Source organism: Notamacropus eugenii, chromosome 3 (genome assembly GCF_028372415.1).
Source record: "Notamacropus eugenii isolate mMacEug1 chromosome 3, mMacEug1.pri_v2, whole genome shotgun sequence".
In the NCBI taxonomy this organism is placed as follows: domain Eukaryota; kingdom Metazoa; phylum Chordata; class Mammalia; order Diprotodontia; family Macropodidae; genus Notamacropus; species Notamacropus eugenii.
Window position 1 is genome coordinate 68,510,635 of NC_092874.1, and position 558,875 is coordinate 69,069,509.

A 558,875-nucleotide genomic window follows, 5' to 3' on the forward strand; every position below is an offset into this window, starting at 1 on the left:
TCTTTCATTACTCTTACTATATACCCACTCATACTCTGAGCATTCATCCATTATTGAGTAGCAGTTACCGCTGGTGATTTTAAACACATATATTTTAGACACCAAGTTTCATCTGTCATGTTTGTCTAAATATCTCCCCAATCTTGTTTTTCTTTTAATCATCTTTTGTTGTTCCTGCCATTGCATGAAAGGCAGCATGGCATAGTGGACCTCAGAGTCAAAAAAACCTTATTGCAAATCTTACCTCTAATACATCCTGGTTGCAAGACCCTGGGTAAGTCACTTGACCTCAGTGGTCCAAGAAACCCTCTAAAACTAGAATTTGCAGAGAGGGAACTGACCTGCTTTGATAGACAGTTCTGTATACCAATAAAATGATAAATCTAGTCCCTATTCCCCAATTCTTATGTTTCATAAGAGGGTTTTTTGTTTTTGTTTTTAATTTCACTGGAGTCAAGCATATGTCGATCATATGCAGATGGATGACTCGCTAGACAGATCACTGGAACTAGAATCAGGAAAACAGGAGTCAACAGCAGGCTCAGAAACTTACTAGCTGTGTGACCTTGGGCAAGTCATTCACTTTCCACCACTCTAAACAGCTAAGACTCTAAGGGAGGAGATGCTGATCTACCTTAGAAGAGCTCTCCATCTCACAGATGTCACAGGTCCTATCCATTTCCCTATCTTTTCTACTTAACTCAAAGGGCTCAGGTGAAGTTTTATGCAAAAGGAAAGCTTTGGTCATGTCCAAAAATTTGAGAATTAATGACCCTTCAGTCTTTTTTGTTGCTTCTAAACCCGTATTATTGTTGTTGTCCAGTCATTTTTCAGTCATATCTGAATCTTCATGACCCCACCTGAGGTTTTCTTGGCAAAGATACTGGAGTGGTTTGCCATTTTCTTCTCCAGCTCATTTTACAGATGAGGAAACTGAGTCAGACAGGGTTAAGTGATTTACCCAGGGTCTCACAGATAGTGTCAGGGGCCAGATTTGAATGCAGGAAGATGAGTACTCCTGACTCCATGCCTGGCACTCTATCCACTGTGCCTCCTAGCTGCCTCAAACCCAGCTTAATATATGTTTATTCATTAAAACCACAATATTACTTAAAGTAATTTTGGTTCATATTTAGGAAGATGGTGGAATGAATTAATGAGTAGTGAACATTTCTATATTGCTTTTAAAGAGTAGGAGTTACTTAGGTGGTAGGTAGAGCAAAGGATGCCAAGTACCAATGTTGTTAATGTAAATACTTGGGAAAAAATCATATTAAGGAAATATGATTTTAATGGAAAGAATCTTTTGAAACCACACACATACGGAGCTTTACCCTGAGAGGTGATAAAATTATACCCTAAGAGTAAATTAGAAATTTTAGGAGAACTCATTTTCAAGCTAAATTAGACCCTAACTAATAAAACGTTACTTCAATGAACTGAAAATAATTGTTTTTATTTCACACCTCAGTAGCATTTGGCCCATTCATCATAAAAGTTACATTACTTACCAGTTTCTTGATGCCACCATGCTGTCTCACTGTCCTCCGGGCTCTTTTGAAGTTGGCGACATTTGCTATTGTTTCAGCTGCCAAACATTTCAAATTTTTATCCGGAGAATCAAGTATCTTCACCATAATTGGTAAACCTCCAAGGTCAACAATAGTACGTCTGATCTGAGAATTATTGCTAATTTCCTTCAAGATTTTTAATGAACCAATCTAAATGGGGGAAATGTTATAAGCAAAAGATCACTTAAGAATACATGACAAAGTCTATGTTAAAATAATTCCCATGCCAAACAAAAATATTTTTTCATTTTTGAAGGTAGCTGATCTTTCCAAGCTAATTTCATATTCCTTCCCACCCCACACACTATGATCCATCCAAACTCTTACTTGGTGTTCCATACACACACACACACACACACACACACACACACACACACACACACTCACACACACACACATACACACCCCTATATTTCTATGTGCTGTTTCCTTGCCTTTGTATATACTCTATCTCCTATGATTTCAGGCCTGGCACTCTATCTGCTGCACTACCTAGCTGCCCCCACCTCACAACAGTTGGGTGGCTCAAATAATGTCGATGTGAGACAAAGGCGGATATATGATGTGTGATGTGAGATTATGATAGAGATAATAATAGTAAGCTTTAAAATAGCACTCTAATGTTTACAAAGCACTTTATAAATTATATCTCATTTTATACTCACAACCCAGCAAGGTAAATGTTAGTTATTATCCCCATTTTACAGATGAGAAAACAAAGGCAGCCAGTGGTTAAGTGATATGCCCAGGGTCACACAGTTAGTACATAACTGAAGTGGGCTTTGTACTCTAGACTTCTTGACTCCATGTCTAGCACTCTAGCCATATTGCCACCTAGCTGCCTCATAAAAAAGTATAAAAGCAGATAAAATGCTACTTTCTACATGAAAACTATCCTGATTCTCCACCTCAAGTTCTATGACCCTCCCCCTCCAAATTACCCTGTATTTATTTTGTAAATAGTTTGTGTCTATGTATATTTGCACCCATCATTTCCCCAAAATAAAATATAAATCCCCCCAAGGGCAGGAACTTTTTGTTTGTTTTTTGTGTTTCATTTTGTTTTTGATTTGTATCCTAAGCACATTTCCTTGAAAGCACATTAGGCACATTAACAAATGCTTATTGAATAAATGCCCCCAGGAACCTAATCATGAGGAACTGCAACATCCTGCAAGACTGAATCAGCCTTGGTACTTAGACCTCATCAGTACTCCCGGTATCCTCTGCCCTTCTGAAGGGAGGGCAGAGCTTCCACTAAAGGGGGCGCTCAGACCCGCCATCTCTTCATTTTCCACCTGGCTGCCCTCCTTTGGACTTCCCCATCATGACCCTGTGCCAGTACTTTCCTCACCTGATTTTTCGGCTGCCTTTTGTGAGCCGTCTTTCCCTACTTAACTGTTAGCTTCTTGAAGACAGGGACAGCACTTAGCCCAGTGCCTGACCCATAGTAGGCACTTAAACGTTTGATGGGCTGACAAAGACTGAATGAGCAACAAATATATTTTAATAAAGAACTATCCTTTCCACATTTCCAATTAGGACATAAACTCTATCCTGTACGTTATTTATTCTCAGACAACACAGGAAAGGAGATGCATCACTCATTGCTAGCAAAGTTACTCACCTTACATTTGACATCATCTGTATCAAGCAAATTAATTAGGACTTCCAAACCTCCAACATCTCTAATAGCCAACTGGCAGGTTTCTTGGGTTAAGTTGAAATCTCTCATTGAACACAATGCGATTACTGTAGCTGTCTGATTTCCACCCTACAATAATAACATAATAGACAATTGCAAATTAACCAAGACTATATTTCTTTTTTTAACATATGAAGTCAGGTAATATATGTTTTCACATTAGCCATGTTGCAAAAAAAAAAAAAGACAAGAAAAATAAGGAAAGTGAAAAAATATGCTTCGATCTGTACTGAGAATTCATTAGTTCTCTTTCTAGAAGGTGGATATTATTTTTCACCATGAATCTCTTGGAACTGTCATTATTCATTGTAGTGATCAGAGTAGCTAAATTTTCACAACTTATTTATTGTTACAATATTGCTGATATTGTGCACAATGTTCTCCTACTTATGATGATTTCATTTTGCATCACCTCACATTCCAGGTTTTTCTAAAACCATTCCTCTCATCATTTCTTATAGCACAATGGTATTCCATCACAATCATATATCATAACTCAGTTAGCCATTCTCCAATTGATGGGTATCCCCTCAATTTCCAATTCTTTATCACCACAAAAAGAGCTACTATTACTGTTTTTGTACCTACATGTCCTTTTTCTTTTTCTTTGATGTTTTTGGGCTACAGACCAAGTAGTGGAATTGCTGAGTCAAAAGTTATGCACAGTTTTATAGCCTTTTGGGCACAGTCCCAAATTCACTCCAGAATGATTCTACCAGTTCACAGCTCCACCAACAGTGCATTAGTGTACCTATTTTCCACATCCCTTCCAGCATTTAAGACCACATTTCTATTTTTTTTAAAGTACTGGCTTATTATTGAACTACCCCCTTTCATGCACTTTTCATTCTGGCCAAACCATAGAGCCAAACTCAATATTATGTCTACCACAATGATACATTTACTTAAGTGGGCCACCATGTCTGGAATGTACTCAAATCTCATTTATTGCTGCTCAAAATTCTTATATTCATCCAAGGTCAAGTGAAATCTCTTTCAGGTAGACTTACCTGGTCCCCCATTGGTTATTTTATATTTACTTCCACTTGGATGGATCAGAGGGTCTTAGCCAAGGAGTACATAAAAGATGAGAGTAGAGAGATGGGTGTGGGGTACTACCATGAATATTGGACTGAGTAATTTATATATTATATGATAGAGAAAGAGGGAGCTATCACCAGTTCCTGAGCTGGGTAGTAGTGTTATGAAAATAGTCTTTGAAAACATTTTAAGGTTTGCATGTGGAACAGACTAAGGCAGGGAGCAATAGGAGATATGGAATTAGGCTAGAAACTGCTGCAGCAATCCCTGAGGAAAGTGAGCAAAGCCTGAATGGATGGTTAGATGGAGAATAAAGTGTACCTCTATGTTTGCGAGAAGAGAACACTCAAAGTTCATGCTACAGACAGAGATATGCAAGTTGGAAAGATGGTGGACTTCTCATTACTGAGCCTTTGTGAAGCAATAGTGGGATACTAAATATTTAAGAAAACAATTCAACAAACCAAAATCCCCATTCTGTGCAAAACTAAATAGACAGGGAACTTAAAAGAGGTTACTGATCATGACTGTGAAATCAGGAACTCAATAGATTTCCTTAGTACAATTTTTGAGGTAAGTCCACTGGTCATTTTTTTTCTCTAAAAATCTTCTGAAGGATAGAATATGGTTTACTGTGCCTAAAGTAGTCTTTAGAATATACTTTAATCAGTTTGACTTGAGTAAAATACTGTGAAGTGGTTCAAGGCAATGAAAAGTTGGTATTTTAGTCTTAAAATATATGGGCTTTCTTTTAAGGGTAAGCAGGTGTTCAAGGTTACAGCCCCTCTTTCCCATACAAATGTATAGCACCATCATTCCATTCAAGTATTTTCCAATCAGGAAGAAAAACTCTCTAAACTGGGACTACAATTTGATCTACGATGCAATAATATACATAGAACTTATCTGTTACATATATAATGACAGATATGACCTTGAACACCTTCTAAATATTTTAAAAACCAAATATATCTCCTTCTTCTATCATATTTACCAAAAATAAAATAATGTATGGACATCATAAATGCATTTTTCTTCTCTTCATTACTTATACAGCTTAATGTGTATTCAAAAAGAAACCACAATAACATATTTTCATATGTTTTTTTTTTCCAAAACATTAGGTTGATGTACTACTGCTGGTGGCCACAACAAATATTCCTCCTTATGTATGTAACCATTGCCCAAAACCCTATACATAAAAATATGACAAACATGGAAATGATTAACTCCTCATTAAATTCACACAAAATCTACATCATGCCATTAGGCTCTTTGAAATCTGATCCTTTGGATGCAAAATAAATTCTACTGGCACTTGAACAATCAATTTTTATGGGTTTAAATTAAATGCAGATTTGACTTTAAAATGCTGATCCCATCTTACATAATTTTTTATAAATAGCCAATAAATTAATTGAAAATAAAATGTGAATTCTAAAACAAGCTGCATACCATAGTAATAAATGAAACAATTTCTAACAAATTTGAATATAGTAACTAGAGCTCTTCAGTTCAGCAAAAAGTCATGTCATCTGCTTACGATGCATGTTAACTAGAAAAATGCTCATGCAAGAAGCTTACCATCCACAGTTTAAAGTAGTTTGCAACTGATATGATATGAGGGTTATTGATATTCCCCCTATTATGTTATAGAAACATTAAGTAATTTATTTAAAAACAAATTTAGGGCTCAGATGATGACACTTTGCCTACAGTATTCGTCATTGTTGTTTTTAACTATGAAAACATTTTTGGCTGATCTACATCAGTATTGGAAGTGCTTAGGAGCACTGATTTTAGATCTGATCCTAGAAGCACAGAATCATAGGATTTGACAGCTGAACAGATCTCAGTAGCTCTACTGTCAAATACACACACACACAAAAAGGAATCCATGCTCTAAGACACCTGACAAATAGACATTCATTCTCTCCTTGAAGACCTCCAAAGAGCAAACAACTACCATTTCACCTCATAGGAGGTACATCATTCTACTTCTGCATATCTCTAATTGTGAGATTGTTGATTCCTGACATTGAATCTGTAGGCTCATTACAATTTTTACACATCACTCCTGGTTCTTCCTTTTGATGCCAAAGAGAAGGAATCAAATCCATCCTCCATCTGACAGCCATTCAAATAATTAAAGATGGTCATGCTGTCCCTCCCACCACCCCTTTTCTTCTCCTCTCCAAGCTAAATGGGTCCAGTTCTTTCTATTAAACCTCATAGAAAATGGGCTCAAGGCACTTCCTCAGGCTGGCTGTCCTCCTTTAGACACATTTGAGCTTATAAATGCTGTAAGAATGTCCTTTTTAAACCACAGAACCTAGAACTGAACATAATACTCCAGATGAGGTCTGTTGAGGGCAGAGCCCAGCAAGACTAACATCTCCTTATACTTGGAAGCAATGACTCTGAAAGCAGTTCCTAATCACACTCGTTTTTGAGGCTGCCACATCATGCTTCTGACTCACATTGAGTTAGCAATGCGATAAAACAGAGCTGTCAAACACACAGGCTGCATGTAGCCCACAACCCTCCCCAAGTGCTGCCCAAACCAGATGAAAATGAAATGGGGAAATACTTAACAAAATAATTAAAAATACAATCAGACATCAATATTTTAAAACTACATCAATATGTGGCCAGTAGGGTTTTTTCCACATGGATTGGTAGCCCCTGTTTCTATTTCCATCTAATACCACTGCACTAAAATACTCAGACCTTGTACTGGACAACTGGTATCTAATCATGTCCCAATCATGAACACTCATTGGGCATTAACATAAAATACCTAATATTTCCTTTTTATATATCTGTCTTGATATACCAATTAATCACATTGTTGTTTATTTTTCATTCTCAAAGAGGAACATAACATTGGGGAGGTGATGATATGACACTGAATTTAAGTGAGGGACAGCTGTGCAAAGTCACCAGCCTCACTTTCACCTCCAGAGCCATCTGAGTTTATGGGCTAGAGGACCATGCCTTAACTAAGTCATATGCCCCTCAAGGAAGCAAAGGGATAAGAAAAGAGACAATGCTAAGAATATATTCAGAATAGCAAAATATGCTATACTTTCATTATTTACTATGTTTTTTAAATGGTATTCATCAGACTTACAAAACTATGTCAATTGTATCTAATGATATGCTAATTTGCTATGCTAATATTATCAGAACATTTTTTTAAAAATCAAGAACTTCTTTTTTATAATTGAAGTCTAAATCAATGTTTAAAGAATATATCTGTAACCAAAGCCTAACTTACTGCTCTGGGCATAGTAGGCATTTTATAATCATTTTGTAGAATTTCAAAGATTTAAATTTTTCTGGGGATAGAGTATAAATTTACTGATTATTATTGCCAATTTAATTCAACATATAGCATTTTTTTAAAATGGACCTATAAACACAAGTAAAGATGACCAGATATAAATGGAATGTTAAGTTTCATAAAAGCAGGGATGGTGACATTTTTTATGACTGTAACTCTAGCTCCTAGAAAGAACAGTGCCTCACACATACTAGTTGCTTAAGAATAGATTTAGAGTTGGAAAGGACCTAAGAAGTCATCAAATGTATATTTTATAGATCAGGAAACTGAGGTACTAAGAGATTATAATACTCGCCCAAGATCACAAAGATAGGGAGCAACAGAACCAAATCCAAAGCTCTTAACATTCTGCTACAAAGCTTTGTAAATATTTATTGGGTGTTGACTATTCTCTGAATTAAGACAATTATTTCATCAATTCCAGTAATATTTATCAAATAAATATTGGAAAATATCAATCAGATAAATGCATATTTATTTCCTTATTTCTTTTTCCTTGTAAAATGAATATTTAACATTTTTTAAAAGGAACATTTTATTACAAGAAAACAATAAAAAAGGTGAGCAATTCAAAATTCAGGACAAGACCAGACTTCTTCAGATTTTTAATCTCTTTATCCAATCTTCCTCATTCAGACAACCTTTTTTGAGACATCTTGCAAACTGATTTAAAAAAAACATTTTAACATTTAGAGGCATGATAAAAGACCATCTATGACAACATGTATTAGAAAATATTTTTTCCTCATGAGCATGTATCTTTAGATGGTTTGTTTTTTGGTTTTAAATTTGATTTTTCACTTCAATTTCTAAAATATAAGAGGTCAAACTGTATCCTGTTAAGAGATGAGTTATGGGCAATGTGACAGCTGTGGAATAATTCTCTGCCACATTTCCTAAATTGTCTAAAGTCTCTGGACCACAGCCTGGTCGTGTTTAAAGCATCCAGATAATAACCAGGCATAGTGAACATTAAAAATTACTGTTTCCATGATGCCGACATTGCTGTACAATGATCTAACATGTGGAAATCGGCAACTGTTAATCCTCCTCAGCACAGGCACATCGGATTCCAGTGACAGCAATAAAGCAGGTCCAGTCCAAACCCAACTAAATCTACTCTTAAGTACCAACAGCCTTTGGGGACCAGGCTTCCCCTTAGAACTTATTCCCTGCCAATGGAGCCTGATTATGGAGACTACTAACTAGTCAGGAAACTACCAGATCTTCCCTTCCCCCACCAATCAGAATGCCAGGATCAGTCACTTGGTCTTTACTTCTGCCATGAATTAACCATAAACACAAATCCTTCTTTACATGTTGTCTCCCCCAATTAGAAGGTGATCTTCTTGAGAGTAGGAACTGTCTTGATTTTCTTTTTGTATCACCAGCATTTAGCCCTGCGCTTTGCACATAATAAGTGCTTAATAAATGCTCTTCTATCCCATTCATTCATTCTATTAATACTCTATTATCTGGGGCAGCTAGGTGGTGCAGTGGATAGAGCACCAGTGCAGGAGTCAGGAGGACCTGAGTTCAAATCTTACCTCAGACACTTGACACTCACTATCTGTGTGACCTTGGACAAATCACTTAACCCCAATTGCCTCATTCTGGGTCATCTCCAGTCATCCTGATAAATATATGGTCATTGGATTCAGATGGCTCTGGAGGAGAAGTGAGGATGGTGACCTGCACAGCCCTCCTTCACTCAAAACAAAGTCAAGTGCAAGTCATGTCATTATTTCTCTGATGGCATGGTCCTCTTCGGCAATGAAGGATGAATACACACTCTATTATCTACAAGGTAAGTCATGGTCCACTTGCCTGAGCACTCATTTGTCATTAACATAAACTACCTGACATTACTTTTTTATGTGTCTTTCTTGCTATCTCTAATTAAGTCATATGCTCCTCAAGGTCAGCAACTATGTATTATACATGTTTTTAATCTCTGGGGCCCAGTATAACATTTTATATCTATATATGGTACATATTTGTTATTGGCTTTTGGGAGGTGGGGTCTAGATCCATGAATTCATTGGCATGAAGGACTATCAATGTGGAAACTCTTTCCACAGATGAGAATGGACACTTCTATCTCTTAGAGTTTTGGAGAGTTGCCTGGGGACACTGAAAGTTGGACTGATTTGCCCAAGGTGACGCAACCAATATTATAGGACTTGAATCCTGGTTTTCCTGAGTCCAAACCTGCTATGTTATCCCATTATACCATGTTGTTTCTGATTTGTTGATGGCAAAAGAGAAATATTAAGATCACTTGATTAAACTAAGCTCCTATTGGGCTTAGAAATGTACTAGTTTGAAAAAAATAAGAAGAATCACTTGTAGACTAATCCACTCAGCTTTGGAATCCACAGAAAGGACCCCAGGAATCCTGTGAGACAGACAAGGTGGGGTAACTGAAAAGTCAAGTGCAGGACAAGCCCAAAGAATCTCAGGTGGAGTACCCTGAGCACCCACAGGGCTGTTATAGGGAACTCTGGCCGGTCTAGGAACAGTGCTAGCAGCCTTCCCAGGCTCAGAGGTAGGAAAGGATCCTAGCTAAAGATCAACCTTAGCATCCCAAAGTAATAGAGATGGGAGCCATTTCACAGGACAGTCATTGTGAGGCTCCAGGAAGGTACTAGAACTTCACTAGAGGACTGGACCTAGAGGTATGAGAAAAAGTCATAGACTCCATAGGCCTTGGTGGGAGCTAAGTAGGAATAGTACCTAAGCCCAGCAACAGGGGGGATGGACTCTAAGCAGAAACTAACTCAGGAGAAGGTCCTAGAGCTCTGGGAAGAGAGAGGGTCCAGGTATATCCCAGCAGCAGAATGACCCCAGAGTTCCTTAGAAGAGAGGCCTAGTCTTAGCAAATATACCCAGGGCCAAAATGACCTTGGCTATGCTATTCTGTTGTGTAGTCTGGCCCAGATATAGAATATCTCCCACCCCAACCTTGATATAGCTGTTGAAAGAAGCAAAACAAAGAAAACTACGGATACTGTGAGGAAATGTCTTGCTTTGAGAGATACCCTGCAGTAAACCCCAAGGAGAATAGGTTCCCACAGGTCCAAGTAAAGTCTCTAAGGAAAAAAATGCCTGGTCAAAAGGATTAGAGGAATACCTGGAAGAAATAAAATAAAAGAAACAAAATGGAATTGCTATGGAAGAAAATATGGCGAAGAGAACTGATAACTTAGGACAGTGAAGATCCTCACCCAAGAACTAAGTATCCTGAAACTTAGAATTGGCTAAACAGAAAACAATAATGCCATAAAAGCAATGAAAATAGTAAAAAAACAAAATCAAAAGATTGAAAAAAAGAAGAAACTTTAAAATGTTAGGTCAAAACAGCTAGCCTGGAAAACAGATCAAAGAGAGATAATTTAAGAATTATTGAACTATCTAAAAATGATGACCAAAAAAAAGTGTTAATACCATACTTCATTCAGGAAATTGTAAAGTAAAATTGTCTAGAACTCTTAGACCTAGAAGACAAAGTGAAAACAGAATCTACTATCTCCTAAAGAAGAAACTCCAAAATAAAAATGATCAGAAATGTCAAATTCCAAAACTTCCAGATCAAAGGAAAAAAATACCACAAGCAGCAAAAAAGAAAACATTCATTCAGGTACCAATGAGACAAAACAAAGAACACTCAAGACTTCACAGCTGACACTAAAAATAAGAGGAGAGAAGAGTTTGGAATATATTTTAAAAGGAAAATAAAAGATTACAAGATCTGGAAAAACTAGGTACAGGCATACTCAGAGATATTGCAAGTTTGCTTCCAAGCCACCACAATAAGGTAAATATCACAATAAAGCAAGTCACGTGATTTTTTTTATTGCTCAGGTCATATAAAAGTTATGTTTACACGATGCTGTAGTATATTAAGTGTGCAATAGTATTATATCTAAGGAAAAACCCTAATGCATATACTTTAATTTAAAATATTTTATTGCTAAAAAATGCAAACATCTGAACTTTCACTGAGTCATAATATTCATGCTGGCAGAGGGTCTTGCCTCAACACTGATGGATGCTAATTTATCAGAGTGGTGGCTACTGCAGGTTGGGGTGGCTGTGGCAATTTCTTAAAATAAAACAATTAAGCTGGCTGTATTGATTGATTCTTTCTTTCATTTGAACACTTAGAGACCATTGTTGGGTTATTAACTGGCTTAATTTAAATATTGTTGTGTCTCAGGGAATAGGAAGGCCCAAGAACAGGGAATGAGACTGTGCAATGGCTGGTCAGTGGAGCAACTAGAACACATACATTTATTGATTAACTTCACCATCTTATGTGGGCACAGTTTGTGGTGCTCCAAAACAATTACCATAGTAACATCAAAGATCACTCATCACAGACCACCATAACAGATACAGTAATAATTAAAAAGTCTGAAATACTATGAGAATTATCAAAATGTGACACAGAGATATGTGAGCGCATTCTGTTAGAAAAGTTGTACCAGTAGACTATCTTGACTCAGGGTTGCCACAAACCTTCAATTTGTAAAAAACACAATATCTGCAAAGTACCATAAAATGAAGTGCAATAAAATGAGTTACACCTGCATAATCAATTCTACAAAGGGAAAAATGTATTTTTAATGGAATAAAGGATTTCTAAGCAATCCTGATAAAAAAGCAAGAACTGGGTAGAGATTCTAAAATGGAAACATTGACAGCAAGAAAAACAGAAAGGTACAGACTTTTTTAAAAAATCAGAAGAGAATACTGGGTAAAGAATTGCTTACATGTTACTAGGAGGATAAGAAACAAGCTACAGAGCACGTGGAGGTTGTTTTGTACTGTTTTGATGTTCTTAGGCGAAGGTAAAAATGGAAGGGAGACTATACTAGGACAGAAATGATGAGGAAGGGGAAGGAAATATCAGTATCACATACAAAGAGGAAAAGCATATAATCATGGAAGAATGAGTGTGGAGAACAGACATCCATGAAGCTCTCTTTCACCTAAACTAGATAAAAGATTGAACACAATTATGCACACATACAGACATGTTGGTGTAGAAACACATCGTACTCAAAAGTGAAATAGAAAGGGCTAGGCACAGAGGAATTAAAAGGAAAGGAAAAAGGAGTAAAAATCTAAGAGCAGGGGGAAGGCAAGAGGAAGAGAAAAGATACAATGGAACAGAAATAGACCATTTCAGTTATGGACCGCAAAAGACAAACTCCCTTTATTTTGCCACACTCTTCTGTAAAAAGGGAAATGGGAGCAAAATGAGAAAAAAATGTGTAAGAGGACATGATGTAGGGTCATATACAATTAATCACCAAAAGTGTAAAAGTGAAAGAATGAACCTCTCTTCAGAATGGAAGAGGATAGTAGAATGGTTCAGAAAATAGAATCCTCTAATATGTGATTTACAAGAAACACACTTGAAACACAAAGTCACAGTAGTCACAGTGTTAAAATGAGGGGCTAAAGCGCCTAACTTTAAAAATCAGGAGTAGCAATCATGATTTCAAATAAGCCTATAGTAAATACAAACATGATAAAAAGAGATAATTACATTTTGCTTAAAGGCACTATAAATAATGAATAAATAGCAATAGTTACCATATATACACCTAATACCATAGCATCTAAATATTTAAAGGAAAAGAAAATAGAATAGGAAAGAGTTAGTAAAACTACAATGGTAGGGGAACTTAATGTACTCCTTTCATATCTAGACATAGCTAACCAAAACGTAAATATTTTTTTAAAAGTTAAGGACCTTAATATAACTTTAGAAAAATTTTTAAAAGAGATGATATATAATAAAAAAGAGGATAGATCTCCAGTAATTACTGAATGGTAATAGAAAAGAATTTATACACTTATAAGTTATATATTGCACTTCTATAAACACTGGTCAGATATTAGAGAATAAATTCTTTTTCCAAAAAGTTTAGAAAAACAGAAATATTAAACTCATCATTTATTTATCACAATGCAATAAGAATTATAGTTACTAAAAGGTCCTTAAAGGGAAAAATGGTGATTGAAAGCTAAATAACATAATTCTAAAGAATGGGTGGGTTAAAGAATAAGTTGTGAAAACAATAGAAAATTTAATTATAGAAAACAAAACAATGAAACAACACACTAAAACTCACAGGATGCAGCTAAAACAGTCCATAGTGGGAATTTATATCTATAAATGTTTTTATTAATGAAAGAAAAAAAGAAATGAAAGAATCAGGCATCCTTTTTAAAAAAAAAAACTTAAATCAAAAATCTCTAATTAATCAGCAAAATAGACATTCTGAAAATTTAAAAAGAGATTAATGAGATTGAAAGCAAAATTGAAAATCAAAAACACCACTGAAATAGTTTTTTAAAAATCAACTAGGAGTTTTTACAAAACAAACTAAATTAATAAGCAGTTTAGTTAATCTGACTTTAAAGAGAAGGAAACAAATTGATTGTATCAAGGAAATAAAGGCATTATTAGAAACTATTATGTCCCATTATACATTATCAAAATTTGACAACTAAGAGGAAAGGCATGAATACTTACAAAAATATTAAATAATCAGATTAACAATAAGAGAAATGGGCTATTTATTAACCCAATATCAGAAAAAGAAAATAAACAAGCCATAAATGAATTCCAAAGGAAAAAACTGTAACAACAAATGGGTTTATAAGTGAATTCGTTAAGTATTTTACCAAGTTTTTTAAAGTAACAAATGGTAACTTTTTGATCTCTTGCTATGATAGGAATGTGCTTTTTATACATAAAATCTATAAAGCAATATACTTAATGAATAACTGCAAAAAAATTAAATATCATCAAATCAGGTAAAAACCACATATTAGAAAGATTATACACTCTGACCAGGTTGAGTTTAAATCAAGAATGTAGGATTATTTCAACATGAGGAAGACTATAAATACAATAAATCATACTAATAATATAATAAAAACCATATGATTGTACCAATAGATTTTGAAAAGGCTTTTGACAAAATCCAGTGCCCATTTCTATTTTTTTAAAAAAAAGTTCAAGAAAGTATAGGACCTTTTTAAGTATAGTAAACAATATCTATTTAAATCTAAGCACAAACATTTAATGGAAAAAAGTTCAAAGCCTTCCCAATAAGAAATCAAAGTAGGACATCTCCAGATTCCATAAAGAAACTGGATCTGTGAAAACATTAAGAGAGTAACACTGTAGCACATGAAGTACTTTTAACTGACTGTCCCTCAAATTCAGGAGAACCCAACAAACAGGATCCAAGGAATTTGGAAGATGATGAAATAAATTGCAGTAAAAGACATTTTTATTCTCAAATAGGAACATATGAGCTTTGTTTCCCTCAAGTAACCTTCAACAATTATTTGTACTTTAATGTATCTGAGATTTCATCAATGTGAGCACTCCTTCACCAGTGCATAATGCAACCCACACAGTGTAATTTTAGTCCATGGTTCTCCATAATTCTCTATGTGAATGTGTTAGAGACCTACTTCGAGGTGTTAACTATTTTGTGGACAGCCAATAACATTTCAACTGTTCATCTGTTATCCCTAACCTCATTGCATAACCAGCTCATTTCCAGTTCTGGTCATGAATTATCTTTAGCACCTGTCAAAGCACAGATCTGACCATGTCTCTCTCCTGGTCAAAAACCTTCCATGGTTCTGTTGCTTCCAGAAAAAAATTAAAATTCCTAACTTTGGCATTAAAGTTCTTCACGGTCTGATTCTAGACTACTTTTATAGACTAATTTCAAAATCTTCCCTTTCTTGAATTCTATTTTCCAACCAAATTGGTTTACTTGTCATTCCCCAAACTTAGCATTTCAACTCTCATTCCCATGCTTTTGAAAAAGCTGCTCTCCATATTTGGAAAGCACTCCATCCTCATATTTCTATCTCTTGAACTGCTTAATTTCTACTTTTTCTATAAAGTCTTTCCTGATCCCCTAATTTGTTAATGCTTTTCTTTCCTTCCTCGATTTTTTATTGATCTATGTAGAGGTAGTATTCCTCTAATAATATTTAAGTGTCATGAAGGCAGGCACAATTGCATTTTTATTTTCAATTCTAGCGCCTTGCACAGCACCTTATATGTAACAGGTGCTTAATGAATGCTTGTTGACCTGAATTATTGAATTCTGACATGTTATCATGGATATTTTACAGCAGTCCACTTACACCTACCATGTGTTCTTTGAATTGCTCTCTGAATCACCTTCAGTTTTGATACTTCAAAGATAAAGATATTCCATGATTCACAGCCAGGAGAATGCTAACAGGAGAATGCTAACGTTGAAAACATGAACTTCTATGTCAGGAAGCATGTTAAAACCAAAGTGCTGCCAATTTGCGAAGTACAATACAGTCTTGTCTTTTCCTTACTTTTCTGGACTACATCAATGTTTGTCCACAATACCTGCCCATAACAGTGATTGGCTCTCATTAAGTTGTCCATTCAACTACATATCATAATCTAATCGATGGGCATTTCGTTTTGTTTTATTCCTTGTGTACATATTCCAATGCTGACTTCTCAGATCATTCTGGGTTTCATGGAGGATGCATTGTAATATTAGGAAACAGACACAATCAGGAAAGCAGTATCTGCAAAGCAATATAGCTGGATAACTTTATTATCTATAGGGAATTTTTCTTTCATTTGAACTTTGAAATGAATATAATCCAAGACTGGTGAATACCTTCAGCAAGTAACTATTCCTACTTTATGCCTCACTTGAAATTGATAATCAGAAGACTATTAAACACAGTTGTCCATGTGGTTACATCTTTCAAGGAAACTTGGATGATCTTAACATGCATACATAAGGAGATGTTTTGTTTTTTGTTACCAGCAAATAATAAACAATAGGATCTGTATCACCTATGTTTCTGTCAACTGAGTGACTGAATAAAAGGAATTTTTGTAGAAAATGTTCTTCAAAAGTCTACTTTTTAAAACTTCATCAAATAAAATTTTAATATGTACAAAGACCATTTTCATAAAGATCTTATGGAGAAGAGAAAGTAAGCATAAGAGTCAGTAACCCTTTCTTCTTAATAATAATTTTAGGCATTAGTAACATAAATCTGCAATTTTTCCCACTCTTTTGATATCTTTAAGATATTCCAGAAAAGTGATTCCCTAGTTCTCTTAAAATCCCGTCACTCCTAGCATACAATTTTACATGAATTTGGTCTGGTTCTTGACTTCTTGAACGTAATTACAAATTCTTTCTATAGCACATGCTCACTTTTACATCATCAAACATAAATTGTCTTGATTTGAAAGATCTTATCAAGTTTTTCATAGATTTTCTCTACATTCTTTATTCACTGAAACAGATGCTGCCACATAAACTATCTGTATGATGTGCTTTTTGCTCACAATTGTGAGCACTATAAAGGAAGGTGAACAAATACCTTATGAAATTACGTTTCTTGTTGCCTCTGAGAATGAGGAAAACAACAGCACCGACTTATTTACTTGCCTCTGTGTTAGTTCCCCTCCACAATTTCTTCATACCTCATGCTTTCATATATAATGAGAATGTTCATGTTATTTTGCTTCTGTTCCTCCAGTAGCATATCTGAATGAATTTAGAGTACCTGTATCTAAATTAATATTTTTACAAAGACAAAAACTTCAGACTCTCAGGAGCCTTAAGGTCCTTTTGCAACTACTCCATCATCACCACTTTGGAAATGGAATGAGACTGCACAGAATCATAGGAAATTTTGTACTTTTATATTTCTTGGATTGCCATGGCCAAAAGAAAAAAATCAATTACCTACTGGTCAATCTGCTTTTCTGTGCTCAGACTGAGGCTCAGACAAAAGACGCAGTCTGTCATTGAGACCATAAATAAAACTTTTCTATCTTTATCGAACATGCCAAAATATTTTATTCTACTGGGATAATCTTCAAGAACCTATAGATAGCTACCCTAATGCCAAGAGGAATTGAGGTAAGAATTTTATCAAAGTTCATCAGTTACAAGTGTCAAACATGGATATTTTATAGGTTATACATAGAGCCTCAATGACTTCCCTTTTAAGCAATCAAATGAGATTGAAAACCAATACATAGGAATGAACTCTATGAATTCTTCAAAGTTAATTTTACTATAAAAGCATCAAGCAATATTAACAATATGTTAGACAGGAATGGAAATCAATCAATCAATAAATATTTATTAAGCACCCAAGAATTTATTGTGCTAGGCAGTGGAGATTAAAAAACCAAAATCATTTCATAGCAAAATAATTAATTAGGGGGAGGGGATAAAAAGACTAATCATTTTACTCTGAAATAATTAGGCTACTAAAATTAGATTATCCTCTGGAAGAACTTATATAACATGCATATGAATGTTCTCACTAAGAACTTCTTGAAATTCTAAGGGCTGATCAGTTCTGCTATTATCGCAATCCAGTCTTTTTAATTTTTTTTTGTAGATAACTTTCTGTTCATACTTTCAACACAAAAATGTATTCATTTTTTATTAAGTGTCTCTCCTGCTGCTTTTTAATATTAATCAGTTCTCTTTTTTCCATTTGTTCTCTTTCATTTATGTTACATTACTTTACACCCAAACTACACAAATTTTTCTACAATGACATAGATAATCAATTCTAGTGAATTCCTCTAAAAGTTTTGTTTGGGTAATTTTTTTTTTCAGAATTACCTTCTATGCTAATTTTGAAAGCTCACATGGGTCATTAGGATAGTAGCTCCTAGCAAAAGACAAGCCTTCACAAATCATTATCCATTTCAGAAAATTTAGATTCTTTTTTGGGATTTTTCTGCTTCATTTTTTTCAAAGCAGTTTCACATTAAGGAAAGTTAGTTTTTTCCACATTTTAGGATTTAGCTCTACTCTTTTTTGTCACTGACCACACTCCCAAAAGGATTATAAATCATTTTGAATGAACATTTGAGAGTGAGAGCCAAACTCTTTAGAATCCATAGCCATAAATGTTAGCCAAATACTTTTCTTTGAATACCAATTATGTCAAAGGATTCTCTAGTGTTAGTCTTACTTTTTCCGAATACAGTATTATCTAACTAAATTGAAATAGTGCTCCACACTCCCTTTTCAAACCATCTTCCCCAGAGAATATAATTTTTTGCCAGGACTTATTTTCCCATTCTTTTGCATATGGGGGAGGGTGAAAGGGATAGTGAGTTTGAAAGAAAACACATTCCTCCACTACCATTTTGTGATCATTCTGAAAAATTAGAATGTTTTCAAATTGTACCAATTAAGGATCATTCAGTCATTCCTACCATATTTCTTCCAATTCCTACTCATTTTCAAACACATTTGCTTAAAAGAAAATAAATACAAGTAAACCTGATTTGTTACCTTGTAGCCTTGAATTTCTTTCTGCAATCTATAGGAATTGTGTTCTCCATTGCAATCCAAAATAATCCCTCTCTCTGAGGTCCTTCTATATAAATAATTAAACATTTGCTCATCATAGAGGAAGGACATTTTTCCTCTGGTTCATATACTGAAAATGAGCTGCTTCAAATGGAAGACTTTAACCAACTGTACTCAGATAGGTGTATTGTGAGCTTTCAGAGTAACAAGTGGGTAAAGAAAATAATAGACCCCCACACACATACAAACACACACACACACACACACACACACACACACACACACACACACACACACACACCTAATGTTCCATAGACTAACATAGCCATCACTTGATGCTCATTGTCTTAACCACACATGATCAAATTAAAGCAATTGGCAAAGCAACAGACATAAGCCAAACCAGAATCCCTGAGTGGCTTTGTTATCCTATTTCCACCGTCTGCAACAAAGAAGCCACGTATAAGACCTTGGAAAGGTGATCCAAATACTAACCAGACATTCCAGCTGGTTTTGAATGTTCTCAGCTGTGTGTTTTTGTGAGGAACATGCTCCTTGGAGCACAACGGTTTTCTGTAACATACACTCCTGCCAATGGTTGCTTGGTAGTGGCGATAGAAATGCTTGGTGCCAAGCCCAGAAGCTGGGTTAGAAATAATTACCCCACCCTCTCTCAGGATCAGAAGGAAGATAGAGTGCTAAAAGCAAGGAATATGTAACTGTTTAAGTCATGGTAGTAAAATGTATTTTTTTTGCCTTCTGCTTGTCTGCAATCTCATTTTGCAGTGATGACTCAGACACCATAAGCATGGAACTCAGAATAAAAGATCCTGGTGTTTGGAAGTCCCTTCTATTCTCTTCACATCTTCTTCAGTCTTTTGGAATGCCGGATATATCTACACACATATGTATATTCATGTGTGTCACGAATAATTTTTCTCACCATCCATTTTGTCTTTCTTTTCCTCAGACTGGATAAAACATAGTAAAACTAAATAATCTTTTCATCTGATCTCTGCTAAACTGTTACATACAAATATGCTTTTACATGCAAATTTCTCTTTATGTACTATAATTTCCACAGCTGGATGCCAACAGTGAAACAGACTTATACATAATGTATAAGTGAAATTATGGCAAAGAGTACATTTCTCCAAATTAATCATGCTTGATTTTAGTATCACAGCAGTATTTTGCTTTTCAAATGATTTTTTTCTAAATCAGAATCAAGGCAGTGGGAGAGCATACTGGGGAAGAACAGAGGTTTTCCTAGAAAATTTGAATAAACAAATGCATAAAGAAGCAAGCTTTTCAGGCAAGAGTTTTCCAAAAAGATCTAGGACTTTTTTTCTACCAGAATGTGCAAAACCACATTTTATATTCAAATTCTTTTCTATCTCCTCCTCTCATATACTGTATTTAAATGAAATAAGTAAGCAGTACAGACCAAATTACTGAAATAGTCAGATGATTTAGAGAAGGTTAATATGAGAAAAGAAAGTGGCACCACAGAAAGCATACAACATTTGATGTCAGATGACTTGGGTTCAATTCTCACCTCTCCCACCTGGTGCACATTTGACTCTATCTATCTCTCTTAATCTGGCTGGACCTCAATTTCTTTACATGTAAAATAAAAGGGTCTAGATATCCCTTCTAGTTATACATATTTAATAGTTTCAACCATGCCCAACTCTTTATGACCCCATCTAGGGTTTGCCATTTCCTTCTCTAGCTCATTTTATGGATGAGGAAACTAAGGCAAACAGAGTTAAGTGACTTGCCCAGGGTCATACAGCTAGTAAGTTTCTGAGGTCACATTTGAATTCAAATCTTCTTGACTGCAGGCCCAGCCCTCTGTGCACTGTGGTACCACTTAGCTGCCCAGTTCTACATCTACAATCCCATGATTCTGTACTCTAGGGGATAATGATTGTAAAGAATGATTCCCTCTTGTCTTCTCTCCATACAACTTGTCCCATGTTGCTATTCCAATATAAACATATCTGCTAGTGTGTGTTAGCACACGTCTGTTGGTGTTTACAAAATGTCTGTCATATTAAGTACTTGTTTGATATAATTGTTTTTCTCTCTTCATTGACTCAGTTGGGGTGCCAAAGAAATGTTTACATGAAAGAGATTCCAGTTAAAAACTGATTTGGGGAAGTTCAGGGATCCATGAAGAGAGGAGAATAGTCATTTGGGAATAACACCTCAGTGACTAAAGAGTGTGTATCTTGGGGAGGGGGAGAACAGGCTAGATGACAGAGAAAAGGCAGTGACTTGCCTGAGCTCTCCCCCAAAACCTTTAAATAATGTCATAAAACAATTCCTGGAGCAGCAGAACCCACAAAAAGGACAGGGTGAAATAACTCTCCAGTCAATGACAACTTAGATAAGAGTGGGTAAGAGCAGAGCACAGTTCAGCAAAGATTGAACCAGCACAGAGCCAGCCCCATAAAACCAGGAGTAGGACTTGAGAGTCACTGAGCCTGCAGTGGCAGGAGCTGTTTTTGGAGTTCTCAGCCCATAGACAGTAAGGGGGTTGAACAATGGGTCAGAAGGAGATTACAGTGTTCTCTTTGCTGAAACTGGTGGCAGGACTCTGTTGCTTTGCCCATGTTCAGATCTGGATTGCAGTCCTGCATAGCAATCCCAGGGAGAAGAGGAGCCCTAACACACCAGAGCTTGTGGCTCTGTGGGAACCCTCATCACAATTCCAGGGCAGAAAAGAATGCTTGTGATCTCTCACAGACCACAGCACAGACCAAGAGAGAAGTAAACATCTCTCCTTAGATCATGCCACCTTGGAAGAACTGAAAACAGCTGCACAAAACCCATGAAACTTGGCACATTGGAAGCAGAGCCCTACTTTAACAAAAAGTTAAAAGTCAAGAAATAAGTTGGGAAAATGAGGACACATCAGAAAAAAATGCTGACCAAAGAGAGTTACTATAGTGACAAGGCAAAACACACACTCAGATAACAAATCACAGCTCCTACATCCAAAGCCTCCAAGAAAAATATAAATTGGTCTCAGGTCACAGAAGATTTCAAAAAAGATTCTGAAAATCAAGTAAGAGAGTTGGAGGAAAAAATGGGAAGAGAAATGAGACTGATGAAAGAAAATCATAAAAAAAAAACAGTCAATAGCTTGGTAAAGAAGACACAAAAAAATACTGAAGAAAATAACACCTTAAAAAACAAACTAGGCCTAGTAGTGAAAGAAGTACAAAAAATGAGGAGAAGAATGCATTGAATAGCAAAACTGGCCAAATAGAAAAAGAGACACTAAAAATTCACTGAAGAAAAAGATCCTTAAAAGGTAGAATTGTACAAATGGAAAAGGAGGTACAAAAGCTCACTGAATAAAATAATTATTAAAAAATTAGAATTGAGCAAATGGAACCTAATGACTATTAGAAATCAAGAAAGGATAAAACAAAAGCAAAAGAATGAAAAAATAGAAGTCAATGTGAAATATCTCATTGGAAAAACAACTGACTTAGAAAATAGATCCAGGAGAGATCATTTTGAAACTATTGGACTACCTGAAAGCCATAATTTAAAAAAAGCCTAGACATTATCTTTCAAGAAATTATCAAGGAAAACTGCCCTGATATTCTAGAACCAGAGGGTAAAATAGAAATTTAAAGAATCCACCAAAAGAATCCTGAAATAGAACCCAAAATAAAAACTCCTAGGAATATTATAGCCATATTCCAGAGCTCCCAGCTTCTACATTAAAGGACTGAAGGGTGTGGAATATAATATCCCAGAGGTTAAAGGAGCTAAGGTTACAACCAAGACTTATCTACCTGGCCACACTGAGTATAATCCCTCAGGAGGAAAAATAGACAATCAATGAAAGAGAAGACTTTCAAGCATTGTAGATGAAAAGACCAGGGCTGAATAGAAAACTGGACTTTCAAATGCATGACTCAACAGATTGGAGGAGGGGGCAGTCAGAAGCAAAACACTATTGAGGAAGGACAGGGTGGAAGGAGAGAGAGAATAGGATAAACAGGGGGATTAGGATGGAGGGAAATACAGTTAGCAAGAGTAACTGAAAAAAGTTTTGAAGCAAGTTTCTCTGATAAAGGACTAATTTCTCAAACATATAGAGAAATGACTCAAATTTATAAAAATAATGATCAAAAGATATGAACAGTTTTCAGATGAAGTAATCAAAGTTATCTATATCCACATGAAAAAATGCTCTCACTAATAACTGGAGATATGCAAATTAAAACAGATCTGAGATACAACATCATACCTATTACACTGGCTAATAGGACAAAAAAGGAAAATGAAAAATATTGGAGGGCATGTGGAAAAAATAAGACATCACTGCATTGTTGGTGGAATTGTGAACTGATTCAATTATTCTGTAGAACAATTTGGAATTATGCCCAAAGGACTATAAAACTGTGCTTACTCTTTGACTTAGCAATACCACTACTAGATCTGTATCCCAAAAGAGACTAAAAACAAAAAACAAAAAGGAAAAAGACCTATAGGCACAAAAATATTTATAGCAGCTCTTTCCTGGTGGCAAAGAATTGGAAATTGAGGAACACCTATCAATTGGGGAATAGCTGTACAAACTGTGCTATATGATTATGATGGAATACTATTATGCTAGAAGAAATGATGAGCAGGATGCTCTCACAAAAACCTGGAAACACTTGCATGGGTTGATGCAAAGTGAAATGTTTTGTGTACAAAGTAACAGCAATATTGTAAGATGATCAGCTATTGAATGACTTCACTATTCTCAGTAATACGACAAATCTAAAGGACTTATGATTAAAAATGCTATCCATTCCCAGAGAAAGAACTGATGGTATCTGAATACAGACTGAAGTACATTTTTTTACTTTATTTTTCTTGAGGTTTTTTTTTTTTTTGGCCTATGTTTTCTTTCACAACATGACTAATACGGAAATGTTTTGCATGACATGTATACCTATATTGAATTGCTTGCATTCTCAATGGGGGGAAGGAGAGGAAGGGAGAGAATTTGGAACTCAAGGCTTTAAAAATGAATGTTAAAAATTGTTTTTACATGTAACTGGGGAGAAATAAAGTACTATTTTTTTAAAAAGTATCTTTGGATGAAACGAGATGAAATTGTGATTTGTTATTTCACAAGAATTAAAATCACTGCCAATTTTCTTTCAGAGTAATAATGGCATCTCTCATTCCCGGAAAGTTGTTTCTTTCTGAAATGAATTTTCACAACTGTTTTCACTAGAACTGTACATCAGATATTATTTTTTATTCTATTTCCTAGATTAGAGAAACTCTTAGTTCCATGCTTGTAATATTTTGAAGAAATTCTAAAAAACTTCAACTCTGTATTCTGTTTTTACATCGCTGTTGGTTGATTTTACTTTTTCTTATTATTGTTCCTTCTAACCTTTTATGAGTCTACTTAGAAATAATAAATGACTGATATTCATCTTCAATATCCTTTCTCATTCCCTTCAAAACAAAAAGTAGACACTTGAAAATGTAAGATTCCTAGAACTTCCTGGGCATCACATTTCCTAATCATTGCCTGATAATCCAATGGATCCATGATCTGGTCAATGTGTATACTATCTCCAATGATGCAAACTATGAGTCATGAATGCCTGCCTATTCATTGTGCTCCATCACTATGGGCTCCCTTGAATTTGCTCTCTATTCAACATGCTGGCCTCTTCATCATTCTCTTGGAATTTGGTAGATATGAATGGATCATACAAATTGTCCAACAGTTCACCTTTCTCTTGTTATATGATATCTTTTGTATTCAAATATTGCCCTGATGCCATCATTGATACTACTTTTCTAGCTTAATTCCTTATTTGTTATCTGTTGTAGTCTGTTTATCCTTAATATGCGTCTATCCTCTGCTCTTTGGATAATTCTCAAAATCAACTCTTTGGAGACTACTGTGTTCTATAACTGAGAGCTGAATATTATAGGAACAATGTTGTTGCCTCCCAACCCACCCCTTCATGGAGATGGGAAGTCCACAGGTATTACATATTGTACGTTTTCCAACTCTTTCAATGTATCAATGAACTGTTCTTATGGATTTTTCCCTCTCTAAAAAATTCTTTTTGTTACATGGGATGATTTTCTAGGAGTGGAAGGGTTAGGAATACCTGAAACAACTATGGTGATGTAAGAAAAAGAAGACATCAATAAAAACCTATTTTTTAAAATGGTGTTGAAATGATGAGTCTTTACTTCAGGAAGAAACTCAGGGTCATAGAAAGGACTTTGCCATTAATCAAAGGTGATTAGCTCATTCTCCTCTTACTGTTCAATTCTATGTCCAGTTACATCTGAACAAGTGCTCCGAGCTGTCCACTGAGTTATCAAAAGCCTTTACAATAAGCATTCTTCATCTACTTGATAACATCTATGAGGTTGTACAGTATTCTGGAGCTTTGAATGTCATCCACAAAGAGGAGCATTTGTAGGACCTCATCACCTGTAGGCAATCCATCTTTGATGTGGACTTCACACTGAGCTCCATAATTTATGATAGTGGCTGACATTAATAAACCTATGTTTCCTTGTTTTATGACTTGCTTGATATTATTAATCAGAGGATAGAACAAATTTATCTATGATATTACCTTTTTCAAGTAATATGTGATTCTGGCAAGTGCATGACACATATCTTGTTGGATACAAGGTTTTAAGGTAAATTTTTTTATAGTCACATACACAAAAATATTTATGGCAGCTCTTTTGTGGTGGTTACAAACTGGAAATTGAGGGGATGCTCATAAATTGGTGAATGGCTGAAAAGTTGTGGTATATGAATATAACTGAATACTATTGTGCTATAAGAAATAATGAACATTGGACTTCAGAAAAACCTGGAAAGATTTATATGAATTGATGTTGAGTGAAATGGGCAGAACCAGGACAACATTATACACAGTAAGAGCCACAGTGTGTGAGGACTGTGTCTGATAAACTTAGCCCTTCACAACAATGCAAGGATCTAAAACATTTCCAAAGGACTCATAATGAAAACTGCCGTCCACATACAGAGAAAGAACTATAGAGTCAGAATGCAGAATGAAGCAGACTTTTTTCTCTTTATGTTTTCTTTTGGTTTTTCTCAGGTTTCTCCCATTCATTTTAATTCTTCTATGCAACATGACTAATGTGAAAATGTGTTTAATAAGAATGTATGTGTAGAACCTATATAAGATTGCATGCCATATTGGGAGGGTATGGTAAGGGAGGGGGAGAAAATTCTAAACTTATGGAAGTGATTGTTGAAAAGTGAAAACAAATAAATTAATTATAAAAATAAGGTCTGAGATTTTTTTTTAAGTCTCTAATATCTTCTCTTTCAGATATCTTAAGAAAATATTGATTCCTCCTGTCCTCAAAACCGTCACTTCCAGTATAAACTACCTTTGTGTATACTTGGTCTAGTTCAGCTGCTTTTCCCATATTTTTTTTCAGTTCCATTTTGACTTTCTCATGCAGAAATTTGATACTATGGATGAAAGATTCCAAATGTAGTGGTTCTATTGTCTTTGACAGTAAAAAGAGTTTGTTACAAAAAAACTTTACAGATCTTTTCCATTTTTCATCCAGCGGTTGTCCTCCCTTCTAGTTTTACCCTCAAACATACTTTGGGCTTCTTTTGCAAAGTTGTTTCTTTTGCCATGTTTTCTTTGGACATATTTTTCTCTGTAATATTTCTTACTGTTCTATGATGGATTACTCCTTAATAATCTCCCACCCACCCCCATTTTCTGTAAAATTTCGCAAATGATTTTAAACTATAAACTGTATTGCCCTTGGCTGCCACATCTGTCTAGTTGGCAAAGAGATCAAATGTTAGTTGGCTGAGGTGGTTTCTCGGCTCTTCTAGTCTCATCATTATGGCAACTAATTTACAATGGCTAAACTTCTTTGGGAAATGTTTATTACCTGTGATGAGGTTCTCCATACATTTCCCCATTTGTGACATCTCCATTCTGTTTAAAATTGTCCGTTATCAATTGTGTTAATTGCCTCAAATAATTTTGTCTTATTTTATTTTTTTGGTTGTGCATTAATTTTGATCTTTGCTTTAAACAAGACAAATCATTTGAAAATGACCTTTACTTTAGTAATGGGTCGTTTCCTGTCCAAATATAACATTTCATTTTTAAAATGCTTTTTTTTTCTACTTGCCCTATCTGGTGCCTCTGGATTATTTTCTTCAAGAAGGCATTTATGACATATAGGCATTAGCCTCATAGAAGTATAATTATATACATGAAGCTAAGGTCATCATGGGTATTTGGCAACTCTCACTTCTTAATCCTGAATATTTTAAACATCTTCTTGACTGTATTTCCCATGCCCACCTCTGCATTAAATTTACTAAGTATCACTGATTAATATAATGCATAGGTCCTATGTAGAATCTTTCTCTCCATCCTCTGCAACAGGGGTTAGTGCATAAACAAGCAATTCTTTTCATGATGGTCTTTTTGTAAATATTTATCATGAGTACAGCAATAAGAGATGGCCAAATGAAACGTGAATTGATTTTTCTTATTGCCAACAGACACAGTATAATTTAGCTTTAGAATGAACAAGTGCAAATGTATTTTTAATTTTGAACAAAAATGGATAGCTTGTTCTTTATCTTGGATAAGAATTTAAAATATATGTTGATAATATTGCTGTCAAGTAATCTGATTACATGAAATGCACTCATCTTTTGTACCACATAAATTGTTTAGGTTAGAATATAAAAATGATTGTACTCTTAATGAGTTGAATTTTGAGAACAATAAAATTTAAACATGCAATAGTTTTCCAATAAGTAATAAAAAGGGCTAAATACCCTCCCTTTTTTCCACTTTAAGATTCTTGAGGTGGAAAAAAAACACATATGTAGCCCATATCATTGTACTGGCACATATGCAGTAAATTAAAGATTTTTCTCATTTAAGAAATGCTTTATACATCACCTTTATATTGCTGGGTTAACTGTTTGCTTTTAATTACTCTTAATTTTTGAGTAAAACAATAATGAAGTCATAAATTTTGAAATATTGCTCTTAATGGGTAAAAATGCATTTACAATACTAAGCACACAAAATCAAAGTTCCCAACTATTTTAAAACTGATTAGTATTCTTTAAGAAACTTTAAAGAACAAATTTTCTTACATTTGTATCTGTAATTCAATGAAAATCTTTAAGACAAGCAAAAATACAGCAAACTGTTAAGTCTTATGGTGCCTGCATTATTTATCACTGAAGTACAGTCACCTGATAATGGAGGAAACAGCTAGAACTTCCTCATTTGGAAGTAGCAGCCCTGGATCTATTTCCTGGCTCCATAGTGAGTTTGAGATAGGGCCCAAGCAATCTGTCATAAGCTATCTGACCTATAAAATGAAGATAACAATGTCTACTATATGCTGCCAAAAGAGAATTTAAAAATTAATCAGGGAATTAGTTATAGCTAATTCTGAAGAGCAGCAAAGTACTCAATTGAAAGGCATGGCATAGATATGTGATTAAATGAGTCTCTTTCCCCAGAGTAAATTTTAAAAAATGAATGTAAGACATTATTTAAAAACTTAACCCTGTACAGGCTGGACTGAAGAGAGGTTTTAAATTCTGAACAATGCAGGGTGGAGCCAAGATGGCAGAGTAGAGAGACAGACCTGCTCTAGCTTTCCCCCCTGTACTCAATAAAATACCTGTAAAAAAAATGACTCCAAGCAAATTCTAGAGAAGCAAAAGCTCAAAACAACAGAATGAAAGAGATTTTCAGCCCAAGACAGCCTGGAAGGCCAACAGGAAAGGTCTATTAGACCAGATTCAGAGCAGAGTGCAGCCCAGCCTGGGCCATGCAACACTGCATGGACAGGACTGGAGCAGGCTTCAGGGTGCAGAATCATGGGTAGCAGCTGCAGTTCCCAGATTTCTCAGCCCACAAACACCAAAGACAGCTTCAAAGGTCACTGAGAAAGCTCTTTCACCTAGGTGAGAGGAGTGTGCAGTCTGGCCCCAGTCCTGGCCCCAAGATGTCAGCAGCCACTGTGGCAGCAGCTTCCACTTTTAGAGTCCTCTGACTAAAGGCCCTGGGGGAATCGAGCAGCTGCTCTGGGTCTCAGTCCTGAGTGGTAATCCTGGAGTGAGGAAAACCATTGGCATGGTGGAGCTGGTGGAGGCTCTGGAGAAGGAATCCTACTCATAGATACTGGACAGAAAAGACTGCTTGTGGTTGCTCCCAGACTAGAGCACAGGCCAGGAGAGGAGTAAACTTCTCTCCCTTGATTGTGAGTCTTGAAGGAACTGGGAATTTACAGGTCCCTAGATTATGCACTCCACTTGAGAAAGGACTCAAAAGTCAAGTAACTGGCTGGGAAAATGCCCAAAAAAGGGGGAAAAATAAGACTACAGAAGGTTACTTTCTTCGTGAAAAGGTATTTTCTTCCATCCTTTCAGATGAGGAAGAACAAAGCATACAATCAGAAGAAGACATCAAAGTCAAGGTTTCTACATCCAAACCCTCCAAAAAATATGCAATGATCTCAGGCCATGGAAGAGCTCAAAATGGATTTTGAAAATCAAGTAAGAGAAGTAGAGGAAAAATTGAGAAGAGAAAAGAGAATGATGCAAGAAAATCACGAAAAGCAAGTCAACAGTTTGCTAAAGGAGATCCAAAAAAATGCTGAAGAAAATAACACCTTTAAAAATAGATTAACTCAAATGGCAAAAGAGATCCAAAAAGCTAAAGAATAGAAGAATGCTTTAGAAAGCAGAATTAGCCAAATGGAAAAGGAGGTTCAAAAGCTCACTGAAGAAAATAGTTCTTTAAAAATTAGAATGGAGCAGATGGAAGCTAATGCCTTTATGAGAAATCAAGAAATTATAAAACAAAACCAAAAGAATGAAAAAAATAGAAGACAATGTGAAATATCTCATTGGAAAAACAACTAACATGGAAAACAGATCCAGGAGAGATAATTTTAAAATTATTGGTCTACCTGAAAACCATGATCAAAAAAATAGCCTAGATATCATCTTCCAAGAAATTATTAAGGAAAACTGCCGTGATATTCTAGAACCAGAGGGTAAAATAAATATTGAAAGAATCTACTGATCATCTCCTGAAAGAAATCCCAAAAGGAAAACTCCTAGGAATATTGTAACCAAATTTGAGAGTTCCCAGATCAAGGAGAAAAATATTACAAGCAGCCAAAAAGAAACAATTCAAGTATTATGGAAATACAGTCAGAATAACATAGGATTTAGCATTTTCTACACTAAAGAACTGAAGGGCTTGGAATATGATATTCCAGAGGTCAAAGGAGATGGGATTAAAACCAAGAATCATGTACCCAGCAAATCTAAATATAATACTTCAGGGGGGAAAATGGAATTTTAATGAAATAGAGGACTTTCAAGCATTCTTGTCAAAAAGACCAGAGCTGAATAGAAAATCTGACTTTCAAATACAAGAATCAAGAGAAATATGAAAAGGTAAACAGGAAAGAGAAGCCTTAAAGAACTCACTAAAGTTGAACTGTTTACATTCCTACATGGAAAGGTGTTATTTGTAACTAATGAGATCTTTTTCAATATTATGGTAGTTAGAGGGAATATATATATATATGTAGGTGTGTATGGGTAGATATGTATATGTATATCATATATGTGTAGGCATGTATATGTACATGTGTATGTGTGTATACATAAATACACATAGGCAGAGGACACAGGTTGAGCTAAATATGAAGGGAGAACACCTAAAAAAATAAAATTTACTGTTGAATGGAATGTACTAGTCGTAAGAGAAAGAGAGAGGTAGAATGTAGCAAATCATCTCACATACAAGAAGTAAGAAAGAGCTTCTACATTGGATGCGAAGAGGGGGGAGATGAAAGGAAATAATTGAGCCTTACTCTTATCAGATTTGGCTTAAGGAAGTAATAACACTCACTCAATTGGATATGGAAATCTATTTTACCCTGAAGGAAGGCAAGGAGGAAGGGGATAGGAGAGGGAAGATAATAGAAGGGACAGCAAGTTGGGGAAAGGGATAATCAGAAGCAAACACTATTGTGGGAGGACAGGTCAAGGGAGAGAATGGAATAAATGAAGGGCAGGATAGGACAGAGGGAAATGTGGTTAGTCTTTTACAACATAACTATTATGAAAGTGCTTTGCATTGTTACACATGTATGACCTATATTGAATTGTTTATTTTCTCAATGAGGGTGGGTGGGGAAGGAAGGAGAGAATATGGAACTCAAAGCTTTAAGAATGAATGTCAAAAATTGTTTTAGCATGCAACTGGAAATTAAACTATACAGGCAATGAAGTACAGAAATCTCTTTTGCCTTACAAGAAAACAGAGAGGAAGGAGGATGGAAGAAGGGTAGGTAATAGAAGGAAAGACAGACTGGTGAAAGGGGTGGATGGGGTGTGTGCTGTCCTGGGGTGGGAGGGTGGGGAGAGATAAGTAAATTTTGAATTCAAATTCTTGTGGAAGTGAATGTTAAGAAACGAAAAATAAATGATATATTTTTAAAAATTCTGAACAATGCAGCTGCCCAGATTCCCTCTTCTAGGAAGAAAATATAAAACAGTACTAAGAAAGACTCAAAGCTGCTTTGGAAGCTTAAAACCTTGTGGTATTTTATTTGTATTATTTTAAATGTCCTTTTGAATAGATGGGCAGTTTTCAGACAAAGTTAAAAAAAAAGAATTTACAGTCATATGAAAAAATGCTGTAAATCACTATTGATTAGAGAAAGACAAATTAAAACACCTATGAGGTATCATCCCATACCTTTCAGATTAGCTAACATGACAAAAAAGGAAAAAGACAAATATTGGAGGTGATATGGGAAAAGTGGGACTATTATACTGTTCGTGGAGCTGTGAAGTGATTCAAAGAGTGTAGAGCAATTTGGATCTGTGTCTAAAGGGCTATAATACCATTCATACCCTTCAGCTAAGCAATACTGCTATTAGGCCTATGTCCCAAAGAGAAAAAAACAAAAAGGAAAAGAACCTATATGTACAAAAACATTTTGAGCAGTTCTTTTAGTGATGGTAAACAACTGGAAATTGATGGGATGCTCATCAATTGGGGAATGGCTGAAAGTTGTGGTGCATGACTGTGATGGAATACTATTGTGCTATAAGAAATGACAAACAGGATGCTCTCAGAAAATGAGAAGAATCAGGAGAACATTGTACACAAGAACAGCAATATTGTTAGATGAAGAACTGTGAATGGCTTAGCTATTCTCAGCAATACAATGTTCCAAGACAATTCCAAAGGACTTATGATGAAAAATGCTATCCATCTCCAGAGAAAGAACTGATGGGAGTCTGAATATAGATTGATGCATAATTTTTTTATTCTTTATTTTTCTTGGGTTTAGGTTTTTTTTTTTTTTGGTCTGTGTTTTCTTTTACAACACTACTAATATAGAAATATGATGTGCATGACTGCACCTGTATATCAAATTGCTTGCCTTCTCAATGATGGGAGAGGGGAGAAAGAGAGAAAAAGAATTTGAAACTCAAAATTTTTTTAAATGTTATAAATTGTTTTTACATGTAATGGTGAAAATAAAATATTAAATAGATTTTTTGAGTTGCAGAAGCTTGAACATGGCTGCATCTGTTCATTCAGTTTAGTGACCAACCATAACTCCCAACACACACACACACACACACACACACACACACACACAGTTCTGGATTAACTTGAATATAGTCTAACAGAACTCAATTTTCCCATAACTAGTAAAGCTGTCTGAATTAAAAGAAAATTGATCATTTTGTAGGTTTATTCATGTTGAAGAAACAAGTGCCTCCTACGCTTTATAAATAAAATCATCTTAACAGAAGAAAATAAATGAGATAGAGAGCAGCAGGAACTCCAGTTTAGGGTCCCCTAATAGCTAGCCTTTGTGTGTGTGTGTGTGTGTGTGTGTGTGTGTGTGTGTGTGTGTGTGTGTGTGTGTGTGTGTGTACATATACATAGAGTCAAAGTTTTTTTCACAAACGACACAAACTACAAATTTCTCTGGGTTATACAGAAGTAATATCAATCTCTACGAATTTAAAGTCAAGGCAACAAACATTTATTAAGTGCTTTCTATGTACCACGCACTGTGTTAAGTGCTGGAAATACAAATGTAAGCAAAAGGAAAGATGGTCCCTGGCCTCAAGAAGACAATTCTGAAAAGGAAGGGTCGTAAGGCATGGAGTCTAGTAAAGTGTGGAGAGTCCGACAAAAGGGGGGCCTGGAGAGGAATGCAGGAGTAGCTCCTCTCTGGTTCAGGTACTTTCCTTAAAATGAAGTTTGTGAAAGGAACTGACAAATCAGGGGAAAGAGTCTCAAGAGTAGATTGATCTTCCAGATTAAGAAAAAGGTCAAAGGTATGAAGTCATCTTTCGGGGTAAGCATGCTGCTCTGGCACAGTAGAGAAAGTCCAGAGAGAGCATATGAAGAATATAAAACCCAGACATGAATGAAGGCATGAAATGAAAAGGACTCCAGATGAAGAGGACCTTCGTTCAAGTTCCCAACCCTGCCATTTGCTATCTTTATGATCATGAAAAAGTCATTTGACCTCTCTGGGTTTCATTTTTTTAAATTTGAAAAATTAACAAGTTTGACAAGTTTGTCTTTACACTCCCTTCTAATTCTAAATCTATAATTGTATGATCTTTGACTATCAGCAAAGGTTTATTCTACAGAGATTATTGTCTGGAAGTTAACTTATAGTTCTATCCTATAAATTCCTTTTCAAACTTTCCTAGGCACTTAAAATCTATATCTTTTATTACTTTAACTTTTTATTATTAAATAAACAAACTAGTTGTACATAACTAAAACAATTAAATGTTATTGTATGTGAAATGGTGATCAAAGAAGTTTGCTGACCAACTTGCTGAGCTGACAGACTGATAAATCTTTGAGGCTTGGACTGTACCTTCCTATGGACACGTCCCTGGTCAATCTCATTAAGAGGATTGGGAACATCGTCTGGGACATGACTATTGACATTTCACTTAAGATAAGGACATTTCCCTAAGTCTTATTGATTGGGGATAGATTGATTGGTGTGGGATGTTGTAGACTGATTGAATATAAACTATGTGGTTTAGGAGTAAAATGCTTTTGCATTTGCAGTATCATAACTTTTTAAAAAATAAATCTTGAGAGAATTGAGTCTTTTTTATCTTTCTAAAGAGGAATACAAACCACAGGACGTATTATGAATGTGGAGTACGACACAGGTCACAGATGAAATACAGACTGTCAGTATGGGAAGGGTAATTATATCAACTATGTACATCCCGTTGTGAATCTTTTACATACTTTGCATATTTTTTTTTTTTACAAAACTTGCAATTTCTTTGGTATAGTAAGCTCCCAACAAGAAAACCACCTGCACCAATGTATATCAAGGCCTGGAATGCAACCTATAGTCTGAGAGGGCTGCCTGGGTCCCTGAGACGTTAAGTGGCTTTTTCAGAGTCATGCAGCCATCATGTGTCAAAGGCAGTGAAATAATGACAGTCCTATATCTGATCTGCATTGTTACCCTGAATGCCTGTATTAGAGTTGGACCCTTTCTAGCCATAACAAAACTCTGTCCCATCAAGAAGATTAAAAATGAAATCATATTTAAAACACAGTGTGAAACAACGACATTGGGGTTGGTCTGGAACTAGCTCCACCTGAATCCTACTTATAAAACTTTGACTATAAACCACATAGATTAATGTTTATCAATAATTTCAAGTCACTATACACTTCTAATTTCTGATTTGTTTCCTTTTTACTTGAGATAGGAGAGGACAGAGATTTCTCTCTGTAACCACTACTGAAATTAGGTTTGCAGAAGTGAAGAAGTTTTTTTTCCCTGAAAATAAAAATACATAATACATATATACATATAAAATATATAATAAAATTGTATAATGAAGAGGAGCAACTCTCAAAGATTTAAGAACTCTGATCAATACTATGACCAACCAAAAGACTTATGCCATATACGTTAAAAAACCCACAAAACTCTCTTTAACTTGTTAAAAATTTTAAAATTATTCTAAAAACTCAGATTATTAAAGGAATGCACATACTGAATTTAAAAGTTGAAATTTTTATACTTCAAAACCAAATATTTGAACAACAATTCCCTTTACTTACCTGCCAAGAATTAAGCTCATTGCTCCATGTAAATAATAAGTTATCATTCTCTGAACTATTTAGATAAAGGTGAGCTCATTAATTTTTTCAACAATAATTGATATTTCTCTACTTGGTTATTTTTCCACTAACTGGTAGGAAGCTAGTCAGATCAAAATTGTTTATTTGACACGAGGCTTTTTCTGATTCGTGTAGCTGCTAATGCCGCCCTGCCCTAAGACATAATACAATTATCTTTTTTTATACTATATGTTTTGTACATATTTATTAAATGTTTTCAGTTGACAACCATTTATTTTCTCTCCCTCCCATCTTTCCTGGGAAAGAAAACAAAGACATACTCAAGCAAAGTAAATTCCTATGTGTTGTCACTCTGAAAAGAATATAATCATCTTGGGTGCAAAAATTGTTGTATTTTTGTCTTTGTCCAGTACCTAGCCATGTATGACACATAGTAGGTGCTTAACAAAATGGCTGTTAATTGCTTGATTGTGTGTAAAATCAGTTACTAGGAAGAGTGGTCCTAAGGGAGAGGGTAATTCCTTCCAATGATCTTGCCTCTAATCCCATCTCCTCATTAGAAATGTGGGTGAATCAGAATACTTAGGGAAGAACACAGGTGATACTAATCCCACCTCCTCAAATTGCATGAGCCAATTAAAATATTGTTTCTTTATATGGAAGCCACTTATTCCCATAAAAACAGTGCCCGTTGTGAATCCTGGGGTAGGCCCACCAATGCTTTTCTGCCTTGATGTGGTGTTAAACTCCTTTTTAACTTTCTTTTCCTGAGTTTTGCCTCTTTAATGGGGTGAAGGCCCAAATGTAGAATTTTCCTTTTAACAATCTGGCAAGTCAAGTGGGAGACTTTCTGAGTGCCTTCCACCCTGCTCCACCCCAGCAGCTGACACTGGGACCTTTGCCTAATCTCAAACTAGAATGAACCCCTCTGGCATTACTTTGCTGTTAACTCCCCAAAACTCAGGAAGGATAAGGAGAAAGGAGAAAAAAGTCTCGAACTCAACGTGATTCTTTCTCATTTGTGCATGAAAAAAAGGAGCCATGCATGTGGGAAAGGGTCGTTGATGGGTATGGGCCCTTACCCAACATAAGGCTGCCCAGGAACAGAAAGGTTAAGGGACAACCAGTACCAGTAGGGGACTAGCAGGGAGTGCGTATGCCTCCTGCAGATGCCCCATTAAGCAAGCTAGTAAAAGATTGGAAAAGGAAAAAGATTGCCAGTTTGACAGTGAACATCCAACATGGAGAGGAATGGGTAGTTTACATTTAAAATTATGGGTAACACATTTGGCCAAATGAATATGGATCTTTTATTATCAACTGCATATGTTAAAATCAAACTTGAAAAACTTAGGGGAAAAAAAGCCATGGGGATACAGCATAGAAAAGAAGAGTGAGGAAGCCTAATGAAGTCTCAAAACAGCTGTAAGTTAATATGAAACACTGACTTTTGATCAAGATTTCAGTGGGAAATCAGAAGGAAAACTGAGATTGGATCTTTCTCTCTGCCTTCATAACATTGTTCAGGTTGGTGTTTGCAAAGATAAAAACAAACAAGAAAAAGAAGGAAGACTTTTTCATGGTTTGTAGAAATTTATGGCATTATAAACTAATTAGAGACTAAAATTTGTAACTGAATCTATTGACTGTAAATTTCTAAATTATGATTTAAAATTTTAGTAACTGCTAAAATGTTTTATTGGATTTTTTGGAAGTTTGACTAGCATATCACTGAGAATAAGGTGAGATGAACTTGAGAAAATAGTGAAAATAAAGAGAAGTGAAGAATCAGTGTAAAATGAAAGGTTAATTTCAAAGTTGGCAGAGAACTTAATTAAACTTCACTGGAGGGATACAAAGAAAGAAAGAGAAAGTTTAAGTAACTAGGGATGCAGAGAAGGTGTAGAAAGTTAAAGAAAGTTGGAGTCTGGTTGCAGGGAGGATTTGAAAAGAAAGAGTTTGGCATTTTGGAAAGACATTTGAGAAGAGTTTGATTCTGTTGAGATAAGAAGGATTTGAGAAACTTTTAAAGAAATGCCTGTTAGCAATTTCAGACACAGTATTTTATCAAGTTATAACATTGAGCAAATGGAAACTCTTAGAAGTAAATTTGTAGCATGAAATTATTTGAGTAGCATAATAACATTCAGAGCTTGAAAGATCATTCAAAGGGTGTATCCTAATTCTTAGAACCTCATGAGCACCAGAGGAGGGGGGATGGGATTGAGAGCCTGCCATGTAAAACCCCTCTCTTACTTGGGCTTCCAAGGTTTAAAACTGAAAAGCCTGTTGGGAGGTGAGGGGAAGGGTGGGGTTGGGTTAAAAACACAAAGGAATTGATCTGGCTCTGTTTGGGAATTTTAAAAGAAACAAAAAGGTTATGGGAAGGTGATAGCACTACCACAATTTTTTTGTAAGAGCTAACTGAAAGCAGTGGGTTCTGAAATCTGAGGTGCTGGAAGCTAATGGCCCTTGGAAAAACTGAGGTTTTGAATTAGTGATTATAAATTATTAATGATTCTAAATCCAGATTTGATTTGGTTGAAATTTGTTCTGAAACTAAATTATAATGTGATCTCATTTATGCAAATGAATTTAATGTAAAATACATGTGCCATATGGCATTAATACAATATGTTGGTAAAAACCCATGGATCAGGAAAATCTGAGTTCAAATCCGGTCTCACAAATTTATTATTAGCCAGGTAACCTTAACAGAGTTACTTCACCTGTGTTCAGAGAAGTTTCTTAGTCTATAAAGGGGAAAATAATAGTACCCACCTCCCAGGGTTGTTGTGAGGATCAAACAGCATAATCGTAAAGTACTTAGTACAGTGCCTGGCACATGGTAAGCACTATATAAATATTAATAAATCTAAATATATTGATCTTGAATGTAATCAATATAGAATGCCAAATATGCTAAAATGAATGATTTTCTAAATATATTTCTAAAATAATTTGGAAATGTATTCAATTAAACTGATGTCATTTGACATGTAATAAGTTTTAAATACATGGTATTGTGTATGTTATTATTCTGTTTCTAAAATTTTTCTTATACTGTGAAATTTAGGAAAGCATTGTATCAGAAATGCTGTGAGAAATCACTTTTCTTTTTAATATGGATACTGTTGGATTATGAACTGACATGTTAAAAGGATGTAGTTAAAATATCTGAAAACTGGTAAATTTTTATAGGGTATATTTTGTTCTAAAATGGATAAATTATTTGGCTATCACTTATGAGTATGTGAAATTGTATGTGTTAGTAAATAGTATGTATTGAAGTTACATCTTTGAGCCAACTCAACACCAATTTAAAGATTTCAATTTTGTTTTAGGGGTTAATAGGCAATACAGATTGGAGACTTAAGTGACCAAAATTTTTCTGAGGTCTTGAGTGAGCTATCATGTATTCAGTGTATATCTGTGAAATGCCAAAATGTGATTGTTCTGAATTTATAAATGAAGGATAAATGAAATGTCCTTAAATTTGCTCATTGTTAACTGTTGTTGCAATATGGAAAAAAAATAACTAGCCCTAAGCTGTGATTCGTTAAGTTTTGCTATTTGAGGTAAAACCTCATGGAACTGTAATTTGATATTCTTCTGAGTTTTGATTTCTGGCATGATCATCAGAATTGTTATTAAATCAATAAAACTGAAGGAGAATACGATGTGCTGCCCAAAAGGACTATGGTCGAAGAACTGCTATGGGTGGATTTTTGTCCCTGGGAAACAACTGAAAGGAAAACTTTGCAAAGGCAAAGGTAAGATCCTTTTGACTCAGTTTCCCATTGTACCATTTCCTTTCTGAATATGAAATTTTCCCACTTGGTTAATTCTGAGCCTGGTTATGAATAATGTAGAATTTTTCTACATGATTGGTGGCCAAATATGTCTCATGACTGGAATCAAATATAGCAAAGGGAGTTTTTCCTGAGAGAAATTATTTTCTATTATATTAATAACCCATTATTAATTAAGACCTAGGCTTTTTATTTCCTTATTCAGGGATAAGTCCCTTTAGGTGAGGCAGCCAATCTCTGAAGGACATGGCTGATAGATGAGATTGTCTTAATTCCCAAGAACATGCTCCTTGATCTTAAGCAGGATCCTACACAACTTGGAAACCTAACTTCTGTTTATAGGGTAAACAGAATCTAATCTGGAATTCACCTGCACCAAAGCAATAAGTCCATGCCCTTGTACCCTTCCACTGGAGTTTAGGGTAACCCCACTCATAAAGGAGAAAAATCACCAGTGTGGTTTGGGTAGAGATGGATTTCTGGAGGCAGTTAAGTCTCATGATCAAGCCAAGTTATCAGCTAAAGACTTTTAGCCCACCTCCTCATTTAAATGTCCACCAATAAAAGTTGATTTCTCCTGTCAGGGGGGAAATATTCAGTATCTCCATTGGGGGTCTTTGGTTAATGAGAGAAACCACTGACCATCAATTTATTGATTATTAGCTAGCCTAATTAATAAAGTGATTATTAGTTACCCAGAAACTCTGTCTCTTGGGTTTTTCATTCATCATATTCCCTGTTATGACCTGTATCAGATCACTCTGCACTCTGGAAGGAATAATCTTACTATCATAATATTGCTAATACTATGTTATACAGTTAATGTTCCATTAATATTAATTTTATCTTAAAATTAATATTTGTATTGCTACATTATTACTAATGTGCTAATAATAATATTGTTACTGTTGTAACCATAAGATCAAATATACGGAATATATATATATATATATTCTATAAATTGAAACTGCATTGTATTTATTTTTCTTTCATCTTTATGATAAAAGGAGACAGTAGCTTTTCCTTTCCATAGTATATCTTTAAACATTCTTTTGTGCTTCTGTATAAAATATCTAAAATAGTCAAAGAAATAAAAAGGAAGGAAGGAAGGGACAGGGTAGGGGGAGAGAAAGAGAGAGAGAGAGGGAAGGAGGAAAAGGGGAAGAGAGAAAATGTGCACACGAGTGCTTACACAATCTATAACTGCCTTGTACTTTTGTAGGAAATTTCTCAGTGCTCTGGCTGCTATCTTTTGAACTTGGGAAGTCCACTCTGAAGATCTCTTCAGCAAGATGCAAACAAACATAACTTTACCATGTGCTTTTAAAGGGATTCTATCAATATTCCAGATGCTGCCATTTCTTTGATTTAGAAAGTACTCTGTAAAGAATTCTGATTGATTCAGAAGCTGTGGATAAACAAGTATGACTGCTATTTGCTTCTGCTCCAAGACAGATAATACTTTCTCTGTGGGAAGAAAGGGGAAGAAATCTTCTCCCTAACTCATTGCTCACAAGAAGAAAAGCTAACTGGAATCCAGAAGATAATAGGAACTATTGTTTCAACTCACTTTCATAAATCAGGGGAGAAACTGGTGCTATAAGAAATGATGAAAAGCATGGCTCAAAGAAATCTGGGAAAAGACTGTATGGACTGACAAAAGCTGAAGTACATAGAACCAGAAGAACAATTTATACATTAACCACAACACTGGAAACATAAACAACTTGGAAAAGATTTAACAATCCTGATCTACCCATTGACCAACCACGAGTCCAAAGACCAGATAGTGAAACCATGATACCTACTTCTTGATATAAGATTATAGTCTCAAGGTTCAGACTAAGACATACAAATTGGCCACAGTGAATGTAGGAATGTGGTCTTATTTAATATGAATACTTCTTAGTTTTTCCCCCTTTTTTTCAATGAGGAGGAGTGAAAAAGAGGAAAATAAATTCATTCAATGGAAATAAAGTTATAATTAAAAAAAAGAAAAAGTGGCTTCTCCGACAAAAGTCTGTCTTTCTCAATACAAACGAGTCAATCAGTAGGAACTCTCTATATTCTTTCAACAAATTATGAATGGGCATGCCCATACTACCTCCCAAATAGCTGTAAACCAAAACCTATGCCCTGTTGAGTCAGAAATCTCAGAGACCACCAAATCTTTAACACTTAAAACTGTTTGTAGATGTTCTTTCCTTTTTCTAGCTATATGGAAAATACTTTAATCACATTTTAAAAAGGAATTTTTTAAAAGGAATTTTAAAAATTATAGTAGAGTAATAACTTTTGATCAAGTGATGCCACACCTAGAGGTCTACATCCCCCAAGCAGTCAACAGAAGAGGAAAAGGACCCAAAGGTCTTTTTTTTCAGAAGTTCTTTTGGTAGTAGCAAAGAAGAAAAAACCTAGAAGCTAAAAAGGTTCTCTTCTTTAGAGAATGGATGAACAAATTGTGATATATGAACATAAAGGAGTATTATAGCTCCACGAGAAATGACAAAATGACTGGTTTCAGAGAAAATATGAAAGGCTCTATGAGCTGATACAGAATAAAGTGATCAGAAACAGAAGAATACTTTATACTATAACAATATTACAAAGACACAACTTTTAAAGACATATGGGCTCTAACCAATCCACTGGCAAACTACAATCCTAAAATTAAAAAAAAAAGTTAAAATATGCTACCAACCTTCTCACACATAGTTGATAATATTCAAAATGCAGAATTAGACAAACATTTTTGACATGACCATTGCAAGAATTTGCTTTAAATATGTATATTTGTTGCAAGAGTTTTCTTTTTCTTTACTTTTATTTTTTATTATTATTGTTCAATGGAGAGGGAGGTAGGATTAAGAAAAAAAATACTTACTAATTGAAAAAATAATAAAATTGTAAAAGAGGATGGTAGAGTGATTAGATACAAATTTGTTAAGTCCTCTGAGCCACAGGCCACAAAACTGTCCAAAATATTTTTAACTCTAGAAAAAACTTTAAGAAAAATGAACTCTCTAATAATTTCATGAAATTCATGTCTAAGACTATTGAAAAAAGCCCTCAATTATGTTTTTAAAAAATTCTTCAGGGGGTAGAGCTAAGATGATGGAGTAAAAACACAGACTTGCTAGAGTGCTCCCCTCAACATCAGCCAAATAGCTGTAAAAAATGACTCCAAACAAATTCTAGAGCTGCAGAATCCAAAGAATCATGGAATGAAGCAAATCTCCAGCCCAAGCAGCCTGGAAATTATATGGGAAGCATCATTGCCACCTGGGCTGCGCAGGCACAGATGGGCCCTGAGCAGGCCTTGGTGAGAAAGACTCTCTGGTACCTGTAGCAGACTTCCAGACTTCACAACCCCAAAACACCCAGAACAAACTGGAAGGCCAGTGGGAAAAAAACTGTCTGACCTCTGTGTGAGAGACTAGAGTGGTACTGGCCCCAGTCCCAGGAAAGTGGAAGGGGGAGGAGCAGCAGCAGGGGCAGAGGCAGTGGCTGTTTCTGGAGCTCTGGGCCCATAGATTGTGGGGGGATCAAGTTGCTGACAGTACAACCTTTCATCCCCACTGGAAACAGAGAACTACCTTGACAAAGAGCTCAATAGTCAAGTAAATGACTGGGGAAACAAGCAAAAACCGGAAGAAGAATCAAATTATAGAATCTTATTTAGGTGACAAGGAAAACCAAAATATACAAATAGAAGATAACAAAGTCAAAGTTCCTTCATCCAAAGCCTCCAAAAATAATATGAATTGGTCTCAGGCCATCGAAGAGCTCAAAAATTTTTAAAATCAAATAAGAGAAGTAGAGGAAAAGTTGGGAAGAAAAATGAGAGTGATGCAAGGAAATCATGAAAAATGAGTCAACTCCTTGTTAAAGGGGACACAAAAAATGATGAAGAAAATAACATCTTAAAAAATAGACTAACTCAAATAGCAAAAGAGATCCAAAAAGTTAATGAGGAGAATAATGCCTTAAAAAGCAAAACTGGCCAGATGGAAAAGGAAATCCAAAAGTTCACTGAAGAAAACAATTGCTTAAAGATTAGAATGGAGCAGATGGAAACTAATTACTTTAGGAAAAAATCAAGAAATTATAGAACAAAACCAAAGGAATGAAAAAATAGCAGGCAATGTGAAATATCTCATTGGAAAAACAACTGACCTGGAAAATAGATCCAGGAGAGACAATTTTAAAATTATTAAACTACATGAAAGCCATGATCAAAACAAAATAGCCTAGACATTATCTTTCAAGAAATTATTAAGGAAAACTGCCCTGATATTCTAGAACCAGAAGGTAAAATAGATATTGAAAGAATCCACTGATCACTTCCTGAAAGAAATCCCAAAAGGAAAACTCCTAGGAATATTGTAGCTAAATTCCAGAGCTCCCAGATCAAGGAGAGAATATTGCAAACAGTCAGAAAGAAACAATTCAGGTATTGTGAAAAGACAATCAGGATAACATAAGATCTAGCAGTTTCTACATTAAGAGACTGGAACGCTTGGAATATGATATTCCAGAGATCAAAGGAACTAGGGTCAAGACCAAGAATCACCTACCCAGCAAAAGTGAATATAATACTTCATGGGAAAAAATTGATAATTCAATGAAATAGAGGAGTTTCAAGCATTCTTGATGAAAAGACCAGAGCTGAATATAATATTTGACTTTCAAACACAAGAATCAAGAGAAGCATGAAAAGATAAAGAGGAAAGAGAAATCATAAGGGATTTACTAAAGTTGAACTGTTTACATTCCTACATGGAAAGATAATATTTGTAACTCTTGAGACTTTTCTCAGTATTTGAGTAGTTGGAGGGATTATGATTATATTCACATAGACAGAGGGCACAGGGTTAATTGAATAGGAAGGAATGATATCCAAAAACATAAAATTAAGGGGTGAGAGAGGAATATATTGGAAGGAGAAAGGGAGAAATGGAATGGGGCAAATTATCTCTCATAAAAAAGGCAAGAAAAAGCTTTTTCAATGGAGGGGAAAAAAGGGAGGTGAGAGGGAAGAAGTGAAGCTTGTTCTCATCACATTTGGCTTAAGGAGGGAATAACATGCACACTCAATTTGGTTTGAAAATCTATCTTACACTACAGGAAAGTAGGGGAGAAGGGGATAAGTAGGTGGAGGATGAAAGAAGGGAGGGCAAATGAGAGGAGGGAGTAATTAGAAGTAAACACTTTTGGGGAGGGACAAGTTGAAAAGAGAAAACAGAATAAGTGGGGGGGCAGGATAGGATGGAGAGAAATATAGTTAGTCTTACACAACATGACTGTTGTGGAAATCTTTTACAAAACTGCACATATATAGCTTATATTGAATTGTTTGCCTTCTCAGTGGGGATGGGTGGGGAGGGAGGAAGGGAGAGAAGTCAGAACTCAAAGTTTTAGGAAGGAATGTTGAGAATTGTTTTTGCATGCAACTGGGAAATAAGAAATACAGGTAATAGGGTATAGAAATCTGTCTTGCCCTACAAGAAAAGAGAGAAGATGGGGATAAGGTAAGGGAGGGGTGTGGTAGAAGGGAGGACAGATTGGGGGAAGGGGTAATCAGAATGCACAGTTTCTTGGGGTGGGGGAGGGGAAAGATGGGGAGAAAATTTGGAACTCAAAATCTTATAGAAATGAACGTTAAAAACTAAAAATTAATTTTTTAAAAAATGGGGTAAATTATCTCTTACATAAAAGAGTCAAGAAAAGTCTTTTTTAATGGAGGGGAAGAGGGAGGAGGTGAGAGAGAAAGAGTGAACCTTACTCTCATCAGATTTGGCTTAAGGAGGGAATAACATGCACACTCAATTTGGTATGAAAATCTATATTACACTAAAGGAAAGTAGGGGGAAAGTGGTTAAGTGGGGGGTGGAGGGAAGATGATACAAGAGGGAGCAAATGGGAGAAAGGAGTAATTAGAAGTAAACACTTTGGGGAAGGGACAAGGTCAAATGAGAGAATGGAATAAATGAGGGACAGGGTAGGATGGAGGGAAATATAGTTTTTCTTACACAACATGACAGCTATGGAAATGTTATGCATGACTACACAAGTTTTTCTAGTGAAAACAAGAAATAAGAAACAAAAAAGTTGTACTAGAACTTATATAAGACTAAAAGTTACAATACCCCAACCTAAAATCAGCTTCCCCACAAATGTAAACATTTTTTTCTATGATAGAAGATGGCCATTTGAAATTTTATCTACAGAGAACTGTAGATAAAAATCTTCATATGAAACGATTCTCTTAAGAAGCTCTTCTCACTGGGAGAAACATGTCAAGACAGTTCATCAATCCTTAAGGTATGTATGATGGGGCTCAGAATGATTATGACTGAACGTATAACATTTTGTCAAAAACAAATTCCCTAATGCTGAAGGAGAAACCACATGGATCTTAAGGAGTCATTTATATTTCCTCCTAGGCTTAAAATAAGTTTATTATTGTAACTGGGTGCTACATAGGAAAAATTATTGAACTCTTCATATCCTTCAGTCCAGGGACCTCACTCTTTGGCACATGCCTCAAGGCAGTCAAAGACAGATAAAAGGTCTCACATACAACAAAATATTAATAGCAACATATTTTATACAAATTCATTAAACAGATACATTTTTACAAAGTTCTTTGACATCATAGCATAAGTAAATGAATATATGCATAGAGTACATAGAGACAGATATTGGCATTTCACATGAGTTGCACATGGACTCCATTTGTTTTCTTTGAACTATAAATAATTCTGATAACTATATGAGTTTTGTGAACTCAGTGCTTAGAAGGGGCATAGGAAAAAGTGCTGGATAGTGTCAGTGACTAAAGCTACCAGTGTGAGAAGGGTGAAATGTACCCAGGATAGATCAATAAGACAGAAAAGTGAGATATCTTCCAAAGAGTACCATGCTATTTGCATTCTTGAAAGAGCATGTGACACAAGTATTACAAATGTATGTATCCATATGAAACTAGGAAAAGGAAATATGAGCAGAGTTAGGGTAAGCATTTGAATGTCAGCTCTGGTACCAATTCTTACATAAACTTAGGAAAGCCACTTGTACTGTGTAAGATTCTGTATTAGATGTGACCACAGAAAAAACATTTCTGGGCCAGTTTTCTCATCTCTAAAAATAAGGCTGTTAGACTAGAGTAGTGGTATACAACTCAAATAGAAATGGATCCCTGAAGGCCACACACTAATTTAGAAAACCACAAATTAATATTAACTATGTTGTATTGTATTTTTGTTTATTTTGTTAAAATTTCCGAATTACATTTTAATCTGATTGAGGAGAATAGAGGTTGTTCCACAAATTTTACACTTCTGGATCAAATGATCTTTCAGGTCCATTCAAGCTCTAACATCTATTGTTCTCTGGTTTAACAACTGACTCATACAGCTTTTGTGGAGATGAGAAAGTAGGCATGTAGGTTAGTAGTTACTAATGTCTTCTTGGTGATTTTTATTTTGGCAATAATTTCATCCATACTTTTTCCATTCATTTGGTACCTTCTCTTAAATTTAAAAAAAAATCCCTGTTATGAAATATGGCTTTCTAGAAAGGAGGAAAGAGATACAGGAAAGAATAAAGTTCATATGAAAACAAAAGATTTGAATAAAATCTATTTTTAGAAATCAGTGCCTTCACGCCTTCAGAATTTGTTACCTCCTATATGGTTCTTTCCATGTGTACTTGGTAAAGTCAAGCTTTCTTATTTTTTAGTCAATTAGTTGTGTTTGACTCTCTGTGACCCCATTTGGGGTTTTTCTTGGCAGAGGTATTGGTTTGCCATGTCCTTCTCCATCTCATTTTATAGATGAGGAAATTGAAGCAAACAGGATTAAGTGACTAGCCCAGGATCACACAGCTATTAAGTTTCTGAAGTCAGATTTGAACTCAGGTCCTCCTGACTCCACGGCTGGCATGCTATCGACTGCTCTTCTTTAGCTGATCTTCCTAATTTTACCTTTTTAAGGGTAATTTCTACTTCCACATTAGGTGTTTCTAATCCTATGGTTTTAAGGATACAAATGTGGTAGTTCCATTGTCATTGATGGTGAGAACAGAGTGAAATAAAAATCCTGGCAAATCTGTTCAGTTTTGCATCTCTTTGTTATCCTTCTTCCAGTTTCATCTGTCAGACTCTTGGTATAATCTGGATTAATAGTTTCATGCCAAACTTTCTTCAAGTTCGATTGCTATTGCTTTTCACTCTTTTGTCAGTCAATATTGCTCATAATCCACTATCCTCCATAATGATTTGCAAATAAGATTGTATTCTAAATCAAGGCTGCCCTTGACTACATCATCTCTTTTCTTGGTAGCAAGATCAACGGTGTGAGATATTTTCTAGGATCTTCTGGCCTCTATTGTCCTGACTATTTTGCATCAATTTGCTTCTCTTAGAAATGATAATAATAAGAGTCAATGGCTTTGCTTTTATGCATTTTCTATTTTTCAGAGTTATCAACTTTTTGGTTATTGGAAAAGACACAACATCTTCCCAACTTTTTCTTCTTAATGTTCTTCTGATCTTGGCTTTCGTTTCAAGTAGCTGGTAGTCTGAGTGCAAACATACAGCAGATTCTGAAATGACTTCGGTGTTTGTAATCGATCATATCTAGTACTTATGATACAGTTGATTTTTCGTGATGTAATTCCAGGTTTATTAGGTCCAAAACTTGCCAACTCATCTTGAAGAAAACGTCCGTGGTATACAGGTATGTGGGTTCTGAGTAATATAAACTTTTGACCTCCTTAATTTCTTGATTTAAAACTACTTTTTTTCACCAGCCTTTGCTGATTTTATCTTTGCATTGAAGTCACTGATTATCAAAGCAAGGACTAACTTAATTTGGGAGATCTTGTCAAGTTCTCATAAAATTTCTCAGTTTCATCCTCTGAAATGGTTTTTGACATGTAATTATCTTCGTGGTCATATTTTTTACTTGCACTTATGAGCACCGAAGCACAAGATGATGAAGTATCCCATAAAATTATGCTTCTTGTTACCTATAAGCATACAAAGAAACCAAATCCACCAGCTCCTTTATTTGATGTTTTTAGTTACATCTGTGAACCATCTCTTTGTTTAGATAAATAAACAACTTCTTTGTCTTCTAGTTTAATTTGAAGTAAAAAATCCAATAATGATAGGCTTCAGTTCCTCCACTGGCACAATTATTCATTTATCATTGGCCAAAGATCTCATATTTAGACTATCAACAATTAAATTAAAATTTATAGGTTCTCTAACAGCAGTGTTATTCTTAGCACATTCTGATTTTTGTCCTCCATCTTCCCTCCAACGTCCCTTCTCATTTCATGGGTCAACATAGAATAGCCAACCTGCTAGGGAAATAATTCTGTATACTCAGGCAGGTACACAGAACCAGTGTGCCTATCTTAACCATCTAATAGGAGGACAATACTTAGAAAATAAGGAAAGCAAATGTTATAGGAGGATGTCTTTGGACCCAGGAGATAGATAGATAGATAGATAGATAGATAGATAGATAGATAGATAGATAGATAGATAGATAGATATATTTGTTCTGGGGATATTGACAGTGATAGAAACCAGATGATGAGAGAATTGGGAGGGAAATTACCATTCATCAATAATCTCTATTAATTATATACAGAGTGTCCCAAAAATCTTAGGGTATTTTTAAACTTTAATAACTTTAGAAGTATAAATGCTACAAACTTTGTTTATGCTTCTTTTACAACTTAGTTTTGTGAACTTTGAAAAATGAAATTTTAAGAAAATAGGGTACCCTGTCAATAAGCATTACATGTGTGACAGTTTCTAGATGATAGTTTCTCAGTGTAGTGAGTCATTAGATTCTTCTTGACTAATCAGCTCAGTTATCAGATTTACCTCTATTAGAATTTTTCTTGTGGAATCATGTCAAAACAGTTGGGTCTACATCAAAACGCCATGCTTTGGAAGATCTTAAGATGAAGATTACAAATGCAATCCTTTTAGTCACTGTATAACAGATGATGAAAGGTTTTACAAAGTTCAAAAATTATCTATGCATAGCACAATAGTGCTCAAGTTGAATTTTAATACGAATCATCAAATTTTTAAAATGTGAATATTTAACCTTTCAATTGTTGCTTTTTGTAAGTTGGTAGCATTTCTTTTTCTGAACATACTAAAGCTTAAAACTGCACTAAGACTTTTGCATAATCTCTATAATCTTATTACCCAAGACTAGGTTTAAATAATGCAGTGAAATTCCAAGAAATTAAATAAACAGTTCTATTTAGAGTATTGTATAGTATTGTATTGTATTGCATAATATAGCATGGTTATCTATATAGAGTATGCAAACAGTATGTATATATAATTTCAGAGCAAATAACTTTGAAGGAAGTTACATATAACTTCTTCCTATAAGAGGAAGAAGGAAAACCTAGGCAACATCCATGGCATTCCTTTTATAGCCAATGCAAGATCCAAAGAATTGAAAAAGTGGAGACCTAATTATGGAATCAGTGAGTTTCATATCTCCCTGCTACAAAGTTGAGACTGGGGCACATTGCTAGGAGAGAAAAGATAGGGACACCTCCAGCACCACATTTATAGAGATAAACTCCATTCTCTTCAAGGTTAAGAGCTATTTCTACATATGAATAAGCCATTTTATTGAAATCTGTTCAAATTTAAATAATAAAAGCTATAATGAACCTACATATTCTGAAAAACATTTTAGAAACAGGAAATTTCAGAAATTAGATTTACTTCACATCTGATTTTCCCAATGCCTTTACCATTATCATCAAAGAATGACTGAATTTTTCTTCTTACCTTTAAATATTTGACTAGTTTCTGAATTTGCCAGTATTCAGAGGGCAAATCTGTTTGTCCTTCCTGACGATGATCAGGCTGTTCTTCATCCTCCTCACTCTCTGAGGAACTTTCACTAGACAACTCCTCTACCTTCTCAAAACTTTTACTAAGAATGAAACAAAACAGATAAACTAAAATATGTAGATACACATTAGCTTTAAGATACTAACAAAAATAAGCAGCAAAAAATAAGTCATTAGCAGCTATGGTCACTGTAGTTGAATGCTACCCTTAAACTCTACTTTCTAAGATTCATGGCACTCTTACATACAAACTCTGATAGATAAGTGAACATAGTGATATCCACAGGATACCTATCTTATAATTAGATTTCTGTTGACTTGTCCAGAGCAATGTGAATGAAAAGAACTTTGGGAAATGAGTATAACATTAAACTATGGCCTCACAGTGATATAGTCTCCTTAATAAAAACAAAAATAGATCAATATTTACACTATTCTCATCATCCCTGAGCTAATTAAACTGGAATAGCAGAAGAAACAAGAAAGACAGTACATTATTGGTCCAACAGTGACTAGGGCCAGAGGGATATCCACAGTTATACATTAGAAATAATGCCTAAAGAAATATTTTTGGTTTTTTGGACTAACATTATAACTATCCAGGTAAAATTTAAAAAAAGTTATAAGGCACAGGGAAAAAGGAATGCACTAAAGAATAAATGAGGAAGAATAGAAGGAACTTGCTATTTTATATAAATGGAGTACACAAGAAGGAGAATATATAAATTTGGAGAAAAGGATGAGAGGCAAGCATTTCATGACCATATTCTTTTCTAAACAAGAAAAACTGAAGATTACACACACACACATACACACAAAGTTTGGTGTAAAAACACACTAAACTCATTTTAATGTGTAAAAACACATTAAAATGGATGAGGAAATGGAAGGGGAGTATAAATAAGAAGCATAATGTCAGGGAAGAGATAGTCATAAGCAAAAAAAAAAAATTAACTTTGGAAAGTTAATCATAAAAGTTAGTTTAAAAGACCAAAAGAGTAAGGACCAAAGAGGGGGCTTGAGGCTGAGAGAAGAGGTAGACTGAATATATCACTTTGGTAACAGATATTAATCTGGTTCCTTCCCTTTGTCTCTATCCTTCTCTTCTTCTTTATAAAGAAGGGGCCAGAAATAAAAGAGGAAAAAAAGTATAAGAAGATATAAGGGATAGAAATACATGATTAACAACCTTAAGAGTGAATTTTAATGGAATGAACTCATCCATAAAACAGAAGAGAGTTGTAAAATGGAATAGAAAGCAGAATCAACAATATGCCATCTATGAGTAATATACTTGAAATGTAAAGATTCATAAACAATTAAAACGTGATTCTGGATCAGAGCTTATTATGCTTCAAGCAAATTTTAAAAGGCAGCAGTAGCAATCATGATTACAGAGAGGGCAACAGTAAAAACTGACTTATTTAAAATAGATAATTAGAGAAGCTACATATATACAAATAATAAAATATAATACACACATGTATTTGTATGTGTGTGTACCAAAATGGCATAGGACCTAAGTATTGGAAGGAAAATGTAATTGAGTTACAAGGAGAAGTAGATTACAAAATTTTAATACTTGGGAAACTCAATGTATTCAAGGTAATTTTTAGAAAGACACATAAATGTTTTACATAATTGTACATGTATAACCTATATCTGATTGCTTGCTGTTTCAGGGAGGGAAGAGGAAAGGGAGGAAAGGAAGAATAGAATTTGGAACTCAAAATTTTAAATAAAAATATTTTTAAAGACACAAAAAATGTGAATAGACTTAGAAAAGTTAGATTTGGGGGGGGGGGGGGCAGAGCCAAGATGGCGGAGTCGAAAAACACACAAATGCAGGCTCTCCCCACACAGCCCATAAAATACCTGTAGAGAGGGACTCTCAACAAATTTTGGAGCAGCAGAAGTGGAGAACAACAGAGTGGAGGAATTTCCAGCCCACGGTGACTTGAAAGGCCCACAGGAAACATCTGTTTCACTGGTGCTGAGCGGAGAGGTGCTGCTCTCAGAGAGCCCTCAGGGGCAGAATCTGTAGTCTTGAGATCCCCAGTCCCAGTAGCAGTGAGTTCGCAGATACCTCAACCCAAAGGCACCAAAGGTCAGTGACAGGGTTTTTTCAGCTGGCCAGGAAGGAAGAAAGGCCTTCCCATAGCTCTGGCCTTAAGCAGCCACAGCAAAGTCCACATTGGGTGGGCAGCAGCATTTCCTACAGCCCAAATCCATTATTGGATCATAAAAACCCTGGGGGCACTGAGGAGCTAATTATTACCTCAGCCCTGTGTAGAGACCCTGAGGGAGCTGGTCTTTGTCTCACACTGAATGGTGGCCCTGCCCCCACAGCTTGACTGAATCCCAGCCCCCCAGTGCTGGCTTGGGGGAACTGGAGGCCAGGCAGCTTTGGAAAGGAAACTCTGCTAAGATTCTGGGCACAAAAATCTCTCCCTGCTCCCAGACCACTATACTTGATTGTGCCACTTTGGAGGAACTGAGATCTTAGATTCCCAGAGTATACCCTACTCTTGACAAAGGACCCAAAAGTCAAGTAACTGGTTGGGAAAATACCCAAAAAAGGGGAAAAAAATAAGACCATAGAAGGTTACTTTCTTGGTGAACAGATATGTTCTCCCATCCTTTCAGATGAGGAAGAACAATGCTTACCATCAGGGAAAGACATAAAAGTCAAGTCTTCTGTATCCCAAACAGCCAAAATAAATATTCAGTGGTCTCAGGCCATGGAAGAGCTCAAAAAATGATTTTGAAAATCAAGTAAGAGAGGTGGAGGAAAAACTGGGAAGAGAAATGAGAGAGATGAAAGAAAAGCATGAAAAGCAGGTCAACACCTTGCCAAAGGAGACCCAAAAAAATGCTGAAGAAAATAACACCTTGAAAAATAGGATAACTCAATTGGCAAAAGTGGTTCAAAAAGCCAATGAGGAGAAGAATGCTTTCAAAAGCAGAATTAGCCAAATGGAAAAGGGGGTTCAAAAGCTCACTGAAGAAAATAGTTCTTTCAAAATTAGAATGGAACAGCTGGAGGCTAATGACTTTCTGAGAAACCAAGAAATCACAAAACAAAACCAAAACAATGAAAGAATGGAAGATAATGTGAAATATCTCATTGGAAAAACAACTGACCTGGAAAATAGATTCAGGAGAGACAATTTAAAAATTATGGGCCTACCTGAAAGCCATGATCAAAAAAAGAGCCTAGACATCATCCTTCATGAAATTATCAAGGAAAACTGCTCTGATATTCTAGAACCAGGGGGCAAAATAAATATTGAAAGAATCCACCAATCACCTCCTGAAAGAGATCCAAAAAGAGAAACTCCTAGGAACATTGCGGCCAAATTCCAGAGTTCCCAGGTCAAGGAAAAAATATTGCAAGCAGCTAGAAAGAAACAATTCAAGTATTGTGGAAATACAATCAGAATAACACAAGATCTAGCAGCTTCTACATTAAGGGATTGAAGGGCATGGAATATTATATTCCAGAAGTCAAAGGAACTAGGACTAAAATCAAGAATCACCTACCCAGCAAGACTGAGTTTTCAGGGGAAAAAAATGGTCTTTCAATGAAATAGAGGACTTTCAAGCATTCTTGATGAAAAGACCAGAGCTGAAAAGAAAATTTGACCTTCAAACACAAGAATCAAGAGAAGCATGAAAAGGTAAACATCAAAGAGAAATAATAAGGGACTTACTAAAGTTGAACTATTTATATTCCTACATGGAAAGACAATATTTGTAACTCTTGAAACTTTTTTCAGTATCTGGGTAGTTGGTGGGATTACACACACACACACACACACACACACACAGAGAGAGAGAGAGAGAGAGAGAGAGAGAGAGAGAGAGAGCACAGGGTCAATTGAATAAGATGGGATCATATCTTTAAAAAAAATGGAATTAAGCAGTGAAAGAGAAATATATTGGGAGGAGAAAGGGAGAAATGGAATGGGGCAAATTATCTCTCATAAAAGAGGCAAGTAAAAGACTTTTCAGTGGAGGGAAAAAGAGAGGAGGTGAGAGAAAAAACATGAAGCTTACTCTCATCACATTTGACCAAGGCAAGGAATGAAATGCACACTCATTATGGTATGAAAAAACCTATCTTACAATACAGGAAAGTGGGGGAGAAGGGGATAAGCAGGATGGGAGGGATGATGGAAGGGAGGGCAGTGGGAGGAGGGTACAATTTGAAGTCAGCATTCTTGGGGAGGGACAGGATCAAAAGACAGAATAGAAGCAATAGGGGGCAAGATAGGATGGAGGGAAATATAGTTAGTCTTACACAACATGACTGTTATGGAAGTCATTTGCAAAACTACACAGATATGGCCTATATTGAATTGCTTACCTTCTGAAAGGGAATGGGTGGGGAGGGAGGGATGAAGAGAAGTTGGAACTCAAAGTTTTAGGAACAACTGTTGAATATTGGTCTTGCATACAACTAGGAAATGAGAAATTCAGGTAATGGGGTATAGAAAGTTATTTTGCCCTACAGGACAAAAGAGAAGATGGGGATAAGGGAAGGAAGGGATGTTAGAAGGGAGGGCAGATTGGTGATAGGGGCAATTAGAATACTTGGCGTTTTGGGGTGGGGGTAGGGGAGAAACGGGGAGAAACGGGGAGAAAATTTGGAACCCAAAATTTTGTGGAAATGAATGTTGAAAACTTAAATAAATAAATTTAAATAAAAAAAGAAAAAAGTTAGATTTGTTAGCTCTCTGGTGATTATTGAAAGGAAATAGAAAAGAATCTGCCTATGTCTGAGATATATATAGCACCATTACAAAAACTGTACATATACTAAGTGGTTATGAAAACTTCACAATGAATTGGTAGGTCAAAGAACAAATCATAGAAACAACAGATATTTTCTTTAAACAAAATGACATTAGATAAACTTACAGAAATAGAAAAAAATCAAACTGCCAATATAAAAAATGAAATAGAACTTGCAATTAATGAATAGTAAATAACCTATTAGAAATAATTTCAAACAATACCAGCAAAAATAAATGAAATTGATGAATAGTTACAAAATATCAAATACCCAGATTATCAAAAGAAATAGCAAATTTAAATAACATTCTTAGAAAAAGACATTGAACAAGCCATAAATTAACTCAGATTTTAGTAACATTAGAGATTTAAAATTCATTTAGAGTTAAGGTCACTACTCTGATAGATGAATTATATATATTCAAGTTTTTTTTGAAGTCCCATAATTCACTAGATTCACATTTCAAAAATAAAACATACAGCTAGGTCTTGATTAGTCAGAACAATTACTCCCATGAAGTGGTTGCATGTATTCAAATTCACACTATTTAAAGTTATAAGTATGTAAAAGTTATAAGCATGTAAAGTTATAAGTATGTAAAATATGATCATTTGTTCCAGCCCAATGGAAATACACAGTATAAATTCAAATAATGCAAACACTTCATGGAATTCATTATTCCCACTACTTGGGACCTCCTCACTGTACTATTTAAATGGGGAACCTAAAGACTTGAATAAACATCCTAAAGTTTCCAACACTGTAAGCCTCTACAATTTTAGGTTTCTGCTATTTTCTCCACCTACTTAAGGGGAAAAATGATGGTAATCAACTGAAAAATTATCAAGATTACAGAGGATGTTTGCAAGGTTACCACAAAGACAAATTTTGGTCCAATTTTTCTGAATTATAATAAACTCTAAAGTAGTGGGTTAAAATTAATGAAGTCTTATTTTTGTAGGAGTGAAGAAAAACTAGTATACAATATAAAAATGAAATTAAAAGAAAAGTATACCGTCTTGAAGAAGATTGCGTTTTTCCAGCTGAAGTTGAAGGAGACACTGATTTTGGCTTATCTGTAACTGATAGAGTAGCAGACTTCTCATCTTGGCTTTCTTTTGATGAGTCTTTTTTCCTAAAATTATTAATTATATTGTTACTTTATGCAAATGAAAATATGATAAATTTGCACAACAAATTATCTTCATGTTAACCAAATATATCTCACTTTCTACTATATAACTGTTAAGTGTTTAATGATAACAAAACTAGTTTAGTGTCCCCAAAGCCAAGCTCTTTACCTAGCATATGGTATGTGCTTAATAATGCTTATTGACTGATATATTAGTGAAAATGACTTAAAAATGGTAGTTCCTAGCATCATATAAAATAACCACATTTTAAAGTTCTGGATGTTACCTACAAGACCAATCAATGCCTGGCAATCTAAGGCATTATATAGGAAAGAAAGAATAAGGGAGGAAGTAAAAGGTCTAGAACATTACATTCAAAGCAATAAATACTTATTAAGTGTCTACTATGTAAAAAGCAATCTGCTGCATACCAGGGAAAGAGAAAAAAAAGAAACAGTCTCTGCCTCAAGGAGTTTGCATTATACTGAGCAGATAAAATATGTAGAATAGTATAAGAATGGAAGGTTAGATCAGCTACCTACTTAGAGGTTTTGGGTGCCTTTAAAGGTCAAGTCGAATATTTTTAGTAGGGGTAAGAGGATCACATCTGTATATTAAAAATATTAATTGTGCAGGAAAAATGGGAAAGGTATGCTTGAAGTCTCTTCTAAAGGAAGACACTCTACTTTGCTATTAAAGTTTTAAGGTCTGAAGGTACTTCTGATTTTCCATGACTACTCTGGGACTCTCAATTGCTAACTAGGAGAAGTTGAATTCACATTCAACATAAAGATTATGTACTTGTTTCAGACATTGATATAATCAATACTACTTTCTTGAACTGGAAAAAAAAAAGGTATCAATCTTTTCCAGTCTCTTCCCTCCATGTTCTTCTCTGAATGAAAATTTTTTAAACAATGCTAGAACCTGCATACTTAATGAGATTTTTTTTTTAAGTTTTCATGACCATAGTGGTTAAATGTGCTTTTGTTATATTCAAGAATATTATTAAAAAATCTCACATTTTAGTTAGTATAGAATTAATCAACTATATCCATAAGTACTTACGCTGCCACAGCATAGCAATATATTTACTGACTACAGGTAACTTGCTCTACTCAATAAAGATGTATATTTTGAAATATTGAATCATAGTTTAAATATCCCAGATTGAAGTAAATTGCTATTTAAGGGAAACCTACAATGAAGAACTTTTTAAACTGAATATAAGGGATACAGATTGGGGTTGAGTGAGCGTGGGAATGGGGAAGTTTCTGATCAATTTGATGAGCTTCAAAGATGGTGAGTCTTTGAAACATTTCATAAGCCCTTTCCCATGAGAGAGTAGTAGTAGTAGTAGTAGTAGTAGTAGTAGTAGTAGTAGTAGTAGTAGTAGCAGCAGCAGCAGCAGCAGCAGCAACAGTAGCAATAGTAGTAGTAGTAATAATAAATAATAATAATAATAGTAATAAATAATAAGAATAAACAATAGTAATAGTAGCAGTGGTACCTCTCTCTTTACTAACATTTTGAGGGAACTATAAGCTAAACTGAAGTTTGCTGTATGGGATGGGAATGTCTGACATACCAATATGGCTATAGCTCTGTAATCATCTCCCTCAAATTTACCCAAGAGTTTCCCGGAATAATCTAAAAACAGATTGTTGGCTTCAAACCATACTTCAATACTCTCAATTATTTCTCACCTAAAATTTTATCTCTTAGAATATGCTTCAAAAGACCCTCTACCAGTTCTTCCCTTCCCCCTCATAATTGTTTACATAAACAGTACCTCAGATACATGTACCTCTGGTACATGTTTTGTTTGCTCTCATCTCATTTATTACTCCTCTAAATCTAGAAAGCTTTTCCCTTATCCCTTTGACCACCTCTTCTTCAAAACTCTTCTAATGAATCACCTCTTCTATGAAGCTTTCCCAAATGAACTTCACCTGGATCCAGCCCTGCCTGCATTCTTTCCCATCAGCACTTACTAACAGAAGTTCCTTTGATTTACACTTGGTTTCTTTGTAAGTGTTGGATCCATTTTATATATGTTGGATTTAGCCTCTCTCCCTCTCTATCCCACCCCACTAGATGGGAACAGAGTATTTTATGTTTCTCCTTCCTTTCTCCCTTCCAGAGTACTTCCTACTGTGCTAAGCATATAACAAACAGGGTGTTTTGACAAATAACAGAGTTTTCAGCTTGAATTACTCAGGAAAAAAACAGATATCTTTTTTTACTATGAGGAAGATGGGAATGTTTACCACATATTTCAGTGATAATAAATAGAAGAATTAATGAGAATTAGGCAAGAGTGTGGAGATTTTAGGATGTAATCTTAAAAGAGTATATATTGTTCCACCCAACCAAAAAGGAAAAAACCAAGGGCCTACATACTCTTGTGGAACAGCAGAGGACGTCCATTTTAAACTGGGTTCTAATTTCCTAACCATGCGTCTTTTTTCAGATGGACTCTTTACTGAAATCACAGATGATTTTGGAAGACTGAGTGTTTCTTCTTTTTCAGTTACAGATTTAAGTTTTTTCTTTTCCTTTTTTTTTCCTCCCAAAAATGAATGTTTCTATTTTAAAAAGAAATGAAAATTTGTTTAGTCAAATCACATGAAATTACATAAATATCTCTGAAATGTTTATAAAGATGAATTGCTTTTATCTGAAAGAAAAAACTACAGCTAAAAGGGGTGTCCATCAATTGGGTAATAGCTGAACAAATTATGGTATATCAATGTAATAGAATACTATTGTACAATTAGAAATGATGAAATAGTGTCAGAGAAACCTGGGAAGATTTGTATGAATTGATACAGAATAAAGTGAGGAAAATAATTTATGTTATAACAATAACATTGTAAAAATAGAAATTTTGAAAGACTTAAGAATTCTGATCATTGCAATGACCAACCATGTGACTCTAGAGAATCAGTGATGACAAATACTACTCACCTCCAAACAGGGAGATAGACTAAATATAGAGAATGAGAAACACATTTAGATAGTCAATGTATGTATGTTTTGCTTGATGATACATATTTGTTGTAAAAGAATTATTTTTCTGGCTGGAAGGTGGGTTAGTAGAAGAAAAATAAATACCTGACAATTTTTTAAAAGAAAAAATAACAAAAAGAAAACAGGAAGAGACACTGGTGACAAAATAAGAAATTAAGGAATCCCAACAGAAGTTCATACAGATGTTTTAGACTATTTTAGTGTATATAAAGTTTGATAATATTAACTATAGAATCCTTAATGATCCTATCTTAGCTTTCATTGAAGTTAAATGTCCTATTGAATGTGCCTATATATAATTTATTGCCTGTGTTCGTATAATTGGAAATATACAGGTTTAAGAAGTTACATTTTGATATTAAGAAAAGAGTTTTAAAATTACCTTATATCAACTGACTACTGGAAACTTTATGCAATTGGTCACAATGGCAACTAATAGAAAAGTAGGGAAGGTGCTGTATAAAATCAATATGTAGCAGGCATAAAATTTTACTAAATTTACTAAATTTTATTACGCTCACAATGTTCAGGAGAGTACAGGGAGAGAAAAAGTCCTTTTGTGAATAAGTCTGGAGTTCAGTGAAAGTTACTGGTAACTTTCACCCAACTGGTAATTTAAAAAAAATTGTATATAATACAGTAGATAGAGTTAGCATCAGGAAAGATCTGAGTTCAAGTCTTTTTTCTTTAGGTCACATTTTTCTTATTTAGTATTTTATTTTTCCCCAATTACATGTAAAAACAATTTTCAACATCTGTTTTTAAAAATTTTGAGTTTCAAATTCTCTCCCTTCGTCAAATCCCCCCACTAAGAAGTCAAGCAATTTGATACATGTTAAACATGTGCAGTCATACAAAACATGTTTCCATATTAATCATGTGAAAGAAAACACAGACAAAAATGAAATAAAAGAAAGTTTTTAAAAGTATGCTTCAATATGTATTCAGATTCTATCAGTTCTTTCTCAGGAGATGGACAGTATTTTTCATCATATGTTCTTCAGAACTGTCTTAGATCATTGTATTGCTGAGAATAGCTAAGCCATTCACAGTTCTTCATTGTACAATATTGCTGTTACTATGTGCAATGTTCTCCTGGTTCTGTTCACTTCACTTTGCATTGGTTCATGTAAGTCTTTCCAGGTTTTTCTGAGAGCATTCTGCTTGTCATTTCTTAGTTTAATAGTATCCTGTCACAATTATATACCAACATTTATTCAGCCATTCCCCTACTTATAGGCATCCCTTCAATTTCTAAATGTTTGTCACCACAAAAAGAGCTGCTATAAATATTTTTTCATATATATGTCTTTTTCCTTTTTGTTTTTATCTCTTTGGGATATAGATCCAGTAGTGGTATTGCTGAGTCAAAGGGTATACCCAATTTTATATAGCCCTCCAGGCATAGTTCCAAATTACTCTTCAGAATGGTTGAATTAGTTCCCAACTCCACCAATAGTGCATTAGTGTCTCGGTTTTCTGATTTCTCCTCCAACATTTATTACTTTCCTTTTCTGTAATATTAGCCAAACTGATAGGCGTGAGGTGATACCTCAGAGTTGTTTCAATTTGCATTTCTCTAATCACTAATAAGTTAGAGCATTTTTCATGACTATAGATAGCTCTGATTACTTTGTCTAAAAACTACCTTTTCATATATTTTCATCATTTATCAAGTGAAGAATGACTTGTGTTTTTATAAATTTTACTCAGTCTCTCTGTTTGAGAAATGAGGTCTTTATCAGAGAAACTCTTCTGTAAAAAATTTTTCACAGTTACTATTGCTACCTATATTTCCCTTCATCCCATTTTCCCCTTTTATCATACTCTCTCTCCTTTCACCTTTTTGAAGAATCTTGCTTCTGGCTACCACCTCCCCCAATCTGCCCTCTTTTCTCTCAGCCTCTCTTCCTTCTCTTATTCCCTTCCTCTTCTGTAGGGTAAGATAGATTTCTATACCCAAGTGAGTGTATATGTTAGTCCCTCTCTTCTCCCAGCTTCCCTTCCACTGTAAATGCTTTTTCTTGCCTCTTTTATGTGAGATAATTTACCCTATTCTAACTCTCCCTTCCCCCTTCTCCCAGGGCATTCTTTTGTCTCAACCATTAATTTTATTTTTTTAGATTATCATCCCATCATATACAACTCACATCTATGCCCTCTGTCTCTGTATACTACTCCAAATTGCCCTAATAATGAGAAAATTCTTAAGAGTCACAAGTGTCATCTTCCCTTGTAGGAATGTAAACAGTTTAATATTATTAAATCTCTTATGATTTCCCTTTCCTGTTTTCCTTTTTATGCTTCTCCTGAGTCTTATGTTTGAATGTCAAATTTTCTTTTCAGCTCTGTTTTTTTCATCAAGAATGCTTAAAAATCCTCTATTTCACTGAATATTCATATTTTCCCCTGAAGAATTATACTCAGTTCTGCTGGGTAAATTATTCTTGGTGATGATCCTAGTTCCTTCAGCCTCTAGAATATCACATTCCAACTCCTACAGTCCTTTAATGTAGAAGCTGTTAAATCCAGTGTAATCCTTACTGTGGTTCCACAATATTTGAATTGTTTCTTTCAGATTGCAGATAATATTTTCTTCTTGATCTGTGAGCTCTGGAATTTGGCCATGATATTCCTCAGAATTTTCATTTTGGGAACTCTTTTGGGAGGTGATTGGGGGATTCTTGTAATTCCTATTTTGCCTTCTGCTTCTGGAATATCAAGGCAATTTTTTCATAACTTCTTGAAAGATAATGTTTCTAAGCTCTTTTTTGATCATGGCTTTCAGGGATTCTAATAGTTTTAAATTATCTCTTCTCAATCCATTTTCTAGGTCTTTTTTCTATTGAGGTATTTCACATATTCTTCTATATTTTCATTCTTTGGGTTTATTTGGGAAAATTATTTGGGAAAATTCTTCCACCCTGTTCTTAAGTGGGTTCTGTCACTCCAGAATTTATTTTGAGGCATTATTTTAAATTGTTTTGAGGGGAACTTGGGGAGACCCCAACTGAGTCTTTTCTCTGCCATCTTGGCTCTACAATCCTGAGTTCAAGTCTTGCCCTTTGCACAGACTGTGTGGAAAGCTGGATGTGACACATCCTCTCAATGTTTTAGGCAATCTTCTAACACTAGAAAAATTGTGGTTAAGCTTCTTGAGGGCAAGGACTATCTTTTGCCTCTTTTTGTATTCCCAGCTGACACATAACAAGCAATAAATGTCTAATGAAAGATTTTGGGTTTATTTTATTTCATTGTTTCTTGATGTCTCAAGGAGTCATTAGCCTCCATTTTTTTGCCCAATTCTTATTTTTAAGGAATTATTTTCTTCATTGAGCTTTTGTACCTCCTTTTCCATTTGCCTAATTCCATTTTTTAAGGAGTACTTTTCTTCAGTGACTTTGTATACATCTTTTTTTCCATGTGGCCAATTCTGTGTTTTAAGATGTTCTCTTTATTGGATTTTTGTGCCTCTTTTACCATTTGACCTATTCTGTTTTTTAGTCTTTTTTTCAGTACTTTTTGTGCCTCCTTAACCAAGTTGCTGACTCTTTGTTCATGATTTTCTTGTATCATTCCCATTACTTTTTCCAATTTTTCCTCTACCTTTCTTATTTGATTTTTAGAATCCATTTTTAACAACAGTTACTTTGGGGTCTGAGAGCAATTTACCTTTTTATTTGAGGCTTTGGATTTAGCAGTTTTTACTTTGTTGTCTTCTTCTGAGTTTGTGTTTTGATCTTCCCTGTCATCCTAGTAATTTTCTATGGTCAGGATCTTTTTGTTGTGCACATTTTTTCCAGACCATTTCTTAACTTTTAACTTTATATTAAAGTTGGGCTCTGCTCCACAGGTGGAGAGGCAACTTTCCTAAGCTTCAGAGTTCTTGTATAGTTAGTTCTGGGTGGATCTGTAAGTTTTCAGTTCTTCCAAGGTGGTATGATCTAAGGAGAGGTGTATTTACTATTCTCCTGGCTTGTTCTCCAGTGTATGAGTGACCACAAGCACTCTTTTCTACCCTGGAACTGTGACCAGGGTCACCATTCCCTTGTGGCCACAAGCTCTGGTGTCCTTGCACTAATCTTCACACTGAAAGTGGCCCAGGACAGCAACCCAGTTCTGAGTATGGGCAAAGCAGCTGAGCTCTGCACCCAGTGCCAGCAAAGGGACCCTTATAATCTCCTTCTGACCAATTGTTCAACCTCTTATCATCTGAGAACTCTGGAAGCAGCTACTGCCACTACTGATTCAGCCACTCCCAAGGCCTGCTCCTGATGTGCTCTTGCAGCTTTCTCTTCACTCTCATTCCAATGAGACAAACCTTTCCCGATAACCTTCTAAACTGCTAGGCTGGAAAATTCTTCCACCCTGTTCTTAAGTGGATTCTGTCATTCCAGAATTTATTTTGAGGCATTATTTAAAATTGTTTTGAGGGGAACTTGGGGAGACCCCAACTGAGTCTTTTCTCTGCCATCTTGGCTCTACACTCCTGAGTTCAAGTCTTGCCTTCGCACAGACTGTATGGGAAGCTGGATGTGACACATCCTCTCAATGTTTTAGGCAATCTTCTAACACTAGAAAAATTGTGGTTAAGCTTCTTGAGGGCAAGGACTGTCTTTTGCCTCTTTTTGTATTCCCAGCTGGCACATAACAAGCAATAAATGTCTAATGAATGAATGATTCTGCATTGCTTGACAATTTCCTCACTAGGAGTTCCACAAACCAATGAAATTGCAGGGCTGGAACTCCACCCAAAAAAATATTCAGTTGCCAGGCAATCCAAAAGCTTCAACATAAACACCCAGTGAAGTGATTCCACCATTGTATGTTGAGTAGCACTACTAGTCACATGACAGCCAGCTTTTCTCAGCTCAGATCATGAAGAGGCAGCCAAGGAGAATGAAAAGTCAGGGAAGGAGTGTTAGTTTCCTGTTCATGAAAGGAAACAGAACTTCCAAAAGGAATTAGGTTCATTTATACAGCTAAGCCTGCTGAAAGGAACCAGCTACTGACAGAGCTCACTAAAGGATTCTTGTTAACAGTACAAGTCTGTCAGTACTAACATGTGCTGAAAGCACACCTAAGATTCTCAGACATAAAAAGAAAGTCAAAGTATATAGTCCAAAATGATACTATACCAAGATGATAAGCCTCATCAGAAGGTCCCCATCTGTGCAGTGGAGCTGGTTTTACTCTAATTTTTATCTCAAGGGCACTTTTCTCTTAATCAAGGGAATACTGGAGCCAGCTTGAACCCACTGGACTGAGAGCCAATAGTTAGATTTTCAATATGAACGTTTACACATTAGAAACTAATAAACACTACAAATTGTCTTGATTTATTGTTTTGTTGTTGGCTAGATTTAAGAAAGTATTCATAATTCAGACTAAACTTAAAAGTGTGTCATGAATACATTTTTAACCCTGAGATGTTTGTTTAAACATTTAACCAGGGCATCTCTGCCTGTGTGCTTGATACATAAAACATAACTTTTTGACAGTTAAAGCTAAACCAAAATGGCATAAGGTACCTTATAGGCAGTGAATACCCTATAATTGAAAGGGTTCAAACAAAGGCTGATTATGTTTACCCCTCCAAAAAAAAAATCAGGAAAGTTGTAGTGAGAATTCCTATATGAAGTGGGAAGTTGCATCAGGGGTGGAGATCCAGAGGTGGAGATCAAGGGTCACATGTGCCCTTTAGGTCCTCAAATGCAGCCCTTTGACTGAATCCAAACTTCACAGAACAAATCCCCTTAATAAAAGAATTTGTTCTATAAAACTTGAACTTGATCGAAAGGAATCAGAAGGCCACATGTGGCTCCAAGGCTACAGGTTCCCCACCCCTGGATTAGATTAACTGAAAAGTTTCTTCCAACTCTATGACTGAAAATTCCTGTAACATTCCTATAACCTATTTTGTATTTTCTTAGGGATTTATAATGCAGTGCAGTCAAATTTGCTGCCACTGAAACACTATGGAATAGTAAGACCTGCATTCTACTTAAGGCTGTATTATTTCCATTTCTTCCTTGAAAATAATGTCTGCAATTCTATCTGTCATGTTATGTCATGTTCCCATAGCCTAGGCTTATAAGGTTGACTTCAAACGGGGGATATAAACTGCTTCTTTAGAAAGGGAACCACAGTCTTTCACATACATAAATATAAATATGTAACTAAGCACTAATTATTCATATTTGACTATTAAGAGCAGGCATGGAGCCAAAGTTTTTTTCAGTGGGGCAGCTAAGTGCTACATTAGCTGGAGCACCAATAAAGAAAACCTACATTCAAATCAGACATTTACTGGCTGTGTGACCATGGGCAAGTCAATAATTCTCTCTGCTTCAGTGTCTTTGTTTATAAAATGGAGATAACAGGACTTCTAGTGCCCAGATGGCAGAGTGGGGAAGGAACCCTCTGACACCCTCCCAAATTCCCCTCCAAATAACTAGTATTTTTGTCTCAGGCCCAAAAAGAATTCCTGGAAGAGCCTAAAAAGGATTTTAAAAAGCAAATTAGAGAAGTAGAAGGAAAACCTAGAGAACAAATGAAAGTAATGAAAGAGAGAAAAGGGAAAAGGGAAAAGAGTCAATAGCATGGGGAAAGATATACAAAAATTTACTGAGGAAAATATCTCCCTAAAAAACAGAATTGATCAAATAGTAAAAGAAGTACAAAATCTCACCAAAGAAAATAATTCCTTAAAAATTAGAATTGAACAGGTGGAAACTAATGACTCTATGAGATATCAAGATATGAGAGAACAAAATAAAAAAAGTAAAAAAGAATAGAAAATGTGAACATTCTTATCAGAAAAACAACTGATCTAGAAAATAGATTGAAAAGAGATAATTTAAGAATTATTAGACTACCTGAAAGTTATGATTTTAAAAAAAAATTTTCAAGACATTATCTTTCAATAACATCTTTCAATATCCTTCAAGAAATTATCAAAGAAAACTGCCTTTATATTAGAATTAGAAGGAAAAATAGAAATTGAAAGAATTCACCAAGCAGTTGTGAACTGATCCAAACATCCTGGAGAACAATTTGGAACTATGCCAAAAGAGCTATAAAAATGTACATACACTTTGATCCAGCAATACTACCTCTAGGTCTATATCCCAAAGAGATCATATGAATGGGAAAAAATACTCACATGTACAAGAATATTTATAACAACTCTTTTTGTGGTGGCCAAGAACTGGAAATTGGGGGGATGTCCATCAACTGGGGAATGGCTGAACAAGTTGTAGTATATGAATGTAATGAAATATTATTGTGCTATAAGAAATGACGAGCAGATGGACTTCACAAAAACCTGGAAAAGGTTATATGAACTGATGCTGAGTGAAGTGAGCCGAACCAGGAAAACACTGTACACACTAACAGCCACCATATGTGATGACTAACTTTGATAGACTTAGCTCTTCTCAGAAATGCAAGGACCTAAAACAACTTCAAAAGGCTCATGATGGAAATTCCATCCATATCCAAAGAAAGAAATATGGAGTCTGAATGCAGATCAAAGCATCTCTTTTTTGTTTTGTTTTTTCTTTCTCATAGTTCCTCTCATTCGTTGTAATTTTTCTATAAAGCATAACTAAGGTGAAAATATGTTTAATAAGAATGTATACGTAGGGCTTATATCAGATTGAATGATGTCTTGGGGAGGAGGGAGAGGAAGAAGGCAGAGAAAATGTAAAACTTACGGAAATGAATGTTGAAAACTAAAAAAAAAAATAATAATTTTTTTAAAAAGAAAAAATTCATCAATTACTGCTTGAAAGAGATCCCAAAATGAAAACTCCCATAGCCAAAGAGCTCACAGAGCAAAGAGAAAGTATTGCAAGCAGTCAAAAAGAAACAATTCACATATCATGAAGCTACAGTCAGGATTATATAGGATTTGGTAGCTTCCACTTTAAAGAACTAGAGGGCTTGGAATACGATATACCAGAAAACAAAGGAGTTCGGATTACAATCGAGAATCATCTACCCAGCAAAACTGAATATAATCTTTCAAGGAAAAACATGGACATTTAATGAAAAAGAGGATTTTCAAGCATTTCTAATTCAAAGACTACAGTTGAATAAAAAATTTGACCTCGAAATGTAAGACTCAAGAGAAACATAAAAAGGTAAAACTGGAAGAAGGAAGAGGAAACGTAAGAAGTTCAATAAGGCTAAACTGTTTATATTTCTATATGGCAAAATAATATTTGTAATTCTTAACAACTTTATTACTATAAGAGTAATTAGAAGGAGTATATGTAGACAAAAGGTATGGATATAAGATAACTTTGATGGGATGATACCTTAAAAAACAAAATAAAGGGGCAAGAAAGAAAACTGCCTGGAAGAAGGAGAGGGGGAGATGGAATGAGGTAAATTATCCCACTTAAAAATGGCATGAAAGAGCCATTATAATGGAGAACAAGACAAGGGTGCAGGGATTGTGCGCAAGGCTTAAACCTTACTCTCACAAATGTTGGTTCAAAGAGGGAATAACACACACTCAGTTGAATACAGAGATCTATCTTACCCAATAAGGAATTGAAAAGGTAAAGGTGTTGGGATTGGAAGCTCAATTCCGTGTGGACAGTCTCGGGCGGGTAAAGGTGGGAGCTTCTAAATCTTAGAGCTCTCACGAGACCCCCCCAGGAAACGGCAGGGGATCGAGGTGAACCGAGCTATCTCGAGTAATTCCGCCTCTTCCCGTGAGAAACATGATGGGAGAGAGATCTCCCTGCCCTCGAGATGGTCCCGGATCTGGGCACACTATTGTTATCTAACAGCACGGTATTCAGATGCAAACTATGCGGCTGAAGGTTAAGTAGGATTGAGGAAGCCTGAAAGCTCTCTTAGCACGTGAGGGGCCAAGAGGACAGTAGGCTCCACTTTCTTCTTTCCTCTCTCCCCTCCCCCTCTCTCCCCGCTTGTACTTCTACTTCCAATCCCTTAAGATCCTAGCCTCCTTAGGAAATCTCCCCCTCTTCCTCCTAAGGAAGACCCCCTGCACTTGTAACCGAGACCCTGAAATAAAGCTCAACCCTTGTTCGACTCTGGAACGTCCTTTCTCTCATATGAGCATCCGGTTTTGGCCAACCGAAGACCTCGGAGGTGAGGTAAGAAGACTCGGGTAGCCCACACAGGCCTCTAGGCCTGGCAGGAATAACACACACACTCAGTTGAATACAGAGATCTATCTTACCCAATAAGGAATTGAAAAGGTAAAGGGATAATAGGAGAGGGGGAACTGATAAAAGGGAGGCTATATTGGAGAAGACAGCGATCCGAAGTAAAATATTTCTTAGGAGGGAAAAGTTGGAGGAGAAGGGAGGGGGGGGAATAAACAAGTGAAAAATAGCATGGAGCGAAATACACAGTTATTATAACTATAAATTGTGAATGGGATAAACTCACCCATAAAACAGAAGCAGACTATATAATGTATTAAAACCCTGAATCCTACAATATATTATTTACAAGAAAAACATCTGAAGCAGAGAGATACACACAGGGTAAAGGTAAAGGGCTGGAGCAGAATCTATTATGCTTTAGCTGAAGCAAAGAAAGAAGGGGTAGCAATCCTGATCTCAGAGAAAGGAAAAAGTAAAAATAGACCTAATCAAAAGAGATAAAGAAGGAAACTATATCTTGCTGAAAGGTACCATAGACAATGAAGTCATATCAATACTAAATATATATGCATCAAATGGTATAGCATCTAAATTTTTGAAAGAGGAGTTGAATGAGTTACAGAAGGAAATAGATAATAAACCTATACCAGTGGGAGACCTAAACTTTCCTCTCTCAGTACTAGATAGATCTAGCCAAAAAATAAATAAGAAAGAAATTAAGAAGGTGAATTCTGGAAAAGTTAGATATGATAAATCTCTAGGGAAAACTGAATGGAAATAGAAAGGAATGTGCAGCACATGGCACCTATACAAAAATTTACCCATGTATTAAAACATAAAAACCTCACAACCAAATACAGAAAAATAGAAATAGTAAATGCATCCTTTTCAGATCATAATGCTATAAAAATTACATTCAATACTGGATAATGGAAAGAGAGATTAAAAATTAATTGGGAATTAAACAAATTAATACTGAAAAATTAGTGAGACAAAGGATAAATAAAAGAAACAATCAATAATTTCATTAAAGAAAATGACAACAATGAGACAGCATACTAAAATTTATGGGATGCAGCCAAAGCAGTACTTAGTGGAGAAACTATACCTCTAATTGCTTACATCAGTAAAATGGAGAAAAAGCAAATCCATAGATGGGGCATAGAACTAAAAAAACTAGAAATGGAAAAAATTTTAAATCCTCAATTAAACACTAAATTGGAAATCCTGAAAAAAAATCAAAGGAGAGATTAATAAAATTGAAAGCAAGAAAACACTGAGCTAATAAATAAAACTAGAAGCTGGTGTCATTCGGGGGAAAAACAATAAAATAGATAAACCATAGGTTAATTTGATTTTTTAAAAAAGGAAAAAAAAAACCAAATGGCTAGTATCAAAAATGAAAGGGGTAAACTGACCACTAATGAGAAGGAAATTAAGACAGCTGTTAAGAACTATTTTGCTGAAATACATGCCAATAAATTTAATAATGACAATACCCAAATGAGGAAGAGCCAAAACAGAGAAACAGAATTATAGACCAATTTCCCTAAAGAATAGTGATACAAAAATAAAATACTGGCAAAGAATTACAACAATATATCACAAGGATCATACACTGTGACCAGATGGGATTTATACAGAACTGGTTCAATATTGGGAAAATTATCAGCATAATTGACCATATCAATAACAAAACCAACAGAAATCATAATGATTATCTCAATAGATGCAGAAGAAGCATTTGACAAAATACAGCAACCATTCCCATTAAAAACACGAGGGAGTATAGGAATAAATGGAGCAGACCTTAAAAAGGTAAGTAATATTTATCCAAAATAAAACTGTCAGCAAGCATTATCTATAATGAGTATAAGCTAGAAGCCTTCCCAGTACCAGGGATAAAGCAAGGATGCCCATTATCACCTCTATTATTTATCATACTACAAATGTTAGCTATAGCAATAAGAAAAGAAAAATAATTTAAAGGATTAGACAATGAGGAAACAAAACTATCACTCTTTGCAGGTGATGTGTTAGAAAATCAGCTAAAAAACTATTTTGAAATTATTGACAACTTTAGCAAAGTTTCAGTATACAAAATAAACCTACATAAATCATCAACATTTTTATATATTACCAACAAAGTCCAGCAGCAAGAGATAGAAAGAGAAATTCCATTTTTAAACACTACAGATAATATAAAATACTTGGGAGTCTGTCTGCCAAGACAAACCCAAGAACTATATGAAGACAACTATAAGATACTTTTCACACAAATAAAGTTGGATCTAAACAACTGAAAAAAAATTGCTTATGGGTAGGCCAAGTCAACATAATAAAAATGACAATTCTACCTAAATTATTCTATTTATTCAGTGCCATACTAATCACACTGTCCAAAAATTATTTTACAGAGCTGGAAAAAATAATAACACAATTTATCTAGAAGAACAAAAGTTCAAGGATATCAAGGGAATTAATGAAAAAAATACAAAAGAAGGTGGTCTGGCCATACCAGCTCTCAAATTGTATTCTAAAGCAACAATTATATCAAAAGAATCTGGTACTAGCTAAAAAACAGAATGGTGGATCAGTAGAATAGATTAGGTACAAATTACATTATAATAAATGACCATAGTAAGCTAATATTAATAAGCTCAAAAATCCAAATAAGCTTTTGGAAAAAAACTCGTTATTTGCCAAAAGTGCTGGGAAAACTGGAAAATAGTATGGAAGAAACTAGTTATAGACCAACATCTCACATCATATACCAAGATAAGGTCAAAATGAGTACATAATTTACACCTAAAGGGTGATCCCATAAGTAAGTTAAGAGAGCATGGAATAGTTTATTGTCATATTTATGGATAACAGAAGAATTTGAGGACCAAAGATAAAAGAGCATTATAAAATATAAAGTAGATAATTTTGATTATATAAAATGAAAAAGTCTTTGCACAAACAAAACTAATGCAACCAAAATTATAAAGAATGCAGAAAACTGGGGGTAGGGGAATTTTGCAACAAGTACCTCTGATAACATTTCTCAAATATATAGGGAACTGAGTCAAATTTATAAAAATACAAGTCATTTCCCAATTGATAAATGGTCAAAGGACATGAACGGACAGTTTTTAGACAAAGAAATTTAAACTATCTCTAGTCATATGAAAAAATGCTCTAAGTCACTATTGATCAAAGAAATGCAAATTAAAACAACTCTGGAGTTACACCTCACACCTATCAGAGTAACTAATGTGACAAAAATAGAGAAATGTTAGATGTTAGAGGGAATGTGAGAAAACTGGGACACTAATGTGCTGTTGGTGGAGTTGAGAACTGATCTAATCATTCTGGAGAGCAATTTGGAACTATGCCCAAAGGACTATAAAACAGTGCATAACCTTTGATCCAGAAATAGCACTGAAAAATCTATATCCTAAAGACATCCAAAAAAAGGGGAGCAGGACCTGTACATTCAAAAATTTTTCATGGCAGCTCATTTTGAAGTGGCTAAGAACTGGAAATCAAAACCTATCAACTGGGGAATGAGTAAACAAGGTGAGGTATATGATTCTAATGAAATATTAATGTGCTCTAAGAAATGACAAACAGGAAGTTTTCAGAAAAACCTGAAAAGACTTACATGAACTGATGCATAGTGAAGTGAACCGAACCAACCAAGAGAACATCATACATAGTAACAGCAACATTGTTAGGTGAAGAACTGTGAATAACTTAGCTATTCTCAGCCATACAATGATCTGAGACAATTCCAGAGGATTAATGATGAAGCAAACTACCTGCCTCCAGAGAAAGAATTGATACTGATTGAATACAGACTGAAGCATGCTATTTTTCACTTTCCTTCTTTCATTTTTTTTCTTTTGTTCAAGTCTTCTTGCACAAAATGACTAGTATGTAAATATATTACATAGTTAAAGAAATAAAATGGAGATAATAATATTATCTGCTTTTGGGGAGGCAGGTAAGTGTCACAAAGGTTACAGAGCTGGGCCTTAGTCAGAAAGAACTAAGTTTAAATCTGGTTTCAAATACTTATCAGTTGTATGACCCTGAACAAGACACTTTAACCTCTGTCTGCCTCAGTTTCCTCAACTGTAAAAGGGAAATAGAAAAAGCACCTATATCACAGAGTTGTTATGATGATCAAATGAGATAATCTTTGTCAAGTACTTAGTATGGTGCCTGGCACATGGTAGGCATGTCATAAATGTTTCTTTCCCTTCCCCTCATTCTCCCTGTCTCAAAGGGTTGTTGTCAAGATCAAATAAAATATGATATGTAGAGATATATAGGTATACACATACATACATATACATATGTGTATATAAACACATATATGTGTGCATTTTATATAGGTGTATATATCACTTTGCTAACCTTAAAATGCTATATAAATAGTAGCTATTTTGTAAAAGGAATAAGTCACATACTAACATTCCCAAATTTCTCTGACCTGGCCATGGGTCAGACAGATTTTGTGAGAGACCCGCAAAAATTGTAGCAGGGTCCCTCATTTCAAGGACTAGAACCCAAATAACCTATAGTTTATACTTCTATCCGGAAGTCTTAACTATAAGTAAGCACATATTACAGACATGAAAAGCAAACTGATTACTATAGAAATGAATTCAAAATATTTCTTGACCAATCTAAAGTTGAAATCCAGAATCACAGTGTTGATTTTTTTTTTTTTTGGCCTTAATAGTAGCAACACATGCCATGTCAACTGAAAGCATATGTTTCCACTGCTACTTTTAATCAAAAACAAGTCACTTTTTTTTAAGAGAAAAGGTTTCTTTTTTGTTTCTTTCTGGCCATAAAAAACTAAAGTCATGAACTAAAATTTTTTCCAGTTTTGAATGTCCTGAAAATGAAATTTAAAATTTCTTTAAACAACATCTTTCATGATTAGAAATTCTCATTATTCTTCAGAACATTTGATTGACTATTCATGTGTAAGCAAAGCAAACTGCTCTCTCTACAAACCAGCTAGGAATCAGTTTTTCAAAGAGAGAAAAATATAGGGAAAATATTTTTAAGAAAGATCGGATTATTATACATATACATATTTATGTATTTTATATACATATATGTTCCTTTATACATTACATATACACATGTATGTACACATATGTGTGTTGGGTGTACACATGTATATGCATAAGGACTAGACCCATGATTCTGATGGATTAGGGAATTTCCAGGTGATTCAGGTCAGCACCTTTTCTGCAGTTTTTATAGTCTTAGAGAGTTGTCTAGGTCACTAACAGGCTAAGTGCCTTGCCCAGGTTAATATAGTTAGTGTGAGAGCTTCAACTTTTGTTTAGAGCAATAGAGCTTAAACTTAAACTTCTGTGGAAAAGTATGCAGGGATAAAATACTACTGTGCTATAAGAAATGAAAAGCAGGATGCTCTCAGAAGAACCTGGAAAGACTTACATGAACTGATGCAAAGTTAAGTGAGCAGAACCAGGAGAACATTGTATGATGATCATCTATGAATAATCTAGCTATTCTGAGCAATATAATGATCTAAGACAATTCACAAAGACTTATGATGAAAAATACTATCCATTTCCCCAGAAGGAATTGATAAAAGTCTGAATGCAAAAGTATACTTTTTCTTCACTCTATTTTTTGGTGGTTTTTTTGTCTGTGTTTTCTTTCACAACACAACTTACACGGAAATGTGTTTTGCATTACTTCACCTGTCTATCCTATATCAAATTGCTTGCCTTCTCAATGAGAGTGGGATAGGAGGAAGAAAGAGAATTTGGAACTCAAAATTTAAAGAAAAAAAGAATGTTAAAATTATTTTTACATGTAATTGGGAGAAAATAATAATTTTTTTAAAAGCAAATGAGAGGGGGAAGGGAAAATGTAGGGTCTTCAAGTCAGATTATGCCTATTTTTAAGGGTCAGTCTAGCTAACTACACAGAGCATCATTATCATGAGGCTGGCCATGTAATGATGTATCTTTGGCCACGGCAAACTCCCCCAAACAAAGCAAATTGCAAAATGCTGTTCTGTTTGTTATAGCCCCCTTCCACACTGGCATTGATGTTTGAATGAGTGCTAAGAATCACAAAGTTTATCAACTATTTACAAAAATTACCAGTTCCATGTTCAGTGATCATTGAGTTGAAATGCTACAGGAGGAATTATGTCATCTTGAGATGCTTCCTAGAATGACAGAAATGGAATTTCCCTGAGAGAAGGGACTGTTTCACTTTTGGTTTTGTATTTGAAGTGCCTGGCACATTTTAAGTTAATTGAACTGATTAATTCAAATGAAGTCAAAGGACAAGAAGAAGTTGCAGCCAAATGGAAGATAACTTATTTGTTTTCCTTGGACAGACTTATGAAGGAGCTGTCAGAGTTTTTTGGTTTTTTTCATGTTTCCAAAGGGGGAAAAAAAGAAATATTTTATGTGACATTTGGTTATCTTGGATTTAAATGCTTAGGGAAAGCAAATGCAAAAAAAAACCATAATGAAAATAATAAGAGTTTATGTACTTAGTTTTATGTTTATCTGTTGCAAAAGATGAAGAGGTAGGGAAGTCTTATGAAAAAACTGAGGAAGATCCTCAACATTACAGCAGCACATTATTCTAATGTTCAGTGACTTCAATGAAAAGGTAAGCAATAGAGAAGATAGTAAAAAATGTGTTATGAAAGATGACTCGGGAGTAAGACATGAACTAGTACAAAGGCTTGTAGACTACATAGAAGCCTCATATATTTCATAATTTCTTCAAAAAGAGAAGCAAGAGGTAGAGAACAAGACAAGAACCAATTAACATAAGAGATGAATTGAGTATAGTTAAGCAGATAGGAAACTGCTGGCTACTTATGCAAGCAAAATTTAATAAAAAGCTATCTCTGAAGAGTGAGGCAATTGACTTAGGAGGGCATACATTACAATCAATACCAAATTAGAAGACTCAAAATGATGTATATTAAAATTGAAGCAAGCAAATTGACCTATTTAAACAAGTTGATATCTAAAAATGGAATATGCAAAAAAGAAAAGACTAGAACTCAACAGAAAATTCAATCTTCTAAAGACATCCATAGAAATTGTAACAATTTCCAACCCCACATATCAGCTGCAGCAGCTCCAAGACTTTCAGCCCGCAGACTAAACATCTGTAAGTCACCTACTTGAACTTCTGGGAGCCACGATGGTGGGGTGATCAGTAAATGCTCTCTCCTCCCTCCTTGATGGCCTTGAAAGAAGCATAAAATATTTCCCCAGAAAAATCCTGGTTCAGTGGGAACAGCAAAGGGGGCAAATAGTCTCATAACACCTGAGGCTAGAGAAATAGCTAAGGGGGATTCCTCCTACTGTGGCAGAGGTAAACTGGAAGGAGAGGGGCCTGAGGGTGGTAGAAACTTGCACTAGGACCTAGGTGAGCCTCAGTGCTAGGAGAGGAGCCCCAGAAGGGGTGGAAACTCCCACTAGTATCTAGGCATGCCTCAGCACTCCAGGGAAAATGGGAAGACAACAGAGCAGCTAAGATCACCATCCCCTGAGCTTGCCTTTGCCTCAGCTCAGCTGAGGAGATCTCCCTTGACCAGAACACCCCTCCCCCACACTTAACAAGCTAGCCCCAGGCCTGAACGGGGAAATACAAAACAAAAAGATAAAAAGACACCTGCTCTTAGCTTTTTCACACCAGTCAGCTCAACACCAAGTTCTGCAGCTTCTAATTGAAAGAACCAGAAGCCACAACACACAATCACTATCATGAGCAGGAAAAAGCAAAACAAGGGAGAAAAAACCATAGAATCTTTCTATGGGGACAAAGACCAAAACACAAATACCAAAGAGGTCAGTAGTGAGACTGTACTTCCATCTGAAACTTCAGAAGGGACTATGAACTGCTCACATGCACAAACAGCTCTTGTGGAACAGCTGAAAAAGGGAATAGAAGAAAAATTGGCCAATGATTTTAAAAGTAGGAAAAAAATTCACTGATGAGAACACCTCTTTAAAAAAGAAAATTGAACAAATGGAAAAGGAAGCACAAAACCTAACTGGAGAAAATAATTCCTTAAAAGGAATAATTGGACAGATGGAAAAGGAGATGCAAAAGTTAACCGAAGAAAACAGTTTCATAAAAATTAGAATTGGACAAGTAGAAACGAATGACTCTATGAGACAGCAAGAATCAGTCAAACAAAATCTAAAGAATGAAAAGATAGAAGAAAATGTAAAATATCTCACTGGAAAAACAACTGACCTGGAAAATAGATCCAGGAGAGAAAATTTAAGAATTATTGGCCTGCCAGAAACCCACAACGAAAAAAAGAGCCTGGACAATATCTTCCAGGAAATCATCAAAGAAAACTGCCCAGAACTGCTAGATCCAGAAGGCAAAATAGTCATCAAAAGAATCCACTGTTCACCTCCTGAAAGGGATCCCAAACTAAAAACCCCAACAAATATCGTTGGCAAAATCCAGAACTATCAGTTGAAGGAGAAAATACAACAGGCAGCCAGAAAGAAATCATTCAAATATTGAGGAGCTACAGTAAGGATCACATAGGACCTTGCAACTTCTACATCAAAAGATCAAAGGAACTGGAATCTGATATTCCTCAAGGCAAAGGAGCTGGGACTACAACCAAGGATCAACAAGCCAGCAAAGTTCAGCATAACATTTCAAGCAAGGAGATGGACATTCAGGGAAATAAGGGATTTCCAGACCTTCTTGACAAAAATGACAGAACTTAATAGAAAATTCGATCTTCAAATGCTGGTCTCAAGGGAGGCATAAAAAGGTAAACAGGGGGAAAAAAAACAAAAAACTTGTTACTCAATTTGGGCAAACTGTTTACCTCCCTATAAGGGAAGATGATACCTATTAATCTTGAGAATATGAAATATGAAAGATATACATACAAGGAATGGGTATAAAGTAAGTAGTGTGATGATAAAAATATGATTTAAGCATGTGAAGGGATTGTAACAGGAGGTGTGGAAAGGAGGAAGCAGAAAATAGTAAATTACATCACAAGTTCAAAATTATAGTGGAGGGAAAGATGGGAGGGAGTTGAGCATTGTTTGAGAGGTACTCTCATCTGATTTGGTTCAAGGAGGGAACAATAAACTTAAGTACATAATTCTAACTAGCTCTATAGGCAGTAGGAGGGGAAGGGTGAAGAAAGGGGAGGGGAAGCTAAAAGGGAGGGAAGAAACAGTAAGGGTAAAAGGGATCAAAAGGGAGGGGGGCTAAAAGAAGGAAGGGAAGGATGCAGGAGGTGGTGGTGAAAAGTGAAAACTATTGAGGAGGGGAAGGGAGACAGAAGAACTAAAAGCACAAATGGTGGGAAAGAAGATGGAAGGAAATACACAGATTGTAATCATAACTGTGAATGTGAATGGAATGAATTCTCCCATAAAACGGTGACGGACAGTAAAATGGATTAAAAATCATAATACAACAATATGTTGTTTACAAGAAACACGTTTGAAACAGGGGAATACATACAGGTAAAGGTCAAAGGTTGGAGCAGAATATACTGTGCTTCAGCTGATGTAAGAAAAGCAGGGGCAGCAATCCTAATCTCAGACAAAGCAAAAGCAGAAATAGAGCTAATCAAAGAGATAAGGAAACTATATCCTGCTCAAAGGCACCACAGACAATGAAGCAATATCATTCCTAAACATGTATGCTCCAAGTGGTATAGCATCCAAATTCTTAGAGGAGAGGTTGGGGGAATTGAAGGAAGAAATAGACAGCAAAACTATATTAGTGGGAGACCTCAACCTCCCCCTCTCTGAACTTAATAAATCTAACCTCAAAATAAACAAAAAAGAGGTTAATGAGGTAAATAAAACTCTGCATGAGGTAAAGATGACAGATCTCTAGAGAAAACTGAATGGGAATAGAAAGGAATATACCTTTTTCTCAGCCATACATGGCACATATACAAAAATTGATCATGTACTAGGACATAAAAATCTCACAATCCAGTGCAGAAAGGCAGAGGTAGTCAATGCACCATTTTCAGATCATAATGCAATAAAAATTATATGTTATAAAAGACATGGAAAGATAAACCAAAAATCAATTGGAAACTAAATTATCTAACCCTAAAGATGGAGTGGGTTAAACAATAAATCATAGAAACAATCAACAACTTCATTCAAGAGAATGACAAGAATGAGACAACCTACCAGATCTTATAGGACACTGCAAAAGCAGTTCTTAAGGGAAGTTTTATATCTTAGAATGCCTATATAAATAAAATAGAGAAAGAGGAGATCAATGACTTGGGCATGCAGCAGAAAAAGCTAGAAAAAGAACAAACTGAAAATCCTCAAGTAAATACTAAATTAGAAATACTGAAAACCAAAGGATAGATTAATAAAATTGAAATTAAGAAAACTATTGAATTAATAAATAAAACCAATAGGTGGTTTTATGAAAAAACTAATAAAATTGATAAACCTTTGGTCAATTTGATTTAAAAAAAGAAAGAAAATCAAATTACTAATATCAAAAATAAAAGGGGTAAACTCACCTCCAATGAGGAGGAAATTAGAGAAATAATTAGAAATTACTTTGCCCAACTTTATGCCCACAAATTGGACAATCTAAATGAGATGGATGAGTATTTTAAAATACACAAATTGCCCAGATTAACAGAAGAGGAAGTTGAATACTTAAACAACCCCATCTCAGAAAAAGAAATTGAGCAAGCCATCAATGAACTCTCTAGGAAAAAATCTCCAGGGCCAGATGGATTTACAAGTGAATTATATCAAACATTTAAAGAACAGTTAATTCCAATACTATACAGACTATTTTTGAAAACTGGGGAAGAAGGAGTCCACCCAAATTCTTTTTGTGATACAAATATGGTTTTGATACCTAAACCAGGAAGAGACAAAACAGAGAAAGAATTTTATAGACCAATTTCTCTAATGAATAGAGATGCAATAATTTTAAATAAGATTTTAGCAAAACAAATGTATCATCTTATCACTAGAATAACACATTATGATCAGGTAGGATTCACACCAGGAATGCAGGGCTGGTTCAATATTAGGAAAACTATTAGCATTATCGTTCATATCAACAACAAAATTAACAAAAACCACATGATTATCTCAATAGATGCAGAGAAAGCTTTTCACAAAATATAACACCCATTCCTATTAAAAATGCTGGAGAACATAGGAATAAAGGGAACTTTCCATAAAATAATAAGCAGTATCTACCTAAAACCTTCAGCAAGCATTATATTCAATGGAGATAAGCTAGGTGCATTTCCAATAAGATCAGGGGTGAAACAAGGATGTCCATTATCACCATTATTTTTCAATATGCTACTAGAAATGTTAGCTGTAGCAATTAGACAAGATAAAGAAATTGAAGGAATAAGAATAGGCAAGGGAGAAACTAAGTTATCACTCTTTGCAGATGATATGATGATATACTTAAAGAATCCCAGAGATTCAAGTAAAAAACTACTTGAAATAATAAACAACTTTGGCAAAGTTGCAGGTTACAAAATAAACCCACACAAATCTTCTGCATTTCTATATATTAGTAATAAAGCCCAACAGCAAGAGATAAAGAAATCTCATTTAAAGCTAGGGTAGACACTATAAAATATTTGGGAGTCTACCTGCCAAAACAAACCCAGGAACTATATGAACACAATTACAAGACACTTTTTGCACAAATAAAGTTATATCTAAGTAAGTGGAAAAACATCAGTTGCTCATAGGTAGGCCGAGCCAACATAATAAAAATGACAATTCTGCCTAAATTAATTTACTTGTTTAGTGCCATACCAATTAAACTATCAGATAATTATTTTCTAGAGCTGGATAAAATAATATCAAAATTCATCTGGAAGAACAAAAGGTCCAGAGTATCAAAGGGACTAATGAAAAGAAATGCTAGGTAAGGTGACCTAGCACTACCAGATCTCAAATTGTATTATAAAGCAGCAATTATCAAAACCACTTGGTACTAAGAAACAGAAGGGCAGACAAGTGGAATATGCTCGGTACTCAAGACACAGTAGGCAATGAATATAGCAATCTCCTGTTTGATAAACCCAAGGACCCCAGCTTCTGAGAAAAGAACTCACTGTTCAACAAAAATTGCTGGGAAAACTGGTAACAGTGTGGTGGAAACTAGGCATAGACCCATGCCTAACACCATACACAAGAATAAAGTTGAAATGGGTACACGATCTAGGCATAAAAATTGATACTATGGACAAACTGGAGGAGCAAGGAATAGTATATTTATCAGATTTATGGAGAAGGGAAGAACTTTTTACTAAAGAAGAAATAGAAAGCATTATGAAGTGCAAGATGGATAATTTTGATTACATTAAACTGAAAAGTTTTTGCACAACCAAACCCAATGCAACCTAAATTCGGAGGGATGTAGTATATTGGAATTTTTACAGCTAATCTCAGGGATAAAGGCCTCATTTCTAGAATATATGGAAAACTGAGTCAAATGTACAACAAAACAAGTCATTCCCAATTGATAAATGGTCAAAGGATATGAACGGACAATTTTCAGAGGAAGAAATGAAAAATAGCAACAATCATATGAATAAATGCTCTAAATCACTTTTGATTAGAGAGATGCAAACCAAAACAACTCTGGGGTACCACATTATACCTATTAGATTGGCAAACATGACAGAACAGGAAAATGATAAATGTTGGAGAGGATGTGGGAGAGTTGTAACACTAATTCATTGTTGGTGGAGCTGTGAGCTCATCCAACCATTCTGGAGAGCAATTTAGAACTATGCCAAAAGGGCTACAAAAATGTGCATACCCTTTGACCCAGCAATATCGTTTCTAGGACTGTATGCCCAAGAGATCATAAAAATGTTCCACATGTACAAAAATATTTATAGCAGCACTCTTTGTAGTTGCCAAAAACTGGAAATCAAGGGGATGCCCATCAATTGGGAAATGGCTGAATAAATTATGCTATATTAATGTAATGGAATACTATTGTGCTATAAGAAATGATGAACAAAAAGATTTCAGAGAGACCTGGAAAGACTTATATGATCTGATGCTGAGCAAAAGTAGCAGAACCAGGAGAAATTTGTGCACAGCAACGACCACAATGTGTGAGTTTTTTCTGGAAGACTTGGATCTTCATAGCAATGCAAGGACATAAAAAAAAAATTCCCAATGGTCTTCTTAGGCAAAATGCCTTCCACATCCAGAGAAAGAACTATGGAATTCATTCGCAGAATGTAGCAGATCATTTTGTATGTGTGTGTGTGTGTGTACTATGTTTTGGTTTGTTATATGATATCTCCCATTTATTTTAGTTCTTCTACACAGCATGACTACAGTGAAAATGTATTCAATATGAATATATGTGTAGATCCTATATAGAATTATATGCTATCTTGTGAAGGGAGGGGGGTAGTGGGGGATAGGTAAGGGGAAAAAAATCTAAGTTTTATGGTAGTGATTGTAGAACATTGAAAATAAATAAAATGAATATATATATATATATATATTAAAAAAAGAAAAAGAAAAACCTAACAAGAGCTATTACTACATCAATGGCCCTCTGATAACATCAGCCAAGATGTGGTATTTGCTATTAAAGTGGTAGGCCTGGAGTAGGGAAGATCTGAGTTCAAATCCAGCCTCAGACACTTATTAGCTGTGCGAACCTAGGCAAGTCACTTAATCCTGTTTGCCTCAGTTTTCCTTATGTGTAAAATGACCTGGAGAAGGAAATGGCAAATCACTCCAGTATCTTATCCAAGAAAATCCCAAATGAGGTCAAAAAGAGTCAGATATGACTAAAAAAATGACTAAATAAAAGAAAAAAACTGACTTGGAGAATGTCCAAGCCATAGGCAAAATGAAAGAAACCTTCTTTATAGATAATGAGGTCTTCCAAATGTCTCTGATTGCAAATGATATTGTAATGATTGCATCTAGCCCCAGAATCCCCAAGAACTCTTAAAAAAAAGTGAAATTCACAATCATTTTTAAAAGTTCCACTTATCCCTACAACCTAGCTATCTACACAATGAATGGATGAAGAATGCTTATTGTCAAGACTATGATAAACATTTGCAAGAACAATGCAGAGTTGGCCCATCAATACAAAGATCTCAAACAGACTCTGCGCATGGATGTCACCCTAGGTCTGAAACTGAACAGAAGGAGGAAGGTAGGTCAGACTGCCTTTGAAAAAAGTGTCCAATGCTTTTAATGATCTCAAGGATTTTCCTGAAATAAAGGTTCCCTTTCAACATTGCATATTCATATAGATGCTCCACATCCACACATCATGAAATAACATGGTCTCCCAAAAATTCAAGTTGAAAGTTGACTGATCACAGGGCATCAGAGAAGCATATAGCGTAAATAGGATGTATCACATTCCCATTACTGAATTATTCAAGAGGAACAGCCGTGTAAGGATGTTGTCAGAAGGAGACATTATCAGAAAGGAGACAAGCATGTGGATACAATAAAGGATAAACCAACAACCTGAGTGCCCCATACAATGTCATAAAGGAAGGTTCCAGCACATTGATTGGAGCATAATATAGGATATATGGAATGCTGTGGACATGATTCTCACAGGATAGCATAGCATGGACAGATTATGATATGCATTTCTGAGCAATTACCCACACTGTTGAGATCAAACATTCATCAAGTATCAAAAATATTATTTAATACAGTCCAAGGAGCAAACAACATAATGACATTTTCAGAGACAAGTAAGCAACTTTGTCAAAAGGATCTTCCTATATGGTAGAAACAAATGATTAAATGCTCCCAGCTGCTTAAATTCTAATTATGTTCCCAGAGCCCAGGAGAACACCATAAAGTGTTTAAGTGGATATGTTTCCAAGGGAATTGGTTTGTAAAACCAATTTGGTGATTTGATGGCTTTGCAGTATTTGCATTCTCACTATCTTACTTAACAGGGAGTTCCAATCCAATTATATACCAGGCAGTATACTTGATTCTGTGGAAGATATCTCCTCAAAGATGGGACATATATGTGATGAACACTGGGCTTGAAGTGAAAACATCTCGATTCTAGCTCCATACTAGCTATGTGACTGGGAGCAAGACTCTTAAGCAACCTGATATTTACAGTACTAGTACCACAAGGTTGCTGTGGCAAAAGTGTTTTGTAAACTGTGAAGTATAATATAAAGCAAGTGCATGTGAGGTACTTCATAAGTTTTTAGAACACTCTACTCTTGTTGCTATATGGTAATAAAATGTGGACTACAACAATCTCCAGAGATTTAAAAACAGTATCACACAGAGAGCATGAAGAAGCACACAGAATATGTGAGTAGGCTCCAACATATAACCAGTGAGAAACTATGAAGAACATGAATAAAAAATGGCATCACCTTGTCTGGTCATGAGCCAAGGACAAAGGATGCCAGCAGACTGTCAGAGCTGGTAACCTTGAGATACCAGGAGAAAGAGAAAAGACTTTCAACATGTTGGGTAGAACCCCTATGGCAGGCAGAGCACAATCTATCATATGGAGCGCAACCCCGCACGGAGCAGCAGGGACAGGACTCAGAACAGGGTGCCACTGGCAGCAGTTCTCAGATTGCTCAACCCACAAATGCCACAGATAGCTTCAAAGGTCAGTGGGAGGGCTCCTTCACACAAGAGAAGGGAGTGCAGTCTAGACCTCAGGTTTGGAGCCCTCTTCCTACAGCTCCTGGGGTAATTGAGCAGCTGATATGAATCTCAGCCCTGAGTAACAGCCCTGGGAGACCTCTACCTAAAGCCCCTGGGGGAAGTGAGCCATTGATCTAATTCTCAGTCCTGACCTCCATCCTCGGGTGAGGAGGAGCCCTGGTGTAGTGGACCTGAAGTGGTTATGGTGAAGGAATTCCAATTGCAGATTCTGAGCAGAAAAGTTTTTGGTTGTTCCCAGACCAGTGTGCAGTCCAGGAGAGAAGTAAACCTCTTTCCCTTGATTGTGCCACCTTGGAGGAACTGAGAACTTACAGGTCCCCAGATTATACCCACCTCTTGACAAAGGACTCAAAAGTCAAGCTGGGAAAATGTCCAAAAAAGGGAGAAAAAATAAGACTATAGAAGGTTACTTTCTTGGTGAACAGATATTTTCTTCCATCCTTTTAGATGAGGAAGAACAAAGCATAACATCAGAGGAAGTCAAGGCTTCTGCATCCAAAACATCCAAAATAAACATGCAATGGTCTCAGGCTATGGAAGAGCTCAAAAAGAATCTTGAAAATCAAGTAAGAGAGGTTGATGAAAAACTGGTAAGAGAAATGAGAGCGATGCAAGAAAACCATGAAAAGTGAGTCAAGAGCTTGCTAAAGGAGACCCAAAAAATGCTGAAGAAAATAACACCTTTAAAAATAGGCTAACTCAATTGACAAAAGAGGTTCAAAAAGTCAATGAGGAGAAGAATGCTTTAAAAAGCAGAATTAGCCAAATGGAAAATGAGGTTCAAAAGCTCACTGAAGAAAATAATTCTTTAAAAATTAGAATGAAGCAGATGGAAGCTAATGACTTTATAAGAAATCAAGAAATTGCAAAACAAAACTAAAAGAATGAAAAAATAGAAGATAATGTGAAATATCTCATTGGAAAAACAACTGACCTGGAAAATAAATCCAGGAGAGACAATTTAAAAATTAGGGGACTACCTGAAAGGCATGATTCAAAAAACAGCCTAGATATCATCTTTCATGAAATTATCAAGGAAAACTGCCCTGATATTCTAGAACCAGAGGGCAAAATGAATATTGAAAGAACCAATCACCTCCTGAGATACAAAAAGAGAAACCCCTAGGAATATTGCAGCTAAAGTCCAGAGTTCCCAGGTCAAAGAGAAAATATTGCAAGCATCTAGAAAGAAACAATTCGAGTATTGTGGAAATACAATCAGGATAACACAGATCTGGAAGCTTCTAAGGCATTGAAGGGCATAGAATATGCTATTCCAGAAGTCAAAGGAACTAGGATTAAAACCAAGAATCACCTACCCAGCAAAACTGAGTACAATACTTCAGGGGGGAATATGGCCATTCAGTGAAATAGAGGACTTTCAAGCATTCATGATGAAAAGACCAGAACTGAATAGAAAATTTGGCTTTCAAACACAAAAATCAAGAGAAGCATGAAAAGGCAAACAGGAAAGAGAAATCATAAAGGACTTTCTAAAGTCAAACTGTTTATATTCCTACATGGAAAGATAATATTTGTAACTCTTGAGACTTTTCTTAGTATTTGGGTAGTTGGAGGGATTATACACACACACACACACACACACACATACACACATACATATATTGATAGAGAACACAGGGTGAATTGAATAAAAAAGGACGATACCCCAAAAAAATAAAATTGAGGAGTGAGAGAGGAATATATTGGAAGGAGACAGGGAGAAATAGAATGGGGCAAATTATCACTCATAGAGGAGGCAAGAAAAAGCTTTTTCAGTGGAGGAGAAAAGGGGGGAGGTGAGAGGGAAAAAGGGAAGCTTACTCTCTTCACATTTGGCTTAAGGAGGGAATGATATGCTCATGCAGTTTGGTATGAAAGTGTATCTTGTACTACAGAAGGGTAAGGGAGAAGAGGACAAGTGGGATGAGTGGGAATGATAGAATGGAGGGCAAGTGGGAGAAAGGAGTAATCAGAAGTAAACACTTTTGGGGTGGGACAAGGTCAAAAGAGAGAATAGAATAAATGGGAGGGCAGGATAGGATGGAGGGAAATATAGTTAGTCTTCTACAACATGACTATTATGAAAGTTTTTTGCAAAACTACACATATACAACCTATATTGAATTGCTTATCTTCTCAGTGGGGATGGGTGGGGAAGGAGGAAGGGAGAGAAGTTGGAATTCAAAGTATTAGGAACGAATGTTGAGAATTGTTTTTGACTACAACTGGGAAATAAGAAATATAGGTAATGGGGTATAGAAATCTATCTTGCCCTACAAGAAAAGAGAGAAGAAGGGGATAAGGGAAGGGAGGGGTGTGATACAAGGGAGGGCATATTGAGGGAAGGGGTAATTAGAATGCAAGGCATTATGTGGTGGAGGGAGGGGGAAATGGGGAGAAAATTTGGAACTCAAAATTTTGTGGAAATGACTGTTGAAGACTAAAAATAAATAAATAAACATTCAAAAAAAGAACCTTACTGTGCTCCAGATACTCTGCTACAAATACCAGCATAAAGAGTAATAATCCCAGAAGAAGAAAAAAAGAACTCTTATGGCAAACTTTATGGGAGGGTATGGGTACAAGTTGGATAGTATCACTTAGTAATTTGTTTCACTAACAGGAACTCACAAACTGATGGAGTAATATGCATTTAAATACTTGAGTATTTGAGAATAAATGGCTATTTAATTTGAATTATTATTATTTATGACATGTCTTTTGTCCTTAACAATCTTATGGTATAAGGGGATAACCTAATTAAGTCAGAGAGGAAAAAAATCTTCAAATCACATCGGCTAGCAAAATGCCTGAATCCTTTTCTTTATTGTTAATTTACTGAAAAGCTTTTCTGGATAGCATAAGATTGGAAATTCTATCTAACCTAGATGCTAGAAGCAAAAATAATGTGAAAATACCCATAAGTACAAATGTTTATCATTTGCATGCTTTAATAGGACTACTATCAAAAAAGGTGTTGTTGTTTTTTTTAAGCCATGGAATAATTCTCCATTTGAGTTTAAATACATGGTATTTTAGACCAAAGTAACCAAGGGTAAGGCAACTTTAGAAATTGTTATGAGAAAATATAACAAATAATAAGCCATCAGATACAACCTACCTGTTTTGACATATTTTCTGAAAATTTTGCTGATGTGTGTCTTAAAAATGTGACAAGATCTTTAAATATTTCACTGTGCCTCTCATAGTTAATTTCCTCTGCTTCATTTTTTTTGCCCTTAAAGATAAAACTTTTTTATATTATTATCAAGTATTTTATCATATCATTCTATAAATTATACCCTATAGTGCTATAGTTCTTGACAGAATTTTTCTTGGGAGACTAGAATTTAAAATTATGACCTGAAGACAGGGGGCATCATAGAAGCACTTAGAACCCAGACAGCATGGTAGGGATTCTGGGTAGCTTACTAGATTGGCTTCTAGTGGGAATGGGAACTATGGAAGTCCAGTTAAAAGAAAATTCAGGAAATACAGCCACTTGTAACTGTAAAATTTAAAAAGGAGCTCTCAAAATCCATGACCCAGCAAACAATAACAGCAGTTGCTCTGTGCCTCAATGAATTCTTTGAGGGATTTAAATTGTACAATGTAGAATAAATTACTTTAAATCCCATGCAGTGTGACCTGGAAATTTCTTGTTCTGTCAACCCTGCCCAGAATCACTGGATTTGGTATTTCCAAAACACAGCATTGACAGACGAACAAATTATATAGACTCATACTTAGTTATATAGACATAACCTAAGACATAGGGCAGAGAATTACCATCATTAGACTATCACTGGTCTGGCTATAAAGCACATTTGTTGGGTTCTAATTCTGGCTCTGCTTTTTACTTACACCATTTACAAAAACTCCTGCAGTGCTACAAGTCACGTAGATACTATCACAGTCATGTGGTTTCACCATCAAATAACAAATTTCCCCATGCATCTGTCTCCACGGTGGGGCCCGACATCCATTTGCAAATTCAAAGTCTACAAGCAATTAGCAGTCAAAAAAAACAAACAATTTAGACTTGATTTCTGCAAAATGATGACCTTTAAAATAAATTTCCTATTAATTTTAATGAACTGAATTTTTATACCTTATATTTTTACAACCATAAAATTTTTTCATGAATTTTCATTATCTTAAAAGAAAAAAGTGTTCAAATCTGTGGATATTTGAAGTATTTTGAAAATGTTGATACAGAATAAAAGATCTGAAAATATTTGAACCTGATGTATACTCAATAGATTCCAGGACTGTTTGCTCTCCTTCTCCTGAGAAACGCTTGAGTAGATCTACATCATTCTTAATCGTAGCTGGATTTAAACGTATTTCTCTGAAATTGACAACAACAAAAAAAGCCCTCAAATCTGATATGTAAAAAGTATATCCCCTGAAAACAAATGAAAAGTATTATTTTTTTCAGAAAGGAATATCCTTCGTTTTATAGTATTAATTGTTTGTTAACATACAGTTTATTCCATAATGCATTTTGATTAAATACTCTATGCAACTATCTACTAAATTATTAATTACATGTCCTAATTAGATTAATTTTATAAAAATGAACAAAATTTATGTTATGTTGTCATATCTTCATTATACTTTAGTAATAATGTGAAGGAAAATCTTGTAGATTTTTGAAAAGCATATAGTCACTTAACATTTTCAGAATTAAATAAAAAGTAACTAAAATGGTTTAATCATTTTAATGTGTACAATCAACTGAGTTGATAAAGCAGTTTATGCCTTATTCAATAATGTGAAATCATTAAAAAAATTATATTAGTTTAATTTCATTTTAATGTGAATATTTATTTAAATTATAAAAGCCTCAGTTTTCTCTTTTGTTAAAAAGAGATTGGACTAGATGATTCCTAAAGGTCTAATTCTAAAATTGTAAGACTTCAATATTGTTTCCCATTTTTTTCTACCAGTTGAAAAAAAATTTTTTGGTGAGCTTAAACTTTCTTTACAAAGACTTTTCTTACCCAAGCCCTTCCCCCACACCTAGCCCACTTACAAAGAGATATGTTTTAGAGAATTATTGAGGAGGAGCACATCCAGTTGCTGCAGCAGAAGTGAGATTTTCATTTTAATACTTGCATGACCATCATCTTTTTTCATTTTATCTAAGAAACGTATTGCAGACGAATCTTCTTCTCCTTCCACTATACCATATCCTGCGCCCAAAATTTTCACTACAGGGTCTCTATTAGCTGCCAAAACACAAGCACAACATCCTTCTATTTAGCTCCCTATCTTCAGTTCAAAGGAACACAGATAGATAGCTAGAAACTACCTTCAAAGTCATCTAGTCCTATAATGTCAAATTCTAATAGAAACAGTGTGGTATAGTCATCTTCAGTCATATCCAACTTCATGACCCCATTTGGAGTTTTCTTGGCAAAGACACAGGAGTAGTTTGCTATGTCCTTCTCCACCTCATTTTTAGATGAGGAAACTGAGGCAAAGAGGGTTAAATGACTTGTCCAGGTTCACACTGCTAGTAAAATCTGACACCAGATTTGAACTCAAGATGATGAGTCTTCCTGACTTCCAGTCCAGCACCCCATCCACTATACCATCTAGATGCCTATATATTGACATAGAAAACCATAAATGAACATCATTTATACTACACCACATTTTAACTTCTTTTGTTAAAAACTTCCCAATTGCCTTTTAATCTGGTTCCTGCCCCACTCTGGAGTTTTGCTGGCTGCTTGTATGTAGCCTGGGGAATCCAACATCTCTGATACAGTCCAATCCCTTTATTTTATAGTTGAAGAAACTGAGGTCTGCAGAGATTATGTGACTTGGACAAGGTCATAGAGGTAGTTAATAAAAGAGCCAGGATTTTAACCCAGGTCCTCATGCTCCACCCAGCAATCTTTCCATTACACCACCCTGCCTCCTCAATATATATCTAGAATGAAAATTAATTAACTACTTCAAGAACTAAAAATTAGTCCATAAATTGCTTTAACTTTTGGTGGTGAGATTTGGTTGTTAACACTAAAAATAAATTGTCCATGCCTAAATGTAGTACAATCCCTCTTTCTCAGCTCCTATGCTGTCTCTTGCCTCCTACTACTCTGTCCTACATTCAGATTGTCTGAGCTCTTCTACTTACCTTAAGACTACTTCTGCAAAACGGAGCCAGCAGTGTTACACATACCTAGTTGGTGGTAAAAGTAGCACCTCTTTAATTTATACTTATATTATAATCATAATATACCTCTTTTTTTGCTGTAGATACATGCACATGTTGATGGACTATGTACATGTAGGTTTCAAAGCCACTGAGTTCTAAATTTTGAAGAAGCTGAGGATCAATTGTCAGATGCCCAAACATCTGACTAAATAGACTAAAAAAAAATTGCCCTTTACCATCCCTATTTATGAAAGAGTAGGGGTAGGAGTACTGTTTATAGAATTTGCCTTTAATTTTGGGAAGATTGTTAGGTTAGAGAAGGAGGTGTTTGGATTCATGTCAGAAGGGCTACAAGGAAAATAGTGATGTTTAGAGGAAATTACTGGGTGGGAAAGTGCTTTAGAACAGAGAATGACCACTGAGGGACAACTTTTTAACAAGTAGTGAGAATCTAGGAAAGGAAAAGAAGGAGAAGTTGAAGAGATATATTCGAAGGGAAGCAAGAAATGACTAGATTGTGGCTCACTTGGCTATGGAGAAGGTAGCTTTGACCAGAAACCAAGAGATCGACATGGAACCCAGGAAAAATGAACAAACACTAGTCCCGATAGAGAAAGAGCAAGTAACTATTCTGGAAATGAAACAGATAAAACTTTTTATAAAAACATATCCCAAGGTTTCTTAATCTGGAGTCTATGAAATTAGTTTTTTTAATGTGATCACTGTATTTTAACATAATTGGCTTTCTTCATATTACTGATTTTAAGTATTTAAAATTTAAGCTCTGAAAGGGGATGTATAGATGTCATCAAAAAGAGGTTTTTATGACACAAAAAAAGATTAAGAATTTCTGCTTTAACCAGATTCAGAGAATATGCCACATATTGGTACATGATCTATTTATCTACATTTACTCATTAAAGTGATTTCATACTCTTCAAATGCTATATAAAATATTCTTGATCCTTCATGGAAATAGGAATGAGAGAGTTGGAAAGGGTTAAGCTGAAGTTTGAAGTCTTACAAAGAAAAATCCTCTTCTCTCAATTCTAGCCTTGGGTGACAAGCATAGGACATGGGGTACATTCGTTTAATCCTGGGTACTTCTGTCAGAGTTTTCTTCCATGGTAACCAAGCTAATAGTAGGACATGGACCATATGGACAAGGAGCTAATTTTACTTATTAGAAATATCTGGAACAACATCATAGCAGATAATCAAATCCATCCTTTCCCTGGGCTTTCAGAGTTTCAGTGGAGTCTTACATCATGTGAGTGGCTCAGCCAAAAGAGAAACTTGTACTTAATTGTACTTAAAGAGATTATCTCTAGGGCTATGAGAGCAGGAGCTGTGACTGTTGCCTTGGCAGTGTCCTCCAGACCAATGTAGGGCTTGGGGGCTATGCAGGACAGATTTATGGTTTCTCAAAGAGGATACCTCGTTGTCACTCTCCTATATTCATAGAGGAGGGGCAAAAAGGGAGGAAGAAAGAGACATGTAATAACTCTGGAAAGGTATGCTAGAAACAGATTGGGAGGGTCTCTAAATGCCAAATACAGGTCTTGGTCTTTTACCAAGTGAGATCACATATAGAAAGCATTTTGCAGACCTTAGAGTACTACAGAACTTCTAACTGCTGGAGCTACTGTTGCTGCTGGTGTTATTTTTCCTTTTCCTCTTGTTTCTTTCTCCCGATTATTACAAACTCTTATTGAGCCACTGCACTTGCTGGGAAAGGAAAGTGTCATGGTGTGACCTGTGCTTTAGGAATATCACACACTTAGAGGCTGTGCACAGGATAGATTGTTGATGAGAGACCAATTAGGAAGCTAATTAAATGTCTGAGTTTACAAATCTGATTATGGATACCACCTTCAAGGCATATTTGTGTTTCCTTCAGCTTTTTATCCTTGGCAAGCTCTAACAGGCGCGACAGTTGACCAAAGCTACTGACTTGAATATCCTTTCCAGACAAAATCAGTAATGGCTGCCCATCTTTGGAATTTTCTTCGGATAGGACTCCTGTGTCACTGGGGAGGGGAGAAGAGGAGGGGGCAGGGAAGGGTAGAGGCAAATGAAGGATTGATGTTAGATTCATTCCTAACAAAACTTTCTTAAAAGAATGGAATTCTAATACATTTGAACAAGAAACTTCTCAAGGTTATTTATGGCACACAGAAAGTATGAATACTTACATTGGAGAGTTGCCCCTCCCCACCTTATTCAGCAAACATGTATGACCATAATCCCTAGGACTTAGCAGCACTCATCAGCAAGTATATAGGAACTAGAATGATGAATTTCCCTTTTCAATCTATGCATGGCTGCACTAAGTCAGATAAGTACAAGGGGAAAACTTTGTTTTTCTCTTGTCTAAGTGTCTGATACATTTGAAAAAAAAAAAAAGAGTAGTACTACAAAATCATTCACTATTTGGTAATTTTTCCTTTAAGGTTTTTCATACCACATCAGTTAAAGGTTAGACAATTTCTGGGTTACTCTTTATTTATAGACAATGCATCCACCTTTATAAAGGTATGATGAAGTTCATGATTTGCAAACACAGCAAATTGCAAACAGGCTTCTTTACCAACTTTGTTATTTTTAAGGTTGATTTCCCAAAATATGAACTTCAGAATACAAACTAATGAGAGGGATGAGATTTTTCTTTTTTTTAAAAAAATGACTAAATATAAGCAAAATACTTATTTATTAAATAAAGTTTCTTTGTTTTTTTATTCACTTTCCCTGATAAATGAGACTTATGCTGAGAATCTCACAGGGACAAGAAGCCAATTTTTCCCCCCAAGTTTCACTTTACTCTGAGGAGCATTCCCTTTAGATATGTTCCACATCCCAGTTTCTCAACTGATTTAACTTAAGAACAAAATGTAACTTCTATCATTTTTTTTTTTATCATGGAAGTCAAAAGACCTTGATCAAGGACAATCTTGTTAGGCTGGGATACTTATGGGTATGGGAGTAGGTGTGTGTATATTTTTATAAACAAAAATATGTATATATAAATATATATATACTTGCATATATATGTATGCGTTGTGTATGTATTTTTAAATTTAGGCCCTACAAAAAATATTCAGGATGTGTTATAATATTTCAAATCCTTACAAACTGTTCACCACAAAATTATTATTATTTTTTTTTTTTTACTTTTTTATGCATGTTATTTCTTCTCCCACAGGGACAGTATGGTGTAGTAGATTGAGACATAGCCCTGGAGCTAGAAATACCTGGGTTCAGGTCCTGTTTCTGACACATATTATATGGCTGTATGACTCTGGGTAAGTCACTTACCCTCTCAATTGCTCTAGGCCAGTGGTGTCAAATTCAAATAGAAATACAGACTGCTAATCAATACGTAAGGATCCCTGAAGGCTGTATATTGACTTAGTTTTAAAATGTGATATTACCTATGATTAATTATATTTTTATTTATTTATTAAATATTTCCCAATTACATCTTCATCTGGTTCAGGTCACACCTGGGCATGCTGCGTTCTGCATGAAGCAACTATGTTTGACACCTCTGCTCCCAGATGCAGAAAAGGATTTGCTTGGGTAAAATGAATTTCCTTTTCTGTGAGTTCCCTAAACGAATTAAATCACAAGCCTGGTCTCCAGTTCTGATGGATAGAATTTTGCCCCTTGTTTTGCCTGTTCATTTGATTTTCTTGTTTTCTTGACAATATTTAAGTTTACAATTTTTAAAAATAGTGTTTATTAAAGCAAGGGAGTGGACTTGTTTTGCTTGGTTGCAGAAAACAGAACAGAGGAAATGACATAACAAATATTTGTTGAATTGAATATTTCATTTACATCTTTTCTATCAACTTTAACATCAACTTAGTCTCTCACTATTTGCATTGGGATTTAAGGACAATAAAGACACCTTGAATTCATTTAGCTGAGGGACATGCCTTCCCTGAATTATCCAGGTCCTCGATCCCTCTCCCCCACCCCCACTTCCTAATCTGTAGCTGCTTGATACTCAGGCCAAAGTGATATTACTGGTCTGAGCCTCTAGGCCCCTGAGCCAATCCACATCTCAAGGCTTCAATAGCTTTTTAAGGAAAAATTAGTCTAACTTGCATGAGGGGAAGGATTAAAATACTGCTCCTACCACAACGACAAAGATATTAGACTTACTAAATGCAGGTATAGGCTTACCTGACAATGTAACCTGATTCAAATTCTGAAGGCTCCAACGTTGTTTTCCATCGAAGTGGCTCTTTGAAAACAAATTCTGCCTCTTGAGGATATTTAACACGGAAGGACTCCACAAACTTGATAATGTCATTTAGAAGAGCTTCGTTTAAAGGAGTTAGTTCTAAGGTGCCTTTTCCAAATCCAGCAGTAGTCCACTGAGCAGCTCTTGTTAATGCCACCCCCATGGAATGAGGTGATTAGCAGACTTGAACCTTAACAGACAAACTACACCAAGAAATCAAAAAGACACAAAATACTGCTGGTCCTGCCTGTTTGAGGGAACACTCTCATTTTTAATTGAAAAGAAGGAAAACAACCCACTATTACCCCCACCCAACTTCCATTCTGTTTCTCAACAAAGATACAACAGCAAACAACAATTCATTGTGAATGGTGATTCTTTTTTTACCATCCTTCTAGGAGTAAGTAAAATGTTTGCTAAGGTCCCTTCTAACTTTGAAATATGGATTTAGTACAAAGTAGGAACTAAACCACCATGCTATAGCATGGTAACCACTGACTAGCATATGAAACACTTTCTGATTTTCTTCTAGATAAGTGAAGGGTATGGATATGTGATTTCGTAAGCATGGGGGAATATAGTGTGAAAATGCCCTCCACCAATACAGATCAGCAACTCATCTATAACTTTTAGTCTTATAGAAGAAGGGTTCTTATCCTGAAGTTAATGGATAGATTCCAAGGGGTCTTCAGACTTGGGTGGTTAAAAAAAAATCTTTTTTTTTTTCACTAACCTCTAACTAAAATTTAGTATTTACTTCAATCATGAATGTAGGAAATAAAACATTATTCTGAGAATGGGTCCACAGGCTTCACCAGACTGCCAAAGGGGTTCATGACACCCATGAAAAAGGGATGTCATGAAGCCCTTTTCTTATCTAGGATTCTAAGCAGTTAAGTATGGAACCAAGTCTTCTGGACTCCAAGTTCATCTCTATCCACTAGGTCACACTGCCTCTACTTTCATGCCATTCTGAAATTAATAATTTTCTTATTCCTTGCCCCTAAGTCCTAAAGCTATGATTCCAAGGTTGAATGAAAAGAACTGAAGACAGTTGATCCATTTGAGCTATTAGAAATAAAGACTGCTCATTAGGAACTGGGTTACCACATCCAAAATGAAATAGCAAGTTGTGCAATTATGCTGCTGGAGAGGACTTTTTTCTCAGTATTTTGATCTGAAGTCTCTCCCTTCTTAGCACTTTAGTAAATAAATGTGCAATGATGTTTGAAATTCACAATGACAATTCTGAAACATTTGCATGATCCTATGTGGCATTTAGCTTGATTTAATGGGAGTAAAAGTTCAGAAGAGTTTTGGTGTTGTTTTTCTTCTAATGTCCTTGAAAACCAGTAATTACAGATGATATTTATGAATGGTAGCTAATGGTAATAGCTACTACTACTTACTACTACTACTACTACTACTATTACAACTACTACTAACTACAGCTAAGTAGGTAGCATTTATACAGCACCTTACCCTTTTGATCATCACAATAACCCAGAGATAAGTGCTGTAATTATCTCCTTTTTAGAGAAACTGTGTCAGATAGAGGTTAAGTGACTTGCCCAGGGTCACACAGCTAGTATCTGATGCTGTATTTGAAGGTCTTCCTTACTCCAGATCTAGCTCTCTATCCAGTGCACCACTTAGCTGCCTAGTAAATACAACATTTGACTCCTCAGAGCATCCTACTCCTTATTCATACAATAAAATAGAGTTCACTGTAATTCAGAATTCTCAAGAGACTACTTGGAAAATCTAATTAAAATGAAAGCTTTTAAACCTGAATGACCCAGAACGGTGGTTAAAAAAAAAAAGTCTATCATTCAAAGGACAATTTTATATTCCTCTGCTTCATTTTGGCTGAGCAGAGCTAGTTTAAAATAAGAAACCTTAAAGATAGTAATGAACTAGGATTACTGACCTGCCATGTTGATAAAAAAATAATAATAAATCATATTTGTTTCTTTAAACCACTAGGTGGCAAAATGGATATAACATCAGACCTGGAATTAGGAGATCCAAATTCAAATTTGGACTCAAAGACTTATTAGCTGTGTGACCTTGGACAAGATCTTTAACTTCTGTGTGACTTAAGTTTCCTCATCTGGAAAATGATGATCTTAATAGCACTATCACTCAAGGAGGTTGTGAGGATAAAATGTAAAGTTTTGTGAACCTTAAATGCCATTATTATTGCCAAGCAAAATGGGGGTTGGCAGCAATTAGCCTCCCTCCCCAAGATCTCACAGAAGAAAATGTTTGTTTGAAAATACGACAAAAATTAAGAATTCACTTATCCCAAAATCCCTGGGGTATTTCCTAAGTAAAAGAATTACCTAGAAAATATATGATTTGGAGATTTTTCTTCTGCATTCCAAACAAGATGTTAGCACATGGAATTCTACATTTAAAAAAAAAGGTAATTAAAATCTGCAAAGTTTGAGTCATATTTGATAGTGATTGTGTCACTCTTTCTACATCTTCTCTCTATTTCATTTTAAAAGCAGACTTCTAAAATGCCTCTCTAGTGTATTTAAGACACTTTGGAAACAGTTACTCTTATCAGAGTCACAGATAAGGTAAATGCATTATAAAACAGAAGCATTCTTCAGAGGTAATGTAGCTATCAGACAGAGTTTATGGCTTGTGATCAGAGAGATCCAGGTTCATATCCTCCGTCTGACACTAGCAGTGTCTATCTTGACACATCACTTAACCTCCACTTACCCAAACTGCCTAAGTCATACACTAAATCCCTCATTTCTTGTACTCATTATGCATTCAGAATAAAAGTGAAGTACATGATTCATTTAGACAAAAAACAATTAGACAAATAATGTAGACAAAAAAAAAATCTAGGTTCTCCTACCTAAACTGAGCTATTCATCTCGTTTCTTGTTTTCTTTGATAATAAAATGTACACAAAAGTATTTGTTCACCAGTCATTTTTAAGATTCACTGCCCAAAACGGTGCTTTCCAAATTTTTCATTTACTACAAATAGCAGGAGGCCTAATCCAGAAGCTAACTCATGCATGACTCCTATTACTCAACTGAGCTTAACACCTAAATGTTGCAGAACGGAATCCTCCATAAAGTTTGAAGATATGTGTACTGTATTACATCCAGACACTTGTTGCCAAGAGGCCAGTCTGGAACATTTAAAGAAATAGAAATGGTTATAAAGAAAACAGACTTCTCAGGGATAGAGGAATTGAAGGAAGGAGAGTAGTAGGAAGGGTGGGAGAGGATACCAGAGCCTGGAGAGGTGGGCAGATTTGTAGAAGGAGCGCAGGGTTAGGAATTGGGATAGCGGTTGGCAGAAAAGGGGCAAGGTTACAGAAGAGCCGGAATTGTAGGGAGTTCAGGAAGACTGCAGGAGAGCCTGGCATTACAGGAGAGTCAACTCAGTCTATAGGAGACTGGGTGAAATTAGGACTCGGGGGAGGAGAGCTGGAGGACCAGAGGCCGCGGGAGGAAAAAGTTGGGAAAATGGGGCAAGGGTGGGGGGAGGGAGGGGATTCGGGAGCGGGGAAGGAAATGCAAGGGACAGAACTGAGGTCTGAAGGGATGTAGCTGAAGGTGAGAAGGGAGAGGCTCCGCCATGGGCGTGTCCTTGAGGGACAGGGCGTGGGGAGGGGCGGGCTTGGGCAGGGCTGAGGGGTGGGCTCACCAAGTCGGGGGAAATAAGGCCGAGGGCTGGGGAAGGGAAAGGGGAGGGTGCGCCTGCAGGATGGAGGCAGATTGGGGCTGGAAAGGTGGCCAGAATGTGCACGAAGCTGGCAGTGCCAAGCAGCGCGGGGGCAGCTTCGGTTGCAGGGAGCCCCATCGTCCCCTTCCCCCCAGTGCCAGCCCCTAGAATGGTCTCCGACCCCGAGGAGGCGGCAAGAAGCCACCCGTGGCCCTCCCCGCCCCCAGTCCCTGAGGCCCGCCGTCCCTACTCACTCACCTGTGGCCGGAAAGCAGGAGCGGGGCCCACCTGTGCCCTCTGACCAACCTACATCCTAACCACCTCCGGGCAGTTACTCGCTCCGGGACCTCCGCTCAGCTGCCGCGGTTGCTAAGTCGCGGGGGAAACATTGCAGCCTGGGCGCTGCTAGGAGACCCCGCCTGCCCGGGGGGCACCTGGGGGAGGGGCTCCATGGCATTCCCCGCCCCCTGGGCAAACCCCGGGAGGCCAAGAGGCCCCTGACTGCTCCCTGTGAGGGGGGCGCATCCTTAGGGGCAAAGGTGAACCCCGCACTTTGGCAAACCCTCTGGACCCCAGCCGGTTTCCCCGCCCGAAGACCCAGTGTTGCCCCGGGGATACCTTGGTACTGGGAGGCTCGTCTGCGGGTTGTATCCGCCCCGGGGCATGTGACCTCCTGAAGGCTAAGGCCTGTTTTGTTTCGTTCCTGGTGGGCACCGGGTGGGCATTTAATCAAGGTAGGCTTTTCTTGGTCCCTGTCCACTCTCGCCCCACCAGCCCCCTTCCTCTAAAAACCCTTCCATTTCCACTGCATACGTCTTGTGCATACATAGCTGATTGCCTCTTGGCTTCTCCATTAGTATGTGAGCTCCTCGAGGACCGGGATTGTGTCATCCTTTCCTTGTATTCTTTGCGCTTAAGCACGAAGCCTAGCATACGATAAGGCTTTAATAAATGTATGTTGACTATCCGATTGGCTTAATGGATGGCCTTGGGACAAAGGGGGCAGGCAGGTAACTTTGGTCAATAATTCTCTGCGAGTTTGAGTGAGACTGTCCACCCTTGCGGACAACCACCTATTGCCTTCTCTTCCTGTGCGATCCTCGTCCACGTCTTTCTGTAAAATTTCATAGAGGGTGTGCCCAAAATACAAATGGCTTCCCTCTTGTGACGTTAACATCTCAGAGGTACCAGCCTTTGGGCTCACTATCTATATGATATATGACTAGCCTACCTCCTTTTCTGGCCATACATAATCCTTGGTGTCTTTTAAGCCGGTACTGGAAACCACGTTGCTACTGGTAACATGCGGCTACCTTTCTTACTGCTCTTAGAGTCATCTCAAATTTCCTTCTTTAATGATCGTGGGATCATGTGATCCTATAGTTTGCAGCCATAAAGCATTGCTGGAAGAATCTCATGGTTTGATAGGTGGGCATTAATGAATGCAGAACCTTGGGATGGCTGAGCACTGAGCAATGTTCTAAATGCAATTCATTCTGCTCTTGCCTGTCTGAGGTGAGTGGAATGATGTGCCACACTGCATATCATAATCTGAACAAAATGTTTGTAGGCACTTGGTTTTTCCTTTACTGATTGCTCAGCCAATCATTTCTTAGTGGCAGTGGGCTTCCCTGAAGAGGATACATGATATTCTGAGGGGCTGTGCAGTCAGTATTATGACATCTGAAAATACCTAGAGAAGCTAAGTACCATGGTGTCCCCTAAAACACATGCTAATAACTCTAAACTAATGCAAATAGCAAGTTATAATAACAACTCAAGTAAACAAAAGCTTTTAAAAAATTCTGGAAATAATAGCCTCCTTACTGGCCTTGCCTCCAGTCTGTCAGCTTTCTAATTCATCCATTGTAGAAGTAACTTTCCTAATGACATGCTAAAGTCATGCTACTCTACTCAAGAACTTTCAGTTGTTACCTACTTACTAAACATCACAAGCCTACCTGCCCAGACTTACTTACTCCTCGTCTCCTTCATGTACTCTACTTTCTAGCCAAAGTGGACCACTCTCTAGCCCAGAACTCATCACCGTACTTTGTTTATATTCTCCGTAGCCCAATTGTTGAAGAGATATCTTCCCCATAAAACTTTCCTTGATCCTCCAACCAAAAGGTAACTATCTTTACTCAAATTTCTCATAGGGTTTGACTTTGACATCTCCTTTGAACATAGTTTAACCTCTGCTTAACAATTCAATTGTAAAGTTCTTAAAGAATGTCTGTGTCATAGTACCTGGCACACAGCAAGCACTTAAATGTTTCCCATATGCCTGCCTGATCACAGGAAAATAAGTTAACCTCTCTGAACTTCTTTTTCTCATGCTTTACTAACATTTTTGCATCATCTGTCTCACTGTTATCATGTAGATACTATATCTATATCTACACTGATATCATGTAGAAACTATTTTTTTGCAAATTGTAAAGTGATATGTCTATGTTATCTGTCAGTCTTTGTATCATCTATCTAATAATTTAGGTCTCTGTTTCCTTCATCCTTACACACACCTTAGTTTCTTCCATATCGTAGCAATGAGTGAAATTCAGGTGAATAAAATGACATCATCTTCTCTCCATCTTTAAAAAAAAAAAAAAAGAATGCTGGTTTTAAAGTTATCTTTGCAGGCCCATTCCCAAACACACTGACTTTCGCATTTTTTTTTTTTGGACCAGACTTTTGATTTGATCAGTGTAGGAAACTCTCAGTAAGGAATTTCTGTTAAAGTAGATGGTAAGTTCTCTGCACCACATATTCTTAGAGTCTCCTGCTGGACATTGAGGGGTTAAGTGACTTGTCCAGGTTTAATTAATATGTGTCTGAGGCAGGACTTGAACCTGTATCTTCTTGATTCAAAGGCCAGCTCTCTGTCCACTGTGCCACGTTACTTCTCAGCATGTTTGTATATGGTAGTATTTAATAAATACTTGGTAAATTGAACTGTTGGATTTCTTTATTCCTACTCTAAATTGTTATTTCATAGTCTATAAGTTCCTTATAAGATATGCTTAGTAATAATCATGCTATGTATTAGCTATATTTTTCTAAAAGTGGCTTTTTCTGCTCTTGATAAAATATGCCTGTTATCTCTGTCACCAGTAGGCAATGCTTTGGATCTTAGCAAAGCTGCTTGATCTCAAATATGGCAGTTGTTTGTCAATTGTCGACTAGCTCTGAACCCAATGTTAAAAATGCATGGAGTTGATGTCAGTCTATGAGTATGCATGTGTCTGCCAATCATACCCCTTAGTTTGTACCTTTACCTGTTTTGTCATTCCTTTTTTCCATTTGACATCTGTCAATCAAATGGCTCTATGCCAGTCATTATCGTAGTAAGCAGTTCACTTTACTTAAACAAAAGGTAATAAAAACAGAAGCATTACTTTCATATACAACAGACTCTACATTCCATTTAATCCCAGGATCAGTCTTGCCCTCCTCCCATGGCAGGTAAAAATAAAAGCTTTTTGGGCCTCTTGTCCATTTTCTCTTATTCACAAACTCCATAGTCACTCAGGGTCACAGGATTATATGAATCAATATCTAGCCTTAAATGTTACAGCCCCTGTTAAAACCAGAGTTGGATTAGATTAATCTCCAATCCATTGTCTACACCAAACTTGGAGTAATCTGTGGCAGCCTTTATTGATTTCCTCAGTCACTGCTAAACAGGACAGGAGGATGCTGTCCCTAGAGTCTCAGGATGATTCCATTGGCTCCTTGGCTAGCTAGGCAGGAATATACCTAGGCTAGTTGCTACCACCATTGTTCATGACAGTTGAATTCTGTGAAGGCAGTGGGAAGTTTCTGTACCAGAGGTCTTGCTTAAGTGAAAGATATGGTCCTTCCTTCACTAGCTTGCTCTTCTACCCTTCCTTCCCTCACCCCATCCCCACCCTCCGAGCATCTATGCCTTCTCATCTATCCCCTGGCTTTTCCACCTTCAAAGTCCAATTGGATATAGGCTCTTACTCATATACCTCCTTCCCCAAAGGTCCTCAGTCCAATCTTATGGCACAGAACACTTTCATTTGTGTATTTGTATATCAGTATCTAGCACAGTGCCTGGCACATAGTAGATGATTATTAAATGATTGTTAGTTGATTGATGTCACCACTAGGCATGGATCTATGTCTTAGCAGGAAGTGGTCAGTCAGACCTTTGTTTGAAGACCTCCATGAAACGGAACCCTAAAGTAGCCCTATCTCCTGAAGTAGCCCATTTCACTTTTAGATAGTTATAATTATATTATAAGCATGTTTTTCACTAAATAGAACTCAAACCTAGCACTCTACTACTTCCACCAGGACCAGCAGATTGCTTCTTCCATCCCTGGAGTTGTGAACTGATTCAACCATTTTAGAGAGCAGTTTGAAACTATGCCCAAAGGGATATAAAACCATGCATACTCTTTGATCCAGCAATAATACCACTACTAGATCTGTATCCCAAAGAGATCATAAAAAAGGGAAAGGGATCCACATGTACAAAAATATGTACAGCAGCTCTTTTTGTGGTGGCAAAGAATTGGAAATTGAAGGCATTCCCATCAATTGGGAATGGCTGAACAAGTTGTGGTATATGAATGTAATGGAACCATAAGAAATGATGAGCAGGTAGGTTTCAGAAAAACCTAGAAAGACTTACATGAACTGATGCTAAGTGAAGTGAACAGAACCAGGAGAACATTGTACACAGTGCTGGCAACATTAAGCAATGACTAACTTGGATCAACTTAACTCTTCTCGGCAGCACAATGATCGAAGACAATTCTAAAAGACTCATGATGGAAAATACTGTCTATATTCAGAGAAAGAATTATGGAATCATACGCTTTTCTCTTTTTTTTCTTTTTCATGCTTTTTTCCCTTTTGTTCTGATTCTTCTTTCGCAACATGACTAATGTGGAAATATGGTTCTTCTATGCAACATGACTAATGTGAAAATGTGTTTAATAAGAATGTATGTGTAGAACCCATATAAGATTGCATGCCGTCTCAGGGAGGGAGAGGAGGGGGCGCATATCTTACACTTGTGGAATTGATTGTAGAAAGCTGAACACAAATAAATTAATAATTTAAAAAAGAAATATGTTTAATATGATTGTACATACGTAGCCTATAATCAGATTGCTGTCTTGGGGAGGGGGAAGGGAGAAATTGGAAGTCAAAATTTTATAAAAGTGAATATTGAAAACTATCTTTACATGTAATTGAAAAAAATAAAATACTATTAAATGGAAGAAAAATAAATATAAATATTATATCTTTTAAAAGAGGAGGACACAAGGAGAGATTTATCTTTCCACAAGGTATATGTAAACTGTTTTATACAACTACAATAATCAGATTGAAACAGTCACACAGTTATTTTTGCCCAATAATAGATTATTTAAATCTCCCGAAGGTTAACTCAGTTGATCACCATGTAATTCATCATGAATGTCATTGAAAACTAAATGAATTGACCTAAAAAAGATTTATTGAAAAAAGTGGGAGCACAAGCTGGTGAAGAGAAAATTTTAGTGAGACACACTAGCATCTGAAGAGTCATCACTTGAAAAATTTGTTGTGTTTGACCTCAGACAGCACAGTTAGAAACAATGGGTAGAAGTTGTCAAGTCAAGTATTCGTTATGCTTTTTCTATATGCCAGGCCCCATGCCAAGGCCTGGAAATATAAATACAAGGAAGCATGCCTTCTAATGGCTAATAATTCTAATACATAAAGGGAAGCTGCAAAGGGGGTAAGGGGAAGATAAAGGGGCTTAGTAGAGAAAGTCCCATCCTGGAGAATAAAGACATTTTTTGGTGTGGGACACCTTCTTAGAATGAAAGAACCAAGTAATCAGAGAGAGATCACAGGAGATTATGTCCAATGTGAATAGTCCAGGGATGAAAGAAGTAGTTTGCTGGTCCTGGTGGAAGTAGCAGAGTGCTAGGTTTGGGTTCTATTTAGTGAAAAATATGCTTATAATATAATTATAACTATCTAAAGGTGAAATGGGCTACTTCAGGAGATAGTGGGTTCTGTTTCATGGAGGTCTTCAAACAAAGGTCCAACTGACCACTTCCTGCTAGGATATAGGTACATGCCTAGTGGTGATATCAATCAACTAACAGTCATTTAATAATCATCTACTGTGCCAGACACTGTGCTAGATACTGATATACAAAGACACAAATGAAAGGGCTCTGCGCCATAAGAGTTTACATTTTATTTGAAGTGGGTCAGAGGGAAAAAAATGTACATAGAAAATTAAGTACAAAATTCATGCAAAGGAATTTGGGGGAGGAAGGGTGCTAAGAACTGTAGATAGAGTTTGGGGCGTTTTTGTGTAGAAGGTGCCCATGGAGGGCATAGAGAGTATCAAAAAGGACAATGTGGTCGCCAACACCAGTAAATCAGATTAGCAAAATACAGAAATGTTCATTGATGGAGGACCACACAAATGTACTGGGGAGAATTGGGGGAAAAAAGAAAACAATTTGGAATTCTAGAGGAAAAGTCATAAACTGTGTATGCTCTTTTACCTACCAAAACCACTATCTGTACGGCAATATTTCTAAAGCACGGCTCTGATCATGTCACTCACCCACTGAAAAAGTTCCAGGAGTTTCCTCTTATCTCAGATAAGTTAGAGTCTCTTTGGCTTCTAAAATCCTTCACTGTTTCCTACCTACCTTTCAAGTCTTATTTTAAATTTTTACCTTCGTATGCTCTACAGTCCAGCCAGGCCCTCCTTTCTACTCTCCCTCTTAATCAAAAGTGATCAATATTCCCCCTCTCAATTCCATGCCTTTGCATTGGCTGCCCCCTGTTCCTGGAATGCATTTCACATCTCAGTTCTGGCGACACTTTTAGCATTGATGTCTTTCCTCAACTCCTTCAGCTACTGGTACTTCGTATGTAGTTTGTATTTGTGTCCCTCTGTACACATGGCTTCCTCTCCTAAATGATTATGTAAGCTCCAAGACCTGAGTTCAAACGCAGCCTCAGAGATGTACTAGCTGTGGAGTGCTGGACAAGTCACTTAGCCCCTGTCTGCCTCAGTGTCCTTAACTGTAAAATGGGGATAATAATAGCACCTGCTTCCCAGGATTGTTGTGAGGTTCAAATGAGATAGTATTTGTGAAAGTACTTAGCAGAGTGCATGGCACATAGTAGGCCCTATGTAATTGTTAATTCCACTTTCCTTCCCTTTTAAACTTCAGTTTCTTGCCTTTTAAAATGAGGGGGTTGGATTTGCTGGCCTTAGAAGGTCTCTTCCAATTCTACATCTATGACCCTATAACAGACATTTCGTTTTGATCTTTGTATCACTAGTACCTAATAGGGTGCTTGGTACGTGATAAATAAGTGATTACTGACGATGATATCATTACTTAGACATATAGACCAAAGAGGTCAAAGGCAGAGGGAAAGATCCTAGATATACAAAAAATTATTTGTAGCTATATTCTTTAGGATAGCAAAGCACTGAAAGGAATGGGGGCTTATCAACTAAAGAATGACTGAGCAAACTGTGGCATATAAACATAGTAAAATAGATTACATTTTAAGAAATGACAAAAATTAAAAACATAGAGAAACTTAGGGAAATTTGTCTGAAATGAGTGAAAGCAGGAAGAGGAGAAGGAGCAGGAGGAGGAGGGAGAGAAGGAAAACAAGGAGGAGAATTTCAGATGACCACAATAATATAGAAGAAAACAATACTTAAAGACTTCTGAACACTAATAAACGCAGTGACCAAAGGTAATCTGTCTCTTATTCTAGGCACAAAAGTAAGTGGGGGACCATAGATGTGGAATAAGGCATGCATGTTCAGTTATTACCATTGGATTGATTTGTTTCGCTTGAATATTTTTGTTTGTTGCTCTGCTGGGTTTCCACTCCAAAGAGCAAGATGCACCTGAGCAGTACGTTATGGTCTCCTCCTTCCCTTTCCTTCCTTCTTTTGTTTGTTATCTCTCCCATTAGACTGTAAGACCCCTGAGGTCAGGGACTCTCTTTATTTTTTTTAACAATATCCCCAGCGTCTAGCACAGTGCCTAGAATATAATTAATTGTTCTGTGAAATGTGGATTCAATCAAAGGGCCACACCTGAGGACCTAGAGGACCACATGTGGCCTTGAAACCATAGGTTCCCCACCCCTGGCCTAGAACATAATAATAAAAAATGCTTATTGATTGAACTGGAAAAGTTCCATAGGGGAAGGAGAGAAAAGTCATTGGAATAAGAATGATTGGGGGGGGGTAGCATAAAAAGTATCTTAAAGGAAAATAAAAGTCAATAAAATGAAGACTAAAAAGAAATCATTAGATTTGTCAACTAAGAGGTTGCTAGGGAGTTCAGAGACAACATTTTCTTTAGGGCCCTGAGAATACAAGCCAGGCTCCTGGGGGGTGGGGACTGGTACATGATAAGAAAGTGAAGGCAGCCAACAGAGACTACTTCTGCTAAAAGTATAGTAGTGAAGAGAAATGAAAATAATGCCCTCAAGATAAGGGAGTTTCAGTGTGCATTTCTATGTTGCTTTTAAGATAGGGGACATTTGAGCGTAGTTATATATAGACAAAGAGGCAGTAAGTTGTATATGTAGCGATGATCTGAATTAAATTCAGCCATTCCCATCTGTTTAAGTTCACTGGCCCCCAACATGCCAGTGTTTACTCTTTCCATCTGCTGTTTGACCACATCCAGCTTACCTTGGTTCCTAGATCTTACGTTCTAGGTTCCTAATACAATATTGATCTTCATGGCATTGGACTTTGCTTTCATCACTATATGCATCCACAGCTAAACTTCCTTTTAGCTTTGGCTCAGTCATTTCATTAGTGTCTTCTGCTCTTCCCCAGTAGCGTATTGGACACAGCATTTAATAAATGCTTATTGTTTGATTCTGTAGAGTATGAAATTTTGTGTTGGTAAAATTAGGAGGGTCTTTTGAGCTCTTCCATGAATTGTTCTACTTTTTTAACCAACGCCGGTTTTGTTATTGTTGTGTAGTTGTTTCAGTCACGTCCAACTCTTCATGAGCCTATTTGAGATCTTCTTGGCAAAGATACTTGAGTGATTTGCCATTTCCTTCTCCAGCTCATTTTACAGATGAGGAAACTGAGACAAACATGATTCAGTGATTTGCCCAGATAAGTGTCAGATAAGAACACAGGTCTTCCTGACTCTGGGTGTGACACTTTAGCCACTGTATCACCTAGCTACCCAATGTTAGTTTATAAAATACAATTATTGTCATGGACCTCTTCCTCATGAAACAATACTTCAATGTAAGAAGACAAAGTATCTTTTTAAGTTTTCTTTGTTGCCTTTAGATACGTGATAAACACCAGTTCCTAAGTTGTCCCTCTTAGCTTTGTACCATCTGCAAATGTGATAAGTAAATCTACTCATTAATCCAAGTCATTCATAAAAATGTTAAACAGGATATGGCCAACCTAGCATTGATCCTGCGGTACCCTACTAAAGAGCTGCTTCCCAGCGGACACAGAACCATTAATAACTACTTATTGAGTACAGCCATTCATTCAACCAGCTCGGAATCCATGTAATTTTATTGTTGTCTGGCCCACCTCTCTCAATATTATTCACAAGAGCAGCATGAGACCCTTTACCAAATGTTTTGCTAAAATCAAGATAAACTATATGTGTAGACTGCCATGATGTACCAGTATAATAACCCTAACCAAGAAAAATGAAATAAATTTAGTCTGACATGCCCAAGTCTTGTTAAAATCACACTGGTTCTTTGTGATCACTGATTCCATTTCTAGGTGTTCCCTCTAAACGTCTCTTTTATAATGTGCTCTGGAACTGTTGTCAGGCAACCTCTCTACTACTACCTTGTGTTATTTTTTATTATCAAATGAAATAATATTTATATAAAGTGCTTAACACAGTTCCCAGCACATAATAGTTGCTATATAAATGCTAGCTGGCTACTACTATTATCTGGGCAATTCAAGTCCAATGCAAAGCAGGGAGGAGGGGTTGCCTCTTTGACAAATCCGAAGTAATTTCCTTTCTGGAAGGAACCCAATCCGTTAGGGACCTTTATGCGTCTTTGGGTTCATGTGGGATTCACCAGAATGGGCGGAGGGAGGGAAAGATGTTTCTCTAGAAGCCCTAAATTTGGTTTACTTTGGGAGGAATGAATCTCTGAAGAGAAAGTGGGATTCACTGGAGAGAGAGAGAATTGTATCAACTGTTTATAGGCTACAATGAGTCCTTTATGTTGGCTTGGATTGTGTGGGGTGACATAAGGGTTTTCTATACCCACTATGTATGGTTACCTTGAATGCCCCCTTTATTTCAATCCTCGCGGCAACACTGAGTTAGGCCTGACGCTTATATATCAGAAAATGGAACTTCAATTGATTAAAGAACTTAACCAGAGGTTACATTACTAATAACTGGCAAAGTTAGCACTTGAGTCTTAGTCTTCTGACTCTTAGTCAAGTTCTCTTTACAGAGGTGTTATACTGTGATACATTCCAAGTGTCAGTGTAAATCACAGGAAAGTTTTGTGGCTGAAAAATTACCTTTTAGAGACACAGAATAAATGCATTTTAAAGGAAGGAGAGAAATATTTCACTGACTTGGTAAAAATAATTACACCTCTTAGGAGAAGCAGTAGAGATTGTGTCACTGTCATTCATATTACAAATAAAATGAAACGCTCTGAATTTTAGGAAATCGTAGAATTTTGACAGCATGCCTACTTTCCTGTCTCTGTATGTATGGCTCACTGCAAATGCAATGTACATGATGAAAATGACAAATGCATTTGGCTTTGAGACACAAATCCCCTTCACTGATGCCCTGAACGTCTCAATGTAAAATCATAACCAGAGATGGAAATGACATCAGAAAATCATTTAATTCAGCCTTCTCGTTTTATGGGAGAGGAAACTAAAATCCATAAAAGTCAGTGATTTGTCCAAGATCACATAGGTAGTACACAACTGAAATGAGATTCAAACCTAGGTCCTCTGGTTCAAAATACACCACTCTGCCTCCATACCAGATTTTATGACAATTGAAAAATTAAGGCCAGTCTCCATAGTATAAAACAAAAAGACTGGTCTCTTACAGGTGACTTTAGACAAAATTGATGTTTTCTTCAGTTATCTAAATGACTGAATCTGAAACAAACTTATATGATTTTACTTAAAATTGTTGGTTGAAAGCAATTTTATGGAGGAAGTACAAGGTTTTACATCTTTTATCTATCCCCTTTCTAAGATTTCTATTTATTTTGTACTTGGCTAATTCTCTCCCCTCCCCCCAAACATACTTTGGAAAAATCATAATGAAAATTACTAATGTATGAAACCTCAATTTTGGTAAAAGGCAATACTACATTGTTGTTGACTCTTTTCTGTTTCTGAGTGATTATGACCTCTAGAAGTGGTCTGTATGGTAAAAGACTAGTTTTGAAATATTGTACGTTAAGTAGCGTTCCGTCTCTGCTCTGGAGAAAGAATTGGATACTTCTGGAATGTTGCACAGTGGAATGAAGAAAAAAAGTTATTTGATATAGAAAGACTGTCTGGCCAAGAAGTGATTACTCCAGAAGTCCTCAAGGAGAAGAGAAGATTTAATGGGAGATTTGATATTTTGGAAAACAAACTGAGGATGAATAATATCCGGGTGATGTCTCACAATCACACCAAGGGAGATGCTAAAGGCTTCTTTTTTAAATGGCTTCCAGATGCCAAGTAAATCATGGTCCTCAGCTGAATGTGACTAAATTTTGGAAAGAAAAAATCCATTAGGGGAGTAGTATTGTTTTGCACTTCTAACTTAGTAATATTTTTAAGGAACAGTTAAGACCGTTATAACATTAACAATGAATAATGCTTTTCAAAGATTCTTTCCCCTTAAAAGCAGGAGGATGCCAAGGGCTTGCTGGGGGAAAACCAGTTATTTAAGACTTCTATGTGGTGTTTTTATAGGAAGAAATATGTGACTAAAGACTTTTTATGGTGGAGATGATCGTGTCTCCTTCATTGGCCGGTGTAGATCACTCTTCTGACAAGAATTGGAGTAGAAATTTCAAAATTAAGTTCAGCCTGAATTCTTGGAGTATGTGTATTTCTTCTTAAAAGAAATTCTCTGTTAAACAGCCTCCCCCCAAAGTTACATAACTATACTAGGCTTACACTCTCTTGCCAAAAATGGGGAATTTTTCTGGTGGGCCATTCCAAGGAGGTCCCTTAAGTTATGAACGCTGTACACATTGGTAGTTAAACTCGTTTCTGTTCAAGATTTTCCAGCTTTCTTTTTCTCAAAGACAGAAGACGAAGTTGGTACAATGAAATGATCAGTTTTTGAGAGGAATTCGGTGAATGAGTGGAATACAGTAACCACCAAAAGGCATCAACACTGGAGAAAAAGGGGGAAAGTTCTACTACTTTTTAGTATAAATTTACTTATGATATTTATCAGTGGTGCCCCATCAAAAGCAACATTGTATCCATTATTTGTTATTGTTGTCAAGTTGTTTTCAGTTGTATCCAAGTCTTTGTGACCCTAGTTAGGGTTTTTCTGGCAAAGATACTGGAGTGGTTTACTATTTCCTTTTCCGGCTCATTTTACAGATGAGGAAAATGAGGCAAACAGGGTTAAGTGACTTGCCCTGGGTCACAGAGTTAGTAAGTGTCTGAGATCACATTTGAACTCAGGAAGATAAATCTTTCTGCCTCCAGACCTGGCACTCTATCAATTGTACCACCTCACTGCCCCCTCATTAGTTATAAACTCTGGTAAACTGTGTTTCACTACTATGTTTACAATGACAGGTATTACTGGGTAGGGTTGGTGATCCATGGGATCTCTTGCTGTGCTTAAGTAATTAGGAAGGAAAGAAAATAAAGCTTTGTGGCTTTGAGGTAACTTTCCCACTTCCCTCTTTTACTACCTTCTTGTCTCCCAACCTTCATTCCCACCTTTGATAGAATCCTAAGATTCTTTTAAAATTCTGTTCAAGTGCCACCTTGGACAGGAAGCCTCTCCTGATTCCTCCACCCTGTCTTCTAGGAATGAACCAAAGAATTTACTTCCCACACCAAAACTTCTGACAGAAGGCGATTCTTCAGATGTCCCACAGCTTGGCACTGCATCCCCATCGCTCCAGAGCCTTTTCATCTTGGAGTGAGATCAGAGAAGGAAGTGAGTATGGTGAACAAGGTTTTGTTTTGCTCCAGTCTCATCTTTCACAGACTTCCTCTTTGTCATTGATGCTTTCATCTCTGATGAAATAGGTGGGAGTATACCTGCCGCGAGACGCCAAAGAGAAGTGTCTGTACTCAAAGAATTTTTTTTTGTTTCGGTGACTCATAGCTGGACTAAAGCAAAGGGTTAGTCACCTGTTTGGTGAGATTTAGCCCAAGCTTAAAAGTTACAGACTCTAATAGTGAACTGGTAACCACAAATGTCAAGTCTAATCATAATTTCCTGGATGATCTCTTTTACATGACTTCTTGCATGCAAGTCTTCATTGGTAATATTCTGTAGCCTATTTATACCCATCGTTGGCCTCTGGATCATACACGATTTTGATCCTTTGAAGACTGTGGTGTTCTATGACTTGAAGCCATGTGGCATCACTGAGAGCATACTGGTGTTAAAAAGATAGGTTTTTATTTCAAGGAGTAACTTGGAATTGTTGAGAGGATTGTATAGTTTCCCATTCCAGCCCCTTCTCTTTTTGGTGTTCAATTCCTGGCCCAGCTCATTGTCCATCTGCAGCTTCTGCACAAGAGATCTGTACAAAAGAATATTTTTTTTCTATGTATGTGTGTGATTTCATCAGCATGAGAAACTCCCAGTTGGAAAATTCCTCTACTAATGCAGATCAACAATTTATCAGTAAAGAGTTGCCAGGGGAAACTGAGTGTGCAAGTGACCTGCCAAAGATTACACAGCTCGTAAGGATCAGAGACTTGAACCTGGGGTTTTTTGAGTCTGGTACTTGTGGGGATATTGGGAAGATCCAATGAATTAAGGTATGTAAAGCACTTTGCAAACTTTAAAGTGCTATATAAATGTCAGTTGTTTTTATTATTATCCTTCAGTTTCCAGGCATGGGACAGCCAGAGAAAATGCACAGAGCTGAGATATAAAGTGTCTGAGGAACAGCAAGGAGGCCCTAGTCTTTTGATGGAAGAGTGTGTGTTGAAGCTAGATGTAAGAAGGCTGGAAAGGTGGAAGGTAAAATGAGAGGGACATGAGGAAGCAGATGCGATAAGAGGAGGCAGCTTCTTTCTAGGTATTTGTCTGTGAAAGGGGAGAGAGATCAAAGATGATCAATGAAGGGTCAAGTGAGGCATTTTTGATTGATTGATTGATTGATTGATTGACTTCCCCAAGGTTATACAACAATTGTCACCTGCAAAAAAAAAAATCTACATTGGAGATGTTTGTCCAATGATGAATGAATAGTATAATGGAAAAACATGGCCCTATCAGTACTGTCATTCTCAAGATAAATGAGAGTAGAAGATAAACGGAAATTATAAGTAAGTGGAAAGAATTTCCAGATTCTCTTTGGAATTAACATCATTCATGTCACATTTTACCATCCCATCTTACAGTGTTTACCATGAGTACAAATACCCCCAAAAAACTTACTATGAAGATAATTGCAACTTACCCACCAATATCTGTGGCAGAAGAATTCTATGAAGAGCTTGATGTAATCTTCCAAAATAAGTCAACATAGTGAAGATCAATTTTCACATTAATACCTGTGGCAAATCAACAATTCAAGTGCTACAATGATACTTATGAAATATTTTTAAAAAAAAAAAACAGCACCTAGTGAAAAAGTTCCAGCAAATTCAGTGGATTCTTTGTTTAATGTCCATCCATCCTTTCATTCAATAAACATTTATTAAGCACCTACTGTATTCAAGGCACTATTCTAGTGGGAGAACTATACAAAGTAAGAAGGCATAATTGAATTGCAATCTGAATCCTGGAACTTCTCTCAACACCTGGGGCCTTGTCACCTTAAAACATCCAAGTACTGCCATATTAGTGCTCCCTTCTTTCCCATTGTTGAGTTCCTTCTGGGGCCTCTGTTTTGGGGATGAGCTCAGACCCACCATGCTTCATTTCTCTCCTACCTGTGATTCTCCAGATTTTAACTTCATGTCTTCTCCTGCCTCCTTCCTGCTGCCCACTTCCTAGCTTCCTTTTATGCATTATTTTCCCCCAAAAGAATACAAGCTCCTTGAGGGCAAGGACTGTCTTTTTGATTGTATCTCCAGCACTTAGCACAGTGCCTAAACACTTAATAAATGTTTTACCTACATTGATAAAATCATAAATCTAGTAAAGTATTTTAGTGGAATGTGTCTTTTTTATCTGAAAGGCAAATGCTTTCTATGCTTTTTGCTTTAAAAGGATATCCAGGGAGAAGCCAAGATGGTGGCGTAGAAAGATACACATATCCTAGCTCCAAACCCACAGCCCATAAAATACCTGTAAAGAAGAACTCCCAACAAATTCTGGAGCAGCAGAAGCCACAGAACAATGGAGTGGAGGAGATTTCTGTTCCAGAGAGACCTGAAAAGCCAACACCAAAGGTCTATCAAGCATAGGACCCAGAGCAGACCCCAGCCCTGCCTTGGTGGTGCAGCACCAAGAGGAGCAGATCCAAGCAGGCTTCAGGGACAGAATCTCCAGCAGCAGCACAGGTCCCTCCACCCACAGGCACCAAAGGTCAGTGAGAGGGTCTTTTCAGCTTGCCGAGACAGGAGTGGGGTGTATCCATAACTCAGGCCCCCTCAGGAGGCAGCAGCAGAGGCAGCAGCAGACAAGGGCTCCCAAAGCAGGCAGGAGCTCAGATCCATTGTTGAAGGTCTCCACATAAACCCCCTGAGGGAACTAAGCCCCGTGTGGCCGCCCTGCCCCCACCTGAGCAGCTGAACTTAATCTCACACTGAATAGCAGCCCCGCCTCTGCCAAAGCCCTAAGGCTGGGAAGCAGCATTTGAATCTCAGACCCCAAGCACTAGCTGGGCGGATCTGGAGGTGAGGTGGGTGTGGAGACGAAACTCAGAAGTCAAGTAACCAGCTGGGAAAATGCCCAGAAAAGGGGGAAAAAAAATAAGACCATAGAAGGTTACTTTCTTGGTGAACAGATATCTCCTCCCATCCTTTTGGATGAGGAAGAACAATGCTTACCATCAGGGAAAGACATAAACATCAAGTCTTTTGTATCCCAAACATCCAAAATAAATATTCAATGGGCTCAGGCCATGGAAGAGCTCAAAAAGGACTTTGAAAATCAAGTTAGAGAGGTGGAGGAAAAACTGGGAAGAGAAATGAGAGAGATGAAAGAAAAGCATGAAAAGCAGGTCAACACCTTGCCAAAGGAGACCCAAAAAAATGCTGAAGAAAATAACACCTTGAAAAATAGGCTAACTCAATTGGCAAAAGAGGTTCAAAAAGCCAATGAGGAGAAGAATGCTTTAAAAAGCAGAATTAGCCAAATGGAAAAGGAGGTTCAAAAGCTCACTGAAGAAAATAGTTCTTTCAAAATTAGAATGGAACAGATGGAGGCTAATGACTTCATGAGAAACCAAGAAATCACAAAACAAAACCAAAAGAATGAAAAAATGGAAGATAATGTGAAATAAAAGCATATCCAAATTTGTAGTCCATGAAATCGTGCTGCTGGTATTTCTCAGATATTAAGATGTATACATCATCTTGCTATCTTTTGCTCCTGACTCTGCTACTTATTACCTGTACAACCTTGAGTAAGTTTCATCAAGTCCCTGGGTTTTGTTGTTTGCTTGTTTGTTTTTAATAAAATGAAAGTATTAAATTCATTTATTCACCAAACATTGAATTAGATGATTTCTAAGGTATATCTTGACTGAAATGCCTATCACCCTATGTATCTGAGATGCATGGAAAAATTAACTTTGAACAGTAGGTACAGTAGCTTTTCTTTTAGATACACTTATATTGGAGTACAAACTGAAATGAAAAGATGTCTGGGTTGGGTTTTTTTTAGAATTTTATTCTAAGGGCAATGATGTGCTATGTACACTTGTCCCAAATATCACACATCCGGATGGTTTAGCCAAGTCTCTGGAATTCCTCTCAAGTTTTGTGCCATGAATATTATAGTGTTCCACATGGCTACATTTAGTCCCTTTATTTTTTCCATTTCCTTTTCTGGTAATAACCTAAGTGTTTTACTTGAAATATGCAGGCATTATGGTTGGGACAGTGGGGCCTTCCAATTTCTAATAACGATATCTTTTATTATTGAAAAAGCTTAGCCTAATTCTTTTCTCTTTCTTTAAGAGTTTTGACAGTGTTATAAATATATGTCATAATTGAAAAGACATTTCTAGTTGGATTTTTATCTCTATCACTCCTGCTTTTCCTAAGGAAACTTTGTTATTTCATATTTTTAGACATCCCCAAGCATTTGTAATATGCAGCCGATTTTCACCAGATGGTCTCATCTTCATCATTAATCTAATGAATTTATATTTAGCAGCAATTGTTGGAGAGAGATAATAGCATTGTTGGAATTTGAGGTTTGCTAAGTTATATTTAAATGTTTTGGAAAGTTTTTTATCATTCCAAGTTCTTTTAAATCTCTGTCTCATAAATTCATAATTGGTATCCTATAGTTTTCTTGGACCTTTATTTTCATGTAAAGCTCCTGGGGAAGATAATTTTTATAGCAAGTGCAGAACCCTGATTCTGTAATTCTTGTTCATTATTCAGTTTATCAAAGATAAATACACAGAGGCACATACACAGACACAGACAGACAGACAGACACACACACGTGCGCACACACGCACACGCTGGGATTATAAGCCTTTGTAATGAGGTATGGGTTATGCATTTTGAAATAAACAAAAAGAACTGGAAAATATATTTTACTATGTGAGCTCACTTACTAGGCAAAGAACATACCATGCCCTATGAATGTATATATAGACATAGATATAGATGTGGATATAGATATAGATATGTAGATATATGTAGATAGCTACAAAAAATAAACAAACAACTACTTCTGTTCTTTTGAAATGTATTTCAAAATATCAATATATCAAGTATATCCCAAACCTTAAAAATTGGAATGGGATTCAGAAGAGTTATGTGAAAAGCCCCAGATAAGACAATATGGTGGACCAGGAAACCCTAAACAGGCATGTAGGCAGGAGGTATGGAAAAGGGTTCTGGATGTAGCATCAGGAGCACCTCATTTCAAATCCATACTCTCCTACCCTGTGACTTTATCTTCCTGAAATATGATTTCCTTAACCGTAAAAGAGGAGTTGGAGATTTTAATGCAACTTACACAATAATAATAAGTAATATCTATATATTCTGAAATCAGAAAGACCTGAGTTCAAATCTGGTCTCAGGGACTTACTTGCTGTGTGATCCTAGGCAAGTCACTTAATCCTGTTTGCCTCAGTTTCCTCATCTGTAAAATGAGTTGAAGAAGAAAATGGCAAACCACTCTGGTATCTTTGCCAAGAAAACCCCAAATGGAGTCATGAGAAGTTGGACACAACTGAAATGATCCAACAACAAACCAACAACATATGAAACTTTAAGAGCAGCAAAGAACTTTATATACATTATCACGTTTGAAGCTTCAGAAACCTCAGTAATTTGGGCATTATATTAGCCTGATTTCACAGTGAGAAAAAAAGATTGGAGAGGTAAACTCACAGGATTTGTTACTTTCAGAGGAAAGATTAGTATGTAGGTTTTCTTGATTCCAAGTTCAGTACTCCATCCACTACTGGATTCATTTGTGTGAAAATTTAACCAATAAAAGAGGTAAAAAATATACATTTCTAAATTGAGTAAACAAATTTTGTATTTGTGCAAAATATCTGTTTCATCAATTGTTATTATTTCTGAATATTTTCATTATTTTAATAGTCTTTTTAGTATTATACAGAAGCTTTGTGGCACACATTAAAAAGTACCAAAGTTTTGAAGTATTTTAAATAATTTAGTTCCCTTTGATTTTTCATGGTAATAAACCAACTAAAATACCTTTGATCTTGAATCAGTAGTTTATAATTATCTAAGTGAATTTGTGTCCCTGCCCATATGAATTCCTCAGAATTATTGGAAATTGGAGGGCAAAGTATAGCTCTCAAATCCATGGGTTGCTACCAGAAAGAAATCTCAGATATAGCACTCTAGAAATGCCATTTCCAAGATAGGGAACTCTAAGTGAAAAAAGAAAACATTGCATCCAACCAGGAAGAGATGGACCACATACTGTGGTACTCAAGGCAAAACCATACTGGAGTAAATATCAACAACATAATGGAAAGAGTCATAGGATCATACATTTAGAATGGGAAGGGACCTTAGAGATCATCAAGTCCAATTCACTCCTTTTACAAATGAAAAAATTGAGGCATAAGGTAGCTAAGTGATTTACCCAGAGTTACACTATACTAAGTGTTTAAGGTGGGATTTAACCCAGTTCTTTCTGACTTTAAGTCTAGACTCTAAATATTACATCACATTTTTTCTCATGATATGATATATTGAAAGGCAAAAGGGTAATGGCTTTCTATAAGCCATAATCTGTCCTGCAGGATTGAACATAATCCAAGAGACAATGGAATTTTAATAGAATTGATGACATCCATGTGCCAAGATAGCATTTATATTGGAGAAACACTAGAAACATTTTTAGTAGGATCAGGGATAAAACAAGGATCTTCACTGTCTCTGTTATTTCCAGACTATTTTCTCTGAATTATTATTTAATATTGTTGTAATAATATTGGCTATTATAAAATTAGAAGAAGAAAAAAGGAAAATAAACATAGGTAAAGAAGAAGCAAAATTATCTCCACTTGCAAATGTTATGATGATTTACTTAAAGAGCCCCAGATGTTAAGAAACCACAAAAATTAATCTAAACCATCAATAGTTTCAGGATATAGCAATGTACAAAACAAACCTACAGAAACCAACTTTCTAACAAAACTAAGGAAAAACCGATAGATGAATTTCAATAAAAGTATTTATCAAATGCATTAAATATTCTGGTTTTAATGTACCAAGACACATGAAGTCCTTCTAAAAATCCAATTACAAAATAATGTACAGAAAAAGAGGGAGACACATTTGAATAAACGTGTTTTTCCTGGTTTTACCATACCAATATAATAAAAGTATTTTCTAAATTAATTTATAGATTTGAGGCTATTCTGATTAGACTACCAACTGGTTAATATATTTATACATATATACATATTGTATATATGTGTGTCTGTGTGTGTACGTATAATATAATATGATATACAAATATGAATACATTGTTATAATATATAAACTAGACTTAATAATAGTGAATTCATTTGGAGAAACAAAAAGTATGGAATTTCAGGGGAAACAATTTTTAAAAGGAAGAAGAAATCTAAATAGTGAAGTAGATAGTGCACCTGACCTGGAGTCAGAAAGACCTGAATTCAAATCTAGCCTTAAACACTTATTAACTGTGTGACCCTAAGCAAGTCACTTAACCCTTATTTGCCTCTGTTCCTTATCCCTAAAATGGAGATACCCTGGAGAAGGAAATGGCAAACCATTCTCATATCTTTGGCAAGAAAACCCCATCGAGTTTTGTCCATGGAGTCACATAAAATCAGACATTATTGAAGAACATCTACAAGGAAGGCAAGGGTAGAATTGAAAACTGATGCAACTGTTTTGGAAAACAATTGGAAGTTATGCTAGAAAAGTCATTAAATTATAAAAAAAAAAAAACCTTTGGCTCCCAAATCCCAATACTGTGATATACCCCAGGCAGTTCAATAACAGAAAGAAAGATCTCATATATAACAAAACATTCAAACAAGCATCCTTTGCAATAACAAAAGCTGAACAAAAAATGATAGGAACAAAATGAGTACCCATTGACTGCGGGGACAAGTTATGGTATATGAATAAAGTGGAATAATATTGTGCTATAAGAAAAGACAAATACAAGGAACATTGGGCACATGGGAAGAGTTGTATGAAATAAATCAGAATGAAGAAAATAGAATCAAAGGAGCAACATATGTGACTAAATAAAATATTTATTAAACGATCTCTAAGTGACAGCCACTAAGCAGTAGGTGGTGTAGTGGATAGAGTGCTGGGTTTGGAGTCAGGAAGACTCATCTCTGAGTTCAATTCCAGCCTCAGATACTTACTAGCTGTGTGACCCTGGGCAAGTTGCTTAACTGTTTGGCTCAGTTTCCTCATCTGTAAAATGAACTGGAGAAGGAAATGGCAAAAACCACTCCAGTAGCCTTACCAAGAAAACCCCAAAATGGTATCACAAGGAGTTGGACACAATTGAAATGACTAAACAACAAGTGACTGTTACTGTACTGAGTGATGGGGATGCAAAGAAAGGCAAAACATAGTCCTTGTGCTTAAGAAAGAGGAAAACAATAAGTATTTATTAAGCACCTACTATGTGCCAAGGACTCTGCTAAATGCTTTACATATATCATTTTCATTTGATTCTCACAACAACTCAGGGAGAGAGGTGCTATTAGTCTTCTTGTTTTATAATTAAGAAAATAGGAACCCAGTGTGGAGCGCAGCCCCAGCACAGGCTACATGACAGGGACAGGACCTGGAACAGGCTTCAGGGAGTCACTGGCAGCAGCAGTTCCCAGATTGCTCAATCTACAAACTCCACAGACAGCTTCAAAGGTCAGTGGGAGGGCTCCTTCACCCAGGAGAAGGGAGTGCAGTCTGGACCACTGGCAGCAGTCGCTGCAACAGCAGCTTCCATTTTTGGGGCCCTCCACCTAGAGACCCTGGGGGAATTGAGCAGCTGATTTAAATCTCAGCCCTGGGTGAGGAGGAGCACTGGTGTGGTGAAGCTGCAGGTGGTTGTGGTGAGGGAATTCTAATTGCAGATTCTGGGCAGAAAAGTTTTGGTTGCTCCCAGATCAGTGTGCAGGCCAGGAGAGGAGTAAACCCCTCTCCCTTGATTGTACTACCTTGGAGGAACTCTGAACTTACAGGTCCCTAGATTATACCTTTCTCTTCATGAAGGACTCAAAAGTCAAGTAACTGACTGGGAAAATGCCCAAAGAGAGAAAAAATAAGACTATAGAAGGTTACTTACTTGGTGAACAGGTATTTTCTTCACCTTTCAGATGAGGAAGAACAGTGCATACCGTCAGAGGAAGTCAAGGCTTCTGCATCCCAAACCTCCAAAATAAATACGCAATGGTCTCAGGCTATGGAAGAGATCAAAAAGAATTTTGAAAATCAAGTAAGAGAGGTGGAGGGAAAAGTGGGAAGAGAAATGAGAGAGATGCAAGAAAATCATGAAAAATGAGTCAACAGCTTGCTAAAGGAGACCCCAAAAAATGCTGAAGAAAATAACACTTTTAAAAATAAGCTAACTCAATTGGCAAAAGAGGTTCAAAAAGCCAATGAGGAGAAGAATGCTTTAAAAGGCAGAATTAGCCAAATGGAAAAAGAGATTCAAAAGCTCACTGAAGAAACTAGTTCTTTAAAAATTAGAATGGAAACTAATGACTTTATGAGAAACCAAGAAATCACAAAACAAAACCAAAAGAATGAAAAAATAGAAGATAATGTGAAATATTTCATTGGAAAAGCAACTGACCTGGAAAATAGATCCAGGAGAGACAATTTAAAAACTATGGGACTACCTGAAAGCCATGATCAAAAAAAGAGCCTAGACATCATCTTTCATGAAAATTTTCAAGGAGAACTGCCCTGATATTCTAGAACCAGAGAGCAAAATAAATATTGAAAGAAAATGGGCAGATAGTGTTCACTTTCCCAGGGTCACACAGCTAGTAAGTGTCCAAGGCTGGATTTGCACTCAGTTGTTCCTGACAACAGACTCAGAATTCTATCCACTATTGCACCTGGCTGCCTCACATTCTAATGGGGTACCATAAGTCAATGTGTAAACAATAAAAATAAAAAATAATAATAATAGCTTACATTTGTATAACTCTTACTCTTTGCCAGGTCTTGTGCTAGTACTTTACAATAATTATCTCATTTGATCTCTACAACACTAGAAGGTAGGTATTATTATTATCCCCATTTTACAGATGAGGAAACTGAGGCAAATGCAGGTTAAGTAACTTGCCCAGGGTTACATACCTAGTAAGTATCCAGGGCTGGATTTGAATTCAGGTATTCCTGATTGTTGGGCCGGTGCTCTGTTTACCTAACTGCCTCAAATTCTAGTAGGGGAGAAGATGCACAAATCACTATGTACATAGAAGATAAATACAGTGCCAATGGAAGGTAATCTCAGAGAGAAGGCAGTAGCAGGAGGGAAACCATAAAAGGCCTCTTACAGAAGGTAGGATTTGATCTGAGTCTTGAAAGAATCCAGGAAAGAAAAGTAAGAGACAGAAGTGAGGAGGGAGGGCATTCTAGGCATGGAGGACAGCCCAGTGCAAAGGCCCAGAGGTGGGAAATAGCATGTTGTGAGTGGGAGGAAAGCATGTGCAGACTCCACTGTATGATGAAGAGAGAAAAGTGTAAGAAACCTGGAAAGGCAGGAAGGGACCAGGTTCCGAAAGACTTTAAAAGGCAGAGAAGTTTATATTTGATCTTGAAAGTAATAACATGGAACTACTGGAGTTTATCGAGTAGGTGGGTAAAATAGAAGTGGGCTTTGAGAAAGTCACTCTGGCAACTGAATGGAGGACAGGTTTGAGTGGGGAGAGGCTGGAGACAGGCAGATCAGTCAGAAGGTTATTGCAACTGTCCAGGCATGAGCTAAATGAAAACAACATGCAGCAGCAGCAGCTAAACAATCCTGGTTCCAGAAAGCACAGGATGAACTATCCATAAGCACATAACAATATATGAAATAAATGTGGTATATTTGTATGGTTGCTTAAGCTTTGCAAATCATTTTACATATACTATCTCATAGATTGATCTATTGATGATAGATATATGATATTATCTGATGTCTGTACTATTATATATCATGTAATATAATTTTTATCTCATAACATATATTGTTATATATCATTCATACTTTATCCTTATAACACCCCTGGGATGTAAGTGTTGCAGTTATCCCCATTTCACAGATGAGGAAACTGAGTCACACAGTTAAGTGTCTCATTCGAAGCCCAGCTCTCTATCTGCTATGGCCCCTAGCTGACTGGCAGAGAGGTGGGAGACCAGGGATGTGGAATGTTGTGTATATTGTTAAATGTGGTTGTCGCACCAATCCCATAATATTAAATAATAATAGTCCAACTATATGTGATGTTTAAGTATCATGAAATGCTGCTCCTGACAACAACTCTGTGAATAAGATGGTATCGTTATCCCCATTTTACAAGTGAGGAAATGAGGTTTAGTGAACTGCCTAAGATGATACAATAAAGGGGAAGAAGGGGCATCCGTACCTAGATTGTTCTGACTCCAAGTCAAGTGCTAAATATATTACACCAAGCTAATTCTCTTTGGAGGGCTCAACAGCAGAGGTGGATGAGGGGAGATTTATATGGAGAAATAGCTGATGAAAAATGGTATCAAAAAATAAAAAAAGTAACTAGGAGTTAATGGCATATTATCTACGTTACTTCAAACATCTAATCCTTCGTTTTGTAATTAACTTTTCTTCACTTAATGGCCATCTATACTAGCAAAATTAGTTTCCTTCTGTAAATGTTTAGGTACCTGTGTGGTTTTTCTAAGCTCACCTAAGAGACAAAATACATCTTTCTTTCAATTGCATTTAAAAAAAACAGCAACCCTGTTTGGTGAATTTATGATTAACTGCTGGAAGACAGAAGAGGTTTCAGTAAAATGTGAACAAAATTCTTTTCACCTTGCTAAGCAAATAACTCTTTCAGTACAAATCAACACTTTACGTTGTTTGGTTCTAGCCCCCATTTTCTGAAAACAAGGCAGTGGTAAACTATTACATATGGGTTCCCATAAAACCATCTACTCTACTCACAAACCTCTTTAAAGTTTCCACCACTCTGTTTTCCCCACTGACCTATTACTCTGAAGGAAGTGACTTTATTATTTTGTGTGTTGCTTAGCTCAGTGTATGGATTTATATTTTTGCTTTCAAAATAACTATATATTGCAAGCGATTCATCTCATATACCAGTTAGTAGTCAATAAATCAGTCCCCATATTCCAGTGGAGAGGAAATCAGTTTCATAACTCTTCCATTGTAAAAGTCTCTGCTGCTGAAGTATGTGTCAGCTATATTTAGCTATCTCTCTAAGTGCCTTTTTAGAGTTTGAGTTTCTATGTGTAACTCATCTCACATCTGTCTGCTTGATATATGCCCTTAGCTTCTGGCGTGTGGATAGCTATCTGCTCTCACCAGTGATAGACTTCCTCCCTCCCTGTTAAGGAGAGGATCTTTGAGCATTTCTACCCCAACGTTTCTCAGAGAAATAATAGTGCTAAAGCTTCTATGGCTTGGGTACCCTTCGACATGCTTACTCACAAAACCCTGCATAGGTAGAACAGAGATGCTAAGAAAGAAACTGATGTTTAAAATATTTGAACACTATTATCATTCATTTTCATTTTGTTTTTGAGATTGTGACTCCCTCCCTTCCCCAGACTGGGAGTACAGTGGTCACTCACAGGCTTAATCTAAATACTGGCTAGCACAGAAGCTTTAGCCTGCTTGTAATTTTTTTTTCCTATCCTGAGTCTGTTCACTCCCCAACTTACGCAGCCTGGTGGACCTCTGAGGCTAATTGCCCAGGATCACACAGTTACTAAGTGTCTGAAGAAGGCTTTTAATTCCTGATTTCAAGTCTAGCATTCCAGCTACTATGTTATCTAGCTGTTTGTAGAGAGGTGGGGGACCAAGGATGTGGAATGTTGCATACGCTGTTAGATGTGATTGCCTTACCTGTCAGTTTTACTTAATTCATTTTCTTTCACATATTAATAGTTTAATGATATGTAATGCTTTCTGGCCCCAGCTGATCGCCATATTGGTGCCAGAGACTGCAGACACAGAATGGGCTTTAACCAGACTGGAACTCAGAACTCTTGAACTCAGGAAATCCACCAGGTTCATTTTCTCCAGTAGCAAGGGCTATGGGTGTGTGCCACTCTGACTGATTTAATATTTTTATTTTAAAGGAAAATATTTTATTTCTATTTTTAACTTGACCTGTGATTTTTTTGGATTTGATATTAAAGCCTGTTAGAGAAGGGATTCATCTTCTATTTAACATTTTACTTTAATAATATTGATATTAAGCTATTAATATTAATAATTTAAAATGTTAACATTTTGTTTTAATGCTATCAATATTAATAGTAAAATTTTAATATTTTATTTCACAATAGACATTATTTGATTTTTAATAGTGTTTTGAAATAATTCAATATTATCTTCAATCTGGGAATGCACCCTGTTGGCTAACTCCCCCAGTTGTCAGATGCTGGTTTGGTGAGAATCATACACAGATCAAGGAATTATTCAAGTAAAACAGTCTACTCTTAAATACCTTGAAGAGAAAGAGCCCTAGATTTAGAGTCAAACTTTATCCTAGATCTGACACTTGTGTGATGTTGGAGGAAGTTATTTCCCCTTTCTGGGGCTCTGTTTTCTTATTTGTAAAATGAAGAATCAAAGGATCATAGATTTTAAGCTTAATCCAACCCTTTCATTTTTCAGATGCAGAAATTGGAAATTGATAAGGCCAAATGACTTGCCTAAGGTCACATAGGTAGCAAGTTGCACAGCTAAGGGTGAACAGAAGGTCTCAAGAAAAGGAAAGGAGAAGCTATTATACTTCTGTCTTTCCACCCCCTTTCTGGAAGGTGACAAGGCAAGGGGGAAGATGACTTCTTTGTCTCTCACCAGACTGCTACATGTCTGTGAGCTCATGACACCTGTTTTGTTTTGTTTTTTTGTTTTTGATCCTTCCTCATTGTAGATGAATGAGCATTCCAGGACAACCTGGTGAGTTCAGGAGAGTCCAAGGACCCATCAGAGGTTCCATTAGTGATTAGACGAGGTAGCAGTAACTAACAAGAGAGGTATTGGCCAATGACAGAGTAACTTCCTGCAGGCAGGTGGAGAAAGATGTTCATCCAAGAATGGCAATGGCTTGAGGAAGTGAGACACCTCAGGGCAGAGAAAAGTTGTGGACTCCACTGAGGCATTGGCCCTCAGAGTGAAGGAGAGAGCTAAATCAAAGGGGAACTTCATAAGGATTGTACAAGAGAAAAAGACTTCCAGAAACCGTAGTTTGACTACTTGTGTTGTCTACATGTGTGCCTCAGTGTCATTGGCCTTAAAGTCTGAATTCACTCTCACCAGAGACCTTGCCTGTGAGGAGGGAGAGTAAGCTCCTAGTTTGGGGAAAATGTTTTGTACCAGATGTTCTTGCTACATTGCTTTAGTAAGTATCTTTTATAAAGGCTAATTAAGTTTTGTGGGAAATTGTTAATGAGAACTCAAGAGTGACCATACTAGAAATCCAGCCCTTTAAGATTCCCCCTAAGAACACTGGGCTTCTTGGACTGTCACACTTGAGATGCCTTCTCCAGCTATCTCCTCCATCACCCCATGTCACATGAAGAGAATGCTCCCTTCTTTCCCAAGGCAAACCCCTGCTCATGCACCTGCGATCCCATTCCATCCCATCTTCTCCAGCATAGTGTCTCTTCTGGCATCCTCAGCCTCTCACCTCTTTTCAATCTCTCTACTGCCTACAAAGATGTCCATGTCTCTCCTATTAATAAAAACTCTCACTAAAGTTATCATTCCCACTAGTTATCTTCTATATATGTATACACATATACATAAATACATGTGTGCAAATATACATGCCTTCTCAAGGCATTTATGTGTATACATATGTATTTAGGTATATATGTGACTATGTTATTTTTATGCAACACATATCTATACATCTATCTATCTATCTAGCCATCTGTATCTCCTTCCTTCTGTAGCTAATGTCCTTGAGAAGGACTTCTAGATTGAATGATTCTACTTTCTTTCCTCTCACTCTCTTTTTAACTCTGTAATCCCATTCAGCCTCTTAATTCAATTCAGCTTCTCTCTTCAAAGTTACCCATGACCTCATAATTGCTAACTCTAAGGGTCTTTTCTCCATCTTCATCCTTCTTGACCTGTCTACTGCTTTTGACACTATCACCCTCTTTTCTTTGATACTCTTCTCCCTAGATTCTCACCACACTGCTCTCTCCAGCTTCACTTCCTACCAGTCTGATTGATCCTTCTTATCCTCTTTTGCTTGATGTCATTCTCTCTAACTGTGATGTCCCCCCAGATTCTGCTCTACCCTTTCTTCTCTTCTCCCTCTGTACTAGTTTGATTTGAGTTCTCACCAGCTCCCATGGAATCAATGTCATCTCTAGACTGATAATTCTCAAATCTATTTATCTTGGCCTAACCTCTCATTCGACCTTCAATCTTGTATTGCCAACTGTCTATTGGACATTCAGAATTGGAAGTCCTATAAGCATCTTAAGCTCAAGATGTCCAAAACTGTACTCATCATCTTTCTCCCCCATCCACCCCCTTACTGATTTTCCAGTCATTATCAAAGGCAACACCATTTTTCCAGTCACCCAGGCTCTCAAACTTGGCATAATCTTCAACCCCAACTCCCTACTCTCTCTCACCCCTCACATTCCAACAGTTGCCAAGTCCTGTCAATTCTACATTTACAGCATCTTTCTTATGACAGTTTCTCTTCTCCTACCTGGTACTACCTTGGTATAACCCCTCCTTGCCTCATGCCTGAATTATTGCAGTAGACTACTGGTTTGCCTCCTTGCTTTGAGTCTCTCCCGATTCCAGTCCATCTCCTATTCAGATGCCACAGAATTCTTCCTGAAGTGGAGGTCTGACCATGCCATGCCCACCCTACCCCACTTCCACTCCATAAACTTTAGTGGTTCACTATTACCTCCAGGATCAAATATAAAATATTCTGTTTGCTTTTTAATCCCTTAGTAACCTAGATCCTTCCTACTTTTCAATATTTTCATGTTTTTCTCCTCTCGATATACTTTATGATCCTTTATCATTGGCCTCCTTGCCTTTCTTCTCTCTCCAAACTTGGCTTTCACTATCTCTGTACCTTTAATACTTCCTCTTCTCACCTCAGCCTGCCTTCCCTGGTTTCCTTAAATCTAAGCTAAAATTACACCTTTTGCAGGAAGCCTTTCCCAACAAGTCTTAAGGTTAATACTTTTCCTCTGAGCTCTCCTTCCATCTACTCTTAATATATCTTGTATGAACATGGTTGTTTGCATACTGTCTTTGCCATTACAGTGTGAGCTCCTTGAAGACCAGGACCAGTTTTTGCCTTTCTTTTTTGACCCTGAATGCTTAGCACAGCTCGGGGCACATAGTCAGTTCTTAATAAATGCTGCCTGACTTAATACACTATTGGTCCTATGATCCTAATCCAAAGATAAGTCTGGATGATTCTGCAAAATGAAAGCAATCAATCAGCTAGTATCTCTTAACCTCCTTCTATGCGACAGGCACTAAGTTAAGTATTGGAGGTAGAAAGTCCCTGCAGTCAGGGAGATTACCTGAAGATCAGTCTTAGAAGCAGATGAAAAACAGGATTCCATGCAAATATTGAAGAGACTCAAAGCTAAGACCAGAATGAAACCAAAAACTTGGAAAGGGCTAAGAGTTTGCCCCTATGTCTTGGATTGGGACACCACTGAAGAGGATGACTCAATCCCCATCCAGAGAAGGAGTCCTGAGGAGATTTAGCAACTCTTGAGTGATTCCTAAACTTTTTAAACTAAGGGAGAATAGGGGCATGAAGGATAGAGGGTTTAGGCCCATTAGCAGTGAGGTCAAGTGGTGCTAATGATTGGCTGGCACCTCTGCTGTAGCAAGGGGCTGGTTAGTGCCTGCAGTTAGGAGCACCATCTCTGTAGTTTGTAGCCTCATGGTGGCAAATTGAGTCCCTCCTATGCCAAGAAGTTAGATTCCCTTGCACTTATAGTACCACTAGCCAGGCCAGCATCATCTTGCCCTTTCTGACTCATATTGTTCATAGGAGCTAAATGGGCTGGCTTTCTCAGACCACATGAGACAAGTTTGCCTTCTCTGATAGTGCTGGAAAGGTTTGCTTTCTCTGCCCCCCGTTACATGTGAATTATGCCTTTTTTTTAGGTTCTGTCATTAGGTCTTAGAAAATTCAAGCATGTACTTAAAAAAATAACACCTGGATGCTCTCCTGTTTCTTTTTGAAAGGATTACAAAACATGCCAATATAAAGGATTTATGATAGCTCTTCTGTTTCTCTCCCACTGCTCCCGCCACTGCCCTCTCTTTATATGTCTGCTAAGCTCCATTTTCCCCCAATATTACAGAGTAAGCCACTGGTGGAATCACAGGGACAGAAATCTTTGTAAAACTGAAACCACTAAAATTTAGTTAAACCAACATTATACTCATTGTACCTCTTAATGCCCACATTCATTCCAAAGGAATTGTGAAATGAAATCATCAAAAAGTTACCAGCTGCACAAATCTTTTGAAACTCTTCTGTCGTAACAGTCTGCCTTACCTATTACAAAAACATGCAAAAAGGCTTAAAGATAGTTTAACCAAAAGAATAGAAGGGGAGAATATCCAGGTGGCTTTTTAAGTATAGCTACAATAAAAACCAAGTTCTAGGAAAGTATTATGCCAAAATGTAATAACTAGAAAACAAGAAAGTCAGTTTACAAGTTGACGTATAGTCTTAAGTCATAAATAGGTGAAATGGGGAAGAATGCTGGGGCGGCAGGGGAGGAAAGAAGAAGAATTTATGAGTATTTATTAAATGTGAGACAGCTTGCAGGTTGTAAATGTGAGACAGGCTAAAACAACTTCAGGGATGAAAAGTCAATATTAGAACACCTTTCACAAAAGCCATTTGTTAACTGGAAAATCTTTACTGAGATCTTTTGACTCTCAAGTATCCATTTTCAAAGGCAACACAGCTGATGGTGTCAATGTCCTTGGGTGTTGGCAAGGCTGAAAAGACTGATGTGCGCCCTTAGTTGGCAGCTTCCCTTCAGAAAGACTGCACATGCCGCAAGGTTTGGGATTATTCCGGTTATCTGCATTTGTGGGATTTTCTCTTAGCTCAGGCTTAATGACGTATTTACTCAAGGCAAGCTGTTCCATTCTTGATTACTAGTGGTAGGGGAAATTGCTAGCAATCCAGGGCTAAATCACATCATTTAAAGTTATATTTCAATAGAGCTATGAAGCAATTGTTTGACATCCTGATTATGGGTAGCCAGGTGGTACCGTGGATAGAGGGCTAGGCCTGGAGTCAAGAAGACCTGAGTTCAAATCTAGCCTCAGACGCTTAATAGCTGTGTGACTCTGGAGAAGTCACTTCATCCTGTTTGCCTCAGTTCCTTCATTTTTAAAATGAGCTGGAGAAGGAAATGATAAACCATTGTAGTGTCTTTGCCAAGAAAACCTCAAATGAGGACACCAAGAATTGGACTTGACTGAGCAGCAAATTCTGATTACAGAAGTTCCATTTCATCTCATTCCATAACAACAATCTTAATGCTTTCATTCATCCTTAGCTTATGGTTTGTCCAATGGACTTCAATTTTCTCATTTTAGTTGTGGTCCACTGACCATGGCTAGAGGAAGGGGTACACAGGACTGATGAAGGACATGCCATCAGAGCAAAAGACATTTCCCAGTTTGAAGCTCACCCCAAATCCACTCTACCCCACTCTAATTACTCCTTAACTCCATATGCCCACCAGCACTTTATACCGTTCAATTGTTATGTATTAGTTTAAGTTCTCTGGTTTTATGGGGGAGAGGAAGGATGGAGAGGAAGTTATGTCAAACACACTATAAGCTTCTAAAAGGTATCTTAGAAGTAACTTATTTCAGTTCTCCCATTTCACAGTCATTTCTCAACTGTTTCAATTGAATAATGAGGTCAGAAGTCAGACTGCTAAATCAAAGTTTATGGAGGAAGTATGTAGTGTGGATGACTTTCTCAAGAAGTTTAGCCATAAAAAGGGAGGAGAAATGTGGGATAGTAGCTGACAGGAATGGATGGATCAAGTGAGGCTTGGTGGGATTTTTTTGTTTGTTTTAAGGATAGGAGATTCATGGGAATATTTTTAGGCAGAAGAAAAGGATTCAGAAGAGAAGGCAATGTTGGAGGTTGTACTCAAGATAAAGAAGAAGGATGATAGAAAGTAAATCTGGAGAAAATCAGATCAAAGGCACATGCAAAGGGGTTTGCCTTGGCAAGGGTAATGGTCACCTTTTAATGTCAGACAAAGGTCAAGAAAATGATAGTAGGAGAAGATGTCAGTCACAGTGATGTGGCATGAAGATGATGGGAGAAGAGGGAGCTCTTGGTAAATGACTTCATTTTGTTTTCAGTGAAATATAAGTTGAGCTTCTCAGTTGGGAGGTAGAGGTAGGGAGTGTCAGGAAAGGGTTGACAAGAGATGAAAACCTTTGGAATGTGAGTGAGAGGTGAGTGGGATAATGAATCAGAGAGGTTTACAAGGATCATCTTGCTTCAGTTGATGTTACATGAAATTAATTTGCAGTGGTCCCAATCAACATGATTTTGTGATTTCTACAGCTTTGTTCAGCAGTATGTGAATAAGGTTGAAGGAAAATCATGCAGAGGGGTTAAGTGACTTACCCAAGGCCACATACAACCCCATTAGTAACAGAGCTAGAATTCCCTTCTTGTCCAAGGCTTTTTCCATCTTAGTATTCCATTTCTTTTATACATCCACTCCCTCATTTTATCAGTAAACACTTATCAAGCACCTACTATGTGCCAGGAACTGTGCTAACTGTTAGGGATACAAAAAGAGGCAAAACACAATCTCTGCCCTCAAGGAGCTCACAGTCTAAAGAGGCATCGCTCCCTTGAGAAGCCAGTGCTCCATATAAAGAAGAGAGTTAAAAATGCTTCCTTCATGAGCAAATGATTTATAGTTATGCCAGCAGCACCAAAGCCTCTCAGGTCTGCAGTGAGATACATATTTTGACAGGTTCCTTATAACTTGTAGAACTTCAGTTATGGTGCTGTGAAGGGACCAGGATTCTCTTGTTCTCTCCACTTGCAATTAGGTTTCCCTAAAATACAATTAAGCCGCCCCTGGGACTGTATTTGCTCCTGTCTCCTTTGGTGCAACTTCCTAGTTATCTAAGGGCATAAAAATTTCTACTAATGTGTGGGATGCGGTGAAACTTCTCTGACTTGGTGAATTTCAGAAGATCATTTGAGTCACCATACCCTGCCCTGCCCTGCCTGGAAATGAGGTGGACTGAATCTAAAGAAGCCCTATAGTTTTTGTTGATGTTGTTTTATCTCTGCTTTTTGCATATCATTATGTGTGAAAGCAAAATAAATCCCTTTCTGTTAACTATTCAATGACTTCTAAGAGCCTCATTTCATCCCAAGGTGCTGGCATTAGGCCAGTCTCTAATAGATGCTATTAAGAATTGTATCAAGGAGGTCACTAATGTACCCCTGCTATGTACTAAGCATGTCTTCTTGGCTTTTCTGTTGTTGGCAAAGATCCTGCAGTGGTTTGCCATTTCCTTTACAGATGAGGAACTGAGGCAAATAGGGTTAAGTGACTTGCCCAGTGTCACACAGCTATTAAGCATCTAGGACAGGGTTTGAACTCAGAAAGATGAGTCTTCCTGATTCCAGAGTCAAAGCTCTATGCACTATAGCACCTCTTAAATGCCTCATTTTTTTTCTTATCCTAGCTAGTTTGTTGCTCCTTAGGCAGTCTAATGACCCTGCTCTTCCAGGGACTTGCTACACCAGCGCTGAACTTAGCGTGGACATCCCATTGGCATTAGCTTTACTGCAGTTCAGCTCTCCCAAACTGAAGGGCTCCACCAGCCTCAGCCTTACTCAGCATCAGCAATTACATGTGTTATGGGACATGCCCTTTCCAATTTGATTACAATACCCAGAGCAAGAAGTAGAAGGGAAAGAGGAAGAGGAAACACATATTGTATTAGGGCAGATTGTAAGACAATGCCTGAGATGTAACATGGTCAAGTGTAGGGGCTGGGCAGGTTGAGTAGACTCTTGCTAATCAAGACAACAGAGCACCAAAATGGGAGTCCAAAGATTAGCTTCTCTGGAACCTGGTCTCTTGGGGTCTGATACAGTGGAAGACAGATGGCAAGAAGATGTCTGTATATTGAGGTTTAGTTGTTACACCGTGTCTTTTTTATACAGGTCACGAAGACCTTGAAGCAGTTGCTTGAAAAACTGAGTTCTGGTTTTTTCTAAATAAATTTTTATGGATTTCTTTTTCCATCATCAGAATTTCTTCCAGTATCCCTAATCCTCCTGCCTCCCAGAGCCAACCCATATAACAAATATTTTATAAAGAAAAAAGATAAGAGAAAAAACTAGCAAAAATAATCAACATATCAAAAGTTTGGAAATGTAGGCAATACACCCTTGTACTTCCCACCTTTACAAAGGAGTGGGAGCGTCTTCTCATTTCTCTTCTTTCAGGTCATGTTTGTTCTTCGTAATTTTGCAACATTCCCTTATTTTTTTTGGTGATTGCTTCCATTTACGTTGTTGTAACCATTTTTATATTGTTTTCTTGATTCTACTTCACTCAATTCAATTAATAAGCATTTATTAATGTGCCAGGCACTATGCTAAGTGACAAGGATACAAAAGGGCAAAAGATAATCCTTGCCATCAAGAGATTTATAATTTAATGAGGGAGAGAACATACAAACAAATATATACAAAGCAAGCTACCTTCAGAATAAATGGGAAATAATTAACAGAGAGACAGCACTAAAATTAAGAGGCTTTATGTAAGTCTTTCTACTGAAATCATTATGTTCATTGCTTTTTACAGCATCATAATATTCCATTATACTCATGTACTGCAATTTGTTTAAGTCATTTCCAATCAATGGGTGTCTATTTTGTTTACACTTATTTGCTACTACAAAAAGTGCTACTGTAAATATTGTGGTGCATATGGGAATTTTCTCTTCATCAATGACCTCCATGCATAGTAATGGAATCTCTGGGTCAAAGATTATGGACATTTTAGTTTCTTTCCATGCATAATTCCAAGTTTCTTCTTAGCTCCACCAATAATACCATCTTTCCAGAAAGCAAGACAGTTCTAATCAAATAACTGGTGTCATGTTTGGAGTAAAATTGCATCCATAATGATTTTGTTCATCTAGCTAAAAATACCTTGGTGTTAGCTAAATGTATTGAGTCTGGTGTATACTTATAGATGGGATTCTAAGAAGGGCAACAAGATGTAGTTGTGAACATTGAAAAAAAGTCTTTAACCTAGAGTTGCCTAGATTGTTTGAGTACTAGTTTATAATACCATTGGTATGCTGATGATGAGATTACAGATTTTGAGAGCTGAATCAACCTAACCAGCCATCTGGGCTCATTCATTTAGGAAAATTATCCCCACTATAGCATTTCAGAAAGTGGTCATCCATCACTGTTTGAAAACTTCCAGGGAGGAAAGACCTAACAACTCCTGGGACAGTCCATTTCACTTTGGGCCAGCTCTAATTTTTAGGAAATGTTTCCTGTTATCAAGCATAAATTGGTCTCTTTGTAACTTGCACCCATTGCTGATGGTTGTCTTCCCTGGGCTCCCAAAATTGAACCCCTTCTCTCCATGATGGCCCTTCACACAGCTGAAGATAGCTATCATATACCTACTGTATTTTCTCTTCTCTATGCTACACATGTCTAGCTGCAGCTCAAATGACATGGAGTCAAGGTCCTTTCACAATCGTGGTTGTCCTCCTTCAGACATTTTTCAACTAATAAATATCCTTCATTAACAGGAATGCCCAGAATGAAATGCAATATTCCAAATGAGATCTGACAAGAGAAGAGTACTGTGAAACTACTATCTCACAATCGAGGAGGTTCTGCCCCTTTTAATGAAGCTCCAAATTGCATTAGCTTTCTTAACCGTCAGGTCACACTATTGACTCATACTTAGCCTGTAGCCCACTAAAATGCTCAGATCTTTTTTTCAGGATGATAAGGCATTTATTCCCCATATTACACTTGTCAAGTTGATTTTTTTCTACCCAAGTACAAGACTTGGCATTTATTTCTAGTGAATTTTATCATATTTTGTCATCATATTAGATTTTACCTGTCAAGATCCCTTTGGATCCTAACTGTCATCCAATGTGTTAGATATCTCTTCCAGCTTTGTGTCATCTGCAACATTGATAAACATACTATATATGTCTTTATTTGAATAACTAATAAAAAATATTAAACAGCACAGGACCAAAGACAGCTCTCTAGGGTATTTCACTGTAAATCTTCCTGCCACACTAACAGTGAACCTTTAAGAACTACCAGTTCTGAATCTATAGTATTGTTTTATTGTTTCTCTTTCTTCTCCTTGAGAATAGTATGAGACACTTTACCAAAAGATTGATTACACCCTATCCATAGCAGTCCTTTCATCTACTAATCAGCAATCATCTGAAAAAACAAATGAGGTTAATTGATCATGACCAATTCTTGATGAAACTCTTTTAAAATATTTATTTTAAACATTCATTTTTTAAAAAAATTTTGAGTTTTAAATTATCTCCCTCCTTCCTGACCCTTCCCCACCCATTGAGAAGACAAGCAGTATATCAATTATACATGTGAAGTCATGCAAAATTGTATTTCTATATTCATCATGTTGCAAAATAAAACAAAATGCAAGGAACATAAACAAAGTAAAAACATTATGTTTCAGTCTGCAATCAGAGTTCATCAGTTCTCTCTCCGGAAGTGGACAGCATTTTTCATCATGAATCCTTTGGAATTATCTTGGATCATTGTATTGATCAGAGTAGCTAAGTATTTCATGTTTGATCATTGTTACAATATTGTCATGATTGTGTACTATGTTCTGGTTTTGCTCACCTCACTTTGTATCACTTCATATAAATCTTCCCATGCTTTTCTGAAACCATTCCTCTCATCCTTTCCTATAACATAACAGCATTCCATCACAATCAATTTGTTTAGTCCCCTTCCAACTGATGGGCATCCCCTCCATTTCCAATTCTTTGCCACTATGAGAGAGCTGCTATAAATATTTTTGTACATATAGGTATTTTTCCTTTTTATTTGATCACTTTAAGTTACTGACCTGGGTAAAAGGGTATTCATAAGTTTGTAACTCTTGGGGTATAGTTCCAAATCATTTTCCAGAATGGTTGGAACAACTTCACCAACAGTATAACAGTGTCCCTATTTTTCTATATCCCCTTTAACATTCATCGTTTTCCTTTTCTGTCATGTTAGCCAATCTGATTGGTGTGAAGTAGAACCTCAGAGTTATTTTAATTTGCATTTCTCTGATTGGTATATATAGAGCATTTTTTCATGTGACTATGGATAACTTTGATTTCTTCCTCTGAAAACTGCCCGTTATATATATCCTTTGGCCATTTATCAATTGGAGAATGGCTCTTATTCTTATAAATTTGGCTTAGTTCTCTATGTGTTTGAAAAATGAAGCCTTTATCAGAGAAACTTCCTGTTAAATTTTTTCCTGAGTTTTCTGCTTTCCTTCTAATTTTGGCTGAATTTATTTGCATATTTATGCAAAACCTTTTCCTTTTATGTAATCAAAATTATTCATTGTATTTCCTGTGATTTTCTCTCTGTCTTGTTTGGTTATAATTTCTTCCCTTATCCATAGATCTAACAGGTAAAATTTTCCATGATCCCCTCATTTAGTTATGAAATCACTTTTTTAAATGTCTGAATCATTTATTCATTTTGACCTTATTTTGGTATATGGTGTGAGACATTGGTCTATGCCTAGTTTCTGCCAAAATGCTTTCTAGTTTTCCTGTGAATTTTTGTCAGATGATAAATTCTTGACCCCCAAAAGTTGGATTCTGGGGTTTATCAAACCCTAGATTACCATGATCATTTTTACTACTGTATGTTGTATACCTAACCTATTCCACAGATCTACCACTCTAGTTTTCACCCAGTATCAGATTGTTTTGATGATTACTGCTTTGTAATATTGCTTGAAATCTGGTACAGCCAGACTGCTTTCCTTCACATTTTTTTTCCATTGATCTCCTTGATATTCTTGACCTTTTGTTCTTCCAGATGACTCATGCTATTGATCTGCTTTCTCTCTCTTTTATTAATGTATGTATTTAGAGATTTAAAATTTCCTACAAATTTTGGTATATTGTCTCATTTTTGTCATTCTCTTTAATTAAATCATTGATTATTTCCATCATTTGTTCTTTGACCTGTTCATTCTTGAGGATTAGATTATTTAGTTTCCAATTAATTTTTAATCTATACTTCCATAGCCCTTTATTGAATGTAATTTTTATTGCATTAGAGTCTAAAAAGGGTGCATTTAATATTTCTGCTTTTCTGCATTTGTGGGTGTGGTTTTTATGCCATAATACATGTATAGTTTTTGTGAAGGTGCCATGTTCAGTTGAAAAAAGGTGTACTCCTTTATATTCCCATTCAATTTTCTCCAGAGGTTTAACATATCTAACTTTTATAAAATTATTTTTATTTCCTTAACTTCTTTCTTATTTGTTATATGGTTATATTTATTTAGCTCTGAGAGGGGAAAGTTGAGGTGCCCCCATTAACATAGCTTTAATTTCTAGTTCCCTTTAAGAATTTGGAGCCTATACCATTTAGCAAGTCTTTTAGCCATTTACTTGTTTTTTTGTTTATTTAATTATTCATGCCTTTTAGCAAGATATCTTTTCCCTGCTTATCTCTTTTAATTAGGTTTATTTTTGCTTTTGCTTTGTCTGAGATCATGATTGGTGACCCTGCCTTTTTTTCTTTAACCAAAGTATAATAGATTCTACTCTAGTCCTCATTTTAATTCTATCCATGTCTCTCTTTTTCAAGTGCATTTCTCATAAACATATTGTTGGATTCCGGTTTCTAAGCCATTCTCTGCTTCTATTTTATGGGTGAATTCATCCCATTCACATTCACAGTTATGATTACAAACTGTTCATTTCCCTTTATCCTATTTTCTTCTGTTTATTCTTTTCTTTCTCTATTTTCCCGTTCCTCTTCAAAAGTCTGTTTTGCTTCTGACCACTGCCTCCTTTAATCTGTCCTACTTTATATCTCTCACACACCCCTTTTTCTTTTTATCCCCTTCTCTTACTTCCCTGTTGGGTAAGATAGATTTCTATATTCAATTAAGTGTATATATGTATATATTGTTTTCTTCTGAATCTGTGTCTTGATCTTCCCTGTCGCCATAGTAGATTTTTATGATCAGGTTCTTTTATTGTCATTTCCTTATTTTTCAACTTATTTCTTGACTTTGAGCTTTATGTTAAAATTGGACTCTGTTTCTGGGGTGGAGATTGGGAAGCACTGTCCCAAGGTTTTTTTTAATACTGCTGCAGTTCCAACAGGGTTGGAAGTTTTTGGTGCTTCCAAGGTGGTATGATCTGGGTAGAGATATGGTCACTGCTCTCCTGGTCTGTGCTCTGGTCCTTAACCATGATTCCTTGCAGCCACAAGCAATACTGCTCCTTGTAGACCTTGTTCCCTTGGGACTGAAAGCAATACCATTCGCTAGGGCCCCTGCTCCCTTCTGACTGTAAGCACTCTTCTCCAACCCGGAACTGTGACCCAGAAGTGAGTAGAGGCAATGAGTTGACAAAAAGTGCCCTTTCCTGCACCATCTGTTAATTCTTTCTGACTAATTGCCAGATCCCCTTACCATCTCTGGATTGATAGTTCCCAACACTACTGCTGTCGCTGTCTCCTAGACCTACAAGGGGTGTTACCAACCATGAGGGTTCCAGACTAGCCCCCACCCCAGTGTCACAGTCTTTTTCCAACTTCTTAAATTGTCTTAATCTATGAATATGGCTTACCCCAACTCTTTGTTGGCTTTGCTGCTCTATATTCCTTTAAAATTGTTTGGATGGTTATATTGGAAAAGGTCAGTGGCCTCCTCTATTCCACCATCTTAGCTCCACACCCAGAAATCCTGCTTTAAATTTTTTCCATCTTAGCTCTTTGTAATCACCATTGTCCTCTTTAGATATTTGTCCATGACAATGGCCCATTTCCTAGAATTTTGCCAGGAACCGAAGTTTTAAGCCAACTGGCCTTTAATTTGAAGCCTCTATTCTTATCTCTGTTTTGAAATTAGGACAGCATTTGCCCTGATACAATCTTGTGACACTTCTCCCTTTTTTCATGAACTGACACTCAGCAATCTAAATGGACATCAGTGAATATTTACTAAATGGATTCTGGTAGGTCTTCTCAAGTTGGAAAGATTCCAAATATGTAGCTAGGAATGGGCTGTAAGTCAATTGTCTGAGTGCCAGACTAAGTTCAAAGAGCGTTATCTTCAGGTCAGCGTTAGGAGGATGGGTAACATCTTTTAGCCCTTGTAATTCTGGAAGACCACACAAAATAAGTTACTGAGGGCTTGGAGAAGGAGACAGAACATCCACCTTGATGAAATCATAGGTCCTCAAACTGAGGTTGTTTCAGCAAAGGCATAGTGACCCAGAAAAGTTGTGTCCTGCTTTAGAGGTCATCTCACATTTACTTACATCATAGGATTAGGAACTATAAAATTATTATTTGGGTTGTCTAAAATCTATTCAAATATGAACAAAAGAGATTGTAAGCATGTTTGGATTTTAATCAACTTGGATTTGAAATGACAAAATGTGTACAGAAAATTATTTCTGCCATCTTTTGACCTCTTAAAATGTCATCTAGCTTTTGAAAGTATACAGTTGGAAATACATAAGACAGTGTCAAAATTCGTCATCTGGTAAAGACAGGCAGCTTTTAACCTGATAATGGAGAGGAAATCAACATACTAGGAATTCAAGAAGAAATTATCCTATCATTCAGCTACTGGCAACCAGCCTGGAAAAGTTCTTCAGAAACCTTGATTGTGAAGAAAGGAATTGTCTTACATCGTGCCTGTCCTCACTTTACATTTTGGCTTTTACCAACCCCCCAACCCCCATTTGTTGTGTTTCAGATTTTCCAGTAGGTCTTTTCAAATAGACTAAATAGGCCAAACAATTCTGAGAGGTAAAGTATATTTCCTCAGTGCTTATAATAAACACCATTCTCGCAGGAAAACAGTCCAAACACGGTCAAAAGATCCAGATACTTCCTCATTTTCTTTTTTCTTTGTGGTTTCTAAAATTTTAAGTAGGTGGACTATAAAGTCAGGGGAAAAAAAACAAAAACAAAAAGTCACCTACAGGAGTTACTCCAAGGATGTTTTTTAAGAGGTGTTCCCTTACCATGTGAGTGCTAAGCTAGTATATTCTTTTCAAAGTGTAAAATGACCAGAAGAAAATACGTTATTAAAGGAAACCTATCACTGTGAGGAATCAAGGGGAAAAAGGAATTACTTGTTATAAAAAGTTTTGCTCTGCTCAAGATATCCAAAGGGTCTGCAGGCTCTTCCATTGCCTTACTTACCACCATCCCCAAAAGAGGTTGTAAAATGTATTTGAACATTATAGGTCAGATTCTCACCTTCTAAGTCTTTAGGAGAACCTGGCCCAACGTTTTTCATTAGAGTTGGTATTTCTAACTCATAACAGGAAATGATCGTCTACTGGAAAATGGCATCACTGGACTCTGCCAGCAGAAGACCTCAGTGTAACAGGCTACAGGTAATTTTCCATCTTGCTCAAATAACACTCCAATAGAGCAGCTTTACAGGGTAACACCTTGAAAGGCTGTCAAATGGCCTTCCATCTTGAGTGCAGACATTTCTCTCTGCAGGAAATTTATCAGTTTCATGCAGAGGCAATTATTATTCTAAAATCAAGTATAAGTTTTGGGACAAGCTGCATTTGAAATTAGCCACATTAAAAAAAATTAAAAAAGAGTGGGGAAGAGAAGAAAAAATAAAAGAGAAAGAGTTTTTCTCTTGTCTTGGGATAAGAAAGTAAATTATGATATTACTATTGTGGGGGAAGGGGGGAATAGGGTAGAAAGAGTGTAGGATAGGCTGTCCCAAAAGTCTTAGTGCTGTTGGGTTTTTTTTAAGCTTAAAATTGCCCTAAGACTCTCAGCACAGGCTTTATATGTAATCGGTTACACCTTGAGTTGACACATTTTCCGTAGAAAAAGCATACCTTTTAGTTGTAGGATATTTGTCTTCTTTTTGGTTGTTGAGGCTTATTTAAAACAGAATAGATGTTTTTTCTTAAATAGTCTCCTAACAGAGTGATTTCCCCCTCTTGGATCACATACAAATCCAGAAGTAATTCAGAAAAACTGGAGCTTGGTCCCAGGGAGCTGAAATGTAGAAGGTGCTTATAGTAATGTACTCCATTAGCAGGTAGGAAAAACTGAATTTATCACTTAATTAGCAAGAATAGCTAGTTGAAACAAAAAGATTCCTCTTCTGGGTGGTTCCTTCCCAGTCCTTCCAAAGTTGAGCCTACTCTACTCCTTCATTCTGCTGTGGCAGGTTTAGTCCTGAGGACTCTGTCTCCTCACCGTGGAGCATTGGTTTCTGTTTCTCTCTCCCATGAGATTGTCTTTGCCACCTGTGCAGCTGCATTTTGTGGTGTTTTCCACAAGTGCCAGAATTGCTAGTAATAGCGTTAGTGTGGGGAAACCTGTAAATTTTGCCCTTTTCAGTGGGATTGAGAAAAATGCACACATACTGCTTGATACCCCTGAATCTTAATTAACTTGGAATAAAGGACATTTTGCCTGGACTGCCTTATAAGGGTAACCTAGAAGTTTGCACTGGAAGTTGGCAACCAAGTGGTACAGTTGTCCATGTTGGATTTGATGCTAGAAAGACCTGAGTTCAAATTCTTCCTCAGACACTTAGTCTAATTGTGTGACTCTGGGCAAACCACTTAACCCCACAGGTTATACATATATATATATGTATAATTTATTTATTTATAGCAATTGGGGTTAAGTGACTTGCCCAGGGTCACACAGCTAGTATGTGCTGGATTTGAAGTCAGGTCCTTCTGATTCTAGGACCAGTGCTCTATCCACTGGGTTACCTAGTTGCCCCTTAAAGTGACATAAATGTGATGATGAGGATGATAAAGGAGTAAAACTGGGGCCTGAAGAATGGATAATATTTAGCTGTGAGAGATGGGAAGGAGGGACAACATTCCAGGTAGGGACACAAGGTGAGGAAAGGCAGGAAAAATGGGACGAACAAGCCATGTTCAGGGGTCAGCGACACTATAATGACCACAGCAGAAGGTGCCATTTGGAAATAAGGATGTCTACGAGAGAGCAGTTAACGACATGGAAAGCCTTGAAAAACCAGGTAGGGGAGTTGGGCAGCATGTGGTTGATGGGCAATGGGAATCACCAAAGGCTGATGTGTAGACTAGTCATAACACATTGAAAGTGGTATTTTGGAGAGATTAGTTTGGCTGTCTTTGAACAAGGTGGATCGGAAACGACAAAAAGTAAAGACAGAGAGGAGATAAGCTCGGTCGGTACTTTGTCTTGTTTAGAGGAGCTTGAATTGTCTACTTGCTAGGTGCCCAGCACACCATATCTTTTTAATGAAGTTTTCCCCCAGTTGGAATGCTCCACTTCTCCTTTTCTATCCCGATCCCATACCATCTTTTGAGGTCAAATCTCTCCACTTCTCTGAATTCCTCTCTATAGAAATGGAATGATGGAAATGATCTTTCCTTTTTATGGACTCCTATGGTTCTCCGTTTCTTTTCTATACTTGATGTTTACAAACTGTAATTATGTTGGCAGTGATTTTTCATGTTACTGTCTCGTCTCCCCACCTAGATTACAAACTCCTGGAGGGCAGGTACTACTTTGAATAATTCTCTTTAGTGCCCATGGCACCTAGCATGGGACTTTCACATGGTAAATAATTTAATGAATATTTGTTGATGTTTATGCTTTGGGGATCCAGTCAGGATCAGTTGACTTCCACAAAGCAGACTGAACAAATGGCAAACCAGGCAGCTTTTCCAGGCATGATAACAAACATTACAAAAGGCTGTTCTGGATGGGAAAAAGACAAATTCCACCCTCCTTCCTGGGAAAAGTATTGAACTATGAAAATCCCAACTTCAACATATGGAAAACCTCATCATTTCTGGGTGCTCAGATCTGGTACGCAGAATCACTCCATTCTCCCCAGATTGAAGTTGTCCCTTAGGGCAAACACCTCATCAGCTCCTGGTTGTGAATGATGATGGCTTTCTGAAATTCCCCCAGTATTAAGCCTGAGTCACATCAGTTGTTAATCACAGAAACTAGTCCTCCATGACTGGAAGTCATCCACAGCCACTGCTAGCTGGCTGTTTTCCTGAAAGCTCTTGTTCTCTCTCCTTCAAGGTTAGATAGGTATTATTTAATGACTGCAGATGTCACTTCCAGCGGATGGGGGCAGCCTTTGGTCCTAAAGCACTGCATCTGGCTAAAAACTGGACATCATTTAATATATTTACCCCAGCAAAATGATCATAACCATTTTCACAGAGAGCTGGCCCCCGAGAGCTAGGAAGGCCATTTCAAGTTCCATTTCTGACATACCACTTATTAGAGCTGACCTTGGGCAAATCACTTAGCTTCCCCGTGACTTAGGCAACTCTAAGAATATTAATTGCAGAGATGGCGGCAATATCTATGAAATTACAGATCTGAACCCCCTCCCCCAAATGAAATGGAAAAAGTTTGCCTCAAAAATAATCCATGGAAACATTCTCAGAGTCTCATGATAGGTTTATATTTCTTTTAAACCAGAAAGCATAAAAACTGGGTTTTTATTTCTTTTTTGCTACGAAGCCTTTATTTTGAAAACAATTACATTAATCTCTATAGGATTTCATGTTAAAATTAGCTAGGAGACAAGTTTTTAGTCTGAATTTGATGATAAAGATAAGAGCTCTTACTTATAACTTGAGATCCTAAACTTTCTGACCTGTGTGAAGGTTCTTCTGATGTACCCTTCTTGGTAGCTTTACAGCCAGTAAGTGGTAATGCTACGTACAGTACATCAAAATATGCAGGATGTGGAATCTTTACAAATGAGACATTTCTTACAAGAACTTCCATTACGGAGAGATAAAACTCCAAATACCTAAAATTTCTTGTTCGTGAGAATTGGATTGTTACTCAGCAGCTTTTATGACTTCACACCCTCAGTACACATACCAGTTGTGTTTTTGATGAAGTAATAAAGTATCATAATTCAGAAGGTAAGGTTGCAGAAATTCCTCATTTCCATTTTTTCCCTCAAAAAACAAAACTCAATAGGAACAGAAATGGCAAGATTGGCTTCAAAGGCTTGACACCTTTCACTAGTACCTAAGCTACTGCCCACTATCATCTATTATGGTATTGTTTCAAGGGGCTTGTGGGAGAAGCAGGTAGAATAAAAGATTCAGACTTGTTTTTGCCCTGGGGAGAGGGCCTGTGCTAACAAAGCAATCAGTCAGTCAGGACTCAGATATTGGGAGTAAAAGTGTAAGACATGATCCTTGCTGACTACAAACTAGTTGGGGAGATAAAACTCACATCTTGGCACAAAATGAAGGATACTGTTCTGTGTAATTATTGTGTGGTCTAGACCATAAAAAGAGAAGCAGCTTAGAAATGGCTTTGCAGAAGAAGTGCAACTTGGGCTGGTTCCTGAAAGAGTAGCATGTAGAGAGGTAAGAGGGTATTCAACCAGCAGTTATCGATTATGAGCTTAGTGTGTGGAGAAAAAGGACAAATAGTCCCCTGCCCTCAAGGAGGACTATTATATTGTCCAGGGATATGAAGCAGGTAAACTGGTTAGTAAGTGGAAGATAATCGAGGACGGTAGTGAAACACTAATAACTGTGGCCAAAGGAAGGGATTCCAAAGAAGGCAGTGCCTAAGATGAGCCTTGAAGGAAGCCAAGAATTGAGGCAGTTGTAAGAGGGATCACACCGCAAGTGAACAGTTTTTGCAAAGGAGTGCAGTGGGGAATGGGATGGATAGAGGGTGGTTTCATTGGAGTGGAGAATATAAAATAGATTAGAATTGTGCTGGAAAGGGCTTTAAATATCAAGGAGATGGATTTACCTTCTTTTATTCCAATCAATAGGGAGTTACGGAAGGTATTTTTGGCTTAAAATATTCCTGGCCACAGTCCTTCCTGTACCCCCACCCCAAATAACAAAGAAATCCACCTAGTAACAAAGAAAAACTTCATATGAAACACCTGAGAATGACCATGTTTGAGAATGCATATGCCACTCTGCTCCCCTCTGCAGAATGGGGGGGAGTGTTTCATTATCCAGTTTCCTTTCAGTGATCTTTCTGCTGAGGTTGTAATCGTGCAGTGTGTTGTGGTTGTGTTTTTGTTTCTACTTCTTTCCTTCTAAATTAAATTAAAGCAAATCTCATGTTTTTCTGAATTTCTCATATTAATTGTTTCTCTTGACCTGAGGCTATACTGATAGGGTAAACTCTCTTAAGGAAACTCCTACTCTAAAAATGCAGGTTAGCAAGTGCTTGGTGACTCAGGTCAGTGTGGTGTTATGGAGAGAATGCTGGATCTGGCTTCAGACACTCACTCCCCTTTCTGCTCCAGTTTCCTCATCAGCAAAAGCACCTACCTTACAGGGTTAAGTGAATTAAAGGAGGCACTGTATGTTATAGCAACTTGCAAACCTCCAAGTGCTTATTAAATGCTAGTTATGATGATAAATATAATTAATATTGTCTAAGAGAGCTGCCCGGGGGTACTGAGGGATTCAGGGACATGTACAAAGTCACAGGGTCACTGACTTGGAGATGAGATCTAAACTTAGGTCTCCTGAAGGCTGCACTGGCCTCCCGTCATTTCTGGCTGCACAATCTATCCTTTACATCCAGGTACCGTAGCTCTTCACTGAAGATTCGTGAACAGGGGTACTATTATTACACATTATTACAGATCTCCATTTTAGGATGGTGCCCTCAATAACAACAAAAAAGGAAATTTAGAGAAGGGATAATCGGATGGGGAGGTAATGAGGTCTACTTTGGATATGTTAAGTTTGAAATCCTTATGGGATATCAAGGTGGAAATGGGCCTGCATGCAGGCAGTTGGAGATGCCAGAAAAGAGTCCAGGGGAGAGATTCTAGCTGCATGCATATATATGGAAGTTATCTACAGAAGGAAGATAAGTGAATACATTGGTCTATCGGAGCAAATACATAATACACTTTTCTTACCAACTAATGGCACCCACCACATTATAGAAGCTATTAAAATCAAAACACCCAGGACAGACATGTCGTGTCAATAATTTATTTTCAGTGAAAGAAAGTAAATTTATATTTCAGGCATGGCATCAACTAAGAAATTGATGGCAAATTCAAGTATGGTGCTGGATACAATAGTACAAAATGTTAACATCTGTCCTGCTACAGCAAACAGAAAAGTACGCGATACCAACAGAATCAAACAGTTCTCAAAAAACTACACATCACAATCTGCATATACTTGAACATTAAAATCTTCTGTTGTATTTATCTATAGAGCCTTATTAGTTTAAAAAAGCAGGAAATAAATAATAGCATCTTTGTCTTGGGGAAGTTTTTTATAACAGCAGTGTGTGGATCAGAAAAGTGAAGATCCTTGTCTACGTGATGCAAAACACCTTCAGTGACAACACAGTACCAGGAACGACAGCCTCCCAGACACCAAGGACTCTCATGTGTGGCTGAATGTCACAGTAAAAGCACATTCTGGTCTATGATGGTGAATCAATAACTGAAGCAAATCTCTTCAAAATACTTTATTTCAGAAGCATGAACAAAAATGTGGCCAACTTTTTACTGCAGAAACTCTGAGTGCTACATGTTCAGAGCCAGTAATGAGAGTGTGCCGTAATGTGTACATTCCAGGTAAAGAATGTCAAGGAAAAATGAAAATTCCCTGTCATTCCTGACTCCCTCATATTCAGTCCCACCCTCCTTCTTCTTGTTTAGACAACAGCAACAAGGAGAAGTATCAGTTTGTCAATCAGAGGGTGTATATTTTCCACCTTCATCTTGGATTGTCTTTATATCCAACTTGGCTTTTTAACGCACAGACTTTTAAAAATTTAATGTTCCCTATGCTCTCAATGCTGGCTGACAATCCAGCCTGGGAATTGGGATATGTCTGTTAAGCTACTGCCAAGAGCTACAGTGAGGCTCATAAAGCAATTGTCGTGTTAGGAGGCAAAATACAGAATCAACAGCCTCTTGCTACACGATGTTGGCAAATTCCTCTACCTGTCCTTCGGTCCAACAAATTCAGATTAAGTTTTAATTAAAGCTGTTTTTAAGATATAGGACTGTGGCCTAAAAGTACGTGTGCTTAACTGTGTCGCTAACTGACATTTTTCAAGTGCAAACCTTTTCAAACAGCCATCACCTTCATTTATTAAAAAATTAAGAATGGGCTACCTTCACACACAAATATTGTCTAGGTATGATCCAAAATGAAACAGATCAGAATATACCTGGAGGGTATTTGGTGTTATTACTTTCAATAACTATAATGACAGTTCTCTTTTCAGATTTATAGTAAGACGAAAGTCTGGAAGGCTTTCTTAACAACAACAAAAGAACTGAACATGCATTAAAATTAAGGCTTTATCCATACACAAAGTGACTTGGAGAATCAGGGCAATTATTTAGGTAGTGGCATTCTGAAAAATCCAATATTGCCTCAGTCATCTGGATATTCCAGGTCAAAGGGGGGTTTTGAAGGGAATGGGGTTGGGTGAGGGAGGTGAGAAACAGTACTAAATAATACATATTTTATACAGGTACACATGATTTAAAGGACATTTTCATGAGTGTACAAAAAAAGAAAATATTTATCCAGGACTCATATTTCTTTCAAGGGCCACCAGTCAGGGCCAGCTTGACCAGCATCAGACTTGGCATCCCTAAATTAACAAGTTGCTAGCTATGTGAACCTGGAACAGAAATAAAATTTTGTAACAAACAGTAATAATACAATGACAGAGTACTCACTGATTATTATTATGATTTGAGTAAAATTTGTGTTCTATCTGTGGTGAGAAACAACTTGTGTCAAGTCTAGTGAAGTAGCTGAGGCTTCTGTTTTTACTGGTTTGCTTGTTTCATTTGATAAGCCTGACACAAACGCAGGGAAACCAGGCTATCCAACATGCACTTCAAATACAACAAACTGGTGGCTCCCTCCACCTGTACATGAGCCGGGGCCAAATATTTACATGGAATGTTGAGCCTGGTTTACAAAACCACCATTTCAATCTATGCTTTCACATATAATCCATTTTATGAATAACTATACTGACAAGGAATTAAAAAATTCTACTGTCCCTTTCAACCCTTTCATAAATATATAAAGTTTCACTAAATTCTTTTTTTTATTTAAACAAGACATCTACATTCTTCTTTACATGTGAACATAAAATAATTCATTTCTTGTTTGAATGTCAAAAATGTGATGATTTTTTGGTTAATAAGGTCTACTTCACTCTGTTGTTGCTGGGCAAATTCACTGATGCAGCTAATAGGCATGTTAAAGCTTTTTACTGAGTTTCTGCACATCAGTAGTAAAATCAATAAAAATGAAAAATCACATTTAATTGTTGCATACAAATACATGATTTGTTCATTTACTCTTATAAAAAATTCAAGGAGGTTGAGATGGAGTCTAGCCAATATTAAAAATGGATCTTCGTCTCAATGGTCAAACAAAAGCTAAAATTAAATATCAAATTTTATAATTTAAAAGAATTGGATGTTTTTCAAGTATATGGTAATAAATTGCTTATAACTTTAAATAACTTAGTGCAAACTTATTGATTGTGTTTGTAACAGTAACTTGAGCATATCTGCTTTTCAAACGTGAAACACTTTTCTGTCATTTATTGGAAAAATCTGTGACCGACTAAATTTACTTTAAAATGACTCCAGAAATATTTGCCAATGATTAAAAGAAAGTTATTTTGTTGTTACTTATTTTAAGACACCACTGAACTTAGAAAGTGTTAATGCGATGAGGAAAATTCTGTAAAGTTTCATATATAATATTAAAGCAACCTATTTCCCCTTATTGAGGTCTGTTACAACACCTACAAATATATGTAAAGTCTGTTCACAGCACACAAGCCCTTCTCAGAATAAATTTTTTAATTCACTGGGCAACTCGTTTATGAAAGAGATTAAATATACACATTGTGAATATATGGTATAGGTAAAAAAACAAAACAAAACAAAAACCTTAGACTTTCAGGGGACAGCAAGACAACCCATCTTGATAGTGAGTACAGTTAAAACTGTGATGATCTATCCAGAAAAACTTAAGCTGTCCTGCTTGTCTCAAGGACTACAATTTAAAGTAATGATATTACCTTCGACTGCTAACATGCAAACTTTATGGCAGTGACCACATCTGAGACTACTGAAGCACTGATCTCCAATATATATTAAAGTCTTTAGCGACTTCTCTTTTAAACAAAAATTTAAACCTCATCGTGGATATATAGCTATATTAAAGACAACCAGATGTTTCAAAGCTTAGCTTAGAATAGAGAATTGGGCAAAACTCCACTTAAATTAAATTTAGATCTTATTTGCACACCTTCAGTCTAGGAAAGGATTTTAAAAAAGAAAATCACATCAGCATTCAACTTTATCAAAACTGTAACTGAATCAGTGACACAGATTTAAAAAGCAACCACCTATCAGTGACAGAAATTTAAAAACCCTTTCACCAAAATGGCAATGACTTTCTTTTTAAACATTAACCCTGTTAAAAAACAATGACTGAAATGCTTTCTTCTTTCAGTCTTATGAATGTAACCAGCTCACTGGAACCCAATAGGTGTCTGTCTCCAATCTGTCAAAAGTTGCTTTCAGCTCATTGTAAGCCACGGTGAGATCATCATTTACTATAATTTTGTCAAACAGATGGCCATATTGACTTTCCATTATCTGTGCAGATTTAATCATTTCTTGAAAGTCTTCTTCCTACAAAAAACATTTTAAAGAATTGATCAATTCTCTCTCTTCACATCCATATCAAATACAGATATTCTGAAAGTACTGTATTTAGGTGTGAGCTAACATTCATTTCCTCCCTCTCTAATAATTAAAGCTGTATTCTTTAATACTAACTGCAATTTTCAGAAGCCATTTAATTATATCTGTCTAAATCTTTTCATAACAAATATTTCCCTGCCAACACCAAGATTTTATACCTTTTTCCTTCTTTTTAAAACATAGTCACTGATTACTACAGGGACATTTCTGTATCAGAAATACCAGGGGAAAATGTTTTCAACTGCTTAATAATGTTTTGACCAACTGCATTATTTATATCACTAATAGCAAAGGAATTATGACTAACTTTAAAGAATATTAACTTTTTCAGAGTTTGGTACATTTCCAAAAGAAAGGTTATTACTGCTTTCTTGTGTCTTGTCTAATTCGGTAATGGTTTTCACTCGCTTTTTGAAACAACAGCAAAAACAACAGCTTTTTACATGACTCATAATTACATAAGAAAATTTAGGTATACCAGATTCCAGTACTATGTTACCATATTTTTAAGCCATGGAAAATCTTTTAAGTATAACTAATTTCTGTGTTCATTTTAGTGCTACATAGGATTTTGCAGCAGTATTACTGAACCATGAAATTTGAACATGAATAAGTTACAAATCAAGAATATTAGGTAATGTGAATTATATCATGAAAACTATTAAACATGCATGGATGCCTGGATTTTTAGAAAAACCATTACGACCAAAAGGAATCTTAAAAATCAGTAGTGACTTTTTCATTTTTTTTTTTTTTTTGGTCAATGGTTGTAAAAAATAAAAAATATATTGATGAAGTTTAAAGATGCATAGCTTTCCCCATTTTAATTTGTTTCCTTTTTTGTTTGTGGTCCAGAAGCAGAACAAAAAAGCTTTGCTGAGGAAAAGAGGAACAAAGTAGTCCTGCCAGTAGCCATTGCAGAAATGAGTGGAAAGAGAGCCTGCGTGGTTCTGGCCTCTGTGGGCTGTGCTGCTTGTTAGGCCTTCCATCGGGCTTTCTAATCACACCCAGAGGAAACTGACGCAACAGCAGCATCTTTGCACACAAATGACAAAAGATACCCTTGACTCTTCAGCATTTTCCTGAGTCGCTACTGGTGCTAAGTCAGTAGAACAGTTATTGTTTCTGCAAGGACAACTCTGGGGGCACCTCTCATCGATGCCATTCTATTAAATTTTCATGTTACTGTGTTAAATCTGGTTGGCAATGGTAAGAGAAAGTAAAAGGCAGATTATGGTGTTTTTCACCCAATTTGTCAAGCAAGTACAAAGAATAGCTTTAAATTTTTTTCCCATTTGCTTGTGATTGAGGTTAGCTCAGAAAATCTTAATTTGTTAAGAGTTATAAAATGTCCTGGGTAATTAAAATAGCTAACATTTGCATACAGAGATGCTTGACATGCTTGCAAACACAAATGAATATTGATCATCTATAATTCATTCTTTTCACAGGCAGATTTTGGTTTGTATTATAAAGATGAACCCGATTAGCAAGCTACTAGCATCTACAGAAGCAGGAGAGAGTCTACACCTAAGAACAATGCTAAAGTTTTACAGAAGTGAAGTCATGTGATCTGATAACATGATGTTCTTTCCAAAGTCGATCCCTATGGCACGAGCTGATGTAGGGCTGCTCACATATTTCAGCAGCCTGTTAACATACTTACTGTAAAGGGTTTTGCTGTTCCCTGGTCATCTCGGCTTGAAATGATTTTTGCATTTCTTCTTGTCTCTCTCAGACGCTCAATTGATGGAGGCTTTATGAATATAACAAATGGTTTAAATTCTAGTGTTCTTAAATGCTTCACTGTCTGAGGGAAAAAAGAGATTGTGATGAGTTTGCCACATTTCTTAACCAGTAAATGTGCATGGCAAAAAACGAATACTCTATATAAAGAAATAGTGCTTGAATCCTTTTTTCAGTTCAAGATAAATACTTGTCTTTCTAGTGCATCTAATGCGCAGATAAAATTCTGCTGGCTGAAACCACGAGGGGCCACTGAAAAGATGGTGGAAAATCTACTTGTTTATGGGGAAGACATCTAAAACATGTTCTGATTTATGCAGAATACAAATAGCTAAGAGATGCTTTTCAAATTAAATGCTCAAGAAATGCTATTCATTTAGAAGCCCATTACTGCAGGGAAAACATGCGCATCTCAGGTTCTTGAAGTTACTTGGAATATATTTTCTATCAATCTGTGTACATGTGATACGTCTCCAGGAGAGGGCGAGGGCTGTTTACGTGCGTGTCCCCATGCACAGAGTGCTCAGGTGCTTACTAATGTGTGCTGCATGGAACTGGGTCAGGGCAATTACAGAATGAGATCAGAACAAATTCTGACAGTCTCAGCAGTCTTTATAAGAGAGTCTAGGTCTAAAGGGCCTTCCAGCCAGGCTTCAGATGCGCGGCACAGACCTGTTTACAGTGTTTCCTGTCACTGCTTTCCAGAGGCATGTATGCTACAATGGGATCAACTCAATTTAACAAACAGTTCCTTCACACAAAGGACTTTACATGCTACTGGACAGATATGACGTACAAATAAAAAATACAGGCTGTGTACAAAGTAACTGATAGAGAAAGAGACAGAGAGCAAGAGAGAAAGAGCGAGAGAGAAAGAGAGGGAGGGAGGGAGAGAGCAACAGCATGCAAGCGCTAACAACTACACTGGGGAGGAAATCAGGAAGGACCTTGTACAGAAGGTGGTACCTCAGTTGTACCTTAAAGGAACCAACGGGAGAGGTGAGGAGGGATATACTTGTTGCAAAGACTGGGAAGCTATGGATGGATTGTTTTATATGGGGAACAGCTAACAGACCCGTTTTATGGAATGGAAAGTATGTGGGTGAAGGAAGTAATATGAAATAAAATTTGAAAGACATGTAGGAAGCAGCCTGTGGAGGACTTTAAATGCAAGGCTGAGGACTTTTCATTTTGACCTAGAGGAAACAGAAAACAGATTTCTGAGGATGGTGGCAGTAGGGGTATGACATGGTTTATGTTTTGGGAATATCGATTTGGTGGCTACCAGAGAGGGGAGGGGGAGACCACTGAGCGAGGAGATGAGCAGAAAGGAGAACAATTAGGAAGCTACTACAAAGTCCAGGCAAGAGGTGATAAAAACCTGAACTGGTGTGGCGGCTACTTGAGTGGAAAGAAGGGAAAGGATGGGAGATATTGTGGAAGTAGGGCTCATACAACTTGGAAGCTGACTGGCTATGGAAGGTGAGGGTGAGGGAAGAGTCAAAGATATAAATCTGGGTGACTGGAACAATGATGATCCTATCATCAAAAAAGGGAGGAATTTTGTAGGAGAGATATATACGCATTACATTCCTCCCCCTGCCCTGGCCAACCATTCCCTCTTCCCATCCTCTCAGTCACCCAGGCCTAGGTCCCATGATTCCTCACTCTCTCTCACCCTCCACAGTCAATTTGGTGTTAAGTCCTACCAATTCTACTTCTGCAATCTCTCTATAGCCTTTCCCTCTGGACACCAACATCCTCCTTTAGTCCCTCAGCACCACGTGCTTTGGTGACTTCAACAGCCTGTCAGTCTCCCTGCCTCGAATCTCTTTCTCCTCTGTGCCATCCTTCACTCTTCTATTAAAAGATGACCATTTCCCCTGCCCATTTAGTAAACTCCCTTCAGGATCAAACACAAAACTGTTTGTCTTCTAAAGCCTGTATACTGGCCATTCCTGATTCTCCTTAGTGTTAGTTACTTCCCTTTAAAATGACCTCCAAGGTAGCCTGTTCATTTTGTTTTTACCTGGTTACTCTCATGTTGTCTCCCTCCTTAAAATGGGAGTTCCTGGAGGAAAGAAGCTGTTTTGTGCCTTCCTTTGTAGCTGCCTGCATTTAGCAAAGTGCCCAGCACATAGCAGGCATTAATTAAATGCTTGTTGACTTTGCTTGTTGTTGAAATTAAGAGGAGAGATTAAGGATAGATGTATAATTTATTAGTAGAATCATATGCCTAGAGACGATATTTGAACCCACAGGAGATGAGTTCAGCAAGGAAGAAAATACAGAATTAAAGGACACAATTCTGGGTCTTAGGGGATACTAACACTTAGCGGGCAGCAGGAGGCAGACTCTGAGATGGAACAGTCAGACAGGCAGACAGAGAAGGCACAATAGGTTTATATGAATTCAAAGAATGAGCATTTTTATTTCCTCTAGGACAACTGCTACTAATTTTCAAAGAAAAAAATATTTTTACTCCTTAGATTTCAACACTTACCAACCACAGTGATCTATGAAAAAATTTACAAACATAACCAGCTAAGTAGTGAATAATTAACCCAAAGTGAATACAGTTTCCTTTAAAAAATCTATTGATGCAAAGTTCTTTGCAGAAGGCACCAGTACATGCTGATAGAATGCAAGTTCCTTGAGAGCAGGAATTGTTTTTTTCTTTGTATTCCTGTATCTAGTACAATGTCTGCTAAAGATTTTGTATTTTATCCTATGGACAATAGTCATTTAATAAATGCCTGTTCAATGACTAATTCAACAAAAAGTTAAAATAGGGCTTTTTAGATAAATGTAAAAAATGTACTTTTGTGTCATGTTACAGAATTTCCTTAAAGAAATAAAAAACAAATAGCAAGCTGAGAAGACTGGGAATTTAATAGGAAAAAAAACACCTTCCATTTGCCATACCATTTATAACATTTAAGACAGCTAATACATGAACAATTGATGGGTTTTTAAATATTGATTTCATGAGTGTTCAAGTCATAAAAGTCAACAAAAACTGACCAAAGTACTGAAATTATGAAAGCAGATTTTAGAAACTGTTAAGCTTTCAAGAAGCTTATTTTTTAAATTAAAGGTTTCACAATTTGTTTTTAAATGTTTCTTTCATCTTAGAAAGGCTACATAAATGGCCACGAAGGATGTGGAATACAAATTTGAGCTGATACTTTTTCATCTCTATTAGAGTTTTCTCCTCAAAACTTGGTGTGAAATGTAATCAATTATTTGATGCCAAAGGACACTGAAAAGTGCATTGTTTACTTACATGAGGCTGAACATCCAACAAACAAACCTTGTTTTTGGCCAGAACAGATCGAACAGAGTCTATACTTGTGCCATAGTAGTTGTTTTTATATTCCCCATACTCAATAAACCTGCAGAGAAATCAGGAGAGTTCTATCAGGCTTGTTCCCAATTTTTCAAAAGAAATTATACTTTGTAAGATATAATTCATATGTAAAAGATATTTTTGCTGAACATATGTGATTTTTAACATGTTTTATAAAAGGAACATTGCCAAGTACTTCAGCATGTCAATTAAAAAAAAATCTTCTATTTTACATTTTCAAATCAGTAACACCTGCTTGTATTACAGTCAAACAGAAGAAAGTACTTTGGTCCAACAGCACACTAATGTTTTCCATCATCTCCATTTCTGAACTAACGCAATGCAATAAAACAGTGGATGAGCTAAACAAGAGAAACTACTGAAACTTCACTGCATGCTCCAGAATATCCGAAACCAGCTTTAGAACTAGAGGAGGAACAAGGGTGGCGGTCACTGGGATGGGGGCATTTGATTACATGCTATAAAAAGACAAACAGTTTGCCAAAGAGAAAGGGACATTTTGAAGTTTCAACAAAATCCCACAACCCTGTTATAAGACACACATCGCTCCCTGATACATTTAGGGTCAAATAGTAAAATTCAAGCAAATGGTGCTACCATAATAGTTACTGTAGCTTACATCTTTGAAGAGTGAAGAGGGCAAGAGAACAAGGGGGAGTGAGGTTGCAGGACTTTCATGTAGGTCATGAATTTAATGAGAACAGGAAGTATCTGCTCAGAACCGAGATATCCTGGTATAAAATTTAAACACACCATGGTAAAGGAATGCTGACAAAAATACGGTATTAAATTAGTAGGGAAAATGCAAGTGTTAACCTCTAAAACTATTTTTACGCTTTTAGTTTTAAAAAATGCATTAAAAAAGTGTAAAATTGTTAGATATTTTGGCGGTACATGTTTTCATTTTTCTTTTCAGGCTATGAAAAAATCACTTATTAAAATGATGCTATTTTAGATTTCAGATGCTTTGAAAGTTAAAATGAATATTAACAGAAAAAAAGACACTTGGTTACCAAAAATGACAAATAACAGTGTTAGCAATTGCTTTTAGACTTCTAAAAGGTTTTCTACATACTTGTTATTTTGTACATCTGTCTCAAACAAATGCTTGGAAATGAAAATATATTCAACACCATCACTTTCTTGGCTTCTTCTTGCTCTGGTAGTGTCTGTGATTTAATTAAAAATAGTTTTAGATAAGCTCCATATTATCAACCATCAGAATACATACACACACATGCTTAGAACTGGTTATTTACTGTCCTCAAACAGCAAATCCACAACCAAGAAATGGTGGCATGGCTGAAAACAAAAAAGAATAGTATATTTTAAAATACATAAAGTTTCAATAATTTAGATGCCATTCTAATGGTATTCATCATGATAACTAAAATATGGGTTTATGCATCATCTATGTAGGGATGATTTTTAAACTTAAGGAAATGAAAGCACCAAGAGAAAGAGTAGAGAAAGAAACAAAGGCTCAAGACAAGCCGTAAGGAATGCACAGGCCAAGGGAGATGGAGGAGTGGGCTCCAGCTCATGTCTCTGGAGCTAGAGGGGGGCCTCAGAGACCATTGAGTCCAGCTCTCTTATTTTAGAGACAAGGAAACCAAGGCATCCATTGAGAGGTTAAAAGATCTGCACAAGGTCATATGAGTTGTAAGTAAGAGACTAGGGATTGGAACCCAGGTCTTCTGATTCCTGAGCCAGTGTTCTTCCTACTGTAGCAGGCTGTTCACCAATCATATAATGATCCATTCCTGCTCCCTAAGGCAAGCCACAGACCTTAGCCTGGCCACATCTCAAGTCCTTAGTTAATGATGTAAATACTTGATAAAGATAAAACTTCATTTTTAAAAAGAAGAATATTTAAATATTTCAGTAATTCAGACTATCCTTTCGATTAATTTATGTTAGCAAATGTTACTACAGGGGGAAATATGTGAAACTAGCCTATGTTTGAGCACTTCAAGCAAGGTGAATTCTATATTCAGATCTTTAAGCAAAAATTTCATTATCTATACACAAATATATCGTAATAAAGGAAAAAACCAGTAACAATTTTTAAAACGATGTAGACATTATGCCTTAACATATACCAAGTGAGAATGGTAATGTTAAGTTAACTGCAACATTGCTACACATAAGCAAACATATTTCTACCACCAGTTTGGCTAACTTTAAACAACCTGAATTCTTAGGTCCTGATATCATTTTGTATATTATTCAATTGTCTTTCTGACTAAAAAACAGGTGCCATAGAGATGTTTTTTGAGTGGATTTTTTAATAGTAAGGAATCTACTAAGACCACATTCCATCTCAAGGTCTCAAGGTCCTGTGAGCTCATGATCACTACTCATAAGTTCAGGCCTGGCCAGCAGTTGTGTGGAGGAGCCGCCCAGAGGACTAGCTCTTCTGCAGCAATGCACTTCGCTAACTCAAGGCATGTACTGTAGGCATAAGTTGTCCTAGAGGCAAAGAGGCAACATTCAGTTCAGTGATATGATGTAATTCAATAATTATTTCTTGGTTATATAACTATATACTCTCCACTAAAATCTTACTCCAATGGGGGTGTGAAGGTGCACCAGGGTTTTTGAAGATAGATCAGTAAAGTGTAAGCTTTGGCAATTCCTTCCAAGAAAGAAAAGCAGTAAGACAGGGCCTAGAGGCAAACTTTAGGTCTTATGTTTGAAAACTAGTCCAGCTAATTATGAAGAAGGTCATCACCAAGTTAATTACAGGAGTACAGATTTTTTTGGCCTCAGAAACTCTACTGTACTGAAAGGACTGTGTATTTGTGCCAAGAATGCTCACATCAATAGAATCAGAAATCTTTGAAACAATTATGCTCAAGGATTTGCACTTATAAATTAGCTAACAAGATAGGAAAAAAATGCTGTAACTTAGTATATGATCTGTCGACCAGGTGGTGAAAATAAGAGATATGGTAAGATAAGGAAGAATGATTTCTTCTAAAAGAAAAATGTATGAAAATGATGTTCTCTTGCTTTACCAATATTTCTCATAAATCCTTCCCAGATATTCTCTAGATGGAGTAAAATTATAGATCATAGCCATTTTTAATTCATGGTACTTTGGTTACTAGGTCCATTTTCTTTTTCTGGGGTGGAGTATATAAGGGAAAATAGTAGGTTGGTGATTTCTTCTGTGTAGAGAACTCCTAGTGTGGAAAGGCCCTCTACTGACATCTACTGCTTGCAGCATTTGGGAACTGTTCAGAGCACTGAGAAGCAGTGTGACAGGCCCACAGTCACCCAACCTCAACATATCATAGACAGGCTTTGAAATCGAGTCTTTCTTACTCCAAGACTAGCCTTACACACATTATGCTGGGCTACCATGGTCTCATTCAGTTGTCTTACTGACCAAGTGGAAAATTCAAATTCCATAATTCTTAAAGAGAGACACAGAAGGTAGTTAATAAGTGATGGTGAGGAAAAAAGAGCCCATTGGCTTCAGTAGTGAAGAGGAAATACTCTAAAATCTAGGAATCAGGGGAAAGGGAAGCCGTTGTTTTATAGAAGAATGGAGTCTGGGGTTTGAGAGGGCAGTGGAGAAAAATGTACAGAGTGCAACTAGGCTCAGAAATTGCAGTTGTTGATGAGAAGATCAAGTAAAGTGTAAAGTAGCAAATAAAATCAAAACTGTCCTCCCCATTAATGGCTGATGCACAAAAATTCCATGGGCAAGGGTTCTGTCTGAGGAACCTAGCAAGGGTTTGTGTCAGAAATTTGTATTACACAGATACTGAAGTATATAAGTTGTAATTAATTTTCATATCATAAAGTCACAGATACAATCCTCACATAACTGAAATGTTTGGTAGAGCAGAAATGGTCCATCAGATTTGGCATTAAAAAATCTTAGGTTTGAGTCCTGGATCTGACACTTATTAGCAGCTGTGAAAGAAGGAGAAGAATGAGGAAAGGAGAAAGAAGAAGAAGAGGAGGAAGAGGAGGAGGAGGGGGAAAAAATTATCGTGAAGATAGTTCAGGATGTTATCAGGGTAAGCAAGCACAGGGCAGACATTCTCAACTGTATAGTTCTGTTCACTGAATCATGATTTCATCTAACTTGGAAGAGAGAAAGCCTCTTTGCCTTTTAAGTTACAGATAGTTCTTAAGACAAAAGAGAGAATTTACTAGATTCAATCGAGGAAGGGTATATATTTTTGCTTAATTTTAACTTCTGATGTTCTTTTCATTGTGTGTGGAAATTATAACACTAAATTCTGCCTTGCATAATCAAAGGTATAGTTTACTATCTAATTGATGACTATAATGAATTTGAAAAAATAAAAACTATTATTTATGGTCTCCCAAAGACATTCTGGGAAAACTATAGTCTTTCAAACTACAACTTAACCAAAATATTTAATGGAATCAGAAAAATCAGTTCTGAGTTAAGAAAGTATTTGCTCAAGATCCAATTTTTTGAGACAAGAACTCATTATCTGACAATAATTGCAGGTAAAACTGGAAAGCTGTTTGGAAGAAACTAGGTGCAGATCAACATCTCACACTGTATATACCTAGATAAGGTCAAAATGAGTACATGATTTAGACATAAAGGGTGATATCATAAGCAAATTAGGGGAGCAGGGAATATCTTACTGTCAGATCTATAGATAGGGAAAGAATGTATGGCTAAGAGAGAACCATGAGATGTAAAATGGATAATTTTGATTATATTAAATTTAAGAGGTTTTGCACAAACAAAACCAATGCTGCCAACATTAGAAGAAGAAAAAAAGCAAAAAGCTGGGATTTTTTTATAGCAAATGTGTCTGATAAAGGCTTCATTTCTCAAATATATATGGAATTGAGTCAAATTATAAGAATACATGTCATTCTCCAATTGATAAATGGTCAAAGGATATCAACAGGCAGTTTTCAGACAGTAATCAAAGCTATCTATAGTCATTAAAAATGTTCTAAATCATTATTAATTAGAGAAATGCAAATTAAAACAACTCTGAAGTACTACTTCACACCTATCAGATTAGCTAATGTGACAGAGAAGGAAAATGATAGAAGTTGGAGGGGATATGAAAGCATAGGGACACTAATGCAATGCTGATAGAGTTACAAACTGATTCAACCATTCTGGAAAGCAATTTGGAACTATGCCCAAAGGATTATAAAATTGTGCGTACCCTTTGACTCAGCAATACCAGTACTAGGTCAGTAACCTAGAGAGATCTAAGGGAAAAAAATGTCCTATATTTACAAAAATATTTATAGCAGCTCTTTCACTGGTGGCAAAGGACTGGAAATTGATGAGATACCCATCACTGGGGAGTGATTGAACAAGTTGTGGTATATGATTGTGATGGAATACTACTGTTCTAAGAAATGATGAGCAGGATGCTTTCAGAAAAACATGTTGATGTGAACAGGCACAAAGTGAAGTGAACAGAATGAGGAGAACACCGTACACAGTAAAAGCAATATGGTACAATGATCAATGGGAAAGACTTGGCTATTCTGGGCAATACGATGATCCAAGACAATTCGAAAGGACTTACGATGAAAAATGCTTTCCACCTCCAGAGAAAGAATTGATGGAATCTGAATGCAAATCAAAGCATACTTTTCAAACTTTTCTATTATTATATTTTTGGTCTGTGTTTTCTTTCACAACATGGCTAATATGGAAATGTTTTGCATGACTGCACATGTATAATCTATATCAAACTCCTTGCCTTCTCAAGGAGAGGAGATGGGAAGGAGGGAGAGAGAGAATCTGGAACTTAAAATTTTAAAAACAAATATTAAGAATTGTTTTTACATGTAATTGGAAAAAATATATTTAAAATTTTCCCCCAAAAAGTATTTGCTTCTAAAATCCCAAATTATTCCTATAAAGGATATAAATTCATATCCATTCATTGATATAAATCATCCTTAAAGTTGGGGTGATATCTATTTTGGAGGACCTGTGATCCTGTTGATGGGGATGCTTCTTCTTAGCCATATCCTTCTGTAAATCCTCCACAAGGGGCTCATGTAGTGCACTGGGGAGCCCTTCTCTAGATTATAGGTTATTAAACCTGCGGACCATTACCTTGCTTTTAGAAAAAAACATTTTGATAACTTTCCTTCAAAATAACTTTTCCTTTGTAATGCTATATATTTTATTCATTTAAAACCACTATTCTGAGAAGGGATCCAATAGTTGTATCAAATTGTCAAAGGGGTCTGTCACACACAAAAATTTAAGAACTTCTGCTCTGGATTGACTTTGATAAAGAGAGAAGGCTGGGTTGCATTTAGGTAATAGTACAGTGTTTTTAATATATCCAAAAGATCTCAACGGGCTATGATGACAAACCAAATGTTGTGGAGTGGAATTTAATAAGAATAAATGTGAAGGTTGACACTTGGTTTCAAGAAAAACCAATTTGAGAAGTGCAGGATAGGGGATGAATGTGAAAAAGATAGAGTGATTTTAGAGGACTGCAAGTACAATATGAGTTAACAGAGTGACATAGAAGCCTCCCCCCAACCCCCAAATAAGCTAACATTTTTCTAAGGTTCATTAGGAGAAGCAGTATCCAGATTAAGTGAAAGATGCCTATACCCTTACACAGATGACACCTAGACCAGTGATATCAAACTTAAATAGAAATGGGGGCCACTAAACCATATATAGGAACATCTGCAGGTCACATATTGACTTAGAAAACCATATATTAACATTATCTGTGTTCTATTACATTTTTACTTTGTTAAATATTTCCCAAGTATATTTTAATACAGTCCCCTCACTTAAAAGTTGTGGGCTGCTTGTCTGATATCTCTAATCTATAGTACTTTGATTTGGAAGGAGGATAAACAAACAGAAATGTTTAAAAAAAAAAAAAGATGAACAGGATGGTGAAAGGATTGAATACTATGTAATATAAGGACAGAACAAAGGAACTGGGAACATCTGGCATGCCGATATGACAGTTAAATTAACGAGTTGAAAAGGTAGTCATGTGAACAAGGATTAGAAAGGCAGTGCTAGGAACAACAGGTAGAATTTATGGAGCAGATGCTCCCCACCTCCTGATAGAGAGGTGATGGATTGATGGATCCAGAGTACAGATTGATAACAAATTTTTTTTTGAAACAGCCAATGTGGGAATTTGTATCTCTTGACTCTTCAAGTTTGTTATCTGGGTTGCATTTTTCTTTCTTTTTCAATAGGAGTAGAAAAGGAGATAGAAAAGGAGAAGGTAGGTTTTTGCAAAATGAAAATAATAAAATTCAACTAAAGGAAAAGGAATAAAAAAGAAGTTACAGAAAAACATAGGCTTTATGTAACAATTAGAAAGGTCCAAAAGTAGGCCAAAAATGATAAGCAGTGCTTTCCCTTTCACTGCAGCTCTTCAAGAAGATGGTTGCGTATCCACTTGCTAAAGGATGTTACAGAATGGATTCCTGCTTAGGTATAGGTTGGACTAGAAGGCCTTTTAAGTACCTTCTAACATTTAGATTCTATGATTTTATAATTCCTCTCAAAGAAGAGCTAATTATTACAACTTCATGAGGTAAGTAATCATTATCTTCTAAGATGGAGTTCATATTTAAAGAATTTTAACTCCTACAGAAATTTTGTAATTCAAAAAGGGAAAATAATTTGGTTTCATTGAGCATCTGTGATGAATTTATGTCCTATGACTTTCAGAGATGCAAAAATATAGATTCATTGCTTCATAGGGAAGTAGGACACCTATATGGGCTAAGAATATTTGATACTGCCAACCAACATTGACCCTGAGCTATTTCTGAAAATCACTAATTTCCCAACACCTGGGTTTTTCCTTGGCAACAATTAAGCTATTAGAGAGGGAGGAAATAAATGTATGATAACTTTTCCGACCAACCCTCCTATTGTCTTCTTTCTAAACAACTATATTTCAGAAAAATTGACTGACTATAAGGAAATCAAAGAGAGGAAAATATTTATAATGCCCAGGTCTACATTTTCTTTAACCTTCCTGTAATTTTAACTGGCCTGTAACTTAAACCTGAAAAAAAATTTGAAACAATTGTCTGGAAAAAAGTAGTAATGGAGTATCTAGGGTAAAAAAGAACCAGAATCTAGAAATAAATACGAACTCTTCCACAATAAGAGAACATTACTAAGGGCAATATATAAACAGTATTTTTTATTGTTGGTGGTGCTGAAACTGTTTGAGAAAGCCAACATTTCAATTTAGCTTTTTAGACAGTTTTCTTAACATCAACATATTAAGTAGTCAAATGACATTTATTCTGCAGATAGAAATGCTTCTAACATCACATTTCATTGGTAAGAATGCCTGTGAAAATAACAGTTACTATAAAAAATAAATGTAAAAGTGTGCTGAAAAGAAACTCCACCAGTTGATGATTAGAGAAACCCAGTTTAGCAGAATTCACCAGTTTGTTAAAGATATGATAATTAAGATAGGTCTATAATTCTACATCATATGAAGCCCTTTTGTTGTCTCTGCAGGTTTTACTCTTAAAATAGAAACTTGGTGAAATACCCTGAAAAATTTTGGAATTTGCCCTAGGAAATGATTTGAAAAGAGATTTTATTTAGAAGAAAACTAGATTTAAGTGCATTTGAGTCCAGAATGTTAATAAAATTAAAGAAGCTAAGAAAAGAGAACTTTTAAAGGTCCATTACAGAGAATGTTACTTACGTGGCACCGTGACACCATAATGCTGTGTATCGCTAATCAGCAACTTTCGTTTTAGTTCATTTAATCCTACTCCCACGGGTCCTGAATAATAATAATAATGATAATAACAGTCAGCCAAAGCACCAACTAAAAATAATTTCTAGGAGTAATACTTACCTAAAGGAACATGATAAACTAAATGAGAAAAAAAATTCAATTATTTTTGCTGGTTAAAATCACCAACTATTTAACTTTTACTCCCTCAAAACAATTATTTCAAATATTTGTTTCAAATTCACACAGCTCAGCTGGGTCACAATACATTTCCAAATGAATGCTACCCATGAGAGCTTTGAAAATATTTACATAATTCACTTGCAGTTACTAGTCCAGATTTTTTTAAAAATTTAAATACTAAGCCAAAGTAAGAACTACTAATTCTCATTCAATTAATGGTCCTAACAAGTCGCTAACCACATTTGGAGAGTCTCTTCCCTTTCAATCAATCAATAAATACTTTAGTACTAACTACTCTCATGGGAAAAAAAATCTACAGTTAGAGATGTGAAAGGAATGTGTTTTTAGGCATGGGAAATGGTCTGTACAAACAGGAAAGTATACCTAGTTGTCCAGTTTGGTAGCAATATATAAAAAAGTAATAAAAGTAGTGAAAACTAAGGTTGAAAAGGTAGGTAGGTAGGCAGGCAACAGATTGTAGAAGTCCTTAAATGCCAAGCTAAGTAATTTGCATTTTGTTGTCCAAGGAGCCACTAGAGAGGTACATGGTCACACCTGCACATAACAGCTCATTTACAGAAGGCTTCATATTTCATTTGATATTTACAATGTTTTTGTGGAACAGATAGGGCAAGTATCATTAATGCCATTTTAAACATAAGAAAGTTAACAATCAGAGAAGTGACTTATCCACTGTTAGGGACAGAACCAGGATTCCAACCCAATCCAATAAATGGTTTTTTGTCTCCCTCCTCCATTCTATCATGCTTCATAGTTGTGCAAAGGACGGATATGAGAGGGAGAGGCTGGAATCTGGGGGTCAGTTAGGAAGTGATTTATAATAACTTGAAGTGAGGCAACAAACACAGGATGTTTTTAAAGAGCATTGGTTACAGGGTTCAAATTCCTGTTCAGGTACCTACTAGCATCTTGGGTAAATTAGTTGGACTGCATATACTTCTGTAAAGTGAGGGAGAGTTGGGCTAGAGAAACTTGAAAGTCTACTCCAACTCCAGAGCTAGGATGCTAAAGCTGAAATCACTGAGCGAAGTTGGTGGTATGAGTGAAGGGAAGGGGATGAATGCAAGAGTGAGTGTGGAAGCAAAGTCAATAGAAACTAGGGTGAGGGGAGAAAAGTGAGGGAACAGAAACAGAGGAAAAGTTTCAGAGAGAATACTGGGGACTACCAAGAGTTAGACTATTTTTAATGGAATACCTAGTCTTTCTTACTCTATTTTAAAATTCTTAACTCTTATAAATAAAGAGTAGTACAATGCCTGAGGAACAGAAAATGATTACACGCTAGTTAAATAATATAGGCCATTCTAGATAACTTCCTCTAAAGGCAGAGTCACATAGAAGTGGAGAGAGGCAACCCAAACTTCCAAAATCTGTATTCCATTTTATAATATTATCAGCTGGGGAACCCTCAAACATGAGGTTTTTTGTGTCTGCCTCTGGTTAATTTTGTTGTCACTACCTAAGAGGCTTCCTCTTAGATCTTATTCTTGTGGCTTAACTCAATCTCCATATGCCTGTTCTATAATCTTCCTCCACTGTGAGTCATCCAATTGGATTCAACGAAGATGTAATAAGTATACTTACTGCATGCATGGCATATACCACTTGTAGTTTTCATTCAGAGTACAAAACATTCAACACTATGCCCAGGTGGGCAGCTCTTCAACTAAGAGGCTAGCCAAGCTCACTAGGCTCTTCTAGGTCCTTAAAAGACATTACAGCTGTTCTGATCACTGGGTCTCCAGGTACAAGCCTCCTCTCTCTTACTCCCTGCCAGATTTGAAACTGGATTGCCTCTCAATCTCCTGACACTCCAAGTTCATTATTTCTCCCCTGACATTCCTTTTAAATTTAAATATCTTTCTTTTAGGTACTCCTACTGAAGGTTGGTTCCCTAAGTAGTCCCTCTGCCAGCCTTTTGTCAGATTAATTTATAATAATAATAGTGATAATAATTCCTATTCATATATTACTTTAAAGTGTGCATAATATTACTATAACCCTACAAAGGAGATCCATATTATTGTTACCATTTCATGGATGAGGAAACAGACTCGGAGGGGTTAATCTTGAATGATTTCTTTCTCCTTCCCTTTTTCCCCGAGTGGGATGCTCCCCTGTCATACAGTTTAAGGTGATATGGCAATGGAAACATGTTGGGGGACAGCTCTGGACCGGGGTCCCCCGTGAGGACCGTGAGATGCCTGAGGGTCCGAACCTGCCCCCTTGTGGGGTACTGGGATGGCCCTGGTAACAGGCTGGCTCCACCCGTGGGGAGGCACTTGGGAGGAGCTCGCCCGCCCATGGGAGGTACGGGGGAGGAGACAGGGGATAATAAAAGGGGATGATCACAAGGGCTTAGAAGGAGAAGGAGAAGGGGAAGAAATGCAATAAAGCTTGCTGACTGCAACTCCTTTCGGGTGCTCTGCCTGTTTATTGCCCTCCCCCAACCGGGAGAGGGGCCGGAGACGTCCGAAGACCGGGGATCGGTAAGTGGAGAGGCGAAGGCCCGGGAGTAGACCCCGGGCAGCTGGCGCCCAAACAGGGACCGCTGTAAGGAGAGGAGAATCCGCCTTTGCCCCGCTACTGCGGGAAGATTCAGGCAGCCTCAGTATTGAGAAGTGGCCTTGACCCGCTACTGCGGGAAGATTCAGGCAGTCTCAGTATTGGGAAGTGGCCAGGATGGGCCAGGGAAATAGTTTTCCCAACCTGAAGCCCGAAGATAAGGGAGTGCTTGCCTGTCAGTTGTATAAGCTTTGTAAGACCCATGGGCTTAAGCCCCACATCCGGGACTGTAGAGCATTTGTGGAAAAGATCTGGGATGGTTCCCCTTGGTTAGAATATTGTGGGCTACACCCAGTCAAATGGGGCGTAGTGGGACAGCAGATGGTCGCCTATGAGAAAGAGAGCCCTGGCGTACTAACAGAGGAGGACTTTACGTTCTTTCAAGTGGTCGCCACGCTTCTGCGTTCGGATCCCTGTCCCCCCGGGCGGTCCAACGGCGAGACCCAAACAGGGCAGTCCCTTCAAGGGACGACAGAAGAAGAAGGGGAATCTGATGAGGATAATACTGAGCTCCAGCCCTTATATCCATGGGGTATGTTAAGAGAATGTGCAGGCAGGGACCAGGACCGCGCCCTTCAAGATGGCGCATGGCTGAGCAAGGGGCGGGACTCTAGAGCCCCAAGGGGAGGAAGAAAAGGGAAGTTTGATGAGGAAGGAACGCCCAAGAGGGAGTGGAAGGTCCCCTGGAAAGTCCCCGAGACAAAGGGCTCGTCAGAAGGAACCCTTAAGAAAGAATGGAAAGTCCCTGGAACAACAAAAGAGGGCGGGGGAATTCGCAAGAAGAAGTTTCAACAGAGTTTAGGAACTCCCAGTCCTTCTGAGATCGGACCTAATGCCTTCTCCTTCCCCCCAGCCTCCATGTCCTTGTCACAATCATCACAAGGAATGCGGTCATTTACCTACGGGCAGTCTGGGCCCTCGGAGCCTCTGAGCGTACTCACTCAGAGCCTATCCGCAGCTTTGGCGGAGGGACAGGAGGTAGATTTAGAGGAGTGGGAGGGGGCAGGCGCTTACCCTGTCATAGTGGAGCGGGATCTGATGGGAAATGAGAACCGTTTACATCGACCGGTGCCCTTCAAATTATTGAAAGAACTGAAGGAGGCCGTCTCCAAATACGGCCCTTCGTCACCTTATGTGAAACATCTCCTTGCGAATGCCACAGCCACTTGGCCGTGGGCCCCAGCTGATTGGAGGGAGGTATCGGGGGCTATTCTTACACCAGGGCAGGTAGTGGCCTATGGCGCTGCCGTTAGACGAGAGGCGCTCAGATATGTCAAGGAACACAATATTGCAGGGACAGAGGACGCTGTGAATATGATAACAGGGGTGGGGCCATACTCGCAGCTTGCTGACCAGCTCCAATTCGACCCCCAGGTGATGGCTGCAGTACAGTATTGTCATATTAGGGGCTTTGCCAAGATTGACGCCCCAGGGACTATGAGGGATAAGTTGGTAGGGTTAAAGCAGAGGGCTAGCGAGTCCCCTACTGATTTTGTGAGTAGGGTTCAGCTTGCGGTCTGGCGGTCTCTTGGCTCGGGACCAGGAACGGATTCCCTGATAACTCAGCTGGTCCGAGATGGCCTGCGTCCTGAATGCTCCCAAGCCCTAGCGGGCTTGGGGCCTCTTGCCTCCCTTGAGGAGATAGTAGAGAGGCTGTTAGACATTCCACCTAAAGACACCCACCAGGCCATGGTGACGGCGGTGGCCCAAGGGGTGACCCAGGCCCTTCAGGGTGCCAAGGACCAGAGGCAATGCTATCGCTGTGGTCAGATGGGGCACTTTAAGAGCCAGTGCCCTGCCGCTAAGGTGGGACCACTGCCCACTTGTTTTCGCTGTGGGAAACCAGGTCATATTGCCAGATATTGCCGCCCTAAGCCACAGCCTCAACCACCTCGGTCGGGAAACGGGAAAGGGGGCCTCCCTGGGGGGGCCCCCCGAACCCAGAAACATGTCTTCCCAGTGGGGACCGTAGGCCCTGCCCCTGCCCCCCAGCCCGGGAATTCTGCACCCCTGTCGTATCCGCAGCAGTACCAACAAGCCCTCCAAAAATTACAACCTTAGTATGCACATCTGCCACGGATCCCTCAGACACTGATTTAGTTATAAGGCCTTGGCATACTGAAGGGATTGATGTGCCCCCCGCTCCCTTTCCCCGCTTGGTGGTGGGACCCTCCGGCTATGTGCCATTCATAGTCCATACTCAATTGTTGTCCAGCGGGTCCTCCACGATTTATTTGACTAATCCGCATTGTTATCCTATAAATATTGCCCCAGGGACTCCCGTTGGGAGGGGCATCTCCCTGCCTTGGATTGAAGAGCCTGAGCAGAACACCCATCAAATTAATTGGTGCTCTCCCATTGTAGGCGATCGCCCCATGATACAGATTCTGGTTGAAGGGCGTCCAATCATGGGTCTGCTCGATACTGGAGCAGATGTGTCAGTTATTAATGCATCCCAATGGGACCCCAGTTGGGCGGTGAGCGGCGGTGCTACCCCGGTTGCTGGAGTAGGGGGTGCTAGTTCAGCGCTACGGGCTGCTAAACATTTGAGTTGGACCTTTGAGGATTATCAGGGATATTTTAGACCCTTAAAATTGGCTGGTCTTGTCTACGCCCTTTGGGGGCGCGACCTCCTCCAGCAACTTGGGTTACACCTTACCACTCCAGAACACCTTCAGTTAAACATGCTGGGGCCACCATAACGGTGAGCAGCCCGCCTATAACATGGAAAACTGAGACCCCTGTGTGGGTTGAACAGTGGCCCCTATCCCCCCAAAAGCTCACCACCTTACGTTCCATAGTGGCCTCCCTTTTGAAACAGGACCGCATTGAGCCCACCACGAGCCCTTATAATTCTCCTGTTTTTGTTATAAAGAAGAAAATTGGATCCTGGCGCATGCTCATAGACCTTAGAGAGATTAACAAATGCATGCTGCCTATGGGGGCGCTACAGCCCGGTCTCCCCACTCCTGCTGCGATCCCTCGAGATTTTACTATGACAATCATTGATATCAAAGATTGTTTCTATAGCATTCCCCTACACCCACAAGATAGGATCTAATTTGCCTTTTCCATCCCTTCGGAAAATCGCCAGCAACCATATGAACGGTATCATTTTACCGTGCTCCCTCAAGGGATGGCAAATAGCCCTACCATGTGCCAAATGTATGTCCATGCTATCCTCTCTCCACTTAGACAGTGCTTCCCCAAGGCCATTATCATTCATTATATGGATGACATTCTTGTTGCTACACCTAGCCATGATTCCACAATGGCCCTTACTCAGCTTATGATTGATACCTTAGCTGCCCACGGGCTGACTGTGGCTCCAGACAAAGTACAGACCACACCCCCTTTTCAGTATCTTGGTTATGAACTAAAACAAGGGCGAATTGCTCGCCGTCCTCCGAGCACTGATCTCTCTCAGCTCTCCACTCTCAATGATTTTCAAAAGCTGATTGGCACTATACAGTGGATGCGGGCAGTTATCCCTATCCCCGATGGTGATCTGTACCTGCTGTATGACTTGCTGCGAGGAGATCCCGCCCTACTCTCACCCAGACACTGGACATCCGAGGCCTTAATGGCAGCCAAGGGCATCCTCAACAGGTGCTCCGCTGTCGTTGTGCAACAGGAGCCCAATCAGCCCATTTATGCCACTATATTAAAAGCAAGTACCTTCATTGGATGTCTCTATCAATCACATGGCATTTTGGAATGGCTATACCCCCCTCGCCACAAAAGAGTCCTTCCACACAAGTGGCGAATGATCGCCCAGTTTTTTCTTTTAAGTGCCGAACGCTGCCTATTGGCTTTTGGCAGATTCCCCGTTCTGAACTTGGAGGCATCGGAGGAAGCCCTGAGGTGTTTCTCCGATGAAATCCCAGAATGGGCCTCTCTTCTATGCATGTGTAATATTGTGAAGCTTCCGCTCCCCCCAGCGCTTAGAGGATGGGAAGTTCTTCCTATTCGGGTTCCCTTTGCTATTGTATCTCCACAGCCAGTTATGGGACCCACTGTTTTTACGGATGCCACCAAATGTCATAGGGCTGCAGTTTATATCCCTTCTAAGCAACTCCTTAAGGTGTACACCACCGAACATTCCTCAGCCCAAAAGAATGAACTAGTGGCAATCCAACATGCTCTCTCCATATTACCTAATGAGAGCTTTAATCTTGTCACTGATGGTTTATATTGTGCAAATGCTATTGCTGCCTTACCTTCTGCCCTTATTAATCCCCGTGCTTCAACTATAGCTCAAATCTTATATGATATTCAAGAGTCCATGTTACAACGCTCTACTTCTCTTTATGTATTGCATATTCGTTCCCATATGTCCACCATAGGACCAATTTATCAAGGTAATGATATTGTAGACAAAGCTCTTCTATTTCCTTTGCATTTAGAAGCACGAGCGGCCCATGACAAGTATCACCTATCTGCCCGATCTTTGCGACGCCTTTATGGCCTGTCCAAAGAAGACGCTCGTCGAATAGTCAAACAGTGTGTCAATTGTGCCCCATTTTGCCCTCCTGCTCGAGACACCGCTGTTAACCCCCGTGGTGATCTCCCTAACGACCTTTGGCAAATGGATATCACGCACTTTGGCAAAGTCCTTATACATGTTTGTGTTGATACGGCCTCCAATTTCATCATAGCCTCTATACAGCCCAAAGAGACAACCCACGCAGTGCTCAATCACCTTTATGGTTGTTTTGCCGTGGTTGGAGTGCCCCAAGCTGTAAAAACAGATAACAGGCCAGCTTATACTTCTTCTGCCTTTGCCTCTTTTTGTAAAGAATTTTCTATTACTCATATTACTGGCATCCCGTATAATCCCACTGGTCAGGCCATTGTTGAGCGTGCTAACCGCACTATAAAAACTCTTCTTTTAAAACAAAAAGAGGGAGTGAGGGCAGCGGGGCGCCTCTCCCGAGGTGATCTGGCACAAGCCGTCTTCACTCACAATTTTTTGCAAATCTGGGACGATGGCATAAGCCCCGCACAAAGGTTTTATCTCCATGAGATGGGGGGCAGAAGGGAAAGGCCGTTAAAGGCCCCTACTGCCTGCCTCACTGGAGCTCGAATCCGGTGGAGGGACCAAGAAGGCAAATGGCATGGCCCTGGAATAGTCATAGTGAGAGGTCAGGGGTATCTTTGTGTCCAACCAGATGAAGCCGACCCAGGGACTGAGATCCGGATCCCCACGCGATGGGCAGTCGAGCTGCGAGAAGCCGAAAGCAAGGAGGAGACGAGGGCAGCGAGGAAGGCACCGCCCGAAGCGGGTGTGCAAACAGCGTGAGGTAGCCATGCTCACACTTCTGATAGCCCTTCAACAGTTCCTACCTGGGTCCGAGGCTGTCCAGTCCAAATGGTACAACGCCACCCCCGCAGAGCAGCGAGCCGCAGATCAAAGGGGCGACACCTACTGGGCATTAGCACAGGGACTCCCCACCCTAAGAGTGGTCGGATGGGGAAACCATCCTATCCCTCTTCTTATGTATGGCAATGCCTCCATCCTGACTGGGACCCCAAAAGCAGATTACAGCTACCTGCCGATAGAGAGAAGTCCCTCCAAACCACTGTCGTTGGTGTCTGTGACTCCTCCGGTCTGTCTGTACAGAAGGTGCGGAGCGAATGACTCCTCTGCTCTGTGGGGCCGCTTCTGCGTGCCCCTGACTCCCCGTGAACTCACTGAACTGCCAGAGTCCAATCCAGAACTGCTTAATCATAGCACCTCGGTCAATGTCACCTTGTTGGCTATCCCGTATGCTGCTGCCAACATGACCAGAGAATGGAGCCCTCCCGTTGTGCCTCCTCCTTGCCCGAAGGGTCATCCATTGACATTTGACCCCTTCGCGGTCTGTTCTACAGGCATGGCGGCTCCAGGTCCGCCATTGCCAAATGGCACAACGCTTTGGTTTTGGGATGCAGATAATACGACCTCTTATGGGAGAAGGCCTGCCCCTACTCCTGTGGTGATTCCCTATGGGAGGATACATGGTAACTTGTGGAAAATAGGGCCCGCCTTGGGAACAACTAATTTGTCAGTCGTGGTAGTCACTGGACCTAGTGGAATTTGGACTCAACCGGACTTGTACCAAACATGGCAACACGTGTTCCAGGGGAAGTATTCCTCCTGTTCAGACAGACATCAAAAAGACACCGATTACCTCTGCTATGAGGTGGTAGCAGAAGTTCAAACACCTCCGAACAGTGCTTTTCTCCTGTGTCCCTCTAATAACCTCACCATACAGTATGAAGGACCACAGGCTAACCTACCTACATATAATGTCACTTGTACTCAACCCATTCTTACTAACACTCTTCGGAGAAACCATTCCTCCTATGTAGTTATGCTGGTCATAAATCCTCCCTATCAACTGCTCCCAGTTAAAGCTGAAGCTTTCGCGCTCACACCTGCAGACCGCATTTTTAATACATTGATGAAGATATCGACGGGCGGACTTCGTCCCCGCAGCCGCAGGGATGGGATTGGGGACGTTTTGGGGTTTGTAAATCTGGCTATAGAATTGTATGAAGAGTTTCAGATCCTACAACTAATAGAGGAAGGACAGTTATTAGCTTCCACCCTCCAATCTTTCATGAATTCAGAGGTAGCAGCGTGGCACCGTCAGGACCATATTGATCACCTCCTCCAAAGTCAAATCACCGCCCTACAAGACACGGTGATTTGGCTAGGAGACCAGATGGCTTTACACCAACGCTACGAGATGTTGCAGTGCCACTACAAATATCGCCCGCTTTGCATGCTTAATCTCCCAATTGATTCCTCAACCTTCCCCAATCAATGGCCGGCGGTCCGCAAAGCCCTCCAGGGGGCTATGCTGGCTTATAACGCCACAGATGACATCCATCAGTTGGACTTGCTCATTGATCAGCTGAATAACCTCTCCAGAACGTTTGAGGAAAAGCGTGAACGAGAAGAGCGTTCCATCTTCGATTGGTTACAATGAATCCTGGACTTGCATTGGCTGCCAGGGGTGCTCTCCTCCGTTGCAGTTCTTGTCCTTATGTGTCTCATCCTGCCGTGCCTCCTGCAATTATTGACACGGGCACTGGAGAGTCTTAAAGGCGATGTCTTGTCTCTGAGACACCGCGAGGGCAGGTCCCCATGGGGGGAATCGCCCAACCTACCCGTGTAAAACAAAAAGGGGGAGATGTTGGGGGACAGCTCTGGACCGGGGTCCCCCTTGAGGACCGTGAGACGCCTGAGGGTCCGAACCTGCCCCCTTGTGGGGTACTGGGATGGCCCTGGTAACAGGCTGGCTCCACCCGTGGGGAGGCACTTGGGAGGAGCTCGCCCGCCCATGGGAGGTACGGGGGAGGAGACAGGGGATAATAAAAGGGGATGATCACAAGGGCTTAGAAGGAGAAGGAGAAGGGGAAGAAATGCAATAAAGCTTGCTGACTGCAACTCCTTTCGGGTGCTCTGCCTGTTTATTGCCCTCCCCCAACCGGGAGAGGGGCCGGAGACGTCCGAAGACCGGGGATCGGTAAGTGGAGAGGCAAAGGCCTGGGAGTAGACCCCGGGCAGAAACAGTAGATTTAGAGTTTCAAAATACTAGGATTTGAATCTCTGTTCCACCATTTATTAGTGGGAAACTGTTAGAAAGTCATCTACTTTCAGCTACAATTTCTTAATCTAGACAAGGGGGGTAATAACTGTCATAAAGCTTTTGGGTTGGTTGTGAAAATGTAAAGAAATAATGCAAGTCAAAGTGTCAAGCACTCACAAAGTAAGAAGTTATTGTTAGTACTACTTTTTCTTCTCTTGGTCTTCCTCTCCTACAGAGCCCTTTGTCTATATCATGTTGTCATAACTTTGGTGATTAAATTCTGATAAATCAATTAATAAACATTTATTAAGCACCCATTACATGTCAGGCACTATACTAAGTATTAGAATATTGTTAATGTAACAATGTAAAAAATAAGATATTATCATTCAATCCTCCTCCAAAGTGATCATGCTTTGTGTTCAGAACCGAGGCTGCAGTGAAGTTGCACGATGCAGCACAGGCAAGCACTGCCAGAAACACCTTGGATTTTTAATTAATTTTGGTTATTACATGTTCAGAAACCTTTAACTGTTGCCAAATTTTTTGAGACCCCCACAAGGGGTTGCAACTCACAGTTTTGGAAATGCTGCTCCAGATAATGGCATTACTTACTTGCTTCTGGAATCTAAGATTGCTCCAAACCATATATTTTTTCCCTTTGATGCTCATATTTGGAGTTGCTGTGACTGCTGACATGAGGCTTACAATCTTATATACGTTATACAAAAAAATGTTCTACAAAAAGTTGAAATTTGATCATTTTCTTAGATCTAGTTCATAGGAAGGGATCTTTAGCAGTCACCTGCCCAATTACCTTGGGGAACTAGAGGATCAAAGAGGTGGAGTGACTAGCCTATGGTCACACAGCTAGTTAGGTATCAGAGGTGGGTCATAAATCTCAGCTTTCTGACTCTGCGTTCAGCATTCTACCCACTATTGTAGATTCATTAAATTACTTTATCCCATGCAATATCTGAGGAAAGAAAACAGCAGTAAGGCCAGGTCGATTTTGTTAATCTTGGCTACTGTTAGTGAGACCCAGAAGTACCTCTATGGAGGAGATAAAAAGTTGAGTAAATATTTTCAGGTATTTATATTAGAATAAAAATATATATATATATATATATATATATATATATATATATATAAAATAAATGCATACTTTCCCCTTGCTAAGGTCAGTCAGTTGGTTAGTAAGCATTTGTTAAGCATCTACTATGTGGCAGGCACTATTTCAAGTCCTGGAGATACAAGAAATGGCAAAAGACAGTCCTTGTCCTTGAGATGAAAGTAGGATTTGGGCTGAGTCTCTAAGTAAGTCAAGCATGGGTGGGAAACCTGCAGCTTCCAGGTCCACATATGGCCTTCGAGGTCCTTTCCACAGTCCAAGTTTTATAGAACAAATCCTTTTATTAGGGGGATTTGTTCTTTGAAGTTGGGATTCAGTCAAAGGGCCACACATGAGGACCTAGAGGGCTGCATGTGGCCAACTCTGATCTAAGAGAAATGAATAACTAAGATTTCATCTCATACCCATTAGGGTATAATGCAAAATAAAGGGAAAATGGTAATTGCTGAAAGGGACTGTGAGAAAATGGACACACTGATGTACTCATGGTGATCTATAAATATGTTACAACCATCATGAAGAGCAATTTGGAATTATACCACAAAGAAGTTATTAAACAATGCATACTTTTTGACTCAGCTACACCACTACTAGGCCTACACCCAAGAGAGATCAAAAAAAGAGGAAAAGGTCCTTTACGTACAAAAATATTTATAGTGGATCTTTTTGTGGAGGCAACAAACTGAAAACTCAGAGGATGTCCATCAAATGAAGCATGGCTAAATGGATTACAGCATATGAATGTGATGAAATACTATTGGGTTGTGAGAAATGAATAGTTTCAAAAAGATATGGAAAGTAAGACTTACATGAATGGATGCAGAGTGAAGTAAACAGAACCAAAAGAACTATTTATAACATCAATATTTGTAAAAATGAACAATTCTGAAGACTTTTATAAACTCATAAGGAATGAGATGAACAGAACCAGGAGAATAACATATAGTAATAACAAAACTGTACAAACAACTTTGAAAGCTTTAAGAACTATGATCAATATATTGATCACTTGTGATTCCAGAGTATCAATGATGAAACTATACTATCCATGATAGAGAAGTGACAGACTTAGGGTACTGAATGGCACACACACACATGTATGTATGTATGTATGTATGGTATGTACGTGATACATGGCACCTTTGAAGAAATTTGTCTTGCTTAGCTATGTACCTTTGTTACAACAAATTTTTTTCTTTTTTTTCCCTAGTGAAGTATAGGTAGGAGAGAAAATGGGTTTCTATTGATTAAAAACAAATGGGTGTGTGTAGTGTGTGCTACAAATATGAAATGTCTGCATTTTCATTTGAAGTCATATTTTTAGTTTTTCTTATCTGTTTTACTTTTTTAAGAGACCTCTTATGAAATAGGGAATAATCTGTAAATGTTTGTAATATAAAACAAAACACACCATTAATGCTTAAAAATATATCTTTATATCTGTATCTATCTATATTTTATCTATCTATCTATCTATCTATCTATCTATCTATCTATCTATCTATCTATCTAATATCTCAAAAGGGGGAAGAAACTTCTCCAGACTACACTTAAGGTAAAAGGAACCAAGGCAAATGGTCTAAGTTTTGTTCAACCTTTGTAATATTTCATCATTTTCAACATTATGAAAAGCCTATGAAACGTGTGGGTAGAGTAAGGGTTTTCCAAAAAATATACTCACTCTCTAATAAAATAAATCAGATATTCACCAAGTGTATATTAGCCTCCTAGAGAGAACTTTAGAAATCTTTTAGTCAAAACTCCTAATATTTACAGATACTAAATACTACGCAAAGTACTGAGGGATATATAAAATAAGATATGGTCCCTACCTGAGCAATCACCATAGCAATTTGGGGATGGAAACGTCTTTTAAGATACAATGAAAGAGCAATATGATACATTATATTGTTAAATTACCCTAATTTGTATGGTGCTCTAACCAAATTTCAAATACAGCTATTATATATATTAAAGGAAACAAAATTTGCAACTTATTTCATAAATCAGAAGATGCTCTATTTATACTATTATTTTAAAGTAGCATTATATATAGGTCACCTCCTCTCAACCTTTGACAGCTGTACTTATAAAATTTTTATATTTATTTTATTGCCCAGAGACAAGATTATCAAAACACTGTCTGACTCTCTTAAATATCCTGTTATATTCATATTACATTTTAAATAAAATATTCTATTATCATTAAAGGGTTAGGGAAATGCGCTCCAATTCTATCTGATTCTGTCTAATATATGTGAATTTTCTTTCTTTGTATTTCCACTGCTTAGCACAGAGCCTGACACATAAGTCTGCTGTGCAGTAAATGCTCACTGACTGCACTTCATCCCTCCTACATTCATATTCACGGTAAATAAACTGTTATCAAAGAATTATCCTTTGCAACAGAAACTTAAACATAACCTCAACTCATGATCCACGAGCTTGGCTTTCGTATCTGTCCCCGACTCTAGCTAGATTTGACTTTATAGTAATTTTATCCTGTCATCCTGCGCCCCTCCCCCATTTATACTATATTCCTGTATCCACCGCAATATTCAAACCAGCTTTACATTTCTCAAATGTTTAAATTACCATCAAATGTCTTACAAAATTACTGCATTTTCTAATAGATTTCACTATCAGATATGTATCTCAATATTTAATATGCATTTTCTTTTTTCTTCATTTTGTCCTCCAACTTCTACCTGTTGCCGCTTGGGCCACATTAAATACATTCTTTGATTCTTTGGTGTTTAGACCCTAATATATTTGTAGATGGCTATCGTATTTCCCTACTAGCTGTTGCTTGGCCAAGTTCTACATATTCAGTTCTTTCAAGCTTTCCTCATAAGTCAGTCCCTCCGGGCTCTTAATCATTCTTATAGCTCTGGTCTGAATGCTCTCCAGTTTGTCTACATCTTACTACTTAGGAAGGTGCCTAGATTTGAAAACAATATTTTTTTGCAACATAAGGAATCTCAATTGAAGTCTACCTCTTAACAGTCTATGAATTAATCTACCAGCACATATGCACTTATTAAAGTATACAACAACCTTACCAACTTATATCGACTGAGAAATGCATGTCACTTGGACAATTAATAATTAGGGAGTTTTTTATTTTTAATTTTTAACCCCTTTGGTCAGTAACCCTTGAATGAAATGCATGTCTTATTTTATACGATGTTTAAAATAAGCATCATAGGACTACATTTATATTTAAGTAGTCAATAAAAATTAATTAGGAAAAGTCTGATTTTATAATTTTCATCTAAGAAATAACAGTCATGAAACATCTAAGACCAGATTCTTTTAGCCTACATATTTTTATTCTAACTGAAAGGTGGACAGTTTAGTTCTATTTATACATACATTTTCAGTCTCTCTTTCAACCTGGGGGGAGGGGTGGAGGTGGGGCCAGGAGGGGTGCCTCAGGCATACATGGGTAATCTTTTTTCAAACCCAAAAGAACCCACTTGTCTGTCACCTTTATTACCTCATTTTTTACACTATCCTGAAATAAATATGAGAAGTGGAGTGTTTTGATTGCTTCATGTCCAATTTTTTTTTTCCTTTTTCTCTCCTGAAAATATATAACTGCTTATGTTTTGTGACAATACTTAATTATCACTGGCAATACAAGTATATTTTATTAGTATTTTATTACTACATATTTCCTGAAAGTAATGCAAAATTTATAAGCCCAAGTGTTCTTTTTCCCCACCTAAATGTGGCCAAGAAAGGTGTGAATATTTTTCTGATAATTAAATTCTTGGCCATACACATTTAAAAACAAAAAAAGGGATAAAAGGGTGGGAAAATGCCCCTAAGACCAATACCTAGCTTAGCAACATGAGTTGTCAGAATTTTGAAACTAATTTGATGAAAGTTTTGCTTTTAACATCAACTTAAATTTCTTCCAACAGAATGATACATTACTATTTGTGAGAATAGTTTAACTTAACAGTCATTTATAACTATTAAAGTGCTAATAAAAAACCTTTATTTTTAAAAAGGGATTATAAGGGAATTGACACAGACAATTCTTATTTGTAAAGGAAAAGTGTAGACACTAATATTTTTCTCTCAAAGTTGAACCAGATAAAACAATTCCAGGTTACTTAATGTTTTACAAGTTTAGTGAGTTCTTATTTTTAAAACAACATAAAGTAACGTGTAGAATCCTGATTATGAATAGAAAACATTTTAAAATAATTATAATCTGAAAAAAAATAGCATCCAAAGGATATTGCTATTTATGATAGGTTGACATCATGATAGCCAAATTAGTTTTATCACAATGCTAAACAGTACTTTGGATCAAAAGACAAGAACTATACTTCTTATGTCACTTTCATTGTATATTAATGACAAAAAAAATTTTTAGTTTGGAGTAACTTTGACAAACTCTCCCCTAATGTTAAATAGTATATCACAGTATAAGATGTGAAACACTTCTATTTTTACTTACTATCTATCTTTGTGCTTCGTGCAACTAATATTAATGTGCACTGAGCACAGGGGGATGAATGCTACTGGCACACTTGCAGCTTTTAACATGTGCTCACTTCCACTGTACCTGTGTTGCTTAACATTGCTAGTTTTTCCACATTTCACCCAAGACATTTTTATGGTATTGGCCAGACTTAAGCTACTCTTAATATCCAGAGAAAAACATCAGAATTACTGAAGTCTGCAATAAATTTCAGAACTGCTTTTGTTACTGAAAAAGCACAGTTTCTTCATCTGATTTACTGCAAACCAAATCAAATGAAATCTCTAGGTATTCTGTAGATCAGACAGATGTAATCTGTTATAAAAAGTCTACTTATCACACTAAGACTGCTCTATTTGTCGATGTAAGTGTAAAATTAACTCAACCATGTTATTATATGTATTTGACCTAGAATCATACAATGATCACTCCAGTAGGTGGCTAAACTTTAAGCATTGGAGAAGGACAAATCTGTTTATTAAACTAAATTTAAAGTTCTTTGGATTCAAACTATATAAAAATACAGCAACTTAACAGTTCATAACAAATCCTGAGAGAGTCAGATTTCCCTTACTCTGCTGCTTTCATAATAGAGGAAATACTCTGCTAATGAAGCATCAAACTATATATTAAAGTAAAAGAGAGAAAAGGAGTCAGAAGTTTGCTAAAAGAACTAAGTTCTTCCACAGTTACTATTTAGAGTGAATCTATAGTATATGTTTGTCCCTGGAAAAAAAGCTCCTAGTCATATCTGACGTCTGTGTCAGAGCACAGACAGGCAGAAATTATATCAATGAATGGGCAAAAGCAAATTTGGATCTATCAGTGGGAAAAAGATAAACATGATAAAAAGACTAGTTAGTGAAGGGGCACTTCACTGACCAGAAAAGTGCAGTGGTGCAGGACAGAGTGCCGGGCTTGAAATCAGAAGAGGGTAGATCCTTGTCTCTGACACTTGTCTCATTCTGGGAAGCATAAATCTGTAAAATGAGGATAATACCAATAATGGCTATCTTGTTATGAGGTTGTTGTTATGAGGCTCAAATGAAATAGCACACAAAAAGTACTCTATTAATGTCAGCTTTATGTGAAAAAAGACAATGAATGAAAGAAGTGTATAAGAGTATCTAGCTTGATAATTCTTACTGAGCTTGGCTCATTTGACATTTACTTTGATCACAAAAATGAGGTGTAGCCAGGTAGCACCATAAATGGAGTCAGCAAGAAGAAGGTATACTCCTGCTCCAGTCACTTATTAGCAATATGATCCATGGTGACTCATTTTACCTTCTCAGTCTCAGTTTCTTTATCTGTAAAATGATAACTGTACCCATCCCACAAGGATCAATGGGAGGATCAAATGAGATAATGTGGGTGATGCATTTTATAAGCTTTAACATGCTATATTGGAGCTTGCAGTCATAAAATCTTGAAACTATAGTCTAGAGTCAGAACTTTAAGACAGCTTTGTCAATTAAAATTTGTGATATATCAAATTGAATATAGACATTAAAAATTACGAATTCAAGTTTCATTCAACTAATATTTTCATTAGTGATCAAAAACATCATGGTATAGTGGTCTTGGGGCCAGGAAGATCTGGGTTCCTTGTCCAGCCTCTGACAACTATTGGCTGGACAACCTTGGACAAATACCTTAACGTCTCCTCTTCTAAGACCCTCATTTGCAGAGGAGGTGCCAACCTGCATTGGTAGAGGAAGTTTTCTCATCCAGGGGTTCCCTCTACTGTTTAAATCACAGGTCCAATGCCTATTTTCATGAGCAGTGAGGTAACACCATATTTAGTTATAAAGATGATCACGTACTAAGGATTGTCACAGCACAGTATTATAATAATCTCTTAAATGATGTTAAGAAATTATTTTGGTCTATGTAACATGAAGTAGCGGACAACTAACTATTTTCTGTCATAAGTGGCTTTTTGTCATTGGTTTATAGTAGCTGTTCTTACATTTTGGTCTCAAAAATACTTTTATACTCAAAACACTCAAAATTATACTTTATAATCTTAAAAATATTCAAAGAGTTCTTGTTTATGTGAATTCTATCTATATATCTACCTATAGTATCAGAAATTAAAATGTCTTAGTATGAATCATGAAAATCATTTTGATCTCATGGACCCCCTGCAAAGGTCTTAATGCCCCTAAGAGCCCTTGGCCACACTATGAGAATTACTGGTTTATTGGAAGCACGAGTATCTAGGCTCATTCCTGTTCTTTGAGAGTGAGAGAATAAGCACGGAGCTCCTTGATTTTCACCTCTTCCAATCTAGTCATTGATATGGCCGAAGATCTTGGAAAAAAAAAGAGATGTGGGAAAAAGGGAACAGTGTACTTTCTTTTTCACTGAGATGAGTAAATGAAAAGCATTTATTCACCCAGCTAAGAATAAACTAAAACAAATTTATTAAGCATCTACCACGTGCATGGCTCTGGTATGGAGCAGATATACAAGTACAAAGATGAGACAGTCTCTACCCTCAAAAAACTTACAACCTAATAGAGAGAAACAACACAGACACAGGAGTTTTTGTTTGGGAAATCCACGGTGTGAATGCAGGCACATGGAAGTCAACTGATAATTCCTTTCTAGAAGCAATGATCATACCGATCTGATTACAGTTCTCAGTAAGAGAAGATGGCTGGCTGGGTTGGAGAGCTAGATGAGATATGAAGCATAGCCTAGACTTACCAGCTAGCTAGTGCTGATGCTGTGCAGTGGTGTGAAAGGAAGGCTCAAATGTAGACTGACTACTTTTCTAGAATCACACGAGACCATGAAACTAAAAGGGCTTTAAGGAAATGGTATCTTACTTCAGTGGGAGGCTTCATTTGACCTACACTTTCCCCAGCAGTTGCTTGTTAAGCTGTAGTTTTTGTTGAGAGATAATATGCAATAGTGAATGGAGAGCTGGTGGGTTCAAGCCCCACATCTGCCACATCTGGGCAAACCCCCTAACTTCTCTGCACTTCAGGTCATTCTCTCAGACAAGGTGGCAATCTGGACTGGTAGCAGGAATTTCCTACACCAATAAAATCACAGACCCAGTCCCTGTTTCTGTCCTTACCTGCAGCTCTTGTTGAGCACATGGAAGAACCAACGTTCTCATAAATGTATATTTACTTAAACTTCTTTTAAAAAACAATTTTTATTTAGCATGTAATCATAAAATACAAGTGAAATGAGGGTGGAAAAGCATTTCGTTTTCAAGTAAAAATTTTTAAATGTACAGAAACATTTATTATTTTTCTTTTCATGCCTTGTAATCTAATAGAGTAAGTTCTCAAAACCCACAAGAAGAATTTTAGGTCTATTGTTTATTAGCTTTAGCAATAAACTGCTAAAAAGCAGTATACTGTTGGTGTTTTTATTTTTACAAATAAAAATTTCTTCAAGGTAAGATTCAATTTTTTAAAAATGTCAACTATTACTAAAGAGAAAAACTCAACTTAAGGTACTAAATATCTTCTAACATAACTCCATGTCAATACCTTTGTTTAGAATATACTTTTTAACATAGAAGGAAACTTCACTGAAACTGCCATGGGAAAATGTCTATGTGGCAAGAATGCTGTTAAATTTTTAAAAATTTTACATTGTTTGGAATGGGACATTTCCAAAACCAAGGGAAAATTAAATAATTCTTATGAAAGTTTAAGGTTCCCTATTGTCCTATTTTTTTCAGGTTAATACACTCAGTCTATTTTTATTTCTTGAACACTAACTGAGCTGTGAAAATTATATATACATAATTTAAATAAGATGATGAAGAAAACAAATAGCACTGTTTTATACTTGCTCAACAGTATTTATTTCCAAGATTTTTTCAGCATTTACATTTTATTAGATGTTGCATCAATTATCATCTATACTATGGCTACGAAAATAAAGGCCACAGGGAAATTAGATTCCAAGGAAGGGGACCATTTTTTGTATCTTTACTGTGCTATGTACAAGGTAGGAGTTTACTGAAAATTTTGCTGAATAGATGAAGTTCACCAATGTCATAATAACTCACAGTAACCCAATTAAGAACTATTAATTGAACTAGAAGCAATACAGGATTCTAAGACATTGTCTTCAGTGCCTTATTACTAATAGACCCTACTCACTCTTGTACATCATTGCAACATAACTAATCCAACTTCCCAATTTCTTTGTATGTTAGTAAGTAGCTAAATCTGAGTAGTAAGAGTATAAATGCTGGTAGTTTGAAAATGAAAATCCTCTTTTCTTCATCTGGCAAAAAATATCAATACTACAAACAAGTAGATAAAAAATTTGGAGGTTTGCAGATTTGTTATTACATTTACCTATCACAACGGCAACAAATAAAAAAACAGGATCATAACTAATACTTCAAATAAACTGTATATATGGAAAAACTTTATGAGCACTAACTCAACAGAAGAAAGCAAATATATATAATTTTAAAAGACAGATTTATAAAACAAGTCCAGGTGTCACTGGATTAGAGTGTACAATTTAATGCTCTGCAGAATACCCGAAATGGAATGAGAAATACTCTAATCATCACTTTCTGACAGTCTAGGACTGACATTTCCAAGTCCTACATTGAACAAGACATTCCAGATTTAGGGAGTCTTATAAATCCTTTAGCTCATAGGCTACCAAAAAGTCTGCTTAAGTTTTCAACTTTTTAATATTACTTTGTATCCTCTGAATTCTATGTGAGCAGATGTTATTAGCTGCCTAAGTGAGACCATCACTCTTGGAGCTCATAATGACATGTGAGAAGTATCCAGAGATAATAGGATAAGATACCCTCAGTCTATTTAGATCACTAACGTTAATGCAAGACATTCAAGGCCCTCTACAACAGTGGCTTCAAACTCCAAAAGAACATAAGGATCCTTGAGGGCACATGCTGCCTTAGAAAACCACATGTTAACATTACCTATGTTCCACTCCACTTTTACATTTAAATGTGGTTCTGATCAGACTCTGGAGTATTCTGGATGCTGCCATGGTCTTCATATTTGACACTTCTGATCCACAATTAGGAGCCACCATAAGCTTTCTCATTTTACTACTTGCTCCCCCTCATGCCATCTACTCGAATTAAACTAGACAATGTTCTGTCTCTTCACCATAAGCAATACTCTCATGTCTCTGCTTGGATTGTTTCTTCTTCCTAAAAAATCCTCCTTCTACATCTTTGCCTATTGGCCTCCTATCTACTGGTTAAAACTCAACTATTATTTCACCTCTTTTTAGAAGGTAAAGGGTGACAAATATTTTGGCCACACCAATTCATGAAGACCAACTACTGGGACAGGAAAAGATTTTTAAAGGTATTATCATACACTTCCAAGAACTATGTGTCTTCATTTTCATTCAGTTAATGTTTGTTATGCAGACCTCCCCTGTCCCTACTTTCCACCTCTTGCTCTCAGAAGTATCATCAAAATATCTCTTATAAAAGTTACCTATTTCAATTAGAAAAAGGGATACATTGTGAGTGCCAATGTGCCTTTATTCCTCTCCAGACTGCAATCCTGACTCTCCCAGACATTTTGTACAATGTTATAGGAAGATATTCACCCTAAAAGCTCACTTGGAATTCACATATTGGAAGTACCCACTCTGGCCCTGGCCTCTCCATTTTAAAGTGAAAGCTTAGGCCAGCCAGGTCCATTCTGACTTTCTCAGTCTTTCTCTGTAATCCTACTGCCTTTCTCTATTCAGTTTCTCCTAGTTTTCATCTCCCTTTTATGTGTTGTCGTCTCCCATCAGAATGCAAGCCCATAGGATCACAATCAGTAAATAAACGTTTATTAAGTGCCTACCATGTGCCAGGCACTGTGTTAAGTGCTGGGGATATAAAGAGGCAAAAGACAGTCCCTGTTCTCAAGGAGTTTACATCTAATGAGGGAAACAACGTGTAAACAAATATAGACAAAGCAAGCTCTACACAGGACAAATAAGAAATTAAAAAAGGAAAAGCACTAGAATTAAGAGGGGTTAGAGAAGACTTCTTGTAGCAGGCTGAATTTTAACTGGATTAAAAGATTACAGTTGGAGCAGAGGAGGGACAACATTCGACGTATGGGAGACAGCCAGAAGGGCACATGTATGTGATGGGGAGTAAATTATAAGAAGCCTGGAAAGTTAGGAAAGGACTAGTTAATGAAAGACTGAATGTCAAACAAAAGCATTTTGTATCGGATCCTAGAGGTAACAGGGAACCATTAGAGTTTATTGAATTGGGGGGTGAGAGGGGAGGATGATCTGATCAGACCTGCACTTTAAGAAAATCACTTGAGTGGCTGAATGGAGAATGGATTGGAATATGGAGAGACTCAAGGCTAGCAAACCCACCAGCAGGTACTGCAGTAATTAAGGAGTGAAGTGATAAGAGCCTGTACCAGGGGTAGGGGTGTAAGAGGAGAGAAAGGGATGATTTTGAGAGAAACTGCAGAGATGAAACTGACAGGCTTTGACAATAATTTGGATTTGGGGTGGGGGGGAGGGACCAGAGTGAGAGATAATGAAAAGAATAAAGAGTCCAGGATGACTCCTAGGTTGGGAGCCTAAGGGACCAGAAGGACAGTGTTGTCTGCTACAATAATGGGAAAGGTGGATGGTGGGGAGAGTTTAGGGGGAAAAGACAATGTGTTGTTTTAGATATTTTGAGTTTTAGTTGTTTACTGGACGTCTAGTTTGAGATATGTGAAAAGCAGTTGGAGACATGAGCCTAGAGGTCAGCAGAGATTGGGCAAGAAAGGTTGACTTGAGAAACATCAGCACAGCCAGTTTGTATCTGTATTCACAGCCTTAGAGCAATGTCTGAAACTTAGTAACTGTTTGATAAATATTTATTGACTTCCCTTGATTATATGTGGGGGGAGGAGGAGAGTTAACTATTTAAACATGAGTACACTAGCATTGCTGGCACACTTGTGAATTTGTCCAAACATTTGGGAAAATAATTTGAAGTTATATACAGTTCCCCACCCCAAAAAAACTATACTTAGCCTTTGAACTAGTGATAACAACCTTAGGTATATTGTCCAAGCTGGTCAAAGATACAGGGAACGGTTTCATATATATGAAAATATCTACAACAGTATCTTTTTATATTAGCAAAGAATTTGAAGGAAAGTGAGTGCCCACAAATGGGAGAAAAGTTGAACAAATTGTGGTATATGACCTTAATTGAATGTTACTGTGCTACAAAATGGTAATATGAAGAAGGCTGAGAAATTTAGGAAGATGAACGGCTAAAGGATGAAATAAGCAGCGCTTATTTTTAATAATGAGTACAATGATGCAAAAGAAAAACCACCAAAGACTTCAGGGCTCTGAGCAATGCGATGTCTAGTTGTGACCTGAGAGCATGGTGGTGACGTGGCTTTCTGCCTCTCAGAACCCCAGGTATAGAGGAGTGCCATTGATCTTCCCATACAGCTAATGTGTTTTCTGGGGTTTTTTTGACTGTACTTGGTCATTACAAGGGAAGTTTCAATTGTGATGATGGGAAGGAAGTAATTGGGAAATGACAGTATTATTTTAAAAGTGTCACTTAAACATTAAAAAAGCACTCTTTGTTAAAAGGGAAGATTATGGGGGGGGATTATTGGGAAGTAACAGCAATGCAGAAAAGAATCTGTGAAACTCTTTTTTAAAAGAAGCACACTATTTGTTCTAAGGTTGAAAATGCAAAACAACTGAGAATCTGCCACATATCGAAAGTACAAAATAACCAACACCTCTCTGTGTAAAGAAAAGCTGGGAAGGAAAGCAAATGGATTTTTTCTGCAAAATAAGAAAAAAAAGGGAGGGTCATTCTTATAAGAATGTAAGCTGCTTGAGGTCAGGAATTATTTCTCACTTTTTCTTCATATGCTGAGTTTTTGGAATAATATCTTACTAACCACAGATGCTTCATAAACAAATGCTTGTTAAGTTTAGTTCTTGTTTCCTCAGAATTATTTAGAAATAAACTTACCAACCAAAACAACTAGTCTGTATTTCTCATTATTTTGTCGCCGATATGGTGAAACTTCTTCATATGTTGGGACATCTGCTGTATCATACTGATCACTCTTCTTGCATTCATACATAGACTTGTTTGTCTTCTTATCTTTTCTGCTAAGACGGAAGCTTCTTCTAAAACCAGCTGGAATTTAAAAAAATTATTTGTATTTAAAAAGCACAGAAGAAAGCTTCAGATCTAGAAAAGAACCAATTACATTGTTAAAAATGTGTCTGATAAGAAAAAGCAACATTTTAAATAACTGTATCCAAAGGGTACTTTGGAGGAGATTCATACTTTATTTATCTGTAGTTTATACAAACACTAATATTATATCAGTTTTAAACCACAGAACATCTTTTTCAGTATATCAATGCACATAACTATAGAATTTAATGAACCAAAATAAAGAAAGAATACTTTAATAAGTACATCAGCCCAATTACTCATGGCTCTGATATTGAATACAACTGATTAAAAAAAAGTGACATGGAAAGGACTTCAAATATTAATAGGCATATAATCTTTTTTCCATAAATCCTAGACATGTATACAATATTAATAACATCCTTGTGGAATGGGTATAATGGATAATTTCACTGAAGAGAACTATCAGGGAAGCTGAAGTCACAGAATGTGCCTATGATAGCAAGAGATTGAAGTTATACAAGTCTAGTGAGCCCTAAACTTCGGTTTAGACTATGTGTTGTGTGCGCATTCATCATCAGGAAGACTGACTTTAAAGTGCATAAGAGAATGGTTACTAGAGGAATTTAGAAGGACTCTACTACACATCTGCTACAATACGAACATTTAGAAACTCTCTGAAGAGATTCATTAAATCAGAATGATATAGGGAACAGAGTGCTGGATTGAAGAGACAGGAAGACCTGCCTCCGATACCTGTAACCTCTGTGATCCTGACAAGTCACTAACCCTACTGCAACCTCAATTTCCTTCTCTATAAAATGGAGATAACAGTAGTATATATCTCACAGGGTTGTGAGGATTCAATGATACAATATGTGAAGTGCTTTGCAAACTTTAAAGCTTTATATAAACCAATCAAACATCAGGTCAGCTTTAGAACATATGAAATAAGTGGTTTTTTGAAACTAACGTTACTATACTAATCAGAAAATAAAGTGAATTTTTCTTTTTGAATGCAAGCATATTTGGTAGTAAAACTGAAGAATCTTTCACTGATTGGTATGAATGTAAATTTATATGAAGGGAAGAAAATAATGCTTAATATCATGCCCAAGTCATTAGCTAGGACTCAAAATGAAGTTTTATGTGTATTTTTAATTATCAATGATTAAAGGTAAAAATCACAGAACTTGAGCAAGGAATTACAATCTAATACATTTAAACAGAATGATTAACATAAATACAATTTTTTTAAAAAGATGCCTAATTCATGCAAGCATGCCACAAAGATTTCAATTTGGAGCCCACAAAGAGTCATTTTTGCTTCCATAGAGATAACCAAGTAGTTTGGGGCAAAGATTTGTGCATAAAACAATCGATGAGAAAAGCTTTGGAAGACAGGGATCTCAGTTTGGTAAGGTGATCCAGGAAAACAGCTTTGGTGACACAGTCATTTTGGAAGACATCATAGAGCTAGGATGGAAGTGGCACGTTAAAAAGTTTTTCTGTATACCACTTTGCCTATTGGAGGAAATGCAGAGTAGTTTAAAAAATAAGAGAAAATGAATGTGGGATTTGATGGGAAAGGTCATACTGGAAAAACTAAGAGAAAAAAATGATTATCAAAGTTTATTTTGGAGTCAGTGAAAGTACTCTGGATACAAAGAAATGAGATTCTGGAATGGGCATATGAAAGGATAGCGATAATATGAACATAAGCCATGAAATCATATGAAGAAAATGGGAAGAAAAAAGAAAAATACGAATTCAGACTTCCCGTTAAAATGATAAAAAGTTGTACAAATGTACTTTATTACTTTCTCTTCTCCCAGTACTTTAGTTTCTTGAATGTTGCCTATTCCTGTAGACATTCTACTGATGCTCAAATCAATACAGTTCTGGCAGTCATGGATCATGGAGCCCCAACAGTTTATCCAGAACTTTATGGAAGCAGGGTATTTAAATCTGGAAGGGCCTTTGTAGATCCACCTAATCCTATTCTCTCATTTTAATATAAGATAGAGGTTTGTTCTTGACCCCAGGTTCAGTTCTCATTTTATATTTCCCTTGAAGCATTTTCAGTGGAGACAGCAGGGAGTCAGCTACCTTCCTCATTGCATGGCAGTTCTGGACAGCAAGAGTGGATACCAAATTGAGGGCTCCCACTGTCCAGTGAGAAAACTAAGATGAGGGAATAGAATTATACCAACTCTTACTGTTAGAATTTGGGGAAATTATAAACAAAATGATAAAATTAGACATTTAAAATTTTATTTCCATGGTGAAAGATAATTTAATTATTTCTAACTAATTTTATTTTTCCTTTTCTAAGATGAAACAAATGTTAGCTGAGAGAAGAGAAACGATTCCATTTAAAAGTAAGTATTTTGGGTTTGTTTTTTTTTAAAGGCTCCATTATGTTCTATGTATGGCAAAACTCTTCTGGAGGTATTTGGTATGTGGCATATTTCACGTATTCAATAATTCTTCTTAATCTGAAAAATAAAAATTTGTTTTATACATTTATGTTAATTTTTAAAGCACCTTGACATATTTTACACCCTTCTACAGCAGAAGTTACAACCCCAAAAGATGCATACATCATGCCAACACGCAGCACTTTGATTCTACTCCCAAGCAGCATAAAGAGTTAATTATTTCTTGTTAGATTCAGTTGAGTTATGTGATTAAAGAAAACAATTTTTAAAATTATGTCCATACTCTGAAAATGAGCAGAGTTCTCTGTAGGTGACCCTGAGTACACAACCCAAGAACCACATAATCCTATTTCATCTCAAGTAAGGAATTCTTAGTGGCATCTGGCTTGAAGAAAAAAGGGAGTTCAGTGTAAGAATGCAGTTTTACATAAAATATATTTTCCTTATATTTCTTTCACATTTTTGTAATTTATAATTGGCTCAACGTTTTTATGGACAGCATTTTTCCATAGTGCTTACCCACAGCTGCTAGAAATTTCCATTTTTTGAAGAAAAAAAAGGAATGGCACATTTACTTTATTACAATAGGAGAGTGATATTGCAGCACCACTTCAGCTGCAAATCAGCACCATTAATCCCAAGCAGAAGAGATTTCTCTTTCCTAAAATGCTTTTCCATTAAGAATAATTTAAAATAAATGTTAATTATTTTCACGGGTTTTGATTTTGTCTTACAATGTTTTTGCTCACTTAAGAATTACTTTAAAAATTCACAGAGAAGGAAGGGCAGAATAAGGTGAGTGAATACTTTAATTGAGTTGAGTTCCTTAATCACAGTAATTAGTAACAGGAATCAGAGACCATCCTGGAGGCAAAATAAAACAAAGTTATTTAATTTAAGAGGAGGGTATGTCAGACAGATCATGTGCTGTGACTATGGGACTCAAAAGAACAAAGTCTAAGAATAATCAAATGTCACACTGGAATATTCATAACAGCAGGAAGAGCTGATGAGGCCTCTAAGCTTTTCTATTTTGAACTACTATTGTAACATACCTTTTTTGAGTGGTATTTTAATTGTTTTGAGACTAAAAATCTATAGTTTTATGGTAGGACTTTCATTACATAAATTATTTACCAATTTGTTCATTCAAGCATGTATGCATTCATTCATTCAATACATTTATTGGATGCTTACTATATTAAAAGACAATGCAAGATACAAGGTCATAAAGAATACTCTTTTGAGCAGCTTAAAATATAATCAATAAAAATATATGTCCACAAAAATCTCTAACACAAGAAAGCTACCTCCTGAACAATATCATGTACTTTGTGAAAATTTTATTAACTACTGTCAAAAGGTACACTTACTTGAGTCTGTTTTATTAATAGTCTTACTAAAAAATACTGCTATAATTTTCAATCTAAAAATCAAATCCATTAGGCAGATTTTAAATCTAGGGATTCTCAAAAAAGCTAGATTATTTGCATTTATGTAAAATTTTTCTTCTGATATTAAATTTTACACTTAGGTTTGAGTAATTACAAATTTTTCCTACCACAATAACTTTTAAACCAAATATAAATGTATAGCAGTGCTGATGCTTATATAGCTTCAAAAGCTGGTAATATATCTCAGCTAAAACCTTAGCTTCCATGTTTTCTCATAGCCTTCTAAAAATGTCAGTTGAATACAAACCACGACAGCTAGGTGCTGCAGTGGATAGAGGGCTGGGCCCGAAGTCAGTAAGACCTGAGTACAAATATAACTTCAGACATTATATATGTGACTCTGGGCAAATTACCAGACCCGTCTGCCTCAACTTTTTTATCTGTAAAATGGGGATCATAATAGTACCTATCTCCAAAAATTGGTGTGAAGTTCAAGTGACATACTATTTGTAAAATGCTTAACACAGTGCATGCCACATAGTAGGTGATTAGAGTGTGTTTGTGCCCTTGCTCTCTCACTCCCCGGCCCACTTGGCTTGGAGGGTCGCTTCTGCAATGGACTATGTCTGTTTTCTGAGGTCTCACCAAGCTAAGTTTGGGTTAGCTCAGTGCCAGAAAGTTGGCCATGCAGGGATAATTTTCGTTTTAGTCATAGCGATTCAAGTCTATTAAGGACATGAGGATTTGCTATCTGTGTCAGTTAAGGAAGCACTCAGGCTAACACATACAGATCTTTTTAAGTACTGAAGGGAGCAATATATTAATGACTACTAAGACCAATACAATCCAGCACTAGGGATTTTGAGATCATAGATTCTGCAGCTGACGTAACATAATTATAGTAGTATGGTATAGAGAAAGAAGATACATGTCTGGTGGCGAAGGTCAGGGGTTCAAATTCTACCTCAGGGAATTGGATGATATGTCTCCTGAGGTCATGTCCAGCCCTAGCTCTACGATATTATGGTCTTAAAACACAGGGGCATGAAGTCAAGATGGCAGATTAATAGCGTGGTCTTGCTACAGTGCTCCCACCAAGCCCAGCCAAATACCTTTAAAAAATGGCTCTAAACAAATTGTGGAGCTGTAGAACCCACAGAATAATGGAGTGAAACAAATCTGCAGCCCAAGAAAGCCTAGAAGGTCGCTGGGAAGTGTCTATTGAGCCACACTGGGAGCAGAGTGCAGTCCAGTGTGGGCCGCGAATGTAGAGAGGGCACCTGAGCAGGCCTTGCGGAGACTGAATCTGTGGTGGTTTCCAGACTTCATGATCCAAAAACGTTGAGGATAAATTAGAAGGTCTGTGGGAAAAGCCAGTGGGACCAATGCAGGGGACTAGAGTGGTCTGGCCCCAGCCCCAGGGCTGCTAAGAGGGGAAGGGGGTGGAGGAACCTGTGGCAGCCACAGTAGCAGCAGAGGCAGCAACAGCCACTGTTTCTAGAGCTCTAGGCCCACAAATTGTGGATGGAATTGAGCTGGTGATAATATACCTCCCACTCCCACTGGAAGAAGAGCTTGACAAAGAGCTCACAAGTCAAGTAAATGGCTGGGGAAATGAGCAAAAATCAGAAAAAGAATCAGACTATAGAATCTTACTTTCATGACAAGGAGGACCAGAGCATGCAAACAGAAGAAAACAAAGGCAAAGCTCTTCCATCCAAAGCCTCCAAGAAAAATATGAATTGGTCTCAGGCTATGGAAGAACTCAAAAAGGATTCTGAAAACCAAGTAAGAGAAGCAGAACAAAAATTGGGAAGAGAAATGAGAGTGATGCAAGAAAATCATGAAAAATGAGTCAACTGCTTGCTAAAGGAGACCCCAAAAAATCTGAAGAAAATAACACTTTAAAAAATAGACTAAACAAAATGGCAAAAGGGATCTAAAAATTCAATGAGGAGAAGAATGCCCTAAAAAGCAGAATTGGCCAGATGGAAAAGGAGAATCAAAAGCTCACTGAAAAAAACAATTCCTTAAAGATTAGAATGGAGCAGATGGAAGATAATGACTTTATGAAAAATCAAGAAATTATAAAACAAAACCAAAGGAATGAAAAAACAGCAGACAATGTGAAATATCTCACTGGAAAAACAACTGACCTGGAAAATAGATTCAGGAGAGACAATTTAAAAATTATGGGACTACCTGAATGCCATGATCAAAAAAGGGGCCTAGAAATCATCTTTCATGAAATTATCAAGGAAAACTACCCTGATATTCTAGAACCATAGGGTAAAAGAAATATTTAAAGAATCCACCAATCACCACCGAAAAGAAAAACTCCTAGGAATATTGTAGTCAAATTCCAGGGTTCCCAGGTCAAGGAAAAATACTGCAAGAAGCCCGAAAGAAACAATTTGAGTATTGTGGAAATACAATCAGGATAATAACACAAGATCTAGCAGGTTCTACATTAAGAGATCAAAGGGCTTGGAATATGATATTTCAGAAGTCAAAGGAGCTAGAATTAAAACCAAGAATCACCTACAAAGGAAAACTGAGTATAATACTTAAAAGAAAAAAAATGATCATTCAATGAAATAAAGGATTTTCAAACATTCTTGATGAAAAGACCAGGGCTGAAAAGAAAATGTGACTTTCAAACACAAGAATCAAGAGAAGCATGAATAGGTAAGGAAAGAGAAATCATAAGCAACTTACTAAAGTTGAACTGTTTACATTCCTACATGGAAAGATAATATTTGTAACTCTTGAGACTTTTCTCAGTATTTGGGTAGTTGGAGGGATTATATACATATAGACAGATGGCACAGAGTGAGTTGTAATAGGAAGGGATGCTATCTAAAACAATAAACTTAAGGAGTGAGAGAGGAATATATTGGGAGGAGAAAGGAAGAAATGGAATGCGGCAAATTATCTCTCATAAAAGAGGCCAGAAAAAGCTTTTTCAATGGAGGGGAAAAGGGGGAAAGTGAGAGGGGAAAAGCAAAGCTTACTCTCAATCACATTTGGCTTAAGGAGGAAATAATATGTACATTCAATTTGGTATGATAATCTATCTTACACTACAGGAAAGTAGGAGAGAAGGGGATAGTGGGGTGTGTGGGAGGTGATAGAAGAGAGGGCAAATGAGAGGAGGGGGTAATTAGAAGTAAACACTTTTGGGGAGGGACAAGGTGAAAAGAGAGAACAGAAGAAATGTGGGGCTGGATAGGATGGAGGGAAATATAGTTAGTCCTTCACAACATGACTTTTATGGAAGTCTTTTGCATAACTATACATGTATAACCTACATGTTATGTAGATTGCTTGTCTTCTCAGTGGGGATGGGTGAGGAGAGAGGAAGGGAGAGAAGGTGGAACTCAAAGTTTTAAAAATTAATGATAAAAATTATTTTTACATGCAACTGGGAAATAAGAAATATAGGTAATGTGGTATAGAAATATATCTTGCCCTACAAGAAAATAGAGGAGATCGGGATAAGGGAAGGGAGGGGTGTGATAGAAGGGGGGGCAGATTCGGGGAAGGGGTAATCAGAATACATGGTGTCTTGGGGAAGGAGGAGGGGAGAAATAGGGAGAAAATTAGGAACTCAAAACCTTATGGAAATGAATGTTGAAACTAAAAATAATAAAAAAAAGAAAAAAACATACAGTTAAGTGTTTTTAACACAACTAAAAAAAAGATGATTTTAGATTTCCATATATTGAGACCATTATGATGAAAAACAAGGTTTTCAGAGTCACAGCATTAATTAAACATAAGATCTAAATAACAACAACCATAATAACAGCTAACATTTACACAGTGATTTAACATTTGTGGAATGTTTTATATATGTTATTTTCATTTAATCCTCAAAGCAACCCTGGTGAGGCAGGTTTTGTAATTATCACTCTTTTAATAGATGAGGACACTGAGGTTGAAAGACTACACAGGGTTACACAGCAGGCATTTGAGGTAGGATCTGAATTCAGGTCTTCCTGGTTCTGTCTACTTTGACAACTAGCTGCTTAAAAAGAAATTGAATACAATCAGACTGAGCCAAGTGAAGGGGAAAAGAAGTTTACCAAATTGATGGCAAAAAATATGTTCAATAAGGTAATAATGGAACTTAAGGTTGGAATACAATGGAAAGTAGCTAAGGAATGAAGACAAAAGAGGAAAATGGCCAGGATTTTGGAGTTTGAGATGGTCTTGTTGTTAGAACCTTAATTAAACCTGAAAAATTATATTATTTATTAACATAGTACTCTTCTAATTCCACCTGCTGGTAGTTTACAGATAACATATATGTATATACACACACACACACATATATACACATACATACACACACATATTTAAAGGGGATGTCTTATTTCTTATATGTTACTTATAATTCAAATAGGCTATTTTGTAAAAATAAACTTTGAAATAATTTAAGACCAACTCCTATCCTACAAAAGCCAAAGAAATCTAAAACTGGGTAGTCTCTGGAAGTACATATTGATACAGATACATACCATTTGGGGGGAGAATTCACAGAAAAGAAAAGGAACATATTTTTATTTTTAAGATTTATTTCTAAGATTTTAAAAATAAGTTACTTCCTAAATCTGGTTATATTTCTTATAGATATCTAGGAATGTTATTATTAGACTTCTAATATTTAAATATTACATACATTTAAGCATTATGTAGGATGTATGACCAAAAATAAAAATCCGATCACAGCAACTTGGATAGTAATTCATGTTATAAGTGGATATTTTTAAGACGCTACAGTCTATTCCCTTAGACTGCATGACTCCTGAAGAAATAAAAATCATAAAAATTTTCAAATTCCTCTTTTATTTCCAACATCTTTCCAAGCCAATTTTCTGTTTTATTTTGCAGTGGAAGATCATAACTGTGATCAAAACACAGCTGCCAAAAATGCTGTATAAAAAAAATTACTCATCTCCAAAATAATTTGATTCTTTTGGTGAAGTAGTAAGCATGCTCTTGTTTGAAACAGCCTGGTGGCTGTCATAAAAACTGGAAAACTCAAAAAGTATTCATGAAAATTCTCATTTAAAAATATTTATACAAATTGATCTGGGCATCAGTAACAAAAAATAATCCGAACAGCTTTAAGCTATTATGAAATTTTTTCCCCACAGTAAAACATTTAAAGTTTCAATCTGAAAACATTCTTATTGCTTGTGTTATGCTATCGTAAGAATAGAATCCTAAAAGGCACAAAAATAAACCATGCAATCCAAAATAAGTACAAGAAAGCCTGTGAAATGTATGATGATGCTATTTGAGAAATGGAGCTTCTACGCTGAAACCACTCCATAGACACAGAGGAAATCTGAAGTGAAAAGAGAACTACCAGTAGCAGCAGGAGGAGGAGGAATGGGACTTGGGAAGACAATTTAAAGCTGTAAGGCTGACAGAATAAAGTATTAGGTACAGGTCTGAACAAACAGACACATCTGAACAGGCTAATTCACTTCATTACTACCTACGTGCTCACCATAAAAATGCGAAAAATATGAACATATATAGAACAGCAAAATCACGTCATATTTTTACAAAAACCAAATAACTTCTCATTCACTTATTGATTTCATACACTCAACGACAAACGTCTGAACATGTGGCACAAAAACCATCCTCATTACCAACTGGTTTAAAAGGCCCAGTAAGGAAGAACAAGGATTTGTATGCTACAAATACCTTAAAATCTTATTAACTTTGCTGTCAAACTAGCAAGAAAAAGAGAAACTCAAAGGATCAAATGAAATTGTGGAAGCTACTATATAAACTGTTCATTTCAGGAAAAAAGAGAAACAGATGCAAATATATACATTCAAGCACATGTACACACACACACACACACACACACACACACACACACACATACTCTCTCTCTCTCTCTCTCTCTCTCTCTCTTTCTCTCTCTCTCTCTCTCCCTCTCTCAAGTGGAGAAAAGTTCTGAATACGATGACAAACTGTCTTCACTGTATAGCATCATATATCCGTGACCGACCTAAGGAAAAGTCAATCAGCTGAAAAAGTCAAAGAAGCAATGGCTTTTCCTACTTAAGACTCTGAATTAACGAAAAAAATAATCAAAGGATGTGCACACAAAATAAAAAAGTTTTAGTAAATTAGTTTAAAAGTACACTGGTTCTTAAATATACATTTTCTTCAACTGAAAATTTGCTAGACAAATGCTGTGCCTTACTGTCAGAGGAAAAAAATTCCACATAGTATGCCAGACTTGTTGGAATTAGCCAGAGGAGCCTTGCTAGCTCGAAAGTCAGTATGTTGGTGAAAGCATTTCTCTGAATAAATTTTCTTTTTAAAAGTAACATAATATGTACTCAAAGGTAAACAAAAAATGCATTAAGGAAAAGAATAAATATTGCAGCAAAATGAGATAATCATTTATTATAGTTCTTCAATGATTACAAACTAAACAACTTGGCTTCTGACTGAATATACTAAAGGACAAAATTACATCTATTAAAGCAGTCTTGAACTCTGGAAAACAGTAAATAAAAATATTTTAGAAGAAATAACAAGAGAAACACTTTCTTATCTGTATATGTGGTAAAAAAAAAAAAAAAAGAAAGCAGTAAAACACAATGAAGATATAGCCTAATTTAAAGCTTTTAAAACTGAACTTGTATTTAAAAATACAAAAGTACTACTTCCACTGGAGACGGAGACGGGGAAAAGGTTATATGACAGTAAATTTCAGCGCATGATTTAAAAGGTGGTATTTACCTATTAGATTAAAATTAGTCTACATACAGGTAACATAAAGTACCATTAGATACAATGCTAGAGAAACATAGTAAAAGTGACACCAGGACAATCCTGGATTCAAAATATGGCTAACAAAGTTTTATAAAAATAATATCACTGAATCATATATTTTCTAGTCAGTCTAACAAATCCCCTTAATAATAATAACAAAAATAAAAAATTTATTCTGTAAAGCAACTCATTCAAAAGGCTGCACCCAAGGACCTAGAAGGCCACACATGGCCTTGACTCCACTGGTTCCCTACCCTACAACTCGCTGCTGAAAAAAAAAACAAAACCCAAACCTTCTTCAATACTGGACAAGTGATCATCTGGTCTTTGATTAGAGAATTCTAGTAATCATTATGTCCCAAATTAGCCCATTCCATTTTATGATCAACCTATTAGAGACTTTTTTACTTATATTAACCCTAAATCTGCCTTTTAGACAATGTTGATCTAATGGTCCTAGTGATACCCTATGGCCTGAAATGGAACAAGCCTAATCCCTCTCCCACATGACATTCTCTCATACCCTTGAAGTCACTTTTCATATCTCCTCTTAATCTTCTCTAAGCTAAATAACCAGTCCCCTCAAATGATAGGGCATAAACTTGAGCCCCTTCACCACTGTTTCTAATGAAATTACGACTGAACTTTAGGAAGACACATTTCACATTGAAGTTTGCCTGTAAGTCTTTTAAATTTTTATTGCATCAGATTACTGATTTGGTTCAAGAACTGTTCTTGTTGGCTCTGGAGTCCTTATCTTGGTTAAAAACTGATACTATTGTAATTTCCTATGAGACAGGACTGTTTATTGGCTGAATTATAAAAATTTTCTGCAATGAAGAATCCTGAAGGACAAATTCTTTCTGAAAACGTTGGTTATGTAAAAATCACACTACCTTTAAAAGATCTTGATAGTGGGGTGACGGAGCCAAGATGGTGGAGTGAGAGCAACTACTCACCTAAGCTCTTAGAGAAACTCCTTCAGATACTTCTAAAAAGAGAATCTGACCAAATTTTGGAGGTACAGAATCCAATAGGAGACAGATTGTGGCAGATTCACAGAACAGAGCAGACTGGAAGGTCGATGGGAAGGATCTGTTCCCTGGGGGTGGAGGAACATACAGCGCACAGCACAGCCTGTGTGGCCTGAGGCAATGGCAGCATGGTGGAATGGCAGAGTGGTAGCCCAGGGTGAGACACCAGTGGAGCTGAGCGAGTAACAGCTGCTGAGCCCCAAATATCAGCCACAGCCACTCCTGAGACAATCAGCCCCTGATGAAACATCTGTAAGTCACCTACTTGAACTTCCGGGAGCCAAAATGGTGGAATGATTGGTAAACGCTCTATACCCCTCCCCTTGTTGACTCTGAAAGAACCATAAAATATTTGCCCAGAAAAATCCTGGATCAGTGGGATCAACAGAAGGGGCAAACAGTCTCATAGTACCCGAGGCTAGGAAAATTGGAAAGAATATTCCTCTTACTGTGGCAGGGGAATGCAGCTGTCCCAGACAGCAGGAGCTCCACGGGGGTGGAGCCTCACACTAGGACCCAGGCATTCCTGAGCACTCCAGGGAAAACTGAAAGAAAATAGAGCTGCAAGGATCACCAACCCCTGAGCTTGCCTTTGCTCTAGTTCAATTGAGGAGATCTCCCTGACCAGACCACCCCTCTGCCACACTTAACAAGGTAGCTCCAGGGCTAATTCAGGGAAACACAAAAGAAAAAGAAAAAAAGGCACCTACTCTTTGCTTTCTCACATCAGGCAGCTTAACACCAGGTTCTTCAGCTTCTAGCTGAAGGAAGCAGAGGCCACAATACACAAAGCGTCATCATTATGAGTAAGAAGCAAAGCAAGAAGGAAAAGACCACAGAATCTTTCTATGGGGACAAGGACCAAAACACAAATACCAAAGAATTCAGTAGTGAGACTGTACTCCCATCTGAAACTTCAGAAGGGATTATGAACTGCTCGCATGCACAAAGAGCACTCTTGGAAGAGCTGAAGAAGGAAAGAGGAGAAAAACTGGGCAATGATTTTAAAATTATGAAAAAAGAATTCTATGAAGAGAACAGTTCTTTAAAAAGGAAAATTGAACAAATGGAAAAGGAAGTAGAAAAACTAACTGGAGAAAATAATTCCTTAAAAGGAATAGTAGGTCAGATGGAAAAGGAGATGCAAAAGTTAACTAAAGAAAACAATTTGATAAAAATTAGAATTGGGCAAGTAGAAACGAATGACTCTATGAGAAATCAAGAATCAGTCAAACAAAATCTAAAGAATGAAAAGATAGAAGAAAATGTAAAATATCTAACTGAAAAAAGAACTGACTTAGAAAATAGATCCAGGACTGATAATTTAAGAATTATTGGCCTCCCAGAAAGCCATGATGAAAAAAGGAGTCTGGACAGTATCTTTCAAGAAATCATCAAGGAAAACTGCCCAGAAGTGCTAGATCCAGAGGGCAAAACAGTAAAGGAAAGAATCCACCTGTTCACCTCCTGAAAGGGATTCCAAATTAAAAATCCCAAGAAATATTGTTGACAAATTCCAGAACTATCAAGTGAAGGAGAAAATACTACAGGCAGCCAGGAAGAAACTATACAGATATCGAGGAGCTACAGTCAGGATCACACACGACCTTGCACCTTCTACATTAAAAGATTGAAGGGGGAGAGAGGCGGGAATGGCGCCAAGATGGCAGAGTAGAATGATGCACATACACTAGCTCTTCCCTCACAGTCCATAAAATACCTGTAAAGAAAGACCCTCAACAAATTCTAGAGTAGCAGAAATCATAGAACAACAGAGTGGAGGAGATTCCCAGCCCAGGGTGACCTAAAAGGCCGACGGGAAAGGTCTGTCGCACCAGACATGGAGCAGAGCCCAGCCCAGCCTTGGCTGTGCTGCACGGTACCAGGAGGAGGACCAGAGCAGGCCTCAGGAGCGAAATTTCCAGCATCAGTAGCAGTGGTTTACAAATCCCTCAACCCACAGGCGCCAAAGGTTAGTGAGAGGGTTTTTTCAGATGGCCGAGAAGGGAGCAGGGTCTTCCCATAGCTCCAGCTTCAGGCGGTGGCAACAGAGGCCACATCAGGGAGCAGCAGCTCCCACAGCAGCCTGCATCCACTGTTGGATTGTAAGTGCCTGGGGGATCTGAGTAGCAGATTCTTACCTCAGCCCTGTGTGGAGGTCCTGCCCCACCTAATGCTCATGGGGAAACTGAGCAGCTTATCTGAATCTCAGCCTCCAGTACTGGCTTGGTGGAACTGGAGGCCAGGTGGTTGTGGAGAGGAAACTACTACTCACAGATTCTGGGCACAAAAGTTTCTTGTTGCTCCCAGACCAGTGTACATGCTTGATTGTGCCACCCTGGAGGAACTGAGATCTTACAGATCCCTAGAGTATACCCTACTCTTGACAAAGGAGCCAAAACTCAAGTAACTGGTTGAGAAAATGCCCCAAAAAGAGAAATAAAATAAGACTACAGAAGGTTACTTTCTTGGTGAACAGATATCTTCTTCCATCCTTTTGGATGAGGAAGAATAGTGCTTACCATCAGGGAAAGACGTGAAAGCAAAGGCTTCTGTATCCTAAACATCCAAAATAAATATTCAGTGGTCTCAGGCTGTAGAAAAACTCAAAATGGATTTTGAAAATCAAGTAAGAGAGGTGGAGGAAAAATTGGGAAGAGAAATGAGAGAGATGCAAGAAAATCATGAAAAGCAAGTCAACAACTTACTGAAGGAGACCCCAAAAAAATGATGAAGAAAATAACACCTTTAAAAATAGGCTAACTCAATTGGCAAAAGAGGTTCAAAAAAGCCAAAGAGGAGAAGAATGCTTTAAAAAGCAGAATTAGACAAATGGAAAAGGGGGTTCAAAAGCTCACTGATTAAAGTAGTTCTTTCAAAATTAAAATGGAACAGATGGAGGCTAATGACTTTATGAGAAACCAAGAAATCACAAAACAAAACCAAAAGAATGAAAAAATGGAAGATAATGTGAAATATCTCACTGGAAAAACAACTGACCTGGAGAATAGATCCAGGAGAGACAATTTAAAAATTATGGGACTACCTGAAAGCCAGGATCAAAAAAAGAGCCTAGACATCATCTTTCATGAAATTATCAAGGAAAACTGCCCTGAGATTCTAGAACCAGAGGGCAAAATAAGTATTCAAGGAATCCATCAATCACCGCCTGAAAGAGATCCAAAAAGAGAAACTCCTAGGAACATTGTGGCCAAATTCCAGAGTTCCCTGGTCAAGGAGAAAATATTGCAAGCAGCTAGAAAGAAACAATTCAAGTATTCTGGAAATACAATCAGGATAACACAAGATCTAGCAGCTTCTATATTAAGGGATCAAAGGGCGTGGAATAGGATATTCCAGAAGTCAAAGGAACTAGGACTAAAACCAAGAATCACCTACCCAGCAAAACTGAGTATAATACCTCAGGGGAAAAAATGGTCTTTCAATGAAATAGAAAACTTTCAAGCATTCTTGATGAAAAGACCAGAGCTGAAAAGAAAATCTGACTTTCGAACACAAGAATCAAGAGAAGCATGAAAAGGTAAAGAGCAAAGAGAAGTCATAAGGGACTTACTAAAGTTGAACTGTTTACATTCCTACATGGAAAGACAATATTTGTAACTCTTGAAACTATTCAGTATCTGGGTACTGGGTGGGATTACACACACACAGATGCACACGCACACGTACACACACATAGAGACAGAGTGCACAGAGTGAACTGAAGAGGATGGGATCATATCTTAAAAAAATGAAATCAAGCAGTGAGAGAGAAATATATTGGGAGGAGAAAGGGAGAAATGGAATGGGGCAAATTATCTCTCATAAAAGAGGCAAGCAAAAGACTTATTAGTGGAGGGATAAAGAGGGGAGGTGAGAGAAAAACATGAAGTTTACTCTCATCACATTCCACTAAAGGAAGGAATAAAATGCACACTCATTTTGGTATGAAAACCTATCTTACAATACAGGAAAGTGGGGGATAAGGGGATAAGCAGGGTGGGGGGGGATGATGGAAGGGAGAGCATGGGGAGGAGGGGGCAATTTGAGGTCAACACTCATGGGGAGGGAAAGGATCAAAAGAGAGAACAGAAGTAATGGGGGACAGGATAGGATGGAGGGAAATGTAATTAGTTTTTACACAACACTACTATTATGGAAGTCATTTGCAAAACTACACAGATTTGGCCTATATTGAATTGCTTGCCATCCAAAGGGAAGGGGTGGGGAGGGAGGAAGGAAGAGAAGTTGGAACTCAAAGTTTTAGGAACAACTGTCGAGTACTGTTCTTGCCACTAGGAAATATGAAATAAAGGTAAAGGGGTATAGGATGGAGACAAGGGCAGAGAGGGATGACAGAAGAGAGGGCAGATTGGCAGACAGGGGCAATTAGAACGCTCAGAGTTTTGGGGTGGGGGAGGGGACAAAAGGGGAGAAAATTTGGAACCCAAAATTTTGTGAAAATGAATGTTAAAAGTTAAATAAAAAAAAAGAAAGAAAGAAGAAGAAAAAAAGAAAATTCGATCTTCAAAAGCAGGTCTCAAGAGAGGCATAAAAAGGAAAACAGGGAAAAAGAAAAACTTGTTCCTCAACTTGGGCAAACTGTTTACCTCCCTATAAGGGAAGATGATACTTGTTAATCTTGAGAATTATATATCTATTACAAAAATAAAAGGGATTTACATAGCTAGAGGGAACAGGTATAAAGTAAAGGATGTGATGATAAAAATGTGATTTAAGCATGTGAAGGGATTGTAAACAGGGATTGTAACAGGAGACATGAGAAAGAGGAAGCAGAAAATGGTAAATTACATCACAGGAAGAAGTACAAAATTATATTATAGTAGAGGAAAAGAGGGGAGGGAGCTGAGCATTGTTTGAGAGGTACTCTCATCTGATTTAGTTCAAGGAGAGAACAATAAACTTAATTAAGTATATAAATCTTAACTAGCTCTATAAGCAGTAGGAGGGGAAGGGGGAAGAAAGGGGAGGGGAAGCTAAAAGTGAGGGAAGAAGCAGTAAGGCTAAAGGGGAGTAAAAGGGAGGGGGAGCTGAAAGAAGGAAGAGAAGACTGCGGGAGGTGGTGGTCAAAAATGAAAACTCTATTGAGGAGGGGAAGGGAGACGGGAGAACTAAAAGCACAAATGGTGAGAAAGAGTATGGAGGGAAAGATACACATTGTAACCGTAACTGTGAATGTGAGTGGAATGAACTCTCCCATAAAATGGAGATGGATAGTAGACTGGATTAAAAGCTATAATCCAATAATATGTTGTTTACAAGATACACATTTGAAATGGGAAGATGCACACAGGGTAAAGGTAAAAGGTTAGAGCAGAATATACTATGCTTCAGCTGATGTAGGAAAAGCATGGGTAGCAATGCTAATCTCAGACAAAGTAAAAGCAGAAATAGATCTAATCAAAAGAGATAAGGAAGGAAACTATATCCTGCTAAAAGGCATCACAGACAATGAAGTAATATCATTACTAAACATGTATGCTCCAAGTGGTATAGCATCCAAATTCTTAGAGGTGAGGCTGGAGGAGCTGAAGGGAGAAATAGACAGCAAAACTACACTAGTGGGGGACCTCAACTTCCCCCTCTCTGAATTTAATAAATCTAACCTTGAAATAAACAAGAAAGAAGTTAAGAAAGAATAGAACTCTGCATAAGGTAGATATGAGAGATCTCTGGAGAAAACTGAATGGGGATAGAAAGGAATATACCTTTTTCTCAGCAGTACATGGCACATATACAAAAACTGACCATGCTCAAGGGCATAAAAACCTCACAATACAGTGCAGAGATAGTCCATGCATCCTTCTCAGATCATAATGCAATAAAAATTGTATGTAATAAAAGGCCAAGGAAAGATAAACCAAAAATCAATTGGAAACTAACTAATCTAATCCTAAAGAAGGATGGAATAAAACAACAAATCATAGAAACAATCAACAACTTCATTCAAGGGAATGACAATAATGAGACAACCTACCAAATCTTGTGGGATACTGCAAAAGCATTTCTTAGGGAAAGTTTTATATCTTTGAATGCCTACGTGAATAAAATAGAAGAAGAGGAGATAAATAACTTGGGCATGCAGCAGAAAAAGCTACAAAAAGAACAAACTGAACATCCCCAAGTAAATACCAAAGTAGAAATACTGAAAACCAAAGGAGAGATTAATAAAATTGAAATTAAGAAAACTATTGAATTAATAAATAAAAGTAATACTTGGCTTTATGAAAAAACTAATAAAATTGATAAACCTTTGGTCAATTTGATGAAAACAAAGAAGAAAACCAAATTACCAATATCAAAAATGAAAGGGGTGAACTCACCTCCAATGAGGAGAAAATGAAAACAATAATTAGAAATTACTTTGCCCAACTGTATGCCCATAAATTCAACAATCTAAATGAGATGGATGAGTATTTCAAAAAATATAAATTACCCAGATTAATAAAAGAGGAAGTTGAATGTAAGGGAATTGCCAACCCTCAGCTCTCTTGGACGGCGTACACTAATCACAGCTCAGGTAATCTGAGGGGAGATTGGTAAGGCATGAACAAAATGGCGCTGGGAGGAAGGGTTCCGCCCCTGTTCACCACCAGATACTTCCTGAAACGTGGCTGGAAAGCACTAGCAAAACTTGCTTAAACTAGTTTAATCTTGCTTGTGCTGCTTACATAACTAAGGCGTACATGATACTATATAAGTGCCTGAGCTAGTTTGAATAAACGGAACTGCCTTACATCTTTGCCTCCCGCCTCATCCGTTACTCACAGTGAGCTCCTTCAGGGTCGACAGGCCCTGCTGGTCAGGTAAACCTGTCGGCTCGGGGTGAACGGCCCCGATAAATCCCTTTCAGTTGAATACTTAAACAACCCCATCTCAGAAAAAGAAATTGTACAAGCCATCAATGAACTTCCTAGGAAAAAATCTCCAGGGCTGGATGGATTTACAAGTGAATTCTATCAAACATTTAAAGAACACTTAATTCCAATACCATATAGACTATTTGGGAAAATTGGGGAAAGAATCCTCTCAAATTCTTTTTATGATGCAAATATGGTTTTGATACCTAAACCAGAGAGAGCCAAAGCGGATAAAGAAAATAATAGACCAATTTCTCTAATGAATATAGATGCACAAATTTCAAATAAGATTTAAGCAAAACGAATACAGCATCTTATCATGGGAATAATACATTATGATCAGGTAGGATTCATACTAGGAATTCAGGGCTGGTTCAAAATTAGGAAAACTATTAGCATTATTGATCATATCAACAACAAAACAGAAACTACATGATTATCTCAATAGATGCAGAAAAAGCTTTTGACAAAATACAACACCCATTCCTATTAAAAACACTGGAGAGCATAGGAATAAAGGGAACTTTCCATAAAATAATAAGCAGTATCTACCTAATACCTTCAGCAAGTATTATATGCAATGGAGATAAGCTAGATGCATTTCCAATAAGATCAGGGGTGAAACAAGGATGTCCATTATCACCACTATTATTCAATATGCTACTAGAAATGTTATCTGTAGCAATTAGAGAAGATAAAGAAATTGAAGGAATGAGAATAGGCAAAGAAGAAACTAAGTTATCACTCTTTGCAAATGATATGATGATATACTTAGAGAATTCCAGAGATTCAAGTAAAAAACTACTTGAAATAATAAACAATTTTGGCAAAGTTGCAGATTACAAAATAAACCCGCACAAATCTTCTGCATTTCTATATATTAGTAACAAAGTCCAATAGCAAGAGATAGAAAGAGAAATCCCATTTAAAGCTAGGGTAGACACTATAAAATATTTGGGAGTCTACCTGCCAAAACAAACCCAGGGACTACATGAACACAATTACAAGACACTTTTCACACAAATAAAGTCAGATCTAAGTAAGTGGAAAAACATGAATTGCTTGTGTTTAGGCTGAGCCAATATAACAAAAATGACAATTCTACCTAAAGTAATTTATTTACTTAGTGCCATACCAATCAAACTATCAGATAATTATTTTCTAGAGCTGGGAAAAATAATATCAAAATTCATCTGGAAGAACAAAAGGTCCAGAATATCAAGGGAACTAATGAAAAGAAATGCTGCGGAAAGTGGCCTAGCGCTACCAGATCTCAAATTGTATCATAAAGCAGCAATTAAAACCACTTTGTACTGGCTAAGAAACCAAAGGGTACACAAGTGGATTAGGCTAGGTACTCAAGACACAGTAGGCAAACCCAGGACTCAAGTTTCTGGGATAAGAACTCACTGTTCAACAAAAATTGCTAGAAAAACTGGATAACAATGTGGTAGAAACTAGGCATAAACCAATGCCTGACACCATACAGAAGGATAAAGTCCAAATGGGTACACAAACTAGGTAAAAAGACTGATAGTATGGACAAATTGGTGGAGCAAGGAATAGTGTATCAGATTTATGGAGAAGGGAAGAATTTGTAACTAAAGAAGAGATAGAAAGCATTATGAACTGCAAGATGGATAATTTTGATTACATTAAATTGAAAAGTTTTTGCACAACCAAACCCAATGCAACCAAGATTCAGAGGGATGCAGAAAAATGGGAAAGAATTTTTGCAGCTAGTGTCTGTGATAAAGGCCTCATTTCTAAAATATATAGAGAACTAAGTCAAATATACAAAAATACAAGTCATTCCCCAATTGATAAATGGTCAAAGGATATCAACAGGCAGTTTTCAGAGGAAGAAATTAAGGATATCTATAGTAAAAAAATGTTCTAAATCACTACTGATTAGAGAGATACAAATCAAAACTCTGAGGTACCACATCACACCTATCAGATTGGCTAACATAACAGAACAGAAAGATGATAAATGTTGGAGAGGATGTGGGAGAATTGGAACACTAATTCACTGTTGGTAGAGCTGTGAGCTGATTCAAGCATTCTGGAGAGCAATTTAGAACTATGCCAAAAGGGCTACAAAAATATGCATACCCTTTGATCCAGCAATATCGCTTCTAGGACTGTATCCCCAAGAGATCATAAAAATGGGAAAAGGTCCTACACATACAAAAACATTTATAGCAGGACTCTTGGTGATGGCCAAAAACTGGAAATCAAGGGGATGCCCATCAACTGGGGAATGGCTGAATAAATTATGGCATATGAATGTAATGGAATACTATTGTGCTATAAGAAATGATGAACAAGAAGACTTCAGAGAGGGCTGGAAAGACTTATATGATCTGATGCTGAGTGAAAGGAGCAGAACCAGGAGAACTTTGTATACAGCAACGACCACAGTGTGCGAGAGTTTTTTCTGGCAGACTTGGAACTTCATTAATTATAATACAATGACATAAAAAAATTCCCAATTGTCTTTAAAGGCAAAATGCCTTCCACATCCACAGAAAGAACTATGGAATTCAATCGCAGAATGTAGCAGATCATTTTTTTGTGTGTGAAGTATGTTTTGGTTTGTTACATGAATTCTCCCATTCATTTTAATTCTTCTACACAGCATGACTACAGTGAAAATGTATTTAATAGGAATGTATGTATAGAACCTATATAAAATTATATGCTGTCTCGGAGAAGAAGGGGGGGATAGGGGGAGGGAGGGCAAAAAATATCTAAATTGTGGTAGTGATTGTAGAACACTGAAAATAAATTAAATTAATATAAAAAGATCTTCATAGTGGGGGGAGAGAAGAGATCTTAACAGTTCTACTGTTCTGACATCACAAAGTGATTACTTTCTAATTCTTCACCAACTATATTAGAAAAATAAAATAATTTTACAACTACTCATGGGGGATAAACACAACACAACAAAACAAAAATCAAGTACAGAGTAACTCAGAACAGGAAATACAGTATGGGGAAAGGGCCTAAATAGAAATCCTCTCTATAACATCCTTAACAAGTATTCTTCCAGCTTCCTTTTATCAACTAATTTATTATAATTAAAGAAATATTTCCAGTGAAGGGGAGATCACTATTTCTCTAGGTAGGAAATTCCACACTTGGTAAGCTATAATAATTAGTTATAAAGAAGCAGTTGTACTTAGTAGATTAAGCAGTGGGATTGGAGTCAGGTAGACTTGGGTTAAAATCTGGCCTCTGAAACTTGCTGGTAGTATGGGTTAACTTCTATATCTGCAAGGCAACTTTCTAGACATTTAGTCACAAACTTTCACACATAATCAGTTAGTCAGCAAGCATTTATTAAGTATCTACTATGTGCTAGGAAGACACTAGGGTTAAGTGGGATCAGCAAAGACTTCCTGTAGAAAGTAAGATTTAGCTGGGACTTGAAAAATGTCACGGACATGGTGACGAAAAGGAGATGAAGAGGGAGAAAGTCCCAGGCATAGAAGAAGACTGTGCTAGCACTACTTACTGGTGCCAAGCAAAGCAAACTGATTATCTCCTATTCATGACAGAACTGCGAGGATGTGAAGATGGCTATTACACATCTCTGAAGTTTTCTTTTCCTCAAGAAAAACATCCCCATTTCCTTCCAATGAACCTGTCTGTTATGGTTCTTGGTCCTGTCACAATTCTGCTTGACTTCTGCAATCTATCAATGTATTTCCTACAACAGGATAACTAGGAGTGAACACAACAGTCCTAAGAGAAGCTGATCAGGGAAGCCAAGCAGGCCAGTCACCTTCCTTCTTTCTGGACACTGGGCCTCTAGTAAGGAAGCCAGACAGCCCACTGGCTTTCTTTTATTGATGCCAAGTTGTACTGTTGATTCTTTTTGCACTGCAATCAACAAAAACTCTCGGACCTTGCTGTGATTAACAATGCTTCCTTCATCCTACACTTGTACTACCAATTTATTTCTTCATGTTCAACTTCAAAAGTAATTAATGTAATTAGTAAAATAAGGGAAGCAGTTAAATATCTCTGATAAACAAGTATCTCTGATAGTCAAGATATATACATATGTATATCTAAATATTTCTCTCTACATATACACATACATACATACATATATGTATATATATAAAAACCAAAAACCATTTCCCAATACGTAGGCATACAAAAAATAAGAACAAACAGTTCTCAAGAAGAACTGAAAATTAATAATACTGATGTGAAAGATTCTTCTAAATCAATAACATTCAGAGAAATGTAAATCAAAACAACTCTGAGGTTTAACCTTACTCCCAATAAACTGGCAGAGAAGACAAAAGATAAGAGCATACAATGTTGGAGGGCTTGTGGACAGATGGTAACATTTATGCACTTTTGGTGGAACTCTGAATTGGTCCAATAATTCTGGAAAATATTTGGGAATTATGCTAAGCAAATAACTAAAATATCCATACCTTTGGACAAAGAGATTCCATTTCTAGGCCCCCAAGAAGTCAATGATAAAAAGATAGCCTCCTCCACCCCTATACAAACCCAAAATATTTATAGCAGTAAAGATCTGTAAACAAAACAAATACTCAATGAAGGAAGACTAAACAAGTTGGGTATATGAATGAATGGGCTACAACTGTGCCATTAAAAAAAAAACACATCTCTATCCTTTGCAGAGGTGGGTGATTATGGGTATGGAACCCTACATGTAATGTCAGATTTTTTGGATATGATTAGTTTTGCTTAACTGTTTTTTCACACTTTTTATTTTCTATATATGGGAGGGCTTCCTAGGTGGAGAGGGTGGTGGGGGAGAAGATATACTGGAGAATATAGGCAACTGGTGGAACAGTGAACAGAGTGCTGGGCCTGGAGGCAGGGAGACTTCAGTTCAAATCTGGCCTCAGATACTAGTTGTGTGACCCTGGGGCAAGTCACTTAACTTCTGGTTGCCTCAGTTAATATTAAAATGGGGATAATAACAGCACTTACCTCACTGGGTTGTGGTAAGGATCAAATGAGATAATCTTTGTTAAAAGTCTTTTGTACAATGGCTAAGCACACAGAAGATACTATATGTTAACGCTGTTTTTGAAGCCCTTTTCCCATCACCCCCTCACCCTCATGGCCTTAAATACTCACATCCTCCATACAGATATCTCTATACCCAACTCTTCTCTCATTTCCCTGAATATCCTACCAGCACCTCAGATTCATTATGTCAAAAAACAGCTTATTATCATCTTCCCCCTCTCTCCCTGAATCTCCACTTTTGGGGAAAGGCAGGAGATAAGAATTAAGAAGAAAGAGAATTCCAAGCACGGATGGCAGTCGGTGAAAATGTCCAGGGAAAGGGAGTGTCTTGTGCTGGTGTCTCTGGGTCACAGAGTCATGTAGGTGAGTAAGGTGTAGGAAGGCTGGAAGCAATGGGAGGAGGTCAAGTTATAAAGGGCTCTTAATGATAAAAAGAGGATTTCATGTTTGGAAGTGATAAGGAGTCCTGAAGCTTCCTGAATATAGGGATAACATGGTTAGAACTGAGCTAATTTAGGGAGATCCATTTGAAGCTAAACAGAGGATGGGCTGGAAAGGGGAGAGACTTGAGGCAGGGACACCAACCAGCAAACTATACAACAATGCAGATGTGAGGTGATGAGGAACATCATCACCAGGGTGATGGCAATAGTAGAGTGCCAAGCCTAGAGGCCTGTATTGGGCTACCCGAGTCTTTCCTACCTGTCCCAGGTCTTCGGCTGGCCACGCCAGATGCACATATGAGAGAAAGGACGTTCCAGAGTCGAACAGGGGTTGAGCTTTATTCCAGGGAATCGGTTACAAGTGCAGGGGGGCGGTCTTCCTTAGGAGGAAGAGGGGGAGATTTCCTAAGGAGGCTAAGCTTAAGGGATTGGAAGTAGAAGTACAAGCGGGGAGAGAGGGGGAGGGGAGAGAGGAAAGAAAAGAAGCGGAGCCCTACTTTTCTCTTTGGCTCCACACGTGCTAAGAGAGCTTTTAGGCTTCCTCATTCCTACTTAATCTTCAGCCACACAGTTTGCATCTCAATACCATGCTGTTAGGTAACTAGGTGTGCTCCAATCCGGGACGACCTCGAGGGCAGGGAGACTCCACCCATCAGGTATCTCCGGGGGAGAGGCGGAAATACCCGAGCTAGCCGAGCTAGCTCAGTCTGACCTTCTCGAACCCCCGCTGTTCATGGAGGGCCTCATAAGACTCTAAGATTTAGAAGTCCCACTTTTACCTGCCCGAGACTGTCCACACGGAATTGAGCTTCCAGTCCCAACAGTAGAGGAAAGGAGGGTATATGTGAGAAGTGTTGTGAAGGTAAAGATGACAAGCATATGGACATGAAGGGTAAGTGTGAGTGAGCTGTTAATGACATCAAGATTGCAAGCCTGGATGACTGGGAAGATTGTGTGAATCTGATATTAAGAGGAAAGTTTGGAAGAGAGGAGGCTTTGGAGGTGGGGGAGGAGGCGAGAAGATGAGTTCAGTTTTGGACATGCTGAGTCTGAAATGCCTGTAGAAAATCTAGTTTGGTATGTCTAACAGGCTTCACAAATCTTAACGTGCTATATAAATGCTATTACTATTACTATTATTGTATTAGTGAGGCAGCAAGATGGAATGAAAATAATCGTTAGAATTCCATCCTTATCACTTCTTAGAACCTTTGTGACTTCAGGCATGTATCCTTTCTGGGCCTCCACTTCCTCATGTGTAAAATAAAGAGGATTGAACTTGACTGCCAACTTCCCAAGAAGGTCTAAGTAAAACATCGTATGATCACTTACCTTCTGTCAGCTTCTGAGAATTACCTTCTAGATTAGTTCTTAGGCTTCTAAAACTTAATGTTTGAAGGTAGGGTGATAAGAATGAACAAATGAAACTCTGAGAGAGAGAACTCCTGCTCTCAGAAAGCTTACATACCAATGGGAGAAATAATACTTATAGTAGAGTGATGTTCAGGAAGGGGCCCTTTGGTTCTGAAAGTTACTGAAATTATAAGTGAGGCCACAGGGGAGTATACTGATACATCCCATCCAGAAAAATGGCAGAATTGTTTGGTATGAGAGGTGAGTAGAAGTTAAGAGACCATAAACTGGAACATGAAGGACTCTCTGGATGGTGGTACTATTTGATAAAAACCTGGCCTACTGCAACAGCCTTTTGAATATCCTCCCCCCTCCCTGCATTTCCCCTATGCCTGGAATACTCTCTATATTTTCTTCTGCCACCTGACTTCCTAGTCCAGGGGTAGGGAACCTGAGGGTTTGAGGCCACATGTGGCCCTGTAGGTCCTCAAGTACAGCTGTGTGAATTCAAATTTCACAGAACAAATTCCCCTAATAAAAGGATTTCTTCTGTAAAACTTGGACTCAAAAGGCTTCACCCAAGGAGGCCACAAGTGACCTCAAGGCCACAGGTTCCCCACCCATCCTTGGCTTTCTCTGAGACTCAGCTCAAATCCCACTTACTAACAGGGGCCTTTTATGGCCCCTTCTCAGCCCTATGCCAATATCTTTCGTCTGAAATTGCTGGCAACTTCCATACTGTTTAACAGTCACAGAATGAGTATTTGAGGCTGTATTTGAACTCAAGTATTCCTGACTCCAGGTCCAAGGCCCTAACACTGTACCACCTAGGTGCCTCAAAACATACACAAAATCCTTCAGTGTTTTATCATCTCTACTATAAAACACACGCTCCTCAAACCGGCATTAAAGCCTCTGCCTAAGGCCCTACAATATGGCTCCTGCCCACTTTGACAGCCTTATTCCACATTTCTCCTTTTCAAACATCCTGTACTCTAGCCTAGTAGTGTCACATTCAAATAGAAACAAGAGCCACTAATCCATACAAAAGGATCTGTCTGGGCCACAGATTGACTTAGTTTTAAAATGCATTATTATCTATGTTTTACTGCATTTTATTTATTTTGTTAAGTATTTCCAAATTATATTTTGATCCAATTTTGGCCATAGTTGAGCACACTTGGGAGGCTACCTCTGCTCCAGCTACCATTTCATCTTACAGCTCTGTACACTTACCCAAAGGCCCATGCCTGAGAATCACTCATCCCTTACCTCTGCATCTCAGAATCTTCATCCTGCAGTTTGTTCTGAAGCTATTACCAATGCCCAGGTCAATAATGTCTCACTCCCTCCTCAAATTATCTTACATTTATTATTGAATATATGCTATAATTCTTCCTTCCCCAGGTGCTTTTGCATCCTCAGCACCTAGGACAAATCCTTGTACATATTAATCAATTTGTAGGTGTTTAATGAATTATCACCATTTATGCTATCCTTGCTGCTTTTAATCTATCCACATTTAGCTAGGCCAAAGAAAAACTGAATCCTGCAAGATAAAAACTAAGATAAAAATAACCAAATTTGTTAAATCAACAACAATTTTAGGGCCAATGCTAAGTCAAAAGAAAGTTAATTTACTATCAAGCTAAGGTATGGGATTTGTGATGGTTATTTTTCTTGCTACTTATGACTTTATTTTTCTTCTAGGTGACTAGATTGTTAGTTACTAGATGTCTATTTCCTAAATGTAGTATTACGAGGATGTTGCTCCATCAACTTTTACCTCTCTCTTTTGTGTCTTCAATATCCTTCTCTATGAGCTTCCTCTACTTACTCTACAAGCATGCTCAATTTTCACTTAAACAAACACATTTTACTGGGTCCAATTCTTTCAGCCAAACTATTATTCCTCTGTTTTCTTCTTCCTTTAAAGACTGAATATTTTCAAAGCATACCCTTTACAAAATTGAAAAATCAAGGGCCTACTTCATTAAGGACCTCAGATACCGTCTAATCCAACTGATCCCTGAACAGCAATCCCCTCTCCCAAACTACTGAACCATCCATCTTGCTGGTGTTCACATCCTCCAGGTGAGGGGAAACTCACTAATTAAGAAAGCCCATTTTACTCTTGGACAAGTCTAATTATTATGAAATTCCTCCTTATGTCCTGACTAAAACTCTCTGCAACTTCCACTAGCCACTCATAATTTAGCTGTTCAGGGCCAAATTCTTTTTGAACACAACTCTTGAAATGAATAAAGATAGCTAACATATTCCCTGTAAATCTTCTCTAGGCTAACCATCTCCAGTTTTTGCAATGGCTCCTCATATGGCATTGTCTTTAGTTCTTTCACATTCTTGGTTTCGTGCTTCTAAATATTTTCTATTTTGTCTTTATCTTTTCTAAAATGTGGCACTCAGAATTGAATACTGGTTACGGATATTTGTTTAAAACATATGATGGCAAAGCTGGAGTGTTTTCTTATTATTGTAATTTGTTTTTATAGATCCTATGGTGAGTTGCTATCATTCTTTAAAATTAAGAGCAAAGAGAAATCACTGGTTAGCTGAGAAGAAAAAAAAATAACATATAAATTATTAGAGGCCTTTAAAAAATCTCAGTATTTTAATGTTAACCTTGTCATTTTGAAAACATTTAGCTGAACTCAAGGTATTACAGATACGACAAAACTTCCTGGCAAAAAGAAAATACACACACACACACACACACACATATTTCTTCAATCCACCTCTTACTGTTATTTAGTTCTTTTGTATTCTAAGAATCATATGTAAAATATGTATAAATTAAAATATAGTGAACGAACAGCTTCTAGAATAGTACAAGTGTAACCGTTAAAATCCTTTATGTCAAATCCACTGAGCCTGTTTGTGTATAAAGCTCCATGCTCTTTCATTCAACATTAAGACATGCTGATGGGTTTCTTAGCCCCACCCCCAAAACAAAACAAAAACAAATAGTTCCAGAAAAAAGCAACTGAAAGAAAACAAACTGTCTTTCATATCCATTTGCTCACCTAGAGAGGTTCCACTGTTGTTACCAGCACGTTCTGCATCTTCTGGAGTGTAAAAGCATACAGAACAAAAGCCAAGAAATAAAGCAGAACAGTTAGATGCCCAGCCACAGATGCAAAGAAAAAAATGTTTAAAATAAAATAGTAAAATAAGTTTCTTAAAATAATCATGTAAAGCCCAGCATAGAAAAGCCCTTACCGCAGCACTGGTTAAGCATAAAAGATGTTGTATGCTCTCAGTCGCAGAAACTTTAAAATTTATCATGCAAACTGATGTTATCCAATTTCCTATAGTATTTCTCTAAGAGCATTCCTATTGATTTTAAAGAACGATCTTCCTTTTCATGTTTAAGAAAATTTTGGCACTTAAAAAAAGTGACTTTCATAAATAAAGCTTGCTTTTTTTAAATGAGACAGCAATTATATATTGGCTCATTGGATGAGACAGAAAGGTTATGATCATGAACACATCCTTTCAGGTAATGTTACAAATACTCAGTAAAAAACATAAAGGTATATTAGAAAGAGACTATTTCAATGTATTTATAGGAAAGGATGAATTAACCTACAAAACCCCTGCACTAATATTCTAGTGAATAATAGAGACAGAAAAAATAATACTGCTTAACACATTAAGATTATTTTAGAAATGTTCTTGATGACAACATTAGTACAAAGATATTAAATATTCCTACTGCCCTGACTAACATTTATTTGTGAATACCAAAGAAAAATACCCAGCAGTATATCATATTGCTTCCCTTCATATGTAGGACAAAAGGTTAGACAGAAAAATATTTCCTACTTCTTTTAAAAAACATAAGAGTCTATCTCAATATGCTTGGTGTTATAAAGTCAATATAAAACTTTTGTATGTATAACATAATAATCTCCTATAAACTTTGAACCATATTCAGTTTAATCCCGAACACATGTTCACCAAATAAAATTACTGAGCTATGCAGGGAAACTTTTATACATGTACCTTCAATTTCCTCTGAGAAGCACAAAAAGAAAGGGGAAGGAAATGATTAAATGTGCTGAAATATAATTAAAAAATGAAGATGCTACATCTAGCAAGAAAAAAGTGCACCTACCACACTCAACTGTTTCCTCATCTTAGAAGAGCCAAAAAGGAAAACAGATGTTTTAAATTTTTCAAATCATCCAACAAATAGGTTGAATTTATATAAACGTATCAAAAAGAAAATTTTTAAACAATCTAAAAAGACTGTGCAGCTTAATAAGAAGAACACAAAAGCCCTAATGGAATCAGCTAGAGTGAAATGAAATGAAATAAATAAGATGCACTCACAAGGCTTCTTCAGAGTATTTGTCAAGGAAAGGGGATATAGGATTCCATTCATTACTATAAGGCAACTTTGGTTACAAGGAATTTCAGATAGTAAAATTATGAGATATTCATAGATAAAAATAGTGAGAAGCATTATAGGAGTAGAGTCTAAACACTTCATTTTACAGATGGGAGAAATGAGGCCCAGAGTGGTTCAATTTCTTGGCTACGGTCATAAAGGTATTCAGTAACAAAGCCAGTGTTCTTTCTACTATTCCATGCTACAAAAACACACATACATGTACACACACACACACACAGAACCTGAAATCCTTAAAATTTTTAAGTATATACATATATATATTGAGTATTTCAACGTTTAACAAAATGCTTTTTAAAAAAACTTATCACACAGATGAAAAAACAAATAAATTATTTTTACTTGTAACAGCATTATTTTGTGTATTGGTAACTTAGTAGCCTAAACCAATTCTCAAATTAGTAATAGTAGAACTAAATAAGTACCACAATTAAGTAATCAAGTTTGACTTCTGATCTGCCTACAACAGTTGCAACATCTAATAAACAGGGAGATAAATGAGTTGATCAGGAGTCAATTTGGTCATTAGAGAAAATAGCCCATTGTGGGACATGTGGGGACACGAGAGGTCAGATTAGCAGTTCTCTCTTCTTTTGTCTGACAATTACTCTGTTACATGATGGACTGAAGAAAAATGAACTATTTGAGAAAATGAAATGAATGATAATTCCAAGCTAGTATGCTCTTTTGTTAGTATGTGCCTCATTAGTCAGTTAAAGATTCTAGATGCATAAAACTAGCATAAATGAATTACCAATTATTACTTCATTTTACCCAATGGGATACCTAAAACCAAGGGATCATTTCTTTACCTTTTAGATAGCACTAAGATACCATGTTAACATAAAAATCAGCCATTGGGACAAAATGGAATTGGATTTTGATGGATAGGAACTCAATACAAAGGCAAGAAGAAAGAGACATGCATGTTCAATAAAATAAGTTTATTTTTAGGCATTTCTGGAAATTATGCCAAAATGAAGATCATGATAAAGTAGATCTTACTTTCTCTTAGTAGCAGTGTTTATTCAAAGGCTATAGTTTGTATCAAAGATTTAGCATCAAATGAACTACAGACATCCTCAACTATTTTATCAGAAAAAAGAGGTATCAAGTAAAAACTCTATTTTAATAGTATGTTTCAACAGACACAAATACATCGCATGCACTGAACACATCATAATGTACTGCAAAATATGCCATGCCACACGAAAATAAGAAACTCTACTGAATCACAAGTCTGGTAATTAAATTAATGCTCTACCTAATACACTAGAATTTTGTTCTCTTTCTTAGGATTTCTTCTCTTTTAAATCTTATGATTTAAAAGCTGTCTATGGGGAATAATATGGATGGCCTAGATCAGTTTAAGAAGCTGCCTGCCCTAATTTTTCTAAACCCATAAATAGCCAAGGATCAATTCTCAAAAGAGAAAAAACACAAATGTCTAATATAATGGAAAAATTGGAGCTCTCACATTAACAATTAAAAAAAAAACCCCAAAAATCAAAATATAAAGAAAACCTCAAATGGGTTCATTCAGTCAGTCTCAACTGCCCTCGAATCCAGTGCTCACCGTACACCTGGACCTCTCTAGCTTAACAAGCCTGTGAAGCTTTTGTTTAATGTCTTTAATATAATCTTACTTCCACTTATTATGTTGGCTACTGAACCATTACTATATAGGAAAATTTATGTTACTCTGGCATAATATACTAACTATGTAACACTTACATTATTATAATTTATATTACTGCTATGTTGACAATTAAAACAAGTTGACAGCACCATTTCATTTCATGGACACTCTCAGAACCATGTTGGTCAATCAAACCCCATGACAGCAAAGATGGAAAAAGCCATTTATCTCTGGAATTTACTGAAATGGCTGTAGTGTTTACATTCCATGTTGAAAGATACATTTGCTATTACTGGCCAGTGGAGTGATTATTTCCTCCAAAGTGTCTATCATCTGTCTATGCAGGTAATATTACTCATTTCAACATAGACCACACTAGTTAGAGTGTCCTGCTGAATAGGTCAAGGTTAAAGTTTCAGTTTCCACATGGGTCAATTAGTTTCTCAGAGTGCAAAACAAATGAAAATAATCAAAAATTAAATTAAAATAAAAATCCAAAGCACTCCATGGCCACAGAAGATACAGTTAGCCCTAAAAAATTATTTCATATGTATATGGCATTGGTCAGAAATACATTTCACCAGAGAGCACATGGCTCAAACTACCTGAAACTGGGGAAAATCACAGTGATATACCCTGATATCAGCAGCATTCTCAAATGTTAAGAACAACACTGAGACTTAACGTAATAAAGGAAATCTTTCCTTTTGCACTCAACTAGTAGAAATGTGAACTTAATTACTTTACTGTCCATCTCCTCCTACCACCAAATGTTTTCTCAGAATGCGTTTCAACTGGTTTGACAAAGAGAAAAAAAAACTTAATTGGGGTTATTTCTTCTCAAAGAAGAATACACACACATACACACAAATTCATAAAGACACAGCAATACAAGATCAGAATAGCAAGTAGACAAACTTGACACTATATTCTAAGTGTTCTAATTTATTTGTGAATTAATGATATGCGTGAGGGTACAAATGAACTTAAGCCAACATGCTGGCAGCAGGGAGCTGACTAAACTTGAAAAACCTTATTGCAACAAGCTGTAAAGTCCTGCTTTATATTATTCTTAAATGCCTGGCCTTCCAAAAAATTGGTAACATGCACAATACATTCATTCTTTGACTAAATGTTTAAATTCTTTTGTTGGCAGAATGTTGTCTTCAATCCACAAAATGCTTGTCTTTGGATAATCTGGGTTACATCTTGTTTGAATGAACACCATTTGGCTGCAGTTAAATATTTCCTCTTACCCATGTGATGCTGATCACATATGGTTAAATCAAAACTAGAATAAGATATATTTTATATTTTTACTTTTGAATACTCATAAAGTGAATAAAGTGATGATTTTGTTACAATAATTCCATAAGAACTACATTTAGTAACAGCAACTCACAATGAATGTCTTTTAAGAGGTCATGTTTATAAATTTCTTTCTAATTACGTAGATTTTGATGGTTTCCTTTAGCTAAAGCAAGTTAAGAGCTGTAAATAAATCCATAGTAGAATATTCTGCAGTAAAAATACACCATATGAAAATGGTATATATTTTTTTCTTCTTGGAGACCACACATATTGGAGTTTAAATACAAAGTATATGCTATTAAAGGAAAAGAAAAATTAACATTTATGACATAAGGAGGTTGTCTCATCTGATATACTTACAAATCAACATGCAGAAACAAAATGATATCTTGAGAATTTTCTAAATAATCAAAGAAATTAATGCTTTTTTTTTAAAAAAAAGGACAGATGATATGTTGCTTTATATATGTAAGTGAACTGTAAAAACAAATTAGCTTTGGAAAGGCAATCATACACAGCATATTTTAAATTATATAAATCCTGGGAACATAAGCTGTCAAGCTTCCCATCTTGAAGGATATCTACATGCTACTTGAGATATAGAATATGATTTTACTCATTTGCAGAATACAAGTTACATCTCTTACGTAATAAACCACAAGCTGGTCCTATCAAAGAATATTATTACATCAGTGTCTTCAAGCTCAGATACAGCTAACCTCTTTAGTGAATTTATCATTAAATTTCTAAAATAAAATCTGAGCAGAAATGTGTCTGAAAATACTTTTCTTTCTGAACAGGCAATTCTTACACTTTCTCCAAAAACTTGATTGTTCTGGAATATCAAAGAACAATTTTCTAAGATATAGGTTTATTTTAATTTTAAGAGTTAATGATAAATTTGTTGCAAGTAAGATTCTTTTGGGTAAACAAACTGCTTTCTAGGTACATGACTGCAATCATTCTCTTTGTACGATGGCAAAAAGGAGCAACAGTAATTTATTTTCTATTTTCCTGACTTCATACATTTGTACAGCTCCAGCTCTAGTTATTCTACAGCTGCTAACGACATCCTTGCATTTAAACATTTGGAAGATGAGCCTCCCAAATTAATCATAGCATAGATGATAATGCCTAGAAATATGACAACACTGTAACAAGTCATTCCTTACTCTCTACTTAGATGTTGATATTAACTAGACCCTCCTAAGTCACAATTAGGCAGTTTATGTAGAGTTAAACTTTAGCAAAATCATACATTTAAAACACAATGTACTTTATAATCTTACTCATAAATGGCATTTCAGATTTAATGGCATTGGCTAATCTGAATACACCCACACATGTACAGATATATTAACATACATATACGTATACATACACACAGATAAAGCCAGGCCTCAATTTCCACATGTAAAATATATAGATATAAGGATGAATATCATTAAAAATTTACTTTTCAAAAACTTCTAAACATAAACATTTTAGAATTGTATTGCTGCAAACAACTGTATCGTATAGACCTTGGAGGATGCCTTAAATTCTATTCTAATAAATTTTCAAAAATATTAAAAAACATTCCATGAACAACGAAGAAAGTCATTTTCACAGCAACACACCAATTATGAAGTAGGAATAAAATAAGGTATAGTATTATGTGAAATAAGGGCATGATAATATTAACTACTGCTAAAAATCAATGCTTCACAAAATTCATGGTCAAGGACATGAGAACATTTAGTAAGGGAAGGTCATTAGTTGCACGAAGGTACAATATTAATTGCAAAAGTTTCAAAATAAAGTACTTTCAAATACTACTATCAATCATGTGAACGACTGCAGAGATTTTAGCAATTATACTGTTAATTTGTTTTTAATTTCAAGGAAATTTGGCATATAGCAAATACTTTGCTGTATTCTATTCTACACAGATCATCCAGTTGACTTTCATGGAAAATCACTAAGATTATCAGCTCTTTAAGGATAAAGATAATTTTTCTTACATGATCATTATTTTTAATTAGATGTATTTTCTGTGTTCTATATAAAGTGAGCACTCAACAAATGCTGATGGATTTACTTTTGCTCATCTTGAGTGCAAATGATTAAACAGAAATAAGATCCATACTTAATAACAAATGAATCCTCCAGGGGAACATCCTTAGGGAAAAAATATAAATGGTATTCAAGAAGGAAGTTCAAGAACATTAGTAGCAACAGGGTAGCAAGAATGAGGCAGAGCACTAACACTGGATCTTTATTTCTAGTAGCAGAACAATGAAGTAGGAAATAACATGCAACTCTGAACAAAACCACATGTAAAGGGCCTTTATTATCAACCCTTCTCTTTTCCAAATAGACTTCAGATTACTTATAAACTGAAGATTAAGTCTATACTTTCTTTATAATGATTTGAACAAATTAATATGTTATCAAAAGCACAGACAAAATTAGGGAAAATCAGCAAATCTATCTCTGTTAATTTCTAGATTTCATGCTATTTAAAAGTTCTATATGTAAATGGATATTTAAAAAAAGCTCATTTGTCTAATTAAAATATATATTCTAATTCAAACCCCCAAAACAATTCACCATTTGGCATCCCCCGACCCCATAAAAATTTCTTGAGGATAAAATCTTAAGAAACTTTCTGGCCATTTGATTAAAATTGGTGTCAAGTATGCCAAAATAGTTTTCCAATGTGACTCAAAAGGTAAACAAAGTTGGGGCCCTAAAAGGAAAATACCAGGCATAATAATTATGCTAAAATTTGTCTCCTATTTGTTAGCACGGAATTGCTTGATGACCAATTTTGTGGAATACTATTTAAGAACTTGTACCTAAAATTTAAGGTTTTTCAGTAGATAAGCAGATTTGAAGTAGCAGAACCTTTTTCAATCAAACTTTAAATGCTTCTGATGTTAAAATATACGTGACAATGGATAAAAGGTGCTTTCTGTTTGGATTTAGAATAGCAGGGACAAGCAGACTTTCAAATCAGTGCATTCAATTTTTAAGCACTGTTTCAATTTGTGAAATTTATATTCTAAGGCAGGTAATTTCATTCTATCTAATCCTGAGTTCCCTTTCTTATATACCTCTATAAATAACAGAAGATAACAGGAGAAGTAAAAAACACACAATACTTAACATAGGTATAGGTGCAAAATTTCTGGGCAAAGAATACATTTATCTCCATTTCTTTCTTCATTTCACCTCAAAGTGTGCAACTCCTATACTGAAACAAAGATCCAGGGCTTGAGGTCAGGACAGGAAAATACAGGATTTGAGGATGAAGACTAACTTTTACTATACCTTTTAGCAGCCACTTTCACTGATTCTAGGATTCTAAGATAGTAGATTTGGGTGTGGCAGTGGCCCTAGATATCAAGTCCAACCTTCTCAACTTATGGATGAAGACACTGATGCTCCAAAAAGTGACTTGCTCAAGGACACATAGGTAGTCTGACACAGGTATAGAACCTAATTACCTTGGACTCCAAATCCAGCACTCTCTACTACATCATTATGATTTTTGATGATTATACTCTTTTCCTCATGGGCGCTAGCTAGATGTGATGGAATGCATGCTTAGTGTAATTGGAAATAGGAGGGTAATTGGACAAGATTAGTAAGGAAAAGTAAGGGTAAAAATTATTTTCTAAAGAACCCTAGGACTTTAAGTTTTTTTCCTAATGTATTATCAGGGAATATTGTATTAATGTAAAAATTATATTTTTAAAACATCAAAATTCAAACTATAAGTAATTTTTAAAAATTTATTTAAACAAAACCTCTACCACTGTGACTTATTCTGAAAAGCGCATCCTTTCTTGATCTATCCCCCTCTCTCTCTTACCACTATCATCACCACAATACTTCAAGAGGTTTAAATAAATACTCTCAGAGTGAATTTCACAGCTGAAAATGGATGATTAAAAAGATCTTCAAAAGGTATAAGGGCATTTGTTTTGTTACAAGAACTTCTTTTAAAAGTAAGAAATAAACAGCAGGGTCTAGTCTCCCAACAAACTTACATGATTTCCGGTTAGAAACTTTCAGGGGTTGAACTAATACTTCTGGTCGCCTTAGTGCAAATCTCCTGGAAATGGGGAGAGAAATATAAATGAACCCATTCATTTTCTCTTTTTTTTAATTAACAGTTTTCATTTTTATTACACTTCCTGACAATAAAGGAATAATGACTTCATTTCACTCAAATGTTCTGTACCTCAATGTTTCCTACCCTAAATGCTTAGTGATTACAACTTGTGTTCATGGGCAAACTGTTAATTTTGAATGAACCTTGAACCACAAAACCCATCAGAGTTCCTTTTTTCATCTTCATTCCATCCCCTCCCCAGTCTTTACCTTCTAGAGAGAGAATTTGTTCATTTCTAGCCAATGCCAAGTGTGAGGCAAGAGAGAGTAGAACAAGAAAAATAGTCTAACTTCACAAGCATAACTGATATATTGCTCCCCCTCTCAAGGCATGCAGAAGGGGAAGAACATATAGAATTTAGAAGTCAAAACTTTCAAAAATCAATGCTATTTTTTTAAACAAATAATTAGTAAACACTGAAGAAAATAAGAAAAAATACATTAAACAAAGAGAAAAGCAGTCTAAGCTTTTAATAAGCTTGCTTACAGGCAAATGTTATTAATATTTGTTACTGACTTTCTGAAGAAACTAGTCAGATGGAAGAGTCAAACAGAGGCTTGTGATCAATGGCTGAAATTGGCCCTGACTTGGAGACTAGGTTCAAGTATTTCATTATCTATGTTTTCCATCTCTTTCCCCAGAGTTAAAAGCGAGAACAGAAGGCTGGATAGTGGTTGAGTCACAAAATTCTACAGCAATCATGGTGGGAAAGTCTTTTAAAATTCATCATTTTAAAAATATTTTTCAAGTTTTGATTTCCAAATTCTATACATCCCTCCTGCTCTTCCCCGAAACAGTAAGCAATCAGATATAGGTTTATACATGTGCAAATATGTAAAACATTCCCATATTAATCATTTTACACAAGAGGACACAAATGGAAAAAAGAAAAAATAGCATGATTCAGTCTGTATTCAATCAATATCAGTTCCTTCTCTGGAGGCAGATATTATTAGTCCTTTGGGATTGTCTTGGATCATTGTATGACTGAGAATAGCTAAGTTATTCACAGCTCTTAATCAAACAATATTGCTATTACTGTGTACAATGTTTTCTTGATTCTGTTCACTTCACTATGTATCAGTTCATGTAAGTCTTTCTAGGTTTTTCTGTAACCAACCTGCTTGTCATTTCTTACAGCATAATAATATTTCATTACAATAATCATACACCACAGCTTATTGAGCCATTCCCCAATTGATGGACATCCCTTCAATTTCCAGTTCTTAGCCACCACAAAAAGACCTGTGTTATCACAGGTATTTTTGTACAATATTTTTGTACAAATAGGTCCTATTTCCTTTTAGGAATGTCTTTGAAATATGGACTTAGCGGTGTTATTGCTGGATAAAAGGGTATGCACAGTTTTATAGCCCTTTGGGCATAGTATTAAATTGTTCTCCAGAATAGTTGGATCAGTTCACAATTCCACCAACAGTACAATAGTGTTCCAGTTCACCACAACTGCTCCAACATCTAGCATTTTCTTTTTTGTCATATTAGAAACTCTGATAGGTGTGAGGTGGTATCTCAGAGTTGTTTTAATTTTCATTTCTCTGATCAATAGATTTAGAGCATTTTTTCATATGACTATAGATAGGTTTGATTTCTTTGTCTGAAAAGTGCCTGTTCTTATCCTTTGACCATTTATCAGCTGGAGATTGACTTGAAGTTTTATGAATTTGACTGAATTTTCTGTAATATTTGAGAAATGAGGCCTTTATCAGAGATACTTATTACAAAATTCCACACACACACCCCCCTTCCTCCATTTTCAGTTTCCTTTTAATTTTTGTTGCATTAGTTTTGTTTGTGCAAAAACTTAATTTTATATAATCAAGATTATCTATTTTTTAATGTTCTCTATATCTTCTTTGGTCCTAAATTCTTCCCTTATCCACAAATCTGACAGACTAAACTATTCCATGCTCTCTTAGTCTACTTAAAGTATCACCCTTTAGATTAAATCATGTGCCCATTTTGACATTATTTTGGTGTACCTATTTTGACATTATTTTGGTGCATGGTGTGAGATGCTGGTCTATACACAGAAAAGTTTCTTCCATACTCTTTTCCAGTTTTTCCAGCAGTTTTTGTCAAATAATGAGTTTTTGTTCCAAAAGCTTGGATTACTGGGTTTATCACATACTAGTTACTATGGTCAATTAGTGTAATGAAATTTGTACCAAATCTGTTCTACTGAGCTAACAATCTATTCCTTAGCCAGTACCATATGGTTTGGTGACGTATAATACAGTTTGAGATCTTACAGTTTAAGACCACCTTCTTTCACATTTTATCTCCACTGATTTCCTTGATATCTTTGAACTTTTATTCTTCCAGATAAATTTTGTTATTATTGTTTCTAGCTTGATAAAATAGTTTTTTGATACGATGGGTATGGCACCGAATAAATAGATTAATTTAGGTAGAATTGTCATTTTTATTGTATTGACTTGGCCTATTCATGAGCAATTAATATTTTTTCATTTGTTTTAGATCTGACTTTATTTGTGTGAAAAGTATTTTATAGCTGTGTTCATATAGTTCCTGGGTTTGTCTTGGCAGGCAAACTCACGAGCATTTTATAATGTTTATAGTTATGTTAAATGGAATTTCTCTTTCTATCTCTTGCTGCTGGACTTTAGAAATTCTGATGATTTATGTGGATTTATTTTGTATCCTGAAACTTTCCTAAAGTTGTTAATAATTTCAAGTAGGTTTTTTAGTTGATTCTCCACGATTTTCTAACTATAACATTAAATCATCTGCAAAGTGATAGTTTTATTTCCTCACTGCTTTTTCTTCTCTCATTGCTATAAGCTAACATTTCCAGTACAATATTAAATTGTAGTAATGATAATGGACATCCGTGCTTCACCCAAATATACTGGGAAGGCTTGTGGCTTATCCTCATTACAGATAATGTTTGCTGATGTAATAACTATTACTTATCATTTTAAGGTAAGCTCCATTTATTCCTATGCTCTCTAATGTTTTTAATAGGAATGAATGCTGTATTTTGTCAAAAGGCTTCTTCTGCATCTATTGAGAAAACTGTATGATTTTTGTTGGTTTTGTTATGGAAATGGTCAGTTATGCTGATAGTTTTCCTAATACTGAAAGAGCCCTACATTTCTGGTGTAAATACCACCTGGTCACAGTGTGTGATCCTTGTCATGTACTGCTATAATTTGCTAGTATTTTGTTTAAATTTTTGCTTCAGTATTCATTAGGGAAATTGGTCTACAATTCTTCTCTGTTTTAGCTCTTCTTAGTCTGGGTATCAGTGCCATATCTCTGTCATAAAAGCAATTTGGTAGGACTCCTTCTTTGTCTGTTTTTCCAAATAGTTCGTATATTGAGATTAGTTGTTTTTTAAATATTTGGTAGAATTCACTTATGAATCCATCTGGTCCTGGGGATTTTTTCTTAGAAAGTTCACTGATGGTTTAATTTCTTTTTCTAAGATTGTGTAATTTAAGTATTCTAGCTCTTCTGCTAATTTGGGCAATTTATATTTGTGTATGTATTCATCCATTTCATTTAGATTGTCAAGTTTATTGGCATGTATTTGGGCAAAAGACAACAATTGTCTTAATTTCCTTTTCATTGGTGGTGAATTCATCCCTTTTGTTTTTGATACTAGTCATTTGGGTTTTCTTTCCTTTTTTAAATTAAATTAATCAATGGTTTATTGTTTTTTTCTTTCAAAAAACCAGCTTCTAATTTTATTTAAAGGTTTTCTTACTTACAGTTTTATTCATCTCTCCTTTGATTTTCAGGATTTCCAATTCAGTGTTTAATTGGAGATTTTCAATTTGTTCTTTTTTTACTTTTGTTAATTCCATGCTCGCTGATGTAAGCAATTAAAAGACATAAAATTTCCCCTAAGAACTGCTTTGGCTGCCTGCCACAAATTTTGAAATGTTGTCTTATTGCTGTCATTTTCTTTTGAAATTATTATTATTTCTATGATTTTTTTCTTTGATGAACTTGTTTTTTAGGACTAGATTATTTAATTTACAATTAATTTTAATCTCTTTACATTGTCCATTATTTAATATAATTTTTAAGCACTATGATCTGAAAAGGCTGCATTTACTATATCTGCTTTTCTGCATTTGATTGTGAGATTTTTATGTTCTAATACATAGCTTTTCTTTAGATGCCAGGTAGTGCCGAGAAAAAGGCATATTCTTTTCTATTCCCATTCAGTTTTCTTCAGAGAGCTATCATATCTAACTTTTCCAGAATTTTATTCACCTCTTTCAATTTTTTCTTGTTTATTTTTGGTTACATTTATCTAGTTCTGAGAGATGGAAGTTGAGATCCTAGCACAGTTTTATTATTTATTTCCTCCTGTAACTCATTCAATTTCTTCAAAAATTTAGATGTTATATCGTTTGGTGCATATATGTTTATTACTGATATGATGTCTTTCTGTATGGTACCTTTCAGGAACTCAGGTCCTCCTGACGCATGCACTGGTGCACTATCCACTGCACCACCTAGCTACCCAGGCAAGGTATCTACTACATAGTCAAACCTCCTTCATTTATTTGAGGCTAGAGATAAACACATTCACTCCTTCTTTGGCAATGAAGGATGGACACACACACCTTTCAGCAAAATATAGTTTCCTTCTTTATCTCATTTAATTAAATCTGTTTTTGCTTTTGCTTTGTCTGAGATCTTAATTGTTACCCCTGTTTTCTCCCCCCATCTTCCCCTCCATTATAATAGCTCTTTCATTCCTCTTTTAGGTGGGATAGTTTGCCCCATTCAATCTCACCCCCTCCTTCCAGTGCAATTTTCTTTCTCACCTTTTTATTTTGTTCTTTGGGATATTATTCCATCAAAGTAACTGTATATCCACACTCTGTCTCCATATACTACTTCTAATTGCTCTTATAGTAATAAAGTTGATATGAATTACAATTATCTTGCCATATAGTTTAATCTTGTTGAGGGAGTTTCTTATGTTTTCTCTTTCTTGTTTCTTTTTTACCTTTCTATGCTGCCCTTGAGTTTTGTACTTGGAGGTCAATTTTTTCTGAGTTTTTTTTTATTTAAAAATGCTTGAAAGTCCTCTATTTCATTAAATATTCATTTTTCCCCCTTTAAGATTATATTCAATTTTGCTTGCTAGGTGATTCTTGACTGTAAGCCTAACTCCTTTGCCTTCTAGTATATCACACTTCAAATCCTCCAGTTCTTTAATGTGGAAGCTGTCAATTTCTGTGTAATCCTGACTGTTGTTCCACAATATTTGAATTGTTTCTTTTTGGCTGCTTGAATACTTTCTCCTTGATCTCTGAAATTGGCTATGATGTTCTTTGGAGTTTTCATTTGGGGATGCTTTCGACCAGTGACCAGTGTATTCTTCAATTTCTATTCTGCCCTCTGGTTCTAATATATCAGGGCATTTTTCTTTGATAATTTCTAAATTATCCAAGGCTTTTTTTGTTTGTTTTTAAATAACGGCATTTAGGCAGTCCAAAAATTCTTATATTACCTCTCAAGGATCCATTTTCTAGGTCAGATGTTTTTCCAATGACAAATTTCACATTTTCTTCTTTTTTTTTTTGCTTCTTAAATTTAGTATTATCATATCTTGATATCTCATAGTCATTGGTTTCTACTTTTCCAATTATGATTTTTAAGAATTATTTTCTTCAGTGAGCGTTTGTACTTCCTTTTCCATTCAGCCAATTCTATCTTTTTAGGGAGTTATTTTCCTCAGTAAATTTTTGTATACATTTTTCCATGATATTGACTCTTTTTTCATGATTCTCTTGTGTTACTCTTATTTCCTTACTCATGTTTTTCTTTTACTTCTCTAATTTGCTTTTTTAAATCCCTTTTAAGTTTTTTCCAGGAATTCTTTTTGGATCTGAAACCAAATTACATTTTTCTCTGAGTCTTCATACATAGCCACTTTGAAACTATTGTCCTCTTCTGAGTTTATGCCTTGATCTTTTTTGTTTGCTTTTTACTCGTTCCCCCTCTTCCACTTTCCCCCCAATCCCCCCTCCACACACACACACACACACACACACACACACACACACACACACACACACACACACACACACACTTTTGCTGACTTGGTGTTTTTATGTGAGAGTTGGACTCTGGTCCTGCACTGTCCCAAGATTTTTATGCTGAGGCTCTGGGTCTAACTGTTGGCTTTCACTGGCCTTCAAGGTTTAGCTGTTTACTTTCTCTGAGGGCAGACTTCCCTTTTGTCTTGTACTGGGGTATGGGGCCTCCCTATTGATCTCTCCAGGGGCATGGGGTTTACTCTTGGCTGCTTCTAGGGTGGGGTCTTGCTGTTAGGTTGCTACGGAAACAGGGTCACTCAGTTGGTAGGCCCCAGGGTAGGAGTCTCACTGTTGGCCAGTTTTGGAGAAGGGCTTCACTACTGATCCGCAGTGCATCAAGGCCTGGTTGGTGGCTTTTGATGGAGGTGTGGCTCTGCTATGCTGCACAGACTGCTCACTTGCCTAGAAGTCTGCTGATTTGTAGAAAGGCAGGGCCTCACTGGTGGACTGCCCCAAGTTCTGCTGCAGACCTCTTGCTCTTGGACCTTGTTCCCCTCCCATCCTAGTGAGACAGACCTTTCCTGTGGGGCTGGTAAGCTTCTTCCCTACTCCTAGACCAAATATGAGGCGGTTTTCTGGTTGTTTGGAAGGCAATTTAGGAAGACTTCAAAGGATTCCTTCCTCACTCAATTCTGCTGTCACGTGAAGTACCCCAATTCATTTTCCTATAGGTCACAGATTAATAAAAATAATACCAGAACATGGAATTTTTTAAAACAAACCACTAATAATAAACAATGAAAATAAAAGAAATTATTCAAGTTGAGAAATGAAAGCAACCAGATTACAATTTTGCTGAATAGGGCAGAAAAAGGCTGAAGCATTTACTTTTACTTAGTATGTCACTATAGTTCTCATAATGATGTACAAAATATCTTTTCCACATGTTTCTGTATACTTTCAAAGGGATTAGAACTAATACATCACTTTGAGTCATTATATACAGATACCAGATTAAGGAAATGCAAGCTTCACAGTCAAAAGTGTCCAAATTAAGCAACTAGAAATGGTTTCTAGAAATGGTTTCTCATCTTAAATAAAAACTTTGATGAGTTCACAAGTTGTTCTGACTACAGCAAAATAATATACTTCATAGAACACAATAGGCGTAGTATAAATAAACAATAGTGTTCCCTCAGTAGCTCACCTTTCCTGGAAAGGTTTTGAAGGGATCAAGCCTGCTCGAGGATTGGCATCACCTTCATGTTTGGCTTGCCACCAGGTTGCATCATCCTGGCTCATAATTTGAAGGATATCTCCCTTTTTGAAAGAAAGTCCAGCTTCTTTACATGGAATTGCTTTATCCTCATAAGGATCATAGTCAAATAGGGCTTTCATATACATCTGTAAAAGGAAGAATATTTCAGATGAATAATATTTGAAATAAATATCAATATCAAATGCATTACACTAGTCACACTGTTCTTACTCTGATATTAAAGACAAAATAAACAAGGAAAATATCAGCAAATCATAGCAGATTTGTTACTCAAATAAAGCAACACACCATATGGAATATATTCCTGTTAATAAGAAAAAAACAGTTATCAGTAGTGATTACCTTGCCTTCTTTAGATGGTACATCCTCTTTGATGCTTGGTATAATTTTAAATGTGATTGCTCCCTGAGATTGAGCCTGACAAAAAAGAAGAATGAAAGAGAGGTATTATTACACAAACAGATCCAACATTTAATAATAATTTTGGGGCTTTACACTTGGTTATGCTATAATGAGGAAAGCATTTCTATAAAAACTCTTATAACAAGAAAAGATATAAAAGATTTCAAAAAAGTTAAAAAAAAACCCTATTAAACATATCACCTCATGTGCCTCTGCTGTTCAATGTGTGAACTAGTATTTACGTCTGGCTACTTTTTAATCCTTAAAATATTTATAAACCACAAAATATTCTCAACATGTAAGAGACAGTGAATATTGAAAGTAGGAAAACATTGAGTACATCTGGCATTATTGAATGGAACAGAGAAGTTACATAAAAGCTAGTTATTGTAAGCATACAAAAATAGCCTATAAATCAAGCAGGTTCACTACAGTTGAATAGAATCCACAAAAGCTTATTGACAAGCATCAGCTATATTTCTCATAATAAAAAATCTACCTAATTTCCATGACTACATTTCACTGAATTAAAAGTGTTCATAATGCCAATAGTGAGGATTTAGCCAAAGTGATTTCATAGCTAGAAAGGGAAAAACCTCCACAAATTGGACAGTTCCCTCAGAGTATTTATATAACAGAACTTTAAAGGGTCATTTGATTCACAGAATTTTCATAATGAATGAAAAAGCGTTTGGATTTCGTGAAACTTGTAATGATTCTTCACAGGTTTAGATAAAAACTAAAATCACAAATTATGGTATATGCTGACATAACACCACAGTATTAAGACATAAAGTGAATCTAATTTCAATCAAAAGGCATCTCTATTCACTATGAATTTCTACTGCAATTTAAAAATAATTTTGCTACTTACCAAAATCTGTATAATTTCCTCAGGTCTCTTATCTTCTACTGGAATCCCATTCACTTCCCTGAGTTCATCACCAACATGAATAAGACCTAGAAATTACCAATTTTGTTATAATAAAAAGTATAGGTAAAATAGATAAGGAACAATCAGAATCCTCCTAAATTAGATTCCTACTAAACTAGATTCAAAGAAGGTATATCTTGGGGGGAACGGGGGGGGGGGGTCATGGCCAAGATGGTGAAGTATAGATTGGGACCCAGTTGAGCTCTCTCAATATTCCCCTCTAAACAACTTTAACATAATATTCAAATCAAATTTTGGAGTGGCAGATGCAATAAAAGGTCAGAGGGAGACATTTTTATAGCCTAAGAAAACTTAGGAGGTCCAAAGAGAGGTATTTAACATTGGGGTGGACATGGGCTCAGAACACTGCAGAAGCAGGGGAGGTAACCTTGACAACAGCAATAGCTTCGGGAGCTCTCTGTCCAGGGAAAGTAAGAGGGGTGAGGGCGAAAGGGAGGAGGTTAAAACAACTGAACAAAAAGAGATTACTGGGGACCCTTGCTGGTACTAGGTATAGCTGGTGCTGATTAGCAACTCTACTGCTCACAAACAGCTCTGGGTGACAGTTCCAGGGCAGAGAGAAGCACTAATACTTGTAGCTATAGGGAAACAGGAAGCCTGAGCACAGGCCAGGCAAGCAATAATCACACCTCTCTCAGGATAACACCACCTTGAAAGCACCAAAAACTTTTAACTCCCAGGAATAACTCTGAAAACATCTGCACAAAAAAGCCTGGAATTTGGGGCAGTGCCTCCCCAACCTCAAGTGAGCAGAGCTCAACTTTAAGATAAAGTTCAAAGTGAAGAATAGGTTGGATAAATGAGGAAAAAACAACAATAAAAAAGAATTTGACTATAAAAAGCTACTATGATAGTTAGGAAGCCCAAGACATAATCGTAAAAGAAGACAACTACGTGAAAACAGCTATGACCAAAGCTAATAAGAATAATGCTAATTGGACCCAAGGCCAGGAAGAATTCCTAGAAGAGGAAACTTATCTCTTTAAGATAAAAGTGGCAGAGGAAGAACTGGGAAAAGAAATGAGAGCAAGGTAAAAAAAAATTATGAAAAGAGGAATCAATAGCTTGGTAAAAGAGGCACAAAGAAAAGTAAAGAAAATATAGTATCTTGAAAAATAGAACTGGCTTAATACTATAAAAGAAGCACAAAAATTTATTGAAAAAAAGAACTCCCTCCAAAGCAAAATAGGCCAAATGAAAAAAATAATTCCTTAAAAATTGGAATGTGACAAGTGGAAGCTAATGACTCCATAAGACATCAAGAAACAATAAAACAAAATCAAAAGAATGAAAAAAGAGGAAAATTTGAAATATCTCATCAGAAAAAAAACTGACATTGAAACAGACGAAGGAGAGGTAATTTAAGAATTACTGAACTATCTGACAGTCATGATCAAAAAAGAGCCTTGACACCATCTTTCAAGAAGCTATCTAGGAAAACTGTCAAAATAGCTTAGTTCCAGAGGATAAAACAGAAATGGAATCCACTGATCACCTCCTTAAAGAGATCTCAAAATGAAAACTCCCAGGAATATTACGGCCAAATTCCAGAACTACCACATCAAGGAGAAAATATTTCAAGCAACTAGAAATGAACAATTCAAATATCATGGAGCTGTTGGGGGTGGAAGCTCAATTCCATGTGGACAGTCTCGGGCGGGTAAAGGTGGGAACTTCTAAATCTTAGAGTTCTCATGAGGCCCCCCAGAAAACAGCAGGGAATCGAGGAGTGAGACCAAGCTATCTCGTGTATTTCCGCCTCTTCCCGTGAGAAACGTGATGGGAGGAGCATCCCCGCCCTCGAGACTGACCCGGATCTGGGCACACCTATTGTTATCTAACAGGCACGGTATTCAGGTGCAAACTACGTGGCAGGAGAGCTTAAGTAGGGTCAGGAAAGCCTGAAGGTGCTCTTAGCGCGGGAGGGGCCCTTACAGGACAGAAGGCGCCTCTTCCCTTTTCCTCTCTTCGCTCTTCCCTCTCCCCTCTCTCCCTACTTCCACTTCTGCTTTCATTCTCTTACTGTAAGATCTTTGCCTCCTTGGGAGACTTCTCTCTCCCTCCTAAGGAAGAGTTCTCCCTGCACATGTAACCAGGACCCTGAATAAAGCCTAACCCTTGTTCGACTCCGGAAAGTCTCTTCTCTCATACGTTTATCCGGTTTGGCCAACCGAAGACCTGGGACAGGTAAGGTAAGACTCGGGTAGCCCTCAGGCCTCTAGGCCTGGCATGGAGCCACAGTCAGGATCACACAAGATTTAGGAGCTACCATTTTAAAAGAGTAAAGAATTTGAAATATGACATTCTGGAAGACATGGGAGCTAAGATTACAACCAAGAATCACACACCCAGCAAAACTGAGTATAATCCTTCAGGGAGGAAAAAAAAACCTGTTTAACGAAACAGAGGACTTCCAAGCATTCCTGATAAAAAGAACAGAGCTGAATAGAAAATCTAACAATCAAACTGGAAGATGCAAGAGAAGCATAAAAAGGTAAACATAAAAGAATAATAACTAGGCACTCAATAAAGTTAAATTATTTACATTCATATATGGGAAAATGATACTTGTAACTCCTAAAGACCTTTATTATTATTAGGAGTGTACACAGAGAAAGAGTACAAGTATTAGTAGATTATGTTGGGATGATTTCTTCCCTCTACTTTCATCTGTCTCTCTCTATTCCCCAAAAAAGGATGGGTGAGAGAGATGTACTGGGAGAAGGGGGAAGAGAGAGGAAGAATAGGGAAAATGGAGTAAGAGACATAGACAGGGGTGGTGGCAGGTAATATTTGAACCTCACTCTGATGAGAATTGTTCAAAGAGGGAAAAATACGCATGTACACTCACATACAGATATACAGATATGTGTATACAAACCTATACACATATATACAGATATACACATGCATATGTATATTTGTGCATACATACATACATACATATGTGTGTGTGTACAGGCATATACATATACACGTATGCACTAAGTTGGATACAGAAATCTATCTTACCCAGCAGGGAAATAGGGGAGTAAGAGATAAGAGATTGGGAGGGAAAAGAAAAAAGAGAGTGGATTGAGGGAGGCAGTGATCAAAGGCAAAACAGATTTTTGAGGAGGGATAGGATAAAAAGAGAGAAGGATAATCAGAAGAAGATAAGAAAATAATTATGAATTTGAATATGAATGGGATGATCTCAGTAGAATGGATTAGAAACCATAATCTAACAATATGGTGTATACAAGAGAAACACTTGAAACTGAAAGGTACACATAGAGTTAAAATAAAGGACTAGAACAGAACCTAGTGTGTTTCAGCTGAAGTAAAAAACACAGAAGAAGGCAATCATGATCATGATCTCTGACAAAGCAAAAGCAAAAACAGACCCAATTAAAAGAGATAAGCAGGAAAACTACATGTTGCTAATAGGGACCATAGACAGTGGAGTAACATAAAAAATTTTTACAGGTTTCTTGGATAAAGGCCTCATTTCTCCAACATAAAGGGAATGAAGTCAAATTTATAAAAATAGAGGAGACATTACCAAATTGATAAGTAATCAAAGGATATGAAAAGGCAGTTTTCAGAAGAAGAAATCAAATCTATCTGTAGTCTTATGAAAAAATGCTCTAAATTACTACTGATTAGAGAAAGGCAAATGAAAACAACTCTGAAGTACCACCTCACTCCTATCAGAAATGACAAATGCTGGAGGGAATAAGGAAAAAAACAGTTATATTAAAAAACTCTAGGTCAAGTGGTCCAACCATTTTGGAGAATAATTTGGAACCATACTCAAAGGGCTATAAAACTGTGTGTATCTTTTGATCTACTAATGCTATTAGAAGATTTGTACCCCAAAGAGTAAAGAAAATAAAAAGGACCAAACTATACAAAAGTAAGTTACAGCAGCTCTTTTTGTGGTGACAAAGAATTGGAAATGGAGGGGATGCTCATCAAATGGGGAATGGCTATACAAGTTGTGGCACATAATAGTGATGGAGTACTACTATTGTGCTATAAGAAACAATAACGGGGTGCTTTCAGAAAAACATGGCAAAAACTATATAAACTGATACAAAATGACATGAGCAGAAACACAAGATCATTGTGCATAGTAATAGCAATTTTGTAATGATGATCAACTGTGAAAGACTTGGCTACTCTAATCAATACAATGATCCAAGGCAATTTCAAAGGACACATGATGCTGCTCACCTCCAGAGAGAGAACTGATGTACTTTGAACATAAATTGAAGTACAATTTTCTCGCTTCATTTTTTTTGTGATATGGCTAATTAATATGGAAATATGTTTTGTATGATTCCACACATATGCAATTGATAATCTATTGTTTGCCTTTTTAGTGGGCGGGAGATGGGGGGGAGGGAAAGAATCTGGAACTCCAAATTTAAAAAGAAAAGAATGCTTTAAAATAAATAAAATAAATAAATAATACAGTTGCCAAAATATCAGAAGACCAGACCAGAAAAAGAGGCAGTAGCAGAAATAATAAAAATTACACCTTGGCCTTAAGTCAAGTAAAAGGTCGTTTTAATTTTCTCCCTCCCTCTCTTAAAGGATTTAAAGAGATTGTTCTCTTCAGATATCTGATTTTGTAAAAAAACAAAAAACAAAAAAAAAACCAACTAATTTCCAGAAACATCAAAATATTTAAAGAATTAGAGAATGTCAGAGCATGTTGTATAGCACTACCATCTTAGAGACAGAAAACAGACCCACAGAGTTCAAATGCCTTAAACAAAGTTAGAGAGATCAGAGGCAGTCTCAAGATTTGATTCCTAAGTAGCAATGCTCTCTGCCTTACATACTTGTGATGATTTCACAAAGAAAGATCTTTAAGAATTCTGAAGACTGACCATCCTTTATTTATAAACAGTTTAGGAATAAGGAAGGGAAAAAAATGACACTGGTATCTGGTTTAAAATGATTCATAAACCATTTTCACATTTCATTTGTCATTTCCTTGATTATCTACACTGATAAAACAGATACATCATGTAAATGCCACACCTAAACAATATACTTTATCTTAGTTTCACTTATATGAAATCTTACCACTTCTATCTGCAGCTCCTCCTCTCATAATTCTAGCCACAACGATTGCTCCAGTATGCTCGTCCTTCTTTATTGTGGCTCCCTAAAGACAACCCAAAAATGTGAGAAAGGGAAAGACACAGGAAAAAAAAAACCACTTAAGAATAAGTCCATTTGTACAGAAAAAACTAAATGAATGTAAAGAAAAATTATAGTCTAAGTCAAAAATAAGAATGTTATCTGCTATTAATAACTTAATAACTAAGACATTAATTTTATATGTAATGATAACTAATATTGAAAACTTGCATGTCTTAAATTCATCTTCTGGATTTATAAAGCCAATTTGTAGACACTCTTTCAACCTATACATTATTACAATCATTTTTATATTTTGGTTGTGCTTATACCCTCTAAAATAACTTTATTGATTCCATTTATCTTTGCAATACTGCTATTTCAAGCCCTCCCTCACACAGACTGAAGCTTTCCCTTGTGAAAAAGAAAGTAAAGAAAAAACCTTCCATTCAGTGGTTACATCTAAAAAAGTGCACAACGTTCTGTCCTGTTAGTCTTCTGCCTCTTTGATGTGAGGTGAGAGGTTTCACTATCTACTCCCCTAGACTTTTCACTGGTTTTTCAATTACTCAGAGTTTCAATTTTCATTTGGTAATCTTTTTATTTATATCATTGTGGTCATTGCGTATTTTCCCCCTGGTTTTGCTTGTTTTGCCCTGTATTAGTTCACAAATATTCCTATGTTACTTGAATTCCTATTTATTACTTCTAATAGTACAATAATATCTCATTACATGAATATATCACAGCTTTTTCAGTCATTCCCAATATTTGGGCAACTAATCTATTTTTGGCTCTTTGAGCACTGCTTTGAATATATTGGTATACATTGGACTTTTGTTTCTGTGTAAGACTTCCTTGGATTATATAACCAGTAGTGAAATTGCTGAGTCAAAGGCACTGGCAAATTATTCTCTTTTCTTGAATGACTGACATTAGCACTGAGAGTGGTTGGACCATTTGAAATCTCTACCAGTAGAACATCAGGATGCCTGTTGTGTCATAATCCCTCCAAAATTACTATTCCCCTCTTTTTTCATCATTGCCAATTTGAATTGAATGATGTGGAAAGTTGTTTTAAACCCTCCCTCCTCGCCCCCCCCCCTTTTTTTTAGCATTATTGATTTGGACCATATTTACATGTGGTTATTTAAAATTTGTAATTCTTATGAAAACTTCTTGTCGTTCAACCACTCATCTACTGAGGAATGATTCTCTTAGTGCTGTTTATTTGTGTCAATTGAATATATATCATATATGTTAGGCTTTTATAGGTATTTGATAACTATTTTGACCATATTACTAATTCTTTTCTGATTCTATCTTCATTAATTTTATTTCTTCAAAAGCTTATTACATTTATGTAAACATATTTCTCTCTTTTCTTATGATTTCTTCTACCACTTATTTAAGAAAAGTAGCCACAGTCGTGAAAAATACTTGACTACAATTTTTTATGGCACAACCTTTAAATTCAGGCCATGTATCCATTTTGAGGTTTCTGAGCAATATCACAGAAGACACTGATTTAACTACATTTTTGCCAAACTATTTTCCAGTTTTTCTAGTAGGTCTTTTTTTAATTAAGAAAAGAAGTCTTTTGATAGGTAATTTAATTTGATATGGATGACCTGTCTTCTGCTTATCTGGCCTGTCCCACTGATCTACTTCCAAGTTTTTGTTTTATTTTCCTTGTATGTTTTACCAGTACCAAATACTTTTGATGTCTGAATCATTCCCCAGTTGATAAATGGTTAAAGGATATGAACAGGCAGTTTTCAGAAGAAATCAAAGCTATGTATAGTCATGTAAAAATGTTCTAAATCACTATTAATTAGAGAAATGCTAATTAAAACAATTCTGAAGTACCACCTCACATCTATAAGAAATGACAAATGAAAAAGTAGGGTCACTAATAGACTGTTGGTAGAGTTGTGAATTGGTTCAACTATTCTGGAGAACAATTTGGAACTACAGCCAAAGGGCTATAAAACTATGCATACCCTCTGATGCTGCAATATCACTACTAGATCTGTGTCCAAAAAGAGATCAAAGAAGAAGGAAAAGGACTTATATGTATGAGAACAGTTATAGTAGCTCTTTTTGTGGTGGCAAAGAATTGGAAATTGAGGGCATCCTCATCAATTAGGGAATAGCTGAACAAGTTGTGATATATGATTGTGATGGAGAACGATTGTGCTATAAAAAATAAGGGGGTGGTTTCAGACAAATTTGAGAAGACTGATATGAAATGACACAAAGTGAAGTGAGCAGAACCAGGAGAACAATGTACATAACAGCAATATTGTAACAATGATCAATTGTGAAATACTTAGCTACTCTGATCAATGCAATGATCCAAGATAATTCCAAAGGACTCAAGTTGGAAAATGCTATCCACCTCCAGAAAGAGACTGATGAACTGAATCAAGATTGAAGAGTAGTTTTGTCATTTTCTTTGTTTCTTGCTTTTTTTTTTTTTAACAATATGGCTAATTTGGAATTATGATTTGCATGAACTACTTGCCTTCTCTATGCGTGGAAAAAGGGAAGGACAGAGAATCTGAAACTCCAAAAATGTTTAAAATTTATAATAAGTAGTAATTTTTAAAAAATAAATATATTTCTTTAAAATTGCTATTTTTTTACCAAATTAAAATTTACCAATTTTCTAAGCTTCTAAGATCTTTTTGAAACCGGATACCAGCATTCAGTGTATTAATTATTTTTCTAAGTTTTGCTTTATCTCTATGTTTGAAAAGCATGTCATCTCTGCTTTTATCCAAATCACTGATAAAAATCATAAACAACACGAGGAACAACACAGATCCCTGGAGCTTTGCTTCCAGGCTAACATGGAACCATCAATGATTTAATTTTTGTATCTAAACTAAAGCTTGCTCTGAATTCATGTAACTGTATTACCATTTAGCTCAAGTCTCTGCACATTGTCCAGAAGAATGGTATTAGACATTCCATCAAATACTTTGCCTAAAGATAAGCAGATTAAATCTGTGGTATCACTCTGCTCTATTACCACAGTAGCACTGTCCAAAAAAAAAGAAAAGAAAAGAAATTAGACTGGCATGATCTATTCCTGATGATGCCATGTTGGACTTAATGACTATCAATCAAAAAGTATTAAATGCTTATTCTGTGTCAGGCATTACACTGGATGCTAGGAATACAAAAACAAAAATGCAACAACCCTTGCCCTGGGGAGCTAAAATTCATTTGGGTGAAATGACATGATATTCTGAACATCTAGTCAGGTGGAAGGTATATATAAAGGCATGGAGATGGGGTGTGTTGTACAAGGAACAAGTAATGTGTAATCATCTGGGAAAGGTAGTTAGGAGTCAGACTAGGAAGGACTTAAATCGACAAAAATTGGAAGTTAGAGTTTATCCTAGAGGCAACGTAGCTTTTTGAACAGTGAAGTGACACATTCCATACTGGTGCTTTAGGAGCATCACTGTGACAACCATTTGAAGGATGAACTTGAGGGGAGACTTGAGACAAGAAGTTACTGCAACTGTGTAGGTGAGGCAATGAGGGGTTGGACTAATGTGGTAGCTATAGAAAATCAGGGCTTCCTTTTCAAAATAATTAATAATTTCATAATAATAAAATTTTTATCCTCAAGATGTTCTTATGACATTAGTAGGATGGGTAATGTTATTCCTATCCCTATCCACAGAATAGTTTACAGATGAGGATACTGAATGTTTAAGGAAGGTTAAATGAATTGACTAAAACCACACCATAAATTAATGGCAAAGTCAGGACTAGTACTGTGTACTTGACTCTAACCTGGGGCTTTTAACATAACACTATGCTACTGTCCATTTTGGAGAAGATTCTTAAGTTCAGATGATCAAAAAATAGGCATGACAGATGGGTTACTTAGGTGTCTTTTCTTAGGCCAATATACACAAGTGGTTAATAGTATCTACTATCTTTATGATTTAGGATCAGGTAACTTCCTAATGGGCATAGAAATATTCTAATTTTCTGGCATGAGGTAGGGAAAGTATCATAAAGCAGGTTTTCCAACATTCTTATTTTATGGAGCAAAGGCAAAGTCTGGATGCTCCCAGGCTAACAAATGGAACTACTGGGCTGCAAGAACAACACTAGCAGTTATTTTTTGGCAAGGAAATCTTGAAAAGACATCCAAAAAACCAGCAAGAGTTTGGAAAAGTCATCCCACATTGCATCACAGTCCTGAAATACTGCCCTTTAGGTGGGGTAGAATTCACACCACAGTAGAAAGTGGGATTTTTCTAAAATCTGCCAAAAATCACATTCCTATAATTAAAAAACAGGTATAATGAAACATAAAAGGACTAGTCTGAGTCCTCTAGTAGGCATATTTGTTTCTGGCATAAGTCTATATTTGGATATTAACACCAAGATAACGTGTTGGCAGGCGCCCTGTCATTATGCCCATTATTATGGCACAGAGGACAGATCACTGGACTTAAGAGTCTGCAAGACTTGAGTTCAAATCCTGCCTTAGTCACTTACTAGTTGTGCGACCTTCAACAAGTCCATCAACTTCTTGCAGTCTCAGTTTTCTCATCTGTAATTCTGAGATAACTACAGCATCTACTTTACAGGACTGTTATGAAGATTACAAGCACTTTGCAAACCTTAAGGTGATATATAAATGTTAACTATTATTATTTATCACAGAACCAAATAAATCAAAGATCTAAATGAACATCAAAACCCAATTAAAAAAGGAAATGAGATGCTTTTCCTTAGATCAACAATTCAATCTGTGCTCAGATCAGTATAAATAAAAAATCTAATACTCTGACAAAGGTAGTTCAGTGGATTTAAATCCGAAGTGATTTACAGAGATCGTTACCAAGTATAATCACTGTCTATTGATGGGTATGGCACCATCCCAGACATAAAGGCTAATATAATTCTCTTTTGTGATCACAATCTATTGTTATTCCATCTCTCCCTCTGCCTGCCTTACAACCCCAAACCCTATTTTTCACCCCCATTGGGAATTCCAATCTTTTGGCCCTCAGTTCTTTCCCTCCTACAATGGTTAGCCTCTCATGATCATGCCCTTTTGGTGAATCAATTAATTCTATACTAGCTTGTCTTGAGTTTCTTGCCCTCTTATGTGGCCTTTGCTCCTATTCTCACACTGCTGAAAGACATTAGAGAAGATTATAAAATTGTGCTGACTGGGTCCACTACAAATTTACATTTATTACATAATCTCAGCTGAGCCCTCACTGAAGCAAAGCAAGCCTTTTATAGATCCCTAATTAATTCACTATCCCATTCAAACAGCAGTTTTTCCAAATTTTTTTGTTTTCAAACTTCCCATACCCTCCCCTCTCCTCACCCTCTTAAAGTATTTCATTTCACTGAAAAAAATGGACTCCAGTTGCCCAGAGTTCTCTTTTACCCTTCCTCCCCATCTCATCGCTCAGATGCTTTCCGTCAGATCTCCTTCTTCATTCCTGTTTCAAATAAAGAAGTGGTGCTTCTCTTTGCCAAGGCAAACTCCTCTACATGCACATTCCATCCTGTCTTCTCCAGCAGATTGCTTCCTCTAACTATGCGCACTCTCTCTCATTCATCTTAAACTGCTGCCCCCTGTCTACTGGATGCTTTTCTACTGCTTAAATGTCTCCCTCATTCTCAAAAAAACCTTCCCTTGATCTGTCAATACTATATCATTCCTCCCTTTTATGGCTAAACATTGTGAGGACTTTAACAATTGGTGCCTCTACTTCCTTTCCTCTCATTCTCTTCTTAACTCTCTATAGTCTGGCTTCTAGCCTTGTTGTCACCAACTGAAACAACTTTTTCCAAAGTTATCCCCTATCTCTTAACTGCCAAATCTAGTGACCTTTTCTCAATTTTCATCTTTCTGCAGCACCTTCTCTGCAGCAGTCTTTGGCACCATTAATCAACTTCTTCTTCATACTTTGTTCTCCCTAGATTTCCATAAGACTATTCTGGTTCTCCTCCTACCTGTCTGACCACTCCTTCTTAGTCTTCTTTCTGGATTTTTATACCATTTACACCAAGTAACTGAGTGGGTGTCCCACAGGACTCTGTCCTGAGCCCTCTTTTCCCTCTATACTATTTCCTCTGGTAATCTCATCAGCTCCCATGGACTCAATCTCTATGCTAATGATTCTCAAATCTACTTATACAGCCACAACTTCTCTCCTAACCCTCAGACTTGCACCTTTAATTGCTTAATGGACATCTCAAACTGTATGTCTCACAGACATATTGTACTTAACATGTCCAAAACTGAACTCAATATCTTTTCCCCTAAACCCTTTTCTTTCAGATTTCCCTTCCATCCTCCCAGTCATGTAGATCCACAACCTAAATATTATCCTCAATTTCTCACTCTCTCTCATGCCCCCAATTTCCAAAATGTCACGAAGTCCCGTTGAAGAGTACCTTTGCAGCCCCTTCAATACACACTTTCTCTTCTCCTCTTCTGCTGTCATGACCCTATTGCAGGTCCTCACCATTCCGGGCTTGGACTACTGCAAAGGCATTTCAACTGGCCCTAGCCCCCGCATCTCCCCACTCCAGCCTATTCTGCACAAAGCCCAGGTCTGACTGGGCCACGTCCTTCTAGGGGCCACCTTTAGAAACAAACCCCACAATATCTTCTGTCGCTTGAGGCCATTCACATACCCTCCCCTTTTCCAGGTCCTTACACTGTTCAGCCACACGTACTCTGTAATCAAGTGACAGCAGCAAGTGTCCCACACTTAAGAGTTCTCTTCCTCCTTATTTCTACCTTCTGGCTTTCTTCAAATACTGGCCAAAAAAACCCATTCTTTCTTTTAATATATTTTATTTTCACCCAGTTACATGTTAAAACAATTTTTAGAAGAACTCTTTTAAAAACGTTTTGAGTTACAAATTCTATTCTTCCTTTCTTCCTCTGCCCCCTCCCTGAGACAGTCAGCAATAGCTAAACCACACCCAGCTCTTCATTGAACTACAATGCTGTTACAATGTATCATGTTCTCCTCATTCTGTTCACTTACCTTTGTATCAGTCTTTCCAGGAAAACTCCATTTTCTACAAAAAGCCTTTCCCAAATCCCCTTAATGCTAATGCTTTCCATCTGTTGATTACCGTCAATTAATCCTGTATAATAATAATCCTGTAAAGCTTATACATACATAGTTGCTTTCATATTGTCTCCCCATTAGATTATGAACTCCTTTAAAGTAGTAACTGTCCTCTCTCTTCCTCTGTACACCCAGTACTAAATTACAGTACCCTAAGTACTAAATACCCAGTACTTAATTACAAACATATTAAATACAAAGAAGCACAGAAATGACATGAACTGATGCAAAGTGAAGCAAGCAGAGTCAAGAAAACAACATAAAAGATCACAACAATGTAAATGAACAACTATTAATAAACAACTGAAAATGAAATTTCAAAATTATACAGAAACACAGTTTCAAAGACAATATGAGAAGACACCTCACCACATTCCTTTGCTGGGGCAGGGAGGACAGAGATGTGTAACACTGCATGCTATGTCAAACTTTTAAATTTATGAATGTTTTACTAATTTTTTTCAGTTTCTTTCTCTTAAAAAGTTCTTTGTGATAAAAAAGGGCTTTCTAGGAGAGTGAGAGGGAATCATATGGGGGAAACTTAGGTGATATAAAAATAAAATATACCAAAAATATATATTTAAAAAGCATCTAACCTACTCTATCAGAGTGCAGATCTAGCACCAATGGGTAAAAGTTGGAAATAAGTTTATTTAGGTTTAAAATAAGGAAAAAATTCCTAACATTCAGAGATATCCAAAAGTGAGTGAGACAGTGGTTTCCCCCTCTTTGGAGTTTTTCAAGCAAAGGTAGGCTTACTATTGTAGTAAGATAGTACGTGCGTAGATGGCTTCTGAGATTCCTTATAATTCTGATGTTCAGTGAAAGTCTAACTTTTGACTAATCAATAAATATCAACTGAGTACTAAATTATGTGCTCAGCTCAGAGAAATACAGAAGTCCTCAGTGTCAGCAATTTTATAGTCGAGTTTACACAAGAGGTGAAGTTCAACGAATAAGAAGTTTAACCTCTACTTTTGATATAGTCACGAATCTTTTATCTTTCTGCAAAAAAATACAGCAAAATAGAAAACTTACATAAAATGAAAGGCAAGATTAAAATTTGCCTCAAATACTCCAAATAGGATCGCTTTGTACTTCTGTGCTACAGCAGACCATGAACATGCAATCGGAAATTGCCAATAAGTTTTAAAATACTTTTCTTCAGATTCCATTTAAATCATTTCAATCGTGGGTGTCTAAAAGGTTCAGGAGACGTGGACTCTAGGCTCAGTTCTGCCATTAACCAGTGTATGTCCCTAGGGCAAGTCCCTTAACTTCTTTATCCTGTTAATCAGCTATAAAAATGGGGGAGTGTATTGATAATACATTTTTTGTTTTAGTATAATCAAGTGCCTCTGATTGAACAGTGTGATTAAAGAAGATCTTCCCTACCCATTAATGGGTCTGGGAAGATTTGTAGGAAGGCCCACACCTTTTGCTAATAAGGCACCGGTTCTCAAGGGTTGTGATGCCATCTGGATCTGAAAAATGTATAAAGACTCTGAGGTGAGGTTTTACTTTGGGGGCTTACTGATTAGAAGTATTTTTTTTGGCAGGACAAGACTCTAGGCAGCCACTAAGGAGACTTCGGTTTTGAAAACCCAGATGTTGGTGCTTCTCTCTCTAGTAACTATGTATGTATGGTCAGACAGTTATCTGTTTGGTGATCTGTGATGTATGTATTGCTTAATGTCAGGCAGTTGGCAGCACTGTCTGTTGATTTTGATTTCTCTGAAGTTCAAAGTACTGACTTTTTCCCCTAAGTGAATGATATGTGTTGAAGAGAGAGATGGGAGAGCTAGTTCAAAATGTGAATGAATTCACATAGACTTTCTTTGTAGCCACTGGGAGCTTTATTTACCCAAAGCAGTGGACCTCAGATTTAGCAAGAAGCTAAACTAAAGAAAAGGACCAGAATGAAACATCAAAATATGATCTAGATTTTTAAAAACTAATTATAACATAGCCACTTTGTATCTCTGGTATCTTCTCATGGCCCTGTAAAAATGGCTAAAAGACAAGAATTTATAGAAGCATGTGAAATTAATGGGGAATGGCAAATTAAAGTATACCAATGTCATGCTATATTATTGTTCTATATGAAATAGCAAGACAGAAAGATTCAGAGAAACCTGGGAGAATTTATATGAATTGCTGTAGAATGAAATAAGCAAAACCAGAAAAATATATAATTACTAAAAGTTGTAATATAACTTTAAAAGAACTTAACAACTCTGATCAATGCATTGATCAACCATTACTTCAAAGAAATAATAGACATTTTCAGTCTATATAAATTTATTTTGCTTGTTATGAGGGCAGAGTTGGTAGGACAAAGATGATAATGAAAAATTCAGCTAATATAATATAAATGACAATTCTACCTAAATTAATTTACTTATTCAGTGTTACACCAATCAAACTACCAGAAAATTATTTTCTAGAGCTAGAAAAAATAATATCAAAATTCATCTGGAAGAACAAAAGGTCCAGAACATCAAGGGAACTAATGAAAAGAAATGCTAGGAAAGGTGGCTTACTCCTACCAGATATCAAATTGTATTATAAAGCAGCAATCATCAAAACCACTTGGTACTGGCTAAGAAATAGAGGGATAAGACCAGTGGAATAGGTTAGTTACTCAAAACAGTAGTCAATGAATATAGCAGTCTACTGTTTAATAAAGCCAAGGACCCCAGCTTCTGGGATAGGAACTCTCTCTTCAACAAAAACTGCAGGGAAAATTGGATAACAGTGTGGCAGAAACTGGGCACAGACCAATGCCTGACACCATACTCAAGCATAAAGTCCAAATGGGTACACGATCTAGGTATAAAGACTGATACTATAAACAAATTGGGGGAGCAAGGAATAGTGTATCCATCAGATTTATGGAAAATGGAGTAATTTATGACCAAACGAGATAGAGAACATTATGAAATACAAAATGGATCATTTTAATTACATTAAATTGAAAAGGTTTTGCACAGATAAACCCAATGCAACCAAGATTAGGAGGAAAGTAGAAAACTGGGAAAGATTTTTTGCAACTAGTGTCTGTGACCAAAGCCTCATTTCTAAAATATATAGAGAACTGAGTCAAATGTACAAGAATACAAGCCATTCCCCAATTGATAAATAGTCAAAGGATATATCGAACAGGCAGTTTTCAGAGGAAGAAATTAAAGCTATCTATAATCATATGAAAAAATGCTCTAAATCACTACTGATTAGAGAAATGCAAATCAAAATAACTCTGATACCACATCACACCTATCAGATTGGCTAACATGACAAAACAGGAAGATGATAAATGTTAGGAGAAGATGTAGAAGAGTTGGAACACTAATTCATTGTTGGTGGAGCTGTGAGCTGATCCAACCAATCTGGAGAACAATTTGGATGCCTAAAGGGTTACAAAAATGTGCATACCCTTTGACCCTGTGATACTGCTTCCAGGGCTGTATCCCAAAGAGATCATAAAAATGGGAAAAGGTCTCACATGTACAAAAATATTTATAGCAGTTCTCTTTGTGGTGGCCAAGAACTGGAACTCGAGGTGATGCCCATCAGTTGGGGAATGGTTGAACAAGTTGTGGTATATGAATGCAATGGAATACTACTGTGCTATAAGAAATGATGAACAGGGAGACTTCAGAGGCCTGGAAGGACTTATATGAACTGATGCTGAGTAAAATGAGCAAAACCAAGTGAACGCTGTTCACAGTAACACCCACAGTGTGCGAGGACTGTCTCTGTAGACTAAGCCCTTCACAGCAATACAAGAACCTAAAACATTCCCAAAGGACTCTTGAGGCAAAATGCCATCCACTTCCAGAGAAAGAACTATGGAACAGGAACGCAGAATGAAGCAGAATATTTTCTCTTGTGTTATGTTTTGTCTTTATTCATGGTTTCTCCCATTATCGTTTTAATTCTATGCAACGTGACTAATGTGAAAATGTGTTTAATAAGAAGGTACGTATAGAACATGAGTATAAAATTGCATGTTGTCTCAGGAAGGGAGGGAGGAGGAACGGCGAGAAAATGTAAGACCTATGGAAGTGACTGTACAAAATTGAAAAGAAATTATTTTTTTTAAAAAAAAGGTCATTGATGAAACATTAAAAAAAGATACAAAGCAGAAAATCAAGGAAGTTTAGAAGGTGACACAGATGAACAGTGCAGTTTTGTAACTTTTGTTAGATTTTCTATACACTTTTAAAAAAATACACAAAGCTTCTGTACAAAGAAGTTCATAGTGTAACCTTTAATCCTCTTTTTCTATTCTTTGTTCATCCTTTTTGGATGTCTGTCAATTTCATACTAAAAAGAAAATTCAGTGGAGACTGGGCTAAAAAAAAAACAACAATAAATACTGTTCCTTAAAAAAAAAGGTCAACCACAACAAAAAGATGGTACATTTAAGAATCTGATCATGTAGGTCATGATCTAAATTGCTCAATTAGGATAAACTTTTGGTTTTAAGTTTTTTGAAAACTAATTTATTAGCATACAAACACAAATGTTCTTCCATGTCAATTAAAAACGAAGGAATAAAGTTTCCCCGTTGATATAATTTTACTTAATATGCACTAACAAGTGTTATTTTTAATAATTAAGAATATTTTAAAACTATTTTTTCTTGAGTAATGAAATCAGGGTAAAGTATTTTCCATTACTTCAATGGCTGTGGCCTCAATTTTTTTTTTTTTTTGAAGGAATGATCTTTTGCCCAATTTGCAGGTTGGCAATTCTGATTCGCTGACTAGTTGTTTAAAATAATATCTTAGTACATATCTCAAATTCCTCTGTACTCCTTTACTTCTCTAGGGCCAACAGACATCATTCAACGATAAAGCCAAGACACTCAATTGAGAATTTAACTGGCAATCATCAGGAGGCTATCTGTGGCCAGAACCAGATGAGAAGCTACTGCAACCTTACATTTGAATTTTCTTTCCATAAAGTCATTTGAATAAGTGGCCAGATCCTCTGGCTGAGGGTTCAGGTTTAATTCTGTTCCTCATCATATCACTAAAAGAACAGGACGATCACCTAGATGGGTTGATGCCAGAAGTTTCATGCCATAAGTCACCTAATGTATCTGCTGCTACAACTTGCGGTAGCAGATTCATCTTTCCTGTTTTACAGGGGGAAGGTGAGGGCTCAATACTGACTTTCTGGGAAAGGTATAATCATATCTTGGTGTCTTTCTGAACTGTTCTGTCCAAGAGTTTGAAGGTTCTCTTGGGGACCACGTTATTCTTAGGATGGAATGGATATGGGATAAAATGAAAGCATTTTCCTCAAAGGAGCCAATTTAGACTTGTCCACAAGGTCTAAGTCTGTAGTCAAATTAGCTATCACATCCTTGGCAAAATTTGTAGTGTGGAATCCTGAATGGGGATTCCAAGATAAGAACAGGTGTTTTCCTCAGTCATCACTGAGACTCCCTGATTATGTATTTGGAATGATATGGGGAGTACCTCTTCTTCCAGTCATCAATGAACAAGGACACATATTTGGTTCTCTTAAAGTGCAGTTCTGTCCACATGGCAACTAGCATTTTCAGTTAGGTAACCAGGGGGTGTCAGTAACTGTGGCCAAATCACCCATGTATGCTAGGACATTAATTTCCCATTGTACAAATTACACTCTAAATTTGTACTTGTTGGGGCATATATTATCAGTTCCAGTGCCAATAAAAATTACTGAGCTAAGATGACAACCCTGCCTCATTCCTGCCTGGATGTTAATGTCTATTGGAAGGCCATCTCTAGTGTGGGTATGTGTCATGCTGTGCCAGGAGAGTCTTTTTATAACACTTATTATTGCCTCTTTGTGCAAACTGACTCTTTTTAGTGCTTATCATACTGTTTTGGCCACCCTACACACTTTCCTTTTATGTTTGCTTTCATCCAAAATGGACTGGAATAAGAAGTGATGCTCACTGCTGCTGCCAACAGGCAGGAAGTCCTTTGGATTTCTGCTGATGCATCCATTTCTTATACATCTATTGATGTGTCTGTTAGACTAAGACGTGGTGTTACCCAGGGATATGGGCCTCCGACTGGAGGGGAGGGTCCTTTCACCTTTTCTGTAAGTTAAAATAGTTGTGGATGACTGTTGGGACATAATTGTTCTTATGTGACATATTAAAAATACTAATTAAAATGGATCCTTCTGGACTGACCTTTTTTAGGATCCAGTAATTAATGCTGTCCAGTCCTGGCACTGTTTTAATCAATTCCAAATCTGAATTGGGGTAACGGATCATAGAATAGGTTCCTTGAGTCAGTAGGAATGTCATGCTTCCAAATTAAAGTATACATAACTACAGAAGGGGTGGCATAGGGCTGGAATAGTTTTTTAAAATATTCATATAATGTTACTGTGTGAATATGGCATACTGAAGACCTCTCATTAGTTACCCTCCTATGGGTGATTAGCTCTATACAGTTTCTGCAATGGGGAAATTTCTTCTGTGTTAAATATGGCCCAAATTATATTTAAAATTCTTTTTCACTCTTTGATAAAATGTATTAAGATGATCTGAAAATTCAGTCCACTTTTACAGCAATTAAAAGTTTTAGCCTACTCATTCTGCAATGTGGTTAAAAAACATGGACGAATGGAATGACTAGGTAGTGCTTTATAATTTGAAGTACTGCTATTAATTTCCTATTTACATGCTTCATTTCCAGTTATTTCAATTTCAACAATTACATCACCATTTGTATTTATTTTTGGTCTTGAAATTCTGACTTTCTTTTTAGTTTCTTCTGAATACCTATCATAGTTTGATAGTTTGCCTGTTCTAGCATTAGATGGCTGGATTGTAAATGATAACTTCCCCAAGCTACCTATGGCTCCTCTTGAGTGGGCAAGGAGAGAGACAGAGTTTGACAGGGACATATATAAATGTGCAGTGAGTACAGGTACATTTGAAATCACAGGCTCTCTTAAGTTGCAAGGTAAGAGTATGTATCTGTTTCCTTGATGCTTTCTGTATCCCTTAGTATTACAAAGTATTACCTGAATCCAACGCAGTAAAAGTCAGTTTACATCTATGGTACTTTCTTAAATGTTTAAATAAATCTCTGTGCCTTTTATCAAATTTTGGAACTGGGTCACAGATTTGGCAGTTTAAATCCATAGCCAGTGATAAGTCTATTAATATATAATTTTCTATATTAATACCATCTTCATTTGAGGCCATTTGCTTAAAACTGGTTTTAAATCATATATTTTCTAAGTTAATAAGAGGTTAAGAATTAATTTTATAATTTGCTAACAACTTTTAATTTAATCCTACTAGTTTAAATTTTCTTAATATCTTTATCTAATATTTCTCAAATCCTAACCATGTCCCTAATAAAAAATAATCAATTATTTCTACTCACTAACTTATCTTTTAACCCTATTCTATCTCTTACTGCTGATTCGTACATATTTTTTTACTACTTTCCAGACCTTTCAAAACTCTGTAGTTCTTAAGCTTATAGTAAAATCCATAACAAAATATAACATATTTTTAAAAATGCTAAACTCAGTAACATTAAAAAAGATTAATCTAATTGGTGACATCAAATGACAATGATATGGATGTCATCTCATTTAAGTTGATTTTCTAAAATCACAATCATCAATATAAGTGACTGGTTTTAGTCTAAAGGAAAAGGACATGTCTCTAGGAATGCAGAGATTCCTAGAGTTCCAGTGCCCTTTTCAAGCTTCTTAACTGAGTGGCCCAGAGGAAGTCATATAAGCTTCCTGAGTCTGTTTCTTCATCAATAAAATTGGGAACAACACAACTTACACCATTGATCTCAAAATGTTTTGTAACCTTTGAAGCAGTACAGAAATGTGAATTATGACTGTTTATTTTGAATTACATAGTTCTAAAGAAAACACAACACTGCAAAAGTTAAAATGGGAAAACCCCCACTACCTTCAAAGCTGACTTCTCCATGTGCTCTGTTTATATCTCACGAATAAATCCTGAGTAAGAATGTGATAAACTTACCAGTGGTTCTCTGTTTTTGACCAGTCTGATGATTTTTACTGAATCTTCTTCATCATCAATATCATCAGGCATAGGAGGTAAAACAGGATCATAATTCTTTTGGGCCACAGTGTCATGTACAGAGAGTAATGCCTACAAAAATTGTTTTAATTATTAAAATGTCAGCCAAATGTCATCCTCCAACATAGGGGAAAAAAAGCTCATTAAAGCAAACTCCACAAGAAACAAAATAATTTGAAAAGAAGTTTTGCTGTAATAAAAAATTCTAAGAAATCTACCACAAAGGGAACCTGTTCTTAAGGAAATAGAATTTTGGAGGTTTGGTTTCCTGTAGTGTTCACAGGATTACAGATCTAGTGGAAGGGACTTCAGAATTCATCTGTTCTAACAGTGTGATAAATATTTTTCATCATTATTATTCATTCCTTTAACCCAGAGGTTAAGTAACTAGTCCTAGGTCACACAGGTAGTAAGCATAAGGTGGATCCAGGTCTTCTGGTTTCAGAACCTGAGCTTTTTCTACTGGAGCACACTATAGTATTGAGAAGAACCAAGTGGCCCTCCTGAAGGACTACTAGCTATAAATTCTTAAGAACTAGAAATAAAAAAATAATTCTAATCTGATTATATTTTCTTATCTTATTTACTCTAGCAAGAGGTCCTCTTTCTTTGTTTTTGACCATTTGATAGGATGAGGAGAATAATTTACATCCCTTGCCACATGAAGTTCTTGTTTACTACTTGTAATAAGTTATGGCACAAGGAAACCACTAAGACTAGTTTATGTCTTTATCTATCCCTTTTCTTCTGTAGACGGGGCCTATAGGAGACATAATAAATCCTTTCCAACTAAATCACTAAGTTACACAAGTGATACATGTGGGGCATTTTATAGATATAGACAAAGGTAAAGGTGAGAGGGAAGCTAGAAAATCCCTGTATTAAAATATTGTAGCAAAGACTTGAGACTAAATTCCACTTCCCACTCCCCAAATCCAACAAGGCACCAATGGTACAGATCAAGTTAAGATTTGGAAATACCACAACAACCTGAAATTCATATATGAGTTAATCTTATACCTCTTCCAAAAAATGTTTAGTTAATAAAATACCAAAAGATAGTGGTTTATTATACACTGTAATTATGTATAGTTGTCCTGATAATATGCATAGTTCCTAAAGGCAAGTTTATAATTCAGAAACTCCAATACATTTTAATGATAGTGAAAGGCATGCAATTCATTTCAGGTATTTTATTGTAAAAGGATTTAGCCCAAACAATCTATAACAGTCTTGTAAAAGGACACTAAAACTCAAAGTAAATTAGTTATAGTAATGTTCTGAATGACAGTATAAGTCTGTGACATTTAAGTCTGTAATATAATATAATGTATCACTTAGAAGTAAAATTATTAAATATATACCCATAAAGTATTAAATTACAGTATAATGTGCTAATAATATTTAAGTATTACTACAAATATAAAGGTAAGGGTAATCAAGAAAATATGAAGAAAGTAGATGGATTAATTCTATCTGTACTGTTATTTTGTCATTTTAAGATTGTAAATATAACTAAGCATTTATTAAGTACCTACTTAATGTGCCTGGCATGATGTTAGTCACTGAGGATCAAACATAAAAATGAGAAGTCCTTTTCCTAAAGAAGCCTACATTTTTCTGGAAGAAAAAAATAAACCAAGTGTATACAAATATAACAAATACAATAGACATAAAAATACAAAACAATTATGGGAAAGGGTAAGCAAAAAAACCCCCAAACTAGGAGGATTAGGAAAGATCTTGTAGTTCTAACCTTCAAAGGAACAAGAGGACTCCAAAGGCAAAGGAAATAAGGAAGCGCTGAGGGCATGAAGCCAGAATGGGCAAAAGCACCAACATGTTAGACGGAATGTCATGTTAGGACCAGTAATTAAGAGAGGTAGGCTGGTGGATAAAGTTCATGTGAAATCAATCTGAAAAGGGAAGTTGGAATTGTTTAGTGAAGGGACCTAAACTGACAAAACAAGTTTATATTTTATCCTGGAGTCAACAGTGTGTCTCTGAAGCTTCCCGAGGAGGGGAATGACATGGTCAGATCTGTGCTTTAGGAATATCAGCTGGATCAGAGAGAAGAAACCAGAAGCAGAGATATTTAGGAAATCATAGCAGTAGTCCAGTTTAGAGGTGACAAAACAAACATGGGGGTCCCCGTAAAAAAGAAAAAAGGGGAATCAATGCAAGAGATGCTGAAGAGTAGAATCAACAAGACCTTGGCAATTAATGGATACAAAAGGGGAAAGGGGAAGGGAGGAAGAGTGAAGAATCAAGGAAGACGCTGAGGTCACGAACCTAAAGGAAGCTGTTATTCTTTCTACAGAAATAAAAATGGTCAGCAGAGAGATGGGTATTGTTGTTCTGGGCATTCTAACTTTAAGATAGCTATGGGACATTCAGGGAGAGATTTTTAGAAGTCAGGGACAGGCAGCTGGATTCCCTTGCTCATGTTTGTTACCACAGGATGGACCCAAGAAAAATTAAATGATCACAGGTCCCTTGGGACATACTGGTTTCTCCCTTCTGGCCCAGCTTCCACAATCCTCAGGACATACCACCTCTTGCCTTCTGCCTGGTTTCTGGAGGCTGCACAATGGCAATATCATCAGTATCTGCTCATTCCACGATCTATTTCCTACTTAATGGTAAGACTCCTAGACATTTCAGGATATACCACCTCCTGCTTGGGTTTCCCAATGTCCCCTGGGACACAACAATAACATCTACTAAGATGATAGGCAACTGAAGCCTATACCAAGACCTTGAGGACCTAGGCAGAGGATGTTATAGGGAATGGGACCTAAACCTTCTAATCACCTGCTTTCTTCAGCTGATCTCTTTATATCTACTGACACTCAGCTATGACCCATTACAAAGCGGTTATTAGCATACTCTTGGCCTCTCTTACTCTTTGTCATCCAAGGAACACTAAACTCTTGGCCACCAAAGGAAAAGCCTGCTCCATAACCCGCTACATATTTCCCCTATTTAACTCATGGCCTACTCCAAATCTGTCTGCTTCTTCCACTGTGCCCTCTCTCTTCACCTAACAGTGTTTTTCCTGTTGCCTATGAACATGTCCAAGTCTGTGTCATCTTTAAAAGACCTTAACTACTCTGACCATCCCTGCTAGCTAAGCTTTGGTACTTCTGAGATTCCCACTCCAATAGGCTATTGTAACTTTGAGCCTTGGAACACACCATATAATAAACATCAAGGTCTAAAGTTAGTCACCTATATTTCCAACGAAAAATAGTTTCATTAGAGCTATACCGCATTGTAAAACGACTGACACAAACATGAGTTGTATTAAGAACTCCCTATACTATGTTTCAAATTTCTAACTTACTCTATTAGTGTAAAACACAATTTTTAGTTTCTAGATGTAAATCAGCAGTTAAAAATTTTTACCACATGTCCTACATTCTTTATATTTAAATATGCCATTATTGTATGCATTTAGGTTATACTTATGAATTTATTTTGAACACATAATTATAATATTAAGCAGAGGGTAAAGGCACTTAGCTTACTTTGTGTATTTAAAAGGATAGATACATATATTTAATATATTAAATATTTTTGTATACAATTCTACTGTATAGTCTAAGGTTATTTATTTCAATCTACATATAGTAACAGTTGTACTATAGTCCATAAAGGTGAACAGTCTTATTCATTTAGCTTTTTCTATGGACATAAGAATTGTCAGCAACTTTTCTTTTATTATTGTCAGAAAAGCCATCTAAAATGGGTGACTCTTTCAAGTAAGGTGGCCTTTCAAGCAAATACTTTAGGGAAAGGAAGAGATTAATTATGCAGGATATTATGCAGCTCAGAGTTCGAAAGGACCTCTGATCTCATTCATTTCAATTTAACCGACATTTATTAAACACCTATGACATACTTTTGATAAGATTGGGGAAACAGATTAAAATAATATAGGAGTTTTGGCAGCCGAGAATTTATATTCTACTTGGGGAATACAACACAGACTAGATAGATACAAGACAATACGAAGAGGAAATAAGCATTAACCACTATTGGGGTCAATGAAATTAGAGCTGATTATTGATCAGAGTCTGAAAGAAAGGTAAGGATATGAAAAGGCAAGGTGAGAAACGCAAGCTCTGTCCTGCAATGCAATGAGACAGAGACAGAATTGATGAGTCAAGGAACAGTAAAGCAGGAGAGATAGCCTAGAACAGAGTGAAGGCAAACTACTACAAATTAATTTGGAAAGCAAGGTGGAAGGCACATTATAAAGAAGTCTAATTAAATAACACAACGAATTTCTATTTTCCTCTAGAGGCAAAAGGGAAACCCTAAAGATTTTTTAGTAGAAGAATAACTGCATCTATATGTGCACCAAAGATACAAAGAACACTCCCCCCCCAAAAGGCCTATATTCTACTGAAGAGAAATAATATATACAGATCGAAATACAAGAAATCACTAAATGTCTATGTTCCAGATGTTGTGTTAGTTGCTAGGAATACCATGACAAAAACAAAACAGTGTCTGCATGCTTTGATAAATTCTGTCAAAAGAAATAACTCACACACATGTAAGTCAGTCAGTTAGTCAACAGTGAGTAGAATAGGTTTAGTGAAGACTTCTCAGATTGTAATTCTTCTCCCAGGGGTGAGGTAAGATGTAGAGGCTCAAGGTTACAATATTTTTAGAATAGAATAGTTCCATATAAGGATATAAAACTGTGTAGTGTATTAGGGTCTCAATGACTGGGTAAAACTTACATAATTCCTCAATGTCTTCATTTCAAAAGGGATTGGTTAGATTTCGTGTCTAGAATGTAAGATCATATTCTCAGCTAATGAGGATAATGGTCAGTGGGGGAGGAGGGACCTGCGTTAGGGTCTATATAAATCACTGCCTTTTCTTTGTCTTCGGCTTTCCTACTCCAGGTGAACTGGTATAGGATTGTCCCGCTTCTCGAGAATCGAATAAATAAACTTTCTGTCATCACTCTGAGAGGCCTCTGAGTAATTGATTTAAGTAGGGACCTGAGCCATCCCACACAATAGCCACTTCTTAAGCACCTACTATAAACTAATCCTAACCCTAACCCTAACAAAAAACCAGCCCCTGTCCTCAAGGACCTCAAGCTCAAAAAGGGGGGAGGGAGGAGGAGAACAATGTGTAAACAGATCCATACAAACAAGGAATACACAGGACAAATTGGAAATAATTAAGGGAAGGATGGTACTAGAGTTAAGAGGGGTTGGAAGAGGTTTCCTGTAAAAGATAGCATTAAATATAAGTAGGTTAACTTAAAAAACAGATACAAGATAAATACGATGTAACTGAGGGACTGGCAGGGGGTGGGGGGAGGATTAGTAGCTGGGGAAATCAGGAAGAACCTTATACAGGGAAAGGGAAGGAAGCATGTCTTTATGAAGTGCTACTATGTGCCAGACACTGCACTAAGTGCTTTCACCAATACTATCTCAAGTGACCTTCACAACATACCTGGGAGGTAGGTGCTATCCTGACTCGAATTTTACAATTGAGGAAGTAGAGGCAGACAGAACTTAAGTGCCTTCCTTGCCCACGGTAACACAGCTCATGAGTGTCTGAGGCCACATTGGAATTCAAGTCTTCCTGACTCCAGGCCTAGAGCTCTGCCCACCAAGTTAGGTATTCTAAGGATAAAGGTTAGGAAAGTTAGTACTTTAAAGGCACAGGGGACAGTCAGTACAAAAGTATGAAACAGGAGATGGAATGTAGTTATAAACAGAAGAACAGGCAGCCCAATGATAGCTCAGACATGGAATGTGTGAAAAGAAGCAATGTATAACAAGCTTGGAAAGGTGGGCAGAAACCAGATGGTGTAGAGTTATAAGTGTGACTGAAAAATACTTCTATTTTAAACTACAGGTATTAAGATAATAAAGAACCAATGCGGATTTTTGATCAGAGGAATAATACAGTCAGAGAACCATGCTCCGGAAATACCATTTTAGCATCTGTGTGGATGATAAATTGAAAAGAGGAGAGACTTAAGGTAGGGAGATCAATTATGAGGAGATAAAGAAGATCCTTTACATAAAGAGATGCTAAAATCACCTTAATGAGAGTGATATCCACATGAACAAAGAGAGAGACACAGATAAGGCAGATTTTCTGGGGGAAGAATCACCAAAATGGACAATTGCTCAGCTCTTTAGAGGGGAGGGATCGTAGTGATTTGAGGATGATTTCAAAATTATAAACCTATGTTTATAGGAATATGGCATGTTTGGGGAAAAGGATAATAAGTTATCTTCTAGACATGATAAATCTGAGGAGCTTACACAACATACAGTCAGAAATATCTAATGAATCACTGATAAAGATGGAACGAAACTCAGGGGAGAAATGAGGGTTAGAAATCTAGATCTCAGACTCATCAGTATAGAGATAATTGAACTCTACTGAATAGAAGTTGGTAAGATTACCAAAAGTGTAGGCAGGGAGAGAGAAAAAGAAAGAACTAGGAAACAGCATTAGAGGACACCCAAAATGTGAGTGGTCATAGTAGGAAAGACAATCTGCTGGAGAAGATAGGATAGAATGAGATCACTTGTACATGTAGTGGGGTTGGCCCTGGCAAAGAAAAAGGATACTTCATTATGTGAGACAAATGTGAAAAAGAAGATAGTATCAGAAAGCATGGGGTGATGTAATATATGGAGGAGGGGAGAAAAGGAAGCTCTTAGCAACTGGTCTCATTTTTTTCAGTAAAATATGAGGCAAGGTGAGGCACTCACTAGAGGTAAGAGAAGGGATGCAAAGGTTTGGAAGAGCCACTATAGTGAGTGCGATAATGCGCTAATTAGGGAAGTACAAAAGGATTAAATAGCAGCAGTGGGGGTTTAGCTGGGGTTACAAAATAAAAATTTGTAGCGGACCCAGTTAGCGTGGTTGTGTGATTTCTCCACCTTCATTAGGTAGCACAAGAGTGAAGATGGGAAGGGTCTAAGGCTGAAGCTTTACAAGGAACAAACAGTGATATGATAAGGTGGCAAGGGACTCAAGAGAAGATAACAGTATAGAGTTGAAGTGGTTCACCAAGGAGTCAAGATGGCAACAGATGAGTGTGGTCAGTGCACGGGCGATGGCCTGGGACAGAGCTGAGGAGCGGAATAATTAGAGCTGATGGCTAGATAAAGAGCAAAGTTTGATTTTTGGAAGCTACAGGGAGAGGTGGAAATCCAATAAACTGTAATAAGATAAGGGAATAGTTTTATGGCATATACTTGCTATGTTAAGGCAAAGTAGTAAACCTTTTGCTAAATGTTCAATGACTTGCAAGTGCCTCATTTCTGTCCAACTCTGCATCTAAACTAAGAAAGCTCCTTCTGGCACTTAAGACAATTTTTATTTGTACTAGATGCTCATGACTTAATACAGGAAAAGACAAAAGATTAAGAACGATGTTAAAATTATTTTATTGTGAAGGGCCATTACAAGGAGAACCACTAACAACTGGGAGGGAGATTGTGGGGAAATCAGGAAAGGGCTTGTGTAGGAGATGACTTCTTAGGTGAGCCTTAAATTGAGTGAGGCAATCCTAAGAGGTGGAAGTGCTATGGCATGCATTTTGTCCTCGAGGCAATAAGGAGTCACTGAAGCCACTTGAGTGTGGAAGTGGCATGGTTATATCTGTGCTTTAAGAATATCAGTTTTAAACTGATGCGGAAAAGAAACTGGAGACAAGATAAGGTGGCAATAATGGTCGTTCAGGTAGGAGGCAATGTGGGCCCAAATGAGAATGCTGACCACATGAGTAATGAAGAGGTAGGTCTATAAACAAAAAGGAAAATATGCAAAAATGTGCGAGAATAAAATCAACAAAATCTGGCAACTGATTAAATGGGGAGTTTTGATGGACGAAAAGAATCTAGGAAGATTGTGAGATTGTGAGCCTTGCTGACTGGATGGTGTAAGAGAGGTATTTTTAGGAGGTAAAGATAAGCTATTCAGATGTGATAAATTTGAGATACCTATGGGAAACCCAAGTGGAGATGTTCAGAAAGCAACTGATCATGCAGGATTGGAATAGAGGAGAGAGAAGTAATAGTTTTGGCCTCGTATCTCAGGAAAACAACTGAATCCACGAGAAGTGAAAATACTGAGAGTATGGAAATTGAAGAGAAAAGGGCCCTAATAAAAATGGCAGGGTATAACACCACTGAGTGGGAGGGAGAATAGATGCTAATTTATTTAAGAGTCCGAGGAATGGTCAGAGGGGTTGGAGAAGAGAACAGTATCACAGAAAACAAGAAGGGAGAAAGTATACACAAGGAGGAATTAGTCAACAGGGGCAAAACAGTAGAGGTGCCAAATAGGAATAGGATTTGAGAAAAGGTCAGCTTCAGCAAGTAAGAGATCACTTTGTAGAGAGCAAATATGTTCTTTAAAAAAATGTTTTCTTTCTATTATTTTGACCTTGGCAAAAATCAAGAAAAATGAACATTTCCTTACACAAAAAAACAAGAAAATTTCATATGAAAATATGAGGCTCAATTATGTGGTTTTTCTTAAATATATGTTTAATACAATAAAGTAGTTCCAACACTGGCCTCTTTGTCTGTGTCCCTTACTGAACTTCCTTCTGCTCAATTCTGTATATTAATGATTCATTAATGTCCTTTTCTTTCTTTTCTCTCTGTATTTCCATTACTACACCCCTCCCCTGACTCTCTCCCTAAAATAAATTAATAGACAGATTAGCTTGTAACAAATAGTTAAGGAAAACAAATCAACACAATGACTGTTTCTGAAAATGCATCCCTCCTTTGCATACCAAAGGAGGGAAGGAAAGAAGAGAGGAAGAGAGAGCATCAGGTGCTAGGTCCTGGCAAGTACTAAGGGTACAAATACAAAAGCGACAACAGTCTTTGTCCTCAAGAAACTTAAATTCTTTTTAAAAAAAAATCGATGTTTGTTGATAACTTTTATTTTATCACCTGGATTTCCCCCTGTATGCTCCCCTTCTACCCTCTCAGGATATTAAGCTATACTTCTAAAGAGCATGAAAGAAAAAAATCAACTTAAAGAAGGCTAAGAAACCTGTTCAAGGCTGTATTTATATTATATGTCAAATGATAAATTGATCCTCACAATAAGGTCTTTTGACTCCAAGTTCAATGGTCTTTCTACTATATTACCCTGTTTCTTCTGAAAATTCACAGTAAAATGATTGTCATCATCATCATCAACAACAACAAACATTTATTAAACACTACAATCGTGCCAGACGTGGCCGCCAAGAGATCACATTCTAAAGGAGAAAACAAAAGGCAAACAACTGCATACACACAAGGCACATGTGGCATAGTTGAGAGGTTGCTGTTGTGTTTGCCCTTTGTTTCTGAAGAAGACCATGACAACAGAGAAATGATGACATGACTTACACTTGACTGTTTGGAGGGAGGTCACCAGCCTCACTTTCTCCTCCTGAGCCATCTGGATCCAGTGACCAGAGATTCATCAGGATGCAATGGGAGACCTTGGCCTCTTTAGGCTAAGGCGTATCCAGATACACACTTAGAGTGAAGTAAGGCCCAGTCAGTGAATAGGCCTCTCTACGAAGTAGTCAGGGAATGGCCCCTTTAAGGAGCAAAAGAAAAAATAACTAAATCAAGCTGGGAGGGAAAGAGCAACAGTTACCATTGATAATCACTCTTAAGCTTTTTTAATAGGTAAAAAGAAGAAATTTAAGTATTGCAAAGACTCATTTCCTGTTATGTTTAATATGATCACAGAGGTAAGGTACTAGTAGTGGGGGGGGACTAGGAAAGGTCTCTTTCAGAATGTGGGATCTGAGCTGAATCTTGAAGAAAGCAAAGAAAGCCAGGGGGCAGAAATAGGGGGACAGCATTATACGCAAGGGGGGACGATCAATTAAAAGGCATGGAGTTAGAAGATGAAACGCTGTGAATCAAGTTAATTGACAAGTGGGTCAGTGAAACTGGATCAAAGAGTAGGTGGAAGGGAGTCAAATCAAAGAAGACTGAAAAGGTAGAAACGGACCAGGTTGTAAGGGGCTTTAAAAACTAAACAGAGAGTTTTGGTTTTGATTCTGGAGTTTAATTGGGAGCTACTGACACTTATTGGGGGGGGGGGGAGGTAGGGGTGTGGGCAGGGGAGAGATGATCTGAAAACTCTTGTGCTTAAGGAAGATCACTCTGATGGCTAAACGAAGGAGGAAGCAGAGCAGGAGGGACTTGAAGAAAGGACAACTAGAACGCTATTGCAACAGCATCAGCATGATATAATGAGGGCCTGCACCAACATGGTGGCTGTGTGAATGGAAAGAAGGGGACCTACAGGAGAGAGGTCATGCAAGTAGAAATGACAGATTTGGCCACAGACTGGATATTTGGAATGAAGACAAATGCAGTCAGCTTGGGTGACTGAAAGGATGTCAGGGCCCTTAATGTTAACAGGGAAATTTGGAAGGTTTTGAAGGAAAGATAACTGGGTCAATTTTAGACATGGTGAGTTTGAGATGTCTAGAGGGCATCCAAGATGTCCAACAGGCAGCTTGCGATGTGAAAACCGACGTCAGGAGAGAGGTTATGGCTGACCATTAACATTCCATCCCAGTCATTTCAGTCATAAAACAGTCCCAAAAGTTAGAACAGTTTTAAATTACTAAAGCTGTTTAAAATCCCTTACTAAGCTGTTTAATCCCTTATTATTTCTTCTTAGGCTGCAAGTGGGTGGGAAGGGTCTCTTACTTGTAGTCCTGGTTGCTATCATGTCCCAGATCCCAATCTGCTTTACTTATGGGAGTCACCAGGTATATGATTCGGTCTGAGGACAGGGAAGGCTGAGCCTCAAGAGGGTAATAACCCCTTGAGGCCAAGTAGGTGGCTAGTATGACTAGGGCTGAAAAATATGGACTGCTTCACAAATTTGCATGTCATTCTTGGGCAAAGGCCACCTATATCATTCCAATTTCAGTGTATGTGCTGCTGAAGAAAGGACATAATTAAGTTTTAGTAATTTTAAAGTGCACCAAAACTTCTTGGATTCCCTGGAAAAATAACTTAGATATCCAGATTCTAGAGATGAAGATTATAATAATACATTCTGTTCAGAAGCTATTACAGCTCCATACAGAAAATAAACATTTTAAAAATATTGTGAATGGCTTAATGATAATGCAATGGATACTTGGGTTTTTTCTTCATTCTACTGGGAATATGATTACTGGAGATTTAGTGATCTGGAGGGAACTGACACCGATGAGTATGTTAAGATGGAGTGAGGCTTTAGGACAATAGTGAAAATAAAAGAGCTTAAAAACATGTAAGAAACTCATGGTCAGGGAAAGTTTTCCCTCACCAGTGGGTTGGAACATAACTTATATTGACTGTTTCCTAAAATATGGACTATTTCCAGGAAACTGGAGGAGAAAAATGGAAATTTATATAAATGTTCTAACATAGTTTTCCTATAATACTAACAAATTAAGTGAAAACATACTCTAAAAGCATCCAATTCAGAGACCTAACTTCAAAGAGTATGCTCTAAGCTATATTTTACATTTTATTTTTTAGAAATTCAGACTGTGCTGCTTCCTTTAACTGCTTATATTTTTAATGCATTACTTCTTAAGTAATAAATACATCTTCAAAAAGGTTACCAAATCATGAAAATTCTATGGAAAATATGCAACAATGAATGCTAATGAGTAATTTGACAATATTAAAAATTGATTAAATTAACAAATAGGTATTGAACCCTTAAAGAGTTTCACCAATTACATATCACAAATTAAGAGCAGCAATAAGATTAATAATAACAGCCAGCATTAATATAGAGCTTCAAGGTTTGTAAAGTACTTAACAAATATTATCTCATTTTATCACTGCAACAACCCTGGGAGGAAATTGAGGGAGATAGAAATAATGTGACTTGACCAGGGTCACACAGCTGGTAAGTATCTGAAGCAGCTAAGTATATGAACTCAGGTCTTCCAGATTCTGGGCCTATTGCTTCCTTAGCTGCCTCGTACCTAGATTTTGATTCCAAATCCAGCATTTTTTCCATTGAATCTTACACTTTATGCTACATGGTGTTTAAGATACAAAGATACAGAATTATAAAATTTCAGAGTAATGATAGTAGCTCAAAGTAGCTCATTTCATGGAACAGCTCTAATTGTCACTAATTTTTATCCTTATATCAAGGCAAAATATACTTCTCTACAACATGCATTCATTCTTGATTCTACCCTAAAGGACCTCTACCCCCTCTGCTGAATGAAGGTCTTTTGTCTTATCATCTCTTGCCCCACTGATATTCTAGTTAGGAAGTCAGGGAAAAAAACAGGAAAAGACTTAAGCAATATTTGAAATAAAAAAAGTTCAACAAAATAATGGATAAGTTATTTTAATGCAATAGATTACGGCCAAATGAATGATGTAAGTAATTGTTATAGCACACGTAAAATAAAGTTCTGAATGAATATTAATGTTCAATATTCTTGATTAAATAAAATTGCATACTTGGCCATGGAATCACTTCTACGTCTTAAATATATAAAAAAAATTTTTAATGTACACATATGTAGTACTGTATTAATCTCTTTACTGTACTAATGCTCTTGACAGACATTTTTAGTTAGCCAATATTCATTTTATAGTCTATTTTCCTGTTTTGACTAGAGTAAATTTTAATCCCTCAATATACAGATTTCCTTTCAAAAAAAAAAAAAAAAGGTAATTCCTTGATGGAAATCTCATGTCCATTGACCTCAAGTGATGGATTTACCTGTTGTACTGAGGAATCTGCAGGAAACAGAAAACAAGCTGCCTTGAGTCCCTTGGTTCACACAGTCTCATAGCTTAGAACCCTCTAGGGTCGATTCCATATTGTAGCTGTTCTGCAGGTCCATATAACAGTAAGCCCAGTTAAAAAGACTGGATGAAGTCAATTTATTTCCCCAGATGGAAGCTTAACCACCCCCACCCCCCCAAATTGTGGCCTTTTCTTTTTCTTTCTATATGTGGTACTTTGTATCACAGAAACAATTTACATTTGACCAAGAAATAAACAATTTTTGACCAATAAATCTCATAAAGCTTCTTCATTCTCTCAATTCATGTATTTTCAAAGGTGTCTAACAAGTTTATTTCACAGAGGGGACAATGTGAAAAAAGCAATGACTTGAGAGTCAGAAGACTTGGGTTTAAATTCTAAATCATTTAATTGACTTTGTTAAAAATGACTTCACTGACATCTGACCTCGGTTTCCTCATCTGTAAAATGTACGACTAAATGGCCTCTCTAGGGTCCTTCCAGCTTTAAGTCTATTCTTTGTTTTTCTCCTAGCATAACTGGGCAATCAGTCTAGAAATATAGAATTATAGAAAGAGAACTACAGAAATATAGAAATCCTATATAACTTTTAAATAATCCTACATAACTTTTAAACAAATTAAATATAATTATTTTTAAAGTATAATACTAGGCTGTGATTTTGTAATGCTAATGAAGTTAAAGATCTTCCCCACCCATTACCCAGCCTACCCATTAAGGTGAGTTTCATTACGATAATTAGTTTGTAAGATTAGTTTGTAAGAAGGTCCACACCTTTCGTTAATGAGGCTAGTTCTCAACGGTAGTGATGCCCTCTGGCTCTGAAAAAATGTATAAATACTCTGAGGTGAGGTTGTACTTTGGGACTTATTCCTTGGAAGTGGTTTTTTTTTGGCCAGATGAGACTCTGAAAAGCTGCTAAGGAGCCACTGGGCTTTGAAAATCTACATGGTGCTTCTCTCACTGGTAAATACGTATGTATGGTCAGACACGTATCTGTCTGCTGATGTCAGATAGCTGAAAGCTCTATCTGTTGATTTTGATTTCTCTGTATTTTCTCTGAAGAAGGGTGCTGACTTTTCCTCCTGAACTAAGTGAATGCTATATATGTGTTTGGTCAAAGTGACTGTTGACATCTCAAGTTGCTTTCTTTTTAGAAAAGCAGATCAAAGAACTTGTGATGCTAGCAGGCCCTCCTGCGTACGCTGGGGTGCTTGCTTTTACACATTTCTACACAGTGAGTCTGTGAAATGGAAACAAAATGTTCCGATTTTATCCACTGAGCTTGCCTTGCCAAAGGAAGAAACAACAACGGCAACAACCAACTCAACGTCCCAACACAAGTCCAGAATCAAGACGTGCTGCAAACTACTACTTCTTTTTCAAACCAGAAGTTGTGTCCCACAGGCAACTTCTGGTTTCAACTAGATTTTGCTGTGTCTTACAAGACCTTTCTCTGGTACGGACCTCTGAAGACCAAAGGGGAAATATCACCTAACAAAAACGGAACAAAGACTCATCATCCGCTGAACCTGATGAAGAGATCTTTCTCCAAACTCAATGTTGAACAAAAAGCATTAATCTTGAAAATTTTCTTATGGTTTTATTAAAACAAAACAAAACAAAACAAAACAGCAGTGAACTGACTGATTTGGCAAAGACAGTGAAATTATCAATTAGTAAAAAAAAAATTTATCAGTCAAAAAGAACATCTGAATGAATTAATCCATCAAAATGGTAGCCCTACACACCGCCTAATAGTATTTTCATATTATCAACAGCATTAATTTTAGAAGATATAGGAAAAATCATTGTTAATAATAAAAAGACACAATTAAAATATAGCGAATCAATAGTGATCCAAACATCTCACCCTTTCAACATTTTTTTCTATGAAAATGATTGGTCATATATAATGTATGCTCCCCTTTGCCACCGTGAATTGTCATACTGCAAGGTCAATGATGGAATGGGCTGCAGGTATTGAAGGGGCAAGTCCTTCAACGTGCTCATGCCCCAGGAAACTAGGTAAAGTTTTATGAAGATTCCGAGCACTTTCCCACATTTGGATTCATAGACAGAATTTCTTCTTTTGAAATTCTGTGTAACGATGAAATCATGCTAGCCCACTAGAACTGAACTCATAGACAGATATAGCAATAATTTAAAAGTATAGTTCAATATTCCTTTAAAATAAAGGCTACAATAATACATACTTCAAGTAAAATACTTATTGTTAAGTGCTGGTTCCCAAATGTAAGCATTATTTAATATCAAGTTACTAAAAACTTGATTTTTAATTAATTTATAAAGTAAACATCATTTTCTTTCCCTTCCTGTGTCTAGTCCCACATTTTTCTTTTTCTGTCCTCTTGGTGATCTTCCTCTAATTCTTCATGGACTAAAATATGGAACTTAACTATAGTGCCTGCTATTTATTAAATTGAATGAACTTCTATGCTCCATTATTTTAAAAATTGCATGTATCTAAGCATGTACTCTGGTCATCTTCCTATATGTAATCAAATATATATTTGGTGGTATTACAGGTCTCTGTCAAGAGTGTCTGCAGGGTTCATGAGCTTGAAGCAATCAGCGTATTATCACCAGGTAACAGGAGCATGTCATACTCTATAAGGAATCCACACACCATCCAGACTGTACTTTAGATCTACTCTGTGATAAGCTATGGTGATAGAAGTAAAGACAAAGAATTATTTGTGCCCTCAAAAAGCTCACATTCTATTGAAGAAGAAAAAAATGTAAATAGTGAAGGACACAGAAGATACATATAGAGTAGATAAAAATCTAATAATCATGGAGAGAAAGCATTAGGCAGCAGAGGACTAGGGGAGGAGGGCCATAAGAAAAGGTCTTACTGTATTAGGTGGAGTTTCAGCAAGGTATTAGTGAAAAGAAGGGAAGCTAAGAGGTTAAGGTAAAAGAGCACAACATTCCAGGGATGATGGACAGTCAATCAAAGGCACAGAGTCAGGAGATGGCATGTAGCATGTGAGGAATAGCCAGTAACCAAGTGCAGCTGGATCACAGACTGTGTGGAAGAAAAGAAAGTATGAAAAGACTGCCTATGTTTGGAAAAGTTTTAACTTTAAAACAGAGATAATTGGTCCTGATCTTTTTCCTAAGTTCTCCTAAAAGATCAAAGACTTACAACAGAGAAGTAGATCAGAGGCTATCTATTCTAACCCAACCATTTTACAAATAACAAACTGAAAGGAGTGAAATTTAACTCAGGTCCTCTGATTCCTGAACCAGTGTTTACTCTGTAGTTTCAAACTACTTGCAATATATTTTCACCTTCACTATGCTATTGGCACCTCAAATGTCTAAAACAGATGTAATATTTTTCCCCATAAAGCAGCTTTTTCTTCTGATTTTATCATGTCTGTCAACAGCATCAATATAATCCCCAATCTCCAAAATTATCTTTGATTCTTCCCTTTTTTAAAAAAAATTTTTAAATTCAATTAATTTGTTTTCAGTTTTCAACAATCATTTCCATATGTCTTAAATTTTCTCCCCCTCCTGCTCCCCTTCCTCCCTGAGATGGCTTGCAATCTTATATGGGTTATACACATACATTTTTATTAAGTACATTTTCACATTAGTCATGTTGAATAGAAGAATTAAAATGAATGGGAGAAACCCTAGAAAAAACAAAACACAAGAGAAAAGAGTCTGCTTCATTTTGCATTCCAATTCCAATGGTTCTTTCTCTGGATGTGGATGGCACTTTGCCTCAAGTCCTTTGGGAATGGTTTAGGTCCTTGCAATGCTGTGAAGGACTTAGTCTAAAAGAAACAGTACTCACACATTGTGGCTGTTACTATGTATAATGTTCTGGTTCTGCTCATTTCATTCAGCATCAGTTTATATAAGTCTTTCCAGGTTTTTCTGAAGTCCAATTGTGCATCATTTCTTATAGCACAATAGTATTCCATTGCATTCATATACCACAACTTGTTCAGCCATTCCCAATTGATGGGCATCCCCTCGATTTCTAGTTCTTGGCCACCACAAAAAGAGCTGCTATAAATATGTTTGTACATGTAAGACATTTTCCCATTTTTATGATCTCTTTGGGATACTGCCCTAGAAGTGATATTGCTGAGTAAAAAAGTATGCACATTTTTGTAGTCCTTTGGGTGTAATTCCAAATTGCCTTCCAGAATTGTTGGATCAGCTCATAGCTCCACCAGCAGTGAACTGTGTTCCAACTCTCCCACATCTTCTCCAACATTTATCATCTTCCTGTTTTGTCATGTTAGCCAATCTGATAGGTGTGATGTGGTATCAGTTATTTTGATTTGCATTTCTCTAATCAGTAGTGATTTAGAGCATTTTTTCATATGATTATAGATAGCTTTAATTTCTTCCTCTGAAAACTGCCTGTTCGATATATCCTTTGACCATTTATCAATTGGAAAATGACTTGTATTTTTGTACATTTGACTCAGTTCTCTATATATTTTAGAAATGAAGCTTTGATCACAAACACTAGTTGCAAAAATTCTTTCCCAGTTTTCTGCTTCCCTCTTAATCTTGGCTGCATTGGGTTTATGTGTGCAAAAACTTTTCAATTTAATGTAATCAAAATGATCCATTTTGCACTTCATAATGTTCTCTATCTCGTTTGGTCATAAATTACTCCATTCTCCATATATCTGATAGATACACTATCCCTTGCTCCCCTAATTTGGTCATAGTATCAGTCTTTATATCTTGATCATGTACCCATTTGGACTTTATACTTGTGTATGGTGTCAGGCATTGGTCTGTGCCCAGTTTCCACCACACTACTATCCATTTTCCCAGCACTTTTTCCCCAGAAGTTGGGGTCCTTGGGTTTGTCAAACAAGTAGACTGCTATATTCATTGACTACTGTGTCTTGAGTACCTAACTTATTGCACTAATCTACCCCTCTATTTCTTAGCCACTTCCCTTTCTCTTGCATCTCATTCTTCATCTGTATTCTCACTACTACTATCCTAATAGAGGTCTTCATGACCAATCACTTGAACTATTACAGTTATCTCTTCTTGATCCTTCCCTTTCCATCTTCTTTTCAACTCCAGTCCATTCTTCATATAGCAACCATTCACTGACAGATCTGATCATATAATTTCTTTGCTTAAAAAAAAACCCCAGCAAATCCAATGGCTCCCTAAGCCTATAGAGCAAAGTTAAATAACTCCTTTGCCTAGCATGACCTAGCATTCAAAGCCCTATCTATATTCACTGATATGGTATCAATAAACCACTTAACCTTCTACATAGCAAGCACTGTCCTAGGTCTTGGAGAAAAAAATACAATGAAACAATCTCCTATACTCAAGGAGCATTACATTCCACCAAGAAATGTACGTTTATAAGTTTAAGGAAAATAAAAAGTAGTTAAATGCAAAAATAAACAAACAAACAAATAAATAAATAAAGGAGGGTGAGCTTCAGTAGCTGGGAGGCCAGGAAAGGCTTTGAATAGAAGGTGGTAGATGAGCTGTGTAGTAATGAGACAGAGGTAAACAGGGAGACAATTGCAGGCATGGAGGAATGCCAAGGCAAAGGCACAGAGATAGGGGATTGAATGCCATGTATGAGAAGCCAGTTTGGCTGGATGACAGTGTACAGGAGAGGGAATGACATATAAGAGGGAATGACATATAATGAGGATAGCTTGGGGTCAGGTTGTGAAGGGCTTTCAAAGCTAAAAAAGAATTTATATTTTATCCGAGAGGCAATACGGAACCACTGGAATTTATTGGATAAACAAGACACTAAAAATACACTCTGATCTCATGTCTCTATGAATTTAACCTAGTTCCTGAGAGTAAAATGACAACTCTCTTTCTTTGTCTGTTAAATTCCTACTTATTCCTTAATGCACAATTCAAATGCCACCTTCTCCAGGAAGCCTTTCTTGCTATATTCTGACACCTATTAGTAAGGATCTTCCCTATAGTACTTTCCACAATAGAAATGGTTAATTTTATTTTGTTCTCTGAACTTAATCATTCCTGTACTAGACTATGAGTTCCATGAAGCCTGAGACAGTATTTATCTGACCTTTTACTTCCCTCAAGTTTAAACAGAGCTCCATACAAAGTACAGGATTGACAAATGTTTGGGATAAGTCCATAAATAATGGTACAAACAAAAATTATAACAAAAATCACAGTATTTGCTTTAGAAAAATGTTTAAATTATAATTATGCAAATCTACAAATAAACAAGAAACTGCAAAGTTTAAAAGCAAATGAAATGCTTTGAAAAGAAAAAAGTTACATAGAATTTTCTCCATTTTTATAAAAGCAGAAAACCTAAGGGTAAACTGGGATCAAACAGTCACAGGCCTCTATAAATTAAAACACAGGTATGAATTATATCTAGACAAAGGCTTTGAAGAAAGATGTTTCATGACCTGCTATATCTGATACTTCATTTAAGAAAATAAGTTTTTGCATACATGACAGATTTTGGTATCATCAAGTAAAATTTATTCAGTATTCATGTAAAAAGGGATTCAAATTTTAAAAATCACTGTCTATAAATTAGTTTATATTCTAAAACATAAAAAAAGATCCTATCACATATATAGTGCTTCTTATAGGTATCTATATGTACATATATAAAAAATTCAATACATTATAACTGACATAAAAGAAAGAGAAATGGGCCGAGAATTATGTAATAGCAAAGAAAATGGCATAATGGCTAAGAAAAAAAATGCATTTAAGAATACGAGGGGATCTGCTGGCTCCTCCTTTTCCTAGCTCCAAGAATTCTCTCTGCTGAAAGGTAGCACAGCATTTCGGACAGATCTATACCAAACTGGCATATGTGCTCCGGAGGTGTAACAGTCAATGACTTTATACAATGTGTGAGGCTGTTCTTTAGATGGTTATCACTTTCTTTACTATTACTGTCATGAACCTTTTCAGGACACAAGAAATTCTGCAACACTGCACTGATCTCTTTAGTTTTTAAAAATTATAGTTAAGACACAGACTTTTCCTAGATAACATTATATGCACTTGGTTTCAGTTTCAAAAAAGTCAAAGTCATGACCATGGACTTTTCCCATTTGCAATACAATAGAAAGAATGCTTTACTTAGAATTAGGAGACCTGCATTGAAATCCAGGATCATTAGAATGTAAGCTCCGTGAGGGGAGAAAATATCTTTTTTTCCTGATTGTATATGTATTTCTAGTGCTTAGCTCAGTGCCTAGAACACTCTAAGTGCTTAACACATGCTTGGTGACTTGACTTAATCAGAGATTTATTAGCTATGTGATCATGGGCAAGTTGTTTAACCTGTGACTCAATTTCTTTCTCTATAAATAGCGTTATTACTAACTTAAGTACCCTTCCTCAACAGGCTGTTACAAGTCATAAGTCACTGGAAATCGAACTATAAAGGGACCCTCAGAAATCAAGACATAACAGGTCACCCAGCTGTGAAGGTATTCAAGCATATGCTGGACAAGTACTTGTTCGGTAAATAGGGCTGTTTTCTGTGGGTTACACTAAAAGGCTACTGAGGTCATTTCCAATCCTCAAATTCTATGATTCTGTTGTCTAATCCAAATGTTTTGTTTTACAGAAGAAGAAACTGAGGCCCAGAAAAGAGGAAATATCTAAGGTCACACCCTTAATAAGTGACTGTGCTAGGTGTGAAACTCAGATCCCTCTGATTCTAGATGCAGTGCTTTTTCAACTATACATGTTGATGTCAAGTTTTCTATAAACCTTAATACTGTATAAATATAAGCTGCAATGGGGTGTAGGATCTCCTCAGGGCAGGTAATATTAACAACGATTGCTATTACATAAATTAGCTCATCTGATCCACACAACAATTCTCTGATATAGGTGAAACTGATTCTCAGAGAGGCTAAATGACATGGTTTTCCTGACTCAAAGCTTAGTGTCTTATTCAGCATGCCAAGATGGAAATAACAGAAGTAAAGTAAGCTGAAGAAACACCAACAATACTACAAGAAATGCTGACAGAAAAGCTTGATTGGATTACTGATACCCAAGACATTAAGGGGACATAAATCAAGCTTTTAAAAATCTCACGCAAAAATAGGGGAAAAACTATCAAAATGGAAAATAACACAGACATGATATAAATGTTGTTGGAAGAAACAAAAAACAAAATTAATGCAGTAAAGAATGATGGAAGTGTTAGAACATCCAACAAGATAAAAGAACTAAAAGGACAATTGGAAGCAATACAGGAAAACGTCCTGATCTTCAGGATACAGATCAAATGTGGGAATAACTGGCAATCCAAAATACATCAAAAAAGAAAAGAATATGAACGCTATGTTATAAGACATAGTCCAGGAAAGCTTCAAGGAATTAACAAGAACAAAAAATACTCTTTAAATAGAACTCACCAAGTTCCAGCAAGAAGAAATTCAAAATGCAGCTCACCAAGATATATAATCTCCAAGTGTCAAAAATACAGAGATAAAGAAAAAATCCTATAAGCCACAAAAGAGATTATATATCGAAAAGAACTGCTCATGATCTCACTGGACTTCTCAGTAAAAACTGAGGAAGTGAAAACTTGAAGAATGATATACATGATTAAAAGACATGGATCCTAGAAAAACTAAGAAAAGCAATCTGCTAATAGGCTCATAAGATTAAGAGAGAAGATGCATACTTGAAAACCAACATGGATCAAATGATTTGTTTTTAAAAATTCATCTAAAACATTTTATTTAGAACTGTAGAAAAATAAGAATAGTGAAGACACTTAAAGAGAAAAGGATTTGCTAAAACTTAATAGCTGAGGTAAAAAATACAACATTAAAAACACCAAAATGCTCCTCTGGTATTTTCTTCACTGCTCTCTCTGAGATATTCATTTTCAAACGTAGCATTCCATGTCTCACTGTCATACAACACTAGTAAAATGTTATTAAATAGGTGAATCTTGCAAAGAACTAAAAATGAGAGGATACCTACCAACAACTGGCTGTATATGAATGGAATGCAATATTATTCTCCTGCAAGAAATTATAACTGTTATTAATACAGAGAAGCACTGGAAGATATAAAATGATGCAAAGCACAATAAGCAGAACCAGAAAAAAATATACACAATGACTTCAACTACGTAAATGATAACAACAATGACAAAATAAGAACTGAATGCTATGAAATTATAATGAACAAACTTGGACACGAAGAAAAGGTCTCCTTAACAAGTTGACTTTTTTGTATCTAAGTGTAAGATTTCACACTGATCCCTAATGAATTTCAAATATTTTTGGCTTTACTACAAATGCTCTAACTGATCAGGATCACCAACATAAGGCATGCACTAATAAGGCATCCAGAGGATTAGCTAACCCCCTAAGTTTGGCAGCCTCAGCAAATCTGATGAATTTACCCATGAATGTCAATGTCTTGGTCACAGATAAAAATGCTAAGTAGCTTGGTTCCAGGTTACATGACCAATAAGACAGAGGATTAGACATTTTCTCCTGTTCTCTCTAATCTTCAGAAATTCAAAAAATGAATTAGGGGCTAGTTAAACAGTTGTTCCTGCAGGATATGACACAAATAAGTCCTGCATGGTAGCAGCCTTATTAATCAAAAGCAGAGAAACCTATCCCAAATGTACTCATTTAACAATGCGCTCCAATTCTATCAGCAGGGTGCAACAGAGACCCACTGGATGTGCATGTATGCACATGTGTGTGTGTGATTTACTATAGGAACTTGTTGGAAAGATTACCTACTTCCCTTCTAATTTCAGCTGCATAAGTTGTTTGTTCAGAAACTTATTAATGTTATGTAATCAAAACTATTCACTAGTGTGCTAATTTGCTTTGGCATGTTATATACCTAATCTGTTCCAATGATTAACCTCTCTCTTTTTTAACCAGTATCAGATCTTTTTTACGTGATAAATGCTCTTAAATATAATTAAAAATCTAGTACTGCTCAGCCTTTTTCCATCTTACCTTTCCATGTCATTTAAGATTCTTGACCATTTTCAAAGGATATGGACAGAGAATTTTCAGAGGAAGAAATTAAATCTATCTATAGTCATATGAAAAAATGCTCTAAATCACTATTGATTAGAGAGATGCAAATTAAAACAACTCTAAGGTACCACATCACATCTATCAGATTGGTTAACATGAAAAAACAGGAAGATAATAAATGCTGGAGAAGATGTGAGAGAGTTGGAACACTCATTCATTGTTGGTGGAGCTGCAAGCTAATCCAACCATTTTGGAGAGCAATTTGGAACCACACCCAAAGAGCTTCTAGGACTGTATCCCAAAGAAATCATAAAAATGGGAAAGGGTTCCATGTGTACAAAAATATTTATAGCAGCTCTCTTTGTGGTGGCCAAGAACTGGAAATTGAGGGAATGCCCATCAATTGGGGAATGGCTGAACAAGTTACAGTATATGAACGTAATGGAATACTATTGTGTTATAAGAAATGACGAATGGGAAGACTTCAGAGAAGCCTGGAAGGACTTATATGAACTGATGCTGAGTGAAAGGAGCAGAACCAGGACAACACTGTACATAGTAACAACCATAGTGTGTGATGAATTTTTCTTGTAGACTTAGCCCTTCACAGCAATGCAAGGACCTAAAACTTTCCCAAACAACTTGAGGCAAAATGCCATCCACATTCAGAGAAAGAACTATGGAACTGGAAAGGAGAATGAAGCAGAATGTTTTCTTGTGTTATGTTTTGTCTTCTTTGGGTTTTTCTCATGGTTTCTCCCATTAATTCTTCCATGTAACATGACTAATGTGAAAATGTATTTAATAAGAATGTATGTGTAGAACCCATATAAGATTGCATGTCATCTCAGGAAAGGAGGGGGGAGGGAGAGAAAATTTAAGTGATTGTTGAAAGCTAAAAACAAATAAATTTAAAAAAAGAAAAAAAAGATTCTTGACCATTTGTTCCACTATTTAAATTTCATCAGTATTATTCTGACTCTATAAAGTAATAGTTTGGTAGTATGAGTATTACAGCACTAAATTTCTACTATATTTTGTTTAACTTACCCATGTGCAAAAGACATTTCTCCAATTATTTAGGTCTGTCTCTTCTATAAACAAAGTTTTGTTATGTTATTCAAATAGTTGTTGGATATATCTTGGTAGTTAGATTCTGATTCGTTTTATATATTCGATAGTTATTTCAATGGGGACTTCTCTATTTCTTTGCACTAGGTTTTGTTGATAATATATGGAAATGCTGATGGGTTTTGTGAATACATTTTATATCCTGAGGCTATTTTGGTAAAGTTATTGATTCAATTAATTATCAATACTCTAGGGTTCTGAGTAAATTATATTATCTGCAAAAGTGGTAATTTTCTTTTTTCTATGCTTCTTCCCTCTTGAAACTGAAATGTTTCTTTTATTACTGCAATAACTAATAATTTCTTACTCCAGATCACCATTGATTAGGGAGATGCAAATCAAAACAACTCTGAGGTACCACATCACACCTATCAGATTGGCTAACATGACAAAACAGGAAGACGATAAATGTTGGAAAAGATGTGGAAATGTTGGAACACTGATTTGTTGTTGGTAGAACTGTTTTGCTGATTCAACCATTCTGGAGAGTAATTTTGAACTATGCCCAAAGGGTTATAAAAATGTACATACCTTCTGACCCAGCAGTAGTGCTTCCAGGGCTGTATCCCAAAGAGATCATAAAAATGGGAAAAGGACCTACATGTACAAAAATATTTATGGCAGCTCTTTTTGTGGTGGCCAAAAATTGGAAATGGAGGGGATGCCCATCAATTGGGGAATGGCTGAACAAGTTGTGGTGTATGAATGTAATGGAATACTATTGTTTTATAAGAAATGATGAAAAAGCAGACTTCAGAAAATCCTGGAAAGACTAATAGGAAATGATGCTGAGTGAAGTGAGCAGAACCAGATGACCACTGTTCACAGAAACAGCCACAGTGTGTGATGACTGATTTTGATAGACTTATCTCTTCTCAGAAATGCAAGGACCTAGAACAGTCTCAAAGAAGCAAAATGCCATCCACATCCAGAAAAACAATTATGGATCCCAAATGCAAAGTGAAGCAGACTACTTTTTTGTTTTGTTTTGTTTTTTCTTTCTCATGTTCTCACCCAATCGTTATAATTCTTCTATGCAATATGACTAATATGAAAATGTATTTAATAGGAATGTATGTGTAGAGCTATATCATATTGCATGCTGTCTTGGGGTAGGAGAGGGGAGAGGGAGAAATTTAAAACTTAAGGAAGTGAATTTGAAAACTAAAAATAAATGTCTTTTTTAAAAAGAACTAAACATAAACAAAAAAAATCAGTAGCACTTCTAAAAAAATTGCAGTAGTGTGGTGATAATGGACATCATTGTTTCATGCCTGATCTTACTAGAAATGTCTCTAGTTCATCTGTTGTTACATAAAATTCTAGTTCTGGGTTTTAAATACATACTACTTATATTAAGAAAGGTCAGTGTATTTCTACATTTTCAAGAGCTTTAAGAGGAATGAATTATGGTATTTTCAAAAGCTTTTTCTTTTAAAAAAAATTACTAAGTAAATATTTTATTTTTTGTTTCTACATAACCAGAATTTCTTCTATTATCCCTTATCCTCTCATCACCCAGAGTCATCCCTAATAATAAATAATATTTAAAAGGAAAAAAGAAAAACAGGGAGAAAATGCATGCTTCAATATTCATCATATTCATCCAGTAATATTCCATGACATTCATGTACATAATTTATTTATCCATTGGCAAATTAATGGGCATCTATTTTTATTTCCAGTTCTTCGCTACCACACCACAAAAAAAAGTTTTATAAATGTTTTATTGTACGTAAGGACTTTATTTTTGTCAAAGTCCTCCACGGAGTACAGGCCTAGAATAAAAAGGAATGGGTTTTTTATTCATATTATTTGCATAATTACAAAGTGTTTTCCAAAGTTGTTTTTATTCATTCATGGTTCCAACAATGAAATAGTGTGCCAATCTTCTCATAACCCTTCCAACACTGACTACTCCTATCTTTCATCATTTTTGACAATTCGTTCATTGTGAGGTAAAACCTTAGGTCTCTTTTGATTTGCATTTTTCTTATTATTAGTGATTTAAATCATTATAATCCTTCATGATTCCCTTTGTTCCTTTTACGTTTTCCTAAATTGTCTCTGAGCCTTCAACTCTGAAATAAGAAGTAAACAAGTGTCTGGACCTGCAGATTGTTGTTTTTCAAATTTCCCTAAATTTCTTCCCAATTTTCTCTTCCCCATTTGGCTTATGTCTTCTCCCTTCTACAACTGTCTCTCATGGAACCCAGAAATAGGACTTTATCCATTAGGTTTTTCCTTTGTGGGTAAGTCAAATCCTTTTGAGCTGTCAATAATCTTTTCTAGGGGGCATTATAACGTTTTGTATATCTACAGAATATTATCTAGTGGAGAATCTCATGATCAACAGGGAATTCCTCTTTAGACTCTGCACTAGTTTCCCTGAATACAATGGCAAATACTTTTGGTGAACATAAAACTCCAATTTATATCTCAGTTGATGTTTATGATCATAGGGTCAGTTGTGGTGTTATATATTTCAAAAAATATTGCATAATGCTGAAGTATGGATGGGAACATTGTTGGTCAGAATCTTTAAAGCACCATTATGTTTTACGGAATCAAATGCTTTCTCAAAATCCACCAACAATGGAATTCTATATCCTGTATGTCATCAAGGATTCCCTCAATTCAGGTATAATGAGTCTCACAAAGATTTTGTATATTTGAGGAAAGCAACACATAAATCAATTGCTGTAAATCTTTTAATACTAAGGTCACATATCCAGTTAGAATGCATTGTAGAATACGATGTAAGGTTTTGCTCTAAATCTGATTTGTGCCAGAATGCCTTCTGGTTTTCCCAAGTTTCTTCTAATCAAATAGGGAGTTCTTTCCTAAGTAATTTATGTTTTCCAGTTTATTGAACACTGGGCTATTTAGTTCAAATGCTGTCAATTGTTCCTGATTGTCCCTTGTCTAAGCGGTTCAATCGATCTACCTTTTTATTTTTTAACCAATAACCAAGAGTTTTTTTATGACTGCTGCTTTATACAACATAGTTTGAGGTCTGGAAATACCATTTCCCCTGGTGTCTACCTCTTTTCATTATTTTCCTTGATATTCTACATCATTTACTTCTCCAGGTTAATTTTGTTATTATCTATTTCTGCAGGGTACCATTTTGTAATTTGATTGGTATTGTATTAAAAGTGTAATTTAATTTCAGCAGTATTTACACTGACGTGGGGTACTGAATATTCCTTCTAGCTATTTAAGTTATTTTTTATTTCTATAAGTAACAGTCTGCAATTGAATCTATGCAAGTGTTTTGTGTGCTTTTGGAAAACAATCCCCAGACAGCTTACGTATTTTGAAATTATTTTCACTGGAATTTCTCTATCATTGCCTCCTGGGTTTTGCTATTATTATACAGAAATGCTGTTTATCTTTGAGGGTTTATTCTGTAGCCTGAAACTGTGGTAAAGCTATGGGTCTCTACCAGTATCTTTGCCATTTCTTTAAGTAAACTATCATGCCAACAAGCAAGTGGAGTAGTCTTATCTCCTCTTTACCTGTATTTGTGACTTTAATTTCTTTCTCTCGTCTTCTATCATTTCCAGAATTATCAAATAATAATGAGGAGTGGGAACCTTTACTTCTCTAATTACTTGGAAAAGTTGTAGTGTGTCCAGTTGTAGTGTGTCCCCATTACGTATGTTTGCTTTTGGTTTTAGAGTGGTGCTTTTATGAAGTTAAAGAAAAGATATCTAATTTTACAGGGCTTTTTAAAAAACATGAATGAGAATTTTCTTTGTCAAAGGTTTTTTATCAGCTACTGGGATAATCAAGTCATTTTTGATATTTTAATATGATTATATTGACTGTTTTCCTAATGTTGAACCATTCTTGCATCACTGGTGTCAATCCAATTTAATCATAATTAATGTTATAGGCTGTTTGACAAATATTTTATAAATTAAGTACTAATTAATATTATTAGTTTATAGTTTTTGATTTGTGGTTTATGTATTAGAATTATATTTGTTTCATAAAAGGAATCTGGTAGGGTGCTTTCTCAATTTTTCACAATAATTTGTGAAGTATTAGTACTAACTGTTCTTTAACTGTCTGATAAAATTCTTCCGTAAATCAATCAAGATTGGAAAATTTTTCTCTGTAATAGTTCCACTGCAATTCATTCTATTTCCTTTTCTGATAATGGACTATCTAAATCTTCACTGAGTTGAACATTCTGTATTTTTGAACGTAGTCCTCTGTTTCCTTGACATTCTTAGCTTTGTTGATGCAGCGTAGGTCCCGATAATTCTTTTTATTTGCCATAATTTCATCTTGTTCCTTTGGCATTTTTTTAATTTGGTCTTCTGCCTTCTTCTTTTTTAATCCAATTGGTTAAGAAGTCAGGTGGAGCAGTGGTTAGAGCACTAGACCTGGAGTCAGGAAGATCAGGGTTCAAGTTGTACCTTAGAGATTTAAGGTTATACTGTATAAACCTAGAGAAGTCACTTAACCTCTGTCTCAGTTTCTTCACCTGTAAATTGAGGATAATAATAAAACCTACTTCTCAGGGTGGTTGTGAGGATTAAATGAGATGATAATTCTAAAGTGTTTTGCAAAAGTGCTATGTAAAGAAAAGCAAATATGACCTTGATAATCAGAGATCCATTTGATTACTTAAATGCATGTGAGGGGTCTAATCCTGGCAGCTTGCAGTTGCTTAATGTTGAAGTTCCAACATGTGACCATGATAACTCAAGATCTGACTGTTAAGGTATAGATAGAAATGCCCAATATAGATTTCTACAGATGACCAGTTTTGGTAAACTGGATTGAATGGCTGACAAGGAAGGAGTATTTCAGTAGGTTGAGATGATGCAGGATATTATGACATAAGAAAATATAGCTCTTTATATACAGTCTTTTAAAGCTTGATTTCCTCTTCATCTTAACACAAAACCCAGACCATGATTCAAACAATCTTAGTTACAGAAATAGGCAAAGTAAGAAAAATTATAGTCTCCTTCAACAATGGAAAACAGCAAACAGCAGATGTTAAATCTAACAATTATAAAATTAGCTGAATGTTTATGGAACTTGGCCATAAGAAAGGATATTAATGAAATTAAAAGAAAGGAATTAAATGTAGGTTCCATTTCACAGCTATACAGAGAAAAATGCAAGAAAGATGTTTTTCCAATTTAAAATCACACCAAAAATGGATTACATTGTGTGAATGTATACACATATATATGGTATGAATTTCATATGTATATTATGTGTATATATATTCATAAATATAAAATTCCTATCTCAGTGAGAGAAAGATAGAGATATAGATATATAGAGATATAGGTATATGAAAAAACCTGAACCAGTGTGGTACAATGTAAAAAACATTAGCTCTGGAGTCAGAGGATCTCAGATCAAAATCTCACTTCTAATACTTAATCCATGTGAGACTCTGGTAAAGTCACTTAAGTTCCCTGTGACCCAGTTGCCTCATCTGTAAAAATGAGGGTAGTTAGACTGTACTTCTAAGGATGCTTCCAAATCTCAATCCTGTGAGATTAGTCATAGAGCTAATAGGCAGCGATTCTAAGCTATATTTTTACACCAAAATGAAGTCAAACTCCAAATAAATCACTAAAGTATTGTTTAAAAGTAAAACTTTACACTGAAACACAAACTTACACTTTAACTGATCACTTTTGATTTGCTCGTTGACATAAGTAGACCTCTCAGGATTTCATTATTTACAACAGGTTTCCTCTGTGTACACCTCAATCTACACAAGCCTTACAAGACGAGAGAATTCCGTGCTCCTGGAAATTCAAAAATCAAGAGTTTCTGGACTATTGGAATAGCTATTAAACTCATTCAGGAAGCAGCAACCAAAGGAAATGCCCATGAAATAAATCAGCCTGAATAACCACTCATTTGGTGATATACTCCAAATGCAGAACAAGTCACCTGGGGGAATAGCAAAATGTCTCTCAGATGAAAAATAAGACTATCCTCAGTCCACTTAAAAGAAAAATCCTGATCCAAAGATAAGAGAAATACAAGGATAATTTTCACTAGTACTAAAATCTAAAGCAGTGACCACTCAAAAGGAAAAAAAATTTGATGGGAATAAGAAAAGCACCTATGAATTAATAACATTAAAGATATGAGTTTATTCTGTATTTTAAAATCTTGAACTCAAAATAAACGAATGCTCACAACAGCCATTCACAAAGAAAATCCTCATCTTGCTCATATTCTTTTCAAAGTAAAATGGACATTTTATCATATTAAAGTTTCCTTGAAAACCTTCTGAAAATTACTGAGATAACTGCCTAATGCTGGTTCTCCAACAGTATTAAAATGGGCTTTTCCCTGTAAGAGCAATCTGTGTTTGAACTCTAATGGTTGTTTACAAACAATCACCAAATACTCAATGCACACCTACTATGCACCAGGCACTATGCTAGGCACTGAGGCTCTAAATACAAAGACTGAAAAATTTCCTACTTGTGAGGAGCTTACATTCTTAATGAGGAAGAAAATAAGCATATACAGCGTACATACAAAATAAATACAAAAAGAGAAAAAAATGTAAGGCAGTCTGGGAAGGGGGGCACTAGCAACTGGTAGATCCAGAAAATTTTCGTTTAGAAAATGGTGCTGAACTGTGCCTCATAGGAAGAGAGGAATTCTACAAAACAGAGGTAAGGAGAGACTTGTACTTTAGGTACATGGGATGGTCAGTGAAAAGGAATGGAGACAGGGGATGGAGTGTCCTGTGGGGCTAACAGAGAAGCTAGGATGGGGAGAGTGTTGACTGTTACTTTAAAAGAAGAGGGAATGCTGGGTTTGAAGGCAACAAAGAAGTATTCATTGATAAAGAAAGGTCAAAGATTTCAGAAACCAGGGGCATGACTAAGGATGCAACTGGATAAAACTGGAGGGGATGGGAACAAGTGCACATTTGGAGAAGTTATCCTTTCAAAGGAGAAGAGCTAACTCCTTTTCTGAGACTGAGGTACAAGTGGGACATGATATTAAGGAGTTTTCAGATGAAGAGGACGGGAGAAAAGGGAGTACACATTCACACTGAATTATCTCAGTTTTCTCAGTAAAGAGGCAGGGTCCTTAGTTAAGAGAAATGGAGCAGGGTAATATGTGGGAGGCTAGGGAAGAGAAAGTCTGAAATAGATTCTGTGGGAAGATGAGACAGGGAATCAGGAAAATGAGGGCCCAAATGGAGTTGGATAACATGAATTTGTGATCACATTAAAGGGCAACCCATTCACATTCTCTTAAGCTATAAATGAATGAAGTACTTATTAAGTACTTACTATGTGCAAAGTATGGTGCTATACATGATGGATAAAAATAGAAAATTAAGCCAGCTCCTCCTCTCAAAAAGCTTACATTCTAATAGGGGTAAATACATACTGAAGATGGAAAAAACCCCTGGATCCAAAGGGTATATCAGCAAAGAAGATGGTAATACCTTGTCTTTAATGTCATTCCCACTGATAAAATCCTGTCAGTTTCTGATGTTGAACCATTTAACAATGTCAAGGCCTTTGGTGACAAGAATTGTCTTTTTCTGGGTGCGGGGCAGATGTGGCTGTAGTTGCTAGGCTGCATTGGAGCTACTTCCCAGTAGGATGGCTGTGGTGGGCAGTGGGCTGAAAGCATGGTTATTCCCAAAGCTCTTGGGTTCAGGATCCTAGGCTGTCTTGATCTAGGTCTCAGGAGGGGGATGGTTAGATTTGTCTGGCATATACTACTTCCTCCTATTGTCCCCTCTGGGTGCCTTGCTGCTTCACCTAATCTGGCTTATCTGCCATGTAAGTGACAGTTGGTGGGGATGCCTGGCCCATTCTCCACAGAAATTGCTTCCTCAAATGATGGCTATGAGGGCTGGGCTGGATGTAGCATTGATGGTCTGGAAGATACTATCACTTCCAGGGTTCCTGTGTCTGATTCTTGGTGGCAGTGGTCAGTAGTATTTGCTGGTGATGATGGGGAAGGTGATCCTCTTCTCCACAATGATTTGTTCCCTCAGTGATAGCTGTCAGGACTGGTCTGGAAGCTGTTTTGGTGGTCAGAGGGACCCTGCTTTTCCCACATCTTAGGTTCAGGGTCCTGGACTCTATCCATCAGGCTCTGAAGGGGGATGGTGATCAAGGTGGTGGTAGTTAGATTTTCTGGCATGTGGTACCCTCCTTTCTTCTCTGTAGTGCTTCTACAGTAGTCCTATTTCAACTGGACTGGCTTGTCCTGCTATCTCACAAATCTTCCACAGAAATGCTCTTCTTGAGGTAGTTTCTCTTTCCATACATACCAAGCACATCATTCATCTACTTCCAGATTCCATGGGAAAAGGTTGTAGGATAATGAATAAGGGAAGAAAACAGAAGTTGAGCTATATACAGAAAAGCAAGTCATGTAGGCTACTTGTAGTTTAGATTAGTGAAATAGGTCAGAGTTTGATTTTGGGGAGAAGAAATTTGGCAAAATCTGGGGAAATTGAGGAAAATTTGAGGTGAACAGTCTCCAGACTCAGATATAGGTTCAAAGAAGAACAAGATCAAAGGCAATTAACAAGAACATAAAAGGATTAAGAAGAATTAAAGAAGTCAAAGCTGAAAGTGTAGGCTCAAGAAGAATAAAAATAAGGAAGTTGGCAAGACTAGGAAGGTAAGGAAATTGTGCAAAACAATTTCTAACAATTTTCTTTATTTCTTCTTCGATTCTATTCAATTCAATAAATATTTATTAAAAGTCTGCTATGAGCCAAGCACTTTGCTAAGCTCTTAATTTGTTGTAAATTCTATTTTTAAATTTTAACGTTGATGATTTGGTTTTTATCCCTTTTTAATTATATTAACCACTGCTTTACCTATTTTTTAAAGCTAGCTCAGAGTTTTTAATTCTCCAATCAAGTATTTTTTAAAATTTTCAATTTCCTTCATCTCTTCTTTGATTTTTAGAATTTCTATTTATGTGCTTAGCTTAGCATTTCTTATTTGTTTAGTTACATGCACAATTCACTTATCTGGTTTTTTTCCTTTCTTTTGTTGATGATAATGTTTAGAGATACATTTCCCAATAATGACCGTTCTTGCTGAATTCAAGGTTTTGCGAGGTATTGTTATTGTCATCATTTTTTTTGACAAAATAATCTTATGTTTCTAGATCTGTTCTTTGACCTGCCAGTCTTTAGAATTAAACTATTTAATTTCCAATTAAGTTTGGAACCTTTCTTCAAACACCTTTTACTGTTTACATATGTCAGCAAAGGACAATGTATTTGATATTTCTGTTTTCTTCCTTTTGTGTAGTGGAAGTAGGAAACAGATTTCCAGTGAAATTCATTCCCTAGACTCTCATCCAGATTCATCTGAAGTTTTTCCTTCTCCAGTTCCCATTTCTGCCTGCTTAGATATCTTGCAATGGTCCACTGGAATTCCAATGCATTGCCAACAAACTTCGTTTTATTTTCAGGCTGTCTCTCTTATTTTTTCCCCAAGTGCTCTACACCCATCACTAGCAATACTCTAACACACTGGATACAATTCTCAAACCCTCTGGTTCAAAAAGTTAGAGGCTGATACTGTTTCTTTCTCCCTACCCCTTCCTTTGCCGCTATTCAATAATCTCTCCTCCTCTGGAGGTAATTATGCCAAATACACTGTGAAGCCCCTAGTAAGCTCCTTCCTTAATGCCTTCAACACGTGGCTTACTCCGCAGTAATTGTTAAACTTTTTTGCTCCATAGCATGGTGTTCTGGTTTTTGCTATAAGGGATTTTAGTATACTATGGGAATGCTGGGAGACTCATACAAGCATAAGTTCCATATAATATGAAGCACACCTAGCTAAATATCATATACCCTTTGAGAAGGCTTACTGTCATCCTCATCTTCTACCTCAATCCTGAGAAATTTAAATAGAGCTCCGATGACCATTCTGACATCTTGATTCCTTAAGTTCTTAAGAATATCTATTTTTTAAAAAGTGCTCAGGCCAAACAAGTCTTCATTCTTCTCTGGGTTCCACTCTTGACTCTCAATACTTTCTCCATGATGACCCTCCACCAATCCCTTTTGCTTTTCTGTTCCTCACCCCTCCTCCCACCCCAAACGCCTCTTGAGAGAGGTTAAATGACTTGTCCAGGGTCAGAGAGGTAGTCAATATTGGAGGCAGGACTTGAAGTTAGCGCTTTTTGACTCCAAGTACAACACTAAGTAGTCTCAACTAAAATCTCATCTTCGGCAAAAAGTCTTTCCTGGTCCCCCTTAGGGGTAGTGTCTGCCCTTGACATTATCTCCAATCCATTTTTTATACAAGCTGTTTTTACATATTGTTTCTCCCATCAAATTCTGAACTCCTTAAGAGCAGGACCCCAATATTTTAGCACAGTATTAGGCATATAGTCTGTGTATAATACCTGCTGACAAGAAATAACTGAACCTCCAAGTTATCTATCTCTGAAACCTCCTACATTGACTCATCTGCCATTCCTCCACATCTCCATCAATTTCATTCCTCTGAAATCTGTTCTTCACCCTCAACATAACCCCAAGTCCCCTGATTCTTCTTCTGTAAGTTAACTGCCTGGAGACAAGCCAACTAACCAACCTCAATTTCTTCTAATATAAATGAGGGGGAAAAAAACACATGAAGACAACATCAGAGGTTTTGTGAGAAGAAAATATATTTGTGAGAAGAAAAAAAATACTACCTCAAAGTGTTATATAGACCTGAACTAACATTATTGTTCCTTAATTGACTCTGGAAGCAACCACTCTAATACACACTCACCCAAGTTTGAATCCTTCACCCATAAGACAACCATATCCTACCCTGTGGATCTCAGACCTAGAGAAACCCACCCACCTGTTTTCATTATTTCAATTCTACAGGAGAGGAAAACTACTGCAGGAAGGTAATGTACACAATCTTATTCAATAAGACGCTGCTGCACATCAATTATTTCAGTCAATTTTATTGAGTCTTGACCACATTCCCCAGAATATATTTAAAACTTCTTCCTTATTCTGTACTCATCTACCTCAGAAAGTAATTAGATCTCTTACTTAACTCAGAAAATGAAGGTCATCCATTCATCATTCTTTTATTGACTCTACTAGACTGATTCTACTAGATCTACTAGATATATTCTACTAGATGAACTCCCTGGGGCTTCTCCATGACTTCAGCGATCCAACAGCTCATCAGTATCCTCTCCCTCTCTGACTGGGGGTGGGGAGAGGGGTGGATTGATAAGCTCCTCCCAAGGCCTTCCCTTACAGAGGGTCCCCAGGTCTGCAATCTCTTCATTCCCTACTTGGATGCACTCCTCGGGCTTTTCCATAATACCCTGTGCCAGGTACCTTTCTTCTTCTTACCCTTTCATCTCCCTTTTGTGTACAAGTCTAATGAAATCACAAATTTTCATGTTTGCACCCCCAGTGCTTAGCATGGTGCCTACCACATAGCAGATGCTTAATGATTACTGACTAATTCAATAAGGTTGTTGATTACTTCCAAAATGCAATGGCTTCATTTCAATCTTTATGCTCTTTGATCCAACCCCTCTGACAGCTCCTTTCTCCACTTTTTGGATGGTTCTTCTTACTCCTTTTGTCCCCTTAAGTTGGTACATCCCCCCACGGTTCAGTTCCCAACCTCTACTCATTCTGCTCTGGCCTTTTCAATCTCATCTACCCCCACAATATTAGCTATCTCCACGCAGACAACAAACAGATCTATTTGTCCAGTTTTACATATACCTCAGGTACTTATTAGCTATGTGACCTTGGACAAATCACTTAACCACTTTTTGCCCTAGTTTCCTCATCTGTAAACTGTGATGCTAATAACATCTACCTTTGAAAGGCTGCTGCGAGGATCAAATGAGGTAATGTTTGTAAAGCACTTAGCACAGTGCTCTGTGCACGGTAAGAACTCTGTAAACGCTAGCTATGATCATTCATTGTTGTTATATTTCAATCTTACTTTCTAATTCCCTACTAAGAATCTTTATTTGTGTTATCATAATGAAACTTGAAATTTAACATGTCAGAATTGAATTTTTCATCTTCTAACATCCATATCTCTATTGGCTACCTCATAATCCATCTTTGGTCACTCAGATTTGAAACCTGTGAGTCATCTGTATCTTTCTTCTCTCTTGTTGTCCAATAAGTTGACAACATCCAATTAGTTCCCAAGTTATCAAATTCCTTTTTTTTTGAAGACTGATTCTCCTTATCTTTCCTAGACTTGAAGTGTAGGAGCTACTAATGAACACAATCCTACTCTGATTGGAGCAGGAGCTTTGACATATTCCATGTTCCAATCTGGGTCAGTTCACTCCTCCTTAGACAAGTAAATTGGTATATGGCAGGGGAGTGGGGGTTCCCTGCTGCTGTTTCTAGAGGTTCAGCAAATTAATAACAAACAGTGCAGACACCCTAATAGCCTAATCTCCAGAAACTCAAACTCCTGACCTCAAGAGATCTGCCACCTTCACTTTCTGGGATTACTGGCTTGTAACTCCCAGCCTCAAATTCAAAAAAGTCAACTTCTTCAGTATCATGCTCATCTATGGCCCAGCAATAATAACTTAATTCAGACATCCCTTGTGCATTTTCAAATCCTACTTTTTAGTTTCTCTTGAAATAGTAACAAACAATATGACTTTGCTCTAAAAAGCTCTTTCCAGACTCCTGGGAAATCCCTTAAAAAGGTGTTTAGGACAAAGTTTAAGACAGAGGCTTTTCTTAGGAAAATGGATTAAGGGTTACACCCAACCTTTTAGCAAAGAAGAACTCTAGTCTTGTTTATATCATGGCCTCCCCACGAACTAGAATAGACTGGGAATAAGATCCATGGTTGTCCATTGGATGGAGTAGGTTTCTTCATTTACTTCAAGAGTGAAGGGAGGAGATTGCTACTCACTAATTCTGGAATGTTAACCCAAATGGTATTTTTACATATTGTGATTCCTTGTTCAAGATTACTAATAAAGGTTATCTGAAATCACCTTGAGAGAGAATCATGTTAGAGACCATGTGGAACTATGCTAGTTTGGACATCTCCAAACTAGAAATGTCTGGAGGATTAATGTGAAATGATTTCTGGAAGACTTAAGCCTAAAATTCAGAATGTAGTATAGTATTAGTATTTTTTCTTTAATACTCTAGACTATTAAATAGTCTCTAGGCTCAAAGTTTTCTGCTCTCCAATTAGGCCTTCATAACAATGACAAAAATCACCCTGTTAACAACCTGTTAGCACACAAATACGATCCTGTTATCTCCTTACTCAGAAACTTTTATACCTCCATAGTAGATTACAAGTTCCTTCAAATCAATGGCTATGGCCCTTATATTTTGCATATCCAGAACCTAACACAGTGTATTACGTAGAGTTGTTGTTGAGAACAAATAAATGTGTTAGTTATGCAAGTCATAAGTAGTTAAGATCCATGTTAAGTTTTCAATGTAATACTAGTAGTGCTAAGTCTTGAATAGGCAGTTACAGGATTTAGAGAAGAGTAGAGTATGTTAGTGCAAACTCTCCATTTCCCCCAGCTGCTTAGCTTGCTTTCAACTCTCACGGTGCCTCCAGGAGAGGCTCATCACTATGCAGTAACTGAGGGTGCCTCTCTCCACTGCCTGGAAGACTAGAGGGCAAGAGCAAAAAATTCCTCCCAAAGCTTCCCTTTACACAGAGCTCAGAATTTTTCAGCCACCTTTCCCTTTCCCCCCAAGCTTCTCCACTCAGTTTTCATTCCATATACACCATGCCCCCACATCCAATACCCTCTGGTGCTCTATCTCCTTTCAGCTTCCTTTTGTGTACTGTCCTCCTTCATTAGACTCTAAGCTCCTTGTGGGCTGGGATTGTCTTCTTGTTATTTCCATCTCCAGGGCTGAGCACATTGCCTGGCACACAATAGGTGTTTAATAATGTTTACTGACTAGTAAGCATGTGACTGTTCACAACAAATGTCTGTTGATTAATTTTAAATGAAGGAAGGGCATTTTTCAAAACTTTTGCACAGTATTATTACCTGTGGAACAAGAAGTATGATAACAAGTATGATAGAAGTCAATTTGAGGAGGAAAGCTACTGTATAAAAATATTATATAAAAACATGACACTACAGAAAGACAGGTTCATTATCTCAGTGGACTGGAATATCACTAATAACTGCCCAAGTAAAGGTAACCTAAATAAAATTATTATTTTAAATTCATTTCATTAATTATTAATTTTTTATTTTGTTTATTAATTATTTATTAAATTTATTATTTAAAATAAAATTATATAATTTAAGTAATTAAGAGATGAAAAGCATTGATCTTGAAGTTAAACTATTTCATTTATACTGCTTTTTTTCCCAAAAAGTCTAAATAAAATCCAGAGGTCCCAACTAAAGTATTTTTGTTAGGTTTGTTATAATACTCTAATCCAAAAGTAATTATCAATTCCCTTTTCCTTTGATAGACTGTTACTATTAATATATTTTCTTCTCTTTAAAACTACATTTTAAAGCTGCTTCCTGAAGCAACAAAGTCTTGTCCAGTGTAGGGAAAAGAGACACTTTTGACATATATATATCAGGTATAACATGTCCTCACCTTGAGATTGGGTTTTGACAGTAATTTCAACAGCTCTTGGATCTCACTGTTCAATTGCTTGTTCTGAAGCTCTTCAGCCAGCTGTAGGGGAGATTGAATTGACACCAAGAACATTAACAAGGACACTTTTACTGAGGGTGTGAAAACTCAGAATCTATCTAGTTCAAGGTTATTACTTTACAATGTGTTTAAACAGACGCCAGTATGAAGAAAAACAGACTATCAATCACTGCTCTTCTTTTTGGTTCCTCAGCAGATCAATTTAAGCCAAGCTGTTAAATTCAGTTTCAGTCAAGTAATCGTATCTGGCAATAGTGCAGCCAGATCACATACTGATTTACTGCAATGAAGGCAAATCCCAGTACTTTATTTAAGTGAATGGTCCTTTGCATGCAGACAAAGGACTACTTATAAAAAGGACTGGATGAAACTTTGACACTGTCTATTAAAAAACAGCTTCTGAATGAGGTGGTGAAAACTACGCTGCTTCCAAAAACCTACAGAAGCAGGGCTGTTTAGGACTAGGGTAAGGAAGGACTAGGCTAATTAAGTACCTAAAATTTGTGGTTTAAATAAAAAGAATCCCAGCACGGTGCTTAAACCTGTCTCAGAATCTATTCTTTAAGAACTTTTGTATAACCAAGACACATACCAATTTAGGCTTCCAAATATTTTACTTCTGCAAGATGTTGCAAGATGATTTTTTAAAAGGCAATTTCAGGAATATTATTCCAAAAAGATTCTAACATTAAGTAGTATGTGTGAATGGTATGTTTGTATGCGTATAGACGACAGACAGACAGACATATTAGATACTATATTACAAAGGCTATTTTAGCAATAAAAGCTCTTTAAAATAGATACAAATTTTCAATTTAGTTCTAATGATTCTTAAGATAAAATTATCTTTAAGTGTGTATCATCTTTCCTTAACATTAAGAGGAAAAGATGAAATACCTTTGAAGAGAAATATATAGTTTAAAAGAAATTTACATATTATAAGACAACTCACTTTTTTCAGGTAACATAAAATTTTCTTGATTATTTTTAAAAATCACTACTTATAACTATAAAAAACACAGAGGTTCAATATATTCTTTATCTGAGTTTCCACCATACTTCTACCCTCCATATCTTTTCAGTCTTATCTGAAGTTACTCCCTACCATACAAAACTACTGTTACAATAAAAATAGATATTCCTCTAAACATCAGCTGTTTGCACTTAGCTCACATTCTAGAATGCTCTTTTCCCTCTTTTAGCAACTCAGTTGTGCCCTCCTGTATAAAGCCTTTCATGACTTCCCCTAAGTAAAATCCTTCACCCTCAAACCTCACACAGCAGTATCATGCATATTGAATTATGGTATTACGGTCTTATTCCATCAAAAACTTTAAAGTCTGAGCACAGGGACTATATCTTATTTAATTTTGTAACTTCTCCAACACCAAGAACATCCAAAGACTCTAAGAATTTAGTAAATGCTTACTGATGAATTAATTTCATGATAATATGGTTAATTTTTTATTGATAATTAATTACCTAGCACTCTATTTTACCACAAGTTTTGGAGTCTACTGTATATTAAAGTGGCTTTTAAGTTAGGTTTCATATTGAGCTGATCATATAAGAGCCTTAAGATGCCTAAAGCTTCAAATTATATTGTAAAATAAACAAAATGTTTCCCAAATATGAAAATTTAAACATTTTGATTGTCTTTAAAAGATTATGTGTAAAGTGCTGTTTTGGAAAGGCACAAGGTAATGGGCTATAACACCTTTAATTCACTTTAATCTTATTCACGTTAATTTTAAAAAGGCTTTTTTTCCTAAAACATTGTGAGATTTCATGGTAGAAGTTTCAGGTGAGACATGCACACAGGAAAAATCACTTGACTGCTGGCAAGTGAATTAGTTCTCCATTAAATAATAGCCAACTCTACTGCTTGTAGATGAAAAAATAGAAGTGGGGAAATAGTTTGCAGTCAAACACTGTTACTGTCTGAAAAAGCCATCATCTATATGGATTCTAACTACAACCACTAATGCTTTAGATGTATAAATTTCCTATGCTACTACCGAAAAGTCACAAACCTACTCAAATATTCTACGTTTTTTTCTAACTTATGTTTCAACTGAGCTCAATTACATGCTGACATTTCCTAATACAAAAAAAATTTTTGACTAATAATAGCAAGCCAGATTTTATTCAATTAATCAAGTAAGTTAACAAGCATTATTAAGCATAAGCATCTACTAAGTTCCAAGGACTGCACTAAGCTATAGGGATAGAAAGTACAACAGGTGACACAGTCCCTACCCTCAAGTAGCTTACATTTTACTGCAAGTATTTCTCTATCTAGACTAGTTTAACCTCATTCATAATTTACCCAGGTGTGTGCAGAATTCATCCAAATTCCTGAGAAAGGAGAAGAAATAGCATATCACATCTCCCCCAACCCCTTTTTAAAGAGCAGTTATAGTAACAGGAAATTAACTATTCCATCAATGCCTACCACTTGAGTTTTTGGTCATGATGGAAATTTGGAAAGCTATAGTATCCATAAATCACTACTGTGTTTTATAATGGGTAATTCTTTTTTACTTATTTTATATGCCTCATTTCTGTAGTATTAGCTGTCATTTTTCTTGCTCTGTCAGCAATATGGCCATCTCATTTGTCTTTAATTTTCTAAAGCATTCCTCTTGTCTGTGACTTTCTCAAAATACTAATAGTTGACAGTTTCAACCTTCTCAAAATACTAATAGTTGACGGTTTCTTTTTCCCTACAGAGTTCCAACCCTATAAGTTATATTACGTAGTTACCAAAAGAGAACAAAAAGGTATCTAGGAACTATGTTTTTGGAACAGAAAAGTGAATAAAAATCAAAGTAATATTAGCACAACATACTCAGTGATGACAGGACCTTTGGAAACATTTATAGATTCCTGTGATTTCAACTCTGAGGATTATACTCACATGTTTGCACTAAGATGCTAACTTAAACTGTCTCTACTAACAGACAGTTTTTTGGGAGGCTAAGTACCAGTGATCTCAGCAAGGAGCACTTACATCATTTGCCAAGGCTGCTGCACCATGGAGGATGGGCACAGGATTCTGTTTCTCATAGTAGTGTAACTTTTCATGAATCTATAAAACAATTAGAGAAATAAATTTATTTGTTAGCAAATGGCACAAGACAAATCTTTTGTGCACACACTAGTTTAATGTTTTATAGAAAAGAAATGCCTTCACAGAAGAACAACATGGTATATATGAACATGTAATTTACCTTCAAATCCTGTTAGAGTTTTAAGAACATGAAATCAGATGGAAAAAATGTTCAGGACATTAACCCACAAAAAAACTAATGCTTATGATTTTTTAAAAAATTACTAAGGTCCCTATTTCTAGCATGATATTTCAAGTATCCCCAATATCTTATAAAGCTTTGGAGAACACAAATCATAAATATCCAAAATTGATATTTTAAACCCATTAATTATTATGTACAAAGTGAAATAATAACCCAGTGCACATATTTTGACTAGACTTGGTATGCAACAGAAGTTCTCATTAAAACTGTTATTTTTTAAGCTGTAGTATTGATCATTTGAATACTAATTTTCCATGAAGAAGCAATAATTTGGCCAAATTATTTTTCACTTATTTTCAGTTTTCTTGACTGTAAAAATTTGAAATATATTTTCCTAGAGTAATACGATATAAGAATAATTAAGATTTAAGAATAACACATACTATAATGTAAAACGTATACATATTTCATATTTTTAAATTATTTTAAAAAGTGAACAAAATTCAAGACTGAACAAGAGAAAACCTTTCATTATTCAAGAAATTTTAAATATATTTTAATTGTATAAATTTTACCTATATTTTAAAATTAATATTATTTAATTATATTATATATGTAATATTTATATGTTAAACATAAATATTTAAATGGGCATATCTTCATTCTTTGCAAATCTGTTACAGAAACTCCCTTCAAATTTTAACAGAAGAAACTAACAAATGTATTACTTAAATGTCATATTTCACTTATCTGTGTTTTTAAATATTTTCTGTTAATTTATGCTATTAACCTTCATTTGTAGAAATTCAAAGAGAATCCTGTGTACTGTCCCTGTAAATAACATTTCTAGCTTCACACTTCTTGTGTTTAGTTGGTACACATGCCTTCTCCAGTCAGATAGGCTTCAACTGTACTCAGCTTAAAAATAATTTTTAGAACATATACAAAATCAACATCACTTCTTTATTGACAAGAAACTACTGGGTATAAGAAAATCTTAATACTTTCTGGAAATGAAGAATACACGCATAGTAAGGAAAAAAAAGTTGAAATCCTGATGGCTTTACTAAGAATGTGATGGACTACATTTGTTTTTTTTTCTTTCCTTTTTTTAACTAAAATAGTAGAAGCTAAACTTTTATCTACATGAAAATGAGTTATAATATGAAAGACACAATAAAAAGAAAACAGAAAGATTTGATGAGCTAAGACATCAAAAATCTAAGTTAAATGTGAAACCTAACTTAATTTTTTAAAATGACTGCTACATTATGAACTCTGATGAGAGTAATCTAATGAATTTCTAAACTTGTTTGTCATTTGCTTGAATTTAAAAAATTTACCTTTTATTATACTGATTCTACTTTCTAGTACCTAAACCCTTTAAACCCTACTGAGAGATATTGCTATTTTGAAATCCTTTTGCACATTTTCTATGTTCCCAAAATGTTACTATTCTTACATTTCCTATATATTTCATCTCATTGTATTTTCTTTTAAGGAGCTGCTAGGAAGAAATGATTAAAATAAGTGTTAAAAGTGCATCATAAATAATGAGAGCACTCTGAAATACTCTGAATTCTGATTTACGTAAATTTGCCCTTGTTAAGAGAATAATTTGCAACAAAAAAAATTACACAAGAATTGAAACATATAAAAATGTACTTAAATATATTATGCCCCAATACTGGTATATAATGAGGCACAGTCGGTTGGTTCAATCATTAAAGCACCTGAAGTCAGGAGGACCTGAGTTCAAATCCTACCTCAGATACTCAAGCAAGCTGTGAGGCCATAGGCACATCACTCAATCTCTGTTGGTTAATCCAATGGAGAAAGAAATGGCAAAGTGCTACAGTATCTTTGCCAACAAAACCCAGTGTGAAGGGGCAGAAACAACTGCACAACAACAAATTCCCCCAATAAAAGGGAACCTACCAGATATATTAATTATATTATATAACAATTATGTTTCAACTATATGACAGCTCTAATCTCAAAATTTCCAAGTATTTCTGATATCCACTGATTGATTTTTATCTATAGCCTGGCAGGAGAAATCACTGTGAACTCATGCCATCTGTTCAGCAAATCATGTTATTAAAAAGTAAATTCTGGAGTAACAATGCATTGATTATGGAATGGCCAAACCAATACTGAAAATACTGCAACTTTAATGGGCAATAAGAAATTATGAAAATGATAAAAAGAGATTTATGGGAAGATATATAGAATACAAACTAAAATAAGCAGAACTAGGAAAACATTGTGTACAGTGACTACAATGCAATTGGAAAGAACACTAAACAAAAACCAAATACTGGGAAATTAAAATGATCAAGCTAAGCCACCATATACAAGCTTACACATAAACACACATACACACATATGTGTACATGGGCACACATGTGCGTACATGTATATACATATACAAAATAAATACATACACACCACCCTTCCATTCCTTTGCAAAGGCAGGGGAGAATGGGTATGAGACACTATATATTACGAGACTTTTAAAAAATGTTGGTTAATTTTGCATTAATTGTTTCCCACCCCAACTTCCCCCCCCATCTCTGCTTTTTTTACTGTTTTATACCAAGGACTAGTAGTCTCTGGGGTGGGGAGCAATGAAGAACATACTAAGAAATGTAATAGTGCTGTTAAAAAACAAAATATAGTGAAACATTTTTTAAAAGGATTAATAAATTGAATATATGCATTTAAAAAAAGAAAATAAAGCCCACATAGGGACAAAAAGGAAATCTTGTAAATTAAAAGGCAATTTGGAAAAGGAAATACTGTAGGCAGCTAAGTAGCATAGTGAAGAGAATTATATTCTTGGAGAAAGGAAGACCCAAGTTCAAATCCTGTCTCTGACGTTAGCTGTGTGATGCTTGGCAAGGCACTTCACCCTCTTGGCTTCAGTTTCTTCAACTCTAAATTGTGGATGATAATAACACCTCCCTGACAGGGGTATTCTGGGCACAGAATGACATAATACATGAAAAGAATTTTGTAAACATTGTATTATTACCATATTACCATTACCATTATTACCATAATGCAACAAAAATTAAAAGTTGGTTCTCAGCAGACCTACAAAATTAATAACCACTTAGTTATCCTGGTTAAAATAAAAATCAAATTGACAAAATAAGAAATGAAGGTCAAGTCATATCAAACAGAAAAAAAATCAGAATTTACTATACAGTTATATATGAACAAAATGGAAAATCTGGAGGAGCATTACTTACAAAAGTACCAACTACCCAAACTAAGAGAACATCAAATTTGAACTCTTAACCCAATTTCAGAAAAGGAAAGCAATATGGCTATAAAGGAACTAGCAATTCCATCACTTTATCCACTGTGCCATTTAACTGCCTATATCACTGGAAAACACACACTCACACTTAAATTTCAATTCCAAAATTTTCAAACAAATCCTGCCAGACTACAGAAATTCATCTAACAAATCATTAATTATTCAAATTACATTTATATCAGGAAAACAATGAACATAATCATATTAAAAATAGGTCCTAATAATCCATGATTATCTCAGTAGATACAGGAAAAAAATCGACAACATTCAAAAAAATTCTACAATAGATACAGAGTGGTAAATAGAATGTAACTAAAACCAAGAATTAATATCCGTAATTGTGAAATTCTAGAGATATTTCCAATAAGATAAAAGCTAAGGGGGGAAATGGTCATTGTCTCCCTTATTAATTCTGGTAATGCTCACTACAGAAATAAGAACTGAAAGTGCTTTTTTCTTCTCCAGATAGTTCCTTTACAGCTAGTTCAAGTTTTTTTTGAAGACTGGATTAAGATATTCAATTATTATGGATTGTCTATACCCTTGTAGATAATCACATTACTTCTTCTTAGTATCCAGTTTTGCTGGTATTTAATTGTGTGTAATAGGTTCTGATCATCATTTCTTTCTTATGAGTTTGGTGTGCTTTTATCTTATTTATCTATGACTTCCTTTGATTTTCCTTTCTATTCTTTTTAATCAGATTGATGAAATGTTTCATTGTTAATCTCTTCAGGCAACCATCTTTCAGTTCCATCTAACAGTTCTATATTCTTTTTGGTTTCCAATTTATCCACATTACTAATTTTCAGAATTTCTCCTTTTGTACTTCTTTTGGATTTATATGTTGGAGTCTTGATTTTTAATTAAAGAAGTCACTTCTGTCTATATTTTATTCATGTATATACACTGAGGATCTCATTTTTGCATAAAAACATACTACTGTGACAGCTCAGAATTCTGCTATGCTTTCTCTAAAGAGTCACTGTATTTCACACAGTTGTTCTTTCCATAATTTGTTCTCATCTGATCTCAGTTGATCCTCACAACTCTGGGAGGCAGGTGCTGTTATCATCCCAATTCTGTAGTTGAGGAAAGTGAAGCAAAGAGAGGTTAATTTTAACTCAGGTCTTCCTGATTTCAAATCCAGCATTCAATCCACTGAATTATCTAGTTGGCTCAAACAGGAAGAAATACAGGCAAAACAGAAACTACAGACAGTAATAAACAATCTATTTTTAAAAACTAGCAAACTAGGAAGGACATAAAGGATCTCAACCTTTGCAGCTCTATACCCTAGTAGAAGGAATATATGTGTGTGTATATGTGTGTGTGTATACACACATATCTTTCTATCTATACATCCTTAGTACTGTTCACCTATCATCTCTGCTTCCATCCTCAGACAGCATAGTATGTTGAATCTGGAGTCAGAATAGCTGAATTCCAGTTCTAGCTCTGCTCTCCACCACTTGTATGACCTTGGTTTAAGCCACTTCATTTCTCTGTAAAATAAGGACAGTGGACTAGATAACTCCAATGGCGCCTACCATGTTTAAATTTAAGGTTTTACGACAATTCCCCATCCTCATCCACAACACCTCCCAACACCAACATAGAATATAAACTTCTTTCTAGGGACTATTATCTATGTAATCTAGGCCCCTAAAGCAATGCCTTGCAAACTATAAGTAAACAATGAATATTGAACTTAATTTTAGATTTAAAATTCTATAATTCTAATAACCAATACAGTCACAATGTTTAATTTATAATGCCTTTTTGAGTACACTGAAAGCTATCAAGCTTCAAAATGATAAAAAAAAATTATCAGAATCTTTGCTACAAAAAAACTAAAGTAAACATAGATCACATTACATAAAAGAAGGTAGACACAAGACAGACTTGATATATGGCAATGGCAGACCTTATATAAGTTGGCCGGTGACTATCACCTTGATAAAACAAAGTATGGAAATGTTAATTTGTCTGTATAATTTGGCAGTTATCCTTAGGTTCCACTGAATATTTTATGAAGGATCTTCCACCCTCAAGATTCTGTGTTTTAAACTATATGCTGTAATTAATTATGAGTGTAGATAAAAAAAATTTAGGTTATTTTAACTCTAGGAAGAAACTTTGTTTAAATTCAAGCTAAATCTGAGAATTACTATAAACAAAAACAAAACACTTCAAAAGAAATAAAGAAATAGAATACAGTTTATGTTTTAAAGAACTGAGTACTTTGTTCTGACAAAGTAAAATTTAGAAATAAAATGTTAGGGGCTAATCCTTATGAATTTCTGACCCTTATCACTGATTGTTTTTTAACCTACCACAAATTAACAAAATTCAGTTATTTGGTTAGTTATCTGAATTATGTTATGTCCACACTGACATTTCTGCTTAAGAATTATACCTGCTAGATTATACTTTCAATATAAGATTCCAGATTAAGACAAGTACTATATTCAAGGTACTCAAATTTCTCCCCACTCCAATCCATTCAGCATTCAGTTGCCAAAGTGATTTTCTAAAGCACAGGTTTGACCACATCTTCTTCCTAATCTATAAACTCTAATGGCCCCCTATCATTACATTCAGGATCAAAGATAAAATTCTGTTTAGCATTTAAAGCTCTTTGCAGAGTAGACCTTTCCTACCTTTCTAGACTCCTCATACTTCTCATACACCTTAAGATCCAGCTGCAGTGGTCCACCTGGTATGTCTTACACACAACGTTCTGCCCCCTGAATGTGTATCTGTACTGGTTGTGCCCTGTACTAAAATGTTCTTCCCTCTTCAACTATGACTCTCAGCTTTGATAGCTTTCCTCAACTTGAGGTTCCTGTGATGATTCTGTCCAGTCCCTTTCCTCTAAGAATACCTTCCAATTACACTGCATATATCTTCTATGTTCACCTTTATGTACATGCTTATATCCCCCATTAAAAGTTAAGTTATTTAAAGATTTTTATTGCTTAGTCATTTCAGTCATGACTCTATTAGGGGGTTTTTGTGACTATTTGGGGATTTTCTTGGCAAAGATACTAGAGTGGTTAGCCATTTCCTTTTCTGGCATGTTTTACAGACTAGCAAACTGAGGCAAATATGAATAAGTAACTTGCACAGAGTCAAACAGCTAGTGTCTGAGGCCACATTTGAACTCAGGTCTTCCTGACTCCAGGCCCAGTACTCTGTCACCTAGCTGCTCCATCTTTAAGTCTAAGGACTGTAATTTTGCCTTTGTAACCTCAGGACTTGGCATAGTGCCTGGCACATAGTAAACAGTTAACACAAACGATTGTTGACTGATGACTGAAACATACATGGGTTCTGAGTTCAGACTGAGCAAATGGAAGTAAATGTTATATTCACTTTGAATTAGGGTAAAAACTATTGTAATTATAAGCATTTGATTTGGTATTTTTACTGCTAAATCATCTTTTATAATTTCTTTTCATCTTGTGGTTCTTCAGAATTTGGTATTTTACCTGAAACGATGTGTGTATGTACATACATACATACACACATACACACACACACACATATATGTATAATGGCTTGATCTCACTGTTTAGAGACTAGTGAGAAACTCTGTGTGTGTGTGTGTGTGTGTGTGTGTGTGTGTGTCCTTTCCTGATAGGTTTCAAATAATCATCATACACAGAAAGGCTTTATGGCATCATACTGAAAGTTTCCCCCCAAAGCTGAAATGTTTCATTACTGATATATTTACAACTTCTACTTTTATAAGCCTTTATTCTGCCATTTCCCATAATAGTTACTACATTTCTATCGAATCATTTTAAAACCAAATTCTAGGAGCAAGTGCATTTTAGTATCAAGCCACCATTGCTAACACCAACCCAATGTTATTTAGTATTCCGCTTGAACAGTTTTTCTTTTACCCATGTGTCCTAGTCTTGTTCCATTTCATTATCACTTTTTTTTTACTATCCACACTTTTCTTCTGTTGTTTTAACAACTTACAATAAAGATATCATTACTTTGGACTATCAATCAATCTAAAAGCATTTATCAAGCATTTCAAACCAATAAGTTACTGTGCTAGGTAACAAAGATGAAAAGACAAAGAAACAATCTCTGTTCTCAAGGAGGTGGCATCACACCAGAGGAAACCACATGCACATATAGGAGGAAGATATACAGAATGAAAACAAAATAAACGTAAGGTAGTTAAATACAAGAGAATTAAGGAGAGAGGACAACAACAGTTGCGGGTAAAGGAAAAAAGTCAACATAGAAGGTGGTGATAAAGGGGGAATATGAAAGATGTTTGGGAATCTATGAGGTAGAAGGAAGTACAATGAAAGCATGGCAGATTTCCATTGCAAAGGCATGTCAATAGAAGATGGAAGGGTTGGAGCACAGAACAGAGAGGAAGCCACATTGGCTGAATCAGAGTCCTGAGAGAAGAGTCACATATGAGTTTGGAAGAGTAAGTTAGGGTCAAGTTGTGACAGGTTTTAAAAGTCAGATAGGTCTGTATTATATTTTAAAAGCAATAGGGAGCCACTGGAGTGTATGGAGTAGAGGAGTGACATGGTCTGATGCATACTTAAGAAAATTACTGTTGTAGATAGGCAGAAAATGAACTGTAATGGAGAGAGACCACTTCCAAATTCCAGGGGAGAAATGAAATCTAGTGGCTAAGGTTGGGCTCAGATAGGAGAAATGCTGTAAGTGTAGAAATAGCAAGATGATTAGAGGACATGTGGAGTCAAGAATGACACAAGTTACAAACCTAGGGGGACTAAAACAATAGTTAATGCTTTCAACAAAACAGAGAAGTTCAAAGGAGAGCTGCATTTGGTGGGAAAGATAACATGTTCAGGGTTGAATATACTGAGTTTGAGATATATCTAGGAAATCTAGTTTGAAATATCCAATAAGCAACCTGGTGATATGGGACTGGAGGAAAGGAATGAGACAGAGACTGGATGGAAAGATGTAAGATCTAGAAGTCTACAAATTATTATCTGCAAAGAGATAATAATTAAACCCATGGGAGTTGATGAGGTCAACAAAGGAATAGGGAATAGAGAGGAAAGAAAATGAGCCTTGGGAGACTCTAACACAGAGAAGCTTAACAAATAAATGTTGGGTTAAATTGTCAACAATTTCAATACATGAGATTATAGTTACCTTGAAAATATCAAAATGAATATATTTAACTGATGAAAAATATTTTTACTTTAAATAAATTGTTTATCCTCAAAAACAGATGCCCCAGGGGTGTGGCACAGTGAATAAAGCACCAGCCCTGGAGTTAGGAGGACCTGAGTTCAAATACAGCCTCACATACTTGACACATATTAGCTGTCTGACCTTGGGCAAGTCACTTAACCCCAACTGCCTTGCCTTCTCCCCTCCAAAAAAATAAAACAAAATGGATGTCCCATTACTTCCTACTATTACAATAATCACAACTAAAATATTTTTAAAAATAAGTTTTTATTGATATTTTCTGTTTCTTATATCACCAGTTATCCCAAGTATCCTACCTTCTGAGCTATCTCATTATAACAAGTAGTATTTTTTTTAGAATGAAAAAATTGTTAGCACAATTGATCAATACATTGAAAAAGTCCTAAAACACATGCAAGGAGGAACACCTGTGGATCTCCTACTTCCATGAAGGGGTAGGATGGGAAAGTCTTCCCTTATTTATTTGAGCCTTGTTTGATCTTCATATTTTTGTAACATTTACTTTGGATTTTCTAGTGAGTGGTTCTTTCCATTTACTGTGTTCTGGCTATTGTGTATGTTGTTTTCTTGGCTCTGCACCAGTTCATATAGACCTATCCAAGCTTCTCTGTATTCATTATGCATACCATTTCTTACAGCATAGTTATATTCCATTACTTCTATGCATCACAATTTGCTTAGCTATTCCCCAATAGATAGGTTTCTGCTTCGTTTCTAATTCTTGTTGTCACAAAAAGTGTTGCTATAAATGTTTTGGAGTATATTGAAGCTTTCTCTTATTAATGATATTCTTAGCTAAAAGCATAGTAATGGAGTCTCTGGTTCAAAAAACTTGACCATTTTAGTCCTGTTACTTGCATAAGTCTGAACTGCTTTCAAAAACGTTGTACGTTTTTCACAACTACATCAACAATGTATTAGTGTTTTAGAAAGATATCTATTAGTGTGGCTATCCTTCCACGACCAATCCAACACTGACTGTTACTATCTTTAGGGTCATTTTTGCCAGCATATAAGGCATGAGGTGAAACCTCAGCATTATTCTGATGTGCATTTCTGTTATTATTAATGATGTGGAGCATTCTTTCTCATGGCTGCGAATACTTGCAGTTTTTCTTTCTGAGAACTGTTTGCTTATATCAACTTATCTACTGGGGAATTTAATTTGCTTCCAACTCTTAAAAGTCAAACATCCTAAATTGCTACTACTATAAAAAGTACTTTCACTTTTCAATTTTTAATCTCACTTTCTTTATGTTTCTTTCATGGTAGTTTCCGAAAGTGAATTAATCTAGAAAGGTCCTAAAAATGTTATTTTTTTATATAACAAAATCTGCCAATGCAACAGAAATTGTAAAACTATGAATTACTGAGAAATGCGCATTTTCATACAGATTTAAAAACAAAACATAGTATCACGACAGGATGTAAGGAATTCTACTTTTCCTTCCCAAAGCAGGCAACGTAGGATAGAAAGCTAAATAATACAGAGGACTAACAATTTCAAAGAACGGGAAACTAAAAGGAGAAAAATGTTAAGTGTTATCATTCTCTAGCAATAACTTAAAAATACCCTGGAGGTTCTACTAAAGTAAATCAAATAAAATACGTTATTGATTTCATATATATATATATATACATATATACACACACATGTTTAAGTGAGTGTATACATATGTATGTATGTATATATCTCAAACCTTTAGAGAAATTTACTACCAAAGTTTTTTCTTCCCCATTTGACTCCTTTTCTTCTTATCCTAGATGTATTAGTTTTCAGTTTCTGAAAACTGTTTTCAGTAATCAGTTCTCTGTTTAATCTTTTGTAACTGCCTCTAACTCTTGTTTGGTTAAGACGACATCTTCAGCCACAGCTGTGAGAAGCTATGGTTTGCTTTGCTTCTAATTTTTTAATAGTATAGTTTTTAATATTAAGGTCGCGTATCTGTTTGTAATGTATTGTGGAATATGGTGTACGGTTTTGGTCTAAGTATAACTTCTACCAGATTGGTTTTCAGTATTCCCAGCAGTTTTTATCAAATAAGGGGTTTTTCCCTAGGTAATTACAACTGAAACATTCTTAAATAATCTCTCTCAAAAACGCACATGGGACATATGTATGTTTAGAGATGACATTGGAGGTTTTACTTCCAAGTAAGGTTGTGTATAGAAGAATACAGCTACCATACCTTTTCTGGTCCTTACAGGGTTATCTAAAATGTCTACTTTTGTGGGAAAATTAGAATATTCATTTTTAATTCATTCTGCTTCTTCACAGAGAAGAAATAGAAAGCTTCTATTATCCAGGGTCACTTTTTACTCTGTAACAAAAGACTTTCTTTATAGGAAGAAGGTCCCTAGGTGGTCAGAGGAAATTCAGACCGAAGTCAACAAATCATACTTGTTCCAAAATAAATTTTGCTTCTAACTCTCAAAGTCACACATCTTAAGTTGCTACTGGATAATGTATTTTCACTTTTCTCTCTCACTTTCTTTATGCTTCTTTCAGGGTAGTTTCCAAAACTGAATTAATTTATAAAGGTCCTAAAAATATTAATTTATTTATAGAGCAAAACCTGCCAATGGAACAGAAATTATAAAACTATGAATTACTGAGTAGTAATTTTTCATACAGATTTAAAACCATAATATGGTGTCATGTTAAGACATAAAGAATTCTGCTTTTCCTTCCCAAAGAAGACAACTTAGGATATAGTAAGCTAAGGAATACTGAACACTAACAATTTCCAAGAGCATGGAGCTAAAAAGGGAAGAATTTAAATGTTTTCATTCTCTAACAATAACCTGAATACAGTAGCAGCTTAAAAATATCCTGAAGGTTCTACTAAACTAAATAAAGTATATTTCAATTCTAAGGCTTTTTTTTTTAAAAGAGAACGTTTATGCCTAATTTTGTAGAGCCCAATAACAATACAGCCAAATGGAGAATGGAAAGGGTATGGTGGGAGAGAAGAAGAAATAATGTTTTTGATCCACCCAAAACAATGAAATGTAAAACTGTTTTGATACATACTGTATACATACATTTTTATACATACTGTATTCCCTATGCCATCACCTCCATGAGATAACATGTTCTTTGAGGATGAGGAATATTTCATTTTTCTCTTTGTATCCATAACACCTAGCATGTTGTGGTACACATATTATAGCAGAATCCTGATAGATGAATGCTCATTCCATTGCCAATAATTCCAATATAGTAAACACAGTTACCTTGAAAGTACAGAAATATTACTCAATCAAAAGCACTTGCTGTGAGCAAGGCATGATACTGAACACTAAGGATACAAAGACCAAAAAAAAAAAAGAAAATAGGCCCTACAAGAAACTCATATTCTAATAAGGAAAAGCTATACCATTATGTATATCCAGGGTAAAATGGAGCAGTCTCAGAGGGAAGACACTAGCATTAAGGAGGATTAAGAATGGATTCTTGTAGAAAGTGGGATTTTAAATGAGACATGAAAAAAAGCCAGAGAAGACAGAAGGCAGAGGCAGGGAGTAAAGTATTCCAGGGACAGATGAACAATAGATGAAAAGGACAAAATCAGGACATGGAGTGCCTTTGTATAAGAAACAGTAAGGAAGCCAGGGTCATAGGGTAGAGTACTTAGAGACTGGAAAGGTAGGCAGAGGACAGGTTATAAAGGTTTTAATTATCAAACAGATTTTGCATTTAATCCTGCAAGTAATGATGAGCCACTAAAATTTATTAGGCAGAAGGAATACATGGTCAGACCTGGATTTTAGGAAGGCCACTTTGGTATATGAGTGGAAAACAGACTGGAGTAAGGAGAGGCTTGAAACAGAAAGACCAACTAGAAGCCTATTTTGCAATAGTTCAAGTATGAAGGGATGAGGGCCTACATCAGGGTGGTAGCAGCATGAGAGGAGAGAATGAACCATATAGGAAGGACATGAAAATCAAATCAATAGGATTTGATGGATGTTTGGATATGAAGACAGGGAAAGAGTAAAAAATTGAGACTGATGTCTATGTTGAGTTAGAAATAGTGAAGTTAAGAAGAGGGTTTAGAGTGAAAAATATTGAATTTAGTTTTGGATGTAATGAATTTATGGTGTTTACAAGACATCTTATTTGATATGTAATATGCAATTGGAGATCCAAGACCACAGGTCAGGAGAGAGGTTAGAACTTTATAAACAGATCTTCATAAATGTAACTGAATATGAGTGTGCTGCAAGAAATGATGGGTGTGATCACTGCAACAGAAGCATGGAAAGATCCAGACCAACTGATACAAAGTAAAGTAAGTACAGTCAAGAAAACAACATACACATTAACTACAATAATGTGAATAGAAAGAAAGAACTATAGATCAAAATATCAAAAGTGAATGTAACAAAGATCAAGCAGGACTCAAATGAAGAGATGAGAGGATAATCCAAACCTACCCCTTCACGGAGGTAGAAGGACTACAAGTATTCCCCACTGGACCTGTTTTTGAATTTTTTCAATGTATCCATCAGTTGTACTAATAGTTTTTTCCTTTGCAAAAAATACTACTTGTTACATGGGATGGTTTTCTGGGGAGGGATATTTGGGATAATTGATGATTTAAGAAACAAAGGACAGCAATAAAAACTTATTTTAAAAAAAAGAAGAATTTCCAAACCAAATATTACTTTTTATTATCATTTCTTCCACTACAGATTTTATCAGCTGAGATAAGGAAATCAATAAAGTCATTTCAGGTCATAAGAATCTGAAACACAAAAAAAGCCAAAGTATGAGGAAAAATACTAAGGGTCAGAAAACCCATGAGGCATGGAACACAAGACAAGGTATTTAACCTTCAAAGGGTTTGTGTTTTTTCATTCCTAAAATGAGGATGACCTAAATTATTTTTAGGCCCCCTTCATGTTTTAACAATCTATGATAGTATGAATATTTTAATATATTACTGGTAGAAGATGTTTCTTTGGTTTTTTCTAACACAAATACACACATTTTTTAAATAGGAAATTTAACTTAAAAATAACAAAAATTCAAAGTTGGGAGAGAACTTAAAAATCATCTTGGTCCAAAATCCAAACTCTCCTCCCTCCCTCCCCCCCCCACTTCCCAACCTCTGATGTTGTCAAAAGGCATAATTTAAAGATGAGGAAAATGACGGTTATGGAATGAGCAACTAGCCAGTAGCAAAAGCAGAACTAGAATCTTGTTCCAAAGACTCCTAGTCATGGTTATGTATGCCATTTTGGTCTGAATTTGGCTCTTTATATATGGAGAGTTATACTATCCAAGTAATGAGGCAACTGAAGGATTGAAAAAGCCAGAAAAAAGGTCAGTTTTTTCCCCTTTGGGCAGGTAAAGCAAGTGTTCTAATCACTTAGCACCATCTAGTGGATGGAGAAGACATTGTAGGGGGGGAAAGTTAAATGGATAATTCTGGGACAGCTTTTTTTTTTTTTTAATTACTAGATACAAAATGCTCACTTAGCTAACATCTGTTCAAAATTAAACAGATGTCAACACTATTAAGGGGAGACCAAGGAAATAAAAGGTAAACCAATGACATCATATTATACTATAATACAAGCAAAAAAGTATCTTTTAGTTTTAAGCTTTAAAGAAGTAACTGATTACTAGCATTGCAATGAAATGAGTTTCTTTAAAAACAATCTTTGAGTAGATGATGTACTCAAACTTCATGAAGGATTTAAAAAGCTGATGATTATTCAGTATAATGATAATTGTTTCAAAAAGAACTAATTTTTCTCATCAAATAAGGCATTCAAAAATATAGCTAAAATGCTTTTAACAATACTTGACATTTTGTAAAGCTATTTTAAAATTTAGTTTTTAAAAATATAGAGTACAGAAGTACACATAAATTTGTAGGAATATGAAAGACTATGTTCATTAACAGCTGTCATACTTCAAATATACTGAAGAAATGGAACTGAAAGCCTAAAATATGAATCATTTCTTAATATATTAAATGAAGATTTTAACTTAAAGAGTTTACCTCATGTCAAAGCACAGAATATGGGCTGCCTTAAGTGATATTTACATTGTAAAAGTCTCTGATTGTCCAGAAAGTAAAACCTAAGTGCAGTAACTAATGAACAATGTGAGATTGTTAAAGGACTTCTACCTGGCTTTTACAGGTGATAACAAGAATACCTCCTTCAGTGATGCTTTACAGAGAGTGACACAAAACTTTATAGGCTTATACTAGCAAATTCATTGCAACAACTAAGTAAAGCAAAAACAAGTGTCACCTCCTCTTCAACTCCTGTCACTTGATATTATGGCATTTCCCTATGGGAAAGTGTTCTGGGTGGGTGGATGAGGAGAGGAAAATAACATGTTTCATAAGCCTCACAAATAACAAAACCAAAATAAATTCCTTCATATGGGGGCTTGGTAAATCAAACTCAAGTTCTAATCACACATTCACCTTCAAGAAATTTTAATATTTTATTTTGTTTTGAAATCTCTTTATTCTAAAAAGCATCATGGGTGAGATGAAAATATCTGTTTTCTTCAAAACAAAGTCAACTAAAGTACGACGAAAAAAACTCCCTCAAAATGCATCTGTAAGACAAAAACTGAAAGAAGTTTCCTATTAGATTCTGATTATATTTAATAATTACTCTCTATTCTGCAGTTAAGACAGAGAGGAGAGTTGGCTTTTTAAAGTAAGACTATGACTAGAAAAAAGAGGAAAAATTAGAAACAAATACAAAATTAAATCCTTTTTAGAGTTCTGTTTCAATAAGAGAAATACAATATCTCACTACTTTTTTTAAAAAGGACATTAAAAAAATAAAACAATATTGTGAACTAGTAAGGCACAAAAATTTATCCGGGCCAGTAAAATACCTTATAAAAAATGGAAATATATGCCTAAGTAAATTTTTTAAAAGGAACAAACTACAGCATGTAAAATTTAACGTGGACATTAGAATTAAGGAAAACTGACAAACAATGTTAAGTTGATCAAAAGACTAAATCCGAAGAATAATTTTGTCCATAAAAGGTAATTAAAGATAGCAAAAACTAAATAGCATACAGCAAACTAGAACATCAATACATTTCATGCAGGATTCAGTGAGAAACTTTCACAGTCATAAACAGACTAGACAAGCAGTTCACAGAATAAATGTACACTATATACCTTTTCAATACTTCATTTCTGAAACTTTCAATAATTTCTAAAGCACATAAAAGTCTATATTGAAAGAAAGGGAAAGAAGAGGTGGTCCTAAATTTACCGATTCTTTCTATCACTAAGTGCCTGTACCCTGCCATACTGTACATGAACGCTATATTACTAGGTGCTTAAAATTTTTTTTTTTTACGGAAGTCAATTTTTTAATTCAGATTCAAGTTACTATAGCAAGAAATTGAGAAATGGGACACAAAAGAAAACTTTGGAAAAGTAAATAGAAACAAGTCACCAGCACTTGACAGCTTTATGGAGATTTAGAAGAATGAATAAATGAAAGGGACAATAATACGTATGAAATAAGCTCTCTACTGTACCACAGTTGCATCAGAAACTCTCTCTGATTACCCTAAGCAAAATTTTAAAAAATGATAATATTACATCCTCCCCTACAATTAAGAAAATAATTATTAGTGGGCTGTATGGGCCCTTTGTGGTGTCTACCTTTGCCCAATTCTCACCAGCAGATCCAAGAACCAGCATGCACAGCAGCTACAACCTGGTCAGCAGACAGGCTACATCAGGTTTAGGGTAACCAACCCGCCTGAAACCTGTCAGTGAGCTAGAGTGATGCCTACCCCAAGCATGTAAAGGCTTTTCCCAGTGGAATGCATGGATGATATCAATTTGTTCCAACGGCCATGAACAGGGCTGAAACAAGTGCTATGTAGTGCCTGAAGTCTGGTCTGCCATCAAAGACACCAAGGTCATCCCCAGTCATCTTGACTTCTGTCCTGCCACTGGACTTGGATGACTCCGAAATAGAGAGCAAGGCTAATGTGAAACTCTGACTCACTCTAACTGAAGACAGCACCCATGATGCTACTGATCCTCTTCCAAAAGGAAGTCCGAACAAGAAGGGACAACAGAAAATCAATACTGCCAGGTTGCACAGTACAAGTTGAGACCCCAAGAAGAGACATGGAGATGCTATGGATGTGAAATGGTGCAAATATTGTCAGATTTGGTTTTTTGATGTTGTGAATCATTTTATTTCTATTCTTTCTCTTACTTTTTTTTGATACAGGATGACTCTCTAGAGTCTGTCTTCTGACTTCATCATTCAAATGAAAGTACTCTCTTCATTGACAAACCTAATGGCTTCTTCCTAAGCCTCATTCCTCTGGACTTCTTTGCAACCTCTGCCACTGCCAATCATCCCCTTATCCTTAATGCTCTGTTTTCTCTAGGGTTTTGTGGCATTAGTCTCTCCTGGTTCTCGACCTCCATGTCTGACCCCTCTTCAGTTTATTTTGTTCTTTGTACAGGTCATGTCAGCTAATATGGGCATTTCCCAGGGCTCTTTCATCTTTTTACTTCTCCCTCTATACTATTTCAAATACTAATTAATAACAATAATAATAAATAGCTTGCATTTACATAACACCTACTATGTGCTGGGCACTTTGCTAAGCACTTTACAAATATTATCTCATTTGATCTTCACAACAACCCTGGGAAGTGGGTGCTATTACAATTCCCATTTTAAAATTGAGGAAACTGAGGCAGAGAGAGGTTAAGTGACTTGTTCAAAGTCATACACCTAGTAAATGTCTGAGACTAGATTTGAACTCTGGTCTTCCTGACTCCAGGTCACCTGGTGATCAGTTCTCAAGGACTCAATTAAGATCCTCATTATGATGATTTCAGATTTGTTTATCCAGCATTAACTTCTTTAATAATCTCCCATCTCACATCTCCAACTGCCTATTAACAGCTTGAACTGGAGGCCCATAGATATCTTAAACTCAATAAACCTTCTCTTCTTCTAGACTTCCCTATCAGTGTAGAAGACCTCGTTTCACCATCCTCCTAGTCACCCACTCTTAATTTTTACACCCCTCCATATATAATCTGTAGTCAAATCTATCAATTTTATACATAAATATAATATATATATTTTTGTGTGTATCTGAGAAGTAACATTTCTCTTATAATGCCCTCTTCTCTCCCCTAACATGGCCTTTAACCTAATAAAGGCTTTCATCATTTCATGCCTCAACTATTACAACAGGCTGCTGCTTGGTCTCTCTGTCACAAATCTCTCAGTCTATCCCCAATTTAGCTTTCAAATTGTTCAACCTAAAGAACAGGGCTAATCATGTCACCCTCCCTTAACCTCCAGCATCTCCCTATCATTCTGTGAATTATTATGAGAAAGGTTTTCATTTTTGTCAGTCAATATGAATTTATTAAACACTTACCATATGCCAAGCACTATACTAAGCACTAGAGATGTGGGGGAAAGGAAGTAAGGCAAAAGACAGTCTCAACTCTCAAGGAGCTCAGTCTAAAAGAGACAACATGCAAACAACTATGCACAAAGAAAATATATTCAGTATAATCTGCCGGTAATCAAAAGAAAGAAGCACCAGCATTAAGAGGCCTCAAGGAAGGCTTTGTGTAGGATAAGGGCTTTTAGTTTGGATTTCAAGACAGCCAAGAAGCAGAGATGAAGAGGCAAAAAAATTCCAAGAATAGGGCATGTGGTGGTTCAGTCATGTCAGTCCATGTCCAACTTCTCAGGACCCCATTGGGGTTTTCTTGGCAAAGATGCTGGAATGGTTGGTCATTTCCTTCTCTAGTTCATTGTCCAGATGAGAAAATTGAAGCAAATAGGGTTAAATGACTTGCCCAGGGTCACGCAACTAATAAGTGTCTGAGGCTGGATTTGAACTCAGGTCTTCCTGACTCCAGGCACAGCATTCTATTCACTGAGTCATCTAGGTGCCAGAGCTAGACACTAGCTAGCCAGTGAAAAACACACAGAGTTTAGAGATGGTTGTCTTGTGAACGGAAGAGAAAGGAGACCAGTATCACTAGATTACATAGTATGTGGGGACAAGTAGGACCTAAAAACACCAAAAAAGTACAAGTAGGTCAGGTTATAAAGGATTTTGAATGCAAGAAGATTTTTTATTTGATCCTGGAGATTATATGAATGTGTTGCAGGTTATCGTACAGGTAAATGACATGGTCAAATCAATACTTTGGAAAGATCAATTTGAAAGCTAAGTCAAGAATAGAGGCCAGCAAATAGACTACTGCAATGGTCTGGGAACAACATGATGAGGGCCTGAAGACTGGCAGACCTATCAGAAAAGAAAAGAATGTGTCATTCAAGAGACTTTAAAAAATAAAATCAATAGGTCTTGGCAACAAATAAGATAAGGAAGATGAGAAGGAAGGGTAGAGGATGACACCTTAGTTATGAACCTGGGTAACTGGGAGGATAGTAGGGCCTTCTACAGTGCTAGGAAAATTCAGAAAAGGAGTTTTGGGATAAAGATGAGTTCTGCTTGAACATAAATTTAATGTCTACAAGACATCCAGTTCAAAAGGCCTAAATAGGTAGGAGAGGGGAAGGGAGGAGAACCAAAAGGTTCTGAACTGGGCAGTGGCAGTTTTCTCCACAAGAAGATAAATTTAAGGCTACTATTATTGAGGCCTCCAGCCCCTGGTAAAATTATTTTAAATCAGATAGTTCTAAGTTGTGTTCTGCTTACATCCATTTTATAATGCATACTATAATTCCTATATAAATGAAAATCAAAATGGAGAAAAAATCATTCAAACCACATATTTTAGGAACTATTTAGCTCTGATATATTTTATGCTATTACAGTAACTTAAAACGTAGACTTCAAAAGGACATGATTTGCCACTTATGTGAAAGCTCAAAAAGTTTTCAGTAAGATTTGAAAAACAGGCTCCATTCATTCACCCTCAGTCCCATGCATATAATACTTGAACATCTTACCATACTTCTAAAAATGACCACATATGGATACTGTTTGGAGAGTAAGCATTACAAAGGTAGCAATTTTACTCAAAGGCTCAGGAATTCATGTCTTCAGAAAGCTCTGCATGTTTCTGTGCCTGAAAAATGTAAACTATAGTGTAAGACATAACCTTTCCTACTTTTCCTAAAGAACTGGCTGAATAATTACCTTTCATTGGCCAAAGAGTGTTACCAGCTGCTGATACCCAACTCCCCACAATGTAGGGCCAGGGGGCCATGGATCGTTCACATTGTCTGGCACTTTCCCTCTTCATCCTACCCAAGGCAAACACCATTTCAGACACAAGTAACATAACCTTCCCAATGGGTTTACTGTGTGAACTTGAGGCTGCTGGCTCCCTGCACATGGACAATATAATTTTCTTTCAAAGACCACTCCACTGACAAGTATCTCTTGAAACACTCATTCAGATTTAAATTAGATTTTAAATGATGTAAACACTACCCCATTTCTTCTAAAACCACTCTCACTCTAATTAGGGCAGCTAGGTGGTGCAGTGGATAGAGCACCAGTGCAGAAGTCAGGAGGACCTGAGTTCAAATCTCACCTCAGACACTTGACACTCACTAGCTGTGTGACCTTGGGCAAGTCACTTAACCCCAAATGCCTCATCCTGGGTCATCTCCAGTCATCCTGATGAATATCTGGGCACTGGATTCAGATGGCTCTGGAGGAGAAGTGAGGCTGGTGACCTGCACGTCCCTCCCTCCCTCAAAACAAAGTCAAGTGCAAGTCATGTCATCATTTCTCTGATGGCATGGTCTTCTTCAGCAATGAAGGATGAAGACAGATGAACACACACACACACACACACACACGCAAAGTGAAAAGTAGGTAGGGAATAGAAGTATTAGAAGAGTATAAGAGTTTACATGAAATGATATTCAACAAAGTCTCATTTTTCAAACGATAACACTAGGGATTATATTTACAAACTCAAAACAATAAATTGAAATAAATTTAAGAAAATATAAAAAAAACAAAGAGAGAGCCGGTCAAAACAAAGTAATTATCATTCTTACTGTCTGCTTCCTAGAATTTCTAGTTAAAGGAATATAGTGCAGCATAAAGACAATGAACTGGGAGTCAGAAGAACTGGCTTAAAGCTATAGTTTGGGCCATTAGTCATTTGCAAGCTGAGAGAAGTGAGACCTATTTCCTAATCTAATCATCATTTGAGCTCTTGTTATGTATAAAACTTTGTGGGAGGCCTTGGAGAGAAAAGGACAGATGCAAAAGATGTTAAGAAGGTAGAATCAATGAGGTCTGGAAATCACTGGATATGGGAAGGTGGTCAGGAAAAGCAAAGAGATAAGTATGACTAGAATACTGAAAACATGGGCAACGGAAAAGGCAATAATATCCTCAATAAGAAGAAAATTTAAATGAAGGATGACATAATCAGGGCAAAGATAAATTACAATATGAGGAAGATAATAAATTGTTTTAGACGTGTTAAGTTGGCAATGACGTTGTTCAGTGTAGATGGAGAGGCCCAGCACACAGTTGCTAACATAGAATTGAAGCTCAGGAGAGAAATTAAGGATGTTAACATAGATCCGATAGTCATTTGCAAAGGGATAAGTGGACTCATGAAGACTGTGAAGGCCACTAATGGACAAAGTGTTGAAAGAAAAGAGAACCCAGTACAGAACCTTTGGGGAAGCTGTGTTACCCCTATCTAGCAAAGAAGAATTTTTATAAAAGATTGGTCAGATAGAATAACCAAGAGCATTTCACAGAAACCAAGGGAGAAGAAGAGTGTGCAGGAGGAGGGGCTTATTAACAATGCCAAAAGCTACACTGGGATATTACCCAGAATGAGGACTGAGAAAAGGTCATTGGAATTAGCAATTAAGAAATTGTTGGTAAGCTTGGAGAAAGAAATAAGTATAAGGAAAATAAACTAGATTAGAAGGGAATGACAAGTGAGTAGCAAATGAGAAAAAATGAGCCAATGTGTGTGACCCTTTTGTGGTGTTTTATCATAAAGAGACAAAGGCTAAGAGGGAAGATATGGTTAAGTGGAAAGGCTCTTTTGGTTTGTTTTCTTTTTTAAAATGGGAAAGAAATAGTAGTGTTTACAAGTGAAAAGGTAGAATCCAGTATATCAGGAGAGACTGACGCTCACCAAAACAAAAGGGAAAGAGCAACAACATATGAGCAAGGATGGAGTGGACAAGGAGTAAGAAAGGAAACAATGGAAGATGTGAAGATGTAAAGCGACTAATGTATGGACTTGGGAAAGAGAGGAAGCTCAAAATGAATGGCCTCTATTTTTAATCAGGGAAGAATGAATAAGAAATTATGCAGTATATAAGGCTACAGCTCAGATGAGACTGCAGGACCTAGCACTTGGCTGCTGGCTACTGCTACACATATCTCAGATACGCTCCTATTCCACCAGGTACCAGGAGTCTTCAGACCTGAATTTCCAAGACTTTATGCCCTCATTTTGTTGGGGAGTTAATTTACCCAGCTTTAGAACTGGCCCTCAGGTGAAACTGCCTTGTCTAGAGCCCTCTCTTGCTAAGCTGAGCCCAAACTCTTAGAGCAGGCTTTATCCTTTCTAGCCATCCAGCGGAAATACAGAGAGCAGAGTTTTCTTGCCATCTACCTTACCACCGTGAATAACAACACCTCATCCAGACCTCTTTTTCAACTCCAGCTCAGAGAATAATCAAAGCAGTACTCTTTTGCTACTGAAAAAAAGATATGAAAATCCACTGCTTTATGGCTCCACTGTAATCTCTATAACTACCTGCATCAAAAACTCCCTCACTTGAGCACTACACCATGGTATATTTTTATTAAAAGCAAAAGTAAGTATAAACAGGCACTCATGTTAACTTTTATTTTTTAGATAACTTACCTGATTATACCACTTTTATTTCTGATGCCTGTATACTAGGACCACAAATGAAACAACCAACTACTTCACAGTTCAACAAATATTTGTTAAGCTAGGGACAGTTCTGAGAGAGAGAGAGGGAGAGAGAGAAAGAGAGTGAGAATATGTTCTTACAGGCCTTAACATTCTACCAAGAGGATACAATTGTTATAAGACTGGGGAATAGTGAGACTTTAATTTGTCTGAAAAAGCTCTTAGGATGGTAGTGGACTCAAGGTCAATATCACGTGGTAGCCAAAAAGCTAATGTGATTTCCGGGTATTCTAAGAAATGCATAGCTTCCAGGAATAAGAAAGTTATTGCTCCATAGTACTCTGCCCCTAGTCAAGAGTGTTATGTCCAACTCTGAGCTCCACAGCACAGAAAGGCAACTGGGTAGGTAACAGTATTTGAGTTCATATCATATGAAGACTGGTTAAAGGAAAAAGGGATAGTTAGCCTGAATTAGAAAAGGAGACTCAAGAGACACATGATAGCTGTCTTCCACTGAAGGCATGTGAAGTGGAAGGGATTTAAGACTTCCTATGTTCAGACCTAGAGGAAAGAATTAGGAATAACTCATAAAAATTAAACTGAGGTTTGGTGTAAGGCACAACTTCCCAAGAAGCAGAGCTAGCCAAAAGAGGAATGGAACACCTTGGAACCAGCAGGTTCCCCTTCGTTGTAAGTTTTCCAGCAGAGACTAAATGGCTACTTACCACTTAGGCTTGGGTATGGATTGGACTAAATGGCCACTTTCCAATTCTAAAATTCTGTGAGAGTTTATTTCTATGTGTGGCCAAGTGACTCAGAATAACTACTGGCCATCACACTTAAGAAACACATAAATTTAGTAAGGTCTTGCAAAAGGAAGAATCTTTTTGACACTGTGTGTTCTGACTTTTTAGTTTGGAAAATAAAGTCACAGCAAGCGTAAAACATTTTAATTAAGGTAAGAACGTGTCTCTTAACATTTTCTTCTCTGAAGGACGATTACCAACGGTAAGTATATTTGAACAACAGTTTCACTCCATTGTTTAAATACTACATGAGAATTTTTTAATCTTTTTTATTCCATGGACCCCTTTGGTAGACTAGTAGACATCTTACTCTATGAATTCTTTCTGAGAATAATGTTTTGTTGCCTATATTCACAAGAGAGAATCAGTTAAAGATCAATGACAACAGAATCAAATGTTTTCCCACTCAAGTTCACAGAAGCCCTGAACTATGGGACCTCAAGTTAAAAACTTCTGCTGAGAAAAATTATTATTTTTCTTTCATATTAATAGCCAATTACTAAAACTGGGAAGACCCCAGCTTTGTCCTCCTATCTTATTTCCTTGTCCGATCTCTCAAGAACAGGGCTAATGGGGACTACTCCAACTACTTCAGGCATGGCTGGGGGATACAGATTCTTTGCCTAGACTGCTGAAGGCTGGGGATTGTCTAGATATAGGGATAGTTTCTCTGTTCACAGTGACATGATGTCACTCTCAGCCCCTCATCAATGGAGTGAGCTCATTTCTCTTTGTAAAGTCCACCTCTCATCAAATGTTAACCAATCACTGGCCACCCTTAGGAACACTCCTCTTCCATGATCATATAAGCTGTGAGCCCATTACCATGAGGGTCTTTGGCCTTCAAGTGAGCTACTGGTCTTTTATTAAAAATTTTGGCATTGTTAATAAAATGACTAATTACCCAGAAATTACATCTCAAACTTTTTAAAAGCCACGTTGTTCTTAATGGATGATAAGCTTCTAATATCATCTTGGTTTGTATACCATCCTGAAATAATGCATTAGGCAGGTCAATTTATCTTTGATATATTCAAAGCTTATCACATACTTTTTATTGGTGTGGTATTTAGCCAACTTCAGTTGGCCAATTTGGTGAATTCCACTCAAAGTATTCATTCCCTTCTTCCCTGCTAGACTAACAAAAGTCTACTACCCAGAGTTGCATTCTCCTAAAAAGTATCTTTTAAAATAGACGCTTTTGTTTCTACCGCTTTTACTCCTCCCATCTCATAAAATGCTCTTTCATGAAAAAAGATGTTTATACAAAACAAACCAACACACTGACTCTATCATCACTGAAGCACAGGCTTCATTATGTACCTGTAATCAGTCCATAACTTCTTTCATCAGAGGACAAAATTCTCCCTCATCATCAAATCTTCTGGAGCCAAGATTGGTCACAAATTCTGATTTTAGTACTGTTTTACTTTACCTTTTGTGATCACTGTATATCCTAATCAGTACTTTCTGTAAGGATGACCTATGTCAACAAATAAGCAAAACACTATGTTTGAAGGGATCAACTGGGCACTTCCAGAAGAATTTTTAAAACCATTCTGAAGAAGTTATTCAACCAGGTTTTAACTCCAAGCAGATTCAAAGCTAGCTGTGGCTTGAAACAGACTTAAGAATTATTCAAAAGATGGTGCCTCAGCCTAGATCAAAGAATGGACACTTTAAACCACTCTGTAAGCAATATCTTTCTTGTTCTACTATAGCCAATCTATGGATGACTGACAATTTCTCAGTACCACATGGGTGATATACGTAACTATGTGCCTAACTAAGCATCTTTTCAGGCGCTTTCAGGTAAATGCTTTGGGGATTCAAAGAGTACTCCTATTATTTTCCATACCAGAAACCTAGATAAAAGTAAAGAAATGAGGCAAACACTAATTACTGAATTTCTCCACAAACTTGTGGAAAAGTACATTCTATATAAAGCTAACAGTCTTCTGAAGAATATGTAAAATAAAGAATACTGATGAAACTTGAATGTTCCTTCTAACAAGTAAAAATAAACAAGCAAAAAAAGGTTTACTTTCACTTAATATGTTCAGAGAGTGAGTAAAGAAGCGGTTCAATTTTTTTTTCAAAGACAAGAAAGAAACTCAATTTCTATAAGGGTATAGATGATAAGGTCATCAATGATATCTTAGTATTATGAGAAGCAAAGAAGCCAGAGTGAATAAAAAGCACGCATCAAAAAGAATTGGGTTTGAGTCCCACTGAACAAAATGAATGTAAGAAAATAAATGAATAAAAAACATTATGATGCATTTATTATGTGCCAAGCATTGTGCTAAGGCCTGGAGACAGAAAAATGCAACACTTGTTGCCCACCAGGAGCCTACATTCTAAGGACAGACAATACTTATGGGGGTGGTAGCCAAGGAAGGATCTTTTGATTCCGATTATAAGGGCAGTGAGGGGAGCCATGGCTCAATAAGCTGATATCCCCTTTCTAGAAGCAATGACAGTTGATTTGATTATTGTTCCAAAACTAGAAAGCAGGGCAGGAAGTAGGAAACCCAAGTTAGGTAATATGGCTGGGGAGTATCTAATTGGAAGGTAAGACCATGGACTCCAAAACCTCCATTTAAGGAGGGAGCCTAGCTCAGAACATCTCTTCATTTCTCACCTGAAGGCACTACTTTGGGAAGTTTTTCATGATGCCCACCACCGACCACCTCCACTTTTTATATTCCTCTTGTGTGTTGTCTTCTTATTAGATTGTAAGCTCCTTGAAGACAGGCACTGTCTCTTCTTTATGTATATTTGTATCCCCAGAGCTTAGCCCAATTCCTGGAACATGGTAGGCACTTTAAAAACGTTTACTGATTAACAAATGAGTGAAATGAAGCATTGACAGAACCAGGCCAAATGCAGTGATCCACTGAAGAAACACCCATCAGGACAGAGGAGGCCTCCAGCATGGAAGTTCTAGAGGTAAAAAGGTTAAGTCCTCGGCAGCACCTCAGAAGGCCACTATCCTATGCAAGGTATTAGAAAACCTAGCTTCAAGGTCCAGTTCTGCTGTTACTAGCCATGTGACACTTACGAAACTTACTTTAACCTATTAGTACCTCAATTTTCATGTCTCTAAAATAGAGCCAACGACACTTGCACTACCAAGCTTGCCAGCTAATTCTGAAGCACACGTTTACTTAACAAACTCTAAAGCATCACATAAAAATAAGCTAGTACTAATACACTGGTCCAAAAAACCAAAAACTCACAACCCACAACACATTCCCACTGATGTTAGAAAGTGCAATGAACACATAAAAGTCCAGAGAAAGCGTTCAATAAATGTTTGCAGAAATAAATAGGAACAAATACATGAGAATAATGAGAACTCCATAAGAAAGAAAACTGCACCCTATACGGGAGAAGATGAACTAGGACAAGTACTTTCATTTTCCTCTGCCCCTCACTCACTCAATCCTAACTTCTCCAGTAGTATACTTCCTGGACCTTCTTGCTATCTATGGTATGCTATGCTTCAAAGATTGGTAACAACAGCAGCTAACGTTTCTGTAGGGTTTCAAGGTTTTCAAAGCACTCTGAATACACTGCCTCATTTGATCATCAGAAAAACCCTGTCAGCTAGATGCTAACTTATCCTTATTTTACAGATCAGCAAACTAAGGCTGATACAGATTAAGTAATTTGCCCACAGTTAGATGCTACTGTGAGAAGCAGGATCTGAATCGAGGTCTTCCTGATTCCTAGTCAAGCCCTGATGCTATTAAATCATGCTACAATAGTCACTGATAAGAACCACTGCTCAATTTGTTGAAGTTAATTACATATATATATATGTATATAAGCAAAATCAACGAATATCCTCGCATTACTTCAATAAGCCTACTGTACCACTGCTAAGAACATCCTAAACTGGCTGTCTATGCCTCTTCCTGATAACTGAGGATTTGGTTAATAACATTTTCTTAGATAAATGTACCAGTGACCAAAAGCTGAAAACTTACCACTATGTATGAGAATCATCTTGTGGTAGTTTAACAATTTTTCCCTTGTTAAATTAAGATTAAGTCAAGAAAATTTCAGGATAGAGCAAAACAAAGTCTTCTATTTGGTCATTTCTAATTTACAAATCAGCATCTTCACCTACCTACACAGGTATGAATTCCAAAACAAGATTTTAACTCATTCCAGAAGTAACTTTCATCAAATAAAATGTATTTTATTCTGTTGAAACACTGCTAATAGTTATTATCCAGTCTTAAAATAGGATTCTTGATAGCGTACATTTTTGCAACCTGTAGCTTGTTCTAACAATCTGATGTTAGAACCTCCCAAGTTCACTTTTTGTAGCCATTATTTTTGCTTTGTGAATTTTAATAAATAGGCCAGATAAAAGGCATTCAGATTATACGTGACAAAAGTGGAAGAAAATGGTATTAAAAGGTAGTAAATTTATTTGAAACCAACTTAGTAATCAATTAAATAAGGTACTTTCCATTTAAAACAATTGCATTTTCCAGATTTTGCTACATTATGCCTTCACTACAGTTACAATTCTTTTACTTCAATGTTTAATGCATTTTTGTTGTTTTTTAAACAGAGAAGTAGTGTGACATCATGGATAAAGCATGGGCCTTGGAGTCCTAAAGAGCTGAGTTCTAGTCTGACCTCCCACAAGGCAACTGTGTGACTATGGATGAGTCCCTTAACCTCAATGTCCCAAGTCACTTTTTAAGACTATAATTTGCAGATGAATTGCTGGCCTGCATCATTAGAAGTGTTCATACTGGCAATAAGCTACACCACTGATACCTGTTTTTTTATGGCACCAGCTATATATTCCACTAACACTTTGCTGTGCTGGTACATACATTATAAAAAGTTAAGTTGTTTTCTTATTCCAATCTCTCTGGCTTGGACCAGTGAGACCAATGTAAACTAAGACAATTACTGACAAAAAGTTTCACTATTTAATAATTAACATATTTAATAGCTACCACCTATAAATCTCTTTCCTGTAGTAATTTTCTCGTTTTCAAATTTTCTGATGTAACTAAACAGGCCTTCAATATTCAGTTAAAAATAAATGCAACATAATATCCTTTTCCCCGAAATATAAATGAACTTATTCTTTTAAAGAAGTAATCACATAATTATACGTAATGCTTTCTATTTTAATACGAAATCAGTTTCAATAAGTCAACAGATATTTGACTTTAATATCATGAAAAAAAACATTTTTATCATGAGTCAAAGTTTCAGCATAGCCAAATGGAAATATACCCTTCAAAAATTTCCTAAAGCTAAACTCTTTCCTTGCAAAAAAATGTTTTTTTTCTTTCTCAAGCCGTGGCAACTTGTAAAGAGGCATTTTTCCAAAGACATTTTAAAAGCTTAATAAAATACCCTTTTATTAAGAGTTATTTAGCCTCTTTACAAGTTGCTACTGCTTGAGAAACAAAAAATAATTTTTTTTAATTTACAAAATAGAAAAAATGGCAGTCAAAATTCCATCACAAATGGATAGCCAAGTTTTTAATTTTCTGAGGTTATTTATTTTCAAGTGCTATTTCTCAGTTCTAAACCTCTTCTAACAACTGACAACCGTAACAATTTTGCTGAATTATGTGTAGGTTTGGATATTTCTGTGGCATGGGTTACTACACCTCCTACAGAATCAGCGGAGCCCTCTAAATTTCCCTTCAGCTTGACTTAAAACTCTCTGAGAGAACTCAATTGATATTTCCAGAAGCATGGATAGTACATTTTCCAGTAAGCTACTTGGTTTCCTTTTACTATTTTAAGCAGTTTGACCATTACCAGGACTGCTTTGCATACTTATGTGTCAAGGTTTGATTTCTGGTTCCTGATCATTTTCATGGCAAAAACACTTCAATGAAATCATCTCTCAAACTGATTTTATTCATATTAACTGCAATATGTTTTATACAAAATACCATTTTCAGTGGAGGAATGCCAGTAAAAGAAAGAGCTTACTAGAATTTCAGTTGATTTTGTTAAAGGAAATTATTTTAAATTAATGTGGCTACAGAACTGTTGCCATACTTGACCTCAGAAAATATATTCCTTCTAATTTTTTTCTGTGAACATTTATTTATTTAAGCTAAACTCCAGCTCCTGAATGTTGACCATAAAGAAGTCTAAAATTTCCTGCTATTTCATACTCTTTTTCTAAACAAAGGCAAACATATGTTTGCTGCATTAGTATACACTGCCAGAACATCACTATTAAGTGAAATCATCTATGTATTTTTAGTGGAATCTTTAACAACTTCCACTCCTGTCAGAAATTCAGTGAGTTGAAACAAGGCTGTTTTGTTTTCAGGGAGTAACAATCTGATTGCTGGTTTACTAGATGGCGCTCAAAACATTTTTCCATATGCTCTTCTCAAAGAGAATCTGACTTCAGTGTGGTTTACCTTCACCAGTGAATGAAGGCTTTTTTCACCAAACATATCCCAGAGGAAGGTTAGGTCTTCCTGGCTGTCCACATGTGGCTGCAGCTGGGCTGGCAATGCAGTCAGCAGCTCATACAGACCTATAAAGTGAAAATAAAACACAAAGTGTAATCTAAAGGTGATCTCATTAATTTTGCTTCACAGGTCTATGTCACTGGCTGCCTGAGGCATGTCATTCTAACTGGATAAGAAGACTGAGCCATGAAGCAATACATTTGTCTAAAGAAGCAGAGTAAGCATTCTGTTTTAAGGTCCTAAGAAGCCTGTAAAAATGCAATAGTTTTTAACCTTGTCAGAGTTGTCCAATTTCTCTATCCACTTCTGTTTCCGTAACCTTACAGAGAAAATGTGTAAAGATTTTCAAAGAACTAAAAGGCAAAAAAGCATACATTCCTTTTCTTAATCATTATTACATTTCCCTTAATGTTAGCCAAGGAGCAAAATGAGTCATGAATAGGAAAAACTTCCTTAAAAGAACAGAAGATGGAAAGGACCATCTATTAAAAAGACTGTGGTTTGCCTAAATATTTTTAGTTAACATGCTGCTTTTAAAACATCAGTCTTATCTAAAGTCCAAAATAAGGTTCCAAAAAGCAAAACAAAAGGGAAAAATACATGGCTCACCAAGAGTTGGCTGTAAAAACTCTAAACAAAACATGTGTTTAAGCTTGACTCTAATACTCAGATTTGCAAAAATGTGGCCAATATCCCTTGAAAGAGTTAAAGTAGTTGCTGCCCCTAGTTACTGGTGGCACGCTTCGATGAAAGTCTCATGGGGACAGACAGCAGCACAGCGCTCCACAGTAGCAGAAACTATCCATCATGCAGAGGCCATCACGCTGCTGTCCAAGAAATGTAGAAACAGTGCTCGCAGGAGCCCTGTTTAGGGAGGTAACCTGGCATAGGCTGATATCAATTCATAGCACATGTTAAATTTTCCAGTGGGATTACTCGGGGTAAAAAGGACAAAATGCCTCTTTCTCCTGTCTGCTGTCTACAAAAACACCAATAACCTCTTGGGATCTACTATAAAGGGCACAGCTCTTATTTTTAGTCTGAGTAAGTACTGCTGTTCATCACAAGGACAGCTTTACAAGATATTTAACCAGGAAAGCACATTATGGTAAATTATGGATTAATGATGACTATGTATATAAGCTATAAAATATGATGGTCAAAATATTCCATTAATCAGTAATATTTCAAAGTAGCATTGAGAAATTAGGTGAAACACTGGAAATTAAATGTTGAAATTAAAAAATGGGGTTAATCAGAAAGTTTTCTTTTATCACTGGTTTTTAAAACATAATATTCTAGAAAAAAGGAGGATTCCTTCAAATTATATTCTTTTCTGAGGTCTAAATGTCTGGGTGGCTTAACATTCATTTGCCACAATAATCTTGAGTTTTAATTAAATCAGTTCTTATACTTCAAAAATTTTGTATACAAATAAATAAGCGTGTATATAAAAACAGTGCATGGTAGATGTAACTCAAAACACTACAATTCTACATGATATAAAATACCCAAAGATCACGGGTTCAAACTAAATTGTTGGTTCATAGTAACTTGATTAAAACAAGCTACTAATCAGTATATATGAATATCTGCATTATGCAAATAAGGAGTAAGAATGACTGTTCTAATAAGCAAATTAAACAATCTTAAAAGAAATTAACACGGAGACGAAGGTGGAAGAGTTCTGAGTGAGGTTCAAAAAAAGTAGTCAACTCACTCAAAAAGTTTGAAATTCTCGACCAAAAAGTATTTACTAAGCTCCTATTTGCCAGGGACTATGCTAGGTGCTAGAGATACAAGTATCTCTACTCTCAATAAACCTACCTTCTAAAGGAGCAGAAAACAAGCACACACATAAAAAGAGACACACATATATACAGCATCAACATAAAGCAAGTTAATACAAACATATGCAAAGTAGTTAAATACGAGGTAATTTCAGAAGGAAGTCATTAAGTGATTAGGAAGACTGGGAAAGGATTCGTGTAGAAGATGGTACTTTAAGCTGTGTGTTGTTCTTCTCTTAGAGGGACTCAAGAATGCAGAAGCAATGAAGGAATGCATTCCAGATATGAGAGACAGCAAGGACAAAGGTATGAAGAGAGGAGATAGAGTTACCTGTGTGAGAAATACAGAGAGGGTCAGTTTGGCTGGATCCCAGAATAAGAACAGGGAAGTAATGTACAAGAAGACCAGAAATCTAAGGCGGTATCAGGTTTTATATTTAATTCTAGCAGCAAAAGTAAGTCACTCGAGTTGATGGATTATGGCAGTCACATGGTCATACCTATGTTTAAGGAAAATTAATTTAGCAGCAGGATGCAGGCTAGAATAGAATGGTGAGAGACTTAAGTCATGGAGGCTGTTGTAATAATCTAGATGAAAAATGATGAAGGCCTGAAGAAAGGTGGTACTACTAAACATGGAGAGAAGGGGTCCAACTCCAGAGATATTGTAGAGGTAAAAGCAGCAAGATTTAGCAATTGACTGGATACGTAGAGTAGGGTCAAGCATGAAATTGAGGATAATGATAAGGTTACAGAACCTAGGAGAGTGAAAAGATGGTGAAACCTTCAACAGAAATTAGGAAGTTTACAAGAGATGAGAGTTTAGAGGTAAAGTTCATGAATTGTTTTAAATATGCTAAACTGGAAATATCACTGATACATCCCATTTCAAACAACTGGTGAAAGGTAACTAAGGCATAGGAAACAGCCTGGGGCTAGATATATACCTACATATGAAAGACAGAAATACCTGTACACTAAATATGTATAGCTACTACAAATATAAAATACATACATACTTATCATATGGACATGTATGATACACACACACGTCTGAAAATCACCTGCATAAAATGATAATTAGACACAAAGCAGCTTATGAGGTTATTTATTAAGAGTACAGAGGGATAAGAGACCCTAGAAGAGAAACCAGACGAACCGTCACAGTTAGGGGACATAATATGGTAGATATGGCAGAAAAGGAGGAATGGGCAAACATGTAGAGGGTGTACCAGGAGATAGCAGTACCATAAAAACCCAAAGAGGAGAAAGTACTGAGAAAAGTAAGGCCAACAGTGTTAAATGTAGCAGACAGGCTGAGAGGGATAATAAGGACTGATAAAAGTAAGATTTAGGAAGTAGAGATCACTGATATCTTTGGAGAACAGTTTCAGTTGAGAAATGAAGGCAAAAGGCAAACTGCAAAGGGCTGAGAAGCAAGTAAAAGGGCAGTGGAGAGAAGTGGGAAGACAACTTTTTCATGACGTTTGGATGAGAAAAAGATGAGCAACAGAAGACAGGTTAAAGGTTGAGTGAAGGCTTTTTAAGGACAGGGAAGACTTGGGCATATTTAAAAGCAGAAAACAACTCAATAGATAGAAGAGGGTGAAGTTCTAAAAAACTGGGAGGGGATGAATGAGCTTGTAATCTGCTGGAGAAGACAGGAGGAGATGAGATTAAGAGTATATGCAGAGGTGGACCCTAGACAGACACTTGGGGAAAGAAAAGGAGAGGAAGGAATGATGTCAAGAAGTTTGGAGATAAAGAAAATTCAAAGAAAAAGGGGGTGAGGGGAACCTCCTGTCAAATAGCTTCAGTTTTCTTAGTAAAGTAAAAGGTGAGCTCCTCAGATGAGGGTGGGGGAAGGACAGAGAGTATGGGAGAACTGAGAGAGAGAGAAGATACAGAATAGCTTCTGAGATTAGCACTTAAAGAGAAATCAAAGGGCCTGCCTGGTTACAATGAGGGCCCCAGTCAGGAAAGGTAGGAGGTTTCCTCCCACAGGATTCAACAGCTAATACGTAGGAGGGATAAGGCAGATAGTGGGAGTAATCCAGGGCTGATGTTTGACAAAAGAGTGACAATAAGACTGGGGATAGGGGTGGAGGGGAGGAGGGAGAGAATAGAGTTTTCAAGAGTAGAGGGGAGAAAAGGGTTAAAATGGCTATACTGGGTAGAGACTGAAGAGGGAGGAAAGTGAAGTCAAAGCAGGGGTAAAGGCCTCAGAAAGTACTGTAGGTATGAGGAATTACAAGTCTTGGGCTTGTTGTTTGTTCTTCAGACCTATAGAGGAACAATGACATCACAACACTGGGGTCAGGCTAGAGCGTGTTCGACTGTGGCTGCTCAGTCCACTAGAAGTTTAGAAGGTCCTACCACAGGTCAGGTACAAATAGTCCATAGGAACATTTGGGAAGGTGCTGTCTCTAGATTTGCAATGCCACATTTCTTTTATGCTACTAAGATCCTGCTTTGCTCAGAAAGCATAGCATCTTTTCTGATGAGGGCATGCCATGCTGGGCAGTCCTGTGCCAGAGTCTCAAATTTCTCACAATCAATCCTGAAGTTCTTCAAAGAGACCTTAAGAGTGTCCTTGTATCACTTTTTCTGACCACCATGTGAGCACTAGCCCAGTGTAAGTTCTCCATAAAGTAGTCTTTAGGCAAACATATATTTGGCATTTTAACAACAGGGTCAACCTATGGACTTGTGCTCTCAGGAGCAGGGTCCAAATACTTGGTAGTTCAACTTGAGAGAGAACCTCTGTGTTCAGGACCTTATCTTGCCAGGTGATCTTCAGAATCTTAGTAAGAAAATTCAAATGGAAGTGGCTCACTTTTCTAGCATGGCGCTGGTATACTGTCCAGGTTTCAAAAGTAAACAAAAATGAAGTCAGCACAATAGCTCCGTAGACCTTCAGTTTAGTATGCAGCCTAACATCTTTTCTCTCAAACACTTTCTTTTGGAACCTCCCAAATGCTGAACTAGCTCTGGTAATTTGTGTATCAATTTCACCATCTATGTGGACATCCCTGGAAAGTATACTGCCAAGGTAAGTGAACTTAATAACAAAGGCATTCAATCAAAATTACTCCATTTCCTATAACCAAGGGCTCCAGCTATGGATGATGTGGTGCTGGCTGATGGAAATTTTCACTTTTCTTGATGTTGATTGTTGGGTCAAAATTAGCAAAAGCAGCAGAGAACTGAACTGCATTCTGTTGCATCTCAGCCTCAGAGGCTGCACTGAGTGCAAAAGCCTCTTCAAACAAAAAGTCACACACCAACTCTCCCTTCACTTTAGTCTTGATTTGTGGCCTTTTCAAGTTAAATAGTCTGTCCTAAATGTAGTTGCTGACCTCGATACCGCATCTAACACATTTCAGAAAACATCATGCTGAAAAGGATGGGAGCAAGCACATAACCCTGCTTCATTCTACTGGTGACAGAGAAGATGTGAGAGCCATGAAAGCATGCCATCATGAAACTGGCAACACAGGGAGTGGTAGAACAGAAGAAGTTTGTTGTCAGTAGGTGAATGTCAGAACTTCAACTCAGAGAAGATGAATATTTGTGAATAATAGTACTGTCTAGGGTGTGATCATCGCTGAGTTGGAGCAGAGAGACAGGTTGCTGGATTTACGGAAGCTGTGGAATTGGTAAATTAGGGAGGTTAAAGGAACATCCACATGGATATACTGAAATTCTGTGGTAAGGAAGGGAGATAGATCTTCTATACGTACAGATCCTCCCACCAACCCTGCAAAGAAACAACATACCATCTCAGTTCTTCTTTGGAAACAAATTTGGATCAACCTATCTTAAAATTTTTTCCATCATTCTAATTTTGAAAACAATTTTTTTTCCCTACAAAGCCAAAAATCAATAGGCAAATGCAACAGGAATAGACTATTTAGTACAGAATTTCTGGCAGTCATAAGAAGCATTCTTTTACAATCTTACCCACTTGATACACTATGGATTCTTTAAACTAACTTTATCATTCAACTTTAGTATAGGGTAATGCCCATTCAATGAATAGGCCTCTTTAAAAAGTAGTCAGGGGATGGCCCCTTTAAATAGAAAAGATTAAATAAATAAATCAAAGCTGGGAGGGGCCTCAGACCCTCAGGGTTGTCGTTTCAAAGAGAAACAGTTACTGCAGACATTCACTCTAAGCTAGGAGGGTCCAAAAAACAGCCACTGTTGTTCAATCTATGGGCTTCAGAATGCACTGACTATAAGGTTTTAGGAAAGACAAAAAAGCAAGAAAAAGAAAGACAAAGAAATCAAGCCAGTAAGCCCCAAGTTGACTGGGCAGCTTTTGGCCATCAAAATTTACCTTCTTTTGGAGAGGAGAAGAAAGGGGAGGGAGAGGCTGAGAGAAAGGAGGAGCTGAGTTACCCAGCTAGCTGGGTCCCCATTCAGGTAGCTTGGTCTACTCACCAGTCTGTGTTGGTCCTTTGTAACTGAAGAAGACCACAGCATCAGAGAAACAATGACATGACTTGCACTTGACTTTGTTTTGAGTGAGGGAGGGTTATGCATGGTCACCAGCTTCACTTTCACCTCCATATATGTATATGTGTGTGTATATATATGTATCTATGTATGTACATATGCGTGTATATGTATGCCTAAAAAGGCCAAGGTCTCCCACTGCATCCTGAGCCATCTCCATTCATCCTGATGAATATCTGGTCACTGGATTCAGATGCCTCTGGAGAAGTGAGGCTGGTGACCTTGCACAGCCCTCCCTCACTCAAAACAAAGTCAAGTACAAGCCATGTCATTGTTTCTCTGATGTCATGGTCTTCTTTGAAATCAAAGGACAAACACAACAACTTGTTCCTAATGCCATCTTTCTGTAAAGTAATTAAGATGTCACTTCAATGAAATGTTTGCATTCATGGCATGTAATTGCAGAGGAGAAGGAATTTGATTCCCCCCTACCTCAAGTCAATTGATGTATCCATGGGATATAGTTTCAAGATGACAAAATATTGATATGGTACAAGTTGTTAATAATACCCAGCTATCCCTCTATAACTATGACTACCCTTTCCTGACTAAAGCAGAGGGGGCAATAGGATTGTCTGAGTAAAAACTGGTCAAATTCCCCTAAGATTCTAAATAACTAAGCCCTAAAGATAACTTACCAGTTTGAGAGTTCAGGACAGCAGAGGCAGGAGGTAGAAATTGAGAAAAAATGCTCTTCATGTCTCGGATAGAGAGAGAAGGGGATTTTTACTTCTCCTACCCTACAATAGCCAGAGTATCTAGCATTGGAACAATTTTCTTCGAGGAAATCATCCCATCCAGCAGAGAATTGATTCAAAAGAGTTCAAAGCATAGTTGAGTTAGAAGGATGGATACAAAGAGAAAAACAGTGAAAGGCAAAAGCAATTTCAAGGAGCATGGCTCCTGACAGCCAAGAAGAGAGTAAGATAGGAATAAGTAAGGCTTGGTAATTGAGAGCTGAGATGCAGAGAGCAGCAGTCCCTGGGAATCTATCTAAGCAACCTGCCCCACAGAGCTACTACTTGTGAGAACTCTACAGGAAAAGGAAAAGACTTCAAGGCCCCATAGTAACAGAGGAGTGCACAGTCTTGGTCATGTGCCACATGTGGCTCATTATCATGATTATTCTCACTTTTCCTATGAACACTACGCATCAGCAGAAGAGAACAGCACAGTTTTCTGGGAGAAGAGGGGGAGTGTATTGTTACTGTTCCATTATATGGCTCAGCTAAGAGCTAATTGGGTCTACTTAATGACTGTTAATGCAAAGTGTACCATCTGGGGTTCCTAAGATGAAGATCCAGGAGAGGATGGTATTGTACTTCCCCTTTCAGATCCAACTTAGAAACAGCTGATTCGTGAGTAGGATATGTACAGTTTCATAGAAGACATGAAATGATAAATGCAAAAAAACTTATATGAACTGATACAAAGTAATGAGAACCACAAAAACAATATACATTATAACAACATAAAAAAGAAAAAAACAAAGCAATCGAAACTAAATGCTATGGAATTATAAGGATCAGGCTTGACTCCAAAGAAGACAACTGAGAAGATACCTCCCCAGCTTCTTTGCAGGGGCAGGAAGCTACTGACAGAGAACACTGCATTTAATGCCAGCCTTTTTCGATACAAGAGTTTTGCTGGACTAGGTTTTTTCTCTTCTTTTAAAATTCTTTGTTTTAAGGACAGCTCTTTGAGAGTTGGGAGAGGGTAAGAATATACTGGGAAATGTAGACAATGTAAATAAATAAATAAATGTAAAAAAAATAATACAAGCCCTCTGAGGACAGAAATTGTTTCATTTTTTTTTTTATTCTTCATATGTCTAGCATTTAGAATGTGCCTGGCACTCCTCGAGTAGATGCTTCATAATTTCTTGACAGATTTCTCTACCCTAACTCTACTCAATTCTACAACTTTCACCATCACAGTTTCTTTGTTTTCCTTAGTTTCTCTCACTGAACACTTCTGGCACAAAAAAAATACCAGATCCAAAAGAGTGGAGTGAGCAAAAGGTGTGGCAAAGGTAAGAAGAGCTGCTGGACTAGATGCAATTGACCTTTCTAAATTGCATATCTGGGTCGCCAAAACCTAATCATTCCTCTGTTCATTTAAACTTTTATAAAAATACACTTTCTCATTTGTAGTCACAAATGATTTATATATATGCATATATATGCTATTTATATATAGTTCACTTTATGCAACAGCTATTCACCTAAAAAGTGGTACCATCATTAACAAATATTCATACCTACTATGTATAAAGCACTGAGCTAGGGGAACAAAGAAATATAGAATTTTAAGCCACCAAGGAGAGAGTCTGGACTTCCATGTGGCATATATGAAAAGAGATAAACAACCCTATAAAGTAGCATGTGGCTAGTGCTACATGAATGGTATGAGCAAAAAAGAATTTGGAGAAGGGAAGAATCATTATTAAGTGTGTTAAGTCCATTAATGAAGTACTTAAGCTTTAATAGTTTAAACTGCTTTAAGACTTTTTGGACACCCTGTATTTCAGCTGGGCTATAAAGGAATGGTAGGACTGAGACCCGAAGAGAGATGTGAGTAAGGTAGAAGAGCATGCTGGGGCTCTGACAGTAAGGGGGGAGGTATCAATGAGCCTATCAGTCACAACATTTTAGAGCTGGAAAAGACCTCAGAGATTATCTGTTTTGGTTACATGTGTCTTGCCAATTTCCAATAGCAGGTAATCCCTATAATTAGGGATTACCTGCTTTTGCCCAGAGTCATAATAAAGTCATTGAAAGATCAATCCATGACACATTCTTTCTACAAAAAAAATCATCTTACAAAAACTCACTTTATTTCAGCTCTTTATTCTCTACCACATTACCAACTAGAATAATAAATTTTAAAAATTTCTTCCAAGTCTTCTGAATGCACCTGTCCCATTCCAGCACTGTCTCAATAGATAATTTTGCCTCCTACTTTGCTAAGGATAGTAAATCCTTCCTTCCAAATCTCAGATCTGATGTATATGTAAATGTATGTATGTATGTATATATAGATACATATGTATGTATGTATATATTTACAACCCTTTCCTTTTCTTCCTCTTTTATCTAAAATTCTTTTTGTGCAGCTAAGTTGATGCTTTTGATATAACTGCATCTCATCAGACCCAGGATCTTGATCCATTAATCACCAGTTTTCTCTATTGCCTCTTCATTGTTTTCCTTCCACTGGCTCCTCCATAATAAGGCTTACTTAATCCCTATGCTTCAAAAGAAGTTTTCCCTTCTTACTGTCACCTCTGTCCTCATTCTCATTTCCCAAAGTTCTAGGAAGTGAGCGAGGTCCAATTCCTGACAAAAAATTCACTTAGTTCAACTTTATTAATATTAACCACATGCAATCCCCTATGCTAGGCACTGTGGAAAATACCAAGATAATTAGAATATAGCTATACCCTGAAAGAGTTGATGATGATGACGGTGATATTTACACTTCCATGATATTTCAGGGTCTGCAAAGCTATAGTAGCTCATTCGACCCTCACAACAACCCTGTGAGTAGGTGCTATAGTTACCTCTATTTTACAGACAAGGAAAATGAGCCCGAGACAGGTTAAGTGACTTACAAAGGGTCACAAACTGAGTGTTTTAAAAGAAGATGCAAACTGACATTTCAACATGATCTATGAGGCAAAGGAAGAACAGTAATAACCCACATCTAGAGAAAGAACTATGGTGTTTGAATGCAGATCAAAGCAAGTGATTTTCACTTTTTTGGATTTTTTTTTTTGGCTTTTCCTTCTCGTGTTTTTTCCATTTTATTCTGGTCCTTCTTTTACAATATGACTAATGTGGAAATATGTTTAACAAGACTGAACATGTATAACCTTTATCAGATCGTTTGCTGTCTTGGGAAGGGGGGAAGGAAGGGAAGCAGGGAGAAGAAATTGAAACTTAAAATCTTACAAAAATGAACATTGAAAACTATTTTCACATGTAATTGGAAAAAAATAAAATACTATTAAGTAAAAAAAGAAAAAAGAAAGTATAGCAATAAATATAACACAAATTCAAATATAACAAGCACACAAAATCATAGAATACTATGGTTAGTTATCAAATTTAATTCAAGAAACATTAAGTGCTTCCTGTGTGCAAGGGACTGAGCTAGGTTATGCTATTCCAGACTATTAAAGTTACATTTCTCTAATTTAGATACCCCCATAGAAAAGTCTCATAAGCTAATATATGCTGAAAGCAAAAGCCATTTATTTGGCACATTCATACAAGGGACTATTTGTGGCTTTAACCTGAAGTAAGGTGAAAAGAATAAGCATTTATTAAGCACATACTACATGGCAGACACTATGCTAAGTGCCTTACAATTATTATCTCATGAGATTGGAGGACATGAGTGAGAAGGGGTATAAAGATACATCTGGACAACAGTCACCAAAGACATAAAGATGAAGCTGATCTTTGGAGGGGTAGGATGTATTCACTATTAAGCCAGCAAAGAGAAACTCAAGCGTTGGATGGAATGAATGTCAGAGCATGACGGGAAAATGAAAGAGATCAATGATGTACCAATGATGAGAAGTACTCTCTCCAACTGACACATAATGGGTTCTTGTTACTCCTCCAAGTCTAGAGAGGGAATGCCAGAATTTTGTCTCAGACAAGAAGACTACTACTCCCAGATCAGAATAAGGGTCAGATATTTTTTTGTGCACCTGGGGGCAACTAGGTGACACAGTGGATAGTGTGCCAGACCTGGAGTCAGAGAGACTCATCTTGCTGAGTTCAAATCTGGTCTCAGATATTTACTAGCAGTATGACCCTGGGCAAGTCACTTAACTCTGATTTTTTTTCCCAGGTTCTCACTTGTAAAATTAACTAGAAAAGGAAATGGCAAACCATTTCCATACCTTTGCCAAGAAAATGATGAGTCAGACGTGGCTAGGGCAAACAATGAAAAATGGCAATCTCAATGGGGGACATATATACACATAGCTACAATACAAAGAATGAGCTCCTGCCCAGAACTTGGATTGCCACCCTCAGAACCTTATTTTAGAAGTGTCCTTCACTTTATTTTGCCCAGATCCAGAACCAGGCATTACTGAGAACAGTAATGCAATCAACACCACTATTCCTAGAAAGGACTTGTCAATCAATTGCCCCATGACTCCAATTTCCCTGTCCAAAACACTCTCCCCTGGCCACTCTATGTGTTTTCTTCCCTTGTGAGAATGTAAGTCCTTGAAGGTAAGGTCTGTTCTTACTTGCTTATATTGTAGCTATATCACTGGCCCTTAGCATACTGCCTAGCACATATACAGTAAGGACCTAATTAACTTTTTCATTCATGCACTCCAAAGAATGCACGGAAGAAGCCACATAGAGTGGCATAAGGAATTAAAGGAAGGCAAGATTATTTCTAGCTTGTGGAGAGAGATAAAGTTTCATGGAAAAGGTAGCCCCAGAGCAGGGCCTGAAGAAAGGGTTTTTAGTGAATGTGGATGGGGGACAACATAACCCAGGAATGAGAATAGTGTATGCAAATGTAAAGAGCAGCGAGGTCAAGGTAAGATCAAGGAATAACTAAAAGGTTATTATGTCTATGATGTAGAGTGTGCAAAGGACAACGGTATGAAATATGGCCAGAAAGGCAAATCACAGTCAGATGTGAACAGCCTAGGAGGTAAAGACAGGATCAAAGAAGGAAGAAAAGGACCCATATTTACAAGAATATTTACAAAAGCTCTTCTTTTTTTGTAATAGCAGTAACAAAGAACTGTGATTCAGGGGGTGTCCATCAAGTGGGGAGTTGCTGAACAAATTGTGGTATATAAAAGTAATGATATTCTGTTATAATAAATAAGTTTCAGAGAACCTGAAAAGACTTGTGTTCAACTGAAGCAGAATGAAGCAGAACAAAGAATTTAAGCAATAACAATACTGTAAATCAAACAACTTTTAAAGACTTTAGAACTGTGATCAATATGACAACCAACCCTGATTCTAGAAGACTGAGGATCTCCTGGCAGAGAAGTCATGGACTCAAAGCGAAGGAGATACACATTTTTGGTCAATGTGAGAATTTATTTCATCTTATTTCATGTTTGTTAGAAAGGTGGCGTTTTTTCCACTTTGGGGGATGGGATGGAGAGAGAATAAATGCTTCTTAACTGGGGGGAGGGGGATTAAAAGAAAAGTCAGATGACATGATCTGTTATAGTATAAGAAGATTCCTCTGGAAGTGGTGCATAAAACAGTGGAGGGAAGAAAAACTGAAAGTGATAGGACTTTTTTGGAGTGTACCTCAAAACTAAAGGGTAATAAGGCCTTCAAGTCAGACCTGATTTTGCTTCCTAATCATTCTGGAACCAAAGCACAGGTACCTCAAAGATCTGGCATCACTGTTCTTGAGGCTGCAACTCACCACCAGTTTACTACCCAACCCTTTGCCTTACTGAACTGCTCACTCAAAGCTCAATGACTCCCAAATTGTCAAATCCAACGATCATTTCTCACTCTTCATCCTCCTTGCTCTTTCTGCACTATTTAACCCTGTCAACCATCTAATTTGTCTTGATACTCTCTCTTCCCTTAGCTTTTCTCTGTTTGACTTTTCTTGTCTTTTCTGGTTGTGTCCTCTTCCTGTCCTCTAGATGTGAGTGTTTGCCAAAACACTGACATCTGATGGCTTCTCTTAGCTATTCTATTTTTTTCTTTTATCTCCATCTAGTCACCCTACACCTAGATAGCACATCAAACTCAACACTTCCAAAATGGAACTCCAACTAAAAAATTCCCAATGGCCTCTTGAGGCAAAATGCCTTCCACATCCAGAGAAAGAACTATGGAATTTGATCAAAGAATGAAGCAGACCATTTTCTTTTGTGTTATGTTTTGGGGCTTTTTTTACGGGTTCTTCCATTCATTTTAATTCTTCTATACAACATGATAAGGGTGAAAATGTATTTAATAAGAATGTATGTACAGAACCTATATAAGATTGCACACCATCTCAGGGAGGGAAGGGAGAGGATGGGGGGGGAATGTAAGATATATGGAAGTGATTGTAGAAAACTGAAAATACATAAAATAACTTTTAAAAATAATAAAAATTTTTAAAAAACAAAATCAAAATGGAACTCCATCTTGTTCTACTTTCTGATTTCCCTATTTCTGTTCATCTTTGTCCTAAATGCCTGGATTAATATTCTAAATCATTTTATACTCTATCTTATTAGCCACATGCACATATGGTTAGATGCCAGATTGTGTCAATTTCTACCTAAGAAGTATCACAAAAATAACTACTGGCACCACCACCCTAGCTCAATCCCCCTTGGGGAGAGATTCTGATTCAAATGACTGTAGGGTATCATAGGTTGGGCCCCTTCTATAGTTTGGTGGTCAAGCATCCTGCTCTACATCCTGATGGTGCTATTGTCTGATTAACTAAAAATCATATAATTAATTAATAACAAAGTGGTTCAATTTCAAGTTAAAAAGTTGTTGTTTTTAATTTTGCCATCCCTAATTTACTGCAGACTCCGTAAAATTTTAGAAAAAATATATCACAAAACTACTTCTGTGGGGGAATAATAGGCTAGTTTTAATTTCATCTAATGTTATCCCTTTGAATATTTCTTTTAAGCATTAAATTTACTAGAAATTGTTAAATAATTATGATCAGAATATATGACCCAACTGTCCAAAATCGTTATTGCAAAATTATTTGACTGGTATACTCTAAGAAGTCTAAGCTGTTCAGTTTTATTTTTCAAAATATATGACATTTTGGTAAGGCTCAGATTTTCTATCAGTTAAGTATTTTGAATGTTAAAGCATCTACTTCAAACATAAAACTAGTGAAAATAGCTTATTGACTATTGGTATAGGTAATTCAGAGGCTCAGTTTTGTCACTGTGTAAATGCCATATACTATATAATCAATTTACTATCCTCCTGTATTTGGCAACACACCAAAGATAAAACTCACAGACAGAGGCCAGAATACTAAGGGCTAGGATTTAGTCACCTAAAAGGTGACTGTTTATGTTCCAGATATAGATTAGGTTTCCAGCTTTCATTCATCTTATAATTTTCCAAATGGTTCTATATAATTGCCCCATTTAAAAAATTCAATAGAATTTCATTTTATTCTTTCAGATATTATATTATTAGAATGTAACGCAATGAGGTGGCACAGGAGATAAAGTGCCAGGCTTGAAAGTCAGGAAGACCTAAGTTCAAATCTGGCCTCAGGTACTTACTAGCTGTATGACCCTAGGCAAGTCACTTAACCCTGTTTACCTCAGTTTCCTCATTTGTAAAATGAGTTAGAGAAGGAAATGGCAAACCACTCCAATATCTTTGGCAAAAAACAAACAAACAAACAAACCCCAAATGGAGTCACGAAGAATTTGACATGACTAAAGAACAAAAATTTATTATACTCAATCTAGGAAGCTTAAGGGTAGCACATTGTGGCACCCATAGATGTTGGAACAACTAAGTTCATTAAAGAAAAAGAAAAGTCACTCCTCAGGATTTCTCCCTTATATCCGAGGGACATTCTACTAAACAGGTCTTTACTGCATAATGTGTCAAAAGGATGTAGGAAACATATACTTTATGCTCATTAAAGTTTTGCAAACCACAATAAAAAGGAGTTTAGGAATGATATTACTCCCCCTGAAATAACAGTTATAATGTGAAACTGTAAAAAGAGTAAGATTAACTGGGGAGCTGCCTTGTATGTCAGATCCTAAAATGTCTTTGCACCATCATTAAGACTACAAAGTACACACATGAAATCTGGAGTAAATAAAACATAGGAGAAGAAGAGGGTACAAGATAAATAAGATTTGTTTGCTGGGTTATTTTAAGTTCTGTGATGACTTAAAGGGCTACGTAAAATGACGATGCCATGCTCCATAATTTACTGAACCACGCTAGAGGAGATGAAATGGCTTCTGAGGTTCCTTTCAACTCTATGATTCTTTGATACTGTGATACCATAATTATATAGCATAAGCTATGAGAACTGAAATTTCAAGGAGACAGCATAATCTGCAACCAAATCGAAATTCACTACGTGGTCTAATCAACTAATCAACAAGATATGTAAGTACCTACTATACTCTAGGAACATCAGATGTATAAAGAATGAAATAATCCATGCTCACAAAGAGGAAGGAAGACAAGTACACAGAGAAATATATACAGCATAAAGTTCATAAATATAAACACAAGCTAATATGGACTTGTCAAAGGGCAGACCAAAGAAGGCCTAGCAGCAGCAACGAGAAGAGGGTCTTGAAGAGGTAGACAAGACTAAAAACGATTCAACAACAAGCACACCACAAAAGCACAGAGATATTTGTAATCATTCAAAAGAATTTGATCTAACTAGCCACAAAGGAAGAAATGAATGGATGACGAATGTCTATTTATAAGCTTTAACAGGCAAAGGGATGGATGACCCATAAAGTTGGTCCACTAGTACATATATTATGGATAGACTTTGCAGATATCCATGAATTGGGCGCAGAATAAAAGAGGAAGATAGAACAGGATGCACTGCAATAAATAACTGTTCATTGAGTTTAATAAACCCAAATTTGTCTGCTAGATAAAGGGCTATCTTTTTAACCTCCATATTCCTGTAGTGAAGCTTATGGTTCTCATGGAATATGACAGGCTATAAAGGATGAAAACTGTGAATCAATCAGAAGTCAATGAGTGGATACATGATAGAAAGCACAGAGATTTAAGCAGCAAAAATTAGACATCTGAATGAAAGAGGAAGGCAAAAGGCCATATGTTGGAGAATCGTATTTAGCTGATTGTCAGCCAAAAAGCTCTATAAATATTCATGAAATGTCAAAAGATAGAGAGGAAGGCCTCCATCATATTAAGTGGACTCCCTATGAAGCTTTTAGGAGGACACAAACAAGAGTCACAGAGGATGAAAAGATGTGGGTATGATGTAACATATACCTCTTCAGGAAATGGTCCTATATCTGAAACCATAGGTTCAATGAATCCAGTGAATTATCTAGAATAATCAGGGTAAATTTTACAATGAATTCCAATGGGAAAAATCAGATTTATTGTATTGGAAAACTCTTTGCAAAGGCAACTTTCTGGAATCCATCTTGTGAATAATGTTTCATCATATGCTACATGAGTACAACGTTAGGGACACACCATAAGTGCTTAAATATTTAATGGCTAACACTAAGAAAAGTATTATATAGGTTGTTGAGCTTTTTTAAGGACAGTACTTCTTTCATATTCATTAAATGTCATTCATTTCTATTCATTAACCTTAATATACTTTGACCTAATAAATCTCAAGGAAATAAATTTAATACTAAAAAGAGCAAATCAGTGCTCCGAATACACTATCCTTTTTTAGAATAAAGTGCTTTTTAAATTAGAATCAAAAGGAAACACAATTTTTTTCCCAGTTCTCAAAAATTGTTTTCTGTATTGTTATAATATTCTATATAGGACAGCAGATCCTAGGAGAAAAATAAATGGCTAAGAAATTGATGAAAGTGTTCCCGTACTGAGCCATATGCTGACTGCAGATTCCAGATGCTCAACATTCTTGACATCAGGATGGAAAAATTTACTGTTAGTCTAGAGAAATTTAATATCACCATTCTTGTCATATCCCTCATAGCTTCGTTATTAGGACAAGTCTGGGGAAGCTATAACCAGTGTTAAATGAAAAAAAATCTGGTCTCTGCGTTCCATCATTGTTACATATTATGAAACAAAGTTCTTAGGAAGAATATAGAAAAGACACCAGAAAAAAAAGCAAAGTTTACATTCATTTGTTGTTTTTTCTTGTTAGTTTTGCCATTTGTATTCCATATAATATAGAACCAGGCATAAGACTAAAGAAATTTTACTATAACTCAGGGGTAATAAACACTAAAGAACATATATCTAAGCCCAGAACAACACTGTAAAATTTTATTGTATTAACAAAATAGGACAAACCAACCTTTAAATTTTCCACTTTGTCAAAGGTAAAACAATCAGCAGTACTCACTGCTGTTTATAACAGGCTTCAATTTTTCTTATTTAAAATATATTTTAGGATTTTCCAGAAGAATACACTATTCAAGTGCTTTAGTACCTTGATAAATATATATCTTTTGACATCATCTATTACAACCAAATAAAAAAATACATCTGATGAGGAAAAAAACTGAAAAACATCTGAAACATTTAAAATAAAATCTTCCCACAATTTGCTTCTTTTTTATTTGAAACTAAAAATTCTATTTAAAAAAATAAAGAAGAGACAACAATTGGAAAGATATCACTTTGGACAGAATTAAATACCCCATCTGAAAGCTTATTTTAACTATTTCTAAAGCTACATTTAATAAAGGCTATTTTTTCTTCTATTTTTTTCTAGTGTGAGTAAAGTGAGATGCAAAATAAGTGTCCTTGAAGATAATACACACGACACTAAAGGCATGTGAGTATAAGGCATAAGCACATGACATAAAGCATTAGAGTATTTGGCCCACATAATTTTTAAAAATTCATTCAAAGAATATTTATTAATATGTACAAAGTACTGTACCAGACACTGAGATATAAAAACATAAAATACATTATAAAATCACAGAATTTCATAATTCAAAGGTACCTCACAGCACTCATCCACCCATCCCTCTGACTACTTTAAACCTCCCACTTCCACTATAGCCTAGTCACGTAACCTTTAGTTCAGTAAACTGAACAGAAATGATCCAGTCAAAGGAAACCCACCATCTCCCAAGTCAGCTTACTCTACTCTTAGGTAGTTCTGACTGACTGAAAACAACTGAACAACAAAAAAATGTCAATCAACTTTTTTTTCCTTTTTATCAAGGCTATATCTGCCTCTCAGTAATTCCTAGATCGTACTATCTGAGGCCAAGGAGAACAAGACAACTCCTACATCCACATGACAATCCTTCAAATACATGAAGGAATTATGTTCCCACCAACCCAAGTCATTTCTTCTTCATACTAAACATTCCCATCTCCTTCAGCCAGTACTCATATAGCATGGTCTCCAAATCCTCCAATCCCCTGGTCATCTTCCAGCCTGTCAATGACCCTATAAAATGTGTTACGCAAAACGGAATATAAATTACATATCAAGTTATTATCTAATCCGGAAAAAATGCAACACAGACTATTATACCCTTTTCATTATGAGTATTATACCCTCTCAACGTAGTGTAAAATCATGCTAGCTTTTTTGGTTACCCAGTTGTTCAGGTCATTCTTTCTGTTCACTAAAATACCCATGTCTTTTTGCACAAAAATAGTTTTCTAACCAACTGTCCCCCATTCTGTGCTTTAAAAGCTAATTTTTTGCACACTGATCATAGAATTTTATGTTTCATTCATTATTAAACCCTATCTTATAATATTTTCTATATCATTCTACTCTGTCAACATATTTTTGGATTCTTGGCATCTATTTCCCACTACTTCTAGTTTTCACAAACATAGCATCCATGCCAGGTTGCTTTAAAAAATATTAAATTCAGCTCCAAGAACATATCACCACTAGAGACATTCCCATCAAGTTTATATGACTCATTAATGACAACTCTGAACCCAATCACCTAACCAAACCCCAAACTACCTGTCTCTACTATCATTTCTATCACATCTTGCCATCCTATCCACATGGATAACACAAGAAACAATCAAATGATCTGATGAAATCCAGGTAAGATGCATACACAGTATCCAAGTTATGTTAGTACAGCCTATACTTAATAAAGTCATATTTACTTTTTACTGATTACTACTCATTTCCAAATATATTCAGCTAGGAATTAAAGTCAAGTTCACCAACATCTACTTTACAGAGTTTACTCTTCCTTTTTGTTTTCTTAAATATAAGTCAATATGCATATATCACTAGTATTATGGCACTACTCATTCATCAATATTTTTCAAAGATCACCGACTCATATCTATCACTTATGATAGATTGTGTGATAAATGATGGCTCAATAATCATATCTATCAGTTCTTTTTATACCCTAGGATTTAGTTCATCCTGTTCTGGTAACATATCAATGGTAGTTAAGTGTTCCTTTCCTCATTTATCTTGGGTTTTAAATCCCTGCTAACCATTTTTGGTTTATTCTTCCCATGCTTAGCCATTCTGCAATAACATGATTAGTACATACAAATAGTAACAACAGAAACTCACTACAACATATTCCATCACACCATCACAAAATTCAGCTGCAGCAGCATTGGCTAATACCTCATTTATCCCGTCTGCCAGTCCTGACTCCTTTGCATAGAGTAAACATTTAATAAACTTTTGTTATGATTTAACAACAATAAACTTCCCCCTATCTAATATTATGACTGACAGCATAACTCAGTGTAACATAAACACAGAACTTGACCTGAACTCAGCAAGACCAGTTATGGGGTGTATGGAATGTTCAGGGAGGATTAGCTTACCTAAAGGGCTTGCTGGGCCCTTTTCAGAGCTGTTCATCCACCTTTGATGTAAACCTGTCCCCTAACTCTCACCTGTGTGGCTCCAAGAAACTGTAGCATGCACAGCAGCCACACCCCAGTAAAATTGTCTCAGCAGACAGGCTAAACCAGGCTGAGGATAACCAACTAGCCTCAAAACCTTTGATGAGTTAGGGGAATGTCTACCATAAGCATGTGAAGACCTCCTTGAGCAGAATGGGCGGATGATAACAATTTGTTCCAACAGCCATGAAGGCAGCTGAAGCAGACACTAAGCTTAGAGCTTAGTCAGACACTGAAGACACTACAATGGGCCATTGCCAATCATCCTGACTTTTGTCTCGCCACAGGACTTTAATGGCTCTGGAAGGGAGAGTGAGGCTGACAACTTTTGCAATTCTGTCTCCTTTAATTCAATTCACATGCAAGTCAAGAATATCACCCCACGATGTCACTGCTCCTCTTCAAAAACAAAGGACAAACAACATTTTCATTTTATAAAATGCAAATAAGAACTATCATTATCTACCTCACAATTTTATTATGAAGCTCAAAAGAAATAATGTAGTACTAAGACTTAAAATGCAATAAAAGTTTAGCTGTGTGTTCTTCTCACCAATCAATAACATTAAAGACAGTATAGCTACACCTGATCCATGATACAATCTAACAGAACACATGAGTTTTATGTGCAGTAAACTATAAGAAGAAGCATAATGTAGAAGTGTTGATTACCTACCATAAAAGTTATCAGAATCCAAAACTACTTAAGGAGATTCAGAGTTCACAAATGATAAATATGATCTGAAGTATAATCTGAAGCCACTGTAATTCAAATGATGATCCAAATATGCTTGACAACAGAATGAGGATTAATAATGCAGGTAGGGCAACCTTAAATTATATTTTAGTTCAGAGGAGAGAGAGTCTACTTTTGCATGGAAACTGGAACAATAAATACATCATGGAGAAGGTGACACTAAAGCCTAGAATGGACAAATTCTACATCTTAGCAAATAAGGGTACCGGTTATCCTGATCCCATCTTGCATTCCCTTGCTTCTGTATATTTATGTGGGCTATTCTCCATGCCTGGAACACACTCCCTTATCATTTCCTTCTCCAGAAATTCTTTTCCTTCAAGGTCCCACTTAGGTATCACTATCTCCCTGAAGTTTTATTTGTTCCTTCAAGTTGAAAGTATCTTCTTCCTCCTTGAATGTTCACGGACAACTTAGTCTAGGATTTCTCCTTTCCTTATAATATTCTACTTCTTAATTATGTTTTTGTGCATATTTCATAACTCCCACTATTAGATTATTAGCCTGTCATTAGGGTCTGGGTTATTTTCTATCTTTAAATACTCAGGGTCTTGCAAAAAAGTGAAAACACTCTCCTCCACCCCCATACCCCACCACTTTAAGTCCCCCCTGCCTAGTATTTTTTATTGAAGTGACTTGAAATTATCATGTGTACCTTTACTGTATTCAACTTATTAACAAATTTTTAGATTTAAGGGTATAACATAGTTAGTTTGAATTTACATATTTTGGCTATAACATATCATATTTAAGTCTTTTAGGATTTATCTCTACATAGCTTCTGAAATTCCAAGCTAAGCAAATACTTTCTTTCTGCCTCATATTGCAAGGAAATACTCTAAACTCTTAAAGGTTGATTTAACAGTATAATAAATGGTGACATTTACACACAGCTTTAAAGTTCATAGATGGATGGATGGATGGATGGGTGGATGGATGGATGGATGGACGGGCAGAGAGACAGACACATAGATAGATAGATAGATAGATAGATAGATAGATAGATAGATAGATAGATAGATAGATAGATAGATAGATAGATAGATAGATAGATCGATAGATCATCCTCACAATAGCCTTGGGAGGCAGGTACTATAAGCACTCATTCTCAATTCATAGACAAAAAAAGTGACGCTCACACTAATAGTGATTTGATCTGGGTCACAATTAGTATGGGAGGTAGGATAGAGGCCGACACAATCAGACAAGAATTTTAGAAATATGACTGGCAGCTGAATGGAGGATAGATTCAAGTGAATAAAGCTCACTTTAAAAAGTCAGAAGGATCAGCCAAACGCTATTGCAATACTTGCACCCAGTGTGACATAATGAGAGCCTATACTAGCTGGTAGCTGAATAAGTGGAGAGAAAAGGACATGTGTGGGAGATATTGTAAAAGAAAAAATAACAAGATTTGGCAACAGAATAGATATGTGGAATGAATTCAAATGAGAAATTCAAAGAGATAACTGAGATTGAAAGCCTGAGTGATAGGGGGAAAAAAATAGAAGAGGAGAGGATTTGGGAGGAGAAATAAGTTTTGTTTTGGACATGGTGATTCCAAAAATACCTATCAGTGAAAAGGTAGAGGTTCTTAACCTAGAGTCCATGAATTTGATCTTTAAAAATGTTGATTAATGTATTTCAATATACTTGGTTTACTTTAGAAATCCACATATTTTATTTCATGCACTTAAAAACATTATTCTAAGAAAGGTTCACTAGTCATTTCTTTTTTCCCATTTCCCATCCAGCTGCAATCCTCTGGACTAGACTTCATCACGATCTTTGGAATATCAATATCAGGAAAGTCATCATACTTCAAGACTACATCAACTCTGGTACTCACAACTCATTATTACATCATTACAATCTGCCCTTCTGGTTGGTGCAAAGATTTCCTCCAAAAGCTTCCATTTAAAGAGGGGTCCCAGGACAGCCATCTCCTTTTTTTCCCCCACTTTAAAAAGTAGCATGAACTTTTTGTATGGAGAATAGAAATTTACCATTTGCCTTCCTAAGGCAAAAGCTGAGAAAATCATAGAACAAAGTGCTTAAAATGATTTCTAATTCAGCAACTTGTCTTGTGATGCTCCTAAACACTCTCTATCAACATGAGAAACAGTAACAATTCACCCTAATTAGCAGCAGTCCAAAACCCTCATCTTGTGTGTGTTCATCCTTCCTTACTGAAGAAGACCATGCCATCAGAGAACTAATGACATGACTTGCACTTGACTTTGTTTTGAGTGAGGGAGGGCTGTGCAGGTCACCAGCCTCACTTCTCCTCCAGAGCCATCTGAATCCAGTGACCAGATATTCATCAAGATGACTGGAGATGACCCAGGATGAGGCAGTTGGGGTTAAGTGACTTGCCTAAGGTCACACAGCTAGTGAGTGTCAAGTGTCTGAGGTGAGATTTGAACTCAGGTCCTCCTGACTCCTGCACTAGTGCTCTATCCACTGCACCACCTAGCTGCCCAGAACCTTCATCTTAACCAATGCAGGGATAGTCAACTAAGCTAGAAGGACCTGCTTCTTTATGATCAACTGTCCTCTTTTGAAATATTGTAGTACCCTACAGGAAGGAAGTTTACTCATATGCTCTCAAGTGGAAAAATTCATTATCCCTGTAATGCTAGGGCAGAAAAGTATCATATAGGAGATAGCAATGAAGGACTTGGAGGCTTCAGAGCAGCAGTTAAAAATTCTTAGGTGTCCACCACAACATGTGTCACAACAGTAGATGTCAAAAGAATTAAGCCAACATTTTCTCTCTAAATTACATCTGAAATAGAAAAAAAAAATCTTTAATATATACCACTTGGTGTAGATTTCCCATCTGGCTGCACTCCTCTGGACTAGACTACGTCATGTCTTCTTCACCATCCATCACCTCCAAACCCACTTCCTTCATCAAATTGTCAACACCTTGAGGGCTGTGACTTTTTTGATATCTTTATCTCCACCATAAATGTTTGCTGACTATGTTTATTAACCATGACACAAAAGGGTTTAGAATCCCCAGTAGTATGGGAGACAAGGGCCTAGGGCAGTTAGGAAAATGACCTTAATGAAGATCTAGCAGAGGAAATGAGAAAGAGCAGTCAGATAGGAAGGGAGAAAATAGGGAGAGAGCAAGTGTCACAAAAACCTAAAGAGGAAAAGTGACCCAGGAAGAGAGGGTGATAACAGTAACAATAGATTCATGTAACTGAGGGGAAAAATAAAATATTTTTTAAAAAGCTGCAGAGAAGTCAAGACAGATGAGAACTGAAAAAAGGACAAGAGATTCAGCAATTAAGAAATCATAGGTTATTTAGAAGAGAGTTGAATCAGATCAAAAATCAAACTGCATGTGCTTGAGAAATTTGTGAAAGGAGAGAAAACAGAAGCACCATTGTTTTTCATAGGTTTTCTCAAGGAGTTCAGCCATGAAAAGAGAGATATAGAATTGCAGCTAGTACAGATGGCTGGATCAAGTCAATTTTTAAAGGATGGAAGAGACATTGGAATGTTTGAAGGTAGCCCTTAAGGAACCAGTAGACTAGGCAAAACTGAAGATCAGAGAGAAAACAGAGATGATAGAGGGAACAATATGCTGGAGAAGATAAAATTATATGGAATCAGGGGACATCTGAAAAGGTTTGGCTTGGTAAGAAGAGCCACCTCTTTACCTAAGACCAAAATGAAAAAAGGGAATGGGAAGATGTCTGAGTGATGTGAGGCAAGGAGGGCATTCTTGGGAAATGGTTTCAATTTTTTTCACTGAAGTATGAAACAAAGCCTTCAGGTGACAACATATGTGGAAAACAGGCTATGAGGGCCCTGAGAACAAACAAGTATGTTCAGAACTGCAACTGGTGAAAATGGGATAGAAAACTGATTGGGAAGTTTAGGGATAAGGGATTATCTTGTTACAGTGAGAGTCCTATTGAAATTGTGTAATGCGATTTTGTAATGGACCCAGCCAACACAGTTTTGCAATTTTCTCCAGCTCAATTCAGTAGCATGTGAATAAAGGGGAGGAGGGGGAGGGGGGTGCCAAGAAGATGCTGAGAGTAATCTAAGGTTGGAATTTGATAAGAAGTGACATATTATAGGATATGGTGACAAGTGACTTAACTGTACATGATGATAGTGTAGAGTTGAAGTGCTTCATCACAGAGGCAAGAAGAAGTAGGGTGATGAGTGATGGCCTGAGAAAGAACTGAGAGGGAGAGGGAATGGAAGATTTCATGAGAATGAATAAGAGAATTAGAGGTCATAAGGCAAAGGAAAAGTTAGGATCAGATAAATAAATTTCAGAATTTACTAATGCAGAATTGGAATATTTGTAGATGATAGATGACAAAGTTATGGTCATCTTTATGTGCAGCTGAGGTGGAATAGAGGAGTCGATTAAAAAAGAAAAACCCAGAATAAATAGAAGAACCAGGAAGTTAGGTACTCAATGGAGTACCTAATATGCTTACTGAAATTCCCTAAATCATTAAGGCAGACTCATGGAGCTTAGTCCTGGTAAGTGCACAGAAGAGCTATTAAGCAGCTATTAAGTCACTTTGCCACACAGGGACCCCACTGCCTACTCTTAGCTAAATTAGGGCAAGTGAAATATATTTACCTCTTTCCCAACTTTAGGAAGTAGGCAAGGTATCTACTACATAGTCAAACCTCCTTCATTTGTTTGAGGCTAGGGATAAACACATTCACTCCTTTTTATTTACCCTTAATGGTCTCAGGAACTAGCACCCAACTGTGGTGTAAATGTGAGAATTAAAAGAGAAAGTCTTTGTGAGGCACTTTGCAACCCTTAAAGCATTATATAAATGCTTGTTATTATTACTGTCATTATGACTATTCTAATTCACAGAATGCTCTAAGAATATCAAATACTGTAAAGGATTTAAAAGAAACATAAATACAGAGCCAGTCCTTAAGCAATTTATACTCTAGTTGGAGGCAGAAAAAAAGGACTAAATACCTACTGACTGATGTAATCAACAGGGCCCAGCAGTTCCCAATCTCAAACTATGCTGCAAATAAATAATTATCAAAACAGTTTGGTACTGGCAAAAAAAAATAAAAAGATCAATGAGTTGAACAGATTAAGTACACAACATAAATAAGTAAATATATCTAATACCCTAGAATTTAATAAATATAAAAACTGTAGGTATTGGAATAAGAAATCCTGGGAAAATTGGACAGCAGTGTGGAAAAAATTAGAATATTTCTAGCAGCTCTTTTTCTGGTGGCAAAAAATTAAAAACTAAGGGGATGCTCATCAATTAAGGATGGGTGAGTAAGCTGAATGTGACAAGAGCATTATTATATGAAAGAAGGAAATAAAAGATTTTTAAAAGACATGGAAAGACTTATATGAATTAATGTGAAGGAAGCAAAACCAGAATAACAATATCTCACACTTCATACAAAGATAATTGCCAAATAGGCATATAAGGTATATATATTAAGTCACATCATAAACTAATTAGAGAAACATGGGGAAAATTACCTCTCAAATCCATGGACATAAGCAAGTTCATGACCAAACAAGGAATAAAGAAACTAACTAATCAATGTGGCAAAGGTGACAAAAAAAGAAAATAATAAATGTCAGAGGGGCTGTGAGAACACAGAACAATGAGCTATTACAGGTGGGCCAGTAAATGGATATAACCATTCTGGAAAGTAATGTGAAACTATACACAAAATGATATGACACAGTGTGTTTCCTTTGGACAGCTATTAGACCTCTATTCAAAAAAGATCAAAGAAAGAGGAAAAGGTACTATATATATAAAAATATCTCCAGCAGCTCTTTTTCTGGTGGCAAAAAATTAAAAACTAGGGGGATGCTCATCAATAAGGATGGGTAACTAAGCTGAATGTGACGAGTATTATTATACAAAATAAGGAAATAAAAAATTTTTCAAAGACATATGAATTAATGTGAAGGAAGCAAAACCAGAATAACAGTTTATATTATAATATCAATATCATGAAAATGAACAATTTTGAGAAATTTTTTTTTTTTTTTTTTTTTTTTTTTTTTACAAATCAACAAATAATGAAACAAGTAGAACCAGGAGAACAATTTATATAACACGAACCATATAAAAAGAAATAACTCTGAAAGCTTTAAGAATTATGATAAATACATGACTGTTCAAAATTCCAGAGGGCCAATGGTCAAAAACATATTGTCAGTTACGGAGGTGAGAGATTTAAGGTGCAGAATGAGATACTTTGACATACAGCCATTGAAGGAATGTCTGTTGCTTGATTATGCATATTTGTTATAAGAAATTTGTTCTATTTTTTCCCCAATGGGGTAGAGTGTGGAAGGGAGAAAAAGGAAGAAGATGATACAGGTGTGGACATGTTGCATGCATTTTATTATTAGTTTTACTTTTTAGTAAGAGTCCTCTCAAAAAGTGGGAATGACCTGTAAATGTTTGTAATATATAAAAAAACTTTTTTCTTAAAAAAGTACATCAGTGATCTATTTAAATGGAGCCCTCAGAAATTTTAGGATGGAGTAATTAATTACAATGTACTCTTAAAAAAGAGAAAAAAAGAACAAAAAATTGCAAGGATTTAGTATTTGAACTTCACAAAATGAGAAGCTAGTTGAGTCTACCCACATCAAGTTAGAGGAGTATATCAATAATTTCTATATTCACATCTCACTAGATTTAGCAGATATTGATTGTTGTCTCAGCACAAATGGGTCCCAAAAAAGTGTACCATCCTGCCAAGAAGTCAGTGGTTCTTTCCCAAAAGAAGTCATAATAGCCCTGCAAAAAAATTCCAAGCAAAAAATACAAATTCTGGAAATTAGAAAATGAATGAGAAAGCTGAAGATCCAGGCCAAAGCCACAACTAAGTCTTCTCTGTTATTAGCTGATGGGAAATTCCCACCACACAAATCACTATAATTATCAAATTTGGGGCAGAAAAATCCAAATGACTTTTAAAAAATATGCTGGCTGACATAAAAATACACCAGTACTGATCTAGTATTTTTAAAGCATAGAATAATGAACAATATAGAGATACCCATCTTATAGTTTCAGTGCAAAGCCCAGTGCAAAACTCATAATTATGACCTATTCTGTCATCACTTCTCATCTTCTACCACCTCTCACCATTTTCATCACTGTAATGCAATTCAGCCTATTTCCTCCTCTTTGTTATTGTTGTTCGGTCATTTTAGTCATGTCCAGCTTATTGTGATCCCATTTGGGCTTTTCTTAGCAAAGACACTGGAGGTTTGCTGTTTCCTTCTCCAGTTCATTTTACAGATAAGGACACTGAGGCAAATCAGGGTGACGTGACTTGTCCAAGGTCACACAGCTAGTAAATGTCTGAAGCTGGATTTGAACTCATGAAGATAAGTCTTCACGAGTCCACGTCCAGCACTTTAAATACTGCACCACTTAGCATCCCTATTTCTTCCTCTGCATCCAACCAATTATTTATACTGTGATGAACACTATGGGGAAAACAAAGAAACATAAAATTCAGGCTTCACTCTCAAGCATCTCAAAATTTAGTAAGCATAATAAGACACATGGAAAAAATAAAACTAGCAATATAAAGCATTAACAACTAAGTGACAAATGAATGATACAGAACAGGAGTGGGAAACCTGTGGCCTCAAGGTCACATATGGCCCTCTAGGTCCTTGGGTGTGGCCTTTTGACTGAGACCAAGTTTTACAACAGAATAAATTCTTTTACTAAGGAGATTTGTTCTGTGAGGTCTGGATTCAGTCAAAGGGCAGCACTTGAGGATGTGGCAGTGGAATGCAAGAGAAATTTGTGTGGATGAAAGAATGGATGATCAGTGAGGAAGCTACTGAAGTAGATCAAGCCAGAAGTGATAAAGGCCTGGACTAAGACAAGGCAATGTAAAGGAAAATACAGATGAAAAAGAAGTTACCCAAGAAAGAATCGATATCAAAAAGGCAAGATTTGATACCTGATTATATGGTTTGGGGAATGGGGAAAGAGAAAAGGAAGAGTCAGGTATTAGATTCATCTGTGAACTTGGATGACTACGAGAAAAAGAAATACTGACTAATATAGAAGTCTGAAGAGAAAGTTACTTTCTGAGATAAAACTGACAGTGAATTTGAAAATATTTAAAAATCCTAAGGAAAGAAAAATATTGGTAAATATTCACTCTGTGATTTGAATGTTGTTATGGTTCAGCTGTTTTCAATTTTGCCCAACTCTCCATGACCTCATCTGGTGTTTTCTTGACAAAGATACTGGAGTCATTCCCCATTTCCTTTTCTCGTTAATTTTACAGATGAAGAAATGCAGGATTAAGCGACTTGCCCAGGGTCACACAGCTAGTGTTTGAGACCAGATCTGAACTCAGGAAAAGGAGCCTTCCTAACTCCAAGCCTAGCAATCTATTCAGGTGCCACCTAGCTGCCCCTCTATAATATGAAAGCAGAAATTAAATGTTTCAAGAACATCAAAGTACAGTTTCTACAGCAGTATCTTATCAGCAATCTCAATCTTAAAGCCAACATCACAATTTAGGATACCATCAGGTAACTAAATACTTTAAGAGAATATCATGGGAAGTAGTCTTGGCAATAATTCCAGAAAAACAAGTCTGAAAACCAAAAAGCAAATATAGGCAGCACTAATGAATCAAAACAGGTGAAAAAATTTTCATCCAGAGTAAGTTCAGATACTTTCTCTGGTATATATGAAATTATATAGCTTTTCTGGTACATAATTTGTCATTTATAGTATCCATCAGTTCTGGACATTACATTTTAAGAGGGTCATTGACAACAAGATGAAGTCCAGAAAAGGATAAAATGTCTGGAAATTATGTCAAACAAATGTTCAGAAAAACCAAAGTTATTTAGCTTAGAGAAGACATAATAGTTATCATTACAAAATATTTAAAACTTGTAAACTAAAAGACAGAGTGTGCTCCACAAAGTCAGAACTAGAATTAATGGTTTAAAGACACAGTTAGACATGAAAAGAATCTCTAACACCTAAATCTGTTCCATAATATTCAGTAACATCCCAACCTCCCTTATGAGTGTCTGAGTTCCCACTCTAGAAATATATAAACTGAATAAAAATCTATCAGGAATGCTACAGAATGAAAGTATCAAACACACCACTACTACTGAGTGTTACCACCAGATTAAAATGTAACTGGGAAATACTTAACAAAATAATTAGAAATACAACAGAACAAATAACGTTAATATATAATTTTCCAAGTTAATATGTAGTCCACAAGCATCCTTATGTACGGTTCAGTCTCCATTTCTATTTGATTTTGACAACAAAACTGCAGAAAGCATTCATAAATTGGGTGGGAAGTTAGAAGACGTAACTGCCAAGGTCCAATCAAACATTGAGATATAAGGTTTATCACTTTCTCAAATCTTGTTTTTTCCTCCCCAAACAGAGAATTCTAGAATTTAAAGACATCTTAGAGCTGATTTAGTTTCATTCACTGTTCACTGATTGAGTGACAAACTATCTATTAAATGCTTACTATGGGTCAAGCACTGTGCTAAGAACTCAGGAAAGAAAAATAGTGAGACAGTTCCTGTTCTCAAGGAATATACAAAATACACAATATATTGTATATACAAAAAAAAAAGCTCAGCTTTAGGACAGACTGCAAGGCCCAGAGGTCTTAAAGGTTTAGTAGTGGGGCAGACAGCAATCCCCAAGGTCTTAATTCACATAAAGAATTCAGATAATGATGCCAAGGGACTACAGGGCAGATGGTAAAACCAAGAGAACTTCAGAAGACAGAGAACATGGAAAAGTTTGGTAGGAATCATCTCATAGGAAGGAACAGAAGTTGTTGACTCCCATCTCATGTTAAGTCCTGCAAGCAGTCAAATAGCCCAGGCAAAAGGAAAATTCAAAGGGGGAGAACAACCCAACAATGGGAAATCTCCCACTAGGATGAGTTCTGGGGCAGGGAGAAGGGGTAAGAGGGATAGGAGGTGAGGAGGAAACATGGATGATGTGAATGAAGAAGGAATAAAACACTTTAAAGGCTGAAAAGGTGACTTATTCAAATACTCAGATGGACTTGTGAGTTTATCAATATTGGTGTTTCCTAGGCATTGTTGCATATTGCAACCATCCTTGATAAGAGTAAGCGGTGGCGTGAAGCTTAACATCAAAAAAACTAACTAAAGATCTTGCAACTGTTCCCATCATTTCCTTGCAAAGAGAAGAAATAGAAGTAGCGTCAGACTTTTTATTTTTTTGACTCACAGATCACTACAGCTGGTGACTGGCAGCCATGAAATTGAGACTAAATAAATAAATAAATAAGCTTGCTCCTTAGAAGCAAAGCTATGGCAAATCTGGACAGCATACTAAAATGTAGAGACATCACCTTGCTGACAAAGGTTCATATGGTCAAAGTTATGGTTTTTCCAGTAGCAATGTATGGCTGTGAGAGGTGGACTATAAGGAAAACTGAGCACCACAGAATCGATGCTTTTGAATTGTGGTGCTGAAGAAGACTTTTGATAGTCCCTTGGAAAGCAAGGAGTTCAAATCAATCAATACTTAAAAAAATTAATCCAGGCTATTCACTGAAAGTTCAAATACTGAAACTAAACCTTAAATACTTTGGCCACATGATGAGAAGATAGGATTCATTGGAGAAGCCCCTGATGTTGATTGAAGGCAAAAGGAAAAGGGAATGTCAGAGGATGACATGGACAGATGGTATCATGGAAACAACAAATATGATCTTGGGCAGACTTCAAGAGACAATGGAAGACAGAAAGGCTGGTATTAATAGGATCGTGAGAAGTTGGACACAACTGAGCAGCAATCTACATGACTATTTAGATCTTCCAAAAAATTCACCAGTGTCAACTAATGTGCCGGGGGCCTTCCTCACTTCCTCAGTTTCCCTCATTCTTGCCACATTACCATATCATCTTTTTCACTCTCATTTCATTGATGACATCTTCTACTGCATTTGTCCTTCAAATTTTTTTTTTATAATGTGCTATACGCTCCTCACACCCACCATGAATCTTTCCATTACCCTCTGGGTGACACTCATTTTTAAATGCTTTGGAGTCTGTAATGTTCCACGATACAGCAACAACAACAGAATACTACTGCTAAAAAGAGGGATCATTTTTAAAAGGAAATGTGGTATCACTGCAAGACCTTTCCAGTTTCTCAAAGGTAATAAACATAGCTTAGCTTGCCTATTCAATCATGGGCACAAGTCACTGCCTGTTTGCAGCATCAGTTAAAGATACACAGTATATACTGATGGACAAAAGGTATCAAAGGTCATCTAATTGCATATCATGGCTAATTATGTTATAAAGAGCCTTAAATTGCAAGCTAAGGACTTTAGCCTCTATTTTTAAGCAATGGGGAACTGAAAGTTTCCGAGCTTGAGAGTGACATGATTAAAAATGTCCACTGAGAAGCTAATTCTGATTGGACAGATGAGAGAAGAGGGAGTCAGGATGTGAAGAAAGTGGTTGAAGCTATTGCGACACTCCAACAAAGAACTAATAGGTGAAGCAGGTATCAGAGATCATGGAGGTGTATTGTAGAGGAGAAATATCCAAGAACTACTGCTGAAGCATAATTAAAAATATTTATAATGATGGCACCCACCATCGCCTCAAGCATACAGATCTGAAACAAAATTTGATTCTTTTCCCATCATCACCTACCCATATCCATCCACTGTTCTGTCAGCTGACGTTATCACACCACATTTGTGACACCTCTTTTCTCCCCACTAACCCTAACAAATGTTTCTTCTTATGCAATATATTTTATTTTATACATTTAAATATATCTGAGACTAGTTACATAGGCTTGACTAGACTGTCAAAAAGTGTCCATGACACAAAAATTGTTAAGAATCTTTGTCTAGATTAATAGTAATAAAAACTTGTACCAGTAACGTTGAAGAGAGGTAGTGAGAAGTGGCAACAGAAATTTGAGAGATGAGGTGAGGGTAGTACTGCCCAAGCTGTTGCCCTTCTAACAGTAACATTAGGAAACATTTAGATATTGATATAATTACTACTAAACTATATTTTTTTTCATCATAGGAAACCTACAAAAGTAGGAAAACATAACCTATAATCACAAAATCCATACCTAAAGGTACCACTCAAGAGATCAACTCTGTCTTTTGGAATCAGAATTCTGTCCCATTATTACAGCAGTAAAACAATTTTTACTTCCTGTTTCTCATAAACAAGTCTGGAGCAAGATCAGAGCTGGTAGTCAAGTCAAGAAGCACTTGTTAAGTATTTATTACGTGCCAGGCACTGGTCTCCGTTCTGGGGATTTAAATACAAGCAAAAAGGAAGGCAGTCCCTGGCTTCAAGGAGCTTACATTTCAATAGAGAAAGCCATACGTAAAATGGAGGTGAAAAAGGAGGGGAGGAGTGTTGTCACAAGTTCCAGCAGGAAGGCTGAAGCATGGTGACCAAATTCAGAGAATGAAATGTCACTGATCTGGACCATTCCTCAAAATGGAGGTTGTAAATGGAACTCACCAATGAAAGTACTAGTTGGGTTCTGCTTTAATAAGTTCCTGAAAGTTATTTTTAAGTAGAAAGACTACATACTCGGTTACAAAAATGAATTCCTTGGTTACATAATGAGATATAAAACTGTCATTCATTACACACCTACATTGTGGTTCAATCAAACAATCAAAATTTTTCAAAAATGCAATGGAATTTACTTATCCATTATAGTACTAACCCCAAATGTGAATAAAAGGAATACTAAAAGGGCAGAGAATTTCAGAAGAGAGCTAACTCCTGAGGTCAAATATATCTGAGACAATACTTAATCTAACTTAATCTAACAACCATAATTTCAGCAAAATCCTTGCTTGACCCACAAGACCTTCAACAGAACAGCTATCCAAATTCAAAGAAAAAAAACCAAATATGTCAAGAATAGAAAAATGGCATAAAGCATTTTTTTAAAAAAGCAGATATTATTAAAAAGATTAACTGTCAAAAAGATGATAACATTAAATGGGAGGAGGTGGGCACTGAGATGTGAAGTTATTAAGTTTCCATTCTGAAACAGTTACCTCAGTTATTTAACAAAAGGACTAAGATGTACATATGCTACTTAACATGGGGCAGACAAAAAGCATAGTCAATATTAATTCCACCCAGCTAAATATATGTCATTATTCATAAAGGCTAGACAGGAGGCAGATGGTTCAGAACAAGTCATCATCATTTCTTTTAAATGTGTATCCACTAGTGACAGTGGGTCAGTGATATTTTCTATGAAGGGCATACACAAACTCAGAATTCTTTTTTAAAGATAATTTTCAACATTAGCTTATTTTACTAAGAGAAGGTTAAAAAAAGTTTTACAAAAGATTAATATAAAGGTAGTATCACTTTACTAAAATTTAAATTTAACACTTGGTCCACTACTGATTTCTTCTATATAAAAAGAAAGTTGCTAAATTATATTATTTAAAAAAACCTAACTTGCCAACAAGGTAAAAACTTTCCCAATTGTAACATAGTTTTATTTCATTAGATATATTTATATAAATTACAAAAATTAGAAGCTAAAGGCATTTTGGTCCACAAACCTATCTTTAATGCTTTTGTGTATTTTTTTTTTTTACAAATCCAACAACTTAATGTTTATCTAATATTAAACAATCTAAATAAACAATATTCTTTATTGCAGAGTTATTAATTGCTATAAGGAAGGTTCACATACCTGTGTCACTTCCAGATCCTGCTGATAAAGCTGGCATGATTTATTCTGCAGTTTACACCAAAATGATGAAATTCTTTCCACTTGCAAGGAAGCAGTTAATTTCAGTTAAATTGCTTGTGGTTATGTTGCCTAAAAATAATCTTCCAACTTGGTAAGCCTTCCCTAGAAGGGGCAGAAACAGATTTTGTAAAATTTAAAGAGTATCTGTTAAACTATAAAACCATGTAGTAAAATTCTTATTTCAAATTAACAGAATGAAGGGATCATAATTCATAAGAAATGTTCTCCTAATGACAACATTCAATTGAGACATTTTTGATTGACATTAGATTTTCAATTTTAAAAACAAAACATGAAAATCCTTTCTGGAAAAAAAAACTAAATTATAATGTCAAGTATTTTCCTGCAAGGACAAAGGAAGAAGAAAGCAGTTAGGAGTTTAGGGGACGTTTCTGGGTGTGAGACTCTTCCAGGAGGGGTGAGGGCTAGATGAGAGACTTGAATGAATTCTTTGCCTAAATGCTACTCTAAAAATGTCTTTCCTTCAATTATCATGAATTCCAAAAGGTCACATTTCTAGAAGTAGAAGAGACAGACAATACAGTCAGTGGCTTATACTTAATTTTTATAAAATAGTACCCTTTTTATATAACTAATAAGTTACCAAGTTGAAGATTTGTTTAATTTCTGTTTTTAGTCTATTGCTATACCCTACCTTAATATTTAAGACATTTAAAATAAGTAGATTAAATTATAAAATTTATTTTTGAAATAACTTAGAAAACTATTTGTAGAGTATCCTAAAAGTTTCAGTACTGATTTAAAAATGCATTGAGACTTTTGGGACATAGTGTATTTAAATGTCATTATAATCTTTTATTTAATCACCACAAAAGTAGCTTAAATATATGTATATATTTTTAAATTACTACACACCTCCAAAAGTTTTTAGGTAAAAAGAATATAAAAGGAAGCTTTAAAGATTCTAAATTAAGGCTGTTACTGACCTAACACTTAAGAGTTACCAGGTGGTTCAAATTAGATCATCGTATCCCAATAACGTATCACACAAAACTTTCATATTCATAAAAAATCAGACAGGCAACTGGTATGTATGTGTGTGTGTGTGTGTGTGCGTGTATACATTTAAATATTCTTGTCATATTTATCACAAGGCCCAAATTTGTTTCTCTTCTATCAGAGTTCACATTAAAAGTTTATTTTCAATATAAGTCTATATTACTAAAAACAGGTAAAAAAAGTTTTACAAAAAAAGGTTAATGCAAATGTGAAAAACATTTTACTAAAATTTAGTATGTGGTCCACCACTGCACCCTTCCCTACTTTTCAGTTAATTATATTACAAAGGAATTTGTCTACCAAATTTAGAGAACAGGGTAAAAACCTTCCCAATTTTAAGTTTCTAATTTAACTCTACTGAGAAATGGGAGGAGAGAGGGAAAGAAAGGTATCACTTAAATTTTTGTCAAAGTGAAAAGTCAGTTTAGCAAAATCTACCATGAAAAAAATTGTCAAATACCTACAAGAATTTTATTTTATCACATTACAAAAACTTGTGTAATAAACAGATACCAAAGTACAATGTATACAAAATGCGGATAGAGAGACAAGTGTTTCACACAACATGAGCTGCATGAATTTAAGACATCCTTTTTTAAAAATAAGAAACAACAAAACAGACTTTACTAAATGGCTGAATTTAACATGGTCTCCAGGTTAACATTAAAGAGCAACACTATCTTCACACCACAGTTAATTCCACTGTCATACAAATACAAAATGACAAATAATCCATTTTAAGAAGTTATTTTCTTAAAATTAAGAGTGTAGGAGAGTTAGAGACAAAGTAACGCATTCAGCCAAAGGCGTGCAATGCATTGGATAACAAGAAGATTTGTTGTAGTGATGTTTTTATAAAGACAAAGTGCTCTAAGCCAGCCAGACAAACAGCCAGTCTCCATTTGGAAGACAGCTTCACCATCAACCTCCACTCATCTTCTCAAGTTCAAGAATTTATGTTAATCACAAACGTAACAGCCTTCCTTTTAAACAGAAATTTAAGGTTTTATCGAATGAAACAAAATGATCTGATACAAGTGGCTTTTTCCAAACAATGTTTTATTCTATTATAATAACTAATTAAAATGGTAAGTTTCAATAAGAAAAATTTTCTGAGTCGCAGTTTGGCTGACCCACATGAACTCTATATATTAAAAGGGCATTCTTCTTTTAATTCTAAAAATGCCGTTCTTTTTTTAAATTTCAAAGGAAAACACCCAATGTTAAAATTTCCAAAGTCTTAATATTTAAACATAGCTATTCCTCCCAGAACCTACATATACATTAATGAAAAAGAAATGGCCTGATGAAATCCTTAACAAGTAAAATTCTTAATATTTTTCTGGAAAAAAGTAAAAGGAAGGGGAGGTAACTTGAAAATTATGCTACATTTTTTGCAATGATTATGCTATTTTCTTTGGCTAAATTTATTGAAAATGCTTTGGAATTTGTCACAATCTAGCCTAAAGTATTACTGACTGCTGTATGGAATCGATTTGCTAAAACACAGAAATACCAGCTGTTACAGTATGTCCTGAGAGGGATTACTGAATATTCTTAAATTGAAGTTCAATCCATCTTTCCATAAAAAGTAGACCCAAATGCCAGGAATCTAACAGCAGTATCAAGTGCACCTGAGGCATTTACAATACCCAATAGGACTTTTAGAATCTGCCTTTAAAAAGGCTTATTTTTGAAATTTCATTATTCCAGTTGTACCTTGCTTCTATATATCACACTGTATCAGATTTTTCTGGCATCTGTCATTTGGAAACAGTGAAATATGTGAAGGTCTAGGATTCGATGTTGAATTTCCACAAGGCCCCTAGTAACCTCCCAGGCTCCTGTAGTACTTCTGACATCTAGTGGCCAAACAGGGAAAATACATATATTTTATCCCATTTTTTGTTTTAAAAAAAGTTGAGTTCATACTTGTTTTCTATGATGTACTTGTTCTGACAATTTCTAAACAGTGGTTTCATCTTTTTCATCTACATTTTAAAGCATGCACTTAGTTGAGAACACAAAAACTTTTGTACTAGCAACGTTCACTACAAACACAGTAATTTATTATTAAACTGTCCGAAATTTTGAGACAAGCTACTAACTGACCAGTAGGCCGATTAAACAATGAAAAACTAGGGCACCAAAGTTTCGAAGTCTAGTAGAAGAAAGCAAAGTTAGTTTGAAAACTGCTCAAAAAGATTAATTTTTTTTAAATTTTGCATATTTTGTGTACATACAGATATTACATAAACCTGAGTTTAAATCCAATTAAAATGAATCATCAGAGCAGCATCTATGAATATCTGAACTAAAAACTTCTATTAAAAGGACAATTTTTCACAAAACTATACTGTGTTTCAGTAAGAACAAAAGGGGCAAACTTTCTTAAAATAATGAAATGTTAACTGCATTCCATCAATCAGAATATTAATCTACAATCTAGAAATCTATGAAATCAATAAATACTAACATCTAGAAATACCATGTGGCAAAATTCACTCTCAAAAAAAAACCCCAATCATTTCAAGGAGATACAAATTCCCTAATCATAAATAGATATATTTTCTGTCACAAAATTCAAAAGTTAGAAATTCTAGTCACCTGTCTCCAAATTCATATTTATAGAGCACTAATAATATTTGTTGGATAAACTGTCAGAAGATATGAACACATAGTTTTCAAAAGAAAAAATATCAATAATCATATGCAAAAAGTGTTCTAATAACCTGAGAAATGTAAATTAAAACAACTTGAAGGCTCCATCTCATTACCTATAAGACTGGCAAACAAGATAGATAAAAAGGGAAAATAACAAATCTTGCAGGGGCTATGATGCTGGTGAAACCGAAAACTGAACCAGCCATTCTGGAAAGCAAGCTGGAACTATGTGCAAACTGGGCATATCCTTGGCCCAGTTATATTACTGCTAGGCTTATTCCCCAAAGAAATCAGAGAAAGAAGAAAAGGACCTATATGTACAAAAATATTCACAGCAGCTTAAATCTCAGTGGTCAAAAATTTGGAGATTAAGCAAGTGTCCTTATACCGGATTATGGCTGAACAAATTATGGCATATAATTGCAATTATTATTACACCATAAGAAATTATGAAATAGACAATTTTAAAAGAAACTGAGATCTCTATGAATTCATGCAGAGCAAAAATGAGAAAAATCAGAGAATAACTTACACGGTAACATTAAAGAGAAAAAAATTTTTGAAAAACTTTATTTAGAACATTGATCAATGAAATGATAAACTTCAAATCCAAAAAAATAAAGAAGAAACGTGCCACTGATTGAAATCACAAGATTAATTCATCATGAAATCACACATCACATTAGATTTCAGTGACCACTATGCTAAGTCACCTTAAAATTAGAGCCCATAGGTTTTTAATGAGGTTTAAATAGGTGAGTTTCCAAGACACTGAAGCATATTCATTTTTATCCCTTAGATAAAATTCTTAACCTTCCATGAAATGTGATATGGTACAAGGTCATGTTACAGTATCTAAATTCATTTGGGAATTTCTGTAATTCCCCTCGTTTGGCAACTCCTCAGTCTCCTTTGCTGGATCTTCATCCAGAACATGCCTGTTAACCGTGAGTAGCCCTCAAGGCTCTATCTTTAGCTTTCTTCTCTTCTCCCTTTACCTCCTGTTAGCTCCTAGCTAACCTGGGCTTCAAAGTCTCAGCTAAAACCCAACTTCTAAAGGAAGCCTTTCCTCTTCCCTCTTAATTCTTGTGCCTTCCATCTGTTGATTATTTCCAGTTTGTCCTGTGTTTAACTTGTTTGCACATAGTTCTCTGCATATCGTCTCCTACATTAGACAGTCATCTCTTTAAGGACAGGGACTTTCTTTTACCTTTTTTTGTATCCCCAGCACTTACCACATTGCCTGGCACATAGCAGACACTAAATAAATGTTTACCGACTAACATTAAATTTATATGAATAAGAATCACTACTCAGTTGATAAATGGTCAAAGAATATAAACAGGCAGCTTTCTAAGGAAAAAATAGCTGTGGCCAAACATATGTAAAAAATGTCCCAAATCATTAATAATTTGAGAAATGAGAATTAAAGTTACACCTTGCACCAACCAGATTGAGAAAAAAAAAGAGGATAAAGCTCAGAAAGGCTATGGGAAGACAAGCACATTAATATCTGGCTGATGGAACTGTGGTCCATTAATTCTGGTAAACAATCTTGAACTACCCAAATGCCCCAAAAGTTATTACTCTATGCATGACCTTTGACTGAGCAACAGATCTGTACCCACAAAGTGTCAAAAAAGAACCTCACTGTGGCTTTCCTCCTTTCCCTATCCTGACTTATTGGCTAACAGAGTTACCTGCATTTGTCCAACCTTAATTCTGAAATACGATATTCTTAAGGGCAGGATTGTTTTTGCTTGTATTTTTTAATCCTGGTTCTTGAGCACAGTGCCAGGCACATAAAAGCTTGTTAAAGCAGGATGATTTCAGAAAAACCTGGAAAGACTTAAATGAACTGATACAAAGTGAAGGGAACAGAACCAGGAGAATGTTGTACACAGTGACAGCAATACTGTACAATGAAGAACTGTGAATGACTTAGTTATTCTCACCAATACAGTGATCTAAGACAATCCTAAACGACCCATGAGGAAACACGCTATTTGCCTCCAGAAAAAGAACTAACATTGTCTGAACACAGACTGAAGCATGCTATTTTCCCTTTCTTTCCTTTTTTTGTTGTTCAAGTCTTGTACAAAATGACTAAGATGGAAATGTTTTACATAACTGCACAGGTATAACCTATAACAGATTGCTTACTGTCAAAGGACAGGAGGAAAGAGGGAGGAAGAGACAGAGAAACTGGAACTCAGAACTTTTTTTGAAGAAATATTAAAAATTGTGTTTACATGTAATGGGAAGAAAAATACTATTTTTTTAAAAATGCTTGACTGACTGAAAATATTACTAAATAATGTATATAGTATCTTCCCTACTTCTAAGGTTCTAAGCAGTCACATGCACTGTCACATCTTATTTCTTATGAGGTAGGATAACAGAAGGCAGTTAAAGGGATTTCTATCAAGGTACCCTAATCCTTTTGAGTTATTATAAAGTAACTGATTTGATCTATAAAGTTATAAATCCTTAAGTGTATTGTCAAATATTCCTTTTAAACTCAAGTAAAAGTAGCAGATTTCCTAAAACTGCACTGCAGCATAAATTAGCTATTACTGAGATCCAACATTTTCTAATTGTTCATTTAACAACACTGAAAAAGTCACATGCCTTAAAATAATATACCTGAGGAAAACCTTCATTTTGTGGTTTTGGGTTTGAGGAAAGGATGACAAAAATACAGCTATGTCAGAAAAATTTAAAAGAAGAATAAGAACACCCATCCTAATATATTCATTAGGTGTATATCTTTAAAGGGAAATATGCTCAGCCAACAGGCTTAAGACTACATCCAACTGTATACTTAGAGTCTGACGGACCTATCAAATGTATTATTAAAGAACAACAGGATTAAACAGAAAGGTAGAATGGAGGTAGGGGCGGTCAACTATGTACTTTAAACGTACTGGGCTGAAAACTATCGGACATTTTTCAATGTTTCATTGACGGACACTGACCAAATAAAATAAAACAAATGTGCTGCAGGTCACTAACCTTCTACTAATGAATTTCTACAAAAATATCTAAGTTGGTCTTCAGAAAGAAGACACACAGTTTATCACAGGGTCCATACTCAAAGACACTTTAAATATTATTTGGCGTAGCTATAAGGAACCCTCTACAACACAAGGAGTCACTTGAACAGGATGGCAGAGGAGTAAAAAAAAGTCAAAAGGAATTTAATGATCATTGTTCCAAAACTCATCTATAAAAAGTAATCTAACTCTTGGTATTCTCAACACCAGATCTACCAACAGCAACAAAGAGTGTTGGAGAAGCTAAACAATATGCACAGGAAGTACCTTTTCATTTAATACTTGATCATCCTACTTCATAGTACTCAATAAACATAAACATACTATCAAGGAAGATAATAGTAGCTTCTGGATCTAGTTGCTAAGGATGAAGTAGAAAATTCTAGAAAGAGCTTCATAGGACTACTACAAATTTAGAGATGGAAGGGACCACCAAGATAAATAGTCTACCCCTTTTGTTTTACAGATGAGGAAGAGAAGGGCCAGGAAAGATTTGACCCCACGACCTCTGACTGCATAACCAATACTCTTTCCACTATGCTGGTCCAGAATCCTAACCCAAGAGCCTTGGGAAGAGCACCCAGTGCAGCCTGGTCACTGTTCCTAAAGCCACAGCTACAGAAGACCCTGAAAAATCTCTTGCCACCAAAGTCCTTGGCACTGCCAAATCTACATAAAAAAATTGACATGATTTTTATCAGTGGAAGTGACATTAAAGAATAGGCCTTACCATCTGCTTTGCAACTTTACTCTGAAAATCATGGGGCCTTTCCATCTTACTTGCAACTAAAACTTTCCATATGTACTGTCTTCTCCATTAAAATATAAGCTCCTTGAGAGCAGGAACCATCTTAACTTTCATATTTGCATTTAATGTACTGCTTTGCACAGATTAAATGCATGTAAATAGATGCTTTATGTATTCATTGGCCTCCAACATAAAAAAAAACCACATACTTTAATATTCAGTAACTTTAAATGCAAAAATGAGTAAAGGGAGGGCAGTGAAAACTATTTTGGAAAATGTGCTGTGAGATCAAGAAAAATCTCAATAGTCATACCTTGGAGGAAACAAACGACTGATAATATGAAAGGAAAAAATATAAAAGTAGGAATAAGGGGAGAATAGTATTTCCAGACTTCAAACTATGTTAGAAAGTCATATTTATAAAAATTACTAAGGGCACTAGTTTTAAAACAAGTAAAATCAACAAACCAGGTTAAATAAGGAAAGATAAGAAATAAATGAATTCAATAAATTAATGTACGATAAATCCAAAACATAAAATTACCCAGGATAGAACTATGTGCATATTTACTAAGAATTGCTAGGAAAACTGGAAACTATTAGTTACAGTAATAATTATTTCAAAATCAACAATCAGACTGACCATTTAGATACAACAAAGCCAAAGTAAATTCCAAACAGGGAAAGAAAAAGAATAAAGGTAACACTATGCCATTAAAGAAACTCCAACCAGATCTAACAAGTTTTTGTTCTGAAAGGCGGGTGAAGGCCCAAAAACAATGATTTTATTGCCATCTGAGAATTTAAACATGAAACATTCAACATAAACAGACCCACAGAACACTTTAACAAGTATTTGATCTCCTAGTCAAACAAAAAGGTAGGACAGTTGAGGATAACACTGGTCATTTGTAAAACATTATAGATGATAAACAGAGGGACAAAAATGTGAGTTTATTTTATTCCATTATTTCCCCAAAAGAAATTACAGAAAATGACTGAAAATAGTTAACTACAGTTGCCTCACAAAACAAGGAAAAGCAATTAAGGATAAAAACAAATAGGCTAAAAACTTGGCATAAAAATTAGTTAATAAACAAGATTATCCAGAGAACATTTATAATTGAAACAGAAATCAAAATCAGAACAATGAACAAGTAATATAAAAAAGACCTGCTCATACTTTTCTAGATACTACCTTAATCAGTAAAGCTAGCATATCTTTATCAGTGTGTGTGGGAACACTACAATTAAAGTGGGACTCGTTCAATATGCCGATTAGTTTTGTTAAACTATTTTTTTATTCAACTAAAATTTTTTCTACAAATTCCAAAAAGTAGTTGATATTTGATCCTCCTCAAAAGGAGTTTGTGGACCTTAATGAATATGGAGGGTGAAGGGTTTTAGGAAAAATCAACTTGGAGCTTGTAAGGAGGAGGCCTCAGAGTAGCAAGAAACTTGAAGCACGAAAGACCAAATAAAAAGCTATTGCAGTAGTTCAGGCAGGAGGTGAAAAGCAAATTAACTAGTGTAGGAGAGATGTCCTGGAAGAGAACTGGGTGGGGTCAAAGGAGTGGAGATCATGGTGTGGACCTCCAGAGTAATTTAAAATTCCACAGATATTTTATTAGATTTATTTATTATGTGCTTAAAATAACTATAGTGAAAACTTCTGCCCTCCCAAAAAATTGCAAAAATTAAACAGAAAATTTTATTCAACCTATAATTGTGAAAAATCTAAATATAAAATTATAAAAATTAATTATAAAAGTATAAATATTTTATATGGGATACTCTGTAAGAATAAAAAACAATTCAGTACGATTTCATGTACTTACTGCTATCTATAAGACTTCATATTAAATCCTTATTTTACAAATTATGTTGAATATAAATAATTGTTAATGAAGTTTCAACGGAGGATATTTAACACACTATAATAATTATATATAAACTTCTTTTCTTATTTAAACAAGGATTTGCAATATTTGTCTCAATACCAGAAAAATAACAAATCTGGTTCTGTATGAAACTTATTTCTGTATTTTGATTTAAAATAAGAATAAAATAAAAATGCCTGCTCACACAAATGTGTTAGAAATGGTAGGAGACTTTTACAAGCTCTCTTTCTCAGATGAAAATTTGTTTTGTTATTTTCAGCTACCTAAATTGATTACAAATGACAACCTTGATTGGTTGCAATCAAAGAAAATGAATGAGTTAAGATGTATTTGCTTTTCTACCAGCTAATGACAAGTGCTATATTAAATGATAAGTGCTATTACTCAGTGTCTGCACTAAGGAAGAGAAAAAGGTAAAAAAAAAAAACAACTCACGCACAATACTTGTAAAAATGTGAGAAAACCAGAGACAGATACCAAGAGAGAGCACACACACCTATACCACACCGGCCAGAATATATTTTAGAGCCATAAAGTAGACACTAACAACTTTGCAAAGAACGTAATGCCAATATAGAAAAAATAAAATGTTGAATTAGGAAATAATAAGAGGACAGCAAAAAAGGGTTTAGTTGACATGAGACAACATGAATGTTTAGCGGACTCAGCACAGAACAAGACAAGATAGTATGGAACGCTGCCTCAGTACATACTAAATTCAGTGTCGTGTACATAGCAGTTGTTTAATAAAAAGACCGCTGAACTGCACTAAGGGTCTGCACAGCCTGAACTGTGGAATGACAAAGGTGCAAGGAGTGCAATGGTAAAGACAGGTCAGAGACGAAATGGTTAATTATGGGATCAAGACTGAAGAGGTCAGCAATAGATGGCCTGGAAAAATATGCAAGAATGAAGCAACAAGAAGATGTCCTCCCTCCCCCCGCAGAATAGGTTTAAGGGGGATGAGGCCACAGATGGAAAGAAGGAAGGAAAAGTGTTTATGATCAGAGAGAGGAATCTCAGTATTCTATGCCATGGAAGTGGCATCGTTTAGGGGTAATGATGAGGCCTAAGTAATGTATAATCATACCAGTGTGAGAAAAACAACAGAGTGAAAATTAAAGAACCAATACTGAGGTTTCTCAACTGGCAAGCCAAGGTATATAATACTGGTGCTGACATTTCCTTGAAGATAAAGATAAGAATGTGAATTGAATCTGAAAGTAAGACTGAGTGAAGTACTTGAGAAAGAAAAGGGGAATGACCTGGGGGTCAGAGGAAGTAAAAATGACTGATCTATACAAAGTAATACAGATGAATGGAGGAAAGGATAAAGAAGGAGAAAAGTTACTGGGAAGTGGGGAAGGGGAATCCAAAGGAGGAAGTGAGGAGCAAAGAGTATACCTCTAAACTTGTGAAACATATGAGATAGAGCATCTCTCACTAGAGAGTTTTCCAGAGAAGAACAAACAAAAAAACCCACCCAGAAACAGAGGAATATACAAAATGACTAAAATCATGAAAATAAAAACAAAATGCAAAGGCAGCTGAAGTCTGATTAATTGCAACTACAAAGCTTGATCCTGGAACATAAGTAATGAAATATAATTCCCTTCTCTCAGTAAAGATTCAATTGTTAATTGTTTTTTTAATATTTTTTTAATTATGAGGGAACATTAAGCGGGGGAAGGGGTATACTGAGAAATTATTGCAATGTTTAAAAATTTTTTAAATAAAAACTTTTTAAATGATATTTTATTTTTCCCAATTACATGTAAAGAAAAACTTTAACATTCATTTTTTAACTTGGAGTTCCAAACTCTCTTCCTCTCTCCCTTCCTCCTTTCCTCCAAGTCAGTAAGCAATCTGGTATAGGTTGTATATGTTTGATTATGCAAAACATAAAAAATAAAAATTTTTAAATAAAAACTTTTCCAAAACTATCTTTCTTTTCACTTACTTTTAATTGATATTTAGATTTATTTCTATTATGAATGCATACCACAATCACAGCAGATTAAGGAGTACCTATCTGTAACTGTCACCTATAAAAATCACACATTTTCATATTGCACTACAGTTGATACAGATACCTTTAAAAAGCAATTATCGTGAGATTGCTCTAATAATTAGTTCCCTTAACTTGCCTAAATTTTAAAAGTATTGTCTTAGTACTAATGCATTAATAAAGAAGTACATATATCACTCTTTCCCCTCATAAATTTTTTTATATTTTGATAACTTTTAATATCACTTGTTTCCTTTGTAATCTTATTTTTTATTTTATTCTATTAAAAGCATTCTTCTGAGAAGAAGTCCACAGGCTTCAAACTGCCAAAGGGGTCAATGACAGACAAAAAAGGTTAATAACCACATAACCACATACACACACACACACACACACACACACACACACACACACACACACACACACACACACACACACACACACACACACACACACACACACACACCCAAACCTACACATACACACAAGTTAATGAGATACGAAAACATTAGAATAATTTGCAGCCACTTCAAATAATAATGGGAAAAGAAAATAAAAATATATGTACTATTCTGTTTGTAAATTTGGCACTAAGCAATACTTTTCAGGATCAGCAGAGGGTGCCATTGTTTTGTTAAACTACAGATAATGTTTTTTTAAAAACCAAGAAAATGAAAGATATGAAAATGTTTACACTAAGGAAAAATTAATAAATGCCTCTTTTTTTCTGTTGTTTTATATTTCTTTACAAGGTATGGTAGGAGAAATATCCTAATACCACCCCTCCCCAATCCACCCCATGCAAAGTATGTTTGCTTTTTTTTTTTTTTAATGGCATTGAGACCATCCTCAAAAATCTTGGTTGGCTCAAGTTTTGGACTAAAGGCTCAGGCCTCTGAAATCACTTCTGGATCACCTGAGTAGAAAGCAACAACAACAAATTTCAATGCTTGGTTGGTAGATCATGATGAGAAATTTATATAAGAACACCTCACTCAGCAGAATCAACCTTGAGATGTCCTTAATGCCTATCCTTTTTGGATATTTTTTCTTTTACTATGGCCATATAAATCTCCTTTTGTTGACCACTGAATGATTTCCCAATGTCATATTTGTTCTGATACTGAACCTAAACTACAAGACAGGCCTGAGTTAGGCACAGTCTGGAACATAAGGGATGGATGGCCTTCTAAGAGGGAGATGGAGAGAAATACATTGGGAAATATAGCTACTACTGTACCTACCATTTGCATCTACAAATGTAGATACGTTTTGTAATATACCTGAGACTGACTATATGAGAACCCATTAAACTTTTTCAATCATAACAAGCTATAATACAAACATCAAAATTTCTTGGTATGAAACCCTCACTGGCTGCGCTATACAGGTTTCAAAGTAATTTTTAAAAATGCAACATAGAAATGCTAAGCAACATTTTATTTGCCAAATATAAAATTTAAAGGTGTTTATTTTAATTTGGAATCATAAATTTCTGTAGGATCTACTGACTTCCCATACCCCACAAAATTTCCAAGTAACCTAGATAAAAGAAGTCCAGAAACTAAGTGAGCAAAACATCTCACCAAGAGAAAATGAAACTCAAGATGATTTAAGTGGCTTTTAACTAGGATCTATCATGGAATATACTCTGTACCAGGGAGGAGTCATATCATTCCAGGCACCATAATACCACAGTTCTTAATATTACTTCAAAGCAGATGACTGAAAGGAACATATTCTAAAAGCATAAGGAACAACAGGTCTTTAGGTAACAAAGCCCCCAATAAAGTCTTGAAATGTTTAATTATTATATAACACAAACAACACTCAAAAAAACCACGAAATCATTAAGACATTTTATTATAGTATTTCCATCATACTACTGAAGCAACACAGACAACATGACACTGGATTCTTTATACCTAAAAAACAGTAAAAAATAATAATAATAATAATAATATATTTCTAATAACTGAAATTTGTAGAGTACTTTTAAGTTTACAAAAAAACTTGACATATTGTCTCATTTGAGCTTCCCAGTATCATGCAAAGTAGATCCTCATTTTACACAGGAGGAAATTGAGGCTTACCAAAGAGAAGGAGTTTGTTCTCAGTCCAAAATTTCATTAGTGTCAGAGCTGGAATCGGACACCCAAGATCTCTGGGGCCCAAATCCAGCACTCTCTCCCACAGATTCCACCACACCACCTCTTTTTGCTAAGTGGCTCTCTGGCTCTGCGCATTTCAACCTAATGCACTCACTGGAGAGGAATCAAAATTTAACAATGGAATCTCATTGCCATCACACTAAAGCTAAAAAATCTAAATCTCTATCAAGTCCCCTAGTCTTTCATGTTTTCAAAATAATTAAATGAAATAAGCGAACAAGTCAGCAAGTGTTCATTTTCTATCTTTACCAATACATTTTTTTCCTCTCTGTGCCAACTCTTCCCCTACATCCAATTAAGTCTGAACAAAAGCTTTGATACTGTTATTTGCAAAAACCTTTCCTACCAAATGTCAAGTGAGAAATAAAACAGAAGGTAAGATGCATTTACACATCTCTCGGAAAAATATCACAAGTATTTACTAAATGCCTACTATGTATTTAATAATTACTGCATTTCCACTATTGGTGGCACTTTCACTCATTCTCTTCAGCTCAATGGTCAAGGCAATGGAGTTGGAATACTCCTTGCTCCCCAAGGTCACTTCCAAGTTCTCCCCCAACTCCATCATTCCGTAACCTCTCTTCCTTTGAAGTTCATGCTATATACATCTACCACCCAACAAAATCCTGGTATCTGTTGTCTATAGACTCTCAAATCACTCTCTTTCCTTCCTCAATTAATTTAGTTGTTGTTCAGTTATTTTTTCAGTCATGTCCGACTCTTCAAGATCCCATTTGAGGTTTTTTGGCAAAGATATTGGAGTGATTTCCATTTCCTCCTCTGGCTTATTTTACAGATGAGGAAACTGAAGCAAACAAGGTAAAGTAACTTGCCCCGGGTCACATAGCTAGTAAATGTCTGAGACCAAATTTGAACTCAGGAAGATCAGTTCTATCCACTGACCACCTAGCTGCCCTAATCATTCAGTACCTGGTTAAAAATTTTCCTTCCTCCTCAATTCTGACCCTGGTACTAGAGGACTTCAACATACATACTGACTCTCCCTCAAATACTCTTAACCACTCAGTCTTACAACCTACTCATTTTCTATGAGCTACTTCTCCAACTCATCTCAGTCACACAGAGATTATTCCCTTGATCTCAGTATCACCCACAAACTACCACCCCTATGCTCACAAATTCCAAAGTCTCCCTTTCCAGCTATAATCTATTATTGGCTTTTCACCTCTCCCTCTGCCTTCCTTTAAAATAAAAAAAATTTAAAAAAAAAAACCCTACTCTCCATCCTCACTTTAATATTCAGTTCGCTGACCTCTAAATTCTCTCCTAGGCCATCTCGTCTGTACTAGCCATACTCTTCTCCACTCGTCCCCGTGTTAACCCCCTAATGAACCAATTCAACTGAATACTGCTGACTATATATAACTAGCCCCATCATCACTGCACTGAAAATTGCTCTCCCCAGAGTAACCAATGATTTCTTTTTTCAATCTTTTCTTAATCTTCATTCCCTAGAGTTTAACACAGTGCCAAGTACATATGAGGCACTTAAATGTTTGTTAATTGATTATTGATATTGACTGATTCTCTTTGACCTCTCTGCAGCCTCTGACACTGTTGCTCATCCTTTGTCCTTGGTGCTCTAAGTTTTCATGACACCACTCTCTCCTTATTCTCTTCCTACCTATGTGACCCTTCTTTCTCAGTCTCCTTTGATGAGTCCTCTTCCAGACCAGGTTTTATAACCACAGGTGACCTGCGGGGTTCTGTCCTGGATCCTCTTTTCTTCTAGTTCTCAACGACTTTACTTGGTGATCTCATCAGTTCCCATCATTTTAATTACCATCTCACATCTTCAACTGCCTTTCATGTCTCATAATGGATTTCAGTAGACATCTTAAACTCATTATGTCCAAAACAGAGCTCATCATCTTCTCCCCTAAACCCTCCTCACTTCCTACTTTCCCTATTACTATAGGTGGGGTGTGGAATGTTCAGTGAGAACTAGCCTCTCTGGTATGAGGGCTTCCTGAACCCCTTTTCAGGGCTTGCTCAACAACCTTTGGTGTCCACCAACTCTCACTTGTAGCTCCAAGAAACTACAGCACACACAGCAGTAACACCCCAGTAAGACTGTCTCAGCAGACAGACTAAACCAGGCTGAGAGTAGCCAACTGGTCTCAAATCCATTGGTGATTTCGGTGGATGTCTACGCCAAGTATGAGAAGACTTCCTCCAATACAATGGGCAGATGAGAACAATTTGTTCCAATGGCCATGAAAGTACCTGAAGCAGGTACTGTGGAGCACTTACAGCCTAGTCAGACACGGAAGATGCCCATGTCACCTACAGCATCCTGAGCCCCTGCCAGTGACTCTGTCTTGCCACTAGACTTTGCTCACTCTGGAAGAGAGAGTGAAGCTGACAACTTTGTGTAACTCTACAACTCTTAAATTCATTTCATGAGTAAGTCAAGACATCACCCCATAATGTCACTGGCCCTTGTATAGTCTTTGTTTTTAGAGCATGAAGGTCAGCAGAGTAGACTACATATAACTACAAATTAGATCTTTTCTTCTAAAAATGCTTCTGTGAATATACATTTATTGAAGGGGCTAATATGAATACATATTAAAAACAAAGGATATACAAGAACAAAGAGTAACACCATCATTCTAGTCCCTCAGGCTCAAAACCTAGGGGTCATTTTTAATTCTGTGCTATCTCTCACCCCTCATATATAAACTGTTGGTAAAGCCTGTCAATTCTACCTTTGCAATGCTTCTAGAATACGCCTCCTTCAAGACATCACCTCATGATGTCAATGGTCCTCAAGACAAGAAATCACCCTGTGATATCTCTAGTCTTCTTCAAAAACAAAAGCTGAACACGAGGGTTTCATCACAATTGCACAAGGGTACAATCCAAAACAAGAAATAAAGACAAAGGCAAAATTTCTAGTAACTAAAGAGTTGATATAATCCCTCATTCCCTTGATTCTCAACAGTTAAGACCAGGCCTTGAGTGATACGGGCCAATGACAATCCCATACTCTCTAAAGCATTTTTTCATCTTCTCCCTAACCATCACTTAGGCCACTGACACAGTACTGTCAATGAATTCAGGGGGTCTCTATGCACTACACTTTAAAATAGTTTCAATTAAGAGTCTTTTCTTTTGAAGTTTTATAAGTTTAAAAGTCCCGTCCTGTCCATGTTCCCCAGGAACTTCACCTGTGATAAGGTCCACACAACCCCAAAACATCCATTTTCAGCAACATTCATTGATTAGACTATAATCTGGACTATATGTTACTATATCTAGCAAATTTCTGGACAACAGGATATTCTCTGTATACTGAAGTGTATTAAGATATCAAACATTTCTAATTAACAATCCTAAATAATGTCATACATATTATTTGAAAATATTACCTTTGAAGTACAAAATAGAGCTATTGTCAACAGTGCACAAGATTTTGGTCAAAGAGACAGTCTGGGGAGATTGCCCACTTTGACCCATGAAAGGCAAGCCAACACAGCTTTCCCTTCCTAGTCTCATGTCTGCAGTCTCTGGGTCAGGAAACCAACAAAATCCAGTAAAAGCTACTAAAACCCAACTTTCCCAGGGCAATACTACCTATTCAAAGTAGAAAATGTATTCATATTAGCCACTTCAACTAATGTATATTCACAGAAGCATTTTTAGAAGAAGAGATCTAAATTGTAGTTATATATAATCTACTCTGCTGAACTTCATGCGCTAAAAACAAAAATCAAAACAATTTTGACCATAAAGGAAGGCCAGAAACTGATTCGCTATTCCTGTCCAAAAGCAAGCAAGGTTAAAGTTAGAGAATACAATGTCATCAATTACAAAATTATGAGTTTGAAGAGCAAACATTTCTAAAATAAGGAGTCCACATTCAGAAGCAGAAGTATAGTTCTGAATTCTAAATTCAGTTCCCTTATTAATATATCCTGTACTACTATATCACATCACTAGAAACCACTAAGTGGTATAGGAAAAAGATAAGGCACTTCTCCTAGTCTCCTCTGCTTGCAACCTCAGTGTTGCAGCTCCTAACTCTTGACCACTACCACCCCCACATCCAATCAGTTGCCAAGTGTCATTTCTACCTTTGAAACATAAGGCCTCACCCTTAACTCTGGCATCTGCCATCACCCTAGTACAGGCTCTCATCACCTCTTACCTATACTACTGAAATACCCTTTGAGTTAGGCTCTCTGACTCAAGTTTCTTCCCACTCTAGCTGTCATATCAATTTTCCAAATGCACAAGTCCAACTACGTTAATTCCCTAATTCAGTAAACTCATTGGCTCCTTATTGCCAAGAAGATAAAATATAAAATCCATTTTGACTTTTAAAACTCCTTCATAATCTGACCCATTTCTACACTCCCAGTCTTCTTGCCCCTTATTCCTTGTCTGTTCCTCCTTCCCAAAACAGTCTCAGAAACCTCACTATCTTTACTATCCCACTATCTTCATCAAAGACCTCAGTACCTCTGTCCTTTTAAATTGGAGGACTGAAAGGGAGAGGAAATAACTCCTCCCAAAGCCTCCATTTAAAGCAGGGCTCCCAGGCCAGGCTTTTCTTCATTTCCTGTCCAGCTGCACTTCCTTAGACTGGACTCCAAAATGTCCCCTCTCTGGGTACGTTTCCACCTCCCCCACCTTTTCAGCTTCCTTTGACATGTTGTCTTCCCCCGCTAGAATGTAAGCTCACTGAAGGTAAAGGTTGTCTTGTTTTTTCCACCTTTGTATGTATCATCAGCATTCACAACAGTGCCTAGCACATAGAAGGGTCTTAACAAATGTTCAGTGACATCCCTCACCCATGTATTCTTCAATTCAGTGACACTGTGTTCCTTCATATTCCTTGCACACAAGTTTTCATCTACTACTTTCAAGCATTGTTGCTGGATGCCCCATACCCCTCATGACTGTAATTCTCTCTGTCCTAATCTCTAACCTTCTGGCTTTCCTGACTTCTTTCAAGTCTCTGCTAAATTTCCAACTTCTACAAGAAGGCTTTGCCTATCCTCCTTAATATTATTTTGCCTTCCCTCTCTGATTACCTGTAACTTATTTTGTATATATCTTCTTTGTACATAGTTGTTTACATGTTGTCTCCCTGATTAGACTATACAGCTCCTTGAGAATAGAAACGATTTTTTTTTTTTTACTTATACCGTATCCCCAGGTCTGAGCACAGTGCCTGACAAAACGTAGGTGCCCAAAATATGCCTGATGACTTGAGAATATGAATTATAAATCCTTGTTAGAAAGTCTCATTAATGCACAAAGAATAACAGTAGTATTCAGTGTAGCTTTGGTCATTCTTATTCTTTTCAGAATCCTCTATAAAAGACAGAATCTTTTTAATTCTGTAGTAATAGCAGATTTACTTGATGGTCATATTACAATAAACTTAATCTAATATTTTTTCTTTTGGATACTATTCCTTGGAAACCAAAACAGTATCAATGAGCCATAAAATTCTCAGCATGATGATGTAAATGCAAGGTAGGTAATATCAGCCAGCATAAATGTCCTACATGGAAAAAGTACTTATCTCTTGACAAAATAAAATATAATTTTTAATTTATGAAACTACTTTTTTGTGAAAATACTATATAACTTCCATTACTTAATTCAGCTCATAAAAATGATGGTCTGTAAAGTAATGGAAAATGAAGCAGTATCAAAGTAGTTAATTATTACTTTACCATTATCCATCATTATCCTCAAAGTGTAAAGGACCTTGTTTCCATACAAGTCTGCACAGTGTCCTAAGTTTTCCCTTTCTTTATACATTCTTTATGCTTCTCTTTCTTTATACTTCTTCTTACCATTCATTTATACTGAATAGCTATTTTAAAATGCAATGCTCTTAAGCTAGACAGACACACATTATGTTACATTTGGAAACTTGAGTGAAAACTGGCATAAACAATGTGAGTTCAGAAACATAAGACACCAACCCAAGAATCAAGCCTTCAAGTGACTGGAGCCAAAGATGAGAACTCATCATGTATCAATCCAAGACAGAAAATTAACTTATAGGTCAAATTTGGAACTTGCATTACCAGTATTTACTAAGCATGTTACAAACTTTAAAAAGTAATATTCTCTCAACCAGCTACAATTATACCTAGATACTTTTGTGGGCTATTTTTTTCCTAGAAGAGCCTCCCCCTTCTTTCTATACTTTTCCTTCTACATGTGTACATTTTTCTAATTTGTTAAATACCTGGCTCAGATGTTTCAAAATTTTTCAAAAAATCAGGCACCTAGATAACAGTTTATATTCATAGCATTATTTCAAATATAAACAAGTTACACTGAAAGAATGTGATACTTTGTAATCCACTATGTCTATTTATGTTTTCAGTTAGAACTTGATACTCCACCTGTTCAAGTTTCATGTTTTTCTTTTTTTATTATGAAAAAGTTGCTTTATATCTTTCCCATTGCAAAAACATTTCAGAGCGGCTAGATTACTGATGGGAACCTACACATTGACTTTTTTTAGTAACGTGTGATAGTATAATGTTATTACCATGTTTTATCACAATATAGTTATAGAATGAAAAAATTTCAATCCACACAAATTATCATTAAGAAAAACATAGAATAAGGCAAAATATACTATACGTTGATTAAAATAATGATTGTTTACAAATCAATTATAAGTCTTATAAAAGCATAAAGTATAAAGTATAAAAGTAAAAAAGTATAAAAGAATTTGACAGCCTCTAACAATTTACTCCACATTAAGAAGTGATATTAGTATCTTTACTAGGCCATTTTAATTTTGACTCTGAGTAATTTATTTATAAAGTGCCATAGTAATTTAAATTTGCATTTACAAGATGACAATTATCAAAATGTTTCATGCATATAATTCCAGAAAATTCTATCTTTACAACTTGTGTCAAGGAATTTTCAAAACCAATTCAATTAAGAATGTCCTATAAAAATACACAAGGTAATTCTAAGATCCCACATGATCCAAAAACACTTTTAAATGAACTTTTAGCTAAAAAATAAAATACTGGATTACTATTTTAGTTTTGGTAATTACAATTTAGAAATAAAATGTGAAATAAATTAGACTAAACAGAGTTACTTATCTTAGGTCTGACATTCCACTGCTCAATAAATTCCAGTGGCTCCCTATGACCTCTAGAATTAGGTACAAACTCATATTCTGACATTTAAAGCTCCTCACCACCTGGCTCCAATTTCCTTGTCTGTACTCTATAAGATTCATCTGAATTGGCTTTCTTGTCATTCCTCAATACATCACATCTCCTGTCTCCATGTCTTTGTACTGGCTACTTCCCATAACTGGAATGCACTGCTGTAATGGTAGTTTAAATGGGGACATCTTTCATATTCAGTAATAGGCCCATGTGGTCAGCCTGGGTCCCATGGAGACTGTGGTGGGAGGAGTTTGCTGAATGGATGGAACAGGAAGAGGCGGGGCTACAGCAGAGCTAAGAGGAAGTGAGTCATAAGAGCAGTCTGAACTGAAGGATGCAGGCAAGCCCGCAGCTGGCTGTGAGTGTGAGAAGGGCATTTTGTTTAAGGGAGCTGGTTTGTGGGAAGCCTAGCAGGGGGAAGGCTTGGGGCTGGTGCTGTCCTCTGTGTTGTTACTGTGTATAGATTAAGATGGACTGGGCTTCCTGGTGACTGAATAAATGTTGTGCTTCTGTCTTCCAGGTGGAGAATCTGTGGCATTTTGGCACCATGCCTGCCTTCCTCCACTTCCTCTCTTAAAATCCCTAGTTTCCATCAAGGTTTAACAGTAGTGGCACCTTCTTCATGAAGCCTTTGCTGATTCTGCCTTTACCACTACCTTCTTCCAAAAATTACCTTGTATTTTGCATGTATTTTGTGTGCATATATAAATACATGCATAATATATACTCATCGCTTCACTCAAAAGAATTTATGCTCATTTAAAGCAAGGACTTTCCTTTTTGCCACTGTATTTTTCCAACAGCATGTGCTCACACTGTGTCTGTGTCACATTTTGGTAATTCTCACAGTATTTCCAACTTTTTCATTATTCTATCTGTCATAATGATCTATGTATGATCAGTGATCTTTGATGTTACTATTGCAACTGCTTTGAGGCACCATGAACTGTGTACACCCATACGATGGATGGTGAACTTAACTGGTAATAATGTGTGTTCTGACTGCTCCACCAACTACTCAGTCTTCCCTATTCCGATACAAAAGAATATTGAATTTGGGCCAATTAATAACCCTACAATGACCTTTTAGTGTTCAAGTGAAAGGAAGAGTCAGACATCTCTCACTTTCAATCAAAATCTAGAAAGAACCAAGTTTAGTGAGGAAGGCGCGCCAAAAGCCAAGACGAGGCAAAAGCTAAGGCCATCACCACCCTCACCAGTCAGCAATCATCAACTCAACGCAGGACCCTTCACCAAGGAAAAAGATTATGACTTGCTAAAGGCACAGCATGTTTTAGTAATAAAGCATTCTTTAAAATTACATTCCTTGGGTTTTTTTTTTTGACAGAATACTATTTTACACTTAATAGACTATGAAAGAGTGTAAACATATTTCATGTGCACTGGGAAACCAAAAAACTCATGTGACACACATGTGACTCACTATATTGCAGTGGTCTGGAATCAAACCCGCAATATCTCCCAAATATGCCTGTGGAAAAGACTGGTGGATTCCTAAAATATAAAGACTGAGAAGAAAAAGAAGGGAGAGCTAGAATTATTTAGTGGCCCCTATCCTAGAGGTGAAGATAATGTGACAAAAACAATAAAACAGAAAAATATACAATGTTTTTGCCTTTCTTTGTATCCCTATAACTCAGCATTTGACTGACTAATGACTAACTAAATGTTCAGTAAAAGACATAAATGTAAAAAGAATTAGAGGGAGAAGTCAATGTGGGTCATCATCATGGAGAAAGTAAGACTTGACAAATGACTAGGGCATAAGTAGGAAAGGCAAAGGAAAACAAACTGAGCAAAGGTATGGAAAAGGAAGCAAGCGAAGTATCTGGAGGAGGGGGAAGAGGGAAGAACAAAGAGGTCAGATTGAAGAGGTGAATTTATTTGGGGAAATAGTGGTGTTACTATTAGGACTACTGAGGTAAAATCATATCAGGTCTTTAAAGCTAAATGGTATATAGATTTGACATAGTAAGCAAAAAGAAGTTCTCTACAGGTTTCTGAGCAGGAGTAACAGTAAGATTCTATGACAATGACTTCAAAAACTAATGATGAAATATCTTTCCCACTCTGGCGCAGAGATGACAGACTAGAGTGGAAGTTCTGAAAGAGTTCTTGAATAGCTTTCAAGGGCAAGGAGAATTTGTGAACTTGAGTGGGGAAAAAAATTACATCTTTGTTTTCATTAACTTTGAACTGAAATGTAGCACTTCAATTTTTTAAAAACCTTGTTCTGAGAAAGGGTGCTTAGGTGTGCTGAGGGGATTCATCACACACAAAAAACTGATGAAGCCCTGGGCTATTAGTACAGAATGAAACATGAAATCTCAAGCAAGGTCAATGTGTCCATTCGCTCTGCTTACAAGTAAGGGATTTAGCAGCTAGTTATAAATGAAATAAAAAGTGGCAGTAAAAAATTTTCATGCACAGAAAAAAACAAAAAGTGCACCAAGAGATTCAAACAAATTGGATAATTTTTTACTAACTCGTTAAACTTACATATTTAGTTCTCTTTTTAAAAATTAGTTCACAGTTTCTTATGCAATCAACTTTGCTGTTCTCTGTATAATGAAACATTTATGGTTTTTGATGATTAAACTAATAATAATTTTTTTAATTTAAATATCGTATTATTTAAATAGGATTGGGAAGAGATTAATCTAGCAATCTTCCACTGAAGTGGAGGCAGCTAGGTAGCACAATGGAAAAATGGCTAAAATTGGATTCAAGAAGACCTGAGCTCAAATCTAGTGTTAGTGTGTGATCCTGGGCAAGTCATTTATTCTCTATCTGCCTCAGTTTCTTCATCTGTGAAATGGGGGTAACAATAGTACCTTCCCTTCAAGAGTTGTTTTGAGAATCAAATTGGATACCTATAAAGTACTTTGCAAACTACAAAGTGTTACATAAATATTGTTGTTTATTTATTCCGATGCCTCATCACAACACGGAGGTGACCCTTGGGGTCCTGAACATAAACCCTGGCAGTTCCTGCCAAGCTGAAAAATATCCAGAGGATAAGCCTGGTGACAGATGTTAAAAGACATTTCAGTCATAGAAGAAATTTTAGAAGACTAAGGTATGCAATCTTATAGAAGTACTCACAGTGATGAAATCAAAGACCTGATGAAGCACTGAAATTATCTAACAATTGTTACAAGATGGATTAGAGGTAGAGAAGTCAAGTTGGAGACAATTTTACTAATTGAGGTGAAGACAGCCAACATTAGACTCTTAGCAAGAATAAAGAAGTGAATCAAAGATAGATTTGCCAATGAACCTGTAAATATAGAATTTTAAAGCATGAAAGAATCTTAAAGGTCTATTAGTTTAACCCGCTCATTTAAATAATGAGGAAACTAAAGATGTACACAGAGAATAAATTATATACCTACAGTCTCAAAGCAGAGTCAGGATTAGAATCCAGATCTCCACAATTCCAATCCAATGTTCCTTTTATCATATTGATTATATTATATAAGTGTACAACAACAAACTGAAAAGCAGAAAAGCAACGATAATACCAACTCCCATCTATAAAACTGGAAAGATAGCAATGCCTTTGGAAGAAATACTATTTTTTTCCAGTCATGTTTAACTCATGACCCCATTTTTGAAGGGGTTTTCTTGGCAAAGTTACTGGAGTGGTTTGCCATTTCCACCTCTAGTTCATTTTACAAATGAGGAACTAAAGCAAACAGGGTTAAGAGAGTTGTCCAGAGTCAGATAGCTAGTAAGTGTCTGAGGTCAGATATAAACTCAGGAAGTTGAGTCTCTCAGGCCCAGCACTCTATCCACTGTGCCACCCACCCGAAAACAGGGTCCTTGGAAAGGCAAACCAATCTAAAGAAAAATTGGACCTAAGCTCAAATTCATCTCTAATATGTTTTATCTATGTAACCTTAGGTAAAATACTTGTCTCGAGGCCTAATGTCTTCATCTGTAAAATGAAGGATCTCAAATACATAGTCTCTAAGATCCCTTTTAGCTCTAAGATCTATGATTCTTTCAGCCTATGTTAAATCTGAGGGGGAAATGAGGCATACAAGTGGAGATAACCTCTAAACTACTACTGAAGGTTGGAAGACTGGGAAAGATTAGGGCCAGGTTATGAATGTTAAAAACAAAAGTTTCACATTTATTTATGTTTCTGAAACCATGAAGTACAATTATTTTAACACAGAAAAGCAGAAACTGTTAACAAAAACAACCAGACATCTCCCCTCACATTAACTAGTTAAAAATACCCCTAGCAATACAATTTTAAACCTAAAGCCCCTCACCACCTACTCACATCCTTTGCACTTCAATGATTCTGTAATTAAACTAAGCCATATTTTTTTATTTCTAATGTAATATTTTCAAAACACAAAGCACTGAGTGTAAAAACTGTCAATACAAGAATACAAAGTCCTACCTTTCACAACTGAAAAGAAAGTTCAATTTTTAAACTTCTTCACTATTATAAAAAGAAATGCTTTTATTAACATTAGAGCAAGTATAAAAAAAACTATCACACACAAATTGTGGTTCAGAAATATTCTATCAGAGGCAAACACAATGATGAATTATGGAAGAGAATAAAGAATCAAAGAGTGCAAAGTGACCCTAGGAAAAATCTAGTCAAACTTTTGAGTGAATGCATGATTTCCTTCTATACATCCAATAACAGATGACTGGTGCCATAGCCTCTGCTTGAGTACCTCTGGAAAAAAAGGGTGCTCACTATTTCAAAAGATAGACTATACCATCTCTGCAAAGTTAAAGCTAAAATGGAAAAGTAAAATAAATTCTGTGCTGCTTCTAAGCTTTCAACTTCCTGTTGCTACAACATCCTTTGTTGGACTATGAATTTCTACTTTCCAGAAATTATCAGCTTAGATAAATAAATCTGTGTTTAAATGTGTATAGGCCATAATATACTTGATAATACTTGCCTATAGCTCAGAATATAATTTAAGGATGAATATGTAGAGCTCTAAATCATTCACATAGAGAGGATACTTGAACTCATGGGAACCAAGAAGATTGTCAAATGAGATATACAGAGCTGAGCTTCTGAATCTTTTGTATGTGTGATGAAACCTATGGACTCCCAAGAATAATGTTTTTAGATGCATAAAATAAAATACAAAGGATTACAAAGTAAATTAATTATACTGAAATATAGCTATCAAAAAAAATTTGACACAAAGAGGGCTCCACAGAAAACCCGAGAAATTAATCAATTCTTGCTTTTTCCTCCTAAGAACTGGGAGAGGTCATACTTCAAAATAAGCAAGATTTCATCAACATAAATATTTCTTTCCATTAATGCAGATGATAGCTTCTGATGAGAAGGTCAGGTCACACAATAAATCACAGAAGCAGGGATTTTAATTAAGGAAAGGAGGTGACATCTAGGTAAAAAGCAAAGTTACTAATAAAAGCAATCAGTAGCCAACTCCCATGCTTTCTGCCTGAGTCTACCTTTGTAACATCTCTCATACATGCACCTTTCTTCTCCTTGACATAGCCACCATCCTGGTGCAGCCTCTTTTTTCATGCCTGGTTCATTTCCCTGCCTTAAGGTTTTCCCTATTCTAATCCATCCTCCACTCAGCTATCAAACTGATCTTTCTAAAGCACAGGGCTTGACCTTGTTACCCTCTGTCCAATGACCTCCAATGACTCCCCACTACCACCAGCATCATATACAAGAATCCTCTGTCTGGTTTTTAAAAGCCCTTCAAACCTAGCCTCTTCTTATCTTTCCAATTTTCAACTATTTTATTCCCTCCATCTACTATGCAAAGCAGTGATATTGGCCTCAGCTTGTTCCACACTTCATTTCCTGACAAAGTTTTCATTGACTGTCTGACACAGCTGGCATTCTCCTCCTTCCCCCTCTCCACCTCCTGGTTTTCCTGGCTTCCTTCAAATCTCAGCTAAAATCCCACCTTTTAGAAGAAGTCTTTCCTGGTCTTCCTTAATGTTTTTTCTTTCCTTTGAAATTGTGTCCAATTGATCCTGTATATATGTTGTTTGTACATGGTTGTTTGCATGTCATATCTCCCATTAGACCATGGGGGCTCCTTGAAACAGGGGATGTTTCTGCCTTTCTTTTTATCCTCAGCATTCAGCACAGTGTCCAGGACACAGTAATTGCTTGCTGACTTGGCCTAACAGTACACTATTAGAATTAGTTTGTGATGTCACATGAGAATCAGGTTGCCATCTAACATTACAACAAAGGTTGTAAACTCTGCTTCAAAGGACTCACATAAAGAAGTTATTTTCAGGTTTCTTTCTGATAACAAGAAATATATCTCAGGAGAACTACAGAGCCTCTGGAAAGTGTGGAGAAGGCACTGGGCTCAAAGAAACATGTCCCTCAGAAAAGGGCAAAAGAAGATGGTAGTAGAAAAATGAATCATAAACACAAGAAAGTACCATCACAAGAGTGATCTAATGACACGAAGACTATTCTTTATATTGAAAGACAGTCAACTCTAACATTTCAAACAGGGAATTATAGGTGTGATTAAAACATATCCAAGAACATACCTCTTTCATACTAGTCTATAAACAACTGATTTCCTATGGGTGGTAATTAATCAAGTTAATCTAAAAAGAATAAACCATGAGAAGAATGGCCTAGGTTGTAGGCCAGCTTGGAAAGGATGGGATTGGTCAGTCAGTAATTGTTGTAATACCTGGAAGGTTGTTGACACTCAAAATATTAAATAATTATAATTTTGAATTTTGACATATAACAGTAAGTCTGCAAGGTCCCATAATTAACGCAAGGCTTGGGGTCCAAAGATAAGTTAAGATTCATATGACATTTGCCAAAGTTTTGGTGTCCATTTTAGCATGATCTTTTCCCACAAAAAACAAAAAAGTCTCTCACTTTATAACTTTGCTCAGGCACTTGAGTAAAAAAACAGTATATGGAGATAAAAAGCAACTGAGAAACACCATTACATTCTATAAACAAACTTGAGCATTCCCAGTTCCAAAAGTTACTTGGCTCTCACAAATGGAACATAACTGTGCCAACTACACCAATATTTCTTGGTAAACTGCTTCCAACCAGATAAAGAATGCTATTCTTTCAAAACTAGACAGATGAACTCTTGAGAACCAGATGCACAAGACTTCCTCATTTCAGCCTCAAGATCTAAAGCCAAAAATGAAATCACAATTCCGATAACCAATAAGTTTTCCCCCTTCCAAAAAAGAGAATGTGTGGTTCTTGACCATGTTGTCCTTTTCAAATATAAGTTTCACTTGTGCACAGTATTAGTAACACTGTGCAATGATCAACTATGATTGCCTTACTTAGCTCTTGTCAGCAATACAATGATCCAAGACAATTCCAAAAGATTCACGATGGAAAATGCTCTCCACATCCAGAGAAAGAACTGGAGTCTAAATGGAGATCAAAGAATCCTGTTTTCACTTTTTTTTTGGAGGGAGAAGGCTGTGGGTTTTTTCTTTGTTCTGTTTCTTCTTTCACAATGTGACTAATGTGGGGGAAAAAAATCAAATATAATTTTCACTAATAATAAAATATGTATTCAGTACTTAAAATAAACACTTACTCAGTTCTGACTATATATATGTCACTGCACTAGGCCCTATGGCTCAAAAGGCCAATGAGGAAGGAATAAGCTCACATGAAATAGTCTCATGAAGCATAACTAAAGCCACTTTCTAAAATATTCCATGTCATTTGTAACTTATCTTCTTCCTTAAAAAGAGGAATCCCATTCTTCACAATAGCATTCTAAGCTGGCCAGCTATTGTTTCCCAGAAACTATTATTTCCTAGAAATCCTTTAACAGAAGACTGTTTAAATGAATTCCTAAAGCCTTTCCTTCCTCCATGCGTATAATCACAACACTTTAGTTCACTGGACAACAGATGGCTGGGAGTCCCATTATCATTCACCCAACAAACACAACTATCCTGGAAAGGCTATATTGTGATGTATATTACACCTCAGCATCAGTATACAATGTTTCAGAATCTTGTTACTATTCTTGTCTTACTTCAAATGCATTCATAATTGATACGCTGAATGCAAAAAAAAAAATTGTTATTGTTCAAGATCTCATCACTTGCTTAGACAATTAGGGTACTAGCTTAAAAATCTTCCATTGGATCCAGCATGATACAGTTTGGGCACTCAGCTTAGCCAACTAGCTTCCCAAATGACACCACAAACTTTTTGATTCAAGTCTTTAATTCTTTGGCAACCTTGCTAACATGAAGACTCCCAGAACAGGAACTTCCATGGAACCAGCTGAAGTATACTAGGAATCAATTGCCTAGAGACTTGGATCAGGCTGAGAAGAAGGCCTTGATTCATTTAACATGACAAGCTAGAGTCCAATATGAGTCTGAAAGAATGGAATGGAAAAATATTTAGTAGGTACTTACTATGGGCAAGGCACCATGCTGGGTGCTGGGTGCTGGGGATACAAACAGAAAATCAAGACAGTCACTGCTCTCAAGAAGCTCAAATTCTAATTGGGGAAGAAAACATTTAAAGGAAAGTTTGTGCTAATGTTCATAACACAAGAAAAGGTCAGGTGGTATTTAGGCAAATTGAAGGGTCCAAGGACCATGGGGAGTAATGTTAGAGCAAACACAATCCCCTACCAAGAGGATAATGAGACCAAGACTTAGTACAGAGTAGATTATTAGAAAGAGATCCATTACCAGATGACCTAATGAGTTGAGGGAGGAAAGAAGAAGAGCAAAAGCTATAACTTCAGTAGGAATATAAAATCATCAGGATCCAAGGAAGCAAGGAGAATCAACAGTGTTGAGACAAAGCAAGGGTCAAAAAAAGTCAGAAACCAAACAGATAAAAGAAATAATCTAAGTCTGAGCATTAAGCCATAGTGCTACACTTTCGGCTTCACTCTTCTGAATGTATAACTGTTCATTCCAACTGTATCCTATACTGGCATGAATATTTTCTAATTTTTTTAAGAGATTATTTCTAAATCTGACTAAAACCAAGATAATTCCCGAAAATCACCAAACAACCTAGGGTATCTACAGAATTAGGAAAACATTAAACTAAAATTCAATTAAAATAACGTAAACTAAGTAACTGCATTCTGTCAATCATAAAGGAATGACAGAAGCTTTTGGTGTCTGATGAGGAATACTGAAAACAATTAAACTAAAAATTTTGACAGTGTCTCTCCAGCACTGGCCCAAAGAAAACGATCCTTTGATCCTAATGATAACCATCCAGACCAACATATATTAATGACAGAGAAGGGCAGTTCACAAAATTAACATTGCTTTAATGAAATATAAATTTTTTTAATCCAAACAACCACGTGTTAAAATAATCAGCCTTCACATTTAACTATTTATTCACATGTAACTCACTTTCTGAGACCCTTTTGTTCCATACTTTTAGAAAAAGTAAGCATTTTCCCCTCACATTTACATCACTGAATCCCCTTTGAACTAGATTTTTCTATTTCAAAAGTTCGATTGCATTAGGAACCTGAAATATAGAACTTCACTAAAATTCGTAAGTAAAAGCTCATCAATATTCTGTCTCATTAAATATGCCTTAAACAATTAAGTCAAAAAAGTCAAGGGCACAGAAAAATGTCTGCACCAAAGTCAGCAAAGCACAGATAAGAGCTAAAAATCATCAACAAAAATATGATCTGGAATCACATCCCCATCTCTCTTAGTCTGGCTCAACAGAAAGAGCACAGGACTGGGAACCAGACAGAGGAGACCTGGGTTCAAACTGCACCTCTGACACACAACATCGGGGCAAATTATTTAATCATTCTAAACCAGTGTTACTTATAGCATCAATATTTAACATCAGTTCCCATTTTACAATATTAAGCTTTACCTTAAGGCTAAATATCAGTCATATTAAAGTTTGCTGATGAACCAAACTCTCTCCCTTTCCCCCAATAGTTCTAATGCAAACCACACCCATACTCAATATATTACTGGAATTATTCTAAAAGGAAATAGTCAAATTTAAAACACAAAATTCAATATAAAGAAATCAGCAGTTTCTGAAAGGATACATTGCAATTATGTTTTATTCATGGATCTTGAATAAAATACATTTTATATGCTTTTCTAATAACCCATTCTATCATATTTTAACTTTAAAAAAATGAAAAAAAATTCTTTAAGGTAATTTTCAAAATATCATAATATAAATCATAAGCCTTGAGTTTTCTCTTAAATTCAAACCCTATAAGTACTCTATAATATTCAAAGCAAAACACACTATATTTTATAAAAATCCTAAGAACTGGATGTAGTTGCTACCATGATCCTAAGGTATTGAAAAACAACAGTTTACTTATCCACAAGAGGGGATGACTTCCAAGTTTCTCCTCATCCCTAAATCCTATAAGCCTATAGCACATTAGTATACATTACATCACATTAAATGGAGGTACATAAAAATAAGATAGCTTAGCATTTATGGAGAGTTTTAAGGTTTGCAAAGTGCTTATTTCATTTGATCTTCACAACAATCTAGATATTATCATTGTCCCCATTTTAGAGGTGAGAGAAGTGAAGTGACTGAGGCCCCATTGAATTCTAAGACTTCCTGCCTCCAGGTCCAACACACTATACATTGTGTCGTGTGACCCAGACACTGACATAAGTCCGCCAAAAATATGAGAAGCCTTCATCACTGTATTCAAGAGGCAAGAAATAGGAGAAAAGGTGGGAGGAATACTCTGATGAATTCTTCTTCTTCCTCCTAGGAAAAGAATACAGTTCCAAAAATCCACAAATGTTAAGAAGGAAAATAGAAGCATGCAACCACCAAATGAACTATCCCAGTGTTGATTTTGAAGTTTTCCCATCAGAAGTAGGCTAGCCCTCCCTCCTCCAGCTCCAGGGGTTGGCAGGATTAGCCCTTGAAGTAAGTGCTGTAGCAGACCAGGCCCAGATGGAAAGCCATCACTTCTGACTTCAATCATACCTGAAGCAAAAATTGTTAATCTCAAGATAGGCTTACTCCATTTGAATAATCATTTGGGCTCCAATCTACTCAGATTAGTCATATACTTACCTGTAATCCAGCTGTCCAAGTATGTTATCTTAAGTCATTACCTAGACTCTTTAAAATATAAATTCTTTTGTAATCCCTTATGAAGGATGACCGGTGATTGTAAACAATATCATCTCATAAAACAGAGGGAAGCAACGTAAGATAAAATCAGTTTAAAGAAAGCTTGTCAAGATATCTAAGCAATTATCCTAAAGACATGTAAGGATGAAAATGGATGACTGTAACGGTAAGCACCCCAATATACATGGGGGGCCTGGTATCACAGGTTCTTATATCTGCCTTCATAAAAGGAAAGCAACTTTCAAGGGGTTAACAATCGCTTTAATCAAACACATGTATCATTCCTTTAACCAAGCACATATGTCATTCACCTAGTTCAGGGGGGATAAGCACCCTGAACTTCAAAGAAAATATAGAGAAATCAAAGGTCAATAGACATGGCTTCCTCTGCCTGAATTCAACAGACAGCTGGACTCCCAGCGTCTGACCATAGTTACCAGAGAAGGAAGCAATGACATCTGGGTTTTCAAAGGGAAGGGGGAGGAGGAGGGGGAGGGCAACTCCTTAAAGCAGCTTCCCAGAGTCCTCCTCTGGCATGCAAACCTTCTTACAAAAACTAAGCCCCAAAGTAAAACCTCACTCTCATAGTATTTAAGAGCCAGAGAGCATAACCTTCTGACCCAGTGCCTCAATAGAAAAAAACAAAAAGTACTTGGGACCTTCCTACAAAACAACTCTCCTAATCAAGCTTCCCTCAATGGGCAAGCCCATCAATGGGTGGGAAAGATCCTCCTTAATCACATTATTCAATCAGAGGCACTTTTAGTAAAACAAAAACAGCAAAAAGATCTTAATTTGATTGACCTTACAACAATAAACAGAATAAAGAGGGAAAGGGCCGGTAAAGACTACTATGACAATTCATTTTCACCATGAAAGAAACCCTCTTACTTGGACCCTAACAACACAGTCTTGTACATGCTTATACAGGACAGTGAAATAGCAACATTGAGGACAAACATGGGGAAAGTGGTCAGACTGGACCAAATGAAGATTTGTGCTGGAGGAAACAATTTGGAGAATACTAGAGAATGTTTATCGAGAAGGAGAGGACACAAAAGGCACAGAGAACATGTCAGAGTTTACATATTAAAAACAAAAAAAGAGCCAATAAGTCAACAACTACTGACTCATATCTCAACTACCTCAACTACACATCTTTATGCAATTCATCTATACATACACCAAGGGCACCTTTATTGAGGGAATTTATAGAGAACAAGCAAGCTTCTTCAAGTAATAATAAGCAATGTACCACTTCTTTAGCATTTCATAACTGATAGAAACATGAAGAGAACATAAGATTCCAATGTGCTTATCATTTATAGATTATGAAAAAGCATTTGATTCAACAGAGTAATACAAGACCTTACAGGCTCTTTGCCAACTGTCTCCCATCCATACATAAAAACTGTTCAAGAGTCTTTGAAAGACCTCAGAAAAGTAATCATGCTCAAATACCCTCAAGGGAGTTTAAAACAGTAGGGGGAAGGAAGGTGGCCTCACCAAAAAGGATTCCCACTGTGATGAAAGAAATTCAGCAGAGTTCCAGTTAAAGTGGGTTTTTCAGTGGATGATGACATCCTCTATATACTCCTATTGCCAGGCGACTTCGTATTGCCTGAATCAGGTCCTCAAACACTAAGAAGGCTCCTAGAAAAGATCTAGCACTCCAAAGAGTTTGGCCTAAACATACAGGAAAGACCAAGAGGAATGAAGAATGTCTACTACTCATATTGAAATGCATTTCTATGGAAATCCTACAGAGTTTGCCGATTAGTTTGTCTATATGGGTTACAGAGTTTGTCAATTAGTTTGTCTATCTGGGTTATATAGGACAGACAGGTTGGGCCCAAAGTTTAAAAAGGATGAGAGCAGGTTGAACTGCCTTTGAGAAACTGCAGGTTCCTTAAATGGCACCTAGTTTCCTCTAAAAGCAAAGTCCACCTTTTTAAATAAATAAATCTTTGAGATTTGCTATCTGGCAGTGAGACATGGAATAAAACAATTTCTGAAGAATTGAAAATGAATGGCCCTCAGAGAGCAATGGGGAGGCAAGAGGTAGGTGTGAGCAGGTTTCATCCTATAACCACAAAGGACCTTCAAAGAAGAAAAGGAGTAAAATATGGCACTAACGATTTGTTAGAAAGAGAAAACAAGCTGGAACCCTGGCAAGGGATAACACTGGAGGGCTCATTATGTCAGAAGAAATCTAGGAAAGCCGGAGGCACAACGGGTAGACTTCCCTGGAAAAAACTCGTGGAAAGACATGAACAAGCCACATAGGATGGACAAACATAGGGGGGCTGCAATCTGCATGGCTGGGAGAAGTCTCAAACTGATGACCCATCTGAGAATCTGAGAGAGAACTAAGACTTGCTGCAGAGGTGCCATGGCCACAACTGAGCTACCCCAAATTCAAAAGCCATTTTTGCATAATTTTCCCACTGTTAAACAGTAAAGTCTCTCAAATCTAATTTTTCATTAGGAAGAGCAACTAAATCAGCTCCTAATTAAATATAAAAGTTTCCATAGAGCCTATTATTATAATATTTTGGTTTTAACATTTCACCTTGTCTAGCCCAAATAAGAACAAAACTAAGAGAATAAAAAAGTAAAAGTTAAGAGAGTAAGAAGAGCTAAAATGAAAACCAAAATTGGAAAATTCCTTCTATTTAATTTTTAATTGCCTGGAAATGGAGAGGGTATAGAGGAAAAGTCACCAGCAGGTCATCTACAAACCTAGATAATTCATATTTGACTACTGTTATCAGGATGCATTTTTCATACTTCTTTAGTATTCACTCATTTAGGATTTGTTCTAGTATAATAATATTCAATATTTACTGCACAGTTTGGTTCTTACAGTAAATGGGTCTTAGCAAAAGACTACCTAGAAAATCTAAAAAGCAATTTTTAAAAATGTCTAAGCTTACCAGAGAAAATTTTTTTCACCTAAAAAACTTATCATTATAATAATGTTAAACTCTATTAGCTCTGAATTACTACATTTTTATTAGCATTCTAATTTCTAGATAAAGATATAGCCACAACAAACAATGAGACCAACTTTTCCATACTCATTCACAATGTGTAAATCTGTATTGTATGTTGTACAGGTATTTTTCCATAGCTGTGGTTAACAGTAAGGTAGAAGAACAGCACTCTAATTTACTGGTATTAAATTTTAGACTTGGAGTTACTTAATTATTTATACCCTTTGACCCAGACATTCCAATACTGTTTATATAGCCCAAGAAGATTAATGATGGCAATACAAGACCCACATATACAAAAAGTGATAGCAGTATTTGTTTAAAAAAAAAATCTGATAACAAATTATGTGACTGGAATTATCTTGTTTTCATAATAATGAAATGCTTATTTCTGTTGGTGACTGTTAAGTTCATATTAAAAAAAGAAAAAAATTAAACTACTAAATTATGTGCCCATTCATTACAGATGGAACAATGTGTAGTACATGAATGTAATGGAATAATATTACAGCATAATAACAATACGCAGATTTCATAGAAACATGAGAAAACTTGTGCAAAGAAAAACAACGAAGAAAGCAGACCCCAAAAAACAGTATCCACAAATATTTAAATAATGATGCTAAAGGAAAAAAAAATCAGATACCAACACAGATATTGGATGATTAAAGAACAATTCTTAGTTTCTATTAACCAATTTTTAAAAAGCGGAAAGTGGCACACAAAATTATTTTGGGAAAAGGTACGCTGTGGGAGGTTTAAGTATTTACTGGATGGTGTCTACAATAAAGCAAAATGTTATCAATAAAGTCATTGTAAAACAAAGTTTTAAAGCTTTAAGCTTTTAAAACTGCTGAGCACATAAAATGCTACATTAAATCAACTTAGTTGATTAAAATACTGTAGTGAATATTCATTATTAGCATGGGATCAGAACTTCCTAACCAAATTAAGTCTACACAATTTCTAGTACTTATTTTCTCAGCTGCCTAATGACCCAGGGAGGTTAGGTTGCAAGGACATAATAATTGCATTAGCCTTTCTAGAACTTTACTAAGTAGACTATATTTCATTTCTTAGAGTTCTACAACAGTTCACAGTTGGGGAAAAAAAAAAAAAAAAAGCCAAGTACCAAAGTTCTAGAATACCCCTGTTATGTCTACTTTCACTTCAGCACTTTCCCCGGCAGCTCCCAGTCACCTACACCCCAAGCAGGTATGGAACTTCCTAGTGCCTTCAATTCTTCCTTCTAATGTAGCCATCAAAACACAAGAAAAACAAAGATTCCTACCAAGCATTCCTAAATCTTATCCAAAGGAGTTAATCTCATTAAGGAAATCTTAACAAGAGTAAGGAATTAGCAAGAACTACAATATTCATTGAAATTTTAACATATGAGAAATGTTTTTCACAACCCAACAGCACAAGAAAATAAATGACAAAACAAAATAAACTTTAAAATTTAAAAATTACAGTTTGGTTTTTTTTGCTGTTACCTATGCCCCTGGATGCCTTTTGATGTTTTGGACCCAGGAAGATGATTCACAAAGATAAAGACCCAAGGAAAATTCCAGGAACCTCCCCTCCCTAACCCCTTGGATTCTTGGATCTTGTTTGGAACTAGGCAGAAAGTCACAGGATAAAACACAGGGAATTAGTCTGTTCACCAAAAAGTATCCCACTGTCCTGGCTAATTCAGGATCCTGAAAGCAAAGAGAAGGGAGAGGCCAAGATCCTAGACTAGAGATGGGGACCAGAAGGTATTAGGACAAAAGATCCAGAGTTACTCAAGCTGCCTGCTACTGTGACTGAGAGTGGAAATTCTAATCTTCCCAGTTTCCCCATATTTCTAGTCCTTAATCCAGAGGTGAGGATGAAGGCTCCTCCTCCCACTTCATTTCCATGAGCCAAAGGTACCTGAAGTGAGAATCCTATCCAGTCACACCCAATGATCTAGAAGGGCAACAGCTGAATGAGAACATCTCCATATAAGAGCTTTCAATCTAATTTCCTTTTCACTTTATTATATATACAACAAACTATGTTTGCTAAGTTTCTGAATGCAATGGTAAGTAAACAGAGGGAAGAACCTATGGACAGGTTGGGGGCTCAGACAGATTTTAATGTTTGATATTTTGAACAATATCCCTCTGCATCTCCTAGATTAATTCAAACTGTTAAATTAATCTGTTAACTAATGACTGCATCAAAACTACTTTGGTTAGCTTGGAGACTTGGAATCCAGGTAGGGATGGCAGGGGGCAATTTAGGAGTTTTGCAGCTGAGAGTATTCTGGTGGCTCTCCAGCCAGGACTACTTTGTGCAGGGCCCCAGAAAAACTGGTGAAGCATTGCCTAATAGGCACTTCAGTTTCCACCATCAGACAGAGTTATTTTTTCTTTCTTGTAGGCTTGAGGAAAGCAACCCCAAAACCAAAAGGAGTCACACGAGGTCTAATGTTACATTAGGTAATTCAGGCCAGCATTGTTAAAAGAAATCTTTCCCTTATCTCTGGGATATTTAATTTCTCCCATTTTATATTTCTAATATTTATACATGCGGTACAAAAAAGGTTTAGTGCCGTTTTAGTCTGTTAAAGTTTATCCATCTGTTGGTTATGACATCATGTCGATTAAGCTGTTGTTAAGCTGATCACATTGTAATTATATGTTAAAGCTTAAAGCTGCACTAAGACTTCTGGGACACCTTGTATTTACAACATTATATATCAATTCACTTCTCAGTGACTAGACTCTTGTTTGTGAGAAACCTCTGACCCTGGAGAAAAGGAGGACACAGAAGGTTCCAGTTCCCATTCTTTATATTTCAAAGTACTGTGGGTCAAAGTAGAAGAAATGGAGGTGATGGTGGTGATGCTACTAATAATGTAATATAGTAATAACAGCTAGAGTTAAATGGTAACCTTGTGATTTCATTGGCTCTACCAAGGTATTTCAGCACCTTCTCTGAAACTTAACAGCCTCTGAGATCTGAAAACTGACTAGGGAACTAAAAGGTCCCAAAGCCTGTATCTTGGAGATAAGACTTGAGCCTAGGTCTTCCTGGCTCAAAAGTCAGCTCTCTATCCACCAAGCTTCTTGCTAATGATTAATATTTACACAGCACTTTCAGGTTTGTAAATCACTTCAAAAATATAACTTATTTGATCCTCACAACTCTATGAAATTGTATACTATTATTATCATTCCTATTTTGTAGATAAAGAAACTGAGGTTGCCACACTTGCCTAGCATCATACAGCTAGTCAGTATTTGAGGCTGGACAAAGGCCTTCCAAAATCCAAGTCCAGCTCTCTATTTACTCCCCCAGGTAGCCTCGGAGTATACTGGAAGACCTCGTTCAAGCCCTACCACTGACACACTAACTCTAGGACCATGGTCTAATGAATGTATTTCTCAGTGCCCCTAAGAGAAAGTTAGGCAGATGATTGTCTATGTACACATCTAAAGGGAATTTCCACACGTTGAAATTACCTACATTGATCTCAGAGACAGACAGACACACACACACACACACACACACACACACACACACACACACACACACACACACACACACACACACACACACACACACACACCCTTTCTAGAATGGAAGCTCTTTGAAGCCAAAGATCATTTCTTTTTTTTTTTTTTCAATCCTGAGTGACTTATCACAATCCCTGGCATAAGTAGCTATTTGCTAAATTGAATTGTAAATATTTTTACTTGTTTTGGAAATGGAAAAAAAAAGTCAAAGAACTAGTAGGCTGCTTGCTGCATACTGCCGAGAATTCTTTGCATGGCATAAAAGACATTAAGAGAAACATGTCAGACTAGTGTCTGCCAAGTAGCAAGAATGAAGAATAATACTGTGGTGTCTGGGAAAGCATACAAGAGAGAGTCAGGAGACCTGGATTCAAATCCTGACATCAACAGTTATTTACTATATGACACTGAGCAAAAACTCTCCAAGCCTGAGTTTCCTCATCTGTAAAAAAGAAATGATAATATTTGCACCCCTTACTTTACAAGGCTGTTACAAAGAAAATGCTTCATAAAGCTGAACACATATATTACAACGATATGATACTTTATTATGATAACAGATGACTAGCCAAGCACTGAAGTGGTAACAAAACAAAGTTAAAGAACTCAAAAACTGCTGCCAGTGCTCTGGGAGGTTCCTCTATGTCAGACTTACAGAGGAAAGACATAGAAAAGAATTGCACAAATAGATAGCAAGTAGGTTGCAATCTTTGCCAACTGAGCATGCACTAACATAGATGAGATCGTGGATCCAGCAGAATTTTTTTTTTTTAAATCTGATTTAAGTATTCCAATATAATTGTGTTTTGACATTACAAGTTTTACATGACTAGCACAGAAATATTACACGAGTATATCCTACATCAGATTGCCTTGCCATCTTGGAGAGGAGAAAGGAGGGAAAAAATCTGGAATTCAAAATCCTTCAAAAAATGAATGCTGAAAATTGTCTTTACATTAATTGGAAAAAATAAAATACTATAAAATTTTTTTGAGTTTTAATTGCTTGAAATCAATTAAGGAGCCAGTAGACAAATACATAGTATAAAAAAAAAACCTAAGAAATGTGTTCAAATGCCTCAATTTACATGCCAAGCACTTTACAGATGATATGAAGCCCATCGCCATGAGTACCAGTCACATAATTAATGTCACTGGTATTACATTACAAACGGCAAAATCAGAATTATCATTAATGTCAGGTTTCCTCTATCGAACAGAAGAGATGGAGACTGGCATAGAGACTAAGCCTGTGGTTTCACTAATAGAACAAACTTCCACATGAGAAAGTCCATCAGTGCAGTCTCCCCCTTCCCTGAAACTTACACCCTTTGAGAGATGCCTGGAATACTGGCATTAAGGAGCATACAGCTAGAGTCAGAGGTGGGACCTAAACCCTTCCTTGTCTTCCTGGTTGTGAGGCCAGCTCTCCTTCTACGTTACCACTCTGTCTCTCAACATAGAAGAGTGAAAAACTAAATTAGTGAAACACATTACGACCTTTGTGGGCGTGATACATATCTAAATGGATCTACCGTATCTTCAATTTGGATAGTCTCCAACAACACAAATTACAACTCATTCCCTATGCCTTTTGTCCATGACCTCACCTGAGTTACCACAGTTCACTAGACATGGTAAAGGCCTTCCTTGTGTTCTCTTGACAATTCAAAGGTCTGGGCGCTATTCACAATCTACAAGTCATCCCTCGTTCTTGCCACATAACCAGCCTTTCTTTTCTGCCTATCATATAACTCCTTGGTGACTTCTTTTTCTCCTCTTTTCATCTTTCACTCATCTTCCTTGTCAAAATCCCATATTACTTAAGCAGTCTACTCACACCCACAATAGGCTTGTCCAACGACTGTCCTCCACTCATTTTTATTTCTTTAGAGAAAGTTACATTTCGAGGGAGGAGCCAAAATGGCGGAGTAGAAAGATACACATATGCTAGCTCCAAACCCACAGCCCATAAAATACCTGTAAAGGAGAACTCCCAACAAATTCTGGAGCTGCAGAAGCCACAGAACAATGGAGTGGAGGAGATTTCTGTTCCAGAGAGACCTGAAACACCTACGCGAAAGGTCCATAGCACACTGGACCAGAGCAGAGCCCAGCCCTGCCTTGGCAGCATGGCACCGAGTGGAGCAGATCCAAGCAGGCTTCAGGGACAGAATCTCCAGCAGCAGCACAGGTCCCTCCACCCACAGGTGCCAAAGGTCAGTGAGAGGGTCTTTTCAGCTTGCTGAGAGGGGAGTGAGGTGTCTCCATAACTCAGGCCCCCTCAGGAGGCAGCAGCTGAGGCTGCAGCAGACAAAGGCTCCCAAAGCAGGCAGGAGCTCAGATCCATTGTTGAAGGTCTCCACATAAACCCCCTGAGGGAACTGAGCCCCATGTGGCGGCCCAGCCCCCACCTGAGCACCTAAACTTAATCTCACACTGAATAGCAGCCCTGCCCTGCCCAAAGCCCTGAGGCTGGGAAGCAGCTTTGAATCTCAGACCCCAAGCACTACCTAGGCAGATCTGGAGGTGAGAGAGAAATATATTCGGAGGAGAAAAGGAGAAATGGAATGGGGCAAATTATCTCTCATAAAAGAGGCAAGCAAAAGACTTTTTAGTGGAGGGAAAAAGAGGGGAGGTGAGAGAAAATCATGAAGTTTACTCTCATCACATTCAACTAAAGGAAGGAATAAAATGCACACTCATTTTGGTATGAAAGCCTCTCTTACAATACAGGAAAGTGGGGAGAAGGGGATAAGCAGGGTGGGGGGGATGATGGAAGGGAGGGCAAATGGGAGGAGGGAGCAATTTGAAGTCAACACTCTTGGGGAGGGACAGGATCAAAAGAGAGAACAGAAGCAATGGGGGGCAGGATAGGATGGAGGAAAATATAGTCAGTCTTATACAACACAACTATTATGGAAGTCATTTGCAAAACTACAGAGATATGGACTATATTCAATTGCTTGCTTCCCAAAAGGAATGGATGGGGAGGGAGGGATGAAGAGAAGTTGGAACTCAAAGTCTTAGGAACAACTGTCAAATATTGTTCTTGCTACTAGGAAGTAAGAAATACAGGTAAAGGGGTACAGAAAGTTATCTGGCCCTACAGGACAAAAGAGAAGATGGGGACAAGGGAAGGGAGGGATGATAGAAGAGAGGGCAGATTGGCGATAGGGGCAATTAGAATGCTCGGTGGACAAATGGGGAGAAAATTTGGAACCCAAAATTTTGTGAAAATGAATGTTAAAAGTTAAATAAATAAATTGGAAAAAAAAAGTTACATTTCATGACTCACTGACACAAAGCAACACAAATATAATGTTAATACTCAAAAGGTCTTTGCTTTTCTTGGAAGCTTGGAGTCAGTGAAGGAACTTTGTAATTTCCTGAAAGCTATCTAGGTTGCTCTTTTCTCCTATTCAACTCAATTCATTGTCCATCTTTACTATCTATCCCAGATACACCAACTAAGGGACAAACTTTACAAGTTGTCTATGCAAATATATGTCAAAATCCAAGCTAGAGACAGTCTTCACCTATTGTGGACTTCCCTGTGTGGACAGACATATCAAACTCTTTTGATTACAGATCTCTTCCAGAAGGTTCTGCAGTGTGTTGATGCTTAATACAATTGGGATGTCACCCACAAATATTTGGAAGGCCCTCACCATTACACTGAAAGTCTGTCTTTGACTTTAACTTTGAGCTGAATCATCTCCATGAGAGTGAAGAGGGCTTTTCAAAACCATACCTGTTCTCTTATTCCAGGGCAGCTAGATGATGCAGTGGATAGAGCACTGGGCTTAGGATCAGGGAGACTCATCTTCATGAGTTCAAATCTGGCCTCAGACACTTACCAGCTGTGTAACCTTGGACAAATCATTTGACCCTACTTGCCTCAGTTTCCTCATCTGTAAAATGAGCTGAAGGAAATGGCAAACCATTCCAACAACCCAAAATGGGGTCACAGAGTCAGATAGTACTTTATCTGACATTTATTATTAGGTAGTCATTGACCAAAGTTATTTCTGTTATGTTTTTCAAGGACTGATACTGAAGCATGAAAGGAAGACAATTTGTTGGAAAAGAGAATTATAAGGCAATATTTTGTTCTATCCAATTCATTTTTTTAATAATGAACAATAAACAAAATAGGAACATTGCCGAAATCTTTATGCAAGTCATTGATAAAATATTAAACAACACAAGGGTAAGCACAGATCCCTGATATATTCCACTTTACACCTCTTGCTTGGTGTCATAGTAGATAGAGGGCTGAACATAAAATCAAAAAGACATGAGTTCAAATCTAGTCTCAGATACTCACTAGCTGGGTGACCCCCAGGCCAATCACTTAACCCTGTTTGCTTCAGTTTCCTCAACAGTAAATGAGGACAACAACAGTACCTATCTCCCAGGGTTGTGGTGAGGATCAAATGAGATAATGTTTGTAAAGTGATTAACACAGTATCTGGCAGAGTAGATGCTATATAAATGCTTATTCTCTTCCCACCCCACACCTCCTGCCATACTGACACAGAACTTGGCCATCCAGCTACTTCTGAATTTGGTTCCCATTTTATTAACATCCAAGCCATTTCTGTCTTTTCCACAAGAACAGTATATGCTGTAAAAAGCTTTGCTAAAATATCAGTAAACTGTATAAACGGCATTCCCCTCATTTACTAGTTTAGTAACGTGATCAAAAAAGGAAATCAGTTCAGTCTGACATGACCTCTTTTTGATAAAATCATGCTTTCTTTTCTAGATGTTCACTAACCATTCCTTAATGATCAATTCTAGATTCTTCCCAGGAATCAAAGTCAAGCTCACTTGCCAACAGTTGCCAGATTCTGCTCTATCCCTTTTTGAAGGGAATGTGTGCTTCCCAAAATTTGCGGCTCTTCTCGACTATCATTCCATTAGCTCAGCAACACTTCTGTCACTTCCTTCTGATGTGATTCACCTGGGCCAGGTGACTTGGCTTCCTCAAGGACAGCGAGGTGCCCTCCTGACTGTCTCCTTCCTGATCTTAGGCATCAGCTCCCTAGGGGCTGGTCACTTTTGTTCCATCCTGTGCAGCGTAAGGGTCATTCTCCTTGGCAGAGAAGAGAAACAAGAGGAACTCAGCAGCTCTACCTTCTCTCCCTGTACAGAGCAAAGCGGACACTCTTTGGCCCAAGAGAGCTTTGAAGAAATGTTTGTTGTCCTCGGCAATCTTTGACAGCTTTAGACCATTCTGAACTTTAGTATTTCTGATACTACTTTTACAAGGCCATGCCACATTTTTATTTTCATTCTCTATTACTTGTCCTTTTGTACAATATGTTTATAAATATAAATTAGCTGATAAGTTCCTGAACATCCACCTAAGTTGCTTCAGACAAATGCCATTTTCCGCCTCACTGGAATGGTCCCCTTTGGTGTCTTCAGGATTTCCTTAGAACTTCAGCATCTTCCATCCCTCCTGGGCTCCCTCTTCCTATGAAGAATTTTAATCCATGGGATCCCACCTATTTTTCCTGTTTTGAAATATGCTCTTCAGAAATCTAGAGTGCATGCCAGATGTCCAGATTTCCTTTCAGTTTCTATCACAAACTCTAGAACAGAGTAGCAGTCACTTCCCCCAAATTTCCCATTATTTCTACCACATCCATCAGATGAAACTTCCCTCACAGTAAGAATTAGACCCAGAAGACAATTTCCCCAATTGGTTCCTGTACCTTTTGAAGGATGGAATTATCACTAAAACAAATTATAAGCTTAGATGTTCTTGGCAAAGAGAGACCTTCAGTATATGTCTGGATAAATGAAGTAATTCTAAAAATTTCTTCTTAATCTTAATTTAAAATGACCTTGAAGAAGTTAGTTTCATAGAGCAGAACCATAGAATGTTAGGGCTGGAAGAGATCATAGAGATCATCAATCTAACCCTCTTATTTTACTGAGTAACTTGCCCAAAGTTACATAACACCTTAGTGTAACACCAACTTCACAGGGTTTTGAGGATCAAAGGAAAATGTATGTTGATGGTGCTGTAAACCTTCAATCCCTTACGAATGTTCGCTGCTGTTATAATTACTGGCCGAACTAGAACCCTGATTTCTGCTTCTCTCCACTGCGTTCTTTCCACTTCACTTTATTGCCTCTTAACTTTAACTCACTCAAATTATTGTTCTGAGTGTGACAATGGCCTCCTAAAGCAGATGCTAACAAATATGTGTAATCCATTTTCTGCCAAGATAAGATACTATCATAAAAACATGAACTTTAATAGAAATTACAGTTAAGCCCTCAATAGTTAATTCAGAAGTTAATTCAAGTTAGGAAAATGTATTTTAAGAAATTAGTATTTAAATTCTGATAAATCTTGAACTTTAGCTGCACAACTGGTTTTACTTTATGTTCAGTCACAGACTTTTGCATTATCACATCAACTTTAAAACCCAAAAAGTAAGATATTTTTCCAATCTTGGAAAATATTTTATCTTATTTAAAATGCTTAGAATAAATGTAAAGATATTTGGTTTTCTTCCTTGGGACATGTTAATCCTTCATGGGTAATTTTGGACCATCCAAAAAGATAAAATTAGATATGCAATTATATACCAATATATTGTATGTAGGCAACAAGGTAGTGCTAGGCCTGGAAGCAGGAATGAGTCCAAATCCTACCTCAGATACTTCTGGCTATCCTAGCCTGGGCAAATCACTTAACCTCCTACTAGGATATAGTAAGAACTTTAAAAATGCTGTTGCCAGACTAAGTGCTGGACTTGAAGTAAAGGAAATAAGTTCAAATCTTGCCTTGAGTGCTAGTCATATGACTCAGCTCAAGACACTGGATCTCTCTTAGTTTTCCCCATCTGTAAAGTGGGGATAATAAAACAACTTGCCTCTACTGTAGGTGCTATTAATAAGATCATCTATTAAAAGCATTTTGTAAACCTTAAAGGTATTATATAAATGCTATTATTATACCATGGTTTAAGTCTGAAGCTAAAGAAAGTACATTTGTATAAAAGTATATAAAAGAATTCTACTTACAAATTTTGAAATATAATTCATATTAAGAATAGGTCCATTTTCAAGAGCTTAAAAAGTATTAAGAACTATAAAATTCAAATAGTATAATATGGAAAGTCTTCATGTGTTACTACCATTTTCCCTTTTCTTTAAAATACTATTTCATTTAACTGAAATCGTCAGCTCTAATTCTATTTTGTAGTCACAGAGCATGACTATAAAAATGTTTGTCTCTTCAAATCAGTAAAAAAATAAAGCATCAATGAGACTGAGACACACACATACACTCAATTCAAGTCTCAATTTAAAAAGCACTGCACCATCTAGTGGAAATAGTGTGACCAAAAAGGGTAAAATTCTCCCAGCTGTGAAAAGATCCCTATGGGGATTAAAAATATATACATAGCATACACATAAATACTCATGTCTTCCCACTTTTCAATATTGCAGGGGACTGATTTATTTTTGCAATTAGCCAAGGTTAGAGGGTCCCTTTCTGAAATTTTCCCCTTGGTGCTCATAATTTGCCAATAAATTACAATACATTGAAAGTGAAAAGCAAGACCATAAGCAAAAAAAGAAAGCCAGAGCTGTTCAGCCAGAGTTTGAGAAACATTGAAATTATATCCTTTACAAACTAGCTAAATAATTCTGTCAAGACATACATGTGTTATGTACAGGAGGTACGTTTGCCAAGAAAACAAGGGATCACTTCATGGTTAGGATGTATCAATTCAGCAATTCATAAAATAGATTGGGTTACTAAAGAGTAGTAAATTAAATTAACCTAATAGTCTCAAGAGTTTCTATAGTCTGATGTTACTTTAAGAATCCATTTACATCTGCCTATCAGAATAGGCGCTTGCATAAACCAAGATTAAATTCACTTACTTTTTTAAAGATAGAAATGCATAGTCAATCTAAGGAAAAAACATTTGGGGTTATTTTCCCCCCATCATCCTAAATTTTTACAGGCATTTTCAAAAGCAAGGTTGCATGTTGTCTTCCCCCAGTGGCCTGTGAGCTCCATGAGAGCAGGGACTCCTCAGAACTCAGCACAGTGCCTAGCACACAGCTGAAAATACTTGCTGAGTAAATCAAAGCCATGCTACAGAACATTTTCATTCCTACTTACAAAATACACATTAAACACCACCAAACATGTCAAATTTAAAGCTAGGTTTTTCATTTGGAGCAATTAGCCTATTATTTAATGCAACATTAACCTTTATTCTAAAGCAAAGCCACATTCCTGTGAACCTGCTCAAAAACCTGTTCACTGTAAAACCCCTTTTCTTTGCTAGACGGCATAAATCCGTGACCTCCACACCACGGAGTGCTACAACTGCCTCTACCTGATATCTACCATAAATGAGTACTTATTTCAGTCAGTCAAAGAGCATTTCTGAAGCATCTACTATGTGCCAGGGACTCTTCTAAAGGCTCATAATAAGCATGAGGAGGAGTTGGGAACAGTTATGGAAACCTAGCCTGTCACTGTTCAGACTTTTTAAAGTCATATTCAACTCTTCCTGAACCTTTTTTTTGGGGGGGGGCAGGGGGGCATTTCTTGGCAAAGATATTCGAGTGATTTGCCATTTCCTTCTCCAGTTCATTTACAGATGAGGAAACTTGAGGCAAACAAGGTTAAGTGAGTTGACCAGGGTCACACAGTAAATATCTTAGGTTGGATTTAAACTCAGGAAGATGAGGCTTCCAGACTGCAGGTCTGGCACTCTACCCACTTTGCCACCCAGCTGCCCAAAACCTAACCAAATTCATGGACTAAATCCATTCCAGGACCCAAATAGGAAATCAAGTTAGTCAAAGTAAAATCATTCATGGTTTTCAGTTTTTCTACCTACAAAATGAGTATAATATGTAACGACTGTCCTTGTTCAGTCATGTTCAACTTTTCCTGACCCCATTTAGGATTTTCTTGGCAAAGATACTGGAGTGGTTTGCAATTTTCTTCTTCAGTTCATTTTACAAATGAGGAAACTGAGGCAAACAGAAAGTTAAGGGGCTTGTCCTGGATCAAGCTAGCAAGTATCTGAGACCAGACAGGAACCCAGGTCTTCCTGAGTCTGATCCCAGAGCTTCATCTACAGGACCACCAGCTGCCCCATGTCATGACAGTAACTGACATTTACAGAGTTTTTGAGAATTGAGAAGCATTTTACACGTATTGTTTTCATGTGAACTTCACGAGAACCCTGGGGCAGAAATACAAGTATTAACATCCCCATTTTACAGATGAGGAAACTGAGGCAGGAGGTGTCTTCGGTGGGATTTGAACCCAGGTCTTCACCCAGATGATTACTACTAAAACAAGGAATAAATTCAGCACAGCATTAACCGCTCCATGAAAGTTACTAAATGCTTTAGCAATCAGGAAAATATTCTCAGCCCCGGCAGCATCTGAATACCCTTTCCTGCTCGGAGCTTAATCCCTCCACGCGTGAGTGCGCGGGCAGAGGCGGTGACCTTACAGACACCTCTAACCGTCACCCCCGGGCACAGCCACCCTGCCCGGGCACCTGGGCTCCAGCACAAGGAACCCCAAGCCCCCATCCGGAGGCTGCGTGGAAGAAGTCACCCCCTCCCGAAAAACGGCTCGGAGTCCGGCCGGCGAGGCCTGCGGACCCTTCCTAGGGCACGAAATAAAATGCCTAGGATGGCCAAGGAAGCCACTTATACAGAAGGTTGGAGTATTTTAAATTTTAAAAACAGTTTAGAATTTTTTCAATAACTTTAATTATTTTAAAAATGACTGAAATGATTTTCTCTAAAAAACAGTTTACACAAGTTCACAGACTCCGGACTGAGAAGCGGGGTGGGACCCCCTGCTGTGCGCGGCCCCCCTCCTTCTCCCCGAGGGTTTCCTCTTTCCCAGACACTTTGGGGCTGGCCGCGGGGTCCCCCCCCCCCCCCCGCTGTTCCCGCGCCTCCCTCAAGCGCCCCACCTCGGCCTGGCCGCGGGGTCCCCGGGTCAGCGGGGGGCGGCAGGGGGAAGAAAAGCGAACAAAAGAAAACAGGACAGAAAACAAGTTGCACTTGGGGGAGTCGAGGGCAGCCCCTGCCCAGCTCCGCCCCGCCGCCCCTCCCTCCTCGCGCCGTCAGGCTCCGGGAACGAGCACTTATTAGGCGCCGGCTGTGTATGCGGCCAGGCGCAGGGGCTACAAAGGAAGTGAAGGTCGCCGCCGGCCGCCGCGGGGGTCCGGCTCGTGCCCCGTTTCGGCCCCGCCTCCCGCTCCCCCGGGCCCCGCCTCCCGCCAGGTGCCGCTGCCGGAACCGGAGTCCGAGCCCGGGCCGAGGACAGCCGCGGAGGCGGCCAGTGTGCGGGACCTCCTTTACCTGCGGGGGCGACGGCGGCGGAGGCCTCGGGAGGCGCCGCCCGCTCCTCCGACCCCTGCTCCTCCGGGCTCGGGCGCGGGCGTGAGAGCGAGGCGCCGACGGCTGCTGCCGAGGAGCCGGGGGCCGCGGGCTCGCTGGCTCACTGGCTCACATCGCCGAGCGCACACTCGCTCACTCGCACTCGCAGACACACACACGCGCTCGCGCGCGAGTCCACGGGGAGTCCGGCCCCCACCTCCGCTCCCCGGAGTCACCGCCTGCGCCCCCTCCCCCTGGGGGCGGGGTCATGGCGGGGAGGAGCCGCCGCGCCCCGCCCCGGCAGCTCGCCGGCGTGGGAAGGGCTTTCCCATTGGCCCAGGCGGAGCGACGAGCTCCGTGCTTCGCGTTCGTTGGCCAGCGGGAGGAAGCTGATCGCTACCCTAATTGGTCCTGCTCGCGCCGGTGGTTTCCGCCCACCGCCCGTCAATCAAGCATCACCCCGCCCCCTCTCCGCTCAACTCCTCTCCCTACCCTGGCACTGAGCCGCGCACACACCCCCTGCCTCCAGTCTGGGTTGGTCGCAGGTGGCGGCTCTGGCGTCCAAGAGAAACCGGCTTGGGGAAGATTCTCTATTACCTGGAGACTACTGATGCGAACTCATTATGCCTTGGCTCATTTTACACCTGCTCACCTCCATGCGAGCCTTGGTGACCCTGGAAAATAACCTCCGTGCCAACCAAAATCCCGTGAGTCGGGAGGAGAGGCAAAGTGCTGGCTAAGTGGACGGATGCGCGTGAGGCGCAGGGATAAATGCAGACCTCGTGGGGGGAGGAGAAGAATGAAGGATCCTTACGGGGAGAAAAGCGTACAGCCTAAGTGTTCTCCGAGTCCAGTGTACGAGTGTGCCGGGAGACCGGCTGCACTGGTCTTACACAGCTGTAGAAGTGCCAGTGAGCTGCCCTACCCTCTCCAGGTGGGCGGCTTTTTCCTAAGTCCTCAAGTGTAGACAGCGCAGTAAAATAAACCAAACTGTGAGGCCGCTCCCTGATAAGAAGTACCGATGATTCAGGGTCCAAGACAAAGCTAGGAGAGGGGAGGGACTGAGAACAGTGCAGGAAAACGTGTGTGTCTGTTTTCTGTACTGCTCTCAGGGCTCACCTCCTTTGTGTATGTAAGTGTATACATTGTATCTACATTGTATCTACATGCACATATTATACATACATACACACGTATACGTGTACGTACATATATACACGTGTGTATATATATATTTATACATATATAAGAAAAGAGCTCAGAGAGCTCAAATGCCCTTTATTGTACAAATAGGGAAAGTGAGGCCCGGGGGTCCCTGATTTTCACTCAAACATTATCAACTCTTAGCAGAGTAACAATGACTGAATTTGATGGGATTTAGGAAAGGGGAGGGAAAGATGGTAAGCTGGAGCCCCCTTTGACGCCTCTTCCTCTTTGTGTGATTTTTCTTAAACAAATAGCAATCATGAGAGATGGACTTTTGGGGGAGGGGCTACCCCAGGAATTCCTGTGTTCTTTGGAAGCCAGCTGCTCTGCAAAAGGTGTCCCTTACCCCTACCATAACACTTTTCTAAGGAGATGGTAACTGCCCATAATAACCTGAAAGTAGAGGAGGCCAAACCCTGGCCTGGCGTTCCAGAAGACAAACTTTGACTGATATCCTCAGACTGAGCAGAGCAGAGGTAGAAGTTGAGTGTCTATTGATAAATTCCACTAAGTGTCTCATGATTGAATGGTTTAAGTCATCAGTCTCCTAAGGAGAGTGTAATAGGATCTATGGTTACTGTTTGGTAATCTTTGTAGGGGGCACTTATGAGTCTTTTGTGTTTTAAGAATTTCTTTCATATGAAAGAAATAAATAGCTATTGCAGGGGTGGGGAACATCCGGCTTCAAGGCTACATGTGGTCCTCTAGATCTACAAGTGAGGCCCTGTGAAGTTTGGATTCAGTCAAATGGCCTCACTTGAGGATCTAGAGGGCCACATGTAGCCACAAGGTAGAAGGTTACCCAGCCCTGAACTATCCAAAACTATCTAGTGATCTAAATCATATACTGAGCACCTTTTTACTACCAGGAGCCAAACCTGAGGTTTAAGTGATTTTTACTGGGTTAGATCTCTAGTGTGGGAATGTAAAAAAACAGAAGAATGAGTAGAAAAAAAACTGACTCTTCTCCTTGGAGGAGAGGCTCTCCAAGAGCAGAGTCCAGTCCACACAGAAGTCCAGAATGAGGAGTCATGTAGTGGGAGAGAAAGAGCACTCCTGCCCCACTGCAGTCTCGCAGGTCTGTGGGTACGATGTTGTTTCTCAAGAATAAGACACTTGAGTGGAAAGGCATAAAGTTCATTAAAATGTCAGGAGTCCTAAGAAATGACTGCCCTAAATGGTCTCATAAATTTAAAATATCTAAAAGTGGTTCTGGCAAGCAAATTGCAATTAAGATCTGGCCAGTTTTGCTTAAGTTGAAACAGAGAGATATAGAAAACAATGTAGGGAGATGAGAAAGTAACTTACTGAGATGCCTGAAATTCTCCCATTAGCATTTAGTTCCTTTAGGCTGATTCCCTCTCAGAGTTTGCTCTTTTGGTGTGAAAATCTTTCTGGTGGGGGTAACATATTAAGTCCCTAATGCCTTTACAAAAAATGAATTTATTGGATGTTTCCTCTCTAGGAAACTTTGGGAGCCCTTGATGCCTAAGGAAGACTGGAGCATGGAAAATCAGCATACTATTTCCTCTCCTCTAGCAACAGCCCCAAATTCTCAAGCAAGTCAGATAAAAGTCTGAACACTTATCTCATTCATTCCCTTTACATGAAGATCAAGAAGCAGTTCATACAACCAGCAGTGGGTGATCATTAAATGTTAATTGATGATGGTGATGAGGCTGATGATGAGCATGCTTCCAATAGTTGAAAATGGGCTGTATTATACCAGTTTGACCAAGGTTACTAAACGGTTGAAGGAAACTCATGCACTCAGACTCTGAGTCCTGAATTAGTTTGTCTAAGATCATAGACTGTAGCGTTATTAGGTTCTGTGAACTTTCACAATTTTTATTTATAAAACATTAAGTACCTACATATGCATGGCTATGTTTTGGATGGCTATTTTCTGGCTTCCATTACACTACAATTACAATTATGATGGAAAATAACCAGAAGGTAACTGAGAGCAGCCATTATTACTAAGCCATCCAGTTGAATGAACATGTTTTTGAACATGTGAATTACTCATTTTCTTCAGGTTTCAGAACTTTAAATACACACACACACACACAGACACACACACACACACACACGCATACACAGACACACACCCCTACCCAGCCTTCCTAGATTTCTCTTTTTTTTTTTTTTTTTTTTGGAGAGGGGACAGCAAGGCAATTGAGGTTAAGTGACTTGCCCAAGGGTCACACAGCTAGTAAGTGTGTCAAGTGTCTGAGGCTAGACATGAATTCAAATCCTCCTGACTTCAGGGCTGGTGCTCTACCCACTGCGCTACCTAGCTGCCCCTCTCTTTCATTTTTTTAAAACATGAAAAAGAAAATACTTGCAGCAACTATGAATTAAATTCAACAAAAATCTATTAAATGCCTCCTATGTATGAATCCAGTTTTCAGTGTGGGGAGATCCCACTTCTGAGTCAAGAGAACCTAGCTTCAGATCCCACCTATGATTCCTGAAGACTACATCACCCTGGCCAGTCACTTAAGCTATTAGTGCCCCAGGCAATTCTTCAAGCCTAGCTGTTACAGAGAAGGTGCCAGGCCATGTTGGTTTTTTAGAAAGGGGGATTTTTGTCCCTGAGAGTTCCCTATACAGTTGATACATGTCCAGTTAAAAAAAAATACATAAATCACAGCCCTAGATGAAGCATAGTACAATGGAAAGTCTATTGGGTTGTGTCAGAAGATGAGTTTAAATCCTGACTCTGCTAATTACTTGGTTATGGGAAATCATTTAACTTCTGTGGACCTCAGTTTCCTCATATTAAATGTAGGGATTGGACTGTATAAATTTTAATGTCCTTTTAGCTGTAAATCATATGAAAAGCACTGGGAATACAAAAATGAAATAAGACGCAAAGATAAAGATGAACTATCTCTGTCCCCAAAGAGATGATAAGAGTCTTGGAATGTCAGAATTGAAAGGGATCTGCAAGGTTATCTATCTTGACCCTTACCCAGTGTTCCAACCAAGTTATCATCCAGCCCCCTTGTGAATCCCTTCCATGTCAGGAAATTCACTATGTAGACGGTTCTTTATTTAGCAGTGATCAGTGTACTAACCTGATCTTTTCTTAAAAAAAAAAAAGGAGTGGTCATACTAAAAACTCACGGTTAATCTCCCAATCTGGCCTAACCTGCCTAAACCTGTTAAGTGATGCCTTTGGGCACATGGCCAATGCCCAGACTTCCCAGCTCTTGAAATACTCTTAAGCAATCTGACTAAATGGAAATTTCTCTGCCTGTTGGGAGGAGGTGATTTGGCTTTAAAAGTAGATCATGCTCATGGAAACTAGCCCCAGATCCTCCTGTGCTCATGGGAGAGCTGTTGCTATCCTTTTAGCTTGCTTCCGAGGTCCTTTGCAGCTGTCACTCAGCTCAAGCAACAAAGAGAAATCTGCCGTCCGCTGCCCTTCTGCTCCCTTTTTCAGCCCCTCCCAGTCTGTCGGCACCACCCTCTCCCAAGCATAAGAGCTTCAAGGACAAGAGTACGGGGCACCCCCATTCTAGGAATCAGTGAGTCAGATGAAACTGATGAGGCAAAGGGAGGCAATCCACGGGAGATGATGCTACCAGATAAATCAAGCAGCCTGCCCTTAGCACCTTAAATCACTAAGTCAAACGGGACCAACTTTTTTCTTGTACAAATGAATTAATCATTTCAAATCAGTCTGCATAGCTAAGGAGGGATCTCAGCAGTTCTACAACTCAGCCTACTCCTCCATAATCACTAGGACTGCATGCACCAATCCTCCAGCTGTTTCAGAGAATGTGTATCCACTCCTGCTCTGGGAGTACATTCCGAGATGCCCTCTTTTATAAATGAATAAACTCAGGTGAAATCGGTTTACCATTTACACTTACTCTAAATTCTTAACCTCATCAGTTTACCTGTGAGTTTTACTCCTCAGGTTGGCATTTAAAGTCTTCCACAGCCTCTCTCTAGTCAAACTTTCTGAATATTTCACATCACATACTCTCTGCATTTTAGTCAAACCAGCCTCTTTGCTGATCCTCCAACTCAGTATTGCCCAAGGTTTCTCTCATGCCTGTGTATCCCATATTGTGGCTCTAGGATTCCTTATCCCAATTCTCACTCACACTTGAGAGCTGGGTCTAAAAGATCAGGGCTGACTACTACTCCCCCTCAGGGTTCTAGGGGTACCTCTATAGGGCTGAAGGTGCGTTTCCAATACTCTCAATTCAAGGCTCCATTCCAATATGTTCTCTCAATTATTAATTGCCAGGGCCAGTTAATATTTCCTCAGTATCATAGATTATATCATTGATTACTCTGTCATTTAACCACTTAACATCAATTAGCTTATGAAGGAATATTTACTAAGGAGATACCCCAAGAACAGAAATATGAGTACATCCGTCCTTCTCCTGGTTCTAATCTGTAGGCATAATCTCCCTTCTACTACTTCAGTCCCTATGGAGAATGGACTCAGACTGAGTGTGGATGCTACAAAGCATTCACCCCCAACATGTTCACTTCTAAAGTACAGTCAATGTAAGAAGTCCATATCTTGTTTGCAGAACTCTATGTCTCAGCATCTATCTACTACATATTTAGGTCAGATAGGTTCTGGGTCTTTGCTCCTCACTGGACTTAGGTACCCAAAAACTCTGGAATTGACTCCAATATCTGGATCTGTAGTTCACTTCTGAAGCTCAAAAGATCACCAATTCTAATATTCCTTCACTCAAGGTAGGAAAAAATAGAAATAACAATAGCTACCATTTATATATTGCCTTCAGGTTTGCAAAGTGCTTTACAAATATCATCTCATTTGATGCTGAAAGAACCCTAGGAGGTAGGTGCATTATTATCATCCACATTTTACAAATGAAGAAATTGAGTCAGAGAGAGGTGAAATGACTTGAACTGAGTCACACACCTCCTAAGCAGCTAAGGCTAGATTTGAAATGAAGGTTTCCTGTTGGCAGGTACAGTATTCTAAACCACTATAACACCTGTCACACAGTAGGGAGAAAAGCAAAAGCATGTGCTCATGTTTTCATGATGAGGAGAGGGGAAGAGAGCAGACCACTCCATTCTCCACATCAGGAAGCTTAGAACATTTATTGCCTCCTCTCAAATGCACCTAGGCAGGAAAGAGAATAAAGTTGTCATCAAAAAAGGGCCTTTTGTATGTATACTCAGGTATGGGAACCATATTAAACCAATTCAAAAAACTTTCCACCACCTTGGGGTAAGTGGATAAGAAACAACCATAGAATATTCTGAAGTCAAGAACAGGGCCCTCCATTGTATATGCACAGGTAGCTCCTAGGACTGGGGCCTCATTGGTGAGTTCCACCTTTGATATACTCCCTCATGACCTCTACTTCTCAGAATCCTTAGCTTTCTTCATGGTTCAGCTCAGATACCCACCTCTTACAGAAAATCTTTCCTGATCTTTCTAGCTACTAGTGTTTCCCTCGTTTCTCTCTCTCTCTCTCTCTCTCTCTCTCTCTCTCTCTCTCTCTCTCTCTCTCTCTCTCTCTCTCTCTCTCTCCCCCAAATATCTAGCATTTCCTTTCCTTTCCTATGTTCATGTTGTATCCCCCAGATAAATAAACTCCCTGAGGGCAAACACTTTTTCCTTTTTTTCCTTGTATAAACAGTAATTGTCAAGTATTTTGTACATGATGGTAGCAGTGGATATTTAATAAATCATTGTTGAAATGAATTGAGTTCCCTTCTCTTTATCTGTCAGATTTTCCTGGATTCAAAGCAAAGAAAATGTCTGCCAAGGGACCTGGCTACCAGAAGTCACACTGATCTCTCATTTTTCTTGATGGAAATTTGAGAAATTTTTTCCTTTCTAAAACAAGGTTGGGAATCTTCGAAAGGAAGTTTTACTTCTAGGAAAGTATGGGGAAAACAAAATAAACAAAAAGCAGGTTTATGGATTTCAGATTTCTCCTCCTAACATAATTAAAGTCTAACTATAGGTTGACTTGGAATGCATAGCTCATGAGGTGGCCAACAGTCGCTCAGACATTTATTATGACTGTGAGACCCTAGGCAAGTCACTTAATCTCTGTTTGCCTCAATTTCCTCAGCTGTAAAAGAGATAATAACAGCATCTACCTTGCAGGGTTGCTGGGAGGACTGACAATCATAATTGTAAAAGTGCTTAACACAATGCGGCACATAGTAGGCATTATATAAATAACTCTTCCCTTCCTGCTTCCCTCCTATAGTCCCTTCCATAATCTGATTCCAGGTCTAAAGGGATATTCAGCCTCTCCCAGAATAAGCTTCCAGCCTTTGTTCCAGGTATGAACCCCAAGAAGTCTCCACGGGTCCTGGACCATACCCCATAGTTCATCTCTGTGCCTTTCCTCTGGCTGTCCCCTATGCCTGATATGATAACAACAACAATAACGTAATTTATGTATATTCCCTCATTTGATCCATTTATTTTCCTTCTACATGGAAACATATGCATAAATGTATAATATGTAGGTATAAATACATGTGTGCATATATGCATGTATGTATATATGTATATGTGTGTATATGTATATTTCATAGACTAGAACCTCTTTGAGGCCACTGACTTTTTTGTTTTTGTCCTTGTTACCACTGTTCCCATTCAGTCATGTCCAGCTCTTCATGACCCCCTTTGGAGTTTTCTTGGTAAGGATACTGGAGTGGTTCGACATTTCCTTTTCTAGCTCATTTTACAGATGAGGAAACTAAGGCAAACAAGGTGAAGTGACTTGCTCAGGGTCACACAGCTGGTAAGTGCCTAAGGCCAGATTTGACCCTGACTCCAGCCCCAGTGCTCTATCCCCTTTGCCACCTAGCACTTTCTTATAGTAAGTGATTCATAAATGCATACTGCACTTCCTTTTCCAGTCTTAAAGATGATTATTCCCCTGCCCTCTTCACTTCAGGCCCACACTCTGTGGGCCTCTACAGCACTTGTCTTAGAGGCCCCGGGCCCCTGGAAATCTTACTGTCTCCCTTGACCTATTACTTCCTACCCTACTAAATACAACCAAAACATATACACTAGTAAGTTGTTAAGAATGGTTCTTCGCTTTGGGGACACTCTGCTTTCCTTTCTAAGTTATCACCTGGATCTGATTTCATTATCGGTCAACTGGCCCCAGGGCAGATAGCTTCTCTCCCGGCAGCCTCCCTACATTAATTCTTCCCAAAGACCACAGACAGATTCCCCTTCCCTTTACCTCTTTCAAAGCTCCATTGCTACTTTGACCTCCCACTAGGTTGTGCTTCTTCTCTGAGGATTACCTCTCAGCTCTCAGCTCTTTTACAAAACAGAAAAGACAAACAACAGGGCCTGAGTTTAATGAGTCATCAGGTTTCTTTCCCATTCTCATGCCTCAGAATGTTAGCTCCACTTATTCCCATCCCTCCCCTTCCATTCCCTATGATAACATCTTCTCCATCCTTCCACTCACTGCCCTGTCATTAGAAAGGTCTTCCTAAATCTATTTATAGTTCTACAATACTGTCAAATAGCTGGAACAATAAGACATTATTTTCACAAAGGGAAGAAGACCTTCACAGCTTGATCTCCTGTTCCATTATCAGAATTATTAGCGGATGACTTTTGTTTGTTTACTTATTTTATTTTTCTCCTCAACTAGGAATACTAGGTTAGTTTTATCTCTTGTAGCACCTGCCAATTCACTACCCACAATAGCCGCTATGGATATGTGGGTGTAAATTTCCAGGGTAAATTCACAAAATATAAACTCTCTTCCTCAAAGACAGAACCAAGGTTTTTATTCAGATACCAGAAAGCCAATTCCACCCTAGTAACAATGAAGTTTGTACATATTACCAATAGAGGGAAGACCACCATCCCCAGGCCTTCCCTCTATCTGACCTCCTCACAAACAAGTTCCCTTAGACAAAATGCCCGTCTCTCACTCACCCTAGCTGATCTGCTCTGCTCTACCTGCTTGCTCTCTCTCTCTCTCAGCACCACCTCATTCTCTCTTGCTGCTGCACCTGTTTGGCAAGCTCCTCCCACCATGGGCTTCATGTGACTCATGCTGTGGCCTGAACCAAAGCTCAAAGCAGGTGACATGGGTCTATTAAGGGGCAGGAAAGATCTTCAAATTCTCTTAACATTACATCTCTGTAGGTGAGGAAGAAAGTTGACTTCTTTGGAAAAAGGAAAGACAGCAACTAGGTATTGTGGACAAATCCTGGGACTGGAGTTAAAGCTGAGTTCAAATCTAACCTCAGATACTTACTAACTGTAAGAGTAAGTTAAATTAGTTTATTAACTGTGTGAACCTGCATAAGTCACTTAACCTCTCTCTGTCTCAGTTTCCTCATCTGTAAAAAGGGGCTAATAATAGTACCTAGTCCCCAGGGTTGTTGTGAGACGATAATTGTGAAGTACTTAGCACAGCATGACACATAGTAAACACAAGATAAGTTTTAGTTATTATTAGTATTATTACCAATGGCTGCTCTGGAAAGGATAATTATATAGAAATTAAAAGGAACCCATTAAGTTTGAGATATGTGCACCTGGGGTGGATGCATCCATGTGTTTGATGCTCTAAGTGCGGGTGTGTTGGATTGTTTATACCTCTATGCCTCTGTGTGTTTGTGGGTGAGTGTGTCTTTACCTGTTTTGCTATGCACTTCTGTATATTACTGTTTGTTACTACAAAATATCTCACAACTTTCTGGTAAAAGCAGTATGAAAGAAACAGATTGAAGGCATACAGTAAAGATGCTAGTAGCTACACAACTAACATGTGTTCTAGACTGCCAGGTAAAATCTTGGGTATTGTCTTTGTATTTTCTCTGCACTCTGGACATTCACATTGTCCAGACTGTAAATAGATCGTGTTTGAGCAAGAAAGGCTCTCGGGTTTGCTCTTCTGTGGGACTGAGGAAAAGAGTTTTGGTAAGTCCTTTAGTTTAAACAGAATTAAAGTAGATCTCAGAGACTTAACATTGACCCATGTTGACCTTGGTGACTATCAGATCCACTTTTAGAAGGTATAAATTTGAAAATATTCTTCACCTGGATTGTTTAAGTAGTTTTTAAAAACTTTGTAGTTTATTTTCCCAACCAAACTGTCAGCTCTTATGTAGGAAGGTGAGGTTACAGAATTAATTTTCAATCTGAATTCAGCACAGGGGAAGAAAATGAAGGAGTTTAATTACAAAGTAAAAAAAACAACTGATTCCGTAAAACTTATACAAGTCTGAGAGTCAACGTTCCCCTATGGCTAGAGGACAAGACTAGGAGTCAGGAAGACCCTGATTCCAATTCTGCTAAATTGCCTTTGCGGTTTACTAGCTAATTGACACAGAGAACTCAACTCTTCTGAGTCTTAGTCTTGTCATCTGGAAGATGATGATTATCATCACGCTTTTAGCATTTGCCTCAAAATTCAAATGCATTTGAGATAGCGTTTATAAAGTGCTTCACAAATGTTCAGTCCGTCAACAGACATTTATTAAACACTACCTCTGTATGGGACACTGTGCTAAGCATTGGCGATACAGAAAAATATCAGAAGAGTTCTTGTCCTCCAGGAGGGAGAGGGCATGGAGATACTTAGGCATAGATAAGAGCTATACAGATTATATGAAAGGTAATCTTACACTTATTGGGGCAGCAAGGTCGTAGTGGACAGAGAGTACTGTACCTGAAGTCAGAAAGACTCATCTTCCAGAGTTGAAATTTGGCCTTACCAGGGATGGGGAGCCTGCAACCTCAAGGCCCTCTAGGTCCTCAAGTGAGGCCCTTTGACTGATTTCAACTCAGAGGCAGGGATATGTTTGTCAATATTTAGTAACCAGTTCTCTGAAAAAAAAATGGAACAGGAGACACTTTTAAATTTAAGTTAAATTTAAAAATAAAAATTTAAATATAATTTAATAAAATTGAATTTAAACTTAATCTACATTATTGACATTTTCAATAAGCATTCAATTAAACATTTTTAAGTGCCTGTTGTGTGCCAGGCACTCTGCTAGGCACCAGGGATACAGATAAAAAAGACTGTCCCACCCCTCCCCCGCTCTCAAGAAACTTACAATCTAACTGGGGAAAACAACGATAAAAACAATCTAGAAAGCAGGGGGCATCATGGGGAGCCCAGGGTTATCTTGCTCCATGAAACTGAACTCAGCAGAGTTGTCGGTAGAAAGAGGAGTGAGCTACAAGTCAGGTTCTGCCCTCTATAAAGCAGGGCTTTGGGTGGAGTTGGGGGCTCTAGCCTCTAGTGCTCCGATCAGAGGCGAGAGAAGGCTGAGCAGTGTGGCTGGGTATGGGAGGCTGAGTTAGCAAAACAGTGATGAGATCTGTAGTTATCAGCTCAGCCTGGGTGGGATACCTTGTTCCTTTCTTAAGTCAGACCAACAGGGGAGGATAAAAAAACAAGACAAGAGAGTGCCAGGGGGAAGGAGATCAGCACGGTAGTATAAATAATGCATAAAGGAAAGTCCATTAGATTAGGCAAGTAAAAGATCATTGATAATTTGAGAGAGCAGTTTAGTTAAATAATGTCAGAATCCACATGACTGAGGGTTTGGAAGGGGGCTGGATGAAAGTGGAGGCATTCAGTGTAGACAGCTTTCTCAAGAAGTTGAGCCATGAAGTGTAGAAATCTAGCCTGGATACACTTATGGATAGCAGAGACGGTAGGATCGAGTGAGCATCTTTTAAGGGTAACAAGATGGTGTGTGTTTGTAGACAACAGGGACCTTGAAGATAGGGACTGAACATAAGTGAGAACGTAAGAAGAATAGTGAGGGCAATCTACTGGACAAGAGGGGAAGGAACAGGATGGAGGATGAACATCAAAAGGTTTGGGTTTTGGCAAAGAGAAGGGCCAGTGAAGTAGGAGATTGTAGGGGAAGGCATCTGAGAGATATGAGGTGAGGAGGGAGAAAGGGGAGCTCTCAATAGATAGTCTCTGGAAACTAGTCATTTCTCCTTCACAGGTCTATGAAACAAACAGTAAGCATTTTATTTCTCCAACAGAACTGGAGAATTTATAAGGAAGAACATTTTAATCCATTCCATATATATCTTAGAAATGAGACATTTATCAGAAAAACTTGGTGCAAAGATATTTCTCCCAATTAACTTTCCCTTCTAATCTTAACCATGTTGGATTTGTTTGTGCAAAAACATTTTATGTAAAAGTCATCCACTTTATTTCCTATGATCTTCTTTATCCCTTATTTGGTCCCCTATTCATAGATACAAAAGATGTTTGGTTTTTTTTTACTTATTTCTCCAATTTGTTCATGATATGATCTTTTAGATCCAAATAGATAAATATAAGCTGTTTACCCCAAATAATAAATGGTCTAAGGATATGAATAGGCAGTTTTCAAGGGAAGAAACCCAGGCTTCTTATAGCCCTATGAAAAAAATGCTTCAAAACACTAATAATTAGAGAAATTCAGATTAAAACAATTTTAAAGTTCTAGCTCATACCCATCATCAGTGTGATAACAAAAATGACAAAAAAAGAAAACAACAATTGTCTGCGAGAAAGCAGTCATATTAATACACTGTTGAGGCTGTGTTAATTGGTCCAACTATTCTGGAAAGAAAATTGGAATTATGCGCAAAAAGTCACTAAACTAGGCATGCCTATACCCAAAGAAATCAAAGAAAGAGTAAAAGATCCTATGTACACAAAAATATAGTGACAAAAACTGGAAACAAAGTGGGTATCCATCAGTTGGGGAATGGTTGAATAAACTATGGCTTATGAATATAAGGGAAAGTTATTGTTCAGTGGCTTCAGTCATGTCCAACTCTTTGTAACTTCATTTGGGATTTCTTGGCAGAGTGATTTGCCATTTCCTTCTCCAGTTTATTTTACAGGTGAGGAAACTAAGGTAAGCAGGGTTAAGTGACTTGCCCAGAGTCACAAGGCTAGTAAGTGTCTGAGACCAGATTTGAAATTAGGAAGATGAGTCATCCTGACTCCAGCCTAGGTGCTCTATGCACTATGGCACCACCTCACTGCCAATGGAACACTGATGTGCCGTTCTTTCATTTGTCTGTTGTTTGTCCTTCTTTCTTGAGGAGGACTATGTCATCAGTAAGGTGATGCCATGACTTGCAAGTGAATTGCATTTAAGTGAGGGAGGGCTGTGCAAGGTCACCAGCCTCACTTTCTCCTCCTGAACTATCTGGACCTAGTGACAAGATATAGATCAGGATGACTGGAGATGCCCCTGGATGCAGTGGAAGACCTTTGCCTTTTTAAGCTAAAGTCTTTCCCTGGTCCTTCTTTCTTTTGTAATTTCTTTTTCCCCCTTGCATCCTTCCTTCCTTCTTCCTGTTTTTTCAGTTAGAGATGGGAGATAGGATAAAGAAAAATGACGTTTAAAAAATGATAGAAACTTTTTCAAAGAAGTTAGGGAACAGCTATACTATATTAGAAGAAGGAGTTTTTAGAACAGATAGAACAGAAGCATGAGATTTATGTACTCCTATTCATTTTTAGATAAATGATAATAATAATCATAGCTTGAGTCAACAATGCACAGTGACTAGAAGATTGGCCTTGGGGCCAGTCAATCTGAGTTCAAGTTCACCTACTGATATGAATTGCTGTGTGACCTTCAATAATTTACTTCATCTTTCAGTATGACAGGTAAGATTCTCTAAACTGATAAATTACAGATGAATTGCAGATGATCTGCCTGGTGGCAGAAGTTTCTAAACAGATAAAATTACAGGTTCTGACAAATAATAATACCTTCCATTTATATCCAACTTTATAGAATTATAAATGCTTTTAAATTTCATTTGGTCTTCATAGGAACCCCATTATCAACTGTGTGACCTCAGGCAAGTCACTTAATCTCTTAGATCCTCAATTTCCTTATGTGTAAAATGAGGAGACTGGATTTGCTGGCCTCTAAAGTACCTTCCTGTGATACATTTATGATCCTTTGATCCTTTGAGGCATGTAGGCAGGCAGAGAGAGAGTTTACATCTTCACTTTATAGATGAAAAGCTTGAGGTTCAGGGAGGATACATGACTTGTCCAGCATTTTTATTAGAGTCTGAGGCAAGAATCCAGGTCTTCTGTCCTCTGGTCTAGTGCTTTTTTCCATTCTATTGCACCATTGACAACACACTTTCTGGAAAGCCAGAGAAAAAGAGAGAGAGAAGAGAGAGAAAGAGGAAAGAGAAGGGGGGAGGAAAGACAGAGAGAAAGAAGGAGAGGAAAGAAAGCCCATCTTGAACCCTGCAGTCCATGTTATCCCTTCACTCACCCTTAAAAATAACCCAACATAAGAATAGGAAGATGGTTACCAGGCAACTTGCAGAAACAAAGACTGACAGTTTTTGGTGATAGAAAATATTCATGGAATGCAAAATGTATTCCATTATTCAACAGCCAGATCCATTTATTAATTGAAAATAGACAAGGGTTTAAGTAAGGACAGCAACACAAGCCAGCCAGCCAGATTTAAAATGAAGTGAGAAAGTATTATAGAACAAAACATAGAACAATAGTCTTGACGCTGATGACCCTAAGGTAGATTCAGATTCAGGGCTGTTCAAATGCATGTCGGGAACTAGCACAAGTGTGGCTTCTTGAAGAGCCTAGCATACTTAAGTGAGTCTAATACCACAAGAAGGAGGAAGACTTCAGAAATTCCATCTCGATGAGTAATGCCCAGCAATTTAAAGGTAGAGGTCTTCCTCCTACAAGCCTCCCAGGCAGCTCCAGCCCCATGAGAAGCTGCCAGAGGGGAAGTTTAAATATTTCAGTTTTTCTAAACAAGAGGCAGAGATTTACTCATCCCAAGACAATTCTAGTTCCTGCTGGTCTTGGTGCTTAAGGTCAGCTTAACATGTCAGCGTGAGCAGTAGCGAGAAGAGGATTCTTTCCTTGTGATACATTATTACCCAGAAAATTCTGGCTGTCTGGAATCCTTCATTTATTTATTGAGGGCTTATTTCTTCCCCTTCTGTTTCCCTTACTTGTGTGGATGTCCCAGAACCCTGGGCTGGAAGCAGCCGTTAGCTTTGTCTCTCCCTCTCCTTTTGCTCCCAGTATTTTCTCAAGACTCAGAGAAACTCCCATGTAATTCGTATGGTGTGATTCAGCTGCTTCAGAGGAAGAACCCAAAAAGAAAAGACAAGTAGAGTATGGAGAAGAGCATCTCTGAATTTCAAGGGTGCTATGAGCAAGTAGGAAGCTCCCTATGTAGGGGCCGGAAGACAGGGAAGCACATGAGAAATTTTACCCTAATTCATTCAAAGGTAGAAAATGGAGACTCATTGGAGTAGGGTAAGAAGAAGGCAGTTCTTAAAGTGCATACAGGGACCTTTGTAGGGTAGGGTTGTAGATACATTAAATAGCCGTTTGGACCCTTAGTACAACAAGCTATAACACCATAATCCCTTTTCCTCGTTCAAGTACTGGGAAGTGTGTGCCATCTCCTTTAGAGAAGGAATAACTGCTTGAAAATCTCGGTAGTAGAGACTCAATAACCTGGAGCCATACTGGGTCCTGGGGGTGAAAAAGCTATAATACCTTCAAATCTCTCCTGGGTCCAGCAGCTGAGAAATTTGCATCATCTCCTAAGAGAAAGAACAATTACATCTATTGAAGGAGATCTGAACAACAGTGAGAAAGAGGCAGAAAGAACCCTGGTGGGAAATCCATGGCTGACAGGTATGTTACTCTTGTCCTCGATTTCTTCGAGAGAAAAGGAATCCTTCCACGAAGGGGGAAAGGGTTTGCTTGACTTTATTTGGACTCAGGCTTGAGTCCTTGCTGTATTCTTTTCTGTGTGAATAAAATGCGTTCTGTATTTGTTGCTTTGCTAACTTTGGTGCTTCAAAAGGGAGCTGATGGGCACTGTTGGCCATGTACTTTCAGGTACTACCTGATTAGGGGCTGGTGAACCAGGCAATGAAAAGTCCCCAGTATGACCTAGGTCCTTTGTGTCAAGAGCGACCCTCTACCACAAGAGTTACCTTATTAATAATACCAATTCTCTCAGAAATATTTCAAAATACCACCACTTTCACAAGGAACAAAATCCATATAAAGATGTAAAACTTTTGGCTTTCATTTCCATTTTTCAAATCCTGAATCTTTCTCAAGTCTATTACTTTAATGAAAAAGCATACTTTTAATCTGCATGATGTACACTGGAAAAATAAATGTAAACATACTCTGACATGCAGAAGTTTTAATTAAGACAGATTGGCCTTGAGGGCAGGCAGGTGAGAAATGTACTTGATATCCCAAGCTGAAACTCTGGACCTGTTTTATGCAATAATAGTGGAAAACGATAATACTAACTAGGACAGGTATACACGAGTTAGATAATTTCTGTAAGGTACCAGGGATTATAACCGCAATGTGCATGATTGGGGCAGGTAGGTGGTATAGTGGATAGAGCACTGGCCCTGAGGAGTGAAATCAGGAGGACCTGAATTCAAATCTGGCTTCAGACACTTGACACTTTCTAGCTGTGTGACCCTGAGCAAGTTATTTAACCCCAATTGCCTCTCACCAAAAAAAAAAACAAACCAAAACCCACAACAAACAATTTCCATGATTGTTTCTATTACAAAATATATTACGAATTCCCAAAAACTGAATTTTATATTATCTAAAACTCTTGGAATGCAACCCATTTTACTACTAAAATGGGAGGGGGGCCCACTTATATAGCTATAGTAAATATATGCTAATTTCTTGTCATCTTTTCCTAAAACCCTTCTACAGATTCCAATGAAAATACAATTAAATTAAACAAATATTTATTAAATGCCCTACTAAGTACAATTAGCTGGATACACAAATACAAAATGAATGTTGTCCCTGCCCTCATGAAGTTTATAATCTACCAAAAGGATCAGATAAGTATATAACTGTACAACAAGTTATAATAGGTAAAAAAATGTATAGAAGAAATCCAAATATAGATTTAAGGAAGTAGAATTCACTTTTAGTTGGAGAAAAAAGGAAGGCTTTATGGACCAGGTAGCAACAATGCAGAGTGGAGAGAGGTGTGGAACTTGAAGGAAGGGAGGTATTTCAACCCCTGGCATTCTGGAGGGAATCTTTTCCTGGCATTTGGAATGATTGGTGTAAATGCTAGAAGTATGGAAGGGCAGGGCAAAACCAGAATGTTAGATACCACCTGGACCAAACCACTCCATTCTGCAGATGAGGAAACAGGCTCAGGCTACCTGTTTTTGGTCACACAGCTAGTTCCCCTATGTGCTGTATCCACTATGCCTGCCTTTGATAATCGATAGTCCAGTCTGGTTAGAAGGTAAAATGTGTTGAAGTCAGGAGTAACATGATAACCCTGGAAATGTATATGGAGCAAGATTGTACAAAGGTCCGGACTGCTGAATTATGGAGCAAAACCAAACAAAATGAGACTAGAAAGAAAATTCAGAGCAGAATGAGTTTATTTCAGGACGATCAAGTTCATTTAATTTGTACCCATGTCTTTTAGAGCCTAGACATGTGACCTAGTACTTATTTTCATAATTATGTGTCATTCACTGGTATGACAGGCTGTCAGCACCTAGCACAGAGTCTAATTCTACATGGTAGAAATGTTCTACATTTGTTGATTTGCTGGCTGACTGCCAGAAAGGCATGACATAGTTAATATAGACTTTCATCTTACTTCTCGGGTACTATGAACAGAGGAATTCACTCCTGGATTGGCCAGGACAACAAGGTTATCTGGTTACCAGGTCAAATGAGGATACTTTAACTGAAAGACCATAGGAGGATTGACCTGTAAAAACATTCTTGGACTGATAGCACCCAATTCAGGCATGCAGCGAGAATGGAAAAGTGGAGAGAGATGTTTTCGCATATGCTTCACTGCAGAGAAACACGATACCAGATAAAACTTGGCAACTGTAGACTAAAAAAATACATAGCCTGTTGACAAACATATTTCAAGTTCAAGTCTTGCAAAGGAATTTACTTCTGAACATGAGACGTTAACATTAAGGAAATAGTTTTATTCAACATTTTTTTTCTTGAAAAAGATTAGTTTGTTCTACCTAATAAGGAAAATTAGTTTGTTCTACCTAATAAGGAAGATTAGTTTTTTCTGCCAGCCAAGTGTACCCTTGTTAGCTATGTAATATGCAAAATTAGGTTCAAGAATCAACAATGAAATTCATTACAAACAAAAATTCAGAGAGGAAGTGTAAGATCAAGACTGTGTTTTGGCTGGCACATGTATCATTACTCTCCTTACATTACAAGTATGAAAGATTTTATATTTATAAAAATCCTTTATTTATAAAAACCTTTAGCCACAGACATCCTGATTTTTTCTTTGCCTGATTTAGAGGCACACAAAAAAATTATCCCAATGAAAGATTCCTTAAATCTCTATTTGGATTTCTTCTATACATTTCTTACCTATTATATCCCACCTGGACTTCGGAGCTTTTCTTCTGGTTTACACAAATTCTAGACTCAGAGAATCAGGTATACTTTCTGATCTTAACTTTTAACTCGTTTCCCTAGACTCTTGGGAAGAATCATTCTCATCTTCTTTGTGAGACATTATGCCAAATCATCTGTATTGATGAAGGCATGCACCTGAATGGACAAGAAAATATGTATCCAGTTGTTGTTGTTCAGTCATGTCCAACTCTTTATGACCCTATTTGGAGTTTTCTTGGCAAAGAAACTGGAATGCTTTGCTCTTTCCTTCTCTAGCTCATTTTCCAGATGAGGAAACTGAGGCAAACAGGGTTACATGACTTGCCCAGGGTCACACTGGTCTTCCTGACTCCAGGCCCAGTACTCTTTACACTGCACCAGCTAGATGGCCTATTATATCTAGACATGAAGGTATATGTAGACATGAAGTTGAAAATGGTTCTCTTATATTTTTTAAATACCACATATTGAAAAATTCTTTCATACGTTTACTTCTTCACTGACATATTTTTTCATTCATTTATTCATTAAACAAGTAATTATTAAGCACCTGTTATGTAGCTGATATCCTAAAGAATTTTTTTTAAATTACTCGCTTAAAGAATTTACAGTCTCATTAGAGAGATCAGTTGTGCACATGAAAATTAAATATCAATACAGGACACTTAACTTATTGTTTCTCATTCATTTTGGTTTGATCTACCAGGATCCTGCAACTGATATCCTAGACAAACCAGAGAAAAGAGGTCACAGTTCCAAAGTTGTTAAGAAGTTTGCAATTTTCACCGAGCTTGTGACACAAGCTCATCTCAATCTAGTCTCTTGGTAGATTCTTGGTTTGGGAGGAGGAGGGATCATCAGAGACCAGAACAACTGAGGTCCATCCACTTGAGTAAGTTAAAGGATATTGGCTGGACATTTAGTGGCCCATTTGAAGTTTGTAAGTGCATTAGATTTCAAATACCACATTTGTTCATGGGCTACTAAGTTGGTTCAGTGGATAGAGTGCTGGGCCCAAAGTCAGGAAGACATCCTCCTGAGCTCCAATGTGGCCTCAGATACTTACTAGTTGGGCAAGTCACCTAAGTGGATTAATCCTGTTTGCTTGAGTCTCCTTTTTTGTAAGGTGAGCCACAGAAAGGAATGGCAAACCACTTCTTTGCCATGAAGAGTCAGGCAAGACGGAAATGAATGACAACAGAAAACAAAGTTGAGGGTTAACAAAGACAATGGACATGCTCCTGGGCATGGATTATCTTGGTGCTTTTCTTAGCTACTCATTGATGTTGGAGTTGAACAGGTGAGACTGAAAATTTAAAAACAGGAAAATCACTGTGGTTGAGGTACTCAAGAAGAGACTCAGCTCTCTCATCTCTTGAGGACTTACCCTTGTGTCTCTTAAAGAATGCAGCAACAGAGATTCCTTTCTCCCTTCCCCTTTTCCCTGCCCTCTACGATGTCATTGCCATCTGGCAGCAGAAGCATATGGCTGTAAAATATGTACTTACTACATGCAACTCAAGAGGAGAGTTCAAGGACATGCCTTCCTGAACCACAACCTTCTGACAAGAACTTGGAAAAGAGAGCTGGAATCTGGAAGAGGGATCCTGCTGGTTTGGAAGATGGAAGACCTTCAGAGCTGAGATTCTGAGAAAATAGAATTGGAGAGTCTTCCTACCAGTTCAAGGTAAGGGTTCTTCCTTTTTTCCAGACAAAAGTTTCAGTTTAGCTGGAAGTTGGAGGTGGTGGAGATTATGGCCAACACTCCTGGTTGCAAGCAGGTCCAGTGAACCTAGTCAAAATATCTACCCATTGAAGGAGGTAAGAGATATCACAAGAGGACCATACAGTATCAGAGGTATGAGTTGTCCATCCACTTGTTTTTCACTGTTGAGATCCTCACATGCAATCTCTGTACTTGCCCATTCTCCCCACTAATTGTGTGCATGTTTGTGGAAGAGTATGCCATAAGTTTATGGATGGGGGGATGGGAAATGTTCTATTATAAATCTTACTATGCTATAAGTAATTCCTTCTCCAACTGACTATGGAAAGGTATATTCATTAATGGCAGCTTGTGAGCTATAATTTTAGGTGTACAGACCCCCAGAATACCTTAAACCTGAGGTCGCTGTCCCCTAGAGAATCATATGAGTGCAAGCGTGGAGAAGAGGAAGGACCCCAGGTGTTTCCTAAGACCTCAGTCAAATAGCCACCAAGCCCAATGCACAGACTCTTTCCAGGAGAATGCACAGAGGAACACAATCACAGACCCATGGAGATCCACCTAGGGAACCAGAGCCCTCACAATTGCACTCTTCTGCCCCACAGAAGTCTTACCTGGTTCTCTTTCCTTTCTGAAATACACAGCTTAACCACTATTACTAAGCTAGATCAGCCTACACAGGAGTCCAAAGGGCTGGGCCCTCCCTCCTTTTATCTACCACCTACGGGCAAACTTCAGAATAGAGAAGAGGTCAATGCTGTTTCACTACTGGCAACAGCTGCTGCCTTCCTGCCCTGATCAGCCGCCCTGACTTCCTAATCACAATAACATAATCACAGTCATGGAATCACTTCTCAGGTCAGCGCAGCCTCTCATGGCTATAACAGGGAAAGCCTCAGTCTAATACATCTTCAGCTCATTCTATTACACAGACCCTAGAGTTAATTCACTTCCCACTCTCGTTCCCTCTGTCACTTGTTCAGTAGTATCCAACTCTTTGTGACCCCATGAACTATACCTTCCAGGGGGTTTTCTTGGCTGTGACACTGGAGTGGTTGACCATTTCCTTCTCCAGTGGATTAAGGCAAACAAAGGTTAAGTGACTTGTCCAGGGTCATACAGCTAGTAAGTGTCTGAGGCCAGATTTTAAATCAGGTCTTCCTGACTCCACGCCTAGCGCTATATCCACAGAACCATCTAGCCTATGTCACCTAAGGAGGCTTAAACTTATCCCACCTTCCTCCCTCAACTCATAGACAAAGGAGAGAGAAAGGGATACCAACCCCTAGTCCATTTCCTGCAACGTTGTCTAAGCTTTGCTGATGAGGCTGAATTAGTTGGGGTCTGATAAACCTTGGCTAAATTCAGTTGAGGCTTGGTGAATTTTGGGTAGGAGTTTACTAGCAGGTCACTGGGGTGGAGGTGGGGGTGGGGAGTCAGGGAATACAAGTAGCTGCCAAAAGAAGAAAGCTTTGAGAAGAAAGACTGAGTTAGACTTATGGTCAGCTCCTTCACTTTTCTCCACACATTGCCATCTATTCCAATATGCATCTCCCGGCCTGAACTTCTCCTACTTCCATTCTCCCAGTGGCTCAGCATGTGGGATTTGTCCCTCTGAAGAAACCCTGGCACTGACTTGCTCTGGCTTCAAGGTTTACTTTGAGTAGAGCTTAACTTGGACCCTGACCCTCGCCCCAGGAGGGAATCTTTTCTTCCTTGCCCTGCCTATCCTTCCTACGCCCCTTCCAACAATGCATTTTCCCCATATTTTCCCATTTTTTTTCAAATTTCATACAGGTGATTTAATACTTTTCTCTCGCTTTAATTATATTTCCTTAGTTAATGATTTTAAAAAATTTTTTACATTGCCTTTATTTGTATTTCTTTTTTTAGAAACTCTTTTTACTATCCCTTGACCACTTAAAATATATACTGTATTTCATACTATAACAACAAAACACTAAGATGGGATTTATACATACAATGAAAACAATTATTAAATAAATAAAAGGAAATATGCAATGTTGAATGTCTGGATTATAACAATAGAATAAAACTAATTTTACTATACATCAAGGCAAATTTGCTGCTATACCAACCAAATTGCCCAAAAGAGGCTTTACAGAATTATCCAAAGTAATAAAAAAAATTCACTTGGAGAAATAGACTATTAAGAGACATAATGAAAAAAATACAGGACGGAGGTGACCTAAATGCTGATAGATATTAAACAACAGTAATTGTTAAAACTTTTTAGTACGGGAATTGTGAGAAAATGGTGGCATGTTAGCTCCTAAAGGATACAAGATCCCCCACAAACACCCCAATAAAGCTCTAAAAATACACCAGAAGAGACAATGATAAAAAAAATCAAAATCACTTAGGACAGGGATAAAAAAAATTTTTTTAAGCTTATTAGTGAAATAGACTCGATATGCAAGGTGCAGAAACAAATATGAAGAGTCTAATAATAAACCTAGGAACAGAAACTTATTTTATCTGAACTGCTGTAAAAACTGTAAAAGAGACCAGCCCCCTGAAAAATATTTAGTCCATACACACACGCGCGCACACACACACACACACACACACACACACACACATACATACATATATATATACGAAAAAGAGGAGGAGAGAGAGAGAGGGAGAAAGACAGAGGGAGGAGAGAGACAGAGAGAGAGAGAAGAGAGAGAGAGAGAGAGAGAGAGAGAGAGAGAGAGAGAGAGAGAGCGCCTAAAAACTGAGGGCACAGTATAAGAGGTAGCAAGCTGTACATTGAAGAAAACTAGGAATTCTATAATTCAGGGATGAGGAGAGAAAGCATCTCTTACATAAGGGCAATGAGACAGGCAATGGACTATCAGGCCCAGGGGACAGTTGGCAGCCTAGTTTGTTTGGAATGGAAAGTAAATGAAGACGAATATTATGAAATCAGATGGAAAGGTACAGTAGTTGGAAGCCAGATTGTGGAGAGTTTTCCATACCTGGCTGATGGATTTGTATTTTAATCTCAGGGCAAAGAGGGAGTCATTGCATATTTCTGAGTAGGAAGGGTGATATGGTTCTATCTCTGTTATAGGAAGATATTTTAGCAGCTGTATGGAGAATGAAAAGGGGAGAAAACGCATTCTGAGACAGCCGTTAGAATGCTGTTTCAATTGTCCAGTTGCAAAATGATGAGGCCCTGAAGTAGAGCAGAGGCTATATGAATGGAAAGGGGTTGGATGTGAGAGATATTGGTCAATGAATTCAGGTCACCATCTCTGGCTGAACTACTTCCTAAGGTACTAAAAGAACCAGCACATGTAATTGCTGAACTGCTGGTGGCAATGGTGGAAAATGAGAAGTGCCCTTGGATTGGAGAAAGCAAACGTTGAACCAATTTTCCAAAAAGGGAGTAGTCTTTAAACGCTAGGTAAGGGAGTTTGCCTGACTTCTAAAACATATCATTAAAGGAATGATTTGTCAGCATTTAGAAAGGGGAAATGGTGATCACCATGAGCCTGCAGGGATTAATCAGAAACTGGTCATATCAGACTAACCTTATTTCCTTTTATGACAAAGCCACTAGACCGGTAGATCAAGAGAAGGCTGTAAGCCCAGTTTGCGGTACCTGCCTAGATGTCAGTACAGCATTTGACAAAATCACTGGGCTGCCTCAGAATGGAATTGCGTTTCCCTTTACTCCGGTCATGGGTACTGTCATGGGTGAAGACCCCATCAGATTCCTCTCTGATGAACCTCTCCACAGGGAGGATAGCGAGGAGTTTGCTTCTGAGAACAGTGTAACAATGTATGAGAGGTTGCTTGGAGCCTGAGTGAACATTCTTTAACAGTTTCAACTTAGCTAACCACCTAGAAAACAGGAAGTTCTCTGACATCAGAGGCATTCAAAAAGACGTTTCAGTTTTGGCTACTTCCTCTGCCTCGTTCACTCATTTCACTTCATTTGGTAACTCTTTTGCTCATAGGATCTGGTGAGAACCCATGTTATGGGGAAAAAAACCCTAGGGAGTTCTCTTTTCTATAGCCATCTGGCCCTAGTAACACTATGACTATGTGCCAGATAAGCACTTTACAGATTTTATCTCATTTGAACCTCACAGCCACTCTGAGAGGTAGGTGCCATTATTACCTCCTTTTTACAGTTAAAGAAACAGAAGCAAACTGAGATTAAGTGACTTATCCGATGTCACACATGTGTGGGATGGCTCAGGTCCCTACATAAATCAATTACTCAGAGGCCTCTCAAAGTGATGACAGAAAAGTGATTTATTCGATTCTTGAGAAGCGGGGTTTACCTGTAGGAGCAGGAAAGCCGAATACAAAGAAAAGGGCAGTGATGTATATAGATCCTAACGCAAGTCCCTCCTCCCCCCACTGACCATTATCCTCATTAGGTGAGAATATGGTATTACATTCTAGACACGAAATCTAACCAATCCCTTTTGAAATGAAGACATCGAGGAATTATGTAAGTTTTGTCCAATCACTGAGACCCTAATACGCTACACAGTTTTATATCCTTATATGGAACTATTCTATTCTAAAAATATTGTAACCTTGAGCCTTTAGGCCTTACCTCACCCCTGGGAGAAAAATTACAATCTGAGGAGTCTTCACTAAGTCTATCCCACTCACACAGATAGTAAGTGTTTGAGGTCAGATTCAAATGGAGGTCTTCCTGATCTCAGGTCTGGTATTCTATCTATTATGCCATCTACTCGCCTCAGTCCTTGGCTTTTTAATTTGTTGTTTTCCCTTTTAAGAGAAGAGAAAGGGCCGCACAACCTAGTGAGTTCAAAGGTAATCAGGACATTTCCGTAATCTCAGTGATCCAGAATCTGGGTTTCAGAGCCAGTACAGCACTGAAACCCCAAGAAACAAGGGGAGATTTTCAGGCTTGACCTTCAGGACTCCAGCCCAGCAGAAAGACTCCTCTAGCTGTGATGCCAACTTTGGATGTGAATCCAGTGGAACCAATGCTATGTAAGAAATGAGCTAAGTTTTGAGCCTCTTTCCCCAAACACTCAGGTATCTATTGGAGAATAAACCCTGGAGATATTGAGGAAAATGTTTGTATATTTCTCCTTGCCATATCTTTGAAGTAAATTGTTACTGTTCCATTGTTTCAGTCGTGTCCAACTCTTCATGACCCCATTTGGGGTTTTCTTGGCAAAGCTATTTCCTTCTCCAGATCATCTTACAGATGAGGAATTGAAGCAAACAGGATTAAGTGACTTTCCCAGGGTCACACAGCTTGTAAGTGTCTGAGGCCAGACTTGAACCCAGTACTTCCTGATTTCAGATCTGGCACTCTATCCACTGCACCACCATTGTGAATGTTTCCTAATGTTAAGGGATTGAATGGAACTGGGATGCATCACAGATCCATAACAAACAGCTGATGGGGGCTCAAATCAATAACAGCAGAAAAAAAAAACTGCCCTAAACTCCACTCAAGATATCCTGGAATTCTGAGGGACAAGTATAGCCAGACAGGTTCTGAGAGACGGAGTCAGAATTCTAGTCACATTACATTGAAGGTCTTAAGCAAAACCTGGATGACCATTTGTGTTACGGAGTAGAATTTCATTCAGGCACAGGGTAGGTGAGAGAAGGTTTATAAGGAATGAGGGATAGGGAGTGTTACTGCGAGAAATGACTAAGATATAAAAAACAAAAGGAAAAGAAATCAATAAAACCCACCTCCAAATCATCAGCTATTATAGGTCCAAGTTATATGAACTCAAGGACCATTAAAAAATTTAAGACTTAATTTTACCTCAGATAAAGGGAGTATCCCAAAGGTCCTTTGTCCTTTCCCTCTTCCAAGGTACTCAAAAGAACTGATAGTTACTTACTTTCATCTGAAATAGTGAATGACCCAAGTGACCAAGTCCCTCGTAAATGAGAAAATATTTAGCCTAATATGATTTGTTCCCCCTGTATCCCAGTGTTATTGGGAATTGCTTGTCCAGCTTGTACAATCAACTATGAAAAGGCATTTAGGAAAGATCCACTTAGAAAAACTTCATGACCCATCCAGTCAGAAGCACCAAACACAATCTCCCTAGCCAATGTTTCTTCCCCAATACCGAAGACTAACAGGCATGTTGGAGGGGAGTTATTCCTTTGTACTGCCAGTGCCTCTGTGATCCTCAGTTTTCCAGTCTGTAAAATCCTTGTAGGACTTATAATTTCAAATGAGATAATGTATGTGATATGCTTTGTAAACTATAAGGCACTATATGTCACATAATTATTGTGGTGTTGTCTTTGTTGCTTCGGAAGTTTCTATGACAACTGACCAAAACAACTTGTTGACCAAACTGGAAAGAGTCACCTTGTGGGAACTCATTGAACAAAACCAAAAGAATGGCTTTATCCATTTCTATCCCATTGCCTTTGCTGGATCCTCAAACTGTTAAAAAATTAAAGGCAAAAAATGCCCATTCTGTTTCAACTGTAGCACTCTGAGGGTCATCACCAGCTGAGACAAATATGTTCTAGCTGTTAAAATCGACCTCCTGGCAAAAGTAATGAAATTCACTAACTTGGAACTTGGGAGGGTGGGGTAGGATGGGGTAGAACAATGGTACCTGGATCTAAAAGGGGATGTCTGGAAGATAGCCTTCCAAAACTGATATGGTCTACATAGATACTCATTCTCTTTAGGATGTGCAGTGCTCCCAAAGTATTTTCAGTATCCATGAATCCAGTGTATTAAGATCTGAACCAGAAGATGATGTTTGATCTCTACATAGATAATCTGTTCCTAGGCTATTGTCCAGCATTCTAAATTGGTTTAAACTGCCCTCCTATGTCTATGCCAGCGTCAGTGATCTGCCAAATTGGAGATTTTCTACTTTGGGAATGAAGAGATGAGTTCCTGGAATACCAACAGGCCAATAGGGCATCTCTGCGAATTAATTCGTTCGTTTAGCATGCTGAGGATACAAAAACAAAACAAACAAACAAAATAGTCCTAAAGGACTCTTTACTGAAGGACGTTGTACTGTACAAGTTTACATGTGTACAGATATATCAGTACTAGGGAAATAACTTGTGTTCTGGAGTCAGAGAACCCTGGTTCAAATTCTACCTTGGACCCCGACTAGCTGTGTGACCCCGGGTAAGTCATTTAAACTCTCTGTGCCTCAGCTCCCTCGTCCGTGAAAGGAAAGGGTTATATCTGATGTCCTCCATGGTGTGCCTCTGTGATCCCAAGTCAATACGAAATAAATACAAAGTAATCAGGTAAGGAAAACTGAAGATCAAGACAGACCTCTTGTAGGTGGAGTCAGAGCTGAGTCTTGAAAGGAGCTGGAGATCGACTGTAAGAAGCCAAGGTGAAGAGAAAACATATTCCAGGCACTGGGGACAGCATGTACAAAGAGAGTGATGGATTGTCATGTACAGAGAAACAAGTTGGGCTGGAATGCAGAAGGGCATGAGACGGGCAGAGTGTTCTGTGCTGGCAGATTCCTGTATGAGCAACAGCCCCACAGTGGTTCCTTGATCTCTGTGGGTACTATCATTTCTCTTTGCCCAAGTTTTTCATCCCTCACTGGTAGTTGGGAGTGATCCAAGGCTTACCAGGCATCACCAGAGAAATGAAGAACCAGTTCATCTCAGATACCAAATTGATATACCTGGGTTCACAGCGACAGGTCACCATGGAGACTAAAGTGCCCAGGATGGCTGTGGGGCATATCTTTTCACAGGTCATCCTGTTCTCCTCCATATGTCAGTGATCCTACCTGTGTTTCTCCCACAAACTAACAGAGGCAAAGGAGAACCACACACTTTGGAAGAAGGAGCTTTTCAAAAAGTTGCCTTTGTCATATTGAAAGCACCGTGCAGAGGGAGACCTGTCACTGCCCACACTGACTGTAAGGACCTAGAACACCTTCCCCAATGCTCTGTCAATGCCAGAATAGCTGGGGATGATTTTTCAGTAAGTTCAGCTTTGGTGTCACCCATGTTCCTAAAATGTCACCATCAATCTGTCTCACCCAACCTTATTGCTCTCACTGGATCCTGCTCATCTCTCAAAATCCAACTCAGTTCCCAAGTTCTCTAAGAAGCCTCTGGATTGCTCCAGTCTTTATTTATGGAGTCTTTTGATAAACTCTAAAAGCCCTTCTGTGGGCAGCAGATCAACCTCGAGGCTGATACTTTAGGAGGCAAAGAGGAAGAATTCTTACCCAAGTGAATATAAGACACAGGGTACAGATGGCATAGGAATCCAGTTCCCCTGTAACCACAGAAGGAAAGGAATAATCATTTTAAAAGCAACTAAGAAGGTAGAGTTGATGGGAAAGTCTATGCAAGACAAGCAATCATTGTTTTCTCTCCTGGGCACAATGAAAAGAGGGATTCTTCTCCATGTCAGTCAGTACGCAGGCTGCAGAGTTGGTGTACCCCTTCTGGGGTCAGAAATACCCCAAGAGGCAAACTGCCAAGGTGCAGGCATAGCAGCAACCTTCCAACCACCTTCCAATTGCTGTCTGGCAATACCCACTATGAGTGGAGTTATTTTTGGCAGCATCCGAGTAAGGACTAATGCTGGTGATCATTAGGCCAGCCCATTTAGTTCTAGGCCAGCCAGATAAATTATAACACACAGAGGTAGATTTATGCTCCAGCACAGTGTCTGACACATAGTAAGCACTCAATAAATGCTTTTGGAATTGAACTGGATTTATGGCTTAAGAGAGGAGTGTAGGGCTATAGGTGCCAGGGAGCTCCTTCACTGGCTATGGTCTTGGCTTTCTCCATCCTCATGGATAAGTTGTTGTAACTCCATCAGATTTGCTATCTCCCAGCCCTAGGAGTTCAGGGAATAAGCTCTGTTTTTGTGTTCTACAAAGCCCATCTGGGGTAGGGTTGTCATTTGCCAATCAGTGGTTAGGTAAACATCATGGCAGGAAAAGGGCAAACATCACAGTTGGCAAACAAAGGCTTGCCACAAAGCTCCTGCCTTCCCAGGGGTACGACGGTTAGGGGCATCCATACACAATGTCCTTGAAAGAGACAGGAACAGAAAATCCAGACCACCATACCAAGCCAAAGAAAACTGCTCAGAATCTTTCCTGTATGTTCTCTCCCCTATTCTCTCTCGCACTGTAATGTGAGACTCTAAAAAGACATGCCAGTCTGGCAGTGGTACCCCAGCACTGAAGCAGAACAAAGATATCAGAAAGAAATACCCTAAATGAGTTATGAGTGGAGTCCTTGACAATTATCTGTGGCATATGGCCTCAGACATATTCCTCTGTTCCCAAGCCCATTACTAACAATAACAAATACTAAGAACTTCATTTCATTCTGAAATGATATATTCACACAGACGCGAGTCTAATGAAATAAACAAATAAGGACCATAAATTTTAAAACCTATCTCATCTAGCTCATGGGAAAATATAAACGGCTTGGATTTAGACCATATTTGTGAATTATTTTAATTGACATTGAACTAACAAGATTTTTCTAGTCAAATTTTTATTATCCACTTGAGGGTGAGGGGAAGCAATTACACAGGAATGGTATGTGTGTGTGTGTGTGTGTGTGTGTGTGTGTGTGTGTGTGTGTGTGTGTGTGTGTGTGTGTGTGTGTGTTGGAGGTGGGATGGTTAGCAAAGCAGAACACAGAATTGGTATCAAGTTACAAATCTCCATTACCCTACTTCTCATCTCTTTTATGACGACGATAGTGATGATAACCTACTTATTAAGAGTTTACTATGTACTAGGCACTGGCTAAGGGCTAGGAATACAAATCCAGGAAAGCAAGACAGTTCCTGCCTTTAAAGAGGTTATGCCAATGGGGTAAGATGCCACATCAAGGGAGGCTAGTAACGGGCATGGTGTGGAAGTAAAAGAAAATGATTTGAAAGCCTGGCTTTGAGGACATTAAGGGGAAAGCTTACCTATTAAAGTCCAGTGTGGTCTCAGGGTCAGGTCAAGATTCCAGTGACAGGGAAATGAGGAAGTTGAGGGTTAAGACTGGAATGTAGGTAGCATGGTTTAGAAACGACCAGAAGACTACTCACCATCCTAACTTTGCCATTCTATCTTTCTTTGGAAACCCTCTGACAGGGAGAAAATCTACAAGAGACATATCAGTGCATTGGGTGGGGGTGGACAAAACATCTCTCCTAAGCTCAGGTTTCAACTTCATGCCAGCAGGAGCACCATAGTCAAGATATGACCAGAATTATAAATGACCTGGTATTAGCCTGGGTGATAGTTATCAATCTTACGTATCTGAAGAGCTCCAGACTAGTTCTTCCTAAAATTTTCACCCCACTTAATTCTTAGGAAAGCTTCTTCTATCCTACAAACTATACTCCAGGCTATTTTACCCTATTGCTCAGCACAAACTGCCTTTGCTTTTGGGATTGGGGAACTGCAAGATGTGGATAGATAGATAGATAGATAGATAGATAGATAGATAGATAGATAGATAGATAGATAGATAGGTAATCAAGACGCTAATTTCTGTGCTGTAAGGTACAGTTTATATCCTAGTCAAAACAGATCACTGAGGTCAACTTTAAAGGAAACTGCATATCCTGTCCCTCCCCAGGCTCCTATCCACAGAACTAACTGGCAGTTTTCTATGTGTGATTATACAATCTGGAATAGAGCAGTAGAGATGTTTCAGAATATGAAATGCAGAAGTAATGCACTTGAATCTACAAAAGTCTCTTGTTTTCATTTGTACAGACCCAGACTCATTATTGAGACTTTCGGCATCTCCCCAGTGGCATTCTTCCTTTAATTCCCTTGGGAGATAAACCTGGGCATGAAGCAGAATGAAAAGAAGTCTAGTTCCCTCTTATGAAGCCTGAAGTGTTCAAAATGAGTACTGCATTAATAAACAAGACCATTAGGATAATAAGATACCATTCTTCCCTAGCACAATGTGTAAATTTAACAAGTCAGAGGTGATAGTTCCTAGTATACCCTGTAGACACACAGTAAATATTAATTGAATTGAAAGGTGCTAATAAGTCAAGAAAAATCCACATGCTTCCAAACTGTGACAGCCTCCATTTCAGTAGGAATTTTATTTAAGTGAGAAAAAGGAAAAAAAGGAGTCATGGTAATTAGAAAGTGTTCTCTTGGGAGGAAGAAATGGCGGTGCTCAGTGGCAGCCATCACCACTTTCAATCATATTTATTTCCCAAGAGTAATGGGATTGAGCCCTGACTGAGTCATCATAAGATGATTTATTCCTTTCTAGAAACTAATCCTATAAATGATGTTTTTCTTTTTAATTCTGAGTTGCTAGCTCAGTTCATTTTTCAAAACTAGCTCCTTCTTCTCTGATGAGGTATCTTTCACTGCTCACTTGTATGTACCAAGTGGTCAGTGGGTAGAGCTATTAGCATCCATCTGAGTTCATCCCCTTTTAGGACATCATGATGACCACAGTCTCAGTTCCACTCCAAGACGCTAGGAGATGCATCAAAAGTGAAGCAATTCTGCAAAAATAAGGTGCCAAGTAACAGCAATATTGTATGATGATCAACTGTGAATGACTTAGTTCTCAGCAATGCAATGATCCAAGATGATTCTGAAGGATTTAGGATGAAAAACACTATCCACCTCCAGGGAAAGAATTTATGGAGTCTGAATGAAGATCAAAGAATACTTATTTTTAGTTTCTTTATTTTTCTTGTTGCTTATTTTTTTCTGTGTTTTCTTTCACAACATGATTGATATGGAAATATGTTTTACATGACTGCACATGTATAACCAACATCAAATTGCTTACCTTCTCAACTGGGGGGAGAGGAAGAAGGAAAAGAGAAAATTTGCAACTCAAAATTTTTTTAAAAAATGTAAAAATATTGTTTTTACATGTAATTGAGGAAAAACTAAAATAGCAAATAAATATTTTTTTGAAAAGAAAAGAAAACAGGACACTAGGATCAAATAGTGAGTATCAGCTTGGACAATATCAAACTCAAATAGAAATGGGAACACTTAACCTTATCAAGGATTCCTGCTTGCTTCAGTTGACTTAGAAAATCACACATTATCTATATTCTATTTTATTTTTATTTATGAACTATTTCCCAATTACATTATAATCAGGGCTGGGGCTGACTCAGGAAGGTTGTGGCTACAAAATGGCCCATAAGCCTTTGCTGACATTTCTGAACTAGGATACTGACAAGACGCTAGGACCATGAGGCCAGGACCATGGTTGTATTGTGACTGAAAGAGTTTAGAAACATTTTACTCCAGGACTTGCAGGTCACAAGCCCTCATCTGTGAAAAGAGTATATGTGATCAGCTCCACTGAAAAATACCAACATAAACCTTTTCAGGGAAACTAGGTGTCTCAGAGCCAAGAGTAAAAATAGTTCATCAGAATCCAGCTTAAGCTAGGTTCAAGGCAGAGTCCCAGGACCCAACTGCTAATGATTTCAGCTTTCCAGAAGGATAAACAAAAATGTGTTAACTAAATTATAGGAAGTCGGTTTATGGGGAACAGATTAAAACATAAAGGTCCTGCATTCACCTGGGTATTTTCAAATTCACCTAAATGTCATATAAGTAGAAATGAGAAAAATACTTACATACAAAAGAAACTTTTCTTCCCTCTTATTAGAACATAGACGAGGAAAAATAAATTTGGCAGATCTGCATAGCAGCTTGGGCAATGACTTAGATATGTAGCCTAACAGACAAAAGATAAATTTCCTATGTGTCCAGCAAAAGCAGAATGGCAGCACAATCTTTTTAAAAAAGTTAATTAATTTTTAGTTGTCAACATTAACTTTCATAATATTTTGATTTCCAAATTTTCCTGCCTACCTTTCCTTCTCCCTTCCCAAAACACCAGCAATCTGACATGAGTGATACCTATACAATCATATTATACATATTTCCACCTTACTCATGTTATGTAAGGGGAATCAGAACAAAAGCTAAAAACTATGAGAAAGAAAAAAAAGAGAGAAAATAGTATTCAAAATCCATAGTTCTTTCTCTGGATGAGGATAGCATTTTCCATCATGAGTCTTTTGAAGAAATTGTCTTATATTGTTGCATTGCTGCGAAGAGACAAGTCTGTCATAGTTGGTCATTGTACAATGCTGGGTAGCCCATTCTGTAATTTGTGATTAAGGAGGAAAAGCATATTCACATATACATTTCTCTAAGGAGTGCTGATATAAAAAAATTTTTAACAGAAGCTGTTTAATTCAGATGTACAGTACTTCAATGAATAGTTCATTTCTATCCTTACGAATGTGGAAAAAAATCTTTGTTGAACTAAGTTGAATGGGAAGTCATCTTCAGATAATTTAGAAACATGCTCAGGACACATGTATTCAAGTCAAGATCCAAAACTAGTTTGGATTCCAAGTCCAGGAAGTTACAGTGCAGTACACTAGTGGTCATTGTGTATTGACATTTTGTTCTTATGTGTATGCTTATTGTGTTACATAGAATTGGAGGTGATTGGAAAAGGTCCATGAAACAGAAAAGAGCTCAGATAATAACCCCTTAGAAGATAAGAGGAAGCAAATGGCATTTGACTGGGGTTCCCTCAATCCCCTGACCTGGTGAACAAGAAAATCGTTTTGAATCCTTCAGTTGTTGAAACTGATGCAGTTCCCTGTCCAGATCCAAACAGCAAAAGGTCTTTTGTACTCATGTACAGTGTTGTTTTGTTCTGTGAACCATGAATGCATTTCTTATTTGATTCAGACTACTAGTGCTTCATTACTATCATACAGTCTTAATGACTGTTTAATAAAGCCTGTTGGATTTGATTCTGAATGTCTTGATTTAACAAAAATGGGACAAAACGATATGAAATCTAGTTGAAAATAATCATTGACGATCTTCTAACAGGTTTGGGCAAGTACCCTGAAAGGTATTTCAAATGAAAGGGACATCAATACAAAACTGCAGCTCATAAACCCCCAATGATGGCGATTTTCCACACTAACCAGAGAGTATATTAGTTGAAAGCAAAAAGTACATAATTAAATACTGTAGTAAGATTTTTAAAAAAGCAACAAGAAAAAGCCTTCCATACATACACAATCTCCTTCACAAATTCCCATACCACCTATAGAAGAGAAAATACTCTAGGAACACACACAACTTGAGACCCTTGATGTTGGCAGTATGCACCCCTGGGGAGTACTCATAAGAGAGGGCACAAAAATGGGGATCATGCATTCTTCAGACAACTCATGTTTACAGGACTGTATTCAGCTGGAACCCCTTTATGACACGGTTACTTAGTTATTTTCTACACTGAACTGTGCTCTGGTGAACCTTATTTGCTTTCTACTATTGTATTCTGCTGATCTTCCACTGTGGTGATCTCTGTTGACCTTCTGTGGCTTATCATTGCTATCATATACTAGTTATCCTTCTAATTGCAGCCTCTCACTTTCCCCTCCCCACCATGACTTTTAGCTCTTAAGTCCATAGTTCCTGGTATATTTTCAGTTCTTTTGTGAATCATATCCCTTCCCCTTAGGATCCAGCCAGTAGGTATGAGCAAATTAGGTAAAGTTTATCTTTTGAATTCCTGTGCTTCATCCTGAGTTACTACTTGAGAGGAGTTAACATTTCTTTTAACTCCCATCATACTCCTGGTGATTTCAATTTCTAGCCAGGGCCCATGTAAATCACTCCAGACACTTTGCTTAGCAAGAGCAGATGATGACCTTTTGTCTTTTCTTCTTGTAGGTACCAAAATCACTACTTTCCTTATGTAAAAACCATTGTGTCTGTGTGTGTGTGTGTTTATATGTACATATACATTTTTTTCTTTAAGCATTATTTTAAATTTTTCAAGTAAGCTTTCTAGTGAATTGGCAGTGACAATGGTATACCTTATTTTCCCATAGAACCGTCCCACACATTCTACTAATCCTTAAGTCTATTTTATCACATGATATCTCTTAACATATGAATCCAACTTACTGTTCCCACAGCTACCACCTCATTATCTCTAGCCTAGACCATTACAATAAACTCCCAACTTCCCTCCCCACTTCCAGTCATTCTCCTTTCATAACCATCCTTCATGATAAATGCTAATCAATCTTCTAATGCTCTGTCTTGATCTTGCTCAGTCTTTCACTGATTCCTTCTTTCTTGCCAAATAAAGTCCATACTCCTTAACTTGGATTTCAAAGCCCTCTGCTCTCTTGTTCCAGCCTACTTTACCTCATCCAACTTTCTGCTGTCCCACATAATCTAGGATCCATTCAAGGACTGCTGATCATCTCTTAAACAAGTCCATATATGTCCGCTGAAATTTGCTCATACAATTCCTTAGGCTTGGAATTCTCTCATCACCGCTCCTGTTTCTACCTGTTGATATCCTATCAGTCTTTTAAGACCTAACTCAAATTTTGCCTCCTCCATTGTCTCTCCTGATTCTCTTTCTATTCTTGTAAGCTGCTAGTGATCTCTTTCTCATATTGTCTCTTAGAAACATTTATACTTCTTATATATTTCTCTTCTACTACATTTACTTTTACACATTTATATATGTGAAGAGACAGTGTGGTATAGTGGATAAAGAGCAAACTTCTGAGTCAAGAAGATCCATGTTCCGTGCCTATCTTGGATCCATAGTAGTTATGAAACCCTAGGCAAATCACTTATGCTCTTAGTATCCCAGGCAGTTGCTGGTCTGCATTGGTAGAAGGAATTTTCTCACAAGGATTTCATAATAACACTGAAATCACAGGGTTTTTTGACTAAAAACCTAAAAAATATTTTAAATAATAATAATTAATTGCAAATTAAGAAAACATAAAGCTGAAGCTCTGTATTTCATCAGTGAGACATGCAACCTCAAATACTGATTGCATTCAATTGTACCTTAACAAACTTGTGCCCCAATGCATGGTCAGTTTTCATAAAAATACTATATACAGCTGAAACATGTAAATTCTTTTTTAATCCCATTCGGTAATCACCAGAGATCTATCATCTCTAACTTTTCTAAAAATCTGTTTAGGCACTTAACTTTTTTGTTTATTTTATGGTTAGATTTGTATAGGTCTGAAAGGAATACCTGAAGGTCCCATTATTATTTTTTATTATCTATTTCTCACTCCAATTAAATTAACTTTTCCTTTAAGTATTTAGATTTTATTATTAGGTGCATATATGTTAAACATCACTATTGATTCATTACCTATGATGCCTAAGTGTCATGCATCCCAGATCATCACCATTGGCTTTTGTCTCACCACAGGCCTTCAGTGACTGGAGGAGAGAGTGAAACTGACAACTTTACTCAACTCTACTTCACTTAAATCCAAGTCATGCACAAGTTACGACATCACCCTCATGATGTCCTCTTCAAGAAATGAAAAATGAACAAAACAACAAAGTAAGGATTGAATAAGCAAAACATAAAATTGAAACTCTTACACTAGATTTCATTCATCTTATACATTACTACATTGCTTTCTCCTAATTTTTTCTTACCCCTACTTCACATCAATATGTAAAGAATCTGTAATTTCTTCCACTGAGACAAATTGAGAGTTGTCCATGACATGGTAAATAAGCTTCAGAGAGTTGTGTGAGGTTCAGAGATATTAAATATCTTTTTAAAAAATATTTATTTATTTGGAGGTACTGGATGCAGAAGCCTTGACTTCCTCTGACAATATGCACTGTTCTTCCTCATCTGAAAGGATGAAAGGAAATACCTGTTCACTAAGAAAGTAATCTTCTATGGTCTTATTTTTTCCTTTTTTAGGCATTTCCCCAGCCAGTTACTTGACTTCTGAATCCTTTGTCAAGAGGAGGATCCTAGTGCTCCTCCTCACCCCAGGACCATGCTCAGGGCTGAGATTCAGATCAGCTGCTCAATTCCCCCAGGGGCTTTAGGCTGAGTGCTTCACAAATGGACACTACAGCTGCTGCTACCACTGCTGCCACTGGAGGCCAGTTCTGGGGGGGACCCTGCTCCCCTTTCACCCTGTTAGGAAAGCCCTCTCACTGACCTTTGACGCTTTCTTTGGAGCTTGTGGGTTGAGGGATCTGAGACCCTCCCTGCTGGGGATTCTGCCCCAGAGGCCTGTTATGGTCCTGTTTCCCCCACTGCAGCACAGTCAGGACTAAGCTCTGCTCCGCTCAGCATCTTGTGGGATAGACCTTTCCTGTTGGCCTTCCAGGTTACCTTTGGCTGGAAATCTCTTTCACTCTGTCATTCTGTGGTTTCGGCCGCTCTAGAATTTGTTGAGAGTCATTTTTTTACAGGTATTTTATGGGCTGTGGGGGAAGAGTTAGAGTGAGTGTATCTTTCTACTCCACCATCTTGGCTTCACCTCCCTTACGCCGATACTAAATATCTTGTCCATTAAATTAAATAGCTTGTCCATAGTGAGCATTAAATGCAAGTCATCCTAACTCAGGGTCCAATACTCTATCCACTATGATACACGCGTTTTCCTGTTCTTGTATAATGTGAAAATAACTTCCAGTCTAATGGAGAAAGACAATACATAAAATTGAGCTGAAAAGTTGAAGGCAGGGGAGATAGAAGGTATCTGTTTGGGGGTATGGTGGCAAAATATGGAAAAGGGATCAGAACCTGGAGAAAAGTGAAGGATAATTAGCTCCAGCATTTCCTCAAAATGTAGGTTCCAGGAGGAACTCACCAATTGGAGAAAAGGTCCAAAGGGGTAAAGGGATCTCCCAGAGGAAGAGGCAGCTGAGACTTGGTAACAAAGTCCAGAGAGTCAAATGTGGAGTCTAGAGGGGAGTACAGAATGAGTGGCTTGGGCACTTTCTCAAAATAGAGGTTCTGGGTAGGACTCACCAAGAGAAGATACAAGCATCTTTCCTTCTGAGTTTATCTTCCATCTACTCTTGTATGCACCTACTTATTTTCCTGTCTCATTTGAATGTGAGCTCCCTAAGACAGCTGTTTTCACCTTCTTTTGGATCCCCAACATAGAGCTTAATAAATGCCTATTGAATGTCAAAGTTAGTTCTTATGTTGGAAATTTTGAAATGGTACTAAGCAATTCTTAAGGACTCAGGTTTCATAAAACATTCACTTCTTAACAAATATAGATTTGCTCCTTTTTCATTCTATCAAAAGTTACTTAAGGACCAAGCCTTAAGACTTTGGGCTTAAACCCAAAACTCTAGCTTTCTTTGATTGGTCAACAATAGGTCCCACACTAAGCCCTACTTGGTTATTGTTTAGATTCTGATTGGCTCAAAGTGAATGTAAATAGCAATTGTTTCTGCTTTTGTCCAGAAACTCTGAGATTCTTTCCCTCCCAGGTTGATTTTTTTTCCCAACTAGGTAAAGAGGCCATTCTCTGCCTAATGTCTTACCTAGCCTTAACCAACTAATAGATGCCTCAGTCAAACTCAGACCTGTTAAAAACCTTAACTTAAAAAAGGCCAAGAATTCCCCCTCCACACCTACCCTCCCACTGCATCCTGGACATCTCCAGTTGTCCTGATCTATATCTTGGCACTGGACCTAGATGGCTCAGGAGGAGAGAGTGAGGCTGTTGACTCTGTATAGCTCTCCCTCATTTAAATCCAATTCACTTGCAGGTCCTGGCATCACCTCCCTGATGTCATGATCCTCTTCAAGAATGAAGGACAAACAACCACAATCTAACCTTTCGATGGTTACATTACACTGGAAGTGGAGCAGATCTAAAAATTTCATCAATATAAGGTATTCCTAGGATGGAAACTGCTTTTATCCATGCAGATTAGATCATAACTCCTCTATAAGTTTTACTCATAAAATAATATGAGCATATAATTTTATACTCTTAAATGTTTTATGGATGCTTAATAAATGCTTGTTGATTGCTAGATTAAGGTTTGGTTAATTGGATGTTTAAATTATACAGCATCTATGCTGGATAACCATCACCCTTCTTCCCCAACCCAACTACTGAGTTCTCAAATTATGCAGTCTTTCTTGTAGACATACATTTCAAACCAAACTAAATAGCTCAGTAGAAACAGGAAAAAATACATGCACTTCCTTGGTGTCAAATATGCAACATTATACATTTGTGAAATTATAGTATTACAGAAAGTAGTATAACTGAGACATGGTCAGACTCATAGTGGAAACATTATTAATGGCTTAGAATTTAATTTTTTTCCCCATTAGTTTATAAAATAACTTTCTGTTTGAAAAAGAGGCACATACAAAGTAGAGTATTTGGCAAATGGAAAGACTGTAACTTCTTTTTTAAAGTCTATCATAAAAACAAACCAAACAGGAGTTTGCTTCCAAATTTTCAACCCCACATCTGTCTAGAAAATAAGGGCTGAGATCAAACATGGGAGAGAAGGAAAGTGAAGAAATTTCTAAAGCAAAGTTTTGAAGTAGCTGAGAAAGTACAAGACTGGAAGCTGGACAGTAAAGCTAGGAGCTACAGGAAAACCTTCCTCTAGACTCAGGTGGAGAGAGAGGGTGACAGATTTTAACAGCCCTCAGCAATCCACCCAACAATTCAAGCCAGGATGTGATGACAGTTCTCTGTTTTGTCTTTTCCTGTGGTTGCCTAGCAACATGCTCACCTTAACCTTTCTTCCTATCAGCTTTATTCATTATATTCACTTTTACAAGCTTAACATATTTGATCTTGTTGCAATCCATTATGGCCAAGAGCACTGTAACAATTATTAAATTTCACAAATCCCAAGTTACTGGGCATAGAATCATTTTTATAGTTAATTTCTGCCCTTTGGGACCATCAATTGTTTCATCCAAGTGTAAGGGAGGCAAATAACAGGAAAGTTTTTGTTTTAAAGAAAGCAGAAGCAGTGCTGGGCATACTAGGTATTCTAGCATCTAAATATCATTAGAATCATTGATTTAGAAATGGAAAGGACCTTGGGGATCATTGAGTTCAACTCCTTCATTTTACAGAAAAGGAAGCAGGTTCAGAGAGGTTAAGATATTTGCCCAAGGTTGCACAGGTAAGCATCAGAGGGTTGACTTGAAGCTAGGTCTTCCTGAGTCCAAGTCCAGCACTCTATAAACTATATATGTGTAACCATGGATGAGTCATTTAACCTCTCTCTGCCTCAGTTTCCTCATCTATAAAATGAGGATAATAATAATACCTATATTCCAGGGTTGTTGTAAGGATCACATGAGATAATATTTGTAAAGTACTTCGCAAACTATAAAATGCTATATGTGTTGTTGTTACATTATGTAATATATTCTTATATCTGAATTGTACATAGGTAGATTGTCTAACAAATTTTGAAGACAATTCACTATAATAAATTTCTTAAGCTGGGATAATAAAATCTTAATTATCTCATTGTTATTTCTCACATATTATTTTGTGGGTATGGAAGCTCTATGTTTTACCAGGATTATATCTTTTTAATGCAAGAATGAATGTTATTAACTTTGTTGGTTGACCAATCACCCACCTCACTTAAAGCAAGTGATAAGATCCTCTTCTCTAACCTTAACCATATGAGAACGTATTGCAAACAATCAAAAACTTTAGAGTACATGAGAAAAGTCCTTAAAAGCCATTGATGAAATGGAGTGAGATTGCACAGGAAGTGTTTTTTGGATGAGTTGAGAAAACTTATTCATACTCCATAGGTCATCAATAAAATGGACAGCTAGTTCCAGAACTGAGAGATGTGAACACCTGAAAGCTTATGGTGGAAACGCTCTAGTCAAGCCCTGAAGAAGAAAGCATTTGGGGGTGGGGAGATGAGCACTTCAGCCACAGACTCCAACCCATCCCTTGACCAGTGGAGGACCTTTCCAACTTCAAAGGGTCCTTGAAAAGGCAGATCCAACAAGCCCCACAGAGAAGCTATGCCATGCTGAAGGATATCTTCATGAGCACCCCAAGGAGAGCAAAGGACTTACAACAACCAAGAGCTATGAATTACCCTCACTCTTTTTTTTAACCCTATATAACTATTTTCTCCAAGTTGAGCTCACTTTCCCCTAGACTCTATATGTACTTAAGGGAGATTATCTCATACTTCTTTTTTTGTGTGTGTTGGTAAGGGGGTGGGAAGGAGAGGTTTTTGTACCAAGTTTACTATGCTATTTTAGTAAATATCCTCTTTGTAAAAACTAATGGTAGTAATTGATAGTAAAATATTGATTAATATCAGTGATAATGAGGAGCTATTAACTGGAAATTGAAATTGAGGAGAACCCACTAGAATGGAGATTTGAGTAGAGAACAAAAGAAAGAGAGTGGTAAATCTTCAGAGTTACCATCTAGAATCCCTTTAGGAAGAGATGCAATGACCCTTTGGAGACTCAGTTTGCCAGTGGGAGTGGGAGTCGGAATAAGGATTCACAGAATGTTTAAAGTCTCCACTTATATGTACACCACCTCATCTCTGAGACCTACATCTTCTCTTAGATGTTCTTACACATTTCCAGACTCCCTCATATCCAGACTGAGCTGTGAGGTTGCCTGCGTTACCAGTACCTAGTGCCACTGCAGCCAGCAACACCCTTCTCCAACAAGGGGAAACAAGAGTATGTCCAACTTGAACAACCTCTAGTGCTCAATTTGGTTTGCCAAAAGCATCATCGTTGCTTCCTGTTGCTACTGATATAGGCTAAGGGGACAAGGAGGAGGGAGACAGATAGGTCAATAGCAACCCCAAGCAGGAACTGGGCTAAGACAAATAGTTGTGAATGCCCACAATTATCACAATATTTACATAAGGGGAGGAAATGCAAATATAGCCTGCCTAACCTTCTGGACTCTTGGTCTCTTCCCATCATCCATCACTTCTCATTTAATTCTGACCACAGTCTCTTTAAATCAAATAACACAAACTCTCCACTGTAAAACATTCACCCACTTCCACCCTCGGTGAGTTAATGGTTCTTCTTTGTCTTTACCAAACCACTTGGAGAATAGGAGTGATCCTACTCTCTGGCATTTCTGAATATGCTTGGTGGCAATCCTAGTGACTGATTGATGCATGGACAATTCATCACTTCAGAAGACTGAGAATGACCAAGCCTCTCTCCCCTCAGTAGAAAGGTGGTGGACCCTTGGTGCAGAATGAGGTCTGTATTGTCGGATGTTGGGGATAGAAGCTCAATTCCATGTGGACAGTCTCGGGCGGGTAAAGGTGGGAACTTCTAAATCTTAGAGTTCTCATGAGGCCCCCCATGAAACACCAGGGAATCGAGGAGTGAGACCGAGCTATCTCGTGTATTTCTGCCTCTTCCCGTGAGAAACGTGATGGGAGGAGCATCCCCACCCTCGAGACTGTCCCAGATCTGGGCACACCTATTGTTATCTAACAGGCACGGTATTCAGGTGCAAACTACACGGCCGGAGAGCTTAATTAGGGTCAGGAAAGCCTGAAGGCGCTCTTAGCGCAGAGGGGCCCTGACAGGACAGAAGGCTCCGTTTTTCCTCTCTTCGCTCTCCCCTCCCCCTCTCTCCCCACTTACACTTCTACTTCCAATCTCTTACCGTAAGATCTTGCCTCCTTGGGAGATTTCTCTCTCCCTCCTAAGGAAGAGCTCCCCCTGCACATGTAACCAGGACCCTGAATAAAGCCTAACCCTTGTTCGACTCCGGAAAGTCTCTTCTCTCATACGTTTATCCAGTTTGGCCAACCGAAGACCTGGGACAGGTAAGGTAAGACTCGGGTAGCCCTCAGGCCTCTAGGCGTGGCAGTCGGACACAGATATTTGCTTTGTTTGCCTTTTTTGGGTTTTTGTTTTTTTTTTTTTTGTTACAAAAGAGGGTTGTTCTGAAAGGAAATGATAGTGATTTTTTTTTAAAAGACCATCATTAAAACCACCACAAATGGTGGTACATTCAGCGATCTCAGCTCATCTCACAAGGAGAGCAGCCTGGCAAACAGTAGCTTCAGTGCACATTCTCTGTTGCTCAATATCGCCATTTTTTTCCACTCTAATACCTCAAATTTCAACTTTCTAGGTTGCACTGTACATTTTACTTCCTGTCGTTAACATTCAGCTCTCCTCTTTTGAAACAATAGGATTTAAAACTGGAAATGACCTTAAAGATTATTTACTTCAACCCTCTCATTTTACAGCTGAAAAAACTGAGGCCCGGAGAGATAAAGTGATTTGTCCATGATCACACAAGGTAGTTTAGTAGCAGAGTCATTCTTCTGACTTCAAATCTAGGACTTTTCCCTCTACTTTACATTACCTGTTTACTGCACTGTTTGGGCATCAAAAGACCTAGGTCAGGGGTCCAAATACATGCTTTAGCTCTTTGAGCCAATATAAACAAATAAATCTGCAATTCTGCATCAATGAATTTTGTTGATGGATATGAGAATCCCTGACAATGAACAATGATGAGCCACTGGCCTTCAGAGCAACAGAACTCAAGAAACTGGCTGTCATAGCCCTCAGTCTCCCACTTCCCCGACAAAACACGAAGCTCACTGAGATTCCACCCCAAGCCCCACAAAAGCCTCCCCTTCTCAGGTGTTGGCCCCATCCAGCAGCCTCTATCCACAGACACTTAAATTTAAATCAGCAGTCCGTACAAATCAGGGTTTGAATTATTGTTTTGATGATTGTCTAGACTTAAGAAAGTGCTAATAATGCAAATTAAACTAAAAGGGTGGGTGCATACATTTTTTTTTCCCTGAAGAGCTCGGTTGTTAAACATATACCAAAATATCTCTGTGGTTTTATATAAACCAGCAGTGGTACAGTAGAAGACAGGAGGTCTAGTGACTGCAGGTTAATAATAAGATATTTTAATATATATTAAAGGTGATTTTACATTCATAATCTTATTGGAACCTGGCAATACCCTAACAGAGAGGCAGCTTACTGGTGCAGTACATAGAGCACCGGGCCCAGAGTCAGGAAGAACCAAGTTCAAATCCAGCTTCCAAAACTTCCTAGCCATGTTACCCTGTAAATCACTTGACTTCTGTCTACCTCAGTTTCCTCAACTATAAGATGGGGATAATAATAATAATACCTACCTCCCAGAATTGTTGTGAGGATCAAATGAGAAAAATGAGACCATCGCTGTAAAGTTTTGGTGCCTGGTACAAATTACATACTAAGTAAATGCCTGCTGCCATCCTCCCTGTATGTGGGCATTCTCAGATGGGCCTTTGAGAAAGCTAGCCTTCTTCCAAAGTCTGATCCTTCATCATTTCTTGACTTCTATCCACTAGCTTTCAGATTAAATTTAATTTGATGCTCTGCTGGATCTGTGACCTCCTCAATGTGGGCAGATCACAACTCAGTCATGTCTCCTCCTTACACCCTAGTGATTCTCATGCATGTCCTATGAACACACTACAGAGTATCTCCTCCATACCCTGCTCCACCTTCCCCATACACACTGTGCTGGGAGTGTTCCTGTGGATTTCCTGATACTAACTAGGGACCAGCAGAGCATGCAGGGCACCCAGTTATCCCTTGATCTTACTACATGACTAGCCCTTTTGTTTCCAGCCATAGATTTTTCTTTTTTTGCTGATATCCATCTCACCGTTTCTCATCTACATCGAGTTTCAGCCTCCTTCTGCCAACCATACCCAACATCCATTGCCTTCAACTTTACTTCTTTGAAGGGAGTATGCCTTGACTTGTAGCCAGTCTTACGACATCACCAGAATAACATTTATATTTAATAATATTTAAAAGATGGGTCTCCATTTTATGAAAGCACTTTGGACCATTAAACTAATGGCCAGGTTTCCCAAAGGCAATCTAGCCCTCTCTCCTCCCCCTGGTCAATTCTAGAAGATGGGCTGATCAGGATTAGAATGAGGGATGGACAGTCCTCATGCTCTGTTGGTATCCAGGAAATGTTCAGAGATCTGGAGGAAATTGCTCTGTATGTTGGGTGGATCCCCTGGGGATAAATTTATTGGAGGAAATAAATGAGAGTCACACAGGGTGGGTAGGAATGGGTGGAATCTGCACCCTTGGAGAAAACAACCACTCCAGTGAGATCACACTTCCAGCAGAGTATCAGAACATTTTTTCTTTCCACTATTTGTATATAAATTTCAACTATATTATGAATTAAGTAGACTGGAGATATTCTGGGAACTTAGTATAGTGTGTGTACATAGTAGGTGATTAAAAATTGTTGATTGACATTGATTAAACCTAACCACAATTATAATTTGGCCAAAATTTTCTATGGGAAAATGCATTTACTTTCCAAACAGTCACCTTACAAAAAAACTTTTGGAACTGACAGTGTTTGTAAGTAGGAGATTGCCTGTACTTTTCTTTGTCCCGGTCAACACCCAGCTGCAGAACTTTTTTAAAACTAGAGTTATCCTTCTGCCAAGTGCAGCGAACAGCACACAGTGGACAGCACGTCCATGGCCTGACCTTCTTTTTACTATACACCATCCCTCACCATTTCCTGTTGTTTCATCTCTTGTTTGCTCTTCAGCATGACTGAGAGGTAATATCACGCAATTCTCCCATTTGCTCAACCCTACAGATGTTTTTTAAAAAGTCTTAAATTCACCTGTAACCTCAGCCAAATGGCTTTCACCAGAAACTGTCTGAAGAGTACTTCAGCACTCATTTCATAGATGAAGAGTCTATATTGATGGTTTCTAGGATTTTCATGAATCCACTCAACAAATACTTAATGTGCTGCCATCATTACTAACACACAGTACAAGGCTCTGGGGTGCCAAGGAACACGAAGATAAGGAAGATGTAAGATCATAGGTGGAGAGCCAGCTGTTGCTCTCAGAGGTCATTAAGTGTGACCCCTTAACTTTTGGTTCCTGACTTCAGGCAATTTACTCTGTATCTCACAAGGAAAATAAAACACATACATACATGATTAAGAGGGGGATAAATAATGTCCTAGGGGAGAAGAGATGGAGATAGATCAGGGAAGGCTTCATGAAAAAGATGCCATTTGAGGGGGCCTTGGCAAGTAGCCTTTCAAGAGATGGAGCTAAGGAAGAGCCTTATAGGTAGAACGAAATACATGCTCCCTGTTCCCAAGGGTGTGTGTGTGTGTGTGTGTGTGTGTGTGTGTGTGTGTGTGTGTGTGTGTGTAGATAACATTTCTTTGAACCCTGCCTAGTATTCTTTAGGTAACATGGATGGTCTCTGTCAGGGCCAGGCTCAAACATCTCCCTCAGGGTTGTATGATACCCTGACAGGTGTCTCTTTACTCTGTTATTGATTCAAGACCCCCACCACTTATCTTCTACCCATTTATGGGGCCCAGTGGTATGTGTACCTCAGTTCTATTTGACAACTTAAAACTAGGTAGCTTTTACAAAGCGATATTTACTCACTGATAGAGCAAGAACAAATGTACAAACATTTCCCCCAAAACCTCAGAGGCATAATTCCCCCTTTGCCACCCCAGTCTTGGTCAAGGGGAGGTTAGACTTAAACTGACCTCAGTCCCTTCAAAGCATTAATCTCACCAGTTTTACATGAAGATTTGGCATCGCTTCTAGACAAGTCCTTCCATTGGTCTAGATCCTGAAGATTGCTGCCAAAAATTACTTCTTGACCCTTGTTTCTTATTCCTTGGGGCATCAATGGTATATTGGCTATAAAATCCAACATGGATTCTGACTCCCAGATTCCTATGGCTCACTTTCTTGGACTCTGAAACTTTCAAAGGAGTTGCTCATTGTATGGAGTGAGTGGAGAAGTCACCCTTGTCCCTCAGATGTAAATGCAGCAAAGAGAGGATCAGAGATGATTCAAAGCATTTTGAAAACTCCCACGGTTGCACTCATATATCAATGGAAAACAGCTCCTCTTAACAAGATGGTGGGCCAAGTGGAACCAGTTAAAGAACAGTCATACTTTCTCCATGGGGTTTCTCTCGAATGTTATCACAATTCACCCAGAATTAGCTTCCTAGAGTCCTTCATATGGAAATACCTTTTTAGCAAGCTAATGGGGGCTGCACATTCACCAGACTCCTATTCCATTTAAAACATCTCTTTATTTTTCCCTTTTATACCTTCTGCATTCCCTTTGTTTTCTTCTCCTATCCCATTAACTCAAAACTGTTTTCCCTCCTGACAGCTGTAATTAGACTAGCCGTCTTGTCTGGGAAGATTCTTTGGGATTGGCCTCTTTTCTACACCCCGTGCACATGCATATGAAATCAGAGCTGTGGCATGACCAGGACTTTGCCCCAGGGCACTGATATCTGATGTGCTGCTTCCTCTTGGCTCTGGACTGCTATCTTTGGCCTCACTGTCCTCTGCTAACCCCATTTCATGTGGCACAACATCTCCTGATCCCTTGGCCAGCCCAGGTCATCCCTGTCGCCAGGGTCTCATGGCTGTTTTACCTTTGCCCTCCTTTTGCCCACCTATGGTGCCCTCAATCAGCCAGTAGCCTTCCACACCTCATTCTGGTGGGTGGAGATTTCAAAATCCATGATCCTCTGGTCCAAAGTAAACTAAACTGAGGGATGGACCATGCTGGGCCTGTTGCAACTGCTTCTGACTGGTGAGGATTGGTCAACTTTATTGTTTCCTGCCCTGTCACATGGGATCAGAGGCAATGTATGCCAACTGAGGTGGAATTCTAGGCTCTCCTGTACCCAGGTTGAACTCCTCCCTGGGGTGACTTCACCCTGTTCAATCTCTGGCAGCCTTCTCAAAAGTAAACCTTGGATCCTGAAATCCAAAGTCTCTCCCTGAGACTTCATTCAATTAATTCATTCTTCATTTCAATTGAATTCATACTAAGGACCAGAACTGGTCCTCACAGCTCTGGAGCAAATATTCCTGAAATGGGTGGCAGAGTGGATAGTGCATTGCATTTGGAGTTGGAAAAACCTAATCTGGAATCCTTCCTCAGACAACTGATAACTGTGTGACTTTGGATAAGTTACTTAACCACTTAACCAGTTGCCTCATCTATAAAATGGGGCTAATAACATCACCTACCTCCTAAGTTTGTTGTGAGGATCAAATGAGATAATATTTGTAAAATGCTTTATAAACCTTAAAGAACCACATAAATGTTGGGTAACAGTATAATAGTAGCAATAGCTAGTTAGCTATGTGGTACAAAGGATAGAGTTCCAGGCATGGGGTCTGGAAGATCCGAATTCATATCCAGCTTCAGACACTTACTAGTTATGTGAATCTGAGAAAGTCACTTTAAGAAAACAAACAAAACAACAAAACAAAACAAAAAAACAACCTCTGCTTGCCTCAGTTTCCCCATTTGTAAAATGGCCTACCTCACAAGTTGTTTTGATGATCAGATGAGATAATATTCATAAAGTGCTTAGCATGGTGCATGGCATACAGTAGGTGTCATATAAATGTTAACTATTAGCTACATTATTGTTGTTATTTAAATAATAGTAATAAATAACAGTGTAATCTTCATTGTTGTTATCCAGGATACCTGCAGCAACTGCCTCCTTCCAGGGAAAGGTCTCTGCCCCCCTGGCTCTGCCTAAAGGCCATTTGCCACAATTGTCTCACACAGGTATCAACTCCTTCCACACTCTAAGTGTGCTCATCGTCTCATTTGGCTGCCATAGCCTCACAATGTCTCTGAACAATACAACTACGTAATCTCTAGCAACCATTTCATTTCTAAATCATAAGAAAACAGACTTTCTCCTTGGCCCACTTAATGACATAGCTGTAAAGTTCAGCCAACAGTCTTTTCTCCTTTTTTTTATTCTAGAGATTTCTTTTTAAATCCATCATAAATTGCCCCAGTCCTAAAACTCGCATCCTTCTCATTCATGCCTGGCATATTAATCCCTAGAAAAATGTCTCTTGGAGTCATTCCCACAGACTATGATCAAGATTCCTACAACTGACTTCTCTGAATCTTAGGATGATAACAAACTGTCCTCTGCGATCTGTTCTCTTTCCATCAGAGAGTCTGTCTTGCTCTTCTTCTGGCTCTTCTGACTTTTTTCTTTTTATCCATCTGGTACCTTAGCGGAATCATCAGGCACATCAGAATCACTTCCTTTTTTGGTTCCTCTCTATTCCATCATTATTTCCTCATTATTGGTTCCTTCTCCCCCTTCTTTTCCTACTCACTCTAAGGTCTGGACCTGTTTTCTCCATTCTCCCTGGATCCCACTATTCTCCATGACCCTTCTCCTTCTTTGTCTTTCTCCACATCAACTTCCAAGTCCTGGGTCGCTTTATTCCATCTTGTATTCTGGAATGATTCATCCAACCACTTCTTATAATTGCTGCAAGGGCTCTCTCAAGCCACTTTTCCTTTCTGACCTTCACAGATGGCAGAATTTTTTCTTTTACCCATGGGTAGACTCAGAATTTTATTTAGGAAAAGATTAAATGGTGTCAGATAGATGTAATCTTTTTCTCCGATTATGGCATATTTATTGGGCATTCCTATTTAACATTTGTGTATTCCAACCCTTCCTCCTTCTAAGCCTTCCCTTTCATCACATTAAGACCATGTGTGTCTCACACCATTTGACTAAGCCCCCACATGGTCTCAGAAGACACAGTGAGTTCAGAAAATAAGCAAACTTTATTGCATCCTAATTATGAATTCTAATATATTGGTAGATTTGGGGAAAATTCCATAGTGTATAAAGAGCTAGACTTGATACCAGGAAGACCTGAGTTCAAATTTTACCTCTGATATATGTTAGCTGTATGATACTGGGTAAGTCACTAACCTTTCAGGGTTCTAGACAACTTTTTAATAGATGACCAATTGCAGAGAAGACCCCAATCTGTATTGGTAGGGAGTTTTCTAGATCATTGAGATCACAGGCCCAGTCCCTCCCCTTTATGTAACAATATCCTATACAAAAGTCCTACTTATGCTGTGCAGCTGATCTTGAGTTCTCAAAGACCATGTGGGTAGAGCACAAACTATTACACATTCTACTGTGCTGGAAACAAGGTGGTGGGCATGTTTCAAGTGATAACCTGTGTCTTCTGTTCAAGGACCAGTTTGGTGACAGGGACAGGCACTAAGTGGGTTGCTCAATAGATGACAAATTCTTTGACAATGGCAACCAATGAAATAGAAAGAGGTGCAGAAAGGCTGCAGGTCCTGCAGGGAACATCACTGCTTCAGAAGAAATAGCAGAGAGACAGCACAGTACAATGGTGCTGAATTTGGAGTCCTGAGTTCTAATCCTACCTATGACACTTACTAGTGTGACCCTGGTCAGGTCTCAAACTTCTTGAGTCTTAATTCCTTTTTATATAAAAATTGGGAGATGGATTTGATAACCTCTAAGGTCCCTTGCAGATCTAAATCTATGATCCTATGAATGGCAATGGTGAAGGGATGGAAAGGGAGTGCTAAGAAATTGGACTGTGAACAAATATTAACTGCTCGTCCTCTAAATAGGTCAATAACCAACAAGCTGGGACATTGTTAGAGGGGCTGAGTCACATCCTGAGTGACATCCTCACTATAGATTAAACCAGGAAGTGCAAGAGATTGGAAGTATCATAGGCTCTCCCCAGAGAGGAGATGGTAGAGTTGACTCCGTTGTACACCCAAGAACAAGGGACACCTTGTTTCATGGGATACTTGATGATTTTGCTGGCAATTTTAATGCTCAAGATAGACAAAAAGACCACTATTGAAAGAAGTTACAACTTATAAAGCCAATCTCTATTAGAGGATGAAAAAAATAGAACTCAGTTACTAAAGTCAGAGAAGTACAGGGAAACATCTGGAGATCGCAGGCATGGATGTCCTTGGCATATAGTGGCACTATATAAATGCTCGTTTCCTTCCCCCTTTCCATGTAGAAACAAAGCAGGTAGCTCTAATTAAGTGAATAGACTTCTTTTCCTTGTTCTTTGGCTTTTGTTTGCTTCTGTCTGTCCCAAGGCATGGCCCAGAAAATCTTAAGTCTCAAATAAAGGCAATGGAGATGTTGGGTCTTCCTATTACTAGAAAAATGTGAGAAGCCTGCCATAAGTGCAGTAAACCTTGTTCCAGGGCCTCCACTGAATGAGCTCTCCATGTATGCAGTGGTTGTTCACTGCCCTGGTACAGACAGAGGTAAACAAAAGGAAAACCACCTTGGCAGCCTTGGAGCATCAGGTGCATGCATTGTCCTTCCATGCATGTGTCTTGGCTGGCCACACACGATTCCTATACATTTGTTCCTTCACACACATGCCCTGCCTATACATTTTTCTTATGTGTGTGTCTTTCTACACAAGCATTTATTAAGCACCTAAGACATGCCACACACCATCTGTGTACATGGGCACATGTGTTCCCTTTATATATGTTTTTCCATGTGTTTCTTATGTGTGTTTTTCCATATGTGTTCCCTAGGTATGTTTTTCCATGTGTTCCCTGGTTATATGTTTTTCCATATGTGTCCCCTTATGTGTCAACTTTTCCAACTGATGACGTGCATTTGTGGGGGAGTATGTCCAAGATCTGTGAGGGAGATATTTAGTTACTTTTCTTATTATGCCCTTTTATTAAATGCCTTCACTTTGAACTTAATGTATCCTTTGGCTGATTATTTAAAGGAAAACGCACCAGAGGAGGCTTACGGGCTGTGCTTTTGAGTCTACCTAAATCACAGAGCAATTTAAATCTGGATTAACAGATATCTGGGGGACCTGTTCTGTGAGTCAGTGCGATCTCAGGCACTCTGCTTGTGCTCCAAGGAATAATGTTGCAGTATCTGTGGATGCCATGAGTTGAGATAACAACTAGTAATAGTTGTTATAGTCAAAGGAAGAGAAGATATGTCGTGGTGGTGGGTGCCCCCCGCTGAGTGATACAGAGGCAGTTGTTTGATGATTTGACAGAAATAATGCATATATAGAGGACAATACAAATGGCAGCCTGAGGTATGTCAGGCCTAAAGGACCAATGCCCATATCTAACAATTGATGTGTGGACAAATGATTATATAGGAAAGAACCTAGAAAGCATTGCTAAAAATGAAAAAATTCTGAACACAAAAACTGAAGACCTCAGGAGAATACGGAGATAATTTCATCATTATTGCCTGCTGAGAGTAGGAGTTGCAGAAGAGAAGTCAACCAATCAAATAACAAGCATTTATGAAGCACCTAAGAATATATTTTAGACAAAAACTAAACAATCTCTGCTTATATTCTAGTGGGAAAGACAACATGTACTTATGGAAGTATGGAAAAAATAAATACAAAAAAGTCACATTTAACATATGAACAGCTGGTTTAAGATAGGGTATGAGAATGGAAATTGAATTTTTGAACCAGAGCTTAAAATAAGGGCTCTTTGCAAATAGTAGTCAATAAAACACATTTACATGGAGTCTTATAAACCTGACCGAGAGATCTTTAAACTAAAGGGTGAAAAAGCTGCCAAGCTAGATCAGCCAAACATTTGAAGGAAAAAACAAGAAAAGGGTCCAGTAATTCACAGGAGGCACTATCTATGAAAAGAGTCAACATCAGACACTTATTAGCTATGTGAACCTGGATATCTATGATGTAGATAGCTGTACAAATTATACATGCATACTTATATACACACGCTTAGAAGCAGGTAGGTGACACAGAGGATAGAGTGCTGAGTCAGGAAGGCCTCAGATATTTATTTATTGTGTGACCCTGGGCAAGTCACTTAATCTCTCTCTGTTTCAGTTTTCTCAACTTTAAAATGGGCATAATGATAGTACATATTTCCATATATGCATTGATGTATTTAGTGTGGATAATAAATAGAGCAAACTAAGGTTCGTAACACATTAAATTACATTTGACTTCATAGGCATCACTGATACTTGGTTTTATTAGATTAATGACTGAAATATGTCACAGGAAGGATTTTCCAAATATATTCAAAAGAAGAGTCAATAAAAATGGTGGAGTGGTAGAGCAGTGGCACGGCATGTTCAGAAGAGATGATCGTGGGAGGAAATCAAGGAACTTGAGGAAGAGAAAGATGCTGAACATTATTAGGATCAAATGAAGGACAAGTAGAATCTTGGTAGCAGATAGCTAGATAGCACAGTGAGAAGAGTGCTGAACTTGGAATCAGGAAGATCTGGGTTAGAATCCTGCCCCAGATACTTACTATCTAGGTGATAATGGCAAGTCATTTCATCTTCCTCAGCCTCATTTTCCTCATCTGTAAAATGAGGATAAAAATAATATGTGCCTCATAGGGTAGTTCTGAGGATTCAATGAGACAGCATGTGTAAAGTGCTTTGCAAATCTTGAAATACTACACACACACACACACACACACACACACACACATATATATATATATATATATATATATATATATATATATATATATATATATATATATATATATATATATATATATATATACACACACACGCTGGCTATTGGTACTAGCTATTAGTACTAATCTGGTATGGAGAGGTGATATAATAGCAATAGGGGGATTTTGATTTTCTAGACATCTGCTGAATTCTCTCTTTCTGCCAGAAGAAATAGAGCTGCTAATATAATCTTGACTTGCCTTAATGATAATTTTGTCCTACAAAAATTTAAGAAGCAATAAGGGAAATGATTTTTTGGATGTGATTTTTACTAAGAAGGAGGAACTCATTGCTAAAATAGATATCACAGCCACCTTGGGAGCAAGAGACTACTCCATCATCGAATTCATGAGAGAGGAATACAAGAGAGAAAGAGAGGTAGTTAGATGACACAGTGGATAGAGCACTCAGTGGGGAGTGAGGAAGATCTGAGTTCAAATATGGCCTCAGACATTTACTAGCTATATGAACCCAGGTAAGCTATTTAACTTCTGTTTGCCTCATTTTCCTCAACTATAAAATGGGGATAAGAGCAGCTACCTTACTGAATTGTTGTGGGGATCAAATAAAATAATATTTATAAAATGCTTAACATAATGCCTGGCACATAGTAGGCACCCTATAAATGGTGGTAGCAGCAGCAGCAGCACTAGTAGTAGTAGTAGTAGTATTTAGGGATGGCAAATTTCAAAGTGTTCAGAGAAAAAATAGGTAGGAACCAATCACTGAATATTTTTCAAGATCAGTTGGTCAGAGAGATGGGAAGTTCTTGAGACCAAAATTCTGAAGATACAATGATTCCAGTGAGGAAGAATGGGGGGTGGGGAAGAAGCTGTGCAGTAAGATTAGCCAGATCACTGTAGCTGCAGAGGAGACACATCGGCCATCTCCCATTTTCAAGGCACTTATAGAAAGGCAGGTAACTGAGGATGATTGCAAAAGAGTGATAGAATCTGCCAAGAAGAGTTTCAGAAGAGACTCAAAGACTGCTGTCCAGGATGATGGACTAAGGAGCTCAGCTACTCCATCCTCATTTCTATTCTATTTTCCCTCCCAAGGAGAATGGCCATGGACCTGGGAGGAACACAACAGAAATGTTTATCAGTGAGCTGGCAACCAAGAGAAATGAAGAGAGAGTAAGACCTAGCTGACCTCAGGTAATTGAAATCATTAGTCTCTGATGAACTACTTTCTGTGGTACTGAATGACATGGTAGATTCGATTTTTGAGCCACTGTTGATTACGTTTCTTAGCTCATAGATGGTGCTTAATAAGTGCCCATCGATCATTTGGTTGAGGCATCAGGCAGACAAATGAGAGTTCCATTGGTGGAAGGGGCGGGGGGATATCGGTACTGAGTGACAGTAATATTTTAAAAAACGAAAGAACACCAAAACAACATGGAAAACATCATGGAAAATAGCAGAGGTGCTACAGGATGAAAGTAGGGCAAATGACCCACTTTTTTTAAAAAAGGAAGAAGGTGAAATCTATAGGTTAATGAGCTTGGCTTCTATTTCTTAGAAAATTAGAGGACACATTATTAATGAGAACGTTTATAAGCATTTAGAAAGAGAAGCACCAATTGGTAAGCCCAGAATGACTTCATCAAGGACAGATCATGCTATACTAATCTCATTTCCTTTGGGAGGGAGAATTTTTATTGGATTAATAAATCAGAGGAATGCAACAGATGTGCTATAAGTGGATTTTAGTCTTTAGTTTTGACAATTTCTCCTGTACTATTCTCATGGGCAATGTATTGAGATGTGATTATAGGATCACAAGCTTAAAGTTGGAAGGAAACTCAGAGGCCATTTTACCCCAGTCTCCTAATTTTACAAATGAGGAAGCTCAGGTCTAGGGAGATAATAATATGGTTAGTAGGATTCAGAATTGGTTGTATGATTGAATGCAAAAAGTAGCAATTAATGTACAAGATCAACTCGGACATCTTTAGAGGAGCCTGCCACTGAGCTATCCTTGACCTTGCGCTGGTGGACCAATATCATGGTTTTTCAGTAGCTTAGATGAAGCCATGACTATCAAATTAGCAGAAAACATGAAACTGGAAGAGATAGCTAATATATTGGACAATAGAATTAGAATCCAAAAGGATCTTAGCAGGTTAGAGCAATAGGCCAAATCTAATAAAATGAAGGAGCAAATAGAAAGCCTTTCATTTTGGTTCATAATTATTATTTTTATAAATATTATTAACAATAACTATTATTTCTGTAGCACTTTAAGATTTACAAAGCACTTGATAAATATTATCTCATTCATCCTTACAACAGCTCTAAGGGGCGGGTACTCTTTTTATCCCCATTTTAGAAAGTGAATTTTACAAATCCTTGGCAAGATCTTCTCAAATCAAATTAACTTATGCCCTCATTACAAAGATGAACACAAAAGAGGAAGAAAATATATTGGAGGATGGGAGGATGGGGGGAGAAATGGGTTCAGATTAGGAAATGAAAGAAGTCAAAGGATTGGTGAATACTCCAAACCCTATTCTTCTCTGTATTAAATGTCTGGCTCTTGAGTCAGTTTCCACTGGCAGCTCCAACTTGCATTTACAAATTATCCACAATTTAGATCGTCTCATTTCCTGAATGCTCTTTCTTCACAGTCTCCCCTATGTGCATTTAAATAAACAGAACTATCAGCTTAGATAGCTATTCACCTTTCATATAATTTCATACATATAAAAGTGAAATATATGACCAAAAGAGACAAGTCCAGCCTTGGCATTCAGTTGACATCTAGAAAGAGGCTTTCTTTCATCTATCTCCGTCTTCTATCTGAATGAGTTTTAGTAGGAAGCATGCAAAGGTAGATAAAGACAGTGGGTCTCCTCTCTCTTCTAGGTGTACCCCAATCTAGTCTCATCACAAACACAGGCTCTGAATTGTCCCTTCCCTGTATCATGATGTCCCTCGTGCCTAGAACTCTTCTTCACCCTGCTGAGGGGTGGCATGTGATCCTCTTTGGCTCACCACTAGATCCCACTATGGAAAATTTCACCATAAGGACCCTAGAAAGCTTACTCTGGTCTCCCAGTCAGTCTAATGCTGCTGCCATTTGCCATGCTTTCCAGGTCACTTTCATGCTCCCTGGAGTGAAGGAGAAATTTTGTCACTTTCTCTAAAACCAGTGCAAATCCTGAAGCCTCCTCCACATGAAAGACTCATGTTTTGGTCTTGCTGCTTTGTGGCAGATGATTAAATTTATTCTAGGGGAGAGATCTCTGGGAAGAGGAAAGAAATACATTGGGAAATGTAGGTGATATAAAAACAAAATATATCAATAAAAATTTTATTCTAAATAATAAATTTGATCATCTATTGAGTAATATGTAGGTTGATATATTTATAATACAAGACTGAAAAGATAAGAAGGATTTAGGAAATGTTGTATCTTTGAAGTTTAATATATGCAACATAAACAAACCGAATTCCCAAAGTTTCCATGACACAATGAGAAAAGCATTTCATCCAGATAAAAAAGAACCAAGTTTTCAGTGTTTATGCTCTTTTGCATTCCTATAATACTTTTCTCCTCTATACTCTGAAGGGTGCTTTACAAATATACCCTCATTAGTCAGAGTCCTTTGGGAGATAGACAAATGGCAAATTGCATTAAATTTGGATTGAGTCCTTTAAAAACAATTTACAATAAAGTCAGGCTGTAGGAGAAAATATTTGTGCAAATGATGGAGCCAAAATGATACCACTGACAGTCTCTTATGAAATGGTGATTTTTTTAATGCAAGCCTGAAAAACAAACAGACAAAACAACACAGATCCAAAATGAAAATGGCACGTTCTCCTTACATGTGAGTTAACTTTTCAGAAAGAAAAGTTCTACAGTCACATTGTCTCTCTGTGCGTCCTTAGCTTGCTTTATGGAAGGGCTACCATTGACTCACAAGAATTACTTCTTCCACCATTTTATTCGCTTTATTATTTCACTCGAAGAAAACAAAGGATATGTTTGAAATTAATAGAATTAATTCCATTCAGATGGTGAAATACTGCCTGGTTGATGCCTGCACCCATTTCTTCCCCTTTTGTCAAGTGCCCAAATAGATTTTGATGTGTAACCAAAGTGGTATGGGACTCTCCTTACTGGAAGAGATTAAGGCCCTGCCCAATGTGAGAGGAGGCTCCAGTTTTTGCCAGTCCCCCTTTCGGGACTTTTCAGGTGGAGTCCCCCTTCAGGACTCTCCAAGCAAGAGTCTTCTGTGAGCTTGGTGGTGAGTTGACTTTCAGATTCAAGAGAGTTTTTTTTTAATAAAATGTACCATAGCATAGACCAATGGTATCAGTTGAAAGGGGCCAGCTAGGTGGTACAGTAGATAAAGTGCAGGGTGTTGGGTCAGGAAGAATCATCTTCATGAGTTCAAATCTGGCACTTACTAGCTGTGTGACTCTTGGTGAGTCACTTAACCTTATTTGCCTCAGTTTCCTCATCTCTAAATGCACTGGAGAAAGAAATGGCAAACCAGTCCAATATTTTCCGAAGAAAACCCCAAAAGGGGTCATAAAGAGTTGGACATGACTGAAAATAACTGAAAAACAACAACAAACGATTCTTGCAGACTTAAAAAGTCACATGTTAACATCTATATCCTCTTGTATTTTTATTTACTTTGTTAAATATTTTATAATTACATTTTAATCTGGTTTGGGCCACACTTAGAAGTTCTGAAGGCAGGCAGGTGTGTTGGACACTTCTGGCATAAACTATTAGAATTAGAATGGATGTAGAGGGAGCTAGGTAGTGCAGTGGAAAGAATGCTGGGCCTGGAACCTAGCTCCCCTTACTACTTATGTGACCCTGGGCAAGTCACAACCTCTGTCTCCTCAGGTTCCTCAACTGTAAGATGGGGATCATATTCCCTACTTCACAAGTCATAAGAATCAAATGAGATAATATTTGTTAAGCAGGTAACACAGTGCCTGGCACAGGATGGGTACTTAGTAAATGCTCTTCCCTTCTTTTCCCTCCCCATCTCAAAAGTAACCTACTAGCAGGAATACATTCCTCATTGCCCACCATGAATAGTTCATACTCTGTTAATAAGGGATAAAATTAGATGACCAAGTCTCTTGTTATTCTGGGCTGGGCCTGACTCAGGTCAGTCCCTTGGTAGTTTAAGTCTGAACTTAGCATAAAATGAGACTGGTAGGTCAACCAAGAATTTAAAAAAGAAATTTACTTAACCACAGTAGGAGAAGGCTATTCAATAACAATAAACATTGAGGACAGCATGAGTTGATTGGGCTCAGTGAAGTTCTCCTTATTCTAAGATGCCCAAGGTGGTCTGCCTGTCATCATTAGAGACCACCTGAAGAACCTCATGGATGTTTTGTACTCAGGATACCAGAGAATTATGTTCATGAGGCAATAAACACTTAAGAAGGCTTACTGTGAACCAGGTACCAGGTATGCTAAATGCTTAAGAACATACATAAGAGTAAATAAGTCCCCTCTCTCAAGTGGCTTATACTATAATGGGGGATGAAAAAAACACAGAAAAGGGAATTGAAAAACAGGGCGGTGTTGAGAGGGGAAGGTACCCATGTGTGGGAGGCATGTCATCAAAGACTAGAAAGTCAGTCCAAAGCTGGAAGGAGAATGAAAGATTACTTTACTGGCCTGGGATCCTCTTCAGAGTAGAGGTCCCAGGAGAAATTTACCAAAGAGAGAAAGGGGCTGGCATGGCTAAGGAATAAGAAGGTCACAGGGACTGATGTATGTTTTGGGGTAAGAAGGCCCCAGGACCCAAGGCAGGTGAGGAATAGTCCAGAAAGTCAGAGGCAAATCCAGGAATGGAATGGGTGGCCTGGCACCTTCCTCAAAATGGAAACTGAGAGGAATTCAATAATGAGAGAAGGGGGTCAGCATGGCAGAGAGATGTTCTAGCCCAAGCTTTTGGTCCTTTGAACCAATTATATCTTGAGGATAATTCCAATACCTTTTAAGGAAAATCTAGCTTACCTTATGTAGGGAGTAGGGTTTTAGGATATTGCTCCCATCACATTTATGTCATAAACTAGCTTGATAATAAAATCTAAGTAAGTTTACCTAAGACAAAAAATGTTTTAAGCATCTTGCTATCAGTAGTCAACTGAGTAGTTTTGGTCAGTCTGGGTCACGAAGGTTCAGCTAGCTTAAAAGGCTGATTAATTCCAAATCCAGTACAATTCAGTTATTGAGCCCTTTCTGAGTGCATGCTATATTCAAGGCACAGTACCAGATGTTGAGGGTGCAAAGACAAAACACAAAACAGTCCCTGACCTTGAGTACTGAGTGAATGCCCAAAGCAGTATTCCAGGCTCAGATCCAGAGAAGCCATCTGATATCCATAGATATCCTATGCTTCTGGACTAGCCTTGGTTAAGAAACTGTGTCCATAGTGGCTCATTATTCAACACTTCTTCATCTATGTTCCCTCACCTAAATGGCTATTGATGTCAGTCCCTGACTCCACTTTGGTGAATGTTTCTAGTTTGCCTTTACTGGATTCCCAACTACACTTCACAGATATTACCAGTTATGACACTTGCATACATTAATGATCATAAAATCTGAGAGTTGGATGGGACTTCAGCAAGACATAGGACAACCCATACATACAAGATACAAGAATCATAATATGCTCTGGGGAATAATTATTTCTAAATGATTCTTGTAATGTAAGTTTAAGACAACAAAGATAAACAACAAAGTTGTCTTGTAAATTGTTGACATGTCTGTGACCCAGAAGTCTTACAGGGTATTGTTCTAAGCAGATTTTTATATTGGTGTAGCAGTCATGGAATATCATGGTAATCAAATTCCTAGCTGTCTTCCCCCTCATCCTACCACTGACTCATTACCTATTGCGGTTTTCCAGCATAAACACTCTTTCTCTGCTCTGAGAAGTCATATCAAAGGTTCTGTACTTCACTCTGTTTCTCTCTCTCTCTCTCTAGCCTTGAGGTCCCATCCAGGGATAGCACTCTGGCAAAACACCCTAATGTTAGGTCTTACCCCTTCTCTGAGGATGCTTTCCCTTTAATTGCTTTCCCCCAATTGCATTTCCATAAATGCACAAATTCTAATAACTACTGTGGTTAATATCCTTCATAAAATCTAAGTAAAGGTCTACATAAATAAAAGTAAATAGACTTTCCCCATGCCCAGAAGGAAAGGGGCTAGGCATCTGCAAAGCAGTCAAACAGAAACAGGAGATAGAGAATTACTATCTTGGGTGGGTAGGGGGTCTGTAGTCCAAAGGAGGTTTTCAGCAACAACAATTCTCTATCTCCCCAAACTCTCCAGTTCCAATTAGTTTAAATAGTTTCTCTCCCAGAGATCTGACTATCTTCCTTGTGGTGGCTGCCTTTGTCAAAGCTTCATGTAACTCTCAAACTCTTTCCTTCTTCAGCTCTCTGTGTCTTCTACATGTCTCATCAGGAGTTGGGTTTTTCTTTGAATCTGACTAAGGTGATTGGGTATAATCCCTTCCTAAGGCAATTGCTTTTAATAGAAGACTTCTAACAAACAAAACCAATGCAGCCAAAATTAGAAAGAAAGCAGGAACCTGGGAGAGGGGAAGATTTACACCAAGTTTCTCTGATAAAGGACACATTTCTCAAATATATATGTAATTAAGTCAAATTTATAAAAATAACCCATTCCCCAATTGACAAGTGGTCAAAGGATATGAACAGGAAGTTTTCAGAAGAAAAAATCAAGGTTACCAATAATTACATGAAAAAATGTTCTAAATCACTATTGATTAGGGAAATGCAAATTAACACTATTCTGTGGTATCACTTTGCACGTATCAGATTGGCTAACATAACAGAAAAAGAAAAATAACAAATGCTGAAGGGAATGAATAGAAATAGGAAAATTAATGCATTGTTGGTGGAATTGTGAACTGGTCCAAACATCCTGGAGAACAATTTGGAATAATTTGTAGCCAAAGGGCTATAAAACCGTTCATACTCTTTGACCCTGCAATACCACTATTAACTGTGTATCCTGGAGACAGTAGAAAAAAGACAAAAGAACCTATAGGCAAAAGAAAAAAATTTATACTAGTTCTTTGTGGGGCAACAAAGAATTTGAAATTCAGGAGATGTCCATGAATTGGGAAACGGCTGAACAAGTTATGGCATATGACAATGATGGAATACTATTGTGCCATGAGAAATGAGGAGCAAGATGGTTTCAGAAAAACTTAGGAAGACTTATATGTACTGATAGAAAGTAATGTGTGCAGAACCAGGAGAACATTATGCATAGTAACAGCAATAATGTAACCATGGTCAACTGTGAAAGACTTAGCTACTCTGATGAAGACAATGATCCGACAATTCTAAAGGACTCATGATGAAATATGCTCTCTACTTCCAGAAAGAACAGATAAACTCTGATTTTAAAATGAAGCACAATTTTTTCACTTTATTTTTCTTGCATCTTTTTTTTTGCAACAAAGCTAATAAGGAAATGTTTCTCATTATTTCACATGTATAATTGATATATTGCTTGCCTTCTCAGTGGATGGAGAAGGGACTGGATGGAGGGAGAGAATGGGGAATTCAAAAGTTTTAAAAATGAGTGTTGAAAATAAATTAATTAAAATGAACTAAAACTTTAAAAAAAGACTTCTGATAACTGACAAAGCTGGCCTATGTAGACACCTACCCTTTGTCATGACCACTATACCAATGCTCAGTGCTGGACTTAGAGTTAGGAAGACCTGGCCTTGAAACTTGCTTCATACACTTACTAGTTATGTGACCCCCAGTTTCCTCATCTGTAAAACGAGGGATTATGTTTAATGACCTCTAAGATCCTGATCAACTTTAAATCTATGATCCTATTATCCTATGGACTCATTCAAACTGAATTCATTGGGCAAACATAATCTCTATCACCCTAAGATTCAAGCTCAGCTGCAATCCTTGGTTAGGATACAGCTTTTTCAGAAAGAGCAAGAACCATTAACTTGCTCCCAAGTGTCCTAGGATAATTAGTACTGGCAGAAACCTTCCCAGTTCAGCTTCCCCTTAATTCTGAGGCCTGCCATCTTCCTGATAAGATGTGGGAGATGGTAGAGGAAGATCATACTGGCAAGCTTTGTGCTTTAGCCTCTCGATCTGACTATTGTTCCCTGTGGTAAAAGACCTCACCTTCTTTTATGGTGACCATCCATTACATTTCCTAAATCTTCCCCTTTGCAGGTTGGGACATTACCAAGGAATGGCCATTTTACTTAATAACAACTCTGGAGTTCAAAGTTTCACAGTCTTTAAAACCCTGTCGCTCTTTTTGGTCCACACAGATGAATGTGTGGAGAAAAGGTAAATAAGAAATTTACACCCTGGCATCATCAAGTTCATTATTTCTATGATTTGCTCTCCTGTCTTATGACTTTTTTTGCATGTAAATGAGGTATCATTAAAGGCCTCAGGTCTTTTACAAGATGTAAATGAATGTACTCAAAGTTTTATATTCTTTATAAGGTGTAAAGTAATCTACTCAAATACAAAAATGGCTTTATAAGTTGCAAGTGTAATCTGAATGAGACATACCCATTCATCATGGGAAATGTTCTCTCTTCCTACCATAGAAACCAATAGAGAAAAACAGAAGGATCCCAATCAAGAAAACTTGCACAGGAATCTCTAGGTGATTATAGTAGGAATAACAGTCTCACAATCTATGCTGCCTTCATACTCATTTTCCCTCTGGAATTATGGTATTTAGGAGCCAGGACTATTTCTCACAGATGTATATGTTTTTTATAGACTACAAAGGGAGTGAAGTTATAGGGTAGGATCTGGCTGGCATAGACAGTAAGTATAAGGAATAAGGGAGAGAAAAAAATTGGAAAGGAAAGAAAAAAAGAAAAGAATAAATATGGGAAAGGAGAAAGAGTGCAGAGAAAATATTATGGGAGAAAATGAAAAAAGGCTTCATTTTTAGATGTAATTAGTTTATGTGTAATTAATTTGCTTGTCTTTAGATTATATAGTTTACCATTAGGTCATTTTAAGTTCTATTTTTATTATTACTATCTTGAATAGTAAAATTTCTTAATTCTCCTTTTCTGTAATTCCTCAGTAGAGCCACTGACTAATATTGACCCAGATTCTATAATCCAGAATTAGATACAGCAGATGGAGAGAAGTATGAAGAGCCAGTAGAAAGAGAAAAGAAGCCGGGTGGGCCAATGGAACCTAGTGCCCAGATACTTTAGGTCCATAAGCAGCTGCCTGGGGAACACTTGTCTAATGGAAATCCCTCTTATGACATAAGCATCAGAGAAAACTGTCTGTTATAAAAATGTGGAACAAATCAAATGCAGACGTGTACCATTTACTGTTGTATACTGGGAGGTTTTGCTTTCAGAGGTGCCATAACCAATCTGCTCTTAATACTGGCTTTTCTTTAGAGAGCTGAATCTCTTGCCAAGCCCTCGTTCAGCCAAAACACATTTTCCTCTAATTTACAGGAAAAAGAGGAAGACAAAATCCCACCCATCCTTTTCTGAGCTGTTTATTTTCCATTTGAAATTAATGAGCTTCCCACAATGGGGCCAAGTTGGCTTGTTGAGGGAATGAAATGGTAAGTTTCCTTCACACAGAACAATCTAAATATTGGAGTGAGGAGCCCTTCTGTCATTTTGGTCACCATGCTGAGGCCAGTAGTGCCATTGAAGAGGAACAATACGAAAGCATGCTTGCTAAATGGGATGAGAGTCACATTCAAATTCCACTTAATGGTGAAATTTAAGGTTAAAATTTAATATTCATCCTGAGTATTCAAAAACTGACCAGATTCCTTTGCATTTTTAAAAATGCCTTGGAGTGGCTGGCCAATATTTCTGAATTTCTATTAGGATACAGAGCCTGGTGATCCTTTATTCCACCCCATTGGGTAGAAGCTGAATGTTAACCCTTGTTGGAGAATAAAGAAATTCCATCATGGTAGATAGCTCTCAATAAGTGAAAAGGAATCTATGGATCTTGAGCAATCAACAAGCATTTATTAAACATCTACTGGGTGTCAGACATTGTGCTAAGCACCGGGGATGAGGATAAAAGTGAGAAGATTACATTCTAATGAGAGAAACAAAATACAAAAGAAATATACAAATCAGCTACAAGTTAGCCTTGGAAGGGAAGGCGCTAGCAGAAGGGAGGACCAGGAAAGTCCTTAGAACGAAACACCTTTCTTAGCCTCAGTTTCCTCATCTGTAAAATGCGAATAATAAAAGCCCCAAACTCGGGTTTGTTCTAAGGAGCAAATGGAATAATTTATGTAAAGTATTTTACGAACCTTAAAGTGCCATATAAAAATCAGTTATTGTGGACAGAACTGTGTGAAATGTTAATACTAGGATATCATATCGTACGAGAAAAGGAACCTTAGAGGTTATCAAGTCTGATTCTCATTTCACAGATGAGAAAACTGAGGCCCAGGGAAGCTAAGTGATCTGACCAAGGACATACACAGTATCACGGATGGGACTGGAGCACAGGTACTCTGACTCTTGCAAGTGTACACTTTCCTCTGTATTGCAGTGCCTCCAGGGTAAATGGAAGGGGTATGCTTTGAACTCAGATCAATCCCTGTTAAATCTTTAAAGCCCTTAACAATCTGGTCCCTTCATATCTTTCCAATCTGCTTATTCTTTACTACCATCCAGGAATTCTATGATCCAGCTACACAGATTTACTTGTTATTTCTTAAACGAAACTCTCCATCTCCTGTCCTGGAAGAAGACAAAGGACATCAGCAGGATGTCTTGCCTTGCTTGTGAATTGGATTTAAGTGAGGTAGAGCTGTGCAAAGTCCCTCATTCTGTCCTCGAGCCATCAAAGTCCAGTGGCAAGGAAAAGTTAGACCTCGTAACTTGGTAACTTTTTACTGGCCCCATTTCATTACTGGCCCATTTCATTTCTTCCTTTTCCTCAGCTATCACTTTCTACAGGAAGCCTTTTCCTATTCCCCCCTCCCCCCCCAGTGCCTCCCGTTGGAGATCACCTTCTATCTACTTTGCATATTTCTTGCACGTTAATAGTTGTTTACATGTGGTCTTTCCCCATTAGAATGAGAAGCTCCTTGAGGGCAGCAACGATTTTTTTTTTGTCTTAATTGTATCCCCAGGGCTTAGCAAAGTACCTAGAATACAGCAAACACTTGATAATTAGTAATTAAATAAATTACTAAAATGATTTTTTTACAGACTGTAAGACCAGTGCACTACCCACTACTCTTTCATCTTCTCCATGATAATAATGTTTTTGTTGTTTGTTGCTATATAAACTCATATTTATATTGTGCTTTTATGTCTGTAAAGCACTTTCTTCACAAGAATTCTGTGAGGAAGAAATACAAGAATTCTTACACTCACTACAGACTCAAGCCATTTGGGAGCTCAGTCTAACAAGCAGTTGGCAGGAAAGGGATATAATTAGAGTCTCAGGGGTCTGCATTCCACTCTAACCACCTCCACAATACAGAGGACCTAGTAAGAGAGGGGAGCAGAAAAAAAAAAAACCATAGCTAGAATTTATTATGAATGGCAAAGGAACATATGCAGCAGGGCTTAAAGCTGATAAAGGAGAAGAAAGGTAGAGGAGGGTAGTCTGCAGTTCAGGTTGATTTTATTCAATAAACATTTTTTAAGGACATACTACCCTGGAGTACTGTGTTATACCCTGAGAATGCAAAGACTAAAATGAAATAATCTCTGGAGTCAAGGAACTTGCATTCTACTGGGTGAGAAATTCACAAACATGTCAATAATATGTGTGTAGTCATGTCTGAGTTAAAGCTACTTAGTCATCACAGGGACATAGATAAGCAAAAACAAATGAATCTCTGGGCTTGCTCTCCCAATTCATAATGAACTAGATTCCTAGAATTAGGAAGGTTAGATTCCCAGAAGACAATGACTACTTGGCCCATTCAGGTTTGGGGGATAACACTGATGGGTTGGGGTTTCTAGTATTGTCATTCATAAGCCCCCATCTAACGCATTTCCCAATATCAGTTAACCAGTTGACATTGATTAGCTTTGACATGAGTATTTACCAAGGTGGTATTTACTGAGAAGATACTACATAGGTTAACTGGGAAGAGTGTGTGTGCTCATCCTTCCTTGCTGAAGAAGACCATGCCATCAGAGAAATAATGGCATGACTTGCACTTGACTTTGTTTTGAGTGGGCTTTGCAGGTCACCAGTCTCACTTCTCTTCCAGAGCCATCTGAATCCAGTGACCAGATATTCACCAGGATGATTGGGGATGACCCAGGATGAGGCAATTGGGGTTAAGTGACTTGTCCAAGGTCACACAGCTAGTGAGTGTCAAGTGTCTGAGGTGAGATTTGAACTCAGGTCCTCCTGACTCCTGCACTGGTGCTCTATCCACTGCACTACCTAGCTGCTACTGGCAAGAGTAGTTACGATGCAATGCCCCAAACAGGGGCACACTGTCCCCCTCCCCACCACCCACATAACAAGTTTCCATGGGGAGCATGGGCTTAAATTTGGAACACAAAGGACATGAGGCATACATGGAGGGAAGATGTGGGGCTGAGGACTACCTGGTAACTCCTGACCCTCTGAGTCCTTCTCTTACTTCAAAGAATATTGACCAAGTTCCTTTCAGAATGAAGCATCAGTGACCAACGAGTTGCTCCCTTGCCCAACTCAAATGGCTCTTTGTCTGGTGCTGTATTTCAGGACCTTAAATCCCAACCTTAGGAGTCTGCATTTTATCATAGAGGCAATAAACAGCCATGGAGGGATTTTAAGCAGTCAAATCAATGCCCTAGGAAGGCTTATGTTCACAGCTGTGTGGAGGATGGATGGAAGACTATAGAATATGGTAGAAGGGAGACCAGCTAGGACGCCTCACAAAAGTCTGAAGAAGTGATAAATGGCCAATCCCTTTTACACAAGTGGTTGAGAGATATGAACAGTTTGCAAAAGATGAATTGCAAACTTTCAAGAATCACATGAAAGACTGCTCCACATCACTGATCACAGGCAAAATGCAAATTAAAACAATTTTGGAATTTCACCTCTCAACTAGCAACTTAGCAAACATGAGAAAAGACAGAAATATCAAAGTTGTTGTGGCTGCAGGGAATACATGCATGCGAAAAAAACTTTTGGTAGAACTGTGAATTATTCCAACTATTCTGAAAAACAATTTGGAATTATGCAAGAAAAGTGACTAAATTCTTCCTAGCCTTTGACCCAGAGAGCTGAGAGCTCACTGCTCTCAGGCTATCTGAGACAAAATGAAAGACTCCATAGAGACACACCAAAATATTCAAAATATGGCTAGGCACAAAATATTTTTATTATTGTCTGTCATTTTTACATCACATTAATTTCCAAATCTATCTTACCCTTCTCTCCTCACCAGTAAGCTTTCCTTTATAACAAAGATTAAAGAGGAGAAGTAGGGGCAGGGGAGAAGCCGTTCAACAAACCCAGCCATTTGGTAACTGTGCATAACAGTATATGCAATATTCCATGCCCATAGTGACTACTGTTGCAATAAAGGGAGGGAGGAACATTTCCTCAGACCCTTTCTGAGGATCCTTCCTAGCTTGATGATAATAATTACATTGCTATTGATTTATTTTAGCATTATTTTCATTTACATCACATATCTGATTCCCCCAACTTGCTTTCTTTTGCCTCATTTCATCCAAGGCTTCCCATATTTCTTTGAACTCCTTATTTTCTTTGCAGTAATGTTCCACTTTCGTGAGCACTTTCATGGACACAAAGATCTGGCAGCCAACTAGGTGCCCATCAATTGGGAGAATTTGCTAAATAAGTTGAGGGGTACTTTGATAAATAACTTAAAAGGACATCAAAAGAACTTATAAATGAATGAATGAATGAATGACAAGATAGATGTAAATAGGTAAAGTAAATAGATGATAGGATAGATAGATAAATAGATGGGATAGATAATGGATGAATGGATGGATAGATGGATAGAAAGATAATAGATGATAAAAGATAGCTAGAATAGATATTTGAAGTGATTGAAGATAAGATAGGTAATGAATAGAAAGATGGATAGATTGATGGCTAGAATATTAGATAGATAGATAGATAGATAGATAGATAGATAGATAGATAGATAGATAGATGATAGATAGATAGATAGATAGATAGATAGATAGATAGATAGATAGATAGATAGATAGGTAGGTAGGTAGACAGACAGATAGATAGATGAAAAGCCACGAGGATCTGGTGTAAGATCATTAAAAAGGGAGTAAGGTAGTTTTAGTCCTTCCTAGAAAATAGTGATATGGCATCCTATTTTGCTTTTTAGCATTGCACAGAAGTAAATAGAAAGAATAAAAAAGTTGAACCAAAGAAGTCAGAGAGGTCCAGGATAATAGAAAAAAGAGGAGAGAGCATACGGGGGAAGGAGGAGAGGAGGGAGAGGGATAGGAAACAGAGAGGTCTTTTCCAAAATTTTGCTTGGAGGCTTGTAATTTAAACTTACTCCACTAAAAAAGACTTTTGCTGGCTCTTCTGCTTTGACAGGAATTTAAAGAGTGGAAAAAACGACTTCATATCAACTATTTAACAATTATTCTGTGTTGAAAGAAAGGCTTCCCGAAAACAAAAGCTAACTAAACTAGTTTAGATTTTAAATGTGGACCAGTTATTTTGCCTAGAGGGCTGACTAGAATGGGCTCTTTCTGACCCCAAGTTTGCATATTCCCAGACACCTTAAGATCAATCTGTCCTAGTCTACATAGTCCCCCTCCATGAGTCGCTTGTGGCCCAGAAAGAAAAAAAAAATTGGGCTGTAGTAAAGGTGGGAATGGATGTTAGGGTGCTGAGTTGGGTGAAAAGTCAGGAATGATCACAACAGATGGTCTCATAGTAGCAGAAATGGTGCCATCATGATGTCAGCAGTAGAATGGTGGAGAGTGTATACAGCGTGGCTACCTTCTTCTTTGCTATTTAGCTATGGTGACCACATAGAATTGGAGAATCTTTGTTTTGGAAGGGAATTTAGAAAGCATCTGGTCCAACCTTATTCAATGTAGGAGTCTCCTCTATAACACCCCTGACAGATGGTCATACCTACTTAACACAGATTTAAAAACCCAAATAAAAACTCTAACATTTTACATCTATGAAAACCATGTTAATGTTGGAAAATCATTATAATCATATAAGATGATTGAAAGTTACTTATTGCTTAATGTGAATATCCATAAAATTCTGGAATTTTAAACAAAGTTTTGCTATCTGGTTTAAGCTAATTTTCCACTGACATAGTTGATTTTTGCAGTCATACTAGGAAAATCTTACTGTGACTATGGCATGCTGACTTACCTTGGATCTTGTCCAAAAATATCACAGACTCCTAGATCATTAGAGCTAGAAGGGACCTGCGAGACCATCTATTCCAACAAGCTCATTTTACAGCTAATGAAATGGAGTCCTGGAGAGGTTAAGTGATTTGCTATCTACCTGGTTTATACAAGCTACACACAAGTTTATACAAGTGACACACTTGGACTCAAGGCATTCTTGGATCTCCAAAGGGAACGCACAGGGTGAGCTAACACAATGAGCCCTGGATGGACGTCATGTAGAGTGTTCTGTTTAGTTAGGGCTCCATGATTTAGGAAGGACTCTGACAACCTTCAGAGAGTCCATTAGAGGGTGACCAGTATGATGAGAGAACTGGAGAATATGCTTAATGAAGACTGTTAAAGTAAATGGTTAACATGGAGAAGAAAAGATTTGGTGGAAAGACATTATTACTGTCTCCCAGTATTTGAAAAGGCTTTCGTAGAGGAGGGGGTTGATAACTATTCTGCCCAGCTCTAGAAGACAAATCTTAGGAGCAATGGCTGAAAGTACCAGAGCATTTGATGTAGACTTGATGTCAGGGAAAAATTTTCTAATCACTCAATCAGTAAGTATTTACGAAGTGCCTAGTATGTGTCAAGCACTGCTCTAGACACGGGGGTTACAAAGACAGAAGTGGGGCTACAAAGCAGTTTCTGATGTCGAGGAGTTTAAATTTTACTATGGAGTTCAGGGAGAACAATCAACACATCTACAAATAAGTAAATATACAGTATAAATATAATAAATACACAACGATTTCCAAGATGGGCAGGAGAATCTAAAAATTTAAGAATCAGGGAAGGCTTCTTGAAGGAAAAGTATTAGAGCTACCCCAAAAAGGAAGAGGTTTCCTCAAGAGGCAGTGGTTATCTGTCACAGTGGTTCTACCAGTGGAGGCTGGATGATCACTCTCAGTAATGTCCTAGAGAACTTTCTCATTTAGGTTTAATTTAGACTAGGTAGCCAAGGAGATCATGTAGTCCAACTTCATCATTTTATACACTAAGAAACTGAGACAAAAGAAGAAACGATTCCCACCTCTTTCTATGACAAAAATTCTTATCTTCTTACCTAAACCAGGGAGGGACAAAACAGAGAGCAAGTATTAAAACAATATCCTTAATGAACATTGATGGAAAAATATTAGATAAAATATTATCAAGTGGGCTATAGTGATTTAATAAAAAAGATAATATACTATGACCAGCTTGGATTTATAACAAGAATGTAAGATTCATTCAATATAAGAAAAATTAAAAATATACTGTGTAAAAAACAAAAATAATAAAACCACATCATATTAGTGATGTTTAAAAAAAAAGATTTGACCAAGTACAACATTAAAAAATAATTAGAAATCATCAGAATAAGTAGACTTTTCTTTCTCATGGTAAGTATGTATGTATCTAAAACCAAGAGTAAACATTGTATGGAAAGGTGAAAGATTGGGGACCTTTTCAGTAGGATCAGGGTTAAAGCATGGATAGTGATTTTTTAAATCATTAATTTACTTATTTTTAATTTTCAACATTCACTTCCATAAGTTTTAAATTTTCTCCACCTCCCTTCCTGCCCCCCTCTCCAAGACAACATGCAATCTGATATAGGCTCTACATATACATTCTTATAAAACATATTTTCATATTAGTCATGTTGTATAGAAGAATTAGGATGAATGGGAGGAACCATGAAAAAGGAAAAACAAAATGATAAACAAAAAAAGAGAGCAAATTCAATCTGCATTCAGACTCCAGAGTTCTTTCTCTGGATGTGGATGGCATTTTCCATCATGAGTCTTTTGGAGCTGTCTTAGGTCCTTGCATTGCTGAGAAGAGCTAAGTCTATCAAAGTCATCACACAATGTGGCTGTTACTGTGTACAGTGTTCTCCTGGTTCTGCTCACTTCACTCAGCATCAGTTCATATAAGTCTTTCCAGGTTTTTCTGAAGTCTGCTAGCTCATCATTTCTTATAGCACAATAGTATTCCATTACGTGCATATGCTACAACTTGTTCAGTCATTCCTCAATTGATGGGCATCCCCTCAGTGTCCAGTTCTTACAAACCACAAAAAGAGCTGCTATAAATATTTTTGTATGTGTGGGTCATTTTCCCATTTTTATGATGTCTTTGGGATACAGCCCTAGAAGTGGTATTACTGGGTCAAAGGGTATACACATTTTTATAGCCTTTTGGGCATAGTGCATAGATGCTCATTTTCACCTCTTTTATTTGGGATAGTCTAGAAATATTAGTTATAGCAGCAAGACAAAGAAGAAATGAGAGACTAAACATAGGCAAAGAGATAAAACTAGCATGTTCTGTAGATGATATAATGATCTAGCTAGAGGGTATCAAAGTGTCAACTAAAATTAATTGACATAATAGATTTACTAAATTTGGAAGATATAAAATATGTCTATATAAATCATCAATATTTCTACATATTATCAATAAATTCAAAGAGAAAGAGATGGAAAGATAAATTCTGTTCAAAATGACATAAAATCCTTGGGCATCTATACCAAGATATACCTGGAAACTACCTCAATCTGGCTATAAAGCATTCTTTACATCTATATGGTTTTCGTTGTTGTTCAGCCGTTCAGTTGTGTCCAGCTCTTCATGATCCCATGGACCACAGCATGCCAGGCCCTTCTGCCCTCCACTATCTCCTGAAATCTGTCCAAGTTCATGTTTGTTGTTTCCATTACACTATCTATCCATCTCATCCTTTGTCATCCCCTTCTCCTCTTGCCTTCAGTCTTTTCCAACATCAGGATCATTTCCCGTGACTTTCATCTTCTTGTTATTGGCCAAAGTATTTAAGCTTCAGATTCAGTATTTGACCTTCCAGTGAATGGCCTAAATTAATTTCTTTAAGTATTGACTGATTTGATCTCCTTGCTGTTCAAGGGACTCTCAAAACTGTTCTCTAGCACCACAGTTTAAAAGTGTTGATTCTGTGATGCTTAGCTTTCCTTATAGTTCAACTCTCAGTCATACATTGCTATGAGAAAAACCATAACTTTGACCTTATGGACCTCTGTCAGCAAGGTATTATCTCTGCTATTTAGTATGATGTCAAGATTCACCATAGCTTTCCTTCTAAGACTTTTAAATAGAGAAATATTAATTGCCCTTGAGGAGATAGTGTCAATTTAACAAAAATGGCAACACAATCAAATTAACTTATTCAGTGACATTTCAAACAATAAAAGGATTATGTTATATAGCGATAAAAATAATAACAATCCAACTGGAGGAACTAAAGGTTAAGATTCTCATGGGACAAAAAAAAGGTGGGCAAGGGAACCTAGAGGTCCCAGATCTCCAGCTATACTAAAACAGTAATCATCAAAATTATTTGACATTTATTTTTTAAAAAACAAAAAGAAATTGTGAGTCAGTAGAAGTGGAGTTATTCATGGTCACATAGGAAGTGTGTTTAATAGAGGTGGGTGTATACAATATATCAGATCAGATTTATAAAATCATTCAGTCTTTGGAATGATCAACTCTCTAACAGCATCCACAGAATCATGAATTTTAGAGATGGAAAAGTTAGAGGGTCATAGGATTTTAAACTGGAAATGACCTGAGTGGTCATCTAGGACAAAACTCTCATGAAGAAACTGAGGCCCAAAGGCATTTCCCCAAATGCTGCAGAGCCACTTAGTGGCAAAATCTGGACTAGAACCCAAGAACACTACCTTCCTTCCACTGTACTATATTGTATCGCTTATAAATGACTTCATGAATATGCAATCAAAGTTTTTAGAGTACACTATTTCCATTCTAAAATTTCTCTATGTAGTGATCAGGGCTGCCCTCACCAATGGGCCCTCTGTTGTCTTTCCAAGCTTCTAAGTGCTTTATGAGTTAAAATCCTCTCCAGTCCATAACTCATGAGAATGCACCAAAGTGTTTACTTTTACAATACAGAGGACAGAGTTTGCAACAAAGACATCTAAGGAAATAGTACAATAGCAACAGAATAGTTCTGTTATAAACCTTGACGTCCCTCTTCCACAAACATACATGTGGGAAGAGCAAATGCATAAGGAAATCATACATGGGACATACACATGTGAACATGTGTGGCTATACCACCTGTGCTCTACAGCATATAAATAAATCAATTAATATCTATGAAGCACCTACTATGTGCCAGAAACTATGCTAAATGCTGAGGATACAAAAAGGCAAAAGATAATCACTGCCTTCAAGGAGCTCACAATATAATGGGGGAGATAACATATAAACAAATACATATAAAACAAGCTGCTGAGGGAGGAAAGTAGAATTAAGAGGAGCTAGGACAGGTCTCCTGTAGAAGGTAGGATTTTAGTTGGGACTTAAAGGAAGCCAGAGAAGGCACAAGGTAGAGATGTACTCCAGGCATGGGGTACCAATCCAAGAGAATGCCCCAACTAGGGAGATGGGATGTTTTCTTTATGGAGAAGCAAGGAGGCTGGTATCATTAGATAGAAGAGTATGTGGCAGGGAGCAAGGTGCAACAATATGGGAAAGATAGGAGGAGGTTGACTTATGCAGGGTTTTGAATGACAAACACAGAATTTTGTATATGATCTTGGAGATAATAGAGAAGTACTGGAGTTTATTGAGTTGAGGGCAGTTAAGAGGTGAAGTGGATAGAATGCTGCACTTGGAGCCAGGAAGACCTGAGTTCAAATGTGACCTTAAATACTTATTAGCTGCATGACCCTGGACAAGCCATTTAATCCTGTTTGCCTCAGTTTCCTCATCTGGTAATGATAACAGCATCTATCTCCTGCAGTTGTTGTGAAGCTCAAATGAGATAACAAAGCATTTAGCACAGTGCCGAGCACATTGTAAGTGCGATGTGACTATTGGCTATTAGCTGTTCTGTAACATGGCTCTTTGCTAGTTGTCTCGAATCATCTTTTCAGGTCTCCTACTATATTCTCCACATTTCCTCTTCATTTTTGCTAGCACCTTTAATTCTAGTTCCTATTCTTCATGTGATTTTAAAGTTACAGAAACTCTTCTTTATTTCTCATGATTGCTTTTCCAATGTTAATTCTTGATTAAAGCCTGTAAATGTATCATTCACCACGTTGGAGAATTTCTCTTCAAGTATTTTGCGTGTTTTTTTCTTCTGATCTACTTTGTTTCAGTTATTCGTTTTTTAATTGTATGGCATTTTTGGTTCCTTGTCTTTTTTATAATTATTATTATTTTGGTTTTTAGCCATTTTCATTTTCTTTGGTGTTATTATTGATTGTTTTAAAGGACTAGGAGAGTCTATCTCCCTTATAATCTCCCGCTGCACAATTTTCATTTGTTTCCTCTCTCTACCAAATTTCATCTTTTTAGATTTGAGCTTTTATTATAACTTGGTGAGAATATTTGGCAAGATCCCAGATTGGTGTCATTCGCAAATTTGATAAGCATTATACCTCTGATTCCATTCAAATCACTGATTAACATATTGAACATTTTCTAAGCATACATCCCTAGAGAAGTCCACCAGAGCCTACCCTCTAGAACTAGTACCTCGTAGATTGACATTGATCAGTTTTACTATAATTATCATGGTAGAGGTTATGGGATTTAACCTATCAGTGGCTATAAGAAAAGGAAGCTGCCCCTCACCAGAGGCAGATTTTCTAGCCCTGAACCCAGGTGACAAACTTCAATGACTAACTGTAGAACAAGGAGGGACCAGTGCCCCCAACCCACTGGAATCAGTTCAATAGTCTCTCAATGTCACTATGCTAGACATACCTTTAACAATACATCCTAGAATTTGTTTTTAACGAATCAGTGTCAAGTTATCCTATCCTCAACACCATCTTAAAAAAAAAACTAGATATTTCTCCGTATTCCATTCTGTGACACTTCTCTCATTTTCTATGATTTTTCTAAAATCAACGACAGTTCAATAATCACATCTGACAATTCTTTCATTACCTTGGGGTTGCATGTCATCTAGCAAAGATAAACTGAACTCATTAAGAGTAACTAGGCACCTTATCACCAAATTATTTTATTCTATCCTTACTGATTAGAAGGTTATTCTTGATAGGGAAGAGAAAAGCAGAATAGAAGTTGAGTAATTTTGCCTCTTCTTCACCTGATGAGACATCAATACTTCCCCAATGATTCTGCGTTTCATTTATATAGGATGCTCCTTTGCCCCATTGCCACCCACCGAAATCTTACCCTTCTTTCAAGATCCAATCAAATGCAATTTCCTCTAGCCTTATCCTGATTCCTTCAAATGGAAGTGATAGTTACAGGTGTTTACAAGGACTATTTAGTATAAACACTAGAAGTTGCAACTTGTTTGATTGGTGATCTGATGGTTGGTAAGAAGTCTCTTATGGGGGGGCGGAGCCAAGATGGAGGAGTAGAAAGACGCACATACACATAGCTCCGAACCCACAACCCACAGAACGGCTAGAGGGGACCAACTCACGGTGAATTCTGCACCCAGAGGCCACGGAATATTGGAGCGAGGGAGATTTCTGTTCCGGAGAGACCTGCAAACCTCCCGCGGGGGGTTCTTCGCACTGCGGACTGACGCCAGGACTGGGAGCTGAGTGCAGCCCTGCAGCGGCCGCGACACCGTGAGGAAAAGATCCGAGCGGGCTACGGGGACGGGATCTCCAGCGGCCACGCGGGTCCCTCCACCCACAGAGGGACCTGCAAACCTCTCACAAAAGGTCCGTCGCGCTGCAGATGCGGAGCCCAGCCCAGACCTGCGGCGGCTGCGGCTCCGAGAGGTACAGATCCGAGCAGGCTTCAGGGACGGGATCTCCAGCGGCGGCACAAGCCCCTCCACCCACAGGTGATGGGGGTCAGTGAATCTCTTTGGCGGGTCGAGAGGGGAGTGGGGTGCCCCCATGGCTCAGGCCCCCCCCCCCGGGAGATAGAAGCTGAGAGGCGGCTGCAGACAGGGGCTCCCCAAGCGGGCGGGAGCCTGGATCCATTGTGGAAGGTCTGTACATAAACCCCCTGAGGGAACTGAGCCTGAGAGGTAGCCCTGCCCTGACCTGACCACCTGAACTTAATTCTCACACTGAATAGCAGCCCTGCCCCCACCAAAAGCCCTAAGGCGGGAAGCAGCATTTGAATCTCAGTCCCCAAATGCTGGCTGGGAGGACCAGGAGGTGAGGTGGGTGTGAGGAGAATATTCAGAGGTCAAGTCACTGGCTGGGGAGAATGCCCAGAAAAGGGAAAAGAAATAAAAGTATTGAAGGCTACTTTCTTGGAGAACAGACATTTCCTCCCTTCCTTTCTGATGAGGAAGAACAATGCTTACCATCAGGCAAAGACACAGAAATCAAGGATTCTGTGTCCCAGCCCACCCAATGGGCTCAGGCCATGGAAGAGCTCAAAAAGAATTTTGAAAATCAAGTTAGAGAGGTGGAGGAAAAACTGGGAAGAGAAATGAGAGGGATGAAAGAGAAGCATGAAAAGCAGATCAGCTCCCTGCTAAAGGAGAACCAAAAAAATGTTGAAGAAATTAACACCTTGAAAACTAGCCTAACTCAATTGGCAAAAGAGGTTCAAAAAGCCAATGAGGAGAAGAATGCTTTCAAAAGTAGAATTAGCCAAATGGAAAAGGAGATTCAAAAGCTCACTGAAGAAAATAGTTCTTTCAAAACTAGAATGGCACAGATGGACGCTAAGGACTTTGTGAGAAAGACAGATATCACAGAACATAGTGAGAAGATTGGAAAAATGGAAGATAATGTGAAATATCTCATTGGAAAAACAACTGACCTGGAAAATAGATTCAGGAGAGACAATTTAAAAATTCTGGGACTACCTGAAAACCACGATCAAAAGAAGAGCCTAGACATCATCTTCCATGAAATTATCAAGGAAAACTGCCCTGAGATTCTAGAACCAGAGGGCAAAATAAATATTCAAGGAATCCACAGAACACCGCATGAAAGAGATCCAAAAAGAGAAACTCGTAGGAACATTGTGGCCAAATTCCAGAATTCCCAGGTGAAAGAGAAAATATTGCAAGCAGCTAGAAAGCAACAATTCAAGTATTGTGGAAATACAATCAGGATAACACAAGATCTAGCACCCTCTACATTAAGGAATCGAAGGGAATGGAATAGGATATTCCAGAAGTCAAAGGAACTAGGACTAAAACCAAGAATCACCTACCCAGCAAAACTGAGTATAATACTTCAGGGGAAAAAATGGTCTTTCAATGAAATAGAGGATTTTCAAGCATTCTTGATGAAAAGACCAGAGCTGAAAAGAAAATTTGACTTTCAAACACAAGAATGAAGAGAACCATGAAAAGGTGAACAGCAAAGAGAAGTCATAAGGGACTTACTAAAGTTGAACTGTTTACATTCCTACATGGAAAGACAATATTTGGAACTCTTGAAACATTTCAGTATCTGGGTACTGGGTGGGAGTACACACACACACACATGCACACACGTACACATACATAGAGACAGAGTGCACAGAGTGAATTGAAGAGGATGGGATCATATCTTAAAAAAAAAATGTAATCAAGCAGTGAGAGAGAAATATTGGGAGGAGAAAGGGAGAAGTTGAATGGGGCAAATTATCTCTCATAAAAGAGGCAAGCAAAAGACTTATTAGTGGAGGGATAAAGAGGGGAGGCGAGAGAAAAACATGAGGTCTACTCTCATCACATTCCACTAAAGGAAAGAATAAAATGCACACTCATTTTGATAGGAAAACCTATCTCATAATACAGGAGAGTGGGGGACAAGGGCACAAGCAGGGTGGGGGGGAGGATAGAGGGTAGGGCATGGGGAGGAGAATGCAATCCGAGGTCAACACTCATGGGGAGGGAAAGGATCATAAGAGAATAGAAGTAATGGGGGACAGGATAGGATGGAGGGAAATATAGTTAGTCCTATACAACACAACTAGTATGGAAATCATTTGCAAAACTACACAGATTTGGCCTATATTGAATTGCTTGTCTTCCAAAGGGAAGGGGTGGAGAGGGAGGGAGCTAAAGAAGTTGGAACTCAAAGTGTTAGGATCAACTGTAATGTTCTTACCACTAGGAAATAAGAAATACAGGTTAAGGGGTAAAGAAAGCTATCTGGCCCTACAGGACAAAAGAGAAGACGGAGACAAGGGCAGAGAGTGAGGATAGAAGAGAGAGCAGATTGGTCACAGGGGCAATTAGAATGCTTGGGTTTGGGGAGGGAGGGGATAAAAGGGGAGAAAATTTGTAACCCAAAATTTTGTGAAAATAAATGTTAAAAGTTAAATAAAAAAAAAAAAAGAAGTCTCTTACGAAAACTCTAACTACTGCCTGGGAACCTGGGACCCTAGCCTGGTGCTAGGAAAGGTCATTCTCTTCTGAGTGCTTCTCAGATTTGTTTTTTGCCCTTATACTGACAACAAAGGGGCATAATGAAATGCAAAGGGTAGGGTCAACCACAATTTGATAGTTATCTCATCTCACTAATATCAGGCACTTATCACATACTGTCTCTTGTGTTGATTATGGATGATGAGCTGAAGATTTTTAAATCTTCTCTACTAAATTGTAACCTTTCTGAGGGCAGAGAATGAATATTATTCATCCTTTTATCCTCAAATAAGTAATAAACAAATTAATTAATGAAAAAGATAATAAATAAAGAAAAGAACCCCATTTGTTCATTCATTCAATAAACTTTTTGTTCTTTACTTGCTTCTGATGTCACATGCTCTAGTCTTTGTGTAGTGGAAAGAATGTTAAATTTGGAGTCAGAGGCTCTAGCCACACCCTACTGGAGAAGGTCTCTTAGAAAGACATTCTCTCCAGCTTCAGTTTCATTTGCCAGAAGAGGGGCTGGATACTAGATTGGATGGTTCAACTTTAAATCTGTTTTCTTCCCTCTGGCTCTCCCTTTTGTCTTTCTCTAGCTGGAAACTCCTTCCTCTAGTTATACTATCAAGCTAGTTCTCTCTCTATAGAAGAAATATAAAGCCCAGGGTCTTTAAGAACTCAGTAGGTCCCCTCACAAGGCAGCCAGTCCAATCTTTATTAGAAGGAATATTGTATCACTATTCATTAAATTAACATATAATAATTTTAATAATAGTAAAGTAATAAATCAGTTGGGCTAGTAACCTTTAAATCAGGAGGAGAAAATAGTGGAATGTTACTCTATGGATAAGTGCAGCACAGGCAGCCAGATAGAGTATGGGGGGGTCTGGAGTTAGGAAGACCTGAGTTCAAATCCAATATACTCATTGGTTGTGTGACTGAGTTAGTCACCTAACTTCTGTTTGCCTCAGTTTCTTCATTTATAAAATTGGGATAATAATCTTGCCTGCCTTGTGGGATTGTTGTGAGGATCAAACGAGACAATAATTGGAAAGTGCTTAACACAGCGCCTGGTACAAAGTAAATACTAAGTAAATAGTGGCTGTTATTATTAATTTATTTCTAGGGTCTCCCTTGAATATATAAATAAATCTGATATCTGATCTCTGAAATTTGTTTGGTTTGAATGTTCACCCACCCATCTAAAGTGCTCCACTTTCTGCATCCTTACTTCACTGTGGACGTCTAAAGGACTGCACGTATACAATATGGAATGTAAAACCTTCCCCAATATGACTGCTGCTCGGGAAACCTTCAGATTGTTTGCAGAACAAGTGTTCTTCAGAGAAACATAAAACGTCAAACCAGTCAGTGCGGAGAGCTATTTGGTGGAGAAGAAAGTGACGAGAGGAGTGGGTACTTTTTATTGCTGTGAAATGCACGTTGTGCTCTGTGGATTGACGAGTAGGATTCTGGTGACCTTTTCCAAAGTCTTAAAAAAAAAATTCCTTTGAACTAGAAAAGCAAATGTGAAAAACATGAACTCAGAAATTTCTAAGCAAGTGAAAAAGTCTTCATCTTAAACAGTCACCTCAGCTGTAGCTGTAATGTCTTCACCACAACCCCACAATTATCTCATAAATATAAGGCGAAAACGAACACCGGCAACTGTCTTTTTTAGCAAACATATGGAACTGGTACTTTCAGTCATCTCTAAGGCTCAGGGATAGTTTCCTGCAGAAGGTCTTAGACTGCCATCTACTGGTCATGAGCAGCATTTCTGTGGATACAAACAAAAGACAGGATTCTTGTCATCCAGCTTTGTGCTGGTAGCTCTCCCCATCCAGCAATGGTTAACTCCAAAGAAGCCACTCATCCTCTTACTTTATTTAAATATTTTATTGAGGCTCCTTTCTTTTCTTTCTTCCTTCCTTTCTTTTCCCCCCTACCACTATTATATCTTAATAGCTTCCTCACCCATCTTTTAAAACAAATTCTTTGGGGCTAGGTTACTCCACTTTCACCCTTCTTCCTTATGCATTGTTTCATTCCCTAGTTGGAGGTAATTAAATAACAGTTAATGCCACTCTGGTATTATCTGGCTTCTTTGTTGCAATTGTTACTGCTACTGTATAATTCTGAGTAACTGACTCCTTATTTTACAGAAACCAGTCAAACTGAAACAAAACATGTTGTCTGTGTCTGAAAACATATACCTCATTCTGCACCTGCTACCCACCATCTGTCAGGCAGGAAGCATGCTCCGCTCTCAAATCCTCCGAGTGAGGTCTTACATTCATCAGATTTCTGAATTCTTTAGCACTGTTTTCCTTTACATTTCATAATTAGTATGCTCACCTACACACCGTCAAGATTCTTGAATACAGAAGCAATGCATTAGGTACTTGTGTTGTGGTGGAAAGTGAACTAGGTTTGGAAATCGAAAAATCTGGGTTTGATTTTACTACATTATTTCCTAGCAGGTCACTTAAGCTCTCCAGGGTCTCAAGATCTTCAGCTGTAGAATGGTGACAACCCCTTGACCCCGAACTTCCACCCCTAGGTATGTACCCCAAAAGGTCAAAGATAAAAAAAAAGATTCCATATATACTAAAATATTTATAATGATATTTTTGCCAGGGAGCAAAGACCTGGAAACAAAATAGATGCCTATCAATTGGGGAAGATCTGGCCAAGCTGTGGTGCAAGAATGTGACCGAATAATATTGTGCTGTAAGAAATGACAAGTATGATGAATACTTGCCATGGAGAAGCATAAAAAGAGTTATGTGAACTGATGCAGAGTGAAATAAATGGAGCCAGGAAAACAACGTAAACAACAACTGTAACAATGTAAATGGGAAGAATAACCATTTCAAAACAAGAGAAATCGAACGTTCTAAACTACAGAGAACACATCTGGCCCCAAAGAAGAGATACGAGAAGACACCTTCCCCGTTTCTGTGCAAAGGCTGGAGTCCGCAGGTGATGCATCTACTGTTAGACCTGGGTGTGTCGATAAGTTTCACTACATGTTTTTCTCTTCTTCTTCTTTTTCTTCTTAAAAAAAATTCTTTCTTACAAGAGATGATTCTTTGGAAAGAAGGAGGAGAAGGGAAATGGGAATTCTAGGTGATGAAAAAAGATCAATTAAAAACATATGTATATTTTAAAAGAATATTTATTTCACAAAGTTTTATGGATATGAAATGAGATTATACATGCAGTGTTTTTAACTGAAAACTAGCTATAGAAAACTAAGCCATTATTATATACAATAACCTCATCCTTGAGAGAATAAAAACAAACAAGCCCAGATAGAGTTTCAGAGTTCAAAGAGTGGGAAGGAGGATGACAATTCTGAGCCAAGTTAAAATCAATTTTTTCGCTCCTATACTCTGATCTGAGTTTAGCCTACTATGTCTGTTTGGTGTTGCCACAGTACTGAGTTGAGTTAATCACATGGAGAAAAGGAATTTTCCAGATGGGACCCATCTGTCAGAGGGCCAGGAAGGGCCTTTCTATGACATCCTGTAGCATTTCACTCAAGACAGGAATCTTTGGCTGCACTTGTCTAAGTGTTCTCAAGTCCTTCCTTCACAGTCTCATTTCTCGGCTGACTCCCCTGCCTCTTCCCAATTCATTGCTGGTTGTCCAGTATGGTTGACCAGCAGGTTACTCACTTATCAAGCAAGACAAGATTACAGAAAGGACATTTTTTCTGACACCTTATGAAAGTTGTCCTTTTCCCCTCTGGACTAGATTTGTTCTTAATTTATTTTACCAGGTTTTGCTTTGGCAGATTCTGGGGTTTGTTTGCTTGTTTTTGGTCTGGACCTGTGATTTCATTATTGTTTTTGGTCTGATTTCATTCTCGTAGGGATGTCCCACAAGTGGACACTTCCCACTCATGAAGAATACTAACTTGTGTGTCACTTTTAGTCTTAGAAAGCTGCCTGAGGCACTGAAAAAGTCCAGTGACTTCACCATGGACACTGACCCAGTGTAGGTCAGAGCCAAATCTTGAACCCAGGCCTGCTTGACTCGAAGACAGGCCTCTGTCCATTAGGTCAGGCTGTCTCTCGATTCTACTTAGGGACAGGGGGTGACTTTGCTATCTTTCCTCCTCTTCTATATTCACATTAAATGGCAAATAGCAAATAACATTTGGAAACAGGACAAAATGATTGCCCACTAACTACGTTCTGTTCTGCTTCAGTGTCTCAAAGGAGGAAATTTTTCTAAGACATTATGATTAAGTATCAGAGTACTCTGAAGTCTAAGAAGTCTCAGTAGAAAATTTTTCTTATCCTGGATTTTCTTTAACGTAAAAGAGGAAGTCCCTGGTTGCTTGTCCTCCACTGCAGGCAAAATAATAATGTCCAAATCTCCTGTGAGCTTCCTGCTGGGGCGTTATTTGAAAGGGAGTATACTGTGCTTGTATACAATCCATATACACCCAAAAGTCAGTTGGCTTTTTATTTATTCTTTCTTTTATAGTTCTTCTTTCTAGCCTATTAATCACTTCATTTTTTCCAGTCTGTGAAAATGATCCCAAATTCCAAGAAGAGTATGAGCTGCTGGTCCCTTCACTAGCACCGTAATAATCAGTCAGGAGTGATTAAAATTTGTGCTCCTTTCCTCAGCTATTCTAAATCCTAATTAACTCTGCCTGTTCTAATTGTCCTCATTCCTTCCAGTAATGAAGTGCCAAGTAAATCTCAACAGTGTCACACTGGAAAAAAATTTCTTCATGTTTTTAATGGTATGATTTTTTTAGTTGGTTTGGCACAAAGCAAAGATGACTTCAGGATACCATAGTACTTAAAGCTTAGGTTATTTTGGGTCAGCTGTCACTCTGATCTCTTGACTCCACTGGCTTCCCAACTTTCTCCTGCCTGCTGAGTTGTATTCTGGCCGTAATTGCTCAGGTATTTTAGGCGATGCTTTTCCAAGTTGAGTCTCTTTTTCTTGACTATCTCTCTAGGGACTTTTTGTTTTGAGAAAAAATTTCTCATTTTTGCTGACTTTCTGGACTCCATTTGATTAAGTTGGTGTTTACACGAGTGATTCTTAAGATGAAGACACAAGATATTTTAAAGCTTCACATGAGAGTTCTTTATTAATCACATGCACCAAAAATGATCGGAGCTGTTCATAAAGTTTAGGATCCTTTCTAAATAGCTTTTGATTCCCTTCCCCAACATGAGACAGCTTTTATTTCCTCTAACTTATAAAATACACAAGATAGGACTCTCTGGAGCCCATGGGCAAATATAGAGACATAAAATACCTAAATAGTCCATTACTTTCATCATCTTTCCGCAAAAGACAAAGGCATATTGTGGGGCTGCTAAATAAATGATTCCTATTCACCTCAGGTTTGCACTAAGAAACTCAAAGCTATATCGTGAAGGGTTGTCAAGGGACAGGTCTTTTGGGCCATCAGGGCAGGGCGTTAATCCTCCAGCTACAGGGTGATTCCATGGACAGTCCTCTTCTTAGAGAAATACAATATCAAGGAAAACTCCCCTTTGGGAAACTAGTGCCGATAGAAACTGAAAACCTGGAACCATGGAACTAAGGAATTCTTGAACTTAGATTATCTATGAGGTAACTCCAAGTCTGGAAACACATTTTCAAGATCACTAACCTGTGCTCAGAACAGGAAGCAGACGACAGAAGGAAGCAATCGGGATACAAAAGTCTGGAAACTCCAGGCTCAGGCTCCAATGGATGAGTATATACATATATATATGTTGCTTGCCATGTGCCCATATTCAAGTTGTCATTTTTTGCCCCACAGGGAAGAGGAAAGGCAATTCTTCTTCTGCCTTGCTGTACTTGGGTCTGGAAGGCAAGTGAAGAAAAAAGTGCATAAAAAGTGGGGAAAGGGTAATGACTAATCAGTTTCCAAGACAATTTGATTTTGTTTTGCAAGTTTTTCCATGAAACACTATAAAGTATTATAAGGCAAGAACTGATGCATTATTCATTATCACATACCTTGACCATTAGCCTGAGGATATGATTTCTAATACTGCCAGTTATATAACAGTGTAGTGCAAAGTGATCCTCTTGGAACTAAGAGATCTGAGTTCTAGTCTGAATTCTGCCATGAAGTTAGTCATATAATTTTGGACAAGGCATAACTTCCTTGAGTCTCAATTTCTTCCTCTGTAAAATGGGAATACAGCTCTTGTAGCAGAGAATCTCTGGCTCATGTTCTTCTGCCCAGGTAAAATCTGGAAGTATCAGCTTCTGGCATTCCATCAAAGTGTGGCTACACACACGGACTGCAAAAATATTAAGCATGAAAACAGGTTCAATTTACACAATAAAGGACACTGAAGATACTCCCATTCAAGACCATAAGGGAATAAAATATAAAGCCCTTTGCCTCTCAGCCAACCCCCTTGGAGACCTGTAGAATTCCTCTGACTCACAGTATTGACCTGGGAGGGGCTCTAGGGAAGGGCAGGGAGAGAATCTTCTCATCATTCACTGCTGTAGCACCACTACTCGTCTCTGTTGCTCATCACCACTAGCATTTCATCTCCCAATTGCTTTCTCTACTCCCACTTGGCATCATTGTCCTTCTCTCCAATAGGACTGTTTCTCTTTACAAAATGCCATCCAGCTCTTCCTCTGCTAATGCTGTCTCTCTAGCAGTCACACCTTCCTGTGGGGTTGGTGGCAGCTCAGGAGCATGCAGAGCATGGAGGGATTACACTGGAATTATAAACAGCTCTGGATGGATTATTCCTGTTCTCTATGCTCATGGCCCTACCCTACAAAGAGAGGGCCTCTTTAAATGATTGGAAACTGTTTTCTACATTGAACATTTTTCTTTTCTTTTTCTTTTTTTAAAGGCAAGTGGGGTTAAGAGACTTGCCCAGGGTCACACAACTAGTGTCTGAAGCTGGTTTGAACTCAGATCTTCTTGACGACAAGGCCAGTGCTCTCTCCATTATGCCACCCTGCTGCCCCTTCCCTTTTTCCCCCAAAGGAAGAAGAGGTGAGGGGAAGAAAAAAAATAAATACAGTTTATTTTTTAAAAAGAAGGAAAAAAGTTGTTCTTGACTCCCGCTGTCTGTAATTCTCACTCCTGAGTGAATGAGCAGGAGTCTTCGCTCCTCCCTCTCTTCTGCCTCCCACTCATTCAGCATTTTCGCAATGGCTTTGGGGATCTGTGGGGACTTTCTTTACTGCCTTTCCCACTTATCTTCTTCTTCCTGGTCTTTGTTGGAGGCAGCTAGGCCAGGCCCCGGGAATGAACTTTGAGAAATCAGTGGAAACAAAGTGGAGGAGGGGAACAGCTGTTCCCTCACACAAGTGTAATGAGGGAGAGGGGACGACCCTGATGAAATAGAGAAGCTTCATAATCCCACAAATAACATTCCTCTTATCTCCCCTACAGGATTGTTGTAAGGGAAAGGGCTTTGTGAAGAATCTAAAAGCATAAGCTGCCATTGCTGTTTATCATCTCCCTTCATGGTGTCAGAACAAGTAATATTCTGTTAAAAGGGATCAATCATGAATATTAAGTGCCTACTATGTGCCACACATTACGTTAGGTGCTCAGGAGACATAAAAAAAATTAAGTCTCTGTTCTCAAGGAATTTGCATAAGACCAGGGTGGGAGGGGAGATATATACATTTATAAGTATATACAAAATAAAAAAATAAGATAATTTTCTATGCATCCTATATGCATCCTTGTCGTCAAGAAGATCTGAGTTCAAACCAGCTTCGGACACTTACTAGTTGTGTGACCCTGGGCATCCTGTATTTTCATTTTGTCTCCCCCATTAGATTGCAGGCTCCTTGAAGATGGGGATTGTCTTTTGCCTTTCTTGTATCTCTGCTTAATAAATATTTATTGACCTGACGGACTAGATAGAGAAAGTACTAGCAGCTTGGTGGATCAGGAAAGGCCTCTTGTGCAAACCATTATTTCAGTTGGGCGTTGAAAGAAACAAGGTGTTTTCTGTCACAACATGACTAATATGGAAATAAGTTTTGCATGATTGCACATGTATGGCCTGTATCAAATTGCTTACCATCTCAGGGAGACGGGTAAGGAGGGAAGGATTGAATTTGGGACTCAAAATTTTAAAAAACAGTATTAAAAAGCTGTGGTTTATGAATGTGATGGAATATTATGACAAGTGGGATGATTTCAGAAAAACCTGGACTTACATGATCTGATGCAAAGTGAAGTGAGCAGGACCAGGAGAACATTGTACACAGCAACAGCAATATTGTATGATAATCCAATTACAAACAACTTAGCTCTTCTGATCAATATAATTACCCGAGACAATCCCAAAGGACCCGTGATGAAACATGCTATCCATGTCCAGAGGTAGAACTGATATTGTCTGCATACAGATTGAAACATACTATTTTTCACTTTCTTTTTTTTTCATTCAAGTCTTCTTGTACAAAATGAATACTATGTTAGTTGTTAAAACTGTTTTTACATGTAACTGGGAAAAAATAAAAAAGTATTCAAAAAAAGAAAAAGAAAAGGATGTTAAATAATAAATTAATAAAAAAGAAAAAATGAAAGAAGCAAGGAATTCTAAGAAGTGGAAGTGACTACAGATTGTATTCCAACCTATGTATGGAAATGGGAGATGGAGGGTCTTGTAGCTTGGATTGTAGTGTATAGAAGGGCCATAATACATAATAAACCTGGAAAGGTAGGTTAGAGCTAGTTTGCAATGACTTCAAAAGCTAAACAGTGAAATTTATTTTTGACCCAGAGGAAACAGGGAGTCACTGAAGTTTATTGACTAGAGAAATGAAAAGGTCACACCTGACCTTTTAGGAAAATCCTTTTCGGCAACTGTGTGGTGGATGGAGTATTGGAGAGGGGAGAATCTTGAGGTCATTCTGATAACAAACCAATAAGGCAACCTTTGCAATGCTCATAATTCAACTGAGAAATTAAGGAAGATCCCCAAGCCCCTGGCCTCTGTGGTAAGGATTGGGTGAGGAAGAGTTATTTGGAGCCTTTTTCAATGAATTATTCATACCAACTAGATCTAAACTTGGTTGTTTCTGTCTCCTGAATGGATGTGTAGATGTCATAAGCAAAGTCCTGCTCTCTGCACCCTGGTTGCCATTCTACCACAGAAAACTGCTCATTCATTTCAAACAAGCCAAAGTAGGGAGATGTACCTTGCTTTGTATGTATTTGCTTGCATCTTGTCTCCCCCATTAGATTATTAACTACAGGACAACAGGGACTGTCTTTTGCTTCTTTTTGTATTCCCACCACTTAGCATAGTGTCTGTCACATAGTTGTATCTGTCCTTTGTTTTCAAAGAAGACCATGCCATCAGAGAAATGAGGACATGACTTGCCCTTGACTTTGTTTTGAGCGAGGGAGGGCTGTGCAGGTCACCAGCCTCACTTCTTCTCCAGAGCCATCTGAATCCAGTGACCAGTGACCTAGCACATAGTGTGTGCTCAATAAATGTTTATTGATCGATCGATTGCTCAAAGTACTTGCCACTTTCACAATGAATGTCCTCCACAGAGTCCAAATATCAGAGGGATTTCCTATAGATATTCCCATTTGCAAATAATATTTTGCTAATTCCACCAAGCTCCAGAATACTATAAGCCTATTCAATGAGATCCATCAACCCTCGAAAGAGACCTGCCTAAAAAACCTCACCGTTTCATAATACAATGAGAAATAGGGAGGAGGCAAGGGGAAAAGTATTCCTTAAGCACCTGATGTATGCTAGGCATGGTCTTAAGAGCTTTACAAATGTTATCTCATAGGGAAGAATGACATCTAAGGTCCAGATTGAGCTATTCACTTGGAGAGACAGTGCATAGTCAATCAATTGATTTAGCTATGGCAACATGGCATGGTGAAGTGTAGGACCTATAGTCAGGTAGACCTGGGATCCTAGGCAAGTGACTTAACCTCTCTGAGCCTCAGTTTCTTTATCTATAAAATGAGAAGATTGGACTAGATGGGAAGGGACCAAGTCTCTTTATTAATTGGACAGGCAGACAGAAATCTCTGGTCCAACTCACTGCAGAAAATGTCAGACTCCCCAAGGAAGTATTCCACACCCTGGGGAATGATTATTTCTTCTTCCTGAGTTCAAATCTGTCCTTAAACACTTACTCACTATATGACCTTGAGTAAGTCGCTTAACCTTGTTTGCCTCAGTTTCCTCAACTGTAAAATGACCCAGAAAAGGAAATGGCAAACCATGTCAGTATCTTTGCCAAGAACACCCCAAATGGAGTTAGGAAGAGTTGGACATAACTGAACAAAACAAGGAGGAAAATAAATGACCATGAGAAAAGTTAATGTAATTAGTCCATGTAAAAAATTCAAGATTTCAGTCCAAACCCAGTTATTTATGGTTCTATATCCCTCTCCCCCTGAATTGAGTAAAAGTAACTTTCATGATTTTCCTGTTGTCTCCAGGTAGCTCCCTCCCCCTTGCTGAATCACTAGGAGGTTTTTTGTTTTAAAGAAACTTCAGTTTTCTTTAATAAGTTGTTACAAGTAGAAATGGCTAGCTACCAGTCACTCTAGCCACAGGGTCCGAGGTAGAAGGGTGGTAATTGAATACACCAGTGCCTTCAGGGCCCTGGCTCAGAACCTCCCTTGGAACTGAGTAGTACCTGGAAAGGTGAAGATGAATTGGCTCATACTAATGCTGCTGACGTCCGAGAAGCGCTCATTGGCCAGTACACCCAGACTAAGACTCACTTCAGGTGCTGGGAGCACCTGCCCCAATTCTGCCTCCCACCAGCTCAGGGAGGATCAGTCATGACTCAGCCCCATCAAGTTGGCCCAGTATTTCATGAAGTGTTTATATCAGCATTGCACACACTTCTTGGCCAGCTATCCCAGCAAAAAGAATACGAACTTCTTGAGGGCTGAGATTGTTTGTTTTTCCTTATGTCTACAATACTTAGCAGGAGAGCCTTGCCCATTAAAGGTGCATAGGAATTGCTTATCAAATTGGATTAAACGGCATGGGCCCCTTTGGGCAGTGGGAAACAAACAAAGTCCACAGGAAGAAGCAAAGTCCAGAGGCCTAGAGCTCCTAATTCTCCCCTGTCTGCCCATTGGTAGTGTTTTTCTGTCTCTGGAACTTCATTCAGTTCAACTCCATTTCATTTAGTTCAATTCAATAAATGTTTATTAAGCACAGAAAATGTGAAGGGAGCTGTCCTAAGTATTTGAGATGCAAATACAACAATATCTACCCTCAAGGAGCTTGTGATCTCATGAAGGAGTCATAAATATGCAAGAGCACATGCTAATGTGGAACTATATTTTGCATGACTTCATACGTACAATATGTATGAGACATTTTTTAAAAATATTTATTTATTTATTTATGGTTTTCAATATTCACTTTTATAAGATTTTGAGTTTTAAGTTTTCTCCCTTCTCCAAGATGATGCGCCATTGAATATAGGTCATACATGTACAAGCATATTAAACATACTTCCACATTAGTCATGTCATAAAGAAGAATTAGAACCACCGGGAAAAATCACCAGAAAAAAAAAAAACATGAGAAAGAAAATAAAGAAAAAATGCTTTGATCTGTATTCAGACTCTATAGTTCTTTTTTTCTGGATGTGGATGGCATTTTCCATCATGAGTCTTTTGAATCTTTGATCACTATATTGCTAAGAAGAGCTGGGTCAATCAAAGATGGTCACTGCGCAATGCTGCTGTTACTGTGTACAATGTTCTCCTGGGTCTGCTTACTTCAGTCAGCATCAGTTCATGTGAGTCTTTCCAGGTTTTTCTTAAGTTCTCCTACTCATCATTTCTTATGGAACAATACTATTCCATTCCATTCATATATCACAACTTCTTCAGCCCTTCCCCAATTGATGGGCTTCAATTTCCAATTCCTGGCCACCATAAAAAGAGCTGATGCAAGTATTTTTCCTTTTTTATGATCTCTTTGGAATATAGACCTAAAAGTGTCTAGAAGTGGTATTGCTGGGTCAAAGGATGTGTCCAATTTTATAGCCCTTTGTAAAGAGTTCCAAATTGCTCTCCTGAATGGTTGGATTGGTTCACAACTCCATCAACAATGCATTCATGTCACAGTTTTCCCACATCTCCAACGTTTACTATTTTCCTGTTTTGTTCTGCTAGTCAAGCTGGTAAGTATGAGGTGGTATCTCAGAGTTGCTTTAATTTGCATTTCTCTAATCAATAGTGATTTATAGCATTTTTTTATGACTATGGATAGCTTTAATTTCTTCATCTGAAAACTGTTCTTTGACTATTTATCAACTGGGGAATGACTTGTATTCTTATAAATTTGACTCAGTCCTCATGTACAATATTTCTTGCCCTCTCATGGGTGGGGAAAGGGTGGAGTAAGGGAGAAAATTTGGAACTGAAAATAAAAGTTAAAAAAACACACACTATAATCCTATGATCACCCTCCCACACACACACACACACACACACACACACACACACACACACACACACACACACACAATTTTGGTTCTGTAGAATAAATAATGAAAACTTCTTTCTTCCTTACCATAGAAAGGTGGGAGACTCAAGACAGAATGCTGAATATATTGTCGGTTATGGCCTCTATACTGGTTGCTTTTACTAAAAATTTTTTTGCTATTACAAATTAAATTTGGATATAGGGGTGGGGAAGAAGAAAGGATTAGTTCCATAAATGCCTGTGATGTAAAAGAAAAAGAATCATTTTAAGATAATTAAATGAATCCCTCTTTTGCATTTAAAAAAAAAAGCTAATGCTTAGTTTTGGGAAAACAATTATTTCTTAGTTTTTGTCCATGAAAAATACTTGAAGGATTGTCAGATCATTAATAAGACTTATAGGTCATCAAATAACTCTTTAAAAAGCAATACCAGAATGACTCCTGTACCATGAAATTAGGAATGTATGGCTGAAATTCTCCTTTAAAAATATATATTCTTAGCGCTGAGGGGCCCTTAGAGGACAGAAGGCCCCTCTTCCCTCTCTCCTCTCTTCCCCTCTCCCCTCTCTCCCTCTTCCACTTCCACTTCCATTCTCTTACTGTAAGATCTTGCCTCCTTGGGAGATTCCTCTCTCCTCAGGAAGAGTTCCCCCTGCACATGTAACCAAGACCCTGAATAAAGCCTAACCCTTGTTCGACTCTGAAAATATATATATATGCATTGATTTAAAAAGTGAATAAGAAAAAACTTTGAAAAATGTATAGAATTTGCCAAAATACAAATATTTCCAAATAGTGTGAGATATTCAATAGATCCTAAACACAATTATATTCTCTTAGATAAAAAAAAAAAAAAGATCTTTTCCCCCTCAGTTTATTGATAGGTTAATTTAATTTCTATTCATTGTCCATGGTATGTTAGGTAACTTATACAACTTACCAAGTCTAAACTGTCTCTGCCTTTTAGGACCTTACAATCCCAGTGAAATGACAAACCTTTTCTCTTTTATGGTGTTCTAAATTAGTTAGAACATTTGTTTTGGGAAGCCAGTAGAGCTAGGAATTGAGCAGTTTGTTCTATTTTCTCAGTGATTATTGTCTTTGCTCGTGTAATCAGAGCAGGTTTCCCAGGGGATGTAGAATGGGAGTCTGTTTTAAATAGTAAAGAAATGGTTTGGCTACAAAGCTGTTCCAGGTGTGGATTAATATGGAGGTCAAAGGAAGAATGTCAAAGCAGCAATGACTGGTCTATAGTCACTGAATGAGATTTTCTGGTTTGTTTGTTTTTTGATGTGGCACAGAAAATATGTCAAAATGCCCCTGAGACATGTTTTACTGGCCTCCACTGATGTTTTTTTGGGTTTTCATTAAAGCCTTGGATTTTTTAGATCATCTAAATCTTATGAATAGCAGAAGTCTTCCTTTTTCCTTCAGCAGTTTTATTTGTGACACAGGCATGTCATGCAAGACAGGACTACATTTCCCTTGAGGTCCAGGGCCCCAAGGTCAAGCCCAACTGGAAAAGACCAAGACTACCCTTTCATGGGGGTCTATGAAGCTGAGGCGAAGACTCTTTGGTGTGAGGAGAATTTGAGGGTGATAAATGTTTTTCTGTAGGAGTGGAGGGTGTCCACATGGAAAGAGGTAGAAGCATCTGGTGCTGAAACCCTTTTCTACTGGCTTGGAGAGCATGCTGATGGAGCAGAGCACAGAGAAAAGATTTTCAATCCTTGGAAAGCGGAAAGCTGCTGAGAAAAAAGACCAGACACTATAAAGAGCAGTTGTTGAGGGCAGAGCTGGAATCCTATCCGTAACGACCAGGAGAAGCAGTTTTTAAGTCATTACTTCTGAAGGCTTCAAGCTGCTTCATCATGGTCACCCATGTTTGTGAAAAGCTACTCTCTCAGGCATTTTGATGGGAATTAGGAATCAGGATGAAAGTTTGGGAATGGATATCAGGTATGTTTTCTTCCTTTCCTTTTACTTTGAAATTTGGTTCCATTTAAATATTCGACCAATTTCTTCCTAGTCCATTAGTAAGTTGCATGCTGGAGTTAGTTGATCTTAGAAGTTCCCAGGAAAAGGAATTTGGGTTCCAAGTGGATAGAGGATAAGGATAGATTTGTGATTTCTTTGGTGAGGAAACTCCCTCTACCAATGCAGGTTGGCACCTTTTCTTCCACTTATAGTCTTGGAGAACTGCCCAGGGTCACACAGCCTGTATGTCTTAGAAATGGGACTTGATCCCAAGTCTTTTTGGCTTAGAGGCCATTTCACTACCTATTAGGCAGCATTGCCTCCCAGGACTCAAGGAAACTGAGATAAGTAATCATTCCAAATACCCAGACTGAAACTCTTATCCATGTGAAAATAGAGGGGAGCCTTATATTGATCACACACTGCCTTCTTTCCACTTCTCATAAGGTCTAAACTTAGTGCAAGAGAATCTTTTATTTGAAGTGAGAATAAAATAAAGGGAGAACTTTTTTGTCTCCCCTGCCTTTCTCCCCAAGAGGCAGAGATAAGGAAAGAGCCCATTGTAGGAACAGGGGACAAATTATACAAAGATGTAGAAGCCAGAGATAAAAATGATATTTTGGGAGAAATGTAAGGAGATCAGTTTGGCCAGAACATAAAAAAACCTGAGAAGAAGCAAAAGGAATTCAGTTGGGAAAGGTATGCTGGAGCCAAACGTTGAAGGGCTATATTCTGTATTCCAGTATAATTGGTTTATTTTTGGTCTTTGGGGCATTAGGGAACCACCAAAGCTTTTTGAACAAGGGAGTGACGTGGTCAGGCCCAAGCAAGATGTGTTGGCCGGGGGGCCTGATGGTCAGGGGCTGCTACGGAAGACCAGATGACAAGGGCTGGGGGAAGAGAACAGGCAAAAAAGTTTTCACCCCCATCCTAAAGCTGTTAACTGTGTTACCATACTTTATATACCTTGGCCCAAGCTGATCCTCCTTTAAGCCTACCTCACTCTCAGCAGTCCAACAGGGATTTAACTCCTTGGCCACTGTAGCGAATTCCTGAGTCCTGTCTTAGTTGATCTTGGACTTGACTCCTTGCCTGCCAGGATTGGTGGTTTCTATTTATGCCTCTCAGGCTTGGCTGATCTTGCTGAACTCACCCCACATATGCTTGATTTAGAGTCCCCGCCAGCCCTGCTATTTAGCTGAACTTCTGATAAGGTTACGAGAGACAGAACTCCCAGGAATAAGGAAGCTCTTCATAATCTGCCCTGGTCAGAGCATATTGGAAGTGCAGTGTTAAATTTGGAGCACCAGATGAGAATAGGACAGTGAAGACCCTTCCTGCCACAGGAAGATCAGCTGAAGGAAATGGTTTGACTTTTTCTATTTTAAGCTTGGAGCCTATAGATTCAATTATCATCTCTTAGCAGATGATTCTCAGATATATTTGTCTAGCCCTAGTCTCTCTCCTGAGCACCAGCCAGGTCACCAACTGTCTATTGGACATCTCAAACTGGATGTCATACAGCATATCTCATTTCAGCATGTCCGAGACACAACTCATTGTCTTTCCCCCTAAACCTTCCCTTTTCTCTTGCTTCCCTATCCCTGGAGGAGAGACCACCATCTTTCCAGTTGCCCAGGTTCACAACTTTATCGTCACCCTGAATTCCTCTCTTGTACCCACTCCACATAGACAATCTTTGGCCAAATTCTGCTCTTTCTAGTTTCATGGCATTTCTCACATATATCCTCTTCTCACCACTTATATAACCACCACCCTCATGCCTGGACTGGGGCGATAGCCCAATGGTGAGTCTCTCTGTCTCATATCACTAGCCCACCCTAATCCATGCTCCACTCAGCTGCCAAGGTACTCTTTCTAAAAGCACAGATCTGACCCTGTCACCCCCTTACTCAACGATCCCCAGTGACTAACTGGTATTATCTCCAGGATTAAATGTAGACTCATCTGTCTGACTTTTCATGTCCCTCACAACTTGGCCCCTCCCTCCCCTTCCAGTCTTCTTAGGTTCTGCTCCTCTCCACATACCCTGTGATCCAGCTGTTCCTCACAAACCATCCTCTGTCTCTTGACTCTAGGCCTTTCTATTGGTTGTCTCCCATGCTCTCTTCCCCTTCACTAGCTGACTTCCTTGATTTCCTTCAAAGCTCAGCTTAAAAACCATTTTCTACAAGAGGTCTTTCCTGGTTTTCCTTCTCTTCTACCTTTTCCCCACTTGCTAATAACAGTAATTATTCAGTCTTTTTTAGTCATGCCTGACTCTTTTTGACCCCATTTGGGGTTTTCTTGGCAAAGATATTGAAGTGATTTGCCATTTCCTTCCCTGGTTCATTTTAAAGATGAGAAAACTGAAGCCAACAGAAGTGAAGTGTCTTGCCCAGGGTCCTGCAGGTAGTCTGAGGCTGGAATTTGAACTCAGGTCTTTCTGAGACCCAGCACTCTACCCATACCAACTCCCAGTGTTTTCACTTTGAGATCACCTCTTGTCTACATTGTAGACATTGTATATGTTCATGGTCGTTTGCATGTTGTCTGTCCCATTACAGCATGAGCTGCTTGAGCAAGAGATCATAGTTTTGCCTTTCTCTTTATCCCCTGGCCACATAGCAGCCACTTAATAAATAAATAAATGTTTGTTGCTTAGCTGACTGACTGGCAGGAGAGACATGATCAATGTCTTCAAGTCTTCGAACGGTTTTCACTTGGAAGAAAAATTAGGCCTGTTCCACATGACCCCAGAGGGTAAATGGACTTTTGATGTAAAGAAAAGCTTATTAATAATTCCAGCTATATAAGAGCAGAATAGATCATGTCCTCTTTGGACATGGAAAGATCCCTGGAAGATCAGTTGTAGGGGGAATTCTTTGTGAGAAGTGAGTCAAACTAAATTTTTTTCTGAGGTCTCCTAACAACTCTGATTTGCAGTGATTCTCTGTCTACTTCCCCCGCCCAGCTGTTGCTATTCAAGTTCCAACATGGCCCAAGTCCCATGGCCATCTACTTCTGTCTTTTGGGGAGAGGAGCAAGAATGGGAAATATGGAGAAGGGAAGGAAGAAAGAGTAAATGTGGAAGGATCTAAGGTCGTTTGTTCCAGATCAGATGTAATGAAAAGCTCCAAAGGATCTGGAAAGTCACTCTCTTCCCTCCTTACCCCATACATCATGACTGTAATACTTGTAAAGCTCTCTGCAAACCTTAGAGTTCTCTGAAGACACCAGCTATCATTATTATCTCAGTGCCCCTATGTACATGCTACAGAGCCATGAGTGGGCAAGGTTTAGTATTCAAAGATGAAATATAGATCCGTGTGTGCTCAAATAACTCCCTTCTGGGTTAGTGTTCTCTGAAAGGCCACCCTTACCCCAGGCAAAAAATAGAAGCTGGTTTGGAGTCTTTCCCATGTCCACTTGCCTCCAATATTCCTGCTCTTGTTTCCTGCTCTTCCTGTCCTCCAGGCTCCAGCAGGGCTTTCTTTGCTCTCACCCAGCTCTAATAATTCCCCAAAGGCACTAGCCCAGACCAGGTTGAAGTGTCCTTTCAAAAGGTTTCCAACGCTTTCCAAAGCATTTCTAGTGGTGAAATTTCAGGATGGTGATGGAGATTTGACGTCTGGGAGTGGCTTTTCCAACGTTTGTCTGGTATAGTACCATAAAGGCAACAGCCTTTTCTATTTCATGTCTTGCCCTGAGTCAGTCAGTCAGTCCTCATAAGGTCAACTACATCTAAGGGTCCTGTGCCCCCAAATCTCTCCTCCAAAATCAAGGTTACTTTGAGAGAATGCTTAGCCAACTGGGCTAAAGAAATAAAGCTACAATCAAATTTTGCATTATTAATGTTTTTTAATTTATTGTTTGAGGAGATATTCTAAGGGTAGGAGGTGGGAACTGGAAAGGGTGGTGATATAGCAGTGATCCTTGATGCAGGCAGGAGCTCCAGGGGTTTTATTGGAGATACTGAGGGAGTAGGCTTGTCAAGAAACAGAGGAGATTCTGCAAGGGTTTTTGACCCATAGTTCATGAACTTTTAAAAAAAAATCTTGATAACTGTATTTCAATATAATTGGTTTCCTTTGTAATTCTCAGACATTTCTTACCTTACTGTACTTGTTTTGGACCTCTGATATTCTCCACCATTCACTGGGTACCTTTTACCCTTCCTCTCCTTTTCAGTTTTTCTTTGTGTCTTGTCTTCCCCCACCCTTTTGTGATGGAAAAGTGGGCATATAGGTCAGTAGTTAATTTTTCTCAGTTTTTATTGTTGCTAATAGGGTCCAAGATTTTTTTCCATGCCTTTGGTATATTAATCTCCTCCAAATGCTTTGCATATCGATCCCTCGTTGCCTTCACAAATATATTGCCTACTACATATATGCTCCTACATACACTTGGCCCAATGCAATCGTTTTTCTCATTTTTGCTCTTTAGTGAATGAAAAGACAATAGTCAAGGGATCTAGAAATGAAATTGAAGGGGCTTGTGTGGGAGAGGGGATCAAAAGCAGGGTCAATAAAGAACTTAATACTAGAAATAACTATCTCAATGCATCTAATCAATGTGATACTCCCTCTAATGGTAAACTGAAGATCTTAACCCATTCATGCTTTTACATCACCTTGTCCATATCTTCTCTAAAATCCCTTCTAGAAGGTCTATCCAATGTATTAGAAGCATCTGTTTAGGTCTCTTAATGGGCACTAACACGGAACACAGTTTGTCTGTCTACCTATTATCCCTAGTCCTCATTATATAACTAGCCCACTTCTTTTCCCACCACATCTCTTTCATCATATCTTTTACATCTTCCTGTATGTGATTGATTGGTCATTGGTTTTATGCTGTAGCCTATTTTTACCCAATATCTGTCTTTCCATTATCCTTTAAGCAATCTTCCATTTTGATTCTTCAAAGATTGTGACATGATGCAGTTCACAGTCACCAGAAAAATGTGTTTAAAATATTCACCATTCCCCACTCTAGGCTAGTTCATTGTCTTCTCTTGAAATTCTAAGCCCAAATCAGTGTCTATCGTCCTGTCTGATACAACATTAGGGATTTGTTGGGAGAGGAGGTGAGCAAAGATCACACACATTAGACTAGTTTCTTGAATTCAACACTACTGATCTCAAGAGCAGAGCTTTTTTTGCCTGACACTCCAAAAAGTGTGTGCTTTCCCACTTTTGGTCCAAGTTCAACTGTTCCAGTCCTCAACTTCCCAAGAAGTCTCTTTCTTGACCAGTTTCATTTATTTTCTGAGCTAAATTCATTTCTCTTTCCCTAATTGTTCACTTACCTACCACCAACTCAGATGGCTTTGATCTCATTCTCTGATTCCAGGGCCTTTAGTCTTTCCTGAGGAAACAGGAAGGTATTTCTTGTTTACTTATGAACAACTACCCACTACAACCACTTAATACATAAAGGGAAGACATGAACTCTATTTCATAAAGGATGGCTATAAACTGCCCAGCACTTCCAGGAGAGAATGATTCAGCACTGAGACCCCATGGGACAAGGTTTTGATAGAGAATTGAAATAATTCAATCCTGTGCTTGGTAGGAAGATGAAAAAGGACATAATAACCCATTCATATAACATAGCTGCTCACAGTGATCACAATTTAAATAATAACCATACTGTTTGTCTTGAGAGTCTCCAGTTCCATATAAATGGTTTATTTAAAATTAGAATTAAGAGGGAAAGAACAGAAAATTATCAACAGAATATTGAGTATAATGATAGGAATTGAATAAGACCTTGGAGGTTATGCCAGACCACCGACATGTGGACATAAATTTGTCCATTTGAAATTTTCCTGTTATTTTTGTGTTCATATGTGTGTCATACAAATCAAGCCCTCTACAAAATGGCTACAGATAAAAATGTCATTTGAAATAAATATGAATGATGGAATTTAGACTTGGGATGAACCTCAGTACCCTGTCTGGTCTAGCAGTCTTTTGGCTCTTGTCCCGCTAGACTTTTCAATATTGTATAGGGAAATAAAGACCAGTGATTTTGTTGCCTAAAATTATGCATAACAAAAGAAGGAATTCAGAAGAAAGTTGGGAATCTTGGCACTTAATCCTTTTATTCTTACAACCAGGTGTGATGGCAAGCAAAGTAGGATTTTTTGCTGTTTTTGTTTTAATATAATCAAGTGCCTCTGATTGAATCTTGCCTGTATCAACCAAGAGTCTCTACTAGGAGTAAAGTACAGACACAAGAGTTTCTTTAACTAGAAACAGTATATGTATTTGGTTTATTAATTATTTTAATGCATTATTTTAATTATTTTAAAGCAGCCCCCCAGCTTTGAAAGCCCAGATATTGGTGCTTTCCTCTCTGGTGGTTATGTATGTATGGTCAGATAGTTATCTGTCAATCTGTGATATATGTCACACAGTTGGAAGCCTGTCTGTTGATTCTGATTTCTCTTTATTTTCTCTGAAGTTCAGGGTGCTGACTTTTCCTCCTGAACTAAGTGAATGATTGAGCTACTCTGGCCACCTATCCTTATATGTCTCTCCTCTGTGTGTGTGTGTATATCCAGGTCATATATCTTCTTGGCATGTGTGCCCCTTCATACATGTCCTTTCTGCATGTGCCTGCTCCTCATTGGCGCTACAGTCATCTATGAGAAAGCTTGCACATGTTCGTTTGGAAGGGAATTTATTGGTTATTTAATTTGCAGAGTTGTTTGATTAAATGCCAGTTGCTTTGAATTTATGTTCTTTCTTATTGGTTTAGTAAAAACAAATACAACGGTGGGAACTTGTGAACTATGGTTTTGAGAGCTTGCTAACCCACAGGATGCCTCAAACTCAAAGTCTCTTTCCGGGGGCCCATGTGTGAGGGGCCAGGCTAAGGGGATTACTCTCACTTTTAATAGTACTGAAACACATCAGCCTCCATTAAAGTCGCATGCTTCATTAAAATCTGATGCTTTATTGTGGTGTGGAGGAGGCTTTGGATTTTGAAGACCATGTCAATTAAGTACCAGCTCTCTGGAAATTTCTACCTGCTAACATAATCAAAGACAGAGGAAGTGATCTGTGGAAGAGGAAGACAATAACTCTAAAGGCTAAATATAAAAGAGAGAATTTCAACCTCCTGAGTAAATGTTAAGTTGGCCCATTAATTGAAAGCAGCAGAACTTGGAAGGTGGAGGGAGGTGAGGGAAAAGGAAAAGCAAGAACCAGTGATCTCTGTGGCAAGGCATGATAACTCCAGGGTGAGCTCCCTATGTCATGTGCGTCCCTGATGATGTTTTGTAAGTCAGACTGTGCTGCAGGCTGTCTGGGGTGTTAAGTGTAGATAATGACAAAGGAAGCATCCTTGATATCCTCTGAGCCCTCCCCTTGTCCCTAACATACCTGAGACAAAAGTCACAGGACCCTGATGCTATCAAACAAGGAAGGCTTTAAAGCATGGGTCTAGGGATGAGCCTGGTGTCTGTCATCTAATGAGCAGTCTAGGTTTAGAGAGCCTCATCAGCAGAAGGCTACCCTCTCAGTTGGGAATTTTTGGCCACAGGAACCAAAGGGGGGAAGAATTAAACAACCATTTGAAATATTGAAGAAGCTCATCAACGTTGAACTTTGATCTAGAGGCAGACTCCTAAATTCTGATCTGGGCTGGAAGAGAGGTAGTTCTTCCTACCCCACCTCTGTCCCCCATCTCTAGCCTTACAATTCAACCAGGAGGAATTATGGCATCCAGGTTGGCATCTGTGCCATGAACCTATAGACCCCAGATCCTCTGGGCTGGACCTGACTCAGGCCTGTTCCCCAGGAGTTTATGTTGGATATTATAATGGCATGAGATTCTCATGGGGCATTCAACAATGAACAAATAGGATTTACTAAGCCATAGCAGAAGGTTATCTAATGAAGACAGGCATTGAGAACATCTGGAAACATCTCAGCTGAGCTGCTCATTTTGGCCCTCTCTGAGATTCCTTGTGGCTTGTACTCCTTGTACTTTGCAATCCAGGAAGTGATGTGAATAACCTGAGCCTTTAGATCCCTGAGCCAATTAAACCTCAAGAGTGGTTTTTAATTCCTTTTATGGAAACAATCAGGTAAATCCCATGGGAATGGGAGGTTAGAATATTCCTCTTCCAACAACAGGGAATTATGAAGTCCTGGATAAGAGGTTGAAGGTCAAAGGTCTTGACCAAAGGTCAAGTTTTCATCACATCTGTTGACTGAAGGTAAGAGCTTCTGAAAACGAAGACAGATTCAGGATGTGAACTGGATAAGAAGATAAGTATCTAAAATTAGAATTTGGATTTCCAAACCATGATTTGATATGTAAGAATAATGGTCTCACTGAGAGATGGAAAGCACTTAATGAGGGTTGGTAAAAATATAATGGGCAGCAAAGGTAGTGAAATGAATAGAGTGCCAGCCCTGAAGTCAGGAAGACCTGAATTCAAATCTGGCCTCAGATGGTTACTAGCTGTGTGACCCTGGGCAAGTCACTTTGCCCTATTTGCTTTAGTTTCCTCATCTGTAAAATGAGTTGAAGAAGGAAATGGCAAATTACTCCAGTATCTTTGCCAAGAAAATCCCAAATGGGATGATGAAGAGTTGGACATGACTGAAACAACTGAATAACAAAAATATTTTTTTTCCTGTAGTCTTAAAAATTTGATCAAGAGAGTTTTCCTTTTCAGACACGAGGAATGACAATATTGGTCACCTTTTCTCACTAGAGAGAGTGAAAGGAAAAAAATCACAATAGAGAGGACTAGTAACTCACAGGATGAAGAGAGGAAAAAACTAACAATAAAACTCATGAATTTAAATGTCTATATCCAAATACACAAAATATAGGTTGTAAACAATGTGAACTAGAGATCATAATGTAAGGAGAAAAATTCAATTTCACAGGTCCTACTGAAATCTAGTGGGATGGGACTCACAAAAGGGGAAACAGAAGTGTATATGAAGACAATATAACCATGTAAGGAAATGTAATAACCAGACAGGAGTGAGTTTTTGGGAGGGTTAACAGCAAAAGAAACTGAAGTGGTGCATCATCATGGGAGTATACTACAGAGCGCTTGGACAGAAAGAGAAGAAGTTTGGGAAACATGACAAACCTGGCACGGAGGCTGTAAATTAGTGATGACATAATAAAGTATAAATTTTTGCATCTGTTAGAGCTCTATCTTTGCGGGAAATGTTTTGATTTGCCTTAATGAAAATTTTATTCTTTAAAAGGTGACCAAAGTGACAAGGAGAACTATTTTTCTGCACCTGGTTCTGGCCAGCAAGGAAGAACTTTCTGGTAAAGTAAGAATTAAGAGAGCCTCAGGGGAAAGTCAGCAATCATTCTTCTTAGAATTTGTGATAAAGAAAAGCTGGCCATGTGTCATGTTCCCCAGATTAGATTTCAAAGAGACCAGAGTAAATGTCAGTAGGATCTTATGGTATAAATTTCTACAGAAACTGATTAAAGAGAGATTGGGATAAAATTCTAAAGAGACTAAAGATATCTATTTCTTTATCTGTGTACATGCTTATATTTTTCATTTGGTTTTTCAGGGCAGGATCATTTTCATTTTTGTCTTGGTCTCTCATTCAGCACAGTGCCTGGCACACAATAAACACCTAATAAAAGTTTGCTGAATTGAATTCAATGAAATTGAATTGAAGACTCAACCGCAACAATTCCAATTAGGAAAAAAGCTATGAAATGATGGTTCTCTCCTCAATGAAAAAAAAGTCTTGAGACTTGAAAAGGACAGAGCAAAAATAGTAAACAGGGAGTTGGAATCCAAAATAAGAGAATCATGTTTGTATCCCTGGAATGTTTTGCATGTAGTATTTAATAAGTATCTCTGGAATTTCAAATCAATCTTTCAACCTCCGTTGTCTTCTAAATCACTAAGGATAGAAGTCCGCAGACAGGATGTCTACCAATTACTTTTGTCCTCCCCACATGACCAGCCCTCCTTTATCATTTATACATCCTCTGATAAGGCACTTTACACCATTTTTATCTCCTTATAATCTTTACTTGTGATGTGTTGCAGCCTTCTCATTCCCACCATGGGCCTCTCTCCATTGCCCCACCGGTGATCATTAATGCTTTGGAGACTACAGCATTCTGTGACTCAGAGCCATAAATCTCACCAAAAGAAGTCTGGTGATAAAACGATAGACCTTTATTTCAGAAAGAAGTTTGTGATCATTAAAATTTATACACCTTACACTTTGGAAAGTGGGGTACCATTGTTTGCATCATGGTAGTTCCCCAGTCTCTGCTCCTCAGTTCATCCTGAATATTTCTGCCTTTTGTACCTTCTCATTGGTTTTCTTTCATTTCCTTACAATTCAGATTCCAGTTCCTATTCATTTTCAAGTCTTTTTTTTTTTTTTTAAAAACCAACCTTCATTCCCCCTACCAGCCTTGGAAGCTTCCTTTGTTCCTAAAAATGCATGTGCTGTGACTACTAAGTATGAAGTCTGACACCCACAAGCTACTCGCCTCATTACTTTACAGTCCCTGTGCAGAGTCATTAGATTTTAAAGAACTGTCCTAAGTTTTTAAGAGCTTGGGGGCCGAAGCACAATGAAACATACTCTTCATTAAGTAGGCAAGCAATTAAAGACAAATAACCTCCCCTCCTGTCTGAAACCTCCTGCTTAAAACCTTCTTCAAGCAGAGACCAGGAGTTGTGAGGGCTAATTACCTACTAAAAATAACTTTTCGTGGGAAGAAAGAATATAGAGAATAAAGATCCAGTCCAGCATTCTCAAAGGACAATTGAACCTGCTTGAGAGAGCCATCCAAGCGGGAGGTCTTGAGATTACTTGTGGCGAATAAAGAAATTTAACTTAGAGTTTAAGCACCAAACAGGGAAAAATGACATGGGTTTTGAGGTTACCAATAGCCTGAGAGATTGCAAGAATTTCATGAACTTTAATAATTTCTGTCCATTATCATCAAAGAGTTATTTAGGGCCTATAACTGATTACAAGTCACTGTGGGAGGTGCTACGGACTCAAAGGAGGAGATACAATCTCTGTATTTAAAGGAGTTTATATTGGTGAGTTGAAATAGAGTAATAGAAAGGCATGAGAAACAGCTGCTCTGTAAGTCTACAATCATGAATTCACAATAGATTCTTCTTTCTGAAGGCATGGACTAGAATTTGACCACAAAATATAGGCATTAGAAAGGAAAAAAATCTGTATAATAAGGATACATGTCACTGAAAAGCTATAATTCTTCCTTATAGGATCGAAAAGGCATATCATAACAAAATATTAGGTGTTCTTACATCCAGATAGATGAGAAGGCTCAGTTCTGAGCAGAGCCTTTCCTGCTAACTTCGCCATCTGTGGAGGTCCCAGAGGATCTGAGGTCATCTACAGAACCTGCTTCTTAGGACTTAGAGACAGTGATAGTCAGTCTGGGTTATCCAATAGCACAGGGCGGGTATACTGAGGGGACAGAACTGACAGCAGGTCACTTCAGAATTACCAACTTTAGAACCAAGCCGACATAAGGTGCTCCAAGATTTTACAGTATGTCCAGCAGGGCCCACTATTATACAGAGTGTATTTAAAGTGTATTTTGTCACCCAAATGTGTGATTTTCTGTGATGGATAGTATCTTGTGATTTTGATGTACAGCTACAAAATGTTCTTGTGTACCAAGCATGATCTGCAGAAAAAGTTTTGCTACAGGAGAGTGGAAGGAGGAGAGTGACCTGATTAGAAGTGAAGGAATGGGGGCCAAAGGTCACCAGCCCTGCCCTGTCCTTTCCAGTGTTGCTAAGTGCCTCCTTGAGACTTGTTGAAGTCACAATTAATTTTCCTTGTCCGAGGCTCAATTCAATTCAGTAAGCATTAGCTAAGGATCTATGATATAATCCTTGACCTCAAGTAACTTATATTCTACTGGAAGGAAACAACATGTATGCAGATAAGTAAATATAACACACAAACAAAGAAAATGAGAAGTAATTGGGGGGAAAGGAGAAGGGAATGTGTTAGCAATTGGGAATTTTTGAGAATCTTCCTGCCTGAAGCCAACTCAGTCTTGAAAGGATGCTAGGGATTTACTGAGGTAGAGGTGACAAAGAAGTATATTTGGGCAAAGGGGACAACCTGTGCAAAGTAGACACAGAGTTGGGAAATATAAAGTCAAGCATGGAGAATATCCTGGTATGTAGAATGTGTGAAGGAGGGTAAAGTACATTAAGTCTCAAAAGGTAGGTTGATACCAGATAGTAAGGGCTTTAGATGACAAATAGAGATGTTACATTTTTTTCCTCTTAGTAAAGATAGAGAGAGCTACTAGAGTTTCTTGAGCAGGGTCACATCTACACTTTAGGAATATCAATTTGACAGTTGTATGGAGGATAGGTCAGAAAGGGGAAAAGCCTGAAACCAGGGAGATCAATGTTGAGATAACCCAGAAATGAGGGGGTCAGGGCCTGAACCAAGATAGGCACTATGTAGGTAGAGAAAAGGAAACCTATATGAGAGATTTCATGAACATAGAATTTATATGATTTGGAAACTGTTTAGAAATTAAGGAGAGGTAGAATGAAGTATTGAGAATAACTCTAAGTTTACAAACTCACATGACTGAAAGGATGGTGGTACCCTTCACATAAAAAGAGAATTTAGAAAGAAGGGTAGGTTTCAGAAAGAAAATTCAACTTGAAGAACATCCAGGTGAGTATGTCCAGACTGAGGAAAGAAATGAGGGATATATTTGAGAGTCATCTGCAGAGAAGATATTTGAACCAGGAACTAATGTGGTCTTCAAACAAGAAGGGAGAGACAGAAGGAAAAATGTCACAGTGGCTAGGACAAAGGAGACTGTGAATGATGTGTCAGATATATGGGGAAAAACTAGAAAGAACAGCAAAATGAAAACAGAGAAGAAAGCACATACGGGAGAATGGGGCTCAAAAATATCAAACATTACAGAGAAGTAAAGGATGAGAATTGGAAAAAATGCCATTGGATTTAGTGATTAAGAGATTGGCAGTTGATTGGTTGGTTGTTGTCCTTTGTTCTTGAAGAGGACCAAAATGACATCAAAATGATAAAGTGAAGTTTCAGTGTGTCTGACTGTGTCTGATCAGACCAATATGAGCTTGGAATTCTCTACCACAGGTTGGGTACAGATAGTCTGTGTGAATATTTGGGGTGGTTACTCCAAATTTGCATATCCTACATCTCCTTTGTATTGTCTCAATTCTGTTTTGCTTATAGAGCACAGCACTCTTTCTGATGTGGGCACGCCATGCTGAGCGATCCAGTGCCAGTGTCCCTCATGTTGCAGTCAAATCCAGAGTTCTTGAGAGAGATCTTGAGAATGTCCTTGTATCACTTCTTTTGAACACCATGTGATCACCTGCCCCATGTGAGTTCTCTATAAAATAGTGTTTTTGGCAAGTGTACATTTTGTATTCGAACAACATGGCCAGTCCATTGGAGTTGTGCTCTCTGAAGCATAGTTTGAATGCTTGGCAGTTCAGCTCGAGCAAGGACTTCAGTGTCTGATACCTTATCCTGCCAGGTGATCCTCAGAATCTTCTTTTTTTTTTTTTAATTTATTTATTTAACTTTTAACATTCATTTTCACAAAATTTTGGGTTCCAAATTTTCTCCCCATTTGTCCCCTCCCCACACCCCAAAACACCGAGCATTCTAATTGCCCCTATCACCAATCTACCCCCTCTTCTATCATCCATCCCTTCCCATGTCCCCATCTTCTCTTTTGTCCTGTAGAGCCAGATAACTTTCCATACCCCATTACCTGTGTTTCTTATTTCCTAGTAGCAAGAACAGTACTCGACAGTTGTTCCTAAAACTTTGAGTTGCAACTTCTCTTCATCCCTCCCTCCCCACCCATTCCCTTTGGAAGGCAAGCAATTCAATATAGGCCAGATCTGTGTAGTTTTGCAAATGACTTCCATAATAGTCATGTTGTGTAAGACTAACTATATTTCCCTCCATCCTATCCTGCCCCCCATTGCTTCTATTCTCTCTTTTGATCCTGTCCCTACCCAAGAGTGTTGACTTCAAATTGCTCCCTCCTCCCATTGCCCTCCCTTCCATCATCCCCCCCCACCCTGCTTATCCCCTTTTCCCCCACTTTCCTGTATTGTAAGATAGGTTTTCATACCAAAATGAGTGTGCATTTTATTCCTTCCTTTAGTTGAATGTGATGAGAGTAAACTTCATGTTTTTCTCTCACCTCCCCTCTTTTTCCCTCCACTAAAAAGTCTTTTGCCTGTCTCTTTTATGAGAGATAATTTGCCCCATTCCATTTCTCCCTTTCTCCTCCCAATATATTTCTCTCTCGCCCCTTAATTTCATTTTTTAAAGATATGATCCCATCCTATTCCATTCACTCTGTGCTCTCTGTCTCTCTGTGTGTGTGTGTGCGTGTGTGTGTCTGTGTGTATGTAATCCCACCAACTACCCAGATACTGAAAAGTTTCAAGAGTTACAAATATTGTCTTTCCATGTAGGAATGTAAACAGTTCAACTTTTATAAGTCCCTTATGACTTCTCTTTGCTGTTTACCTTTTCATGTTTCTCTTCATTCTTGTGTTTGAAGGTCAAATTTTCTTTTCAGCTCTGGTCTTTTCATCAAGAATGCTTGAAAATCCTCAATTTCATTGAAAGACCATTTTTCCCCTGAAGTATTATACTCAGTTTTGCTGGGTAGGTGATTCTTGGTTTTAGTCCTAGTTCCTTTGACTTCTAGAATATCCTATTCCATGCCCTTTGATCCCTTAATGTAGAAGCTGCTAGATCTTGTGTTATCCTGATTGTATTTCCACAATACTTGAATTGTTTCTTTCTAGCTGCTTGCAATATTTTCTCCTTGACCTGGGAACTCTGGAATTTGGCCACAATGTTCCTAGGAGTTTCTCTTTTTGGATCTCTTTCAGGCGGTGATTGATGGATTCCTCGAATACTTATTTTGCCCTCTGGTTCTAGAATCTCAGGGCAGTTTTCCTTGATAATTTCATGAAAGATGATGTCTAGGCTCTTTTTTGGATCATGGCTTTCAGGTAGCCCCATAATTTTTAAATTATCTCTCCTGGACCTATTTTCCAGGTCAGTAGTTTTTCCAATGAGATATTTCACATTATCTTCCATTTTTTCATTCTTTTGGTTTTGTTTTGTGATTTCTTGGTTTCTCATAAAGTCATTAGCCTCCATCTGTTCTATTCTAATTTTTAAAGAACTCTTTTCTTCAGTGAGCTTTTGAACCTCCTTTTCCATTTGGCTAATTCTGCTTTTGAAAGCATTCTTCTCCTCATTGGCTTTTTGAACCTCTTTTGCCAATTGAGTTAGCCTATTTTTCAAGGTGTTATTTTCTTCAGCATTTTTTTTGGGTCTCCTTTAGCAAGGTGTTGACCTGCTTTTCATGCTTTTCTTGCATCTCTTTCATTTCTCTTCCCAGTTTGTCCTCCACCTCTCTAACTTGATTTTCAAAATCCTTTTTGAGCTCTTCCATGGCCTGAGCCCATTGAATATTTATTTTGGATGTTTGGGATACAGAAGCTTTGACTTCTGCGTCTTTCCCTGATGGTAAGCCCTGTTCTTCCTCATCACAAAGGATGGGAGGAGATATCTGTTCACCAAGAAAGTAGCCTTCTATGGTATTATTTTTTTTTCCCTTTTCTGGGCATTTTCCCAGCCAGTTACTTGACTTCTGAGTGTCCTCTCCACACCCACCTTGCCTCCAGATCCACCCAGCCAGTGCTTGGGGTCTGAGATTCAAATGCTGCTTCCCAGCCTCACGGCTTTTGGCGGGGGTGGGGCTGCTATTCAGTGGGAGATTAAGTTCAGGTGCTCAGATGGGGGCAGGCCTGCCACACGGGGCTTAGTTCCCCTCAGGGGGTTTATGCAGAGACCTTCAACAATGGATTGGGGCTCCTGCCTGCTTGGGGAGCCCCTGTCTGCCGCTGCCTCTGCTGCTGCCTCCTGAGAGGGCCTGAGTTATGAGGGCACCCCACGCCCCTCTTGGCGAGCTGAAAAGAACCTCTCACTGACCTTTGGTACCTGTGGGTGGAGGGACCTGTGCTGCTGCTGGAGATTCTGTCCCTGAAACCTGCTCGGATCTGCTCCTCTCGGTGCCCTGTGGCTAAGACAGGGCTGGGCTCTGCGCTGGGTCTGGGGTGTGACAGACCTTTTGTGTCATTTTTCAGGGCTCTCTGGAACAGAAATCTCCTCCATTCCATTGTTCCGTGGCTTCTGCTGCTCCATAATTTGTTGGGAGTTCTTCTTTACAGATATTTATGGGCTGTGGGTTCGGAGCTAGCATATGTGTATCTTTCTACTCCGCCATCTTGGCTCCTCCCCCAGAATCTTCTTAAGACAGTTCAAATGAAAGCTATTCAGTTTCCTTACATGGCACTGGTAGACTATCCATGTTTCACAGACATACAACAATGAGGTCAGCACAACAGTTCTGTAGACCTTCAGTTCAGTGGTCAGTCTAATATCTCTTCTCTCCCAAACTTTTCTTCAGAATCTCCCAAATTCTGAACTAGCTCTGACAATGCATGCATCAACCTCATTGTCAATTGTACATCCCTGGAAAGTATACTCCCAAGGTAAGTGAACTTATCCACAGTATTCAAAACTCCATTAGTTGTAACTGATGGTTCTATGTATGCACGACATGGTGGTGGCTGACAGAGCAACTGTGTTTTCTTAGTGTTAGTTATTAGGTCAAAATTAGCACAGGCAGCAGAGAATTGATCCATACTTTGTTGCATCTCAGCTTCAGAGGCTGCATTGAGTGTACAATCATCTGCAAACAGAAAATCATGCACCATCACTCCCTCCACTTTGGTTTTGGCTTGTAGTCTTTTCAGTTTGAAGAACTTACCATCAGTACAGTAGTTGACCTTGATGCCGTGTTCATCCTCATTGAAAGCATTTGACAACATGACTGAAAACATCATGCTAAAAAGCATGGGAGCATGCACACAGTCCTGTTTCACTCCATTGGTGATTGGGAAGACACAAGAGCATTGTCCATTATCCAGAATTCGGGCAAATATGCCACCATGAAGCTGATGTACTATACTGATAAACTTCTCTGAACAACCAAAGTTTGACATAATTTTCCATAAGCCCTCACCACTAACAGTATCAATGGCCTTGGTAAGCTCTACAAACATTGTGTACAGACCTCTGTTCTGCTCCTGGCATTTCTCTGGAGTTGTTGGGCAGCAGTACCATATCAACTGTTCCTTGGCCCTTTCTGAATCCACACTGGCTCTCAGGTATATGACCATTTTCCAGGTGAAGGATCAACCTATTAAGGAGGACTCTGGCAAAGATTTTGCCAGCAATGACTAAGAAAGAGACCCCACCCCACCCCCACCCCGTGATTGTCACAGGACAATCTATTCCCTTTACCTTTACAGAGATGGACAATGGAGGCATCCTTGAACTCCTGGGGGATAACCTCTTCTTGCCAGATAACCTGGAAAATTTCAGTCAACTTATGTATGAGCAATGGTCCCCCTACCTTGTAAACCTCAGTTGGAATAGAATCAGCACCAGGTGCTTTGCTACATGACAGGAGCCTAATGACCCTCAAAACCTCTTATTCAGTTGGAAGTTCAGTTAAGGAGGGATTGACTTCAATCTGAGGTAAATGGTCAATGACCTCAGCATTGATTGATGATGGTCTGTTGAGAACACTATGGAAGTGTTCAGCCCATCTCTTTAGGATCATGTCCTTATCACTAATCAATGTGGCTCCATCAGCACTGAGTAGCTATGATGCACCATAGGTTTTTGGTCCATAAATAGCTTTCAGGGAATCATAAAAGTGCTTTGGATTGTTACTATCAGCATAAAACTGAATTTCATCTGCCTTCTTACTGAACCAGGAATCCTACATCTCCCTAAGCTTTGCTAGTTCTTTGCTTTTGATGGAATTAAATACTGCCTTCTTAGAGGTCAATGAACCATCCTGCTGGTAAATCCTGTGGAGTTCTCATTTTTCATTTAGCAGCTTCTGAATTTCCCCATCATTTTCATCAAACCAGTCTTTGGTGTTTGTGAGTGTTCTGACCCAGATGAGTAAATGCAGTGTTGTACACCAAATCTCTGAAAGCTCCCACTCCTTTCCTGATCTACTGTTGCCAACTGTGTGTTGGCTCAACTTTCCCTCCAAGTCAGCAGCAAACTGTTCACCCTCAGAGAAAAGCTCTAATTTGTTGATATTCATTCCCCTGATAGTCATTTTGCCTTGGGGGAGGCACTTAGGATGGATGTGAATATTTAACTTGGAAAGGATAAGTCAGTCCAGCACTCTGCACCACACATTGCCTTTGTCACTCTCACATCTTATCTGTCTCTTTTCCTTACAATCACATAGTTTATTAGATGTCAATGTTTGCTGTGAGGGTGCATCCATGAAGTTTTATTGTATTTAGGTAAACAGAAGACATTGCTGGTGATGAGGTCATGCAATGCACAAGTCTTCAGCAGTACATGACCATTGCTGTTACTGTTTCCAACTCTATTCCTCACTAGCACTCCCTGCCAAGTCTGGTAGTCTGAGCCTACGCTAGCATTAAAGTCACCCAGAATTATAAGCTTGTCCTCTTTTGGCATAATGATGATAAGGGTCTCTAGGTCTTCATAAAATTTTTCTTTGACCTCATTAGGGTTTGTTATGGTGGGAGCATAGGCACTGATGATCGTGACAAGTGGCAATCACATTGTCATGAGCCTGTCCTTCAGTTCTTTTCACAGGCATACCAACTTGCTGACTAGATTAGTTTTGATTGCAAACCCTACACCAGCTTCACGGCACTTCCCTTCACTGTGCTCACTCCAGAAAAATATGTATTCAGTTTGAACTTCAGTAAGCTGCCCTTCATATGCCAGCCTTGTTTCACTCAGGGCTGCTATTTGGATGTGATACCTATTGAGTTCTTTTGAAACAAGAGCAGTTCTTCTTTCAGGTCTACTGGATTTTGTGTTGTTTATAAGTGTGTGCACATTCCATGTGCCGATGATGAGTGGAATCATCTTTACAGATGTTTTTGTACAGTGGAATCATCTTTACAGATGTTTTTGTACATTTTGTACATTTTTTTTTGTGTTTTGACTGCAGGGTGGGATTCCCCGCCTGACCCGGTAATTAGATCAGGGTTGGTTAAGCAGACAATTTTTAGGGCACCTTTTCTAGTCCCTTTCCTCATATCAGGAGGTGAGCAGTGCGATCATTAAAAAAAAAAAAGGCACCCAAGGGGCTGCTAAATTCCACTGCTGCTTCCAGTGAGAAATGACCCTATGGCCTGTGTACAGGGTTGTGACTACAGCTCCCAGTGTATCCACACTGGCCGCTTCATCACTTGCCTGTCACCACAGGACTTTGAGGTATAATAGTAAAATGGTATGGGTGATGTCTTTTGATTTGTGCGTAAATTGGATTTAAGTGAGGCAGAATTGCATGAAGTTATTAGCCTCACTCTTTCCTCCAGAGTCATCATAGTCCAGTGGCAGGACAGTCAAGACAACTGGTGATGGCTCAGGATGCAGTGGATGACCTTGGCATCTTCGATGTCTAAGCAAGCTCTAAGTGCTCCACATCACCTGCTTCAGCTGCCTTCATGGCCAATGGAACAAATTCTTCTCATCTGCCCATTCCATCAAGGGAAGCCTTCACATGCTTGGGGTTAGACACCTCCCTTAACTAATGAATGGGTTTGAGACCCCTTAGTTATCCTCAACCTGGTTTGATCTATCTGCCGAAAAAATTTACTAGGATATAGCCTCTGAGCATGCTGCAGCTTTTTGGAACCACGGGTGAGAGTTGGGTGGAACAGGTGGGCACCAAAGGTGGAAAAAGCCCCAAAAAGGGCTCAGCAGCCATCACACCAAAGGTACTGGTCCTTCCTGAACACACCCTGCACCCTTCAGTGGGACTGAAACAGTTTGGGGAGCCGTGGTGAGGAAGTGAAGGCAAGACATGTAGAGAGCCTTTTATAGTTTGGAAAAGAAAGAAGAGAAATACTGAGATAGTTTTTGGGAAAAGCAGGGTAAAATAATGCCTGGAATGAGGGGCTTGAGAGTTAAAAGGAATTTAGTACTGCCAATCTACATAGCAAGTCCATCTGGGGGAATTTCCAGCAATGTGGCACAAAGTTGTTGCGAGGCAGGGAGTTCTTGTTTTGAGAGGCCCTATTTCTGGGCTGCCCAAGTAAGGAGGTGAGACTGACTTACAAAGTTCTGAAATGTTTTGATTAGCCTGAGTGGCAGTTGCACAAAAGACAGAGAACAAATTACTGCTTTAAGGGCAGGGAAGGAACAGCAGTTGTGACGACAGATTAGAAGAGAAATAGGACCAAGACTGGAGATGGAGCCATGAAAAGTGTCTTGGTTATGAAAAGTGTCCCTTGGAGCAAGAGTTATCTGAAAGCATTTCTCTCTTGGGTGAGAGACAGTGTCTCCTCGGGGATAGAGAGTTTCCCTTTGTTATTTACTTCTATTGCTATTTGATTTATGGTTCCTATTCTTTTGCTAGAGAATATACTACTTGGGTGTTTGAGTATACTAGTAAGACTATAAATACTTCACAAATGAAGCAGGGAGGCAGAGATCCAAGCTTCATCTATGAGACCAGTAGTTTCCTGGATGATTCCTGAATGATTATCGGTATATACTCGGACTGTAGTCTAACTGTCTCTAGAGACATACTCAAATCTGAATCAGTCTTGTCATAGCTTTGGTGGAGACCATAAAAACACTTAATTGGGCCCTTCAAACAAGTGCTCTACTCATTCATTGACAATTCATGCCGCAATTGTTGAAGACTCTACTAAGGCAACCCTAAGCTATTCGGCTTTGATCTCACAAGGTAGAAAGGGCCCACTCATGCAAGACTTGCATTGACCAAATTTAAATGTTTCAGTTAGAACAACAGAAGTACGTGATAAAAGATGAGCCTCACAAAATCAGTTTGTTCGTTTTTTTTTTACCAATGCATTCTACTCCATGCTTACATGATAAAAATAATAGCTAGTTTTTATGTAAGACTTTAAGTTTTACGTAACATAGTATATAAATGTATTTTAATTATTATATTATATATTAATTACATAATTAATATAATGCATTATGTATTAATTATTAATTAATTATTGTTATAGTAAATAATATATTTACATATATTGTTTCACTGCAGAATAGACATAGATTTAGAACTGAAAGGGATGCCAGAGGCTATCTAACCCAACTCATTCATTTTACAAATGAGGAAACTGAGATCCAGAAATATTAAGAGGCATTCTCAAGGCAACAGAGGTAAGATTGAGAGGCAACAGAGTAAGTCACAGAGTTGGAATTTGAATTCAGGTTTCTCTGGTTCCAGATCAGTATATCAATCCATTGCTCCATGCTGCCCCTCAATCTCATATGTGAAACATTATATATGATTGAAGACAGTATAGAGGTAAATCAGCAACCGTTACACTTATAAAGGAAGAAATACCCATGAATTTTAGCTAGTATGCTTACAACGTAAGTTTAGATTTTGATTAGCATTTAATTGCTACAGGCATGGATATCCTAGGCAGCTAGGTGGCAGCAGTGTCCTACTCAACCCAATGACATGGCCACTGCCATAACGTAGGTCCTCACCACTCCTTGAATACTCTAAGGAGTCTGATCTCCCTGCTCCTAGTCTTTTCCTGTTGCTTGCATCTTTCCTTTATTGATTATCTCAAATTTCTCCTGTACATATCCTATTTGTATGTAATTATTATTTTATTCTCCCCCCAGTACTTAGCATGGTACCTGGTATACAGCAGAACTTAACAAAAGCTTATTGACTGACTAATGCCCCCATTTTATTTGCAGCTCCCCTCATACTTATTCAAATCCAGTTATATCTCCTCCTAAGACTATAAGACGGATAACTTCAGCTTTGGCAGAATTTAAATGGGGAAATGGAAGTGAATAAAATTTGGTCAATGGTAAATTCCATATAGACTAAAGTCAAAGGAAATTCACTTGCTGACAACATGGAGAGGAAAGAATTTCATTGGCAGATAAAAGTTGAGATGCTCCAGTTAAAATATAAACTACATTATTTCTTGTTTCAGCCAAGTTTGGAACAACCTGTGGATTTTTTCTGAGTAAACCTTCTATTCATTTACACTATATATTCTTGAGTATACAGTTATTTTCATGTAGTCTTCTCCATTAGAACATGGACTCTCTGAAGGCAGGGACCATATTTTTGCTTTAGTTTACATTTGTAGCACTGAGCACAGTTTCTGGCACTTAACACACTCTTAATAAATGCTTATTCACTGACTATCAAGGGTGGAAAACCTGCAGCTTCAATGCCCCATGTGGCCCTGTAGGTCCTCAAGTGTGGCCCTTTGACTGATTCCAAATAAGTTTTTTTTTGAGGACCTGGAGAGCCATATGCGACCTCAACATCACAGGTTCCCCAACCCTGGCCTTTGCTATTCGGGAATCAACTTGTTAAAAAATTAGTCACCTGTTTTATGTGAAAAGGAAACTTTAGAGTATAGCCATCATCTATCACAATCAAACTACGTAGTCACTAGGAAGCGAGACAGTGAAACCCTTCTGACATCCTAGCCTTCAAAGAGCCCTGTTGGAAAAGGACAGTTTCTTTCAGACCTGTCTTAGGCTGGTTTCATTTATACCTGCAAGGATCTGGAAAATTGCAATAGGACAGGATTCTAAACAATTTACTATCACATATCTTCCAGTGAATCCCTGAGTCAACCAATTCTAGCTCAAGTTGATTCTAAACAAGGTAACTCAGTGCATATCAATAAGAGGCTGCTAAAAATGCAAACGATATCTGCCAATTTTGATTGGTTTTTGATACCCACAGGTACTGACTCCTGTAAAGCCAGGATTCTAAAAGGGGAAAGACTTGCTCAATTAACATTAATGTGAAGAAAATAATTGACTCACACAAACATTATTTCCTTTTGTTCTTTTCCCCTTAATTAAGGAGTCGTGTGTGGACAGAACAATAGCCTTTTTGTATAAATGTCACTACCACAGCATGCTATGCAACAAGCCACTGGAGACTATTGAGATGCAAGGGAATGTTCTAGTGGAAAGAGAACAGGAAGCAGAAGAAGAGAATCTGTGTTCAAATCCTGCCTCTGTTTTTTGCTTTGTGACTGGATTCCGAGACCTGACCTTGGACTTGGCCTCAGTTTCCTCATGTGCAAAATGAGAAGATAGGACTAGATGAGGGGTTCCTGTCTGAGGATGCACATAGTCCTAGAAGCTCATCAAGGGGATTTGGGGAACAGTAGATAAGTATTAGATTCTTGAGAGGCAGCAAGGCAAAGTGGGTATAGAGACAGAGAGACCTAAGTTTAAGTCCTGGCTCTGATACATACTGACTTTGTGACCCTGGGTAAGTCACTGGACTTCTCTTTGCAAGGGCAAACACATCTATATGTGCGCTTGAACCCCATCATATTGCCTCTACTACCTTATCTTTGGTTTCTCCTTATGTACTGCTTCCTTCTCTGCTGCCTCCCAACACGCCTGTATTTTCCCACTCATTAGAAAATCCTCCCTTGCTGCTACCTCCCAAAGTTAGTCACCAGCTTATCATCCCCTTCGCTGCTAAACTCCTTGCTTCCACTTCTCCCCTCTTCTAAGCCCTCTGCAGCCTAGTTTCTTATCTCACCACTCAACTGCAACTGCCCTCTCCAAAACTCCCAGTGGTCTCTTAATTGCCAGACCTAATGGTCTTTGCTCAGTCCCGATCCTGCTCGGCTCCTCTGCAGCATCTCATGCTGTCAGTGACCTCTTCCTGTATATTTTCACTCTCTCCTAGTTCTTGTCCTATCTGTTTAACCATTCTGCTTTGTCATTGCTTGTGTCATGCCCAACAGCTGTGGATTTTCCCCAAAGATTCTGTCCTTGGCCCCCTTTTCTTATGACTCCGTACTAGCTCCCTGGGTGATCTCCTCAGGTGCCATAGGTTCAATGATCATCTCTATAGGGAAAATTCCCAGATCCAGCTATAGACTCTGTGCTGAGATCCAGTCACACCTCTCCTATGGCTTTGTAGACATCTCAAACTGAATGTCCTGTAGGCAGGGCATTATATTGGATGTGCTAGGATCCAATATAAACTCCTCTGTCTTTTAAAACCCTTCACAACCCAGGCTCTTCCTACCTTCCAGCTTTTTAACACCTTACTTGCCTCCAGTTATACTAGCCGATTTATAGTTTCTTAAACACAACACTCCAACCTTTGTCATGGCTCTCTCCTGTGCCTGGAATATTCTGTCCCCTCCTCTCCATCTCCTGGCTTCTCTGGCTCACTTCTAGACTTACTTCAACTCTCACCTTCTGCATGAGACCATTCCTTGTCCCCTCGGCTCATTTCCTTTGAAACAATCTTCTACTGTGTGTACACCCATGTATCTATGTATATGACATAACTACTTATTTATTTGTTGTCTCTCCCATTAGAATGTGAGCAGAAACTGTTTGCCTCAGTTTCCTCATCTGCTAAATGAGGATAATAATAGCACCTACCTCATAGGGTTGCTGTGAAGATCTAATGAGATAATTGTAAATCGCTTAGCCCAGTGCCCAACACATAGTAAGCATTATATAAATGCTCTCATTATTATTATTAGGAAAACTACGAGGCACGATAAAAAGGATTCTATTATCTCTAAAGTTCCTTCCATCTCTAAATTCAGCCCAGGCGAAAGGTGATTAGAACCTGACTTAGGGTAGGGGCTCTGCAGAAGATAAGTTAGAGACAAAAGAAATATCATGGAGGCAGACTGGCCTGTGCTTAACTATGGATGGAAGAGGAAAGAGTAACAGATAATTCTGCACTTTAGTGCTGGAGACAGGCATAATGACAGGTGGTGGCTCTTGTTCAGTCATTTTTCAGTCGTGTCCAACTCTTTGTGACCCCATTTGAGGTTTTCTTGGCAAAGATGCTGAGCGGTTTGCCATTTCCTTCTCCAGCTCATTTTACAGGTGAGGAACTGAGGTAGACAGGGTTAAGTGACTTGCCCAGGGTCACACAGCTAGTAAGTGCCTGAGGTCAGATTTGAACTCAAGAAAATGAGTCTCTCTGACTTTAGATCTAGCACTCTGTCAACTGAACCTATGTCTTTAACATAAATGCTGAAGGGGACAGAAAACATAATAATAGCAATAATCTACATCTTTAATATCTAAGATGCATATACCACCTACATCTCAGGGACTTGAAGCCCTCGGTAAAAGTAAATTAAGGAGGAGGGCCAGATCTAGGCAAGAAAGTAAAAGAGCAGCCGAGTTGTCTTTTCCATGTCATCCATTCCTAACCTGTTTTAGGGTCTAAGTCGTTAGGGACCAGAGAAGACCATGCACACCTGGGCTTTCAAATGCTTTTTGGTTTTTCTTTTGAACCAGAAGACTTTTGATTTTATTGGCAGAGGAGACTCAGTGAGGAAACTCCCTCTATAAATATAGATGAGTGCCTGCCCTGCCATTTATGAAGAGTGGCCTGGCAGGCGTTGAGGGGATAAGAGAGCAATTAGCCCTCTTCCATACGGAGAGGTCGTAGAGATCGCACAGCCTCAAATTCTAGGCTAAGGAGAGTTTATTGGCATAGGAGAAAGAACACTGGATTTGGCCAAAATAATGCCACAGCTAAAAAACTGGATAGGACTTTCATCCAACCTAGACCAACCTCTCTCTTTTACAAATGAGGAAACTGAGGCCAAGAGACTGGCTCCAAGTCACACAAGTCATTGAAATATGAGTCCTGGATTCCAGATCCAGTGCTCTGAATCAGAAGACTGGAGTTTCATGACTAGTTCTATCATTAATAGCTTTATGAACTTGGGCAATCACTTAATGACTCTGAGCCTCAGTATCCTTGACTGTACAATGGGGATAATAATGTTCGCACAACCTACCTCTCAGCATAAGTACTGTGTGAATATAAAACTGTTTGGTTTCTGATTAGTGGGTGTTGGAAGTCAAAAATAAAGTTTAGGCTCTTAAAAAGACTCAAGAGTTTCCCTTTTTTTTAAAGTGTAAGGACTCAGGATTCATTGCAAAGTATGAAAATATTTAAATCAGCTGAGTGGGAGGTAAGAGACAAGTGAGAAAGCATCATACATGCTTCTTTACATTCTTCAGCATGTTATTAAAGTAAGATTGTGTAAGACAGAGGACTAATAGCTCTTCTTAATTAAGCTCCAGAAAGATCCATTACTTGATGCACCTGAAACATTAAGTCAACTGCAATACCTCTAATTCAATCCATTTAAAACGAAACTCATCCTTCTCCCTAGCCACCCTCTAATTGGTCCCTCCTCTCTATTTCCTTATTCCTGCTAATAGGACAGTCACACTCCCCGTCATGCAGGCTTAGTTATCAAAAAAATCAGAAATCATCAATAGGAAATCCATAGACTTCTGACTTTTAAAAATACTAGAAAAAATACCAAGTACCTAATGATGGTAATTATTTTTAAATAATATTTTCTTTTCCCCCTAATTACATGTTTAAACAATTTTTAAAAATTGTTTTAACGTTTTAAAAAACTTTTAAAAGGTTTTGAGTTCCAAATTCAATTCCTCCTTCCCTCCTCTCTCACTTCCCCGAGACAGTGAGTAATCTGATATAGGTTTTACATGTTCAATCATGTAAAACATTGCCATATTACTCATTTTGTGTAAGAAGACTTGAATAGAGAGAAAAAAAAGGAAAGAAGGAAAGAAAGAAAAATAGTATGTATCAGTCTGTATTCAGATAATACCAGTTCCTTCTCTAGAGGAGGAGAGCATTTTTTGTCATGAGTCCTTTGGGATTGTCTTGGATCACTGTATTGCTGAGAATAGCTAAGTCACTCACAATTCTTCATCATATAATGTTGCTGTTACTATGTACAATATTCTCCTAGTTCTGCTTGCTTCATGTAAATCTTTCCAGGTTTTTCTGAAATTGATGATGGTAATTATTAAAAGAGTTCCAGGAAGAAAGTAAAACGAAAGTGATTTAAAGAGAAGAAAATGACAAGACAGAGAAAAGTGGGGAGGGACTTGTTACTGTGACTTAAGAAGTCTAATCATCACAATGTGTAATAGAGTAAACTGAGAGTTTTGGTGATGTGCAAAATGTAGGCATAGGTGGTGAAACCTTGTCCTGACCCAAGCTGGTTTTTGATAATGGTACTAATCAGACTTTGTTATAGCCCAGACCAGGAGTAATGTTGTGAAAGCTTGCTGTGATGTCATTTATATCTTTGCCCATTTGCTATAAATATTGCACTGTTCGTATGAAACTAACAGTGCATTTTAATATCATTCCATCAATGTAAAAGCATTTATTAAGCACTTGTGGTACACAAGGCACTGTGCAAAGTACGAGGGATACAAAGTAGGGAAAAACATTCCTGCCCCCAACAAGCCCATATTCTAACAGGGGAGACAATCTGTAAATAGGTACGTTAAAGATATATATTAATTGGAAGGTAATCTCAGTGGGGAGTGGGGAATGAGAAAGGCCTCATGTGGAAGGCAGGACTTTGATCTGAGCCTGGAAAGAAACCTGTAAATTCAGGAGGCAGTAGTGAGAAGGCAGAACATTCTGTGCACCGGGGGATGGCCAAAGTAAAGGTCTAGAGACGGGAGATGGAGGAAGATGTGTAAGAATAAGGGAAGGCAGGGAGGCAAGTCTGCCAAATGAAAGAAAGATAGGAAGGGGCTAAATTATGGAGAACTTTCAGTGCTAAGCAGAGGAGTTTACAGTTGATGTTGGAGGGAATGGGGAAGCACTAGAGTTTATTAAGGAGAGGATGTGAAGTGGCAAGGCTCATTATGCTGGAGGAAAATCACTTTGGCAACTGGAGGATGGAGTAGGGGTGAGAGGAAACAGAGAGACCAATTAGAATGTTATTGCAATAATCAAGCATGAGGTACCCAAATTAAAGTAGTAACTGTACAAATGAAGAAAAGATGTTATGAGAAATGCTTTTTAAAAAAAAATTTAATTTATTTGTTTTTAGTTCTCAACAATCATTTTGATGAGTTTTAAATTTTCTCCCCTTCCCTCTCCCCCCAAGATGGCATGCAATCTTATACGGGTTCTACACATACATTCTTATTAAACACATTTTCACATTAGTCATGTTGCATAGAAGAATTAAAATGAACAGGAGAAACTATGAGAAAAATCAAAATAAAACATAATACACAAGAAAATAGTCTGCTTCTTTCTGTGTTCTGATTTCACAGTTCTTTCTCTGGATATGGATAACATTTTGCTTCAAGATTCCTTTGAGAATGTTTTAGGTCTTTGCATTGCTGTGAAGGGTTAAGTCTATTAGAAACGGTCCTTGCACATTGTAACTGTTACTTTATATAATGTTCTCCTGGTTCTGCTCATTTTACTCAGCATCAGTTCATATAAGTCTTTCCAGGTTTTTCTGAAGTCTGACTGTTCATCATTTCTTATAGTACAATGGCATTCCATTACATTCATGTACCACAACTTGTCCAGCCATTCTCCAGTTGATGGAAAATGCTTGTCTTTTTATAGAATCTCCTGGTGATGTCTGGTGGGCTATGAAAGTATTACACATCCTTTATACATCAGGGTAGGTGGGCTACACAAAAGTAGGTCCTGAAAGCCCAGGACAAAGGGGCAGAAAATAGTTGGGGACCTAGGGATTTCTCAGATCCCTTCAGTTCTAAATCTTTGATCAAGGCACATGATAGGGCATGTATTGTAACCATACCCATGCTAAAGCAGAGTGGCTTATCATGGGTCTATGCTGTAACTATGTGCATTCACGTAACTGTTAGTTGACAGAAGCTGTGGTGGAACAAAATTTGGTTAAGCAATCAGTCATTATATTGATGTGGTTCCCACCCATGACTGACACAAACAGCAAATGCTTTTTGAGAGATGTTGGGGCTGAAGAAACGATCACCTTGTGGCAAACCAGGGATGAGCCCTTGTGAGTTCATAGAGGCTGGACCTTTGGACAGCACCTAGGAAGTCCATTGCTAGGTCCATGCTCATAACTTTCCCAAACATAATAGAACCTCCCAAAGCTGCCATTTTGCTGGCATAGACTTTAAGAAGCCAGGGTCACCTTCATTCCATGATAAGAAATTCACTCAATTAACAAGCATTTATTAAGTACTTACTATGTGCAATGAGGGGAAGGGGCCTTTATTAGTTTAGTCTTTGTTAGGTGTCAGGAATGAAAATACAATGAACAAAATAATCCTTACTCTCAAGACAGAAGTACATACTGTGATTATCCCAAAAGACTCAGTGCAGCTTAAGGTTATTAAAGTTTTATGTTACCTTATTATTATTAAAATTATTAAGGCTTAAAAGTTTAGCTTATTAAAGTTTTTTTTTAAAGTTTAGTTTTTTTGAAGCTTAAACTGCACTAAAACTTTTGGGATACCTTGCACATAATTATTTATAGAGTAAATATAAAGAGATTAAACAATCAATCAATAAATATTTATCAAGTGCCTAATATATGTAGGGATTGCACTATGTCCTGGAGGCAAAAAAAAAGGTCCCTGCCTTCAAGGAGCTTATAATCTAATATGGGAGATAATTGGAAAATAAATGTATGCACACAATCTATATACAGGACAAATAGGAAATAATTAACAGAGGGAAGGCACCAGAATGAAGTGGGGTTGGGGAAGGCTCTCAGTAAAAGATGAGATTTAATTGGGAACTTAAAAGACGCTAAGGTGGTCAGTAATCAGAGTAGAAGAGGGAGAGCATTCCAGGCTTGGGGGACAGCTAAAGAAAATGACTGAAGTCAAAGAGATGGAGTGTCTTGTTTGTGGAATAGCCAGGTCAACTTCACTGGAAGGAACGTATTTGTTTGGGAGTGAGGTATAAAAATATTGAGGTGGTGGGAGGGGGCTGGGTTAGTGTAATGGCAATTAAATGGGAAGATCTTTCCCATTCATTATTAATAGACCCATGAGACAGAGGATACAGACAGGCATAGCTAGGCTTCTAAGTGATTGCTTGTGGGAAGTGGGGGGAAGGTTGGGAAGGGCTTTGTCCCCTGCAGTAATAATGTGTATTAACTATGGTTACTATGATGAATTTGGCTTTCTGGCTTCTGAATAAATGTTTTTCTTCTGCTTTCTATTTGGAGAGTCTGTTATTTTTTGGGATTCAGAACTACGCCTGCATATTCATAGTCCTCAGAGCTGTGAATATTGCCTGGGTCATACAATCAGATACGGTGTTGAAAGCCAAATTATGCAGTTTGTATTTGCTCCTGGAGGCGATAGGGAACCACTAGAGTTAATCGAGTAGAAGGTAGGGTGACATGGTTGGACTTGTACTTTAGAAAAGTCACTTTAATGACTGAATGGAGGATAGATTAGAGTGGGGAAAGATGTGTGGGGTGATGAGAGCCTGCAGGGTAGCAGAGAGAATGGGTGGCATATTTGAGAGATGTTGCACAGGTGAAATCAACAGACCTAAGGGGTAAGAAAGAGGGAGGAGTCCAGGATGACTCTTAATTGCCAAGGAGCAGGATGAAAAGTCTTCTCTCATATTTCTTCTTTGGGCCCAGCCGTGGTGTTTGTAATTTTGCCACGTTAGCTTTCAACAGTTTTATGGTGGTTCTCTCTATCTTTACATTGTTGTCTGTCATTGTCTTTTGTCTGTTACTTCTCTCTGCATCAGTTCATGGGAGTCCATCTGTATTCATCAAATCCTCTTTGTTTCTTACAACGCAGCAGTATTCCATTGTGTTCATGTATAATTTGCTTAGTCCCTGAGCTGTTTCTTATAGGAAATTAGGGGTTCTGTGAGATAGAGTTGAGAGGGGTGTACATTGCAGGCATGGGGGACGGTCAGGTCAAGATGATTAGGAAGCCTGTACAAAGGCACAGGGGTGGGGACATCCAGAGTCATGTGTGAGGAATGAAGAGACCAGGTTGTGGAATGGATTGTAGACTATGAGAGCAATGTATAATGAGACAGAAAGATAGGAGGAGACCTGCTATACAGAAGGTTTATAGTGGATCCCAGAAACAATGGAGAATAACTAGAATTTATTGAGTAGGGGAATAACATGGTCAGATTTAAGGAAAATCATTCTGCTAGCTTTCTGGAGCATGGACTGGGGTGGGGAAAGAGGCAGGCCGAGCACTTAGGAGTAATCATTCAGGATACAGCAATCATCCAGGAGAGAGGCGATGAATTTCTGAACTTCTGAGTAATCAGAGGAGTCTAATCTGGGTCTACAAATAGGGAAGGAATTTTGTGGAGGTAGAAACAAACTGATTGTTTACATGAGGTGAAATAGTTGATGGAAGAGTCAGGTGATGCTGAAGTTATGAACATAAGAGACATGAGATGTGAACATAGCAAAGATGCCTTCAGCAGAAATAGGGATGTTTAGAAGAGTGAGTTTGCAGAAAGGGGAGGAGGAGAATAATTCCAAATGTGTTGAATTTGAGATGTCTCTGGGACATCCAGTTTGAAATAGCCAGTAGGCAACTGGTAATACAGGGCTATAGTTCAGGGAAAATACTAGTACTGGATATATAGAACTGTGAGTTGTTAACATAAAGATGAAAATTAAAGCCATGGGAGCTGATGAGGTCACCAAGAGAAAGTATAGAGTGGGGATTCCTGATCTGAGCTTCATGGATAGATTTCAGGGGATCCATGATGTTGGATGAGAAAAAAATCCATCTTTATTTCAATATAAGTAGTTTCCTTTGTAACCATATGCATTTTATTTTATGCCCTTAAAAACATTATTCTGAGGAGTCCATAGGCTTCATCAGACTACCAAATGGATCCATGACATTCCCACAAAAAGGTTAAAAACCCCTTGTATTGACAGACAAGAGAAGTTCCCAGACATAATCCTTAGGATACACCCAGAGTTAAGGTCTTGATGAGAATAATAAGCCCCATAAAGGAGGTAGAAGAGTTGCTGAATCTGCAGGAGAAGAACCAGGAGAGAAGAGTGCATGAAAACTGAGAAAGAGAGAGTGGATCTAAGAGCAGAGGGTGGAAAGTGCAGGAAAGAGGGCAAGAAGAATGACAGGAAAGATCACCAATTTGCAGGGAAGAAGCCTATAAGAATTTTGGGGAGGACAGCTTCAGCTGGATTGCAAAGGATTGAGGAATGAATGAGAGAAGGGGAGGCAAGAAGTGTAGACAGCTTTTCCAGGAAACATGGCTGGGAAAGAAGGAGAGATGTAGAATGATGGTTTAAAAGGATGGAAGGCTCTAGCAAAGGGCTGGTTTTGTATTTGTTTTTTAGGGATGGGGGAAGAGTTGAGCATGTCTGAAGGCAATAAAGAGGGAACTAGTAGAGAGAGGTTGATGACTAGAGAGGGAAAAATCATAGGATCATAGTACCACAGAGAGAAAATTGACCTTAGAGGTCATTGAGTCCAACTCCCTCATTTTACAGATAAGGAAACTGAAGCCAGAAAGATTAAGTGATTTGATTTAGAGAAGATTTGATTCAGAGATAGGACTTGTCCAGAATCATACCACTAATGTCTTAAGTAGGATTTGAACCCAGGTCTTCCTGACTAAAAAATACCTTCATAATAATGAAAAATCATCTTTGACCTTTCTCCATTTCTACCAGCACCATCATTCAAGCCCTTCATGATCTCTAAACTATTGCAATGATTTCCTCCCTGATTAGGCTGCCACAAGTTTCTCTCCCCAACCCTCAATCCATGGTCCTCTATGAGTCTTCCCAAACCAGATCTCTGATCATATCACTCCCTTACCTAAAATCCTTTTAAATGCTTCCCATTCCTTAAAACTTGAGGCCCAAACTCCTTCACCTTGCCTCAATGCACCTTATGGTCTAGTATAAGGGTGGGGAACCTGAGACCTCAAGGCTATATGTGGCCCACTAGGTCCTCAGGTGTAACTCTTTGGATCCAAACTTTACAGAAAAAATCCCCTTAATAAACAGATTTATTCTGTAAAACTTGGACTCAGTCAAAAGGCTGCACTTGAAGACCTAAAGGGCCACATGTGGTCTTGAGACTGCAGGTTCACCACCCCTGGTCTAGTTATTAGGCTACATATGGGAATTTCCAGTGCCAAGATAGTGGAATAAAGAAGGAACCCTCTGAAGCCCTCCCAAATTTGCCTCCAAATAACTAGAAAATTGCTTCAGAATTGGTCTAGGAGCCAGAAAGCAGCTTAGCAGTCCTGTAGGAAGGTCTGCCTATTTGGAGTGGGAGTGAAGCCAGGTCTAAGGGCAGTAGCTGCCAGTCTCACAGCAGGGGGCCTGAAGCAAGGCTCCAAACCTGGGGCAACCCACCAGCAAGGCCCTACCCTCCTGCAAACCCGCAGCCCCCCAGGCAAGCCCCACTTGCAGTGTAGCAAGGTCCCACCCCAGCACAAGCCACCAGCCAGGCCTTGACTCCACTGCTGTCCAGTAATAAAGCCCCTCCTCAGAGTTGGCCAATAGGCAGACCCCACCCCTGGGGCCTACCAGTGGAGAGATTACAGCAAGCAAGAAGTAGGGCCCCACCCCTTGGGCAGGTCAGCAACAAGGTCCCTCCTCCAGGGCCCACCACTAAAAGACTCTGTTACCATAGCTACCCAGCAGCAAAGCCCTGCCCCTGGAGTAGGCCAACAGCTAAACCCACATCAAGGGAGGCCAACAGAGAGGCCTCCCCTTGTATCCAACCCTTCCCCCCATGTCAGCGCAAGCCAGAAGGGAAGCCTACCCTTCGGTGAAAGCCAGCAGGAAGATGCAGAGCCCCCGCACAAAAAGATTGGGATAGTACAGGACCAGAGGCCAACTCTCACATAAAAACACCAAGTACCAAAAAGGCAGAAAAAATTAGCAAAATGTAAAAGAAAAGAGCTCGACTCTAGAAAGTTATTATAGTGATAGGGAGTATCCTCAGAAGAAGACAATAGTGTCAAAATAGTTACATGTGAAGCCTCAAAGAAAAATGTAATTTGGTCTCAGGTCCAAAAAAGATTCCTGGAAGAGCTTAAAAAGTATTTCTAAAAGCATATTTAAAAAGTAGAAGAAAAAGTGGGAAAAGAAATGAAGGTAATGAAAGAGAATTATGAAAAAAAGAGTCAATAGCATGAAGAAAGACATATTTTACTGAGGAAAATAATTCTCTAAAAAATAAAATTGGCCAAATGGGAAAGGAAGTACAAAAAGCTCACTGAAGAAAATAATTCCTTAAAAATTTGAATTGAACAAGTGGAAACTAACGACTCTATGAGACATCAAGATATGATAAAACAAAGTCAAAAAAGGAAAAAATAGAAGAAAATTTGAAATTTCCCATTGGAAAAACAACTGACCTAGAAAACAGATCCAGGAGAGATAATATAAGAATTCTTGGACTAACTGAAAGCCAAAATCAAAGAAAAAAGAAAGCCTGGACAACATCTTTCAAGAAATTATCAAAGAAAACCTCCCTGATATATTAGAACCAGAGGCCAAGATAGAAACTGACAGAATCCGCTGATCACCACCTGAAAGAGATCCCAAAGTGAAAACCGCCAGGCACATCATAGCCAAATTTCAGAGCTCACAGATCAAACAAACAACCAAAAATAATTCAAATATCATGGAGCTACAGTCAGGATTATACAGGATTTGGCAGCTTCCACATTAAAGAACCAGAGGGCTGCAGCAGCAAGCACCCTGACACATCCAGGATGGCCTGCTAGCACAGGTTCTTAGATCTGCTTTTCTAAAAGGAAGCAACTTTTGAAGGGTCAACAATTTTCTTTAATCACCTTTACAGCAGAGAAAATATATGCAGAGAAATAAAGACCAAGAGACAGGGCTTCTAACTGTCTGACCTTAAGCAATACATACTTCATGATCAACAGACAGATCCAACTGTCTGACCATTACCTACATACATAGTTACCAGAGAGAGAAGAAGCAACATTTGGGTTTTCAAAGCTGAGGGGAGGGGCCTCCTTAATGGCTATCCAGAGTCTCATCTGGCACATCAACCTTCTTCCAAAGAGTAATCCCCAAAGCAAAACCTCACCTCAGAGTATATGTACACTTTTCAGAGCTGGAGGGCATCATGACCCTTGTGACCAGTTCCTTATTAAAAATTAACAAAAGGTGTGGGCCTTCCTACAAAATAAGCCTCCCCTAATCAAGCTTCTCTTAATGGGCTCCACCTGAGGCCTATTAATGGTCAAGGGAAGATCTTTAACTCTCATTACAAGGGCTCGGAATATGATATACCAGAAGGCAAAGGAGTTAGGATTACAACCAAGAATCACCTATCCAGCAAAACTGAATATAATATTTCAGGGAAAAAATGAATATTTAATGAAATAGAAGAGTTTCAAACATTTCTAATTAAAAGACCAGAACCAAATAAAAATTTTGTCCTCCAAATACAAAACTCAAGGGAACCATAAAAAGGTAAAAAAAGAAACAAGAAAGAGAAAACATTAGAAATTAAATAAGATTAAACTGTTTACATTTTTATGTGGCAAGACAATGTTTGTAAATCTTAACAACTTTATTACTATAATAGCAATTAGAAAGAGTATATATAGACAGAGGGTATGAATGCAAGGTGACTTTGATGGAATGATACCCCAAAAACAACAAAATAAAAGGGTGAGGAAAGAAAATTGCATTGGAATAAGGGGGGAGGGGATTGGATGGAGTAAATCATCCCACATAAAAGAGGCATGAAATAGCTATTATAATGGAGGGGAAGATGGGGGTGGGATGGAGGTGGCAGGCGAAGCTTAAACCTTCCTCTTATCAATCTTAATGAGGGAATAACAGGCACACTCAGTTGTTGGATATAGAAATCTATCTTACCCAATAAGGAAATAAAAAGGGGTGGGAATAGTAGAAAGGGAGAGAGGACTGATAAAAGAGAAGAAATATTGGGGAAGGTGGTGATTAGAAGTAAAACAGTTGTGGGGAGGGAAAGGGTGAGGGGTAACAAAGGGAGGGATAAACAAACAAAAAATAGCATGGAGGGAAGTACGTAGTTATCAGAGCTGTAAGTATGAATGGGATGAACTCATCCATTAAACAGAAATGGATAGCAGAATGGATTAAAAAACAGAATCCTACAATATGTTGTTTGTAGGAAACACATCTGAAGTAGAAAAGATCAAAATGGGTACATGATTTACACATAAAGGGTAATATTATAAGCAAAATAAGAAAACATGGAAAATTAATTTGTCAGGTTCATGGATAATGGAAGAATTTAGGACCCAAGAAGATACGGAGAGCATTACAAAATGTAAGTTGGTTAATTTTGATTATAGAAAAAGTTTTTGCACAAATAAAACCAATGCAACCAAAATTACAAGGAAAGCAGAAAACCGGGGGGAATTTTTCCAACAAGTATTTCTGATAAAGGACTCATTTCTCAAATATATAGAGAACTGAGTCAAATTTTTAAAAATACAAGTCATTCCCCAATTGATAAATGGTCAAAGGACATGAATATCCTGTTTTCAGACAAAGAAATGAAAACTATCTATAGTCACATGAAAAGATGCTTTAAAATGCTATTGATCAGAGGAATGTAAATTAAAACAACTCTGAGGTACTACCTCACACCAATCAGATTGGCTAATATGACAAAAAAGGAAAATGTTGAATGTTGGGGGGTGTGGGAAAACTGGGACATCAATGCACTCTTGGTGGAGTTGTGAACTGATCCAACCATTCTGGAGAGCAATTTGGAACTATGTCCAAAGGGCTATAAAACACTGCATACCCTTTGATCCAGTAATACCACTGCTAGGTCTATATCCAAAAGACACCTCACAAAAGGGAAAAGGGCCCATTTGTACAAAAATATTTGTAGCAGCAATTTTTGTGGTGGCTAAGAATTGGAAATTAGAGGGGTGCCCATCACCTGGGGAATGGCTAAATAAGCTGCAGTATATGATTGTAGTGGAATATTATTGTGTTTTAAGAAATGACAAGCAGGATGATTTCAGAAAAGCCTGAAAAGAGTTACATGAACTGATGCATAGTGAAGCGAACAGAACCAGAACATTGTACACAGTAACAGCAATATTGTTCAAAGAAGAACTGTGAATGACTTAGCTATTCTCACCAATACAATGATCCAAGACAACCCCAAAGGACTAATGATGAATCATACTATCTACCCCTGGAGAAAGAACTGATATTGACTGAATAAGGACTGAAGCATGCTATTTTCACTTTCTTTTTCTTTTATTAGAGTCTTCTTGTACAAAATGACTAATATGGAAATGTTTTACATAACTGCACGTGTATAACCTATATCTGCTTACCATCTCAGGGAGGGAGAGGAAAAGGAGGGATAGAATTTGGAACTCAAAACTTGAAATAAAATATGTTAAAAAATTGGAGGAAAATAAATAAAATTATTTTTAAAAAGAATGTATACATATACTGTTAAAAGTATCATGAGACATTTAAAAAGGAGGAAGAAATTATTTCCAGTTAGGGGCTCAGTGAGGGCTTTGTTGAGGAGATATTCCTGGTCTAGATCTTGAAGCCTAGGTAATTTTGAACAGGTTTAAGTGGGAATAGGTTACTCCAGGATAGATAGATAGATAAATAGATAGATAGATAGATAGAGACAGATAAATCTATCATAGGTATGCTTGTATGTATACACAAATACATGTGCATATATATATATGTATATGCGCGAAAGTTATTACTCCATATAAGCAAAAGCTATAGGCCAATTGCTAATCTACACTGATAGTGGAAATTTCTATACTAGAGATTCTGTGTCTCCTCCATAGATACATGTATGTATGTATGTATGCACATGTGTGTATATCTGTAAATAATAATAACATCTGTCTAGTCCTTCAAGGTCCATGCAGCACTTTACTAACATTATTGTATTTAAGCTTTTCAATAACCCTAAGTATTTGTTGAATGAAAGAACAAATTAAGATTGAATGAATGGATATGACCTAGGATTTCTAGTGTTGATTTGAGAGATCTCAGATTGTGTTTTAGAATATCTTTTAACCCAAGATTTTAAAGGTAATTTAAAAATAGTTATTTTCATTCTCATTTTGCCCATAAGGAGAACTGAGATTTAGAAAAGGTTTGCTTAAGGTCACACAACAAGTCACTATGAAGTTCAGTTGGCTATTCTTAGCTTTCATTCCTGGTGGGAATCCTCCACTATCAACACAGCTTATAAATATAAAGTCAGTTGCATCATTTTTTCCCTAACTCTGGTAGTTTGGTAATTGAGTCCATATGGTGTCTGTTGGAATGCAGGCTGGAAGGTATGTTTATTTTCCTTGTCTTTTAGGAATACATAATGAACAGCGCAATAGATGTCATTCTAAATGAACACCAGACCTCTGAATTTAAAAAGCTGAGAAAGGTTAGGGTTTTGATAAGAAATAAAGACAACTTAACCACTGCTTTAGACCTGGTGAACAAGTTAACAATTATTAACTACCTCTCACTAGGGCGTGTGGAAGATCATTGTCTACTCTCAGATGGTAGTATCACCCCTTTCTCTAGCAGAGCCTCACAATCTGCCCAAGTCACCATTGCTCTGCCATCCCTTCCCTCCAGTGATGGTAGCTGACCATCCATTGTCCTGGTGATTAAACTCAATAACATCATTTTGTTCCTTTCATCTCAAATTCCATCAGCAGAGAATCCTGGAACTCCTTTTCTTTCCTTATTTACTCCTTCCAGGGGAATGACAAATTCAGTAAGCCATGCACTTATGTTGAAGTTATGACTGGCTTGAGAGTATGGGAGAATCCTTTCTTCAGTCTCCAGGGCTATAATGAGGGCTTGGCCACCAGAAATCTGTCTCAGTCAACACTGAAAGAAGTATTCAGACTATTTACTGGAAAGTTAAATACTGAAGCTGAAGCTGAAATACTTTGGCCACATAATGAGAAGGCAGGACTCATTGGGAAAAATCATTATGTTGGGAAAGATTGAAAGCAAAAGGAGGATCTCGCAGAGGATGAGATGTATAGATGGTGTCATGGAAGCAATGAACATGAGCTTGGACAGACTTCAGAAGATAGTGGAGGATAGAAAGGCCTGGCCTATATGGTCCATGGAGTCACCAAGAGTCAAATGTGGCAACAAAAGCCAACATATTGCTCACTCCCTTGGTCCTGGGTTGACATTCTCAGAGTTTTAGCATTTTCTCTAAGGGTTTGGGGGGCCATTAACTATATTGTGGGTGTATGGACAGGACTCTTTCAGGGGTCCACTCTCCCAGTACTCTTGACCCATACAATGTCTTGCTGCTTCCTGGTCTGAGACCTACACCGTGGATTGCATTGAAGAGTCCCAATTTTCAGTGTCATGAGGGGTTAACTGCACTGGGCCAGGAGTCAGGAAGATCTGAGTTCAAATTTGTCCCCAGATGCTTGACTAGCTGTATGATCTTCAGCAAGTCACTTAACCTCTGTCTGCCTCAGTTTCCTCAATTGTAAAATAGGAAGCATGATAGCAACTGCCTCACAGGCTGGTTGTGAGTTTCATTTGTAAGGCATTTAGGACAATGTAGAGCATATAGTAGGCACTTATAAATGCTTAATCTCTTCCCTTACCCTGTCTGAAGTGGAATCCCAAGCCTTTCCCACACTCCTAGTGAGTTGTTCTCTCTATAATGGGGCTAGAATTCTTTATATGTGTCAATCTGGAGTGGAATAGGAAGGTGGCTATGATTCTGGGTGGAGGAGTTAAGAACAGAGAGAAACCTTCTTTGAAATAGGAAGTGAATGGACTTTAGCAATCATTTAATCCAATCCTTTCATCTCATAGTCCATAATAAATCATCATTTTTTTAAATTTTATTTTATTTTTCATTTTTAACACAGTTCATATCACATAAAACTATTCCAACTTTTGGTCAGGTGATACTTCTTTTTAAAGCATTTACAATATAGGCCATAAAAGAATTTTTTTAAAACATTAACCAACTGAGACACAAATAATATTTATATATGCTAACTTCACAAGCCCTTGATCTAATTGTCTCCACAGTATTACTAAGAATTAAAGGACCCTAACTTATTGTTGTTGATCTAAAGTCCTAAGCCTAATAGCTTAATTTTAGACTAACCTCTGATGTTCCCCTACCATCAATCTATAATTTAATAGATCTGGTATTAAGCTTACAAACCTTTTGACTATAGGAAATTGCCACTAAGAGCAGGGACATTGCAGGGAAACAAGATCTTCCCAACTTCATGTCAATTCCAGGTAGGAGTAGATTGTCAACTTGCATTCAGTCAGACTTAACATCTGCCAGGTGTCAGTGGGGAAACTGAGTCAGGAGAATCCTACTTCAGCCCAGGCTGAACAGCCGGTCTCCCACCCTTCCCATGAGATCACCTTTTGCAGTTCATACCAGCATCTCACAGGCTTACTGGCATCGTGGATTGGAGGCTCAGACCACCTTTGTTGCTATCCATACCTGGAGTTAGACGCAGAAGAACAGTCAGTTAATAGTCCCATAGCATCTTAAAATAGCAAGTTCCAATAACCAGGTTTCAAATATGACTATAATTTCACTTTGGCTAAGGAACATCTTTTGAGGCAAGTCTTAAGTGACTTACATACCTTTCTATACATGTTTTAGTTCCTGATTAAATAGCAATCATAAAATCAAACTTAAAACCTCAATTTTTCCATCAATGCCAAATTTTACCCGAGGTTACCTTCCTCCAGGAAATTTAGACTAAAATTCTTTTCCCCAAACTAAAGATGTCTTTGATTTATTCTCAGTAATTAATTCAGTCAATTGTTTTAATGTTAATTGCTTTCACATCACTTTGTAACATGTCCAATTTTTCTCCCCATTACTTCCCTTCCCCTCTTCTTCCTAATACCTTGCATTCTGATTACTCCTTCCCTCAATGTACCCTCCCTTCTATCACCCTTCCCTTAGCCCTGTCTTCTCTATTTTCTTGTAGGGAAAGATAAATTTCTATACCCCATTCCCTGTATTTATTTCCTGGTTATATGCAATAAAAATTCTCAACATTCGTTACTAATACTTTCAATTCCAACTTCTCTCCCTCACTCCCTCCCTACCCATCCCCACTGAGAAGGCAAGCAATTCAATACAGACTAAATATGTGTCATTTTGCAAAAGACTTCCATAATAATCATGCTGTGTAATAATAACTATATTGCCCTCTATCCTACTCTATCCCTCCTTATTTTTTCAATATTTTTTATTCCCTCATTTGACCTTGTCCCTTCCCAAAAGTGTTTATTTCTATTTAATCTCTTCTCCCATGTGCTCTCCCCTCTATCATTCGCCTCACCCTTGTTGCCTCCTCCCTTACTTTCCTGTGGTGTAAGATAGATTTTCATATCAAATTTAGTAAGCATGTTATTCTCTCCTTCAGTCACATGTGGAGAGAGTAGCTTCACTTTTCCCCTCTCCCCTTCTCCCTTTTCTCCTCCATTGAACAAGATTTTTCTTATCTCTTTTATGAATTGTAGCCTGCCCCCTTCCATTTGTCCCTTTCTCCTCCCAGTATTTTCCTCCTTCATCCCTTAATTTTTATTTTTTTTGTGTGTGGATATCATCTCTTCTGATTCAACACAACCTGTACTCTCTGTCTATATGTGTGTGTGTGTGTGTGTGTACAATCCCTCCACCTACCCAAATACTGAGAAAAGATTCCAGAGTTACAAATATTTTCTTTCCATGTAGGAATGTAAACAGTTCAGCTTTAGAAACTTTTTTATGATTTCTATTTCCTGTTTACCTTTTCATGCTTCTCTTGATTCTTGTGTTGGAAAGTCAAGTTTTCTATATAGTTCTGGTCTTTTCCTCAATATGAATGCTTTATAGTCCTCTATATCACTGAATGATCATTTATTCCCTTGAAGTATTCTACTCAGTTTTGCTGGGCAGGTGATTCTTGGTTTTAATCCCAGTTCCTTTGACTTCTGGAATATCCTATTCCAAGCCCTTAGATCCCTTAATGTTGAAGCTGCCAGATCCTGTGTTATCCTGATTGTATTTCCACAATACTCAAATTGTTTCTTTCTAGCTGCTTGCATTATTTTTTCCTTGATCTGGGAACTCTGAAATTTGGCCACAGTATTCCCAGGAGTTTCTCTCTTTGGGTCTATTTCAAGAGGTGATCGGTGGAGTCTTTCAATATTTATTTTGCCCTCTGGTTCTAGAATATCAGGGCAGTTTTCCTTGATAATTTCATTGAAGATAATGTTTAGGCTCTTTTTTCATCATGGCTTTCAGGTAGTCCCATAATTTTTAAATTGTTTCTCCTGGATCTATTTTCCAGGTCAGTTGTTTTTCCTATGAGATGTTTCACATTATCTTCTATTTTTTCAAACTTTTGGTTTTGTTTTTTAACTGCTTGGTTTATCTCATAGTCATTCATTTCCCTGAACTCAATTCTCTCTTTCAATGAAATATTTTGTTCAGTGAGCTTTTGAACCTTCTCCTCCATCTGGCTAATTCTGGTTTTTCAAGCCTCTTTCTCCTCATTGGCTTTTTGGACCTCTTCTTCCAACTGAGTTAGCCTATTTTTAAAGGTGTTATTTTCCTCAGCATTTTTTTGGTTCTCCTTTAGCAAGCTGCTAACTTACTTTTCAAGCTCTTCTATTGCCTGAGTTTAGTCTAAGTTCCCTTTGGAGGCTGTGGAGGCAGGGGCCTTGACTTCCTCTGACAGTATGCTTTGTTCTTCCTCATTTGGAAGGATGGGAGTTGACACCTGTCCACCAAGAAAATAACCTTCTATAGTCTTATTTTTTTCCCCTTTTTTGGGCATTTTCCCAGCCAATTACTTGACTTCTGAGTTTCCTCACCACAACTACCTCACCTCCAGTTCTGCCATGCCAGCACTGGGGGCTCAGATTCAGATGAGCTGCTCCAATCCCCCAGGGGCGTTAGACAGGAATAGGGTGGCTATTCAGTGTGAGATTAAGATCAGCTGCTCTGGTAGAGGCAGGGCTGCCACACAGGTCTCAGTTCCCTCAGGGGCTTTACACTGAAGCCTTCAATTATGGATGTGGGCTGCTGCCTACCTGCCACCTGAGGAGGCCTGAGTTACATGGACACCATGGTCCCTTCTTGGTCAGCTGAAAAAACTGTCTCACTGAGTTTTAGAGCCTGTAGGTTGAGATTGGAGATTCTGTCCCTAAAGCCTGCTCTGGTCCTGCTCCTCCCGGTGTGGCATGGCCAAGGGCTCTGTTCCATCAGGTGAGACAGACCTTTCCCATCAGTTTTTCAGGTCACTCTGGGCTAGAAATCTCCTCCACTCTGTTGTTCTGTGGCTTCTGCTGCTCTAGAATTTGTTGGGAGTCCTTCTTTACAGGTATTTTATGGACTGTGGGGTAAGAGCTAGCGTATATTCATCTTTCTACTCTGCCATCTTGGCTCTGCCCTAAATCATCTTTCCTTTAGGAGAACTTTGATGTCACTATCTAACCCAAGTCTCTTTTGCACTTCTGTTCTATTTCTAGTTGAAAAAATATTTGCTACCACAAATTTGGCATGAATGTGAGATTTGACATAAGAGAGGAGGGCTTTCAATTTACATTAGAAAATAATGAAATGAGTATTATTCTTCTTTTCAGCTTCTCAGTTCCATAGTAGAGCTGACTTACAACATGTGTCTGAGCACACTGCCCTATTGCTTCAAAAGCAAAAATAACGAGGTTGAAAGTGCAAAATTCAGATTTCTCTCAAATATTTTTTCAGGCCAACTCTAATGTTCTTTCGAATCTCTCTATTACATATTGTAATCTCTCAGAAAGTATATAAGTATTACCATCTCTCAAGATGGGGCTTAAACCCTGCTAGCAAAACTATCCCAAAATGTAAATGGAAACATGGATTCTGAATTCTCCTTTATAACTCCACTCTTTATATTCATATATGTGTGTTTACATTTGTACCTATCAATCTACCCATATATGTATATGCATTAGTATGTGTAAATGTAGAAGACATAGAAGTCATTTTCAGGCTGTGAAATATTACAGCCCTAGTGGTTTGAGTTTTAAAAGTTAAAACCAGCAATCAGTTTTCCTACTCCATGGGCTATTTAATACATTGTCCTGAACAAGAGGCTTGTCTGTTTCTGTGGTAGGGGTCTACTTCTCAGTGATCAAGCCTGATCAAGACCTACTGCTCCTCTGATAAGCCCCTCCTCATTTCTGTGGGACTTGGCAAAAACTCAACCCTTAAGTTTGGAGAAAGCTTCACCATCTCAATTGATAGGAAATGCAAATTTAAAACATTACTGTAGGGTCAGCTGCAGAAATCTAAAGTCAAATCTAAAAAAAGAGACAAGAGGGTTGTTTTTAAATCACAGTGTAAAATTTTCACAGATTATCTACTTCAGAATTCAATGCATTTTCTTAATCACATATCTATCTGTGTATGTAGATACATATGTCATATCTATCCAGAATTCTAATTTAATGTACTGTTTATAAATTAATGTTACTGTTGGAATCATGGCTGTTAAATATCCTTGTTTGTTGGTTTACATATATATGTATGTATGTATGCATGCATATATATATGTATGGGTGTACATATATGTGTGTGTGTGTGTGTGTTTGTGTATATACAACCACAGATACATAAAACAAAGGTGGGGTGGGGTACTGATAGAATTATTCAGCTAATTCTGCCTTTCCTTTAACCCCCTCCTGAACTTGTTTGTTCATTTAAAAATTTTAACCCTCATGGCATTTTAGCAAAAAAAATATATATATTGCATTCAATTTCTTCTTCCATTCTTAAAGGGGAAAAAAGACCTCCAAATATTCATTCATTTTCCTATTACATTTATGTTCTACTCAGTCTATACTTCATGAAATCTTCTTAAATGAGCTATGTTTATGTCTGGAAAGTTAATTAATCCTAAGGAAAAACACATCCTCTGAGTTCTCGCCAGTAGCAATCAATGGAAAATAATTACAGCTTTTTAAGTAGAAAAATTCATTTAAACAACCAAGTATTTAAAAGAGTTACTCCCAAATTCAGATTCAAATATTGAAGCTTCTTGAGGTAACAGTAAAACAAATTCAAGATGAATCTATCAGTTTTTTTGGATGAATCTAGGACTCACTAAAGCAAGCTGCAAAATGTTATGGGAGGGGTTTTTTTGTAGATAAAGTAATATGTATATGTGTGTATACATACATACATATATGCGTACGTTATATATAATAAATAATTTAAAAACTAATATAATTGTCAAACTAATAAAAGCAATTAGGTTCTATTAGAGTATGTGCTATATCTTTTTTATTTAAAGAAAATCTTCTACACCCCTAGCACAGGGCCCAGTAAAGTGTCTGATCTTTTTGGAATTTAATTTACTTAGTCCAGTGACTACATATATAGTAGCCTTTTTGGTGAGTGTGGGTATTTGGCATTTATATATCATTCAGGGTTGTGTAGGGGAGAGGCCAGAAAGACCTGGGTTCAAGTTCTGCCTCTCACATATTGGCTCTATAGTCCTGGGTAGATTATTTAATCTCTTAGTGCTCCCAGTTAACACTTTAAAGCCACGAATTCCAGAGATGTTGTCTATGTTTTTGCATTAATAGAGAAAGTTTTTAAACAGTAGCTCCCTACAATTAAATCACAGGTCCAGTCTAAAAATCCCTATACAGATATATATAATATATGTATGTATGTATGCATGCATGCATATATGTGTGTGTACATATATGTGTGTGTGTGTGTGTGTGTATGTTTGTGTTTGTGTATATACAAAGGTGGGGTGGGGTGCTGATAGAATTATTCAGCTAATTCTGCCTTTCCTTTAACCTCCTCCTGACATTGCCTAGATGAATTTCTCAGTATGTTGTTTTCTTCTCTGCTCTCTATCAAAGGGAATCATTTTTAGCTCTGAGCCTGCATCCATAGACAGCATTTCTGGTTAGATACTTCAGTTGCAGATCTAGCTTTCTCTCCTCTCTGGGGATACTTACCCCTTAATCATCTTTTTCAACTGCATCCTCAGATACACCCAGATTTGAAAATGCCACTCACAAATGCCAGTGGCTAACATTGTTTATAAAATTAAACATTTTTTTTTAAAAGAAAGGTGAATAGAATTTCTCTGTAAGAGTTTCAGGCTCCCAAAAAGGAGCCCAGGGAAAGATAAGAGATAGAGAATTTCAGCTTTCTGGTAGGCATGACTGGGTCTCAGCAACACAGTATCTGTCCTAACACTTATCCTGCCTTAGGGGCTCAAAGAGCTCCAGTCCTAGAGTCCTGCCTCTCCCAGTGGTGGCTCCCTTTGTTAAGTTTACACTTTTCCAAATCCACATGACTGCTTGTGAGCCCCCAGTAATCCAGCCCCACTCATCTTTGGTATGTTCTGTTAGGATCTGAGTTCTTCTCTTCCTTTTCTGTGATTACCTTTCAAGGACCACACACACATACATAAATGTATCTTAAAATATAGGTGTGGAGAAAGAGAGACAGAGAGACAGAGACAGAGAGACAGAGAGAGAGAGAGAGAGAGAGAGAGAGAGAGAGAGAGAGAGAGAGAGAGAGAGAGAGAGAGAGAGAGAACTAAATACACTGCATGTCAATTCTGGGAATCCTTTTCTCTTCAATTCCACTAGAAAGTTGGGTCCTCAGAGAGCCCCTACATCTCCCCTCCCCTGAAGAGTTGGGGCATCTTTCTAATGCTATCAGCTTGGGACCTAATTCTGGGGTATTTTCTCCAATATCAAAATGGTCAGCACCAGCTGATATCTCTCACTGTCATTGATATTATTGATTAGCACCCCACTATCAATTTAACCAGTCACTATCAATTATTTAATATGTGTTTACATACATGTGCATGTGTATATATGTAACACACATACGTATGGATATATACACTGAATCAGAGTACAACAAAAGCCTTCCACCCCCAATGAGAAATGTAGGTGACATAAAAACAAGATAACAACACCAATTTATTTTTAGAAATAATGTCCTTAAGCTGGGCAGAGGGTAAAACGTGGGGTGCTCACTATTAAAGCTGTTCAGCTGTCAGATCTGCTCTAGTCCTGCCCTGAGAGCAGTCAGAACTTAGGGACAGGTTGTCCTTCCAGAGCTTGACTGTTCCAATGTTTTCTAGCTTGAGAGGAATTGGCTCATTCCCTCTGAGAAGCCATCCTGTAAGACAAGAAGGGGAGGCGCTGATGGAGGGATGAGAGAAGCAGTTTATTCTGCCCCCTAGTTTCTTGAGCTTACTCTCAAAGGCTAGATGCTTCCCCACACAAGGTGCTGTCCCTCCTGAGCCTTTTTTACTGTTTATCCTCCAAGCTTGGAATGTTCTCCCAGCAGAGAGAACACTAGGCTTGCAGTCAAGAAGACCTGAATTCAAATCTGGCCTCAGACACTGGCTCTAGAGTCAGGAAGGCTCATCTTTGTGAGTTCAAAATGCCTTAGATACTTACAACTGTGTGACCTTGGGCAAGTCACTCCACCCTATTCACCTCAGTTTCCTTATCTGTAAAATGAGCTGGAGAATCAAATGGCAAACGACTCCAGCATCTTTGTGAAGAAAATCCCCAAATGGCGCCACAGAGTCGACTAAAAAATGACTGAACAATAACTTCTTAAACAGTACAATGAGGACAACCCTACCCACCCACAGATGGGTATCTAAAATAATATGCAGGTCTGACTGTGTCACCTTACCCTCATCCCCTTCAATTCTTCCTCAGTAAACTCTAGCAGCTCAGTTTTTACTTTCAAGTAATTCTCTGTCTTTTACAGCCCTTCACAATCTGCCCCTTCCCATCATTCCAGTGTTAGAAGTCACTTTTCTCCATGTACTTTGAAGGAGCCACAATCTGACTTCTTTAGTCACTGGCTCAGCATGAACACTTTATCTTCTATGCCCTTCTGTTGGCATGGGCTCTCCATCATTCCAGTCCCTCTGCCCTCGAAGTCTGCTGCTTAGTTCCCTTGATGTCTTGAAGATTCAACTCATATGTTGTCTCCCCTCTGAGAATGTAAGCTCCTTAGAGCAGAGACCTTGTTTTTGTCTTTCTATTCATCTCTAACACTTACCACAGCACCTGGCATAGAGAACACATTGAATGAGTGCTTTTTGACGGACTGATTGCCTGTGACCTTATTCACAGTTCTTATGTTCAGAGTAGTTTCATAAATTTCTGTCTCTACTAGACACTGTTTCCAATGGACTTGGAGCCCAAGATTGTAAAACCCCTCAAAAGTTGCATTTCCTCTTATAAATGCAGATATAAGAACCTGTGATAGCAGGTGACCCTGTGTATGTCAGGGTGTGCTCTGTTACATCGTGGGGGTAGACTATCCCCCTTCCATCAAGGATGTGGTCATGAAGACTTGGTGAGAGTGAATCATGTCTTAGCACAGGGGTGCAAATATTTGTCCAGAGTTCCACAAGAGCCGTATAGGTCTCCCTGAATCAGCAAGGAACTGAGGGTTTTGGTACTTCCTGAAAAAGGAAGCAAGGAAAGCCAAAACTGTGAGCAGAATATGGGGCAAAGTGTGCATGAGGATGTGGTAAGAAGTAACAGGCCAGTGGGAACATACAGCTGACTAATAAACAGCAGCTAATCTTAACCCTGCTATATCCAGCCTGAATGGCCTTAGGCTGCTTCCTCTGTATGGGTCTCAGTATTGTTTAATCTCTAAAATGATCAAAATCTATGATCCTAGGATTCTATGACCTTGTTACTTAGAATCAATAGCTCTGTTACTGTGTGACAATAATATGCCCTTCTTGACCTATTTCAGTATATATAAATTTAGGGTAGCTTCATGGTTTGATGAATAACACTGCTCATGCACAGTGATGGAAGATGGAATTCAAGGTTATTGATTTCAACAAATAAATTCAAATTGAACCACAGCTTTTGAATATGGATCTTGAAATCCATTAAAGTCCTATTCTGATACGTCATTGTGGTATAAAGAGGACGCTGGATTTCCGAAGATGACGTTAGCAGTACATAAACTCTGACTGGTCCTGGAAAGACCTCAGGAACAGGCTGAGAAATGTATCATGTCTTCATACTCATTAAGTTGTGAGAGACTCAGCACCAGAAGGTTGACCATCTGAAGACAAATTCTTTGGGCTGCAATAACCCATTTAACACTGTCTACTAAAGCATAGAGAGGTTATAGTCTGCACTTGTGAAAAGAATTCTTACACTGGAACAAAATATGAATATTCTGAAATTCTAGTCAACCATAAGGCGTTCTAACCTCACTCCATGTAATCAGAGAAGGCCTACATGCCTCAGTTACATTAAACAACCAACCAAGCAAAAGTGTAACTAGGTGTGATTATGTCCTTAGTTAAGGAGAGGATCATAGGGTTTTAGCTGTTTGGATGAAAAGCAAATGATGCTGCCACTCAGGAAACATCTTGTGATTGGTTGAGAATAAGTCACACCTCTTGGGTCACGTGTACATATGTAAAAAAGAAGCCAGTTCCATGTTGGCTAGCCAAGCGTGAACCCGTTTCATGATAGAAAAGTTCCAATTCACAGAATTTCAGTTCAGGAACTGGAACCAACCCCCTGAGAGGGAATTGTTCTTTCAGGGGGAATAGAGGTTTTTTCTCTTTCTCCCTCCAAGAAGCACTGACCATGTCACTGAGAGGTTACACCAGTAGCAGACAGCATATCCAACGTAGATCAAAAAAGACTGGACTGGCACAACAATGCCAGCTGACAGCAATAATCACACAAGGAAAGGCTGTGTTGGGGGAATGTGATTCCTCATAGAAGAGAAAAGTTCTGGATACAGCCTCTACAAAGGCACTAACTCTTGGAGCCCAGCAGAGAGCTAGTGACAGGGAGCTTTATGAGGACTCCAGTACCTAGTAATTCCTTTGCTACATGTTATCTACACAGTTGCCTAACTACCTTTGAATTTTAAGTTTGTGCCCACTTTTCCTATGGTTTCTGTGTTGTAAAATAGAGCATGCTCTAAACTTTTTTTGGGGGAAACTTTTTTATAATTACTATTCTTGCTATACGATATTAGTAAATACTTAGGCTCAAAAAGATAGGCCTGGCTGGTTATCAATAGGAAATATACAGGTAGGGGCTTATGAGTTTTAGTGCTAGAAAGAGGCCCTTTGTGGTTACACCTAGAATCTTGCAGTTTGTGGCCCTCTGGGGATTTGGGGTTGGAAAAGTGCTGGATGGAGTGCTATACAACTATGAAAAATTTCCCCTTCTAGAGGTGTTTGTTTGTTTCATGAACTTAAAACATTTGAATGCATTCTTGTTTCACACTGGACAAATTCAAGGGATTAAACCTCCTTTAAAGCTTAATTTGCTATTATCAGTATTAGGGGCTGCTATCATCCTGGCAAATCTCCTGGGGTGTGAGGTGGAGGTTGGGGGTGGGGCTGAGAGTAGAGATCTGAGGATACAGATTGGTCTTATATATATATATAATAACTTGGGTGGTTTAGATCAGGGGTAGGAGATTCAGTTAAAAGACCACACTTAAGGAACTAGAAGGCCACATGTGGCCTTAAGGTCAGAAGTTCCCCACCTGCCCGGGGTCTACTCCCAGGCCTTCGCCTCTCCACTTACCGATCCCCGGTCTTCGGACGTCTCCGGCCCCTCTCCCGGTTGGGGGAGGGCAATAAACAGGCAGAGCACCCGAAAGGAGTTGCAGTCAGCAAGCTTTATTGCATTTCTTCCCCTTCTCCTTCTTCTTCTAAGCCCTTGTGATCATCCCCTTTTATTATCCCCTGTCTCCTCCCCCGTACCTCCCATGGGCGGGCGAGCTCCTCCCAAGTGCCTTCCCGCGGGTGGAGCCAGCCTGTTACCAGGGCCATCCCAGTACCCCACAATGGGGCAGGTTCGGACCCTCAGGTGTCTCACGGTCCTCACAGGGGACCCCGGTCCAGAGCTGTCCCCCAACATCTCCCCATTTTTGTTTTACAAGGGGAGGTTGGGCGATTCCCCCCATGGGGACCTGCCCTCGCGGTGTCTCAGAGACAAGACATCACCTTTAAGACTCTCCAGTGCCCGTGTCAATAATTGCAGGAAGCACTTCAGGAGGCACGGCAGGATGAGACACATAAGGACAAGAACTGCAACAGAGGAGAGCACCCCTGGCAGCCAATGCAAGTCCAGGATTCGTTGTAACCAATCGAAGATGGAATGCTCTTCTCGTTCACGCTTTTCCTCAAACGTTCTGGAGAGGTTATTCAGCTGATCAATGAGCAAGTCCAACTGATGGATGTCATCTGTGGCGTTATAAGCCAGCATAGCACCCTGGAGGGCTTTGTGGACCGCCGGCCATTGATTGGGGAAAGTTGAGGAATCAATCGGGAGATTAAGCACCCAAAGCGGGCGACATTTGTAGTGGCACTGCAACATCTCGTAGCGTTGGTGTAAAGCCATCTGGTCTCCTAGCCAAATCACCGTGTCTTGTAGGGCGGTGATTTGACTTTGGAGGAGGTGATCAATATGGTCCTGACGGTGCCACGCTGCTACCTCTCACGCTGTTTGCACACCCGCTTCGGGCGGTGCCTTCCTCACCGCCCTCGTCTCCTCCTTGCTTTCGGCTTCTCGCAGCTCGACTGCCCATCGCGTGGGGATCCAGATCTCAGTCCCTGGGTCAGCTTCATCTGGTTGGACACAAAGATACCCCTGACCTCTCGCTATGACTATTCCAGGGCCATGCCATTTGCCTTCTTGGTCCCTCCACCGGATTTGAGCTCCGGTGAGGCAGGCAGTAGGGGCCTTTAACGGCCTTTCCCTTCTGCCCCCCATCTCATGGAGATAAAACCTTTGTGCGGGGCTTATGCCATCGTCCCAGATTTGCAAAAAATTGTGAGTGAAGACGGCTTGTGCCAGATCACCTCGGGAGAGGCGCCCCGCTGCCCTCACTCCCTCTTTTTGTTTTAAGAGTTTTTATAGTGCGGTTAGCACGCTCAACAATGGCCTGACCAGTGGGATTATATGGGATGCCAGTAATATGAGTAATAGAAAATTCTTTACAAAAAGAGGCAAAGGCAGAAGAAGTATAAGCTGGCCTGTTATCTGTTTTTACAGCTTGGGGCACTCCAACCACGGCAAAACAACCGTAAAGGTGATTGAGCACTGCGCGGGTTGTCTCTTTGGGCTGTATAGAGGCTATGATGAAATTGGAGGCCGTATCAACACAAACATGTATAAGGACTTTGCCAAAGTGCGTGATATCCATTTGCCAAAGGTCGTTAGGGAGATCACCACGGGGGTTAACAGCGGTGTCTCGAGCAGGAGGGCGAAATGGGGCACAATTGACACACTGTTTGACTATTCGACGAGCGTCTTCTTTGGACAGGCCATAAAGGCGTCGCAAAGATCGGGCAGATAGGTGATACTTGTCATGGGCCGCTCGTGCTTCTAAATGCAAAGGAAATAGAAGAGCTTTGTCTACAATATCATTACCTTGATAAATTGGTCCTATGGTGGACATATGGGAACGAATATGCAATACATAAAGAGAAGTAGAGCATTGTAACATGGACTCTTGAATATCATATAAGATTTGAGCTATAGTTGAAGCACGGGGATTAATAAGGGCAGAAGGTAAGGCAGCAATAGCATTTGCACAATATAAACTATCAGTGACAAGATTAAAGCTCTCATTAGGTAATATGGAGAGAGCATGTTGGATTGCCACTAGTTCATTCTTTTGGGCTGAGGAATGTTCGGTGGTGTACACCTTAAGGAGTTGCTTAGAAGGGATATAAACTGCAGCCCTATGACATTTGGTGGCATCCGTAAAAACAGTGGGTCCCATAACTGGCTGTGGAGATACAATAGCAAAGGGAACCCGAATAGGAAGAACTTCCCATCCTCTAAGCGCTGGGGGGAGCGGAAGCTTCGCAATATTACACATGCATAGAAGAGAGGCCCATTCTGGGATTTCATCGGAGAAACACCTCAGGGCTTCCTCCGATGCCTCCAAGTTCAGAACGGGGAATCTGCCAAAAGCCAATAGGCAGCGTTCGGCACTTAAAAGAAAAAACTGGGCGATCATTCGCCACTTGTGTGGAAGGACTCTTTTGTGGCGAGGGGGGTATAGCCATTCCAAAATGCCATGTGATTGATAGAGACATCCAATGAAGGTACTTGCTTTTAATATAGTGGCATAAATGGGCTGATTGGGCTCCTGTTGCACAATGACAGCGGAGCACCTGTTGAGGATGCCCTTGGCTGCCATTAAGGCCTCGGATGTCCAGTGTCTGGGTGAGAGTAGGGCGGGATCTCCTCGCAGCAAGTCATACAGCAGGTACAGATCACCATCGGGGATAGGGATAACTGCCCGCATCCACTGTATAGCGCCAATCAGCTTTTGAAAATCATTGAGAGTGGAGAGCTGAGAGAGATCAATGCTCGGAGGACGGCGAGCAATTCGCCCTTGTTTTAGTTCATAACCAAGATACTGAAAAGGGGGTGTGGTCTGTACTTTGTCTGGAGCCACAGTCAGCCCGTGGGCAGCTAAGGTATCAATCATAAGCTGAGTAAGGGCCATTGTGGAATCATGGCTAGGCGTAGCAACAAGAATGTCATCCATATAATGAATGATAATGGCCTTGGGGAAGCGCTGTCTAAGTGGAGAGAGGATAGCATGGACATACATTTGGCACATGGTAGGGCTATTTGCCATCCCTTGAGGGAGCACGGTAAAATGATACCGTTCATATGGTTGCTGGCGATTTTCCGAAGGGATAGAAAAGGCAAATTTGATCCTATCTTGTGGGTGTAGGGGAATGCTATAGAAACAATCTTTGATATCAATGATTGTCATAGTAAAATCTCGGGGGATCGCAGCAGGAGTGGGGAGACCGGGCTGTAGCGCCCCCATAGGCAGCATGCATTTGTTAATCTCTCTAAGGTCTATGAGCATGCGCCAGGATCCAATTTTCTTCTTTATAACAAAAACAGGAGAATTATAAGGGCTCGTGGTGGGCTCAATGCGGTCCTGTTTCAAAAGGGAGGCCACTATGGAACGTAAGGCGGTGAGCTTTTGGGGGGATAGGGGCCACTGTTCAACCCACACAGGGGTCTCAGTTTTCCATGTTATAGGCGGGCTGCTCACCGTTACGGTGGCCCCAGCATGTTTAACTGAAGGTGTTCTGGAGTGGTAAGGTGTAACCCAAGTTGCTGGAGGAGGTCGCGCCCCCAAAGGGCGTAGGCAAGACCAGCCAATTTTAAGGGTCTAAAATATCCCTGATAATCCTCAAAGGTCCAACTCAAATGTTTAGCAGCCCGTAGCGCTGAACTAGCACCCCCTACTCCAGCAACCGGGGTAGCACCGCCGCTCACCGCCCAACTGGGGTCCCATTGGGATGCATTAATAACTGACACATCTGCTCCAGTATCGAGCAGACCCATGATTGGACGCCCTTCAACCAGAATCTGTATCATGGGGCGATCGCCTACAATGGGAGAGCACCAATTAATTTGATGGGTGTTCTGCTCAGGCTCTTCAATCCAAGGCAGGGAGATGCCCCTCCCAACGGGAGAACCTGGGGCAATATTTATAGGATAACAATGCGGATTAGTCAAATAAATCGTGGAGGACCCGCTGGACAACAATTGAGTATGGACTATGAATGGCACATAGCCGGAGGGTCCCACCACCAAGCGGGGAAAGGGAGCGGGGGGCACATCAATCCCTTCAGTATGCCAAGGCCTTATAACTAAATCAGTGTCTGAGGGATCCGTGGCAGATGTGCATACTAAGGTTGTAATTTTTGGAGGGCTTGTTGGTACTGCTGCGGATACGACAGGGGTGCAGAATTCCCGGGCTGGGGGGCAGGGGCAGGGCCTACGGTCCCCACTGGGAAGACATGTTTCTGGGTTCGGGGGGCCCCCCCAGGGAGGCCCCCTTTCCCGTTTCCCGACCGAGGTGGTTGAGGCTGTGGCTTAGGGCGGCAATATCTGGCAATATGACCTGGTTTCCCACAGCGAAAACAAGTGGGCAGTGGTCCCACCTTAGCGGCAGGGCACTGGCTCTTAAAGTGCCCCATCTGACCACAGCGATAGCATTGCCTCTGGTCCTTGGCACCCTGAAGGGCCTGGGTCACCCCTTGGGCCACCGCCGTCACCATGGCCTGGTGGGTGTCTTTAGGTGGAATGTCTAACAGCCTCTCTACTATCTCCTCAAGGAGATAGTAGCCTGCTAGGGCTTGGGAGCATTCAGGACGCAGGCCATCTCGGACCAGCTGAGTTATCAGGGAATCCGTTCCTGGTCCCGAGCCAAGAGACCGCCGGACCGCAAGCTGAACCCTACTCACGAAATCAGTAGGGGACTCACTAGCCCTCTGCTTTAACCCTACCAACTTATCCCTCATAGTCCCTGGGGCGTCAATCTTGGCAAAGCCCCTAATATGACAATACTGTACTGCAGCCATCACCTGGGGGTCGAATTGGAGCTGGTCAGCAAGCTGCGAGTATGGCCCCGCCCCTGTTATCATATTCACAGCGTCCTCTGTCCCTGCAATATTGTGTTCCTTGACATATCTGAGCGCCTCTCGTCTAACGGCAGCGCCATAGGCCACTACCTGCCCTGGTGTAAGAATAGCCCCCGATACCTCCCTCCAATCAGCTGGGGCCCACGGCCAAGTGGCTGTGGCATTCGCAAGGAGATGTTTCACATAAGGTGACGAAGGGCCGTATTTGGAGACGGCCTCCTTCAGTTCTTTCAATAATTTGAAGGGCACCGGTCGATGTAAACGGTTCTCATTTCCCATCAGATCCCGCTCCACTATGACAGGGTAAGCGCCTGCCCCCTCCCACTCCTCTAAATCTACCTCCTGTCCCTCCGCCAAAGCTGCGGATAGGCTCTGAGTGAGTACGCTCAGAGGCTCCGAGGGCCCAGACCGCCCGTAGGTAAATGACCGCATTCCTTGTGATGATTGTGACAAGGACATGGCGGCTGGGAGGAAGGAGAAGGCATTAGGTCCGATCTCAGAAGGATTGGGAGTTCCTAAACTCTGTTGAAACTTCTTCTTGTGAATTCCCCCGCCCTCTTTTGTTGTTCCAGGGACTTTCCATTCTTTCTTAAGGGTTCCTTCTGACGAGCCCTTTGTCTCGGGGACTTTCCAGGGGACCTTCCACTCCCTCTTGGGCGTTCCTTCCTCATCAAACTTTCCCTTTGTCTCGGGGACTTTCCACTCCCTCTTGGGTGTTCCTTCCTCATCAAACTTCCCTTTTGTTCCTCCCCTCGGGGCTCTAGAGTCCTGCCCCTTGCTCAGCCGTGCGCCATCTTGAAGGGCGCGGTCCTGCTCCCTGCCTGCACATTCTCTTAACATACCCCATGGATATAAGGGCTTGGGGTTGGGATCATCCTCATCGGATTCCTCTTCTTCTTCTGTCGTCCCTTGAAGGGACTGCCCTGTCTGGGTCTCGCCGTTTGATCGCCAGGGGGGATGGGGATCCGAGCACAAAAGTGCAGCGACCACTTGAAAGAACGTAAAGTCCTCCTCTGTTAATACACCCGGGTTCACCCTCTCATAGGCAACCATCTGTTGTCCCACTATGTCCCATTTAGCTGGGCGTAACCCACAATGCTCTAGCCAAGGGGAGACATCCCAGATCTTTTCCACAAATGCTCTACAGTCCCGAATGTGGGGCTTAAGCCCATGGATCTTACAA

General features: G+C 37.6%; 3 protein-coding genes and 2 long non-coding RNA genes across 16 annotated transcripts in view; 3 read left to right on the top strand and 2 right to left on the bottom strand.

Annotated features, from left to right (window-relative positions):
• ODAD2 (outer dynein arm docking complex subunit 2) overlaps nt 1-98,416 on the bottom strand; it is a 218,345-nt gene extending 119,929 nt beyond the window's left edge. For 2 of the 3 annotated variants that reach the window (XM_072651824.1, XM_072651822.1), the window contains exons 1-12: nt 98,258-98,416; nt 94,240-94,503; nt 91,924-92,081; nt 88,918-89,113; nt 88,124-88,230; nt 87,744-87,880; nt 87,001-87,117; nt 58,355-58,539; nt 55,834-55,953; nt 49,956-50,103; nt 3,199-3,345; nt 1,512-1,721 (exon numbers count right to left, since the gene is read on the bottom strand). In XM_072651824.1, the coding sequence (XP_072507925.1) occupies nt 1,512-1,721; nt 3,199-3,345; nt 49,956-50,103; nt 55,834-55,953; nt 58,355-58,539; nt 87,001-87,117; nt 87,744-87,880; nt 88,124-88,230; nt 88,918-89,113; nt 91,924-92,081; nt 94,240-94,463 (1,749 nt within the window). In that variant the 5' untranslated portion in view covers nt 94,464-94,503; nt 98,258-98,416. Of the gene's footprint in view, nt 1-1,511; nt 1,722-3,198; nt 3,346-49,955; nt 50,104-55,833; nt 55,954-58,354; nt 58,540-87,000; nt 87,118-87,743; nt 87,881-88,123; nt 88,231-88,917; nt 89,114-91,923; nt 92,082-94,239; nt 94,504-96,645; nt 96,711-98,257 lie in introns of all 3 variants that reach the window. The other variant, XM_072651823.1, reaches the window with a different exon arrangement.
• Nucleotides 98,417-145,405: 46,989 nt separating this feature from the next.
• On the bottom strand, nt 145,406-432,456 carry MPP7 (MAGUK p55 scaffold protein 7). Of its 5 annotated transcripts, none has more exons than XM_072651829.1 (18): nt 432,208-432,456; nt 419,155-419,312; nt 359,330-359,491; nt 324,835-324,953; nt 294,884-294,961; nt 291,811-291,891; nt 253,138-253,269; nt 237,907-237,988; nt 232,747-232,832; nt 231,813-231,887; nt 231,399-231,595; nt 224,020-224,084; nt 187,034-187,204; nt 163,026-163,106; nt 155,393-155,486; nt 154,234-154,342; nt 150,868-151,011; nt 145,406-149,129 (listed from the first exon to the last, which is right to left on the bottom strand). In XM_072651829.1, exons 3-18 carry the CDS (start codon nt 359,364-359,366, stop codon nt 148,950-148,952), a joined length of 1,731 nt encoding a protein of 576 aa, XP_072507930.1. In that variant the 5' UTR covers nt 359,367-359,491; nt 419,155-419,312; nt 432,208-432,456; the 3' UTR covers nt 145,406-148,949. The 5 variants fall into 5 exon arrangements, with proteins under 5 accessions (XP_072507930.1, XP_072507926.1, XP_072507927.1 ...); XM_072651825.1 differs by lacking the exons at nt 419,155-419,312; nt 432,208-432,456 and adding exons at nt 352,248-352,354; nt 380,180-380,680; XM_072651826.1 differs by lacking the exons at nt 419,155-419,312; nt 432,208-432,456 and adding an exon at nt 408,242-408,358.
• LOC140532850 (uncharacterized) lies at nt 380,402-381,474 on the top strand. Its single transcript, XR_011976698.1, has 2 exons — nt 380,402-380,511; nt 380,674-381,474. It is a non-coding gene; the product is annotated as an uncharacterized lncRNA (long non-coding RNA).
• Nucleotides 408,629-411,230, top strand: LOC140532849 (uncharacterized). Its single transcript, XR_011976697.1, has 2 exons — nt 408,629-408,966; nt 410,931-411,230. It is a non-coding gene; the product is annotated as an uncharacterized lncRNA (long non-coding RNA).
• An 18,051-nt stretch (nt 432,457-450,507) lies between the features above and the next one.
• Nucleotides 450,508-487,108, top strand: LOC140532851 (uncharacterized). 6 transcript variants are annotated; one of them, XM_072651834.1, is made up of 6 exons: nt 450,508-450,545; nt 462,998-463,096; nt 471,185-471,304; nt 472,459-472,571; nt 473,409-473,487; nt 475,215-487,108. In XM_072651834.1, the coding sequence occupies exon 6, from the start codon at nt 485,578-485,580 to the stop codon at nt 486,664-486,666; it is 1,089 nt and encodes a 362-aa protein (XP_072507935.1). In that variant the 5' UTR covers nt 450,508-450,545; nt 462,998-463,096; nt 471,185-471,304; nt 472,459-472,571; nt 473,409-473,487; nt 475,215-485,577; the 3' UTR covers nt 486,667-487,108. The 6 variants fall into 6 exon arrangements, 4 of the variants coding, with proteins under 4 accessions (XP_072507935.1, XP_072507932.1, XP_072507934.1 ...); XR_011976699.1 differs by lacking the exons at nt 450,508-450,545; nt 475,215-487,108 and adding exons at nt 450,552-450,745; nt 473,656-474,292; XM_072651831.1 differs by lacking the exon at nt 450,508-450,545 and adding an exon at nt 450,552-450,745.
• Nucleotides 487,109-558,875: the final 71,767 nt, after the last annotated feature.

Coding starts and splice junctions, on each gene's coding strand:
- LOC140532851 (XM_072651834.1), top strand. CDS start 485,578: ATGCCCAGAAAAGGGAAAAGAAATAAAAGTATTGAAGGCTACTTTCTT.
- MPP7 (XM_072651825.1), bottom strand. CDS start 352,347: ATGACTTCTTTTGGGAAAGAACCACTGACTTCTTGGCAGGATGGTACA. Junction 291,892..294,883: donor CAGCAGCCTTGGCAAATGAT/GTAAGTGCTCCT, acceptor TCTCCCCTACAG/CTGGCTGAAGAGCTTCAGAA. Junction 231,596..231,812: donor TACCATCTAAAGAAGGCAAG/GTAATCACTACT, acceptor TTCCTTTTACAG/ATGTATATGAAAGCCCTATT.